At 44.0% G+C, this 574123-nt stretch overlaps 16 protein-coding genes and 1 non-coding gene across 29 annotated transcripts; 6 read left to right on the top strand and 11 right to left on the bottom strand.

The window, feature by feature from the left end:
• Nucleotides 1-10343: 10343 nt before the first annotated feature.
• On the bottom strand, nt 10344-42630 carry PECAM1 (platelet and endothelial cell adhesion molecule 1). 5 transcript variants are annotated; one of them, XM_066332374.1, is made up of 17 exons: nt 42318-42630; nt 42146-42172; nt 40679-40972; nt 39514-39813; nt 39131-39400; nt 38488-38748; nt 37336-37617; nt 35140-35421; nt 34596-34703; nt 33750-33776; nt 30153-30224; nt 29453-29509; nt 28207-28275; nt 23714-23770; nt 19826-19854; nt 16623-16645; nt 10344-11870 (listed from the first exon to the last, which is right to left on the bottom strand). In XM_066332374.1, the coding sequence occupies exons 1-17, from the start codon at nt 42349-42351 to the stop codon at nt 11654-11656; spliced, it is 2409 nt and encodes an 802-aa protein (XP_066188471.1). In that variant the 5' UTR covers nt 42352-42630; the 3' UTR covers nt 10344-11653. The 5 variants fall into 5 exon arrangements, with proteins under 5 accessions (XP_066188471.1, XP_066188467.1, XP_066188468.1 ...); XM_066332370.1 differs by lacking the exon at nt 19826-19854 and having other exon boundaries at nt 11618-11873; nt 30153-30196; nt 33749-33776; nt 42318-42628; XM_066332371.1 differs by lacking the exon at nt 19826-19854 and having other exon boundaries at nt 11618-11870; nt 30153-30196; nt 33749-33776; nt 42318-42628.
• Nucleotides 42631-50065: 7435 nt separating this feature from the next.
• Nucleotides 50066-55897, top strand: MILR1 (mast cell immunoglobulin like receptor 1). Its single transcript, XM_066332354.1, has 9 exons — nt 50066-50295; nt 50388-50432; nt 51242-51529; nt 51761-52045; nt 52552-52665; nt 53111-53200; nt 54048-54110; nt 54434-54493; nt 55823-55897. The coding sequence occupies exons 1-8, from the start codon at nt 50262-50264 to the stop codon at nt 54484-54486; spliced, it is 972 nt and encodes a 323-aa protein (XP_066188451.1). The 5' UTR covers nt 50066-50261; the 3' UTR covers nt 54487-54493; nt 55823-55897.
• A 42-nt stretch (nt 55898-55939) lies between these two features.
• On the bottom strand, nt 55940-61586 carry POLG2 (DNA polymerase gamma 2, accessory subunit). Of its 2 annotated transcripts, XM_066332352.1 has the most exons (8): nt 61048-61586; nt 60519-60666; nt 60275-60380; nt 59717-59890; nt 58599-58739; nt 57719-57799; nt 57037-57137; nt 55940-56139 (listed from the first exon to the last, which is right to left on the bottom strand). In XM_066332352.1, exons 1-8 carry the CDS (start codon nt 61556-61558, stop codon nt 55974-55976), a joined length of 1428 nt encoding a protein of 475 aa, XP_066188449.1. In that variant the 5' UTR covers nt 61559-61586; the 3' UTR covers nt 55940-55973. The 2 variants fall into 2 exon arrangements, with proteins under 2 accessions (XP_066188449.1, XP_066188450.1); XM_066332353.1 differs by lacking the exon at nt 57719-57799.
• Nucleotides 61587-63810: 2224 nt separating this feature from the next.
• On the bottom strand, nt 63811-71197 carry DDX5 (DEAD-box helicase 5). 2 transcript variants are annotated; one of them, XM_066332351.1, is made up of 13 exons: nt 71001-71197; nt 69428-69593; nt 69185-69281; nt 68964-69097; nt 68776-68841; nt 68207-68348; nt 67969-68129; nt 67658-67830; nt 67369-67479; nt 67134-67195; nt 66996-67055; nt 65525-65749; nt 63811-64975 (listed from the first exon to the last, which is right to left on the bottom strand). In XM_066332351.1, the coding sequence occupies exons 1-13, from the start codon at nt 71006-71008 to the stop codon at nt 64590-64592; spliced, it is 1791 nt and encodes a 596-aa protein (XP_066188448.1). In that variant the 5' UTR covers nt 71009-71197; the 3' UTR covers nt 63811-64589. The 2 variants fall into 2 exon arrangements, with proteins under 2 accessions (XP_066188448.1, XP_066188447.1); XM_066332350.1 differs by having other exon boundaries at nt 70977-71196.
• A 3572-nt stretch (nt 71198-74769) lies between these two features.
• Nucleotides 74770-89066, top strand: CEP95 (centrosomal protein 95). Its single transcript, XM_066332365.1, has 22 exons — nt 74770-74860; nt 75871-75999; nt 76935-77042; nt 77883-77993; nt 78470-78578; nt 78980-79089; nt 79812-79946; nt 80402-80601; nt 81015-81084; nt 81742-81785; nt 82898-83019; nt 83334-83457; nt 83645-83759; nt 84042-84181; nt 84455-84547; nt 84919-85069; nt 86118-86278; nt 86700-86774; nt 87232-87384; nt 88336-88482; nt 88569-88640; nt 88713-89066. The coding sequence occupies exons 1-22, from the start codon at nt 74839-74841 to the stop codon at nt 88887-88889; spliced, it is 2568 nt and encodes an 855-aa protein (XP_066188462.1). The 5' UTR covers nt 74770-74838; the 3' UTR covers nt 88890-89066.
• Nucleotides 89067-90596: 1530 nt separating this feature from the next.
• Nucleotides 90597-153186, bottom strand: SMURF2 (SMAD specific E3 ubiquitin protein ligase 2). Its single transcript, XM_066332368.1, has 19 exons — nt 152947-153186; nt 123338-123376; nt 121703-121811; nt 113940-114073; nt 113687-113752; nt 110227-110311; nt 108896-108979; nt 107572-107774; nt 107315-107399; nt 105102-105260; nt 101153-101363; nt 99612-99715; nt 98585-98699; nt 97996-98174; nt 97459-97596; nt 96822-96942; nt 95392-95593; nt 94405-94480; nt 90597-94151 (listed from the first exon to the last, which is right to left on the bottom strand). The coding sequence occupies exons 1-19, from the start codon at nt 152996-152998 to the stop codon at nt 94052-94054; spliced, it is 2262 nt and encodes a 753-aa protein (XP_066188465.1). The 5' UTR covers nt 152999-153186; the 3' UTR covers nt 90597-94051.
• A 16469-nt stretch (nt 153187-169655) lies between these two features.
• KPNA2 (karyopherin subunit alpha 2) lies at nt 169656-175593 on the bottom strand. The gene is made up of 11 exons (XM_066332379.1): nt 175523-175593; nt 174701-174816; nt 174465-174602; nt 174159-174247; nt 173097-173365; nt 171931-172025; nt 171581-171844; nt 170761-170994; nt 170497-170679; nt 170239-170388; nt 169656-170140 (listed from the first exon to the last, which is right to left on the bottom strand). Exons 2-11 carry the CDS (start codon nt 174773-174775, stop codon nt 170048-170050), a joined length of 1590 nt encoding a protein of 529 aa, XP_066188476.1. The 5' UTR covers nt 174776-174816; nt 175523-175593; the 3' UTR covers nt 169656-170047.
• Nucleotides 175594-177945: 2352 nt separating this feature from the next.
• Nucleotides 177946-178018, top strand: TRNAR-CCG (transfer RNA arginine (anticodon CCG)). Its single transcript has one exon. It is a non-coding gene; the product is annotated as a tRNA-Arg (tRNA).
• Nucleotides 178019-179747: 1729 nt separating this feature from the next.
• Nucleotides 179748-188069, top strand: C18H17orf58 (chromosome 18 C17orf58 homolog). Its single transcript, XM_066332452.1, has 5 exons — nt 179748-179962; nt 182456-182947; nt 184765-184845; nt 186291-186482; nt 187798-188069. The coding sequence occupies exons 1-5, from the start codon at nt 179911-179913 to the stop codon at nt 187983-187985; spliced, it is 1005 nt and encodes a 334-aa protein (XP_066188549.1). The 5' UTR covers nt 179748-179910; the 3' UTR covers nt 187986-188069.
• Nucleotides 188070-191742: 3673 nt separating this feature from the next.
• Nucleotides 191743-245135, bottom strand: BPTF (bromodomain PHD finger transcription factor). The gene is given in 33 exon segments (XM_066332356.1): nt 191743-192651; nt 194163-194349; nt 196221-196305; nt 197205-197397; nt 198317-198490; nt 201663-202006; nt 202416-202460; nt 202462-202642; nt 204440-204522; nt 205718-206049; nt 206620-206842; nt 207970-208193; nt 208761-208869; nt 209141-209289; nt 210262-210423; nt 210872-211124; nt 212486-212609; nt 213373-213523; nt 213808-213936; nt 214150-214274; nt 214487-216893; nt 217184-217399; nt 217867-218002; nt 218675-218804; nt 219335-219466; nt 219746-220101; nt 220996-221171; nt 221347-221511; nt 223996-224184; nt 224677-224877; nt 225032-225255; nt 231563-232385; nt 244299-245135. Coding segments are annotated over 33 exon segments (9108 nt in total). The 5' UTR covers nt 244942-245135; the 3' UTR covers nt 191743-192614.
• Nucleotides 245136-249071: 3936 nt separating this feature from the next.
• NOL11 (nucleolar protein 11) lies at nt 249072-260018 on the bottom strand. Its single transcript, XM_066332369.1, has 18 exons — nt 259869-260018; nt 258489-258602; nt 257758-257814; nt 257058-257203; nt 256743-256800; nt 256076-256214; nt 255462-255668; nt 255070-255146; nt 254362-254485; nt 253589-253692; nt 253262-253339; nt 252329-252513; nt 251960-252085; nt 251577-251801; nt 251016-251094; nt 250075-250167; nt 249667-249774; nt 249072-249365 (listed from the first exon to the last, which is right to left on the bottom strand). The coding sequence occupies exons 1-18, from the start codon at nt 260004-260006 to the stop codon at nt 249252-249254; spliced, it is 2172 nt and encodes a 723-aa protein (XP_066188466.1). The 5' UTR covers nt 260007-260018; the 3' UTR covers nt 249072-249251.
• A 7256-nt stretch (nt 260019-267274) lies between these two features.
• On the bottom strand, nt 267275-340548 carry PITPNC1 (phosphatidylinositol transfer protein cytoplasmic 1). The gene is made up of 9 exons (XM_066332388.1): nt 339889-340548; nt 303078-303226; nt 299389-299477; nt 298933-298940; nt 289866-289937; nt 280861-280956; nt 272516-272671; nt 271758-271821; nt 267275-268592 (listed from the first exon to the last, which is right to left on the bottom strand). The coding sequence occupies exons 1-9, from the start codon at nt 339934-339936 to the stop codon at nt 268384-268386; spliced, it is 891 nt and encodes a 296-aa protein (XP_066188485.1). The 5' UTR covers nt 339937-340548; the 3' UTR covers nt 267275-268383.
• A 5047-nt stretch (nt 340549-345595) lies between these two features.
• On the top strand, nt 345596-354247 carry PSMD12 (proteasome 26S subunit, non-ATPase 12). 2 transcript variants are annotated; one of them, XM_066332381.1, is made up of 11 exons: nt 345599-345787; nt 347714-347773; nt 347980-348108; nt 349148-349255; nt 350178-350282; nt 350705-350854; nt 351031-351165; nt 351705-351817; nt 352143-352317; nt 352826-352903; nt 353799-354247. In XM_066332381.1, exons 1-11 carry the CDS (start codon nt 345680-345682, stop codon nt 354006-354008), a joined length of 1371 nt encoding a protein of 456 aa, XP_066188478.1. In that variant the 5' UTR covers nt 345599-345679; the 3' UTR covers nt 354009-354247. The 2 variants fall into 2 exon arrangements, with proteins under 2 accessions (XP_066188479.1, XP_066188478.1); XM_066332382.1 differs by lacking the exon at nt 353799-354247 and having other exon boundaries at nt 345596-345787; nt 352771-352904.
• Nucleotides 354248-362316: 8069 nt separating this feature from the next.
• HELZ (helicase with zinc finger) lies at nt 362317-446478 on the top strand. Of its 6 annotated transcripts, none has more exons than XM_066332360.1 (31): nt 362317-362361; nt 379102-379329; nt 381093-381129; nt 384457-384581; nt 386735-386791; nt 387602-387650; nt 388054-388129; nt 391274-391472; nt 392455-392562; nt 392868-393165; nt 396263-396530; nt 401007-401340; nt 404936-405066; nt 407381-407560; nt 408614-408715; nt 415276-415454; nt 417001-417119; nt 418555-418700; nt 421121-421268; nt 423529-423712; nt 424674-424902; nt 428015-428219; nt 431924-431975; nt 432799-432992; nt 435376-435583; nt 436097-436173; nt 436391-436970; nt 437351-437591; nt 438792-439296; nt 442094-442346; nt 445374-446478. In XM_066332360.1, exons 2-31 carry the CDS (start codon nt 379120-379122, stop codon nt 445706-445708), a joined length of 5829 nt encoding a protein of 1942 aa, XP_066188457.1. In that variant the 5' UTR covers nt 362317-362361; nt 379102-379119; the 3' UTR covers nt 445709-446478. The 6 variants fall into 6 exon arrangements, with proteins under 6 accessions (XP_066188457.1, XP_066188455.1, XP_066188456.1 ...); XM_066332358.1 differs by having other exon boundaries at nt 408611-408715; XM_066332359.1 differs by having other exon boundaries at nt 388051-388129.
• Nucleotides 446479-454681: 8203 nt separating this feature from the next.
• On the bottom strand, nt 454682-463708 carry CACNG1 (calcium voltage-gated channel auxiliary subunit gamma 1). The gene is made up of 4 exons (XM_066332387.1): nt 463464-463708; nt 458015-458089; nt 455791-455928; nt 454682-455054 (listed from the first exon to the last, which is right to left on the bottom strand). The coding sequence occupies exons 1-4, from the start codon at nt 463702-463704 to the stop codon at nt 454828-454830; spliced, it is 681 nt and encodes a 226-aa protein (XP_066188484.1). The 5' UTR covers nt 463705-463708; the 3' UTR covers nt 454682-454827.
• Nucleotides 463709-471839: 8131 nt separating this feature from the next.
• On the bottom strand, nt 471840-514931 carry CACNG4 (calcium voltage-gated channel auxiliary subunit gamma 4). Its single transcript, XM_066332384.1, is given in 8 exon segments — nt 471840-472002; nt 472004-472084; nt 472087-472140; nt 472142-472348; nt 472351-472475; nt 473261-473401; nt 480820-480903; nt 514709-514931. Coding segments are annotated over 8 exon segments (987 nt in total). The 3' UTR covers nt 471840-471930.
• Nucleotides 514932-547307: 32376 nt separating this feature from the next.
• Nucleotides 547308-550512, bottom strand: CACNG5 (calcium voltage-gated channel auxiliary subunit gamma 5). The gene is given in 6 exon segments (XM_066332385.1): nt 547308-547565; nt 547936-548081; nt 548684-548799; nt 548801-548822; nt 549675-549761; nt 550305-550512. Coding segments are annotated over 6 exon segments (837 nt in total).
• Between the last annotated feature and the right edge of the window lie 23611 nt (nt 550513-574123).

Genomic DNA, 574123 nt, shown 5'->3' with positions numbered 1-574123 from the left:
AAATCCAGCTATAAAACAAAATATCCAAAAGAATGTTGGAGAGAAACAGCATTTAAAAATGACAGGAATTTAGTTCTCATTTGCCCTTGTGATCTTCCTATTTCCCTCTCTCTCTCACTCTTTCTTTTGTTTTGGTCTGTGTTTTGTTTGGTTGGTTGGTTTGGTCTTTGGTTGGTTTGTTTTGGTTTTGTTTGGTTTGGATTTTTTTGTGGGTTTTTTTTGGTCGGTTGGTTTTTTTGGGGTTTGTTTCTTAATTTTTTTATGGCTTCTAGACTGCCAAGTATCTGGGGAGAAACAGCTCCATGCAACTGCTCACGTCAAAGTCTTGCACTCAGAGAAGACTCATTTCCAGAGGCAGAGGAGGTTCCAATTTGTCTCCAGCACAGGCTCTGGGGGCTGCCAGGAGCTCAGCTGGGCTCCAGGACAGGCTAAAGCAGGGCAGCAAGGTGTGCAGGGGCAGAGCCTGCCAAGGTGTGCAGGGGCAGAGCCTGCCAAGGTGTGCAGGGGCAGAGCCTGCCAAGGTGAGCTGCTGCTGCCAAGGTGACACCCAGAGGCAAGGCAGCCTGGCTCGGGTACTTTCACTCCTGGGAATTTGCACTGGTTTCTCTCAGACCTGCAGAACGTTCTGGATAATTCTTACACGGGTTTGTCTCTCCCTGACACTGAATCCAGACTTTACCAAGTGCCTCTGTCAGAGGCACAGACAGTCTCTCTATTTTTCACTAAATTGCTTTGCCCCTTTGAAAGTGTTCTGATGCTTGTTGGTTAATTTGATGTGATGGTTCCTCAAGAAATGATTGTCCATCACAGTTATTTTGGGTGATTCTATGATGTCTTCAGTAAGTGGATATAATACTCAGGTCAGTGAGTTTGTACCTGAAAATTCTGCTATGTACAATCCTTACTGCTCTGATTTTAGGAGAGATCTGAAGTTGTACTTGTGCCCAGTTTGTCCAGTCTGGAATTCCATGCCTATCCTTTGTCTCTGTAGTTTGATAAACCTCTGACACGGATGAGAAATGGCCAGAAACCTGCAGCAATGCCACCCATCACTGGGGAAGGGGCAAATCCCTGGGCCACCCAGGATGGCCACGCGCCTGCTGCCAAAGTCACAGCAAGGTTGTGCAGGCTGCTCTCTGTGTTTCAGTGTGCCTGGCAAGTGTACAAAACTCTAAAAGCCTGAAATCTGATCTCCACATGGTGCAGAAGTCAATACTCCTCCCTGCACAGAGACCTTGGTGAGGTAGGATATTGTGGCTGAGTGCTGGAGCAAAATCCAAAGCTGGGGGATGCAGTGGCACTGAGGCTGCAGTTTGTCTGTGCAGGTTTTGCACCACAGGGCCTTGACAATAATGTCAGATGCTACAGACAATTTTCTGGTAATCAGGAAAAGCAAAGCACAAAATAAACAGTGTGCCCTGACCTTTCAGCTGCCAAATCATTCACTATTTTAAATCTACCAGTAAATTTAGTTCTGACATTACAGAACAGCTGAAGATACATGTTTAAATCAGGCACATACACTGCAATTTTTCCACGTGCACAGGAGCATTAACACCAGGCAGCAGCACCCTCCTGCTCCTGCCTGGACAGATGCTATGGTTCTACACTGCTGGCTGTAATTAAAATAGTTAGTGAAAGGAAAAGAGCATTGACTATAGACTAGAAATGAACAGCAGCCTTTAGAGCTACAAGTCCAAAGCAACTGTCAGGAGGTCCATAATGGTTATTTGGGGGCAAAAGGAGAACATATGGTAGGGCTGTCTCTGGTGATTTTATTGCCCCTTGTCTTCACAGGGAAAGTCAGAAAAATTAATCTGAATTAATAACTGTGACTTCAAAGTTACAGGAGTGAGTTTTGTTATTCAGAATTAAAGTGGCCTTCATTTGATTTAGCTTTCTTCATTTTCCAGGTAAAGTGCACTAAATCAAATTAATGCCACTTAATTCTGAATATGAATATCTGCAGAAGTTTTAATAGAATTTAACTAATCTCCTTTGAAATATAATTCAGCTCAGGTTTCCTGAGTGTCCCCTTCAAGGAAAGACTCAAATCAATAGCCTTAATGGGAATTGTTCCTCGATTGTGCTGGCATGAGATCAAAACATCACTACCATAAAAATAGCCACATTTTGCTCAGATGTCTTTGTTCTGAGAGCATTAACACCCGGCCCAGAAATCAGAAATCAGAAATGGCAGCATGAAGTATCTCTTAGCTACAACAGAGGGGTAAAACCCTGGCTTTAGTTTCTCCAGCTGAGATGGAGAACAGCCACGGGTGGTCGGGCCATTTCCATGTTCTGAAGGTGTAAACAGTATTTTTTTATAAGGCTGATATAATTTAGGCTGTTGTGCAATTCCAGACAGTGTAATTTCCTACCTGGATGTGGACAGAACCTTTATGTACACGAACTTCACGGAGGTGTGAGGAGCTGCTGTCACTGGGACAGGAACTTGGAACCTTCCTCTGAGCAGCAGCATCCTCATGGCCCACATCTGCACAGCTCCTTTTTCCAGCTGAGCTTTGCTGGGCTTAAACAACGAGAGCATGAAGGTGCAGAACAAACAGGAGCCCAGCTTTGAAAGCAAACACAGGGTTGGTGTTTCCCAAGGTTAAAGAACGACCTCTGACAGAGCACTCGGTGCCTGTCCAGTCACACAAAAGGACCACAGCCAGGATTCAGTCTTTCCCTGCTCTCCCTACAGCTGACCACCAGTGGCAGCCCCATCCTGGCCCCTTTCTCCTGAGCCAGCCTCCAAAGCCAGAAGCTCTCAGTGCCTCCACAACGGGATTCTTGTTCTGGGTGTCCTTTAGGAGGAAGATCCCAGCACAGACATATATTAAATGTCTCACTGTGCTAATCATCCAGGTGGCTAAAGAAGGAACCTGTGCTCCTTAGGATATCTCCAGGCCATGAAAAGGGACAGGTTCCAGACAGACTCATGGCAGCACAGGAGGGCAGGCAGCCTCTCAGCTCACACATGCCAGGTGGGTGTCTCCTGAGGCACTGAGGACATTCTGCTCACCTGCCCTGTGCAATTTTCATGACCTAATGCAGAATCCAGTCTCCAAACCTGCCCAGGTGCCCTGAGCCAGCTCCCACAGCCATCCCCTCTTGCATTTTCTGCACACAGCATCACACTGAGCAGGGCAGCATCTGGCTCCATGTCACCTTGGGGTTTTCTCAGAGTGCTGTTAAAACTTGCAATTAAATATTGCTCAGTAATCTATCCAGCAAGGATTCCTGAGTCAAAATTCCAAGTGCTGATGGATAATGTAATGTTTTCCACATAAATCCAATGAGATTCACTAAGGAATGTGATATGTACATGCAGAGTCTGTGCCGGAATAAAAGGTAAACTAAACACATCTAAGCTTTTAGAACATCAAATCCAGATTCCAGACAATATTAAAGCCTTCTAGATTTGAGTGATATTCACCAGTCAGTGCTGCCTTCCACTGCATTTAGACAGAGAATTAATCTTGATATTCAAAGCCTTCCAAAACCTGCATGTTTTAAAAATAGCGAAATTTATTTCTCTTGAAATATAGGCTTGTTACAGCTATTTAGGAACCCCTGACTGAAGTCATATGGATCTTGAACCTCCCCTGGGGATGGTTTAGATGTCACTGTGCATCCATTAACAGATTGGAAGCTGTCCAGGGCAATATTGCAAGAAAACACACCATGTCCAGGCTTTCTCCTGGTTTCTTCCTCGGTTAAACAAGACTCTCTGAGCACTTCTCTACGAATAAACCCAAGGTTAAATATGATAAATAGGGCAAGGAATGCAGAGAAATTCAAATGGGTATTAGCAATGCATCCTGCTCATTGGTCAATGGGGCATTTCTCTCTAGTCAGAAGAGAAGTATGGAGTGAAAACCTCATCTTGCCCCAGTTCCATCCCTTTTCCCCTCTCCTTGTCGCTGGCAATAAGTGTGCAAAGATCTTCCTCTCCATCAGCACAGAGCCACATGCTGAGTGCATAACCCAGCTGACACAGAGCTCAGGCAAAAGCTCACCAGACCCAAACAGGTTTAGTGTGGCCTTCCCCTAGATATTCTTTTGCAGAAGAAACAACCAAGTTCTACACCAGCAGGCAGCTGAGAGAGGAACAGCCCTCCTAAGAAGGCAAAGGGGCAAAGCTGCAGCAGAAGCTGATCCATTCAAGGTTTCTGTGAGCTGGGAAATGTGGGTTTGGAAGATGCAGAGAGGAGGGAAGTGCTTGGGGTGACAGGGAGCTCCCTGCAGCAGCAGCAGCCTTCTCTCCAAACCAGGCAGAACCAGATGGACCCTACAAGAATGACCTTGAGCAGAAAGAAGTGCTTCTGGATAAGTGCTGGCTAAAAGGATTGAAATTGCACGCAGAGAAAGAGAATATTGTCTGATTCCTCTGATTTTAGAGGAAACAGAATTTTGTACGTTCTTTGTAAATAAAAGGGCTGCATCAAAGTACCTGAGTGATCAATTTTCCCTGCTATTAGGAACAATCTGCTGGGCACAAAACCTTTTAAGTGCTTCGGTCAAAGATGGGACATAAAAGCTCCATTCATTTCCTCGTGGAAAGGCAGCAACTTCATCCCTTTGACTGAAAGTGCACAGAGCTTGAGAAGCCAAGGATGCATGAAGGGGACATGTGCTGGGGACATGATGATGCTGACACTCCTCTGCCCTCAGCCTCGTCTTTCACTGACAGAAGCACAAAGCAGGTGTAAAGCAGCTTTGTGCTTTGTGAAGAGCACCAAGTGATTTTGGACCAGTGAAATGGCTCTAGAGGACACAGCAATGAGGAGCACACTCTGTGTTTGTATGCAATGAAGGAAACACGGATGTGACCTTTGCCAGCAGTCAGTGCACTCATTAGTGTGTCAGAGATAATAACCCTTACACACAAAAATCTGACCTACATATGCTGCAAAAGAAGAAAAGGCAACAATTTACTTAAGTCTCTATTATACTGTTAATGATTATAAGCTGAGAAACTAGACCATAATGCAGGAAACTTGTAATTAAAAAGCATCAATTATCATTTTCTCCTTGCAGGGGACATTAGTCAGGTTTGCTTTAGTTCCCTTGGGCCCACAGATTGACATGTAGGGCTGTGTGATTCATTCTGGAACAGTCAGAAAGGAAGCAACTCAGTGGGAAAAGATCAGCTTCAAGAAAAAAATAAAAGGAAGAGAAAATTACAGTTAAAGACCCCCCTTTCAGTGTTTCTTGTTGGACAAAGCACAGGTGTGTGCCGGGTTGTTTCTGAGCAATGACTCAACTGCATTTCCAGTGTACACAATGTCCCGAGGCTCCAGGGCTGAGCCAGCTAATACCTTCGGTCATGCTGAACATACCATCCCTCTGCAGAGATCAATTCCCTGGGAGGAATGTCAATCTCCCTTCAGAAGGCTGCAAATTTCCCCCCTCTGCTGCCTGAGGGTCCCTGACTCCCTGCCAGGGTGGACAGATCATCTGGAGGTTCACACTCAGCAGTCACAGGTGGAACCAGTTTCCCAGCAGCGCCAAGGTGTGCTGGAAGCCCATTCAGAGTGCTTCATGCAGCCCTGAAGTGCCTAGAAAATGTGATCCATCACTCTGTGTGCTGCTCTCAGACACCCCTGGCTCTGTGTTTGCAGCTCTGCTGTGGGTCACACTGCAGAATCACAGCCCAGCTCCAGCCACCCGGAGCTTCTGCCTCCTAACAGCCACTCCAGCTCTCAGCACTCCTGATCAAAATGCTCTTTAAAACTCCTGCTCCTTTAATCAGCATGAAGTTGAAACAAAAATATTAGAAAACCTCAAACAGTAATAAAATCAAACTAAGCTCTGCATTATGGGAGACTGTGAGATTTCAATCACGCTTTAAATAATTTAAAGTTATTCAAAAGCAATCTATATTTCCTATTGACAATCTCATGTTAATTTAATAACCCGTGTGGCTGTAATTTTCATTAATTGACTTACACTCTGACCACATCTTAATAGACTTGACAATTTTTTCTCCTATTATCAAGCAGAGATGCCGAAGTTCACCCCTTCCAGTAACACCATGATTCAGCCCACTACAGACAAAGCTCTCTTCTGTCCCATCCCTCTGCTCTCGGGACAGACAGCAGCCCAGTTTATCATGCCTTGGAAGCCCTTCTCCCCACACAAGGCAGAGTTTGCTAAGCTGGCTGAACACTCCAGAAGGTGCAGAGGGGCTGGAGGGTGGGGAGAGCCCCAGGGAGCTCAGGAGTCTGGCTCAGGTGAATCCCATGAGGACTGCCCTCTGAGCAACACGAGTTCTCAGGGAAGGCTCTTGTGCCCTTGCAGTGCTGTCTCATTGACTGGCAGAGTGAAATCCTGTCAGTCACAGCGCAGACTTGGCTCTGAGGGTAGTTAAAATAGGAATTAACACCCAGGCAGTGCAGAGGAGCCGAAGCCAAGCTCTCCCTGCTCAGAGCTGACAGTGCTCTGTGGAAACAGGTGATTTCAGCAGCCACAGCTCCTCTGTGAGCACTCAGCAGGGCTTGGATTCTGCCAGCTGAATAACAGCAACAGGATGTTTTCTCTGGAAGCACACATTCCCAGGCTGGTGCATCACAGACCCCTGGTGCCTCAGGACTCCACATCCCCATCCAGGACTGACACTGGGAGAGCAGAAACCCGGGCTTTTGGTTAACGTGTGTATTTTCTGCTTCTCCTAGTGGTGACCTGACCATGACAAACACAGGGATGTTTGGGACAAGCCACCTCCACTGATTCTGTCACAGCATGTTCCCCAGAGCAGCACCAACCCCATGAAGTGTGGAGCTCTGAAGGGAACTGGACTGATGGGTTATTCCTTCCAAACCTGCCACAGTCTGGAGGGCTTCTCTCCACGAGCCCTGCTCATTCCCCTCCATCTTTCCTTTCATCTTCTTTTCATTTTCTTTCTTCACTGTAATGAGCCTTCATGCCAAAAGCTTTTATCTCCTGAGTAAAACATTAAAACAAAAAGACAACTACAGAAAAATCAGGGCAGTAAGCAGAGGACAATGAACTGTGACACTGGTCACTTCTGGTTTTCATTCAGTGAAAAAACGGTGGTTTTTATCATTGCCCCAAAGGAGATCCTGATTTCATCTCCTGCTCTTACACTTTCAGGATTACACAGAAATATATTGCTAATCTATTCATTTCAGAGGCAGATCCATCTTTACTGTGACTAACAGCTTAGTTGTGGAATTTCTCCTCAAGCAATACCTGTTGGATCTGAACTCCTCTCCACCATGGGAATGTGGTCCAAAGAGCCCGAGGCCCATTTCTTCCCATCACCACCAGAGCTCCACACACAGCCCAGATCCAGGCTGATGGGGGCAGAGCCTGAGGGCCTTTGCAGTGACAGCCTTGCCCTTTGCTGCTTTCTGCTCCACCTTGCATTTCAGCCTCGTGCTGTTCTTCTGTTTGTCATCAGACTCTGCAGTGATTCCCTCCCCAAGGAAACTGTGCTTTCTTTTGTTATTACATTTCAAATTTAACTGCAGTGATTATTTCCTGCAATGGTGAGGGGTTTTTTCAGCCTTCCCACGCAGCACGTTTGTGGCTGGTGAGAAAATAAATTACCTAGATAAATACAAATGTTCACATTTAGCTCAAACCTCCCATGCAAGTCATTCTCATGACTGCTCAACTCTCTAATGGGAGCACTTGTGATTTACAGCGCAACATTTTACAGCATGAAGGCAGTAAGCCCTACTTTTTGTGATTCCTTAGATATGCCAAATTGCTCATTACCTCCCAAATAACTGCAGAAGTGATGTTTATTATGCTTCCACCTATTCGGAAAGGCCTTGAAATTCTAAACAACAAAATGTGCTAGCATTTTAAATCCGTACTGATATTTTATTGCATTCAGTTTGATTTCTAGTTTAATTGGTGGGGTTTTTTTCCCATTTGACACCTCTGTTTTTCTCAAACTTTGTCTCTTTTCCCTGTGCCTGCCCTCTCCCTGCACTGAGATGGGCTGTACAGTGTCACCTCCCCTGTCCCCAAAAGCTGGGGCTCATGATATCTCAGTGACAAACTGCAGCACAAAGAACTTGAACGGGACCGAGCTCACAAAGCAGCAGGTGGAACAACACCGCAGAGAAGGAAATAAATGCTCCGGTTTATCGGGAATTGCCCCAAGCAGTGCCCAGCACTCACAATTCACTACCCTACGGGAGAGGGGAAGGAGGCACGGCGGGCAGGGTCACACTGCACTGAGGACACTGCTCTCCAGGAGTGCCGGAGGCCGGGAAGAGGCGGGGGAGCGCCCCAGGAACAAAAATCCCCGGTTCCAGTTCTTTATTTATTGTGGGATGGGAGAGAGCCGGGCCGGGAGCGGCGCCGCTGCAGTTCCGCCGCGGGCCGCCAGGGGGCAGCCGGGCCGCGGGGAGCGCAGGAGCCGCGCTGCAACGGGGATACGGGAATACAGCGGGGACGGGGTTATACTGGGAATGGGGTTATACTGGGGATACGGGAATACAGCGGGGACGGGGATACAGCGGGAATGGGGTTATACTGGGAATGGGGGTATACCGGGAATGGGGGGTACAGCGGGAATGGGGTTATACCGGGAATGGGGTTATACCGGGAATGGGGTTATACCGGGGGTTACACCGGGAACGGGGTTATACCGGGAATGGGGTTATACCGGGAATGGGGTTATACCGGGGATACGGGGGATACAGCGGGAATGGGGGTTATACCGGGAATGGGGTTATACTGGGAATGGAGAGTACAGCGGGAATGGGGAATACAGCGGGAACGGGGAATACAGCGGGAACGGGGGATACAGCGGGAATGGGGTTATACCGGGAATGGGGAATACAGCGGGGATGGGGGGTACAGCGGGAATGGGGTTATACTGGGAATGGGGTTATACCGGGGATACGGGGGATACAGCGGGAATGGGGTTATACTGGGAATGGAGGGTACAGCGGGAATGGGGAATACAGCAGGAATGGGGGTTATACCGGGAACGGGGAATACAGCGGGAAATGGGCCTTACACCGGGAACGGGGTTATACCGGGAACGGGAGTTATACCGGGAATGGGGGTTATACTGGGAACGAGGAATACAGCGGGGACGGGGTTATACCGGGGGTTACAGCGGGAACGGGGGTTATACAGGGAAACGGGGGTTACACCGGGAATGGGGGTTACACCAAGAAACGAGTGTTACACCGGGGAACTCGTGTTACCCAGGGAAATGGGTTTTACACGGAAACTTGTGATCCCACTTGGCTGAATGGAAGAGGAAGGTGTCTGTGGAAGGAGGAGCTGACACGATTCAGACATTCCCCCGTGTCAGACATTTCAGACATCAGACATCTCCCCGTGTGCCAGCTCCAAGGCTCTGCTCTGCAGTAGGGGAAGTGTTTCCCAGTTCCCCCACCCGGGGCTGGGCGAGGCTCCCCCGGACAGGTGAGTGGAAGTGGGGTCTGGGGGAACGGCACAAGGGACCCAGCACCTTTGGGTGCCATCCCAATGGAACTGCCCAACAGGGAATGGCGCCGGGACCTCGGCATCGGCCATCCCTTCCCTCTACTCAAACAGGAAATATTTGCTAACGCACCTCGTTTTCTATTTGCTGCGCTCAACTTGGTGACAACGTGGAAACCTCCTTTTTGTTGCTGTTGTTTTCAATAATGTTTTGTTTGAGCTCCAATCTGAGCTTTGATTTGTTTGGTAGCAGATTTAAGACTTATTTCCCAAATATTTCCAATGGGATGATGAGGCTGGTTTGGCACATGCTCATATTGTACTCCTTGTGTAGTTGTTTGCTCATGGGCCCATTTACCTTGTCCTCACTGGAACTTCTGCTGATTATTGTCCCATACTCCAAACCACTTCTGTTATCTGCAAGACAAAACAGAGGAGCTCAAAGCAGTGCACAGCACTCTGAGAAACAGTTCACACGTTTCAGTAGGGGAAACAACTTGTATTAGATAACTAAATCCAAAATCATTTTAAAAAGAAAACCAGACACGAGACAAGCTGAAAGCAAGCAACAAATTCTTCCACTGCTCCTCTCTCATGGCCAGATGACATTCTGAAGTTTTCCCAAGCTTTGTCAAAGGGCTAGGAAGGGTTTGGGGAGGAACTTTTACCTTTGTAATTTAGTAAAAGACTCATGTGAGTGCAAGCACTCGCCCACTCAGTTCTGGAAGCAATTTAGTGCATTTACCTGCTGTTGGATGGGTTCCTGAGTGCAGATGTAAGTGCCTGGAATCTGTTGCATCTTCCTAAGGCCAGTCCACACGATGGATCTGTGGCTCATCACAAATAAAAAACTCCACAGGCATTCATTGCAAGACCAACGGGCAAGATCCAGTGCAAAGTTCAATTCAGAGTTTTCTTTATTACAATACCTTTTCACATTTCTTACACTAAGGCATTTGCATGGACACTGATGGGATGCTGAAAGAGCATTTGTCAACAGAAGAGAGCGATGAAGTCAGTCAGTTGTGACAGGCTCGTGATACAAACAACATTTGCACAGGGAACAATAAATTAGAGATATTAATCACTAACTGGAGCTTGAAATTTTAAACATTTGGAATGGAGGATATAAACCCTTTTTGTGTTTCTTGCTGGTTTTGCACCTTTGATGCAATGCTTAACATAGTAATTATACATGTATAGACAAACCCATGGCCTCTTTTTCACAATTTCCTAATTAAATTAGAACCTTCTTACCTGTGGCCCAGATGTAGAAATTAAATTTGCAGTAAGAAAAAAGAGAGCAACTGCAAGGTCAAAGGCCAGCTGGTTAAGGGGTTTGGAACAGTATCTTTTCTCTTTTGTGTTCTTTTTTTAAACTAATGCAGCCAAGATAAACGGGCTGCAGGATTAGATCTGTGTCCAAACTAGATCCATGTCAGAGGTTTATAACACTACAGAGACAAAGGATAGGCATGGAATTCCAGACTGGACAAACTGGGCACAAATACAACTTCAGATCTCTCCTAAAATCAGAGCAATAAGGATTGTACATAGCAGAATTTTCAGGTACAAACTCACTGACCTGAGTATTATATCCACTCAGTGAAGACATCATAGAATCACCCAAAATAACTGTGATGGACAATCATTTCTTGAGGAACCATCACATCAAATTAACCAACAAGCCTCAGAACACTTTTAAAGGGGCAAAGCAATTTAGTGAAGAATAAAGAGACTGTCTGTGCCTCTGACAGAAGCACTTGGTAAAGTCTGAATCTCCGGAGAGTTATTCAAGTTTTTAGGGAGCCCAGAGGCCACTCTCCCCTCAGGCCCTCCCTGCAGTGTGCCATCCCTGTGAGCTGTAAGTGAGCCTGGTAGCAGTCCAGCTGCTGCAGCACAGGGAGCTCAGCACAAGCTCATGCCAAGGTCCATCCACGGCCATGTGCTGAGCTCTGCTCTGCCCCAGTGGTGGCACTGACAACCAACTCAGCGAGTTCAAAGCAAGCTTAGATAGGTCTGTGTCCTACTGGTACCACAGTAGCTGCTGCATTGGAGAAATGTACTTCCTCAGCTCTAGCTTCCCCTTTGTTTCCTTGGAGCATGATGAATTTGAGGCAAAAAAAAAAGGCAAAATTGCATTAGCAGGAGAAATTACAGATGAGAACCTGGGTCAGTGGTTTCTAGAGCCACTTTCCTATGAGAATTTTTATTGGTAATTTTTTTTTTCCATTAAATGCTTTAGGAACATCTCTATTGCTCCTCCTAAGGAAATAAACCTTGAAAAGACAAGTCTGGCAAACTCATAAATAACTGCTGCAAAGCCTTTGAAACACTTGCAACATCTTCCATCTCGGTTTGTTTTCCTCTCCCAGCTGATCTTTGAGATGACTGCTCTAGGTAGCATCAGGATGCCCATATATTCTCTGCTGGCAAAAAGAGCAAAAGAGAAAAAAACCAAGGTGTGAGTATAACTGTGCCCCTACCCTCTGTCCTGTAACACATTCCTCAGAACCCTCCACAGTGAGCTAATAAATACTTACTGTTCTCTGGGGAGACATTATCTTCATCAGAGAGAAAAAGAAATAAGATTTAGAGTGACAACTACAAGCTAGACCCTGAAACTGTTCATCACCTCCATCTCCAAGTGGGTGCTGACAAAAGCTGGAATTTTAAGGGAACTGCTGGCACTTACAGCTGGAAGTCAGATCCCTGATTTACCAGGAGATGTTCAGCTGCCACAGCTGACCCCAGGTTCAGTCCCAGGAGGATGAAAACCTTTCCCTAAGGGCTGGTGTCACAGGGAGCAGTGCAGCACCCAGCTGCTGGACACTGTGTTCCTGCAAGGGCCAGGGTTATCTCCAGCCCACAGCAGGGCAGGGTCCTGGCCCTGGCCAGCACAGAGGGCACACAGAGCCAGTGGGAATGGGCACAGAGAGCCCAAAGCTCATTGTTTTCACATTATAGAACAGAAATAATTCTGCCCGCTGGGGATTCACAACTGTCAAGTCTTTCCTGACAGCGCTTGCCAAATGAGTCTCCCTCCAACAAACGTCTGCTCAGGGTACACGGTGGCCTCTAACCTGACAGCTCAGCCTCGTGCCTTTTGTGGACTTACCCCCAAAGGATCTGCTAATGAGTCAGAGGAATTCCTGGCTTATAATTCAGTGTTTATTTCAGAGTATCACCTTGTTTTTCATATCCTGAGCGCCTGAAATCTCCCCCCCCCAGTTTTAACTGGACACATCCTTCATCTTCCTTTCCTGTCTGAAACTATTGTGCCACGTTACTGTGCACAGTTAAAGCCAGGCCAGGTTCCCCTGGAAGCTGTGTTCATTCCCTGAACACTGAGAAAATATCCTGGGATCACCTGGGGAAGAGGGGAAAGGAGCTGAATAGCACCCAGAAATTCCTGCACAGAGATGTAAATTGTGCAGGTTTCTGTCTCAGAGGGCACAAACAGGCAGCTCAAAGTACACCACGTCCTCATGTCCTGGCAGTCCTGAGCCCCCAGGACAGAACCACACAAACACATCGAGGAGGTGGCAGGAGAGGAGGAGACGTGAAGTCAGAAGGCACTGCTGAGGTAAATTTGACACAATACCAATTAGTGCTTGGCCAAGTGGCTATCTCATTGTCAAGAGATTTCCTTCAATATGTTTTCAGAAACTGGGACCATTAAATAACTTAGAAAGATTGCCAGCTCTGATTTCAGGAAGGAAACCTCCTCCCAGTTCCTCTCTAAGCAATTCATTTCTTTTGCAAATACTTCCTATGGATTGCCTTTAAGATACAAATTTCTGAAACACAGAAGATGGACAGAAGCAGCCCCTGACATAAAACTTCAGGTTCCTTTCTAAATTACCTAAAAATCCAAGACATTCAGGTTCAAGGTGCTCTGGACTGCAAATGAGTCAGAACCTGTACTGCAGCTGAGTCTTTTATATAGTTCAAGTAATTCAATCTTTGATTATTTTTCTAATCCACCACCTTTCTTGACAAAATACAGACATTTCCAATGCACCTGCGTCAGTGCACAGTGGTTACTAAAAGCCTCAACTCAGTGTTTTGATGGACTCTCAGTGAAGAAGTTCCTAAATTTTCCTGCTGGATTGTATTTATTCTGACAGAAACTATGTAGGGCCAAATGTACCAAAGCAGGATCAGCAGCCATTAAAATGATTTGCTACATCTTCCACAGTGCAATTTTCTGTTCTGCCTGTGACATCTGGAAGAGCAATGCAGAACTGAATGTTAACAGACTATCTGAGCAGTGGAACACACGTCACTGGAATTTAGGGAGTTGAAAGGACGTTGGGATCTGATGAGTCTCCAGCAGCATTACTGAAATAAAAAGGCTCTGAAAACAGAGCTCTTAGCAAAATACTCCTCTCTGCCGTGGTTCTTTGTCTCACACTTCTGGGACATCTAGGACTTCCTAAAGAGAGCTGAATCCTGGCAGTTCTCTGCCAGGCCACTCCAGCTCAGTGATCCATCTGGAATTCCAGCTGACAGGCTCCTGGAGGCCCCTTCCACACACAAACAAGGGAGCAGCAGATCAAATGCAACTTCACCTCTGAGCCAAACACTTCATTTTAAGAAGCAGAACAGCTGGGGAGGAAGTTTAAGCCACTTGATCACTTTGTAAGGAGCATTTTCCTTTTCAGGAGTAGGATCAACAACTCCTCATTTGGGCCAAACCTCTGAGATACATCACAGCTAAGCATGTATGAACATGAGCTACTGAAAAAAAAATAAAAATCTGCAAGAAAATGATGATAAAAAGTACTTTAGTAACTTCCTGCCTCTTCTGTCTTCATGTGTGTGGCCTATAGAGTGTTGAGAGGCAAAGAGAGGGAATGGAAAATCTATGAAGAAACTCATCTGTCCAGTCCAGTGCTAGGTCACTCATTTGGAGAGGGAGGTGCTGCTTTTGTCACAGGCTTTATTGGGAACAGAAGGAGGAATGTAAGAAGAAAACAAGGCTCTGTTCTTTTGCTAAGTCTTTTAAACAGTAATATTTTTTTTTTAAAAATAATAGTTACTATGTTAATACATGAATAGTCTACTAATGGAGGGAACAATGTCTCAGATATTAACTGAATAAGGCAACTTCTAGGAAAATCAAGCAAGATGTGCAAGTGTTATAAAACTGACTTTGCTCAGGGGTGTTTCTGCAAATGAGATTAGTTTTACAGAATACTACTTTTATTACCCTTCTACTGCTACAGAGTAATAAAAGAAACAAAGAAAACACTGCCCTCAGCTGACACTTCTCCTCCTTGGATCTGACATTACTTCATAGATTGTCTGGTTTAGCAAGCTTTAATAGCCCAATTAATTATGAAAGTGATTTGCACAGGGTGGTCAATGTGCCAGTCTCTGACTTTTTATTATACTTCCAGAGACTGAGATTTTACTCACTTTTTGGCCACAGGAAAAAAAAAAACCAACAAAACCTTCATATCCATTAGAAATTATGTAGGCTTTAATAGCCCAATTAATTATGAAAGTGATTTGCACAGGGTGGTCAATGTGCCAGTCTCTGACTTTTTATTATACTTCCATAGACTGAGATTTTACTCACTTTTTGGCCACAGGAAAAAAAAAAAAAAAAAACAACAAAACCTTCATATCCATTAGAAATTATGTAGGCTGTGGACAAAAGAAGACAAAACCTCCTCCCTGAGCTTGTACCTCATGTCACAGACACCCCTGACCATTTTTTCTTTTGTGTTGGACAGGGAGAAACTTTCTTCTGCAGGACTCTCCAAGGAATGCCTGGTATAACCCAGGGGAGGCTTCAGCTCAACATATTTTTAGAAAACTGGGAGGAAAGAATAAAAACAAACCTTTAAACTAAGAGAGACAATGACACTATAAACCCTTCTGGCCTGTGTTAATATGAGTCTGTTTATTGTAACACAATCTGTGACCTTCAGTGCACTGCCAGTGTCTGTAAATAATACAATGGGCTGCCTGTGTGTCCCGTGGGGCTGGGAGTGCTGATGGAGCCTTTCAAAACTCAAATGGATGCCATAAGCTGACGTAGACTGGGCTATTGTGAGTCTTATTTATGAGTCTCTCCTTTTTTTTTTTTTTCTTTTTAAGTACAAGCTCCAAAGTCACAAAGCGGGTGGCAGAAAAAAACAACCTTTTGCTTAGTCTGAGTTGGATTTGATAGCACATCTAACATTCATAAAAGCACTCCTGAGATGTGAATTCCCTGCCTCTCAGATCTCCTGAGAGCAGAGTAACAGCTCATTCAACATATTTCTTCTATTTTAAAAAAATTCCTTATTTTGTCCCTGGCTTCTTAGCACAATGAAGCTGTTCACCACCTACAGAACCTTCACAAAACTCCACATTTTTTAGTTGAGACCCTCCATATCTGGATGGAGATATGGAGATAGTGGGTACTATTCCCACTTCTTGGTTAGAACAGCATAACTGCGACCCAACTTTGTACTCTGCAATAAAAACTGCCTCCAAAATGTCTTACAAGGTCTCAGATTACTGCCAGTCCTTGGAGTCAGGCCACCTGCTCCACCAGTGGGTGAAGACAAGCCCAGCCACAGAAGTGAAGAGAAGGGACTTTGCCTGGTTCAGCTGCTCACCTCTCTGGGCAGTGCAGTGACAGGATGTGTGTCAACAGGCACATCCCAGACACATTCCCTGGCCCTGCACACCTGGGGACTGCCAGGTGCCACTGGAAGAGCAGCTCTGTCCCCTGGGGACATGGCATTTCCCAGGTGAGCAGTTCTCATTGCAGCTCTGTCCCCTGGGGACATTTCATTTCCCAGGTGAGCAGTTCTCATGTGCAGCTCTGTCCCCTGGGGACATGGCATTTCCCAGGTGAGCAGTTTTCGTGTGCAGCTCTGCTGTGCCTCTGCAGCATCCCTCACCTTGTGCCAGCCTTTGTGGCACACACCCAAAGCTGTGCAGGTGCTCCACACAAACTCCTGGGAGATCAGAGCCTCCAGCCCCGTCCACAGACTCCTAAACCTGACCATTCTAGAAACAGAGCATTGAAAACCTCACCTGTAAAAATATGTACAAAGGGAGGGCCCCACACCTGTCCAGCAACAAATAACCCACATCAACACCTGAACACCATCTCACCAGTCATCTCAACCCATGTCCCTGTATTTAACTGCTTGCATAAAATGTATACTTACAGAATGCCTGCTTTCCATAGAATCTGCAAAATAAAATACAATGGATAAATTATGAAAGGGAACGTTGCAGAGTGACCAGTTTTAAGTTCCAGAAAATACAGGTGTGGGTACTTCAGTCTTTTTGTTCACTTTGCAACGATGTAAAAATCCTTCCTATATCTAAGGTTAGAGCTCTGGACTTTAAGGAGTATCCAAGTTCTAGTTTAATCCAAGCCCAGGGCTGAGACCAGACATTTCAAATGTTTGGCAGCTTTCCTGGTCATGTGCTAGAGCAGAAGTCTCTACTGAGGGCACAATCTGTTACTGGACAAGAGACTCTTCCTTTTAGAGGCAACTTCTCATCAGCATTTTACTTCCTGATCCAATTCCTTGCCAGGAAAATAATGTATTGCAGAAATCCAGGAGAAGATATAATTTTCAGGGCAAAAAATAACATCTTGCAAAGACACCTGACATTTGATTAATAAAAACTTGTTTGTTCCCAATGAAAAACCTGAGGACTAGCAAGCTCTGTCCTTTTAGGGTCAGTGAACTTTAAGATTGGATCATAGGCTTTTTTTTTTTTTTTTTTTTTTTCAAAAAAATGGATTTAGCTATTCAGAAATTTTACAGAACACATTCAAATACCAAAACATAAATATTTCTTTCCCCTCTCAAAATAACTCCAGTTGCAGGGGAGGACTTCAAGTCTTGTTAAAAGTGCTCATCTGTATGTTCTATTGAGATATTTCCCATGTGACAAAAGTAAGTGCTGAATCTCGAAGGGTGTTTTCTTGGGAAGTGCATCAGATTCACTGGAGAGAGGCAGTGTGAAGGCAATTCATCTAATGTTCAAAACACAGGAGTTTTGGGCCTCTGTGTGAATCTTCCCAGTATTTTTTATATAAATGGGGGTTAGTTTCTGAATCTATGTTTTTTTCTAATTATATCTTTTTTAAATAGCAAATTTTAAGATCAGTCTTCCATAGGCAGAACACTTGTGCAAATTTTGAAAAGTTCCCTGAAATCACTAAATGAAGGGCATTATGTAGAGTCCTATTACCATTATTAGACCTTAATAAAAGTCTTTTAGAAACTCCCTTGTTTCAAGGCAGAATTAAGAAGGAAACTGAACCAGGTGAAGGTCTCTGGCACAGTACACTCGGAGTTTTCCACCCAGAACTTTTAGCCTAAGCAAAGGATTAAAAACTGAGGCAACTACAGCACCCCACAGCAGTGCATGGACTCAATTTCAGCATAAAACCGATCCCAGTGTTTCACAAGATCGATCCACATGTGTTTAGGCATTAGGAAACAAAATAAGAAGTTACATGGAACACACAGAAAAGCATTTTTGTGTCCTGAAAGCCAACAGGATTGAACAAACCCACTGCTGAGCTACATCAAAGCCTGGCTTTGAGTGGACAAAACCATACATTAGGCTCACGAAGTGAGGCATTAACGAGCTGCCGTTTAGTCTCTGTCACAACGTATTGTTCTCACAGGAAGGAGGAAATGAGAAATTTTGTGTAAATCCCAGACTTCAAACAACGGGATGTTGGCTACCCCAAGCTTGGAGGTCACAGTGACAGCAATTCCTCCTCCTTGTTACCTGTCACCCACATCCAGGGCACTGGGGCTCTCCAGCTGAGTGTCACACTCAGCCAGAAAATGTCCCACTGCGTGTCCCAGCTCCGCAGGAAATGTCCCACTCTGGCCAGGGAAGTGCTGCTGGAGCCTGGGTGATTTTACCAGGCACCTCTCAGGGCAGCCAGCACAATGATACAGGGCTTCTGCTGATTCTTTGCCATGTCAACCTTCTCACAATCTTTTTATTGCATTTAGGTTAAAAAAACAAAAGAGGTGGTTTTACTTTTTTACTAGTTTTACTGTAGAACTGAGAGATTTTTTTGTAATACCTGGCTTTACCCTACTGCCAGAAATGGGAAATTGAGAAATGCTGGTTTCTAGACACACAGAAGAATTGGTCAAGCTTCTGTAGAAGCCCCATGTTTTGTGAAAGGAATCAGAGCTGAAAGTCTGATACCAGTGATTTCTAAAATATTCCCAAGTCTAAAAAAGGTAAGTGGTTTTATGGACTTCTGATGGATCTAAACTCTTTCTACTGCTTCTATTTGATGGGATTTTAAATTCAAACACCTTTGTCCAAAGGAGTACACAGAGCAGGAATTTCAGACACTGTCACCCCCACCTGCTCCACCACTGCTGCTGAGGTTATGGAGAGGAGAATATGTGTTCAAACAATTGCCAATCCAGCCCCAAGCCACCCCCAGCCCTGCTAAACGCCAGGATGTCAGACTGTGGACCAAAGGTGCTGAGCTGCAGACACACACAGCGTCCTGCCAAGGCTTTCCTGGAGCAGGAGCTCCCACCAGGGGACCTTGGCAGGCAGCCTGGGAACAGCTCTGACAGCCCAGGTCACGTAATCCAGCTCTGCTCTGGAGGTTCAAGCAAGGTCAGAAGCTCCCTGCATTTTTGTGCCTCTCTCAAATCATCTGGCTGTGCCTGATTTTTGGCTGAAGCTGTCGTAAGCATTTGGCTCCGGAATCAGTGTCTCACAGATCCAAAGAAATCAGTCTAGAAACCTAAAGATCCAAGGAGGTTTTGTTTTGGAGAGAGGACAAGGTATTTGCGTGGGTTTGGACTGCCTGCAACTATCATGTGCTCAAAATACCTGAGTTCTGAACAGCACAACGAATGCCCAGAAGCTGTGAGCTCTTTCTGTGCTGGAAAAGGATCCAGTGGGAAATTCTGGCCAAGATGTAGGTGTTAAGCCTGAGGCTCAGAAGCAGGAAAGTATTTGAGCAGATTTCCTGATTGCTGGAGCTGATTTCAGATAGATTTGTTCCAAGCCTCCCAGTGCAGTGGGGATTTCTCATGCCTCTTTCCACTGGGATATATTTATTTTTCCACAGTACATTGTTGGTTGCTGTAGGACTCTTAGAATTTCCTGTCTCACTGCTACAATTGCTTCCAAGTGACCAATTCATTTTTCCAGACTTAGCAGCATAAAGGCCAGCTCTGCATTTTGTTTGCTGGATTCCCACTTTGCTAATAAGAAATTGGAATTGTTAGCTTGCCATAAGCCCCACTGAGCTCAGTCCAGTGCACATAACCCCAGTGCAAAGCCAGTCACTGGCTCCTGGGAGCTTTGGGTTTGACACACAGCAAAGACAGAGCTCACTGGAGGAGCAAGAACATACCAATAACATCATCCTCCACAGCAAGTGTCCTGAAAAAACGTGAGGAAATCTGTGAGCAAGCTCTGTCCTTTGAGGGTCAGTGAGCTTTAAGATTGGATCATAGGCTTTTTTTTTCAAAAAAATGGATTTAACTATTCAGAAATTTTACAGAACACATTCAAATACCAAAACATAAATATTTCTTTCCCCTCTCAAAATAACTCCAGTTGTAGGAGAGGACTTCAAGTCTTGATAAAAGCGCTCATCTGTATGTTTTATTCAGATATATCACATGTGACAAAAGTAAGTGTTGAAGTAGTATTTGAGCAGATTTCCTGATTGCTGGAGCTGATTTCAGATAGATTTGTTCCAAGCCTCCCAATGCAGTGGGGATTTCTCATGCCTCTTTCCACTGGGATATATTTAATTTTTTTTGGCTCTAACTCATCTCAGCAACACAAACAGGACTGTGCCACCCCAAGAACTGGGGTCCACACTGAGGGAAGGGCTGGAGCTAAAGAAGCAGCCTGGAGGTGCCTGGGCTTCCTGCCCCTACTGCCTCTGGGGAGGATGAAAGGTGTGATGGAAATCAATCACGGCTGAAGAGCCTCACCCAGGCAGCTGCACCGTGTGTGACACATCCTGACCCTCCCGGGGAAGGGAAGAGCTGCCAGCCCGGGCTGCTGGACACAGCACAGGCAAGGGAGGGCCACTGCCACTTCATCACTCCTGCCAGTCTCTGATTTACACAATTGCCTGTTTGCCTTAAGTCAGGAACTCTATCGCTTCTTCCTGAACAAAAAGCAGCAACGTTGGGACTGGGCTGGACACTCCTGACTCACAAAATGCTTCGGCTTTTTCACGGAGCAACCAGAGAAAGCAGGATTTTAAGGAAATTAGTGCATCCTGGTGAGCCTGGAGGACTTTTACACAAAGGTGTTATTGACCTGAGTGGCACTAAATGCGACCATTCCCCAAGCTGACATTTAAACTCTGATTTAAAGTTGGAGCTTGAAGTTTTTGTTATTTTATGTAAAATGCTAAAGTAGTAGCCCATTGCTCTGGAAAAGGCTTTAAAACAATACCCGGGTGAACATCCTGAACACTAAACACGTTTCTGAACTAAACTAATCTTTCCATAACAATGCAAGGACAACTCCTTATCTCACAGTTGATTGCAGAGACAAAGTGAGCAGCATCCTCCTTAAACTCTCCTTACAGCAGAGGAAATCCAGCATCCAACCAACCAGAGACTGGCATTATTTGACTTTCGATCAAAACACACCTGACTAGAATGGGATTTCACCAATTACCTGCTTTTCCCACTGCAAACGAGTTAACTGTAACCACATCTGGGATTTGAAATGTGCAGTTGACAGTCTGTTTCTGTCCATCTCTAATGTAAAACCCCCTCCTGAGTCCTGGCACTCAGGGTGAGGAAAAGAGCACAGCAGGGAGGAGGGGGAATCTTATCCACGGTGTGGTGGAGGCACTCAAATGGTAGAAGCAGGAGATAACACAGCCAGCACCAGGAAATTTAAAAAAAAAAGGAATAATTAATTAAAAAATAAAGGAATAGAAAGATGCTCAGCACTCTGCCAACGGCCTGGGGCTTGGGAAAGCTCAGAGCATTATCAGCACTACGGATTTGTGGTGCAGATTTTGGCTAAGAACAAGCAACAGCTACAGAACTCAAAGCACCAAGGTTGTTATTGCTATGGCCTTACTAGGGACAGCAGTGACAGTTGTCAGAAAAATGAAGAGGAAAAATGCTTTAGCTCAGTCACAAAGAATTGTGTCAGACATAACCACCACTGACTGTTCTTCAGCTCCCTCTCTAGTGCACACAGTTTCTGGAATGCACAGACAACCCCTTCATAAGGCAAAATTGCTCACGAAGCACTTGAGTCTAATTAAACCACAACAGTTACCTACAAACAAATCATAATAAAATGTTACCTAGGTCTTAGGGGTTAAATCTGTCAAACTGTGTGGCTGACACCAATTCCTAAACTCAGGTGATCTCCCCAAGGACACTTGGGCTGAATCACTGCCTTCCTGAAGTAGGTTGTACTCTTGGGCTTTTGCTCAAAAATATCAAAGAATAGAATGGTAAATCACCTTCTGTACCCACTAGTCATGTTCAACATCTTTCACAATAGGCATAATTTAATACACTTGTATTAATATCTAATATTAATAAATCAAAGTAGACAGAATATTTCATAGGGATCCCCCAGTGCATTTCCACTGTGCACACAACCCACCAAAAATGCAAGGTGGTGTCACACTCACTGTAAGGTAGCACTGCCCTGCTGGGTGATGCACTGCTTATCTCACTGAAACACTTTTCCTGTGCATCACTCAGGAAAAACAGACGTGATTGAAACAATAAACTAGCCCTGTGTTTCCAAGAATAACTGAAACTGCAGAAAGTTATGCATAAAAGAGCAGGTGGAGTGCAAGATTAAGGGCTGTTTGCAGATCCTCTGGCTAATTCAGCTCAGTCTTTCAATCATATCCCATCCTAGTGCAGCTCCCACCTTTGAAGTGCTCTTTGTACCGACCCAGAGTTTCCATTCCTCTGGTACCTGACACGTTCTGCTGTGCCAAAAGCAGGTGACAGTCCCCCTCACACCTGGGCAGAGCAGGTGAGAGTTACACAGCAGCTTCTGCAGCTTTTCATAGCTCCAGTTCACACTCGTTGGAGAACATTTCAGAACATTGGTAGCCTTGGGGCTCAGCCCTAAAATAAACTGTTTTTTCTCCTGGTGGTCCTGCATGAAGTGCCTGGCCACGCTCTTAAGTGTGAAAGATATTCTGATTTTCCCTGCAAGGCTGTGAAACATGAGTACAACACACAGGCACAGCACCAAGGATTCTGAAATTCCTTTGCCACTGTTGTCACTCTCTAAACACTTTGCCTTAAATGGATGACCCAATCTCTCTGTTTATTCAGCTGTAGAATCTGTCATTTTTATCTGTAAAATGGAGATAAAAATTGCCACGTAACAAGGGAAAATTAAGTAATGTTTTCTAAAGTACGTGGAGACCCTCATATAAAAGATTCCCCAGACACAGAATATTGTGTCAGAGGGAAATGCCTTATAGAAAAAATAAAAAATTAAAGCACAACAACCAAAAATTAAAAATAGCACACAACAAAGCCTGAATGGGGACAAAATGTGAACAGTTTGCAGCCCTAATATTTACAAATCTGGACTTCCTAACACAAAGAGAGGAGAGGAAATCCTTTCCGATTTCGACTTTGACAAACTGTGATGAAATAACCTTCTTTTAACCCACCTCTGAACTCATTAGTGGCAGAACATTTACAGCCAGTAATTGCCCACACACCTCTGTGTTTGAGGAGCTGCTGAAATGATCATATTGCTCTAAAGGCTTTTAGAGTCTGGGGTTGGGAGCTTTATAGATATTTGCTGGAGTCACACCCAAAGCAAATGGAGTATTTTATATTTTATTAAAATATAGTATTTTATCATGTGACAAACATGATCAATTAAGAGACAAATGTTTCTCTTGATCAGTTTGAGATAACAGGCTGTAGAACCCTGATCCCTAATGGGATCTAGATTCAGATCCAGATGTTATGGCCCAAATATTCAGCAGACCCAGCACAAATGGGCTGATGAAGTAGATGTTACAAAATATTAATATCATTGATTTATGAGGAGCCATGAAGATATCATGCAATTTCTCCACTTCTGTGATTTTGGAGCTGCACTTTGGTATGTTGCTGTGCTATATGACTTGCAGCTCTTTATTACAGCACTTATGTTCTAAATATTCAGTCTAAACACTATCTTATAAAATACTCAGTCACAAATTCTCTCCAACCACTACACACACGCTTCCTTAAAGTGTTTAATTTTTCACTAGCTTACTTACCATTATTAGTTTTTCTGATTTCACTATAAACTGTTTCAGTCCCCTTCTGTTCAGGAGCTGGAAAATGTATTGGCACAGAATCAATTTATTTTCCTTTTTCTTTTTTTTTTTTTTTTTTTCTTTTTGTTTGTTGGTTTGTTCTGTTTTTTTCTACTTGCCTTTTGAAAAGCTCCTCAAACAAACAGAACACAGTTTTTTACTTTCAGAAGCAGCAATGAGTCTGTGTGGAAAGGCAAGCACAACCCCTCCCCAAACACAGCCTGTAAGGGTCTGAGAGAAGGATGTCTCTTATATATAAATTATGATGAAAATCTGCTTCCCTTTCTGAATTTGACTTCAACATTCTCATAACCTTCTTCTGAACTTGAGCCAATACTGCTTTAATTTCACAGAGACATCTACCACCAGAGAACAGTTTCTCTGGATCACTTTGAAGAGCTTCTTCAGTTTGTTCTAAGGATTTAGGGATCCCAGCCCTGAGGAGATCTATCACTTCCAAGACTAACTACAACCCCTTTTGGCAACTGGCCTGATTAAATCTTAAATCTTACAAAAAATAATTTAAATTGCTGTGCTTTGTGAAATGTCTCAGAAGAACATTTGCTGATTTCATGCTGCACACTTGCATTTAGTGCTGTCAGGGAAAGGTCTCCTGTTGGACAGAGCCTTGTCTAAAGGCCTCAAAACAACAAGAATCATTTTCTCTGTGGTCAGCACTAACTTCTGGCTAGTAGGAGATTGTTCTAACCTCCTGGGTTTATTGTGTGGCTGGAGTTTAAAAATCCCTAGTGAATCCAAATGCTCCAGAACTGGGCATTTAAAAGCACTTTTTTCACTTGCTGTAAAGGCCTGTGATGGCAGGGTTCAGGAGTTTGCTGCTCATGGATCTCAAAGCTTCAGAAACACTTCTTCATTTCAGTTAAACTGAGTTTCCTAGACAAGTTCACAATTCTACCAGTACCACCTCCAATTTCTGTGGCCCTTCAACGAACCAAGAAGTTAATTTTTTCTAGTTAAAGTTCAATTAAAAAAAATTAATTGTTGTTTCCTCTTTGCAACTCCCTCCCCTCCAAAAAAAAAAAAAACCCAAAAAAAGGAAAGAAATTCACATTTCTGGATACAGAATCCTGTGCTTTAGCTATTAAAACCCCCCAACATTTAAAGAATTCAGACATGATCTGCAGACTCAGAGTCAGGACTGTTACTGTTCTGCGTTGCCCTGAAGAACCAAAGTGTCTCTGGCACTACATTCTGATTTCCCAAAGATAATTCCATTAATTTTTTTTTTAAATTCTGTTCTGCATCCTTTAAATGCTGTGAGCTACACATCAGAATGGAGCTGCAGAATTGCTGTTAGTTTAAACAGCAGCTACACTTCTCCAAGTGTCTAATCACAGCTTTCAAACTGGCAGCTTTGGCATGAACTTTCTTTGCAAAATAATGTGAAGATCTCAAGGCATATTTCAAATGCTTATAGACTACTGCTTAAATGATCAGTTGAGTTTCCAGTGAAGTAAGAAGTAATCTTCTTGCTATTTTCATAAAAGGTAGCTCATTTTGTTTAGGACTCTTTTTTAGCAGGTTACAGTCCAAAATCTATTCCTATTGACTCTGTGCAAAGACTTGGTTTGTGGCATTTCCTGAGTTTGCTTTTCTATTATTTTATCATACTCATTTCATTATGTTGTGATATAATGCCACTGCCCATGTTATTTCCTTTGTCAATCTTCCAAAAGTCGTTTTAGCATGAAAAGAAATGTGCCAGGAGAAATTACTTGGATGATTTGACATTTTGTTCCCGGTAATTTTATCAAGTTGCCACCCTGCTGATAACTAACCAGATATAAAAGTAAAACAAGGAGAACATTCTTACTCAGCCATGCTTAGCAGTTTCTGCCTTGTCACTTGAGGGGTATTTCCTGATCTGACTTTAGTCTCTGCTTTTGGTTTAGCCCAGGTTCACAATGAAGGGGCTAAATCACCTTGCCATCTTTTTTTCCTGACTAAGCTTTAGAAAAGACAAGCACTGTATTTTTGTCAAGCGTACAAACTTGGTAAATATTGAATTTCATAATTCCAGGAAGAAGTATTCCAGAAATGAGCAGACAGCTCAGACATGACTTGGAAAACAGAGTAAAACAGTGTTTTCAAATGTAAGTAATTCTTGACTGATAAAGACAAGGTGTACGTCCTTCTACAATAATTTCAACTTGTTCTGAAGTGACATTCAGTCAATCCTAACTCCCAGATGTGACATAAAGGCAACTGTAACAGCTTAGATACTGCAGCATTTATTGCAGTAGCCTTTCACAGCAGACAAAATACGATTCTCCTGCTCCTAAGAACATCAGTATTGACATTGACAACCGTGGCATGAGCAACAAACGATTGGAAAGATAAATTAAATTGAGGTTAGGCCAGAGAGATCAAAGAAATCTGCAGTTCCTCAAAAGGCAGAAGGACTCAGACTCTGTGTGTAGCTGCTGGATGAGCAATGTGTGCCCAGAGAAAAGCTACATGTGATTTGCTTTGTCTTCATTCAGAAAACAGGAGGAATCAAAAGGGATTTGGAGGAAGGTGACAATCTGAGAGCTCTGTTCCTAGGAAGGGCTGGTCATGCCCACAGACAGACATGAAAGAGTATTATGACTGGAAACAAAGCCTTACAATAACACCAACGTAGCAGAAGTATCAGTAGCACTCCTGTGGCCAAATTCTCTCTGTGAGTGTACACAATTATTACAAGGGAATATTAAGAAACTTGGCTTTGCTTCTCTTTTCCCAAGTCAATCTCATCCTGTTTTCATTGTGATAGGCAGTGCAGAGCTCAAGAAATAACTTGGTTTTGTACAATTCTTCTATTTAAGCAGCACCCTCAGAATGCTCTCAGAGAGGAACACATTAAACACTTTCAGGGCAGTCTCCATTTCCATAACCAAAGCACTCCACTGTGTCCTGGGGCAAAAAGGGAATCAGTCAGGGAACTGATCTCTGGGCTGATCTCAGGGAACAGATCTCTGTATGCTCAAGCACAGTTCAGTCTTACAGACTCTATCAGTGTTCTGTGTGCCATGCAGAGGTCTGCAGCATGAGGCAGCACTCAATTAAAATAATCTGATCTCATTTACACGCCACAGTAAACATTATTCTGAGGTGTAATGAGGTTCCACCTACAGAGCATAGATACCATCTTACTGTTTAGTCTGATATACAGGAACAGTGTTATATATCAAGAGTGGATGAAAATGCTATTTTTATAGATGTTGATCTTGAATTTAACCGGGCTTTTAATTTAAATAATGCACTATCACATCTTCCTACTCCCCACCATTGTAGAATGGTGTGCACAGTACCATTGTAGAAATGCAGAGCACACTCAGAAACAGAACAATTATTAGCCCTACTGAAGAAGAGTGCAACTCTGGTCCTTTCATGCAGAATTCAGCAGAAGTGGGTAAACAGCCTGCTCAAAACACAGGGAAGCCTCTGTGGTGGATGACAGCAGGAAGGGAGAGAGGAAAGGACAGGAGGACTGCCTGTTCCGGGAGGGCTTGGCTGCCAGGCTGGAAGGGTGAGCACTCCTGCCCAAACATCTGTGCTGACAGCTAAACAATCATGTCTTTGGTCTCTGAAATAAGGGACTAGTCCTTCCTACCAGGAAGAAGGAAATTTATCCATTTCTTCCTCAGTCTGCTTCTCATTCAACTGATGCAAAGAAGCAAGAGCAGAGCGTGAATTTCTCTAGCAGGGTTTATTCACTCTCAGCTAAGTTCCACTCCTGGAGCTTTTTGGAAATTTTCTGAAAGTTTTAATAGGTTTCAGCATAAGGCCATAATGGCATTGGAATTCTCCAGATGACACAGAATGACTGAAGTGGGCATTTGGGTGGTGAATAAATACCCATGGATATTTCTCCTTCAAGGCTGCAGACATTTACCTCAGCCCCACACTGAGTGAGGTCTGGTTACTGCAGGGAGCAGGACAAAGTTATCTGGGCACCAATATCCTCATTGCTCTGTTTAAGGTGCCACAAAAGCCAGGATGGTCTCCAGACTAAGAGACTAAACCAACACTGGTCTCCCTTCTCTACCACAAGTGAATTACAGCTTTGACCCTTCAACCAGTTCCTTCACAAAGGAGGAAATTCCACTGGTTTCTGTTCTCTCCATTATCTTACCCTGTGGCAACCTCAAGTGGCTCTCAGTGAATTTGGTCTCTCTAAGGTGGGTATTTCACAGCAGGCTGCCTTCTGCTTAGAGCCACAGCTGCAGCTGGGAGCCTTGCTCCACACAGAGCTCCTGTAAATGGGAATGATCCCAGGGGAAGAACTGCAGCCCAGGAGCCTCAGCAGCAGCCAGCTTTAGGAGCACCACTGGCAGGAGGCTGTCAGCACACAAAGCACAACCCTGGCACTCCCAGGCCAGCATCAGGGACCAGCAACAACCCCAGAGTTGCTCCCAAACATAAACCATAGAGGCTGGACAGTTTATTACCTCTGTGAGGATCAAGCGTGGAGACTTCAACTTCAGTGTAATCCACCTCAGCACTCTCAAGGTCAGGTCCTGCCCCAAAAATATCAAGAAGATGTTTCTTTGTAGGACTGCACGCTTTGTTTGAGCTGTGGGCCTGATCCTGCTGCCACTGGAATTAATGGACAAGTTCCAGTTGGCTTCTTTAGGGGCAGGACCAGGCCATACTGATGACAGATGGGAGTCACTGCCAAGTTGTAGGGCCAGCCCATTCCTGGGGGTTGTCCCACTCTGAAGGGCAGAAGACCAACTAAAGGCATATTTCTGAAACTGTGGGCCATGCAAATTGTGCCTAAAACTGTTACTTGCCATTTAACACCTTCAAAAGTGGCACAACACAAAATGGAGCAGGGAATTACCACAGCTTCTCCCATACTCCTGCTCCAGCTGCTCCTTCCTTTCTCATTTTCTGTGGCTGCTAAGGCAGGACACTCCCTATTCTCCCCTTTCCTCACATTTCAAACCATCTTTGTCTTTCATGGCCTCCCTCATCCCCTCTCATTCTCCAGATTTCTGCTTTGCCAATTAGCCAATTTCTGCTCTTTTCTCCTAAGCTGCCTCCAAGCCCCCCATAGAACATTTGGAATGGAACACATCCTCCTCCCCAAAATGCTTCTCTGCCATAATACCCACAGAAAGGCTGGCAATGATCAGACATCTGACTTGCTAAAACCACTGGCTACCTGGGTACAACAGGCACAAGAAACAGCTGTTGCTTTCTGCTCCATTTTTCTTAGGGTGGGGATGGTTTTTTACCACATTTCTGTAAGAGCTGGAAGGAACCACAACAATCATTCAGGCTGAAATCCTGCAGAACTGATTTGGCAGATTATTTTATTCAGATTTCATAGCAGGTTATTTTTAGATTTAGTTCTTAAATATTTCAAGATCCAGAGAAGTGAAGAAAGGACAAAAAAATAAAAGAAGCAGCAATCTGTATAAAATCTTGGTTTTAAAATGAATCTGAATATTTCTTATATAGAACTTAATATTTTGTAATTTTTATACCATCCATCATTAGATGGCCTGGGATCCAGCACATCTAATTACATTCCATAATGCAATTGATAAAAGGGTCCTATTGGAGTAATTTTGGACATGAGAAAAAAGGGATTGCCCTATCATTCCTACCTCACTACTGCCATTAGAAAACATCAAGACTTTCAATTATAAAATAGTTTTTAAGTCTATTGTTTAATTATGGAATTACCTTTACTCTCATCTGTTGATTTCATGTGGTTTTCATTATCTTCAATGTAACCTGATCCTAAAATAAGAAAGCCAAAGTCGAGCTGATAAAATATCTATTGTAAGCAATGAAATAAACAGTTACACAGCTGCAATTCCTCCTGTCATTGTCTGTATTTCTACACAACAGATTCTACCTTTAGATTCCCCCCTAACACATTCAGGTGGGAAGAATGTGACTTTTTAAATAATCAGTTGACAAACCCCCAAGAGGCAGCTGTGTCTAACCATGATGCCCACCTGTCATTGCCAGGTGCACTGAGATCCTGCAATGAAAGGTGCCCAGGCAGGTTAACATCTCTAGAGTGGCCACATCACAGGACCATGAGCCACAGCTCAAATTTCCTCTGAAATAATTTCCTTGCGGCTGTGTCAAAAGCAGAAAGTAATTTTCTTTTACCATGATTTCTCCATCTGGGATATTTTCAATTGATTGCCTGGGAGAAGTGTCTGAGCAGACTTATAAACCAATCTGTGTAAGACGTGCTCATAAAAACTGTACAAAGACAAAATGACAGAAGATACCTTGGGCAATGTTATTGGTATCCCTCTGTATTCCCAAAACATTGGATCCCATCCAAACAGTAACTATAAAATCCAAAACTTTAAATAAATGTTTAATTAAACCAGCTTACTAACGGTCTTATAGCAAACTGTCTTACCTGAATAGAAGTTTCCATCACTGGGCTGTCTTGGTAGTTTTTCACTTGTCAAGTTTGGAGCCAAGGCAGAACAGAAAAACAAACCAATAAAATTTGATGTAATTATCCAAAACCAGTGGATAAAATCAACGACATGATTCTGTGCAAAGATCAGTCACTGTCTATGCTGACCACCACAGATTCTTAACCACTGAAACTAAACACAGAACATTTACCTTTGCTTTAGGAGAAGCACAAGGAAACTTTAGGGTCAAAAATGTTCCCCATTGCATTATTCTTTAGGACCTCTGTATTTACAATTTTATTCCATATTTAAATGCATTCAAATGCAGACCTGACATTATTGTATTTCACTTAGCTGTTTGGTTTTTTTTAGAGCATTTCCTCATCCTGTTGTTGTGTTAGCAGGTGGCACATGAAGCACAACCATCTATTGTCTGCAGGTGTGTGCTGTAACAAGCTACATTCATGTGAAGCAAGGCTTACAGCCCTTTATGCCCAGAAAGCCTGCACCACTGTGATAAAGCAGGTGGTTTAACCTGCTTTTCATGATAAAAGTCGTGGTTTAAGCCCAGATGGCAGCTAAATATCACCCAGCCAAAGGCTCACTCCCTTTCCCTGCCACGGAGGGACGGGGAGAAGGACTGGGAAAAGATAAACCCCATGGTTTCAGATAAGAACAGTTTACTAATTCAAATAAAGTTAATAATAATAATAGCAATGAAAAGGAGAGAGACAGAGAGAAAGAGAGAGACCCCAAGGAAGAGAGGGGATGCCCTGAGCAGTGATCAGCACCTCAAGGGTCCCAGGCTCGGCGTGGTTTTGCCGCAGGGGCTGTGCTGTGACAGTGACCAGCACCTGCTTTATCAGCCTTCAGTAACCCCACAGCACAAGGCTCTTCCAGGAGGTGGGACCACACAGCTGCTTCATTCCCTCCATCTCCAAGGCTGCTCTACTGAAAGCCCACCAGGATTCTTCTGTGTCCCTGAAGTACCCACTCCTGAGATAGTCCGTGCCCATGGAACCTCTGGGCAAGTCCCAAAGGGGGCTTCTGCCATGCATTCCCACTCAGGCTGGCTTCAGCCTCCAGCAGCCAGCTCCTGGACTGCCCCTCCAGAAACACCAGTGGGTTCTGCCTCTTCACAGCCTGACTGCATCAGGGTACACTGTGCACTCGTATCTGCTACAGCCTCATCCTCCTGGGGCTGACGTTATGGCCACGTGCTCCACGCAGTCCAGTGAGCAGTGCCTCTCTTCCACATGGCTGGAGGCAGAGCCCCTCTGGTCCTGGTCATAGCTTTATCCAACTTGCCTCTTGTGAAAGTGCAGGAGAATTCCTTTCCATAGGATCAGGAGTAAGATCAGCCCCTCCACTCTGCCTGAGGAACTGCCCGCTGCAGATGGCAGTGGCAACTTTCCTGAAAGAACCCCCTCTTGGGACTGTTTTTCCTTGTAATTCATGTAGGACTGAGGTAGAATGTCCATCCCTTTCCTCATGTTATCTCTGCAGGCCTGCAGAAAAACCAGGGCCTCTCCTGTTGTGTACTCTGAATATCCTCCCTTGACCAAATACATTTTCTGTTACCAGCTGAGATTCCGGACCGTGAGTGTGGAGAGTAGAATCTATATCCTCTTTGAGCTGCTCAACCAGTTTCTCCACAGCATGGACAAAGAAGGAAGAGATTTTCCTGTGTGCTGCTAGAGCTGGGGAGCCACTGGCCTCCCCACTGGTGCCTCTTTGTGTTTGCAGACAATGCTGCCAGTGAGTTGGTGTACAGTGATGAGGCACTCTGGTGTACACGTGTCTGATACATGGTTTGAACATTAGACTTCATCTGGATCTGTGAGTGACTGTGTATTGTCTGGGTCATAATGAATTATCTACCTCTAAGCATGGATAATTCCATCCTGTACTGGGTACCTCTCTCCATCGTGGCTGGGTGAAACAGAACATCTTTTTTGGAGAAATACCTTTCCTTGAGAGCTGCCTCCAGAGGCTGAGGACTTGTGTTACTCTTCCAATCACCTTGTCAATTCACCCATCCCTAGAAAACGATCACAGCTGCTCGGCTTCCCTGCTCTCTAATGCCACACCAGCCCCATTATCTCAGCATCACAGCAGCCAGGTGACAACGTGCTCACCTGGGTGATGGCTGAAATCCTTCTGCACATCCTGCAGCTCACTCAGGCACAGGGATTAAGTGCCTCTTGTTCTGCCTCTTCTTCCTATCCTTGTTATGACCCTGCTGTCATAACTGTCCTTCTGTCTAAACTGTCCTGTCCTTCTTTACTAAACGAGCCTAATTTCCTGTGCACTTCTCTTCCTTTTTTGAGAGGCAACTGCTACAGACGGGTTGGTCTCTGGTTCAGCTGCACCATCCACCCCTGGGGTGAGTTATCACATTGCCTGCTGCCAGGGTTTGAGTAGCCACAGTAGCCAGGGTTTGAGCCACAGCCACAAACTCCACTGACACTGGAGTTTGAGTGCCCACGGTGCCTGTTGTGGGGACTGGAGTAGCTGCAAATAGTTTTTTGACCCTAAACAAGAGCTGAACCACATTCAGCCACTTGCAGGCTCCTACCAATAGGACCGTGCTGGTTCCAACATGCCAAGTGTGTTCAGAATTTCCCTAATGCTCAGATGCTCTGGTCATTAGGCTGGGGAAGAAAGGGAGGCTGTGGGAAGATCTCTCCTCTGCAGGCTGGTTGTCCGAGGAATGGGGTAAAAGATGTCATTGTCATAACTCCCAACAGGTGTCTCCCCACGCTCAGGTGATGGCAGGTGAGTTAAAACAACACCCCCAGCCCCGGCCCCAAGGCCACAAACACAACAGGGAGCAGGAGCACAAACACGGTGTGGGAGAGCACAGCTCTGAGAGCAAACAAACCAACACCCTGTGGCTATTAAACCACAAGGAATGCTTGGAACAAACTTGTTTTAACATGCTTTAACTGGTCAGATCTGTTGTTAACTCGGAGTCCCACGCTGGGTGCCAAAAAGGGCTGTTGTGGTTTAACCCCAGCTGGTAACTAAGCACCTCCCTCATCCACCCCACTCCCAGTGGGACAAGGAGAAGGAGTAGAAAAAGGTAAAACCCAGGTAAGAACAGTTGAGATAAGAACAGTTTAATGATTGAAATAAAGTAAAATATAAAATAGAAATAATAATAATTAATAATAATAATAATAGAAGGAGAGAGAGAAGAGAGTAAAACTCAAGAAAAACAAGTGATGCTCCATACAATTGCTCAGCACCCACTGACCAATGCCCAGCCCAGCCCTGAGCACTGCCTGGTGCCTCCCAGACAATCCCTCCCCAGTTTTTCTACTGGGAATGACAGTCTATGGTGTGGCAGATCCCTCTGACAGTTTGGGCCAACAGTTTGGCCACCATCCTGCCTGGCTTCTTGTGCCTCTGCTCCCTGGCAGAGCATGGGAAACTGAAAAGTCCTTGACTTAGTGTAAGCACTACTCAACTAAAACAGCAGTGTTATCAACGTTATTCTCACACTAAATGCAAAACACAGCTCTGTACCAGCTACTAAGGAGAAAATTATCTCTATCCCAGCTGAAACCCAGACAGGAAGGCATCTTACCCAGACATCTCCATGGATGATCCTTTAGCTTGACAGAGAAAAAACAAAAACATCCATTAATAGGTTGTACAAGTAAAGAATTTAAAAGTAAAAATTAAAAACAAAAATATAGTGATTGTCTACTCCTGCCAGAATAATTTCTCCTGGTTATCACAAAATCAATTACCTCATGTCTTATGTCCTGTTTATCTGCCAGGTCCCTTAAATCTCTCTTTCCCAAACCCCAGATCTTAACCTAGCCAATTTAAGCAATCTGGGACATCCCAATGCTCCAGATTTTCCCATATAATTTGCCATGTACAGCATATCACAGGATAAATCAGATTTACTTATTTTCTGAAATAACTAGATTTAAAACAATACATTAATGATAAAAGACAAATCCCTGAATGAAATTGTCTTACAGAGTGGAAGAAAAAAACCCTAATCCCATAAACTAACAATCTAAATTTGCTTCATTTCAGAAGCAAATTTAGGAGTAGAGAAGAAGCTCAGTTACACCTGAGCTATAAGGGACCAGAAACCTCCTGTCTGTGTCTGCATTGCCTGGGGCTGAATTTCAGACCTAGGACTGCATGGGAACAGTGTGATTCTGGCCTATATTGGATAACCTTTGCTTCCCTGGTGCCTGCCCAGCACTATTAGTTATAAGTTTTGCCCAAAATGCTTGGAAAGCCTCAGCACATCTGCAGCCTAATGTGGGTCACCTGGCATTTCAAAGGAGATCCTCTGAATTGTGTTTAGTCATCTCTGAAGCCTCACCCCCACAGCCTTTGCTGCTGAGACAAATGCAAGTTTAACTGTGAAACATTTGTCCCCAAACAAAGAGAAGGGAACCATTCATTACCCTTTTTCTTCTTATGCAAAAACCACCATAAAGCGACTGCTCCTGCTCCTGCCATGGCCGTTAGGACAAATGCAGCAATGACTCCTTTCTGCCAGGCTGCTAAGATGACTGCAAATAAGAAAAAACATGTTTAAGAGAGTAGTTACAGTGATAGGTCAACACTACCAAATTCTGCAGCTCCTGACCTTTCATTTTACTACACATCAACCTTCTTACACAGTGGGGAAGATCTTGGAAGAGACTTGCCACGCTCTCTAGTGAGCCTCTCCTTTGTAACCAAGAGCCCAGTACATCAACAGCTTGATTTTAGTTTGCATCTTGCTCCTTTTCCTTTTGGGTATCCCCTAGATTTTTCTATGTAAGGTGGTCAATCTCCATTGATAAAGACACCTTTTTGTTTAACTTCTGACAGAGGTGGAACAAAAACCAGCAGTAAGGTGGTACTAAGCACTGCAGTAAGGGAGTTATACTTAGGAACACCTCAGATCAGATGCCCTCCCCTATGAAGGTGACAGAATAGGGAGGTTTTCACTAATGAGCTCACCACTGATGGTTATGGGACGGCTCCTCACGTCCACGCTGGCTCGGTTTGAGGCCATGCAGTAATAGGTCCCCGTGTCCTTCCTCTTCATTGTTTTCTTGTGCCATATGGTTCTGTCTGAATATTCCCTTACTTCATGTAGAAGAACTTCATGATCAGTTTTTTTAAAAAACTTGAAGTCAATTGGCCAAGAGCCTTCTTTCACAGAGCAGAGGAAAGCAGTGTCACTGCCAACTTCTACTTCTCCATAGGGAACGCTGCCCAAACTGGCATCTCTGATTGGTACTGCAGGGGAAGGCACAAAGAAAACAAATATTAGCACGATTAGAAATAGCTATGATGACAAAATATTGTATTGTAGAAGTGCTTGCTTTAATGCTTAGTTAAACAGAGACTGAATGCACAGTATTAATCTTCCTGAACAGAATCCTCTAGTAAATATTTTTATACACGCAGAAATAGAGAGGGCACGATAAAGAAACAAAGCAAACACAGGAAGAAATTACATCCATTCCACAGAGGTCAGTCAGTCCCTTTCCTTAAAATCCTTTGGATACTCCTCTGGCCCCAGCCTACAAATGACTTAATTTCCAGAAATAATACACTCAGCAGTTCCATTGTGTAAATAATTATGGTGCAATTTGTGTAATTCTGCCATCCTAGTCATGTAGAGTTAAGCTGTTTTATGCTAACTCTGTGGTAAGGGTATTCTTGTGACTTTTAATATACAATGGAGGGCATCAGGAGCCAACTGATGGAGTTCTCCAAAGGCATAAGCAAATCCCAAATTTCAGTGGTTACAGATTGTGGCAAACACAAGAGAGAAGTTAGTTTGCATTTGAACAAGTTGTTAGAATATGCAAATCCCCAATTTCAGTGGTTACAGATTATGGCAAACACAAGGAGAGAAGTGAGTTTGCATCTGAACGAGTTGTAAGAATATGCATAGCCCAACCATAGTTTTTAAGGCTGTTAGTTTACAAATGAAGCACACGAGCATACACACAGCTAGCCTAGGAGCAGATGAGCTGCAGCCTTTGTAATTACAGGGGAAGAAAAGGGACACACGTTGTGTGATGCAAGACATGCAGAATGTCAGCAGCTCTGCAAAACGTTTGGGATATGAAGGATGTTTTGCTAAAATTCCCCAAGAAAAAATTTCTAGAAATATTATAATTGTGTTTGAGGAAGGATAACACAAGGCAGATGTAAAGAAGGAATCATTAAGGCCACAGTGGTACAGAAGCAGAGGAAGGAAACAGATCTGATACGAAAAGATGCTGGTTGTGAAGCTGTATTTGTATTAGGAAACAGATTTAGATATATGACATGGGTTACTAGGACTGAGCCCCTGACAGAGAGAACTGCTCTGGAAAACATTCATCCTGTCCAGATCTGGTACAGACAGAAAGGACAGAATACAGAATTCCACCACCTCAGCAGTGGTGCACTGTGAAAGATTGGCTCACCAGGCTCCAAAACACGACCTTCTCTTCCAAACTCCTAAACAGTGTCACAATACATCCCAAACCACAGCTCTGACAGCTGGGATACACCAGCTCCAGCAAAGAAATACCCACTTGTTAATGGACTAAGATTATGCTTTGTGTTTGTTTATTATATATTGTTATTTCAAAATACCTCGACTTTAAATCTCCCTGGATAAAACTCTTCAGAGTTTTATCATTCAGCTTCTCTCTACTGTCAGTAAATAGTGGAACTGATGAAATTAAGGTGAGTTCTAAGGTGCTGTAGTCTGAGTGAATGCAAATACTGTATTAAAAGCCCTGTTTGGGAGCTCAGCAAGTGGAGAGTGTGCAATAATCCAGCTGACTCAGAAGAAATGCAACAATTCTGGATTTATCTGTTCTAGTCATACACAACTCAGCGTCAAAACTCCAAAATAGAACAGCCTATTAACCACAAGTTTATCTTACTAAGACAAACACAATTTGGGTTTAAACTAGGATGCAAAACTGAAAACTTCATAGAGAGAAATTACCTCTTCTTTTTCAAAGATCAAGAACTGACTTCTGCTCTGGTCCTGGACCACTGCAGTATGATGGGCAACTATTTTAAGTCAAGTGAGCAAGAACTTGTAAACATTTCACATCCATTTTGCTTAATCCACCATTTGCTGCTACAGTTTCAAAACTCTACATATGATATTAGACAAGAAGAAGAATTAAACAGACTTACCTATCACTGTGACATTTAGAATATTGCTGGTTTTCACACCACTGGAGTGATTGTTTCTAGCATCACATTTGTACCCTCCCTTGTCATTTAGTCCAATATCTTCATCCAAGAACGTAGCATATGTGTCATTAGTTACATTTTTCTTAATCTCGTCCCCTTTGTAGAATGTGAATGTTATTGGTGGTGTTCCCATCACTGAATGACACATTAATTGTAGAGGCTTCCCTAATACCACCTCTGGTGAGCCACTGACAACAGAGAGAGTTGGCTTGGAGACTGGAGCTAAAAGATGAATTAAAAAGAAAATAGTTGCAAATGTCACTGCATGAGCCCATAAGACACAATATTATTTTGCAGAAAACATAAATATACAATATTTAGCTAGTTTGCACATACAGGCTGTTTTGGGAAGCTCCTCCTCATCGATAGAATGGAAATGGGGGACTTGAACAAATCAAGAGCACAGATAATAGAACATATGTGACTTTGATTAAAGCAGCATACAGGGACAATGTGCAGCAAAAGAAGCATCAGTGACAAGCTGTGGAACCCCAGAAGCAGTTCTGACCCAAGGACCAAGTCTGCTCCATGTATGACCTGACTGGGATCACACAGCTCCTTCTGAGGGCTCCAGCAGCACAGTGAACAACCCAGTCCCTGCCTCTGAGAGTCTGGAGAACCTCTGAACCAGAGAGGATGGAGCTGGGGGACTCACAGCTGCCAAGGGGGCTGTGTTTATGGCAGTGGACCCTGGGCTTTTCCAGCCTGGAGCCAACAAGATGACCTCTGGCTCTCCTGGCTTTCTGCCCACAGGGTCAGGGATCCAGAGCAGACACTGACAGAGCTTCAGATCAAAGTGAAAGTTTTGCTGAACATTCTGGCTCCTGCAAATCGTAATGAATGAGAGTTTATCTGATACCCAGGGACCAGCAGGAAGCCATCCCTTCTCCCAGGGCCAGCCCTGGAAAGTATGACTTGATTATAGCACAATACACCAAATCCTCTACAGCTAAAGCTCACCCCACAGAAATTCATGGTGTAAGAACTAAGAGACATCTGATAGTTCATGGACTAGAGACTGATTCTGTAAACAAATATCCTTATTTATAAGCTTGTGGTTTAGATCCTCCCCCCACCTCTGGATCAACTCACCATAAACATTTATCCTTACAGGTTTGCTCTCCTTGACTATTCCTTTGACTTCAGCTTTGCAGGTGTAAGATCCAGTGTCATTCACTGTAACTTTAATTTCAAAGACCTCAGAATTTTTCAGCACGATGTCTTCAGTGGAACCTTTCCTCACTATAGAGAAGTTGGCTCCCTGGAAACCATTAATGCTGCAACTCAAAGTCAATTTTTTACTTTCATCCAACTTAGTCATAGAAGCAGACAGCATTGGCTTGGGGAATAATTCTGCAAGATAAAAAGAGAGCAGAATCATTCAAAGTGAGCCTGGAAGAATATGACTACTTATCTCAAAGTATACAGAATGAAGGACACACTGATAATTTATAATTTGGGAACAAAACAATCGTGCTATTTTAATATTATTGTACTTTCAGGGAAAACAGAAACTTAGTAATTGCCTGAAACCACTTTTCACAGGTTGTTTGAGGATATTATTTTAGTTGGGAAGTATAGGTGGGCAAAAATCAGAAACCAAAATCTAACTAGCCATTAACTTACAGAAAACTCACACTTGGATCTGGAGGTTACAGTTCAACCCTGAGTTCTGCCAAATTTAAATTTAAATATTAATACTTTGAGTAAAATCTTAGATGAGCAGAGGTTTTACCTGACACGAAGACATTCAGTTTGGTGGTTTTAGACACTGCTCCTTGCTCCACCTTACACAGGTATTCACCACTGTCCTCCTGAGTAGCTACTGTAGAGTATTTCAAAACTTTCTTGTCTCGTACACTGCTCAGTATTGTTCTGTTTTTCTGGAAGATGATTTCAACGTTACGAATTTGAGCTACCACAGTTGAGCATTCAAATTCTATCTGGTCTCCTTCTGTAACGTTACTGGAGGGCTTGGTGATCAGAATGGGTTTTAGAAATGGTTCTGCAAGAGAATGCACATAAACATACAGATAGATAGATAGATAGATAAATATGCAACCAAATTTTTATCTGTAGCAAGCAAAGAAATGTGAAAAGAAAAGTTAAGCAACTTGCCCTTGACTGTAACAAGTGTTTTGTTGCTGTGTTGTGAGCTTTCCCATCCAGATCTTACTTGTCTCTTGCCAAAGCAATCAAATGATAAAATATTATCTCCCTCTTCAACATAAAATTCCACTTCAGAAAAGTTTTGGGTTTGTTCGGGTACACGTTTTTCTTTAGGTGCTGAATTTGTCTTTATCTTCTGGAAAAAGAACTCTAAAGGAGGTACTTCTTCTGGCAGCTCACAACGCAATTTCACAACGTCACCCTCTAAAACTTCTTTTTTGTCAGCAGTCAGGATTGGCTTGGTCATTCCTTCCAACAGAAAACAAGAAAAGAAACAGAACACTGCATAATCCTGAAATAAACAGTATCTCTGATGACTGTGGGAATGATTTATACTGATTAACAGATCCAAGAACCCAAAGATGATGTGGTAACTACTCAGTGCTGACAAATTCTTTCCAAGATGCTTTTCCAAGGGGAAAATGTCACCTGCAGTCAAGAACACGACTCTAAAGAGTACAGATGGAAGTGGCCTCTGTTGTCATAAGAGATGAAAGAACAAGACTGATACAACTTTATAGAGAGAAATTACCTTTTATAGAGAGAAATTCACTTTTTCTTCCTTTAGAATTCCCACTTCTGGGCTATACCCATTTTGGTCAGGATTTTATTAGAAATTGCCATGCAAACAGAAAAGCTTTTCTCCATCTAAACAAGTCCCTTATCCTGCACACTTTGTCTGCAGACACAACTTTGTCTGCAGAAGTTGCCTATGGCTGATGCTGGCTTTGGTGATGGCTCTCACACCCCGAGCATCCCTGTACATTATTTCCAGCATTCCCATGGATCTGCCCACTCTTTGTCGTGGTAACTGAGGTGAGCACAACTTTCAAAAATGATGCTTTCTCTGGCCTAGGGAACAGAGGCTCAGGATGGTGGGGATAGTGGCAAAGACTGTGTTCCTGACCAGACTGATCTGCCCTGGAGCCTTGGGGTCCTGAGCTCATTTCTGTGTCTTAACACGGAGACTAGTGCCAAAATCTCACCAGGTTACTGTGATGTCAAGGCTAAAACACACTTTGCAAGGTGCTTTGTTTAGCACTGACTGTTATTCCTCCCCTCTGAGGGTGTCCTCACTCTGTACCTCACCTGCCACATCTGACAGGACACTCACCTGCTACCCAAACGTAGATGGAGCTACTGTAACCCAACTTCCCATCTGCTTTCACAGTACACTCGTAGTCTCCTGTATGTGAAGATTTGGCCACAGGTATTTCATAGCGAGCATCTTCTTTGTCTGACACAGTCATAAACACGACCTTCCCATCCTTAAAAAATGTGAAATTGTGCTTCAGCCGGAAATCAGTGTTTTTGCTAATATCAGCGTGGCAGATGATTGACATTGGAGCTCCATTCTTCACTTTGGCAGATGGCTGAACCCTGATTTCAACTCTGTTGAAAGTAAAAACTTGATGGAAAATAAAAAAAAGAAAAAGTTACATTTAATTTAAATTAGTCCAACATAACACAGTTATCTCAAGCCGCTACATTTAAATTACAAAAATTAATTTTAAAAATTACGTTTCATTTGATAGAAATATTGTCCTTTAAACTGAGAAGTGCTTTAAGAAATAAAGTTCATGGTTGAATTTATATAAATACATATATGTGTATAGGAATGTATGCACATAGAAATATATTCTGGTTTTATAACCACAGCAAGAAAAAATAATTTGTAGTTTAAATGTTACAACTGTTAGACTCCTAGTATAATTGATATTTCTATTCTCACATCTGGAGGAACAAGTATAGAGAGAGATGTATTAGTTAATTCACTTTTTCTTCCTTTAGAATTTCCACTTCTGGGCTATACCCATTTTGGTCAGGATTTGTATCAGAAATTGCCATGCAAACAGAAAAACTTCTCTCCATTTAACAAGTCCCTTATCCTGCACATTTCCCAGCTGTTTATAATATGTGTGACCTTGCTAGAGAAAGTCTAGGGCATAAAATCAGTGAAAAACTGATTTTTTGCATGTGAATAGATCACATGAGAGCAAGGAGCAGACATTTCTGGCAGGTGATGGAAAAAGGAGGCACACAGAATGTAGGTGCTGGGACCAGCAGGATGATAAAAGGTGAACATGATCCTTCCAGAACACAATTTCTGAACTCTGCTCAAACGTGATCAATTCTGTTACTAAACCAGGAGATAGTGCCTTTAACTTATATTCTATAATTTTATCCTCCTTCCTTCCTTGTGGGCACGAGAGGGATTTTTACACATCAAAACAAAATGCTGATTTTCTCTCCTGCCTCTTTTGTGTCTCAGTAAAGCAAATTACTCCAGGAAAGATTTCATCAAAAACTTTATTAGGCTATGAGTAGCACATCTCTGATTTAAACACTGTACCAAGAAACACCACCAAGTAAACCTGTTTTTTTTTTTCTTCATATAGCCCAATTTCATATTGAGCTATTGTACAGCAAATCCAAATAAACTCTGTTATGGAGTTATGCATGCCCACAACCAAGGGATTCGTTATATTATATAAAATCTGTATATAAATTTGTTATATTAAATTTGCACATAAAAAACCCCAACAAAACAGCAAAAAAACCCCAAACTACTATTCCCTACCTTTCCTCTGAGCATAAAGTTCTGAACCTGCGGGGGAAAAAAAAAAAAAGAGAAGAAATGTTATTTTCAAAGCTTATAGGTTGAGAGATAGTAATGCAAAACTGTAAAAAGTCTGCACCCAGACAAACCACAAACACATGGACCCACCCAGAGATTGAGTTATCAAACTTACACTGCAAGAAAATCACCAGAAGAGCAAGATACATCTCGTTCCTGAAGAACAGACACTTTAATTCCAAAATAAAACAATATTCATTATCAGAGGTGATGCCTCCAGGTACTGAAAACACGTTATGGGTTTTTTCCCTTCTTGTTTTATGGAAACTGGTAAAAATTTGCCATTAAAATTTGTACGTTTTCCCAGACTTTCAGCAGAAACTGGCTGGATCAAGTGATCGTTCCCATTACTGGAAACTGGAAATGGCAAACAATGAGAATGTATCTGCTGCTCCCAGGCAGATTACTAGTCAGGAAGTGACTGGACTTTTCCTGAGGGCGCTACCAAATGCATTTGCTTTGTTTAATTTCTTAAGGTGTATTAAAAAAACAAGAAGTTCCAATGACATTATCCCGCAGTTCCTGTCAATATGGGTATTTTTAAGTCACCATTAACCATTTAGGAACACAAATTACCTTTGCTACCTGACCTCAGCAGATAGTTGAGTAAATATTTCCCTTCATCCTAACAGAGAATAGATGTACATATTTCCTCATTTTTCCCCTTTACCTCCATTTCTAGGTGTCCCATTTCTGCTGTGGCAAAGAACAGCTTTGCTGTGGGTTACACAATAAATTCAAATGATCTCAGAAAGCAGAGGTACTGTGGTGTGAGATCAGAACATTGACAGGTGGATCTCTCCTACCACCATCATACATCAAAACCACGGAGCTGCACCAGATTTTGTTTTATGCAGTTAGGACAGTGCAAAGGACACATCATCACAAACCCTAAAGCCCTCAGGAAAAGAACTGGATGGAGGTTCAATTCTCAGCAGAAACATGCAGCAGCAGTGGCACAATCTGAAACAGAGAACGCCTCTCCACTGTCCAGGACATTCCTATCAGCCTACTTTAAGCCAGATTTAAGGCTTTCTCTCCAGCCCTGACACTGGCTGAAGCCTACAGGAGTTAAAACCAAGCCCTTCAGAAAGTGTTTCTCAAGTTGTGTGACCCAGAACTCCCCAAGCTGTGATTTATTCTTGAAAACTGAGTGCTCAACTCTCAATCTCTTTGTTCTCTTCTCCCTGTGGACAGAGTCAATGCTTTCCTTTAATTCCAGCAACAATTTCCAGGCTTGTTAAAACACTACATAAAACAATACAAAATACATTCACAGAAGTCCATAAATGAGACAGACAGTTCTGACAAGCCTCACTGTTCATATGCAATCCCTTTTCTTTCCTCCTGGGGCGAATGAAAGCTGTAGTTTTTCCCCAGGAAAAACCAGTATTTTAAAGCTATGAGTCTACTTCAATGATTGTATTACCCACACCAGCGTGGAATTTTACAAAAGGAAACAGAAGGAAAACTCAAATCTATTTAACAATGTATGGGCTGCGTGAACGAGGCCTCTCTGGCTGTTTTACAGAACGGTACAATAGTCACTGCAATTAGGACTAAGTTGTTAACGAAGTGTTTGTCCTGATCAGCCCAGGCTGTTTGAAACAACCACCGACAAAAGACTGGTGGCCTGGCCAGCTGCCAGCCCTGGTCCCCAGAGACAGGTAAAGGAAAAGAGCAGGAGGACATGAGGCAGGTGGAGAACAAAGGTAGATCAACTTCTGCTACTGGTAACAAAAAACTAGGAAGGAAGGAGATTTTCCCCTTCCCCTTTTCCCCTGTAAAAGAATTCAGCAGGACATAAAAAGCTCAGCAAAACCACATCAGCCTTTCCCACGGGGGGGTACAAGGTTCCTCTGAGCCCTGGTGGGGGAAGGAGAGGGAGGGTGGGCCAATATCCTTCAGAGCCACACTCAGGTCACAGCCCAGCTCCAGGCTCGAGTGCAAAGCCCAGCTTTAGGAATAGCTCAGGAGTAAGGTTTAATGGTGCCAAAACCTGAGGCCGTTGCCAGATGTCACTCCCAAGTGAAGTCCACTTCACAAGATTCCACAGGCTGATTAAATGTCATATTCCTGAACATTGTCCTGGAGAGGAAAATCAAGCTGCTATTGACCAAAACCCAAGAATTAAATTCTACTGCAGGAATTTAGGACAAAATAACATGAAACTTGAGAGAAAAACATTTCAAACACACAAGAACACTGAGATCATCCTCCATGATTAAACTGGAAACCACTGGAAATGGGAAACCACATTGATCTAAAGGATGTAAACTTAAACTACCTGTGCCAGTAACACAAATGTGTATTCCTCCACAGCCATTTTATTGTCTTTTCTCAAGATACGTATTTCTGAATTACATGAGATTAAATTTATTCTAATACACATCATATAAAGAACTCTATTCAATCCCTTTTACGTCTGTGGGAAAAGCAGGACTGACCTCAGAAATCCAACACACCTTCTGTCACAGCCAGAACAGCCATTACAGTCTGACTGAATGCCCTTTGAAGCCCACGGGAATCATCACATTTAATCTACTGCCAATGAATTGGACCCTTACACACTAAACCTCATCTGGGAATTCACAATCCCTGTTTCTGCTGGCTGGAACTTCTGTCACTTGCTCACATGTGACATTTCCTAAGAGCCACCAGCTCTGGCAAGTGAACAGAGCTTTGCTGAAATGAGAGGCAAAGTCTATTTCCCTAACTGAGGGAAAAATGCTGAATAAGATTTTCAGAGTTTTCCCTCTGCTAACAGAGTGTTTTCAGCCAGTCCCTGACGACAGGAAGGGGAGCTGGGAGCTCCCAGCACACTGCAGCTGTTTGTCTGTGTGCTCTGAGCAGAGAGCAGCCGTGGTGCCCACCTCCAGCACAGACACCTCACATCACCCCACACACCAACTGCAGCCACACTCCAGACCTTGGTCTGCTGGCCTCTAAATGCCCATTCCTTGAAATGAAAGGCACTTTCACTTCCTTCAGAAAAGATGAAGGCTTTGTGTGTGTCGCCTTCCAGTTCTAACTCACGGATTTATTGATGAAACATTTTTGGGCTCAGAAATCTTGTCACTGATAATGAAGTTTTTACAGAATTTCGTGTGTAGGTTCACTGATTCTAAATACAGTTGGTCGCTATAGAGGTGTGTCTACAAATGCTCAGGATTTTTCTAAATTTTATTTTAAAAATTTTAAAAATTCAGAAATTGATGTCTATCTACACCAAACTCAACACAAGTTTTCCAGTAACTAAATCAAGAACAGCTCTGACTCGTAATCCCTAAATTCCTGACACATAGAATGGTTTAACTGCTTTGGTCTCTTACAGCTGTGAACTGTTTTGCTCATTTATCAATTCCTGTTTCAGTTTACTCACAGATAGTAGAACTATAACAACACTGCTGTTTTCACAAGTCCAGACAAATCTCTGGTGAGCTGGGAATGAAACAAGTTCTTTCTACACACATTTTCAGGGCATATTGTCTTCTCTTGAAAGTGGGACATTTGCATCAACTATTTTTATTTTAAAAGCATCTCTTAAATGCCTCCCTAGAGAAGAATAAAAAATTAATTTTTCTCCACGGATTTGAATATTTACAAGAACATTAAAGAAATTAACGTTGTCCTTTTTTTGAGGAGTCTGGAAGTTCTACAATTCACAATTGACAGAATTGTGAGTCTGGATTGCCCAGTTTGTCCGGGTATAAATTACATTTCACAATGGCACCATCTGCTGGGAGATGAGCAAGGCAGTGAAACACACTGGGCTTCCCTCACTGCCCCCTGTCACTATTAAACGTAGGATGACTGATACCCAACACCTCCTCCAAATGGCAACGTAAATTAAACCTGGAAAAGTAATTAAAGGAACCAGAAGGCTGATAATGACAGACTATCACTGAGGCTTCCACCCTGGAACTTCTATTTTTAATACAACAGGAGCTATTTGGTTTTACACTTCCTAACTGATACTGTGCAACACTGAAAAGAGCACTAGAAATGTGTCTTGACTTGTATTTCACACAGCACACACTTCCAAGTACCTTAGAAATTCAGACAAGTGAGGGAAATCCCTTTTTTCAGAGATGTGACATCAGTTGATGATTACAATATCATCATGGCCTGTGGTAACACCCCAAACTCTCTCTGGGCCTATAGTGTGTGACTGATCCAGCTCCTCAGGGACATTTCCAGCTGCTGTCCACCACTGGAGGAACAGGTTCCTCAGCTCAGAAGCACACATCACAGCCTGTCACTGTCACACAGTGCCCTTTGCTGGCACTGGACCAGGACCTGCACTTGTTTTGCTTAACATCCAGCATTTCCAGATGCAGCTGGAAAACAGCCTGAAGCTCTGCAGCAGTATCCATCAGAGAATGAGCAGTGGCAGAGGAGAGGTCAGTAACTTCTGCCTGCAGAGGGAATTAATCCTGGAAATATTTTTCTTTCTCTTACCATTATTTTAATATCTCTTGATGATTCCTCAGGCATTATTCCACACTGGTTTTATGAGCAGAATTCAGTCGGTAGTGACTCAACGAGCTGATCCAAGCTGACAAGCTGACAGAAAATCTTTCAGCAGTCTGTGCAAACCAAGAGGCAGAATTGATTTGCTCCTGATCTGCTGCAGGTGCCCACACACAGCCAGCCATTACTGCTCCTCATGTAACAGCTGATGGATGACTACACAGAGGGGCAGATACTCCTCAGATACTCCTCAGAGTACACCAAGAAAGGCTTGAATAAGGCTGAAAAACAGATATAGTCAATCCTGGAATATGTGTTCTTTTTTCATCTGGTTTTTTTTTTTGTTTTTTTTTTTTTTTTTCCATTAAATACGTTAAGTAGTGCTGGGGGGGGGATAGTTTAACTTTTATCAGAGGTTAGGAACCAGAAAAAACTTGAAATTATACCTGTGAGTAAGCTGAGTGATTAAGCTAACAGAGCACTCTATCCTGTATTTTTACAGCAATTCCTGAAAACATTTCTCTGGAACTCTTTTTATGCAGTGATGTTTGAATTTATCCCAAGAGAAATGCATTAGTACCCCCAGTTTTCAGTGCTTCATCAAATTTATTTATTTCTTTTTCCATTGTTGGGAGATGATTCAGAGGACCGACATAACATTTTAAATTTCATCTTTGGGGGATTTGGGAGCTGCTAAGTTTATCAAATTGGCTACCCAACAGTTCTTTCACCTGCTGACGTGTTCTTTGCAACGGGCAGTCAATTACAAAGCATTCACTATGTCAAAATTCTCATTCATAACCAGAAGAAATTGAAAGCTACCTTAAATATGCATAGAAAAAAAGATCCTTTCCTCTTCTTTGCTTACCTGTCCTCCAGAAAAACAATTCTCTTACAATCAAACATCATGTACATGAAATAAATAGAAGACTTGCCCCCACAGCCTCTTTGAGCAGGAGTGTGAAAATCCAGTGTTCAGTGACCTGCCTCTATCAGTGAAACCTTTTTGCAGCCAAAACAGAAGCCCTGATGTAATTAATCACCAGACACAACTGTCAGTCCATGCAATTCCTGGCAAACCTGCAGATGTCCATGCAGCAGATGCTCCTCCAGAATGCAGGACCTCTCAGGATGAGAAACTGGGACTGGGAATAACTCTATATAATAATTCTTACAATTCTGCTGAAACACAGAGATTTCCTTGGAAGCCTGGGACAGAACAGACACAGTGTGATACCATCACAGCCTTACTACAGAACACTGTCACACTATTTTCATCTCCAAGTTAAAGATCTGACCTTGTGAATGAGAGCTCAATTTAGCTTATCCCCTTCCACCTGCTTGCTCGAGGCAGAATATTGTCAGAGCACCAAGTGATACATATTTCCCTTTCTGTAATTTTAACTTACTTGCTTTGGCTGGATGACTTCTGCTCTGTTCTGCAATGTTCTGCTCATTATTCTTTGTCAATTTTATTATTCTGCTTACATGTGAAACCACATTAATCCCAGGCAGGAAATTTGCAAATCTAATAAAAAGGGAACTCGGAGCTCACACAGTGTCTTACTGCTGCTATAAAACTCTCTGTACACGTGCTGAAAAAACCAACATCCCTCTAGCCCAAAGGCAACAGCCAGCTCTGCCTGAAAAACAACCCACATAGAAGCAAATTTCTCATTCCAAACAGAAACCAGGGGTTTGGACCAGCACTTGTCTTCCCTGAACAGGCTCCTGAGGGAACCTGTGCACCATTAAAACTGCTCCACATGAGATTCTGCTGACATTTAAACTTCTATTTTTTAGCAGGTACGGCCAAATTCACAGCTCCTTCACTGTGTAACTATTCCCCTTTACCCACACACAAAATGAAGCAGCTGCTTAGAAAAAAGCTTTGGATTGAGGGTGAGCACCAGCAGCAGGGCTCCTGGGGGCTGTTTGGGAGGGTTTCTGTCAAAAGCAGGCTCCCACAACAGCAAAATGCACAAAAAGCCCCCTCTTACCCCTGACAGGGGCATTTCCACACGTGGTTCCTGACAGCTGGGAAAAGATGTTCTGCTCTTGCGGTTTGCTGACAGCCTTGGCACATCAGAAGCATTTCTGAGAGGAGGGTGGAGACTGTCTTAAAGGAAATTCAAAACGAAAACAAACCCAAACAAGCAAACCTCCACCAAGATTTAAAAAAAAAAAAAACAAAAACAACAAGGAGGAAGGAAGTGCACACAACGTTCTGTGAGGAAATTTTGCAACAGCCAAGGATTTGGGAGGGATTCTCTGTGACCCGGTGGGGCACTGCAGGGCTTCGTTTAGTTGCTTTCAGAAAGTGGAAAGAAAGAAATAAGAAATAAGACAAGGATCACTATTAAGTCACTTTGTGTGTAAGCAATTGCACGACAGGGCCTGGAGTCCTGCAGAAGGCACTGCTGACATTTCCTTCGCCCAGAGTAAAGAACATCTACTTGCCAAGGCTGTCATTATGTAGCTTGGCATTACTGATTGCTTCATCCAATTAGTCACCAGGTTTGTTTATGCAGTAGTGTTGAACTCAAAATCTTTATGAGATTTGTACCTTCTGGTACAAGATCTCACTTCCTTATAGCTTAATATTTGAAGCTCAACTGAAATAATTTCTTAACAAGTTGGCTAGCTGTAAATACTTATTAACACCTTAAAAATTCTATAGATTTGATACTTTAGACTGTTTTTTAAAAATTATATTGCTGCTAAAACCCCACACAGTGCCACGTACTTTCTTAGTCTCAACTATATTATCACTTGCACTATCTCTAGCAAATTTGTGCCTCTTTGATATGGATCAGTGACCTCATTAATTCCCCCACCACAACAGTGCTACTGTTCTAGCAAAAAACCACCCAAAAGGAGAAAGGGGGGGTTGGTCTTTCCTCCCAAGTGATAGGACAGGAGGAGTCAGCCTCAAGTTGCACTGGAGGAGGTTTAGATGGGATACCAGGAAAAATTTCTTCATGGAAAAGGTTGTCAGACATGGGCTCAGGTTCACCTGGGAAGTGCTGGAGTCACCTAGAGGGATCTAAAGACATGCAGATGTGGCACTTGGGGACAGGGTTGAGTGGTTGGCCTGGCAGTGCTGGGGGAATGGTTGAACTTGCTGCTCTTAGAAGCCTTTTCCACCCTCATTCACTCCCTGAACTGCAGAGCAAGATGGCTCTGAACTTCAACAATCCACATCTCAGGACAGCTGGACACAGCATTTACCTGTGTCCAAACTGCTGCTTGTGCCAGTCACATCTCAGGACAGCTGGACACAGCATTCACCTGTGTCCCAAACTGCTGCTTGTGCCAGTCACACCTCAGGACAGCTGCACACAGCATTTACCTGTGTCCAAACTGCTGCTCCCCACCCCACTGCTCCTCTCTCTGCCCACTCCTTTGCTTGTCATAGGCTAAACATGACAAAATTCTCCACAGAAACATGAGTGAAGATCAGCACTGATCAGCACAGTTTCCGTATTTAGAACTTCCTCAAGTCCTGGAGCCACTCCTCCCTCCCCTTCAGAAGAAAGATCTCTGTCATGTAACTCCACCATCTCTCTTGCTCAGTATCCAGAAAATGTTTTTTCTCACAGTTCTGCTGTTTTCCTACCGTAAGCCAATGATATGTTTCTTTCATATTACAAATCTTTCTAAACCAGAACCATTGTTTCTTATCTGAAAGCTTTTCTTTTTCTTCTCTTAGCTCAAATGTCTCAGCAGAGACAGAAGATTACTGCAAATGGCAAAGGTAGGTTCTCTATTGTTGATTTTGAGGTATGTGCTGAGATTGACTGTTATCCAAAAAAAATGGGGGAGGATTTGAAAATGTCAAAAATTTTCATGCCAAATTAAATCTTTTGCTCCTCTGTGCAGTGAGTCAGTTTAAAAGTTTCTATACAAAGTCAATCTGTATTGCTGACCTCTTGTAAAGTCAAAATTGCTTTAACTCATTAAAACATTTTCTATTGGAAATGTCATCATTTATTTTAGTCATGACTAGTTCAGTACCATTTTCTATGGAAAGAGAGGTTTTTATTGCAAATTTATTTGTATAAGATCGTGAAAGCAAACAAATTTGAGGTACTATAAAGGCCCTTACTGCTACAATTCAAATGTTCCATCTACTAACACAAGGTTAGTTGTGTCTGTTAATAGACAGCCACAAATAAAATACTGCTTTTGCTTTCATGCCACCTCTCAACTAATACATAAGGTTACTTTCTCCTACAGTTAATATTCCACAATATTCGATTTAATCTCTTATTATTTTATCTGCTGCTGTAGCTCAAAACTATTGTTGTTGGTTCATCTGAACACATCTGTGGGCTGTGTGTGGCTGTGCATTTTTCCTGGAACACAGGCACTTTTCATCCTGTGTGAAGTTGCACTCTGGTTTTGAAAAGTCATTGAGTTGCCTGCTACTAGAGGTGGGAAAAGTATACTGGCCCATTTCAACACAAATAAGCAGAGCTTGGTTGCCAACATATTTTGGGGAAAATCTGGGGCTTTCTTGGGTCTTAAGTGCAGCCAGCTCACTCAAACGATTTTTCTTTCCAGAGATGCTGCCCAATCCCAAGCTTGAACTGGTTCAGGGGACTTTGAATGTGGTGATGAAGCAGAATGTCACCCTCTCCTGCCTCTCTGAGCCGGGATCTCCACCTGTCAGATACACGCTGTTCAAGCTCAACCAGCAGGTCTCTGCTTTGAACAGCTCAGACTCGAGCCCTGCACTCTTCCCCCTGACCATCAGCTCTGCCAGCGACGTGGGCGAATACAAGTGCAAAGCTGAGTACAGCCACACCACTGGGGGAAAATACAGCAACAGCCTCACCTTCACCTTCACAGGTACGTCTGGGGGTACACCTTCCCAGCACTGGTTATTGCAGGGGCATCTCTTTTCTGGACTGAGGAGCTGAGCTTTACTGCTGTTCTTACCTCAGTGCTCTCCTGCCTGGGCTCAGAACCCCTCCATCCTCCACGGCCAGCTCTCTGGCCAGGGTTGTCACTTCTCTCCAAGTCTTGCCTGGAGCTTGTCCTGTTCTCAGTAACTCAGACTTTTCAGTTTTCTCCCTACAGAGCCCATTTCCAAACCAGTGCTGAGCTCACCCACCTCCCAGGCAAAGCCAGGCCAGAACGTGACCCTGTCCTGTTTCTCGGAGAACGGATCCCTTCCCATCACATATCAGTTCTTCAAAGGAAAAAAAAGCATTTCTCTCCCAAAGGAGACGCAGAAGAGGGAAGCAGCTGTGATTTTTCTATTTATCAATTCCCTTAGTGACTTTGGAACCTATAAATGCAAAGCTAAGAACAGGTTTCCCAATACTACAAAATACAGCAATGCCTTCAACTTTACATTAGCAGGTATGAATGAAAAGAGGTTACTACTGTTGACAAACTGGTATCACACAAAATTCAAAATGTTATAACTGTGCAAGTTTTTAGCCAGATATTTTGTTCCTGGAATGTGATGTTCAAAATACATTTTTTTAAAATAAAAAAAAAAAGAAAATTGATGTTTTAAAATTAATGCAAACCCATAGAATTCCATGCATCCTAGATAGGAGTAGTAGTTGAAGTAATCATGGAAGATAGGCTCACCTTTACAAGAGACCCCTGGTCCACCTTGGAGAGAGTCTGGTCTCATTTTTCTCTCTGGTCCTATCAAAGAGTTTAACTGGCAGCAGCAAGCTGCCTTCCTTCTGTTGGGGCACAGAGCCCTTAGACTCACATGAATAGTTACATTAACCCCCAATTCATCTAAAACCTGAAAGAAATTTCAAGTCTTGATTTCAATTTACAGAAAATACTTAAAATATGAAACAACATTTCACTGCATAAACACTTTTTTTTCTTCTTCTTTTTGGCAGAAGAGCGAAGCCATTCTCAGCCCCTGATAATTTCTCTTGGGCTGATCCTGCTGCTACTCATAATAGGATTTGCTCTGGCAATTCCATTTTTCCTAATTCCTTTGTATAAAGCAAGTGAGTTATTCGAATGTCTGTTTCATTTTCCAAAGGTCATTTGTGTTGTAGGGACATTTTACTGTGTAAACATCACGTTTTCAGTAGAGCAGCTCCTGGAATTTTAGCCTGTTGTTGAGTCTCCTCTGGAGCAGCACTGGCAGCTTCACAAGACTTGGACAAGGCCAAATCTCTCAGCTGTGGTTTAGATGAAAGATCTGGGGTGGGGGAGGCAAAGCAACATCCAGTGTAATACAACACTGGGAGAAATCTGACCTCACTGCAAAGGGAAATTATTGAAATGCCCTCAGGTAACGAATAATTTTGATTGTAAATATAACATTACCTGAGATCCCCAAATACTAAAAAATACATTGAAACTGTTTATTTCTAAGAAAAAGAAAACATATATACATATGTGTATGCATACACACACGTGTGTGTGTTTTTCTTTTACAATTTGCAGAAAAATTTAAGTCTGCCAGGCCCTCAACTGGCCTTACTCCAACAGTGAATGCAGAGGAGTCTGAAAATGAAGTGATATACTCAGAGATTGGTAAGTTCCTGCCAACCCCCTGCAGTCAGGCAGGGCTCTTCTGGTACTGCAAAATCACTGCAAGGGGAGGACACCTACTGACCCTCCTGGCAGAGGCATTATTTGAAATCCCTTGGAATCCACATCTGACAGCCCTGCAGTCCCCAAACTGCAGCTGGTTAAATGAACTGAGGTTTTAATGGAAAAGGGTGTAATGGCCACTTACTAGCAGACAATAGTAATATGAGCTATATGAAGCTGTAGCAAAATAAAACTTGCATAACTCCTGCATTCTGTTCAAAATTGTTCAGTACTTTAGTTCTTTATTCAATCCTTCTTAAGTTTGGCAAGATTCAAGGTCAGGTCAAACTGAAATTATGAAGTGACAGCAAAACAACTGACCTATGTTAAGAGATTTTAGTACTTGAATTGCAGAAAACACCAATAATGAAGACATTACCTGGCATCCACAATGCTCTGAACTTCAACAATCCTACATCTGCCTTGAATGTGAATGCCTCTTTTCAAGGGGAATAAGAACCCGCCACCCCCAACAAACAGCCAGCAAAGGCATTAATGTTTCCCATTTCTAAATACCTAAATGGAGTAACTGTCTCCAAACAAACCTGCCTTCCTGTTCATGGAGTAAAGAGTTCTCACTGCCCTGCTGGGTCAGCTCAGTGCTGTGCAGCTGCTCGTGCCAGGTCTCAGCCTGCAAGGACAGTGATAAAAGCTCTGATAAGGCCCAGGGATGCTCCAGGATTTATATTCAGTATGGAATCTCACTGCTTTGTTTCAACACTATAGAAAAAAAAAAAAGTGATTCAAGCTGTTTGTAACTGAGTGCTGTTCATCATCTTTAATCCAGAGCCAGTTAAACCAGAAGAAGAATACATCAACTTCTCCGTTATTAGAAGAGAAGAGGACAAAGGTGAAAACCTCAGGCTGCAATATTGGGATTTCTGATGCACCCAAATATGTTTTGAGGGGGCTTGGCTGGGTGGAGGCAATTGAATACTTGCAATTGCATATGAAAATGCTTAGTTACTATGGAAAAATTTAAAAAGCTTTAAAATGAATTGGGGGGTGGGGAATAAGAAAGAAAAACCCTACCAAAGCATCCTAAGGCAAATTCACAGCCTCATATGAAACCACACATGAGGTGTCATGAGGAATCACACGATGTCATGTTAATTCTTCTTCTGTGTATCTATACCAAAAAGCAATTATCAATTATCTTATTCTGGCTTTTAGCAGGGAAGAGGGCATGTTCTACAGTCTATTCAAAGGTCCTCATCAGAGACTGAGTACCAGGTAGGACTTTTTTCTGATGAACTTAACAAAATACTTTTAAAGAATTTTTCAGCCCTCAAATGTGCTAAGTTCCAGCAAGCTGCACACAAAGAGATGGTGTTTAGATACCAATTTCCTGGCCTAATCAGTTTGTAGACAGACAGTGCAGTTCACTTTCTAAGAAAAATCTCTGAGCCATAGTATTTAAAGACTTCAGCTTATGAGAAAAAGCAAGCAGATAAAACTTAGAATTACAAGTAAAGCTTTCACCCAGATCTAAGTTCCTGAACATTTAACAATTCTGCTAAAGTAGAAACTGGGTTGTTTACAGACATAAGATAATCAAAAGGCTTTTGTCTGGTGTAACAAAAAAAAGAAAAAACATCTCTCTTAGGCACCAGAGGACCTGTGTTTGCCCTCTATGTACCTGCAAGGATGGAAGTTTTTCAGCTCAACAGTACTTCAGCTCTCAGAGCAGGGATAGGTTCAAAAATTAATTTTGGGACAGCTGACTTCAAAATAAGTTCTGTATCCTGCTACAGGCTGTTTCTAAGATGTTTCTGGGCTGTTTTAACACCACTCCATAGCCAGCTTACTTAGAAATTCTTGAGTTCAGCAAGTCACACCATACTAACCTTGATTATATCTAGCACAAATACTCTATACTGCAATTATTACTGTTGTTACAAATAACTCATTCATAGTTAAGTGAGGACCATGTTAGCAGAAGATTTTAAGGCAAATTCTTGTGTCTCATGACACTGATGATATCAGAGGCTACAGCCCTTGCTGCACTAACCTTAAACACTTTATACAGGAACTGACCAAGCTGGAAATCTGAACAAGATCAGAAACACACAGTTTTGTATCTCTGCAAACTCTCGTATCTGATTTGAACTACTGTGGAAAATATGATCACACATTAAGAATTTTTCCACCATTTTATACAAACAGATATTTTGTCCACAAAAAATGTTCATTAAAAAGCATTTACAATTTATTTAAGTCTGTTCCTCTCTTACTCTGGGTAATACATTTCAGATTTTTCTATATTTACCAAGTGCAAGATGAAGAAGCCTTCATATCTAAGAACTGAAGCCACATGACTAAAATACACTCCTACAAACAGAACAAAGATACTGACATTATTAAAATAATTTAGATTTGGAAGTCTTTCATATAAAATACCATTTCCCAGCAGAGATCACAATTGTGTCAGCAATACAGAGGAAAGCTGAATTTTTACCTTAGGATGGAGCACTCTCAGTATGATATTAAAACCAAAGACATGACAAGAATATAGTTAGCCTTGCTAATATGAAACAAGTTTTTCTCTTCCCTTTTTCCAAGGTACCCTGGAAGACCCAGATTTGACAGAAAACAGATGCACCACCAAGTTTCAGCAGAACTGTTTGCAGAGAAACCACTGAGTCCATAACAACGCTGAAACCAACTCAGGCAAAGGTGTCTAAGAAAATCCTTTTATTCGATCAGTTTAAGTTCACACATTTTTGGCTGATGTAACATACTTAGTTAAAAAGTCCTTCAGCCTGGAAATGTGCATCATTTCCTTTATGGTGGTGTCTCTGCTTCTCAGCTGGACCACTCCATTCTCTAGAGTGCCATCACTTATCAAGACCATGAAGGGAATACTCATCTCATCGTACCTGCAGAGAGAAGAACCCAAAGAACTCACCTGTTACTGCTTTTCGTGCGTGGAAAAAACCAGATAACTTACCTACAAATGACCATAAACTGTAAATATTTAGTTCTGCTGTATTGCACCAAGTCCAGTGTGACACCTCCAGTTTTCTTGTTGGCATTCCTTGCTTTCTGATTACATTTCTTTAAATGACTTCGCTACTTTAGTATGTGAAAAAAATCTTATTTAGTAACCGATTAAAAAGAGTATTTTTGTACAAGCAGAATTTATCTTCCTGACTTTTGTTTTACTGCTGACATGAATAGTTGCGTTTCTTTTCTCTCAGGAAAAAAAAAATCCCTCATCAAGATGCTTTGACATGAAGAGCCATGTGCCCCACCTTCACTCCTGGCCAACAAATCACACATGAAGGCCCCAAATGGAATAGCTGTTTTTATATGCACAATCAGTTCCACCACAGCACTAATGGCACTGGTGCCAGGCTCAGAAGAACTGTCAAGTTCAAGGCTAGACACACTGGGCTGTTTGAAATAGTGCTTAAGAATGAAACACAGAACCATACCAGATGCAAAAATGAGGGTGAGGGTGGGAAACAGTTCTACAAGTTTATAACTCACCTGAAGAAATTTTTTTTTCCTATGTAAGAGTTTTTAAAAGATATTTCACAGTTTCAGGGAAATAACAGTAACATGTGAAAGGCTTCTACTTCACTAATTTTAAAAATTACCTAATATATGCTTTTTACAATAAAAGTACTTGAATCCTAGCCCATAGTTCAGGATCCACACTTTCAGTCAGTTACTGCATTCAATGACTTCCCACTGAAAAAAGCTATGTTTACAGCAGTCCACAAGTCATCTTTGACCTTCAGTTTAATTCACAAAAGACTGTTTCTCCTTACTTTGTATAAAGATGTTCCTGAGACATGTGCACAGTTTCCAGATAACCTGGCCATGCTGAAATTCCATTTTCTGTCAGTTCATTAAACAATCCTTGACAAACCTGTGTTCATTTAAAAACGAAAGTTAAAAGACAGACTTTGAGGATTTGAGACTCTCAACAAAGAAACCATTAAAACTCTAAACATGTGTGGTATTAACATTCCTAGCTGTTGTTAATTTGCTGGCTGAAATAATCTGAAATCAGAAAGCAGCCTGGCAGTTCTGTCTCCACTTTGTTTAAAAACATGCCAGTGTAAATTTCCCCCTTTCCACGGGGACTTCAGGACTGACTTAAATGAAAACTTTTTAAAAATCCTTCTGAACATGCGACTCATTCATTAAAATCATTCTGGAAGATTAAGAAGCTGAGAGGGTTGGTGTCATTTTCTTTAATTTTGCACGGGATAATCATCAGCTCTGTTGGACCAAAAGCAGTTGTGTCCACACAAAGAGCTGCCTGCAGTGAGTTCTTTTGGTTGTGACCCACAAGCTGCAGAGCAGGAGCACCATGAACTCTGCACAACAGGAATCTCCAGGACTCAAAGCAGGAGCATGATTTTCCTCAACAGAAACAGTGTCTGAATTGCAACAGATTACATGGAGAGTCAGTGCTCAAAATGAAAATATTACCTTACAACATACCTGCCTCAGCTCTGTTGTTGGACCTTTTCCTACATCCAAGGCCACTTTAATGGGTGCTAAGCAAGGATGAAGCTTAAGTACCTAATAAATTTACAAAAACCAACAGATGACTACATGTATTTATCATGCAGTTCTAAACAGAACTAGGAAATAGCAATTTAAAAATTAAATAAAGGTTCTAACCATACAAAAATTTTATCACAGCACAAAATCTTGAATTAGAAGCAAGCTGTATTTTATGCAAGGAGCACACAGCTCAGCTACATCCACGTGGCAAATTACTCTGTTTTGGCTGAGCTCCAGAAAAGAGATGAAGATTTGTTAGCAGAGCTCCATCACCTTGAATGGAGCCAGAGTGATGAAAGACAGCCCAAGAGGCAGTTCCCATCCAGCCTTCTGCCTGTTCTTAGAGCTTAAACAGCTGCCTGGGTAACAGGCACTGACAGCCAGCACTCAAACTCCAGAGAACAGGGTAAAAGTGGGGAGAAGTCCTTGGGGAAATGCCCCAATGCCATCTGTGACCCACTTTTCCTACTCTTCTCAGCTGCTGGAAATGAAAAATTGCTCTTTCCCCAAAACTGCAGCTACATTCCAATTTCTCTTAAGTCCACCACTTGCACGGCAAGAGCCTACCCACTCATCAGAGAAGGGTAAAATAGGAAAGGGGATCTCAGAATGAGAAAAATTGCTTATGTGGGTGACAGGGATCACAGGGGCTGTGCCATGGGGCCAGCCTGGTGCTGCCAGTGAGAGGGGTCAGTCTGCACCCACTGGGAAGGGATCAGGATGGACTTGTGGAAAAGGAGACACTGTCATGCCTGAATTTACATCATCTGGGGGGAGCTGTACATATTTTCTCTCATTTTCTACACCAAGTTACCTTTCTCTGTGAATTTTTCTTTGCTGTTAATGGATTCTCAACTAGCTGTAGAGAATCAAAGAGATATGCTAATACTCCTCTGTCCAGATTCCCACTCACAGACAGAACATGAGGGATGACATTCTTCCTTCCATCTCGGCCCTGAAGAGAAAAAACCCACATAGGAATACCTCAAATATTGTCCCCAAAAGCTTTTTGCATGCTTTAAATGTACAATGAAACACTGAGCACTCTTATTACAATTAAATGCAGACACTTTTAAAACATTACCAGCAATCTCAGCACTGTATCTGTAACCATGTCAGACTAACAATGGGGAAAGCAGGTCAGGGCAGGATGGGATTAGTTTCTTGCTCTGCCACTTTGACCATAAATTTAAATCTCTGGCAAATACACCTGAAACTATGCATTTTCTTTTGGAGGTTTGTAGGTTAGTTCCAAGTGACCATGAGTCCCCACATTCTGAGAAATCCCTATGTAACCCAGTTTTGTAGAAACAAACTGCAAAAGCAGGAAAGACAGGACTGTCATGAGAAGGTTACAATTTACTGGTAAAATACAAAGTTACTCTGGTTTTATCTGCTTAACCTAACTCCAAACATTGCCATTTATTAGAGGCTCGTCCCTCTTCAATATTCACATTCATATTCAGTGGAGAGGTTTCCCTCTGGTCCATCCCCACTTTTTCTATAAAGACATTTTTATAACCTATTGAGCTACAAAAACTTAAAACATAGGTGAAAGTGAACAAGCTACAGCAAGGAAAAAAACCCCTCACATTCACAGGCTCTTTCTGATGCAAACTGAACAGTGCAAAACACATTGAGTTTTGTGTTTACTCACAGATACAGGTAAAGGCCATGCCACTGACAACAGCTGTTGTCAATGGGGCTCATTTCTAATTTTGAAGAATTCCTTGCGAAAAGAAAATACCAAACATTATTTTTTCAGCTTTTGAAAATGACTCTGGTCTGGTCTGGTCTGACTGAAGAACTGTACTTTTGCAGCAAATGAATAAAAAGCCAGTCATATGCTAAGCAACTGGATCAGCCAAGAAACCATTTCTCTCACACATTACCATCTTTATCAGGAAAGATGTTTAATACAGTCCAGCTTACAAGTAATTTTAACCTCTCTCCTGGATACAGCTGTAACAGTTCAGTATCACCAAGGTTCTTCAATGTTTCTATTGTTTCTGTCCCCCAAGGAAAACGGTAATGCAACTTAAATCCTCTTCTGCCTTCTTCATCCAGGAAATCACTGCTGCTGAAGTTAGATGGGCCTACAGCAAACTGAAAAAAAGAGGTGTAAGAGGTGATCACTACTGTGAATCTCAGAGTAACTACAAAAAACAAGTCTGCAATGCAAACTGAAGCCTGTGATTTCAGCAAAAGGTTTTTATAAGGTAAAGCCCAAATCTCTTGGTTGTTTTATGGCATTTTCATCTCACTTTGCTGACAAACACAAAACATTTGGCCTTTTGCAAGTCATGTTATAAACTACTTATCAGGTCTGTCATCAGCTTCAGTAGCTTCTCAGTTTCCATAAGAAATACACTTATTTCAGGGCCTAGAATAGGCCAGCAGTGTAAGGCCATAAAACCAACCAGGGTGAGCATTTCCCCCCTGAGACACCAGGGAGCAGGCCCAGATTCCTCATGGATGTGCTGCTGTTACCTTTCTCCACCACTGGAGCCTCTGGCGTAGCCAGTAATCAAGCCACTGTCCTGCAGTTCTGGGAGAACTAAACCATGCGAGCAAAGACGTGGTCCTCTCGCCTATTCTTTAAACAACAGCAAGGGCAGCAAGTTAACACCTTGGGAAATAACAGGGGAAAAGCATGAAACTGCATTCAAAAATAATCCCGAAGTTAAACAGTTGGTTTAGGTAGGATAAGGGGTTAACTCCTCTACTACTCTACCTTGTAAGGTTTTTGTTGTGCTGTTCATTTTCTGGAGCAGAACGTTCACTTTCTGGAACAGAATGAAAGCACACTCCAATTTGAGCAAAGCCACAGGGCAGTCTTCTGTTCACCAGCTCTAAGCAGCTGACATACTGCGCCAGAACACCTACAGGAGACAAAGCCCTGATTTTAGTGGCCACGGGAAAGCTCTTGGTGTTTTAACCCCACCAAGAATAAATGAAGCAGATACTATACACGTGTTGTTTGTACATGCAATACCACTATCTTTGCTAGCGCTGATGCTTTGCAGACACGGCCTCAGCAGGTTGGTTCCTCTGGGCAGGTTTGATTTTATTGTGCTTTTCCCTAAACTACAGGGAGCGCATCCGCTGCCCACCTTGTGCCGGTCAGTGCCTTGAAAAGCACACAAACCCATAACCTACAGAAAGAACGTGCCCGGCGCAGCAACGCAGAGGGGAAAATCCCTTAAACGCAGCCGCTTGGCTCACACTCGGGTGCAGGGTGTGCGGAGGCGCCCGGGACCTACCGGGCAGGAGGCTCTCCCGCAGCACTCCCGCGGCCCCCAGCACCTCCTCCAGGGCCGGACCGCCGGGCTTCTGCCCGCAGCCCTGGAAGGCTCCGCGCAGCGTCTCCGGGTGCAGCAGCCGCAGCCCCCGAGCGTCCCGCGGAGCGCCGGCCGGGCCGTGGAGCGGGGCGTCCACGGGGAACACCTGCTCCCGCACGGGCAGCGCCGAGTCCCACCACTGCGCCGCCAGGTTAGCGCGCAGCGCCGCGCCCAGCGGCCCGAAGCCGGGGTGGCGGCCGCTCAGGTAGGCGCTCCAGGACAGCGGCCCCGCGCCGCCCCGCAGGAAGCACCGCCGCCGGCACACCTCCAGCAGCTCCGCCCCGCCCGCTGCCTCGGCATCACCGCCGCCCTCAGAGTACGGCCGCGCCGGGCACCCGGCCGGCTGTGGCCGCTCCGGGACTCGCCGCCGCCGGGGCTGGCGCAGCGCGGCGCGGCCGCACCACAGGCAGCCTTGGCGGGAGCCCGGCGCCATCTTGCCTCTCCCTCACGGAGCGGCCGGGGGGGGGGGGGCTCGGGGGGGGCTCGGGGCAGCCATTGCGCGTGCGCAGTGTACCTCCGCGGGAAGCGCCGGGGGGGACATGGCGGCCGCGCATGCGCAGTGTACAGCCGCGGGAAGCGCCGGGGGAAACATGGCGGCCGCGCATGCGCAGTGTACCTCCGCGGGAAGCGCCGGGGAAAACATGGCGGCCGCGCATGCGCAATGTACCTCCGCGGGAAGCGGGGGGGCATGGCGGCCGCGCATGCGCAGTGTACCTCCGCGGGAAGCGCCGGTGGGACATGGCGGCCGCGCATGCGCAGTGTACCTCCACGGCCCCACCGGAGCGCGGGCCGAGGGGCAGGGATCCTCCGGGGTGAATCTTCTCACCTTTTCTAACCGTAATGATGCCGTTCAGGGACTTCTGCTAAAGGAATTGGCGTCTCGGAGCTGAATTTTCACGCCTTTTGCAAACATCACTAATTACGTCAGGTAACTTCCACAATGGAAGTTGCGTAATAAAAGAACTAGTTTCAAGCATTGGGGCAAGATACCGCCACACAAATAAACACACACTGGGGCACTGAGGAGGCGGAGGCTGTGAATTAGATAGGTGGGTTCGTGTACATTTTACTGTAAAAAAACCAAATTTTTTACCCCTTGGTGTGCTTGATACGTGGCATCAGAATAAAGAACGTTTCTCTTGTAAACTGAAATCTCGGCAGCAAGGCCGCACGAGCCAGGGGCCCCATCGGGCCCGGCCCTGTGGGGCAGTGACGCCCGGAGCTCGACTGGAGGGGGCCAGACCGTAGGCTGGCTGTGAGCGGAGCACGGGGCCATTCCCGGGGAGAAGCCCCGCCGGCTGGAGCCCCCGGGGGCAGCACGGAAAGGCGGAGGCCGGAGCCGCCGCCGGGAGCGCGGGCCAGGCCCCGCTGGGCTCTGGGCTGGCGCCGCCACAGGCCGAACGCAGTGGAAATTTCCATCGCCGCCGCAGGCGGGGCTGAGGCTGGAGCAGGATAAAGGCTCGGCCGGGCTAATCCCTTCTGGAGCAGCCCCTTCCCCTCACTGGGGCACTGGGTCAGCGGCGGCAGCCGCCACTCCCCCCGCACAGGCACTGCACAAGCACAATTAACTTTTCTGCCGCGGCAATGGCAAAGCTGCTCGTTTTCATTATGTGCAAATGTTGTATTTTCGCTCTCAGGGAACACTGCCCCACGCACAGGGTCGTTTGGAAAGAGTGTAAAATACACACAGGAAATATCTTCCCACGATTTTTGCATCGTTAAGACTCTTAGCTCTCACTTTTAATCCACGAGCTATGAACGCACTATTTTTTAATACTAAAAAAAAAAAGACCCCACTTTACAAAACCAGCTTTTCAATGCATTTTGTTTCAGGGCACTGACCTGAAAACTTAGGCATTAAGTCATACTTCAGCGATAATAATCTACTTCCTTGTTTTTCACCCCCGGTGACACCGAGCACTGTTCCAAAACAAATAAATGACAAAGAACCCCACCCCTGCTCCGCCCCCCCCCCCCCCAAAAAAAAAAAAAAAAAAAAAAAAAAAAAAAAAAAAAAAAAAAAACCCAAAAAAACCAAAACACCCCCAATACAACCCAAACCCACAAAAATCCAAACCCAAAATACATTGCCACCTGCAGTTTTAGACTGCAGTGGGCTAGCTCCAAGCCTCCAGCTGGAGTTCTCAAACCACAAGTGAAAGATCACAAAATACTGTCGGTGAGAGAACTTCACAGAAAACAGGAAACGTTTAAGAGGCAGATAAAGCTGCATTGGAGAACATCACAAGCTGAGCCTCAGAGGGAAAGAGTAATCGAGCAAAAAGTGCAAAACAAGTTAACTCAGGGTCAAAATAACAGAAAAAGCATCTTGTAGATCAACCCTGAACAAATTAAGAGTTGCTGAACTTAAAACTAATCACTGTTACTGATAAAAGAGGAGGGAGGAACTTAAAGTTAGTATTAACTGGACTTTTAATACACTGTGCTCAAAACCATTAAGCACTTTAACCCCAGGAAGAAGTATTATTCCAGTTCTGCTCATCAAGGAAATGCTGTTGCTCCACTCAGCATAGGCAGTGCTTTGAGATTAGAGTCATTTGCACATATTCAAAATCGTTAAAAAAAAAAAACAAAACCAAACAACCAACCCCTGAGGCATCTACATGGATCAGCAGCCCACTTCCCTCCCACCACTTCCATAAAGAAATCACCGCTCAATACCAGTTTAAGTATAATTTGAAGTTTTAATACTAAGATCTTCCCGTTTCTCTGAAGCTCAGAAGCCTGCATGCTAACTCACAACGCCTGGCAGCTGTGGGTACACGACACTCAAGCCTGCTCTGCACATATGCTCGTGTGAAGGCGACGGTTTAGGTGCTGCAGAAGCTTCCTACGCTCGTAGCAGCTCATTAGCAACACCACTACAGAGTTTTGATCTTTTCCAAGAACTGGCCCTACGCTAGTGAGACAAGGAAGAACACTGTTTCCGATACTTTCTTAGAAGCCAGCTTTAATTTTCTTCCCCGTTGAAGCAGAGCCTGCCATGCTAAGCAATCTAGCCCAATCAAGGCAAGGCTGGTATTTGTATAAGCTTAAATGTTTAATCAGACACAGTTGAGAAACCTTTCTAGAATTTTATATAAAAACGTTTGACATTTTGTTAATGTAAAGTTGTGCACATGTTGAGAAAATTGTCATCTGAAAGAAAAATCGGTCTTCAAATATCTTTATTGGAAGGCCATGCACTGCCTTCTGTTACTGTATTTCAAATCACTGTACATTTAACTTTGAAAACACTGTCTGCATTTTCTAGTACAAAAAACTAAAAATTGTTTCAGGAATGTAGAGAAATATTCAACTTAAATAGCGAAAAAAGTGCACCATAATTACTGCTGCACTGCAGTCATTTCTGCAATTTCCCATTTCTTAAATAACTATCCTGTTTCGATAACACACAATATAAAGAGCAATTATGAAAAACCGAGACATTTAAATACACTAAGTTATTGAGAGTAACTGGTGGGCATGGGGTAACCTATCATAGGAGCAGCACCAGTGGCAGGGTAGGCGTACTGCTGCTGGTTCATGCCGTTGTGCATGTTGGCAATGTTACTGCCGTACTGCTGCTCGTAGCCGTTCTGGTACGCTCCTGCCGGGTTACCGCCGGCCCTGAAGCCGGCCTGCATGCCTGCAGCTGCAAAGCCATTCCCAAAGGGAGTGCCATTGCTGAAACTCTGGGCGCTGTACGCCCCGTTCTGGGTCTTGGCGCCGAAGTCTCTCTTGCCTAGCGCGCCATAGGTTCTCTCAAAGTTCTCCCTCTCTCTAAAACTACTAAATCCACCCCTTTTGCCCGCAGAGTATCTGTCACGTCGGTCACCTCGGGAACGACCTAGTGGGAGAGACAAGACAGTTATGTGTATTATAAAGGCTCTTCAGCTAAGCACCGATTATTTTCTGTCCCAGCAATTGAAACCTACTACAAAAGCTTTCCAGGTGCTCGCTGGACTCGCTAGATAAAGCTGTCTTACTTCCGAGGAGTCACACATTCTCCTCTGTAACACAAACTTGTGGCATCAAGGCAAGAAGTGACTTTTACCTTGCCAGCAGGACACTTGGGTCCATCTCTTTCCAAGCCATATATAGGATACAAAGCCACAAAACTGAGTCCACGAGTGTTTCACTTCAGGGCAAATAAGGAAGTGCCTCTCTGGCCTGCCCTGGCCATAGGTGCACCACAGCATAGGCTGGGAGCATTTGTGTGCTGTTTTTTAGCTTTTGTACTGATCAAAAGCTTCTGTACTGACCTTCTGAGGCCACAGTAACTGGTAACTAAACCACCTTCCACACCGATTTTTGAAGAGAGGCTGGAGGTGGAATCTGAAGTTTCCATTTTGTTCTGAGAGGAAAGCTATGCACCGAGATCAAGAAGAGCCCTTACCTGAACCTCTGTCTTCAACCAGCTGAAGCAATTTGGGATTGATGGCTTGATTAGCCTCCCGAAGCACAGAGATGAGGTCATTTACTTGCTTAATATTGTTAGGAGTAAAGAATGTGTATGCTGTGCCTGTTTTGGTACTGCGGGCAGTTCGTCCAATTCGGTGGATATAGTCCTCTGAGGAGTTAGGGTAGTCATAATTGATGACAAATTTCACATCTTCCACATCTGTAAAGTGTTGCAGTGTGGCAAAAAGCGAGGTACGAAGTTTTGCACACCACAACAGCCAAATCGAAGATAAACATTAGACAAGAGTATTTTAAAGGGAATAATGGCTGCAAAGAACAGTGTTAGAATCATCCATTTCTGCAAGAGTATTGTGGAAGAGAAAAAGTTACGCACACTCCGTCTGATCCCGTTCTCATCACCCACCCTGTGATCCAAAACCTTACCATAAGGAGTGTGCATTTGCTTGTCATTCCCAACTCAAGTGTCCCCTTTACAAATCATCAAGTGACATCTGAAAGCTTCTTGCAGTAGGGCCACTAAAGCTCACAGCAGCCTCTTCATGTGCTCATTTGAGGACCTTAGAGTAAAAACATACAAGGTCCTTCACATACACACTCATTAGAAGCTCAAAAAAAAATGGGGCCACACTGCTCGTCTTGCCAAGACCTTTGAACCGCAGCTGCAAGAAAAACATACCTGTCCCCCCAAAGTCACCAAGTTGTTTTTATGCACTGTGTCTCGTCTAGGCAAGCGCTTCCAAGAAGCCAGGGTTCACTTGAGAATGGGTCTGGCAGGTCTCGACATGACGACTATGTATAGGTGGAGGAACTTCGACTTTCAAAGGCATTGAAAAGCCATTGCTTTCCTGCCCCACTTGTTAAGTGAGAGGTGGGCTTTTATTCTCAGATTTCATGTGCCAGTACTCACCAATTTGTACAAGGCTTAGTACATTTTAAAGCTGCTCTCTCCATTTCATGGTTGAAAAAAATTTCTTTGAACATTGAAGTTTAAAATTACGTTCTTCAACATTTCAAAAAAAACTCACTGAAATTCAAAGACCCACAGATCACAGCAGACAGTATGCACAAAACTAACAGTACTGCACCATGGCAAATCATGCAAAGCATGGAGAGAAGAGAAATACCAGGGCAAAGTGAACTGTGAATGAAACTTATTTCATGAGAGAACAGTTTATGGGGTAGTAGTTTAAAGGATGATCTTTGCCTTTTGAAGATTACTGGCACACATTGCTCTCAGCTTTCACCTCTCTATTTGACTGGAAGCAGCCAGCCGATCATTTCCACTAGTCCTCCATCCCCCTCGAGTCCTCCGATTGTCATGCCTAGGCCTTGCCACAAAGACTGCACCTTTATGTGAAGAAAACTTAGAAAAATGCAGAGGTTAAAGAAAGCAATAGACTTTCTTTAAAAGCTTTGGGCAACTGGCATTTACGAGTTTTACTAACCTAGACCTCTGGATGCAACATCTGTAGCAATCAGGATTGGTGCTTTTCCATGTTTGAATTCTGTAACACAAGAAGTCAATCAATTTTTTCCTGAAGTAGCACGTGTCAGATACTTACAGAAATTGCTGGAACACTTACCATTTAGAACCCAGTCCCGCTCCTGCTGACTTTTATCACCGTGAATACCCATTGCTGGCCACCTGGAAACACAGAACTCAATTGACCCAAAACCATTCCCTTAGTGGTTTTACCAGTCAAAGACTGGGCTACTGGCAAATTCCAGTCTAAGCACTGCAACTGACAGCTGCTGTCACACTCTGACAGTTTTGATTCTTAACTGTAAGTAAGAAGTGAGGTCCCAGCTACTACTCACCCATCTCTCCTCATTTTTCTGGTGAGATCATCACAACGCCTCTTGGTTTCCACAAAAACAATTGTTTTGTTTTCCTTCTCGCTCATGATTTCTTCCATCAAACGAATAAGCCTGTTATTAAGAGATTGTGGTTAGAGCTTAGGCTGCTTCCTACTGTACAAGTTTAAACTGATTTATTGCCATTGTCTCAGACTGATGTCAAAAATTCATCAAAATAACATTCACTTCACAGTTCATGAAGTAAAATTGACAGCAAACACAGAATGTTTTGCCCCCAAGGACTACTTACTTGTCATCTTTCTCTACATCATGACACACATCCACAATCTGAAGAATGTTGTGGTTTGCACTCAGTTCCAGTGCACCAATGTTGATGTGCACATATTCTTTCAGGAAATCTTCAGCCAGCTGCCTCACTTCCTTAGGCCATGTGGCACTCCACATCAGAGTCTGTCTGTCAGGCTGGAGAGGATCAAATCAATGAAAGATCAATATAGGGTTAAGTTAAATGCCCAACCAAAATGACCCAGGCTTTCACTGGGTAAGTGGCAGTAGTTTATACCTGCTACAGTGATAAATGCATGAACCATTTATACTCACTCTGATCTGATCCACAATTTTTCTGATCTGAGGTTCAAATCCCATATCAAGCATCCTGTCAGCCTCATCAAGGACCAGGTAAGTACATCTCCTGAGATTGGTCTTTCCAGCCTCTAAGAAGTCTATGAGTCTTCCAGGTGTTGCAATGCAGATTTCCACACCTAGAAGCAAGCAGTCTCATCAGCTGAAGCAGTTTCCAGATTGCCTCAGACAGAGCTGCACCGAGGCTGAGCCATACCTCTCTCCAGGTCACGGATCTGTGGTCCCTTTGGAGCACCTCCGTAGATGCACGTGGACTTCAAACGACACGCTCTGCTGTATTCAGCAGCTACCTGCTGCACTTGCTGGGCCAGCTCACGGGTTGGTGCCAACACAAGACACTAGAAACAGAATGCCCAGCTTTTAGTTCAGTACCCATTGGAAGATCACAGTCTGACACTAATTTTAAGTGTGAAGTTCAGTGCCAGATGGACTGAAGTAGATTTAAGTAACCAAATCTGCAAACCAAGTTACCTGGCCAACTACCACCAAACACTGTGAAAGACACCTGGAAGTCACTAGCTTCCAGGTGATAGCAACTTTCAAAATACAACCCAAATTCGAACAACTATCCTTGCTCTATACTATTTTCAGGACAATCCAATCAGAGCTTCTAGAATCTGCTTGGGAAACTATCCCAGCAGGGAACCAACTTATATAAAGAAACAGAATGCAGTTATGTGCTTTTATAAGTATGGCCAACTGTGACTGTAAAATACAGTCTCATTCCCAAGAAATTAAAATCCTCTCTCATGTAAGAATACTCACAATAGGTCCATCTCCTCGCTCCAGGAATGGCTGATGATTTATATGCACAATGGCAGGCAGTAAGTACTGTTTGGAATAAAGAAAAACCTCATTACAATCTCTTTCCAGAAGCATTCACCTTGCAGTAGGCTAGGCCATCCTGTCACTGCTGAAACCCAGCAGCACTCCAGGCTAAAACCAAAACTTACAGAGAGTGTTTTCCCTGATCCAGTCTGTGCCACTCCAACCATATCCAATCCACTCAATGCAACAGGCCAACCTTGTGCCTGAATAGCAGTTGGTTCAGTGAAGTTCTGCCTCTGAATTACTTCCATGACATTTGCTTGAAGAGAAAATTTAAACACATGGATTCAGATGTTGCCCTAACCCAGCAACCCAAAGAACAACCAATAAGCTGGTGTTCACTTACCAGGGAAGTTTGCTTCATAAAAGTTGATAATTGGTTTTGGACAGTTATGGCCCCTAACTGTGACCTCTTTGCTCGCTCTGTACTGCTCAACTTCTTGCTGCAAAACAAAACAGCCCTTATTGGAAATAAGCTCTGATACTAAGTTATATTTGAAGTTACCTCATCTGTGCCTGCTGGGCCCCATGACCCTCAGCGTGTTTGCACTTTCTGTTTACTTTTGCTCGAGCCAGATCAGGTACATACCGCAGTACGTCTGACTACATCCGGATGTTCCTGGTAAAAGTTCTTCTCAAATTTAGGCAGCTCATCCAAGTTCCATTTCTTTTTTGTAAGTTTCTCCCCAGGGTTTCCAAATTTCTTCCCAGAGAGAGGTCCACCTCTACTTCCTCCAAAACGAGGGGCTCCAAACCTAGGGAGAAAGAACTTAACATAGAACTCAAGAGAAACATTCTGGTCCTCTTCCTGAAAAACTTTACCACTATCTCTGCAGTCCACCCACAACGGTGGACTTTACAATTCAGATGTATAAATTCTACCTACGGGAGTTTCAGGACACTAGAGCTTTGTTAAAGCCCATACTTTAAGCTGCAGATGCCACAATCTGCCTGGATACAGTTCTTATTCACAAGCTCAGATAATGTGTCTTTCCCACGTCCATACAACGCAATAGAACAGCAAGCTACAACAAGCAAAGTAAGGCATTAAAACCTTGGCACTACCCCGCGATCAAAATGGTTCCCCGTTCCAGTGACACTCCTACCGCTGAAGGCAGGCAAAGGGTAGTTATGAAACCTTGGGTTAACGTTCCTGTAAACTGGTGGGTTTTTTTATGTCCCAATAGACAGACTTCTTTTAACAACGCTATTTTATGTCCCTGTGCGCTTTATTAACATTTCAGGTCCGGGCCCTCCGTTCGGAGAAGGCTGATTTGGAAAGCGCCGGGGCACAGCCCGGAGCCATGCGCTGGATCCCAGCACGGGGCTCCCTCCCCCGCTCCCATCGCTTCCCAATTTTGGCCGGACGGGCGCCGGGAACGAGCCTTCACAGCACAGCGCTCCGCCAGCGGCCGCTGCTTCCTGCCAGCGCTGTTTCCTTTGTCTCTCATTTCTGTCTACGCCACATTTTCCAGCCGCTGCCATTTTAGAGCCGGCGCTGGGCGGGGGGAGGAGGAACAAAGGCAGCAGCGCAGCCGGCATTTTGATTCCCCTCAGCCACCACATGGCGGGGCCGGCCATTAACATCCGCTTACACAACACAAAGCGGAGCCGGCCGGCTGCTGCCGGCCCCAGCCCGAGCCCGGGCAGGGGGAAGGGAGGGCCGGGAACCGCCCTGCCGAGCGCTCCCCGAGCCTTGGGCACCGCCAACCCACTGACCCACAAACCTCCGCACCGCCCGCCGCCCTCAGCGGGGGAACCGGCCTCCACAGGGAATAGCCGGGCTACGCGGCCGTCCCCAGGGGGGTAGGGGCGAATATTTAAAAAAAAAAAAAAAAAAAAAATTAAAAAAAAAAAATTAAAATCTCCCCGCGCTATTCTCAGCGGTCGCACACCCGTGGGAGGGGTGCTCCGAGGCGAAGGAACCGATTCAGGCGCCCACAATCGGTGGCCTAAAAAAGCCCACTACCCTCCGCCTGGCCGTCCCTCGCGGCGGGAGCGCTGAGGGAAGGGCTCAAGGCCCAACCCCCGCCCCGCCGCCATCTTAAACGTCTGAAAAACAACCCCGAGAGTCCCACGGACAGGCTCAGAGTCCGGACGCTGGCGGCGGATGGCGCCGGCCGTGCCCCCGGACTCACCCTCTATCCCTGTCGCTGGAATACCCGGGCATGGCGATGGTGGCGGTGGGCGAGGCGATTCCGGTCACTTAACACGGGTGGCGAAGGGCTCCACGCGTTCCGGCGCCGCTGACGGGGGCCGCTCACTGTGGGCGCCCGGCCGCGCGGACGCCGGTTATATAGGGGGCACCGGGGGCTGCCGGGAGCCGCCGCGTGACGCACGCGCACGCCCCGCCCCGCCGTTATGTAAGCGGCCCGAAGCGCCGAGGCTCCGCCCCCTTCCGCGTGGGCGTGGCCGCGGCTCGGCCGGCTGAGCGGCTTTGCGCTGGCGGCCGGAAGTGCCCCCCCATCGGGGAACGCCCCCCGCCCTGGCCGCGCCTGCGCAGTGCCGCCGCGGCCGGAGCCTCGTTCTGGCTGAGGGCGGCCCGCCCTGAAGGGGACGGAAATGGCGATGGAGAATTCTCTCCTCCGGCCTCCATAAGGACGGGCTCTGGGCCGCCCGGCGCCTTCAGAACGCAGCCCAGCTCGTTATAATTTCGGTAGGGCAGGGCCGAACCCTGATGTCCGCAGTGCAGTCCCCCAGTTCTCACAGATCTGTTTGTGAAAATACTCTTGAAATAGCTTTACAGGAGCCCGGGCTTCTAACTAATAAAAATTTAACTAATAACTGATACTTCACGGTAGATTGGCCTCATAGCCACCTGTGACTTTCGCTCTCGGAAGGAGCCAAATGTGCGGATCCTGGAGAGCTGGACACAAAATAACATCAACCTTCCTTAGGCCAGATATTTAGTGCTGTTACCCATTGCCTTTTAAAAACGTTTATAAACACACATGTAAACACATATTTATAAGCGTAGCTGTAAAGTTAGCAGCGTTATCTCGCGGAATTCCACACCAGGGCCAGTAACCTGAGTCAAAGGTCACCTGAGGTGCAGCACCGGATAAAACCACTCAATACCCCGAGTGGGCACTGCTCTGCACCCACCCGGCTTTGCCAGGCCAGAGTCCAGCAACCTGAGCCTTTAAACACGCAAGAACTGAAGTTTAAAACACAGACACCCGCAGCCACCTGCTCCAGGCAGAAAGGGAAGAAATTCAAACAACATAAGGAAGGAGAAGTGCCGTAACAACACTTCCCATTTTTTATCCTCCCACCTTCTAGCAATCTGTGCTTTAAGGCTTTTCTAGGACAAAAATAACTGTATTTGATGGCCATTTCTTCGCATTTGGGTTCTATTTATGCCCTTAGCTTGTAAGACACCATGACAATGCGTTTTACAGTTTCGGTGTATGCAACCTGAAAAACATTTACTTTCGTTTTCAGCACATTGCCAGATAAGAACACGGGGCACAAAACAATGAGCCAGTAGAAATGGCAAACAGCAATTTCTGTTTATTCATACTGTGTGGGGATGTTAGTATCTTCTAAGTCATGTCTTTTATAAAATAAAACTGCAGCGTAATTTTCCCTCCTTTTAAAGCAATTCCACACCTCTAATTATCCTTCCCATTTTTTTCTTTATTGACAAGAAATTCACAGCATTTAAGATCTGGACCCCATACAGATCTACACAATGAAAGTATAAAGATGTTTTTGATATGTTCTGTATTATTTTCTAGCAATTTTTTAAAACTGTTGTTTAGAGCAAGGTTTGCAAAGACTAGAGGTCTGCATGATATTGTCCTCAAAGGTAACACCTAAGTCAGGCTTATTTTGTTTATGAATAGCCTCAGCTGTTTGACCTCAGCAATTTGGAATTCCACTGCTCAACAATATTTTTGTTGCAATTAATTTTTTCTTTCAACAGCACTCCAACTTGACTGACTTTAATACTATCCCAGCAAAATTCTAATAGAGGAATATCCCTATTTTTTTTTTCAGTGTAGACTCATTTAATATGGCTTGTGAAAGATTTTTGTCCCCAAACACCCCTATTAACACTCTCCACCTTCTGACCCTACAGGCTTCCTGTTCCTGATGATTCTGAAAAAGATTTTTGCAAAGGCTGAAAAAATAACAAATTATCTTTTCTTTTTCCCTTGCATTTATCTTAACACAGCTTAATTTGACTTTGTGTGTAACTTCCTGGCTCCTGTTACTGCGCTGTTTAATCTTTCTAAGGTCTTAAAGAATTGAAAAGACTAAACAAAAACCCAGCCCCTGTCTTGCCTACACGCAGTTAAGTCTGCAAGGAACTCCTTTCAATTTCCTTTGTAAAAAAGAAATTACCCATTTTTCTGTTCTACCCTCTTAAGTTAAACATCGATTTTCCGTGTTCTCTTAATTAGAGCCAATAGGTGGAAACAATCAACGCAGCTTTGCAGAGCTGTGTGTGTAGCAAACTGAAAGCTGTATTTTGCTATTTTTAGTTTCGTTTCGATGGGATCTGTGATCTGTCTTTGCTTACACACTACAAAAGCTTTTTTGTGTTCCTAAGGTGGTGCGTGCACTTGGATTTGGATCTACACATGACCCCCGTGGGCTGTCAGAGGTAACACCACTGAGGTTTAATTGCTGCCATTGTTCTGCGGTCAAAACTGGGACCTCAGCTGCTTTTTGTCGTGCTTGAGGAGTCTCACGATAAAGGGCACCATTTTTTCTTTCAACACGGAAAACCCAGAATTCCTGAGGAACATGGAATACTGTTACTCAGAAAGGAAAAAAAAATAGACTTTCACCATCTAACCTGTTCAAAAATCTGTATGCTAGCAGCTAATACAGTAAGTTTCATTTCTAAATCTTATTTTTTAATCCAGCTTTTAGCTCTCCTTTCACGCCGAAATGCCTGCGGGTTACCCTGTCAAACCTGTATGGCGGCAATTAACACCAACACCGGGCCATGGCCGTTCCGGCCGGGACACGGCCTGGGCCAGCCCACAAGGTCAAGTGCTGGAACTTTCCCCCGCTCCGCCCCCGGCCTTTCCCCACCTATTTCACCGAGAAAACGCCAAACGCCGCCTCCCGTTCGGGCGACGGGGGCGGAACCTCACGGACAAACCCTCACGGACAAGCCCCCGTTCCCTCCGCCGCCATTTCACAGCGGCCGCGCACGGCGGGCGGAGCGGCCCGGGGCCCGCCCGTGCTGCCAGGGCACCGGGAGGGCTCCGGCGGGGCCGCACCGGGGCGTGACCGGGGAGCGGCGGGGACTGGCACACGACCGGCGCTGCGGCTTGGCTTTAGGGCACAAGCTCGCTCTTTGCTCCCAGGCCGAACGCAGGCCTGTTCCCAGTCCCGTTACAGAGGCCATCACCCCGCTCCCGTAACACCGGCCATGACCCAGCGCACCGGAACCCCCGTGCGCGCGGCCCCGCCCCTTCCGGCGGCTGCTGCCCAATGGGCGCGCAGGCCGCGGTTTAAATGGCGGGCCCGGGCCGGGGCGTTGGTGCCGCCATGGGCAGAGCTGAGGGCACAGGTAGGGCCGGGCCTGAGCTATTGGTGCCGCTGAGGGCACAGGTAGGGCCGGGCCTGAGCTATTGGTGCCGCTGAGGGCACAGGTAGGGCCGGGCCTGAGCTATTGGTGCCGCTGAGGGCACAGGTAGGGCCGGGCCTGAGCTATTGGTGCCGCTGAGGGCACAGGTAGGGCCGGGCTCCGGGCCACTGGTGCCGCTGAGGGCACAGGTAGGGCCGGGCCCCGGGCCATTGGTGCCGCTATGGGCAGCGCTGAGGGCACAGGTAGGGCCGGGCCCTGAGCTATTGGTGCTGCTGAGGGCACAGGTAGGGCCGGGCCCCGGGCCATTGGTGCCGCTATGGGCAGCGCTGAGGGCACGGGTAGGGCCGGGCCCCGGGCCATTGGTGCCGCTGAGGGCACAGGTAGGGCTGGGCCCCAGTGAGCTGTGATCGGAGCCCTCCGGGGCCCGGCCCTGAGCTATTGGTGCCGCCATGGGCAGCGCTGAGGGCACAGGTAGGGCCGGGGTCCCGCTCCTGGAGCAGCGGCCGGCCTGCTGCCCGCAGAACCGGGGCAGTGAGCCGGAAAGCGAGCTCTTCCCTCATCGTCCCCCTGCTGCTCGCGTCGCTGGCACCGTTTTATTCAGCTCTTTAAAGCTGTCGTATTCTTGTCTTACGGCTTTTTAGGCTCTTTGCGTTAGCCTCCCCCTAAACCCTCTTTTGTCTTTATTCCTTTCCTGGCGACGCTCGTAACTTAATAAAGCTATAGATGAACCGTAGTTCAGCAGCGTGAGATGTTGGAGATACTACTTTAACTTTTCATGCCTCTGAAACTTAAAGTGATGTCTGGGACTGATGGAGAAGTAGAGGAATGGAAAAATAACATTTCTGTGTACAGAAGACTGAAAACTGTACAAATTTCTGTTGTAGTGATTCTATACTTTTTTTTCTTCTAAAGGTGACTTATGCCTTCTCCAGTAAATTAAAGTTGTTAATACTTGTAAAAATATGTACCTTTCAAGGCACTGTGAACTCAGGCCTCAGTGTTTGGGGAAAATCACAATCCTAATGCACAGCTCATTGTGCTCAACAGAGGACTTAGTGGGACCACGTCCGTGTTCTTCCAAACATTAAATCATTAATTGAAGTAGAATTCACTTTTAATGAGGAGTATTTACATTAGCAGTGATGCTCTTAACTAAGACTGTTGGAGAGCTTGGATTTGTAAGAGAAGCTCATGTTTCCCAAAAAAGTACCTGTCCTTTCTGATCATTGATAAATGGTGTGTCAAAGCTTGGAAAAAAAATTACCCTGCCCAGTCTGTGGTACTTCAGTGCCTTTCACCTCCAGGTCCACTTGGGCTATGATTGCTCTTGAACAATGTTTAATGTTTTGGATGGATAGGACAGCCACTGGGTTTGACCACCCCTGGTGGAGTCAAAGATGCTTACAGAGGTTACCTTTCACTGTAAATAGTCATGTCTTTATGTGTTTCAGTTCTGACATAAATATTTTTCTTCTAAATAGATTGGGTTGATGTTGCCAATGATCTTTTAAGGACCTGTCACATAAACCAGCACATAAAGCATCTCTCAGAATGTGGTGCTGACGTGTTTGTTCACCTTTATGAGTCAATCTTAGGAGAAAAAGTACCAGGTAGGAATAATAATTGCTAAATCTTATTTTTTGTTTTTGTCGCTGTGTGTTTTGTAGCTAAATAAAATTGCAACTTGTAAGACTTCCTACAGTTGTAGGAATTTAAAATATTTGTGTCCTTCCAAAGACAAAAATAGAAAATTGTCATTCTTTAAGAAGATTGAAGTAATATTGGCCAGTTTTATTTTAACTTTGGGCTGTTAAGAATGGCAGCTATGAAGAGAGCCACAACAAAACTACTGTAAATTAGGCCTTGAAAGCCATCTGTGGGCATAATTCTTTTGAAGGCTGTGAAATGGCTCATTTTATCTTTCAGCAGTGTTAACACTGAAGTCTGCTCTCATAAAAAGCTTAACACTTAGAGTCTGCTAAAAGCTGAGCTGTGATTTAACTGTGCTTTAGCCCAGCTCCACTGGATTTCAGTGCCAAGCAAAGGCTGTGCAATTGTGTATTTGCTTTGTTTATAAACTGTTGTAGGAAGTGTCAGACTACTAATTGCAGAGGATTTTAAGAGCACTGAGGTAACTGGCACCTACTGAAGGCAGAAGTCCTGTTAAATGTAAGCACAGGACTAAAAATAATGTTGCTAATTAAGTAGACTACATTGCAGCACAATTAGTGTGTGACAGGGAAAGAAGCAGTCCTAACACAATCTGCAATTCCAGTTTGGTGATCTGAACTAGGTGTGTGTGCTGGGAGTGAAGAAGGAGAAATGCTTTAATGGTGTCTGTTCCTGAATTTAATCCTGATAAAACCCTCACATCTTCCAGGGGGTGTGCTAAGTTTGTGCTCAGTATTTATAAAAGGTTTTGTAGGACCATGTGATATTTGGGCTTTTCACCAAGGGCACAAGGTACTGGACAGATACTGACTTGTAAACAGAAGTTAAACTTGCAACAAGCTATCCATTAAAATCTGTTATTTTTTTTAAATAGATTTCATTGCTACTCCCAGAAGCCAAGAGGATGATGCACATAATGTACAAGCAATAATAGATTCCCTGGCACTGGATTATTTGCAGGTCAGCTTGTCTCACATCACAGGTAAGTGCTTGGTGTGAGGAGACAAACACAGCTGAATATCTGTGGGGTTTAATCTGAAGAACCAGGTGTTCCACAGCTTGCTTTCACACCTGCATGGAGTATCTTCTCATCTGAACACTGACCCATTGCCGTGGACATCAGCTTATAAATTGAAACAGCAAGCAGAGAATAAATAAGCAAAAGGAATATTAAAGTTAACATCCAGCCATTCTTCATTTGGCTGCCAGTGTTAGCTGAAATCTGTTACTGCCTCAGGCTCAGAGAGTTTTAACACATGACCCTGGAGTTTCAAATGTGTTATTATATTTTTAAAAGTTGGTGAATAAAGAGTTGGACTGTGTTAGTTATTATCTGTACAGAGCTAATGGCTTTTCCTGAGTATTCCTGTGTGTGGTCTCACACAGCAAAGAATGAAAATAACCTGCAAAGAATGAAAACTGATTGATAAGAAGTATCTCTGACTTGGTGCCTGTACACAGTAGCTGGTGTTTGCAATCCTGCTACCACTCCACAGACTGCTTCTTGTTACAGGTTTATGTATTAGAAAAATATTAAATACCATTTCTCTCTGAAAATAGCCCAGAATATTTATTTTGTGAGCGTGGAAGCAGTTACTGCATCAATAAACTTTCAATTATTACAACTGAAAAGACATAAATTTTGAACACTTAAAATATATTTTAAGTTTACCTACACATCCAGAAATAAGTGACCAAATGTCTTCTGAGCTGATACCTTTACAAGAATTTCCAGGCACTCTTCTGCAGAAAATGTCTGCTTTTGAGAATTCTTCTTCTGTGGAGTCCTAATTATTAATATGTGTCATTACCTTCTCTTCAGGTGAGAACATTGTGAAAGGAGACAGGGAATCTATCAAAAACCTACTCGAAATATTTGATGGTTTGTTGGAGTATCTTAGAGAAGTCAGTGAAGCATCTTCTCAGACTGGAGGTGAGATGTAAACCCAAAGTGTGTCCAATGTAGCAAAGATTTATTTGGGGCTTTTTTTGTTGCTTATAACCCTGACAATGGAGAGAAGAGAAAGACATAACTGAAGTTACCTCCTGGGGGAGGAAATTTCAGTAGCGAAGCTGAATATTTGTATTCTTTATTTTCATAAAAGATAATAAAACTGATAATTTCCCCCCAAACTTACATAATCATTCTGCTTCATTCTTGTGGCAGAAACTTATTCTAGACAATTCATTCTTTGTTATTTGCTTTTCAGCGTGTAAGTCAAATGATTTAGGATTAGGATTCAAATGTTGGCTTTAATTGGAGCAATGAGCAAATGTTCCTTTTACTTATTAGGAGATAAGGGAGGTGACATTACACATAAACTGTTTTGGTGGTATTGGAAGTAGGACCTGTTAGTTTATAGGTAGTTGTAATTTTCCTGAAAATAATTACCTGTTGGTTATTAACAGCTGAGATAAATGCACTGTCCAGTGATGGAATTCAAACTGCATCTCAGGAGCAGCAGGAAAGCACTGCTGATCAGCTTACACAGCATACACTACTCGCATCAGCTGAAAGGTAAGAACAATTCCGAATATTTGCTCTCATGTCTTTGACTGTCTTTGTGTATCTGTAGAGAAATTAGCGGGTTTTTTGTCATGTAGACACCTACTGATGACATATTCAGAAGGAATGTGAGGTGACTCCTCTGGTTGGGCTCAAATTACATCAGGAACATCGTTTGCCGTTGAAGCTGCTGATCTTGTTTCCCTTAAGTTCACTTTTGATGTGGAAGGAAACAAGTTGAGAGCTCTGGTCAGTTTTAAAGGCTGTGTTTTAAAGACTGGTTTGTTAAGCTGAGTTCAGCTGGTGGCTGTGGCTCTGTGGCAGCAGGGCCGTGTCCTCGGCAGCTCCATCTCCTGGGCTGAACGGGCAGAGGCCCAGAGAGGAAATATTTAATGCCTCTATGTTCCCCTTAGGTCCCAGCCAGAATATTTTATTCTGACTTGTGATACAGATGGCTCAGAATCTACCAGTGAATTAATTAAACTTGGAGATACTGCTTATTCGTTTTCCAAGAGAGAGGAAGGTGAGTTTGGGTGAGAAAAAAATTTAAGACCCTACTATAGTAAGACTTCTAGGCTTTTGTTTGTTAGTTTGTTTCCTTTTAAAAAGCTAGTTTTCTTTCAGGTAAATACTCTTTTAAATCCTTATTAAAAATTCCCAGACAACCCACAAGAAGCAAATACATCTTCCTGAAGTTAAAATTTCTGGAAGTATTGCAGGCATTATTTTTCATGACTCCTGCACTACCTTACTTGGATAAAGATTTGTTGTTTGAGTTCTAATTCAGTTCTAAAAATGCATTTTATCTTGTTCAATCGAATAAGAGAATTCTGAAGACTTTGTTTCATTTGTTGCAGTGTAAGATATATTATTTAAGACTAAAAAGATCAATAAGTTCATTCTTAAAGAAGACTTGTTAGGAGTGTGTGCCCCTTCAAAACTTTATAGATGGCTCTGAAACAATAATGTGCTTAAATGGAGCTCATTCTTATTTCTTATTTTTCTATAAGAATATTCCAATTCTTCCTATTCTTATTGATGATTCATCTCTTCAAGTAGAGGCATAATGAAATATTGTGAATTATGAACATTGACTGGCATTACAAATAGGCATTTAACTATTTTGAACTTAGTATGGATTTCTGACACCAAGCAATTAGCAGACATTAAAATTGTCCATTAAAACAGTTCATAGTAAGATGCTTTATAGATCTTAATTTAATATTTTTCAACATCCACTTCTAGAACTTCACATGCCTGTGCTGTGTCTAGCAGAAAAGGACACAGGGGTGGAGGAATCTGAAAGCCCAGAGGCTCTTGCAGAACTGCCCAGGCAGTTCTCAGAAAGTGAAAGGGGGATTGTAAAGGAAAGGGAAGATGGTGAGTATTGATTCTTCTGGAGCTCATCCACCTCATTTCGATTTAGGGGTGTAGGGAACTAGGGGAGTGTGGAGGAGAGTTTTTGTCATGAATGGAAACACTTGAGTCATGTTTTAAAATAAAGTATTTTCAGAAACGTGGTATTTTAGTCTCTCTGAGTAGGCAAACTTTGATTTGGGCTATTTCTGCTTAGCTAGGATTTGACTTCAGCTAGGCTGTTTTTAATTGTGGTTTGTATTCTTCTCTTTTGTGGTTCAAAATACTAAAAAAATCCTTGTGGAAGGTCCTCACACCCCAAATCATGTTCTCAAGGCTGAAAAATGTTACAGCACTGTCCTGTGCCATGCAACAAAGGTGGCAGCTCACATGAGCTATCGAGACACTTCCCTTTATTATGCACACAACATATTCTGCTTTCCCAGATAACTTCAAGGTCTTTGTGTTTTCCTTTTCAGGAGGGCTGGAGTCTGTCCGTGCTGCTGAACCTCACACAGGGACTCTGAGTGCCAGTGCTACAAAACTGGGGGAGCCTCTGCAGCAGGCAATTCCTCTGCTGCCCCCATTCCAGCCCTCGGATCCAGGATGGAGAGATCACCACAGCTCACACAGACAGGCAGCAGCTCGGCCTTACAGCCCAGCAGGGAACATTCCTGCTGTAAGGAAAAACCTGCCCTTTGCTTAGTTCATTTTCTTTTAGTTACCCATTCTGCCTTCATTTGAAAACCTCCTAGTTGACTTGCAGAATTGGGAGTAGCTGGTTCCTGAAGAACACTTTTGAATGTGTAAGTTTTATCTCCGTTCCAGGAATTTTGGATTGTGGATTCATTCTTCACTAAGTGTCCAGAGAGAAATTTAGTTTGAGGGGTGTGTTTATTTTCTACATATATACATACACATCTCCACAGTCAATGCAACTGCACAGTTTACAGCAAACAGAATAATTATAGTGATTTTTTTATCTATCTATAAAATCAGCATTGATTTTCATTTGCAGATAGACCTAATGTATGACCTTCCTGTCAGCACTCTCCTGTGAATTTATAGAACACATCTTGCTTTTTATTTCAGATTGAAAAGTCACTTACCCAAAATTTTGATGATGTTTCTGATGGTCTTCCTCCATCAAGAAAGATCCCTGGTGAGAGAAAATTTTACATCCTCTAGGGTAACTCTTAATTGTTATAACGTTACATTTATTTTTACTGGCACCACAAGAAACATTGTTTTGAATCTACTAGTGCACATTTTTAAATTCAGCCACAAGTTCATATTTCTACCTCTGCTTTATAGAGAAGAAAAAAAAAAAAAAGTAGGTTACTTTTAATCTATTCCCTGCACTGGAAAAAAAAAGTAATCCATGTCCCCAATTCAACTCCTTTCTTAGTTAATCCCATTAAGATGGGCCTATACCACAGAAATCTCCTCCAGCAGATAAGTCCCATGGCTGAGCTTATTCTGAGCAGAGAACCATGGACCAAACAAGCCAGTTTCAATTCTAAGAAAAAGCCATTAACTGCTTTTGTAGAAAAGGTTTAGAAGCTATTTTTTTCAGTACTCATTTTCTCTGTTGCCTTGGAAACACTGCTTACCTTTTTTAGTTTCCATAGCATTCCCATGACACTGAAGACTGGAGAAATTACCAAAATGAATGTCACAACTGGGTAACCACACTTGCTTTGTCATTCAGTTCTCTGAATAATTTGGATCCACAGGCCCTGGCTCACATCTTTTTTCCCTTGTTGCCCTTATTAGTAGGCACAGTGCCATTAACTCACACTGTCATCTGCTTCTGCAGTGGGAGAAAGGCTGGGACATGATGCTGAGGACAATGTGACAAAGGTATATATTGTATCTTTATTTCTGGAATTTCAATCAATATTTTCTTGATTTCTGCTTAATTTGTCTGTTATCTTGTGGCACATCTGGGCTTATTTCAAACCTGCTTTGGACTTTTTCCCCAATATGCCATCAATGATGCAGTGTTGTTAGACTGTAATTATGTGCAGTCTGTGAGTCATGTCAGTTCTTGGTTCTTCCTGGAGCTCCAAAATGTACAGAGCCAGCACCCACAGAGTTCTGTTTATCACAACCAACCAGTTACTGCTTATCTTGCTTTTTAATCAAAAATGTACAAAGCACAGGAGTACAGTCATGTCCTTTCTCTGAAGTGTATCAGCATTCTAAAGTAGTGATACTTTGAGGGGTTTTGGACAGTAAAACTTAGATTTATTCCTTTTTGAAGATCCATGAACTGCTTATTATGTTCTCTCCTATTTTCTTGCATTGTGCTTTGCTTTTCAAAAACTGAATAATGCAAAACCCACAAACTGATCAGGAGTTATCGATTTGTGCCTGTGGAAATATGTCTGTAAAGGAAGGTTCTTTGGAAACACAATTTTGCCTTCTGCAACCACAAGAGGTACTCACAGACTTTGCTTGTTCCAGTTGTTTAAACAGCTTTTACTTCTACATTATCTCTGAAACTCATTTTCCACTGGTGCCTTTCCCAGTGTGTCCATGCCAAGCCCAAGTTACTCCAGTTTGAACAGAGAAGTTGCCAGGCAGAACTAAACCAGTGCAGCTAAATGGCACAAGGACAAGTCTGTTCTCTTTTGGCTTGCTCTGAGCTGCAGCTCAGTCTGTACTAAGAGAAATTCAGCTTATTTCCACTACCTGGCATCAGTCCCAGGCTGATGAGGTGGAATGTGGAGATAACTCATTACCTTACCTTAGACCCTGTTCTGGTTCAGTGGTTTAGCTGTGAACTGATCTTCCATATTTTTCCTAGGTCATTTCTTTAAACATTAATTCACTAAAGCACCCTATCTGAAGTCAGGAGCCTAAAAATATAACTGGTTTTATATATCTATCACTCACAGTGTTTGGGATGGTTCTTTTACAGCATCTCTACTCACATGATGTATAAAACCTTCGTTTACTCATTTTGCTAGGTGCCTCTGGTATGTGAGTCTTCTATACCCACCTCCTCTTTGGAGGAAAAGCTTTCACTGTGTGCTCAACAAGTAACACAAACCTCAAGACCTGAATCTCAGCACCAGTCCAGAACAACAAGGCAAGTTCAGATTTTGGGTATTGAACCACACTGGCACTTTGATTTCCATGGCCAGCCAGCCCCCACCTCCCTTTTAAAATAAAATCTTTCTTTCCTTGGCTGTGTGACAGTGGAAGATTAATTCTAACAGAAAGATTCTGTTGCTCCTGACATATACTCATTTTGTTAAATATGATTATAGGCATTTACACATTCTGCTTTACTTAGTCCTGTAAAAATGTGCTTAGGCAAAAAGTGAACTGGAATTGTGTGAGATAATGCTCGTTGTCAGGTTTTTAGAACAGAAATGAAATCTGTCTTTTCTGCTTTAGCAGATATGAAAATTCCACCACAGATTCAGCTGAAGATTCCCACAGAACAACAAAGGAGAAGGTGCCTGAGCAAGAGTTTCATGAAACATCAAGAAATCTGTTTTGCAGGCTAAATGAACTAGATTTAGTAAGTGCAATCTTTTCTTTGTTGAGCTGAGCACTGCAGCTTTAGTAATGACAGCAGAGAGAACAAGAATGTCACTGCTATATGATGAGAAAAAAAAATCTGCAACTAACACCTGGCTTTAGCTCAATCAAACTTTAGACCTGTCTATTGAACCTGACCCCCAGAAAAAAATATATCTATCCCTTAGATGTTGAAGAGAGCTTTGGGTGAGCACACAAGAGAAGAGGAGCTGAGAGATGAGGACAGCCTGTCCCAGCACAGTGACAGTATCATGGACTGTGGCAGAAGGACACCTCGGAGAGGTAATAATCCTTGTGCCTTATTGGGATGGAAACAAATACAAAAAAACCCTTTCCATGTAGAGCTGCTACACTGAATTACAGTTAGTTACTAAGTTTTGTATTTCTGGTTCACTTTTACTTTTTCTTTGATCCAAACCTGAGCTACAGTAACAGAGTTTCTGTTTAACACTTAAAAAACTGTGGTAAAACTTTACCAAAAAAAAAAAAAAAAAAGGCCTAGTCACAATCCACTTCAGTGGTTTGTCTCAGATTAGATACTCAATGAATGATCTTTCCCCACAGACACATCACGTCCCAGGTCCCTCTCCCCAGCCTCACCCCAGCACCAGGAGCAGAAACTCTGTGGTACTGTAACAGGACAAATAAAGACAATATGCAGCCGCCTGCAGGAAGAAAGGGATGAAAGAACAAGAAAAACAAAGGTAGTTTTTAGATTAAACCTTGGGGTAATTCCTACCAACAGTTATACTAAAACTAAGAAAACAACACTTTTACATAATGGGGGCATCTGGTCTCCTTTAGTTATCACATGCTGTTTTATCTGTAGCTTGCTGAGGAAGAAACTTAAACCCTGAATTCTACAAAAAAGTTTAAAGGGGAAGAAGCTGCTTTGAGGCATGCAGCAAACAGGTTAACAAGGTGACTGTATGGACTGATTATTTCCTCTGACAAGTCCTTTCGTTTTTGTTTTCTAGCTGGTCACTAAAGCTTATGAAAATGAGCTAAAAAATTTTGAAGCGAGGGAGAAACAGAGACTTTCCAAGCTCAGAGAAGCTGCCAAGGAAGTGGTAGGTGCTGCACTGTGGGGATTGCTGGTTGATTTTTTTCTTTTTAAATTTGTCTAGATGGTCAGTCCAGGCACTTTTGGGTATAAAGCCTCCTTGACTTCCAGTGTCATAATTACAGCACATAATACAACTGAAGTAGTAGCTTACTAATATGCTGCAGAAGAGCTAAGGTTATGCAATAATGAGATTTAACCTTTATTTGAACCCTGACCTGCATTTTGTAAATTCTGTCTTCTGGAGAATCCAATGCAGTATGTCCAAATTCTCATTTTAATGTCTGAAAGACTTTTAACTTCTGATGGCCAAGCTGTGTTCTATCAGTGTTTCCCTTCTCATACCTGTTCTCCATCTGTTTTACATCTGCTCCTAAGGAACAAGAGTACAAAGAAAACGTCTTTCAAGAACCTCCAGAAGTGTCTCAGCCAGTGAAAGTTTATTCTAGAAAAACCACACCTCAGTATCCCAAATGCAGCCAGTGGATTCCAAAACGAGGGATCGTGAAGCCAAAGCAAGCAGCTCCAAGTAAGAACTGCAAAACTATACTTGGTGGAAAACTGGCATCTTTTGAAAGCATGTGTTGAACTCCAAGAATAAAGGCACCAGTCCAACATATACCAGTCAGCTGTAGCATTTTCCCTTCTTCTGACCTCTATATGTCTGGATTTTTGTTAGGGAAGATAATGCTTTAAGTAAATGTAAACCACCAGTGCACAATCAAATTGTGACCCATTTGCTACTTCCTTAAAATCCCTTGGATTATTTTCAGGGCTTGTTTCCATTGCAGCTCCTCCTGTGCTTATTCTGCTACAGTCTGAGCTCTCCTTTTGTTGTTTTTCTGAGCGTGTATCAGGTTTATAATTGGGTTTATAATTTATAATTGAGCTGAGCCACATACAGGTCACAGAGCAGGATCTGTCAGGGCCCTGCCACTGGATCTGCTAAGTGATGCTCCAAGAAAGCCCAGCTGCAAATCCTAGCCCCAGTTTTGGTAATGCCTCTCAGATCACCAGAGAATCCCCTACATACCTGCATGTTGCTCAGCTACACTGCCTTATTTTTTTCCAGTTTTTGAAGGCCATATACTTGGTAAATACCCTTTTGTTTCATCTCCCTATCATGTCTTCCTGCCAGAAAGATCAAAGATGTAATGGGAATGAGGTGGTTGCAAACCAGTTTATTTTGCACCTGTTTACTTGACCTGGATGTGTCATTGCCACTGCTGTGCTGGCTTTATTTTAAGTTGCTGCAACCAGAGAGAGAGAGAAAGAAAGCAATCACTGATTAGTGGTGGTCAGAACCACATGAAGAAAGAAGGGGCAGACCTGTGTTAGTTATGGGGTGGTGGTAGAGAAATGACCCCTGAGCTATAAAAATCAATCTTTCAGAGAAAACAAAAGATTGAGATTGCTTTCTGTGCTGCTGTTCTGGCAGGATGTGTCCTGCTGGGCTTAGCTTGACACGGTGACAGCAGCACGGTCATTTTATACAGTGGTATATTTATAAAATATTTCTTGACTTAGGCTGACACAGTCTGAATGAATTTATTGCTTACCTTTTCTTTATCTTACAGTGACAATAAGAGACAATGACCTCCTCTTGCAGCTGCTGGAGGAGTTTCCCCATCTGCACATTTCCCCCCGTACTCTGAATAAGATGTGGCAGCAGCAGCTTGCACAAACTGCACACCTTAAAGCCCCTTCTGCCAGACCCAGGCCAAAACTCCAGAATGAAGTGAGTGTTGTCATTCTCACCTGCTGAATGTCAGAGCTCTCCTGACAGGGCACCTGCACACCCACAGCACAGCCTGGAAGGATGTTCTGGGAGTTTGGTTAGATGGGGAAGTACAGATTTACACACATAGGGTCAACTTCTCATTAGCTACTTGAATATTATGGTCCTTTTATACTGGTTTCTCGAGTACTGCCTAGGGTAGCTATTGCTTTTTTAAAAGTATTTTGTAGTTTCCACTGCTAGTTCTGAACAGTCTTTTAGTCTAAAAGTGAGTTATGAGGTGCAAAACTGATTAACTTATACAAGGCAATTCTCAACCCAAACCCCAAAACACTGCAGAAGGGCAACATTTAAATCTGCTATACAGGACAGCTTTTCCTGCTGCATGATGCAAGTAATTAGCTTTTTTTTAAACCTGCAGGTTGAACAAGCCTTGAAGAAACAGGAGCTGCTTGCTGCAATTATTAAGAAAGATCAAGATCACAGCAAGAGACTGGTATGTTCTTTGAAGACTCTTTGTTACATAATGCAGAGATTTCACATGGAGCTATCTAGAATGCACATTCCCAGATCATGAAAATGGCTTTTTGTCTTATGACAACTTTATGCTTTTTGAGTAGCTGTGGTCTCCAAATGCCACATAATCTGTTTGTTGTGCAGCTACTGGGGTCATGGAAATGGATTATTATTATTATTGTTACACTGCATTGTTGCTCTAAAAGGTAAAACAGATTCTAAAAAAGGTGCAAGGAGGAGAAACTCGAGGTGGTTGCTGCAGCTCCTGTGACAGTGCTGACTCCTCAATTCTACAGTAACATGACTTTGCTTTAAGCAGAACTGCAGAGCTGTGGGGTGCTCACTAAAGGACCCTCATTAGCAGTGATTAACAAAGTTCTGCCTGCAGCAGCAGCTGTTGGCAGCCAGGTGTGTGACAGCTGCTGCTCTCCCTTCAGCAGGAACTGAAGCAGCGCACCTTCCGCCAGAGGTGGGCTCAGAACAAGGTGACAGAGAGGAGGCAGCAGGTGGCCCGGGCCAGGAAATACTTCCAGGAGTACAGGGTGCAGCTCCGGGCCAAGCTGCTGCGGGCCAGGACCCGGGAGGAGAAGGTGAGCTGGAATTCCTTCCTGTCAGGAGCCCAGTGCTGAGCTCTGGTAGCTCAATGCTGTGAGTGCAGAAGAGCACAGAGCCAGGAGGAAAGGGTTCCTTCTCTGGAAATATGGATCCAGTGCGGGACAAACCACTGTGAAACAAGAAAGGATGATTTATGGGGCTAAGAAGAGAGAAAGGGTGAAGTATCAGTGTGGAAAAACAGGGCTGGTAACATGAGAAATTGGGGAAATGAGTTTTCATAAACAGTAGGATTAAGAAGTTGTTCCTACAGTCACCGTCCAAAGAAAACAATCTAAATCTTCAGTTAAGGGAACTGATCAAACAGGCAGCTTTGTTATTCAGTTGTGTTTGTTAAACAAAGTGGACTTTGTGACAGATACAATTTAATTAGGGCTGGACATCAGAGTGAGAGAAAGCAAGGAGTTATTACACTCTACAAGAGCAGATACACAGTTGTCACCTTTCAAAATAAAAGATTAGAAGTTTACTGCATAATCCACTGGTAGGGATTTGAGAACTGTTTGCCTCAAGCTGTGAGCTGCAGCTGGTAAGTGTTCATGTGGAGAAATGGAAAGGCTGAGTCCAGGCTGGATTTCCTGCTGCTGGAAACCTGGATGAAGGTTCTGAAGTCAGACTGCAGATTGCAGGGTGGGCTGTAAATCACAGTGCATGTTCAAAGGCCCTGGCTTGCACAGTTGGGTCATCTGACTAAACTGACACGAAAAAATTATTTTATCTATCAAAACTTCAGCTAAATGAGTAATTCAAATCCAGCTCAGCTGTATCTGCACCACCATTTCTAGGTACATAATTGTGCTTTTTCATGGGCTATGGCTTATCCTCATGTAAACACCATTCCAGCAGGAGATAAAGCAGCTGAGAAATGTAAATGTATACTTACAAGTTCCTGGGAAAGCTTCAGGTTTGCTTTTTTTAATTGCTGGCAGATATTTAAGAACTTATTTGAGGAAGGCTTAGAAATTCAGAAGCAAAGACTGAGGGACCTGAGGGCTTATGCCCAAGAGAAGCGTGATGAGCAACGGAGGGAACACCAGAGTGAGCTGGAGTCCCTGGAGAACTACTACAAAGATCAGGTAAAGCTTCATCTGGATCAGGCACATCATATTTTTCCACTTAGAAGTCTTTCTTGAGTTACTTCAACTCAACATGTTATGTTTAGTTTTCCATGCTAGCAGAAGCTATATCTCAAGAATTCCAAGAAATCCAAACCAGAGAGAAAGCACAAGCACAAGTAAGTATTCTTAATTTTTTCCAATTGCTTTTTCTTTTTACATGCTGTGGCTAATGTCAGTATTTTCTTTAGATGCTACAGAAAACAAAAAGGGAACTGAGATCAAAGATGGAAAAAGAAATACAGCAACTGCAAGCAGCAATCATGCACAATGATGACGACACCTTTTTTCAAGAGCTAGAAGCAGACCGACTGAGATCCAGACTTCAGATAGCTTCTTTCCAGTACAGCCAAAGCCATTTCTTCTAAGGCTTGGGTAAATGTCACTGGCTAAGCTGACCAGAGTCTTTGGGAGCTGCTATAATGGTGTGAGGCTGGTTTTCCTCTCTAAAATACCTGTTCTGTCATTTTGACCTGTCAGGGGCATAGCTGCTGAGACCTCCACAGCACTTTTATGCTCACCAATTAAGTTTCTGAATTACTTTTTACCTTCCCAGCAAGGCTGGGGTACTGCTGGGCTCTACCCAGAGGAAGCTGGATGAAGTCAGAGTGATTTAGTGAAGTTTTCCTGGTGGAACAGTTGGATGCTGAGGCTCCTCTGCATCTGTGCTGGGGCTGTTGCTGCTGAGCCAGTCTAACACCAGTAGCCAGAAATCAGGGACTGGAAAGCTCACAAAGCACAAGGAGATCTCTAAAAAACACATCAGCGGTTCAGGTTTCCTGTGAAAGGCCGAGTTAGAGAAACCTGACATAAATAACTGGGCATTTCAATACCCTAAGCAAGGGAAAAGTCTTTCTTCAGTTGTGTTTACAGTGTTGGTGTTGCTGGCTTGATAAAATACAGAGGCATATAAAATACTCTTTCTATGCCCTGGGAAAAGTAATTTGAAAGAGCAAACAGTGCAGCTTCTTCTAGAGCTGTACCTGATGAGCTTCTGCAAGCTGGGAACCCTGGGAAGGAGCTGTGCACAGCATTCCTGATCTTCCACAGGGCCACAGTCACTGCTGCAGCCTGACTGCTCCATCTCCAACTGACAGAACCACAATTAAAAATGATGAAATATTTCACCAGTCACTGAAGTGAGGTCAGCTTCCAGGCAGAGCAGGAGCTGGCAGCAGGAGCTGCACCTTGTGGCATCTTCCAGGGCTATAAACAGTGCAGTGCCCAGCAGGAAATCCAGGCTCCACCAGCCAAACCCTGTGGAGGTGCCAAGGCTGAGGGATGAGGCTTAAACTGACAACAATTACATAAAACCAAACTAATGATACTATCATCACTGATACAGCCTCCTCTGCCTGACAAAAGTGCAGCTCTTAATTAGTTTATCTTGGTAGTAAAGAGTTCTTGCTTTAAATTGCTGTGTGAGAAGTGATATAAGAATAGTGGGTTTAATTGCATTGTAGATACAATATTTAAAGGTTGCCACGAGGGCATATTGCTGATGGAACTGACAGCAGAGAAGTTACACTCATGCACTGAAAAATGAGCTAAAAAAAAAGTTCCCAGCATCTGAAGGAGCTTCTTTTACAGATTAAACAAACCAGCCAGCTGTTACAGCATCAAATACCTCACTGCAAAAATACAGACCCAAAAAAACACACCAAAACTTCTCCACAGAACCAGAAACACAACCCCTGATTTGTACAAACCTGCTCAGGGAGTTGCTGTAAGCCTGGCTAACCTGAAGCCTTTAAGGAACAATATTCATCAGCCAAGTTGATAAAAGGTAGCAAGTCTTTACCAAATTTGCCTTAATTTCCCTCAAAGAAGACGGTGGAGCTTTGCTGAGTTTTGAGAGCAGACATCTGTTCACCAATGGTGAGATAAAGTCCCTGCCAGAAGCTGGAGCCAGAAATAAGACCCCCTGTGTTTGACTGGAACATGGATCTCTCCTTCTGTAGGTAACAGAATGTAGGAAGTCACCACGTTTCAACTATTTGCTCCTGAAACAAAGTCGGGTTACTTAAAAATGACATTGTTACATTTTAAAGATTTAATTAAGAAAAACTTAAAACTTTTAAAACCATTGATGCTGTGACAGTGCAAACAGCATACAATTTATTGCTCAACTTCTGCATGGGTACATACATTAAGTACTTAAAAACCATTTTATACAGATTTTTTTTTTTTTTTTGTTAAAGCTCATGTAACAGCTGGGTGAAAATACAATGATACCAATGCTAAAACACTCTGTAATAAATACAATGGAAATGATAAACTAAGAACTGTCAGTTTGTGGAGGAGTAATTACACTTGTAATAAACTAATTACAACTACAGACAAAGCTCTGAGGATGTGTAGAGCCAGGAACCTACTACATAGTGTAAAGTACAACAAATGGCACCTGTTAACTGCGTGGTGCTGTTTAAAAAGATGCTACATCGAGCTGGAGGATGGTGCTGTGACAGGAGCAAAGCTTGAACTTCCATCAATGCAGCCTTTTAAATGCACCAGGAGTTCAGTACAGATGTAGTGTTGGAGAACAGGGATTTCAAAACAGCTTGTGTGCTCTGGACTTTAGTACAACACAAAAATTTGGTACAAATAAATCAGTTTAGGGAAACTGAACCTATGTGCAAAAAAAAAAAAAAATTAGAATACATACTGTACAAAGCACCATTACAAAACTCTTTACACCGAGAAATTAAATCCTCTGAAACTCAACTGTGAACTGTATATTTGAAATCTACAAAAGTCACTGTTCATAATTAAACATTCATAATGAAAAGCAACAGCATAAAACCATGATGTGACATCTCTCTAAAACAACTAAAGACTGGATAAAGTAAAACCCAGTAAGAGGGACACAATGAAATAAATATTCACATTAATCATGGGGTGAAAGTCCAAGGTTAAAATGCAATATTAGGCTTAGCACCTTTTTGAGGGGAAAGTAGCTGACATGTTATTGAAACAAAATTTTGGAAAGGAATCAACCCTTTACCACTTTCAGATAAACATCTGACTGGGTGATGAGGTGCTTTAGTTAAAGCTCTCAGTCTTTATGAAGGTAGAAAGGCACTCAAAATACATGGTATATTCATCCTCATCTGTCAGCTATGGAAAGTTCAATGCAGATTTGTCTAGTTTTGCCTATAATATATTAAATGTACAATATCTGTGGCAATTAAAAAAAGTTCTCAATGTCATACCAAAACGTTTGGTAGGAAAACAGATGTACTGCTAAGGCTGCTGTGAAAATGAATGTAATCATCAGCTGATCTCAGATCTCTTTTCTGCAGAGCTCATCTCCTCCCTCCCCAAAGATGCTTTTCTGACAGCAAGGTGACCATAACTATGCATTCAATAAATCCACCAGCCAGATTTTATATTTGCCACGTTCCATGATCAGGGAGGCTGCAGCCACAGCCTGGGCAAGCACAGAGGGATTAAAACAAAACTAATAAAATTAAATGACTGCTGTCAGTTGTGTGACACTGGGGTGTCTCCTGCCTGTGAAAGCCCTGCAGTCACTGACACCTGGCAGGGCTGAGCAGGGGCAGCACCTGGAGGGACAAACTCTGGGGCAGCTCTGAGCTGGGGAGCCCAGCACGGATTGCAAACGCACCAGCGCTTCAACAGGAGTGCAGGAGTCCCCTGAAAGGACAAGGCTCTGATGGATTTCAAACCTGGCTGCCACAGCAAGGCTCCTGGCTCTCTGTTTACAGCCCCGAGGAGCCTCAGCCTGCAGCCAGCCCAGAAAAAGGGAAGCAAGTCCCTTGGAACAAACAGCTGTACAAAACCAAAATAATCACCGTGTGGATTTGGCTCACCAGATTCTTACCACAATTCTCTAAAAGTAGTCCCTTGCCCACTATTCTCACACACAACATCCAGCAGTAGTTTACTCACTGTGGCAGTCAGACTTGGCAGAGCAAAATTTAGTTCAAGCTGCTCAGAGCAGACAAAGGAGCTGGTTCACTGTGACTTCCATGCACACATGGAACAGCTGGTTACATCCCATCCCTTTAGCATTTTCAATACCTTTGACTTTCTTCTCATTGGCAGTGAAAAAATAGTGCAGATTTGATGATTAATTGTAACCTAAGTTACAAAAACACAACACTGATTGGAAAAAACCTGCTACTTAATTCCAAATATTCTCATGGCTGAGAGGAGAATGGCGCTGTCTCTGAAGCAGCCTGATTTATCCACACACCACGAGCAGATCAGACAGATTTCAACTGAGAATTTCCAAACTAACGTCAAAGTTCAGTTCCCTCTACTGGTAGTGCATTTTATTCCCCTTTGAAGAGATCAACCCATGCTATAAATCATATATATACTTACTTCCATCCCTACAATCAATAAATTATGTGCTCTTACAACCTCATTTCCAAAGCACATTACACATATTTCAGTCAATACACCATTTTTCCTTAGTTGTAACTTAAACCCACGTGTCATGAGCAGCTGGACAAAGATTACAACATGTTTTACCTGATAAATCTTTAGCATCAACAAATACAGAATATGATTTGGCTGCATTCAAACAAACTTTGGTTGACTGGACAGGATGGATTCTGGAACAAACTGCTGAGAGGCTTCTGCTGGCAAAGCCCATCAGTGCTTCAACAGCTGAAAAATGCAGTGCTTCAATTTAAGGTCAAAAGCAACAAAAAATACTCTTTGACAGACTTGTTAGAAAAATGCTGTTAAAAAAAAAATCAAAACATCTACTGTTCATTAAGAAAAGGTTCTTCCACGTGTAAACACAAAGACTGTACCAAATACAGTCTGTGTCACTCACTAGAAATTCTGCTGAAGGAATCTGACAAGTGATATAAATAGGACCCCAAAACATCATATCCAGAAGTCATGTCTGAAAAATATAAAAAAAAGCCCCTGTGGCAATATTTACCTGGAATTTACATTGCAGAGTATAATGGTTTACTATAAGAAAATGCAGTTAACATGTAAGTGGCTTTCATTAAAAAGATTAATGATTCTTTCAGCCAATTTTATGCAAAGTTAGAATAATCCAAAATATTTTTTTTTTCAAAAATAGCAGGTATAATGCTGTTCAGTATCATACATTTAAAACAGGCTGAAACGTGACTTGTACCGACTGCTGAAGTTGTGTCTTGGTATCTGAGAATAGAAATCAGGTAGGCAAATATAATAGATTACCTCTTACAAAAATAGTAGTAGTCTTTAAGTATAGAATACTGCTTAACTGTTGAAATGTAGGAAAAGTCAGCATTCTGTATGTTCAAGATATTAGTTTTTAATAGCAGCTGAATGATCCTATGGCAGGAACCACAGGACCTATTTTCTTGAAATAAAAAAAAAAAAAAAATTAAAAAAATTAAAAAAAAAAATTCCAAAAGTTGTCCTTTCCCTCCCAGTGTCCTAGTGTAGAAAAGGGAAAGTTTCCTGTATTTCAAGCATTTCTTGAGTCTTGGCTGAGGGCAGGAAGGGCTCTCTGGCTGACAGGAGTATAAATAGAGGCTGGGAGAGGCTGGGAGGGTCATTCCACAGCAAAGCCACAGGTCTCCTCGATGGCCGTGAGCAGCTTCTCGTAGAGCTTCTCGTAGCTCTCGTAGGCGGGAATGTCGATCCTGTTGAAGCTGGGGACAAGCACAGAGGCTTTCAGCTCCCCACCATCCCTTTGTCACACCTCCCCGAGCTGCAGGTGGGGCCAGAAGGAGGCCACCAGCTCCACTAAACACAACCCATCTCCAGGGTTCACCCCTCTGCTGCTCCCTGAGGGGACAGCTTTGGATATGTCACTAAAGACAACAGGAATGAGACTGCTCCAAATACTCTGAGAGCAAACCGGTTTTTAAGCTACAGATTGTAAAAGAACTGAGAAAGTCTTACCAGGTGTGAGCCTTCGGCAAATTATTAGTGCTGGCATCGATCTGGTGTATTGTGAAGAGTCGTGGCCCTGCAGCACCTGAAAATCCAGAAGAGATCTCGACTACTGTGTGGGATAACATGAAATGTCTTTGTTGCACTGCAACAACAAGAGTAACTAAAATACAAAGAGAAGCTCTGCACCCAGAAAGATGAAATCATAAAGAGGCAGGGGAAAACTGCAAAGTCCTAAGTGACTCCTCCTTGCTCACCCAGGCAGCCCTGCAGTTATTTAAACCACAGAAAGGTCAGGAAAAAAGCACTGATAAGGAAGAATAAATCACCTTTTCCTCACAGTGTACTGCATCATTCTAACAGGTTTTAATTAATCTTCTCTCACCCCTCCTATACAACAAAACTTACACATCTGTATCTGTTTTATAACAGGTCTTGAACACTGGCCAATTCCACTGAAATCCGACAGAGTCACGATGTCAGTTCCTTATAATATTAATTAAATTTATCTGACTATTAGAAATCCCCTTAATGTCTCTGCTAAAGAAAAAAGACTACAGCCCAGCCATCCTTTACACTTGGTGTGCACTGGAGGTGCCACAAAGGGTAGGAGAGGTTACAAATGTCCCAACCTGAGCAAAACTGGAATCCTGATCTGAGCACCCATTAAAAACACAACTCAGAGGGTCAGTCTTTCTCGTGGGGGCTCTGCTGTTAAACAAGAGTCTGAGCTGGAGCTGTGTTAGTGCATTTCACTAAAAGGACCCTCGTGCAACTGATGAGGGCTTGTGAAAGTCAGGAATTAACCCCTGGCTTCTGGAACCCCCTAAGAGCTGAGCTGATCAGATCCTCCTGCCAGAGAAGAACCCAACAAAAGACCCGTTTGCACCTGCACAAGAAGGTACCAGGCAAACACACAAAGAATAACTGCTGGTGACTGTAATCAGAGCACTGCGATGGCTCTTTGGCAGCCTCGTTTGCACCCAAGGGTGATACCTTGCAGCGCCTTGAAGCCCTGCAGAGGCACCCGGGAGGAGCCGGTGACAAACTGCAGCAGCCGCGCCCTCCTCTCCTCGTCAAAGAGCTCCACGGCTTTCCAGAACCACTTCACGATGTTGCTGTCTGGGGTACAGTGTTTTAACCTGGTGTTGGCCTTCCAGTCGTTAACATCGATTTTTCCCAGTCCACAAATGATGAGCTGTAAATTTAAAATAAATTTGTTATGTTATTTCGTCATTGATCACTATAAAAATGGGTTTGGAGCCAGACAAACGATTGTGAAAAATGGATAGATCTTGTACCAAAGGCAAATTACAGCTTTTCCCTCATTTTAAGTAATGCAGAAATATATCTTTCTTGGTTTTTTGATTTTACCTCCGTACACAAGCCATTTTTCAAACGGTCTCAATTCAAATTAAAAAGAACCCAAACAACCATTTCAAGCTTGGACAAAAGGGCCTTGAGCTGTCAGTTAAACAGAAGCCTGGACTTTGCCCCTGCATGACAGTGCAGGAATAATTCACATCTGACCTCAGTATTTCTTTCAGGAGCATGGCCCAGGGTGCAGCTCTGGACCCCAGAAGGAACCTGGTTCCTGTCACACCACACAAAACAGAGCAGCTTCTCCAGGCCTGAGCCTGCAGTGCTCCTGCAGGGAGACCCACAGTGGACCAAGTTCAGCTCAGCAGGGATGTGATCATAATTCTGAAGACATTTTCCTGACTAAGAACACTGGACTTCCCCTTTCTTATTCTACAGCTGCAAAACGGTTCTGGGTTAGAGCACGGCTGGCTCACTGTGGGAGTGGGAATACCCAGGATAAAGGAGGAGCAATCAGCAACATTCCAGCCCAAAGATCAGAAGAACACGTGAATAATTTACCATTTTACATGGCAAACCCCTCAGCTCCACAGACTGCAGGACATTTCAGTTTGAAGCACGCTTGGGATCTACAGATTTGCCTTCAGAGGATATTGTTTGGATGCTGATCCTGACATTCTGTAGCACACTTGTTCGTGGATTCATGGGGCCAATGGAGCCTGGCAAACCTGAGCTCTGCAAAGCCCCAGGTACCTGCCACCAGCCAGGGCTGGCAGGGAGTGACAGGCTGCTCTTCTGGCAGCACTGAGCTCCACAGGAGCAAACTGCCCTGGGAGGACTCTGCTCCAGGACTCTGCTGAGCACTGACACAGCCCGGGGCTGCTGCAGCTCCTCAGGGGGCTCAGAGGGGTTTGAGCTGCAGGGGAGAGGCTGCAGCCACTTGTGCAGCTGCTGTGAGCTGCCAGCTGCAGGGACACTGCCACAGCTCTCCTGGGAGGCACTCTCAGCCCTGCCCCTGGCCCAGGGCACAGCACACAGGACTCCAGGGCAGGCAGTGAGAGCACTGACTCCTCCTCACACCTGTGGACACAACGCTGGGCACTGACCTCTAACTCCTTCTCATCAAATGTCTTCAGCAGATGTTGTGGGATTACTTCATTAAATCCCTTCTGGAGTGCCAGGAACTGAGCTTCAATTCCTCGTAAAAACCGCCAGTTCACGTAGAGCCTGCGAGGAAGTGCAAATTGGGTTTGTGGAGGATGTGTTCAAACACAATAAACCTGCAGTTTATCCAGCCCCAAAACACAACCCCAGTGACAGGGTCACCCCAGAGCACTGCTCCCCAGTGACAGGAGCACCCCAGAGCACTGCTCCCCAGTGACAAGATTAACCCAGAGCACTGCTCCCCACTGACAGTGTCACCCCAGAGCACTGCACAGAGCTCCCCAGTGACAGGGTCACCCCAGAGCACTGCACAGAGCTCCCCAGTGACAGGGTCACCCCAGAGCACTGCACAGAGCTCCCCAGTGACAGGGTCACCCCAGAGCACTGCACAGTGCTCCCCAGTGACAGGGTCACCCCAGAGCACTGCACAGAGCTCCCCAGTGACAGGAGCACCCCAGAGCACTGCACAGTGCTGCAGCAAAACCCAACAGCACCACACTGACAACTACTTCAACAAGTAACAGCTCCTCCCCACCTTAGGAAACAGAAGAAGAACCCTGGAAAAAGCAGCTGATGTACCTGACATATTCCTTTTTGTTCTCCTCTGTCACAGGGATGCTTTTGCCATTGGGTTTCAGCTCGTGTTGGATGATCTCCCCGTAGGCATTGTGCTCCACACAGAAGGTGTGGTCCAGGACCCCGGTGATGTCGTTCTCACTGGGGCAAAGAAAGCAGCAATGACTGAGGGAAAACACATCCTGCAAATATATTCTATCTGACAGAAGCACAGTTTCATTTTTCAGTGGCATTTCAAAGTCCTGCCTGGAAGCAGAAGGTGAACATACAGTTTTACTATGTTATATTTTAAAATCTTTATCAGAGCCTCAATGTTATATTTTAATAACCTGGTACAGTTAATAATAGGTAAAATTAATATGAACTCCACACACTTCCTCCCCAAAATTTTAGCGCCTTGAGCATTTTTAGCCTTAAAGAAGCCAAACTGAAATCTGCCTGAGCAGTAGATCAAAATACACCTTATTTCCAGGATTTAGGACCATTATCACACAACTGAGACAGCACTCTAACACCCTGAGGTCCCCTACAGATACATACAGTATCCAGACTAAGCTGTTGTGGAGATCAGGGTCAACCAATTCCATGTCATCCAAAGTAATTGGCTTCCCAAGCAGCTGCTTGTAGAAAGGCAACGTGAAGCCCCCGTCAATGTAGTGCCCGTGGAACACAGCCATCCCCATGATCCGGCCCACAAAGTGGAAATAGGACAAGTGTTCCTGCAACAGAGCACACATTCAGCCAAGTCAGACCCCCACTGCAGAGCAGGAGACAACATTTCAACACCCAGAAAAGAAGAAAAGCCCAAGCCCAAACCCTGTGCAGAGGTTTGGGTTTGTTTTCATGCACGGCACACTGAGCATTTCACTTCCAGGAGCCTTGCAAGTAACAATCAAAATAAACTCAATTTCTCCCAAAGGAATCCTAAACAGACATCATAAATAGACAGAAAATTAAGAACACATTTGAGACGCTGCTTTGATCAAAGAAGAAAAAAGAAACCATCATGTAATTAATTGTACAAATTCAGCGTCCAGCAGCACCAAGTGTAAGAGTTTGGCTCCTGAGTGCTGAGGCCTGTCCAGGTGTGTGTTTGGTCAGAAAACTCTGATTTACAGCCCAGCCCTACCGGGTTGACAGCAGAGTCAGGGTTGATCTGCAGGGTGTAGATGTCATCTCGGGAGTACTGGAAGAGCCCATAGTATGGATTCAACATCTCGTGGGACAACAGGTACAGCCACTCCCTAGAAAATAAGAGATTTATTGGTACTCGACAGACAAATGCATTGCTACACTGAGAATCTTCTCAAAATGGTCAGATTTTTTTAAATCTTACTATTAAATATAAATGTGAAGGAAGTTATCTCTGAACGTACTGAGTTATGGCAAAAATCAGAATGATTTTTACTGGCTCAGTAACCACACAACAGCTGGTGGATTTCCAGCTTTCCAAGAGTTTTCTTCAGGTTACTGATTTCCAAGGAAGTTTCTGACTGTGATTCTCCTATGTCCATTACACACCAAGACAAGACTTTATGTATTCACTTGAATATAAGGATGCTGGAATCAAAGCTTTCGATAAAAAACTGTCTTTAAGGGAAGGGATATACAGCTTAAGCTCGAATCATATGTTCACAAATCAGTAAATAATGGTCTGAGAACTGGGCATGTCTTTTTTTCTAAGGGAAAAATAACCTCAGACTATTGACAGACTGAAGTTGGCCACCAACTGCTGGGATTTAACATTTTGCTTCAAACAGCAATGACAGTTTGCAATAAAGCAAATTTTTTGGTTAAAATTGTGCCATAAATCCAATATTTAGTGGAATATATTCCAGATACCCAAACTTCACTAACCAAAGAAAAAGATGCCAATTTCAATAGATACCAAAATCTCTCACATACGACAGATGTCTGACATGATGTGTAACTTGCATTTTATTTCCAACATACGAGTTCTTTTTTTTGATGATGCTTTTCTTTTAGAATACTACCTAAAGCTATATATTCTTCTAACATATTAATCTGTTACAGAAATAAATATAAGTAAGAATAATGTAGAAGAAGCAGGGCTGACACTGGGCTGGTTCAGGAGTCAAAGCACAGGGCTGTTGGCAGGGCTGGGAGCAGGGAAGAGACAAGGAGCCTCTGTTTACCTGGCAACTCCTCCATAGTCAAGGCCTTCCTCCCCACGAAACTTTATCATTAATCGTTTCCACAGGTCCTTTGGCCTCATCTTCATGACTTGCCTGTAGGATTCCTGTAAACACACAACTTCCTTGTATTAATTGCTGTTTACAGAGTAAAAGCTGCTGCTGTGTGTTGTAAGTGAAGGGAGTCTCAGACTCCCAGCCCAAAGGGTACACTGTTAAAGGGGATATTCTTTTTCCAGATCTTCATCAGCTTCTCAAACCACAGACTGTTTCTTCATTTTCTTCAAATGTGATAACACTTGTCAAATAAAATGATGAGAAGATAAGAAGAACCACCTCCTGTTAAATTTCCAGGGTTGAACAGTGACTCTCCCTCATTCTCACATAACTTATAAAAAAACTATGTCAGTAAACTCCTTTTGTTTTCCATAAGGGCTCCTGGTTTTTGCAGCCTGAAAAGCCAACAGTGGAGTTTGTACTCTGGGTAAAACACACGAGCCAGCCTTCAAGAAGCACCTTAAGAATGGAATCAGCAAGACCATGCCCAGTTAAATTCCCAGGATTATTCCTCTGTCACTAAGAGCTCACCAAGGAAACAAGAAAGCAAGCTGAAAGGCAGAACAAATGCTAAGGAATTAGAGAAGAAAGAAAAATCTGGATTTTATTGATGCCCAGTATCAGCCCCAAGCTTTGTATCTGCAGAAGAGGCAGGAGGGTGTGTGTGAGGACCCAACACACTGGACTGAACAAGAGCACAATAATCCTGCAGCCTTCCCTCTCTTCCCCTTTCAGCTGCTTACAAAGTGACCTGACTCTCCAAAGGGGAGACCAACACAAATCTTTCTTGGCTGGGAAAAACTGTGACAACACAGTGGGATGATCAAGTTTGTGGGTGGGGTAAAAATGCAACAGGGATGGGTGGGATGGGTGAAAGTCCTCAAAAGGACAAAGTGTTCTCCAGAAAAGGTCAGTGAATTATAACTGTGTTTAGTTCAAGTCAACAGAATGATTCTGCTGAATCATGTCCCAAAACAGAATGCAGAGACCCCACTGTGGGCATCTCTGACCACGTAAAATTGGCATGTTTCTGGAGAGAAAATTCAGATTGATGATAAGAAATCCAAACTCTGAAGAGGAATCCTATTCAGCAGTAGTTTTACTTAAGTTACACTGCTTCAAAGATCACTAATAATAGTTTAGAGTCACCTTTGTAACATCCCCTCTAAAACAGTCATCAGCTTCTCAAATACAAGGAAGAGGTGAGACAGGATCTTCAGATCCATGAGGTGCAGATGTGACACAGGCTGCACATCTCCAGCCACAAAGAAAGCTTTCCTTGGTTCATCTCTACAGGGTAAATGCATCTACTTACATTACATTACTGTCCTGGTCTCCCCTGGAATGCTTCCTCTCCCCCATGGTAAAATCCCTGTTTGAACTCAGCCTTTGAGGCTCCGTCGAAGCGAAGAACTCCTCCACACAGCTACAAACAACCCCCTGCCCTTCCCCCTGTGGTGAGAAACGGGTCCAAAATCTCGAGTTACCTCGAAGATCTCCTCCCTGGAGACCTCGATGCGACAGTGGCCAGCCTGAGGCTGCTGCTGGGACAGCTCCTGCCTCAGGATCTTCAGCTTCTGCACCAGGTCGCGTTTGTAGCGCGGCACCGTCAGGCACTCGGCCTCGTCGGGGAGCTGGCACAGGGACACCACCTGCTGCTGCTGCTGCTGCTGCTGGTCCTTCAGCTGGTTCTGCCGGCTGCAAACACACACAGCTGCCTCAGGGACCCGGCCCTCCAGCCCTGCTCCCTTCCCAGGCTCTGTGCCTACACCGCTCCCAGCTCACTGCTACTGGGATTGCGCTGAGAACGGCTGGGGCAGCAAAGAGTCAACTCAGAGAGGTTTTATCCTGACTAAAGACGTATGGGTCTGTCTTTCTTGGCAACTATCAGTTGTTTTTAAGGCTTGTTATTGCTATTAGTGCTACTCCACAAAGTATGCAAAAGGTTACAGCACACACAATAAGGTATTATCCATAGGATTCTACCCCTCGGCTGCTGACACTGAATTTCTCAGAGACCATTTCCGTATTTCCTTCGCCTGTTTTCCCTTCCTCCATCTTAAAATTCAGGGATCTGCCAAACGCCCTGCCTCTAATCTACAGTCAATACCATGGTCTGTTTTAAATGGCTTGTCTGGGAAAGAGTAAGCCTACAAAAAGATGTTTGTACTGGCAGCTTGGCAAGGACCTTGTCCCTTGTACCTGGCCCAGTCTGGACCACAGGAATGTGGGACTTCACATGGAACTAATTGGTACAGATAAACAAGTATTTTTACTTGCAACTCTGAGAGATTTTGTAAATCTGACTTCTTACTAGGAAAAGTAAATGGATCGTGTCGCAGAGATGTTCTCTCTGTGTCGTTTCTTGCACACAGTGAGTGGATGTTTTTATAGATTTTTAGGATGGCATTCCCAAGCAACACAGGATAATAAAAACTGCATTTTTAAAGCCTAAGAATATCATCTCTCTGTGGAGCACATGAGAATACCCTACATTTACTGGATAAATAGGAAACATTACAGTTCAGAATGTTTTCCACTGGAATGCTAGGGGGTTTAAATATAAAAGATTAAAAAATATTAGATGGAACCAAACACTCTTTTAATGTATTTTATAATTTCAGCCTATTGCCTGTTTTGAGACAAGGCCTAGTAGAAAACTCTCATGGCCAACCAAAATTCACCTCCAGACTTGTCCACAGGGACACCCAGAAAAATACAAATTATTGCAATAATTTAGACACACACTGGCTGTGTCTCCAGAATGTGGCTCTGTATCATTTGTGCCAGGTGAATTGTAATTTCCACTTGTGATTAGTTTTAAATATGAATCTCATTTAAACTGTATTTACTTGATACACAGATTAAAGCAAAATCCTTATTCTACCTTCTGAAATTTCTAATTCCATAAGGAGGACTGAGTGAAAATATTCCTTGTACAGAACTACCAGAGAAGGCCATATTTATATAGTAAAATGAGCACCCCTCCCTCACACCTTTAAGGGTAAAAAGTCACAGTTCCCCCAAGCACAAAGCTAGACAGAATCATTCTCAAGCGAAATGTAATCTTTGAAATGAGCACGAATTTAGCATCAAACGAAACCATTACTTTTCTCCTCCCAGGGCTTCCCAAAATTAGGAAGTACTAGGAGGAGAAAAATAAAATACCATCTTCCAGATTAGACTAAAAGTAATCAACGCAGTATTAACGGAACAATCTGCAGTGCTTAAAGTCATTAAACCTCATTTCTCAGTTTGTTTTCACAGCTGAGTGCCTATGCTTGATTCCATACAGTGCTTTAAGGATACAACTAAATACTTTTCAGGTGCCATAACTTAGCAAAATTATCACAAACTCTTGGTCAAGGTCTTAGAACAGAACTGGGGAACAAGTTGATTATTTTCATAACTTACAATGTCATAACTGGAAGAACAAATGGCTTTACTCAGCTCAATAGAAAAGTTGGTATCACTGAGAGTAAACTTTTTCTCATGCCTTTGAACCTAAATCTGTCACACCCATCCCACACGAAGTTTAAACTTATTTCTTTAATAATTTACAAAATGACAGGCCTAAGGCAAACTACTTTTGTTAGTTTGTTTTTTTAAAGAACAAATATGGAGGTGGGCTCAAGGCAGGGGAAACTTTCACACATCCTGTTTGGTGTAAGGAAAGAAAAAAACACCAAAAATGATTTATCAGGCAGCAGACTTTGCTGATGACACTGTTGGGTGAGTTTCTGAAATCCTTTCCTAATGAAAGACAGATGGACAAATGAAAAACTTCAGGACACTGTAGGAGAACTCCAAGTTGAAATAAATGCTCAATGGTTCTGTGATTCTGGAAATTAAAAGTCAAATTGGATTTTCCAGCTAACAAAGGTAGCTCTGTTATCTGTCCTCCACAATCCATGTAGGACTGGCTTCTGTGCCCCTTCTGCCATTTCAAATAAACCCACCTGAGAAGGCCACAGCTTGTCCAATACAGCCCAGTTCACTGAGTTTTCTAGTCTCACAATTGCAGTGCTGTAGCTAAGAGCACCTGAAGTTCTTCCTGACGTAAAATAATTAAATCTGAATTGATTTAAGGAACTTTTCTGTGTTTCAAACATGAACATGCTCCTTCACTGCTAATGTTTTTCAAGATCATTTTATGTTCAAACCACCAATTTCAATTCAGCTAAAACGAGTAGTGATTTGTTTTAAACTTTAAAAAAAAAAAAAAACAAAACAAAAAAAAAAAAAAAAAAAAAAAAAAAAAAAAAAAAAAAAAAAAAAAAATATCCGGATGATGGTGGCTTACTAAAGTCCTGTATCATACACGTAGAAAACCAATGATTGCTCTAAACAAAACACGTATTTTCAATATTAAGGTTCCCCTCCCTCTTGAGGTGTGAGCTTCAAGTGTGTATTGGGTCGAAGAGGGCAGACAGCTTTTGTGTAATGCAGCACAGACACCTTGGCTCCTGGATGTGACTTTCCATTCCTCAGCTTTGTCTTTTCGGTGCCTGTCCCCATTATTCTCCCCTTCAGGTTTTCTCCCCAATGATCCACTTCCTTCCAGGACAATTCCTGCTGGTGCCTCCCCATCTACCCAACCCTCATTGTCCCTGCCACTTAACACCCACTCAACGCTTTACAGGTGTTTCCCAGGAGTATTAAAAGGTGTCAGCAGCAGAAACAATGGAATCAAACTCCCAAACACCGCGGACAACTGAGAGGAAAAAAAAAACCCAAATGATAGAGAAAAAAGAAATATTTGTTTGCTTTTTAGTTGCCATCTTTAGTAGAAAATCCCCAGTGTGTAATGAGTGCCTAGGGAATAGAACACGAGCCAGAATTCTTTCTGAATTTCCCCTTCTCTTTTTAAAACCGTGAGATGGAATTATGGTATCAAAACATGAAGGCAGGAAAAAACCACGGTTCCTATTTTATTCTTTTCGTAAGAAATCTGAGTTAAATTATCGGGGCCTTATTTTGAGATCATATCAACCAGTCCTTCTCTAGAGCTGGAGGCAGGAGCCGAGTTATTTCTCCTGTACTCCAGGAGCATAGCTGGGCTCTTGTGCACCCTTTCCTAACCCATCATTATTTCACACTATTGGCTTATATACAACTTCTTATTTTGAACAAGTTCTTCACAACTGAAAACAGAGTGAAGTATAAAGAAAACCAAGTGCCTCTCTTGCTGTTAGAGGGGGAAAAGAACATCTAGGGGCCGATCTTTCCCAGCAGACAGCACCTGCTGCTCTGCCCTGGCCATCACAGGAGCCGCATCCTGCCTAAGCGCTCCTGCAGATTGTTCCAGAGCAGCCCAACTCCTCTCTGAACCAGAGTGAGCTGTGCTGAGGCAAGAACTGCTCCTCGAGGCCTCCTGGGATGGCAGAGCTCATCCCGAGGCCAGCCTGAGCCCCGGGAGCCTGTGCCCACACTCACTTCAGGACCAGGTGCAGGTTGGCCGAGAGCCGCGGGTCCGTGAACTGCGTCGTCCTGTTGTTATGGTCAACAAAATAAACCCTGCCCGTGGCCGTGTTTCGGATCTCCCATCCAGGGGGCAGTGGACCAAGCTCTTCACAATTGATGTTGCTAAGATCCCTGCGAAAACAAATATAAAACGAAAAATACCTCAGCGATTGGCCGCCGAGCCAAAGAAGCGTAAATGTAACAGAACAATTCCATGAAGGCTGAGAAAATGTATTGTTTCAGAAACTCGATCTCTTCAGCTGGGATCTCTGCTCCCAAGGTACAAGCCCACCACAGCAAAAACACACACCCCAGAGCACATGCCGTGGGGAAAGAGGTTCTTATCAAATAACCCTCGTTTTTACAAACTAACTTCAGCTGGTAAATTAATAAAGGCTTCGAACAAAAATAAAGACCGTTGCCATATTTGTCAAAATGGAACTGCAGCTCTGCACCAATTCTGACAGAAAACATTTTTTAAAACAACATTAGTCACGTAAGAAGCTGTGAATCACACTTCAGAAACTCATACAAAACAAAACTGTATTTCTGAGGAGTTCTACTTTCCATGAAGAATTGCACATGGGATGTGTATGGCACTGGCTGCTTTGCCCAGAGCCCCACGAGCCTGTGGGAAGCAAACAGCTCTCTAACAAACTATCTCAAATCAAGGAGCAGATGAACAATGACTCAGCTCTGCCCTGAGCGATGCAGAGGTGGCTCAAGAGGTCTCAAGAAAAATTGTGCTGAAATTAGGAAGATGTAAATTCGTTCCAGAGCCTCACTTGAAAACAAAAGCTGGTCTCCAAAAGTGTCCACTGCTTACTCATGGATGCAGTGACACCTCAGACCCCTCACACTGCCCAGTGCTCTTCCCAAAGGTGTTCAGCTCTCCCAAAATGCTGGGAGCTGAGGGAGGAAAGAGCCAAGGGACACGATGCCTTAAAAGGTGCAGGCTGCAGGGATTCCAAAGGAGCCACATGGAAACATGAAGCTCTGGGACTGACCTGCTGCTGCTGTCCCCTGGGAACACACTGCTGCTGTACTGCTGGATTACTTCTGCTGACTACAGAACTGTGGCTGTTAGCCTCCAAATACAATATTCCTTAGAAATGACATAAATTCCATCCTCATGCAAACAATTCCTGTTCTCAGAGACACTCCTGCTGTTTGTGCTGCCACACCTCAGGGCAGTGCTGACTTACACTGCACGCAGAACTGTCACACCCCAAACTCAAGGATTAGCTCTTCATATTATTTTTTAGAGCCTTTATATAATACACAAGTCACTGGCTTCCTACACAACTGCAGCCTCAGCTCTGGAGGCAGCGGATCAAAGCAAAGGTATGATCTTCTAATACAAAAACAATAATAAAGGAATAACTCAAAGAACAGAGAAGTGTGGTCTTGAGGCATTTTACCCTTCCTGGGACAACCATTTCCATGAGCAGGAACACAGGAACACCAGCAGCAGCTGATGGGAGTCCCTCTGGCACTCACAAATGCCAGCACAGGCTGCCAACTTCACACCACACACACAGATCTCACACCACCATTCCTGCACTTCAGGAGGCAAGTGTTTACAACAGGATTTATTATCGTTTACAACAGGATTGCTTGGTTATTTAAAGAATGATCAGGAGCTACCAATAATTTCCAATATTATCCTTTCCCTTCAAACACATCAGCAACAATCACATTCATGAACAGTATGTAAATGTACATTGTGTAAATAAGGACATTGAATTTAGAAGACTTGGGACTTGTTTTCTCCCAACTGTTGAGATAATTGCAACAGGAAAAGCAGTTTGACTGTTTCAATCCAACCCAGTTTTCACTGAAGTATGATGATGGAACTGCTTTTGGAAGTGTTCAGATTCTACTGTTTGTTTCATTATATTGCAGAGTACTAAAATCTGGACTTGGCTCTAATTCATATGTGAAATTTGGAATCAGTTAACTGTACCTATTTCATAACACTACTGTAATTTATTTCCTGGTTTCCCATTTCTTCATTACAACTTGAAGAACTGGGGAAGACAGACTAATTCATTTTGAAGAATGACGTGTTAAAATAATGTATTAGGGGCCAAGAATCAGAAATATTAGCCAGAGAAAACTTGGAGGAGAGCACTGCTTAAATGACTTTGATTTGAAATATGAAGGGAACTCCCATCACTTCTTACCTAGGCACTCTTGGATCGTGCCACGTGCTGACACCAGTCTGAGTATGCAGAAAATAGACCTGACCTTGCTGAGTTGTCCTTTGCTCTGTGAAATCAAGACAAATTAATAAATGTAAGAACAAGGAAACGCAGCGTGACGTCTCACGGAGACTGACCTCCTCCAGCTAAGGAGCGACAAGTCTCTTACACACGAGAAAACACAACCCATTTCCCAGCTCCTCGAGTCCCCCAGGAGCACAGCCCTTTGGTTTCCATACCGTATCCCTCGGGGAGGTCGGGAGGAGTGTGCAGGTGTGTCCTGCTCATGTAGTTCCTGTGTCTCTGGGAGCGGACCCTCCTCTCGGCCAGCCGCGGATCCGCCGCCTGCCCGCAGGACGCGCCGTTGGGGCCACTGATGGGAGTGTTCTCATCCACCAGGCAGCTCAGGGGCCTGCCCGGGCTCGAGTACTCCGAGGCTGGCCTGGGGACACGGGGACACCTCAGTGCTGCTGGCCACGGGCCGCACAGCACACCTGGGGACAGCGCGGGGACCTCCGGGGACGGCGCGGGGACGCCTCGACCGGGGCAGGGAACTCCTGTTCTGTGCTCACCAGAGGAACCAGCAACCTCCTCCTCACCTCCAAACCTTCTCACCTGGCCTTCAAGGGGCTGGGGAAGTGACCAGGCCTTGTTATTCCTTCTAACTTTTAAGGAAGGTTGTTAGGCGAGGAAGGTTATTAGGTTATTTGGTGAAAAAGGGCTAAGCAAGAATAAAAGCAGTTGCTCGTGAGAGCAGCATTGACCTGTCTGGTTTTGTATCTCAGCTGCTTTCAAAAGGATTTTAAATGGATTAAAGGGGGATTGACAAGGTCACAAGAAAAAACCAACACGAATTACACATTTTGCATTTGTTTTTCTACTGTGTCTAGAGCTCAGAATGGGGATTTCAATGGAAAAAAATAGAAATAGGAAAATAGAAAGCTGTTCAGTCCTTTCACTCCAAAACTGCAAATATATCAGAGCTGACAGTGTTAACAGTTCAGATTATTTAAAATCAAATATATCCATGCAGGGACCAGAATGATACTGAAAATGGAAGAGAACATCTGCAGGCACAGACAGTCTGCAGAGGGGTCTGAACAAAATGCAGTGACACTGCCTGCAACACAGGCAACAGCAAAAGTGGCTTGAGGAACAGCTCCACAACACACATCTGCAGTGATCAGAGAAAGTGCTCAGAACGATTCCCAAACACTCTGCAGCAATCACTGTAACTGCTGTGGGTTACATGGTCACAGAGCCAGCAGTCTGATAACTACTCATGGCCTCATTTCTGCACCATTCAGATGTCTGCAAAGTGTCATGTCTGTATTTACAGAGCTCTACCACAGCACCTCCAGAAGAAAGCAAAGATGTTACCACCAGGGCAGGGAAAAAAGCAGCCAGAACGATCCCCTGAGTTAAATCTTAGGCAGACTGAAGGAGAAGGATGCTAAAGAAGGAAAGCATTCAGCTCGTGCAGAGGAATGAGCAATCCAATCCCCCTGGAGCTGCTCAATTCTCCAGCTCCACCCCTCCAAGAGTCTCCCAGGAATTCCTCACCGGGTGGGTCGCTCCCACTGCGTTGTCCGTGTGATGTGGTTTAAATACTGGATCCTTCCCGAGGCGGTCCTGCGCTCCTCCCACCTGCCAGAGACAAGGCACTGAGGGGAATTCCCAGGAAAACAGGGCACAAAACATTTCCAGCAGAAATGCCCGGCTCAGGAAGACTTAACAGTGCTGGGAATCACGTTAGCTGAATGAGGTGACAGGAAACAACTGAAAGTTGAACTCAGAAATGGTTTAACGTATTCTTCCCTTGGAACCAGGCACATCATTAACAAAATCACACCTTCATATTCAATAATGGCTTGAATTCTAATTGAACCCAAATAGCCACAGAAAGAAACTTCTTGGAAACATGTTTAATAAGGCATTTAACTTATTTTGACCACTGACTCTAACACATGTCTTCATAGCATCTTTGTGCACTACTTGCTTTCATTAAAGTCAGTTTCAAATCATGTGACTTTTCAATTATTATTGAATTTGCACTCTGAAATACACGAGGCTGTACAGCAAATTTTGCAGTTACACAATTAAGTGAGAAATATTTATGCAAGAAACATTCTGAAGTGAAAATCTAGAAGCATTTTCAAAAATGTTTTTGACTTATCTGGACTCCAAATTAACAAAAGAATGCTGTTACAGACGAGGATGATGATTTGCATTTCAAAATTCATCCTCTGAAAACTCATTTTCTCCTGTCTTTACCTGCCAAGAATCACATTCAGAAAGCCTGTGTTTGCTCTGAAGAAGTTGCTGACAGCACCAGAACCTAAACCAGAGTATTTTCCTGTGTTTGCAAAACTCTTTTAGGTGATAATGATGTCATTAACTCTCACAGGGACAAACCAGAATCCTAACCTCTGCCTTTGGAAGGTAAGCACAGCAAGGACTTGGGCTGCATGACCTTTTTCAGTCATGTTTCCTTCACTAAGAGGTGCATGAAGAAGAAGTGATCCACGCTTATCACATGGATCTACACTTGTGCACGGTGCTGCAGAAGGGCAGCCAGGCCCTGTGACCATTTCCTTGCTACAAAACTACTGCGTGCATCAGGCACTTGGCTGGCTGGGATTTAATCTGAAATACGTTGTTTTCTTGGGCAAGTTGTTTTTCAAAGCATTTCTTTACATATGAAATTCTCCAAGTGCAGATAAGACAACAGCCAAACTATCAAGTGCTCTGCATATCCCAGCTGGCTCAGCCCCTGTTCTGAATGAGCTCTGAGTGCAAGAATTGAACTAATTAATTTGCACACTGACTCCTGACTATTGCCAGAGTGCTGTATGAGCTGTGTTTGTGTTCTCAGCACAGGGATGTCAACTTACCCATCTGGTAAATCGTTATCGAACAACCGACTGCAATCCACAACTTGTCCTCCTGTGCCTATTCGGTCTCTGGACTGCAGACTGACTGTTAAGATAATAAAAGAGTTATTAAAGATGTGGCACCTGAATGCAAATTGCTGTCACATTTGAAAGAAAATTGGTACAGCTTGGGAGGACTAAGCTGAGACACGATATTCGGGATATTTTCTCCTTCTCACAAATCAAAGATGGTTGCACAGGAACTCTGTTTTCAGACACGGAATTCAACACATCTCACTTCAAAAAAGTTACCTTAAGGAATATGAGCGCAAATTATGACAGAAAAGGAAGTGAACTGTGAAACTGCAACTAATTCTGTGTGTGGAGATGGACTGTGACACTTTACTGGTGACAGTGGGGTGCCACCTCACATGTGGCTGGGACAAGGAGCTAAAATAAGGAGTTCCTCCCTGGTTTTGACTCTTTCTCACATATTTTGTGTGCCCAAGGGTTTCAACACACACACACATGCACTCAAACACGAAACCAGGCAAAATGTCACTGCTAGATGCACTTCAGATTTGGTTTCTTGGCTGCTTTCTAACACCAGTGGCAAGAAGTCCAATGCACCTCACACAAAGCACCCTGAAAAGCCCTTGCAAAAGACTGCTTCACTTTAATATTTTCTTTACATGATTCACTGTAATGGGTATTTATGCCTGGAGCTTTTGTACTGCAATTATGAAAACAAAGATTTTTTTTTTTTAGGCTGCTTTTGTTCCCAATATCACAGTTTGCAAGTGTCCAATCTGATAATTTATGACACTTGTGTTCCTGTGGAGTTGGAGTGTTTTTTTGATGCTTTGTTATGCCTTTAACAATAAAACAATTGCTTGAAAAGCTAAATACGTGCTGTGGCCCACATTTCTTGAAGTGGCATTAATGTACCTCTGGTCTTCAAGCCTTTTATAAGCAGTGAAATGATCTTGCAGACCTTAACCTGGATGCAACCAAACTTCCATAAAGATCAGGAAGTTTCATAAGCTGGAGCAGAAGTGGCAGATTTTGCCCGAGTCTCCAAATTATCAACAATATATTTTGAAGTTGGAACTCAGGAGACCAGCCCAGGGAGCTCTGGAGTACCTGCTCCATTCCTAATTCATATTGACCCCTGATCTTCCACCAACATTAACATCACAAAACAACTTCAGAGGGAAAGACACCTTGAAATTCAACCAAACCAAGATCCCATATGATGTATTTATTCTGCCACAACCTCACAGAGTACAAGTTCACAGCACTGCAGGCAGGCAAGGTTTGGCAAGCCAAACACACAGACAGAAATGAACATAAACCAAGGCAATTACCTCCTCCTTGCCTATGTGGGGACCAAAATTTGTGCATCCCTTCATTTTGTAATAAGTAAGAGCTCGTTTTTTTCTGCACTGCCACATCAGAAATTAAGTGGTGGCACAGAAGAGCTGCAAGATTAATATGTAATTAAGGTGCCCCTGGATCCATTGCTGAAAATGCCCCTTTTCTTCCTCTGTTTGAAGACAACCCAGGGATTTAAGATCCCCCTGGTCCCAGGACCAAGGCATACCCACTGTGCACTTGATTTGCAAGATGATCATCTGCTGAAGGCATCAATTACATTTTAATATTGGTTTCCAATCCTGAATGGTACCTTAATTTAAGAGAATTTATAATTGGAAGAACTGAGAGTATATTTAGAATTTATTTTGTCTTTTTACTTATTTTTAATCCAGATTTCTCTACCATCTAACTACTGCAGTGGAATTACCTAGTTTTGCTCGGGCTCATTCATCCACTCAATAAAGTTGCATTAGTGAAAAAAAGATTAAAATATAAGAAGATTAATAATGACAACTTATATTAAAAAAGACAGGACTCTCTGGAATCTTACCAAGGATTCATTAAATTAAAACAGAACCACGACTGAGTAGAGTTGACCTTTCTGATGGTATCAACAGAAAACAGAACACACAGATTTGCTCTGGGTCTCTGCTGTAACCTGACAAGGTGGTTTTTTGCAGGTTCAGGGCACGATCCAACAGGGGGTTTGGGGCTGGGTTTTTTCCCCCCTTTAATGAAGAGCAGCATTCCCCAGTGATGCTGAGCAGGATGTGAGCTCTGGAGGGCAGCAGGAGAGCACAGTCCCTGCTCTGGTGTGAGCAGGATGGAGCTCCCTGCTCCCAGCACAGCCTGAACCTGCTCCCCTGTGCCCCCAGCTCCTCTCCCAGGGCACAAACACAGCTGCAAACACACTCAGGGATGCTCAGGGGACCAGGACACTGGAGCAAAGCCAGCAAACAAACCCAAGCCACGACAAAACACAGCCCAGGGAAGTGCCTGATTCACCCTTCGCTCCTCTGTGCAAGCTGATGTGGAAAATTTGATGGAGAACAGCCTCAAGTGGCAGCAGTGCACTCAGAACTCCACATTCCTGCCATCACTGGACTCTCCTGTGCCACCACACACTGACCTTAATGCGAGTCCTTGCAGATGAGATGGAGACAGACAGTTAAAGCCACACAAAGAGGTAAAGTCACAGGTGTTATTCAACAGAGAACTCTGAGGGAGGCACACAAATACACTTATTTGCTGACTGATATTTCAGTGGTGTTCCCTGGCTGACAGAAGTGCTGTTTGGATAGAATTTCAACTAGGAACTGAACATAAAATTGAGCAAAAAATTTCGCTTTTCTTCCCTCATGTCCAAATACTCTCATTGACATCTTACTGTATAAATAAAGAACTTCCTTATCCTGACAAACTTTTGACTTAGGTGACCTATCAGAAATGCTGCCTCCACAAAGAATTGAGACTAGAATGCACCAAAAAGAGAGTGCTTATGAAGTTTTCTGTGGATACTTGCTTTTCAATTTGTCAGCTTCTTTCTAATTCTGAATTTATTTAAAGTTCACGAGTTCACAGAGTAATGACAAAGCACAGTTACTGAGGTTGGTGACAGACTTGTTAATAAGCCATGAAAACACAAATTTAATTGACCCAGACAGCAATTTTACTTGCTAGTAATCAAGATGCTTTTTAGGTTTCCCTCAAAGCCTACAGGAAGCACAGCCTTGCTGGAGCTCTCAGTGGACAAGAATTTTGTAGTCAATTATTCACAGAGAGCTCACACCCAAACTGCCACCATTCTTTACAGTGAAATTAAAAACTTCCTAAATTTTAAAAATTATCTTATTTGCCCCAACATTTATTATAATATTTTGGTTTGGGATTTTTGGGGTGGTTTGAGCATTTTGGTTTATTTTTTTGTTTGTTTGGAGTTTGGGTTTTTTTTTTTAATTCTCTACCTACATAATTTTAGCCTGAGGTCCAAATGGCTCTGGCAGCAGATAGGAGAATTCAATATAGAAAACTGACAGCTAGGAGAGAATTTCTATAGCTACTACAGAAACTAAAGAAAAAAAGAGAATTAAACACCTTTACTCACCTACTATCTGTCCTCTAACAGTATCATTGTCATTTGGCCCAAGCTTGCACAGATCCAACCTCTGATCTACGAGAGGAGGGCACAAAGTGTAAATCACACAAGGGAACAAAACATCATCACAAACTACCAAAGCACCTGGAATATACAAACTTTACAAAGCCCAGAAAAACCCCCATTAAGTGTCACTCCTCCAAAGCCTGTGCATGCCAAAGCTGGGGCTGAGAGAGAAGAAACTCGTCCTTGGCTTACTTACACCCAGTGTCTTTAAGGCGGTTGATGGCGTTTGAAAGAAGCCTCACACAGCCCAGAAAACCAGCTCCCTGCTTTTTGTGGATTTTCTTGTGGTTCCACACGCTGATGGTTATGGAATCCGACTTCCCAATGTACCTGAGGAAGGTGGAACAAACAGAGCTGTCAGTGGCACTGAGCACTGATGATGTGTCAGAAACCACCTTGGGGGGAAAAACCACCATCAACCACCACGTTAAAAATGTACCACCCACTGTAATGGCAGGAGAGAGCAAGTCATCTGCAGGTAAGACGTGCACTGCCCTTCACTGGAAGCATGTCTCATGGAGGAGCTCACTGAATACAACCTGCTCTAAAAGCCTGGTTCTGGAAGGAGGCATCCACGGGAACCCAGTGAAACCAGTTCCAACAGCAACACCAGCAGGCTGTGTGTGGGCTGCCCCTCCAGCACAGCTCTCCAAGCAGCCACACATGCTCAGCTCCATGCCCCAGCCCAGCCTGTCCCCAGGGGCAATGCCAGCAGTGTCTGGGGCCACCAGGAGCAGGGACAGTGGCCAACAGGAGCTGGGAGCTCCTCGGGGTGCTCCCCAGGCCCCAGGAATGCAGCTGCAGTGAGCTGACCCCAGGAGGCTGATTGACCCTGGCTGATGGATGTCTGGGACACACGTTACATGTGACAGCCGTGACAAGCAGCCCACACTGAGCTGGGATGTGCCACGTTCCCCTCCTGCCCCTGCTCACTCCTTGCAGCATTCCCAGGGATGTGCTTGGCAAACCTGGATCCCTGTTTGTTCACTGCCTTGGGGAAACCTGGACACTGCAGCCTGTGTTCCTTCTGCTTCTTCAGTCTGAAGCCTTGTTCTCCAGAGGCAATTACTCTGTGAGCTCGTTTTTGTTATCAAAACTTTCAGAGGACAGTTTCAAAACACTCAAGATAAATCAGCAATTGCCAATAGTGAATTATTATGGCTGTTTCAAGTTGAGGGAAATGAATTTGTAACTATGGCTTAGATCCCAAGAACTGCTTGTAGTTCTCTCTTCCCAGACCACAAATTCTGGCCTTAGTTTAGTTCCAAGTGCTTCTTTTTTGTTTGTTTTTGAATGAAAACTGATCAACCAATGTCTAAACACATCTCCCCATTGACTTGTGGCTTTACTGGCTTTTAAACATCTTAATGTTTTCAGAAAGATAGAAATGATACTGTCAAGGTTGGCAAACCAAATAATTGAACTAACTGGCACGGCTCGAAATTACAGCTGTGATCAGGTTAATAACACTTCTCCCGTTTTTCCTTTTCCAAAAGGCAGAACTTTTACAACTTCTTTTTCCCACCTGCAGACAGCAACTGACCCAAGAAGACAGAAAAGCCTCATGGTTTAAAGTAACCACTGCACATTTACACAAAAAGAAAAACAAACAAAAAAATCCAAATGAAACACAAACTTCACATAAAAAAAGCTTCAAAGTTTTTTGAATAGTAAACTGATTGTATAACATAGGTCAGATTTTTGGCCTTACAACCTTGACAATGCCAATTTTGCATAAAGAAACGAGATGAGGATGGGCAATCACGTGCACAGCTGCAGTCTACAATGCTTTATGTACTTAAAATAAATTCTAATGAGAACAATTTAGGTGCACTTAAAAATAAAGACTTATCATGACCTGTCTTGAATTTTCCAGTTTTCCTTGTTGCTTTAAGAAAGTCAAAGGTACATGGTTAAACACAATTTCATGACAGAACAGTTTGAATAATATGCACAACAGCTGAATACACAACACAGTTTCCAAGAATTCCTGCAGTGTTTCAGGATGAGGTTCCCAGGGTTGGGATGCACAGTCACCATCCACACCAGGCAGGTGAGGACTCCACATTCCACTGTAATCTACTCTGGATTTCTGCACCCAAAAACCTGGGCTGCTTCACACTTTTAAAGGAAATAGCAAGACAAGCTGCATTTTTCCAAATCAAAATGTCTGTTTTTTTAATCAAGAAAGAAAAGAAACAGTTAATTAACATCTAGTTGGCTTTGCAGCAAAATGTTTCATTTACATTTCTGCATCATTTCAGGCATAAAAACCCATGGTTGTATTTAGAGTGACAGGAGGACGAGCTGACATTTCCAATTCATTTGGTGGATAAGTTACATTTGTTTTACATCATCTGGCAATAAAGTTTCAACATAAAAGCCTGAGCTAGGAATTTAATTTTTTATTAAAAAAGAATGTTCCAAAAAATAAAGTGCAACAAACCAAACCAGAAACAAAAAAACACAACCCCCCCATTTTGTTGGGTGACTGTCTCTTCCTCCTTGTAATTAAAGTTCTTGGAGCTTACATTTATTTTTTTTTCCCCTAGCCTATCACCAATGTCTATTCCACAGTTTCACTACTTCAGCAGAGCTAACTGGATTAGTATTAATGAAGTGGAAACATAGAATTCAATTGCACAGACATTTTGTTGACTTCCATATTTTCTGAACCTTTAAAATCAGGGCTCTGGTTAAGAATTGTATGTTCAGAAATTTTAATTCTCCTACTCTTAGCACTTCCCCTTCTAAGAAAAAAACAAAAGAAAAAATCAAATCATGCCTGAGTAGAAACCTCTACATTATTTAATAAAAATTTAGAGCACAGGGACAATTATTATTTTGTCTACTGCTGAGGAAGGTTTGGTATCAAGTGACTTTTCATCCCCATGGCATCACAGACACTTTCCCTGAAGAGTTCACCTCGCTGGAGAAACGTGGAACAAAGAAAGTGGAAAAAAACATTCCTGAAAAAACACACCTCTTCCTGATCACAAGCCAGACACAGTCCCTCCAGAGAGAGAGAAATGCAGCATCACCAGGTACGAGCTCAGGTCTGGAAGGCAGGAATTCCCTAGCTCTAACCCATGCTGTCACACAGACTGCTTTTGTGACCTGCATCAATTACTGCGTTTGTTTCTTCGCTTTCCCATTTCTGAGTTTTTCTCTAATACAATCTCAGCATCTTGCTTTGAGCTACTGGCTGCTTTCAGCCTGGGGAGAAGAGGGTGTGAAGAGACAGCCCCAGCTTTTTCTCTCCCATCTTCATTCACTTCCCCCCTGCCACTGCTCATCTCTGCAGTGCTGGAGGGTGTGTTAGCCCCTGGGATGGTCACCAGGGGCTGTGGCAGTGCTGAAGGGTGTGTTAGCCCCTGGGATGGTCACCAGGGGCTGTGCTGAAGGGTGTGTTAGCCCCTGGGATGGTCACCAGGGGCTGCCAGGGGCTGAAGGGTGTGTTAGCCCCTGGGATGGTCACCAGGGGCTGTGGCAGTGCTGAAGGGTGTGTTAGCCCCTGGGATGGTCACCAGGGGCTGGGACAGTGCTGAAGGGTGTGTTAGCCCCTGGGATGGTCACCAGGAGCTGTGGCAGTGCTGAAGGGTGTGTTAGCCCCTGGGATGGTCACCAGGGGCTGTGCTGAAGGGTGTGTTAGCCCCTGGGATGGTCACCAGGGGCTGGGACAGTGCTGAAGGGTGTGTTAGCCCCTGGGATGGTCACCAGGGGCTGGGACAGTGCTGAAGGGTGTGTTAGCCCCTGGGATGGTCACCAGGGGCTGGGACAGTGCTGAAGGGTGTGTTAGCCCCTGGGATGGTCACCAGGGGCAATGCTGAAGGGTGTGTTAGCCCCTGGGATGGTCACCAGGAGCTGCCAGGGGCTGAAGGGTGTGTTAGCCCCTGGGATGGTCACCAGGAGCTGGGACAGTGGCTGAAGGGTGTGTTAGCCCCTGGGATGGTCACCAGGAGCTGGGACAGTGGCTGAAGGGTGTGTTAGCCCCTGGGATGGACACCAGGAGCTGTGACAGTGGCTGAAGGGTGTGTTAGCCCCTGGGATAGTCACCAGGAGCTGTGACAGTGGCTGAAGGGTGTGTTAGCCCCTGGGATGGTCACCAGGAGCTGTGACAGTGGCTGAAGGGTGTGTTAGCCCCTGGGATGGTCACCAGGAGCTGGGACAGTGGCTGAAGGGTGTGTTAGCCCCTGGGATGGTCACCAGGGGCTGTGGCAGTGGCTGAAGGGTGTGTTAGCCCCTGGGATGGTCACCAGGAGCAGTGCTGGAGGGTGTGTTAGCCCCTGGGATGGTCACCAGGAGCTGGGACAGTGCTGAAGGGTGTGTTAGCCCCTGGGATGGTCACCAGGAGCTGCCAGGGGCTGAAGGGTGTGTTAGCCCCTGGGATGGTCACCAGGGGCAATGCTGAAGGGTGTGTTAGCCCATGGGATGGTCACCAGGAGCTGGGACAGTGCTGAAGGGTGTGTTAGCCCCTGGGATGGTCACCAGGGGCTGTGCTGAAGGGTGTGTTAGCCCCTGGGATGGTCACCAGGGGCTGTGGCAGTGGCTGAAGGGTGTGTTAGCCCCTGGGATGGTCACCAGGAGCTGGGACAGTGCTGAAGGGTGTGTTAGCCCCTGGGATGGTCACCAGGGGCAGTGGCTGAAGGGTGTGTTAGTCCCTGGGATGGTCACCAGGAGCTGCCAGGGGCAGGACTGGAGCAGGACTGGAGCAGGGACACGTGCTGCTGCTCACTGCCTGCTGCCAAGGGCCTCGAGCAGCACGTGGAGAAGGGAAGGAGCTGCACAGAGCTCTTTGGTGGCTCCTCAGGAGCTAGTCCAGGATGGGATGGTCTAAAACAGCACCAGGCAGAGCACCAGAAGCTGCACTGAGGAGATTCTGGGAAGAGGAGTTGTTATTTGTGGGAGGTGGGTGAGGTTCATTAGGGAGACATCACAAAGGAGAAGAGTCCAAGGACTCAAGGGCACAGACCAAAGCTGGAGCAGAAGCAGATTTTGGTGAGCTCATGGGATTTGAGCTCCTGACCCACTGGCTCAGGTAGTTTAACTCTGAATGCAACAAGTCTGTAAATGTGTCAGGTCTGGTTATTCAAAAGCTCTGAGGAAAGGGCTGAACAATAGGAAAAACACAAACAAGACTGAAAAGAAGGAAGGGGAATACTTCCAGGGCAAGCAGTGGTATTTTACTGACATTAAACTACATCCAGACAGCAACTATTTGGCAATTTCTCTCTGGAAAGTCTCCCAGATTCCCCCTTTCCCCACACACACCCATCCAGGAAGAATCCAAGCAGCTAATTCAACCACTTCCTTTTCACACTAAGATCTGAATTAAGAACGACATAAAGCAAAAGCCAACCTCTCTTTGCTCTTTATAACACTGCAGAAGTCCTTTTAAAAAATTCTTATAAAACAGAATATATACTTATGTTCAATCAGGTTAGCAAGCCACAAAATTCTCTTGGAATTAGCAATTTAATTCAGACATTTCTGCATAAATATATTACAACAGCTCCAACTGTGCCATTTGCATCTGCCATCATATGATACATGAAAAAATTACTTTAATATCTGGTGCAGATGAAAGGTGAGACCTGAGACTGAGTATACACAGTAAAAAATTACCTGACAAAAATAGCCAGACAGTGAGTTGTTGTAACAAAGAGATTTAATCTTTTACTGCTGTTTTAAATAGGAAGTGAAGATAATGTGACTGATGTTTCTAAACAGAAATACATTTCCCTAGAGTAATGAATAACAGGTGAGACTATAAAAGGGGTTAAATTACTATCAAGAAAATTTGGAGAGGGAAAGGATTATTTTCTAATAACAAGGCCTGACACAACACTAAATTTTACTTTGGATTAGAAATACTGGATATACTTCTGTCATCAGGAAATCCAAGAGCCAGAATCAAAAAAAGTAGTTTTCCCTAGAGGACAAGATTTTATATTGAAAATAATACACTAATTCAACAAAATCTATTTTTTAACTTCTCCTCCTAACAAGAAAAAAACCCACAAAAAGTACTCCACAAAGGTTTAAATTCCTTTGGACAATCCAGCAAGAGAGGTTTCATATCTGCTCATGCAAAACATTCTGCCAGAACCCCTCTTTTTCTCTCAGCTTTTTATAATACCTTGTGGATTGCAATCACAGCCTTGGAAAGACAACTCAGTGTCCAGATACAACCATGGCTTGTTCTATAAAACAACCCAAAAAAACCTTCTCATCATCCTTCTTTAAAAGTTATAACCAGAAAGGACTTTTTTTTTTTTTTTCTAAAGATTTTACTGCTTTTTTTTTTTTTCCATTATTCTTGGTGCATATCAACATCCTCCCTCATTTCCCATGTCCTCTGCTTCTTTTCCCCAGAAGGGAATGAAATCATCAGCCCATGGAGCACTGAGCAGCTTTTACAGCCACTGCAGACAAGTCCCAATACAGCACTTCCAGTATTGGGGCACTCACAGGGCACCAGCGACTTCCACACAGAATTTTGACATTTTCCACACAGAATCTCACTCAGAGGAGTAAGTGTCCACCTTCCCCAGCTGGTCAAAGGTTACAGAAGGATTTGCCCTCAGCCATGCTGGCAGCACTTTCCACCTTCTCTCCCTGCAAAGCTGTGTGTTAATGCTCATTAACAGACCCACCTAACTGAAAAACAATCAAAGCCTCTGCTCGGTTTCAGGGATTTCTCCTTAGCTCTACTCTGATCCTTTCCTACTCTGATCAAAAGGCAAAGGTCTGAAGCCTCCATTCTGCACAAATCAATATTTTGATAGGTTTAGTACCATTAAAAAAAAAAATTAACTGAGAAATCTTTCAACAGAAAAGAGAGCCATTTGCTACACATGAGCTTAAACTTGTTTTGTATCTATTTCTCTAATGAATATGAATTACAGTCTCACATGCAGAATCTAAGCCTGAACCTGGTTTGGATAATAAACCCACAATATCATTATTTTACTAAACTGCCACAATACTTTGTTCAGCAGTGAAGAAAATGTTCTGTATTCTACACATCATGAACAACGACTTCACCTATTTAGTCTTGGATATTCCAATAAGGAGTAGATCAAGACATGAATTTAAAGCAGAATAATTCCATATTCTGCTGTGAGACCCATCAAGCTGCTTTCCCTCACTGGGAAAAAGAGGGACAAGGAATTGTCTGTGTATACCACATTTGCTGCAGGTTTGGTGATGGCCAAAGTTAACACAAATATGCTCAAGGAGTTTCTAATAACACAGGACAGGGGAAAAGTCAGAGACCAGAACAGCAGAATACAATGATGAAAACAGGTCGTTTCTCTTCCTCATCTTTCACCCCAAGGAAAAAGATAAAGAATAAAAGACAAGGAAAATAAAGCATGCACAGAGACCTACATAAAAATCAAAGCTTTAATAACTTGTGTTGTACAGAAATATTCTATGCTTTAGAAAGAGAGGAAAACCATGACATATATGTGCCAGACTCATTCTACTGCTCAAAAGCACCAAAAGGTGCTCAAGTGATGATAACAATAATTCAGAGGGAGAACATTTGGGACAGAAAATGACAGAAAGGAGAGGAAACTGAACAAAAGGCACACAGAGAAAAAGATAGTGCAGCACCACAAGAGACAAAAATTGCATCAAGAGAAGAGCAGTTTGAGGAAAACACTGTCAATTACTTGCTTCATTTTACAGAAGTGTTAACATGAAAACACCACAATAAAACAATACTGTAGTCCTTGTAAGCATGCTGCAGACATCAGCACCATGAAAACAAGAGCAGTGTTTAAATGTTGAGGTAAATGAGAAAGTGGAGGTTTGCTATGTGCACTTCTCAAACTCATAAACTCTGGGATCCTTTCCAAGCCATACACAGGACAGGATAATGAACATCTGACATTGTCTGTGTAATTGAGAGGGTTTCACTTCAAACCTTTGGTTATCACTGTTACCACCTACAGGTCATAATGCTGATTCCATTTGGGATCAAGTGTATTCTTCACAGTATCTGTAGAATGGCACTGGCCAGATCCATCCACCACAACCTTAGCAAAGGGATCAGGAAGTCCTGAGGGGAGGAAAAGAAAAAAAAGTTACCAAGTATCATTGCTCAGTTATTTAATCTTTCATTTGAAGATTTATTTGCCTTTTATTCATGAATGAGACCCCTACTAAATGAATGTGAATAACTTGATTTATTAAGCACAGGAAATGGATAAATTAGCAATTCTTTTCACTGATATGGACTAAGAAAAAGTTGTGTAAGTCAAACAGATTGGGGGAAAAAATCTAAACACCCTAATCTTCCTAATTCAAAGGTTTGAGTAATAAAGTTTTTTTTTATCTTCCTAATTCAGGCTTGAGTAAATTCTGGGCCTACAAAGAATCCAAAGGCAGAAAAACAAAGTTACATTCTTTCTATGTGTCAGATCAAAGCACAGTTATGATTTTGTCTGATACTGGTGTAACAGAGAATTCCCTATAACAGGTTATTTTTGCTTTTAGGATCCAGCTGGTTACTGCTGGCTCTGTGCTCTGCTGGCTGCCAGCTCAGTCCCTCAGAAACACTGACCACAGGTTCACCTGAACACCAAAAATCAGTGTAAAGACAGTGCTGAGCTCCAGCCCCAGGGGTGGAAGAGCAGCAGGAGCAGAGCAGCCCAGGGTCAGCACCTCCAGGGGACTGTCCCCAGGTCCTGCCCTGTCCCCCTCACACTAACCCATTCCTCCCCTCTCAGAGTGCTGGGAGTCAGCTGCAGGAACCAAGGTGGGACATCTGAGGTGCAGTTTTGTGCCAGCTGCACGTCCCCAGGTGACTCAGAGGGCTTGGCCCATGGGTCACAGAAAGCACATGGGGACAAAGGAGAGGGGCCTTGGGACATCTGTGCTTCAGCATCCCACACTGCAGAGCCTGAGGGGGCTTTTTCAGGCATCCTCAAACACCCACGAACTCGCAATCAATACAGAAATTCAGACAGAAGCAATGCTTTAGAAGCATCTCAAATCACAGCGTAATTCTGGATCATTGCCTCTTCAATTGCTTTCCAAAGCTCAGGTCTGCTCTCCCAAATTCCTCCTGCTCCCAGGTGGGAGGTGGCAGGCAGGTGATCTGTGCATGCAGGACACAGACAAGAGCATTCCTTTCTGCCTCCTTCATCTGCCTCTTAGCACTTCTTCCAAAACATTATTAAAATTAATTACAATATAATTTCAGAGTATGTTGGTGTTACGAGGTGGTTATTAATAATTAAGGAGCACATTTGTTTGCTTGACAAAAAGCTCTTGTATGAAAAAAGACTTAATAAATACATGACACTAAATTTGAGAAACATATAATTTGCCTAAGTGGGTACATTTGTTTCCCACTCCCATAAAAACAGAGCGAGTGTGTCAGTGTTTTAATTATTATTATGATTCTGTGATGAGTGTCACCTTAGACAAAAACAGAAGCCCTGGAATAATAGATCAAAGCCTTCAGTCCCCTCACTGCAAATATCTTAATATAATCATCATATGCAAAACATTGGACTATAGAACTTGCACAATATTTATTCCACCTATAAATAAATGTATAAAACTGTAACAGCTACTTACGGAAAAAGTCCTTTTTCACCAAGTTTTTTGCACACAGTACTGCAAGAAAAACAGAAACACAAAATTAAGTTATTGACGGCCAACTTTTTCTTTTTAAGTCATTTTACCTGTCCAGCACTTCAGAAAATCCTGCTCAAAATAAAATGAACATAAATGAACTGTGTTCCTTCATAATTGACACTGTGATATGAATTCACTCCTGCAAGATGAGCTGGAAGTGTCATCCTTTAGCCATTTACCTGGAGGCAGGTTACAGTGGAAGTGAGATGGTCGTGGTTTCCTCAAGCAATAGTTCCATGGGGCTTTTTCTTTTCCCCCCTCAAGTGTTTTAGCAGCTGTGCATTCACCAGAGAGGGACCAGGAGCACTCCTGGCTGGTCACCATCACCAGTGCTGGGACATGAGCAGGGGCTGTGCTCATTCCTACAGCCCAGCAAAACTTCCTTGCTCATAAACCCCAGAACATGGGGCAGCCAAGGCTTTTCTGTCACCCTGCACCGTAATAAATGAAAGGTTTTACCTGGAAAGAGTTTGGGTGGAGCACACTGACTTCTAAAGCCAGAGCTTTGATGGTTCCAAAGATATCTTTTATTTGTAGCGGCTGATAATTGTTTCAGGCTTTGTTTGTTTGTTGGTTGGGATTAAAAGGAAGGACTAAAAACACCCAGGGGAAAACAATCTCCTATGAGATTAATTAAACAAACAAACAGATAAATAAAAGGTCAAAGGGGACGAATTTCATAGAAAGGTGCCAAGGTCCACAAAGCAGACTTCTCCTCACAAACTGCATTGCTGCTCAACTACTCTGCTTATCTATTATCACAGGTTTGGTGAGCAGGAAATATTCGATTCCCCTGTGAAACATTACAATATTTACTGATAACACAGAAGGATTCTTGGGGGTTGAGCAAAAGCATGAATTCCCACAGCTAGTATTAAAAAAACCAGGGTGGGGGGGAGTGGGAAGAGTTCTTTGGTTGGAACCTGATGCTGCAGGAGATTCCTCACTCTTATTCCCCTGGATAGTTTTCCTATGAGATCACCAATGTTTATGACTGCCAGGAAATGCAAAGACAGAAAAAGTGCATCCAATAATCACATCGCACAGGCACCACCTAAAACCAACCACACTGCTCATCCCTGGCCCCCAGAACAGCTCCCACTGATGCTGCCAGGCTCCTGAGCCCCAATTTCTGCCTGAATAAAAGCAAGAGGCAACCCAGGAGCACTCCCACGGAGATCTCCCCAGCCAGGGCAGAGAAGCACCACCTTGGACAGTCTCAATAATGGAAACTCATGTTTCCCCAATTTCAAATTCCTAAAGATGCTGGTTTTAATGAAGCTGCTTTCCACTGGGATTGAGCACTGTAACATCTGGCTACGACTCTGCTCAGCTGAGAGGAGTTTTGGTCCTCTATAAAACACGAGGAGATGTCTATCAGTGGCTGCAGGGAGTCTCAGAAAAACCCCTCACACTGATCTATTCCTCAAGGAAGGCACATTAAACTTCCCAGGAAAAATTCAGCAGTTTGATACAAGAGGCTGCTAACAACATTGTAACCCTGAAAAAGAACACCTGGTTTCAGGTTGGGAGCTGCTGGGGTTTATTAAAGATGATAAAAGTAATAAATATAATTTCTTTCCATTCAAAGACATACTGGTAGTCTTAAAGCAGATCTCCATTTAAGGGGTTTTCACCCAGTAATTTCGATCTGAACAGTAATAAAATACTAACAGAGAGCCAAAAGTGTGAGGTATTTCTGATACCCATTCAGGAACACACAGGAAAGAAACTGTCACATCACTGCTCCACAAATGAAATTAAGTTCTTGGGACTGTGCCATAAAAATCCACAGATACCAAAGGCTTCCAGGTGCCCAACAATCTAAAGTTTACTCTATCCAGAACACTGACAACAACCTAAAGACATTTGGGAAAAAAAAGAGGCAATAGAAAACTGCTTTTGCAGCTCCTTAAGGTTTTATCACACTAAGGTGAGTGATAACACAATAGACATCATCTGCCCAAGTACAGCAATAGTTTATTGCTCACCAGCCACCTTTCATCTAGTGGTGAAAAGCTCCAATGAAAATAGATGCTTATACAGATGGTAACTTCCAAAAACACCTAAAAAAAGATACAACTTTTGTCACAGTTTTTACCCATTACAAGTAATGGGAAGTGTCAAGTGAAACTGGAGACTTAAAATCCAATAGTTAAGTCAAAATTCATCTACAGCACAGGGTAAAACTGTGTAATGTCCAAGATAAAAGAGGTTCAGCTGTTCTTGTGAGAGAAACTGCAGGGTTAACTAATTACAAACATTTCTTTTCCAAAATAAAGCAAGGCTGCCAAGGCAATTTAACTGAAGTCTCATTTCTATAAGATGGGGCACACACAGAGCACACAGACCAATAACTGCTTCCCCAACAATTAGCCATGAGTGAACAAACAAATATTTTTGGCTCAACTTTTCCCTCTTAGTAACCACAATTAAGGCAAGTCAGATGTGAAGCCACAAGGCCTTTATCAGGTTAACAAAACAGGGGAGATGCTGAGAAAGCTTCCATCAACAACCCCCCCTCTGCCAGGTATTTCTAGGTGAAAAACCCAGGGCCCAGGAGCATCAGCCCAACTCAAAGTAAAACAACCTTCTTCCACACACAGTTCTCACCTATCTCAAGACTTACTTTGGACAAAACTTCTCCCAGTGGTGGGAAAAGCACCAGAGTTTACTGCTTCCCTTTTCTAACAGTTTCAACACTATGTTAAAACCCGTTCTGAATGTTCTGATAACCAGCTGATGAATAGCTCCTCGAGAATAAAAGCGAAGGAAGTTTGGTTTCCTCTGGTTTTCTGTGGCAGGGCTGAGTGCAGCCTGTGGCTGGGGCTTTCCCACCGGGCATCCAGACAGACCCTGGCCCTGCTCTGGACTGCTGCAGCTCCTCCTCTCCCTCCAGCTCACTGCCAGGGGCTCCTCTGGATCCAGGGATTCCCACCAAACTCACGGGAATTCATTAGCTGGGAGTCTTCTACCCGAGGTTCAGGTTAAGCTGAAGATTCAAAGAGCAGAAAGAACTAGAGGGAGGTTTCTTTCCCTTGCCAGAGCCAAGTTCAAGGGCAGACCTACACCACTAATGGACCCTCCGGAGGCACAAGGGCACTGCACAAGGTTATTTGTTATTTGGATGTGCTGGTTTGAAGGCACTTTTTGTTACAATTATTTTGAAACAAAAAGTTAAGCTATTTAAACCTGCCCTGGAACTAGAAGGCAAACCAATGGCTGGATACCCTGACCTGGATATACTGAAAAAAAAAACAACCCAAAGAGGGGGGTGTGTTGTACCATAAGTGCATCATCAAATGTCATTAATGGCTGCTAGCACACGTGGAGATCAAGTATTTCATTTCAGAGTATCAGTGAGTCAATGGAGAGCTATGTTTCTGTTTATTACAGACTTCCTGGGTAGTCTACAGAAAAGAGAACATTAATACTCCAATATCTATGTGCCAAGACAAACAGCACATCTATTTGACATAGTATACATACATTAATTTTTTTTATCATGCTTTATGATCTCATTCTAACATATGCTACAGGTCTGCACACAGAAACAGAAAAAGAGCAAAATGTTATAAGCTACCCAGTCTCCTCCTATGACAGCTTTGCTACACAGTCCACAAATATCCAAAAACAGGAATTAAGTGAATCATATTTGCCAATTTCCTTTTTCTGATTTACTACTCCTGTGACTGACAAAGAATGGTTTACTGAAAAATTATTTAACCACTACAAGTAAATGCAAAATATTTAGTATCCCCAAACCCCTGGAATCTATGTGTTAGCTATTAAAATTTACATGCAATTACAGAAGGGGTAAATAACTGGTTGAACTCACATAAAAATTGAAAGGAATTATGACTATTGAAAAGGTCGATTTTATAGAAAGATAAATATTTCCCTCTCATTTTCTGAACTCTGTTTATTCTTTTTGCTAGTTACTGAAGAATTCTTGTTACAACTGCTGCTTACTTTGGAACCATTTTTACAGAAAAATCAAACTTTTAATGACATCAAGATGTTGTTAGGGAAGGCATTCTATGTTATACATTACCACTGTTTTTATAAGTATTAAAAAGATGTTTATTTCAGAATAATAAGTATATCAGTAACACCAGGTCTCCACAGTGAGAGGAAGAACACGAAGCCAATGAAGTGGAAAGGGAGCTCCAGGTAGGAAGCTTTTGTTGAAAATAAGTAAAAAGTGATAAAGATCTCTGAGACTTCACAGAATCACCACCTCTCAGACATGAGCTCAGAGTCTTCAATGGTCCATTCACCTCCAAAGGCTGGGTAACACCAGGATGAGTGCTGAGGAAGTGACAGGAGAAGGAAAGAAAGTGTTATGTGGATTCAAGGAACTCAAGGACATTTAAGGGCTGTGTATTGAACCCCTGTGGGTATTTCCAGCCTCTATCAAACTGTTTGTAGCCAATTTGTTCACCACATTCACCTGCAAAACAAGACCACCACTAAAGTTCCCCGGTGGGTTTTAGTGTTACATCACCAGCAGGTTTGTGTGTTCTGTTATCTGCTATAGTGCACCTCTTGATTTATGACAAATGACAAGGTTTCAATGTGTTTGTAAACACCTTTTTGTAAACTAAACACCTCAGGGCTACAGATGTAGACAATCATTTCACAAATACATTAGTCTTAATATTCCTGTGTTAAAATAATATTGCTTAAGCCACCTTCTATTTTAAACGGGTATATTTGAGACACGCCGATACCATCAAAGACAGATTAAGGACGACAGGTAAGAAAATAAAAACAATGATGACTGTCCATGGAAGTGGTTATTGTTTTTGGTTATTCAGCAGCTGCAGGAGGAGGCACACAGGCAGCACAGTGAAGGGTCCCATGCCCAGCAGAATGCCATCCCATGCCAGCCACCCCTGAGAGCCACACTGTGCCAACACAGCCCCAGGTTACAGGGAGGAAAGAGCTCAATCCAAAGCTAAGGTGATGTTTTCAAATCTTCTGGCTTTCCACATGTCATCACCACAGCAGAACAAGTTCAGCCTTCTGAATCCAACCAACATTTCTAACGTTATCATTCCTGCTGGTGTTTTTTCCTCTCCTGGAGGGTTTTTCTTGCAGAAAAAGCGTTTGTCCAAGAACACACCTAACAGCCAGGAGAGCCACAGGCTCTATCAGCTCTGACACAGTGGCTCGCTCTGAAGACAAGTCTTTCCTCCCCTCCAGAAACACCACTTTTCCCGAGAGCCATCCGTGCTGGGGTTTGTGATCACAGCCCAGTTGTTTGCATGTTCCACGGGGCAACACAAGCCCCGAAATAAGGCCCAGCTGTAGACACACAATGCTGTGCTGCTGCTAATGTGTGCTGTGCTGATAATGAATGGCCGTCTATGCTTTAATCTGAATAAAGCTCCCAACTGCTCTGCCTCTCGCTGCCAAAAATTCCCCTTCCTCCTCCAGACTGTGGTTGCATTCCAATTACACTGCTGATTGGAATGAGCCCGACTGGGGGAGGGAGAGGGAGGAAGGCAACTGAAGGCACACTCACACCCCTCCTCGCCCTCACCCTGGGACCCACAAACTGCTGGGTGTTGGAACCCAAGGCTGACACCATGTACTTTCTCCACGTGGTACAAAACTCCTCGCAAATGCACTTATTTCTTTTAGAAGAGCCATCTGTGACAGGCAAACGGCGCACTGTGCGCAGGTTCCAGCAGGATGGCTCAATGCTTTAAACATTTTTAAACAAATTCCTACTGGTTTCTTCCATCCTTGGCACGTTCACAAGAAACTTATATTTTTCTGCTTGCGTTCCCTCCCTGGACCTTCCTGAATTCCCACATGGGAAAATAGAAAACAGGAGGTCTTCAACTATTTATTGAACTACGAGCTGTAAATAACGCTGGATGGACTTTGCAAATACAGCTGTTGAGTTAATAACTTCCTCAACTCAGGCTCTGAAATAAAATTGTTTATCCCAACTATTCACGTGAAGTTTTATTTTACAGTTAATCTCCTCGAGGAATTTTTTTTTTAAGGTTCCATTTCCTTTGAAAGGTGCTTTTTCTGCAGACGAACAAAACACGTGACGGAACATGACCGTAAAACTAAAGAGTTCACTTTCCCTTAACGAAACTCCTGCATTTTTGAATCCTGCCATTGATTTTTGATGAAGGGACACACAGAGGCAGGTAAACCTGGCAAAGCCTGTATTTTGCAGGTGCACAGGGGTTTGGGGTCAAGGCCTTGCAGCATGCAGTGGGGCAGAAGGCAGCAGCTGACCATCACCCTGAGCAGGAGGGTTCATGGTGCACCCAACGTGTCCAGGGGCTGCAGCTGTCCTCCCTCAAAGGGAGCACAGGGACACAAGGTAGAGCAGGGAGCTGAACTAAAACTGAACCCTCTGGGGAGAGGGATTAGCTCCTGGAAACCAAAGGAGGTGGCAGAGGCACACGGCTGCAGAGCAGGAGCACCAGCCAGGCTGCCCCTCCTGCAGTGGGGCTGGAGAAGGGCACCCCAGAAAACAAAATGCACCCCCAAATAATTTCTTTTTAATGCAGTTTTTAATATAGTTTTTAATATAGTTTTAATATAGTATTTAATATAGTATTATAGTATAACTTTTTAATATAGTTTTTCCTGTCTGCTTCTATTTTGCAGCTCCAGAAATATATTTTATTAAGAATAAAATTAAGTTAAAAAGCAGATTTTCCCACCAGTATACCAACATAACCAGCTAATGCCCTTCAGGTTTTCAGAGACACAATCTTCTCCTTAAACGTTCAGCTTTTCCATTTCCCAAAGCACACTCAGAAATGCAGAACTAAAACACAAAAAAGCACTTCTCTTGCAAGTACACACACAATTACTTCCAGGCTGCTCTGTTTTACTTACAGACAGCTGCTCCTGGGTCTCACAAAGCAACAGAAATCCAGAATAACCCAATGAGCTCTAAACTAGAGTCAGTACAAAACACGAGCACACACGTTTGTACACATGAGATAATGGCAAGATCATTATTTTCCCCAATACCTCACTGTAAAATTCAGCATTACCCAAGTGAAAACTCCCTCTGCAGGGCCCAGGGCAGGCAGCACAGGGAGCTGCAGGTGCCACATGCCAGCACATGGCAGCCCAGGTCACCCCAGGGCAGGGGACAGGCTGGTGGGGATTTCAGACATTCCCTGCTCCTTGAGATCCAAGGCAATCCCTGGATCCCTGGCAGAGGGGGACACCCCAAATACCATCTCTGGGCTGCTTCACTGGGAATCTTTTCCTGCTGTCAATTAGGAGCTGCATCACAGCATCCTCTGTGCTCCTGGTGGGGAGGGATGGTGACATCTTCCACAGGCTGCCTCACAGCACACCTACAGCTCATACTGGGGGGAAATTAAGTTTTAATTCTCTTACAGACTTAGAAACCTCGTTTAAATTGAAGTGCAAACTTAGAATCATGTACCAATTCTGACTCTTACTAAGAATATGCATTAAAACAATTCCAGAGTACTAATGGGTTTTTAAAGTGCTATTTAATACTAACATGTCAGGTTGCAGAAAAATAGTCTAAGTGACATATAAAAGCATCACTGCTAGACTGATGTCCAAACACAAGGTAGACAACTTTAAAATAAACTCGATTAAAATACGTGTTAGTATAAACATAGTACAAGAAAAGCACTATTAACAAGAATTTCCTTCACTAATTGTTACAATTCTACATTTTCCTATAAACACATTTCTGTAAGTTCAACTTCAACACAAGCCAGATGCTAAATCCTTAACTCACTACATGTAAAATAAAACCCATTTCCAGGGGTAACATACATTATAAACATTGTCATTACCTGTGTCTCAACAAATCAAAATTCTCCCGTTGGACTAAACAAACCAACCCACAAAAACCAGCAATATGCATATCCAGAAGTGACAAATGCCCTAATAATGCAATATCATTTAAACCACTGTGAAAGATGCCAGAACCTAACACAAAACCAGCTCATTTTCTGTGCAATAGATTCAGTTTAAGTCCTCCACAAGAACAGGCTGTGCTGTAAATTCTAGATTTAGAATTCCAGACCCATATAACCTGCACATAGAGTAACTCACGGAGTTTAAAACTCCAAATGAAAACACTGATCACACATTTAGGAGAGAGAACAAAGATGTGATCATCACCAGATAGAAACAGTTAAGGCAATAAATCACTCATCCCACGTAATAACAAAATTCTGGGAGGAGTCTCAGGGCTGTGTGAATTCCCTAAGGGAAGCAGGACACCACAGTGACTCCAGATCCTGTGTGGGGACAGCCCAGTGACTTGTGGCCAGATGGAGCCTGCCCAGCTTTGCCGTGTTTAGACTCCTGTTCCTACATCCCCACGTCTGCTTCACAGCATTGTTTCACTGTCAACAAAAGGCTTCCTTTGGCACTCCTCCTCCCTCACTCCACTGCAAGCCAAACCTAACACAAAACACAAAACTCAGGACACAAAACACAGGACACAGGACACAGGACACAGGACACAGGACACAGGACACAGGACACAGGACACAGGACACAGGACACAGGACACAAAACTCAGGACACAAAACTCAGGACACAAAACTCAGGACACAAAACTCAGGACACAAAACTCAGGACACAAAACTCAGGACACAAAACTCAGGACACAAAACTCAGGACACAAAACTCAGGACACAAAACTCAGGACACAAAACCCAGGACACACAAAACCCAGGACACACAAAACCCAGGACACACAAAACCCAGGACACAAAACCCAGGACACAGGACCCAGGACACAGGACCCAGGACCCAGGACCCAGGACCCAAGACACAGGACCCAAGACACAGGACCCAGGACACAGGACCCAGGACACAGGACCCAGGACACAGGACCCAGGACACAGGACCCAGGACACAGGACACAGGACACAAAACACAGGACACAAAACACAGGACACAAAACACAGGACACAAAACACAGGACACAAAACACAGATGTAGATGAAGTAGATGAAAGAAGTAGATGAAAAAAGAGTTTGGTTTGGTTCTCCTTTAATTTTTTTTTAGCTATATACCAAATGAATGATACAGAATAAACCATGCTTATCAGGGCCCTGAAAGGAGAAAGAAGCAGGAGTAACACGTGGGAAACTTGAAGACAACAAAGGCTGTTGGGAATCTCTGCATTTCCTGGGTCAGTGTGCATGGAGCCTCTCAGCCCAGCCAGGATGTTTCTAATGCATAACTTCCATCCACTGTAAATTCCATTTCTCTTCTCCACCCTCCTCCACAATGGCCTGACCATCCCATCTCACTCATTTTTCAACATCTGAAAAACCAGCCACTACTGTACCACTTACAGAGACTCAAAACTCTGCTGTCACCTGAGGTGGGGGAACCACAGCTTTAAATTAACAGCCATTAGAATACTCCAAAGGAAAAAGTCAGCAAAGATCAATTTTCAGACTGATTTCGAAGTTATATCTTCTGTTTTTCATATTGGTGACAAGTATAAAATCGCATTCCAATAAACAAAATCAGGGTGGGAAACAGAAATCCATTAAAAAGATGAAAGAATCCTGCAGCTTTGCTGTTATGTTTGCTGTAACAGTCTCAATTATTTCTTACCCTCCTGCAATATTAAAAAATAGTCCATAAAAAAAACTTTAGAGTAACATCACCAAGATTAACTAATCTCAAACTGCAGAGATGATTTTTATACACAAGTGTGAGTGAAATAAACTCTAATTCAATTATCCAAGAAATACTGGGATAAAATAGTTTTTAAGAGCTCAGGCAAAGGAAAGGGGGTCACTCTTACCTCAAACTCTTAAAATTGTGCTAAAAATCTTACCTCAGTCCTTAAAGACTTCTTTACAATCCCAGCAGTTAGTTTTTAACCAAAGCAGAGGCAATTAATCCAGAATTATTAACTTGGAAAACACTGAAGGGAGCACAGGAACCTTCCTCTGCTGGGTAAATAAAAAAGGTAACACAGAAATTCACCCATCTATTTCTCAGCCTGTTCTGACAGGCACAGGAGTGGGGAAAGCTCTCAGGAGAAATAAAGGAGAGCTCTGCCTGATGTAATTCATGCTCCTCTGACAACACACTGGGGACAAACCTCAGCGAGGAGCAGAGCCCTTGGAGTTGTTTCTCTGCACTCAAACCCTCCACCCTCTGAATGAACAAAAGAAATTCATGATCTAATTACGGACGGGACAAAAATGGCCTGAATTTTAAAAGGGCTGAGAGAAGAGGCACCTGCAGCTCAGAGTGTGGCTGTCAGGGGCTGTGCTGTCACTGCTGCCAGGACACCGCACACCGGGGACTTAAACCGTGCAGCTGAGTCCAGGGATGGCTGGGACAGGGGATTCTGCCCACCTGGATATTCCAGAACACGGGGGTTTATTGCAGGGTCAGGGGTGAAAGGGGTAAAAAGCCTTCAGCCACCAGCCTGGGCTGGAGGGGAGTCCCAAAGAGAGAGGGAGAGAGAACAGCAGGGGGAGAGCTGAGAGAGAGCAAAGGGCAGGGGAGAGAGTGAGAGCAGGGGGGAGAGTTAAGAGGAGAGGTAAGAGTTAAGAGGTAAGAGTTCAGAGAGTTAAGAGAACGAGGTCCTTGTTACAATCCATTATATCTCCTTTTGTGATAAATATTCTAATTTTCAGTGACCAACCAACACGAGACACAAAATCCTATAGAATCTACACACAGCCTGTAAGAACTGCTATATCACCATACTGTGTTATATTTTAAACTCTAAAAACTACTCTTTAGACTTCTGTTTTGCAGCACTGACCTTTGGATCCCTGAGCCAGCAGAAAGGGATTGTTCAATCCAAAGGGATTCTCCTATAGCTAGACCATCGTTTTCAGGTTCTATAGTAACTAAACTCAGTATCCTACAACTCAAAGTCACCTTTCATTTCTATCCCCATTATAGGTTTCATATTTTCAGAATCTTTACTAAGCAATCATATTGATAAGGTTTCCCTGATTCATCTTCCCCAACAAAACGGGAAGTCCCAAAATTCTCTGTCTCTGCTGCAGACACCATCCCTGGGGAACACCACGACTGCAGGGGCTTTTCTGGGAACAGCAGAGAGGAAAAGAACCAGGAAAAAAAAAAAGTCCTCAAAAGCACAGACATAATTTACCTTTCACAAGTAATTCCCATGTCACTCCTGCAAAATGCTGTACATATTGATTTTATCAGTACTGTTTTTAAAGAAATAATACTTAACTCATGAGGAAAGGCAATGACTTTTATTGGGGAGAAAAAAAGAATTCTGGCATTTCAAATATATATTTAAGAACTTACAAAAAATAATCCTCTAATAAGTAAAACAATGTTAAAGAGTTCAAGAGGGTCATGATTTTTATACTATCACTAGCAAAAATCATTAATTAAGCATCTGCCCTTAATCTAAACTCCTAGTTCAGCACAATTTTGTTTTATTACTACACCTGATGTACTGACATGATATTATATGGGGCAATACAGATGAGTAATGTACTCTTATACCCTCCTGCATTATCATCAATATCCACAACCTCAGACATTCTGTCTCCTTGATAATGCGTGGATCCTGCCTCCTTCTGATTTAGAACAGTTGAAATATTCAAGCACAATATCCCTATATTCACATTTTTTGGGGAATTCGGTTTTAGTGGAATGCTTTCAACTCTGGAAGTTGCCTCTCTCTGGAACTTGAGAGTTTGGCTTCTGCCAAAAACCAAACAGGGTCAGAGGAAGGTGTGTGGACACACACACACACCTTTACCTGGTCATGCCTCTGCTGATGGAATTCTGTCTGTACCTGCAGAAGTGCAACACCATCTGAGTCAGGAAAACTCCAGCAGCTCAGAGGCAGCACAGATGGAAAAACCAAGGCAATGCCACCAATTCAAACATCATCAAAACTCCCTTGTACCTCGCTCAGGTCTTATCCCCCATCACACACCCACAAAGCCTCATCTCCAGGAGATTATTACATCATTATAAACTGATGGAGTTATTGCAGTCCTTTAATATGGACAGATTCAGTGTGGTTTCTCTGTTTAAACAGATGTGTCCTACAGAACAAATCACGTTAAAGGAACTGCTGCTGTTGAAGAGAGATGAGCTAACTGAATGGGCAATCTTATTTATTTCAACAGAAGTAAAGCAACTTACAATAAAGCTTTGGTTTTGTTCTACTTTGGTTTTACATAAATTGCTTAAATTATTTAGTCAAATCAGTACAATTTGTATAGTATTGTAGGAATTAATATAAAAGGGAATTTAATGAAACAGAACACCAAGAGATTCAGACAAAATATCTCACCATTACACAGAAATAAAGGATCTAACCTAAAAACAGTGGCATGCCATTTAAACCACAACTTCAGAAATCTTTTGGGAAGATGCAATGCTCAAGAAGTAAAAACACAACAAATTCTTTTAGAAAGAAGAACAGAGTAGATGCTAAGCAGGGTAGAGTGAAGATTAAGAAAGATAAAGGGGAGGAGCAGAGACTGAAAAGAGGAGTGTAAAGTGATTACATGAATGCAGAAAGTGTAACACTGCATCAACACTCCTAGCAGTACAGCAAATGGATAAAAATGCAGGAAAATATTCCCAACAAGTTCAAGAACATCTCATTACAGAAGGCAGAACGGCTTCCAAGTGCAAGGAGCATCCAAGTATTTCCAGGGAGCTCAAACACCAGTTCTGACCCTCAGGCAGCCCGAGGGAACACGATGGGGATTTCGAGGGGACACAGAAATGGAAACCCTCATTTCCCTGCAGCCTTTCACTCCAGGAACCCCCAACCTCCTGCAGCTCTGCTCACAAATGTTACACTAAATCACTTCTGATTCCTACCATTTCTTACAAGCCTACACAAGCAAGGCAAGAGCAGACCCAGTTTTCCAGAGGAATCTTTACACTCATTTCCTAGACAGACTGCTCCTTGGACATCTCAGCTGCTAACTGAGTGCTATCCCAGGGCACCCAAATATAATCATTAGCTAAATAAATATATGAACTTTCCAAGTACGGTGTTATTTCCCCTCACAACTACCTTCTGACATCTCAATTATTTAACACTGAACACCTTCCAGCGACCCAATTCTTTTAGTTTCTCTATCACTTATGCACCTTAGAGCCAATATAACAATTTACACCAAAATAAGACCAGAGATATGCTAAAACTCTGATCAGTTATACAGAGACAAAGAGGGCACAGGCTTTTTCCCTTTTACAGTGCTTCATCCAGCTTTGTAAACTGTACTTCATTTCTGCACTAACTAAATTTAAGAATTCACAAAGACATTTCCTGTTCACCTTTCAGCACTGCAGACCACGAATGGCACTGTTAATGTCAAAGTGACACCAATTTTTAAAACACTAAAAATCAAAATGCTGGGATCACCTTGGCACCAGCATCCTACATGAAAACACATTTCCAGCGAATCGTGTATTTTCACTAACTACAAGCAAATAAAGGACAGTAAGTCGGTTCAGGGAGCTGTGCCTCACTCGTGGACATGACTGTCCTCACTAAAGGTGCTGCTGGGGGGTCACAGCACGGGAGAGTTTTTTCGGGCACTCACAAACATTCTGTAATTTAGCTAAAAGTCAAAAAAATACCTCAACACATTCAAACTTAGAATAGAGAGATTAGAAGCAACAAACGAGTCTCAGAGATTTTGCTCCTAAACACAGGCTGTTCTTCAGGAGACAATAAAACCCACGGGATGGGAGAAGATAAAGTGTTAATGGCATATTTGGTGGTTTATGAGCCAAAGCAGTCTGAGGTTTAAACTGCTTCTGCTCAGTGCTCATCCCATTCAGAGACGATGAATCATTTCCCATTTGGCAGCACTTCTGCCTCCAAGGCTCGTCTTCGGTGAGATTCCTCCTGCAGCCCTCTAAGAGATGCCCTAACTCAGTACAAATGACTCGGGATTCACTAACTCAGCACACCTCACTCAGGATTCACTAACTCAGCACACCTCACTGAGAGATTCACTAACTCAGTACACCTCACTGGGGATTCACTAACTCAGCACACCTCACTGAGAGATTCACTAACTCAGCACACCTCACTGGGGATTCACTAACTCAGCACACCTCACTGGGGATTCACTAACTCAGTACACCTCACTGAGAGATTCACTAACTCAGTACACCTCACTGGGGATTCACTAACTCAGCACACCTCACTGGGGATTCACTAACTCAGTACACCTCACTGAGAGATTCACTAACTCAGTACACCTCACTGGGGATTCACTAACTCAGTACACCTCACTGGGGATTCACTAACTCAGCACACCTCACTGGGGATTCACTAACTCAGCACACCTCACTCAGGATTCACTAACTCAGCACACCTCACTGAGAGATTCACTAACTCAGTACACCTCACTGGGGATTCACTAACTCAGTACACCTCACTGAGAGATTCACTAACTCAGTACACCTCACTGGGGATTCACTAACTCAGTACACCTCACTGAGAGATTCACTAACTCAGTACACCTCACTGGGGATTCACTAACTCAGTACACCTCACTGGGGATTCACTAACTCAGCACACCTCACTGGGGATTCACTAACTCAGTACACCTCACTGGGGATTCACTAACTCAGTACACCTCACTGGGGATTCACTAACTCAGCACACCTCACTGGGGATTCACTAACTCAGCACACCTCACTGGGGATTCACTAACTCAGCACACCTCACTGGGGATTCACTAACTCAGTACACCTCACTGGGGGTTCACTAACTCAGTACACCTCACTGGGGATTCACTAACTCAGTACACCTCACTGGGGATTCACTAACTCAGCACACCTCACTGAGAGATTCACTAACTCAGCACACCTCACTGAGAGATTCACTAACTCAGTACACCTCACTGAGAGATTCACTAACTCAGTACACCTCACTGAGAGATTCACTAACTCAGTACACCTCACTGGGGATTCACTAACTCAGCACACCTCACTGGGGATTCACTAACTCAGTACACCTCACTGGGGATTCACTAACTCAGCACACCTCACTGGGAGCAGAGATTGGCTAATTCAGTATTCAGCACACCTCACTCAGAGCAGAGATGCACTAACTCAGTACTGAGCACACCTCACTCGCAGCAGAGATTGGTTAATTCAGTATTGAGCACACCTCACTCGCAGCAGAGATTGGTTAATTCAGTACTGAGCACACCTCACTCGCAGCAGAGATTGGTTAATTCAGTACTGAGCACACCTCACTCGCAGCAGAGATTGGTTAATTCAGTATTGAGTACATCTCACTCGCAGCAGAGATTGGTTAATTCAGTATTGAGTACATCTCACTCGCAGCAGAGATTGGTTAATTCAGTACTGAGCACACCTCACTCGCAGCAGAGATTGGTTAATTCAGTATTGAGTACACCTCACTCGCAGCAGAGATTGGTTAATTCAGTATTGAGTACACCTCACTCGCAGCAGAGATTGGTTAATTCAGTATTGAGTACATCTCACTCGCAGCAGAAGCTGCTGTTGCCAGCTGTTTCTGACTAGACCTCGTCCTGCTCATCAGCCACATCTCCAGCAGCCTGCCCCAGCCCCACATCACAGCACTCCTCACTAATCCCAGCCACCAAAGGACTCTCTGATAGCCTTGTTTTTCTGGCCAAAATACCAACACAGCACAGATTGAAGGCAACAGCAAAATCAATTTATCCTCAGCAGCTGGGCTCGCACCGGTTTATCCAATAAACACATTTTTCTAAAGTCATTTTTACTCTTCTAGTCATTCTGTCCGTGAATTTCTGAGTTGCAGCAGTAGAGGTTGGACTGTTTTAAACAAAGGTAATATAAGCTCCCAGGGAGTGTATTCCAGTTTTTTAGGCAGGCCTCCACAGCTCTTTGAAAGATAAATCAGAGCAAAACAAAGTATTAAACGTCTTACACCTACTAAAACGTTTCCCCATTTTCTCCAGAGCTTTGTGCATGCAAAAGAAAGTGCACTGCTTGCTGTTCATAAATATCTGTGTGGACAGAAGCTCAGGGAAGGGGCAACAGAGAAAATATGGGGAGAGTTAGGCAGGTTTTGTTGTTTTGGGGCTTTTTTTGTGGTTTGGCATTTTGTTGTTGTTGGGGTTTTTTAAACCTCCCTACAGTGGATCTGAGGAACGTATGAAAAAACAATTTGTGTACGAGATCCTTATGCCTAAACAAAATCGACCAGAACTTAATCCTTTACATTCCAGATGACAGAAATCAGTTACACAGATGCAAACCCCCCAGACCTGTTCTTTACAGGTTTCACACTGTGTTCACAGAAACACATGCCCAGGTATTAGATGCTCTTTTGATACTCTAACTCTTCGAAACGTTTTAAACCTCAGTATAAGCAACAAAAACAGGAGAATGTGCGCTCAGCTGATGGAAACCACAGAGTACTGACATTGCTCTCTTGCTGGGACACACAAACCTGGCATCTGGGAATCCTGGGAGCTGAGCAAATGGAGGAATGGTGAAGTCAGAGCAAACACACTCCAGAAGCAGAATTACTTCATTGCCTTGCACCAGCTACACAGCCAGTCCAGTGCCATGTAAAGCTGATGTAAAACAAGTCAAAAGACCTGTATATATACATATATTCACGAGGTTTTTCATTGTAACATCTGAAATGATGAATCAGATACCATATTTCAAGTATTATTCATCTGTACAACTTAAGCTAGCCCCGAGGAACCATCAAAGAAAAATATTTTGCCAGGAAAAAATAACCCAGAATATATGATTCATTCACTTCTGAAACAATAAAGTGGTTCACTATAACAAAAATAACTATATTGTAAATGCTTCAATTAAAATAAAAAAAAAAAAAAACAAACAACAAAACCTAGCCAAATACAATGAAGAAAACATGCCCTTAGAATAAAAACAAACCACTGAACGTGCATATGTGTGCAAATAAGAACACAACTTGTTAGAAAAAGGTAATTTTATGAAATGTAGTTAACACCATATCTGAAGGAAATGGTACTCTACTTTTTAGGGATTTAATAGTCTTAGAACAACAAAGACACACCTCAAGTCCCAACCTCTAAGCTACTCTTTTATTAACCTGATAAATACTTATTTCAGCAGAAAGTGATGCATGTAGTGTATACTTAAAACCCAAACAAACCCTAAACATCTCCCTAGGAAGCAGACAAGGCTATCACTGACCTTTAATCATGATAAAATAAATCAGCTGAACAAAATCACGCATTTAATAATTTTATAACTGCCTGAAACTCAGACAGGTCTGAAAATGGCTTTTTGGAAAAGAAGTCCCATAAGAGCAGCCTTTGTTTCAGCCTTGTGTCAAACACTGGGGAAGAAGAGAAGCACTGTTATGCATTAACAAACAACTGTAAAATAGGAAAACAGTCTGAAAACATCATTTTTCTTCATAGTTAGACAATATTAAGCTTACTTAAAATGAATCCTTGCAGTTTCACATTGTATCAGTTCATTCATTTTTAGTTTACTAAAAAAAAAAACAAAAAACAAAAAAACAACAAAACCCCCCCCCCAAAAAAAACCCACAAAAAACCAAAAAACCAAACAAACAAAAAAAAACAAACAAACAAAAAAAAACACCAAAAAAAAACCCCACCTGATTGCATCCATAACTTTTCACTCTGTCTACACAGACCTCTACAAGAAACTTCAAACTGCACATCTGCCTGTCTCTTGCTGGAGATACACCTGCCCAGTACAGGTAATTCCTGGTTTCTTTTTTCACTGGTCCAATTCTTTTGCAGGCTCCTTTGTGTGTGTTTCATAGAGACAGAGAGAGAAGATCAAAGCAATTCAGTGTAAACAGAGCTCAGTGCACTAAATCAACCCCCTGACACTGGAAGATGCTCTGGTGCAAATCCAGTGGGGATAAACTGTAAAATGAAAGGGCTGCCCTCTTCTGTGGAGGAATATTCACAAAGAATGCAAGATCCATCACAGTGTACAGATGATAACTGCTACAGCTTCTAGCTTTCTCTGTCTGCTTGGTGTCTACATGGGCTCTAACTAAAGAAGCTCAAATCTTTCATGCAATGAACTCATCACCAGCAGATAACACTTCTTAAAAAATTTGCAGCTTCTGGAGTTGCATTAATTGTAACTCCAGAACATTTGTGAAAATACGGCATCTAAATGAGCCAAGGAAACATAAAAACAACATCATTCACATATAATTAACAGCAAGTTTTCTGACCTTTTTAAAGCAAGAAAATATTAGCATTAATTAAGTGACCATTCTTAGAATCAAGGGTCTTTTTTTAAAAACTTCTCAGGTTTGCTAAGGGCTGAAGAATTCCTTTTGTTCTACACATAAGGAGTAACCCTGATCTTATCTGCAAGCCTTTTTAGAATTATGTTCTGAATCATGGCCACTTAAAAGCCAGCCCTTAATTCCCTATTTTTTCTATATGGTATCAAGGTGATGAACATGAAGAACAGATGGGAGAACTGTGGTGAGTGTTTTTTCCTGTTTGTTTTTAAACTTCTGGCCTCTTTCCCACTGTAACCACTGACATTCTTTGCACGTTACGAATCCTGAGTTCTCAGGAAGCCCCTCTGCTGTGGATGAGCCCTTCTTCCCAACAGAACAGATCACCAAGAGAACATCACACCAGCAGCAACAGCATTCCCTGGCCACAAAGCCAAGTGCTGAGAGGTGTGGACCAGGAGACTCTGGGCTGCCCCTGTGTCACGTTCAGAGCTGCGGCACCAGAGCCCAGGTACCACCAGATCCCCAGGGCCTCGTCCTGCCAAAATCAGATCCTGCCTGGTTCCCTTGGTCCAGCTCACTCCCTGCTCCTCCACCCTCACCCAGCTTCTGTGCCCTGTGCATTGCAGGCAGTGCCCCTTTTCACTCCAGGAGCACACTGAGCTCAGAGTTAGGGGGCTCAGGTGCTCACTAAACCTGCACCAAGCCTTGCCTGGCTGATGCAGCCACACCAGGAGCAGAGTTAGGGGGCTCAGGTGCTCACTAAACCTGCACCAAGCCTTGCCTGGCTGATGCAGCCACACCAGGAGCACACTGAGCTCAGAGTTAAGGGGCTCTGGTGCTCACTAAACCTGCACCAAGCCTTGCCTGGCTGATGCAGCCACACCAGGAGCACACTGAGCTCAGAGTTAAGGGGCTCTGGTGCTCACTAAACCTGCACCAAGCCTTGCCTGGCTGATGCAGCCACACCAGGAGCAGCGTTAGGGGGTTCAGGTGCTCACTAAACCTGCACCAAGCCTTGCCTGGCTGATACAGCCACACCAGGAGCAGAGTTAGGAGGCTCAGGTGCTCACTAAACCTGCACCAAGCCTTGCCTGGCTGATAGAGCCACACCAGGAGCACACTGAGCTCAGAGTTAGGGGGCTCAGGTGTTCACTAAACCTGCACCAAGCCTTGCCTGGCTGATGGAGCCACACCAGGAGCAGAGTTAGGAGGCTCAGGTGCTCACTAAACCTGCACCAAGCCTTGCCTGGCTGATGGAGCCACACCTGTATGACCCTGGCCCTGTGTGACAGTGCCTCTGCCCCCAGAGTAAAGGATCCGCAAGAACAAAGCAATTCTGCATGATGTGCAATGTATTTTTAATCCTTTCTGAAAGTGGTTGAAGTTTAGCAGAATCTTCCCAAAATAAATCCGGTCTGATTTAGCTCCTCAGCACGAGCAGTGTCTGTATCAGCCATCTGCTAAGAGCACTGAGCAGTGTCAGATAAGGGGAAGCACTGACTGGAGCTGGCATCATTAGCTCCACCTCGGCATTCCAAGTGCAGCCAGAGTTATAAATTCCACCGATGGCAAGGAAAAGGCCAAGATGTTCAGACAGACAAAGCAATTCCATGTTCAAATGACACAAAGGAGAAGCAAGTGCAGGTCCCCGAGCTCCCAGTCCCCACGCTGCTGAAGGCACAAAGGGGCAATCCAAGGGTCAGGGTGACAATTCTCCTGTGCATTTTCTGCCACTCCACTGCAGGGACACAGGCAGGGAGCAGGACAAGTGCATCTCCAGGCATGGACCACACTGCAAAGAACTGCTGAAATGTGGAGAGCGAGGGTACTAAATTTCAATAAACTCAGGAAAAATATAAAGTTTCTGAATGGGTCTAAAGTCCTGCCCAGTGTAGATGAAGTTACATTATGCTGATGCACAGGAAATAGCTGACTGATTCTACAGGATGAACAATTCACCAGAGGAAAGAAACTTTCAGGAAAAATGATAAATATTGTAATGAGGAAATCCGAGGCACGTATTCACAATGTCACATTCACATCTCACAAATGAACAAAAATTTCTTCATGATCCCCTGGCCACAGAAGCAAGTGAGACACAGACAAATAGAAATATATAGGATCTCCCCCACGCAGAATAAGCACTTGCTGTTTGGGAGAGGAACCAAGACCTTTACTGTCTATCCTTGTTGTAGATGGGAATTCAGAACTTTTAACCTCCTTTTACCCCTCCTAACAGCTACTGAGAGAACACTGTGAACTGTGGGAACTGCTTGAGGAAGGGAGAGAAGACTACACAAATATTTTATGTCAAGCCAGGCACGACGCACGTACTACTGAAAATGACTCTAAGTCATTTTTTCCTTAAAGGCCTTCTCTTTTCCTGCTGCAGAAGAAAGCAGAAGCCAACGTTTTAAATCATCTTTCAGCCTAGTTCTTAAGAAGAAATCCCAAATATGAAGGACATTCACAAAAGGGCCACAGTGTTACACGACAGCACAACTTCAGGGTAATTCTTGCCCCCCTCAGATTAGTACAATCACAAAGATTTAAACCCTTTAACTTTTAAACAAAAAGCTGATATCCACCTATTTGAGGCAAATTGGAATTATTGCACAGCACCTGGAATTTACAGATACCATTTGCTTCTCTAAGAAACCAGGGGCACTTCCCCTGTGGAGCAGGATTAATAAGCTTGAAGAGAAGACAAGAGCAGTTTTTCCCCATCCCAACACCCTTGACCAAGAGTCTGTTGTAACTGTGTGTGATCTATCTATATCTATCTCACAATTTCACATATATACATTGGAAGATTCTGTTCCCCAACACCCTGGGCTTCACCAAGCATTCAGAGCTGCCAGCTGGACATTCAGAAATGCCATGTACATGACCCTCTGGAAATTATGATGGCACAAAAATTTTTTATCATTGTTCACAACTTCAATTAACAAGAACCTTCTGCAAGAACAGCATAAAACCTTTTTGAGCTTTCTACTACAGTCCTCTAAATAAAACCCCTAGAAAATTTCTGCTTTATCACACATTATGCCCTTCTTTAGGTCTGGGCAATTTATGTGCCATAGACTGTGCACTTAGGCTTTAAGGAGACAATCATGTTTAATTTCATACTTGGTACTGCTGAGCAAGTGCTCTCCAGAGGATGTGAGGATGAGGTCCATCACATCTATTTAAATTTAGTACTTAGCAAGGGGTTTTGTGTCCTTTAAAATACACATATTTGTATCATCGGGATGAAGAGAAATGCTCAGCATCTTCAGATTTGCACACTGACATTGCAATCACTGAATGAATCACTGCAGCCTGGCTCAGGGCTCTGCTCAGCAACACCACACAGACACTGCTTTACATTTTAGCCCAAGCACAGGAACCCACCTTTGTTTTCTGATTCCACTATAAAGTGACACAAAACCTGGGAAACCTACAGCCCCTTCACATCCCTGTGTCAGCTCTTGAACGATTCTACCCCACTCTGTGCTGTTTCACCTCTACAAATGTCCCCCTTTGCCTCTGAATGACACCAGCCCTACCCTAGGAATTTCATCTATCACACCTAATGCCATCCTTGATAAATTAAGACAGAAGAACTTACTTTGGTGCTGAACAAACCTAAATATTACTACAACTAAGCACAATGCTATTACTCATCTCACAGTCTTCTGTATGGAGCTACAAACTATTTTATAATCCACCAGGGAAAATAATGGGAAGAACTTAGTCTCTGAAAATAAATATTTATAGATATTATAAATAAATTATTTCAGAACAAGGTGAACATTTTCTGTTAAGAGTCAAATTGAAGGATTATTTGTCACAAGGATACCTAAATGCTTGGTACAATTAATGTCCAATTTCTAATCCCAGGCAGTTAAGCACGAATGTAATTCTATGAATTTTATTCAGACATGTTTAGTTCCTTTGCATGCTTAAGGATTTTTATTTTAATTTTTTTTAACCAGCCATGTCCATAAATATCTAACCCAGATACATCTTTCCTCCCTCACCAGTAATTAATTTTAGTACATTTTATGGTTCTTGCATTACAAAATCTGCATTTACTAGATTGCCTTTTACTAAAATGAAACAACAAATTACTAAGTACACTCCATCTACGTTCCTCATGCCCAATATGCACAAAGCAGGAGCTTTATCATACGTCATTTTAGAAGTGTACAGCCTGGTCTTTATCTGTCTTAGGAAAAAATCTTCAAGTTGACCCAAGTTCAGAAAATGCCTTTAAGTATCACCAACACAGATTCCACCTCCAATTAAATACATGCACAACTGCATCTATAATTGAATTTATGTATGAGTCTACATATAAACTCCAAATCAAACGGTTAAGCATGTTAAAAAGCAGCATCATGACAGATATAATTAGTTATTACTCCATTTAACTCCGTCAGTAATGTTAAAATCTGGGTCAAGGCAGAATGAAAATGCCACCGAGAGCCTGCAGCTCTGTGAACCTGCCTGAAGCCACCACTGCCTCACACACCAACCCACCAGAGCCCTCTCCACCCAGGGAAAAAGGGGAATGGCAAGAGATGGACTTTAATGTGGCTAATTCCTCAGCCCACCCCGTGTGACAGCACCTGATGGAGCAGAGGGACATGTGCACCCCAGAAACTGGAGCTGCGGGTTGGAAAACTCCCATGGCACTGTCACTGTGGTGTTTGTGGCAGGATGGCACCACACACTGATTTAGGCATGAATGGCACAATCAGAGCTTTCCTCTGACCTGTAAATCACACAGCCTGGACATTCTCTGCATAGCTGAAACAACTCAAATGAATTAATTAAAGAAAGGAAGCATTGAAGCTGTTTCAGTGACAACCCCACAGCCATGGAGTGACTCTCTCCGAGGAAACAAAGCTTGGAACTTGGGTTAAAAACCCACTGGCCAAGAGCCATTCCACAAAATTACCGACAGGACACAGCCACAGAAACTCACATACCGCTACTTTTTCTTTCATTTTCAGAATTTTGAAAATAGCAGTAACACTTTATCAAAAGCAACACATGTTCTTCACTTGTGGGGATATCAGCCCTGCTGGCCTGATCTGCCTGAGCAACAGCAAGAATAAAGGATTTTGGAGGGGAAAAAAAAGCCATTCTCAAGAGTCTGCAGGATGCTAAAATACAGCTGATAGTGCAACACAAAGATGGCATATGAGAGATAACTGAACACAAATCACCCCAACTGCACAGTCTCAGAAGGCCCGAAATAGAACCATCTTTTTTGTGGATTTAAACTCAAAAGAAACAATGTTCATGGACAGAAAGTCAAAAATAGTGGATCTAAACCCCAGCTTTACTTGGTTTATCCTTTTTATGATCTTGAGCGTGTCTATTCTCCATCCTGTATCACTCTCCCCCTTAAACTCTGCTGATAATGCTTAGCCACTTTTGTCCTGAGCTTTGTTACCAACACACAAAGACTTCTTTAAGGTTACAAGCAATCTTATCCGTGCTTTCCTTGGAAGTACTTAAAGATGAAGCAGCAAGAAAAAGCCAACCATTTGCTTTCCTGAATATATTACTGACAAATGTGCCTCAAGACTCTGATCCTGTCCCCCAAACTGGAGTGTGCTTTGCTAAGAGCAAACACAGCAGCAGCTCCTTTCCCTGCACTGTTCTGCCCTCCCTGGGTGAACCTTTCCCAGCTCTCACTGGAATGATCTCAGCATTCCCATTTTATTTTATTAAAGCAAGCACAGAACAGCCTGGGCAGTAACACACTCTGCCACTCAGAAGGCAGCTCGTGTCACTGTGGGGAGGAGGGCAGGGAAGACACCCAAAGAAATCACCCACCCTCTTTTTTAAAACACTGCAAGAAAGGTCTGGCCCAGTGGTGAGATGTCACTGGAAATAGGATGGCAAAGCAAGGAAGCACTTCAAAGGCCATGAGATAAACCAGAACAGAACATTAAAAGCTGTCTTCTTTCAGGGATCTACCCGTTCACCTTACAGACAGAAAGACAAAATGTTTTCATCTGGGGCCTGATCGGATTTTTCAGTGTGATTAACAAAGACAACAGAACATAATTTGTCATCACTAGATGAGTTTCTCAGCTTTGTTCAGCCACAGACACAGATGTCAGAGAGACATTACAGGACAGTGTAAACTCCTTAAACTGAAAGCTACCATTCTAAACAATATTCACTATTATTCTACCCCCCAGGACTTCTTTTAATTTTTTCCTGGCAATAGCTTTAATTTTTTTAAACATTGCCATTAGGACAGCCTGCAGATTTCCCATATGTTTTCCACATCTGCCCCATATGGTACCTACACATGTAAATCCCCTGTTAGCTTCTCTGTGATGCTTTCCTCATTGTACAGCCACAGGTGAATAGAGGGACTTTTTAAACTGAATTTCAATTTCTTAATTGAAGCCCCCATATAACTGTTCTCCTGCCACAATTTCCTCCCCTAAATCCTTTCTGATCTGTGTTTTCTTTGCCATGATATCATATTAAGTACTCTTGAACACAGTTATCTAATTTTATACCCAGATGAATAAAACTTTGTCATACAAGCTGAACTCAGAGAAACAAACAGCTGAAACTGCTCCATACAGCTGCTCAGTTGTTTATTACAACTCTTTGGCATCTGTATGATCCACAACTGACTTATATGTATAGAAATATCTATAACTGTACACTGTGAATAGAAGAATGCGTGTATTTACACACACACTTGGTACTGTGATGGAAATATTGAGGGCTGTGCACATCTCATCACACACGTGTCTGTTGACTTTGTTATGACTGCACCAGCTCAATCCACCTCCTACGTAATTTATTGATTGGGATTCCTCAATGACACACGGCTTACAAAACCCAGCACTTAAGTCAAATACACCTTACATGAAGGAACCCCATTGTTTTATTGTTGACCAAAGAGGATCTAACTACAGGCTGCTGGTAGGAGAGGCAGTCCTGCCCTCTCTGCAGCTTCTCCTCCTCATCCCTCTTCTTCAATACAAAAAACCCTTTTTTTTTCCTGGCAGGATTAGCTTTCAGCTCATCCCATAGCTACACAGTTGCTGGAGTCAACACAAGGGAGGGCCCACAAAGTGAAGCCAGGGACTACAAAGAGAAAAAAGAAACAGCACTCGGATTTTCAGCTGACCTAAAATGGCACTACAATTTCGGTCAACAATAAAACCACTGCCTTGCTGCATAAAAATATAGGGAGCTCCTTTATCATTCAGTCAATCAGGTGTCCCCACAGCTATCCCTAAACCTCAGTCTGCTTCCATCACCACTGATGGAAATTTCAGGATTCAGGTAAACCACTGTCTTCACCTGGGTTAATTTAACACTTTGATTTATCCAATGCGAAAACCAGGTCTGAACACTCCAGATTGTTTTACAAAGCTCAGGAAAATCTTGGCTTTTCCTAAATGTTCAGTATGTTTAGTGAGCAATACTATTAGCATTACAGCCAGAGTTTCTATGGTCTGGTAAAACAGCAGCACTTTCTCCTTCAACACTGTAACTTCACACCCAGTCCCACCTTTGTACTCTGAGGGCTGAGTAGAGAGTAAAGCAGCAAGAGAGAGGAGAGAGAGGGACAGCACACGAGATGCTGGTCCATTTTCCACAACACAACACCCAGTGCTTTTATTTCCCTAACCAGCAAACCCCGCAGGAAAGCTGGAAGCAGTAAGGAGGAGGAAAAACAAATCCAGCAACTCTTCAGGCCCATGTCTGATTCTGCACCAGCAAAACTCCTCCAGCTCATTCCAGTTTTATCCGTGGGATATTTATGACCACTTTTTCCAAGTGTAACTGTGCTTTGTGGCTATGGGAGTGATTTTACTGAGACAAACACTACCTGCAACACATGAACTAAATAAACTTCTCCACTGAGCCTTTACTCAATGTATTCTAATGCTCACGGAGTTTTGGGGGACTCAAACTGATTTTAGAAAGTTTCCCCTAGATAAAAACAGCTTTATGGGCTTCAGAGAGCTGTCACTGATCTCCTGAGTGAAAGCAGTCAAATGTAGCTACTTTAACACCAGACAATTCACATATTAGGACATAAAATATTTACTGAAAACAGCGGTCATTTCTCAGTTCTCTGAAGAATGAAAGACCAACACAATTCAACACAGGGGTGGAAGAAATCAGAGCACGTTCTGACTGACAGTGCAGTGTATTTGCAAATCTACATATTCTACACAACACTGGGAAAAATCACACCAGGAATGGAAGGGGATGACTGCACTTGCAGCTTTGGTGGAACTTGGATGTAATCAGGATAGGAGCAGATCAAATGGTGGTAAATACGTGAGAGTTGAAGAAATTTTCCTTACACTTCCTTGGACATTGTTATTACAAGCTGCTAAGATAAATTTCGCAGCAGACTAGTGCAATTCTAGACTTCAGCTAATTTAAATCACACTGCCTATATTTTCATCAGAAAGGAGGATTTACACCTCCTGCTAGAAGTATCATCAGAAGCCACGACACTCAGATTTTAACAATGATCCAGAGATTTTTTTTTAGCCCAAGATTATGTGAACTGTATCAACACGTGTATTACTAAAGACTCAAGCGATATTTGCAACAAACAGCTACACCTTGGAGCAAAAGAATAACCTTTTATAAGAAACGTCTGCCACAGATGCCCTGTAAACTAAATAAAAACTTACTAGAAGTATGCCACCACTGTGGTTTGTCTCTGTTGTGGAACCCAGACCTAAATAAACTGTTAAACACTTAGTGTAAAGGTATGCCAAACATTTCTCAGAACTTTCTTAAGCTCCCAACAAAGAGTCAACCTTTTTTTTTGCAAAATGAGGCCTAGGTTAAATATTTTATTTGGCTCCTCAAGATGGACTGAGAAGTTGGGCACTAGCTCCAGATCAGTTCTTGGACTCACATCAAACATTACCCTGTCATTTATCCAGTCAGTCAAAACAATGTTTTCCATCTAAACCTTTAATGTTTATGTCCTGAAAAACTGCTAATTGAATCCAGTTCTTGAAATCCATTTTTTTAATCTATACCATCTAATTTAGAGATAATGAACAGAAAAGATAAGCGCCGAACAATGATTGCAGGATTAATCCCATAAACATTCAAGCCAAAACAGAAGACTGCTAGTTTCACAGAGCCAAAGAAAATTAAGATTAAAAAGCATTTGTCAGTTTGAGAATAAACTTTTAAAAACACTGGATACACAGATTCTTTTAATTCCAAACAATTTTAGAACTCCAGAGCCCTCAAACTGCTTTTCCAATCAAAAAGGGTAATCAAAACCACACAGAACACTTAAAAACTATTCCTAGGCAAGAACTGACAACATGTCAGCTGAATTAATAAAATTCATTGTTTCCCTTGAACATGTAAAGCTTCCTTACAACAAATGACCTTACGTGAAACAACTCCCCATCAGCTAAAGCAGAAAATACCTCAAGCTGTTCAGCTGGAGGAACAGGCCAATGCTCTATAAGCTTCCAATAACAACTGGTACTCAGCTGCTAACCCTGGAACACTCCTAAAAAGACAATTTTGCCTTCATCCCATGCTCTGCACAGTCCCTTCCTAAAATACAACGTGACAAAAAACCCCAAAAGCATTCCTTAGGGCTGTAGCTGCTTCATTTGGGGGGTGACCACAGCGTGTAAAACCACAGCCTGGTTCTGGTCACAGCCACGCTCCCCTCAGCACACCGAGATTGTCACACACACAGCTTCATTATACACTCAATCCCCAGTAAAAATAAAATATGACACATATTTGAACACAAAACACAGAGGTGAGAAAGGCAACTCCCTAGAGACAGTATTTTCCATGATTTTAAATAAGGCTACAGACCATTTTAAGTGTTTCAAAGATAGGCAAGTCTGAGCACTCCCTGCTCAGGAAAAGAGAGTACCAAAGCACTGCATCAACCCAGCAATAACCTGAGGAGAAAGCTACAAAACACTCGGGGAAGACAAGGCAGCACTGTTCCATGCAGCAGTCACAGCTACACTCATTTTAGGAGCTTTATTTCCAAGTGTAATATAGAGACACTCACAAATCTCCACGAAAACTAGATTATAAATCTGGTCTGAGTATTCCCGAAGTACAGGATAGAGCAGAGACATTTTACTTTTCCTGTAAAAATAATATACTTGGAAAAATCAGTATGAAAACACCTCTCTATTATTAGGCATTAAACTGGAGATATTTCCCATGCACCTAAAGTAAATATAACAACTGCTTTAACATTATTAACAACTTTTATTTTGCAGGCTGGTTAGATATAGATATATATATCTACTCACTATATATATAGGTGAGTATTTACAGTGTAAAGTTATTCTTTTCTAACAGCTTACCTTCGTGTACTGATGCTTCACGACACACAGCATCATTTCTGTGCTGGAGGACTTAACAATACTTGGAAGAAAAAAAGCCAGTTCCAAGTGTCCTGCATTTTTTTAAAGCTCTAGCAGAATTTCCAGTATTTTTCCCCCTAAACCTATTTACCTGGGATTTTATATGGAAAACAGCATCGTTTTGAGTGTTTAAAATCAGATTCTTTTCCTTCTCAGCACGCAGGTGAACCGTTTTTATGGTATTTTAAAACACCAGAGGTCAAGGGGTCTTCTGGAGGAGGGCAGCACAAGGCACCTCACCCAGAGCTGGGAACAATCACAGCACCATGGAATACGCTGAGCTGGAAAGGACCCTCCAGGATGAGCGAGTCCAGCTCCTGGGATTGTACAGGACACCCCAAAATCGCTCCCCAGCCCTGGGAACACGGTAAAAAGACTCCCCGAGCTCCGGCAGCCCTGGGGCAGTGACCACTGCCTTGGGGAGCCTCTCCAGCGCCCAACAGCCTGCGCGGAGCAAACCGCTTAAAAACCCCGACAAAACAACAACAACAACAACCAAAACAAAGAGATCAGAACCGAGAGCGTGACAGCTTCTTTGGAGTTCACAGCGAGAAGACGAAGGGAAAATAAGCAGCAAAGTCGGGGTACGGCGGCTGAAGTTCGCCCGGGAGGCTGCGGGGCCCGGACACGGCGGGCGCGGGGAACCGGGAGAGGGGAACCGGGAGAGGGGAACGAGGAGAGGGGAACGAGGAGAGGGGAAGGAGAGGGAAACGAGGAGAGGGAAAGGAGAGGGGAACGAGGAGAGGGAAAGCTCGCCCTCCCCTTCCCTGCCAGGCCTCAGGCGCCGCTCCAGCCCCAGGTTCAGCCCCACCGGCAGCCCGAGGAGCCGCCGCCGCCCGCCGCCCGGCCCCGCGGCCCCGGCCCGGCCTCACCTGTCAGCCGCAGCTTGACGGGCCCGTTCCGCCGGGCCCCCGCGTTGGACATGGCCCCGGCCGGGGCTGCCCGCCGCTGCTCCGCCGAGGGCTCGGGGGAGGCGCCAATGGAGCCGGGCCGGGCGCTCAGGGCAGCGGCGGCCGCCGGAGGAGGAGAAGGAGGAGAGGCCCGGATGTGCCCAGCGTCGCCATGAGCGGGGCGGCGGAGGAGGAGCGGAGCCTTGCCTCCGCTTCCCCTCGCTTCCCTCCGCTTCTCCTCGCTTCCCCTCGCTTCCCTCCGCTTCCCCCGCTTCCCCGCCCTCGGGCCGAGCACAACAAAGCCGGCACGGAGCCGCACGGACGGACGGGCTGCGCTCGGCTCCTCTCCGCTCCTCCGGCCCTCCCTCCGGCCCGGCCCGGGCAGGCCCTGCCCGCCCCCGCCCCGCCTCGGCACGGGCCGCCGCCTGAGGGACGGGACACTGCGGGGACACTGCGGGGACACTGCGGGGACACTGAGGGGACACTGAGGGGACACTGAGGGACGGGACACCGCGGGGACACTGAGGGGACACTGAGGGAGGGGACACTGCGGGAGGGGACACTGAGGGGACACTGCGGGGACAGTGAGGGGACACTGAGGGACGGGACACTGCGGGGACACTGCGGGGACACTGCGGGGACACTGAGGGGACACTGAGGGGACACTGAGGGGACACTGAGGGGACATTGAGGGGACACTGAGGGGACATTGAGGGGACACTGAGGGGACACTGAGGGGACACTGAGGGGACACTGAGGGGACACTGAGGGGAGAGTGAGGGAGGGGACACTGAGGGGACACTGCGGGGACACTGAGGGGACACTGAGGGACGGGACACCGCGGGGACACTGAGGGGACACTGAGGGGAGAGTGAGGGAGGGGACACTGAGGGGACACTGCGGGGACACTGAGGGGACACTGAGGGACGGGACACCGCGGGGACACTGAGGGGACACTGAGGGGACACTGAGGGGACAGTGAGGGGACACTGAGGGGAGAGTGAGGGAGGGGACACCGGGGACACTGAGGGATGGGACACTGCGGGGACACTGAGGGGACACTGAGGGACGGGACACCGCGGGGACACTGCGGGGACACTGCGGGGACACTGAGGGGACACTGAGGGGACACTGCGGGAGGGGACACTGCGGGGACACTGCGGGGACACTGCGGGGACACTGAGGGATGGACACTGAGGGGACACTGAGGGATGGGACACTGCGGGGACACTGCGGGGACACTGCGGGAGGGGACACCGCGGGGACACTGAGGGATGGGACACTGCGGGGACACTGCGGGATGGACACTGCGGGATGGGGACACTGAGGGATGGACACTGAGGGATGGGACACTGAGGGATGGACACTGAGGGATGGACACTGAGGGATGGGACACTGAGGGATGGGACACTGAGGGATGGGGACACTGAGGGATGGGACACTGAGGGATGGGGACACTGAGGGATGGACACTGAGGGATGGACACTGAGGGATGGGACACTGAGGGATGGGGACACTGAGGGATGGACACTGCGGGATGGGGACACTGAGGGATGGACACTGCGGGATGGGGACACTGAGGGATGGACACTGAGGGATGGGACACTGAGGGATGGGGACTGAGGGATGGGGACACTGAGAGATGGGACACTGCGGGATGGACACTGAGGGATGGGACACTGAGGGATGGGACACTGAGGGAGGGGACACTGAGGGATGGGGACACTGAGGGATGGGGACACTGAGGGATGGACACTGAGGGATGGGGACACTGAGGGAGGGGACACTGAGGGATGGGACACTGCGGGATGGACACTGAGGGATGGGGACACTCCCGACACGGGACACTGAGGGATGGGACACTGCGGGATGGGGACACTGAGGGGACAGTGAGGGATGGACACTGAGGGATGGACACTGAGGGATGGGGACACTGCGGGAAGCGGCCCTGGGTTGGGACAGATGGGATCGGGAATGGCCCTGGACTGGGAGAGCTGGGATTGGGAATGGTGGGGGAATGGCCATGGACTGGGAGAGCCGGGCATCGAGAAGAATGTGAACGAATGGCCAAAGTGGAGAGGAGAGGATGACAGAGAAGTTGTGTGGGGAATTGGGATGGGAAAATCGAGGGTACAAATGGGAAAAGACACGGCGGGAGAATGCAGAGCCAGGCTGAAATGTGTGGTCCCACACCAGAGTGCTGCTGTTCCAGGGCAGTATTCCCTGTGGACAGGGTGTGACAGACCAACCCAGGAAACTGTTAAACTTTGGACCAATTTTTTCCTTATCTGTGCTGTGTAGAAATCAGCAGTTGGGTTCTGTGAACTGCCATTCGTAGAATAATAATTAAAAAAAAAAAAAAAAAAAAAAGTGCCTCGCATCCAATGCCATGTGGCCTAATTTAACTCCCACCCTGAGGAAAGGTGACCCTTCTCGGAGTTTTCCCAGACCTGCAACACACTCCTCAGGAGGGGAGCTCCATCAAGGTCATGGGCAGCTTTCTGCAGGGCCAGAGGGTTCTCAAGGGTGAGAAAAGCCCCCAGAAAACCTGCAAAGGTTGCCACAGTCGAGGTTACTTTGGAAGTCTGAGCTAATACATCACACACCTACTCTTACTAACAACCTTACTAATACTCTACTCGTTTGATCATGTCACTGCTCTGGCTTCTTCCTGCTGAGGTGACCAGGGAAGTATTGTCATGTGGGTAGTCAGAGGTGAGGATCCAGCTGTGGATCCCCAGCATGGGATGAGAAGGTGACCTGTGCTTCACTGGGTTTATCTGTGCTTCACTGGGTTTACCATGTGGGTTTTACACAGCCCGGGAGGTTCCCTCTGTGCAGCTGCATGGAGCTGAGCTGTAACCACGTCTGGAGTGCTCCCATCCTCACAGAGCTCAGAGCTTGGGCCTTGGTCATTCAAACCCAGGCCATGCTGATTTTTTTCCTGCTGGAGGAAAAAAGTTTTTTCCTGCTGAGGCCTTGGGAGCGCAATGTGATTCTCAAAGCTTTCCTTCCATAAAATGTGAGCTCTCCTACGCTGTACATAGGGGCTCACTTCATCTTCCTCCCAAAGTGTCTTGAGTGCCAAGTGGAGATTTCCAATGTCACTTCAACAGGGAGCAGAGGATCCCTTCCTTGGCAAGGGCTGTGCCTGTGCCATCAGCTGTTTAACACAAAACTAGCAAATGTCAGACACCAGCCTCCTTCACAGCACAGCAGAGCCACCAGAGAAAGCATTGGTTCAGTGCTTGGCCGCTGGTTCAAAAAAAGAAAATTTGAAACAAAGTCCTAGTGGCATTTACTACAAAACATGGACACAATATATCTTATGGGTTTTATGGCTTTAGATTGCACTGAAACAGTTGGAAAGTTACTTTGTATTGGTTACATAAATTTGCACACACACCAAAGATATTCCAGTTGTCCTGATTCCTGCATTAAAAAAAAAAAAAAAAAAAAAAATCAGCATTTGTAATTGAAGGTCATATTGTTAAAGTTCCAATCTGTTACAAATTCACATAGGTCATTATCCTTTTCTCAAGCCGAGTATATAAAGCAAGTGGCTGATGGTTTGCAAATATTGCAACATTACCTGGCCACTGCTAAACTGAGCAGAAAAACAAAAATATAAAATTACTTTTTACATACTTAACATATTTCTAGATTTTTCCTAACATGATGATTATTCATTTCCGGGGTCTTGCAGTGCACTTTGGACCCAACATTCAATAATTCTGTTATAATTTGATGAAAGTGTTAAATGTTACATTGAACAGAATTTTTTCTACATGATCTTTTTCTAATGGATAACTAGTGTGTTAGACATTAATTGAAATTCCAATATTTAAAAAACCCCATTGGAATTAAATACAGTATTTCATTGTTCAGTGTTTATTATGAACATTTTAATGCTTTCATTAAAAGCGTTTTTTAAAGGTCATGAAGCATACTTGATTTCAAACTGCTTTTCAGAGAGCAACTTGCCGAACTATAAATTTTTCTAAGATTTTTGGACATGCTGCTCACCTTTCAGTGAAAACACGGTGATTATTGCAAGTTGGAGCATTAACTGATGCAGTCAGAGCATTTGGGTCAGCATATAAAATGTGCTGTCTGCAGGAGGGCTGCTACTGCTGTGCATTTTTCATTAACGTGCTATATTTGATTTTATTTACTGAACATTTAAACAACCCACGCGCCTCGAGCACTTTGATGGATGCATCCCAAACACATCAGTGGCACGTGGGACAGTCCTGTGGGGCAGGGGTGTGTTTAACAGGGGGAGAAAAGAGAGGCTCCAGCTCCCATCAGCCTGGCTGGGCTGGTCCCAGTTAGGTCCAGGGCTGGTCCCAGTTAGGTCCAGGGCAGGTCCTGAGTGGGGAGAAGGACCTGGAGCAGGCTGGCCTTGGACACACAGAGGCACCAGATGCCAGCTGCTGCTCCCTCCCTCCCTTCTCTCTTGTCCCTGGGTGTCCCACAGGACACCTGTCCTGTCCTCCCTCCCAATTCTGCTAGAAATGAGGATTTTCACTCACTGTTCCCCTTTGCTGAGTAGAACTGCCAGGATTTAAGGTGAGCAGCTCCATGAGGGACCAGTGGAAGATCTGCAGGCAGCAGAAGAAGGGCAGCCTGGCAGAGCACCAGGAATGCAGCAGTGTAGGGAACCAAAGATGCTGACAGTCCCTGATGGTTGAAAGTGCTGCTTTCCCAGCCAAAGAATCCCATTGGAATGTTATGATCCAGAGGTTCTCGAGCCAGCACTACCCCCCAAGTTCTCAAAATATTCTCAGATTAACAGAGCTGATGTCTCCCTGATCCTGCTTTCGGTTTCAGAAGCCAAGAGTTTGCAGTAAATAGTGGCTTTAAGCAGTTCCACTGCAGGAGGTTTCACTCTGTGCAGGCCAGATCCTGTGAGAGGGACAAGCAGATGTCATCAGAGCTGCTGACAAGAGCCCCCTGCTCCACTGCAGGCTGCTATCACCGGACAACACATCCTTTTGGGATGAGGTAGCTCCATGGGATCCACAGGGATGGGAGTGCCTTGCATCATCCTGCAGATCATTTTGGATGACAGCCTTTCCTCTGGACCTGGGAGCTCAATCCTCTTGTTCCTCAGTTCAGTCAAGTCCTTTCCTCTGGATTTGGGAGTTCAATCCTCAGTTCAATCTGGAGGAATCCTCCAGATTCCTCTGCCATCCTCAGCCAGAGCTTCACAGCTGAGCCACCCTCTAAGAACTGGTGGAAATGTAAAGGGAAGGGGCAAGGACAGGAACTTTTTAGGATATTAACAGGGTTGTTGAAGAATCCACAAGGAAAAAATTATGTAAGAGTTGGTATCATTATGATATCATATCAGTGGTATTGGTGTCATACGAGTGAAATTTTGAAGAAGTATTTAGAAATAACAAAAAATTCTTCTTTTCCATAGCTGCACAAAAACAGGCTTTGATTTCTTGAATTTACCAAGAAGAAAGACAGAACTATCTATTTCTAGTTCTCAAAGGATGTAGTGGTTCTGAGCACTGGGAAATATGGACAAACATCTTTAACTAAGTAGTGTTCATTTTCAGAAAAGGATGGTTGTAGTTAATTTTTTAGAGGTGAGGTCCTCTCCCTCTTTAGAAATGGAAGAGTGTACTAGAAACTCATTCTTCAGCATGTGGAATACGTTCAAAGCAAATCAACATTTAAGAATTACATTCCATTTGTTTCTGTGTATAGGTTTAACCATGGCACATTCACTCAGCAGTAATGAGAGCTGGCTGGTGCTGCATCACATTCTTCCCCAGCTTCTGTAATGATATCAAGAAAGCAAGAGAGCTCTGCCCCTGTTATTATGATTTCATGAGTCAATTAAAAGGTTAGAACTATTTTCCTGTGACAATTTTTAAAAATAAAGATACTTCTAAATTATCTGGATTGCATTTACTTCTACTCACTTCATAATTTACTAAATTTCCCAGAGCCTGACATGCTTGAATTATAGACCCCTCTGGAGATGATGGAGTTAAAGATGGGTTGATCACTGGATAATTACATCTTCATTTCCTTTCTCTATGATGTATTTCCATTGTATGTGCAACTACACGCTAATGTAGATAATGCTAAATGCCCATTTTGCCACCTAATGGTGTAGTTCTGAGAAATAAAGCATTATAGCAGATTACACCTAGGCAGCCCCCAAATTTTTTTGCATTTATCGGATTTAATTTCATCTAGAAAGAGAAAAAATTGAAATATTTATGAAAGTCTGTCCCTTTTCTTATCACATCAGTATTTTTTTCTTTTTTTCAATAAAGGTCCATTAATGTGGCAAAAAAATAAAAATCTAGAAAACTGGAATTGTGAAGAATGATGAACATTTCTACTAGCAGTTTTCTCTGCCTCTTTGTTAAATCACCTGATCAACTCGTACCCTTTTCTAAGCATTCATCAACACCTCTGATTGCAAAGGGCATTGTTCTCCTGCTCTGCCTCTTTGGCACAGGTTTTTCTTCTAAACCTTCCCCAAGCCAATCATAACTTCTTTCTGTAGCTAAAGAAGTTCCTGAATTCATTGCAGATCCATCACTGGTTCTGTCCTGTTCCTCAGGGGAATTCTGTCCTCCATGAGGCTTTCTGCCACCTTCCCTGCTGCTCTTCCATGCCAAAGCAGCAAAACCCACTGCAGCCTCCTGTCAAATGCTTCTGCATTTCAGGAATAAGGATGAGGAACAGAAAATTTCACTTTGTACGCGATTCCTTTTTTCCCTGTGCAGATTGTGTAAATTGTCAGACTGGAGGATTATTTGTGTTGCTGCTGAATGGAACAAGGTACATTAAAGCATCGAGATGCACATGCTTAAATATCTGGTTTTCCTCTGTCTCTGTTGCTGCTCAGAGACAAAGAGAGTTAACCCAGCAGTGGAGGACAAACCTATCAGAGCTCTGGGATGAAGAAACATGTCTAGACAGGGGCTCTGGTTCTCACTAAGGCTCCCTTTGGCATGCAGAGACAATGTTTATGCAAGAGGTCAAGAATCAATCCATTTCTCAAGCTGGAGCTGGAGATGAAGCTTTTCAGGAGAAGAAACTAGGAAGGAAATCTCCACCCATGTGCTGGCTCCTGCAAAAGGGGACAGCAGCTTGGAGCAGAGACACCGTGGCCCTCCGAGACAGGATGTGTCTTGGGGAAATGATGTGTCTCTGAAGGGAAATGACTGCAGCTGTGGCTACAAAAAAAAATGCATGAGCTTCCATATCACAGGATTTTCCAGTGGTTAGTCACTAAGATAACTTCTGAGTCCATCCATCCAGAAAAGATTAGTAACTGATGCACAGATATTCCATGCAGCTCTCTAGCCGTGTTATTTCCTCATCATGTCCTGCAGGACAGCACTATCCTAACGTGCACTATCCTAATCCTTTCAGCAAAAGAAGAAAAGGGAGATTTTGGAGACAGGCACTGAACATGGAATAAAGAGATGTGTTGCATTTTATTACTAGACAGGGGCTGAAGTCCACTTTCTGAGAGGGGAAAATCTGCCATGAAAAACCATGTCCTGGGCAAAAGGCTGGAGGTGACACCCCTGTGCCAGCCCAGCACCTTGTCACCCCTATTCTCTGCTGCAGGATGTATCTCACAGCCCAGAACCCAGGGGCAGGAGCTGCACAGCATTTTAAGAGCCCAATACACAGGGCAGAGCCCAGCTTGAGTCTTCAAGCACATTGGATGTGTCTTAGGCTTAAAATACATCCCCTGACTTGTCTTGATTCAAAAGCAATGAGACTGCTGACTTGAAGTACAAAATCAGCCTCCAAAATCTTGGGCCAAAAAAAAAAGGTCTGTCTGAAGAATATTTCCTTTATTCTTCCACTTACTTATCCATAGGACACTATCGATAATAAAGTTTCTTTTCCAGCTCTTGGACAATTGGCTTCATCAAGTGCTTTGAGAGCTACATGCTAAATATTCTGTCTGAAATTACAGAGATTTCCTGAAATCCCACACGTTCCCATGTGCAGCTGCTCTGTGCAACTTTCTTGTGTTGTGTTTTAAATGAAGCAACTGTAGAATCTCATCGTTAGATTTCCTTGGCTGATACAAAACAGGTTCCTAGAAGACCTTGCAGAGGAAGGCAGTTGGAAAGTCTCCTCTGAATGACATGCATCAAGAACTTAGTTTACCACTGTGCTACAACATCTGTGTGTACAGAGTATCTGATTCACCTTAACACTGGGTGTATTGTCCCAGACAAATGAAGGGTTTTGAGGAAGAATCTCAGCCCAAATAAGTATTTAAAGAGTTGACATGCAGCAGTGTTTTAACCAAGCCACATTATTTAGCCACTAAAGGAATATCAAACCTCCCCCAATCTTTCTTACTCCCTGTGACCCAGCTACAATTATTATTAATAATTATTTGAGATAATTATTTTGTCACCTGCAAAAGGCGAGCTGTAAAATCTCCTGTATGGCAAACCCCTGAGTTTTAATTACGGTGTTGATGCTGAGAGCAGGATGCCACCTCCAGGGATGCCAGGAGCTGACTCAGCCCTGCTGCTGTGAACTCACCCTCAGCCCCTGGTGCTCAGCAGAGATGCACTGGCACGTGGTTGCCTTCATCAGTCAGTCCTTGCTCTGCCCAGGTGACACCCAGCCTTAATCACCACCTCTGCTGAATGCTTTGGAAGAAGTGACAAACGTTCTGTGATGCACCTTCCAGCCACGGCCAGCAGAAAAGCTTTCCTGGCTCTCCAAAAGCCCTGGAACGTTGTCGGATAAGCCTCCATCCACATTAATGCCACATTAATGGACCTTTACTGAAAAAAAGAAAAAAATACCGATGTGAAAAGAAAAGGGACAGACTTTCATAAATATTTCAAATTTTTCTCTTTCTAGATGAAATTAAATCTGATAAATGCAAAAAAGTTTGGGGGTTGCCTAGGTGTAATCTGCTATAATGCTTTATTTCTCAGAACTACACCATTAGGTGGCAAAATGGGCATTTAGCATTATCTACATTAGCGTGTAGTTGCACATACAATGGAAATACATCATAGAGAAAGGAAATGAAGGTGTAATTATCCACTGGCCATCATGACTTACCCAAATATCCAGAGATTAACCTGCCAAGCTGTACAGAATCCCACGTGTCAGGGCTTATGATGAGGTTTAAGGGCAGCAATTTATCCCATTTTATTTATTTATCCCATTCTAACCTGTTGCAGGGACTGTGGCTGTTAGAGACAATGCAGCTACAGAGAGGCAAGAGGCTGGCAGCAGACCCCTCTCCTGTAGGCAGGGGCATCTTGGGGCAGTCTAAGCCACCTAAAACAGCCCTCACCTCGTAGTTCTAATTCTCTCTGTTTCTTCAAATAAGTGGAGGTTTTTCCACGTGTCTCACCCAAGTTACTTCCAAAGATTTCCATTCAAGAGACAGGATTAATTCCAGGAAATGTATCGAGTTATAACAATGTTGTGTAGCCCTACAGGTAGCTGAATCCACCAATTTCAAACCCCAAAATAGCTCACAAAGCCCTGAGCCCACGGGATGATTATTTTCTGCCATGGGGAAGCACTAAGAGTCAGATGAGCTGTCTCAGGCTGTGCAAACCACATCTACTCACAGTTCTGGGAACTGCTGAAAGGAGCCCAGGCTGTCCAGGTTTGGAAACATCCTGCTTTGTCTTACCCCAAGTCTGGAGACATTTATAAACGTGCTGTGTGAAAACCAAATCCATAAATAATCTCAGTCATGACACAAAAGCATTTGCAGGTTCAATAAGCTCAACAATCTCTCTTTTTAAAAGAAGTATTATTTCTCAAACCTTCTGAACTGCAGAAATACCTAACCTATCCACAGGCTGTACTGGCTCCTTTTGTGCTTTCTTTTAACAGAATCACCCACAAGCCCAGTGTGAAATCAATTTGAGAGGATTAAAGATAAAGTTATGTCTAAAAATACCTCTAAAATATTTCATTTTAAAAGTCACAAAGCAAGGTTTTATGTCGGATAAGAGCAGCACAGATATTTAAGTAGGTTAGTGGGTCTAGTGAAGTGCTAAAAGTAACCTAAAGCAAAACCTGTCACCGTGTGTCTTGAACCATGCCTTTATTCCACTCTTGAACCCCTTTAAAATAGAACTGGAGGAAAAATGGTTTTCTCCTTTTCTTTTTAACATTAGAATTCAGGGGCAACATGTCTAATTAGGCAATGTGTCAAATGAAAGATGGGAGGGCTCTTGGCTCTTCAGTCAGATATAATCACCCTGCAAGGAGACACATCCAGCCCCTCTGTGCACATGTTCTCATTCACAGACTGCAAAATTCAGGGTTTTTGAGCAAATGTCATCTCTCATTTGTCCTGCAAAGAAGCACTGCACAGTTTGGTTGCTACAAATTGAACAAACATTTGGATTATGTTGCTAGAAAGACATTATGTTCCAATTTGGGTCTAATACACAGTGGGATGGTTATGAGGAAGTAAGCTCATCCTTTAGTTAAAATGGTTTTTGTTGGGTTTTTTAATGTAATGTTTATTCCTGGATTGCTTTTTTTTTCTGTTTGTAACTACAGCACACTGAATTCTGTCGACAGCTGCAAATCCACAGTGCAATACAGCAGATCAAATGTTGTGTTCTGCAGCAGGGTAGGATACCTGCATGTGCTCTAGGTTGTACTGAACAGAAAAGTTTTTAAAGACACTTTGGATGAAAGCTGCAGGAGTGGCTCATCTGATTTTTCTTAATTTCTAGGATCATTTGCTATTAAAATTGGGTTTATTAAAAATTATTAGATCCCCACTGTCAGTCTCCCTCTGTTTTTCCTTTGAGTTAGTTTACATCTTGCAGAGTTGTTACCACTTCCCCCCTGCTCACATTTTCCTTCCCTAATCCCTGTCTGGCCCCAGACTGCAGGTGTTGATACACACTTCAGTACAGATGGGGAAATAGCTACAGCTGAAGGAGCTACATAAACCAGTATTTGTACACAGACAAAAAAATCCCTGCTCCATTCAAGTTAAGTTTGCAGAGCAGTTCTTCAGAAGTGGAACGTGGCTGCCCTTATTTCCCCAGATTGCTCGTGTTCTCTCTCACAAGTTACACGAACTGCAGCTATGGGGTTTTTTTAGCCATTAGGGGAGAGGAAATGACATATGGAGAGAATTCAAGTCCCTCCTCATTCCTAGAGAGTCTATCCAGAAAGTCAGTGTGCTGAGCTCCATCCAAGTGTCGTTTCCTGCTCAGAATTGGGAAGGGGAGCTGGAGGTGGGAGGAGAGACGGAGACGTAACATGAAATTGCTGCTTCTGATTAACAGCACATTCTGCACTTGATTTCACAGCATTGCTTTGAACAGAACTGAGCCTCTGCAGCCCAAATATGTGTAGCAATCCACTGATGAAAGAGCTATTTTTACATCTGTTTCATATAGTGGGTAAAAATGAAGTGATTGGGATGGTGGAAATGTGCTTTGGAGATTACTGAAGATTTTCTGATAACTCTGTACCTCCAATCTTCCATATGCCCACAGAGCATTATTAATACTCCTGGTGGTACAGCTTTTTTACCACTGTGAAGCTGCACACAAAAGCAATCTGTTAAAGAGAAAAAGAAATTGGGTAGCTTTCCACTATTTTATATAAATAAATCTATAAATGTATGTGTGATGACATGATTTTTATATCTATATATATACACAAAAATAAATAAAACAGACCTTCAAAAGATGACCCCATGATTTTCATTTCACATTGCAATGCAAATTGAGAAAGATATGAAATGAAGGAGAACGATTCCTCTTTACACTGCCTCTTTTGTTGAGCTCATAGTTGTGTCCAAACTCCCCCACAGTGAAGTCAGTGCCATCGATTTTGCTTTCAGTGTGTCAGTCAATTGAAACTCTGTTCCTGACACATGATTTACACATCACTTCTGGAGCTGGCTCATTGTTCTATTCAAACGATCAGCACAATATTATAATGTGGTCAAGCAAGTTGTTCTTGGTGAGAATTAACACGATTTTTCTCCATCCTGCTTTATAGAGAAGGATGGAGAAAAGGATTTTTTTTTTTTCTCTCCCTTCCTGGTCCCTTTAAATCCCAACTTCACTCCCCTCCCACTACTGACACTCCCCAGGGCAGTGGGTGAACTGCAGCCTGGAAAGGGGCCACAGCTCTTCCACGAAATCTTCTGGCTTCTGCGGAAGAGCGTCCATTTCCTGGAGCCAGCCTGAGACAGACAGTGCTCTGCAGGCAGGAGCAGGACTCCAGAGACCCTTAATCCATAGGAAGTGCTTGGAAACTCACAGCAAATCAATTCTCCCTCAGCTGTCCACAGGCTGAGCCCTCTGCCCACCTCGTGTCAGTGCCATTCCCTGGAGCAGTCAGAAGGAACTGTTTTACAAACACAGTGCACAGCTTTGCACACTTGGAGCAGGAGAGCTCCTGTGGATGGTTTTTCCTGAAATGTCAAGTTCCAGGGGGTGTACTGCTCCCTCCCAGCCCAAGGAGGGGGTCCCCTGATTCCCTCTTCACCTTTTCTTCTAATGCTCCTCTGAAGGCCAAAGGGTTAATGTGTTTCCTGTTACATTTTAAGTGAAAGTCCTAACATTTTCCTCTATGGGTCAAATATAACCAAACACAATTAACCTTCATTAATTACTCCTGTTTTGACTAACAGTGCCTCTTCCTCAATTTACACACTTTCCAAAGTTTAGACCTGTACTTAAATCTACATCATACCTTATCACAACAGAGCTCCAGCGCTCCTGGGATAATGCCATATTCAGCAAACAGAGGTGCCAAGGGTTAACTGCAGGGACAGACATCAGGATTCCCAGGCTCCAGGTGAATTCTGCCAGCAACTTTCTGAATGCCTGTGGATAACTTTCTTGTGTCTCAGCTTGCTGTGCTGTAAAATAGATTTAGAAACAGAAGAGATCTATGAAGTATTGTTGGGTAGCGAATTCCTTTTCCTGCAGAACTACAGCTGCTTCTTGCTGCTGGTACACCACGCTGGTTCTGTGCAATTTAAATCATTCTGGATAGAGTTGCAGGAAGCAGCTTTGCTTAAGAGAGTATTTCAGTCTAATTCACAGGAAAAGAAAAAAAAAAATAGGTTTCTACAGATTTAAACATTTCTAACTTTCCCACAGTTTAAGCTGATTTTCCTGCAGAGGAAAGCGAACAGACGTGCTCCTGAATTGCAGGACTGCAAAGTGCCAGCTCTCCTTCCAGAGCCTGGCACCTTGGGGAGCAGCAAAGGGAACACTCAGCCAGGCAGCATCAGAGTTTCAGAGGCAGTTAGGTTTGCTGAGATCTCAGGCTGCAATCTTGCCACCACTCCACAGATAAAACAGCATGAGCAACAACTGCATTCCAAGCCAGTTGATGTCAGCAGGGGTCTGTTATTGTTGCTCTCAGCACAGAGGAGTTGGCAGACTGACACACGAGCCACCAGACATTGATTCCAGCCCTTGTCCTGAATGAGGCATTTGACAGATAACGAGGAGGAGCTCATAAATCTGACTGGGCCGTGCAACCAAAAAAAGAAAAAAAAAATTATCTATCTATCTATATATCACCTGCCATAAAACCAAGCCAAACAAATTCAAAACCTGGAGCAATAAAAAATCTCCTCTTCCTTTTTGCTCCTACCACTTTTTTGAAGCTAGAGAGACAGCCCCATGGGTGACTGTGATCCTAACCTCAGAAATACTTCGCATTTTCTTAGAATAAGGAGTGACTCACCCCAGTCACTTACTCATAATCATTGTTGATTGTTGCTGGTGGAAATACATGCTGCCAACAGAGCTCACTGGTGGATAGGCTGAACACATTTTTCTTGGATAAAAACACAGTCTCAGGCCCCAGAAAGTTAATTATTAAGCCACTGAGCTGTCAGGCATCTAAATATTTTGCAGCATTCTATTATTATCTCAATACATCGGACAAATCTGAAGTAATTAAAAAAAAAAAAAAAAAAAGAGACAAGACCATTGAACAAGTGTTCTGCATTTACTATCCAGACACAAAAGCCAAATTACTTGCATATGCTAAAGAGCTATTAAAGGAGTTGTGTTTTGAAGTAACAGTACTTTGATTTTAAAGGGGCATTTAAAAGGTTGTATTTTATATTCGGTATTTAATCTGGCTGAAGACTCAGGAGTTAGCACATAGATGTTGTGTGTAACCACACTGAGTGCCCCAAAGCCATAGCTCTGTGGGTTTGTTGTTGTGTTTTTTGGTTTTTTTTTTTTTTTTGGAAAATGGAGCATTTTGAAGATCTCACCTGAGTGTTGCCGGCGGGATTATCCCACCTCCGGCACCGCCCTCTGCCGGTCCCCGGGCCGCTTTACACGGTACAAACCCGGGCTCCTCGCAGCTCTGCCCCCAAAAATCGATATAAAACCCGGGCTCCTCACAGCTCTGCCCCCAAAAATCGATATAAAACCCGGGCTTCTTACAGCTCTGCCCCCAAAAATCGATATAAAACCCGGGCTTCTTACAGCTCTGCCCCCCAAAAACTGTACAAACCCGGGCTTCTTACAGCTCTGCCCCCAAAAATCGATATAAAACCCGGGCTCCTCGCAGCTCTGCACCCAAAAATCGATATAAAACCCGGGCTCCTCACAGCTCTGCCCCCCAAAAACTGTACAAAACCCGGGCTTCTTACAGCTCTGCCCCCCAAACCCCGACTGCAAACACGGGGAGGGAATGGCTCGGTCATTAAAGGTGACTTGGTATGATTGCTTTTATACAGGTTAATTCTTTTCCTTCTCTAGTCACACAGGAAATCATGATTTTTTAACTGATGCTCTTGGGTCAAGGGTGGAGGTTTGACAAGAGAGGAAAGGACACAGGAGGCTTCAGTGCAGGTGCATAAATGCCCCGTGCAGTTGCTTTTCCCCTGAGAAAAGGCTCCAGCATTGCAAGGTAGGTGTCCTTGTCCCTGTGCTCAGGTATGGCAATAGCAGGGGAGCTGTGGTGGCACTGGTGGCACTTTGGCACTGCCCACAGCTGCTTCCAGGGGCCCTGGGTTCCACCTGCAGCCTCAGCCCAGGGGCAGGCAGAGCTGGGAACAGAGCACAGACACAGTTCAGCCTCTTTAGACACTCACAGTGAGGCTTAGTACATGCTACAGCTTTTTTGGAGTTAAAGAAAAACAGTTAAAGTGGTACAGGCCAAAGTAGTAAGGTCATCATGAATCAGTTCAGGTCAGTGTGGTTTTTACAAGCCAGTCTCCTGTTGACAGGTAAATCTGCAGCCCCTGCTGATACATCAGTGACAGCAGTGTGCCACCAGGAGCACGTTCTGAGCTGGGTGCAGGAACTCCCACAGCTTCACCAGCCCAGCAGGACAATCATTACAGCAGTGACTCACCGAGATCGCCCTGCACAAAGCAGTATTGTTACTAACAGGAGGTATAGGACTGTAGATACAGACCAATTATCTGCTGCCCTTTGTAACTTTATCACAATCCAGCAATATCCAAGCTCCAGAGAGGGCCCATGGATGGATGCCATCACCAGGCTCCAATCAGGGAGGGAATCATTTGCCAGCAAGTGGGGAAGAGGGAACAGCAGACCTGCCCCACACTAATGAAAGCAAGAATGACATCATCTACATCAGCAATAACCCAGTTAAAGACATCTTTGTGAGCAGCACACAACAGTGAATTCTTCATGAAGCACACCTGATCTCTGTGGATTGCCAAAGAGTTACACCCAAATCCACTTTTCTACGCATCTGCGCTTCAAAATAAACTTGGAAGCACACAAAAGGTGACTAATACAGGAGGCAAAACCAGATTGTCCTAATAGGTTCACCTAGCAGAATGAAGGAGTTATGATTTTTGTTTTGCATGAGTTTTTTATTGCCCTCCACCCATAAAGGTGGAAGCAAAGCCAATGGGAGCTCATGGAGAATTGCCTATATATCAGAATTTGCCCCATCCAACTTTTATTAATAAAGGTGACATGATGTGGTCCATTTAAGTCATGTTTATGAAACACCCAGCCCTGAACTCTGACCTCTCCTGCACCATCTTTGGGGCTAGAGACACTCAGTGAGCTGAGACAACATGGTTATTCCAGCACATTTGACTTCTAGGAGGTTCAAGTTAAATAGCTGAATCCAGATTTTTCCAAAAAGCAGGAAAACAGAACTTCAGTTCTTCCTCTCCACTCAACACTCTTCCCCCTCCAAACCCCTGTGAGGGACAAAACAGGTTCCTGTAAGCAATGACTCTAGAAATAAAGGGACAGCTGTGTCCAAGACAAAGCCTTCATTTTTGCTCCCTAGCACAGGCAACTGCTTCAAAACATTTCCTGTGCTTCATCCTAAGGGTACCTGAACACGTACAGAGCTGGTTAACTGCTGTACTTACATCTTCTCCAAACTACTAATTACAGTTAAGTAGCACTACTAGTCTTCAAATATTTCTCCAAGAGGCTAAAGCTAGTTTAGCTCAGTTATGCACAGGGTAAAATGAATCAGATTCCTATAGGAAGGACCTGGAGAAAAGCAGCAGTCCCTTGGTCCTGTAATAGAAGGCTGCTGTATGCAGAAATCAGAGCTGTTTTAAATCCACTATCTTCAGCATGGAATCTGCCATGGTTTAGACTTGCATTCATGCCATTATCTACTTTTGATTAAGTTTACTTACCCCATCAGTCAGCTTTTAAGAGAGCAAGTGACACAGTTCAAAATTTGATGTACTGATAACGCTTTATTTAACTTCAAGTAAATTTTCCTTAAAAGCCTGTTCAGTGTATTTCTCACTGCAACAGGACACGTAGAAGGTAAGAGGTTAAAGGGAGACCTGCAGAGCAGTGGCTCAATGCTTTGTGAGAGGCCTGAATTGCTCATACGCATTCTTTCCCCAGACAAGGACAGAAACAAGAAATATTTACAAAGAATGAGGTTTACATTTAGAAATTCACAGATACATATAGAGTTTGAACTGTTCAAGTATGTTTCAGTTGGACAAAGTGCTACAGGACACAGAAAAACCAGTAAAGACAAGAGAACTATTAAGACAAAGAGGTGGCAGTCATTTGTGTGCTACAGCACTTGTAGGTCGTTGCAGTTCATGCAAGACCTAGAAGTTGAAAGAATTTGGGGTACTGTCCTGGATTTGGAAAGTGTAGCTGTCAGCAGTGGAGTCTGGTACAACGTTCTGGTCTTCCTCCTCCTAGAAAGAAAGAAGAATGTTGAAATAACAGCAGCATTTGAATATAGTCAGTGCTGGAATAGAAAATAAAAGCAGAAAAGACCCCCAAAGCTGCTTACTTCTGCTGAGAAATACTTCTCAATGATGGTGGATGAGGCTCTGTACACTTGTTCATTTTCATGTGACTGGAGAGCTTCAATTCTGTCTAGACCCCCACACTCTTCAATCATGAGGCAAAGCTTTTCAGTCTCATTAATCTTCTCAGCAGCCTGCAACAGAAAACTGTGGAATAATCTCTGGAAAGATTTATGGCAGCAGCTACTGGAGAGCCAATAGCAACAACATGGACAATAATTAAATATACTGCCTCCACATACCAAAAATATGTTGGAAACTGCATCGAGGATAACGAGCACAGTTTTGCTGTCTTTAGTTGAGAGAAGATTCAGCAGGGGTTCGAGAACACCAGCCTGAACAAGGTACACAATCTGGTCAATTGTTCCACCACTCGTGTAGTTCGTCACAGCCCACACAGCTTCCTTCTGAGATTTGAAATCCCCCTGCAAAGGTAAAAGCAGAGTGTTTGAACGCAGAGAAGTAATAGCAAAAGGCTCAACACAGTAAATAGAGGCTTTGTTTACCTTCCTCAGAATACCAATGAGATAAGGCACAAGGCCGTGGTCTACGACTCGCTGGATCTGATCCTGACGCCCAGCAGTGATGTTGGACATTGTCCAGGCTGCTTCTTTCTGGATGTTGTTTTTATGATGGGAAAGGAGGCTTGGAAAGACAGCCAGCGCTCCTGAGTCAATAACAATCTGTGTCTGCTCATCAGTACCAGTGACAATATTTCCTATGGCTCTTAGTGAAGGAGTCTGAAACAAAGATGAACAGAATACTCAGGAAAATTGTTCAAAAGCAGATTGGATTATAGCAAACACAGCTATACCCGATGGCCATCCACTGTAACCTCCCCAGTTAGCATTCCACAGGCAGACACTCATGTCTGCATTTAGGCAGACACTAAAAACTGCACACCTTCCAAGGCACTCTGCAAACAGCCACCCATGACAGAGCTTAGGGAAACTACCTGCTAAATGCTAATGCAGCTTTATTATGCTCTAATTATAGCGTGTACAGAGCACACTGGTGAACACTGTCCCTAGAATTTGGATCTGCAACAGCAATTTAAGGCAAGCTTTAGTGAATGTTGACTGTTGTGCTGGCCTGTGAGGTAAAGCCAATGATTATATAAAGCAGCTTGATAGTCATCAGCAGCAGCAGTCTGTCTTGTGTGGGACAGCACCCAGGCAGGAGAGAAACTAATGTCTCACTTCACAGAAATTACAACAGGCACCTGACTCATGGATGAAAAGAACCATTCAGTTCCATGGACACAAACTGCAGTTCCAGCCACGATTCAAATCAAGCAAGAGCAGTCTGAAATACCCAACCACTTACCATTATTGGCAGGTCACTGCACCCCAAGAGTCTCACAAGCTGTGGCACCAACCCAGTTTTCACAACAACTTCTATCCTGTCATTGGAACCGTCTGTGAGGTAGGAAATGGCCCAGCAGGTGTCTGCCAACACCTCGGGGTCATCGTGGTGCAGGAGGCGGACCAGGGTGGGGAGGATCTGCTGGATGGCTTCTATGGGAGGGGCAGGATTCTTATTGCGACACAGGTTTGAGAGGGTCCACGTAACGTTGCGTAAATATCCGGACTGAAAAGGTTGAAATAAATGGTTAGCAATAGTTTAGCCAGGCCCTACTCTCAGTAATTGAAACTTGAATCATTCTGAACACTCACAGCCAGGGAAGACAGGTCAGGAACAGCAAGGAGACTCAGCAGTGGCTCGATTGCACCATATTTAATAACCAGGTCTCTGTAGGCAGAACCATCCCCTGGGGAAAAAACCCAAAAAGCCAGGTGAAGACCAGAATAAAAGGGACATGTGTACACAGAACCACTGTGTTAGAGGATTAGTTCTTCTACTCATTAAGAAAGGCTGGATAAATGAAGAAGAAACAGGAGGACAAAAGGCCTAATGCCATGGTTAAGTCACATGTCAAGCATGTTCAAGCAAGCCACTGAGTTTCACCTTTTGTTTTGGAAGAAGAGGCAAATCCAAGTGTTCTCTATACAGCTTTTCCTAGGAGTTCATAACCATGTGTCTTTGGAGACAAATCTAAGCCCTACAGTAAAACAGAGCTTTCCCCACAGTATGGGACTTGAAATGCATCATAATCACCAGCTGCATGACTGAGTGCTACAGAATAACGCTGATGGCACCTCAGAGTTTGACTAGTCTATTGCAAGCGTAAGAAATACTTTATAATTGATTTTAAAACTGGAAGGACAAAATTTAAGAAAACCTCAATCCAACAAAGCTTTTAAACAAGATAATATTCTTTGTGGGAAGATTCACTGTTCTCTAAGGCACAGTCAATTGGAAAGCCTAATATGGCAGGTACAATATTTAACTATATTGTTTACTTTGACCAATTTTTAAAGACTGGATCCAACACTGGCAGATCAAGTAACCCTGAAAGAAGCATGAGAAACTTCAGTATATCAGTACTTTCCCATCAGCAAGCAGCTGTTTCAAAGCAATATTGGCCATCACATACACAAATATTTCACTCACTGCTTCCTGCCTTTCCCCTTTTAGTCAGCACACAGAGCAGAGCTCATTGCTGAGTCACAAAAACACTGAGATGTCTGAAAAAGGTTTGTGTTGTAGCACGACTAGAGATTCATCAAACCTGAGCTGAAATCTGCGAGCAGTGCCCACAACACAACCCCACAGGCGGTGGCAGGCATTGCACGAGGTCTGAAGACAAAGAGGCTGGTGCAGCTTGCTCTGCAATGCAGGGCATGCCGTGACTGGAGAGGCACTGGGGAAGAGCTCCCAAGCAGCTCAGCACAGAGCATGGCACAGGTCTGGATTGGAGCTGTGCAGCACCTGGACATACCTGCAATGTTCCCCAAGGCCCACACAGCCTGCTCACTGATGTGAGAGTGTGGGGAGGCCAGCAGGGAGATGAAGGCTGGGATTGCCCCTCCATCCACCACGGCCCTGGTTTGCTCTGACGTGCCAGAGGCGATGTTGGTGAGTGCCCAGGCAGACTCAAACTGGATGGGACTGCACTCCGCTCTGCCCAGGAACGAGACAAACTTGGGGATCAAACCAGCCCGGATTATGCTGTCTATTGGGGGTTGCTTCTCCCTTGAGAGGAGTTTCCTAAGGAGGAAGGCAAACAGGAAACAATTTTTACCTGCAGACATCTGAACAACAAATTAAAAGTCTTAAAAGCGCCACATAAAAAAAGTTTAGTGTTGTCTTAACATTCAGAGAAGGCCACACAACCCAGCATGTGAGAGAAATGCAGACAAGATGAACAGTGGCTTCCTAGGCCTCTGTTAACATTGGGTTTGTCATGTATTCACTCTGTGAGAGGTTCTGTTCAGACTCTTAAGTAAAGCAGACCTGCAGGAGCCATAACACATCTGAACTGCTAGAGGCTCCTCAGCAGAGTGGTTAATGACCCTGCTGAGGCTCTAATGAAGGGGCAGCACTGCAGCAATAGGCAAACTTATTAAAGGATATTTTAGATTTGTAAGGAGAAAAGGTTGGCAGACTCCAAACCCCAGTCATTTTACTGGTCACATTATTCTAAGGTGGATTGCCACACTCGTACGTATCACACCTAAGTGTTAGCACAGCTTAAAAGGTACCTTACTTTGCTGTAACAAAGGGTTTTACTATAATTACTCCTTCAAATCAAAGGTGACTACTGTTAAATTTGCTAACACTAGAACAAATTACTTCTTCCTACTAAAATATTCAGGCACTTTAAATATTCAAAAGTCACAGGGTTTCAATAAAATTATGCCTAAGTTACAGGTATCTCAACATTGCATATAAATGTGTTTGTTGAAATACTGCCTGATAAGAAGACATCAGCAGCCACTCAGGCTCATAAGTCAGGTCTCTCACCTTGCACAGCTGAGTTGGGTTCCTCTGCACTGCTTACCTGGCAGCTTGAGTAGCCTGTAGCTGAAGCTCCATATTATTACTATTAACGCCTTTGACTATTTCTTCAACTGACCAGTGTGCCAAAACCTGTACAAGAAAACATGACACGAGTCCTTGACTGGGAGAATCACGTGTATTCCTGACCACAGAGAGCTCTTACATAATACCATTAATAGGCCCCAATTTACAGCCGCTTCCCTTAGTGCCACCACCACGTAATATTTCAAAACCCCTTTAACCACAGCTTCATCTACAGTTATCTGAACTGCTGCAAGCTTTTTTTACCAAGTTTTTACCAACTCACCTGGTTGCCTCTGTTTTCCTGAAGGGGAGAAGTAGCATCATCTGGTAAAGTGCTCACATTTCTTCTTTTAAGCATCTGGTCATCTTTCTTAGCTTTTCTCAGCTCCACATTGACTTCAATGCGCCGCCTTCTCATTTCCTGGAGGAGAAACACTTAGAGTAAGTTCTTGGCTTTCAAAACTTAGATTTAAAGATACAATGGTTGGCTAAAGTACTAATTGCACCCGGAGTACTCACTGTGCTGTCCTTTCCTTTGTTCTTGAATCTGTTCAATCGAGCTGACGGTGTATTAGCATTCTCATTAGTAGACATCTTGCTTGTTATATTTTTGAGCGAGACAGACAGAAACAAGCCTGAAAGCAGAGCAAAGAAACAGCAAGTTAGCTCCACAAGAGTTACATCCTAAAAACTGGACCCACACTCAACAATGAGAAGCACTTGTTTGTATTAATACTATAACAACTGCCTTGATCAGCAGCTGTCTCTTTAAACACCCAGATGTTACAACAAGCTCTAGCATCAACACAAAGGCAGAAGACGCAGTCACACGATATCAACACACATTAAACCAAATGCTATTAGTTATAACTTCCAGGAGCAAAATAGATTATCCTTTCCCCAGTTAACACACATATGCTGGTAAATACTATTTTCACTGTCGCATACCTGTGCTGCACAGGACCTCACCCAGAACCACCTCAACCTTTTTGGACAAGAACAACAAGCTCTCGCACTGGGGAAGACCCCGGGGGGCGTTTGCCGTGAGGGTACGGCCAGCAGCACATAACAACGGCTACAGAGCAACGAAGAAAACCCCTGCAACTCGGCCACCCCCAGCGTGACCCATTGCATAAGAAGTGGCTTCGCTCCGGCCACAGCCCCGCCAGAGCGACGAACCGCGCTGGGATACGCCAGCCCTATCAGCCCCAGTGCATACAGCGGAGACCCGGGACGCTCCAGAGAGAGGCCCTGGGAGGGACGGCAGGCAGAGCACGGCCCTTTCCAAAAGAGCAGCGCAAGGCGCGCAAGGCCTACATCCCCGACTCCCCGGCCCCGCACCTCCACCAAGGACACCGCCAGTCACTCCGCTGCTGCCGCACACTGCCACTGCCCACGGCCGCCCCACGCGGCATTTAAATTTCCCGCGGCCGCGCCCTGCCATTGGCCAGTTCGAGCCAAAGCAGCCTTCTGATTGGCTGGTTTGAAAGCAGCAGGGCTCGCGATGACGGGAAACGCCCTCCCGGAAGAGCCGGTCGGAAGTGACGTCCTCCCAAGGGCCGGTACTACAGCTCCCGGCGTGCCGCGCGCCGCCCCACGCAGGCTTTCGGGCCCTACCCGCGCGGGGCACGCCGGGAGCTGTAGTGCACGGGGCCGGGGCCGGTGATACCCCGGGACGGGAGAGGGAGATCGGAGGCCGGGAATTGTGTCCCTGGAGGGGTCTGGCTCTGAGCCGGAGAGAAACAGCCGGAGTTTGGGGAGAAACACCCATTCCCTCATGCAGAGCGCAGATTCTGCCTCAGTAACCAGCAGGGCACTGCAGGCTTCCCCTGGGACAAGGGCGTGTAGTGACAGAACGAGGGGGAATGGCTTCAAAACTGAAGAGAGTGGGTCTAGATGGGATATTGGGGAAAAAAATAAAATCTTTCCTGTCAGGGTGGTGAGGCCCTGGCACAGGTTCCCAGAGAAGCTGTGGCTGCCCCTGGGTCCCTGGAGGTGTCCAAGGCCAGGTCGGACGGGGCTCCGAGCAACCTGGAGTAATGGAGGGTGTCCCCTGCCCGTGGCAGGAGGTGGAACTGGATCAGCTTTAAGGTCCCTTCCACTCCAAACCATTTTGTGATTCCATGGCTCCATGCCTCGCCTATTGTCTCCTGGAAATGTGGTGCACAAAAATGCAAAGAAAAGGGGATATGAGATTGCAGCTGAAAGCAGTTCTACAGCCGTAAGGGCAGATAAAAACTAAATCATACAGAATAACAAAAGAAAAGGATTTCTGCCCTTGTGGTATGGCCTGAAAAGGGATGGGTTTGGCCTGCTCATGAGGGATGGAATACAAAGAAACACTGATTTTCACAGGACATATAATTCAAACCATAAAACTGTAGGGAAAACATGAATCTGACAGCAGCTCTGACATTTTGAGATACCTGTAAGGTGCAACACAGAGAAGGGTCAGGTATGCACATCAATATGTCTGTGTGCTAACTCATCACATTTAACCACTTACACCAATGTGTAGGTGCACACAGGTGTGGAGGATGTTTGCTGAGGAGTTGGAATTACCAGTGACATCTCATATAGTGGGTTTTGGGCCTTACAGTGCTGAGCTTTCTAAAAACCACACACAAAACACAACAGCAGAGAAGCCAAGAGAAGAGAAAGCACGTTACTAACAAGTGGAGATATTAAAACAAGAGTAGTTTGACAGATAAAAAATGCAGTTCAAAAGCAGAAATGGAGATAAAGCACCTGCTCTCCTGAAGAATCGGAGGGTTAGTGCGAAGAAATTCCATTTGGCCATGAACCGCTGGCAGTGCATAGTTGTGGAGCAATGAAATCTGGGCGCAGGGATGGGTACCGAGGGCAGGGAGAGTGCTGGCAGTGCCTCAGGGGCTGTGTGTGAGGTGCAGGCGGAATGGGCTGTGAGGGAGGTGACAGATCCGAAGGTTCTTACCAGCACAGTGAAGCGACAGAGAGGTGAGGGGAGACTGGGCAGTTTGGGGCAGGACAGCGGCCAGCTGCGGGCGAGGTTAGGGGGCAGAGGAGGGCGGCGGTGGCCGGGGGTCCCTGGGACAGAGGGGCGGCCCCGGGCGGGTCTCTCAGGCGGGTCCCTTCAGGCGGGTTCCCTCAGACGGGTCCCCTCAGGCGGGTGCCCTCAGGCGGGTCCCCTTCAGGCGGGTCCCCTCAGGCGGGTGCCCTCACAGGGGTGCCCTCAGGCGGGTCCCCTCAGGCGGGTCCCCTCAGACGGGTCCCCTCAGGCGGGTCCCTCAGGCAGGTGCCCTCAGACGGGTCCCCTTCAGGCGGGTCCCTTCAGGCGGGTCCCTCAGGCGGGTGCCCTCAGACGGGTGCCCTCAGACGGGTCCCTTCAGGCCGGTCCCTTCAGGCGGGTCCCCTCAGACGGGTGCCCTCAGACGGGTCCCCTCAGGCAGGTGCCCTCACACGGGTGCCCTCAGGCGGGTCCCCTCAGGCGGGTCCCCTCAGACGGGTGCCCTCAGATGGGTCCCCTCGGGCGGGTGCCCTCAGACGGGTCCCCTCAGGCGGCTCTGACAGCGACGCGCTCGCCCGACGCCGGACCCCGCTGTGAGGCGCGGGCGGGGCCCCGGGCACGCGCTGCGGGGGCGGAGCCTGGGGGACAGTGACCAATGGTGTGCGAGGAGAGAGGGGCGTGGCCCGCCCTCCGCCAGCAGGGGAACACGGCAGCCCGCAGGGGGCGGGGCCGGCCGGGCGGGGCTCTTACCAGGCGGCGCGCGCAAACTCCGCTGGGTGACCCAGTGGCCTAATGGATAAGGCATCAGCCTCCGGAGCTGGGGATTGTGGGTTCGAGTCCCATCTGGGTCGTGCCGCATTCCTTTTGTGGCGCTGCCGCGGGGCGAGCATCGCCCCGATTCTTTTACCCCGGGGCTGGCCCTCGGGCCCTTCGCTGCCCCGGCACCGCGTCCCGCCTGGAGCCGCCGCCCTGTCCGTGGGGATCTTGTCAGTGGGTCCAGCTCACCCCCCGGGACCTCCGGGAGAGCCGCAGCCGGGGAACACCCGGGCTCGGATGTGGCCACGGCGCTGTTTTGCTCAGGCTCGCTAGGAAAGCTTTCCCATCTCTGCTGCTCGAGCATCCCGGGGCTGCTGGAATGCTGGGAACACGCCAAACACCGCTACTGTGCTCTTAATGGAGATCCTGGCCAGGTAGAGTCTGGGGAAACGGTGCAGACACAGCCGTACGTGAATGAGGGTTGAACTGCAGCAGCAGCTAATTCAGCAGAAAAATCCTTGGAATACGGTTGGGATACTCATATGTGTATGTGTATCCATCCATCCATCCATCCCTCCATCCATCCATCCCTCCATCCATCCCTCCATCCATCCCTCCCTCCATCCATCCATCCATCCCTCCCTCCATCCATCCCTCCATCCATCCATCCATCCATCCCTCCATCCATCCCTCCATCCATCCATCCATCCCTCCATCCATCCATCCATCCCTCCATCCATCCATCCATCCATCCCTCCATCCATCCATCCCTCCCTCCCCAGTGCCAGCACTCATACTCCAGCTTCCCCTGCTTGCTGGTCACCAAAGCAGTGTAGGAACCCTCCTCTTCCTCATCCTCAGTTTTACATTCCTATTCCTGTCTTAGGGTAGTTCTGGAATTAAAATGTTTCGAATAACAGAGGAAAATAAGGATTATAAAGTGCTGCAGTAGAAATGTAACTCCTTGAGTCATAGATGTGGTGAAATGTCATTTATTTTTCACGCTATTCTGATGAATTTTCTGTATCTTCACCCATCCTTCTGGAAAAAAAAAAAAAAAAAAAAGCCCTGAGCTTTTCAAAATCCTATTGAAACGCTTAATTAAGGCAGGACAAAACAAACTGCTTAAACTAAGCAACACTGAATCCCATGCCACAGGCATTGCTGAGGGTTAGATTTTCTGTCAGGGCTGGGTTTCAGGAGCCTTTCAGTGCCTTTAGGGAGTTTTAAAGTTGTTTGTCCCTTAAAGTCATGAGCAGCTTCCACAGCACCCGGCAGCAGCTGGTGAGTTAAACTGTCACAATGGAAATCTTGTCTAGCAATAAGGTCACTCAGAAGTAAGCCTTCTTAATTCAGTAATCCAAATCAGGGTTGGCTTACTGTGTGAAAATTTGCAGAGTTGTTAATGATGGTAATGAGAGATTTAAAAATAAAGCTGTGTGGGATCAGCAGAGCTTTCCCTTCGGCTGGACGGTCACTACTGCATTTTTCAGTCTGAAAAGAATCACTGAAACTGGTTCCTGAAACTAAAAGAGAGATTAGCAGCTGTATCACTGGAGGTGGCCAGAAATCCCCAGACAAGTTCCATTGTCATGCACATCCTTTACAGACGCTGCATCCCAGGGATGTGGAGTGTTCCAGCATCTCCCAGTTCCCCTCCAGAATACAGCTCTCCATCGTCAGGAAAACCAGCCTTGTTCCCTATGATTTTTTTTTATCCTTCCCCAAAATAAAACTCTGCTGCCAAAAGCAGGTGCGGGTGTGTTACTCCCAGGACACAGGTGATGCAGCCGGGGGGTTGTTCCCGAGGGGAAGGAGCAAATTCCTCCCGGGCAGGGCTGCTGGAGGCAGCAGCTTGGTCCTGCTCCAGTGGGTTGTCCAGCGAGTGATTCCCGTTTCCCCTCAGGCTGCCTCTCATTAGCATGAATCGGGGGAAGGGCATAAAAGCCTCCAGTTCATTTTGAGTCTGGAAAAACTTGACTTCAAAATGACAACCCGAGTGTTCTGGCTGCTCTGCTTTGTCATTAGATCATCTTCTGGTAAGTGTGTTACCTCGGGCTGGGGCACGTCTGCCTTGGGAATCAGGGGAGGCTGAAGATATTCCTACAAACCCTGGTCCCAGCAGCCTCCCAGCCTCTGCAGCAAGTAAGGGCTCAGGAAAGAAACATTTCAACGTGTTCGTGGGATGGGAGTGTAAATTGCAATATTTAATTTGCCAGCATTGGGAAAGAATTAAGAGCAGAAGCAGGCAGGGAGCTGGTCCTGCCAGCCACCAGCAGGTGAAGTTGGATTTGCTTCTGCATCTGGGATTTTTGTAATTTGTATGTGACCTTCCTCTTTCAGTCCCCTTCACCTGTAACTCCAAGTGTCTGACTGACTTTAATATGTTCAGTGTGCCCTGTGTGCCTGCAGCAAGCTGTCCTGGGTGGATTTATTTGGGGTTTAGTGCCTCACTGACAGAACAGAAATAGCATTTACATCTGTTCCACTGGGATTTGGTTATGTTGCAGTTATATTTCTTAGCTTGCAGCAACTATACAAGAATATGCTAGTACAGGAGGAGGAACCTCAAGGTCCTGAACAGATTGAGTAGAGAAAAATGAACTATTTCTTGATACAATCCGTGACTGAGAAGGCGTGATAAAGTGGTAGAAGAGTTGTATTTACACACCCAAGTCTGAGACACCTGTTCAGAGGGCACAGCTCCACTCTGAACCATCTCTAACCCCCCTTTGCCTGCTGCTTTCAGCAGCTTGGACTTCTTCCACCCTTCTCTCTCCATGGACATTCTTTTGACTTTATGTGTGGCCAGCCCAAATATCAGGGAATCTTTCCCATGACAGCAGCTGGTGAGAGCACAGGGGGAGAAGTGGCAAGGTCAGCACTTGAGTCAGTTATAGGAGATAAACCAGGATGTTGTTCATCTGGGTATGTCAAATCTCTCTTTTCACACAAGGAGCTGGGATCAGCCTCCTACACAGAATAACCACGCCGTGAACACCAGACAGAGGCTGTGTGTGGGTGAGCTGTGTGAAAACTCTGCTGGCTCGCTCCAGGCATGCAGGGAAGGGCTAAAGGGAAAGGAAAACGGACTGCCAGGGGAAATTTCTCTCCTGCCAGGCTAAACATTTTTGCCATTTTGCTTTGTGATGTTCAAGAGATTAAAGTGAAGGTACAAATGAAAATGTAGGTGACTGCCTAGCTTGTGTGAACAGTGCCATTAAGTTATTTCTTTCCCCCCTGGATTCCCAGATACTTGCTCTCTTTTCCAACCCTTGTCCTCTCACATCAAGCAAAGCCTTGAAATAATTGTTAGTCAGCAGCACTAACCTAATTACTGCTACTATATGCTCAAGTCAGAGATCCAAAACTGAGGATAAAGACCTTTCCAGTAGCATCCAAAGCTGCTGAGGAGTCTGGATGACATTGTCAACAGGCATCCCATGGATGGGAAAACCAAATAGTTCTGCTGTCACGGTCTTTTAAACAAGCATCCCAAATGGCAACGTGAACCTTGTTTCCTCAGATGCTCCCTGGAGATGCAGGGGGTTGAGAGAAGGGTTTGTTTTTAATTTGCAACAATAATAAAGTAAAAAATGCAAATCTCCTGTTTTGCTCACACAGCTGCACTGCCTGTACTGGACCTTCAATATCTGAGTAGAGCAACAAGGAGCTCTCCTTATGCTCCACCTATTGAGCTATTTATTAGTTCCTTTGCCTTATCGCTGAAGGCCTCACTTATGGATTAGAGCCTCAAATCTTGCTGGAGGACTTGGAATAAAATAAAACAAAACACCGATTTTTTCTCTCTCTCTCTCTTCTTCTTTTTTTTTTTTTTTTTTTTTTTTTTTTTTTTTTTTTTGTGATTTTTTTGGTGGTTTTGTTTTGGTTTTGGTTTTTTTTTGTTTGTTTTTGTGGGGTTTTTTGGGTTTTTTTGTTGTTTTCGGTTTTGGTTTTGTTTGTTTTTTGTTTGTTTTTGTGGGGTGTTTTGTGTTTTTTTTTTTTTTTTGGTGGTTTTTTTTTTTTTTTTTTTTTTTTTTGTTGTTGTTTTCGTTTTTGGTTTTGTTTGTTTTTGTGGGGGGTTTTTTGCTTGTTTTTGTGGGGGTTTTGGGGTTTTTTTTTGTTTGTTTGTGTTTTTTTGTTGTCGTTTTTGTTTTTGTTTTGTTTTGGGGGATTTTTTGGTTTTTTTTGGTTGTGTTTTTTTTTAATTTTTTTTCTTTATTTTCCTGGTTTTTTGGGGGGGGTTGTTGTTGGTTTTTTTTTTTTTTTCTTTTTTTTGTTTTCTTTTTTTGTTTTTTTTCTTGGTTTTTTTTTTTTTTTGTTTGTTTTTTTTTTTTCTTATTTTTCCTGGTTTTTTTTAACTTTTTTTTCTTTTTTTTTTCCTGTTTTTTTTTTTTTTGTTTGTTTGTTTGTGGTTTTTTTTTTTTTTTATTTTTTTTCCTGTGGGTTTTTTTTTGTTTGTTTGTTTTTTGTTTTTTTTTTTTTGGTTGGTTCTTTTTCTTTGTTTTGCTTTGTTTTGCTTCGTTTTGCAGGCTCGCTGCCGCCCTCCGCCAAGGCGCAGCTGGGCGCGGCCGCGGCGCTGAAGGCGCGGGGCGATGGCCGGGCCCTGCCCTCAGCCCCCGGACACCTGCCCGCGGCGCCCAAGAAAGGCTCGGAGCCGTCCCCGGAGAACAGCACGGCGCTGAGGAAGCCCCGGCAGCACGGAGGGGCGGTGGCGGCGGGCAGCCCGGCTCCCGGCCCCCGGGACACGGGCCGCGGCCTCACGGAGCGGCGGCGGAGCGGGGCCGCCAACAGCGTGTGGGCCCGCGGCCTCCTCTCCGCGCCCGGCCGCCCGGTGCCGGCCCTGCCCAGGGCCTTACCGCCCTCCTCAACCATGGATCAGCTCAATGCTCTGCACCGCCTCAACAGAGCGGGCAAGGCAATCCCCCACAAACAGCCCGAGCCCTCGGCCAGGACCCCAGAGCCCTCATGGCTCACCAACCGCTGGCGGCCCGGCCCCATGGGCCCGGCAGCGCTGAGGGCAGGTGAGGGACACCCAGAGCTCCCCGACGGCTCCCCCGGGCACAGAGACCCCCAGGGCCGTGTTTTATGTGTGTCCCTCGTTCTGTTGTACAGGGCCCGTGTTTTATGTGTGTCCCTCATTCTGTTGTAGAGGGCCCGTGTTACACGTGTGTCCCTCATTGTGTTGTAGAGGGCCCGTGTTTTATGTGTCTCCCTCATTCTGTTGTAGTGGGCCCGTGTTACACGTGTTACACGTGTGTCCCTCATTCTGTTGTAGTGGGCCCGTGTTTTATGTGTGTCCCTCATTCTGTTGTACAGGGCCCGTGTTACACGTGTTACACGTGTGTCCCTCATTCTGTTGTAGTGGGCCCGTGTTTTATGTGTGTCCCTCATTCTGTTGTACAGGGCCCGTGTTTTATGTGTCTCCCTCATTCTGTTGTAGGGGGCCCGTGTTACACGTGTGTCCCTCATTCTGTTGTAGAGGGCCCGTGTTTTATGTGTGTCCCTCATTCTGTTGTAGGGGGCCCGTGTTTTACCTGTGTCCCTCATTCTGTTGTACAGGGCCCGTGTTTTATGTGTGTCCCTCATTCTGTTGTACAGGGCCCGTGTTACACATGTGTCCCTCATTCTGTTGTAGAGGGCCCGTGTTACACGTGTGTCCCTCATTCTGTTGTAGAGGGCCCGTGTTACACGTGTGTCCCTCATTCTGTTGTAGTGGGCCCGTGTTTTATGTGTGTCCCTCATTCTGTTGTACAGGGCCCGTGTTTTATGTGTGTCCCTCATTCTGTTGTACAGGGCCCATGTTTTATGTGTGTCCCTCATTCTGTTGTACAGGGCCCGTGTTACACGTGTGTCCCTCATTCTGTTGTACAGGGCCTGTGTTTTACCTGTGTCCCTCATTCTGCTGTAGAGGGCCCGTGTTTTACCTGTGTCCCTCATTCTGTTGTACAGGGCCCGTGTTTTACCTGTGTCCCTCATTCTGTTGTACAGGGCCCGTGTTTTATGTGTGTCCCTCATTCTGTTGTAGAGGGCCCGTGTTTTACCTGTGTCCCTCATTCTGTTGTAGAGGGCCCGTGTTTTATGTGTGTCCCTCATTCTGTTGTACAGGGCCCGTGTTACACGTGTGTCCCTCATTCTGTTGTACAGGGCCCGTGTTTTATGTGTGTCCCTCATTCTGTTGTACAGGGCCCGTGTTTTATGTGTGTCCCTCATTCTGTTGTACAGGGCCCGTGTTTTATGTGTGTCCCTCATTCTGTTGTGGGCCTGTGTTTTATGTGTGTCCCTCATTCTGTTGTACAGGGCCCGTGTTTTATGTGTGTCCCTCATTCTGTTGTACAGGGCCTGTGTTTTACCTGTGTCCCTCATTCTGCTGTAGAGGGCCCGTGTTTTACCTGTGTCCCTCATTCTGTTGTACAGGGCCCGTGTTTTACCTGTGTCCCTCATTCTGTTGTACAGGGCCCGTGTTTTATGTGTGTCCCTCATTCTGTTGTAGAGGGCCCGTGTTTTACCTGTGTCCCTCATTCTGTTGTAGAGGGCCCGTGTTTTATGTGTGTCCCTCATTCTGTTGTACAGGGCCCGTGTTACACGTGTGTCCCTCATTCTGTTGTACAGGGCCCGTGTTTTATGTGTGTCCCTCATTCTGTTGTACAGGGCCCGTGTTTTATGTGTGTCCCTCATTCTGTTGTACAGGGCCCGTGTTTTATGTGTGTCCCTCATTCTGTTGTGGGCCTGTGTTTTATGTGTGTCCCTCATTCTGTTGTACAGGGCCCGTGTTTTATGTGTGTCCCTCATTCTGCTGTAGAGGGCCCGTGTTTTACCTGTGTCCCTCATTCTGTTGTAGATGGTGACAAGGACAAGGTGTGTCTGACCGAGTGCTGGACGGAGCGCGATGAAGTGGAGGCGTTCTGTGCCAGCGAGTTTGGTAGGTGCTGTCCCCCTCAACCCTGTCCACTTGTCACTGATACTGCACTTCGGCTTTTAAAATACTGTGATTAAGATACGGTAAATATGTGAAGTAATTACCAAGTAGTCAAAAAGGACCCATCATAGCTCTTCATAAATAATACATTATCATTTCCCTACCTTGGGCTGGCACTGCCCCTTGTTTTCCTGTTTCCTCTGGAGGAACAGTGTCCTTGGGAGTGGTCAGTGGAACTGAAAAGACCAATTGGTTTTAGGTACTTTCAGATTAAACATTACAGCTGGGTTATTTATCTCTTACTATTTAGACCAGGTTTGATTTTGGGGATGGAAGTTTGAAATTAAAATACAATGGCAAAGCAAACAGAAATAAGACTGTGATCCTCTCTCTAGAGAGGATTCTTCTTGAAGTTCCTTAGGATTCAGTGTCTTTAGTCCTTTTGTTCATACTGATGTAACTAAAGGTGGCAGGAAACAACCTGGTATATTTTTCCAGACTGTTTAAGGACAAGCATTTTCTGACTGAAACCCTGCCTTGTGCTTACAGAGCTGTGAAACAGATACCAACTTTTTCTCACAGTATTTTAAGAGATAAGAAAAATACAAGCCCAGTGGTAACAGATGTTTCCATTTGTAGAACATAAACACGTTAGGAGACATCTGTTTTCTCTAAATGGAGAAGTCAGGAAGTGCTTTCTACAATTGCTCCCCTGCTTTGGTTTTTACCACTCTCACACATTCCTGTCCAACATGGGCTTCACAGCAACCTGACCTCTGTGTTTTACCCCTTAACCAACAGCTCTGCTCCCAAATTGAAAGGACAGGTAGGAAAAAGTCTGAACAACAGATGAGCCAAGGTTCCACGGCAGTAACTAGAGAGAGCTTTTCCTTTCTTTACATTTACAGTGCAGATAAAAAAAATGAATTCAGAGTTCTCCCCCTGAGGCAGGTGTAACACCAGCTGCAGTAGCTCCACAAACGTGGTGCTGTTTTCTATCCCTGCACTCAGCTCAGCACCTGCCAGAGCCAGAAGCTGGGAGAGCAGCATGAAGTGATTGTCTGAGCTCCCAACACAACCTGCCTGGCGTTTCAAACCTACCAATTTGTTTCATTGGCTTTGTACTTCCATGGGAAGTTTTAAATTTGAAGTTTTTACTTTGTTAGGTAAATATGCCCACTTTTTATGTATCAGGATAGAAAATGGTACTAAACCCATTGCTTTCTTTGCCAAGAAACAGCTCAAACCTGTAAACCATAAGCAGCAAAACTTAAGGCAACAGCCTCACCAAATGTGATTATTTGAAGCAATTCCTACTGCCCACTCCCAAGCCAAAGGATTCCTGCTGACACTTCCTTCACAGCATTTTAAATGGCAGCCTTCACACATACCCTGAACATTGCCACAATATAAAATCTGATCCTATTTCCCCCTCTCCCTTCAAACAGCAGTGAATGGAATTGTTTATAACCTGGAAAGCCTGGGGAGTGGAGTGCAGTGTGTTACCCTCCTGGCAGACAGTGATGGATTGTACAAGATGAGTCGCCTCTATGTCACTCCTGATGCTGCCTTCTTCCGAGTACACATCCTGGCTGTGGACACTTTAAACTGCAGTAAACCGTGTCCAGACTTCAAACTTGGTAAATCATTCCAGCTAAATCCATTCTGCTGTTCCTCTGCATGTGCTGCAACCTCGGTCTGCCCTGCTTTAACAGGCTTAGCCTGGATTGTTGGGGAAATTTGGAAGAGAAGTATTTACTCAAAGTTGAGGCCTTGTTTCCATCCAAGTTTCTCAGAACTTTCACAAGAGAACCAACTGCATGAAGAAGTCGGGTACCATTGTAGCCCTTTCTTAATTCTGTCCAGTTCCAAAATGATGGCAGGTTTTTGGAATTCCTAAAACAATACAAGCAAGAGCTTAAGCTGGTGTCTTTGTAAGTCATCTGGTTTTCCTTTTAAGCGCAAGTTTATCAAATACCAGCATTTTCCCCAGCAGTAAAGCATCATTTCCATGCCAGCACCACGCCCAGGTCCCAGCAGAGCTCAGGGTGCTGCTGTGGAAGCCCCATGTTCAGGATGTTTCCACAGACACAACTGCACCTCTGTTCCCAACCCTGGTGCCCTCAGAGTGAGCCCCTCATCCGTCCTTTGGGTCAGAACCCTGAGTTTGTTGTGTTTCTGTTGTTACAGGCAGCAGGTACAAACCCTGTATTTGTTCTGTTGTTGCAGGCAGCAGGTACAAACCCCATTTGCTCTGTTTGTTGTTGCAGGCAGCAGGTACAAACCCTGTTTGTTCTGTTTGTTGTTGCAGGCAGCAGGTACAAACCCTGTTTGTTCTGTTTGTTGTTGCAGGCAGCAGGTACAAACCCTGTTTGCTCTGTTTGTTACAAGCAGCAGGTACAAACCCTGTATTTGTTCTGTTGTTGCAGGCAGCAGGTACAAACCCTGTATTTGTTCTGTTGTTACAGGCAGCAGGTACAAACCCCATTTGCTCTGTTTGTTGTTACAGGCAGCAGGTACAAACCCTGTATTTGTTCTGTTGTTACAGGCAGCAGGTACAAACCCCATTTGCTCTGTTTGTTGTTGCAGGCAGCAGGTACAAACCCTGTATTTGCTGTTTCTGTTGTTACAGGCAGCAGGTACAAACCCCATTTGCTCTGTTTGTTGTTGCAGGCAGCAGGTACAAACCCTGTATTTGCTGTTTCTGTTGTTACAGGCAGCAGGTACAAACCCCATTTGCTCTGTTTGTTGTTACAGGCAGCAGGTACAAACCCTGTATTTGTTCTCTTGTTGCAGGCAGCAGGTACAAACCCCGTTTGTTGTTACAGGCAGCAGGTACAAACCCTGTATTTGCTGTTTCTCTTGTTACAGGCAGCAGGTACAAACCCCATTTGCTCTGTTTGTTGTTGCAGGCAGCAGGTACAAACCCTGTTTGCTCTGTTTCTCTTGCTGCAGGCAGCAGGTACATCGTGATGGGGCACGTTTACCACAAACGCCGGCAGGTGCCGGCCGAGCTGCTGGCGGCGCTGCGCGGGCGCCTGCGGCCGGGGGACGGCTGGCTCGGGAGCGGCAGCAGCTACGTGCGGAGATTCAACAGGAAAAGGGATCTCCGGGTGAGGGCGGCGCGCTCCAGGTGTCCCTAAGGCTCCGGGGGCTCCGGCCGGGCTGCGGGAGCAGCGGGATCCACCTCCGAGCACACCTGGCCGTGGGCAGCGCTCCCGTCTGCAGCCGCATCCAACACCTGCTTCCGTGCTTGGACAAACAGCCGGCACCTCGGGCAGGTGAGGTTCGGCACGGGAGTCAGCCTAGCGAAGGCAAACTGGCCGTGGGTTTGCTCCAGCTGCTTTCAGAGCCACAGGTGATTGTTGCTTCCCCTGCTGCAGTGTGCCCTGAATAATCTGTAGTAACTGTAATGCAAAATTCTGGCAGCTTCATCCTCGGTACACAACGACTGCACTTTGAACTCTTCACCTTGGACAGGTTAGATAGTACCACAGCTTTATCCACACAGGATGTTCACTGTGCTTTCACAGTTCTGCCTGAAGCATCACATGCATTTGATTTCAGAGAAAGCAACACCATTAACTACCATTTGTATTATTTCTGTCTCCTCATCCATGTCCATGGTATTTCTGAAAATGACACCATTCTTCCCCCAGAGCTGGATGTTCACACAAAGCATACAGAACAGAGTGTAATAATTTGAGCATATGAATGCACTGACTGAAAGCAAATCAAGAACTGCAAAACACAAATGCCCAGTTGAGTTTTCAGCACAGGGAATGCAAAATGAGCACGAGCTGCACATGCTGGGTGTGTCTGGCACTTCAGAGCTTTGCTGAATGCCATTCCCCAGGAGAAATATTGCCAAGCTTGTACTTGCACAAGAGTAAAGTTACTTTTTAAATCAAAAAGACAATATTTTAGTACCTTTAATGTGGTGAAATTGAGATGTTTGTTGTTCCCAGTCAGTATTCACAGATAAATCTGTAAAATAAACTAATAAAATGCTCATGAGGTTCTGCTTTCACTGGCTCCTGGGTTTTGGAAGACCCAAAAAGCTTATGTAATGATCCTGCACAAAGACATCTCCTTGTGTGACAAGCTGGCTGAGGATTTGATACATATTTATATCAAGAAATGCAAAATATGCTGTACAGCTTAAAACCCCACATACACAGACACATGTGACCTCCCCCAGGAAGCAGTGACTTCTGTAGAATCATTTTCTGTTTTGAAACAAGGTGGTTCTGACACAGTGAACACTTGTCACTCATCCCTGCAGCTTCATTTGGTGTCACTGGAAAGCCACGGAGCAGGGGATGGGATGGGCTACACTGCATCAAGTGTTTCTTGACAGGGAGCCAAATACCAAGAGCAAACATCCTGCATTTGGGACCCAAAAGGCTCTTACTGGAGGACAGAAATCTACTCATAGCACGAGTCTACCTAAAAAAAATGCCATGTCTCACTTTTGGTATGTGAAAGGCTTTGCATGGAGCACAGCAAGCACATCCATGGCTTGATGGAATTTTCCTGAGACAATCTGAGGGGGTTTTGATTTGGCAGAAGGACTGTTCTGGCAATGAATCAAAGCTCTGGAGTGTCTGGGAGGGACAGAAGGAGGAAGGGTTACATGTGCATCTCGAGTTTGTTTCTATTTTCAGGGGGAGTGCCGGGACTGAGCAGCCACTCCTCAGACATCCCCCTCCCCAGGGCAGCAGCCCAGCCCCATTCCCTTCACCCTGCTCCCACCCAGGGAAGTGTGCCTACAGACCCAGCACCTTCCTCCCTGTGCCTGTCTCACAGGACACCAGGGCTAAGGACATCCCAAACCCAGCTCAGTGCCCACAACTCACACAAAACACTGCGATACAGATGTTGCTCTGGGAGCCTGAGAAGTCATTTATCCCGTGTTTCCAAATCCTCTTACCTTTCCTTTGATTGGAACGTCCCTCCTTTTAAAACGTTCCCACAGCAGCTGAGCAACCAATCCCTGTGCCAGCCCCAGTGAGACAGGGCTGGAGCAGGGCTGCTGTCACCAGGCTCATCACATATTAACACACCTCCTGAACAACAATTCCTAGATCAGAGGATTTCCAGTCTTGCACTGGCTATTCCAAACCCCTCCCAGCAATACCCACACTGGCAATGGGATGGCACTCACGTGCAACAGCTGCCATTTGGTACCTCACAGTAATTTCCTTTCCAGCAGGATAAGTATGGAAAGTTCTGCTGCCACCACACAGAAGTCTGGGTGTCAAGGAATAACTGTTCTCAGCCCATCTGGTCCAGGGCTTTACTCAAGGCTTTTGGGTAAGCTCAACTTCTTACTGTACTTCAAATCTCCATTAACTTCTGCATCAACTAAATGGAGATTGAGGATAATTGCTTCAAACTTGAGGAGACAGAAAAGAAAATCAAGCTGGCACAGCTGACATTATCAGTATCTTACAACATATAAGCATTTTAAAACAACTGTTGCAATAATTTATAAAATACAAAGAGGGTAAGGACTGAGCAGAGATCACAAACCTTATGAACTTTATGCTTGATGACAGGTGGGGATTAACTACAAGTGATTTCTTTTCTGTAACACCATTTAACTATAAAACATTACCACTGCTAAATCCAGAGAAGTACCTTGACCTGCCAATGGCAACTGAAACAGGCTCTCGTGGAATCACAGAATGGGTTGGGTTGGGTGATTAATCAGCAGCATTATTTCCCTAATCAGCCTGATTCAATTACACATGATCTGGCAAAGCCAAGACCTATCTCCTACAACATTATCAATGTTTCATTAGAAACACCACCAAATCCATGTCAAACACATTACTTTATTTGTCTAGGATGATGTCTCCTATAAGGTACAAAAAAGTACTCTTCAGTTTGCCACAATTTGTTAAAAACAGCAATCTATTGCCTACAAGTAGGAAAGGTTTAAATCATGTCAATATGGATTTAGGTATCAATAAATAGTACAGAAATGCTGAGAGGGTGGGATGAGAGGCAGGATATGTCCCAGTGCTGTTAAAGGTGAGATTTTTCTCCTTGTCCCATTAAAACACAATGCTTACAATATGCAGCATTTTTTTAAAAAAACGTCAAAGGACAACATAACCTAAATGCAACTACTCTTCTTTGACTTTCAGAAGCATAAACGGATTATTGTTTCCACACTGAACAATTAGTAATTTTCACAGATCGGTTAAATGACAACATTTGCATGTACAAAAACACACGGGTTTTTAGTAGATAAAATCCCCCCAGAAGAACCTGAACACCTGAGCTGGAAGTGTAAGAAAGGGTGGTCAGTAGCAACATTTTGTTTTTAATAAAAATAACAGAGAAGGTTCTTGCATAGCAAGGTGTGAGGTTAAACCCAAAAGGAGCTTATCCATAAATCAGGTAAATCCCAGACCACTGCAGAACAGAAGATGACTGTGAGTTAGTGCAAAAGCTGGTCAGGTGAGTGAGGAGCTGCAGAGAAACCAGGGCTGGGAACTAGACAGGTACCAGAGCAAGTCAGTCACACACAGCCAGAGAAAAGCCTCCTCATCTGCAGTTTGCCTCTTCTTGGCCTCCAGCTCATCCCTCGTGGCAGCGCTGCTCCCACAGGAGACTCGGAGGCAGCCCAGGAGCCTCAGGGACACGATTACAGGTGGGACTGCACATTCCCAGAGACTGGGCAAAGAGCACGGAGCTCCTCATGGACACCTCCTGCCCTGTCCCAGCTGGAGGAGTCCTTTTGGCACCACTGTGGGACTGTTTTTGGGGACAGTGGCTCTGGGAAGGTCCTGCTCCCTCGGCCATTCCCACCCCTCTCCTGGCAATCCCTGCACAGATCCCCAAAGTGTCTCACACACGTGGCAGCGCACACTCAAACACACCTACGGCTGTGGGGAGAACAATGATCTCCATTTATTTCGTTTCATATACATCCATATTTTGAATTTTAATACAAAAGAAAAAAAAAATTAGAATCTGACAAATGTTTACAAACAAGATACCTTCAAATAGATTTTACTCAGTTCAGTCTGGTGCAGAGTAAATGACAAATTGTACTGTTTGTTATATTCAAGGCAACAGAGTCTGTAGTCCATGACCACTCAGCCCAACTTTTATGCAAGCTTGTTTTTATCTACCATGAATGATAAACTCCTTGTTGATTCCCAGTCCTGTGTGTGTGCACATGTGTACATAGCAGCTCCTTTCATAGAAAGAAAAGACATCTAGAGGTCTTCTTGTACTTTTACCTACAGGAATCATGTTAAGATACAGAATGGATTACATGGAACTGGGGCTGGATTTTATAAGAAAAAATAATTAGCTGACAAATGAGGGCAGCAATAAAAAAGCGTCTTTTTTGCAACAATAAATAAATACAGTCAAAGTTTTCTGTGTGGACTTTAAACCAGCTTCTTCACTGAAGAACAGACGTGGCATTTCCATGGAGTTAAACGTGACCCCATTTACTGTATCTTTTTTCTTGCTCTCTTTCTCTCTCTCCTTCAACAAAACAAAGTTTTCCTGCTTCTGCCACAATAGTACAACAATTTGATCTTGACAAGAAAGTGGTGCTGCTGATTTTTATTTCTTTGTCCTTTGGACAAAATAAGCCAAGAATATAATCTGACTGTTGTGACCAATAAAAACGCAGTTTACATCAAGTCTTGTCAGGATAACCTGACTAAAAACATCTGGCTCCTTAATTAAAAATTGTCAGACAACCAGATCCTTGCTCGTGTGTTTGGTTAACACGCTGAACTCTAGGAAGCTGTAGACTGCAGTTTGTTGTTATGGGACCTGCAGAATACAGAAGAAAGTTAAGAATTAAGCACCCTTCAGTTTGGAGAACACAGTTGCTGCAAGGTGTTGTCAAAAACAAACCACAATTTTATTTTTGTGAATTACCACCACGTTGCTTTCACTTCTCTTTTTTCCCCCTTCAGAAAAAATAATAATTCTCGCTCTGAATTTTAAGCCTATTTTCTCCTCCAGAATACAAATATTTCACTACTTGGAAAATGCAGTGTGTCACTGGGATATTCCAAAATATTCCAAAACGCCTGAAATCAGTTTTACTCACATATTTACATAACAGTAGTCCATCAAAAGGAAAGGAAAAGGACATTTTTAGTTGTGAACATTTATCATAAAGTCAACTTTGCTTAAATTTATTCAGTAAGTGTTTGGATTAACTTAATAGAAAAAAAACAAAACCTGAATGGGCATGTTAAAATCACATTTCTGCTAAGCAGAGTTCAGCAAAACTCCTCTTTGACATTCATGGTTTTATTAGTGACTTAAACAATAAAATACAAAGTTTCCATGATTAATTTTTCATTTTTCTTGATACAGTGTTTGAGGAACAGAACCATTTTTTGTTAATACAGTTATTGTCACCAGTGTGACTGCTGGCAATAAAACAACATTTACTTTTTAGACAAATGATCTGGATTTTTAGGGCAGTTTAATGGCATTGGATTGTACAACAAAAGAAAGTGACCCCAACATCCAGTTCTGATTCCAGTTAAAAAGTTCAGACTAAAGATATCACAATCTGCAAGAAAAGAAAGAAGATGGATGGTATAAATGAAAAACAATAACAAATAAGATGCAGTAATGAAATCAGTGTGCAAGCACAGGGACTGCTAATGGCAGTGACACAGACATGGCTGAAAACCACCTGACAAAAATCATTACTACAGTATTGAACTGCAAAGAAAAATGTATATTCTTTTTCAGGAATGCCTACAAAAGGGAAACACTCTGCATCATTCCTTTGTCAGAAAAAAAATAATTTAAAGTTTAATTTTGAAAATGTAAATTTTGAATTTTGTTTCAATTTCCATATCCTACTTTAAACCTTACTTAGTTCCCTGTTGCAAAGGTGGTAAATTACAAAAAGATGAGAGAAGGAGTAACACTGAAGTATTTTAATTTTTTTCATTGGATTATAAGCTTCAGAGCAGAATTGTCTCTTAGTAGCATGAGAAGTGTTTACTGCAGAGCAGAACACCAGCACAACTCAGATGCAGTATTTGTCCTCAGCAGAAATTATTAAGTTTTCCACAGCAATGAGCTGAAGTATCACTCAAATTTTGCAAATTTATGATGCCACTCAAATTTTTAACAATTCCTTTTGAATAAACACTCCAAAGTAACCTTTACAAAATCCTATTTAAACCTTAATTTTGACAAAAATTTTTCCAGGAAAGGACACTGAGCAAATCCCTGTGTGAGTGCAAGATAAGCTCAGAAAGGAGATTTCAGGGCCCAACACAAGACCTGTGGTTAGGAACATTGCAGCTTACCTGCTTGCCTTAAATCCTTTTAGTTTCTGTACAAAGAAAGACTCGAGAACTTCTGCACACTGGTAAAAAGGGGAGTCACTTGGATTGTAGTAACGGCAGTTATCAAAAATTTTGGTCATGTCTGCCACAAACTCCGTGACCTTTTTGTAGTAGCGTTTCAGGATTCTTTCTTCCATGGTAGCAAGGTCTTTAAAGAAACCAGAGATTATTGAAATGAGAGGCTTTCATCCTGAACAGAAATCTACATTTATCAAGACTGTGGAAACAAAGCAGGATTTTCATCCTGAACAGAAATCTACATGATCAAGGCTGTGGAAACAAAGCAGGATTTTCATCCTGAACAGAAATCTACATGATCAAGGCTGTGGAAACAAAGCAGGATTTTCATCCTGAACAGAAATCTACATTATCAAGGCTGTAGAAACAAAGCAGGATCCAGGTTAGAGGCTTTTCCAGGAGTGCTGGTTGTGGCTGGGGACAGCAGCAGGTGTCCCTCAGAACAGACACTCAGACATGAATGTGTTGTGTTGTGTGCAGGTAAATTCAATAAAAGACAAGAATCACAAGGACCAAGGAAAACCTTGGCAAGGAGCTCCCTGCTTTTTCTGAAGAAATGAAGAGGAAAGGAGGTCAGACAATCAGGCTGCAGGTCCCATGTAACAGCCATCACCTCCTGATTGATTTTTTAATTCCTGCCTTGCTTTAAATGAACCATCAATTCTCCTGGGCATGTGCACATCAGGCATGGCACAGCTGAAAGATTTCAAGTGCACTGTCATGCAAAATGCCAGAGCCTCCATTCTTACTGACCAGATACATTAAGGAGACAGGAATGGGGATGTCAGTAGTTAATTGTCCTATTTTAATGCAAATATCAATTACAAACGGGGAGAGGAACAAAACCTAATATAAATATAGCTGTGTAAATGTCTAGTGGCACTTTCAGCCAGAAAAACAACTGTCTGCCCTTGGAAAATGCCTTAAGGTGCTTATTTTGAAATACCAGTGATGCCAGAATGTGTGCAAACAACTGCAGATGGGTCTGGATTCCTGGGTGTATTTTACTCAGACTTACTTGTATTACAAATGACTTCTCCTCCTACTTAAGTCAGAAAGAGCTAAATGCACTTTTGTTTACTCCATCAATAATAACTGTTATTTGAGCTTTCCTTTTAAACTTTAACCCATCCATCATGGAATAATATTGTTCAGCATTGTCATAACAGCACAGTCCAAAACTCTGGAACAGGAAAGGACACAATTCCTAAACAAAATATTATTTTCAGTCCATGTACCACAACATATTGCCAAGATATTAAAGTGAACTTTCCTGTTTCCAGGGTGAGTAAGGAGTAGGTGAGAAAGCTCAAATGACACACTGCCTCTCATTTAGAGATCTGAAAAGGTATTGGTTCAATCCTGGAAGGTAAGGAATAACATTCCCCACACCATTTCTGTCAGGAGATGGAAAATCCAAGTGTTTATCCAGTTTAACTGGTGAGCTCTAAGATCAGAGTAAAGCACTGGAAAGATGCAGCAGCTCCCCTTCCACTTTGCCCACATTCATAACATCTGAATCCTTTCTGTTCCTGCAGCTTTAGAGATAAATTACACATAATACAAAATTTGTTATGCTATCAAGTCAGATGAAGATAATTTTGAACTCCACCTTAAGGTTCATGTCACACTTCCAAAGCATCACCTCCTCCTCAGCCTCTGGAGTACACATCCTCATCTTTGGAGGAAGAGCTCATTCCAAAGGCAGAAAAAAAATTTGTCCTCTTTAAATAAAGAAATTTAAACCCATGAATTCTGTCCTATTGCTGCACTGAATTCCACCTTCTTCTGCAAGAGTGGCAATATTTAGGGTGTAGGAGTCAGCCTAGAATTAGGCAAAACAGCCCTCAGGAACTTCTGAATAGATCAGTGAGAAATCACAGTGTTTCACCTGCCTAATCTGTGTATTTTGCAAAATATGGCTGGAACTGGTCAGCAGGAAATTAATTGCTATTCCCCAGCCCAAACCCACCCCCTCAGGCTGTTCTCAGCAACACTTACCCATTGGTTCTTTGATGACACCATAATAATCTGGTGCATCATTGGGATCTACTGGTTCTAGGAAGGGCCATGCCATCTTGTGAGCCTGGCAGGGAAAGAGCAGAGAGTGGAAACAGAAAATTAAGTTAAATTAGGCACTCTTAATAGGTAAATATTTTCATCCTTTTATCTGTTGGGGTCTGGAGTTGAATTTCAGGAAGAAGTGCAGCATTATATGAAAAAGGAACCAGCTCTCATTTGATGGCTGGGTAAAGTTTTAAATGTCAGTGACCCAGTAGCTGGGCTTCAAAACAGGAAACTGAAATTCAGACATAACAGGATACTGTGCTGAACAGGCTGCATGGAAAAGTATGGAATGAATTTACTTAGAGTGCTTTTAAGTACCCTGAAATTAATATGCTTCTATAAATGTATGTAAAAATACAGGACAATGCAAAATATTACTTACAGGATTTCTGTTATCATAATTTTTAAGAATTTTACCAGAATTCTTAAAAATTCTTTATAGCTGTAGCAGAAAAAGCCTATTTGGGAGCGACAGACAAACCAGAAATATCAGACAGTGTACATAATTCTAATTATCAGGATGTCATCATTTACATGCTAATAATGATGCCCTGTGAGAACATTCCTGAAATCTGGTAACACTCAAAGTCAGGAAGTGTGGATCACAACCACAGAAAACTGATGTGAGAACAGAATCCTGCACCCTCCACACCCTGTGCAGCTGGGCTCCCACTCTGCCTTTTGGGCTCCCAAATCTGCTTCTTCTAAAAGCCTTTCACTGAAGGGATTGTTTCGTTTCACCCACTGAAAAGCCACGATTTCACTGTAAATACTCCTGAGCACCATAACCCCAAGCAAGTCTGCAGCTGACACAGTGGCACAGTTCTGCTGCTCCCTCGGAGCTCATCGCTAACGAGGAGAAATCATCGTTCCCTCCCTGGCGTGTCACACCCCCGGGTGCCCCAGCCTCGTCCTCACCTGCAAGGAGCGCAGCACCCTCCTCAGCCCCTCGTAGTCCTTGTCTGTGAGGGGGCTGAGCACGGTCATGGCATCCTCAGTGGACTGGCACTGGGGACACACGTACTCGTCGATGAGGTCGGCCTCGCTCTGCAGGATGCCCACGCAGCGCCCGTGGTACCAGTTCTGACACCGGTCACAGCCGATGTAAAACCTGCAAGAGCCAAAGCGAATCTCAGCGCCCCGCATCCGTTTCAAGCCCAGGTTTTAGCATTTTAAACACACGAGCCTGCCATCCCCTGCACACAAGCAGATGCTTGGCGTGATTAAAGGCAACGGGTAACGTCAGGTTTCGGAGTGACAAACGCTGCTCCGACTGCTTTGGTATTTACAGACTGTTTCTAAACACGTGCCTAAATTTTGTACTTGCAAGCAATCAGGATTTCAAAAATAATTCCTCTGCATTAGAGATGAAAGGAACAGTGTAAAGCCAGAAGTCTCACCCAGCCAGTATCCAAACCAATTCAAGATGCATTTGGCACAAACTGGACTACAACTAGGGCTTGTTTCACTCCACACAAGCACTTTTCATATGGAAGCTTTAGTCTTGTAACTGAATACAGAGGGAGTACTCTATGACACAAAGCCTTACAATAAAAGATGTATATAATTCACATATATAATCACATACCAACCATGTACCCCCCACACTAAAATTATGTTCTCCAGCCAGATCAGTTTAAAGCACACACACAAAAAATATCCACTAAATATAGTCTTTTAGTCTTTCTAACCACCCCTTGTTAAAGAAAATAAAGAAAAAAAAAGAAAAAAAAAAGAAAAAGAAAAAGAAATCCCAGTTTAAAGTACATGGCATTTTAGTAGTTTGTTGTTAAAAATAAAATAAAACACAATACATTTTGACCACCCTGAGGAACTTCCCTTTTCCTAAACATTTACTGAAACAGAAACATTCAGGAGGGGGAGACAATTACTGGAAAGCAATTTGTATTACGAACGGATACAATATATGCAGAATAACTGGTTTTTTACTCTCGGCAAGGAACAGGAAAGCACAGTCAGAGCAGTTTTGCTACCTAGACATGGAATAAGAGGTTCTTATCCGAACTCACTGCGACTCATCATAAGGTGTTCTGCAGATACAGTACAACTCCTCACTGCTGCCCTCTTGTGCCCGTTTACACTCATTACAGATGTACACATCCATTTTCTTAGCCTCCTTTTCTGTGATTCCAACACATTCTCCATGATACCAGTTAGTACAAAGATCACAGCCAATATAGAACCTAAAAGTGTTCACAATGAAAATGACAATGTAATTGTCATTTCAAATGGCATGGCACTTTTCCCTGCATTTCTCTCTGATGTACTTGATGCTGGGTTACTTTCTGTCTCAGCTTCCCCTGCTCCCTCATCCTTACAAACTAACATCTCATGCTGCAGCTAGAGCGGCAGTAAGGTCACTTGGGTCAATTTTAATCGGACAAGTCATCAAAATGCACATGTATTAATATGTACATATCAATAGGTAATCAGACTTTGACAAAGCTATGGGCTAAAAATCTACTGTCTTCAACATGTGTGTGAAAAACTGTCAAAGGCACAAAAAGACAAGGCCAAAGGGAAAGGTTTTTTACATTTTCAAAATTGCAGCTCAAAAGCCACTGAAACGTTTCCTTAAGGTTTGAAAATGTAGGTCTCAGTTAATTTAAAAAACAAAAGCAAAGCGCAAACACCAACTAGGAGTTACGAGTACACTACAAGAACATGCAACCAGCAGTGTGTAGGTACATCTTGGTGTAAAATGATACCAAAGAAAATGGGGCCAGGGCATGATTGTCAATTTTAAATCTTGGTGGGGGTTTTTTTGGGGTGGGTGGGTGGGGAATGTACACTGAAAAACTGATAATAACCTACTTAAAACTGTGACAAAGTGGAATTTTGAGTGAATAATGTCTCCTCTCAGACACAGCCGTGTGACAGAACCAGGTATGGTATGACACAAAGTGAAGGGAACCAGGGACAGAATCATGGGGATGGGACCTTGCACAGAATGATGTGACAAGAGTGTAAAATATTATGCCAGGATGTTTGTAACTCGTGTATGGATCTCTCAGAACACACCTATGACCAGTGACACCACATGGGCGACGCTCACATCCATTCTCTCTGCCTAAGCAAAAGCAAGCAGACTTGGAACCTCCATCCTCCTGCATTTTGGAGACCTCAACCCCCTGCCAGGTGCTGCTGTGGCAGTTCCTGCCACCCTGTCACCCTGGGGACACCACAGCACCAACAGGGCAGTAGCCATCCTGTGTCCCACAGGAAGCATCTCTGAATTTCCTGGGCCTCTGCACACAGCCTGGACACTCAGATCCTGCCTTTTCTCTTCTTCTTCAGTCAGGCAAATCCTAAAATAAATATCACACCACCCAATTTCCATAAGGAATGGCTAGAAATAGATTGTGACAACTCTCAGCAACTCAGAGAGTTGGGCCCCCTTCCCCAGAGGGCTGTGTGTGCTCCTGGTGATGTGGGAGCACATTTGCACCCAGGCAGAGATGCCAAACCTCACCACTGCAACGTGGAGCAGCTGCCACACTGTGATTTAACAAACAAGCTGGAATCTAAGCAGGAATCTCAGGAAGATATATCCTTACTGACCATCCTTGAAAACAGTATCAGCAAATCCCTATAATCCTGGAGAATCATGAATGAGAACTAAACATAAGAGATTTGCCATAAAATACACAGCACAAAACAACTTACAAGGTTTTACTGAATAAAAAAAATGCACAGGATATTCATAAAATACCACAACTTGGCTTTTCAGCTTGCACATCTATCTTTTCTGAAGAAGAAAAGAGACACTAGCACAAGGAGGATGATCCAATACCCACATATAAATAAAAATTTCTCAGAAAACTGTTTTAAAACTTCACTAATTCCTTTCCAAACGGCAAAAGGATTATATATTTCAACAGTATAGGCATCATTTGTAGGAACACCGAATTTAAAATTCACAAAAGGCAAAGCAGCAGAGCTCAGCCATATTACTAAGGATACTACTGAGTTAACATTTTATTTTCCTGAAGTTTTATCCAGTGCACTGAAGCACAGTTCTCAATTCAAGCTACCAAAATTCACTCTATGACCACTGGAGTCAACACAAACTCTGACAAATCCCTCTGCTCACTCACTAAATCCAGATGCAGTAACACACGGACCTCTGGTGTCACAACCAGAGAACAGGGGCCCTCCTAAGTACACTGGAAGACAGAAAATCTGACACAAACACCAAGTTAAGTGAGGCTGGGGACACCCCTCAGAGGTGACAGTGACAAAACAGCCAGAGCATCCAAAAAAGCAGCCCCATCTCCCACACTCAAGTCATAGTGCAATGGCCAGAGCTACTCAAAATCAAGGTGAAAAACCCCTCAAACACCCCAACTTTGTTAAAAGACATAATTAAACCCCAAAAAAAGGCTAGAAGGAACCTCAAGAGGTCCCCTAATCCTGGTCCTAAACTTGGAATGAAGAACCATGACCCACAGAGTGAATGCACCACTCCAGGTCTATGGTTTCCCTGTTATCAGCCCTGAAATTACCATCAAATGGTACCAGTTCATACTTCTGGGTTTTGTCCCTTACTTGGAATTGGTGTAAAGTCAAATCTATCATGCAATACATCTCTACACAGCTCTCAGATGTAAAGCACTGCTAACCACTGCTGTTAGTCACCTCTAGCTCAAGCAGGACATGCAGCACTATCCCCTGGATCCACTGGATTCTCCACTCCAGCCCTTACACCATTTCTTCACAAGTGCTGGACGTAGCACAAACACTTCTCCTCATTCACAGTCACAATCAAACTACAGAGAACTGCAGTTTTCACTTTGTCAAATGCTTAAATATTCATTTTTACCAACCCTGGCATGCAAATAATAAGGCATGGAAACCATTTCTCCCTGGGACATTGTCCAAAGTGAACTGCAGTCCAGTGACTCGAGCCCCCTTTACTGGGCACTGCCTTACAAAAAAAAGCCATTTATTGGAAGACGGTACCAAAGCTATTTCTGAAGAACATCAGCTACTTCTCCACAGGAAATTGCTCAAACCAAATTGTCACTTGCTTCTGAGGCAGAGGCAAAACAGCAAAAGAAAAAGAGTAAGAGAGTGGAGGGAAAAAAAAGAAAAGAGTATGTGCATGTGAGACAGGAAGGTCACACAATGGAGACATGCAAACGAGTAAAATATAAACCACGCACAGTAAGAGTATCAATCGAGTATGTTAATATTCGTAACTGCTAGCGGAAAATAGAAATTTTATTCTCTACACCTCAGCGATCCCTGCAATAATCTGCCACTAGCTCCACTTCTAGCACTACCTGCTGCTAAGGGCTGACACTAAACCTAAAGCTAAGCTCATGCAGGAGGGGCTGTGGCATCACTACTCACTTGGACTCGTCGTAAGGCGTTTTACAGATGCAGTAAAGCTTTGTGTCCTTCTTCGTTTCCTTTGAGGTAGTAGAAATCATTTTCTTCTTCTTGGACTTGGAAGCCGAGGACTCTTTCTCCTCCTCTCGTTTCCTCTTCTGGGAGGAGACTGGCACGGGGACAGTGGTGGAGGAGGAGGAGGTGACACTGGCTGCTGGCAGCTGTGGTGGTGCTGGTGGCACTGGTGGCACTGGTGGCGGTGGGGCAGCGGCGGCTGCGGCGGCTGCGGCTGCTGCTGCAGCAGCTGCTGCCTGGGCTCTTTCCTTTTCTTTCTTAATTTTACTCAAGTCTCTCTTTAGCTCCTCCTGAAGTGTGTTAAATGAATAAATAGAGGGAGGCACTTTATATGATTATCGCAAGGCAGGGTTAAAATCTAGGCAAAAATCCACAAGCTTAACCAAAAGAAAACAATTAAATCCATGCATTTTTTTTTTCATGTTCTGAACCTACAATTCACATATTAAGGGATGACATTCCTGGGCTACAACAGCCCACTGGCTGTAACTTATCAGAAACTGTTTCATTAAAGAAGGTAATTTCAGTCCAGAAGAAAACCCAGAGGCCCCCAAAGGACATATGAGTAGCTTTGCAGGGATCCACAACCACAGCTTCTTCCTGTAAATTTCCCTAAAATCTCACTGAGCAAACAAAGATTAACACAGAAATGTTACCCCCAGCCTAACATCAAATTAACCTTAGAGCCTCTGTCCTTACCTGCACTTCAATCTGTAGATCTTTGTCCAGAAGTGCTCTTTTTTTTCAGTATTTCAGCTTTCAGCTGCTCTTTATGCTTGAAAAGCAGAGCTGAGAGCTTGGTGGCGTTCTGTTTGCTCCGCTTCTGCTCCACGCTCTCCTCCCGCTTCCGCTTCTTAGCTGCCTGCTTTTCTTCTTTGTCTATCTTATCCAGGATATATTTCATCACTTGGTTGCACACAATCATTCTGGGGATGGAACAGAGGAAAAGGACATTGTGCTGAGCTGCCTGTTTATTCCCAGCTGCGATTGCAGAATCAATTCTCCAGTCACTGCAAGCTCATTATTGTATTTCCTAAGACGCACAAGGTAAATTTAGCAACATCCAGTGCTTCCACTCCTGCTTACTTACTACAGCACTGCTGGGAGAGATCAAGTCTCTTGTCAGGCTCAAGAGGGCCAGTCCCAATTTCACTTAAATGATCTGAGTACTAATTGTTCCTCCCCTCCCCCACCTGACTCCCAACAAAGCTTTGGCTTTTGTAGCGTAAGAGAGATTTTGTGTCCACAATTTGTTTGAAAGAGCTGGATTTTTATTCTGATGTAGGATCAAAGTCAGTTGGAAGACTGCAACTTCTTCAAAAACAGACATTTCTATGCTCCAGTCACCACAAAATACTACTAAGATTCTGTGTTTTGGCATAAGGAGTGGTAAACACTTTTCCCTGTACAGAATTCACTATAAACAGTTCCCAATTTCTTCACTAATGACAGTTCAAGATTAGTTTTTTGTCTGCTCATTGTACCTTCAACTATAAATCTATTTTCCTGCTCACTTACTTTGCACCTTTCTTTTTTTTTTTTTTGCTTTATATTTCAATTAGAAAATGAATGCATTTTGGTTCTTCTGAATTTACTTTTCCCTTCCCCATTCTTTTCCAAAACCATTAGAAAACCAAATGCTTCTCGTTGCCAGAGTGACCATGAGAAACAACTCCCATTGAGCTGAGAGGAAACAGCAGAATAGCAATGGTCAGGACAAGCAGCTGTTTGCAACTCTGTGGCCTCAGACATTTCATCCTTTGATAGACAACTGGATTTTGATGACAAATGGAAGATGTAGATAAATATTTATAGGGCCATACAATTTTGTTTAGTTTGCCCTTTATAACTGCACTGTGTTCACTTGGTTTAGTCTGTTTTTGGTCCCCACACTGTATTTCTGAGGAAGAATAAATCAGAGAGATGGAAAGGCAGCTGCACCATGAACTAAGCCAGTTAGAACTATTTTTTTCATCTTTCTCTTCAATTGGACTTTTGTCAGTCGAAACACCTATTTGGCTGTCTGACACCACAAAATGAAGAGCACATCCAAGACATCATTTTCTTTATGCAACTGTGAACAGTAAAGGAGTGGCACCCAGGGATAGTGTTGTAATCAACTGAGCTTGTGATTTGATGATCAAAATTTTATAGAACATACTCTTCTTTTTCTTAGTATGTGACACACACTTGTGATTATCTAATTGGAGCAACTGCATGTGTGAAAAGGAGTCAAAATAATTCTAAGACAAATGACAAACACTCCAAATTTCTGTTTAGCAGCTTCAAGCATAAAATCTCTCAGTTTGTCAATCTGTCTTCCAACTCCTCAGCTCCTTCTGTAGAGTGGGATGTGAAGGGACAAGAATGGAAACACATGGCCATGATAAAGGACAAACAAAACCCAGGCTTTTTTTTTTTTTTTCAGCAGAAGCATTAATTTGCCATTCTCTGCTCCTTCACTTGAGTTTAAAAACTCTGGTCAGCTTCAAACTCAATATGTAACATTGCTTAAAAAACATATTATCAAAATAAAATTGAGATGATACAAGATGAAATAAAGGTCATTATGAAAGTTACTTTTAAGTGTTACTCTAATCAATTTTAAATAGCAACACTTCTTTAAGCAGGTTTTTACAAACCAGCATTTCAGTACGACACCATTAAAAGATGTAATAAATGAAAAATTTGACATCTATGGATGCACTGTGATGCACATTCACCTCTGATTTTCTTCCCTTTCAGCTGGAGTCAGTGTCTTCTTCTGTTTCAAATGTTCTATGACAGCATTCTGCTTCATAACCACCTGCAGGATGATAGAAAATCCAAAATAAAAGATGAAAACTTAGCCAGTATTTCACAGTATTATGGGAAGAACCAGGATATTTCCCAAGTTGAAGTGTCATTTATTTCACTAAGTAACAAAATAAAGCTGATTTTATCAGGGAAGCACTGCTTATTTAAAACAGTTATTTGAAAATTGAGAAAGAAATTGAAAAAGAACACCACCACCCCCAGAGTAGGATATTTTGTTTATGTGAAGTTTGAACCCAGGAACTAAATGTAAATTGACTGTATTTCCTCAGTGACTGGCTGTTTTATTTTAAAATTGTCCTGCAGCCATCCTACAGCATCACATTTCAGACACCTCTCTGGAACCTCAGTTTTCAGGTAATGAAAGTACTGCAGGTGTGTTCTGTCCATCAGCCCTCCCAGCTCTGACCTATCTTTCCTGAATTGGGAATAGAGATGGATTTGTCCCAGCAGCTACTGGTAAGCTGAATCAAGGTGACAGAAGAACGTAAACACGGTACAAGTGACTTGATGTGCTGAATTAACTTGGAACATGCCATTAAATTGCCGATAGCAGTCATGCACTATCTTTGAAAGAATCAAATTAACTGTCTATCAAATGTATTAACACTGTTCACAAGAACAGGCATTTCAACTTAGATCTCTTTCATCCATTAAGTGTTAATTTCCCTCAGTTACCTTTACCTGTTTCTGGATAATATCACTTTGATTAGAAGCCTGAAGGGTGTGCTCACGTTTAATTTCTATCTGTTGCTGCTTTTTCTTCTGCTGCTGCTCCCTGAGCTGCTGAACTCTGCGCAGCTGCTGCTGCACACTAGCTGCTTGCACTGTCACCACACTGCCAACCTGCTGTGCCTGTGCTGGGCTGCTGTGCTGGAGCTGCAGGGGGAACTGCAGCCTGAGCTGGGGCACGCTGCGCTGCTGCGCTGGACCTGAGCCACAGCACGGGGCTGCAGCTGGGACAGGACCTCCCCTTGCTGCTGCAGCAGAGGCACTGCAGTCACACCTGCTGGAGGCTGCTCAAGTTGCAGCTGAGGATGAGCTGGGCACTGCACAGGAGCCTGATTTAAACTTTGAGTCCTGGCAAGGGTTGAGCCCGAGGGGTGACCCCGAGGCTGTGATGGCACTGGGGTTTGTACAGGAGTGAGGGGACACAGTGGACGGGGCGGTGGGGCTGGAGTTTGCACCTGAGCTGGATGCTGAGCCTGGGCCTGGCCTGGGGGTGGCAGCTGCACGGGGCCTGGTGCTGGAGAGAGCCCTGGAGCCTGGGCTGGAGACTGAGCTGGAGACTTGGAGGGCTGAGCTTCGGGGGCCGCCGCCGCGTCAGCCGGAGCCTCGGGCTGGCTGGGGGCCTCGGGCTGGGCGCCCTGGGGCTGAGCCCCCGCGGGCTGTGCTGGGCCAGGCTGGCCCTGGGGCTGGCCCTGGGGCTGGGGCTGGCCCTGGAGCTGGCCCTGGGGCTGGCCCTGGCCCTGCCCCGTGGCTGGTGGCGCCTGCAGAGCCGGCTTCGCTTCCCCTGCGCCTGCCAACGACACAAACACAAACCAGGAGACCATTAATGGCAAATCCACACCCTCTGCAACCACTGCAAAACTCTGTGCAGGAACTCAACACCCTCTGCAACCACTGCAAAACTCTGTGCAGGAACTCAACACCCTCTGCAACCACTGCAAAACTCCATGCAGAAGCTCAACACACTCTGCAATACACTTCTGTCGCTGTTAGGGACATGCAAGAACCAGCAGGCAGCAGACAGCTCAGCAGGAAAGCTCTCTGGTCTTTATTTTCTGTATCTACACTTTTACAAGAAGCCCAAAGATTGGCTGCACCTCTTGGACCTCGTTGGTGAACATCACCATCAATCATCTTTCTCCTCCCAGAGGAGAAATATGTAAACGAAATAGATAAGTTTTAAAAAGATACAGAGTTTTCTTGAAGCTGCCTGAGAATAAAATTCAAACAGTAAAAAGCAGGCAAACTTGGGGCAACACACTTCCAACAAATTTACTGCAGTAAGAGACAACCTCCAGCTGCATAAATACTCCCATTCAATTGAAACGGAGGTTTCTTTTCTGAACAGAACAATGCTTACCTGAGGTCGAAGTAGAAACGGTGGTTGTAGTTGTGCTAGCTGTGGTAGCAGCTGCTGGTAGTGGGGTGAAGAGAAATCTCTGAATTGTACCATTTGGCATAGCTGCTTGCATAAGCTGCTGTCCTGGACCAGGTATTACAGTCACACCCTGAGGGATTAATTGTAGCTGACCAGTAGTTTGACCTTGTCCCTGAATTACCACAGTTAAGCCTTGATTGCCACCCTAAAAAAAAAAAAGTTAATATTGATTTATTAGTGACATAATTCTTAGACTTCGCTGAAAATTAGGGGCTTGGGTATCAGAATTCAACCTTTTTATCACATACCATACTCCTAAAATCCAAAACTAGCATCTGAGATCATGAAATGGTCACGGATTCTTTCAACAATTTTACTGCCAACAGGTGACTGGGTTGGAGTTACACATTTTGTGAACCCACAGAAAAGAATACAAAAGCTCTGAGTCTTTGGTGTAGAAACTCAAAGAATCACAGAATGGTTTAGGTTGGGAGGGATCTTCAATCTCACCCAGTTCCACCCACACCTTGCACTATCCACAGGTTGCTCCAAGCCCCATCCAACCTGGGGCCTCAGACACTTCCAGGGATGGGGCAGCCACAGATTCCCTGGGCACCCTGTGCCAGGGTGTCCTCCCCACCCTCACAGGGAAGAATTTCCTCCCAGTATCTAATCTAAACTGACCTCTTCAGTTTAAACTCCAAGTCTTGTCCCACCTACAAAAAGCCTTTATCTGACAATCAGCACTCTGTACATTGCAATAATTTATATATGTTACAGCTTGAAGAATAGATCTTTTGACTCTCAACTGATTTTTTGCCAACAGACCTTCATGATCTGAGCAGAAGTTGTAAGAACTTTTTCCTCCTCTGCTTACAGATATTGCAATTTTTCCTCTGAGATTCTGGATAGCAGGAATGAAAACTAAATCTTCATATCAAATCAAAAGACAAGTAATCAAAATTATGATCTGAATGTCTACAAAACAGGCCATACAGAATAATTATGTCCCTTATGGTTATTAAAGATTTTTTTTCCATGCTGCTGAACACTCTTGATGCCAGTTACCTCACTGAGAAATACAACAGGAAGCAAGAATTAAAATTTTACTATTAAAAATACTTACTTTGTATTTACTATTTATTATATTTATTTACTATTTATTATATTTATTTACTATTTAAAGCTGCTTTCAGCCTGTAATTCTGCCAGTGCTCATCCTAAATGAAGCCACACACATAAATTTAAGGGCACAGGCACCACACTGCTGAAAGGCAAAGGCTGGATGGGTGTTAGCACAATTCCCCAGCCAGGGCTGGTGCAGTCCTTTACCTGTCCCTGTGTGAGCTGGGTGAGCTGGGCCATGGTCAGCTTCACCTGGCCCTGCTGAGGGCGAGGGGGTGGCGCTGGGGTCTGGGGCTGAACTTGTGGAGGGGCTGTTCCAGAACTTGTGATGGTTTTCTGCCCACTGCTGGAAGAAGCTGTGCTGGTACTAGAAACTGCTGTTGAGACAGGCTGACCTCTGATAATCTGGGTCACCACTTGCTGTGTCTGACCTGTAAGAGAAGAATTTGAGCTAAGAAACATATTTTCAGCTTTTTAGCCATAAGCACAGCAAAGCTCCAAGTCACAAATTGCAGTGGGGTGTGATGGTGATCAGACAGGTGAAGCAAACACTGCAGTTTGCACATGAATTTTCTCTACAAACCATTTGTGTGATTGAAAAATGTCTGAAAAAATGTTTCCCATTTTAACTAAGGTTGCATGCATATGGAGCACTACAAAACTGAGCTCTCCTTTAAGAAAAAAACTTACAAAAAAAGGCTTTCTCAATGCACAAGTACTCAATGTTTTCAGGGTTTTTCAGGTTTTTTTTTTTTTTTCCCCCTCAAATGAATGGACTTAATTTTAAGTACTATATTTCCCAGTGTCAGTGATGAATGACATTGACAAAGCCTCCAACCAACACACCCAAAAGCTGAAAAAGGCATCGAGTCAAGCACCAAAACGAGGGATTGTTGCATGGGGACACGACAACACACAAGGAATCCATGAAGAAACAAACCATGGAATTCAGACTGGGGATTGAGATATTAAAGTGAACCTACTGGCTGGCAGAATACCTTGCTGCACCACTACAGGTGTTCTGATGATGGCCTTGCCCAGGGCGGACTGCTGCAGCGGTGTCCGGATCACCGTCATCCCGGGCCGCAGCGGCGTCCCCTGCACCACCTGGGACACCAAACAGGACACAGCACCCGTAAGCTTGAGGGAAAAAGCCCCTGCAATAGGCCCTCTGAATGTTTTTCCACGTGTGTTTTAATTTTCCCAGCTGGAGGGAAACTGTTGTGCCTCTTTGGAATAAAGGATCCATGCACATCGTTGGTGAGATGAGCCAAAAACAGTGAAAAGTGATTAGCCAGAACTTTTAATATCTGTCAATAACTTAAAGTCTATGCACCCACATATTTTTTTGAGTTAAATAACCAGGAAAACATCTTACTTGTGAAGTGCTTGTTGTTCCTAACGTCCCTGTGGTGTTTGGCCTAATGGTTACAGTTGCTGTCCTTGGCTGGAATGAAGTAAAGGTTTGACTTGCACCTGTAGTTGATGGAATGATACCCAATACCTTTTGCTGAACTTGAACCACACCTAATTAAAGAAAAATTGAGAATTCATTAATGACATAATGGCCAGCAGAAGAAGAAAATGCAACTCCAGGGTGGCATTTAGAATTCAAGTCTCCAGGTTTCTAGACCACCTCTGAGCCTTTCAACATTTCTTGGGAAAGCCTTTGTTATATTATAAAATAAAGCAGCATTATATTTTGTCAATAGTGCAACTACATTTTAAGTTAAGAAACAGATATTTTAGAAAAGATTAAGGAAAGTGTGAATCTTCATAAAGATCAGTTTGATAGCAATTGCAAAGAAGTCCTTGCATTGACAGGGTGCCACAAATTAGTGTCGTACAACCATTAAAAGCTGTAATCTGATAAATTTCAAATGCAGGAGAGCAGTTTAAACACCTTTCACCTACAATACTGTGGTGCTGAAGAAAATGGGCAACGCTTCTTCTGTCACCTAAGAAATTTCAATACAAAATCTGCAGCCTTCATGATTTGCTCGAATGTTAAACATAATGGAGACAGAGAATTGAGCTTTTCTATTCAGTATACATTCACAAATCTCAAAATATTAAGTCCTCTTCTTGAGGCATCAATCAAAAATGCTAATCTTAGTCTGGAGCCAAACTCCTGCTCATCAGTGAAGAGCAGCTGTAGGCATTAATATTTTTGTGAAGAAAGTTGCTTTGTTGATTGAGATAACCAAAAAATAAGCATGCTTCATTCCACATTGTTCAAAATAAAGCTCCTGATTTTGTGCTAGGAAATGCAGAATAATTTATAGGCAAAAAACTTGCATTTTTCCCCTTACAGACACAAATATGCAACACAGGGGGAACAAGCTGTATAAACTTGTATTTTTATATATATATATATCTATATACTAAAAAAAAAAATCCCCCTTCACATCAACAGTTTACTTCACTGGGAAAATAGTGTCAAAGGAGAATTAAGCAGCAAGCTGGAATAAAGTTTTTATTCAGTTCCCTTTGCCCTACCTCCTTGAGTTGATGGCACATTGACGGCAACAATCTTGCTGTTTGCAGGGAGTGGCAGCTTAGTTATCACTTTCCCTGCCATCGTTACTGGGCTGCCTGAGAGCTGGAAGGTCTGCCCTGTGCTGGCAATGGTTGTGGCTGAGGTGGCAGCTGTGCTAGTGGCTATTGAGGCACACAGAACAGGCAGGTTTAGAGCAGAATAATTAGTCAATGAAATGACTGTTTTTCAAGTATGAAACAGCAAACTACAGGATTACTAATTTTTAAAATTTTTTTTTTTAATGTGTCATGCTTTCTTTGGTAAAGGTTCTTTTTTCTGGCAACAGTATGTTACACCACAGAATGCTTTCATGAATGATTGCTAGTACAGAAACTGTCAGTAATTAATGAGACAGGTCAGAAATGAGACTTCCTAGCAAGCTGGAACAAGGAAAAACTAGACAGGTATAATCTCAGAAATGTCCTTCTGGCATAGCAAGATTTAAGAGCAAAGATAAGCAGAAGTGTAAGAATGCTGCATATCTGGAGAAGATGTGATGTGTATACAGGATGTGATGCACACACAGGATGAACTCCAGCAATGTTCCTTCCATGACAAATGACTCCTTACCCGTTGAAGACTGGCCTTGTTTAACCCAAGTAGCAAAAGTTTGATGGAAATTCTTGTTCTGTTGGAATGTTACTGTAGCTGGAGACCCCACTTTGGTGGTGAGCACGACTTTGGTTCCCGTGGGGACAGGACCTGTCAGAGAGCCCACCACCACTTTCTGTGGCGTGGAGACAGTGGTGGCAGTGCTGCTGGCTGTGGTGGCTGCAGGGAGCACACCTCCTGCAGGGAGCTGCTTCTGCTGCTCCAGCCGTTTCTAGCCAGAAAAGAAACGGAATAAAGACATAATTAGTATTTTCGGAATTTACGACGTAAAGATTGTCTCTACCCAGTGTTGAGAGATAAAGGCCAGTGGTAGGATTTTAGTTCAAATTGTAGAGGATTGAAGGATAGGCTCCTTGACCTCCAAAACTATGAATTTGCTTTGAATACACAGCCAGAAATTTTCCTCTATAGCAACTTCAAAATCCTTGGCCTTAATTTCACTGCACATTTTACTTTAAAAAAACCCACCCAACATATTAATTTGTCTGAGATTAATCAGAAACATAAAAAAAACCTTAAAAAAATATCCATCTATATTTGGCTTTGACCATGTGCATGCATCTATGTCAGTAATTGGTACATCATCATCAACACAGAGTTTACTATTAGCATTCCTAAATTTAGAGCTTCCTGCACTGAGATCCTGCCAGTTGCAGAAAAAACCAGACTGTATCATTCTGCTTCACCACTGAGAATGCAATTTAAAAAAAACCATCCTTTTAAATGTAAATCCAGTTTGCAGCCTGCTTAAAAAAATATTAGGTTCAAAATCCCTTACCTTACAGCACAGAAAATCACTGGGTAACTGTTGAAAAAGCACATTTAATCTAGAAAGCCCCTTAGTGAAGGGATATATCAGCAGGCTCTTCTAAAATGTCAACTAATCTAACATTTCTCCCATGTTACTGGAATTATCTCTGTATTCATCTAATTTAAATTCCAGCACTATATTGCAGTAATGCCTACAAATCAGAAGAACTTCTTCACTACTAATCAGGGTTTTTACCAGGGAAGATGAAATGAAAAAGTTGAGAAAAAGCACAGTTCTTAATAATGTCTACAAAATACCAACATGGCATTGGGTTTCCTAATTTTAATCGAACACATTTAAATATAAGTACATATACATATCTACATGTATTTAAATAAAATTAACAGTGGGCTTAACTCAGGTAAGATAAAATAAAATCAAAAGATTCAATTTGAGTGAAGCATGAAATGCAGTTGCATCCCCAAGTCAGCTGGATTTTGAAGGCAGCTTTCCATCACACACAGAACACTGAGAACCTTACCTGCAGATGGGTGCTTCCCAGCCTTCTTTAACATGGGAACAAACTAAACCTTTCTAAAGCGTCATAAATGACGTGGGGGGAAAACAGGCAATCCAGAACAAACCTTTGCCTTAACCCCTGTTTCAAAATAACAAATGTATACAGCGGCAGCAGCGTTGTTTGATGGCTTAACCTGCAGTTGGAACTATTTGAGAAATGGTGTAAGCAAGGGATAACTCCATCTCCCAGGCTGGGATGCATGTGGTGAGCAGTGCAGTTGGGACAACCAACAGCTCCCCACCTGCTGGGCAGCCAAACGTTGGTGTTTTAGCTGAGCCTCCAATTGGGCCTTGAACTCCTCTGCCTTCTTCTGTTCACTAACCTTAGCCTGTTGTTCAACTGCCTGTGCCTTTTCCTTCTCCACCCTGCCAAAGACACAACCAAAAGTAAGTTATCCCACCACGAACAATCCAACCATCAAGCTAGATTTTGTTTTATCCAGTTTAACTGATCTTGTAAGAGCAACCATTGAGACAGAAGATCACTGAAAATCTCGTCATGGCTTTAAAAATATTTCAAAATAAACTACTGAAGTTGCATGCAACATCCCTGAAACATCCTGATGCTAAACTACTGCAACATCTTACAGGAAACTATTAATCAAAACTGGAATTTATAATTACATCTGAGACTGTAAGGAACCCAAGTAATAACATATACATTTAAAATTATTCTTTCTGAGAGACTCAAAAATGTTGTTCCAACCGTAAGCACATGATACTGAAAATATGCATCTTATGACTTGAGTATTGTCAGGCTCAATTTACTTGTACACAGTAAATTTCTTTGGATTATAGAAGTATTTAACAGATACTCAACAAAGTCATGTCAAAACAGCTTTTCCAGGCATTACAGTAATAACCTTTTAACATTTAACAGTGGTTAAGTTCATAAGCATGGAAAAATTAATATACTGTTAGTTCTAACAAATCTGAAATATCTGCTTATCTTAGTTTTGCAAATATTTCAGCTTTGTAACTTTAAGCTTGCCTATCAGTATCAAAGGCCAGTAACAACACAACACAGATGTGTTTCTAGTGATCATAGTGACCAGGTTTGTGTTCTCCAGAGGAACTTTTATTGAACAATCACAGAAATGAAGACTATTTCTTTAAAAGCTCACTTTACCTTTCAGCAAATGCCCTGATCTCCCACAGCTCCAACTCCTCCTCTGCTACCCAAGTTTCCATTATAACAGGGCCTGTTTGCTTGGGGGTCTCTGGCCTTTTTGGCCTGAGGGCACTTGATCGCAGTCCCTTCCTCTGGGGTGTTGGAGTTTCTTTAGAGAACAGTCAAAACACACACAGTAAGTTATACTGTAAAACGGAATTGAAGTGTAAACCAAGATTTAGTGATGTCTTCAGTCCCATTTTATAACCAGGGAAGCCTTTCAGCTTCAGATAAATCATGCCCATTTGTTAAATGCAGCGTTTGTTTCCTGTAGGTAAATTAATATTGGCAAGCTGCATTTGCATAAAGAATTAGCATAAAGATCCAGTTACCTTAATTTCTCTGGATTACAGGGAGAGGGGGGGAAATGTTTAAACAAACAAAGCAACCAACCTTTTGGAGCCTCTGGTACACCAATGGGACAAATGATTTTTCTTATACAATACTCTGAGCGGATCCCATACGGACCAACATCTCTCCGCTTGATTATTTCTGTGGTTGTAATTTCAGTTTCAGTTGTTTCTGCAACACATTAGTCCCAGTACGTTAATAACAGAAAGAAATAAAGCTAAATCTCCAATCAACCCAATATACTCAAGGCAAAGAAAACAGCAAACTAAATTCAAATGCCACAGCTGACAGCCAGCCTTTATAGAAGTGTTTCGAGGGATGTAATACTCAGAATTTACAGCAAAAGCTTTTGCAAAGAAAACCAGGAGTTTAAAATAACAATACCTGTCCTTGTGGTTCCTCCCCCAGGTGGAGCCTTTGCTGCCATATCATCCCACTTGAGACATGCCCACAACAACCTCAACATCAGGCTCACTCCAGCCAATGATTTGACTGTTTGGAGTCGGTACCTAATGACACAATATGAATTATATTTTAGAATCAAAATACCAACCAAACCAAAAGGACAAATTTCCATTCCACTTTTACTGAACAAGGTAGAAAACTGAACCATAAATAGCAAAATTTGTATGTTTGGCTACAAATGTGTATCGTCTGTATTTTAAAAATCAATTAATTTCATCATATCCTAGACTTTTTCTCAAAAATGTAAAGTATGTACCTCCAGGTGATCCCAAAAGTTGGTCTTGGTGATGGATATGGCCAGATATCCAAGGCAGGCTTTGCATTGTAATTGAAGTAAGGAACCTCTCTGATCCCTCCTCTCCTGGCCAGCTTTTTTAAGTCGTCATTGGGTAAAACAAATATGCTTTTTTTACTGCTTTTGGTAACAAATTTCCTGTAAGACGGTAAGGCAGTTCCAGAACGAGTTTTTTTGGGTCTCGCAAATTTCATTAACTTCACTTTATCTTTTGTGGAATATTCTTTGCTGACAGTCATGGAAGTCACCAGTGTGCCTTCTGGGGTGGTCAGTGAGTCGGTGACTGTCGTTGTAACCACTGTTTTACTGTGCTCCTGGACAGAGATGACATCAGAGGAACTGTCCGTGGCTGGAGTGCTGAGCTTGGTCACAGTGGTGGTGGTGGTGACAGTGGAGATGGCACAGTTTTCTGTAGAGGAAACAACTGTGGTTTGCTCATTGCTGGCAGCTCCAGACTCCGCAACCTTAAACACAGTTTTGGACTCCGTGGACACAGTTGAGGTTGTGGTAGTCACTTCAGTGATAACAGTTTTTATTTTACTCTCTCCATTAATATTTTCCATTTTATGTGTCTGCACCCCATTCTGGTCAGCAAAGTGACTGCTCAAGCTGGATTCCTCACATGAGGTTACAGGTGATGGAGCAACTTTCTTCTCCTCAGTTGCTTCAGTTTCCATGGATTCTGTTTCACTGCTCAGGTTATTTTCTTTACAGACAGCCTGTGTTGGCGGAGAGGCAGAGCCAACACTGGCACATCTCTCAGGAGAAAGCTGCTTTTCTTCAGTTTTCTGCACACACTTGGGAACTTCATCTGGTGGCTGAAGGCTCTCTCCAGACTCAGACTCAGGTGAACTCTGCAGACGGGACTTTGAGTCCGTGTTATTTTTATCCTTTGTGTCCTGTCCCAAGATGTCCCCATTCATGAACGGTTTTACTGAAGATTCCTTAAAAGTCAATGGTTTTATTTCATATTCTGGAATGGATTTATTGATATTATTAACTTTTGCTTCGATATCACTCCCTGCCTTAGCTTCACAGGTATTTTTCACTAAGCAGCCATCATTTGATAATGCTTTAATGTCACTGTCTTTTCCATTCATTTGAAATGATGATTTTTCTTTTTCTGTCTCAGTTTCTTCATCTTTATTACTCTTTTTGTCAGTAACAGTATTTACATTTGTCTGATCAAGATATTTGTTCATGGTACCTGTCTCCACTTCCAGTTCCTGACCTTTCTTTTGACCATTAGCCTCTGTTAGCTTAGAGCCCAGTAAATCCTCATTATCATCTTCCCCATCCATGTGTTCCAGAGTTTGACTTTCAAGGTTTCTTTCAGAAATCAGTCCTGTTTTAATTGATTCTAGATCTTTATTAGCTGATTTTTGGTGAAATATAATCTTTTCAGTCTTTACAGGAGCAATTTCTTCCTCCATTTCACTTTCTTGCGAGGACATGGTTTCCATATGGCTTTTTATTGTACAATTGTTTTCTGGATCTTTGCTTTGCTGTTCAGAATTCCCTTCTGAGTCTGTTTTTTCCAGAGTGGCCACAGCATCTCTTCTACAGCTGCTCTCAGATACCACTGACCCTAAGTTTTCAAGCTCTGGCTGAGACACTCTGGTGATAGGTAGCTTTTGTTTGAAGGGTTTTTCATTTGTCTCTGAAACATCCCATTTGGTTCTGCCTTCTGCACTGGTTTGTTTCAAGCCATCCACCAAAGAGCTCTCAGAGTCTCCAAGAGCTTCTTGTCTTTGACATTTATCAGCAGTTGAAGAATGTTCAGGGTTGTTTTCTCTGCCATCATTCTGAATGGAACTGTCCCCTTCAGAGGACTGAGGGGAGTCTTCACCCAGCAGCTGCCCCTCTTTTGAGAGCCTGTTTGACAAAGGCAAAGAAGGCTCATCTTCATCCCCAGTTTTGGGACAGGAGATGCTGCTGATGGGCAAACAGTCCTGTTCCACATCTTCGCCTTGGCTCTTGTCTGAAATGTAGCTTTGATCTTGGGAAGAGGAGTCAAACTGGCCTCCTTCTTTTCCCTTCCTCATTTGTAGCTCATCTGTGTTTTTCTGGGGGCTCACAGATCGAATGCCCCCAGTTTTAGCACCAGCCTCCAGCTTCATCTTTTCTAGACGTTGTTTTTCTTCCAGTGTAAACTGTTTTATTCGCCGCTCCAGGAGTCCATCCAATTTTGATGATTTTACTTTCCTTTTGTAGCAAGTCCTTAAATGAAATCCCTCGCTGACATTGATTATATCCCGCTTACAATGACTCTCCTGATCTTTCATGGAGGATTCAATTTTCATATCATCCACATCCATAGGTTCTTCCTTGATGACTTTATCATTTTCACCATCGATGTCTCTTTCCACTGTGAAGAAGGAGTAACTCTGAGTCAGTGAGCTCCCCAACAATGAATAAAAATTATATTTTTACATTAAGTACTAAGAAATAAATGGACCTTTTAGCATATTAATAGATTTCAATTAAAAAAGGAACAAAAGCTTCAGACACTACTACAATGGATAACAGGCAATCATTTAACTGAGGCATTTTAGATGTCTTGACACAATCTGTTACAGTTTTTCACTAGTTATTTCTGAGGTTCTGTGCTTTTACTCATGCAGTCACATGAGTTTCACAATAACAAAAGATCATCACCTGTGTCTTTCTCATGATCTAAATTTACAGAATTTGTGTCGACTTCTAATTTGTCTTCATGCAACTTTTCTTCTTTTACTTTCTCCAAGGTTTCTGAAACATCTGCTTTGTCTTTTGCTTGCAGATCTCGAGAATCCTTTGCTCTGTCTTTCTCTGTTTTCACCTTAGTTGGACCTTTCCGTTTATCCAAGTTGCATTTTTCATCTTCGCTCTTTGCTATTAAAAAATTAAATTATTTCAATTATCCAGAGTATTTTTTGTACTCTGCCACATTTAAATGTATGTTAGTTTACCTCTCAAATCATTTGCACACTATTAGTGAAATTCAGGAAGAGAATTAAGCATCCAGTGGTAACACCACGGATTAAACAGTGCACTACTGAATATCTTTTTATACACCCCCTCAATATTTAAGATGTTTTTTGGTTTTGATGCTCTACATAACTTTTATGTACCTTTAATTTAAAGAAGGTTATACAAAGATGCACAAGTATTACACACTAAAAAATTGAAGCAAATTAATGTAGCTACAAAATGTCTATGACAGCTGAACAGGTTACACTGAACAAAATTACCCGATATCCACAAAACCTTTGCTGGAACATTACTCCTAAAGTCTCCCTAAGAAATACCACACACAAATTAACTACAATTAAAAAAATGTAAGCAATGCAGACACTTACTTGACAGTAATTTTCTGTAATTTGCATTAGTATTTCCTGGCAGTTTGGGCATAAACCTGTGGACATGGGTTTTACTAATCCAGCTCCAGCCACCATATCCTGTTACTCTGTATTCCTCTCCTTTTTGCTTCCAAACCTGTAAATTTTTTTAAAAATTAGTATTAATGATGCTATTTGCTGCATTATTAATGTTTACATTTAAAAAAAAAAACAAAGATAATTTTTAAAAACTCCACATTTTTACACACTTTCCCAAGCAAGTTGAAATATATTTGTGAAATAATGTACTAAAACTGAAGATACATCTGCTGATAATTACACTGATCTATCACAGTAGCATCTAAAAGCCTCATTGACTTAATGTAATTGTGAGAATCTATTTATCTAAAAGCTGAAAGATTACAGGAGTTTTTGAATCAACCTGTGTGCTTGTTATAACAAGTGTAGAGCAAAGAAAACTCCAACAAAAGCAGTTAATATCTACTGTAGGAGGATATAAAGAGGTTTCTACAGCAGTTCCCATCGTATTATACAACTTCCCAAAGGCTGGGTTTTTTGGGGAGAGGGAGTGGGGCAGGGACAGACACACAGAGAAGATTCCAATAAGCCCCTAGAACCTTCCATGGGGAAAGGCTGCTTTTGCAGACCAGAATCTGTCACTCAGGCAGTGTCAATAAGAGCATGGCACAGATCAAATTCAGGAGTAACACAAGGAATGAACACTGCAAGCTTAAATGAAAACAGAGAAAGAATTAGAAATCAACAGTTCCTGTGTTTTCTTTGTTCTTCCCACAAAAGAAACCCTCACCTGGTGTTTGACAGGAAATGTGTATTTCACCCATGTAGCTTGCTGCATTGTTTCTTCTTCTTCTTGTTTTCTCTCTTTTTTTTTCACTTTCTCCTTTTCTTCTCTTTCTATTGCCGTCATCCTGCGTAATCTAATCCATACAGATTTAAGTGCATTTAAGTGCAGAATCTTGCCAGTAAATATAAGAAGTCAACAGCACATAATACCCCTTCGAATAAGTTTAAATATCTGAAGAGGAATGCCCATTGTCAGGTTTTAGGTATTACTTGTAACAGGAACATCACTTTTGCTATTTCAGGGAGGAAAACACAGCTGGATGCAATTGTGTCTAACACCAGACACATCTATTTTCTGCTCCTGTGACAAAATGAAAGACAAAACCCAGACTCCACTGAACTGAAAGTGTTGAAATTTGCTCTTCTACTCTCCCAGAGTTTTAGTAGTTTTGAGACTGTGGTTCAGATAAAACAAACGCAGGGGCAATGATACTATAAAAATACTGTCATGGTTTTTCAGTGTTTCTGTTTGAGAAAATACACTTCAGGTGCTGAATGACTATCTCAATTTAAATGTAATTCTTGCAGGCTCAGAGGAACTAGCATTTGCAAATCAAAGTAAAATTCTCATATACAACGATATTTTAATATTTATTAATTTTACCTTGTATGCCCCAAGGATTCCCTCCAGATGGGCAGCATGACAACTGGTTTGATTGCACACTCCAATATAGCCAGTGCTAGTGCAAATTCTCTGGGTTTGCTGCACATCTGAACAGCCTTGATCCAGTTAGACCTAAATTGGAAAAAAGACAATGATTTGAAACATATACATGCACTCATACGGCTTGCCATTTTACCAAGATTTAATGGTAGGATAAAAACTCCTGCAGTAATACTTTACTCAAACGTACAGCCTTTTAGCCTCCATCATAAGCACACATGATGCTTCACTATAGTGAAGCACAGTGCTTGGAAATCCCAGATTTGAGAAAACAAAGACCATTGTTCATTAACACTGCTAAAAAACCCACAAGTAAAACACGAGACTACGTGTTTCCATTTACTCATTTACCTGTGGGAAGCCCAATTAGGGTGAAGGAAGGATGCTGGGATGTTGTTTTCTAGCTGAATAATGGTCAGCCTCAGGGTGGATATGGTGAGAACTTTGGAGCCATGCACAGACCCATTCCACTTGAACTCTCCAGCTGGAGTCAGGCAGAATTTGTGTGAGAGGTGTCGCCTCTTGTCGTGGTCCTCCCTGTGCTGGTGCTTGTTCAAAGCGAAGGAATTGGTGGCATATTGATTGTGATAAACACGGTACTTCCCCTCCTGCCCCAGTTTGAAATAGTTGTTGATGTTCCCTTTGATCACAACGTCCTTCTTGGTGTTCACTCGGGAGATTTCGCCTTGAGAGTTGACCACCAGAACCTTATATTGGAAAGAGATATTGAAAACTTTCCAGTCAATCTGTAAAATAATTCCTTTTATTTACTTATATATGATTTAGGCTTCAAATGTCTATCTATAAAAGAATAAAAATACCCTGCACCAGTTTACAGAAGCAAAGAATTGTTTATTCAATACACCAGTACATGTACTTCATCACTGCCTGCCTACAGAGTCAGGATATTCCCAGATGGACTTTAACATTAAAAAATCACCATGTAGGCTCCTCAGACCAAACAGGAACCTGTTGTGCTGCTCTGACTGTGCCTGTGGAAGGAGAGAGCTTTGGGAAAGCAGCTTCACTAAACTCAGGTAAGGTCTCTGTGAACTCCCTCCTGGGTACATCACAGAATTCAGACACGCAGCTTAGCAAACAAACACCCTGCACTTTGAAAACATGGCAGGGATAACATCACTGGACTCATTTGTTTGTGAATAAATGCATGAACTTACAAGGAAAATCAGGTAACAAAAATAAATTTGATACACCAAATAGTATGGAGACAATTAACTGCAAAGAAGTCCAAACACTTCCTTCCTGGATCAACCAGGCTACTTAAAAATAACTGAACCAAAACAACAAACCACCCAGTCAAACAAAACAATTATACCAGTGCACTGGGTCACTATCATATCACTTTGTAGAGAGCACCCAAGAGAGCAAGAGCAAAGGAGAAGGGGGGAAAAAAAGCTTGCTGTGATATACAATTTCACCATTTGCTCATTTATTATTATTGCCTCTTTTTTAAAAGTACCTCCATTGCCTGAAAAAATAACTTTTTAAAACTTCTCAATAAAATCTAGTATCATTTAAAGAAATTATCATTTTTCCAGAACAATTTTTTTGTAGTTAAGTTTTCCAAGATGTACACAAACCTCTCTGGTTTCTTTATACAACTTATTTGCTTCATTTGCTGCAGCAGCAACCTGCTGGCTTTTCATCTGGCTCAGTTTGCTATCTGGATTTCTCAGTCTGGTGAGCATCCGTGTGGAGCCTGGCGTGCCTTTCCCTGCACCTGGAGAGTCACTTCTGTCACCGTTGGATTTCTCTCCTGCCCAGGAATAAAAAGGCTTTCAAAACAAACTTCAGAATTGGAAGTTTCCTATTGATGTATGGAAGTTACTAACAAAACAAAGTTTCATGAAAAGAAAAGATGCATAAAATGGAAGTTGGAGTAAAGTAATCTTTATCCTTATTATTATTACTATCATTATTATTATTATTACCTATGTCCTCTGAAGCCTGGGATCCCCTCTCTGCATTTTCAGCATCATCAAGAGTCCTAATGGAATCATTCTGGCCAGAGCCCAGCTCGCTGCCACTGCTGTTCTCAACATCTGCCTGTGGAGGTGCAGCAGAACCACTGCTGGGGATCATCTGACCAGTTTCTTCTACAAAAGAACAACTTCAGTTTTAGTTTTTTCTTTTGAATTGGATAAAAGCAACTTTTTAAAGTTTTCATCAGAAAGAGGCAGAGGAACATGTTTCGCTGGATTGGAGGGAAACACATAAAATATTAATTCCCTTCAGAACACTGTATCCAATAAAGTATTTTTTTGTTCTGTTTCAAGCAGTTTCAACTTCTACATCTTTGAAAAACTGAATTTCATAACTGTATTTAAAATATATTTTTATTTCATCCAAGACAATTTTTTTCTATAGATGCACACACAGATAACCCTGAGACCGTTTTGCATTTAGAATTCATAAAATTTGGTCTTCCTGAAACATCTGATTTTCTCTTTTCATTTCCTTGTGCTTTAGCTGTTCCTCAGAGCACACAATTTTCAGTCTGTTTTCCATGGAGGCTTTTACTGTCTCTTCCTCAGCACCTTAATTCTCAGGAATCCCACAGATTTCTGTTCCATTGGCACCACTCTAAATATCAGAGCACTTAAAACATCAGCCCCTTGCTGATCTGATGGGCCTTGCTGTGGCTTCAAACGGGTTCCTGGTCCTCAGCTGCCCTTCTTACTGTGTCTTGACATCTCTGAATTTTGTTGTCACCTCACCTGTTGTGCTGCCAGCAGGGATTTTTGACTAAATACCGACTGAATTGCAGCTACCTGGAAATAAATCCCTCCAGCAGGAACAAGCCCCAGCCCCTCGAAACAGCAAACCCAGCAATGTCTTCTGGGCTCAGTGCCAAAGGGAGACAGTTCAGCTGTTTAAATTCTAGAAGATCTGCCTAGAATTCTAGAATTCTTCCAAAGCATCAGACATTCTGATGTTGTTAAGAAAAGTGACAGAACAAAACCTTTTCATAGTGAAATATTCACTCCTCGCAGAAGGATGGAGAAGGTAAATATTCTGGAATTCTTAGAGGATCCGTAATTTGAGGGCATCTCCATTTCTGACAGTGCCAAATAGGTAACCAGCACTGTTTGATCCATTTAACAGACATTCTCATCTACCTCTGCATTTTACTCGTATTTCTCCCCTCTTTTGGGGGTAATTGCCTCACTGATCCTGGTTCAGTCTCTCTCTCTCTCTCTCTCTGAGAGGCTTGAACCGAAATTTCATAGTGAGAATATAAACACTGCTGTGAATATAGTGAATTAGACATGAGGAAAAACCCTCTCCACACAAACTTTCCTACTAAAAAAAGCCCACTGATTTATAACTCACGTAGAAGCTTCGGAAGGAGAAAAGTACTTGTGAAAGCATAATAAATAATGATCAATATGTAAGTGAATCTTTAAAATAAAATACAAACCCATTAAGTTGTCTGAAACAAAATTATACTATGTGGATCCTTTCCATTAAACCTCTACACACTTATTTTAACTTAAAAAGGGAATAAAAATAGGAGAACTGGCAAAAATATTTGGTCGTGTATCTAAAATATATAGTCTTTGTCTCATACATGAGAACTTTTTCTGTACTTAAAAAGCATATTATGAGGCTTGCAGATTACAGATTAATCTTAGTTTTCATTTTGTTCTCCTGTTCAGAAAGTTTATTACAAGTTTTGGATGCACTGACTTTCCTAAGTTGAGAAGCTGCAGACAGTGACTGCCTGGAGAACTATTTCTGCAGGAGAGAAAATATTTACTGCCCCTTTTTAAAACATAACACATCGAATATCTTCATGTTTAGATTTTTGAGAACTGAGAAAAAAGCTGAGAATAAAATCCTGATTGTTTTAACGGTGATCAGCTGTTCAGAACAACATTTGGTTATGTAGTAAATGCTGTAACAGACTATAATTCTAAATGTAATGTAAAGTAATTCTAGAATAGTACACTCATAGTTTATGTTACACCTAATCAACTCCCACTTATTCCTAAAGCAAAAGTAAGTTTGTCTGGTTTTAAACAGTGTATATTATTACCTTTGAGTCACTGACACAGCAGAACAAAACATGTTAAAATACAATAACCCTTGTGCTTACAAGTCTGAAATCTGTTTAAAATTTCCAGCATGACAATTTTACTCTTGACATTTCAGTGCAATGGTTTATTCACGTGAATGAAAATGCTTTGTTAGTAATTTACACAGTAAATGAGAGGTTAAAATAATAAACGAGGCAGCAGCAAATTAGATTTGAAATAAACTTTGAGAGGACGCTAACAATCATTACGGATCACTATGGAAAAATAAAATATACAGAAAACAGAAAATAAAAAGTTTAGCCATAGTTGTCTTTGGAAGGCATGGAAACAAATGCTAATGTCATGGAAGACCACAAATTTCAAGCACTAGTTTCAAGAAAATTAACTTTGAAATGTTAATAATGACAACGTAGCAGTAAAGGATGGCACTGCAAGCAAACAGCATGAGTGATATATGCTGGGAATGGTTTTAGTGGACAAATCAGAGAGAAAAACAGATTCCCCAAATTACAGAGGCATTGGTGACAGTGCCTTCTGTACCTGAGAGTTCCAGAGGGAGCTCTGATGCCACCTTCTTCTCTGCCACGTTGTTGCTCTCAAGGGTTTCTGACTGACACCCCACTGCGTCCTTCCCTTCAGAGCAACTATTCTCTCCTGCAGAAGGATTTGTGGTGTTGTCATCAGTGCTTGAGGTCACAGAGTTACTTTTATCCCCAACGACTGTTGCCTCTACAGTAAAATGCACAACAAAACTTTAGGGATGTTCTTTATTATGCTTTAGGATGTCATCTGGCATCATCCATAGAAAGCAGCTTCAGCAGCTTTGTTTGATAATGCTGAAAAAGAGTGAGCTTTTTCTTTTCCTTTTTTTTTTTCCCCTATGAGATGGTATTGTCTCAGAATCAAAGAACAAACCAGTTGTGAGCAGGAAAAAGTTAAAAATTCTGTAATGTGGCTTACTACAAACATGTTGATCACAACCTGTAAGTGACACCTGTACCTCAAGCCAGGATATCCAGGAGCCAGCTGTACAGAAGTAGGGAAATGGGTGAAATTATTTAAGAACAATTCCAATACACAAGCACAAAGAAACTGACAAATATCACCTATTACAGAAATATCTTGGAGAATCTTACAACGAAAGTATTGCATTAACACTTAAAGAAATATGGGGTTCACTTCACTCAAAAGGAGCTGTTAAAGCACAGTCAGTTTCTTTACCTTCTGTTTTCTCTTTTTCCACATCTTGCTCACTGTGTGTTTCCTCAGTTTTATCCTGGTCTCCAGATTCCTCCTTGTCTCTCTCAGCATCTATCTGGTCATTATCACCATCACTTTTGGCCTTTTCTGCTTCCTCATCTCCTGTGTTTTTATCTTCCACTATTTCTCCTTTTCTTGCTCTGATAATGTCCAAAATCTCATCTACAACATAAAGCATGCTGTCAGCACGAAACAACAAACCACCCACAGAGTCACGGAGCACAAATAACACGACATAAATCCTGCTTCTGGTGTAAGATAAACTAGATTGGATTCAAAGTGCAGCATCTAGTCCCATTACACAAAATATTCCTACCATTTGCTGCAGAAAGGAAAGACTTGTTGTTGCCCCTTGCTTTGTTTGTGAGGTCTTCTGTCACATCCATGTGCCGATGAACTTCTTCACGCATCTCCTCCAGGGTTTTGCATAGGTCAGCTTCCCAGTAATCCTTGTCCAGGCATTCAATTAATTCTGCCAGCTGGATCTTTGTGCTGTAGTACCAGATTTTCTTGTCCTTCTCACTTTCTGAATCTTCCTCTCTGTAGCAGTATTTAAAAAAATTATTGATTTTAAAGTATCTGGATAAATGACAAAAATTGCTATGAGCCTGCTTTCTGCACAGCACTACAAAATGTCAGTACCTGAGTGTGAATAAACAAACCCTATTGCTCACATGCACCCAGTTTAATACCAATATTCCTTTCTTCTTTCCTTCCCTTTCTTCATCCCCTCAGCTCTCATGACAACTTCCTCAGGAAAGCTTTGAAGTCTCCTTAAAACTGGTTTGTCCGATCTGACAACAAGGTTTATTCTCATTATATTTCTGTAACCAGTAATTTACTACTAAGTCTGAAATAATTTGTGTAAGTCCAGAATCCTTAATGGTAGTTTCTGACAGCATATTTGGGGGAAAAAAAAACACAGTTAGAAAATTCAAAGTATAGTATGTCACATTCATAAAATATTTTATATTGGCATCCTACAATATCCACCTGTGAGAGTACCAGTAAGGGATGAGTCATAATACAATGTCTTTGAAAAGCTCAAAGGATTTCCACATTTTTAATGTGCAGTACTCCATGACCCCATGAGGCCAGAATTACTGGTGCCAACAGCACCTCAGCAGAGCTGCAGATCCAAGGGAGCTCCTCCATCAATTCCCCAGGTCACAGGCTTCTCCTGGAGGCTGCAGAGCACAGGGAGAAAGCTCCAAGTGGTTCTGCAGCTGCTGGATTTCACCTTGGCTTGATCCATCCTGTGGAATAGCAGCAGCAGCAGCCAGATCCAGGCTGTCCACTCATTTATTTCCACAGCATCTCCCCACACAGTGTGGGTGCCACTGACTGCCCTGGCCTTGACCTGGCAAAGGAGACAAACTACTGCTGCACCTGCAGCCCCAGTTCCAGCCCTGCAGCCTGTGTGGCTCACTGGGAGCCCTAACCCAGAGTGCTGGCAGCAATGGGAAGCTGACTGTAAATCTCAAAGATCTGCCCTTCTGGGGTTTGTTGCAGGTTCCTCTCTGCTGGTTCCCTTCCTGTAGTTTATACAACTAAAAATGACACAAATTGGCCTCAGGGTTTCAGAAAGACAAACAACCTTAAGGGAACTTGATCGTTGTTGATTTACTGCCTCCCACCCTGTATTTGTGAAACAATTAATATCTGCAACTCAACCAGAACACTACTGAAATAAGGTGGTTGTGAAGTTAATAACGGCAGTATTACACAAAATTCAGCTACTGACTTGTCACAACCATTATTACAAAACATTTGGCTTTGATGATAAAACCTGGTGTATCACAAAGAAACCAGCATCTCTCTCATAAAGGTCTTTGCTCATGAAAAGCAACTAATTCTGCTTTACCCATTTATTCTTCTAAACTGCCAGCATTCCATTAGTTTTAACCATGCCAACCTGGTAAGTTTGACAAGTTTCTCAGGAACAAGCTCATTTCAGGAAGGCTGTCACATACAACACACCAAAATGTAACAGCTGAACGCTGACAGTCATTTGACTCTATGGAATATTCTAGGCCTGTAAACTCCCATGTTAAATAAAATGACTGTTTAAATCATGTTTCCTCTAAACCAAGAGTTATTTACTAACAACAATAGGAATGAGAGCACTTCCATTACCGGTGGTGAACAAAAGCCACTGAGGAGGAAGATAAAGGCAAGTACCCAAAGACCCAGATGGAAGGAGAGATGAGAATGCAAGAATAGGGCTTTACACAGTGAGAGGAAATAGAAGGATGAAATAAAATTTCACTAGATAGGACAGGGAATGGGTGGCTTCTGAGCTTTCTCTGGCAAGTGTCCAAGGGAAATGGCAAGTGCAGGACCCTGGCAGAGCAGCAGCTGTAAGGGTGCTGTGCTCCAGACAAACATGACTGTAGAATACGATGCTGTTATTACTCTATTTCTTAACTGACCCAGAAGGGAACCTGAACCTTTCATTTTGTAGCTGTTACAGCATTATTTGCTAGAGAGATAATGCCATTTATACATCCTCTTACATGACCTAGATATACAACAACATAGAATATACACTTCATATAGAATCAGAGAGTCACTTCAGCTGGAAAAGACCTTTGAGATCAAGTGTGACAATATATTCTCATCTCTCCACGAGGAAAGGCTGTGCCTGCATCCATCTGCCAGACAAGCAGCTTGTACACATTGCTTCTATTTTGACGGTGATCATTCAAGTGTTTTCTTACTTTCATGTTTCTCCCCCCATTCAGCAAACCTGAGACTGCTGCAGCTGCACTAACGCAGCCAGGGTGAGTGTGTGTGTCACCTGAGCATCCCAAGCAGCAGCTGGCTTTTCCCTCCCTGTCAGCCCTTTCTGGTCTAGGTTCCACTGGACTGAAAAACAATTCACTGCTGTTTTCAGTTTCCCTGGATAACTCAAGCAAAAGCCTTCAGCACCAGTAAGGTGAAACAGACAGTGAGGTTATCCAAGGGTATTTCAATACCCCTCTGCTTCATTTACATCAGGGCTTGAGCATAAAGTTTGTTTTCAATGAAGACTGTCTCAAGAGAACTTCAGGAATTAAAGAGTTTTCTCCTGAAAAAGCACAGACAGAATGTGAAGCGGCACAAACTGGTTGTTCTGTGTGCTCACACCAAACTCATCTCTGGCCAGACTTCTTTCCAAGATTCAGATGTGTGCCAGGGGAAGACTTGGAGCACACAGCAGAAATCATTCCACGCAATCCATTTGGGCCAACTTAGATAAGACTTAAATTAGCAATTATATAATCCCAGCTAACATTCCCTTAACATCCTTTTTGTGTTTACTAAAGGGACACGACTTTCACCCTCTGAAGAAATCAGAGGGGCTGTCATAAAACCAAGGAAAGATGCAAGGCTGCACAAGGACCAGAAAAACCCCATGTTTTTCTCTGACAGTCCAGATTTGCCAGCCTGGTGCTGGACAGGTCTGCAGAGACTCCAGGGGACTCAGCTGACTCACACACAATATGTGAGGCCAAGGAGGGAGAAAAGAATCACATGACTATTTCCTACCTCTTTCAGCCTTCTTGGCTGACAGGAGCTATTCACTGGCAGGCTGCAGAGACAAGTTTAAAGACTGATAAAAGCAACAGAGAAGATACTCGAAACTTTCAAGTAAGGTGATCACAAAATATTTAGTACTAGTAGTAGCAGATACTTCCTGAATTCTGTGATGATGCAGTTGGAACCTGAAGAATTCAGGAAATTGTTTAAAGCAATCTGTTCAAATGAAGACCCAACCCCTTGTTAATTAACTGGAGAAAATAGAGGAGGACCCCCTAAGAACATAAACAGCATGACAAATCTTGCAGAAAAAAAAGCTGAAACTGCTTTTGACTGTCGAGGAAGATCCATACAATCCAGGAATAATAATGTGTGTCCTATTTTTGCTATCAAAATGAAAGCCAGTGTTTCATTATCTTCTTTCACAGATAATTGATAAATCCAAAAGCATTTCAGTATTGCTATAAAGATAAACTTGTTAAAACACAGTAGCAGTTCACAAACACAATGCAAGTCTAAGTCCCAAATTTCCTGAGTTAATAACTTGCAGAAATAATCTTCACAAGTAAAACAAATGCAACTGACCCAGAGGCATCATCCTTAATTTGTAAACGGCTTGAAACGAAAATGTCAGGAATTAATTTGCTCTTGGCCTGTTTTTTGTTTTAATCTTGTTGATATTTGTTCATGAGGAGACTCCTTCAGTGTCTACTTTTCCATCTTTGTGAAACAGAAGAGGTGGAAAAGAGAAACAAACCCACAATGATGAGCTTAAAAAACACAAGTGATGGAAATAAAAGTATCAGGGAACAAGTCTAGAAAACCCTTTAAAAGGTAGGAAAACCATCAGTAGGTTGGATTTATGACATTTAAAGGGGAAGAGAGGAGAAGAAGTAAAGAGCCCTAAAAACCCTTTTGAGAAACAAAACCACCAAGAATTTAGGATTTCAGTTCTCTAATCCTCCTGGGCAGGATTTCAACTCGGTATTTGTGCAGATTATTTTTAGATCTATTAGTTTCCTCTGATGCATTTGATCACATGGCATTGGGGAATACACTCTATTCATTTTAACAAAGTTGATAGAATAATACAATTTCACAGATCTCAGGGTTTAGCATTTGGCAGTTATCCCTTGAATTACCCTTCAGTTATCCAAGACACCAGGTGTGGTTTGCTCCTGTTCAGTGTGTATAAACAGATAAATAAGTAAATATATGCAAAAAGTTGGGTTTGTAACACAGCACGCTTACTGAACTTAAAAACTGTAAGCACAGAGTTCAATGTCTGTGAGAGTTATTAAAGTTGCATTTCTCTAGAATTAAGTTGTGTAGTATTTTGCCCCCTTATGAAATAATTTGAGCAGAGAACACCTGAAAGGAATGCAAAATACTGGTTTTAAAAACTCAATACATTTAACTTTTGAAGATGTCTCTTCCGAGTGCAGTTAAAATGACTACCAGTGTGCAAGAAAGAAACAAGTCTCACATGTGCAGATTTCAAAGGCTCACGAAGCACCTGCATGATTCATTTTAGTTATAAATATGTTGAAGTACTGTCTATATCCAAACCTTGTGAACATCCACTTCACCGGGAAAAGAACATTGTTTCACAGATCAAGTTCAGTTAAAAATAATTACCTAACTGGCTACAAACAGAGAGGAAACAAAGTTTGCCCATTTATCTCAAAATCAACTCCTGAGTGATCTGGATTTTTTAATGTTAATCCCCAGATCTCTGCCAGTACAGGAGGGCAGTGAAGACAAACCCATCTTTCCAGCAGCCTTTTCCTCAAGAGTTTTGAGGGGAAAGATACGAAAACAAGGCAGAGGAAACCATAAGTTATTAAAGCACAAGTAACTAGAGCCAAAATAATCCCAGCTATGTGTCCTTCACAAACAGGCCTTTTGTTGCTGAAAATCAAGATTTCAACACATTTTCTGAAAACAAAAGGTGGGAAATTCTGCATGAAGCAATAATTGGGATATGAACAGCTTCAGGTGCCCATCACATCCTGCTGAAGCCCCTGAATGATCCACCCCTGACTGTGGAGCATGTGACTTCAGTATAAACACACAGCATAGATATAGGGGGAAAAAAAGAATATAAAAGACTCCCTGCATCCTTTGCAAGGTTACTTGGCACTACTGTGACATTTATAACCCAGAGAAACTAAAAAAGATCAAACATGGACTCTTTTTTTTTTACAAATATGAAAGAAGAACACAGGAAACAGAGCGGAGATAATTAATACTTCAACCATCAGCTGACAATACCCCAGAGAAACAGCCCCACATTTTAAAGGAGTACCAGGAGCCCTCAGAAGTGTCTTCTTTGCAAGATGTTACATTCCCAGCAGACCTCACAGCCCCTTTTAAACATGCTGGCTACTGTCTTACACATTCACTGTAACCTGCTTTGTATGAAATTCTGTTAAGGTACCCAGCTGTGGTTTATTTTCTCCAGAACACTGAATGGAAAACTGTGTTTCTGTGTTTTCAGAGCTCTTCTAAAATCTCTATTTCTCCTAATTTAACAATAGCACTGATTTCACTTAAATATTTTTTTTCTCCTCCATTATGAGAACAATTAGATAAGAACAGTCTTTTATGAGAAAACCAATCTTTAGCCATTTTCCTGGGAAAAAAGGATTTCAGATTCAACTCTTCAGGTAAAATCCAGGCCACAATGCCTTCACAAGCAAGGATTTGATTCCTATTAATATTTTGAGGTACATTTGTATCTTGAGACCAATCAGTAACATGGAATTGAGTGAAACACACACAATACCTCCCTCAAAGACAAGCATGACTTGCTCTGGTGACTTTCTCTGCACTACAGAACAATGTTCAATGCAATATTTTGTGCATTTCTAGTAACAGTGAATCCCTTTGAGCAGCTCTGAAAGTTTCAGCTTCAAAGGCAGAGCATCAAAATAGTGCCAGACCCTGGCCAGCCAAACACTGCTCGAGCAGGTGACAGACCACAGGTACTGCCCTAACACCACGTGATTGAAAAAAGAATCAAACTCCTCTCCAGTCACTTCCACAAGAAACTGGGAGGTTATCATTAATATTCCCTTTCTTTTCGTCACATTCAAGTGTTTTAGGTACATCAATATTAAGCCTGAGGCCTTGTTTTTATGTCCTTTTTATCTATAGATTATGAGAATATTCATTTTTGATTAATATGGATTATTGACACGGTCTTTAGCGATCTCCTTACACAACAGCCAGCAGCAGCCTCATGCAGAAAGAAGGAAGGATCTGAAGGTGAAAACAGCAATTTAAACCCCCAGCAGTGCTGAGAAACGACGAGCTGACTTACATGATGATCCTCCTGTTGAGGAACCAGTATTTCCGCCGGTGCCTGTCGTAGCCGATGGGCTCGTGGCGGATGTAGGGTTTGTTTTTTTGGATTTCAGCCACACAGTCAGTCACTCCAGGCACCTTGTGTGCCACGCACACCTCGCACTGCCACTCGTCCTCGGGCACCTCCTCCAGAGGGGGCTTCACACACTCCAGGTGGTAAACGGCCGAGCAAGTCTCACAGCAAAGCAAATCCCCGAGTTTGTGACAGACCCTACAGTGATCATCGTACTGAATGACACCTTCTGACATTAGCTCCTCACGCGCAATGTTTGTGGTAAGGAACTGATCCACTAAGAACTGCAGGACTTTGATTTTATTCTCTACTGGTCCATAAGGATAGTCCTCAGTCTCTTGGTAAGGAAGAACATGATGGTATTCCTTGTCACTCTCACAATATACCCGCAGGACCTCTGGCCACGTCATTCCATCTATGAAATACAAAGTGGAATTAACGCTATCTTTGAGGTCAGCGGGTCCAAAGGTAGTATTTGAAGTGTCTTCTTCACGTAAAACTGCTTTTAACAGCACTATATGCATCTCTGCCATAAGTGTGCACTGCTCTTGACTTACCAGAGCTGCACAGAAGTCCTCAAAACGAAAAGGAGAGAGGCGCAAAACAGTGCCAAAGTTCCTTAGTACCTCATAGATGGCAATAACATTCATTATATGCTCACTAGGCACCATTAAGTCCTCTGAGGATTTAGGGAACTCCAAGGGTGGGATATCTTTTTCTTCCAGTATTGGAGAACGAGGACGATGTGCTCTTTGTCTTCTCCTACCTGGAATAAAAAAACAACAGTAAGAATTCTGCTGTTTCACGGGTCAACACATGTTTAAAGATCTATCATCAATCACTGTGTTAACGTTCTGAACTAATGCAAATTAAGGCTTCACAAGCTTCACAGTTATATAAATGTGTTAACTCAGCTAACCATCTCATACTTTAACTAACAGTATGAAAATATGACACAAGATATCTGAAGTTTTGCTTTAGACACATACAGGAATTGCAATTCCCATACAATATACATCTACTGAAGCTTTAAAATGAAACCTAGAAATGTAATTGTTTAAACTACTTAAAAAGAAAGACATTTCCCTGCAGCCAAAATAGTATTTTTTCTCATTTTTATTCAGCATGACTAGTTTAAACATCAAGCTCCAAACAGATATTTGGTATTAATGATTGCAAGTTATTCTCCTGTATAGCAAGGGCATCCAGGAAAGCTCATTTCCAGCAGATGTTTTAGGAGATCAATTTCAACCAAATTAATACAAAAGGGCACCTAAAGCACGCTGCTCACTGCTTTCTAACTAGAATATTTCTCCTGACTACCTACAAACCAAGGCTAGAAGGTAAATGTGATGTTTTACGGAAATATTTCAAAAATTCTCAGTTTCTCAAAACAAACAAAAACCTATCCTCAATGCTTCAATAAAACAGGAGCCAGAGCCACAGAATGAGGAGGCAAAATTAGAGAAGGACAAAGTTTTGCCAATAAAAGATAATCTAAAAAGCTGTTTTACTATCTAAAAGAAAAGACAGCGAGCATAATTTATTCAGTCTCAGCTGCCAATTCAGATAAGATGCTACACTTCCTTCCCTTGGATTCCACCATCCTTGATGCCAAGCAAAAGGAAAAACAAAACAGGAAAGTTTTTGTAAACGACACTACCTGACAGATGAACTATTTTAATCTTCTATCAAAATAACCAGCTACATGCAACTATTTCTCAGCTATCAGTTCAAAGTTTTAGATGGACTCATTAAACTGACTTCCCTCTATAGAAAAAAACAAGTTTAAAAAAATCTCATAAAACATAAGACATCATAAAACATCCCATAAAACATCACCTAGGATTAATCCAAGAACTGAGATGAAAACCAGTTTTAGATCCTCTTACTAAGCCTACTAATATTCTGGTCAACAACTAAATTTCAAAATTATCCACTGTCCAGAGACAAGTGTCAGCAGGATGCACAGAGAAAATCCAAAGAAAAACTGCAGCTATCCACAGCAGCCATTTCCCACAGACACCTCATTAAAATGGGACATGTATTAAATTTTGTGTGTTCTGACACTGAGGAGTGACACAACCAATAGTCTGGAATTTTAAGATTCACATTCACAATCTCTTAACCAAATTCTGCACGTAACAGACCTCCCCAAAAACTGGTTCTAGGAAATTAGGAGAGAAAGTGAGTTCCAGTCAGCATGGATGTTACCATTAAATGGAAATGGATCTCTGTGGCATTTGTTCAACACACCCTACTCCCTTGGATACTCCCAGAAATACAGAAAATAAGTCTAATGTGGGAGAAAACCTCCTAAGGCAGATCCTGCTGAACCTGATCACCATCATTAAAACATTAATGCACTGAAAAGGGGGAAAAAAAGTTACCAGAAAGAAAAACTATCTCAAAGAAACATCTTGATACGCAACAAATGATTCCAGAAAAAGAAATCAGCCCTTAGACTGGTATGGCAAGAAGGCACCAGACACAGTTCTCCTTTCTAATGTTAAAGAATGAAATCTTAGACAACAAATTACACACCCAAACAATACAGAAGATGAACTGCAAGATGTTTCCATTACAGAAGTAACAAGTCAACCTCATCTGTGGGTAAAAATAACTTTCCAAGTTTAGTGAAGTTAGAGTTCTGACTGTGGAAAATGAAGGAATGCTCCTATGACTGTCTTCCAACATGCCTCTGCACTAATCAGTGGAAAATGTTTAATCATGGCAAACACACAAAGACAAAGGAGCTCCACAGCCAGGCACACAGCGAGTGCTCTCTAGATTAAACTCAACTTTTCTATTACCATGATCCAAAATCATATATACATAAACCACAGCTGGTTTAATTAAAAGACCCCAAAGCAAAAGGAGACTCTCACACAATAAACTACTTTGGGGTCCTGGTTGGCCCTGCAGGACAACACCACCAGCACAGAACAGAGACTCTGGAATCACTGATGGCCCTCACAGAGGCCAAATACCACAAAGGCCAGCAGAGCCATCAACCAGGATGATTTCTGCAGCAGAAAAATGTGTCTGTCACACAGTAAAGCCATAAAACAGCCCTTCAAATAGAGAGCAGCAGGGACGTTAACCCTGCTCTACCTGAATTAATGAGACCTGACAAATCCCCCCAGTAATTTCAGACAAAAATAAACCAGAGTGAAGGACCACTGCTGGAAAAAACCAGACTCCAAATAGCAATTTTGCTGATGTCTCCTTCACACGAGATAATTATGGTATGGAATCACAAAACCATCAAGGTTGGAAACACCTTCAAGATCAAGTCCAACCATCTCAGCCCCACCACCACGTTCTCAAGTGACACATCCACATGTCAGGACACCTCCAGGGGTGGTGACCTACACCACCTTCCTGAGCAGCCTGTCCCAGTGCCTTATCACCCTTCAGCAAAAAACCCTTCCAAACAGATAAACTAAACATCCACCTATGCAACTTCAGGCCACTTGTGTATTTGTCACATGAAATTAATAGGGGACTAAACCCCAGGACTCTAAAACAAGGCATTCCTGATGTGTTCTGAAGAAGTTAACCTCTAACACTTCCTCTTACAAAGGAAGCACATTGGTACAACCAGAGATCTAGAAGCAATGTGTTATCAGGATATAAATGTGTCATAACAGCATAATAGAGAACTGTACTTCGGTGCAAGCATTAGTCACACAATTCCATCTCCTACTTAAATCAATTTATGTATTGTCATGTTTGCTTTGGTATAGAGAACAGGAATTTCAGAAGCAATAATAAAACAGACAATAGGAAAAGCAGACTGCATTATAAAATGTGTGCTTCGTTTGTGTTAGGCCTCACAGTTGCAGCACATTACATTATTATGCACCTTGACACTCCCCACCCACACTGGGAACCACACATCACAGCTCCAGAGCACAAATAATTTCTCTTTTCGGACACTGAACTGCTCTGAACAATTCTCAACTAAATATAAACTGGTTTCCAGAGCTAAAAAAGGCAAGTATTCAAGGATGCAGAATATTTTCGAAAGAAACTGTATTTTTTTTTTTAATGACTTGATGGCACAGCATTTAAAATCTTTTTTAATGCCTTTTTTTTTCTTTCCAATTTCGCTTTCAACTTGTTATTAATATTCTCTGCACTGGGGTTGAAGAGAATTTGAAGTTGAGGACAGAGTCACAAAGTGTGGTTTGGAAATTCAGAAATTCCAAGCAATTTGTGCTTAAATGTATTACTGGCCAGTACATCACCTGTCATCTCAAGAAATACTCAGGTGCCTTTAAAAAAACCCTCAAAAGCCCAAAGTAACAAACCCAAGCACTCTAAAAATCTCCAGTGAAAAGGATGGACATTCTCTGCCAAGGTGCTCATAAATCTTGAAGCACTGCAAGCGGCTGCTGAACTGAAATTAAAAGTGCAGGTCAATGGAACATGATATAATGGTGCCAAAGTACAACAAGTCTCTTTTCTGAGCAGAAATGTTGGTATTTTCCTGGTTGGGTGGCTAACCTTTCTTCAGTGCTGATTTTTCAGTGTGCTGACAACCCACACAGCTCGCCCTGCTTTGGAGCAGTTCCACCTCCTGTGTGAGGGTTTCTGAAGATCACAGTCCATGTTTACCCAACTGTGCCTCACACACACACGCAAAAACACCCCTCAAATGCTGAAAAATGTCTCCCTACAATGAGCACGTACAATTTTTCAAGCTCTTCTCTTTCGAGAACAATCTCTTCCATGAGGAAAGTGGGCCAATATTTAAATTCAACCTTCAGTGGCAGACACAAAAACCCACCGTCCAACAAAGAACTCTGGCCACTTCAAACATTTTAGCTTAAATTACTTTAGAGATACTAGGGTTGGACAATCTTTTTTTTTTTTTTTTACTTGTCATTTGTCAAGGATTTGGGCCCCACAGAGAATTTTAGTTTCAGACAGAAATTGCAGTGTGTACTGTTTTAACTCCAAAAGCATCAAGAGGGCTGCAGAGCAGGTGCACTGGCAACTTACTTCTCCTTTAAGCACCACCACCAGACTGACCAGACTTCAAACTGAATTGTCACGTAACTACTCTAAATTCAAGAAAACTACTCTCTATTTACCCACACTGAAGTTTCCCAAAACATACTCCAGTTTTATTACATGCAAATTAGATACTTCTGAGATCGTTTCTGCAAGTTAACCAAGTCTCTGAATCAAATTTCACCTTCAAGTTTGAGGCAGCACAAAGGCAGGAAATGTCCACTTCTACAGCACTCAAATTCCACAGCTTTATTTGGTGGAAAAAAATCGATTTGCCAATAGCCTCCTGGGCTATTGACAGGGTCCAGATCCCCTGGAGTGTTGGTGCACTACATTTCTATCTAACATAAGCTTCTTTTAAATGGCAACTCCTCCGTGGTTGCCTCTTCCAAGTGCTAAAGCAGTCTGCAGTGGTTACCTGGCCCTGTTTGAAATTCTCTAGTTGAAGAGCTGCCTGTAATTAAGATTAAAGAGTAAACAATTCTATTCCCATGGCACATTTAATTACAGATACTGATAATTGTAGTCTACACTTAGGATAATCTGCTAAAATAATTTATTTTACAAATTTAAGCAAACACACTAATGGTATTTGAAATAAAACAAGAAACAGTCTGAACACCCAAAACCAGAATTTACTTTAAAAACTCAAAGCACTGCTTTATTTTTTTCATTTGTATCTATTCAACCAACTTGGTTCAAATACTGACCCTTTCAGAATTTAGAAATTAAAAAGAGTTTAAAAAGACCAAAAAAACTTATCTCCATTTTCATTCACGGACTGCAAGAAGAAAAGGGAAAGTCACATCTACTCTTTACCACAGACAAATAGAGAATTTAAACTACTTTAGCCATCTTTAACACATCTGCTGGTTAATGGAAACAGAGTATCTGAATTAACTACAGACATCAGTGTCCAGAATACAGAAAGACTGTATCACCACTAAATATGACTTTGATGCTCTTCAGCTTCAGTTCTATTCAACCCCCATCCACATGCAGGCTAAGAAAACCCACAAAAATCCAGTTTTGCCCTGTCTCACTGATGTTAAATATCCCTCTCCTCCAGCAAACACAGACTCTCATCTCAGCCCAAAATATTTCAGATTTCAGGTAGACTAGTGGATGGTCCTACAAAACAAATATTCTGCCAGAAGCACTGTCTGGGCTCTGGCAGGGACACCGTGGTGGCTGCATTGGTCTGGCCTAAAAAACAAACACTGCTTCCAGTCTCTCTTGATCTGAAAATTCACCAGTGGTCTCATTTCAGTTCTCAGAACTTTCTCTTCCTCATCATTTCTCAGCACCTGGGCTCTGGCTCAGAGCTCCTGCTCACAGTTGCCATGGAGAGGATGAGCTTGGTGGGAGCATTGGGGAGAGAAAAGAGACCCAGGAGCTTCAGAAACTCCAGCAACGTGTCACAGGAGAGGGAAAACAGAGAACAGACCCCCACCCCTCCGGTCACACTGCACTAACTGACCCCACAAAAGACTTTCAATTTTCCACCCCCCTCAAAAAAAGTTTAAATTTTGGCTTCAAGTTCCACAAGCCAAGTCCAACCACACGACTCTTACATGAAAGTCCATCTTTAGTAAAGTAGAACTGGGCTGGTTTTGTTTTCCAGACCATGAGTCACTGCACAAACTTTTCACCATAAAGACCAGCTGGCAGTTATATACGATGTCCTGGGAGCAAGAGCACTCCTGAGGGAAGGTGCCTCTCCTACATCTTCCTTCCTCCTGGAAACTTTGCCTTTTCCCTGCCCTCAAACTCCCTGAGACCCTCCTGTTTTGGTTTGGTTTGAATGAACACACATTTGCTGTCCCATATTATTGCTCTGCACCAGGCACGCCTCAGTAACACATGAGTTTTTGTTAGGTGTCACTGAGAAAACTGCAAACAGTTGAAAATGTGTAAAAGAACCTTTTTCTGATGTTCTTTCCTTCCTTTCACAGCAGAATGCAGAAACTGGGTAGAGCTGCATGTTTGCCACAGCAATATCCAAACTGGTTCTTTAATTAAAAGTCAACCTCTTGGGAGAACATTTGCTCTGCTTCCACCAAAGAAAAAACAGCAGTAATATGAATGGGTTTAACATAAAATAAGAATATATTATGAAAAGCAGTGCCAAAATAGAAAAATCTAAATCCTTTTCTTTGGATGGGCTAAAATTAAAGGCTTTGACTTTTACAAAACACTTTCTTCCCTTTTAAAAATGCCAACATGATAATCATGTTTCTAATATTCACAAGTCAAATATTCTCTTCGAGAAAAAAAATCTGAAATAATAAGATGCATTTGGAACTACTTGTAGATGCAGTTTCAATTTGAATATTACTCTGCAGTAATCACACCTAACCCGAATTTATTTATTTAGTCTGGAGAAAAGAAAAAATCAGCCATAAATAAAACTTATAAACTAAACTAACATTAAAAATGAGGCATTCCAAGCACCTTCCAAAAGAGCTTTGGAAGTTGAAACACAAAATAAAAAATCACTGATTATTAGGCTAGATCCTGAGTGCACTCACATCACACAAATTCTCACACATGTTCCTAAGGAAAGTCTGACTCCTGCCTTGTCTTGTACAAAAGTAAATCTTTATGTTCTTCTAAAACTGTAAAACTTTTGGCTGCCTTTTTTTTTTTTTTTTTTTCAGTTTGCACACCAAAAGCAGTACACTTTTAAATCAAATGAGGGTTCTTGACTGATTTAAAATAAGAATTGAATTTCCCAACATTATGGCCATCAGCACTCCCTCAGGAGCCAGGAATACAACCCCTCCAATGTTCTATGGAACCAGTTGAATTTGGATAACTAATGCAAATGCAAGACATGCAGCAGGTGAGATCAGTCTGAGGAGGACACAGAGGCACAACCCTTTTGTGCCTAGAACTCTGGCAAAGAAAAAAACCCAACAACAAAACCCACAGGTAGCACCAACAAAATTATTGCCAGGAACTGTTAGACAATTTCTTGGGACACACTCAGAATAAGCTGTAACTAATTTAAGAAGTTAGTGAGGCCTGAGAGCCAGCCCCAACCCACTAAAATCCACATTTATTCACCCTACACCTGTTTCTATGCAACACAGTGAGCACTTACAGAATTTTCCTGCACACCCAGAAAAAGTTTGCTGGATAAAGTCATCAGCAGCCCACTACCTTTCACTACACAGATACTTTGATAAGGGCCAGGTATTTGCTGCTCAGAGCTTCTGAGGTGACTGACAAAGCTCCCTTCAGATAAGCTGCCAATTTACAAGTCAATGCAGCAGGATCACCCTCAGATTTACTCCTCTGGCCTTCTACACAAGTTCTTTGTGAAGAATCATCTCCTACATTTTTCAGGACTGGCCTGAGACCGGTGATCCTTCCCTCCAGAGCACAAACCAAAGGGCAGATCACTAATTGGTAAAACAAGAGCATGCCAGTTTAATGTGGAGAAGAGGGGACCGCAGGTAAGATGTTTGGGAGGCTGGTAAATCTTCTCCCACGGCAGACAAAAGAGGCTGCATATCTTAATGTCATATCTCAGTGTCTCCACTCACACAATTCTTCAAGAGCATGAAAACGTGTTCAGAGGAAAAATTACTACACACACACACCAAATGCAGCACCTGGTTCCCAGCTAAATTCCTTCACTCTGAGTAGAAAAGCACACTGTGAAATAACTGGTTAAGAGAAGCAATGGTCAATCCCTGCAAATGCTCAGACAAGTAAAATCCAACTAAAAGTATTACTTCATGTATTTTTAAAATAAATATTTTGTCTCCCAACTCCAGTGTTGTGTATTTGTTTGTTTGACAGACTGATGATAATCTCTGCTGAAATCCAGATGTATAGCTCTTCCTAAAACCAGTTTTCTAATGAAGAAAAATCAATAAACAAAACATTAAGGACTTCGAGGCATCCTGATTAAACCCTTCTCTCAAAATTCTGCAACATATGAATAATACTTAGTAACTATAATGCAACAGTGACAATCCTCAAGTGGACAGGGAATGGCAAAAAATGCTTAGTGATACAAGATATACAGGATACCTCTCCCAACAGTTCATCCACCTGCTGGGGATGCACAGGGGTGAGAGGGAAGGGACATTACACACATGCAAAATCCCTCTACCAAAAGCACATTCAAAAGAATAATAATAAAAAAAAATTGTTATTCACAAAGTATGTTTTTAGTGTACCATGACTAAGTGGTATATTAAAGACATTTTATCTTTTCTAAGGTTCTGCTTCTTTAAATCATTAATAATATTATTTTATATAATAATAATAATAATTTTTACTATCATATTATAGTAGAAAGCACTCCTACATCTAAGTTCAAGATAAATCATAAGCTCCCCATGAGAGCACAAAACCTGAGGCTTGCTTGGCCAGAGACACTGCTCTGTAATCTTTAATTCATTGTTCAATGCTAAGTTAGAAGAGACTGAATGAAGTCCATCCCCCATGTAAGTGGGATGTGATTCACGTGTAAAAGCTTGGCTGGCAGGAGACTTTGACTGGATGGCAATTATTCAATACCCTGCTCTCAAAACCACTCCTGAGCCCCTCAGAGCACATCCTGAAAGTGGCTGTAACTCAGGCTGCACTCACCGAGGGAAGGTAAAGGGACAAGGATGGTTCATCATCTCTTCTGCTAAAAACCCTGCACAGTTCTGTCAGGAGCCACCCGGAGCCAAGGGAGGAGACGCTCCTCGGAGCCCTGCAGCTCAGGAACTTGGTCACTGTGTTACATTCGCCTGGCTCCAAGACAAGGACATGAAATAACCCCTCCCCTGGATCTAAACACAGCTAAGGACAACTCTGGAGCTCCAAGAGCTCTGGAGCCCCTGAGGACAGCAGAGACACAGCCCTGCCCTGCTCTGCCCTGCTCCAGAGGTCAGAGCAGGGCAGATAGAACTATAACAGAGATATTGATGGGACACAACCCCCAAACTATAACTATAACAGAGATATTGATGGGACACAACCCCCAAACTCTAACAGAGATATTGATGGGACACAGCCCTGCCCTGCCCTGCTCCAGACACAGAGACACTGATGGGACACAAACCCTGCTCTGCTCTGCCCTGCTCCAGACAGAGACACTGATGGGACACAAACCCTGCTCTGCTCTGCCCTGCTCCAGGCACACAGACACTGATGGGACACAAACCCTGCCCTGCTCCAGACACAGAGACACTGATGGGACACAAACCCTGCCCTGCTCCAGACACAGAGACACTGATGGGACACAACCCTGCTCTGCTCTGCCCTGCTCCAGACACAGAGACACTGATGGGACACAGCCCTGCCCTGCTCCAGACACAGAGACACTGATGGGACACAAACCCTGCTCTGCCCTGCTCCAGACACTGATGGGACACAGCTCTGCCCTGCTCCAGGCACAGAGACACTGATGGGACACAAACCCTGCTCCAGACACAGAGACACTGATGGGACACAGCTCTGCCCTGCTCCAGACACAGAGACACTGATGGGACACAGCTCTGCCCTGCTCCAGACACTGATGGGACACAGCTCTGCCCTGCCCAGCAGCGCTGCTCTCCTCAGTTAAATCCTGACAACACTTGGAATTCCATCAGTGCCACCCCTGCACAGCCCAAAGCAGGTGCTGGTCCACGGTGAGCTGCTGGAATGAAAAGTTGGTACTTCCTTTGCAGAAGGACAAGAGCAGTGTAGGAGAGAGACCTTCAGACAAACGCTGAACTCTTAATGAGAACCACCAGTAAACTGCCAAAATAACACCACAAACGTCTTAACTATCAACAACTCAGTACGGAGAAAAAGAACCTAAGGATAAAAATGCTTACGTTTATACGTCTGTTAAGAAAGTTAACTGAAATCATCCTGACCAAGTGAGAAATAAACAGATAAATTATCAACGTGGTTTCTGATACACCTAAATACCACATAAAACCTGTCTCTGCTTGTACAACAATGCACAGAGAGCTGCCTTCTGATTTGCCAAAACACTTAGCACATTTGGAAAATGGCATACACCCATTCTCTGCAGAACTCATTCTAAACCTGGATGCTCATGTAAAAAATATTATCCTGACCTAGCCAGTTAAAATCATAAAAATATTATTTCCCTGACATAAGCACTCCCAAAAAAGTAATGAAAATGAAAGTTATTAGAACTAAGCAGAAAATAGAGAGTTAAAAGTCAGGAGAGTACATTAGAGCTTTTTTTCTTCTGTGAAGCCAGATATCAATCTTTACTAAAAAAAAAATCAATTTGATTGCAGCACATTCCTTCGACAGGTAAACTAACATCTTTTAAAAATTATCTCTAAATAAATTTAGTAATGTATGTACTTATTGTGATTCATTTAGGTTCTGGAGCATATGGATATAAGTTTTAAAAAAAATATATAGACAAACACACAGAGCTTTTTAAAGTACTATCATGAAGTCACAGAATGAGCTGATACCATTAACTCACCAAAATAAAAACAAATGACACATTTAGCAGCCAGTACTTCCTCCCTTTAAAAAGCCATCAGCTAACTACTCGGAACTACATTCCTTTTTTAATTAAGATGCAATGCGTTCACACCAACAACCTGTTCCTCCCCCCTTCCAAACTGGCCAGACACTGGAACAGCAGCGGTGCCTGCCATCCTACAGCCCAAATCATACCAGGCTGTCGAGAAGTTGAAGTACTCTCCTGATTCAGAGAGTTTAAAAAAAAAAATAAATTCTAAGATTGAACTCCATTCTAGAACGAGTTCAAATAAATCCAAAGTGCTCAAGTTTAAATAAAAGAATTTTTGAAGCTTGGTGAATGAACCAATTAAGGACAAACATAAATGCAGGCCTTAAAAATTTCCTAAATTTTCCACTAGAATTAAAAAAAAAGGAAAAAAAATCACAAATACGTTTAATGAATTTTAACCCCAACGTGAGTTTTATAGGTTACCATATCTTAAGATAACCGCGGTATTTAAATGTAAGACCTCCGACTCAACCTCCACCTTTGAATCTTTGTGTTAAACTGGGTTGACATCCTTGCAATGAGGCCCTGTGCACTTTTCCCCAAACTCCAACAATGCAATCTCCATTTTGAACAATGCACCTAATTTCCCTCCTTGGAAAGCTACTTTTGTTTTAAAGCCAGTAAATCTTGGATCCAGTTATAGCTCTGATCGCAAGAGCCTGAAAATTCTCCGTGTTCGCAGGTTTTTGGTTTTTTAAGCCACCTCAACTCACATGCGCTTCCTTTCCTTTCACCATCAAGTTGTATCTGCAGGCACAAGCCAGCCCTTCCCGTATTTAATCGAAAAGATCCCTTCGCAAGGCATGCCTCTCCTTCCCCTTGTTTTTATATTTAAAGCGAATGCTCCGCACCACTTCTGACATTGTTTGCGGCACGTCCTGGCGGATCGCGCCTTTCTGCGGCCACCAGGTTCCCCAGGAATATCGGCAGAGCATCCCCTTGCTGCAGCCAGCGCCGCCCGCCCTCCCCGCTCCTCTCGGGGATGGTTTGTGAGCATCCCCCGGTGCTCCCCGGGGTTATGTGCACAGCCCCGTCCCCGGCAGCGCATCTCTCCCATCCGAGCGCGGAGCGTATCTGCCGACCCACAGGGAGCGTGTGGGGCGCGCTCGGCTCGCGTGGGTTCGCCCACGGACTCTCTACCTGGGGTGCTGCTGTAGGTGCTGTGGCTCCTGAAGCTGCTCTCAGTGCAATAACTGGCGTCGTCTTCATCCTCCATCTCTTCGGGGTAGTCGGAGTCGTCGTCGTCCTCCTCCTCCATTATCTCCTCCTCTTCTTCCTCCTCGGAGTCCTGGTTATCCTCGGGGTCTCCCTCCTCCTCCTCCTCCTCGGACACCATGCTCTCCTCCTCCTCCTCCTCGCTCTCATGATCGTCGTACACCACTTTGCTGATGCTCCTCCTGGACGAGGCAGCCCTGCCTTGGCTGTTGCAGCTGCCTCCTGCGCCTCCTCCTCCTCCCCCTGCTCCCGCGGCCCCGGCCCTGCCCCTGCCCTTACCGCCGCTGCCTCCCCCGCCGGGGGTGCCGCCGCCGCCGCCGCCCGCCTTCCTCTTGCCGCCCCCCCTGGGCGAGGCGGCGGCGGGCGGCGAGGCCTGGGCAGCGGCGGCTCCCTTCTGCTTGGGCCCCGCCGTCTCCGCCTGGGCCGCGGCCGCCCACCTGCCGCGGCTGCTGCCGCGCTGCCGGGAGCGCAGCCCGCCGATGGGGCCCGCCGGGGCCGGGGCGCTCGCCGGAGCGGCGGCCGCCGCCGGCTGCTGCTGCTTGGGCGGCCTGCCGCGCCGGCCCCGCATCGCTGGGCGCTGGCCGAGGGGGAAGGGAGGGGAAGGGCGGCTCGGGAGGGCGCTCGGAGTCCGGACAGGCGGCTACGGGCGAGCTCCGCGGCCCGCGGAGGGCGCGGGGCCGGGGCGGGGGGGGGCCGGGCCGAGCGGGCCGCGGCTCAACGCGAATCGCCGGCGCCCCGCTCCGGATCGCCGCCGGCCGCCATCTTGTTCCCCGCCTGCGCCTCGGCCGCTCCGCGCTGACTGGGGGAAGCGGCAGCAGGCCCCGAGCGCCTCACGTGACCGCCGCGCCCGCCGCCGCCGCCAGGGGGCGCGCCCGCCGCCGCCGTGAGGGGAGCGCCGCGACGGGGCGGCCCCGCGACCGCCGGAGGACCCGGCAGCGACACCGACAGCGAGCCCGGCACTGACACCGAGCCCGGCACCGACACCGAGCCCGGCACCGGCACCGACACCGAGCCCGGCACCGACACCGAGCCCGGCACCGAACCCGGCACCGACACTGAACCCGGCACCGACACCGAACCCGGCACCGACACTGAGCCCGGTACCGACACCGAGCCCGGCACCGGCACCGAACCCGGCACCGGCACCGAACCCGACACCGAACCCGGCACCGACACCGACACCGAGCCCGGCACCGACACCGAGCCCGGCACCGACACCGAACCGGGGCGAGCCCGAACTCGGCACCGACACCGAACCGGGGCGAGCCCGAACTCGGCACCCACCGCCGACCCCCGGTACCGACCGCCGACCCCGGCACCGACACCGAACCTGGGGCGAGCCCGAACTCGGCACTCACCGCCGACCCCGGTACCGACATCGGCCCCCGGTACCGACATCGGCCCCTGGTATCGACATCGGCCCCTGGTACCGACATCAAACCCTGGTATCGACATCGACCCCCGGTACCGACATCGGCCCCCGCTACCGACAGCGGCCCCCGGTACCGACATCGGCCCCCGGTACCAACATCGGCCCCCGGTACCGACAGCGGCCCCTGGTACCGACATCGACCCCCGGTACCGACAGCGGCCCCCGCTACCGACAGCGGCGCCGACCCCCAAGGCGAGTCCGAGCCCGGCGCCGAGCGCAGGCACTGGCCCCGCTCCTCGGCCCTTTTTGCTCTGAGGGTCCCTTCCCCTCCGCCGGCAGCCGGCTCCAGCCCCGGCCCGGCTCACGGCCCCTCAGCCGGCCCTCCCCGGACTCACCCTCTCCCCACACCGGGGTCGCTGGGCCCACGGCCGGGTCTCGCCCCGAGGGAGCCCCCGGGCCCCGAGGGAGCCGCTGTGGGCGAGGTGCGGGCAGGGGCTGCCCGCGGGGGTCTCCATTCCCCGGCCCGGTCAGAGCCCCGGGGGTCCCCTCAGGAGGGGCTTCTCCCGGCCGGCAGCTCCCCTGGCCGCTGCCGCTCATCTCCGGCCGCGCTTTGGCCCCTCGCCCGTTAAACCCCGTTAACAGCTCGCCCTTGCACAGCCAGCGCCCGTGTAAAGCAAACGCCGAGATCACACGGGGACCCACCGTCACCGGTTTTGTCCATCCACTTTCTCTATTCTCTGTTTCCACAGGTCTCTGGAGCACTAGGAAAGAGGTGGGCTCCGTCTGCTTTGTATTCCCTCTGGTTGTCTCGTTTGCCAGAGGCCACAAAGACCTAAAAATCAACCAAAACCAGTTGCCCAGTTGGGTTTCCAAAGCCACCACTCGGATTCAGGGTGTCAGTTTCAGAAGCAAAAGCAGTACAAACTGAAGGAAAGCCCAAGGCATACAAACATCTTGTATTTCTTACAACCACCCTTCCTTTTCATTGTTAGATTGAGACAGCTTCAGGATTTCAGAAAGCCGGAAGTCTTATCATTAGAAAATCAGTCTATTTACAAGTTAATTTCTTTCAGTCGCTTGCTTATACTTCCGAGCAAGGTAAACCCCAACCCTGGTCATGCCACAAACATGGCAGCGACATGTCCCATGTGTCATTTAATTCGCATTCTTCTATAGTCATTTTTGAAGTCCTTTTGTTCATTAACTTGTTGCTCAGGCTGAGCACCTCATTAAACCCCGAAACGAGCCAGAGCATCAAGCACACAACAATGGCAGCAGGGCTTAGCCCAATTTGCACTCTGTATCCAGCTTTTTATCTGCAGCTCTTTCACATTCAGTGTTGCAGCTGCACAGGCTCAAAGCCGGCCTAAACACAGGATGACACACAGCAGCAGCCAACACTGCCCAACCCCATCGACCCCTTTCTACTCTCTTTGTATTCTGAACCTTTCCAAGGTACCTTTAGATTGCTTATGTCGGGCTGATTTTTGCTACCTCTTAGAAGGCTGCAGAGGATTGTGGTAACTCTTTAAATACATGAATACACAGACACACGTTTTCCATTATCTCCTTCTGGTATCATGGGAAAAACACCTATGCATTCTGCCAGTATCTCTCCACTGAGAATCAAGCAAAGGTGCCTAGTGCACCTGCTGCACCAATCACACAGCCTGCAGCATTGTGGGAGCATGAACACCTCTGAAATACAGCAGCTTCTGTGTATTTGTGGTAGCTCAAAGGTGCTGACAATCGTGCTTTTGAACTGTGAACCTGAGTACCTTAATCCCATTCCTTATCAGTTGGTGATGGAAGTGCCTACGGAATAGGACTTGATAATTTTAATAGTTTTCCAGGTGGAGAAGTGGGTGCACAGTGAGGTATGGTACCTTCAGGGTTCTTTCCAATACACAGCTCAGTACAGAGAAATCAACCCCAACACCTGCCCCTTCCACTCACAGTACAACATACCGATTTGGAACTTGGACTTCCTAGTTGGAGTCTGCTGGTAGAGTTAAATGAGCCTATCTCTAAGTGAATTGAATACAGGAGGAAGAGGAATTTTTGGGTGGAGGCCCTACCCTGCTTCCATCCTTAGGACAGCTGGAGAAAAAGCCTCCTCTCCCAAGGCACTTTGGAGAAGGTGAACAGCCCAGTTGTTCCAAGCTGTTGTCTGGGTGGGCTCCTTTCCCCAGGGATAAGGAAAGGAACTTAACCTGCAGCTGGATGGCATTCAGCACAAGTCAGCATATGCTCTCACTCAAATGATGGAGATACTTTTGTCCAGTCCTTCACTCCAAACTATGTCATAACTCGTGTTAGGAATTGCATTCAGGTGTTCAGCTCTCAAATCAGTTCCATGAACACTTTTCTAAGACACCACAGCATTGGTGAGTGATGTTACACTAGAGCTCAGCAACAGAGTGGAAGTCAGGGGTAGGAATGAAGGGCTTACATGACTTTTGCTGAGGTAATTCAGTATAGTCCCACTTGCCATTTTATTTAATGATGAAAACCAAAGTATAGCAATAGACTGATATGCTGAATTCTACTAATAGTCAACCACATCATTAGTAAAAATAACATTGTATGTGCTGTCCTGAAAATGTACTGATTATCTTGACCCAAACAATCCGTCTTGTACTTCACTCCAGGAAATCCAGCAGTATGTTTCTGTCCCATTTTTCCCTATTCCAGATGAACAGTCCCACAAGGATCTTGTAACAAGTCAGCTTTAAGTGAATGCCTCATCAGAAGAATAATTCAACAGATACCTGTAAAATCTTTACAGATGTTGTTTACATAAAACTTGAGTTCATCACTGTATTTCAAAGAGTCAAAACCAATCTAAGACATACTTTGAAATGCTAGAATTCAAGCAGTACAGGTGACATTAATGAAGTTGAGGTGTTCAGTAGTTGAAAAAGTACTTACAGAAAGCAAACTGATGTACATAAGAATGTTCTTATTTTAAATTCAAGATAGGTTTTCTTGTCCAAAATACTGAAAGCAGCCAGTGCCCAGAAGCCCCGCTCTGTATAAATCTTCAGCTGCCACTGCAGGGTTGGGTTTTTTTCAGACTTCTACATACATTTGGTATGACAATGTATAAATACAACTGAAACACGTCACCTTCCAAAGTGACTCGAGCCTTTTAACTGTGTGTGCAGCTCTTTCCAAGTTACACAGCCCAAAGGAGCAAGTCCATGCCCCCAGCACTTCTGCCACAACCATCCCGTGTTCAGCCAAGAATCGTGGTATTTTAGGAAGTTCTCATGATCACAGATCAAAATTCTACATGAAAATATAAGCAAACATCCAGCTTCTCATCCAGTCAAAAAGAGAGATTTTAATACACAAGGTTCAAACTTACAACTCCCATGTAGCTACAGAGTAACCAGGCTCCTCCTATGTAGAAAACAACTTTTGACAGCCCCAATATGGAGTGCTAATACATCCTTGTCATAAAAGGAATCAATACAAAATAAATGTGTTAATGAATTTCAAATTCAAATGATTTCCAGCACTTCAATGGAATAGGTCTGAGATTCTCTCAGGAGGTTCTGTCTTTGTAATTCCCGCAAACTTCCCTCAATCTTGTTGAGTTCGGAGTAGAACCGTACCTGAAAGGAAGAAAACAGAGACATTTATAGCAAAATCCATTTAAATTCTTTTTGTATTTCAGCATACTCTGGAACTATCTGTGGTTCTGCACAGTTTAAGATATTTAAACCAAACGAAGCAGCTTCTGAAATCCAAATGAGACAGAGGCAACTGCAATTCATGTTCAGGAAGGCACATACAGAGGAGGACAAACATTTTTAGATTCACTATATAATTCCTTGTTGTCTGTCTCCCTTTCTCAACAGCCATATTCTGAATCCAACTGAAAATCAAATAATTATCCCAGAAGATGCAACTTACTTGGGCTCTCACAAACTTATGCAGGTTTGAAAGCAATTCCTTTGCTTCTGGCAGCATCACCATGACAGTGAATTGAGCATCAAGCAACAGGCACATCCAATCCATGATCTGAAGACAAACAAGAAAAGTGCATTTACACTTTCCAGTCTGGAAATAACACACATTTGGCTTTAAAAGCTCAACTCTGAGATATTAACTTCTAATGCAAAATGCATTGGTTCATATTTTAAAGTATATTTGGGTTTTGATCGTTCAAGTGTTACATCTGACTTCATAGATGTTCCACTGACTGTCAGTGCTTTGTAAAATGAATGCAGATGTCAGTTGATTTTGGATATTCCTAACTACTCACAGTTACACACCCCAGAAAGGAAAGGAAGTAGAGAGGTCTTAGAATGAGCTGCTCACCTGATTTATTGTGGGAGAGCGTATTCCAGGAAGAGTGGTGTTAACTTTTTCACTGCATTTCACATACAGGTAATATAAATATCTGAGAAACAGCTGGAAGTAGAAAAGTCAGAACATTTGTAAAGGATAAACATTACCAGACCAAGGGGTTTTGTCCTGCACATGGCAATAGTCATAAGGATTTTTATAAACTTGTTTTTCTTTTTGAATGCAACACAGATGCCTGTATAGACTCAATAAAACAAGTTGTATGGTTCTCCTACACCAGCCATAGCTGGAGGTTTGAATATTCTCAGCAATATTCAGTGTAAATCACATTCAGGGGTAATCACTGCTCCAGGAGATGTGTCAGAGCTAAGATCAGCTTTGTTTTGATGAGTGGGGTTTTTCTGAAATCACTGGAAAATCACACATATGCTCATACACACAATTCCTGAAGGTCTATTTCAGATTTTGAGGAACAGGTGAGTTTGGTGGGGATTTTCCCTAAACTGAGGGGATCTAGACTTGTATTACCTTTGGGATTACACAGAGTCTGTTTCTGGTATTTTCTAAATTCCTGTTTCTGATAGAACTGACTAAATTACCATGTCTTTTTCCTTTCTTAAAAAACATCTAAATCAAGCAAAGGCATTCTTACTTGCTAACAGAATAGAACATTTTCCAGGTATGCTGGGTCATAAAGAGAGTTTCTTACTTACATCTTCTATAATAAGCAAGGACTACAAATATCAAGAAAATTACTTAAGTATGTAGAAAAATGTGATATTCCTTAATATTAAATCTTAATAGGCATCCTAATTTCATTTTTGAGCATTAGTTTGTTATTCAGACTCCTGAACAAATGGTGAATTTCTCATTCACAACAGAAAAACTCTCTTGCCTTTCCTTCACCACAGAATAGTAAGTGCTTTTACACTTTTGAACATTAAAATACTTACAACAGCTTGTTGAGCTGGAAGGTTTTTCAGGTGAGGCAAAAGAAATGTTTCAGTGTAAGCTGAATGGAGAACAGCATTTCTGTGCAGTGCTGTTAAGGGAATAACATGGCAGGGAAAATACCAGTTTCTACAAAGCAGAGCGAATTCTAAAGAAAATATTTCTCCACGTTTTTGAGACAAGTTCTATTTGAATCCTATTTCTACCATGAAATATCTACAGCAATGGAACCATCAAGATAGATTTAACTTGAACTTGTGTCCACTACAAGGCTGTAACTGCCTGATGTGTTCTAACAGGCAAATATCCAAAGCACTGATATCTCTTAAGTAGAGAAAAAAAATTGCAGAAGTGTAATAAACCTAAGTTTAAATTGCTGTAGATACATTCTAAAACTAAATGCTTCTATTTATATTTTCAACAGTTTTTTCACTGAGTAGGAACTGCTCTTACTCAGAAACTTTCAGCAATGACAGAGGACGCGCCTTTTGGCAATCCCAAATATAAAAACCCACAGCAGATGCAATGAATGCTCTGCCCTCCCTTCCCCACGCTGAGGATACAGCAGTGCTGCCTTCTGCAGCCCCACAGGGCAGGAGCCACCATCACCCCTGCAGTGGCCTTCCTTTGGGATTTCATTTGTGTCACACGTGTCCTGGTCCATCTCTGCACCGAAACCATTTTCTACAATTTCAGTCTTGACTTCTTCCTCGTCCATTTCAACATCAATGTAACAGATCACAGAATCCACGTTCACGTCTAAAGTTTGGAGATGGGCTTCACTTACGCTGTGGAAGAAAATTTCAGGCGTTTAACACTTTTAATCAGTCGCTTTAGAATCAGCAATGCCATCGACACACATCACGAGCTCTTTGAAGCTTATTATGAAAACAAAAGCAGACTAAAATTTGGTGAAGAATAAAAGGAAAATCTGATTTCAAGTTACCTTAAAAAGGCTTTCAGGCAGGTATAAGTAACTTCTTCAGGAATATCTGGAAACCGTTCTAGGCACATTTGTAAGAGAGGCAGATCTTTTTTCTCCAAAGCAACAGCCATTAAATCTGGACACAAACTATAAGAATATGAAATTAATAGGTTGCACAGTCCACACTGAGAACTACACTGATGACTAAGGTAATAGCACCAATTTTCCTCCCCAGATAGATTTTTATGTAAAACATCAACTTCATCAGAAAATAAGCACCTTTGGTATTAAATTCTGATAATTCAAGAGCAGCTTATAAAGAACTTTATTTCTACTTATTTTAATTTAAAAAACTACTCCTTACAATTTAAAAAAATGCAGAATCACTACCTGTAGGAGAAGTCATGGGTTTCAATGATCTGCTGCAGGAAACTTTGAGGGTAGTACTTTGGATTTTTTTTACATCTGTCTGTGAGGGCAGTGACCACACAGCCAATGGTGGCCTGCAGGTCTGGGTTCGGTGTTCTTCCCACCAGTTTTTTCAATTCGCTTTCCAACACATAACTAGGAGCATTCTGGAAAAGACAAATACTGTGCAACTTTAGAAGTACAAGGCACATGTTTGAGAACTGCAGAAGCAGACCTATTTTGGGATTCATTTACAATAATCCTCAGCACTCAGTGTTTTGATAGGATAGTTTCTCTCAAGCATGAAAGAGCCAAATGAGGAAATTGCTCACTCTGAATTCAGGTGAGCAGTAACTGCTCATGGATTTCACCTGTTCCATCAGGGACAATACCAAGGTGTCCAGCCACAGGTGAACTGTAGATAAGTTTCCCTTCCTGTATGACCTATCACAGCACTTACAGCAAGTTCTAGAAAGCAACTAAAGAGCTTATTGCTGTATTGCAGAATTCCTGACAATTCCTCCAACTTCCTATAGCCAAAATGCCTTCAACAAAATTAAAGCCATAAATAAGAACCTAAACAAGCAAAGTTCAGGTGAAATATCCTCTCTTGTTTACTGTAAGAGATTCTCATTAAAAAATGAACACATTTGTGCAAGTTTCCAGAACTCAGCTGTTACAAGCCCTGTATTGTACAGTTCTCAAAACCCTCCTGTGACAAAACTTAATTTCATCATGCCCAAAAGCTGTTCTTGCACAATAATGGTAACAACAACATTCTTCACCTCATCTGTTCAAGGCACCTTGGTGAACCTGCAACGTGCAAGAGGACATGGAAAGAGGTAACAGCTTAAGAGACCTCTAGAATATTGTGAGAGTGTCTAAACACTACTTGAGGATATCCGAGTGACTCACTTTGAAATTTATTAAGAGCTGCCCAACTGGTAAGGTCACTGGCTTTTCTCCATCAACACTGCTCCTTCTTGATCTCAACTGTGGTAAAGAAGAACACAGAGTTATTATCCAGCTCCAAAATATTTAAGAATTTCAAGCAAGACAGTGAGACACTTTATGTGTCAACTTGCTGTCCAGACTATGATTACTAACTCCAATGCCAGAAATAATGTTAAAAACAATCAGTAAAGATAAAGTGAAATCTCTTTCTGCTGCAACACCTAAAAGTAGCAGCAAGGGGCAAAGACAAGAGAAAAACCACCTCTAACGACCCTACTGCTAACTTACATTCATTCTGGACTCTTCTTTCAGAGCTACAGACTCCTGGGACTGAAAGGAAACCACCAGCTCCTCATCTTCCAGGGTATTCCAGTTCAAAAACAAGGACATATCTGGGAACACACAAATGAAGCCACATGAAGATAACACTTAGAGCACATTTATTGAAGTATGAATATTGCATCAACTTCTTATGCTAATAGATACTTTCTAAGCTATAATGCAAGTGATTTTATGCCAAGAAAGTTGCCAGTTTTATTTCAGCAGCAAGTAATTTTATGACCTTTTTTATACTGTTTTTCCATTTTGCCTCTGGGAGCAAGGGAAGCAAGTTATTACACAATTTATCCTAAGCATTACTTGCAGTGTTTTACCAATGCAGTGTTTAATTAGAACCACCATGAAAGCACAATTTTGAAGTGAAGTTCACAGACTAAGGGTAGACATTGCCATATCCAATTACAAACTCTTTGAAAATACTTTTTAGGAAACAGCACTTCACTTGGTTCTCAGTATTCATCACCAGAATTTGTGTTCTCAGTAATTCCAGGATCTGAATGACAACCCAGGTTAAGTTAAGTTACAATAAATTCAGACATTTGTGTGCTTGGTGTTCCCAGCACCAGTAAATGCAACAGCCAGAACACAGCACAGTGTCAAGTTGCTTCAAGCTCTTTAGATTCAATTAATTTTATAGGACTGTGTTAAAATAGTTTTATACAATTTCAGACACCTTCCTTTTACAAGATCTTTACACTGTAATTTAAAAAAAGAAATCTTACCAGGGGTATGACTGTCCTTGAGCTTTCCCACAGCAGCTGCCAAGGATGATGTTTCACACTTATACAAAATTACAGTCAGCACTTTCCCATGAATTAGGAAAAATTTTTCTTCATAACACCACAACTGCAAAATATTAAAATGTATCATTACTGAGATGAGCAGAAAAGTGAGTTCCTGCACTGATGTGTATCTCCTTACTGTAAACTTCAACTGGAAGTCAGTGATCAGATTACTTTAAATTATTTTCAGTAGGTTTAATGTGTTTTAGCAAACCTTCATTAACTGCTGATTTTAAATACAGAAATTAAAAGTGTTGAGTATTTTTCCAGGGATGTCCTAAAATACAGTGGCTGCTCCAAGGCATTAAGTCCACTGAATTTTTCTCTTTTTAAGTTTCCTCCTGTGCAATTTTAAGACAAAAGCAGTCAGCTGTTCTGGTTCACTAGTGCATTTATTCCTTCGGTGTCATTTCACCTATTTGACTCTTGAATAGCTCCAAGTGCTGTTCAGATGTTCATAAAATCATTTAGGCCTTCAACTGCAAATTGCCTGAGCAGAACAGACACTGCTGGGTTTTCTGTTGGGTGATTTTATTCACACCAAATAACCACGACTATAAGAAGTGACAAAGGGCTAAATTATCACAGAAATTCCTACAAGTCACCATTCTCCCAGTGAATATTCTGACAGAAGCTGCTGAGCTTTACCTGGCCACTGGTCCCCAGGGGCAGCTCCTTGGAGGTTTGCAAGGTCTGAAATTTTGTGTTCCATATGGTCAGGCACTCTGAGGGAAGGAAGAGACAGATGAGACCAAAAAGCAACACAAGAGCTACATTTGCCTTTGCTACTTTGAGTTACAAATGCTGCAGGAAACAGAAATTACTGTTTCAAAACAGCTCAGGCAGTATTTAGCATTAGGAATTACACCACTCAGGGTAAAGCTCATCTTGAAGAACAGTTGGTTTTCCAACCAACTTTCAAAAGTGAAGAGCTTTAACTCAGGAGAGGGGACAAGAGGGACAGCACAATTTTCCCACCTACTGTTTTGCCCATGGAAATTTTAGACCTTACAATATCTTAATATGATTTTTCCAGTTACCTCTGGGTTTATTCCCAGGTGCAGCAAGACTGCCCAATACTGCAACGTGGTCTTTGTCCAGGACAACTAAAGATGTTCCTTTCAGAACACCTCCAGATACTGAAAGGTTTAGTAGCAGTGACTTGGACAAAATTTCTTTTTCTTCCTCTTCTTCTTCAGTATCTTGCTGCAGAGGTATCAGAACCTGGTACACAGAGTCATTGGAATCTGTCAAAAGAAAAATAATAATCACTCTTTTACAATTTTTTTTTTTGTGGAAAAAACCCGTTTGATATCATATGGCAAAAGGACATCCAAAAAGAACAATATCCAGTGAATGCTAAAAGAAGAATTAACACGGGATAATTAAAGGACTTCTATGATCCAAAGCAGCAAAATAAAGGTACAACAAAAAAGGTGTAGTGAGATCTGCAATGTACAAGTGATCACAGGTAGGAACAGTTGCCCTTTGCAACCAATTAAAGTACCAGGAATCTTTAATTACTACTTGTAGCTCTTTCAATAAGTTAAAAAAACTAAAAATATTAAACAGCAATTCATAAATATGAACATTTTATGCCCTTTCATACAATTCTTTGCTTCAGTATCACAACCCATGAACAAATATAACTTACACAAACACAGAAGGGTGACAGTTTGGTTTGTTATATGTGCTGTGAAACACAGTGGCTTGGCTGATTCCTGTTGTTCCAGCTTGTATCTGTGTAGACTACTCAGCTTAGGTTTCTGTACATAGACAAAAAAATCTCCATCCTAAAATAAAAAAAAAGAAAATAAAATTTTCCTTTAATTGACACAAAGAAGATGTAACAGAAATTCAGGGATCAGTACTGCTTAACCTTGGATGTTGTGCAACATTAGGGAACTGTGTTTTCTATAAAATAGAACAATTTGGAACAGTCTGCAGACTCTAACAAGCAAAGAAAAAACTCACTTGATGCAAAAAATAGATTTACAGCAAAAAGCATTTACATAAAGACAGATTAATGTGTATTTCCTTTTTTTAAAACCATACATCTTATTCAGCAGATCTTCACAATGAGCAGTGAAGAATCACACAATATCTACTAGTTCATTATTAAATGTTCTCTGCAGCTCTGAGAACTCAGCTTCTGAGCCCTGAATGCAACACAACTTCCATTTAACTGCTGTATTGATGAAATCAGGATAAATGATTCCACTAAGAGCTCTTAAATTCAAATTAAACCAGTGATGGATTTTGATAAAAGTACTCAGGTTTCCTGCTATGAGAGTTTTAGAAATAAAAAGAATTCAACTCACTTTCTCAGTAGTGAAAATTAAGACAGGTTGTTGGCCTTCCATAAAAGCTCCACTCCACCTAAAAGCAGAAAGCCATATGAACATCCTCCACATTCTAGGGTTATACATAAAAGTCATATCACTATTCCCTAGGCACTTTCTAATTTTCAGGAAATCTCCATAAACAACTCTAAGATTTTAAGAACAATGTGTTGGAAGAAAAACACCCAACCCCATGATCTTGGTCTTTGACTCTCCCCCCATCTCCTCAAAAGAGGGAAAACTTTCATGATCAATTCCTCTGAGCAAAAGTCATCCCAGAGGGGCCTCACTCACCTGATGGCTTCCCCTGAGACCACGTTTTCAATGTCCTGCTGAGGAGCCTCCAGGAGCACATCCAGGGTCCTGACTGCTCCCCCCTGGAACAGCACCACGGGCCCCCCCTGGGGCAGGGAATGGATCCTGTACACATCTGCTGACAGCTGCAAGAGCAAAACACAGCTCTCCTCTGCTCCACTGCCCTGAAAACTCAGGGCTCTAGTCACTACTCTAACTGCTTTCCAATCAGCTTTCAACAGAGAATGATGAACCTTTAAGATTTTAGATCTAGTAGTTCCTGATTTGCTGAAAAGCCACAAATAATGCAAATCACCACCCAAAAAAAGGCAGGAAAATGTCCTGATGAGCACCACATCAGAAAAAAACACAACAGGGTCAGCAGATCACACAACTGCTCTACAGCAACACACCAAGTGATGTTTAACACATCAGCCAGCAGAACACAAAGATCTGTAACTGAACACAATGCATCATCTTTAGAAAGTCCTCAGAAATACTGCCCTTGGCATAACGATCACCATAAGAGAAATAATCTGATGATAAAATCAGTGCAAGTGCATTCCTTGCAATAGTCTACAACATCATGAAGCACAAGTTAAGCTAAAATATAATATGGCCAATGGTACAAAAATTAGGGCACTTTTTCCCTCCACCAGGATCCAAAAATCATAGAAAAGAACAGATGAAGGAGACTTACTGTTGCTTTAAAGGCTTTGTCCAAGTTAATGTCCTCATTCTTCCATATTCTTAAAACCTTTTAAAAAAAGCATCATTTTTAGGTAAACCAGTAACACAGAGACTTCTCAGCACTCAAAATACCAGCAAGTGCAACAGGAGGAAAACACAGAGGGAGTGTTCACAGTGACCTGAGTGGGAACTGCCCCAGGAGGGAGCAGAACCAGCAGGAACAGAAACCAAGCTCAGAAATCCTGAACTAGAAAGAGAAAACAAAAAAGACACATCAGAACTCTGAATGAAAGTAGATCAAAGTGCTGGAGAGAGGTGAGACACAAAAGGCTGATTTTCACAAGGAATACAAGGCCAGGAGTGATATTTCATCAACAACGAAAAGCCCAAGGCTTGGCATGATCTAAGCAAATGCTACATGGACACAGAGAAACAAGAGCAGAAAAACAAGGATGGGAATGTGAATTACTGTAACCCCTCCAGTACCAGGATCAGGCAGCTGGAAATGTCCCCCAGGCTGCAGCAGGGGAGAGAACCCATCCTTAGGGAGTGTGTGCACTGAGAACCTCCTGTGTTTAAAGGGACTCCAGACCCCGGAGCTCAGCACAGCAGCTGCTCCCATCACCAGTGTGCCCACACTTCCCACCAGGAATGTCACAACGCTGCTTTTTCCTACCTACACTCCCCCAGGAGGAGCCACCCAACCCTTTTTTCCCCCAGAAGAAGGATGAAGGCTCTCACCCTGTCGTCATGAACCGCGATGTACTCGTGGGTTTCAAAGTTGCACACCACAGGACAGGTGAGGATCTGCCCGTGTTTGACTGACCAACAGCCCAGGGGCTTCTGGTCCGAAATCTGCACTCAGAACAAAGACACTGCAGTTAAAATGGATCAGATGAAAGGCCACTCGGGGGACTTCTGTGGTGACAGAAAGGAAAGGCGAGGCAGCCACATGCGACCTGAATGAGAATATTAAAATACAGAAACTGCCACACTCAGAGATTCCTCTTGAGCATCCTTGTTTCCCCCCCTAACACCAACCATTTCAGAATAACAGGGAAGAGCTCTGCATTAATTAGCTTTCTCTTCATGTAAGAATAACTTTGACCTGTAAGAGTCAGAAGGGCTTATGCCATAAAGCACAGGTACAGGCCATGGCTTTTCCAAAGGGCAGATATTCACTTTATCACTACTGTCATTTGTTTTTACTGATTAATACAATCACACACAGATTTGTGCTTTTTCTCTATTTCCAGGTGAGTTATCGAGACCAAGAGCAGTGGATTTCTCAGCCTGAACTCCTGTTCTGTGCGATGACACCTGACAGCTCTGCGGGCACTCAGCCCTCACTCCGGAGTGCACCGGGTGTATTTACAGCACGCTCTGCTGTCACACGTGGTCTCGGCAGCGGGAACAACAACCCAAAGGAGGCTGCACCATCAACCCGCTCAGATCATGGAAAGGTCTGGGGTGGAGGGACTTTAGATCACCAAGTGCCACCCCTGGGCAGGGACACCTCGCACTGCCCCAGGCCCCAGTGTCGCACCCGGCCTGGGACACTCTGGGATCCAGGGGCAGCCACAGCAGCTCCGGGCACCCTGTGCCAGGGCCTGGCCTCCCGCACAGAGAACAATTCCTGCCCAATATCTAATCTACACCTACTCTCTGTCAGTTTAAACCCATTCCTGCTTCTCCTGTCACTACAATCCCCAACCGCACGGATGTGACAGCCAGTAAGCACATAAACTCAAATATCCGCCTTCAAATTTCCTATTACGATCCACCGAACACCAGGGACCAGAACAGTCCGGCGCTGCAGGAGGGCAGCTGACCCCGAGCTGACAGCCAGAGCCCGGCGGTGCGGGGAGCACGGACCCGTGCCTTCGGCAAAGTGTTTAGGGACAGAGAAATCAGCAAAAGGAGGAAGACGCGAAGGAGCGGCCCCGTGTTCCCGAGCAGGGGGAGCGGCGGTGGCAGAGCGCTGCCGGGGGAGCGGGGCCCGGCCCGGACAGACCGGCACAGGGTACGGGGAAGCAGCGCGGCGGGGCCCTGCCCGGGACATCCCCCCGGCCGGGGCCGCCCGAGACGGCGCTGCCGGCGCCGAGGACGCGCGGGCGGTACCTTGAAGAGCGTGGCGGCGCGGCCGCGCTCGGTGAGCAGCACGAGGTCGGGGCCCGGGCCCGGCTCCAGGCACAGCCCGGGGCCGCCGCCGCCGGGGCCCGGCCCGCGCAGCGTGAAGCTCTCGCACAGCGCCGCCATCTTGGCCAGCCCCGGCTCTCGCGAGCGTTGGCGCGGCGCGCGCGTCCCCGCGTCACCCGGGGGCGGGGCCGGCCGCGGTCGGGACAGGCGCGGCGCTGTCGCGACAGGGAGCGCGCGCTGCTGCCCCGCCCGGCCTCGCCTTCCCCAGAGCGCTCTGCAGCGGCGGCGGGTGTGCGGCCGCGCTGCCCCCCAATGTGCCAGAGACTCGTTCCTCAAGTGCTGTAACAGCTGAGGGGAGCGAGTGTCTCAGCGCAGCGCCTCACGGCGCGGCAGCGCGGGCCCGGGGACCGCCCGCACCCCGGTACCCGCGGGGCACCGCCCGCACCCCGGTACCCGCGGGGCACCGCCCGCACCCCGGTACCCGCGGGGCACCGCCCGCACCCCGGTACCCGCGGGGCACCGCCCGCACCCCGGTACCCGCGGGGCACCGCCCGCACCCCGGTACCCGCGGGGCACCGCCCGCACCCCGGTACCCGCGGGGCACCGCCCGCACCCCGGTACCCGCGGCCCGCACAGCACCGCCGCCGTGTGCTAATGAGGGCTCGGGTTTATGCTAATGAGGGGTCAGGATTATGCTAATGAGGGTTCGGGTTTATGCTAATGAGGGGTCACGTCACGCCAATGAGCCGGGTCACGGCTCTGCTAATGAAGTCCTGTGTGTGTTAATGAGGCGGTCACTGCGCGGGGCCGGGCTCTGGGCTGAGGGTGGGCACAGCCCCGGCGGGTTTGGGGTGTGTGTGGGGCACCGGGAGTGTCACCTCGGCAGGGGCACAGAGGCATTGTCCCCTCGGTAGAGGCACTGGGGCATTGATTGTCCCCTCGGCAGGGGCACAGGGTTTGTCCCCTCGGCAGCACAGCCCGGCCCCGAGGATCCTGTTGGGTTTTCAGAGCTGTATATTTCCCTGTGCTGGATCTTGGCGCTGCGGGTTTCGGAGCCGCGCTGTGGAATTTCGGGCGGGCGGCTGCGGTCCCTGTGGCCCGGGCCCTGTGGGTGACCCAGCGGTGCCGGGGTGTCCCCGGGCTCTGTCCCCTTTATCCCGTGCCATTTCCAGTCTAAAACATTTCCCCTCTTCGTTCCCCAGCCTGTCCCACGCTGCTCTGAAGCTTTCCCCTCCGAACGAACGCCGCCGCTCTCCGGAGCACGGACAGCTCCGTTTCTATGGAGAAGGTCTCTGTAAAGGCGTACAAAGAATCCTTGTGCAGGGGAAATTGCTGTCCACTAAAATTAACTGACTTGGAGACGAGCCTGAGAGGATTCGAGTGGTCTCTTTCCCCGTGGTTTCCAGTGATTTTTACACTGAGCTGCCAAACCCCGCCTAAGGAATTCGATTCCCCACTGGAAAACTTCCTTGCCGACCAAATGGCCATTTACAAGTGAATGGGCTAACAGCAAACGATGGACACCCGCCTCGGTAAAACCTTTACAGAGCTGGGGCACAACAGAACCCGGGAGAGGCTGGAAGTGCTTGAAATGTTCCTCACAAAGCGAATTCTCTGCGCTGTTTAATTTTGAGGAGGTGACTTGCAGAGCTGGGGTAGGAATGTCGATGGTACGTGTTAATGAGGAGGTTCCTGCCTACGGGAGCCCCAGCAAGAGAAAACAGCCACCGTTGTAAAGAATAGTTGTTGGTAGTTTATTTACAACAAAATGCAACGAAAAATACAATATTAAAAATAATAAATAACTTGGGAAAAACCCCAGAAACTAAGTGATCTGAGAGAAATGACTGTCAAATTCTCCTGCTGAGCTTTGCACTGTTGAACGTGCAGAGCAAATCAAGACTTGGTCCTCCTTTGATGGTGGTGATGCATTGTCTGATGTTGCCATCAGTTCTCTAAATAAAAGAAATTAATTACTGGACATAAAAGAATCAGGTGGAATTATCACAGAAGTGAAATAAACCAATAAAACCTGTTTTAGTGACACCACAAAACTACAGGAGATCATAATTCAATGACCATGCTGTTCATTTAAAGCAAAACATTGTTAGACTTGTTTAGCAATTTTAACTTACACATAGAAACCCAAGTCCAAACAATGGCAACAGAAAATCTCCTATCAACAAGATCTTGAATTCTCTCTTACTGCACTCACTAATTCATAAAAAGCATATACATTTGGCTTATTTCAAAGGATAACACATTGTTTTGAAGTTATAGTGCAGCAAGCTTCAAAGCAGTTTTAACAAAGTACAGCGGTCTTGTTACAAACTGAAATCCAAGGAACAAACATTTCAGTTTCAAAGTCTCTACAGCAGCAATTAATGCAAATTGGCTACTAGATGTCACAAAATCACCTTCCAGAATAATCAAAAAAAGCCAAAGAACAAGGTTAAATAGTTTCTTTCCATAGGATTTATCCGGTCCTTTACAAAATTAACCATTACATTCATAAGAAATCCCATTAAGTCCGTGTTTCAGGAATGTGCTGCTCCTCACAACTTTTGTGGGTCCCTCCCTTTTTGATTTTTTTAGGAGACTGACCCTTCCGAAGCTGCACTGAATTGCCAGTTGTTTTATAATGATTGTTCTATTCAAAATACACAAAAGTACAAGCAAAGCCTGGAGGTTTTCACAGAAACCTGAACAAACTCATCACAGTTTTTGCTCTGAGCTGTATTCTCCTTGATAAAAAATTCCTTGCCAAGTCCTAGCAGAGCTGCACCACGGAGTTCTTGTCACTGTGGCAGGGAAGAGGAACAGGGCTGTGCTCTGTGCTCTGAGGCTCTACTCACTAAATCATCACAGCATTTATTTTTGCAAACCAAGGGAGCAACACCTGCAAAACTCTCTATTTTAAATGTGTCTGAAAATACAACAGAAATGGAAAAATCAGTACTGAAAACAGCTCCTTCTCCTCCAGGTGCTGCACTGAAATACTTAGACCTTCCTTCTCATTTAATTTCATTTCCTGTGTGCCCACTGGGAATATTCAAGAAAAAGCTATCTTACCCTAAATAGCAGCCAACCAAACAGAAAAAGGCATTTAAAGATCGTATTGACCAGATGGGTGATGAGTGCTGGGGCAAGCAAGGCAGAACTCAGCACTGGGCACTCCAGAGTGAAAACCCGGGGTGTTGTTATCCAAAGCAGGGACGGATCTTTTACATTACAGATCTCTTAATTGGCCTCGATGGGGCAGCAGCACGAGGCAGAGGCTGTTCTGACCCTGCAGTGGGGAGCCCAGAGTGGGGACACTAAAGCTGTCACTCTGTCACTCTGACACTGCAGGATCAGTGCCTCTTACATCTCCACCAGATTTTCAAACCTGTCCCGTTCAGGTAGGCTAATGGTTTTCACAAATTACTTATCCCCAGACCTACTGAATATCATCATCAATGTATTGGAAATCAATCGGTTAAATCAATCAGTTAAACACGAGTGAAGGTGAGACTGCTGATCTAATAATCTGTGTCAAACCCAGATTCCCAAATGTGAATCGAAGAAGTGTGAGCCCCAGGACACTGAACAGACCTGAGCAAATTTGTCTTGGACAAATGAAAAATCCATGGGAACAGACTTTCAGGTGGAGCAGACCTGAACTCTTTCTGTATGGGCCAAAGTCAGGCAATGAGAAAACAACCAATGTTTTATGTTGTCAAAGGTTTCCCTTTGCTGCCAACGTTCCAATCTCGATACTAAATCAACAATAACAATAAAAAGATTATACACGATCCTATGATTCCATAATGTGTACTCTTGTTAAGCCAAAATCATAAAGCGATGGAGGAAAGTTTTGTTTTCAGTATTACAGCCGCTTCTTTTTAAACAAAAGAGCATCACCCATCAGGTCACCAATGCCTCGGAATCACCAGCTCCGGGCAGAAAAGCAAAGCCAAGCACGGGCAGGACACGGGACAATGCAGCAAGTCAGACCACAGCAAACCTACAAAGAGCTCCTGGATTCTGCTGGCCGCAGGATTGTCACTATCAGACAAATGAACAGTTCTTTCAGTGCAGGTTGGCAGTGGAATTACTTCTGCTCCCAAACCTTCCCCCTAAACACCACACATTCCACAAACCCTGTGCTGCAGCTGCAGCCAGCGAGGAGCTCAGGGCACTTCAGCCACTGTGCCCCTGGTTTGGGCCACCCCAAACGGAGTGCTCAGCGTTCAGTGACAGCTCAGCTCTGGAGGAGTCTTCTTTTCTCAGTCCATGAACTGTCAGCGGTGGCACAAAGCACCAGCCACTGGGTCATGACTCAGGTAGGAGCTGCCATTCCCTGGGAATTGAACAGGGCTCACTGGTGTCACCCGGAGACACGAACTGCAGCTTGTGTGGAAGAGAGCAAAGTGCCCCAAGCCAGGGGCAGCAGCGAGAGGGTCTCACCAGTTCACGCCCTGAAGAGGAAGGAAGGAAAAGACCACTCCTGCGATTTATTTTTCTCTCTCTTCCACCATCTGCACTTCCCTCTGGGAAACCTCCTTGTCTACAATGGAATTCCTGAGATTGAAGAGTGATTTCACACACAGACCAGGCAGAGCACTTCTGGTTCCTCAACATCACCCATGAGTCATTTGCTTTTCGAAGTGACTGACTCTGTCCCCCCTCCCCAAAGGAGGCAGTGCCTGGCCCCAGCTCTGTCAGATTGTTCTGTTTAGCACAGACTGAGGCAGGAAAGAAAAAGGAGTCTCCTGTTCCCTTTACATTCAAGGTCTCCCAGCCTGACTGCCACTCTTCTCCCAGCCAGGAAAAGACAGAATTCATTGCTTTTGTTTCTCAACTGGCACAAATCAGCTGCTTTTTTCAATGTCACAGAACACCACTGATGAACACCAACACTCCGAGCTCACGAAAGGGCAGGGGAAAGCCAGTAAAATACATTATCTACAAGAAATAGGGGGTTCCTTTTACAAATTCTGTGCAAGGTAGAAATAGTTCAATGGCCTCAAAGTCAGTATAACTAATTACAACTGGGGCTTTGATACAGTGATATTTTAGGTTTGAAAAGATTTGTGTTTTGTGTTTTAGGCCCCAAATCCTGAGTCATATTAAGCGAAATGTGGATCTGTTGGTGTTCAAGTGCAATGAGTTACTGGTCAAAGGTTCATGAACACACAGGAGAAGCCTGAGAGTGGGAAAGATTTTAAAATTGGTTATAAAAGAAGAAAATGGGAGGAGTTTTTTTCTGTTAACCCTGCAGTCTAGTTGGCACTAATTTGCCTCAGAAGTCCTTGGCAGATTTACTTAATACCTACTCCTAATTATAAATGCTGTGACCTAGATGAGGGTTTGCAGGCAGAAAGATTGGTTTTCGTTTATAGCATCCCCTCAGACTGTTCCATTGATGTCAGTAAGATGCACCATATGGCTTGAAACACTACTTTAGTAATATATAAACTACTTTCTCTTGCATGCACTTTTCAGAAGGTTTTAAGGATCAAGTCTGAGGAAAGGAATCATCTTTCCACATCGGAAAGATTATTTGAAACAAACAAAAAACCCCAACCAACAAAGCACCACGACCTTTGTGGCAATTGAGTTATGTCACTCTTGCTGCGGCAGACATGGCTTATCAGGAGGAAACATGCAGGGTTAATTTAAAAGTGTTTTTTCGATGGATCTGGAAGAGTGAGAGTTTCTGGAGCAGACTTTTTCCGAGGCCGATCTTTGGGAACTGTGAGGAAATCAGGAGCATCTGTGGAGAGAGGAGTGGATGGAGCACTAGATGGAGCACTGCGGGTTGAGGAAGGCATGGAAATGTTAGAGATAGATATTGCCGGGGGGAAAATCCCAATCTTCTTGTTGGTAGCTTCCTGAGTGGCTCGTTCAAACTCTCGGACTTCATCCATTGTCATGTCTTCAACGAGAAGGAACGAAAGACAGAGGCATGTTAGAATAATTTCCAATAATCATTTCATTAACTCAGTTAAACTACTTCCATCCAAATCCTGAATCAGGGAATGATTGCTTATCATGCATCTCATTAAGTGATTCTCCACATGAATGCCTCCCCTTTGTAAGGCGCTGACTGGGGCACAATGAGCACAATGTAAAGGAAACCAAGTTTTAAGTTCATTAATCACGTACTAATGGTTCCTCTGCCTGGCTCGGAGCTGAATAAAGATTACTGCCCCTGTAATTGCTGGGGAAATCCAACTATTTCACAGGCAGCTGAGGAGTACGTTTGGATACAGTCAGCAGGTAGCATTTTTCAGAACTTCAAACAAAATACAGCTGAGAGGGGGTTTAAATTTTTCATTTACATTATGAGCCCAAGTGGGCAAAGGGTTGTCACGATTTGTTCATCTGCTGTAATTATCACGGGATGAAAAATTCTCTCTCCTTCCTTTGCCTTATAGCTGCAGCTTCATGCACAGGACCGAACCTGTTTTGCTTTCCGAGTAAAAAAAGCCTAAAGGATTCCCCGTGACTTGACAAAGCCACAAGATCCAAAGCCGTGCTTGCCGACTTTCCATGGGGAAAGTGCACTGAAAGCTGGTTAAAGTGCCAAATGCAGCGCTCAGTTCCCTGCCAACCCCCAGGACAATGACACACTGATCAAAGCACTGGGGATGAGCCCCACAAGAGGGCAGCGCCTTCCCGGCGTGGATCTGCCCGAAAAAAGCTCCATAAACCCCCCGGGATTTCAGAGTATCTGCTCCCCACGGGGAATGGGGCAGAAACCAGCCAGGCTCCTGGGGAACCCGCTGCTCCGTGTCTGCGGCGCCGGCAGGACGCCCACCGGGGCAGCTGAAGGCAGTGTTAAGGGTTTTGCTGAATGTCAAGTGAAATTCATAAATTTGAAGTGTTTCATTTGATCATTTATATATAGATTCTTTGAGCCACGAAAGCTCAAAACCCTAGAAATAAACCCAGTCTTTTAATCAATGACGAAGTCTCACATGTTGGAGTGTCTGAAGCACAGGACTGGCAGTGGGCATTAGCAAATACGTGACCAAATCCTGTCCTTTCCAGGACACTGATGCTTTTTACCGCACCCAGGTGCAGACAGTGTAACCTGGGCTGTCCACAGCTTTCTGTGTGTGCAGACACCACAGAAAAGGGACAAAAGCTGCCTCCACCCGCCCTGCACCGATCACAGGACCTCTGCAGCCCCCAGCACTGAGCAGAAGGAGGGAGAGGGACCCTCTTTCCGAGTGACAGAAGTGCTGCCATAAACTGATGGTCCCAGGGGAATTTACCTACTGCTGGTGTAGGTGCAGAGAGGTTTGGACCTGCTTTGCTGCTTTATGTTTCCTTTCACACCCTGTTACAGCGGGTGGGCATTTCAAAGGGTCTCAAATCCCCCCTGAAATCCAGGATTTTGATTGAGGAATTCTGTATGACATGAACCAAAAGCTGTCTTGGACAAATGAAGGGGACAGGAAGGTTTCTCAGTCCTTTGAAGTGAAGTCTTGCTGAGTGGAGCCTCCAAGACTCTTCGTTTTCAATTCAGACGTGAAACACTTCAGTTGACTTTTACTTTTTAGCTTATATTTGCTTTAATTTCCTTCTGCTGTGATACACACTCAAGTGAAGCAGTCTGAGCTAGGAAGACTCGGATTCACTTTTTTTTCATTAATAACAACTTCTGTTCTGACCTCAATGACAATTTTTCACATGGAAACTGCAGGTGACTGACTTCATTCAGAACCAACTCCTGAAGTGTGGAGCCAAAATCTGAACCAATTCCCTGCTAAGGAGTAACCTTGATGTCAGTGAAGCTGCTGTGTCACAAACACAAGAATTACCTTCCTGGGGACTACACAGACAGCATCTCCTCAGGCTGGGGACACTGAGCAGGAGCCAAGGAGGGACCTGGAGCCCTTTGAGCCTTGTCCCACACTGATTCCAGGGCTAAAGCCAGCACTGAGTTCCACAGCACCAGCAGCAGAAATAAAGGAATCATGACATTTCAGGAGCAAAGGCTACTGCATCTTCTCTATTTGCAGAGAGCATCAATCTCTAATTTTAGACCTCTACTTGTGGAGCCCAGATTAGGGAATTAGGCACTTAATGAAATCTCCAGACTGTGAACCAGAGAACCCACATAGAAACCTGTCCTTTTCCACAAACCACTGTTACATACCTCTGAAAATACTTCACACTGGTTGGTAGCTAATCAATAACAGTGACATTAAAGTTACCTTGACAAGAATGAATAACTCGTTAGATTTTTTTTTTCCTGGTGAAGGGAAGAATTTTGTGAGTCCCATAGAAGTTTTCCACTCCCCATGTTCTTGGCTTTTTGACTGGACCACTGTCAACTCCTGCATTTTTTAACTATTCAAAGAATAAAATGTAAAAATCCTCTTTAACTTCCTCTACCCCACCCTCCCTTACACGACTGGCAGGGTTACAGTGCAAACCAAAGGCAGCACTGCACTTCACAGAGAAAGATTTGTTCTTATTGAAGCAAAACCTCCCCAAAATTTCACTGACTGATCAGCAATTGGTTCCTCTTCTCTGGTCTGTGCAGGTGAATTGGCTGAGGACGGGCAATATGTTTTAAAAATTGACATACTCTTGCTTTGGCATGGCTCTCTATTTCATCCACAGTAGATGAATGTTGGTTGCAAACTTTAATGTTGGTTTTTTCATGCATATTTTTCTCGTATTCTCGAACATCATCCATAGTCATATCTGTAAAAAGTTCAAAATTGTTGGCATTTTCCATTGATTCAGTGCAAACTTCATTTTTTTTTCCTAAGGAGAAGGTTCTAGGAACACAAAGTCTTTCAGCAGAAGCCAACAAAAGTTTTTTTTTATTAAAAAGCAAGGAGCAACTAGCTTTATGAAAATTGCCTCATAAAGGTAGTTGTGTCAGCCAAGGAAGGTGCCAGGTTAAGTCAAAGGGAGTCAGAGAACAGGAAGGAGTGGAAATTGTTCAGGAGTATCTGTGTAATGTAAGGTAGGCAGGAGATACTGAAGTGCAGGCCTTGGCAAAGGCCAGGATCTTCTAAAGAGATTTTAGAAGATCCTGTGGAATAAAGGATAGATACAGAAATATTATAAATATTTACTTACCTTTCCAGCACTTGCAAGAAGAGTTTTTGTTAACTTTGCATTGTACATCTTATAACCAGCAAAACTCTTAGTGTTAGAGCCCACACCAGTTTAGATTCCAGAAACTAACATTTACACTGATGAGTGAATTAATAGTGACTGTGTTAGTGGTTGTGTAGCCTCAGGCAATTGAATGGATGATGAAAATTAGAAATATCCCTGTTTCTAATGAGGCAGATCCCAGCAGCAGAAGCACTGAGCAGTGCCCAGCCTGGCAGGTGCTGTGCTTAACACCTTTAACAGCATTTGTCATCAACCACAACTCCAGAAAACACATCCAGAATTGACCTGTGACTCTTCTGAGTATTGCCATGCTTTCCATAAATCCCCTGGGGGGTGAGGAGTCAGAACAGGGGCAGTGTCAGACTCTGGTCTGTTCTTTACTTTGGTAACTCCAGAGCCTCGTAAAAACGACCGTCAACTTTTTACTCCAAACACTTCAAGAGCATTTTATGAGCACAGTCTGCTTGCAAATGGTGCCCCTTTGGTCGTGCACTGTGACCTGCTCCTGAGGCTCCCATTTTCCTCAAGTTTCTGATGTGCCACAGGGATTTGGGAGTTTTTGTATCACACCACTCCTTCCCCTGGGCTGTGAGGCTCCTGCTGCATTTTACGAGGCAGCTTTTAAGGCAAGGTCCAACTGCAGCTGTTGTGGTGGCAGCACAATGCCATAATTCATCAGTAAAGAGAAATGCAGTCTGAAATTTTGATCAAAAGGAAACATGGAATATCCCTAACTCTTACTCCTTCAGTCTTTTACTGTTGTCTAGAATACTGTTAGAATGAGAAACAAGCTCAGAAGCTGTGTCAGTAACATGCTGGGATGCATTTTGCCAAGCAGAGAACATGCTTTTTATTAGTAACACTGAGAAAATAGAATTTCTTAATAATAAAGCTAAATACAGTTTAGTAAATTAAAAGATAAAACACCTTCATACTTACAGGGTCAGTAACAGCAACCAGTCATGAACAAAACACATTGTTTATTACCCTAATTATTTGATTCAATTTAGCTGACTACATCATCTCCAGGTCTTCCTCAAACTTTCATTTAAAAAGGTGTTAGACATTTAAAATTAGACATTTAGACATTTAAAAATTATATTTCTGATGCTAGATTATCCTATTTTCTTATGTTTTGTACTTAGGCTGACAATTAAGCTCTAAAAATACACTATGTTAGTTAGTAAAAAGGCTCACTCTGAGAGGAAAAATCCACATGATAACTGTATATCACAATATTTCATTTCTGGAGAGAGTATTTTTGGCAAGGAGATTTCAGACTTAGGAGAGGAAAATCTACAGTGAAATGTTTTTGAGCAAAACCTGTTTGGTCTGTTTAACTTTCTGGCTCTTCATTTGTCATCATTATCAGTAACTCTGCTGAAGTGCAGCTGACACTTTGCTCCTCAGTAACACTCTCCATCTCTCACTGGATAGATATTTTGGGTAGACTAGGAGCAAATTTATGGGCTCAATTTTTACATCAAGTCAGGCTGGTTTATTTAAAGTCACCAGTTTCCCTGAGTTGGTACAGAAAAAAGAATGGATTGGTCTATTTCAGGTAAAAAAAGAAACAAATCTAAAAAAAAAGAAAAAAGCTCTGAAGAACTCTCTCACTGGATATAAAATTCTCTTACGAGTTTACAGCTATCCCAATAGAACAAGATATTTTTAGCAGTTTCAGTATTTTATGACCATTACAGCACAAGATTTTCATGCAGTATTAAATTTATAAGAACTGTGATTTCAAAAGCCATTTTTTCTCTGTTTCCAAGCAATGAGCCCACTGAGTTCATGGTTAAATTCCAGTGCAGGGCTCTGACACCTCTGAGGTGTGTTTGCAGCAGTGACTGTTCCTGAGCAGTGCCCAATGGTTCTGAGCTCTGATGAGAGAGGTCTCCTTCACCCATGAAATACCCCAAACTGGTGTTTCCTGAAGCTTGAGGAGGGTCTAAATAAGCATCCTAAATATATTGCCAAATTCCCATGATACGTTAGAGGCCTGTCTCAGAACCTGTTTGCAGAGTGGCTGTGATTATGGATATATCTTACAGAAGGTCCATGTAAAAGGTACAAACCCAGTGAGCTTGTTTCAGACCATGGTTTGATATTCAGATTGCTTTGTCCTGCTGCAAGTGCCCATATTCCCACAGCTGCCTCATGGATTCCAACACTTTTCACATGCAGCTGCTGCTGAATCAGAGCCTGCAGGATTTATGCTTCTGTACAACTTTTTTTCAGAAAAGCTCCATCTTTTCTTTGTTGCAATCCATATCAGTAGTTTAAAAGTTTCCTAAAAAGCTGGAAATGTGTTGGATCAGAGGCCTTAGGAGTCTGCAGCATGGAAATGGCTGCAAGTTAAGGCGGCCCTAAGAAGAATTTTTATTCAAACCTGCAGAGGTTCTCCATAGAGATGACTGCTGCCTGCAGTGCAGCTGAGGGCACTGGTGCAGGTCCATTGACATGCTGGGATGGAAAGGCATCCCTCTGCCTAAATCCAGCATCCCTGGAAGTGTCCAAGGCCAGGCTGGATGGGGCTTGGGGCAACCTGATCTAGTGGAAGGTGTCACTTCCCATGGAAGGGGGTGGAAGGAGAGGGACTTTGACATGGTTTCATCTCCTCCATCAACAACTCCCACTAGGACCTGATGATCCATGAAATCAAGTGGAAACCTGCTGTTAACTGTCTGAGGCTTTGCATCAGCCCTTTGAAAGGGGCTGGCTCTGGAGGACACTCACCATACCACTCGTCCACCCAGGCGAAGGCCTGCCGGTGCCCGATCAGGAGGATGTCTCTGACCACCTGCAGACAAGGAAAGGGTTAAAGGCCTCAGCACAACAAAACATCTCAGCTCTGTGTTTCAACAGGATTGAAGGTGAGAAAGCCTCTGACATTTTGTGTCTAAAAAGTCTTGCTGGCTTTGAAGGGCTCCTAGTGCAGCTTCCTGCTGGAGGTGGATCTGTAGCCAACACTGAATCATGGCTTTGACTGGCATGGGAATCCATTTGGGAATGTGCACAGACACCACTAATCTCTGGCCAATTAGACATTCTGGATCTCTTCTTTTCCCTTCTCAGTTTTTCAAACATGTAGACAGTCAATACTATGAAAAATTCGATCAACTCGCAGTTATGCTATTCATTAATTATATTTCAGTAGATGCTTGGAAAACTTTCCTGTTCCTAAGGAATTCTTCACCCCTCTGCCCTGTGTATGGGAGCCCTGTGTACTCAGAAATAGTTCAGCTCATCAATTGGTCACAGCACTGAAAATGTTATTGATACTTCTTCTCAACCTTAGGCCTGAGCAGCTCTGGGCTCTGTCACATTTGTACCCAGAGGGAAGTGCTGGGCTCTGCTCCAGCTTTTTCAGACCTTGTGAGAGGTCTGAGCAGACTGGGCCGAGCTCCCAGGCTTCTCCCCAGCCCTAGACACATCCCTGTGCGTGCTGAGTTCTGCTAATGTGAGGGATAAGAAACAGCTCCTGTTTCACTGACCTTGTGAACAAATTGCTCCACTCTGGTTTGGAGTCCCCAGACTTCGAATTTCACAGTCACAAGTTTGTAGGAACACATAATTGGCTGATGGGTCTCTCTCCAGCCTTCTTTCAATTGGCCTCTCCCAGTTTTCTGTGACTTGAAGTATTTAGGGTCCTGCAGAACAAAGAAAACATTCAGGGGAATGCAGGAGGAGGTGTTTGTCAGTTTGCTGAAGTAAAGGTTCTGATAAGACACAAAACCTGCTAATAAATATTATGTAAAAGTAATAGGAAATTGACTTTTAAAATGCATTAGGATATCCTAAAATTGAAGTAAGACAGTGATCAATGGCAGCATTTTCATGGAGATGCATTGACAATCATATAATCCAGGACGTTTTCTGCTATAAGAACATCTGTTATTGCAAGTCATTACAGTGCAGTGCACTCCAAGGGTTATTTATAGCCTTTGAGAAAAAAAAAGTGTCCTCTTCAGAGCCTGCTTTTCCACTGCCCCTTGGTGTGAGCTGCTCGTGCTTTCCACCCTGCCTGCCTCCTGAAATCGTGTCCAGTGGCACCTCAACACTGACCCTGACAATGCCATTTGCAGTTTTAAGTGAACTTGTTCACCCTAAGCTAAGTAGGAAACTCCTGCAGTTTATCCATCTCTGGTTATAACTGAGTTATGAGCAAACACTGAGTAATCCCAACTCTGTTTCTCTTTTGGGAACTGGGAAATCAAAGGAACTACAACATTGAAATTACAGCATATTTTCATAAAACCATTAAAGGCATTCATTCATATATTTAAAGCTTACTTTCATCTTTACAAGATACAGTTTTATCTATGAAAGTGTCATTTTCCATATTGGTATAATTCTATTTCTCTTTATGTCCAATCCTGCTAATTATATCTTGTAAATAGAAATAATTTATGGTTAAACACTGATTGTCAGAACTTGAAAATTATGTCATTTCAGAAAATTCATGGTGCAGCTTCTAAAATCTGTCCTGAAGAGTAACCAGCAGTGCTCAGCTGTGCTCTTTCCCCAGTGCTGAGGTCTGGGAAGATCCTTCATTATAAAAGCAGTTAAACATCTACTTAAATAATGCTTAAATTATGCATTAAATGGATGACAATGAGGAGAAAAAAAAAAAAAAAAACAACAAAAAAATGATAACTACTCTGATCTTCATTTTGCTTCATTCATTGTGAGCTTATGCACCACCCAGCATTCATGTTTCCTACTGTTCAGTTATCTCTTGACTTCTGGTTTTATCCTTAACTGCAGCTCTGCCATTAAGGCTTCTCTCCAAAGCCCTAATGAGGTGATAGTCTTTCCTCCCTGTGAAAGTCACTGCTTTTATTGCTGACACAGCCTTTGGAAAGGGGAGACTTTGAGCTCACAGTATAATAAGGTTTCAATATTAAGTCACCATAAAAAACAGTTCAGCATCATCATTTTTTTGAGCAATGCCCCCCTGAATGGCACAGCTCATGGGCACAGGCTGCTGCCAATCTTCTCAGCCAACAAAGCTCAGCCACTGATGGATCTACACACCTTCTGCTTGAAAGAGTTGTTTAATAATTGATCATTGCCTGAAGCAATCTATATAATAATAATACAAATAAAAAGAAAAAAAAAAGGAAAGAAGACATAATATTCAGAAAGATGTAAAATTCTAGTTGGAGGTTCCTTAAAAAAAGAAATCATAACAGAAAATACGATTTGAAGTAAGCCTGCAAAATATTCTAGTGTGAAATAAGAATCTCTAAAAAGTGAAATAGTTTTCTCTGAGTCAGGGTCTGCTATTTCTTACACACACACAGTGCTGGTGTGATGGAGCCATTGCCTTGATCCAGCATTTCAGACACACACTTGAATAATTCTGAGTATTATACTCTACAATCCTTCAGAGAGAAACAGATCTGTAATGGAATAACTTCAGTGCAGTCAAAAGGATTTAATGGAATCAGTTTGAGTCGGTATCAAATATTAAGAAATTCTAACTAGAAATGAAATAATGAATAACTGCCCTGCAATCACTGCTTGGCCCCAGGTTTCATTGGTTTGGTGAGTTTAATCCAGCAGACAAGGGGACACAGAGTGGGAATCACTCTGAACTTGGCAGCCCCCAAATCACCCACTGACTGTGATGCAATGGATCCGTGACCACTGCCAGGTGCCAATTCCCTTAACAGCACCCTGAGATGGCACCTCTGCAGCCCTTAATCCTGTCCCTTGCTCTTGAAGGACACCAGGATTAGTCACAAATTGGCTGGAGAGCTCCATGGGAAGAGCCAGCTGAGGATGGATGGGTCGGGCAACTCCCATCAAACAGCTCTTCGGGAAATTCCTGCCTCTCTGCAAACATTAACATACTGATACTATAAAACTGCAGATGAATGAAGCCAGACCTCAGAGGAACAGATTTCCAGCCTGCTGTATGAAAGATCAAGGTGGTAAAGACTTTGCTGAGTGCTTGCTCAGGAGCCTGAGACTCAAAGGCTGCACAGGAGCCAGGCAGGGGGATGTAAGGCACACTGTGACATTGGGCAAAGTCAGCTTGAGAATTCAATGTCTGGGCCGTCAATTCAAAGGGCACAAATGTTTGACAGAGGTGAGTTGTTGCAAGGAAAACTAATATCCCTGGGCTTGAACCCAGCTACTAAAAAATTACATGTTTAACAACATCTTGACTGTTTTAGAAAGACACAAATTCTGTCTCAGCAGTTGCTTGTGCTATGGATCATTCAAGGAAGCCTTTAGGACAAAAATCTCTGCATTCACCTCGATATTTTCACACTTTTCCCAGGCCTCTGCTATTGACCACAGCCATGGGCAGCAGGCCATGCCAGAGTGACTTTGGTGAGACCAGGATTGCTCACCTTTTGCTCTTCAGTGCCTGACCCAGGCATTTCAGCCTACTGAAATTAATGAGAACTTGAAGAAGAACAATTTTATATGCCTAACTCATGGCTTCAAACTGCCAGATTAAGACTCACAACCTGGAATTCTTTCTGCAATTAGGCACATAAGGTCCTTCTATAACAAAAAAATGAAGCAGGGCTGATAATTTACCATTAAAAGCAAGTAGAACTGATACTGGTACCCAGCACTGCCTCTCTCAGCAGCACTCGTGGCACACGTACTTGAAGCTTTTTTTTCTGTGACTGGGCAAGCTGAACTTTGCTCTGACCCCACTTTTATGTTATTATTGAGATAATTAATTTTGTGTGTTCCTTATTTTTGCTTTTAGACACCCATGCCTTTCTTCCTAGAGAAGGCATCATCCAAAGAATACTTTGTCTATTCACTATTTTCCCCTTGATTCATCTACTGGCAAAATCCTCAATCTGTTTTAAATGTAATGGCATAGCTAAAATCTTTTTGTTTAAATAACCTTCTTGTCCTTTTATCAGACACAATTTATTAGGAAAGCCCATCTGGCAAATCCTTTTGCTAGAGGAGCAAAACCTACTCTGTATTTGCAATACATTATTGCCAGGTGCAGAGTGATTTAAAAATAGCACTTCTGCCAACAGAGCAGAAACATCATAACCCGTGAGCTGGTCTTGGTTGAGAATAAAATGTAAAATTACAATGAAATAAAAGCCTCTGCATTTGGGATATGGATTCAAACCTAGCACTCTCCCAGGATTTATTACTTAGACCACGAGTCAATGTGGTTATTGATGGAGTCTATTATTTACCATTTAGCATTTATTTACTTACATTTCCTCGTGGACGTCACGGGCATCAGACGAGGAGCGGTAACGCCCTTTCCAGGAAGCAAACACAGCCCTGGGTTGTTGCACTGCCTTTTCCAATTAATTCTGAGCTCTTACTTTGTACTGGGAGTTAAATAATGAAATGCACTGGTTGTTTACAGAAAACCTCCAATCTGCCTGGCACACTTGCCCTGGGCTCTGCCACGGTCCCAGGCCTGATTGGGAACTGCCAGCCCACCCTGGAGCCTGCAGCACCTCCCTGTGTGTGCTGGGAGCCTGCAGGGGACACCTTTGTCACCCTTCTGTCTCCCCTGGCTGCTTGTGTGGCCATTCCAGCATGGCCAAAGGTCCCAGGGCTGAAGCTGCTGCCAGAGGTGAAAGTGCAGCCTGCTTGTGCCACCCATCCTGGTCTCTCCCTGGAAGTCCCCAGATGTCTCTGAAACAGATCCTTCCTTATTTTTAATGTCTGGATTAATTTTTTCAGGCTGCTATGGCAATATCATGGTGCTTTTGAAGTGCAATCATTTGTTCCCTCTTTATGCTGAAGACCATTTTGTTTGATCTTGAATTTCAGAACCAATCATGGGTTTAATACCTGTCATCTGGCATATCAGCATCAGCTGTAGTTGCTAGGTTTTGGATTTCAGCTTTTACAGCCAGGGCTCAGGAAAGATTTATTGTTGTAAAGATGCTACCACAGACATTTATGTGGAGTCATTTTTTTAAAGACTTTTAAAAAAATTTCCATTAAATGGTATTTTCTGGAAGATCCAGCTAAATACTTAAGAACTGGAAATATTGGGACAGTTCTGAGGTGTTAAAATATGATAATCCAGCCAGCCTTTCTGTAAACTCACACACTAAGTGAGGAAGGAAATGCTCATACTTTTTCACATCCTGCACTGAACTCCTGTGCTGACACAGTGCCCACACTCACTGGGGGCAGCTGGAGGATTTCAGCTCCCATCATTTAGTGACGTGACAGAGGTTTTGTGACTCTGAAAACACTTGGACAGGCAAAAGGTGGACCCATCCCAGAGCAGCTGTGCTAAAGCAAAAAAAGCTAGCAATGGAAGAAGAAAACTCCAGCAGCTGCATGGAATCTGTTTAGAAGCAGCCTGAAAAGTTTATTCCATTTGTCCAGCTCTCGGTTGCTTTGTTATAAACAGGAAATGAAATGTTAATTCTGAGAACTTGAATATGTTTGCACTGAACATTTTGCTCAGTAGCTCACAGCTATGGTAAATGTTTCATTTCATGAATGATTCACTGGAGGCCCTCACTCCTCAGCATAGCTCAGCTTTGTTCTTTTTTATGTTTCAGACAAATATATCTGTCTATATAGCTGGTGATACATATTCATGGATGCTCAAGTCACAAGGAAATGACTTCACAAAATGTACAATTACTTTTACCTGGCTGGTACATTCTCTGTACAGACATACAGAATTCTGTACTCAATGCAATATGTACACCCAGATGTGGAAACACATGTGGCTCCTTACAGCCAAACTTGTTGGCTGGGATCTAGAATCAGCCTTTCTCCATTTGGAACCTCACATTTAAACTTCTTGCAACTTAATGGGTTGGACCCACACTTATGAAAAAGCCCTGCATTTAGGATGTGCCTACTTCACAATGGAGTTTATAGATGGTCATAAAGCTAAAGAGAGGTCATCTGCTTTGGGATACCTGAATTGCTGCAGTTCCACCTCCTCCAGCCCTCCACAAAGGCAGAAACCAGCTCAGCCCCACGATAGAAGTGGACTCTGTAAGTGTTTTTAAGAGCTCACACAACTGTTTTCTGGCTCCCTCTGAAATCCCTGGCCTGGTGATTTCAGTCCTGCACACACTGCCTTTGTCCTTAAGGGAATCCCAATCACTTGCAGGATTCTTTTCAAGAGATCCTTCAGTATTACTGCTAGAGGCTCCCTTAAAGTGTCCTGCAATGAAGCACCAGCTCTCCTTAAGCCTCCAGCTAACTGAATTCTTCACTTTTCAATTTTAGTTAATATTTAGAAGGAGAGAAAAGCAAATATGCACCAAGTTGAACTCAATCATTTTCCCTTCAGCCAGGACATTTTGATGGAAGGCATTTCCTCTCTCAGCAGCGGTGAGAATGAGCTGTTCAACTCAAATGGAATATTATTATTACATCCCAGGATTACAGATATATATTTTGTCTTTTTATGTGTGAATCACTATTATGGAAATGAAAATGGAATCTGTTTTTAAGATTCATGTCAGGACAACTGAAAAACTACTTTTTAGATCACAGGTGGGAGGAGACAGTGGCTTTGTCCTTCTACCATCAGGCTCATGAGCCCCAGCCCAGAGCAAGCAGAGGAAGTAGTGTGTGAAGGCTTTAAATTATTTAAGCCACCCCCTAGCATGCAGTATTACAGCTAAATAATATTGTTTGCTACTAAATTTGAAGTATATTTTTAATTGAAGAGAATGTGCTTTTGTCAGGATGTAAAGAAAATTAAAGCTCATTTCTAGAAGCTGCCAAACATGCTGACCCTGATAAAGAACTTGCTTTATTTTAAGCCTGTGAAAGAGCCACTGAAATGAAGAGATTACTGACATGCCTGAAGTTAAAATTGTTCTCACTGGTCTTTCTGGATGGGAGGCAGGACATTTATCCTGTGGGATCTGATGGTTAAATCCTGAGGATTGCACTTCACTTTTAATCTTTAAACTTAGTATCAGTTCAGATTACATGATCTAAAAGCAGCCAAATTGTAGTTATTAGTGTAACTAAAATACCTTTCAAAAGCTTACACTAACTGGGTTTATCCAAAGCTGCTATTTGGGAAACACAAACCCTTTCTCATTTGCATAGAATTACTGTTCTGATTGAAAACAGACGGAAATTACATTTATAAACATTAAAAATCTTTTTATGGTCTCTAAATTGTGTAAGAGGCCTCATCAGGAATGGGAATTTGGCCTCATGTTCGTCATATGGTAGCATAAAACCCCCATAGTTTGTAAACTTTGGAAGATCCACTATTTTCAACTATTATCAATTCACTATCAATTACAGCATGTGCACAGTTAAATGCTAAAGGTGTTCTTACTGCTCTATATGAATTCTGAAACAGAATTTGGTAGTCAACAGAAAAATCATCCATCAGTGCAGAAAAAAACAACAGATGCTGGGCTATTTTTGTTGTTGAAACCCATATAAAATTCCATTTCATTTGGAATTTAGATTTGTCTTTGAAATAGCAACACGAAGCCTCTGAAATGCTTTTCTTCTTTAAGATGAGCCTGTTTTTCTGTACCAGGAGATTAATCATAGGGAAATTATGCTTAATAGTTGGCTATTAAAATGAGCAGGAAAGTTGCAAAACTGGTTGTCACCTTTGTGTTTACAATTTCTGAAGTGCAGAGATTGAGATGAGAAATCTCACAGGATTTCTTTAAAGTACAGTCAAATGCTGACCCATTCCATTAGCAGCTCATTCCTAAATGGAGCCAGAAGCCATGGAGCTCAGATGAGATGATGGGACCAAGAAGCTGTTTCATGAGGTGTTATATAACTTTTGGTACTAAACAGATGGGTTTCATTACCTAAGGAAAGTAATAAAATTACTTTTCATTCTACTGTGGGCTCAGTTTTGGTTTGTGACCCCTACATAAGATTCGAAATAGGATCTATATAAATGGAAGATAACAAGTACTTGACTTTTTTAGTCCAAAAATCACGTCTCCTATAGTATAGAAATACATTCCTTGGCAAGTCCTCACTTTCTATCCTAAAAATGATTATGTAGTCTCATTTTAGATAGTTAAACAGCTGCCATACTCACTGCCAGCTATGAATATAGACTTGGCTTCAGAGGCAAATCATATATCCAAAATTAAATGCGAGCATAGATCTGATCATTCCTCTCTAGCTGCTTGTTGTGAACCATCATTTATCAACTCTGAGATTAAAACATTGAGACCTCATCTTCATTTGCATGGTGGCTGCTGATTCCAAACAGTGAATTGCATTGACCTAGAAGAAGCATGCTCTTCAGAGATGTGCTCCATCAAATATACATGGGAGCAATTTCCAAGGGAGTTTTCAGAGTGACTCTGCCTGCTGCCATTGATGCTTTTTGGCAGATCTGCTGCAGTCTGCAGCGTTCTTCAGTCTCTCTTGGTCTTGTGTCATTGTTCCCTTCAAGCAATAGTGCACCAGCCCCTTGTGAGTGCAGCACAGCTGTCCTTTGCTGGGCTTGGGCACTTTGGGCAGCACTCACTGAGCAGGGTGACATCAAGCAAGGACAGCAGGAGTGTTTAAAAGTGCTCAGATCTGCAAACTCTTCACTGAGCTTCATAATGCGAAGGAAAAGCCTTTCCTAGTTTGGACAAATTCAGCTGAATATCAAAGGACTGGTACAGGAGGTGTTCTGATAAGGGTAGGAAAGCATTTCAAAGAATCATCTGCAAAAGAAAGTGTCAGGCAGTCTATACAGAGAGGTTGCTGTCTGCTTCCCCTCTGACCAAATGCTCTTGAAATATTACTGATCAGCAAGATTTTCTACAAAAATAAAAGGGTTTTGATTCCTATCCAGGCTCTTCTAAGGCCTCTTCCCTTCCCTTCCACACCAGTTCACAGAGGAGCTGCCTCTTACCTCTGACTCCTTGTAATAGCGCTCGGGAATCTCATCGCTGGCAATGTCAATGAAGCAGACCTCTCGCTCCAGATCTTTAGCCTCCTTGTCAAAAATCTGCAAGAGTTAAAGAAATCCAAGGCTGTTACAGAACAACACCCTCGCAAACTCCACCTGGAATAACTGCTACTTGTGCAACACAATCTATTTTGGCTTGTGCCTGAGCAGCTTTGTGTAAAGTACTGGAGTTTTTGCAGGAACACGGTCACGTTCTCCATCCTACTCATGTTCAGCACTTCCTGCTCTCACTGCTGTACTTCCTTGGGTTTTTTTGGATTGGGGACTTTGATGACAAACAGCAAAGTCAACAATTTGCATTGGTTTTACTGTACTCTCCAATCTTTGTACTAGGGTCTGTCACTGTGTAAAACCCCCGACTCCCTGGACTCAGGGTGTTCTCACCCTCTAAGGACCACAGCAGTGTGCAGGTGTTTGCTGGGAACAGTCAGCCTGAGTTGTTGTTACACTGAGAATCAAACTTTTGGTTGAGCTGCCTCAGTGGAAGCTGCAAATCTCCACAACCCATCTGTGCACATACATCTCAATCCTTCAGGACCTTCTTTGGGACAGCAAGGCTCCTGTTCTGTGCAAGGCAAACGATGGAGAGATTTTGAAAATCCAGGTCATTTGCAGCTGCAGCACAGTTTCCTTCTGTGCCTGTGTCCATAATTGAATTATTTAGGCATCTCAGTGACCCATGTGACTTACACTGTGTCTGCAATACATTTCCCTCATGATTCTGAGACTTGGAAACAGCGCTGAGCTAAAAGGCTACCATGAATTAGTGCCATGAAATTCAGGGAAGTTGTGCATCCACTGTCAGGAGCAGTAATAAGCTCACAATGTGCTTTTCCCTTTGGGGCACAATGTTCTATAGCTGACATTTCCAGGAAGCAAAAATATTTTAGTTTTCATTATTTTTCTTTTTTTTTTCTTTTAATAAATGCACTGAATGCTCTCTTGATTTAATTAAATTCTAGAAGAACAGTTAAAAATACAAAACGCCAGTAACTCTTTAGTACAAGAAATGCTGCTTCATTATTTCTGGAAGCATTGGGGCTGCCCATTTAAAGCCATGGCCTCCAGTGAACACAGGAACCAGCTGGTAGGAAGAACATTGCTCAGGAAATCATCTTTCAAATACAGGAAAAGCTGAAGTTTGACTCTACAATTTTAACTTGTCTTGGTAGTGAATAAAACAGGCAGCACTGAACACTCACTGAGCTGGATGTAACCTGTTCATACATCTGAAACTGCAGAAGAACTGAGAAACTCCAACCTGGTTTTATTTGTATAATTATCCTTCTCTAAGCGTTGTTTTGCAAAAAATGATGTTGATTATTTGAACAAATTGGAACTGGGAAGCCCTTCTCCTGCAGTGTTCCTTCTCTGAATTGGGTACATTGATGTAAATCACTTCTGTGTTTATATATATAATATAGGTCACCTTTTATAAGCTTCCTCGTTTGCTTTTTTCCTAAACAAATTCAGAAATACAGAGCAGCCCCTGATGAAATCAGTTGAACTATTTCTGGAATAAGATGCATTTCACCACAATCTGTCCAAAATAATGGAAATTGCACTTAAATGGACATTTCCAGGTCAGCTGAGGCTTTGAATCTGTCCATGGTTTAGGTAGAAGCCCCATAAATTCAAGCACATGCAAATCCCTGCCCATTTGCAAGGGCCTTAATGGAGATTATTACCCAGTATCTTATCCAAAGAAATGTGCCCTGCTCTGTCCCAGGCTTGATCCACATATTTAACCTCGTATGAGAATTGCTCTAAATTCATTTTCTCTCTTTAAAATGCTGTGATGGAAGTGGGGATGACAGATGCCTTTGCCAATCTGTCAAAACCAGGAGGGATTTTTCAACCATTGCAACGATGCTTTATTTGCTGCCGAGACTGTCTGTGACCATTTCCTTTATTCCAGAAGTTTGCTGAATGATATTCTCACTTCCCTCTGCCAGCAGAACTTGTTGTCTAATCATTTATGCTTCTCCCTTTCTCAGATTGTCCTCACAAGATTTGCAGCTAGAGATTTAATCTTCTCATTCTATCAGCAGTCGAAAATAAGAAGTCATTAGAGAACAAGACTGATTTCTTTCTTAGCTCTAATTCTCTTATTGCCTCTCCTAGCCACAGAATCTTAGATTGCCTGAAACCCTGTAGGGAGGATGGGTTTATTGTAGTTGGGATCAAAGACACTAAAAAAAACTTTAAAAGTTTTAAAGGAAAGATTAAAGGCCACAAAAAGAAGCATAAGGCTCCCAATCTGTGCAACTGTATTTGCAAATGTGCAGAAACTGAATGGTGGGAACAATCTGTATCCTTAAGAAGATGATGTAGAAAGACAGAATATTAAATATTATATTGGAAAGAACTGGACAGGCTTCACATTTGGAAGCCAAGTAATTAATTGAGATTAAAGTAATCAAATGGAAAACAAAGAGCAACATTCAGGCTGGAGTGGCCTTTTTGCCATGGGTTTTGGTTTTATTTTGGGGGGAGTAACGTGACAGCTTTTTTTGCAAGAAACATTTACATACTTCCCCTTCCTAAGAGGAATGAAAACTCAGCACAATTTAGACTACATCACCCACAGAATGACAGAAAGTGGGAGAAAGGTTTCAACTGAGTCTTTATGATTGTCAGTGGTTTCTTCTGGTGAAAATTTAAAACCCAAAACCCAAAAACAACTAAAAAAATCCCCTAAATCAACCAACCAACCAACCAATTGACCAACCAGAAACCAAAAGAGAAGTACACAAAACTCCACCAGGCAGGTTCCAGAACCTCAAGGAAGACAGTTCATACATGATACTGCAGATATATAAGTCCTGGTGAACTTAAATTTAATTCTTTTGTTTCCCTCCTGCCCTATAAGGGCATATCCTGGCACATCCTTTGCAAGTTACTTCCCTTCTGGTAGCCACAGTCAGAACAGAAAGTCAGGTTAGGGAAATTTAATATCCTCTTTTCTACAAGCATTTTTTCCTATTTTTTCCTTCTTTTTCTATTTTCAGGCTAAGTTGCTGGCTTCAAATTTATTGAGATGTAGTTAATCTAAAATGTAGCTTTTATGTCCAGTCTCCACAGCTAACCTGGATTGGATTTAAACAGCATAAAGCCAGTTTCTGCTGAATGCATTGATTCCATCTGCACTGGCAAACTCCTCACTCATCTGCACCAGCAGGACTCTGAGGGTCACATCTGTGCCTCTGCCTTGGCTTTGTTTCATAATACATGATTCTCTCTTGTGATGTTTGTTTTCCATCTTCAAGAGCAAAGGAACCTTCCAAGGGATTACCAGCTGGAAAGGTGTTTGGCTCTGTCATTATTACAAAATGCTTTTTTTTTTTATTCCAGCCTAAAAATGAGGAGTTTGTCATCAGAAGGCTGTAAAGAGACAGCTAATTCATGGTAGGGCTGTAATTGTGGTAAGGACTGCAAGAATAATCCTTTTCTCCATTAGAAAAATGCACAAAATAATATACTTTCCACCTTGAAATTCTCATCTCTGCAGATTGCCATGGCCAGAACCACGGGCTGCTCCCCAAGCTGTGTCGCCTGCTCCACTGGAGCTCTCATTTTTCTGAAGGAAAACTCTTAACTCAGAACTCAACCCATGGAGTTTATTCAGTGTGTAACTTTTCAGTAAGTCGTGCTCCAGCCTCAGCTACTTCCAAATTCCCTCATTTCCTTTTGAGATTTATTCAGGCAGAGATTACAGGAATTGACCAATTTCCAAACGGTTCATGGCATAAAACTATTTATGTGGACACTCATAATTGGGAGTAATTTTTCTGTGGAAAAAGATTGACTCTCTCTTTGGGAAGAGAAAATTTGGCTCCCTGAACTGGCTGGGAACATCCCTGTGTGCCACAGAGAGGGAGGGACAGTTTCACATTTATCTGCACCTTGCTCCCTGCTCCTTTTGATCTCCATGTCACCACTCCCCTATTATTCCATCTCTTATAAAATATCTCATTAAGATTTGTACTTTCTGGACAGTGAACTGGATTTTTATGTAATTATGTCCAAGTAGCTGTGCTTCCAAGACCGCAATAGCCTATCTATAATATTTGCTGGGATTAGGTTTTTTTTTAAATCACATCTAGTTCAAGTGCCAGATTTACTGACTAACTTCAGTAGTTCATTTATAAAAATCAAGAAGTAGAGGCACAACCATATCCCTTGTTCACACTCTGTCAGTGTGGGCCTTGGCATATGTTCTGTGATGGCCATATGTGCTTGGGACAGACGATCTGCAGTTCAACCAAGAGAGCTCTTCCCTCACGAGGAATTCCAGACTAACCTTTCCACTTGTCTGCCTTTATCTTTCCAGTCTTCATAGAGGGGGGGAAAAGCATCACAAAATCATGATTTTTTTTTTTTTCATTGCAAATTATGGGTTACTCAGTATCATCACACAGGAAAATCCAGGTACCAATAGAATCACCCTAAAGGTGTCCCTTTGCCATGTTGTGAGTGATGCCCAGCAATCCTTTTGACAGGTTCCAGAATGCAATCCTGTGGTGCAGTGAGGCTAAACCAGGGCACAGCTGAATCCTTTTCAGCTGAAATCAGTGTTTCATGGCAGTTGCCTTAAATAGTAAATTTACATTTAATTTCCATGTGCTATATTCAAGTTTGTTACAACCTAGTTCCACATTACTAAGATAGGAGATAAAAATAGAGAAAAAACACCCTAAACTCAACCAAACTAGAAATGGATTTTCTTGTTAGCTGCCATACCCAAAATATATTTTCCTTTAGTTTCACAATCAGTTTCTAGCCACTGAGTTTTCTAGAGAAAAATGCTATGCTACAAGGAACAAGGCACTGCAAGTTTTACATACAGTGAATTTTCATTATTGACAACCTTTGAATTATTTGCCAAGCTGTACTTTTTTTGCTTTCCCCAGACACCATCAGATGGCAAAAAAAAAAAATCACTGTCCAAATATCAGCAGCAATTAATTCTGTGACTAAAAACCAAACCAAAACAAACCAACAGAAATCAGTCAAACATAATGATCCTTGTGGAACAACTAGGAAAATGGAATGTCTCTGTGGTTTGCTTGAGCAGTGTCTGTCCCCACTCTGCCTTTCCTGTACCTTCAGCTGCTTTTGCAGACATTTTGCCCGGCAGCAGTGTGACATGCAGGGACAGCCATGTGTGACATGGCTGGGCACTGATGGCAGCAGCCACTCAGCCATATGGTGGGGCCCTGGAATCAACACAGATGAGTGTAATGCACAGTTGGTGCATTCCCCACTAAAAGGGGAAAAAAAACCCCGAAGTTTGTGTCTGTAGTGCACACTGAAATAGTAAGAAAAAGAGAGAGGAGAGAAGTGAGAGCAAGACACAGTTCTAAATTAGCACTAAATTAGTCCTTTGTGACACAAATACTGACCAGTCAATGGACTGTTGAAAGGAAATACCTGTCCAAATAAAAGAAGAGCTTAAGGAAGTTCTGTCATGGAAAGCACACACCCAGTTCATTGACACAGGAGCAGTAACTCCCACCCTCCTGCCCGGATTTCTACCATTTCATCCAGTAGATACCTGTAAGAACTCTCTCGGATGTCCCTTATGTTTTTAACATTCAGAACACAGACTTTATCTATCTATATTCAAATTCCCAAAGAGCTGATTTTCCTTAGGGAGAAGGATGTGATTACTTTGTGCCCTTTTACACTGGTCTGTGCCCACTGAGGCTGCTGCCTGTAGGCACCTGCACTTCCCCCTGCCCACCACTGCCCAGCACCACCCTGAGCAATGGAAGCAGCTCAGGAAGCTCAAAGGGAAGCAATATTTTCATGAATTCTACAGGTGCCACCTCCCATGTCAATTTGTTTTTTTAAAATTCCATCTTTTAATTTAAAATAAAAGTAAAATGAAAATAAAATCTCTCTCTCAGAAGTTGACTTTTAATTCAAAAGACCTGCAGGAGCAAACACTGACTGGCCTGACTCACTGGTCCAGTTTCTGACAGCGTTAATGAAGCTGTAAAGCTGCAAGGGAGCAGGGACAATATTTGATGTACTCACATGCTCACCCAACACTGGCTCTGTTTTTCTAAGAATAGAGTTGCCATGGAACATCTACATGAGATACATCAAAATCAGCTGCTCTGAGCACTGAAATCACAGCGCAGTGGATTTATGGTTCTGCACTATTACACAAGGTTACCTAAATAAAGATGTTTATTGTCCATTGTTCTTTCTGTCAGTGTTAATATTTGTGCAAATCAACTGCAAACTTTAACAGATTGGAAGAAAAATGCTTTAGCACATTTAAAATAGCTGGAAAGGATAATGAAGTCTAAGACATAGAAAAATCAGGTTCCAGAGCAGATACTATCTCTCACTAGTATCACTATTACCTTCCATCATGCCAAATGGGAAGAAAAATCAGTAAGAACTTAGCATCAAGATATATTGCAATAATTAAGTAGAATTATGCCAGACAACACAACGTTTAGCAACATGTTAAATAAAATAATTCTAATAACATCCCAGCCTGCCAAATGACAGGAAACCAAGACCATTTATATTGCTTTCTTCCATGGATCAGTGGAATTAGTTTTAGCATCCTTATGTCTAAGTATTGCTTTTTACCCTCAATATCGACTTTATCAGACAGTATGGAAATGAAGAATAGATCAGAGGGCAAAGACTTCAAAAAACCTGTCTGATTGAAAAAAATACACTGAGAAATAGCTGAGTTAAAATCAGATTTGTATTATTGCCCTCATTACTATAACATTCATTCAGTCTCTTTTGCATTACAGCTGCAAAATTTACACAAGTATTTTTTGGATTAATTATTTCTTCATCAGACAAGGCTGATAGTTGTAATGAAGGAAAATACAGTGTATCTGTGGAAATCTGTAGGAATGGGTGCTATGCTTCCTGTTGCTTTCTACCCAGACAAACAGTGACATTTAATCTAAACTCATCTGACACAAAGGAGAAATGCACTTTGCAAGTTCTTAAGGGAAGTTTAAGCCTGCCCACTGAGTAATGGAAAAGGGTTGACTCCTACTCCTGGTTCCAAGGTGTTTGGATGAAGGGAAGCCTCTCCATATTTAGGAACCTTCCAGCATTTCAGTGCTGTGCCAGTCAGGCCTGTGGGCCCAGATAAAGGTCATGGGAGCACAAAAATGTACATGTTCCATTGGTTTATTGTGTTTACACCAGGGAACAGCACAGATCTCAGAATTACAAAATCAAGGAAATTAGGGCTGGAGTGCAACCCCTAATTCAGCTGCTCTTTCTCCTCCTCAGTTCAAGTAGGGGTCAGTGAAGTCTTAATCTAGGCAAACACAGGCTTAGTCTGTGACTCAGGTGCTGCAATAGAAAAGTAATATGATATTACCCCACTGGCAATCTGGTAAAAACGACATTGGATGAGCTGGATTCAAGCAGAATAGAGTTTCTTTGATTTACATCACTGGAGTATCCCACCTCTGTGCCACTTTCATCTGAATTCCCTGGCTGGATACTGTTCAGGGCTTGATTCACAGTATTTTAGCCACAAGCTGACACACTGAAAGAATTCACTCTGCTTGAACAGCTTCAGTTCTTCCTCTGTCAGATAGCAGCCCAGATCATGTCTGCTCACTGCTGACATTATAATGCACCAGAAAATTAGTCTGCACCTCCCAAAACCAAAGGTGTGGGCTTGCTCTGAATTAAAGTGCTGCCAAAAAGCAGAAGTGAACATTAAAAAGTGCATAAATTACCCCATGTTCATCTAGCTGGTAATGTAATACACTTTTTTTTTAACTCACTCAGTGATCTGGCTTGGAGTAGCAGCTCCTGTGAGTGGTTGGTATCTGGTGGTTAATAGATGATCCCTGTCATGTTCCAAGTGGGAAAGTGTCAGCATGCCAAAAGCATTATTCCAAATTCCACCTTGTTCTTGTACATGTAATTATTCTGCCATAAGCAGTGCAACAGCTGTCAGCCTCCTGAACAGGCAGCCCCAGGGGGCTGAGGGAGATGTTCCTCCCACCTGGAGAGCAGAACACTTTCCTCTTGCCAAGGCTGCTGGAGAGACACCCCAAAACACTGGAAGACCCCTTAAAACATGCTTGACTGCCTTTTCCCTTCTCAAGAATGAGTTCAAACAGCCCATCGCCGGGTCTCTGTTTGACAGATCTAACTTCCAGATGTTTAAACATTATTTCATGCCTACAAGAAACCTCTTCCCATAGGTCTGCAGCCAATGCATACCAAAACGAAACAGGGAGAACCATATTTGTGTATGAACCCAAGGGTTCAATCTTTACATGCTGGGCTTTATTGGAAGTTTGGTTTTTTTCAAGGTGTATGAGCCTGCTTTGCTGCCTTCTGCTTCTGAGCCTCTCTGATAAGCAGCTGTTGGCTGCTCACTCCCACCCTTCCTCTAAAGAGGATTTTACATATTTAATTGTCCTTCTCATCTCTAAGCTTTAACTCTGAAAATTTTTAACTTGGGGTAAGTGACTGCCAAAAGCATCACCTGAGTGCACAGCCATTGTTCCCGAAGCTGCTTACTGAGATCTCTCATCTCTGACCATTGTTTAGTTTCCTGTTAGTTCTTCCTGACACCTCCTTGGAATTCAACCTCTATTCAGAGATAATAATGTGAAACAAAGAAAGGGGGATACAAGCACACCAACAAAACCCCAGTCGTCTTTTCTTTGCTTTCCATAAATGCTCATCACTACTAAATTCACATATGAAAATGATGTTGTGTTTAGAGAAGGAGCAAACAGAACAGAAGAGGCAGAAAGGAAGATGTGTACACAGGTAACCCCTCTGCAGCTGCTCCCAGGACACCCAGGGAAGGGCAAAGGCACAGGTTTGATGGGGCCTTTTCCCCAAACTGAGAGACCTCCAGGCCCCAGACACAGACTGTGGTTAACAAAGAGGATTAAATCAACATTTGCACAAGGTGCCATACTTACACTGTCATTGCTTCCTTTGTTGTCCTCGTATTTTGTCTCTATATGAATGGAGAATTTAGGCAAAAATGAACACTGCAATGAAAGAGAAGTATGTTTAACACAAGAAATACACTTGGCTTCATCAGCTGACACATTCAGTACATCCCTTTTGGTATCACCTTTCTTATTTTTTTCAGATTACTTCAAGAAAAAGGGTTTATGTTCACAGAATGTAAACCTGAAAGGTTTGATGATTCTGGAGAGATCCAGAGATTCTATCTAAAAGCTGAAAATTATAATGAAGCTATAAATAAATCACTATAAGCAGTCTGGAATAATTAGATGCAGTGGTTTCCTTGCTCACCATGCCCAGGAGTATGAATGTCCTGAAGGTCTTGTTACAACTTCAATTCACTAAGATCTTGAGAGCGACTCAATATCCCTCATCACAAACCAGTCTGTGCCTCATACAGAAAAACCCAAGGACACTTCACCAGATGCAGGTCCAGACCAAACAGACAGCAGTGCTTTCATATGTGAGGGGGTTTTCTTCATTTTCAGTGAGAAATTAATTTTAGCATGCTTTCCTATTAATAAAATTAAGCTGGATTATGAGCCCGTGTGAAAATTCCTTTATACTAAATCCAAATAAATCTTTAGGCAATAATGCCACAAAAAAACCCCCAAAACCCCAACCCACCAATGTTTTTCTGTTAAAGATTAATATTCTGTATTTACATAGGAATAAATTTATTTTTCTGAGCATTGCTTAGCTTAGTTGACTCACGAAGACTAGAATTTGTAATACTAGGCAAAATAATCCCATCACAATCAATATTTCAAATATATTTTATTTATCACTTCAGAGTTTTTTCAAAGCAAGTTTTCAGACAGGCAGATAGAGCAGTTGTCTAACCAGCTCTAAATGACACTAGTTCAGCATCTTTCCTATTAGTCACCGAGGCTTTCCTTGCATTACCTGCCACTTCCTTGTGTGACACATCACTAATCCCCTGTGGCAAAAGACTCTTTCCTGGGCTGTACATCCAGGTTATACAATGAGGAGGTTTGGATGCCTCGGTGCTCACCCTGCTGCCGGTCCAAGTTCAGGCTTGACAAGTTTGAGGGAGTTTTTCTAAGGGAGGGGCTGGTGTAAGGGAAGAGGGCATTTAGGAGGCCAGGTGAGAAGGCAGCTCCTTGGAGAGTGCAGCAAGAACATCCCTCCTTCAGTGGGTGTCACCCAACAAGGCATCCTTCAGTCTTCTGATCCCAGGGTAGCCACTACCAATAAGCTCATCTAGAATCAATCCTTGTTGAAAAAAACGAGACAGATTCCTCAAAATAAGGTTCTGGTGCCATGGAAAGCAAAACCCCTTTCCTGCTGTTGATGTGAAGAGTACCTGCAGTTTCAGAGGGAGTCATGAATAAAGCCAAATGCCAGATTTCCCTTTTACCTTGGTATTAAATAAATGCCTGCTATTTTCAGTCACTGTCCAGAGGTTGCCAGCAATGAGTCAGGTCATGGCACTGAAATGTCACCATGCCATGGGCTGAACGTGAGGCTGCATTGGGCTGCCTCTAGCAGTTCAGCAAGCCCTGCTTGAGTCGAGTTGTTGATTCCTGTGACCCAGAATCTAGGCTCTAATTAAAACAAGAGATCTTCTAACCTTGCATTTCAAAAAGAAGCATTAAGGAAAGGCCAAGGATCCTTAGAATAGCATAGAAGAACAGTGCCATTTACCTCAAGCCACCTCATTAGAGAGCCACTTTCTGTAAAGCCACCCACAGGCAGCCTCCCTCTGTGTTTAGTAGGAAGGAGAGAACAGTAACAACCTAATTTGAGATGATAATGGTTACATGGGTTTACCCCAAATGAAAATTCAAATTCACCGGAAAGTCCTCCACCGCAAAAATCTGTCTCAGAAACTCCAGTGGCTGGCAACCACTGCTCCACAGCTGTGGGGGGTCTCGCTGCCTTACAGGAACACTTAGCAGGGTCCAAACTGCTGAACATTTCACAGAATGTGTCTCATGATTCATCAGCTGCACTCTGACTAATTGGCAGAGGGCTCTGACAGAACCAGAAAACTGTTTATGTGCATCATTCAAAAGACTATTATTCATCGTGCAAAAAGTTGGGTTTTTTTCCCCTCGAGTGGCCGCGTATTAACTGGGGATTAAAATTGTTATGCAGCAGTCAGAATCAAAGTGGGGAGTGAATAGCAGGTAATAAATCTTTTAGGAGATTCTTATTTTCTTCTGAGCACCACTCCCTTTCTGCTGTGCCTCCTGTGGGGCCCGTGTTCTTGCAGCGCTGACCTGGAGCCGATCGATCCCGAGCACACACAGGGCACTGCTCCAGCCCTCATTTCACTGCCTCCACAGCGTGCAAGGTGCCTCTTGGGAACAAAACAGGGGCAAATTCAATCCTTAATTGGAAATTAAACTCCAGTTCTACGGAATAATTCAAAATCTTCAGTCCCAGTGTCTTCAGTGATAGGGTGTCTTTGTGTAAAGCTCTCAAAGGAGGCATCTCAGGTATTGTCACCTCCAGATATTTCAGATATCTCATACGCTCCTTGAAAAATGGTTATTCCCCAGCACACCCGTGACACTCAAAACCAAGTAAAGCAAATATTCAGGGATTTTTCTTTCTTAAACTTTCTATATTTGGCACCTGAGTTTTGGAAGAGCCAGGGGAGGTTTCAGGCTCAAGAGAGCACCCGGTGCAATAGGAGGAAGGTGCACCAGTAATCACCAGTAATCACCACCGTGAGCAGGGGCATTTCCACCCTCAGAGGAAGGGGATGGAAGCAGCATATGTTAAGCACAGCTCGCAGTGGCGTCTGCAATTCCCTACATATCATCTCTCGAAAAACGAAAGGCCTATTTTTAGCATGATGATTGATTAGCGTTGCCATAGCAATAAGCAACACTTACAAGAACAGGGGAGAACCGAAGTGTGCCAAAACACTTGCCAAAGTCTTAAAGAGACAGTCAAACACACGCAGGGTGTGACAATCATTTAATGGAGAGGGCTGTCAAATTAACCGTTGTGTAGTAATTACACCTGAGGTGGCTGTGGGAATTATTGGAGTTGTCAGCAAATATGTTGATCTGAGAGAGGTTTCTCCATCCTCTGGAACCTGCTTTGTGTGAATGATGCCAGTTCATCAATACTGTTGCAGCTGCTTTCATTTTCCATGTGGTTTCTGCCTGCAGAATGTTCAAAGACCTGCTAGAGACCTCATCCTTGCTCCTCACCTTTCTTGCTCCTTGTGAATATTAATCCACAATCCTTGGCAGTTATTTCTGGACAGTAATTTTTTTTTTTTTTTTAAGCAGCAGAAGCATATTTCCCTAAGTCTTAACATAAAAGCCCAGCAAGGCAGACATTTCATGTCAATATTCTCTCTCATCTTCCATCACTTCTCAGACTGATGATTTTTTTTGTATGGGCACACGTGCATTATTTTGACAACACAGGTGGAACTGGGTTCTTTAGAGCAATCTCCATGAGCCTACAGACAAAGCACACAGTGACTGCTACAGTGAGGGCTGAGAGTGTTCAAGCCTTGAAATCTTTTCCATAGGGTAACTTCCATGTATCACATCCTTTAAATTCCAAATTTTTAGACACTGTTTTGGCACTCAGGTTGTAACAACAGCATTTCTCTATTGAAGATCAAGAACCTGGGAAAGAGAAAGAGCCCCAACTTCGCTGGACGCAACAAAGGGGCTGTGGGACTGTGGGGTGATGGAAGGTGGAATAGTCAATGTCTTTTGGAAAATGGGCAGTGGGGAGTTATTGACTCCCCTGAGATTGCTCCAGACAGCTCTGCATGTGAGCCCCCAGAGCTGCTGTGTGCTCAGGTCACCCGGGCACAAAGCAGCATCAATCAAGGTGACAAGGCTGGAGGAGAATAGACGGAAAGGGCTGGGCAGGGCGATGGCATTTGGAAGGTGTGACTCAGTGAGAGGGAGGAGAATTTGGAAAGCAAGATAAGCACAGGAAGGTGGTGAACAGCAAACAAAAGTGCTGCTGAGTGGAAAGGAAAAGAACAATGCAAAAACAGGGCTTGAAAATAAACAAGGGAGCAAAAGTCTCCTAAACAAACGGAGAAAGAAACCCACTGTTTGTATTGTATACAATAACCTGGAGATGGAACGATGACTAACAAGTTGCCTCCAACCGCTATAAAACTCTTATCTCTGCCTTTGCCTTCCCTTAGGATCCCTTTCTTTGATACATGGGAACAGTAAACTGCTTATTGAAGAAGAAAGAAAGTGAAAAGCAGCGTGCACAAGTGGAAATGACAGTCTCATCCATCAGAGAGAGGGCTGGGTTGCTCTGGAATAAGCCAGTGCTGGAAAAGGGGGAATTCTCCCAAGCATTTGAGTTACTCCTTTCAATGGGATTAAGCTATTAAATGAGAATACAAGTTTGCAGCTCTCTGAAAAAAATTTTTTTTTTCTTATAGATACTACAGAGGTCCTTCCTTTTCCTAGAACCTCTAAGGGAAATAAATCTGTGTTTTCCCAGGACAATGGCACCAGTGGCCTGTTCTCTGAGTTGGGAGGGTAAGATGGGAGGATGCTGGTAGTAACTTTGTATTAAATCTCATCCTGCAGTACAGATTCTGCTGCATTTTTGATGCAGGCTCTTCAAATCCTCCAACTGCAGAAAAGTTTCAGCACTGAAGAGTGAGGGGTTAGATCCAGATTTCAAGGGCTGGTAATCCACTAAAGAGAACACAGGAAAAGACTCTACAGCAATGTTTATCTGAAACAACTGTTTTCCTTCTCAAGTCATGTCATTATAAAAATAACAATACAAAAACATTCCTTCCAGATAATTTACTTCATGGCTAAACCAGCAGCTAAGTGAAGCACAAAACATGCCTGTTCTCAAAAGTAATCAGAAACCAGCAGGTCAGTAATGGGCCATTTAGCAACTCTCACTCTGGGGCCTTGACACATACCAGATGACATAATTTTATTTTCCTCAGTCATTTGCTGTAGAAGAATAAATGTCATTGTGATAAATCATCAAAGGAGTTCTTGTCTCCTGCTTTCTGTTCCATAACTGTTTTTCATAAATATTCTGGATTTATATTCTATTCATAAGTTAATTTGGGACATTGGCATGTTGAAGGAATGCTGCTCCTCCTTGTACAAAGCAAACAATGCCATTTTAACATTTGTTTTGTCTATATCATTGTGAAACTAACAATTGCCTGTAAATCATGCACAAAAAAATTATCCAGCTGTTTTTAAATTTCAGCCCCAGAACTGAAATATTGCTAACAATACCAAAGCCATTCAGCTCAGGTGGCAAAACTATTTGAACTGATCCCTGGTAAACACTTGAACTGTACTTTCAAACCCAGAAGAGTTTGCTTAAATTCTCTGTATTTTTCCTAACCACTTTCTACACCAGCTTGAGAGCTCAACTTTGGCTCATTTTCAGTGTACTTCAATCACACGAAGATGTTGTACCATGGTTTAGTCACCAAACATTAATGATTTGATTATTTGTTTGCTTGAGGCTCCTTTCTTTTTTTGTCCAGAATCTCCACTGTCACTCGAGCAGGTGGAATGGACATTAGCTGTTTATTTTCTAACAATATCCCAATGCAGGAAAAGAAATGTAGTTCTGTGCAATTCTTTGTTGTTGGTTTGCAATAGACACAAGTTTGCTTTCTAGTTAATTATTTCTAATCTTGCTGGGCGACCTCAGAAATAAAAATAACAAAGCCTCCTAAAAGTTCAGTTGTTCTTGCCACTGTGAACAGCATAAATATTTTCCACTGAAGATACATCTTTGCAAGGGCTGGGATAAGCTGGCACACAAGGGGTTGTCGAGAGCTGCAAGGCACCTTGTCTCCATCCTCCAAGAGAAAAAGGCCCCAGCCCCTGAGCAGCAAGGGAATTCTTCCCAAAGCCAGCAGCTAAGAGCACCCAGACCCCAGGGGCAGGAGCTGGGCAAGAGGCACCTGGCCATGCCAAAGCCCAGGAATTACAGAGTGGAATCCCCTGGAGTTACTCCCACAGGGCTCCCCCTTTCTGCTGCAGCCTAACTATGCTATCCCAGGTTTATTATCTTAACAGCAACCTGATCACAGTATAAATGGATTTTTAGATAAAACCTAAATGTGTATTTTAGCAGGATATCTTTGTAAGATGAAGATCAAAACCGAAGCAGCTCCAGTGTCTAACTTGAATGGTTTCTCACATACAGTTCTGAAGTAACACCCCAACCACTAAAACGCTGAACTTCACAGGAATATCTTATTCCCAAAATAGTACCCCCAAATCTGGATGACTTCCTTTGGCTCCAGCTTTGACAGTATTTTTTGACTTCCTCCTCCCCCTCAATGTCAGCAGGAAGCTTTCAAGGATTAGCTCCAGCTCTTGATACAGCACTTCTTGGGACAGTCCCCATGTGTCATCTCCCAGAGAGGAAGTCTTTTATATGGCAGCTTTAACGAGGTGTGTTTGCAAATGCTCTCCTGACCCCATAGCACAAATTACACCCCACAAAAGCATCCCTTGTGCAATCGTTCTGTTCAACTCATTCTCTCCAGCGTGTCAGTTGCTTTACACGCTGTTATTTAACATGGTTGTCAATACCCAGTGGCAGACGTGGGGTTTGCTGTCAAATTGAGGGGGTTGCTGTGTAACAAATGACATTGCTTAAAGCAGATGCCACCATAACTGGCTCCAGATTACAGAGGACTAACATCATGACACAATAATTTCCATTCCTGTCCTCATGCATCTAATCACTCTTGACTTTTTATACGGCCATGGCACAGAACAATATTCGGAAAATTTTCTTTCGATGCCTGATGAGCATTTTTTCTTAGGTGTCCTAATTTCAGGTCTTTAAGAAGGTCATATTTATGAATTCCATAATATTCACAGGAGAACCAGATTGATGAAATTATTCCATACTGCATTTCTGAATGTCAGAGTATGAGCTTGAATGCAATTTCTCAGCAGTCTTCATGTTTTGGAACTGAAAAACCTTCAGACTATCAGTAAGGTTCAGTGTGCTGTTCACATCCTCTTCCAAATCACTAGCAAACACTGAAATAACATGCTGAGCCTTTAAGGTCCTTCTCTTTATTTAGAGTGGAGCTTACAAGGTTAATAAGGTGTGAACATACCACAGAGCAGTATGTACTTGATAAGATTATGCTTTATTTATCCAATAATTGGCCTGCCTTTAGAATGGGTTTTCCTTGAAATGAGGCTCCATTTGACTCTCACCATGTCCCACAGACCCTTCAGAGAGAATTTATGATCTTTAAGAAAAGGCTTTCCAAGCTATCTAACATATTTTGGGCAATGTCTGTGGGCTTATTCTTTCTTTCAGAATTCTCTAATGAATACAGACGATCAAATTTAGAGAAACATTCCAGACAAGGATAGCAATTATTCCCAGTGGTGTGTTTAACATTTTTGTTCTAGATTCAACAGTTTGAGGCAAAGGCACTGTCTCTGTTTTCCATGAAGATAAATTCATAGCCTATCGGCTCCATTAATACATATTTCAGATTTTTGTCAGAAGTACAGTTTCCCTGGCCTCTTCCCAGTATTTCTAGTTCTGTTTTTTTTGCACCATGATGAGTAATTAGTCCCCAGCTCCCCATGGCAGTTACACTGTCACTTAGTGATTGCTTTGCCTAACTTCTACATTTCTGGACTGATTTAATTTTTCTCTACATGCCTCTTCAAGGCTTCAATCACTTTTGCTGCTGCTCTGGAACATTTCTGCAGCTGTACCTACAGCAGGTGTTGTTCCACCAGATTAGACAGAGATCACCTCCTGATTCAGCCTCTGAGTATAGCACTGCAGTTTGGGTTTAATAATGGATTGCATTTCAAATTTAGATACATGTTTCTGTCTGCCACCACCCTTTGCATCATCCCCACTTGTCTATTTCAGTTAAAGAAAAAAAAAATCACATTAAAAGATTCAAATTTACTTTCAGTTAAAATAAAGATTTTTCCATGGAGAGATACCAGTGCAACCCAGCAAATGTCAACTTCCCAGCCTAAAACTGCACATGCTATCAAAGGTAAACCTTAATTAATGTGAACTGTGACACAGCCTACTGAAAGTGTCTTCTGGTAGAACTAGCTGAGAATCTGTCCCTCATCACTGCTGTCCATCCTGGGACATTTGGGTTCCTCTGACAATCAAAGGAATATTCTAAATACCTGCAGCACGTATTGAAAAGCACAGTTTGTTGCTTTGGGTTTTCAAACCTGGCCATCACAGTTTCAGCTCCTGGTCTCCAGCTCTCAGATATGAACCTTTAAATCCCTTTGTTTTTTTCTTTTTACCACACACAATTTTTTTTTCTCTTTTTGCTTTATGAGTTTTTAAAAAATCTGCACAAACACTTTGAGCGCTGCAGAATGAAGAGAGACATCTGCATTATGTTTTACCTGCAGTCAGAAGTTAAATCAAAGCAGGAGTTTCTGAAAGGTCCCTTCACCTGCAACCTCCTCCTCAACCTCCCCATCCCCTCCTCTCCTTCCAAAGGCTGCTGGAAACTTATTGTGATTATTGAAGCAAGCACATTAAAACAATTTGTCTCATGATTTATGTGCTATATTTTGCCTTAGCTCTGCGAGAGGGAATAGATGATTTTTCTGGGCACTGTGCCCAGATTATCTTTAATTTTGTCTACAGATTGTACAGTTTCCCAGATACTATACCAGAGATGAGCATTTTATAAGTTAATAAAACAATAAATAAAATCTGTTCTCATGTCTCCATGTAACAACTGGAACCTCAAAAGCCTCACCCTTTTTTATAGAAGCTTCTCTTTCTTACAGTCAGTAAGTAAAAACATATCAAATTATTTTGAAGTGATAAAAAAACCTAATTTATAGGATTCCCTTAGAATGACTTCAAATTTCCCTTTAAATTGCTAAAACAAATAACTGAAATAAAGTTTACTATCGAATGCATTATAGATAAGTTATATTAAGAAGGAATCAAATTGGAATCCACTACTATATTCTACATAATTTTTCTATTTTTAGAATAAAAAGAGGAAGAAAAACTTACTGTGTATTCTGGTTTCCAATCGTCCATTTATATAAAAAAGAAAAAAGAGGGAAAAGAAAGGAAAAAAAAAGTGAAATAAAACAATTATGCAAGATTCTTACAGTAAACACACATTAACAATAAAAATGATTGTGTCAGATAGTCTGCAGATTTCTATTTGACCCAAGTCTCAGGGACAGTGAAGGACACAAGTCAGACAGAATCCAAGCACCTGATATTTTCTTTGCCAGCAAGAAATTGCATAGATACAACACTCCAGTTTTTACCTTTTATCCTTAGCCTATAATCTTCATTTTCTGATACCAGTAAATATAAGGTGAAAAAACACATGCAGTTCAGCAGGAGCTGTTAAAAAGACTTGGTGCTTGTAGTTTAATATATAACTTGGAGCTTCTGAAGAGAAACGAAAGTGTCTCCAAAGCACAAAGCAGTAATCATTTCTGCCACATTCCTTACCTGTGATTGTGTAAGGATAATAATTCCAGGCCTTCTCTGTAACGTAAAATATTTTGGGGACAACTGCTCTAGCCCAGCTAGGCAGTTTGCTGAAAGTAACAAAAAAAATATTAAATTAGAATATATTATGGCACGTATATTGTAGAAATAAAGAGACTTCCCAATGTGCCCATCATTTGTGAGGTGTTTGGGGGATGCAGCAACAGCCAGAACTCCTCAGGGGGTTTTCATTTCTCCCTCAGTTGTGCTCCCCTGGCAGAGGGAGCAGGTTGTGCCACCCTTCCAGTGGCTGAAGTGAGGCTGCCCGTTTTGGGAATTCCCGGCCTGCAGCCTTGGGTCAGCCCCCCGAGGTGAGGCCAGGCCAGGTGTAGGGTGGCCCCGTGTGCTCAGCCACAGGGAGGCACTCTCTAACCAGAGGTCAGGAGGGAACGTGGGCTCTCAGTCCACTCCCATCCCCAGTCCATTATTGCTTCTTAGGGATTCTTTTTTCCTCCTCCGTGTCCTCTGCCAGCGCTGGAAGCCCCAAGCTCAGCTCAGCTGGCACACAGCTGTTCCCACACCACCACCAGCAGCCCTGAGTAGGAGGCTTTTCTATGAAAATTACCACATCACTGAAAACACCTCGTGAGGCTGGGAGGCAGCGTTAGTCCCATCCTGCTGATGGGAAAAGTAAATAACAAAAGCCAAGAGAATCGATGGAACTGAAGTTACAGCTCAGAGCTCATTCTGTCAAGAGAACTCACCAGTGCAGCGGTACAAAGGCAGCAGATTCAGAAATCAAAGCCAGAGAAACACCATTTGAATGCATCATTAAAGGGTAGTTGAATAATACCATGGAAGGGGGGCAGCATTTTTTACCATGGTTCTTGGGTCTCTCATTTCCAGCACTCTGGGCACAGGGGGTACCAAAAATTGATGAATAAAGAAACATTTTGAACAGCAAGTTCATTATAATTCATCTTTCAACCCCCTCTAAATGACTTCAGTTATAAACAGCGAGGCTGCCAGGAACAAAGATGCAGAACTAGTCATTCCAAGGACAGCAGACCTTGGACACCACAAACATCCCTGTACTTGGGGGACTCAGTTCAAATGGTGTTGGTCTGGCAAAGCACTGAGCAGAGCACCCTGGCCAAGCCTGGATCTGCTCTGAACTGCAGGAGATGCTTCCAAACCTCAATTTCCCAAGTGTAAATGTTTGCAATAGTTCTGTTTAGAGAACTGTGTGCAGAAAGTAAATTAACTTTCAATATTAGCAAAGTTCTGAAGAAAATACGTTTGGGATCATTAAGGCTTATTTAGCCATGATCTGGCTACATATAAATATTTTATTTGTCCAGAGGCAAAATGCAGACGTTAGTACATTACCTACAGATTCAAAGCCAAGTGCATCAACTTTTGCTCTTTGATGACATTGCTCAGAACTGGATTCTTTTCTTTACATAAACTTTGTGTACAGATTTTTAAGCAGCATTTTACATCTTGCATAATAGACTTCCCTGTATCAGACCTTCTGGGGTTTTTGTCAGCCTCTGTCAGTGTTTTTGTGACTGCTTCCCTTACTCCTGCTAAACTTTACTCTGATGGCCAAATTATAAATACCAGAGGATGCAGACTTTCAGCTTCTGAAAACATTACTCCAGCAGGAGAGAAGAGGCAATAAACAATTCTAAATACAACTAAGGTTACACTGACACTAGAAAACATACATCTGCTCATTTTGCACTTTTTTTGGTTATTGTTGTTTTTAGCATATTTGCCCTTCTGCCTATCTTTACCAGCACAGCACATCCTGAAAAAAATAACTTTATGGGCACAACACAGATTATACTCAGAACTGCTAGCAAGTCCCAGTCACAGGCTACATGAATTCTTCCCAGGGCCACTCAAAGAGAAGATAATATCTCTATTTCAGCAGCACAAGTGTGAGGATCACATTCGCTTTTTTCCCTTATTTCCTTATTTCTCCTCCATCCAGACGAAGTTCAGTCTCAAATTTCTTTAAGACATACCAGTTCAGATCAAAACAGAACAAAGCAAAGTTTGTCAGGGCAGTGGACTCAGGGAGAAGACAAGCTGAGGGAGAGAAATGTGCTGGTGGAAGTCGTGTTCCTCAGTGAGGCAGGCAGAGGAGGAGTTTCCAGCACATCCTATAAGGAAGCATGTCTCCTTGAGTGAAATCCTCCAGAGACATCCTGGCCTCCCAGCAAAACCCACAGTGGCCTGAAAACCTCCTGATCCTTCCCACAAAGCTTCAGCAGTACTGCAATATCTGGTGGCACTGTGACACCACACCAAGATTCAAATAGCAAATCTGGTGATGGAGGATTCAGAATTATCATTAAACTCGGTGGACCTGACTTTAAACATCCACCACAGCTTTAGGTAACTGCCCTGAGTTGTTGTAGGCACAAAGATCTACTTTGCCCATGTTTTACCCACCTTTGGCTAAGAAATCCAGTGTTCCATTGCCTGCACTACCAGGAATCACATGCTTCCCAATCTGGTTTGTCCAGGGCTTCCAGGTTTTTGTGGTCATTCTGAATTGCCCTGAAGTGGCAATTCCAAATGCTCTCTTCAGGGCTTAAAGCCTTATTTTGAACATGCAGGAAAGAAATGCCCAGAAACATTTTTTTAAAACCCCACAACTTGTGGGAGCTGTACAATGGGAGCACATTTATTGATTTTTCCCATGTCCTGTGTCTGAGAGAACACTTACAATCACAGTGATATTAAATGTTGGCAAGGTACATATTATTGAACTCTTGTGTGTGTGTGTATGTGTGTGTGACACCACTGGTGATTCAATTTGGCCTGAATTAAGGTGAGATATCTCAGGTTTGCAGGGCAGAGGAACTTGCAATGTAGAAGCAATCCAGTGCTGTATGCCCACTCCAAAATGCTGCAGAGCATAAATTTAATAAAATGAAACAAGCTCAAGGGAAAAGAAGAAATTCAGAAAAAGCAGTGGTATTCAATTAAATCAGAAGTAGTAAAAATGGGAACAGATTGTGCAATATATCTCATATTGCACAAATACATATATCTAAACATCTCCAGCCCGTGAGTGTGGAGACATTGATTCTCACCAGTATCATTTCAGCTTAGGAAGACAAACACTTCACTCTAAGAAATGATGGAACTTCAGGAAGAAACCTCCCAAATTTTCCACCATTTCTTTAAGCCTAATAGTCCAGAAGGCTGACATTGTACAATGGTCATTCATAATGTCAATTCACTTTGCTGAGACAAATACAGTCAGCAAAAATGCTGGCTTTGTGACATGATTATGAGGTGAGAGAAACTTAACTCTTTTTAATGGTTTGGTTTTGCTTTTCTTGGAGGGTGGGACTTTGCTGGTTTTGTTGTTCAGTTTTTTGGCTTCCCCTCCCAGACGATTTTGGAAAACAAAATGACAACAATTAAACGTAGAAGAAAACAAAAGTTCTGATTTCCAGTATATCATTAAGTTCAAATTATAATTCCTTCTCCTGGAGAAGATGCTCTAGAAGGAATAACAGCTACTGTCTCTATTTCAAACCACGGATCCATCCCACCTCCCCATGGCTGCCAGGAGGCAGCATGTATTCATGGGAGCATCTCCCTTTGAAACAGAAAGGCTGTTGCCTGCATTCCTTACAAATTTCTCTTACAGTCCACGCTGGGAGAAGCACTTTTACTGCACTTGCCTGTTGAGATAGACACGTTTTTCTGTTAGCTGACCATTGCCATGGTTGGGATCTTCATAGGGTTCGTTCTGCACCACTTCCACACCCTCCCCTCGGTCACTCTGCTCATGGCTGTGCTTGCTGATCATGTACAGCTGTCCAATTCTGTACTGCAAGGCAAAACCAAGGACAAAGTGTATTAGTGTCACGTTGCACATGGATTCAAAGGCCAATCTTAGTCAATGATATACTGCTGTGTGTAAATAAAAGGAAGTTTGAAGGTGAAAACCAGTATTTTTGGGGTCCTCCCATCACCTCATGAAGCCCTTTTTGTCACTTGTGGAAAAAATAACAAAAGCTGTGTGCATACAAATGTTGAGAATTAGGCCAGCCCTCTATTATTAGACTTTGTATTTGTAAGTGTATCAGTTAAGAATAAGTAAACAATTAATCTAGTGATTCCACATGCTGAAATGTAAAGGGACTTGACCCAGCAGGTGAACTCTCAAAGTTCTGTGGGACACAGGATTCTCCTGCCCTGCCAACACAACCAAGTCCTGCAATAAGATTTGGGGTAACTCTGGCTGGTGCACAGAGACACAAGCACCAGCTCTTAAGAAAAAAACCATGTAGGGTCCAAGTTCTTTGAAAAAACAAGTTTGAGTGACTTGAACAAACTATTAAAAGACATTTAAGCACTCTAATGATCATTTTTCTACCGACTCCCAAGTATCTTAGGAAGCCAAACACAGTGAGGATTGGCCTAACTTTGCTATCATGGAACAACAAATCGTTGCACTTGATTTTTTCTCACTGTGTCTCGGATCCACAACAGGACTTTTGCCTCCAAAGAAATCTAACAAAAATACATCCTTGAGCTTTCATTAACAAAGATTTTAGAGTAAAGTTGTACTTTCCCCAATCATTTTCTGGTCAGAACTTTTATTCTCAAGTCCTTTGCACACTCTTGAACATACCAGGGGTTCTTCCAACAAACCTATGCAGTTTCTTGATTGGATCCCTCTCTCCCCCAGAGCAATTTGTTTAGGCATACACATGCTAATCACATCAACCCCCCTTCAAACACAAAGAACAACCTGTTAATTTGGAGAATGGCTGAGCTACCACACAAGATGCCAAGTACTAGCTCAGCATAAGCAAACAAAAGCATTGTGACATTCTGACCTCAGAAAACTCCATGAGATTCTTGTGGCTATTGCATATTATAAACAGCAATCCCATCATATACTTTAAAAAGCCCAAGTCAGAAGAGCAATTAGCTCAGGAAAAAACCCCAACCATCACAAACCTTATTAGCACCAGGCAGCAAGTCAGTCCTACTAAACAAAATGATAAGGAATAGGAGGATGGAGGGCACCCTACATTAGTGCCTCAATTCAACATAATCCCAATTTATTCCCCTACAGCAATCAGGCTACAAGAAGGTAAGAAATTTGGAGCTGCATCTTGATTTGAGAGAGTAGGTCCTAACACTGTTTTACTTGCTAATCCACTTCTCTACCTTTGTCTCTACTGAATCCTTTTTCTCTACCTCATCATATTTGAACATTTTGTCTGAATCTCAAAGGCTCTGAAGAGCTGCAGACCTCACACATAGCTTTTAACTAGATCCATGACAAATTGTCCTCTTTTCCTCTAACAAAAATGAATGTATTGGTGCACGGTGAAGGCAAAGTTTGTAGTCCATTTGATTTGATCAATTAGTACAGTTTGAAAAAGAGTGACTTTCAGGCACACAAAGCTGTTCTTCAGGTCTGAAATCAAAGCAACACACTTCAAAGCTGAATACAAGTCGAGAAAAAATGCTTTGCCTTTAATTAGATATGTATCAATTAGACCACCTGGGAGCACAGACTTCCTGCCTGTGGAGTGATAAGGATGGCAGAAAAGAGGAAAGGTCCTTACATTCTAGTGGCAAGGAAGAGGTCAGTAATTTGTATCCTGTGGAATATGAAAAGGTTAGATGAGGAGTAGAGAGAGGAATTGCAGTTTGACATGAAGTCAATATTTTGATCATGATCTCTATTGGGGTTTTTATCATCCCATAAAGTTATGAATTTTAGTTGCCATGGATACCTCTGGGAAGTGTTTCATAATCACACATATCAATTTCCTGTGTCCACGTAGCCCTTTGCAATTTTGCTCTCAGTTTTAATGGTCAAATACAAACACCTCAGTTTCTGTTGGAAATGTTGGCACAGAAATATCAAGGTGAATGTACTTTCACACTGACAACCAACTGTGGGATTGTACTGACACCTTCATTTCCTCCAGCATCATGAACCAGAGACACCTTCCCCACACCACATTTTGTTAACAGAGGTTGTTGTTCTTTCACAGGCCCAGCCCACCATAAAACACCTGCAAGATCTGAAATCCCAGAGACTGTAAATGAATCTGAGCAGAAGTTTAAGGGGGCTAAGCCTCGTGCTCTCTGCAGAAGAGGGTCAGTGCTGTCAGACAGCAGCTGCTTTCCAGCTGCTGCACAGTCAGTGCTCAAAGGAAGGGTCTCCTCTGCTGAGGCTCAAATCCCACGTGTTCCAGTTGTACCCAGGATCTCCCAGAAGGTCTCCCAGGCAGCTCAGCATGCTGCCTTCCTTTGGAAGATGCTGAAGGGAACAGAAGGCACCACTGCTGGCCAGCTCTCCTGCAGGAACCCCACAGCTCCTCGCCTTCTGCAGGCAACCACTTCCCACGGCGATGGATGTGACACCAGCCCAGCAGAAATCTCCACCTCCAAAGGCAGCTTGGATGGGGCCCTGAGCAGCCTGGGCCAGGGAGTGACTGCCCACACTTGGATGGGGCTTGGAACAAGATGAGCTCTGAGGTCCCTTCCAACCCAGCCCATCCTGTGACCCTTCATAACTACTGAGGGCACTGGGCAGTCCTGCTGGAAAGCAGCTGCATTCTGCCAAAGAAACGTATTTGTGCCTGTACTTTAAAGTAGCTAACTTAGCTCTTTTCTGTGCTATTTGTTTGTTTCTACCTGCTCTACAAAAGGTTAAAATCATTCTAGAGCAGAATGGAAAATGTTAATTTCCAAAATAATAGTACTTTACTAAATCAGAGTGCACAACTATTATTTCAGACAAAATAGCATTTTTCAAGTGTATGTTTCTATTTACATGAATAAAATCCAAGGCAAAGATGTATCTTTTGGAACTTGCTGGAATATAAATGCCTGAATAAAAAGTCACAGCTTTTTCTTAGCTTCTATGGATATTGTGGAGAAATAGCACTTAAGAATCATTTAACAACAGCTAATGATACACATTATTCCTGCAAGTGTAAACTGATACGCCACTACTATTTATGTTGCTCTATTACAACCTGAGTTTCTGTGCTCTTAGCTGTAAGATAATTTTCCAAGACCATCTACTGTTTCAAGGAGTTCAGTAAAATTTCACACAATGGCACCTGATAAGAATTTGGATCTGGAGCAAAACTCTTTGTAAATTCTTCAGTTTAACAGGGGAAGATTTATTCAATATCAGAGCACGAACTTCAATAAACAAATGCACAGAATGTGGAATTAGAGATTTCTAAGGGAATTGCTGTGAAGTAGCCCTGATGTTTCCCAAGCCCTAATGAGTGAGGGTTGGTCCTGGTAGTGACTCACCTGCTCCTTCAACAGGCAGATGGTGTTTGCTGCTGGGATTTAGTCATACAAGAAACAACAGCATAAGGATGGTCAATCTGATTTTGTTTAAAATTAAAAGTGGGACCAGAAGCATTTTTATCCTTCAGATAGGAGAGGGAAAAAAAAAAAAGAAAAAATGAATAAAAATTTTAAAAGGCTTTCACCCCACCCATCTTTTATTTGTAGAGCTCCCACCATCTCCAGCAAGAGCTGCACAAGAAATCTTTGTACAAACATGTCTGAATTTTTTCAGCCTGACTGCCTATTGCTCAGGTTTTGATTTAATGCAAGTCTCAGAGTACAATTTTTCAAACTTCAGGTGGAATATAAAAAATAAAACCCTCTCAAAGGAGAAATTATGCCAAAATGATCTTGTATCTGAAATTTTCATACCACTCCTTGAAGTTTTTACCTGAATGCTCACAGAAAATGTAACAGATTCATCACTGGCTTCGTCTTACATAATTCTCGTATTCAAAAGAAAGGTAGAACACTTTCATCGACATTTACTTCTCTGCAACTAGACTAAACCATCAAGGATGGTGCTGCCATTTCAATTTGCTCATTTTTTTTGTTCTAAGCCAGTAGTGAGACCCCTTCCTCAGAGAGGAGCTTAAGTCCAGAAGACACTGAGTGTCTTTTCTGCCTGCTTAAGGTAACAATTGTTTGGTGAGCTGCATTTTGACAGTGGAAAGCATTTCTCACAAAGGCTCATGCTAAAACATGCCAGTGCCTTCTCGTCCTGTTCTCAGAAAACTGCAAAGGTAAAACAGAAAAAAAGAAGAAAGGCAGCAACAACTAAAATGAAATAGATCTGTCCTTATGCACAAAGGCAGCTCTGAAGGTTCAGCCCTGCCTCCACTGATGGCAATAGTTGTTTTGTCATTGACCTCAATTTAGTTAAGATTTATTTCTAGCAAGAAAATACAATGAATCAGCTTCATCATCAGTTTTATCTGTCCAGCTACACTGAAACCAAGGGCATTGATTATGGCAAAAGAGTAGCAATTTTATTACAAACTTCTGATTTATAGAATGCTGTCTCATTCACAGAAAACAATCTAAAAATTCATTGACACGTTTCTGATGTATTTTCAAGTCTTAGTCTTTGCAAGATGCTCTGTGCGCTCCTTGTGAATGTGCTCCAGGACTTAATTTTATTTTTTTACTAAAAAGACTATAGGAATATTATTCATCACTTTTTCATGTTTTGAATTATTTAAAATAACTGCTGATTATTCCTCAAAGGGCCACCATGAGACAAACATGGTGATCCCCAGCTCATCACTCCCAGCTATCTCTTCCCAGCAGTTTTATACAGATATTTTACTTCTGGAGTAAATTGTTTGGAAATGTACTTACTAGAGTAAATATCTTTGTTTAGGAGGATACACTGAGGTTTCCTATTGTGTTTGTTTGATGTTGAGGGCATTGTTTTCAGGTCCTCATCAAGACCTAAGCCCTACACTGCTAGAGATATGAAAAGCTTCCAGTTAGCTACTGAACACAGGCAAAGAAAGCATTAACCTTATTTTATATTTGATTAATTGAAACAGAAATTAATACATCAACCTTAAAAAAGCTGTCTGTGGTAGAACAGGGAATTTAGCCTCAATCTAGTGCTTCCAGCTCAGTACTGTTACCACAAGACACACCTGTAATTTCTTTTTCATTCTTAATGATAATTACTTGAAGAGAAGTGGTTTCTCTTGTCTCCCTTGCTCACCATAAATCCTTCATGTTAGTATTATTAGGCATCATTTCATCTGGAATGGTGACTCCTGATGCCTCCTCATGCTGCTGTGGCTGTGGGAGCAGAGCCCTCAGTGTGGGCAATTACAGCTCTGGCTGATGGAGCACTGAGGTGGTGCCCTCTGATCCCCAAACTCCTGGAGGTGATGATTCATGGCTATTAACAATAATTTCAGGAACTCTTTTCTCCAGCTTCTGACACAGTGATTTGTTTGCCTGGTTATTAACATTCCTCGATTGGTTTTAACAAGAAATAGAGGAATGTGCAGGGTGCTGGTATTTGATTTTTCATGTGTGGATGGGTTTGTGTTGGCTCCTCCTTGGCTGCTTTTTGAATTAGGGATTTGGGTTGGTTTCAGCTGGGGCACAGAGCCACTGCTTTGCAAGCAATGGAGGTGGGTATCTCTTGATATCCACCAGCTCAAGGTTTTCCTGCAGTGAAAAGTTTCAGCTTTCATGTTTTTCACATTCTGTGGTGCCCAGGGGTGCAGCTCTGAGCTCAGTGTCACTCAGCTCTGCACAGAGCAGGGAGACAAAACAAATCCTTGTCCTGCTGCACACCAAGGACAACTTTCAGCCCCAAAAGCACAAACAAGGGTGGGCTGGAGGGAGGGACAAGAAGGATGGAACCCCACAACCTGAAGCTGGAATTGGACAATTAAACCCCAACATGCAAATGGACCCAAACATAAAAATGTAAGTTCTCAGGATGGGTCAGCCATTTGGTGACCATTCTAACTCTACCTTGGGTGTGGCCCTGGCCAGGCTCTTGTCCTGCCCAAGGTGGATCCTAAAGGCCTTTCAATAAATACCTACTTTGTTCTCTAGCTCTGTCCCCTCTCTGTTTCAGGTCAGCCTCCCTAAGGCATTAGCAGGACAATGCTATGGAGAGAAATCAGTCAGACTTGTATTCACTACAGAGTAAGAAACTTTGCCACTGAAACAATCCTTTTTCCCTAGTGAGGCAGGAAAGAAAGCAGGAAGAAAATAAACTCAATGTAAATTTGAACTAGGAAGTCTCTCTTGCGCAGCACAATTTACCAGTGTCAAAGTAGTGCTTAATATTTCTAAAATAATGATTTTTCTGGTAAAATAATGACATTGTAGGCCAGGGTCTCGTGAAAAGAAGACTGCTGGGTTTGACTGCTTGGGAAAATCTGCAAGGAAAGCAGGAACAGTAAACAGAGAAGGCAGAAAGGGGGTGGTTCTTACAGGCCAGTGCAGAGATTCCCAGCCTGCTGACCTGACCCTGGATCTCCTTCAGCCTGGCCAAACAGCACTGTGCAGTCTGCACTAACACGTTGTTTCTCTTATTTCTAAGCTAAGATGTTTAGAGCAAACCAGGCACCTCTGCTCTGCATTCTCTTTGCCATGTAGAAACGTCTGAAGTGCAAAGATGTTTTTTATGAACTGGTATTTTAAATGGCTGTCTCCAAGGCACAAATAAGAGAAAGTAGATCCAGGAGCAAAGGCAGACTTCTAAATTACTGTCCTCAAAAGGAAATCTGTTTTTATCTATATAAAAGATCAATCAAGGATTAACACCAAATATCTAGGTCTTAAAGTCTGAATGTTAGCATAATTCACTCGTGATCTGGGTCCCCAGCAAATCATGCAAATTATTTGGTGGTATAAATGTCACTCCCTGCAGCAATATATAAAGAATCTGACCAGTCAGAGTTTAGAGTTGAGCCTGAAATTTTTCTTTCAACTAATTCTTGCATGCATCTGTGAATCACAAAGCACTACACATCTGCTGACTTGCATCAGCAGTATTCTTTTCTGTTGCCCAAATTCATGGGAACACGCTTTTGTAGCCTCACAAACAAACAGTTGCAGGGGGAACAGTTGACTTTTGCATGCTGTGAAGTGCCATTCTAACTGCTTTCATGTTTGCTTTGCCTTTTCAAGGAAGAAATTACATCCTTAAGATACTTTATCTGCCTAAATTGCCGTGAATGACAGTTCAGCAATGACACGGGGGATGCTGAAAGTCAGTAACCTCCTCTAGTATTTCCAGCTGAGGAAACAGGGCCCACTCTAACTTTACAATACCCTGGCACACGGTGGCTTACAACCAAACATGTGCTGCTGAAACCAACAGGAGCAGGTCTAGTTCTCTAGTTAATAGGTGTACAATGAAAATTAAAAAAAAAAAAAGAAAATTAAGTTGCAAATGTTCAGCTCTCATGCAAATAGTTTGCCAAATATAGCTCATGTCCTGTTCAAATTGTAGTCATTTTATGCTTCTACACCAGCTGTGCTATTGAGAAAAGCCAGCTGTTGATCTGGAGTGTACAAGCTCATACAATTTTTAAGAATCAGTTTTTATTAACAATGTTTTACAGTGAGTCAGCTGGTTACATTTTTCAGCCACGTACACTGTGTGCTTTGTACACAAACACCGATGATGTTCTATTCTGTGGATTTATCCATGTGTTTCCTGCAAGGAATGCAGATACAGCTCCGGAGGCTGCCTCCAAAGTGCTCTGTGCACACAAAGGATGGCTACCAGGGATTTACTGTGTGTCCTGAGCAGTGTGTCAGTGCTGCACACTGACCCCTCCCCACGTGTCAGCCCTGGTTATCAGTACCTGCCCTGCCTTGATCCCAACTATCTGCTCTTCATGCACAGTTCACTCTGCCTCACAGTGCACAATCACTTTGATAACTATCCAACATTATTGAAGCTTTTTCTAAGGCAAAAGCATATTTCGTTTGTTTGCCACAACTCATTCATGAGGTTGTTGTTAATTTAAAGCGAGAAGCTGAAGGAGTTTTTCAGTAAATATCTTAAAATTTTAACTCAGGATGCAGTAAAATTAAGTAAAACTGCAACATAATTTTTGTAGAGGTTACTAAAGGTTTTTCAGTGACATAAACTCTTTTCCTGATATTCCAGGAAAACACTATTTCCATTTCAGATATTCCAAGAACAGTCAGAATGGAAAAGCATGGGCATTCTTCTTGATCCCTGTCACCAATCTCTTTCCAGCAGCAGGCAGGAGCCCTGCACATGGAGGGGCACAGGACCCTATTTCACTCCTAGTGAAAGGTAACATTCTCCAGGGACCAGTGATGGTGATGGGGAAACTTTCTTTATCAGATCTGACAGCCAAAGCTGTTACCTGTTCTTCCATTAAAACCAGCAGGATTTGTGGGGAGGAAGAGAAGAAACTAACTCTGTGCCACACATATTAAACACATTTTAGCTGGCCAGGACTGGGATGTGCTGTGGCCAGGGCTGGGATGTGCTGGGACCAGAGCTGGGATGTGCTGGGACCAGAGCTGGGATGTGCTGGGACCAGAGCTGGGATGTGCTGTGGCCAGGGCTGGGATGTGCTGGGACCAGAGCTGGGATGTGCTGTGGCCAGGGCTGGGATGTGCTGGGACCAGAGCTGGGATGTGCTGTGGCCAGAGCTGGGATGTGCTGTGGCCAGAGCTGGGATGTGCTGTGGCCAGGGCTGGGATGTGCTGGGACCAGGGCTGGGATGTGCTGGGACCAGAGCTGGGATGTGCTGTGGCCAGGGCTGGGATGTGCTGTGGCCAGGGCTGGGATGTGCTGCGACCAGGGCTGGGATGTGCTGTGGCCAGGGCTGGGATGTGCTGGGGCCAGAGCTGGGATGTGCTGTGGCCAGAGCTGGGATGTGCTGTGGCCAGGGCTGGGATGTGCTGGGACCAGGGCTGGGATGTGCTGGGACCAGAGCTGGGATGTGCTGGGACCAGGGCTGGGATGTGCTGGGACCAGGGCTGGGATGTGCTGTGGCCAGAGCTGGGATGTGCTGGGACCAGGGCTGGGATGTGCTGGGACCAGGGCTGGGATGTGCTGGGACCAGGGCTGGGATGTGCTGTGGCCAGGCAGCCACACAAATCAGCCAAGGGCTGGGCTCCAAAGCTGCCTTTGAACAGGAAGGTTGACTTATGTGAAGTGCAGGATTAAAAAAATTCCCTTATGTTAATTCAGTTTAGTTTAAGCTGGGATTATTGAGAGTTTCATACGTCCTTTGACCCTTTCAAAATTCAGTGAAGTGCCCAAATAGACTTGAGACTTAGGTTTATCTTTAACTAGAAATGCACCAAACACATGTGCATCTATTCATGCTTTTAGAAATTATGTTCTCTTTTTGCATGGCTAATGGTATTTGCTTAATGTTTAAGTAGATCTTCTTTCCCCTCAGGCTCCTTTTCTCTAATTACTCTTCTTCAGTAATTACTCATTTTTATGACTTAAAAAAATCTCTCTCAGACCAACACCATCAACTTTTACATGCAGACAATCCAATGCTTTCAGAAAAAAATTGGAGTAAACTTTGAGTTTAGAAGCACCAAAGAGACTACAAAGGATTCCATAAACTTTGTCAGAATCACAGCAGGGAATAATTCTGCAGTTACATTTTTTGGCAAGCAAATTCCTTACAGCACATTTTAGGCAATATAATTCTGCTTATAAATATGAAAAAATGAGAACTTTCTTAGTATGCACAATCTACAATGAATAAAACAGCATCAGAATTTAGTACTTAGTAGTAACAAGCTGAACAAGACAAATCCAATCTGCCTTCTGATATTTTATTCAGAAGAAAATGAAATTTTGTTTGCTACTTACAGTGAAATAAAAATACGTTCACAGTCCAGAATATTTCATTTGATTATCACAAATACTTCATCCTACTTTCTGATCTTCTAAAATAAAACTGACTTCAATTTAATTTTTAAAATGCACTTGTTTTATTCCTGCATCCTGTAGATAAAAATAATGTTATAAAAACCCAGTGTCTGTAAATAGTTTAGGTCACTCCTGCATCTCTGCATCTAACCCACGGATCAGGATGATGAAAATATTAAGGTTATCTGAAGTCATCTGATGGAAGGAAGCACATGAGAGCAATTGCATAAGAAGGAAATGAAGACATACTTTCCTCTCTAGATTTCTGAGATACTCTGAAGTCTCAAAACTTGTACTGAAAGAAGATACAATTTTTCCATTTTGGTTAATCAGAACAAGCGTTTGCCATTTAAGTACCTACTCTATATATCTGTGACAAACCCCCCCGTGCTGAAATGAATCACTGCTGTAGGAACTTATTACTTTTGTCCCTATGCCTCTGTTACATGCATCAATCTGTAAGAAATGTGGGGAGCCCATTTAGGGGAGAAATCTGTTTGCCTGCTACTGACTTATGGAAAATCCAAACCGCAGCCAAATCAAGTCCCTGGCAGGTCACCTGGGTTTGCTGCAGAACAGAGAGCCCCTGTGACACCTGGGGGTGCACACACTGCAGGGGTCAGGGTGCCTAGAGTTAGAGCACACAACCTTTCATTTCAAACTTCTCCACCTTGAGGATGCAAGTCCTCTGACAATGTTCAGCTGGGCAGAATTGCTGCCTCCCAGCACCACACACAACAGGAGCTCTTACGTAAGTATAAGCAGCATTTCCAGGAAGGACCACATTCCTGGCTGAAAAGCTTCCAGAGCAGACATTCTTTCAATACCACATGTAGACTGAAGGGAGGATGAAGGCAAAGAATTCCTGACAAGGGACTCTATAGGCTTAATTCAATTTTATCATAATCCAGGAATGTGAAGCTGTATGGTCTCCAGATGTTTTTGCCAGATGGGGCCACAGCATTAGGCATTCCACCAGAGCTAATCTGGTTTCAGTGTTCTGTAAGGGAAGTCTAGAACATTACACAAACACAGCATCTCCTCTGGGACACAACCTGGAAACTGCAGAGGGAGGTGCAGGAAACTACAACCTGCAGATTTTAACCAACAGAGAAGAATTACGTGGGTTCATCACAGTCTTCCTAAGAAGACTAAAGAGGGTGACAAAGTTCGGGTAAAATGGGATATAGTTTCTCAAGCTTATACAACAAATACGTATCTCTATATTCCACAGAGCTACCCACAGTCTGATTATGTATGACACAACTGTCAATTTTTCAGTGCAGATATCAGCATCTGAGAGAATCCAGTGGGACTAATGGAGCCTTGACCATGAGCCAGGGAACTAAAAAAACTCTTCTAAGGACACACATCCTTGCCTTACCCTTTTGGATACCAAAACCAGAGGTAATGATCACCAGGAACAGCAGAGAGGGAATGAGCAGCTCCTGGTTCTGTGCTGGACTGTGCACCCTTCTGAAGTAGCCTGTACATCACCAGTAACAGATAAATCAATTTCTCAATACCTCTAAGTGGCAATATCTTTCTCTCCACCGTGAGAATTTTGTTTGCGTTGTTTTGTTCCAAGTACAAAGAAGTTTCCAAAAGGCCACTTCAGCTGGAACAGATCCTGTTGAGCCCAATGGAAAGCCTCTCCTGTTGACTGCAGAGAGCTTTGGACGTAAGTGAACAAACAGTTTTCCTGCACTCCCCACTCCAGTTAACCACTTCCTCATTAGCTGGAGCCAGCTGCGTCACTTGGAACGGATCCTTTGGCTATAAGAGTTCATGGTGTACAGTAGCACCAGGGAATAGAGCTGAAAGCCACAACAACAAAATGTATAAATAGATAAGAGGTCTGTGTAGAGAACCTGGTTTTCTTCCTGCAGTCCCCCAGCACAGTTCTCTGGGACAGCCTTGGGAGCCCTGCTCACGTGAGTGCTCCAGGCTGGAATCTGCTATCTAAGACACATGTTTGAAATGGAAAACACGTAGCTCCAAGACTTGAAGTGCACACACCCTGTAAAAAGCTGGGTTTGGAAAAAGTCAGAGAATTAATGTAAAGCATTCTGCTGTAGACTTCAATAATTGACAAAACCCCAAACGAAAGCCACACGCACGCAAGCCGAACAAAGCCCTCTCCTCAGCAGAGTCTAAAAATACAGTTACACAGAGATCATGGCTTCCTTTCCTGCCACCCAGGGCCTTCTGCTCCCCAGCACTCCTGTCACTGCTTCAGGCTCAGAGAGGAAGTGGTTGCTGCAGCAATGGCCACCCAATGAAAGCTCTTTATCGCCTACATTTTTGATGTTTTTATAGCATGCAGAAAGACCAGACAGCAAGACCACAAAGTGGTTGCATGGCAACACAGCTTGACCTTCCCTATGACTTTTCAGAAAAATAAAGAATTCAGAGGAACTTAGAGAATTCTTTGACATATGTCATGTGCCTGTAAATTATTCCTTGGGAAACACAACAAGCTATAATTAAGGAAAAGGATGGAAGAAAATATTAAAACATGAATGAAACTCACTAAAAATGTCCATGCCCAAACAGATCTCACAGGATGGTCAGTAATCTAATTTCAGTCAAACATATTTTAAATGCTGACAAACTTTTATAGCAGTACATATCTGCATTACTTTTAAGTTAAAACATTGCTTTTTTAGTGGTTTCTAATAATGTCTACTATTTCTACAGGCTTATGACTTTGAAACATTTATGACAAAAAGCTAAAAGCTATTCTAAAAGCTTCATGAACTCTCAGCTTTGTTAAGCAGACAATGCCATGCCTCAATGGGAATACTCAGGGATTTCTCCAACAGCTCAGAGGCAGGGTAAATGCCTGTGGAAGAATTTCATCACTAACAAATCAAGTGCTCTTGTGGACAGTTTCTCAGATTTGTTTTAAATCTCTCTCCCTTATCTGAAAGTTTTGGGGTGGGAAGGGAGGGAGAGGATGTCACACTGCCTGATAGGTGTTACCAAAACAGTGAAACCTCTAACATGTGGCATTTCATGCTGGGCCTGGGAGCTTGACTGGGAAGATTTTAGCAAAGCAGTTCAGGGAACAGCTTTAGTGGAAGCTCATGGCAAACTGTTCCTGCACTGTCACTTTCCAGGCACTCGTTAATCTTTAAAATATTCCATTCCTCCATCTCTCCCATTCATTCCCAGGATGAATACATATAAGGAATGTTAATGGTTAATGATCCAACCTGGAAACCTGAATTCTCTATTTCTGTTTCTTTTTGTGGTGGTTGTTTTGCCTTGCATTCTGTCTGGACTGCAGGATCCTCCTGAGAGGCAGATAACCATCTGGGCACTCTGAATTCCTCACTGCCACGGCTGAACTGTCTCCAGCACCTCAGACACACAGATGAGTTACACAGTGGAACAGCAGAGCAGGGATATTCCTCAGCTGCACCTTCCTTGATCCTCAGCATCCAACACACCCACATCCAATCTTGGGTTAGCAAAGCCACCACAGACAACCAAGCTGAGCAGTGCTTCTTTAATATTTTCTTCTATCCAGGCCACAAACAATTAGTTAAACCCAACTAAATGAATGTTTCTAATTCTACTCTTTGATTGAAAGGATGATAATGAGCAATTTGCTGCCTCAACTGGTCACAAGTGTCACCAAGAGGCAGCCACTGGTTTGGCTCAGTGGGAAGCTCACAGTGTCACTTCTGTTGGAGCCAAGTGCTCATCTTGCTGTGAGCACAAATGCTGGCAAGTAGGGCAATAGGTGGGGGAATTCTGGCATTTCCATGGGATCCATCAATATGGCTTATATTTTTATATTTATATATAAACCACACAAAAGGTTTATGTAGATATTCTACTACCCACTCTATTCTTTGTATCCTCTAGTGACCATACTAAACCTGCTGTCTGCCCACTCTCTTGTCATGATTCTGAGTTAACTCAACAGCCACCTGATATAATCTGGACCTCCAATAACTCATACTAAATAAACAAAAAACATGCAGAAATTAAGTTGCTTCAGAAAAGAAAAAGCACCCCAGCTATACAATAAAATAGAACAGATAACACAGTGCTCTTAAGAAAAAATATTTAATGCCAAAAAGAGGGCAGAAATGAAAAAAATCAAAAGAAACTTTTTATTCCAACTTGTTTCTTTAAATTTGAATTGCAAAACCAATAATTATGATTGAAAAATATTTAAGGTGTTTAAAGTGAGGCCTAAACACAGAAGAGAACACAGTGCTGTAAACCAAGCTCTTTTAGGGCAAGGAAAGATGCAAGGTTGTATTTAGGGCTGCTGGATGACAAGTCATGTCATTTTCCCATGGCACTCAGTGACATTAAAACTACAGAGTCTGGCAAGCATGACTGATCATTGCTTTATTTTCTCATTCTTCCAGTAATTTCTAACACACAAACATATAATGACCATCAACAGGGAATACAAAAGCTTAGATCCGATGACCAACCAGGGCTTCCAAAAGGGCAAACTGTGTGTTTAATTCAGTTGGTTTTAGTGACGGGTCAGGGCTCTTCTTTCACAGCTCAGAGGATTCCCATTGCCCAGCTCTTCCTGAGCTCCTGAGAACAAATAAAAGATTGGCTTTCTAGCACCTGAATTACAGTGTGTGGAAGAGAGAAAATGAAGTGTGAGTTTCAGCCTTGGTTCATACAGTATTTCCTGTGTTATCTCTCAGTGCTGCCTTCATGAAAGCCAGAAAATTCCATATGGAGCAAATCTGCATCACAGTTCCCCCCAAAGGTACAAATCCAGCAGATCTAGTCTCATGGCAGTCTTCTATATTCCTCTGTTCTTTTTTTGTGGGCAGAATAGGTTAGAAGAACAAGGGTGACTATGCAGCACTATGGATCTGCCGGCTCTTGGTGAGCTCCTAACAAAATTGAGGAGCAGCCCTGAGCACAGGACTGGTACAGAACACACTGACTGCAGGTGACTCCCTGAAAGTCACTTCATTTTGGGTGCCAGAACTCACCAACTGGAGACCCAAACTCTCATGTAGCTTGGGAAGGCTCTTTTTCTAAAAATAGACCTTCCATTTTTCCTCTCAGCCCTGATGTGTGCTACAGAGACACAACACGTTCTTCCACAGCCAGAAGGTTTGAATTGGAGGCTTGCTATTTATATAGTTATTCCAGTCCTTGCCTGTGCCACAAACCCTGCCAGCCCCAACTATTCAACAACTGACTTCCCTGACACAAAGACAGCCAAGATGGCCAAAGGTCATTCAGACCAGTAAATGCCCACCAACGATCAAGTTTCTCTTCTTTTGTTTTATGTGAGGACAAGACAGGATAATTCAGTAATTTCATTACAACAGAAAGATCAAACTAGCATTGGTTTTTCACTTGCTGTTAAAGCCAGTCCTGCAGGGCTGAAACACTACACTATTCCTTGCCCTTCCATTTTTAGTTCCTTTTCTTTCCTTCCCTTTTCTATCTGTTGGTGAGATTCATATTACAAAACTCTCAACCTTTACAAAATGGATGCTTTTATCTTTGCAGTGAGGTGCCTGTGAAGTCAGTATGATGTGAAAGGTTTTCTGCATTTTAGTACTTTTACCACATGAGTGACTGGCAGACGTCACTGTGGTGTCCCTGTCCCACCTTTGGGAGGACACACATTTAGGGCAACAAGAGCACAAAACACACTTTCTCAAGCCTAGAAATGCAAAGCTGAAGGGAAACTTGCAGAGACACATTTGTCTCTCCACTCATCCACAGACCAAATGTTTCCTTAAGGCCATTTGAGTGATCTTTCTTCTTCCAATGACATCAGAAGAAAAAAGTGACACTAAATGAATTCTCAGTTACCATCAGACATCATCCTCAAAATAATTGTCTACACGTCACAACAACTTCATTGAAACTCCTAAAATTGCAATTGCCCCTGCAAGAACTCAAAGCCATGAACAAAAATGGGCTGTTTTGTGCTTTCAGAAATACAGTAAAAGACAGGAGTCCATCTCAGACGGCCTCTCAGAGAATATCATCAGCCTAAAGACTTGTATGAGTAGTTATTGAGAAGCTCAAAGAAGCAGAACTGCCTTATATTTTCAAATGAAAGATTGGATGTGGTTTAGAAAGTTACATGAAAAAGGTGCTGAAAGAAGATGAGTTAAGAGCTATGAAATAATTACCCTGTGACACAAGATGAAAATAATAAAGAATGAGCCAGACACAGCCTGCAGTGTGAGCTCAGGGTGGGCTGAGCTGCTCTGAGCTCCCACGGTGAGATGGTTTCCAACACTCAGGCCAAGGTTTGCAGGTAATCCCAGTGGAGACAACCAACCCAGTATTGCCCTCAGGACTGTCCCGAGTTTCTCTCAGCTTTTCTTAACCAGAACTTCTCCTTTATCACTGTTTTTTTGGAACAAAACCTGAAGGGACTTCTAACTGAAGCCAAATAACCATTCTCACCTCCTGCTGCTGTGTGTTTCACTTGATCCAGCCACTGTCTTGCTGGATCTGGCCTGAAATACCAAAAGCAGCAGTAGTTTGACTTAATCCAGTCTTGCTCTGACAGTAATTCCAACGGAGGCACTTGAGTGCATGTGTTGTCTATTTACTGGCTGTCTGTTTATATTGCTAACAATGATGTTGATACTGCAGCAGGTCATTGCCAGTTAAGTAAAACACAAGTTTATGTTACCATCAACTATTTATTTTAACACTGACATAAGCAGTGCATTGTGTAAATATGTAGTGGTATTTTTCTGTTAACAGAATTGTATTTAAAATTCGTGTTATGAGTAACAGTAATATGAAAATGAACCAGTTACATTGAAGAGATTTGTATCTGAAGTAGATTTGTATCTAAATCTAATCTTAAGTAGATTTGTACCTAATGAGCAGAGACATTAACTGACTAACAAGTGCCATTACAAGAGATTCTTCTCTTGCTGGTAAAAACTCCACTGAATTTTAGTTGCATGTTTTACTGTGTCTACTTTAGGCTCAGAAAGCCACAATGAAAATGGCTCCAGAATGTTTTAGTTGCTGATAAAAATAATAGCAATTATTAAATAAAAATGATTCATTGTATTGGAAATAAATGTCAGAAATTTTTTTCTTTGGAAGGCTCTTATGCCTACAGGGAGCTAGGAAAGGGACTTGAAATTCAACAGACATGTAGTCTTTGCATAAATACTTATGCATGAAAATCCCTTGGCTAAATATAAACCTTTAAATTTAAGTCTTTGCAAATACAGCTCCATATTCTCAAAGAAGCTTTTTTAGGGCTTTCCAGAAGAATTATCAAAATACTCTGTTCTTACTGCACACTCTCACAGACCCTACTATATTTAGGATGTATGTTTCTTGTGTTCTTTATCACGGATTTTTTTTCTATTGCTTATTCTCTTCTATCATATGGCACTGTGTCCATTTGAAATGCTCATTTTCTCCCTGACTCCCATTCTCTCAAGTGCAGCAGCCTGTGCAGCGCATCCCAAGGTTCCAGCACTGGTGAGAAGAGGCAGGCTCACGTGAGGCTGGATGATCACACAGCACATGATGGCCCTGCCCATGGCAAGGGCTGGGACCAGATGACCTTTAAAGGTCCTTCCCAACCCAAACCAATCTGCCATTCTGTGACAGTCAAGCTCTTTTTTTTTTTTTTTCCTCAGAAGTTTGCAAAATCCCCCAAGATAATTACAATCAAAAACTGTGCTGAAGGAAATCTTCCTCAGCTCGTAAAGGCAGGCAGCCAGGAGCTGTGGAAAGGGCTGGGTGCCTGATTGGATCTGAATGCACTTGGGTACCTAAACACTGGCACAATTAAATAATCATGTACTGCTTTTTCTCCCTATTCCAGGCAGTTGCATACTAATGTGGATGGTTTTACGTAGGGCTTCTGCTCCATTTGCTGAAGTGCTGGAAAACACTCTGGGAAGGACAAACAGTGGCAGCTCAAGGTCACATGGAGTGAAGGCTCCACATGAGCACACGTATCCTCTGGGCATCAGCAGCACGAGGCCCTGCCCCTGATGCAAAGGGTGAGGAATGACCACATTTAAGCAATGGAGGTGACACAAAGCAAATCACCTAATCCCAAATTTTTCACAAGCAATTGCTATTCTCTTGCTCTTCATTGTCTGGGTACCCCAGACACAACAGATCCGGTTTGGAGAAATGGTAACTATTTACAAGATTGCCAGAAGCTCAAGTCTGTGAGAATTATGTTTCCAGTTCCACCCTGGAAAATCAAGCTCCAAGTGTTAAATACTCAAAAAAAGGTGAATATTTTCAACTATCATCTCAATACAGACTTTTATCATCTGCAAAATTATAGAACTTGTTTATTTATGGAAGTGTAATGAAAATAACTTGATTAATGTTTAAACATTCAGATACTTTAGTGGTAAGCATCACTCAGAACCATGGTAGACACTGGTTCCCATTTCAGAGATGTAAGTCAGTGGGAAAAAAGACAAAAAGATTATATAATGAAAACATGGTGTTCACACCAGCTTCACCCAGCCTTTTCAGGAGGCAGTTTTATAGAAAATGTATTCAAAAAGCAGGCAAACCAAAACTGTATGGACAACATTAATTTTGGCACCTCCTAATTCTAAGTGCCCTTGAACTCCTAAATAACAATTTTGAAATCAGTCTACATTGATACCAAAATTATAATTTCCCTGCTGTCTTGGAATCTCTGCAAAAGGATAGAGGCTACTGAAATCTTTGCAGACAGGTGAAAATGAAGTGAGGTGGCTCTGAGCTCAGAGTAGCAGCCTGCAGATGTACTTTTTCCTGCTTGTGCTTTTATTTGTGGTTAAAGAAAAGCATTCAGCTTTCAGTTCTTATCTTTTCAATGCGTTATATTCATGCTACAGGAAACAAACATCAGTATTTTGACCCTGTGGGGTTTTGTGTCTTTTGCTGAAAACAAGACATTACTACAGGATAGAGCAAGCAACAGCAAAACTTCATTTTTTAAATTGGAGAAGCAGCAAAATTAATTTTGAAAGCTTCTTCGTTCACAGCTGAGAGGCTTTGTACCAAACTTCATCGTGGAGTGATATTTCCAGCTGTAATATAGGGGTTAGGAATGGAAATGCTGACAGGCCCATAATTACAGAAGCGGAGCGGGCACCACTATAAAGTACATCAGATAGGCAACTGCTTCAATTCACTACAAGGTATCAAAAGATGTTCCTGTCTGGCCTCATTAAAGCAGCACTTGAAATTCCTTTTAACCTCCCTGACTCAGATTATTAATTGGATGTTCATCAGGACACACAGACCAGGACTAATACTCGCATGAATACACCTCGTTTTGTGCTTCAAACCAAATTGGTGGATCTTCCTATATGGTTAACCTCATAGAAACTGCAAAAATAAATGGCAAGGCTCAGGACATTTTATTTTACAGGACACAAGCAGAAGCCATGTAAAGTAACATAAAAATGACTCACCCATTCCTGTGTTCTGTGAGGTTTTAAAGCTTCTCTTTAGATACAGATAAAAAATGATATATTTGTGTGCAATTACACTTTGGGATACTGAGGGGGGAAAAGTGCCAACCTCTGTTCACTGGATTCTGCTTGACAGCCACCTCATATATTGGCATAAAACTCTTGATGCCTGCACAAATTCCATGCATTCTACCATGTGTATGAAAGAAGATCAAGCCTGGAGGTCCAAGAAGGCAGCTGGGTGAATAATATGCTTATAGGCTGTATAGATTTTAATTTATGTTGTTATTTCCAGCAAAAACATTCATTACATTGGTAGCATGATTATAATGTGCACAGTATATTCTATTTCTGCAATATATAAATTCTGAAATTTCATCTGGCAGTTGTCTGATGTAATAATGTTCTTTTCTTCAACAAACACAGAAAGAGCAGCAGGAGGTTACTTTGAATTATTTCCAACCATATACTATATATCATGACTCCAGCAAACTCATTCCTATTCCCTTCTCTGCATTAAGGTGCATAAAAATGACAGAAACAGTGAATTTACCTCTCTTGCATCTAGCCAGAAAATCAAACTTTTGATGCCAAAACTCTTCTGAACAAGCCCTTTTTCAAGCATAAAGAAATACCTTTTTTTAACAAAGTGTATGTTGCATTCTGTACAAATCTAGGTCTACAGCTCTTATCAAGTAAGGGAAATAATGAATGTCACATTCCACAGAAGCCTGCCTCACTGGGAATGGGATTGATGGTGTTTTTGATGACTAGGTAGAGAAAGAAAACATCTCACTGAACAGAAAGTACTTTCCCATGGAAAGCTGGAATAGTACTATTTTGAGTAATGCCCTACTTAAGCACAGGGACACCCTCACTGTGTCACTCACACAAACGTGATTTGCATGTTTTGATGGTTTATAACTCTGCCTCAGACTCCAGCAATGCCTTCTACAAGATGATTCATAAGATTATTTTATTTGCATATTTCCCCCATTCCTGGCAGCAAAAGCTTCCAGGGGCCATCAGTCCCAGGAGTGCAGCCACTACAGGAGAGCACGAGCAGAACAAAAAGGTCCCAATGCCTACTGGTGTCACTCCTGACTGAATGTGGAGCAAACTGGGGCTGCCAGGATTCCTGCACTTGTAGTCATGGCATGTTTTCATTTTCTGATGGGGAAAACACGTTTTCTCCTGAGGAGGTCAGGATTTCAGACATCAACAGAGGACAATGGAATTTTGCAGTTCCAGAACAAGGGGCCAGATGAAGAAGATTTTTGACTGCTAACTCACTCTCTGAAGAAGATGAAGCAGCAAAGCAACAAATGCCAGAACAGGAACATGTACTGTCTTACCAAAACAGGCTCATTCCTCTGATATCTACTGACCAGAAAAAACCTTGCTTCATCTCGTGCCGTTGTGTCCATATTATATATCATTTAGCAAATAAACAGGTTTACAATTTTATTAGAAGTCCCTAGGAAACAGTCGAAATTTTCTAACATAATTCAGTCCTCTGGTAACACAGTTTAAAGAACACAAAAATGTGAATGTCATATGCAAAAATGACCTGTGGTACTTTGTGGGAGAGTAAGACAAAGCACTTCACCTACAGCCAGCAGAGTTCTATAGAGTGCAGTTGAGGACAGAATTGTCTTGCATGTCACACACAGCTCCTCATTCAGTGAATTCTCTCTTAGGTGCATATTTTTGCATTCTTAGTGCAAAAGAAGAGGAACTCCCACTGGCTTTGCAGTGTGGAAAGGGACCTGAGAAGGGCATTAATCTTGCTGGCCAGCATGTATAGGAATGCTGTCAATTAATTACAAGCATATCAAATGCTTGACTGCAGATCGTGTCCGTGGTGTGCTTTTCACTTACTGATTTACAGTCACTGGGAGGAGGTTAGAGCAAAAATGTAACTACAAATCAAAGTTAAACATGGACAAGGAAATTCATCTCTGTTTTCAAGACAGACACTTCTGTGTGCTGGGCATGAACCAGGGCTGTGGTGATGAAACAGCAGAACTGTGTTTGCTCCTGGCAGTGACAAAGTGGGGAATCACTCCTGGACTGTGTTGGTTTAGATGCTCTGCATCCTATAAAAGCTAGGATCTAAAATAAAGCAAATGTTCACTACTTTCAGAGATAAAACAATCAGAAGAGTTCACATCTCCAAATGGAAACCAAGGAACATGACATCCTGCCAAACAGCACTTGGCAAAACAACTTCTAATAAAATATGCATATACTGGTGCACCAATAAATATTACTTGCAAAAAGTATTAATAAACCACCTGAAATCCTAACTATTAGCATTATTGCTAGCTCTGTGAGTCTCTTTAAGAAACAATCCCCAAATTGTCGATGGTTTAAAAGAATAAAAATTTTAAAAATAGTTATCAAAAATCCTCTATTGAAGTTTTGTGCTTACATGCATTGTTTACAAGGTACAACAAAAAGTGAAATAAATAGACAAGTAATTTTTAACACTGGAGAGAGGGCATCAGTAAAGTTCCAGAGGAATTTGTGCTGGGTGTGAAAGTGTTCCACTTGTCATTAACGATGGTTGTAGCAACTTCAGATCGTTAGATCCCAACAAAGATGGAAAGCTACATTTTTGAAATTAACCTCCCACAAAAAGGATTCAAAAGAGGGAGTGGGAGGCATATTACAGAGAGTACAAAGAGAAAAAAGACGAGAACACAGAGGATACAGTTACAGTGATCACTTGCAGCCTGCAAGGCTCAGAGAGCAACTCTTGATTAGATGTAAAGCTCAGTAACTTTATCTCCTTGACCTTAGAGGGAATGAACACCTGGGACATCAGCTTAAAATTCTTTAGCCCAAATTCACCACAGGGTCACCTCAGCACTGCAGAGGGAAGAGTTGAGGGAGGAAAACTCTGGCTTCACCATGATCTTCTACACAGAGAGGAACCAGAGCTCAGTCTCCTGCTGCTCAGCCTGTGTCACACAGCTCTGGTTCTGAAACAGAGAGGTGCAGCTTCTGCACAGAGAGGTACAGGGCTGAGCAGTGTGAAATTATCTCAGGAGGCCAGCTAAAGTAAAGCAGACCTCCCTCTTGGCAGTGCAGGAATACAGGGAATAGAGGACAGGAGCCTCCAATCCTGGGTGAGTTATTTCTCACTCCTATGAAAATGCAGTGCACATCCCAGGGCTGTCCTGTCCTAAGGTAATCATTAATTTGTGGAGTTGTTCAGAGTCTGCCTGAAAAAGATCCTGTACTCAGGATGTCAGAATGGCTTTATGCCACCCACAGCTCTTTGCATTTTTATGACAGCCATTCCCCAAGCAGCTTCATTAGACAGATATGCTGAAACTGGCTTCTGTCAAGAAACCTTTCACAGAAGAGTTTGCATATTTTTTGAGTTTATAAAAAATGCTAAAGATAATTTATCAGGAAAAAAACCCCCAGTAACTCTTTATTCTATCAGTATAAATGCAACATATGAAGAAATAATCAGTCTTTGAAGCCTAAGAAACTGTTTCAAACCAGCATCAATATGCAGATATGTGAAATAGTAAAAAAAAGTCTACTGATGCCCTACACCTTTTAGACTTTGATGTTATAGTTTTTCTTTTCCTGTTTTGTAGAATATCATAACCAGATGCAGTGCACTAATTTGCTACAGAAAGGATACAAGGAATGAAATTTTCAGCTGACTTACTGAGGTGAACTTTATATGTCAACTTGCAAAGTTTGCTTGCCTCCAGAATGGTTTTTGTTTAAATCTGACATATGCAAACAGTTTGCACACCTAAGCCAGTGGGGTGATGAAATGTTGATAGAGCTAAAAGTCCTTTTGCTTTGAAACTCTTGATTGGAAGATGTCAAAAGTCCAAAAGTAAAAGAAGGGTTTGCAAGATAAGACAGGCAAAAATGAACCTCAACAGCTCTGTCATTTTTATGTCAGTGATTGCATGATAAAATATTTAATCAGCAAGTCTATTTCTTTTCCTATATAATTCCCTTGTATTTCCAGTTTCCAAAAAATGTCACCTGATGAAGCAAGTGATTTCTATTGCTATAAACCTTATTACTTAAATTCCTTTCTCTGAAAAATGCATTCTGTGTCCTTCCTTTTTCCCTTACTTTTCACTTCTTTTCTTTTAACTGACAAAATGGGTAGAAATGTTTTTAACCAAGAGCATTTCCACTGTGGTGTAACCTGTATTTAAAAAGCAAGATCCCAGAGAAATGAACGCTCGGCGCAGGAGGGGGGAGGATCAGGAACCACCCCTCGACACCAAGAGAAAAAAATTCCTGCTACAATTTCACACGGAGAATCGTGACTGTTAAGAATGAATATTCATAGAGAACTGCTTAAGGGAAGTGTGAATAACCTGATATAAACTCAACAAAATGAAGCCTGGTAAAGCACAGTGGCAAAGCTTTCATCAACTCCAAGACTAAATTCTGGTGGTGGCTGCTGAAGACCTTGCTGAAGCAGCAGCTTCACTCCAGCCTCTTGCTCTTGCACCCACACGGGTCACACTGCTCAGAAGGGTGAGGCAGTGATTGCCCAGGTCAGTGTTGAGATGAGATTTAGGCAGCTCCAAGGCACAGGTTTACACAAGGACTCTGGGACTTTCAAACAGCACCAGCACCAAAACAAAGCAGAGGTCCTACATCTTCCAAAACACCAGGTGAAGGGACAGCTGAGCTGCAAAAACTCAGAAAGGCCAAAAAGCCCCAAGCTGGAGACTGAATTTCCATTAGATCTGTGAATCAAAGACATTGTCCTTAAAACACATGATCTACCAATCTACATTAATCACCTTCAGCAATGTTTTTTTTTTTATTTCCTTTGATCAAAATCTTGCAAACTCAATTTTTTTCCCTTAACTCACTGTTCTTGTCAAAGGTTTGGATTGGCCACAATGCTGAGTTCTCTCCTTCCCCTACCATTAAATATGCATGAATACTTCAAAGCCTAATGCTTTACTGCACACTTACTGTTACATGGAAGTTTGTGAGTGGCCCTAGGGAATGTCCTCGGCTTTTCTGTAACAATAAACTCAATCAAGTGCTACCTATAACATAAGCTTAAAGCAGCTCACTTCATTTGCAAGTCTAACTTCCAAAATTGTGGAAAAGGCCTGCAAACAAAGATGTTAAGTATAACAAGCCATGGAAAGGAATGCAATTGCTGAGAGCCTGGAAACGGCCTCCTTGCAAAGCTTGAAGACATTCTCTGACTCTTGGTCTTGTGTACAAAGCAAGTGACACTGGTTTAAATAACAGGAATATTTCCAGCCAATGTAAACCAGCTTAAAAACCAAAATATGACAAAACATATCCATGAAACACTATTTTGTTTGGCTTTGCTTTATAAAATGGTAAATTGTGAAAGGAAAATTGAGAAACAAGAAACAACCTGAAACTGAGTTAAGGAGAAAACTTGGTGTATGCACACATCTCCTGCTCCTGAAAATTCATTTAAGATATTATAGCTGTAGGAAAAATTGGAGGACACAATTAACCAAACTTAATAAAGACCAAAATCTGACAGCTGCTTCCAAAAATGGTACAAAACTCCTCAACAGGAGGCTGCTGTGCAGAACTCAGGCAGCAAGCTCCCCTCTGCACTTCACTGCTCACACAACTGCACCAATTAGACAGCCCTGGGATGGTCCCATTAACACGTGTTTCAGAAATGCATTTGATAATAACCACACACCCTGACTGAAGTATTTGCACCTGGGTACTTTATACTCCTGGGCATATGGCTTTTTGCAGTAAACACAGAGCGTGAAATTATTTTGAATAATTTAATGTTCACATCTTAGAGTATTTTAGGGAGAAAAATCTACAACACCTTTTTTTTCCCCCCACCTAAATGTTGAGTAAATTAGGATAGTATCTGTGTGTTTCTGTCTTTTTACTCTGAAGAATGGAAAAATATATACGTATTCACATGTGAAGATATATATTTATATCTTACGTGATTAATGTATGATGTATTATAGACATACCATTTAACTGATTCTATCAGAGTTGACAAAATTTAATCAAAAGCTATTCTTATGGTAATGAGAGGGAGATGCTTTGAATAGTTGTGATAGTAGGATGTGTCTTGCCTACATGGAAAATCCGGAAAACTTCAGTGGAAAACTTCAGGAAAAGAAGAGTTGAGATGAGGTGAAGGGCTGATGTGTGGAGATCACAAGCAGCAGCAATCACTGCTCCTCAGATGCTGCTCAGGAACCAGAGCTTTGCCCAGAGCTCAGAGCCCAGGGGAAGGATGAGCAAAGACCTGTCCCTGTGCATCAGAGCAGCTCCTTCCCTGCTGCAGAAGAACATTTTCTCCTGACCTCTGAAGTGGAGGATGTTCCTTGATGGCCACTGACATTCCTTGGCCTGTCACAAGACAAATCACTCATGTTGTTTACTTCACTCCTGGCCACTGAAGACAAACTGGTGTGTCTGAAAACGTCTTGGCAAAGAGGTAGGAGTAGAGGTATCTACATTTAACTTGTAATATGCTGGCAGCATGATTAAATAAAAACATTACCACCTGTTACCCTTAATTCAGTGGGAGTATCTATTTTCAATTATAGCATTTACTATCCACCCTCGAGTATGGCAAGGAACACCATGGCAACATAAACACAGTCGTGGCTGCTTGAGAAAGTTAAATTATAAATAGCAATGTATAGCCCATGAGGTCCTGGAAATAAACGAACTAATCCATAGGCATTTGTTACTATGACATAACATTTCCACTCAAATGCTGTTTGCCTCATCTCAAACTCCCTCAGAACAGATTTAGAAGTTCGCCATCACTTGACTCCAAGCAAGTTCAAGTTCAGACATGAAAAAAAATCAGAGATAGTGGAGAAAATAAGCTATAGCAGAACAGTAGAGAACAAATTAACAACAACAACAAAATCCCCATTTAGGCTTTATTCTGTTTCCACTGAAGTTAATGGGGAAAAATATCCCAACACATTCCTAATGTATAACAGAATCCCCTTAACACAGACAAACATGTTTTTATACTCAATCATCCCTGAGGAGAAAAAGAAAAAGAAAAAGAAAAAGAAAAAAGAAAAAGAAAAAGAAAAAAGAAAAAGAAAAAGGAAAAAGAAAAAGAAAAAGAAAAAGAAAAAAGAAAAAGAAAAAGAAAAAGAAAAAGAAAAAGAAAAAGAAAAAGAAAAAGAAAAAGAAAAAGAAAAAGAGAAACAAAAAACTGGACTTAACTGAGTAGCAAACAGTTTAGAAATGCAAATAAACTTAGCAACCCTCTAAGACACTGGAGAAATTTTGGAACTTGGTGCTCTCTTTAGCTTCATTCTGGAGAAAGATCCATGGCAACTGTGGGAATGCAGGGATTCAGTGTGAGCCCAGCACTCAGGAGGGAGCTGAATTATCAATTGTTCCAGTCTGCTGTGCAGCTCCTCACTCCCTGCGAAGCCCAGGCCAAGCAAGAGCAGCAGCTTTTTGCCAGCTGGCCACTGGCCTGCTGGGGCTGGAGAGGCTTCCTCCCTTTGGAGTGACCAAGGGCTCAGAAATGGAAGAAAGGAAAGGAAATCAAAGGTTCTATAAAACTAGGAGTGAACATTGAGAGCCAAGAGGTAAGTGAGGAGTCTGTGGTGTGAGGACAGCAAGGTTAATGGAGGCTCACAGGCATCACAGAGGTTTGACACAAATCTGGGGCCTTAGTCTAAACATGTGATAATGTTATTTAGGTTAGGCAAGAATAAAAAAGTAAAGATTTAGAGACATCAGCTTGGTCTCTTTCTTGTTCAGAACAATAGATTGAGAAACTTATGTTTTCTTCTAGTTTACAGCCATTAGTTAAAGTCCACTTTTGATCAGACTGATAAAAACCTGTAATGGATCTCCTGAAGCCAATGGATTTATTTCAGATTTACACCATGCAATTAGAATGGAATTTAAATTCTCAACATTTCTTTCTAAAAAATATGCTGTGTTTTATCACACATATTTGGCAAAATCTTGGTCTCTGACATCAGAGACAGCACTCATTGGTATTACTGTGGTCTGATTTCCACAGAGTGTTTTTCCATTCACACAGAGTGAAGCAAAACAAAACCTGCCTCACTGAAGGAAGATTTAAATCAATTTTATATCAAGTCTATGGAATAAAATAATCAGGTAGGTTATTTAAGACTGTAATCACATGTGTATTTAATGTGCTTCATTTGACTTGTTGCAAGTCATTGTACAATTAATTTAGTAAATGAAAATATTTCTTAGAGGTCAGCTAATTTGCACTTTTGAAGAAAACCTGACAAAACCAGAGAAGCAGCTGGATAAATTTGTCAAGCATCTTTCAGAAGATAAGATTATTCATACTAGGACCAGTGTTCAAATGGACCTAACAAGTGAGACTGTTTAAAATGTCTGTGTGTGACCAGGAGAGATCCAAACTTGGCATGGGTAAGAACTTCAATAGAATTATCATTGTCTTTACCCTTCTGATAAAGAGAAGTTTTTGGTTCATGGTAGACTTCTGTATTTTGGGAACCTCTCAAGCAAGATGGTGCCACTAGCACAAAAGGTTATTTTAATAACCTTTTTATAAAATGAGAGCAAAAACCTGAAAATCTATTCAAGAATTTGTTGTGTTTGTCATCAGGGGCTGATTGTTAATCAAGCACTTGAGCAACAGTGTGTGTCACACTGGAGTGTCATTATCACACAATTATTGTGTCATGCATTGTAAAAATATTTTTACAGAAAAAACCCTGAACACAGTCATTAATTGGTGAACACATTAAACCTAAGATGACATTTAGTGTGATGAAATGGAAAATAAGGCATTCTCAGCATGCTCACAGAAAACAATTCCCACAGAGCCTAAGTATCCCTAAATCACTTGGGCAAGACTAATCTTAGAACAGACACGTAAAAACTCCTAAATAAAGACCATGATTTTTCTGGAGAGCATATGAACAAGTCTTTTACTACACCCATAAACATTCATGTCCTGTGACTCACATGTCCTGGTGCTTCAGATTAAGTGTGTGTGCAAGTTATGGATGTGCTGGAGCTTGGAGGGTGCACAGCAAAACCAGCTTTGGAACTGCAAAAGTACAAAACCAATAAAAGCCATAGCTGCTTCAGCATTTTCTAACCATGAACAAGAAAAAAGATGGAAGATGCTTTTTTTTTTTTTTTTTTTTCCCCACAAGAAGAGCCACTAAATTGTCATTCCTACAATTTAGCACCCTGCATTGTACTTTAGAAAATTAAAAATAGTATTTTGATCCATATCCAAGGATTCAAAATTGGCTGATCACTTATAACCAAAATTGGAAAGAAATTATGAACTTAGGAGGAGATAAACAAGACTGAGCCCAGACTAAAAGCATTACATATAAACACAGGTGAAGTTCAAATCTGGTTTCTCCCACCTACAGACTGCAAATCCATCTGTCAACCCAACTTGAAATCTAAATTACCTTTTCTCCACTCCTTTTTGAACACAGTCAATAATCCTGGGGAGCACCTTTCTCCTTGCTTTTTTAGATGCCTGCAGACACTGGCAATTACACTTAAATACATGCACAATATTCCTACAGAGTTCTTCAGGCTGCACTGGAGGGCTCTCACAGCAAATCTGCATGAAATGTCATTATTTGTTTTATTTGGGTATAAAGTCTCACAATATCTACTGCTGGTCATCAGAGATGCTCTATGAACCAAAGAAGATAAAGATAAATACAAGGAAAATTATAACTCTGTGAAAAAACCCTAAAATTCCAAATGAGTTTTCCATTAATAAGGACACATAATGACTGAGAATATTCAAGGGTTTGCATGTGTGTGTTATCTAACCCCACCCTCAGAGTACATAATGTTGGTTGTGTGTTAGGTTGGACAGCCAAAATGGAAAGCCTGCGTGGGTTTCAGCATCCACAAGCGAGTCACTTCTATAAGAACAGCCTGGGGAACACATTTGTCAGCTCGGCAGTCACACAGAAGAATTTAGTGAATGAATCATTGTAGAAACGATGGGTTTTCCATTCTCTGACTAGGCAGCGTTTTGTGCCCAAGAACACAATCTCTAACAGATTTTAACAATGCAAATGTCTATCAAGTGAATACTCCTGAAGGAAAATATAATTCGTAACCTTTCCCAGTGAGTACAGAAATTTTGTCTTCCTCTAATCTAAAGGGGCTTTATAGACTTTAAGAGCTATTAATCACCTAACTTTTTTATATCGTATGCAGTCAAGCACATGAGAATTGGTACAGTTATATTATTTCTAATTTAAAAGTATGATGAATGAAGAAATCAAATAGACTGGACTATGGGAAAATGTATTTGACATATCAGAGCTATCAAACATCAAGGTGCCAATATAGACATCTACACTCATTATTAGGTACATCAACAGAAGTTGTCAGAATTTCAAAAGCACTGATCATTTGACATTAACATCAACTCTTACAAGAATTTCAAGTTCTCAGCAAGACAAAGTTCACCCCAAAATAAAAAAAACCCTGAAAACTCTAAGTTTTAAAAGCCAATATTGACATTCTGTGTTTTTCTCTCCCTGTTCTTTTGTTTCCAAATCTACATTATCCTTCAAAAACAAACACAGCTCATGGAGTTCTTGATAGCATCAAGGTTCTGTAGAGTGCTTTAGCTAGAAAATGTCCTAAACCAACAGGCTGCATTTTCTTTTATGGGAAATGCAAAACTGGGCCTGTACTTTGCTAACAAAGCCCTGAAATCAAATGTGTGGTATTATTCACTCTATGTGTATACATATATATATATATATATTTATATATATACCTTGGAGAAAACAATTGTTGATAGTGAAAGACAGAACAAGGGAGATAAAGAGAGATGGATATCAGTCTGGTATTCCTTGGGTAATATCTAATCCTTTCCACTGAAAGATTTTTTTTAATGATTTACACTGAAGTCTGCAGAACAAAGATTGCCTTGTTTCGTTCACAGAGTTATACTGAAATGTGCAAATAGGAGTAAGGCAGAAAACTGCATAATTTTGGATTTCTATTGGCAGTGGAATTCAGTGAAGGTTTGACATCTGCTCTGCATTGCTGTACTTTTACAGCTGACCACAACTAATGTAAGAAGGCCAAACCAAAGCAAGGTGTTTATTTTTTTCCAGTGCTAAAAACCAGCTCTCACGTTCATCTATCCCTTCCTGCAACAAGATCGTGCAGCAAAAGAAAATTGAATAGGTATTCTTCCCTGGTGCTAACAGTCAACTTCTGGTGCTCTCTTGATAGGTTTTATCTGTTATAGTGACTCTTCCCAGGCCATAAGATTTAAGGTGAATTTAAGGTCCCACTGTATGTGGCAAAGGCCTTGTGAGGAGAGTAGACATGACCACCCACCAAAGACCACGTCCAGCCCCTCTGCTGACAAGAGACATACACAAGGAATTCTTTGAAAGGGTAAAAAGATGCTCAGAATGGTGCAAAGAGGTTTTCTAGCTCAATAATTAACTCTGAATCCTCCTCAGACAAATACAGTGTCAGTTCCTCCACTGTACTAAGTGCAAAAGGCAAGTGAGGCTGCTGATGTTCTCAGAAGGCATCTCCTGACAGAATCATTAACTACAGCAGAAGGTCCTTTATGCTCCACAGTAATTCAGTATATTGTAAATGAATTGGTGTGAGATACATGAGAGCTGTTGATAGCTTAAATTAAAATTGCACAGTAAGCCTCTGTTTTTGCTGGACAACCTCAGCTCAAAAATGCCAGATAAACATTTTCTGCAGGGGTCATGGACATGACATGATCCAACTATAATTTTATTTAGAAGTAATTAAAATAAATTAAATTTGATAAGATGACTTCAGCTTAAGTTTGTTTACAGTCCTCTTGCTCATGACCAACATACTGCTTTTAAAAGTGTTCCATACCTTTATATATTCCTGAAAATCTGTTCTGTGGCTATGCTTGGGAAATGAAGGAAATGGACACAGTTGACCATTATTTAATCCATCTGTTTGCAGGATGAGTAGATGTAGTCTGCTCTGCAGCAGCTCACTGTACTTGAGAAAAAAATTATTTTACACTTTAAACCCTACTAAAGGCGTTGCTCTACTACATACATATAGTTATGTCCAAATCTTGTAACACCTGCTGACTCTCAGGGCATAACAACCCTTCCTCAAATGCTTTCAGTGAGCTGTAAATCTGTCTGAATAAAACATGTTATGGCATGTACCCTTTGTACACAAAATGGGAGACTAGGAAATCTTTTAAAGAAGAAGTGTACACGAGATTCAGAGGATACAAATACTGTTTACCCATACTGTTAAAATAATTTTACATAAATAACCCACCCTGGGAGAAATAATAACGTTTGAAACAAGTACTAATCAATGGATATTTTTATAAAGCAGCGAGGATAACACCTCTAAAACCAGAATTTGTTAATGCTGAAAGGACTTTTTGTTGAAAAACCACGATCTGCATTTACAGACATTTTGCAGGTCTCTGCTTGTTTGTATTCATGACAATACAGCTGTTCCTCCACAGCTCATGCAGGCAGTGCTCCCCACAGATCCAACTTGGCTTTGGTTTAAAACACAGAGTGGGAGTGATTCCACCAGCCTCGGCAGAGATAATCTTGGTTGAAATAAAGAACAAAGGAAGGAAAAACCTGTCAGGACTTTAGGTACTGGTCATGTACCTACAGTTCAGAACTAACAGAAACCTTAATGGTCATCCCTGTTTCCAAGGAAAAAAAACCCATGACTCCTGTAGTTTATTTGAAGTTCAGCTTTCAAATTTACACAACCCAGCCTCATATCACTCATAGAATTTTACAGCAGTAACAACTCAATTTTCAGTGGGATCCAGCAAAAATGTCTTTCCATCTATTTCCCTAAAGAATAATCCCTTTCCTCACAAATCAGGAATTCCACCTCTTCCAGAAGAGTTCAGTACCACACCAACCTATCACATTGGGTTTACATTTTCAGATAAAGGTATCCCTAAAGCACAAACTCATGTGATCCTTCCTGTGAAAAACTGTGGAATTCTGACTGCAGTGATCTCCAAGCCTCAGAATTTTCAGCATCTCCACTCTCTCCAATTGCTTGGTGCTCTTTTCACTTGCTTAGGAATGTGTTTTTTTAACTGATGATATTTAAAACCCACAATGCAGACTATTATAATGCTCTCTCATGTGATGTAACAAGCTATTTGTAAGAATGAACTAACACATGAAAATGCAAGGGGAAAATAACCAAGCAGAAGGCTCATTTATTAATTGCAGCTGGAATGAAGACTGGTAACATATCCTATGGAATTACTGGAACAGATTTTACTTGCTTTATATACTAATGCAAAAAAATAGCTTTTTCTAATTTATAACATCTCAACGTTAACAAACAGATTGAATTTGCCAAAAGTACCACAAATGAGGTAAAGAATGACTTCTCATTGGCAATCACATTGGTTTTGTCAACCAACAGTTCCATCCTGACCTTATTTGCAAAGCTCTTACAGCAGATGTTATTATTTTGCTCAGCAGTTAACACGGCACTTCCTTTCTCAAATTATTTTAAAGCTGATCAGGCAGCTTGTGACTATGCACACGTAACAGACCTAAACAGCTGTCAAAAATTCAATTTACTGAGAAAGGCTCAGCCTTGAATAAGAACTGTAGTGTGGTGCCACTGCACCTCAGCAAGAACTCTTAGAACAACTCATCTTTCCTGGTGCTTATGGACGAGGAACAAATGTGCATCTCCAACTCCTGTATCCTGGCTCAAAATACACCACAACAGTTCAGTCTGTAGCAAACAGCATTTCTCAGGAGATGTTTTCTTTGCAAGAAAGCATTTGGTCTCCAAGCAGACAGGTAGATAAACAAACCTGCTATAAATATTTGGGCATCTTATCTAATAAGGGCATCAAGGAAAGAACGCCTCAGGAACAGGATCTGCAGTAGCTAATGAAGGAATTTCCTATCCACAGCAGTGCCAGAGACTCTTTAAACCTGGAGTCAGTGCTGCTGTTACACTGACATCCATCAGCTTTTCTCTGTTCTCTAGAGATAAATTTAGGTTGTAATAGTCAGAGCAGCACAAGCTCCTCCACTGCTGCACGCACAGGTATTTACATGCAAGGTCACGACTTCCAGTTACCTGCCTGGACCTTACACAACATTTTCCTGCACGTTTTTTCACTGCACACACAAAATCTGACTACAGAATACTGGATACAGGTGCTTTGCTGACAGAGCTAGCACTTCATCCTCCTGCCTGTGCCAGATTATTTTCACAGGGATGATATGGAAACCACTCTAGTGTTGGTGACAACACCACAAATTTAGGACATAGTTCTTTCTCATTCATGTTGTGAGACTTCTATGGATGGATAACTGGCAAGGCAGTGCTAAAAAAAGAAAGCTGCCCAAGAAAATACTTCTGGATGTAGGTACAAAGTGCACAGGCTGAAAGGTGGAACATCCAAACAAGAGAAAAACCAGAATTTGTTAAGTCTACACAAGAAAAACAGCACAAAAAGAGAGTCTAAGCTGTTGCATAAGAAAGAATTGCATTTTTCCCACACCTGTTGAGACAAGACCTCAAAAATTCTCGGGTGCTTCACTGCCAGTGGTGTCCAGCAGGTGAGGTACCTGAGTGTCACTGCACATCAGAGCCCAACAGCCTGACCCCGGGAAACTGCAGCTCCTGGGGAAACTGAACCCCTCAACTGAATTTCAGAGGGGCTGTGCACCCTGCAGAAGGCAGTTTGGCCTTCTCAGGAGCAAAACGCTCTTGGCTTTTGAAGGGTGACATTGCCTCATGACGACGGCACAATGCAGCACCTTGTTCTACACAAATGGCAACAAGTATCACTGTGGGGATAGTTAACGGGCAACTGAGGGTAAAAGTAAGATACCACCTTCCTAGGACTGAAAGAAATGTCACAAAGATGAACCACAATGAGAAAGACAGTGTAGGACTTCTTTAGTATGCAAATACTGTAAGGAAAAAAGGGTATTTGCTAATTTCAAAATTTTATCCGGGTTCATTTCATAATTAATAATTAAATTGATGCTAAATATCAGACATGTTCTAGGTTCCTCATTCAGGCATCTAAGCTACAGTGCTTGGATTAAATAATGGGTGATTCGACATAAGAGAAACGAAAAACTCGAGTATCTTTACTAATTCTGTTAACATTCTAGGGAACAAATGACATCCAACATTGCCTTCTGCCTCATCACGAATCAACCATCCCTGTTTTGGAAGATTTTTGAATTTTCTGCATCTGGAAATCTTGTTTAACAATAATGTTTCAAAATAAATTAGATCTGCTCCCTTCTGATGATGTAATGAACTGTTATTAACTAAGTGTGGTAGTCTAAGGACATCAGGAACTGGCTTGGATAAAATGTTGTCTACATTAGGGTAATGCAATAAACACAGAAAATTATGTATTAAAAGAATAATGCCATCCAATATCACAGCATATGCTATAACTTGGATGGAAACATGCTAGAATTAAACCTATGTCTATTTAACTTCATGTAAATGGTGGTTTTAGCTCCTGCCTCCACCAGAAGGAATTTCCTGAGCAGCCTGAAGTAAATATTTGGTAGTTCCAGTTCTGAGTTTCAGAGAACTGTTAATTTGCCAAATGTGAAGACACGGACAAAACGACCATTGAGATTTCTAGTCTGTCACACCCGCGAGGACTTCTACACACATATTGCAAAAAAAACCCCTGTGTGGCAAAACACTCGCCTGGATGGAGCCAAAGAACAAATGTGTATATTCATTAGCGGATTAATGAGCGAATTGGGGCGCTCCACCTGGGACCCTGGGCCGGGACCCTCCGGTGGGGCTGTGACATGACCGGAGTGGGGCTGTGACATGACCGGAGTGGGGCCGTGACATGACCAGAGCTGTGACATGACCAGAGCTGTGACATGACTGGAGCTGTGACATGACTGGAGCTGTGACATGACCGGAGTGGGGCTGTGACATGACCGAAGTAGAGCCGTGACATGACCAGAGCTGTGACATGACCGGAGCTGTGACATGATCAGCCCGGGGCTGTGACATGACCAGAGCTGTGACATGACCAGAGTGGGGCTGTGACATGACTGGAGCGGGGCCGTGACATGACCAGAGCTGTGACATGACCAGAGCCGTGACATGACCAGAGCCGTGACATGACCGGAGCTGTGACATGACCAGCCCGGGGCTGTGACATGACCAGAGCCGTGACATGACCAGAGCTGTGACATGACCGGAGCTGTGACATGACTGGAGCTGTGACATGACCAGCCCGGGGCTGTGACATGACCAGAGCTGTGACATGACCGGACCTGTGACATGACCGGAGCTGTGACATGACCGGAGCTGTGACATGACCGGGGTGGGGCTGTGACATGACCGAAGTAGAGCCGTGACATGACCGGAGCTGTGACATGACCAGAGCTGTGACATGACCGGCCCGGGGCCGGGGAAGGGCGCCCCCTGGCGGCCCCGCCGCCGCCCGCGGGAACTTTGCGCGCAGCTCGGCGCAGAATGCGCGCCCAGAGAGGGCTCGTTCCCCTCCGCGACGCCCAATCCGCAGCAGAAACAACCAAATAAGACAACACCGAGGTTTTTTTGGTACTTGCAGGACACTAAAGCATAAAGCACCATCTCCTTTCCAAACGCCATCAGGCCTTTGGGCACCTAACTGCGCCCACAAACACTTCACGAGCACCAATAACTCCAGAGCACGTGAACTCCGCGTAGGTATTACTGTCTTAATTGAAACAGTGAGCAGGTGGGATGTCTGCAGATAAATCAAAACCATAATGTTCCTAACACAGAGCTCAGAACATCGACAAAGAGCTGTTTGACTTTCAATCACTTCTTTAAATGACAACAAAGTTTTACTAATAAATGATCACCTCTCTCCCCTACCTGTGCTGGAGTTTCAGGCCATGTTCAGCTGCAAGGGTATTTTAAGCAAAGGTGAAACACATTCAGAATCTGGGTTTTGGACAAACGCTGTATCAGACATAAATTTCAGCACAAAGCATTCCCTTACAAATATGCATAAAATTCCTCTGAAAAGTCTGGTCGGAAAATCTTTATAATCAATATTTTGACGACACAATGCTTTTGATGTACTTAAGTTACCTTCGTTCCTGCAGGATTCCTATATTTTCCAATAAAAACATTCCTCTCTAACCAGTCATCTCCAACTAAGTTCACTACACGAAGAAAAAATATTCAGCAAAACAAATATAACCTCAATTCGCCTCGCAAGAGAAAAGGCTCGGTAAGGAACAGCCTCTCCGGTACGAGCGCGGCTCTTACCTCTTCAACTGTCAGCGGCATACAGATCCGGTACTCCTTCATGAGCATATTCCTGCTGCTCAGTGCGGACCGGCGAACTGGGAGAAAAGTGGTGATTTCTGCACAGAGATCGCGACGGAAACCAAACACGGGGGGAAATAACGAAGCCTCTTTCTCTGCGCGCGCTTGACAATGTGTCCACAAGTCAGTAATGCAACCATCCAGGAAGGCTGACCCAGCAAGAAGAGAAGCCACCACAACCGCCTCTTTCCCCCAGTTCTTCCTCCTTCACACCGCGATCATGGGAACCTCAGGGACGCTCGCACCGAGATACGCTACAAAGTCTCAAACCCCCACCGCTCTCGCCCCAGCCGAAGACATCCGTCGGAAGTGCACGGAAACGCCGGGCTCTCTCGCGGCTGTGTCAAGACATGCCTGGGGCGGCGAAAAGAACAAACGAGCCGAAAACGCGGCTCTCGCCCCCGCCGGCAGCACGTCGGGCGGCGGGAGAGATGCGACGCCGATTCCCAAGACAAAGGCTTTTTTATAACGCCGCCTTCCCCGGCCGCCGAACGCGGCTCCCACCTCCCCGCCGCAACGCGGCTGCGGCCGCCGCGGCTCCCGCTGGGCTCGGGGGGATCCGGGGGGGCAGCTCGGGCGGGCGGCCGCGGCTTCCCCGGCGCAGCCGCGGCCGGCGCTGCTCACGGGAGCGGCTGCGAGCCCGGCGGGGCTCGGCTGACATCAGCGGGAAGGAGGGAGGGGGCCGCCGCCGCTCGGGCGGGTTCAGTGCGGGGCCGGGCCGCGGGGCTCCGGGCAGCGCCCTCCCGGCGAGGGGACAGCGGCACGGCGAGCGCCAGCGGCTCGCGATTGCAGTTTAATCGCGCCGCGAAGACTTCTCGCGGTTTGGAAGTTTATTGCCCTACGTGTGTGTGACAAGGCACCTTGCAAAGCATTTGCGCGGCGGTGCGGGAGCGGGGAGCCCTGAGGCTCGGGCTCGCCTCCTCGGTACAAAAGGAAAGGAAAGGAAAGGACAGCGTGCGCTCGGTGCGGACATACACAGGATGTGGAGGCCTCACCCATTTCCCTTCTGGTCAGCCCTCCGTTATCAGCCGGCACATTTTGCAGCACAAATAAACCCCTTTTTTTTCATGTCGTTTTTTTACTTTCAAATGACATGCAGAAAGTTCAGTGAAAAAACACCTTCCTGGCTGAACTATAAAGGCAGAAGCGTTTTAGGAGGTCTCCCCCACTCCATTAGTGAGGAATTTGTTAAGTGAAATAGTTTTTTAATATGCTTGGGGGTTGTGTTTTTCAGAGAAGTTTACCCATCATTAAGTTACAACTTGAAACGCACAGGAGCCCAATCCTGAAACTATCCGGGAACCCTGAACTGTTACACAACCTCAGCATTTCATGTTTAAAATGCTCATCCTGCTGTTTCTCCTGTGCTCCCAGTGGCTAAAGAGCCACTCACTGGATTGCAGAGAAGCACAGTAAGGAGCAAAACACAAGGCACCGCACAGATAACAATATAAAATATATATCTGCACTTACATACCAGCTATTGGGGAAAAAAAAAAGCGATAAAATACTGTATTTGGGACAGTTAAAGAGGAATTCAGGTCTACAATGAAATGTGTGTTTCATAACAAGAAAGAGCAAAAGCCCCTCAGAATTTCATTGGTTCTGGATGTACATTTCAGAGCTGTGGGTATCATTCTCAGCCCAGAGGACACAGTGCCATCTCCTGGAGCCAACAACGTCTGTTTGCCAGCCCCTTGCAATAATGGCACAATATTTCACATCCCTGCCTTCCCAGGGAAGTGCAAACACCTACACAAAGAAATAAAAAATCGGAGAGCTCTATTAACAGTCTGGATTTTCAACTGAGGTATGAACAATGTGTTTAATGAGACTTCTGTCTCAAATCTGACACAGCCATTTATAAATATGGAAACTGTGACTGTAATTCATAATGTTGGTACTGTATGTTCCTTGAATTCCAAGCAAAACAGCAAAACCAAGGCAGTACCTTGTGATATCTCACTGCAGGAAGGACACTGAGATGCTGGATGGTGTCCAGAGAAGGGAATGGAGCTGGGGAAGTCTGGAGCACCAGGGGTAGCCGAGGGAGCTGGAGAAAAGGAGGCTCAGGGGCAAACTTTTGGCTCTCCACAACTCCCTGAGAGGAGGGGACAGCCGGTGGAGGGGTCAGGCTCTGCTCCCAGGGAACAAGCCATGAGAGGAAATGGCTCAAGCAGTGCCAGGGGAGGTTTAGATTGGATATTGGAAAAATTTCTTCACAGGGTTGTGAGGCATTGGAACAGACTGTCTAGGGAGGTGATGGAGTCTGGGGGGTGATGGAGTCATCATCCCCAGAACTGTCCAGAAAATGTTGCTTAGATGTGACACCTGGGGACATGGCTTAGTGGTGAACATGGTGGTGGTGCTAGACTGACAGTTGGACTTGAAGACCTTAAAAGTCTTTTAAACTGTAAAGGTTCTGTGATTCTGCAGTGTTACCCACAGATAAGAGACAATCCAAATTCACATCTAAAACATTTTTCAGTTTTCAATGATCTTCTAGTGGTTTCTTCTACCGGGAACAATATTTCTGGTTTCTGCTGAAATGCATTGTAAAAGAACCTGAACTTCTTGGCATAGGGCCTTGATGCTACTCAGCTATAGGCAAGGACACTGACTTCAATAAAACCAGGAGAAAGACTTAAACTGGTTTATGACCTATCACATGATTTCAGCTTGAAGAAAACCTTACAGCTCTGTGTACATTAACAAAGCAGATCTGCAGAAAGCAGTGTGTCAAATACAGAACCTGCTTAAAATGGAAACCAAGACTAACTCCCATACCTGCAGCAAAACATTCTCCAGTCACCCCAAACCACAGCTCTGTCTTGTGCTGATTGCACATGGGGAAAACAGTGACCCCAAGGATATCCCTTACAAGTCTCCAGTGGGAGTGCCCAGACTCTTTCCTGAGCACACTCCCCAAAAGCTTCCCAGGGGACATGCTGACACAGAAAAGTTCCAGCTCCGAAGACAGGCAGTGCCAAGGATCCCTGCCTCAGTTCTGGGCTTTGATTTCCATGAATTGGCAGAAAGTTTTACTCTTACCTCTGCAACATGCTCTCAAGGCTCTGTTGTGAAAATGGGACATTTCTCACTCATTTTTCATTTCTGACCTGGAGGGAAAAAAGCCCATATGTTAAATTATGCTCAGTATGAACTCCAGATGGACTTGTGTCAGCAAAGTGTCACTTCAGAGTAAGAGGCAGTAAGAGCCAAGCTGTTTCTTTGGGTGTCTCACTAAGGACTTTTGAATAAGAATTTAGTTTCTTTTTTAGCCACTCAGGGATTCTATATTGGAGGCAACAGCTACCTCCTCATTTCCCAGTGTACCCATGCAGGTAAAGGAAAACAACAATTGCAGAAGGCATTTGTTTTCTTCCTCTTTCACTCACTTGTCTGAACCAAATTACTGTGTATGGGACTATGTTCAATTACATTAGCATGTGAATTTAACCTCCCTGGAAGCCATCACTCCCAATCCATCACCTGTCAATATATACTAATATTACCATGACCTAAAAGAATGAGATCATAAAAATAAAAGCTCTATAAAAATTTGTAAATGGCCAGAGTTAGGGAAGAACAAGTGATACACTCTGTGTGATACCTGCACGTATTTTTAGTACTTAAGTCAACTGAAATTAAGTAAAAAATTATTAAGGATAATGGATAAATTCTGTTAGCAGACTTTTCAAATCAAGTTTGTGTTCAAACAGAAAGTGATTCAAAGCCCATGGTCTGTGCTGTGCTAACTAGAAGGCATGTATCAGACACAGTTCCAAAATACAGTATTGGAGCTCTGAATGCACTTAATTGAATTACTCTGAATTTACACCAGTGCAGCAGATGTAGGAACTCAGTCTTAATTCTGTCAACCAAAGATTTAAACCAGTTATCTCAAATACCCCTTGGTCACGTTAACATGTTGGTCAGTATAGAGTATGATCTGAAAGTAACACAACACAAAATGTAATTTCATGGCAACTTCTTTCTGGAAATCCTAAATAACATCCAAAGGTTCCCATGGCGGGTGGGAACCAGGTGATCCTAAAGCACCTTCCAACCTAAACCACTGTGATTCTGATTCAGGGTGTTCCCTGAGTACTTGAGGTGTTTGCTTGCACACACACGAGGGAGTTTGTCTGAATTTCCCCAGAGAATGAAATTTCTGTAGTGTATGAAATTGTGTTAGGAGATGATGGCAACTTGCACACAAGGCGTTGCACCAACATCTCACCACTTATCAAACACACTGATGGTGCAACGCTGCCTAGATCAGGATTCCTGTGCTCTTAAAAACCATCCGGTGTTGTACCTTTCCCCCAGCTCTTCAGCAATGCCAGACGATCACAAGACTCAATGCTGGAATGAGAGGCAGTGAAATCGCCAAGGTGAAATCAGCAGCTACAGAACCCGGAGCGCTCCACACCTGACGTGTCCACAGGGGCCTGGCTGTCCCCAAATGCGGGGGAAAGAGCACAAACCCACCGTCCTCCTGTGCCGACTGCGCCCAGCCCCGCGGCCGTGCTGGGGGACACTCTGGGCGCCGTGACTGCCCTCTCATCGGGAGATGTCACCCACCACAGCTGGCACCAACTCACAGCTGCCCTTCCTGGGTGCCGAGGAGTCCCCCGGCCACACCGGGGCCAAGAGGAGCGGATTGAGGGGCACATCCATTGAGAGGGGCAGAACGCCGCCCGGGTCCCTTGAGAGGGGCGGAATGAGGGAGGAGCGGCCCGAGGGGCACATCCCTTCAGAGGAGAGGGCTGAGGGCAGATCCCCTCAGAGGAGCGGCCCGAGGGGCACATCCCCTCAGAGGAGAGGGCTAAGGGCAGATCCCGTCAAAAGGGCGGCCCGAGGGGCACATCCCCTCAGAGGAGCGGCCCGAGGGGCAGATCCCCTCAGAGGAGCAGCCCGAGGGGCAGATCCCCTCAGAGGAGAGGGCTGAGGGCAGATCCCGTCAAAAGGGCGGCCCGAGGGGCACATCCCCTCAGAGGAGCGGGCTGAGGGCACATCCCCTCAGAGGAGCGGCCCGAGGGGAACATCCCCTCAGAGGAGAGGGCTGAGGGCAGATTTCCTCAGAGCAGCGGCCCGAGGGGCAAATGCCCTCAGAGGAGCGGCCCCAGGGGCACATCCCCTCAGAGGAGCGGCCCGAGGGGCAGATCCCCTCAGAGCAGCGGGCCAAGGGCAGATCCCCTCAGAGCAGCGGGCCGAGGGGCAGATCCCGTCAAAAGGGCGGGCCGAGGGGCAGATGCCCTCAGAGGAGCGGCCCGAGGGGCAGATCCCCTCAGAGGAGCGGCCCGAGGGGCAGATTCCCGTCGAAAGGGCGGCCCGAGGGGCACATCCCCTCAGAGGAGCTGCCCGAGGGGCAGATTCCCGTCAAAAGGGCGGGCCGAGGGGCAGATCCCCTCAGAGGAGCGGCCCGAGGGGCAGATCCCGTCGAAAGGGCGGGCCGAGGGGCAGATCCCCTCAGAGGAGCGGCCCGAGGGGCGGATTCCCGTCCAAAGGGCAGCCCGCCAGCCCTATTCCCCCGAGAGGGGCCGTGGGCGGGGCGGGTCCCCTCAGAGGCGGCACCGCCCCTCCCGGGTCCTGCGGCGGCCGGGGCTGCCCAGCGCGGTGCCTGCCGCCGGCCGCGGCGCGGGGCCCTCGGCGGGGCTGCCCCCGGCGCGCCTGCGCGCGGGCCCGGCCGGTTCCGGTGAGCGCTGAGGCGGCGGAGCGGGCGGACATGGCGGAGGGCGGCGCGGAGCGGGCCGATGGCCGCATCGTCAAAATGGAGGTGGATTACAGCGCGACCGTGGACCAGAGGCTGCCCGAGTGCGAGCGGCTGGCGCAGGTGAGGCGGGAGAGGAGGCCGGCGGGCGGACGGGCTGAGTCATGGCGCTAGGCCGCGCGTGGAGGCGGCGCGGAGCCGAGCCGCGGCCGCATCCTGCCCCGCGGTGTCGGGGGGTCCGCCCGCGGGCTCTCCGTGCCGTGCCGAGGAAGGGAAGGAGTGGACGGCTCCGCTGTTTCTGGGCTGTGTGGAAGGGCGGGCAGAAGGGAGGTCGGTGGCCGACCACTGGAACTGCTCTCCGAGGCAGTGCTCACGGCCCTAACCCTGCCGGAGCTCATAGGATGTTTAGACAACGCTCTCAAACACATAGATTCTTAGGGACGTCCTGTGCAAAACCAAGGCCAAGGGATGGACTCGATGATCCTTGCGGGTTCCGTCCGCCTCAGCCTGTTCTGTGATTTTGAGGCGGTACGAGGTTTCGGGGTGAGGGAAGCGGAGGCCCCCAGGCCACCACAAGGGCCCGGGCTGTTCCCTGCCGGTCTTACAACACCCAGTTAGTTGCCTGTTTATCCCGGGCTGTGTGCGCCAGAGCTGCCCCCGTGTCCCGGGTCCCGGGACACGTGTTTACCGAGCCCCGGGAGCGGAGCGGAGGAGCGGAGGAGCGGAGCCCGGCCGGGGCGCTGGGCTGGCTCTGCCTCCCTCGGCTCGGCAAACACGGCTGACCGCACGGTGTGTTCGGCCTCGTTGCCGTGCAGCGTCGGTGCTTTTTAGAAAAGTTCTTCTGCGGCCGGGAGATTCCTGTGCAGCTCGGATCTCAGAAAAGACAGAAGCACGGAATCGCAGATTGGTTGGGGGTGGAAGAGGCCTTAAGCTTATCTCATTCCACCCTCTGCCGTGGGCAGGAACACCTTCCACTAGTCCAAATTGCCCTTGAACACATCCAGGGATGGGGTAACCACAAGTTCCCTGTTGTTGCTGTCATTTGTTGTCCCAGGAGGGTGGCATCTGACTCTACGTGTCTGCTTGTCCCACGTTTCTCAGTGTGAAAAACACACATATTGTACAGTTCTGACAACAGTAAGATAAATACATTTCATCTTAGATTATTCTAAGACTATTGTATGGAGAGCAGGCAAGGGGATTTTATCCCACAGGCACAGCTCTGCAAAGAAATGGACACCATGGCCATGTTTATTCTGCAGAACATATAAACTCTTGGGCAGTAAGAGCACGTGCTTGACAAACTATTGTATGTGGTCTAAAATATTTCAGCTGGGATGTTTTAGAAACAAATTTCTTTTTCTTTGGTTTGTTACTGATTTTTTAACCTTTTTTTTTGTTGTTTCTAGTTTTTTGTAGCCCCAATCTTGCCATGGGGTGTTAAAAAGTCACCCATAATAACTTTTTTCTTTTTACTAGATATTTGCAACTTAGGACTGAAAGGACATTATAGTATCTTACACTCCTCTAAACAAAGTCAAGCACCTTTCTCAAAACCTCTCCAAAACCAGAACTATTATAATTCCATGCTTAGCCTGTAAAGCTTGTAGTTAATGCTTTGTATAATACACTGTAATTAAGATATGAATATGGGTGAAAGTAATAGGAGAAGAATTTTTTTGGCCAAGGTGTTTAATTGCATATCTGATCTCACTGAAAACTCTGTTTTGGCCAGAGAAGAAATGAGTCTTCCATGCAGCTCAGTGAACGTGAGCTCACCAAACCTGTCTGAAACTTGCCAGGTTTCTCTCCCAAGGCAGACAACTTAGAGCATGTGTGAAAATGAAACTAGCACCTCTCCAGTTTTATCTCTGTAGAACCTTGTATTTAAAGTAAGTGCTATGCAGACATTATCTTAAGGAAAATAAATCTAAAAATTAGCGTATAGACCGGTTTATGTTTTTCTTTATGAGGGAATTTGAGCTACTCTCAGTTTAAACTGAATTACGTTCTTGACTCATGGACATAATTGTTTGCCTGTCTTATTAGGAAGGAAGATTGCAAGAAGTCATTGAAAACCTTCTCTCCCTGGAAAAACAAACACGGACGGTGAGTGGTGCCTGGTGCTGCTGGCATGTGCCACACACCTCAACTTCCACGGGGTTACACTGAGGGGACTTGGAGTATCCTTGGAATATCAGTCTTGTCTTTAAAAAGCAGATAAGTGAGACCAAACACAGTGATTTTTTTCCCCTCTGTGCTGGGAGGCTGCGGGTTGTTTGTCCCATCTCTGACACGCTCTTGGTTTGTTCCAGGCTTCTGACATGGTCTCCACATCCCGAATCTTAGTTGCCATAGTGAAAATGTGTTACGAAGCTAAAGACTGGGATGCTCTTAATGAAAATATTATTCTTCTATCGAAGAGAAGGAGTCAGTTAAAACAGGTGAATTTAAACCTCTGAAACAGAAAATAAAACTGTGTTTTGGAATTGTATTACGTGGCTGATTCTCCCATCTGTGTAAGGACTTTCTGTGTGAAGATGGTAGTTCATCCTTGCACTCTTTTGCAGTGTGTATTGTAGACATATTCATTTTTCATGTTCAGATGTGTATAAAACTGAGTGACTGCAGTTTATTGTGCTCATCTGAAATGTGTGCTTTGCCTGCTTGCTCTTGAATCTGGCATACTTGGGCATAAAGGAAGTGCAAAGTTTATTGCACTCTGTGTGTTCAGTTTGAGCAACAGATAATTTTAATGGCATCATTGCTTTAGGAAGGAAGAAGTTACCTATTTAGTGTGCAAAATCATCACTAGTGTGTGTAAAGTAGTACAGTTTAGTTCTCCAACCTGCACAGACTGTAGCTGAAGGCATGGATCATTCCAGATGAATTTTGAGAAAGACATCTCTCAAAGTTTAATTCTGGGTTTTTTTTAGAAGTAGATATTTTAATAACAATTTTGCCAGCTTTTTCAGCATTGTTACCAGAAATGCACGTTCCCATACCTGTGCTTGCTACTGAAGGAGGAAATCCTCCCTCTTCCTCCTCTTGCTGAGGAATCTACAGCTCTTCCAGGGAGAGAGGGTAGTGCACACAGGGAAGAGAAGGTGCAGATCCCTTCAGCCCTGCAGGTCTTGGGGCAAGCAGAGAAGTTCTGCCAGTCCATGGGAGTCCTGTGGGTTTGTCAAAGAGGAGTTGCTCTTCAGGATAGACCTCCATGGTATGGATTATTTTCAATATTGGAAGAACTGAGATGACAAAATGACAGAACAGCATCACATTTGCCTTGTAGCATCAGTCTGTAGCGTCACTGTACACATCTTGATGAATCAAAGAGAGGAGATGTGCCTTGTGTGCTCTTTGCTGAAATGAGTCCCTTTAGTGTGATGTGAAACTTTGTAACTCACCTCTGAGTGTTACAGCTTGAATTCATCAGGGAAACCTAAAACCACAGTTTGTTTTTCTGCTCTGTTTTCACACCAGGCAGTGGCTAAAATGGTCCAGCAGTGCTGCACTTACGTTGAAGAAATCACAGACTTACCAGTCAAACTGCGCTTAATCGACACGTTGCGGATGGTCACAGAAGGAAAAGTAAGGCTTTGGTTTAACACTTAGTGCCTAAAAGGTGGAATAAGAGTGTTCACCTTCTTTAAAAGCGTAGTTTCTTAGATTTTTTTTTTAATCTTGTCCAAGACTAAAACTGATTTTTAAATTCCCCTGAGAAGCCAAGTAGTTTATTTCCTTCCAAAAGATGGCAGATATTTTCCATATTTAAATCACATGTCAAAATGCTGGTCATGTTCCTGTGATGCTGGTATCTGGTTCTGGTATTAATATAGTTACTATTCCATTTCAAAATTCTAAAATGCCATTTCCTCTCACTTTTTAAAATGTTATATATTTGAATTTCTTAGGGAAGTCGGCAGGTTTAATTTAATCTCTCCTGCACTTAGCAAGGTATTACATATAGTTACGATAACCAGAAGGTGATACTGAGTTACTTCTATTGCATTCCTTTTCCTTTAAGGAAAGAAGGAATTCTGAATTAGGCAAATTTGTGTCAATGTTATGACTTCTGTTAGTCTAAATTGTTAATAATCAAGTCTTGTTGATTGGTGGCTGGTTAGGAGTAAGAGGAACAATTCAATAGATAGTGCTTCCTACACATTAACCATTAAAGTGTAACTTCCATCTGTTTTGATATGTTCTAGCAGACAGAATATGCAAGACTTTATTCACAGTGCATATCCCTTTGTGTTTGCTTGAAGAGTCACAGGTCATTGTAGACATTGTTTTTTAGATTAATTTGAGCCGAAGAAGTTTGACGTGTCAGTTACAATTCTGTTTCCTTGGTGTACATTGTGGACAGTGCCAGTGTAGTGGATGGACACACAACAAATTAAGGGGCTGTGTGATGGCAGCATCAATGTATTTCCCAGAAAGGGCTGCAGCCTCAGAGTTTGCACTCCTTTTTAGAAAATCCCAGTGTTCAAACCCTTCCTTCTGCCCTCAGATCTACGTGGAAATCGAACGCGCCCGCCTGACAAAGACACTGGCCACAATAAAGGAGCAGAACGGGGAGGTGAAGGAGGCTGCCTCCATTCTGCAGGAGCTGCAGGTAACACCTTGGAACTCAGAGTTGCATCAGCAATAGCAATGAATTCTGACTGTTCTGAGATTGTTTAGAAACTGAATCGGTTTGCAGAAATGCCTGGAATGAGAGGAACTGTTACTAGTTCAGCTTAAACTGCTTTTGTTAATCTCATGGTTGGGTTACATAGAATATTTCCCACTTGGAAAGTACATTTCAGTTCTCTGTCTAGTGCATTGACTTTAGTGTTGGTGGATTCTTTGGTGTAAGTGAGGGCAATAATTAAAATGGAATAACCTTTATTCCATTTGCACTTGCTCTGTAATAGCTTTTCTTCTGTTGTTTTGTTTTGTGCTCTCCCTCCAGACAGCCTCTCACTCTTCTGGCACACATAAAGCCTTCAATTGATTTGGCTTTGACAACATTAAGTAGTTATAATTTCATTTCAGGTGGAAACCTACGGTTCAATGGAGAAGAAAGAACGTGTAGAATTTATCTTGGAGCAGATGAGACTCTGTCTAGCTGTAAAAGACTATATTCGGACTCAAATTATCAGCAAAAAAATTAATACAAAATTTTTTCAAGAAGAAAACACAGAAGTAAGTAATTGGAGAATTTCTCCCTCTTTTCTCCCTCTCCCACCCAAATTTTAATCTGACTTGCCTCTCTTCAGGTCCAGTGTATTTATTTAAATCCCTCTGTTTTCTGGGGTTAGCTGAATTTCATTGACTTGTCGTGGAGCCCTGTTAATTCCAACTTCTTGATACTGTTTCAGAAACTAAAGTTGAAATATTACAACCTAATGATCCAGCTGGATCAACATGAAGGCTCCTACCTCTCCATCTGTAAGCACTACAGAGCCATTTATGACACTCCCTGTATCCAGGCTGAAAGTGAAAAGTGGCAACAGGTAAAAAAACTTTACACACCAAATGCCTTTATTTCCATGTGATAAATCCCCATTTCTTACCACATCAGTGAGCAGTGGATGAAAGAACTCATCAGTCTGTTTTTATTTAAATGGCTGTATTAACAAATTGCTTAGTTGAAAACAGATATGATAGAGCTGATTTCAAAAGAAGGTTTATAACCAACATTTTCATTATATTACCTTTGAAATTGGGAATGTCTCAACTGTTTCATGCAAGTGTAGAGATTACAAACAGCTGTGCAGATGTGGTCCCAGTGGTGCTGTTGTGTGCAGTACAGATGTCTTACACGTTTGAAAAGGTTTTTTCTTCATGTATTTATTTGAAATACTAGAATTATGGTTAACCCGTGTAAATTTAAATGTAGCACAATTCACTTCTGAAAGATGCCATCAATTTCACCTTTATTTCTTAATACACTGAGCTTAAATCTTTGACATATTCAACTCTAAGCTCTGTATCAGTTTTGGAATTCCTCTGTTTAATTATGGAAAAAAACCCACTCTTTCCTCTCAAACAGGCACTGAAGAGCGTTGTTCTTTATGTTATTCTTTCACCTTATGACAATGAACAGTCTGATTTGGTGCACAGAATTAGTAGTGACAAAAAGCTAGAAGAAATCCCCAAGTATAAGTAAGTATCCTTTCTAGTAACCAATGCTTAGATTAAAAAGTGTCTCTCTCTAACAGTAAATCTCTTTATGCTGAGTCTGCTGTAAGCAACTCTGAATTTAATGTGCTGCATTAAGGATACTGCAAAAATAACATGGTTGTTTTATGTGAAAATAAATCTTTCTTGTAAGAGAATGATCTTGGTTTGAAAAACAGCCTGACTTGAGCTGCCCCCATTGTTTATGGCAATAAGAATAAACCATTTCAGATTATGCCTTGGATCTGTTTTAAGTATGAACCAGGCCTTACTAATACAGGATTGTAACCCAACTGTACTACAAATTTAGAGACCTCCTAAAACTCTTCACCACCATGGAACTGATGAGGTGGAGTGCCCTAGTTGAAGAATATGGGAAGGAGTTGAGAGAAGGATCCCTTGACAGTCCTGCCACAGATGTTTTTGGCTGTACAGAGGAAGGTGAAAAGAGATGGAAAGATTTAAAGAACAGAGTTGTGGAACATGTAAGTATCAGTGTCTGTAAACAGGAGCTGTTTGCTCAGTGCCTCAGCTAAAAATGCTTTTTGCTTGCTGCATTTTAATCACAAAGAGGGCAAAAAAGCAGCTAATAAAGCAGCTGGTGAAGTGGCTTTTCTGTTGTGTTGCATTTCAAGATTTTATTTTCTTGTATATCTTTAGTGTATGTTTCTATTTGGTGTAGTTATCACCAAAAAGCATATTCCACTCAATGAGATTTAGCCTTCATGTTTCAATAAAGCATAAATCTAATAGTCTTGCTATATATTAAAATTCATTATTGGTTGATTTCTTTTCCTAATAATGTATCATGTAGAGACTTTTCCACCTTCCACCAGCCAAAGAGCTGTTCACAGCCCCTCATGTCCTCAGTGCTGGACTGCCATTAGAGCACTACAGTTCCTAATCTGCTTTTAACATGGACTTTTATATTTTTGCAGCCTGCTTCAATTATTTTTTGCACATAACCCTCTACTCTGAACACTTTTATTCCAGAATATTAGAATAATGGCTAAATATTATACCAGAATTACAATGAAGAGAATGGCACAACTCCTGGATCTGTCTGTGGATGTAAGTCTTTGCTTTTCCTTCTTTGCTAAGGAGGGAGTGTGTTTGTGGCAGAGATGTGAGTATTCAGCAGAGTCATGTTCTTGTTTGATTGAATTTTCTGCCTTTCTGGGAGTTAGAAAACTATTCATTAAACCTTAAATTCAGTTTCCTGATGCACATGCCCAGAAGGCAAAAGCTGCTCCTAGAAGTTCATTTATGTTCAAGGCCTTGTGTAAATGCTGGAGCTTCGTGTCTGGTGTGTCAGTGTTCCAAAGTTCCTGTCAGTGAGTGATGAAAACCGACTGAAGAGAGGGTCCTTCACCTGCTCATGTCCCCATCCATGGATGGTGGCACTTTGGGAACGTGGGTGGGGAAGGGTCTTCTGCCACCACCCTCTGTGTTCTCCAGGAGCTTTCCAAGTAGAATGACACTTCCTGGTATTTTGAGTGCAAATGAAAAGCTTTGCCCTTTTAATGGAATCTGTTTTTCACACAAAAAGAAATATTTCAGAGATAAAATTTCAGAAATAACTCTTTCTGGCAGTGGTCAGTAATTCACTGGGATTTTCCCAAGCCTTGCTTGCCACATGAGTTACTCTGGTGTCTGTGTAGCCAAGTACTCGGAAGTGTAAAAGTCTGTTTGGGTTGGATATTAAACTTTAGTTTTGTGAAAGATAGTCAGATATGGGTCAATTGAAAACAAAAAGTTGTTTTTTTAATAGCTCGTGCTTGTACCTTGCATTGCCAGCATGTGTGATATTAAAGTATCCTGCATTTTTAAAGTACACTATTGTTTCAGCTCTACTTGTGTATAAAGAAAATCTTGCTCCTGGTGCTTTCGTGCTGTTGGGGAGAAATTCTGGTGTTTTGTAGGTCCAAATGCTGTTTTCTTGACGTAGTGCTGTTTGTCTTTACAGGAGTCGGAGGAGTTCTTGTCTAACCTAGTAGTTAATAAAACCATCTTTGCTAAAGTAGACAGGCTGGCAGGAATTATCAATTTCCAGAGGCCTAAGGACCCAAACAACATTCTCAATGACTGGTCTCACAAGCTCAACTCCCTCATGGCCCTAGTTAACAAAACCACACATCTCATTGCCAAAGAAGAGATGATCCATAACCTGCAGTAAGGTGCCTCAATAATCTCAGTGCTTTTAAAGAAGGCATTAAAACTTCATAATAGAGACTATTATTACAAGTGTGTATATGGTTTGTTTTCTCCCTGTCAGGCCTTCCTGGTCTAAAATTTAGAACATAATTCTGAAATTCCTGTTGACAGTTAAGTTTCCTTGATTATTCATTCAGTTGTTAAATGTTTTTGCTACACTTGGTGAAAGAACAGAATAAAACTGTATTGCCTGTATAATAATAGTCTGGTGATTTCTTTTTTTCAATGTGTACCCTTACCTGTCTGACATATAATTCTGGGGTTATTTCATTGCAGGACTATTTTTCAGGCTGTGATTGAGAGGATATACTGTAAATAATAAAATCCTAGGGTTTTACAAAGGGGTAACTTAAAATGATAATAGTGTAAAGTTATGTCAAGATACCTTTGAAGGTATCTTGAGAGTATACCTTCCTTCTTTCTTTGAAAAAAATTCTGGATGTTTTTGCTTAAGAGTTATGCTATTTCTTATAATTTGGTACTACAGTTGGAATTCATTAATTTATTCTGTACTGCCAAAGCAATCAATATATGAGTAAGTACCTAAACCTTTGTGTGCTTGGTGCCAGTCACTCATTTTGCCTGTCTTGTTACAGTTTGGAAGGGCTGCAGTGGCAAGGAATCAGTTAGCCAAGCTGGTACCTGGAAGCTGCTGCTTCTCAGCACGAGTGTGTTATATTCTGAGCAGATAATGCCCTGTTATTTACTTTAGCCTCCTTGTAATTGCAGGAAGCTGTGGACTTTTTCCCCCAGTCTGTTTTTTTTTTTTTTTTTAAGGAAGTAAAATAGTAGAGCAAATAGTGTAACAAACACTGTAGTAAGAATCAATGGAACTTCTACTGAATTTGCTCTGGGTTGGAATGATTTTTAATGTTAGCTATAACCATTCTGTTGATAATTAATTAAGTAGAGACTGGAATTGTAAATGATGTATTGAGACATGTAGAAATCCCATCTCTTTAGAAGCACACTGAGTTTCATTCAGACTGATGCTCTTTTCATGTGAATACACAGAAATTGGGAAACTCCAAACGGGGATTTTGAGTGAGGGAAGTCAGAAGGGACAGGAAAAGATGGAAGCTTGTAAACAGTGATTTGCATTTGAAATGCAGACTTTGGATGTAGCTGATGGGAAACTTGGGAATGTGATTTGCAAGGCTTGTAACTTTCAAAGCCTCACCAACCCAGCTCGCTGCATTTGAAGAACAAACAGACAGCTGAACTATCGGTAAGGGAAGGAAGAGGAGCAGGTATTCAGAATGCACAGAATGTTTACCATCCAACTTCCTAAATTGTATTATAATAATCCCAGCTGAAAAGTTGTTTAAAATCCTGTCAGGACCGTTTCTGAGCATGGGATGTTCTGGCCATTGTGGGAGGCTTCAGTGACATCCAAAACTGGCTGCTGTCACAACAATGGACAAAGTAGCTTCAAAACAATGTATCATCTGGAAACTGAGGCAGGAGCTACCAGAGAGGGGAACAATGGGTCATCAGGGGAAGTGGGAACTTGCCTCTCCCTGTGCTTATCATAAACGTTTTCCTTCCAGTTGCAGTCTGGTCTGGAATCTTCAACCCCAAGCATCTGATGCTTCTACCAGATATGTTGGACCTGTTTCCCCAGCCAGCCCTCTTTTCCTTTTTATGCTGGAGAGGAATGTTTCAGTGGGTCCCTGGCCCTTCTTTCAGGATGTCTTGCAGATTCTCCTCCCACTCTCTCTCTGGGCTCTGTCCCTCTCTGCTGCCTTTGGCTGCATTTAGAGCAGGAGAGAGGAAGTGATTTATCTCCCCTCACAATCACCTTTTGCTGTCAGCATTAGAAGGAACATGGGAGAACTCTTTATCTTGCAACAGCTCAGGTATCTCCTTAAAAGTCAGTTCAGAAGGATTGTGAAGGTTCACTTTCATGGTCTGTATTTGTGCCACAATGATCAAGCACTCTGCCTTTTGATCTGAGAGAGATTCTTGTTCACACTTGGAGCACCTTAGTCTTGGTTTAGAACGTACTGCCCCAGGGAGACTCTCTCCCTGTCCTCGGAGTGAGACTTCTCCTGTGATCTGAGTACTTGTTGCCAGAAGCAAGAATCCCTCAGGGTTTCCCTCCTCGTACATCACAAAGTTAAAACACAAGTTTTAAAACATACCTCTGGAATTATGCTATAGGGTAACTCCAAGTGTGTGGAAAATAATCTATTTAGCCTGAAGTTTGTGTTTGGTGTGGTTTTTTGTTGTTTTGCTGGGGTTTTTTTTTGTTTGGGGTTTTTTTTGTTTGTTTGGGATTTTTTTTTTTTTTGCTTGCACACTACCATTGATGCAAATGGAAGTGTATTTTGAGTCTGTCTCAGAAAGGCTGTCACATTCAGGTTGCTAGGAAAAAATGCTCTACATTTTTGGTGCCAGTTCATCTCAAGAATGTCTATCAAGTCCAATATAACTCCATGAGCAATTCAAAGGTCAGCATAAAGACATGCCAGCTTCTGAAAGTAATGCACAGAGACTGAAGGTCTTTGATCTTGACAGGGTGGGATCAAACCATCACATTACTCTGACCTTTGTAGTTTCTATCTCCTCAGTGTACCCTCAACATCCCCTTGGTGCTGGTTGCTTCTCAACGCTCTCATTTGGTGGATCAAAGGAGAAATGAATTAGTTTGAATATTACTTGCTCTAGAAATTGCATGTGCTTAAGGAGTCCACGTTGAAATGCTACCCTTGGATAATTACGAAGTAAGATTAAAGTTGAGATCATCTGTTCATTAGAGGACTCTGGAGGAATTCCAGGGGAATTTTCATGCAGGAAAATCAAAACTTGCTCCTCTTCAGCCTGATAACCAGACTCAGCGGCTGCCTAGAAAGGGTTTGCTTTATTGTTTACCAAGACTAAGAACTACTGTTGCTATCTAATCCCAGGTCTACCACTGCCTTGTTTGTGGCAGAGGCTAAAGCACTTAACTTCTGTTACTTTCCCATGATTGCTGCTTCTGAGGGAGTTCAAAAATTTCTAAAGGTCCAGTGTGCTAAGACAATAAAAACATTGCTCCTGTTGCTGCAATCTGTCTGGCACTTCCATTGAGAAAGGCCTCCTGTTGTTTTGTTGCTCAGGGGTGAATGATCTGTTCGAGGAGCCTGCTGGGATGTTGGGCTGCAGGGTCAGGGAGGCAATTCCCTGCTGAATGTATTCTGTTGTGTCCTCATTACTCTTACATGTTAATTGTAATGGTTTTTCCTGCATTCTGGTTAGTCATTATGAGTGGAGCTGATTGAAAATGGATTTTTCTGTATTCACGAAATACCAGTTCCCAGAAATGGGAGTGAACTTGAGCGTAGAATGAAAATTGATTTTTTGAATTTCCTGTGAAAGCAGAAGAGAAAGAAAAGAGTAGCAGTATAAGTTTCAAATAATTAGAATAGTTTTGTTTTGAGAAATGTAGAAACCAAGCTGCAGTTGTGTTTCCAAGTGTGCAGCTACTGGCTGAGCCAGGACTCCAGGGTTTTTTGGCTACCGAGTCTCCATTAGGCCTGGAGCAAGTGAGGGTTTGAGGGTTCCCAACTCTGCCAGAATCTGTGCCACACCTTTCAGCCTCTGCTCAGCTCTCTGCTCCGTGGCAGGGAGCCGAGCAGCCCTGAGTGGCCCAGGGTTTCAAACCCCTGCCTTTTGGCAAGGAGCCTGGATTCTCCAAGGACCAGGGCACGGCTCCTAGCTTCACTGAACAGGGGGAAGCCCTGTAAGCCAGCATCACTGACAGAATCCCGACTGAAGAGCAAGGAGACTGCAACTGTCAGGGCTTCTGTACAGGGATTCCTTGCACACATGGTCCCTGCCAAGGTGGGCCTGCCAAACATCCAGTCAGAAATTGCTGTTTTCAGATTTGAAAGATTTCAAGATCCTAAAAAATGTACAAGTGGAATTGAGTTTGATATTGCTGCATTCACAGCAATACAGGGGTTTTTAAAATTTTACTATTAGAATGAATGCTTAGAAATATCCCTGTTAGGCTTCTGAGGATCTGAGTCCTGTCAAGTCTCATGATGCTGAGTGGGAATTCCTTGTCTTTGATAGTCTTTTTGCTTTCCCCTTTTATGCCTTTGGCATTTCTTACATTTCCAGCATCCACTGTTGCTTCTTTTCTGCTCCAGACTCCGTGTCACCCCCTGCTCCCAGTCTCCTTGGGCAGAAGTCTAGTTAGCACTGCAAGCTCTCCTCTTGCCATAAAACCCCACTGGGTTCCAGGAATTTAGGAAGTGTGGCCAATTCTGGAAATGCAAGGCAGTAGTAACAAGGCAGAGTGTTCTGTGGCTGACCAGTGCTCAGTGAGAGCCTGGCTCTGGCTTGTCACCTCACCCTTGGGGGTTGTCACTGATGGGCTGGAGAGCAGAGGTGGGAAGGCAAAATCGCAGCTTCCACTGGGGGAATGCACATCAAGGAAAGAAAAGATGTCTCCTACAGATACTAAGTATCTCTCACAGCAGTAGGAATATAATAATAAGATATATTATATATTCTTATTTTGTTAAATTATCCTTTAATTCTGTACTGAAACATGTCAGTGAAAGCTACAAGAAGTCTCTTTGCAGGTAATTGGTAACCAGTTCCTGGGCCATTCTCTGGCTCCTGGGATGTTACCACAGAAGTGGCTCTGAAGTCAAATTTAATTTTTTTAGGCCCTTTGGATTTGGGATCTCATCCCTTAAGCTGGTTGCTATGAACTTGAGCAGAATTTTGAGCAGAATTTCCATGGTTAATGAGCCCTTGGAACCCCATTTGTTTTGGACCAAGGCTTCATCTTTCTATCTGTAACAAGGACCTTTGAGAGAACTTGGAGGGAACAGCACAAGAAAACAGGAGAGCTGTTCCAGGCTGTGCTTGAACAGGGCAGTGCTGGCAGCCAGCCCCAGCCCAGAGCTGCTGGCTCTGTCCAGCCTCTGCCCTCTCCTCTGAGGGTTTATGCAATACCCTTGAGCAGCCCACAAAATTGACTAAAACCTCCTTCATATGGAAGCCAGAAGGGTTAAAGTACCAAGATCACTAAAAGCTGTGGGTGCAAGGGCACATCTCCATGGTCCTCCCCAGCTCCTTTCTACAGGGCAGAGTTGCCACCTTTTCACAGCAGCCCGTGCCTCTTGGTACATCCAATCTGGAACTTTAAATCAGCAGAGACAGAGTGATAAGAATGGGGTCTGGCACTGAACAGATCCTCCAAAACTCAGTCCTTGCCACACAGTTTTCTTCTCAGCACATTCTAAAAAAATAGAACAAATGGACTCAAAAAAGGGTTATGTGAAAAATAAACCCAACTAAATTTGTCTTCTCCAAATTGAACTTCAGAGGATATATGTGTTTATATCTCGAAATCTGCATACATTGATAATTCTATCTTCCACTGCTTTTTCTAATTATCATTTATTATGAAGAAAACCTCTGCATTATGACCAGTAAAATAAAGCTCACTAGGAACCAAAGACAACCAAGCCTCAAAAGTAAACTCCATTTCAACAACCTGGACTGAATGACATAAAGTTAGTTGGATCCTAAACGTGGCTTCAGCTTTCTTTGATCCTTGTTCCTTGCACAGGGCCCACTGAAAACACAAGTCACAGCACTAGGAAAGGTGTCAGGCTGAGGGGGCCCGTGGCAAATTCCACAGGAGGGTTTTATCTTGAAATGACATCTCCTGCGTTGAGGCTGGACCACCCACACTCCCCTGTGCCACAGCACAACTGCACTCCCAACCTACTTAGGAAGTTGAATTAAAAAGTAGACTCATTTAAGACTGGGGTGGCAAATGCAAAGGATCTATTTAGATTTATTTCCTCCTGTATTTACATTGTTGCAAGGAGCTCTCTCTTTATAAATGCATTACTGATGAATATTGAAAACCTTCTTGGGCACAAGTAGTTTCTTGCAGTGGCAGTGCATCAGAGGCTTGGCTGGTGGTTATTCTTCAAAGAGTTACGAGGCATTAGACGTAAATTTAAATATAAATGTAAATACATTTTACAGGAAGATCCAATACTAAAATGATCCGGACCTTTTTTCAATTAAAGGGGAAGGAAAAGTTTTTTTTTAAACACTGGGGAATCCTGTTTTGGTGATAAACTTTCCTAACATCCTGAAGTAAGCTGCTTTCCCCAGTTTTTTGTCCACTTTGCCCTGAAGCACAAGAGCCTGTGAAGAGCACAGGGCACCCATCCACGGCAGCTTAGCCGGGAACGCCTCGAAAAAGCCAGTTTACAAAACAGCGTGCGTATTAAGAACTGATTGCCAAAGAGTCTGAAAACACAGCGAACAGGGAAGATTACTCCGTGAAAATAAAACTGTTCTGCAAAGCAGTTTCTGGGATTCGGGAGCAGCAGTCCCTGGGCAGATGGGTTTGGGAAACACGGTTTGGGAAAACTGCTCCAGCACCTGCCGCAGCCTCGGCACACGGCCTCCCCCAAGTTTCTTCGAGGGAAGGAACTTTAAAAAGCCACAGAAAAAAAAAAAAAAAAAAAAAAAAAAACCACCTCAAAAAAACCCCCCAACCCCAAACCAAATAGATCGGAGAAAAAAAAAAAAAATCCAACTCACGCAGTAGAAAAACCTTGAGAAAAAGGAATTTCCAAGCTTTTTTTCAGAGGTAGCCATCGTGTCCGGCTCTCGCAGCTGCCGGGACCGGCGCCGCCAGCGACCCTCGGCCTGCGCTCCGAGCCCAGGGAAGGGGAACAAAAAAAAAGGGAAAAAATAAAGAAAACGCGGAACCCCCCCGAAGCTGCCGGTTTGTGGCGCGGGCGGCGCGGAGCGGCCCCGGACACTGCTCCGTGAGGGGACCCGAGCCGCGCCTCAGCGGCCGCCGGGCGGAGGGGCCACGGCCCCGGCCCCCGTGAGGACCCCAGCCTCATCCCCGCCCCGGGCCCGGCCCCAGCGCCGCTCCTGAGCCCCGCCCGGAGCCACTGCCGTCCCCGTCCCCTCACACCGCCGCCGCTCCCATTGCTGTCCCCTCACACCGCCGCTGTCCCCACTGCCGTCCCCGTCCCCTCACACCGCCGCCGTCCCCATCCCTGTCCCGTCCCCTCACACCGCCGATGTCCCCATCCCCGTCCCCTCACACCGCCGCTGTCCCCATCCCCGTCCCCTCACACCGCCGCTGTCCCTGTCCCTGTCCCCATCCCTGTCCCGTCCCCTCACACCGCCGCCGTTCCCATTGCCATTGCCATCCCCGTCCCCTCACACCGCTGCTGTCCCCATCCCGTCCCGTCCCCTCACACCGCCGCTGTCCCCACTGCCGTCCCCTCACTCCGCCGCCGTTCCCATTGCCGTCCCCATCCCCGTCCCCTCACACCGCCGCCGTTCCCATCCCGTCCCGTCATACCGCCGCTGTCCCCATTGCTGTCCCCACTGCCGTCCCCATCCCGTCCCGTCCCCTCACGCCGCCGCTGTCCCCATTGCTGTCCCCATTGCCGTCCCCTCACAGCGCCGTCCCCATCCCTGTCCCGTCCCCTCACACCACCGCCGCCGTTCCCATCCCGTCCCCTCACACCGCCGCTGTCCCCATTGCCGTCCCCATTGCCGTCCCCGTCCCGTCCCCTCACACCGCCGCTGTTCCCATTGCCGTCCCCATCCCGTCCCGTCCCCTCACGCCGCCGCTGTCCCCATTGCTGTCCCCACTGCCGTCCCCATCCCCGTCCCCTCACACCGCCGCTGTCCCCATCCCGTCCCGTCCCGTCCCCTCACACCGCCGCTGTCCCCATTGCTGTCCCCGTTGCCGTTCCCGTTGCCGTTCCCATTGCCGTTCCCATTGCTGTCCCTGTCCCGTCCCCTCACGCCGCCGCTGTCCCCATTGCCGTTCCCATTGCCGTCCCCATTGCTGTCCCCATCCCGTCCCGTCCCCTCACGCCGCCGCTGTCCCCATTGCTGTCCCCACTGCCGTCCCCATCCCCGTCCCCTCACACCGCCGCTGTCCCCATCCCGTCCCGTCCCGTCCCCTCGCACCGCCGCTGTCCCCATTGCTGTCCCCATTGCTGTCCCCATTGCCGTTCCCATTGCCGTTCCCATTGCTGTCCCTGTCCCGTCCCCTCACGCCGCCGCTGTCCCCATTGCCGTTCCCATTGCCGTTCCCATTGCTGTCCCCATCCCGTCCCGTCCCCTCACGCCGCCGCTGTCCCCATTGCTGTCCCCATTGCCGTTCCCATTGCCGTCCCCATTGCTGTCCCCATCCCGTCCCGTCCCCTCACACCGCCGCCCTCCGCCTTCCGGGCCGCGCGGAGGGCCGGCCTTTCCCACAATGCTTTGTGGGACGTTGACAAGTGGATCCAAGATGGCGTAGAAAGTAATGACAGGTAAGTCGGGACTTCCCCGTCCGCCCCCGCGGGCACCGAGCGCGGCCCTCAGCGGCCGCCCGCGGCCTCTCCGCGCCCTCGGCAGAGCGGCGGGGCCCCGCGGCCGGCGGGCCGGGCGGGGCGGGCCGCGGGGGCCGCGCGGTGCCGGCGGGAGCGGGCCCTGTGTCCGCCGAGGGCCTGCGGCGGCCGCCGCTCGCGGGCTGTTTACGGGGCGCTCGGCCGGAGCCCGGCGCCGCCGCGTTCCCCGGGGCCCGCGGGAGGACGGAGCGGCCCCGAGCCCGGCCGGGCCCCGGAGCCCGGCCCGGAGAGGCGGGGATGGCTGGCGGCAGCCGGGGGGGGATGCAAGGGGGGGTGGGAGGCAGCTTTGTTTTTGTACCGGGCGGGGCGGGAGGGGACGGGAGAGATGGCCGGGAAATAACAATGGTGAGATAGGAGTGAAAAAAAAAAAAAAAAAAAAATCGGGGTAGGTAGGGTTTGTGGAGGGATGGAAAAATAAACGGGGAGAATTTAACAGCTGTTGGAAAATTACCCCCTCGGAGCGGTTGAAGGGTGGGCAGATGAGCTTATGTTTTTGTTTTCTGCAGGAGGCTTTGGCAGGGAGAGTGGAGTGAAATTGGGAGGTTTAACACAGGTCCCGAGAGCAGCTTTTATACCCTGGATCAGCTCTGAAACTGCAAACTGGAGAGTTTCCACTGCACGCTGTAACACAGCCCTTCCAGCAGCCACTTCCATGTGTATTTTTAGGGCAGAGCCCAGGCAGGAGAAGAAGCTGTGTTACCCCTCCTGCCGTGGGACACGTCCTTTTGTTAAAATTTCCAGAGCAGTGCGGTTGTTTTGGCTTCAGCGCTTTGTTAGGCAATTGTTTGATTAGAGTAACGTGATTAAACATATCAGTGATGGAAACTAAGGAATCACTGCGGGGAAACAGTTGCAAGGCTGCATCCCAGTTAATGACAAAATGAGTAAAAGTTAACGAGATAATACAATTTTTGCATTATCAAAGGTACAGCGAGCTTGGGAGGAAGTTTTAAAATAGCACATTTCACTTCTCATTGAAAAAATAAAAGAGTTGAGTTGTGAGACAGAAAAATACCCTGAAAAGGGATATCCCCATTGACAGATTGAGTGTATCACCATGGCTGGTCCTGTTGGGATGTTGACATTGTCTAATGTTGTTGTTCTTAATAATTAGTGTAATTGAAGCAAGGCAAAGGATAAAACACACCACCTGCCATTCTTTCTATAAGAAAATACGTGTTCCTTTATAAAAAATAAAAAACCAAGCAAGTGATACTGGGCAACTTAGCATTATTTTCCAAGACTGATAGGTAGAACAGGGAGGCTTTAAAATAATGTGTGTTAAATTCAGTTCTTTCAGTCCTTTTGAGCCATAGCAGACTGTGAATGAAAATTCCTTTTTGTTTTTTTTTTTTTTTTTTTTCCTTTTAATGTCAAAGCTGTTGTGATGGGGACAGTCTGGGGGTGCTGGGCAGGGAGGAGCTGGTTTGGAACATTCACTTCAAACTTAGAGGAGGGGAAAGTGGACGAGGGGCCACCACATTCCCTCCACCTCCTTGGGGTGCACACCCAGGGAATCAGACTTTTACAGTGCAGAAATTGTGAGTGGCAGAAGCTGAGTTAAGCTTTTTTTTTTTTTAACTTTAATTAGCAGAGCAGTTTTTCTTTATTGGTAAGTGAAGGAACATTTTATGTGTTATTACTGATAAATTGAGTTCTCTTTGTAATTTGTTCTGAAAGCAGAAATTACTTCTTTATTTGTCCTAGCTGAAATGACATTTCCTTTATCACTCCTCACCTCTGTGATTTTTTTGGACTGACAAAATGTACAGTGTGTATTTTCCCTCTTTTAATTCATACAGGGCACGGTGCCTTTTTAGGTGAGCCAGATGAATTTTTCTGTGGTAGAGACTTGTAGAAGTCATGGCTTAAAGGCTTGAAAGGTTGTAATAGCTGATTTTTTTTTTTTTGTCTATTTAGTTGCTTTTTTTTGTTTGTTTGCTTGTTTGGGGGCTTGTTTTTACCTCTTCCCATCAAACTAAAAATTAAAACTTAAAGGGAGATGTGGAAGGAGCATCTTATTCTCTAATTTGTCCCAGTCCTGCTTCTTGGTGTGTCATGGAGGATCCTTTTGCTTTGTGAAATCTCTCTGGTCTCAGAGAAGTTCCTCCCGGGCTTTGGGATCAGTGTGAGTCGATCTGGTTGTAGAAGGGCTGTGATTTGGAGAGAACTTCTGCTTCAGGGCTGGATTCATAGAGAAATTCTCAGCTCAAAAGCTGTGAGTCAGAGTGTCTGGAAAGCTGAAGAGGGGCTGTTCCCAGGTGGGTAAGGTCTGGTGTTGGGGAGATGTGGGGAGCCTGATGCCTGTTTGTGCTGTTCACTGTTTGTGCTTCCTTTTGGAAGAACTTAAAACAGGGACAGTGAATCTTACTGACTTGTGAGTTATGAGTCCTGTGGATGAAAGAGCCCAGGTAGGAGCTGGGCACTAATATTCCTGACGTTTTCCAACTCTGTTAATTTAATAGTCTGATGAAACACTTTCTCCACTGTTGACAATTATTTTTGTTAGTCAAATCCCCCTTTGCATTTATAGCTGGATATTCTTTCTGACTTTCAGTGTCTTGGTTTGTTTTGCTTTTTCTTTGTTATTTATTACCATCTTTTATTCGCCACTGAACCTTATTCTTGGTGTTTTCATTTTAGTAATGGCAGAAACAATTGCTGGAGCAGTTCAGGTTCTCAGAGCCCTTGAATCTCTCCCCTCACTGGCATCCCCTCACAGGTCTGGTAGCAGGAGTGAGATCTAAATTCAAGAAGTCTTTGGAATGAGTTTAAATCCATCCCCAGTGTAAGCAGGGAAGGTTGTGGTTCTGGCTCAGAGCAGAAGGAGGCTGGTGTGACACTGCTCCAGCCCAGGGATGGAGTGACTGGACAGCTGGAATTCCCCTGCCTGGGGATCAGGAGGCCAAGAATCCCAGGGAGCCTCAAGCCTGTCCTGACGTTTCTCCTGGCATTGCTGAAGCTTTCTTCCTGGAAGGAAGCAGATCCCCAGTGTTCCTCTCTCTGCTGTGCTGCCAGTGGCTCATCCTGGGGGGGAGAATTCCAGATTTTGTAATCCCAAGCCTCCCTCCTGCTCGTATTGCAGCTGTTGAATCCTTTCTCATTTCTTTCACTGAGATGCTGTGGCAAAATCTCATTTTCACTGTATGGAATATGCATTTTTTCCCCCATAAATGGAAGGATTATGAGTTAGATTTTCAGAACAAACAAGACCTTCCTTTTTTTCATTCTTGTTTATCTTGCTATCTGTTCCGTGGCCTTTGGCAGCAAGGCAGCACTTGTGTTTATATGTATCAATGACATGTATTTGAAGACATGATCCTTCATATGTTGGATTTCTTCCTCTCCTTAGTGCAGACTTCTGTGATTGCCATTCTTTCTCAACAAGAAAGAGAGAATGTTGTAAAAGAGACTGGTTTTTCAAAAGTTTCCACACAGCATTGGGATGGAATAAAAAAAAAAAATCCGAAGGAATGCTTGGTCTTCTGGAGATACTGATTGGGAAAATAAACATTTGTTTTCCCCGAATGTTTTGGGGTGGGAGAAAAGAACTAAACTTCATAGACAGAGAAATTTGGAGTCTGCAAGGTCAGAGGCTGCTCCACAGGAGCAGGCCAGGTTCTGGGGATTTCATTCTGGTGACACTGATGTGTGACTCAGGTTCCTTCTTGCAGAAGAGTCCTGCTTACTGAGCTTCTGTCTTCACACGAATCTTCACAACATGAGGCTTCCAACAGGAGCAGTCACTTAGGTCTGAGAAACACAGGGAAGTGAATATTACTGTAGGAAAAGGAGGGATTGGGAATTTAAGCAGTGAGATTGTAATTACCCATGGGTGAGAATTTGTTTTTCTGTTGTATTTCTATTGCTCTGCCAGTTGAAGTCAAGGGATACTTAATGGAGCCATAACGTAATACCCAAATATTCCTCTATAATTTTTTATGCAAATTCGTTGTTGTAAATGAGAAATGGACTGGTTATTTATCCAGTCTTTTCTCAGAGTCTTCCATAGTACCAAATTACAGCCTTATTACAGGAAAGCCAGATACAAAATGATAGATTTCAATCTTTTTCCTCCTTAAATGTAATTTTACTACACCGAGAGGTTCCATTTTGTGGCTACAAGTTTGAGTGGTGACTGTGGCCCCATCCTGCTTCCAAATGAGTAGAAACTGGCAGGTTTTCTGGGTGGCACCGAGTCTTTGTCAGATGTTAGAAGGCTTGAACTGTAGCAGGAAGGTAATTTGGAATTAATAGCTCTGAACCACACAGGTTTTCCAAGAAGCAGTGGATACACAGTGCAGCTGAGCTGATGGCAAGAAGTTCTGTAGGTGATGTTCTTTAGAGATCTGTTTTGGAGATGGGACTGGGAGCTGTTTTACCACTTGTTGCTGTTAGTCCTGGGAAATCTCACTTGCATGAAGAGTGATGTGTCTGAGGTGAGTGTGTTGAATCTTTGGCTTCTGTGTGGTTTGGGGAAGTAAGTTCCATGCTCCTGTTTGTAAGCAGTAGCGAGGCAAGTGATTCTTGGAGCTCTAATGATGAAATGTTGGAAGAAAAATAACAGTAGGTTTGTGTTTGGTATGAAATTTTGAATGTTGCGGCGGCAGGAAGTGAAGGATGGAAATGTGAGCACTGTGTGGACTCCTCTGAGCTGGTTTTATGGTAGTTAGGGTAAGTGTTACTTAGAAATGATCTTTCAGTCTGTGAATTTCACGGTCTGGGTTTTTCCCCCCCCATAGTTATATATAGCAAAAATACTGTATTCATCAAAACACTAAAAATTACGGTGCTTAAATATGCTTAAAAGGTCTTTCATAGCCCTTCAGACCCCACTGGCAAGAGGGAAATCTGAAACATGAGCTGCTTTTGAGAATCTTGGTTGTTAGTAATGTGGCACAAGTGTTTAATTTGCTGGAAAATGTTTAGTGGTTCAGCAAACCAAGAAGGTAACAAATCTTTGTGGACATCATAAATGGAGAATGCCACAAATGAAAAGTGTAGTGGTTTTGGCAGTGTGTAAAATAACACTTCTCCCCTCTGTTATCTTTTCACTTCATGTAAGGTAATCTCTATTTTTTTTTTTAAAGTGAAAACTTTGTTTTGTCCCGGGGTAATTTTGGGAGGACAGGGATGGGCAGTTGGCCTCTGTTCTCAGGTAATGTTCCTTCATGGGTCTCAACTAAATTCCCCTTCAGCTGGGATTCCCAAACAGTGCTGGACCAGCCAGGATAGCTGCCTTGCATCCACTCCTCTGCTGTCCTGGGAGCCAGAACTTGTTGGATTTCCCTCATTATCTACATGGGGAGGTCACTGAGGGGAAAGTTTTCTGCAGAGTTTGGAACGTGTGCTAACACAGTGCTGTGGGTCTTTTATTGCAGTGATGTTTCTGATTGTAGTTGTTGGTGGGAATGGTTTTGGGATAACTGTGCTCTGGCCGTGTCTTGAGCCACTCACACGTTTGGAATGGTGCAGGACATTTGTTTTGTCGTTGAGCTGACTGCTCTGACTTGGCTGTAGCTTTGTTTGTGTTTGTTTGGCTGGGCCAGACACCGCTCCTCTGCTTCCCGAGTTTTGTCAGGATTGTGCTTTAACCACAGCAGGATCATTGCTCATTCCTGCTGATGCAGATCTTTGAGTGGGGTTTCAGATACGTGACTGAATCACTGATGTTCCTTTCAAAAGGCAGGAGGAGGGCGAGTTCCATTGGGAAATGTGCTCTGGATGCACGGTGTGGTGTCACTCGTGGGGTTTGCTGTGGGGGAAGAACTTGGGAACCCATATTTCTATTCTTGAAAGAGACTAAAAATTGAACCTGTTGGTACTACCATAGTCAGGCATTTGAGGAGAGGAAACAAGGACATTATAAAAGCATTATCCTTAAGCAGAAAAGTTAATGTAATTAAAATACAGAGTTACAAGACAACTCACCAAACGAGGCTTATTTGAAGTATTTGAAGCACGGTCATGTAAAAATGAATTTCAAAGGTTATTTACAACCAAGATAGCAGTTTTTAGAGGTGGAGGGTTGGTTACTGCTTTGAACTTTCAAAACTGTGCACAAAAATACCACGTACAGTTACATAATAGGCATGGTTTGGGGAAAGATGTGTTTGGAGGATCTGTGGGTGGCATGATTGTGTTATTAAATCTGTTACGGTGGGACCCTTTTGTGCTGAGCGCTGTGTAAATGCCTAACAAAAAACTCAGTCACAGTGTTATTCACTACTATAATAAATTGAACTTCATTATAAGGCTGCAATGAAGGCTGAGGTATATTGAAAGAAATTTGTTTTGTGCCACAATGTTCTGGCTGATTCCTGTGCTCAGTTTGTGACCTGTGCAATGTACCTGATACTCAGCCTGAAGATCTTTTACTATCTTCTGCCTTTTGAACGGATTGGAGGAGTAATTCATATTTTGCATTTCAAACAGCAAATGAACTTGGGGCTTTAATTTTTTCCCCATTTATCCAACCATGATAAAACTGTGATAGATACCTGTAGCATCTGCCCTTGCCCTGGGGATGAGAGCTGTGCTTTTCAGGTAGATCTGCTCCCAGGAGGTGTTGCCTTGCAGTATCAGGTCATGTCAGGAGTGGAGAAAGTTCTGGTGTGGAAGTTTGACGTTTGAGGAAAGACTGTTTCAGCATTGCTACAATATCCTGTTAAGAAGAGAAAATGTGGATTGAGCCACTGAGCTTTGGAGCTGCTGGGGGTGGAGAAGAATTTGCATGGGGTTTTTGAAACGGGAATGTGCTGTGATAAATAATTTCCTAGTTTAAAAACACTTTTAGTTCTGAAATCCAAATACAGCTGTATTAGATGAAGCTGCGAATTGAACACGAGACTTAGAGTTAGGAACTGCTAATTTTGTTTCTGTCTCTGAGCCTGATTAAATTGGTGATTTTGGCAAATGAACCATGGTCAAGTGCTCTCTGCAGACATTGCTGCGTGAGTGGTAGGTTCAGTGAGCACCGGGGAACTTTGCGACGTGTTTTTGCATTTAAACTTCTGAAATATATTTGTAGATCTCGTGAGATGTGTCCTGTGTTGAAATGATGCTTGGGAATCTTTGACTCCCCTTTGCATTCCTTGGGAGCACAGTTTGGCACTCGCTTGGCATTTTGGAAATGCTGTGACACGTTTAGTCACATCGACACAGATGTGACTGTATCACAGAGCAGACATTTCTCAGAGAGGACTTCTGGCACGACCTCATGACTCAGAGGAGAACAATATTAGGAACTGCAGGACTGGGAAGGTCCTTAAGATGAGTAGTGTTCATTGTTTCGTCAAAATTATTACCAAACACTAGTGCAAAGACAGGAACCAGGCTGTGTTCTGTTAGTCAAGGGTTGAGAAGAGAGGTTCTGACACAAGTAAGGCACGGTTTGGAAAGCTGTGGACTGGGATGTTTAAACCAGCTTTTAGAATGTGGATATTGTTCTGTGAAGTGTGTTTGAGTTTGAGTCTTGTAGGTTCTATGTAGAGCTGGCTGGTTGTGCAGTGCTGGTTCTTCCCTTTGTTTTTCTCTGGCAAATTTCATTAAGAGAAGCAAAGATTAAATTACTTTTCTAATGCATTTTTTTTAAAGTAAGTAATTGGTGATGTTGTTATGGGGATAAAATGGTAACCATGGGACAATGCCTCAGTTAAAATGCCCTCACCTTGGTTAAGTGTGAGAAACTCTATTCTCAAAAAGTGGTGTGAGCACAGAGGTTACCAACTCCTGTTGTTAACCAGTTATTGTGAAAGATTGTTTACGTAAAGATTTTCTAGGAAGGAGCCAAAAACTTTAGGTGGGGCAGAAGCACCACCTATTATTATGTTACCTGATGCTTACTGTGACATACTCCTCATTTCACTTGGTTATTGCTTGCCAGATTTTAATTATTTGGGTTGAAATTTCCCATGGTAGGTGTCTTTCATAGTCTGACTTTTTGGGTGCTGTCGAGGAGAGAAAGGTTCTGCCAACACGATTCCATCTTTTCTACAACTTGGGCAAAGTACTTTCTTGTGTTTGTGATGAATTAGAAAAGAAATGATCTAATGAACTGTAGTGCTGCTTTGTGAGAAGTTGAGATGTGTTATTGTATAATGTTTCTGCCAAGGATGTGCTTGTGAGCAACCTTGTGAAAATCTTCTCGGCGTTGGTCAAATCAGCATTAAGTACAAATGTAAAAGATAATCCCTGCAGTGAATATGCTTCAGCCTCAGCTAAACAGGATTTCTCTGTAATTTGAAGGCTGGGGCTCCTGCATTCCTCCCTGGTGTGATTTTTGGATAAAAATGAGAAAATTCCCTTTCTCTTCTCCTGATCCCAAGTTCCTCATCCCTCTGCAGCTCTACCTTCCTGCAGCGCAGAGGAAGCAGCGACTGGATTTAAACAGAAGGTGCAAAATGCAGATTTTTGCAGAATTATGTACAATAAATGGAGAGATGGGGGTGGCTGAATGAGAAGAAAGAGATTGAAAAATATTATTATTCGATAGAAATAGAAGGAAGGCTGTGCAGTGTGGGTACAGATGATTTATTTTATAATGCTAATACAGTTGTTTGTTGGAATACAGTTTTGCTATCTGCATAAATTAGAAAGTGTTTCTGAAATGGAGTAGGGAATAGCAAAAATGGAGAAGGCAAATCCTACTTAAGCCTCATCTTTGCTACACTTCATTTTCTGTATTTGTAATGAATTTTCCCATGTTGTGAGAGAGAGAAAGGCTGGATGCTCTGAAGTCACTCTGCAGACACCAGGTGCTCTGTGTTGGTCATGTCAAAGGGCTGTGCAGTACAGGCAGAGCACAACGGGGAGAAATCACTTCTACAGCTCTTAAGGTGAATATAAGAAGTTTATAGAAACTTTTGCCTTGTGTGTTCTTATCTGAATTCTCTGTAAAATGGGAATATTGTCAGAATGGCAAAGATATTTTCTTAATTCTCGTAAAGTGGTCAGTCGCAATATTGTAGGCATTACTGAAAAGTTAATGAAAACATTCAAATGCTGTCTTTTGAATGAGATTTGAGTGGCATGCAGTAAATAAAGCCTCAAGCCCTGTGCTGAAGTATTTCACTGGATATCCATTAAGGAGCAGCCTCCGTTCTGCCCACTCATTTCACCAGGTAGCCCTTGGAAAATGTGCTCTGAGACTAACACACTTACAGGCAATATCATGATAATGCAGGCACACAGGAGGCCAGCATCAGCTTGTACAGATGTTTTTGTCCTCACACAACCTCAGAGTATTGAACTTTACGACCCAGTGTTTGTTCTGTGAAGTTAATGAATGCGATATGTGTGTATATATTTGCTTTGTTTAAATAGGAACCTTGTATCTGTTTGCTGTGAGTGGCTTTCAGACAGCAGCAGCACGTCACCTAGATGCAGTGCTTTGACTCGCTTGGTTTCTGAGTTTCTTCTTAGTTTTTGGGTGTTTGGCTTAGTTTCATCAGGACAGGTGATGTTTTCAGACAGCTGTGTGAAAAAGGATCTTTTTAAAGGCAGGATGTGAAGGTATTAGGGATGTGGTGGATGGGGTGCTTGCGAGTGCTGAGGCCATGAGTTATTTCCAGATTTTAAGCCAAAGATAGCCAGTCTGTCCATGTCTGAGTGTTGCTGCTGCTGGCTGCACAGATTGTCCTTTTGCTGCTATTTCCAAAATGAAAATAAAGAGATTACTAAAGGTAATAAAGTGTTAATAATCACTTAGTAGTCTGTACTGAAGTCATAACTGGCATGCAAAAAAAATGTAACTTGTACTATCTGTGATGTATGTAAAGCGGTTTAAAGCCTGCAGAGGACCCAGATGCAGAAGGCATTTGCTCTTAATCTCAGTTGCCTCTGTTATGTGAGTGATAAAGCACCCACAGGCTCTTGTTCCTTTTTCAGTGAACGTGGTTGTGTTTATCCTGTACTTTAAGTTTACAGGATCTGACTCCAAGCTTCGTTTACGTGGCCAGAGATCACTGGCCCTCCTCATTTCTGGTGTTGTCTCTGAGTTTTCAGTGTGGAAGGATAAGGCTCAGCACTTAGGGGTCAGGGCATCATGAACCTCTTCTTTCCCCTTTTTCCCCTCCCCAAACAGGGATATCATGTTCCTCAGAGGCCTTGGGGCAGGATTCTTGCTGCTGGTATGCTATAGGAGAAAACCTTGAGATGTGCCTGCCTCATTCTGTATGCTCCATTTCAGATTTAACATCATTTTTGGAATTGAAAGTAGGATCATTTTGCCTGGAGTTGTACAACATTAGCCAAAGTAATTTGGTTACTTCAGAAAACTGATTAGATTGTCCTCTCTCAAGGGTGGAGGCTTTTGTATTTGTTCTGTAAGGTGTGCAGTGCATTTCTGAGAACTCCTTAACTTCTATTACGGACTTCAGCCATAATTGCAATAAATGAGTGCACGAAATCTCTGCTCTTTCATTTGTCCTAAAAGAAAAAACAAAGCCAAAAGCACCTTTCATATAATTCTTTCTTGCACCCTGGGTATGAAAGATGCACCATCCTTCTCCTCTCTGTTATGTTGGCAGAGTGCACTGTCGTTATCTACTCTCATTTTATTAAATGATTTTTTTATACTGGGATCATTTATGATGTGTGTGTCATGACACTAGGAAAGTGCATTTTTTTCTGTATGTCTCTCTAAGTCATTTCTGTATTTTGTGCAGCTCTATTTTATTCCATCCTGGAGGCTTGAATAAAGGGGGTTTGGGTTATTTAATTTTTTTGTCTCAAGGCAAAGATTGGGTTATTTTACCACAATAGGTAAGGAAATTAAATGGATATTTAATTTTATTTTACTGATTTAAAGGTATTTTAGTGGTATTTGGTAATAATAGAAAACCAATTGACATGTAGAGATGCAGATAGGCCTTAAGATGGGATCACAGGAGATGCCAGAGCAGCTCCATAAAATGATTCAACAGTGGACAGAGGTACTCTTCACTCTTTTAGTGTGTGGACCAACAAATGCGGTTTATTTGCAGAGTTTTGATAGTTGAATTCCAGTGGCCCATGATTTCTAACTGTAATGTTGACATGTTCACAGTAGCCAACTTTTTAATGTCATATTCAATATATTAATTCAGTTTACACCCTGGATCTTTCCAGTGTATAAACTAAAGTATTGTGTCACCTTTTTGGTGATAATTTGAAGTGAGAGGGAAACTGTTAATCAGAGGGATTGTAGCCATACCAACTTTGTGAATTCCCAAGTATTACTTGGATATACGATGGAAATAATAAATTTTTGATGTGTGAATTGCTTACATCTCAGTTTACCAATAGCAACTTTGAGAAAGGGATGAGATGTGCACTGCTTGGGGCTGTAGTCTAAAAAGTTTGGAAACTCTGCTTTAGTGAAACCTGGAGACTGTGGGATGGATCCTGGAGCAGTTAAACTGATGAATGCAGCTTATGGCATTGACTGTTATGGGCAAGAAAAATAAATCAGACTTTTCTTTTACTGGTGAGTGATACTTCGCTACATCTCTTGATGGTAAATGGCAGCACGTGGCAGTAATTGATGGGGTAACTGATGTCTTGGTATCAGCAAGAGGCTGAGTTATAACTTAACCTTTCCCTGGGTCTGTTATCTGTCTTGTTACACATTTTTCATGAAACCTGCAGCATCTTCAAGACTCTTCAGACTTCTGGGAAATTCAGTTCCAATTGACTTGAAGCTGAGAAGTTACTGAGGAAGGACAGAGCAGCCAGCCTTGTAAATGAATCTAGTAGGTCTCTTCTTGCTCTTAAAAGGGATTGCTGGGAAGTTCTGATAAACCAGCTGTCTCTTCTTGAGCATTGCCTCAATTTATCACGTGTTTAAAACTTCTCCCCAGCATGGTGGCCAGCTTTTCCAGCCTGTGACATGGGCTGAAAAATCCCAGAGGGTTGGGGAACAGAGTGCTTGTGTTTGTGTGGAGAGGGACAGGAGGAGTGGAATTCCTGCCCTGCTCTCTGTCAGAGCCTGTGCCAGCTTGACCACAACAGGCAATGGAAGGGCAAATCCATCTCCTGCTTCCCTCTCCCGCAGGACAGCGAGCTGCCAGCAGGAGGACACGGCCCAATGGCCTTGGCAAGGAATATTTTGTGCTTATTTCCCTCAGCAGAACTGTTGGGAGGGTTTTGGGTTGTAATGGGAGGCAGCTGGAGGGGCTCTTCCCCTGCGTGTTCCCCACAGCAGCGGGTCTCATTCCTTCGCTTCACTCGGCCATTCCCAGGATGGGGCTCCTGAAGAAAATTCCATTGACAGTAAATCCCTACCAGTCTCACTGTAGGACTGCAAGCTGAACATCATTGCTTTAGCATAAATCTTTACAAGAGATGTTAATGTTTGGTTAAAATATGCAAATATTTACTGACTTGTCTACTGTTTGTCAGCTTGGCATGCGAGACCTTGGATCTGATCCTTCTGTCTTGGCAGACATTGGGAATTTTGCCAGTAACATTAATAGGAGCAGCATTGTGCCCTCTAATCTGTTTGTTTATGAAGTACAGCGAGAGTTATCTGGCTAGATGCTTTACAGTGAATTGAAAAAGCATCTGTTTGAAATTTTTTTAGGAACTGTCACATGCTTTAACTTATTATTATCTTGGTGTATGGACCCTTTGATTCCATGGGACACGTCAGGGAGACGTGGAGCATGGAAGCGCACAGTTATGAGTTAAACTGCTGTGAAACACTGGAATTTTAGTCCATGATGTTCTCTCCTCCTACATCGATTTTAATTTGAAGTTGGACTCATCAGACTGTGGAGTAGTTCTTCAGAGGCTCCTGTGCACCGAGCAGGCGTAGTGTTTGCTTGGGAATAAATGACTGTGTGCATCACGTTGTTTATCACTCTTCCTCCTCAGGCTGTCCCTTCTGCAGCTCTGGAGGGGAAATCTGCAGCTTCATTTGGAGATTGGGTTTAAGTTACTCTTTTCATGTTTGCTTACAAAACCCCTTTGGCAAGAAGGTGGAGTACTCATTAGGAATATTGAGCCTGAAAATCATTAATTGTAGGGGAGGGAAAAAAAAAAAAAAAGTCATGGTTAGTTGTAAAAGCCACCAAGGTTTAAGTTGCACCAGTTGGAACTAACCAGGTCTTTGAAATAGTATTTTGTGGAAGATAAGCTGAGTACCACTTGGCTTTCAATGAAATGCAAGTTCAGTAAGTTCTCTTCTACTTAAGGGCAGGAGGTTTTTTATGGTACAAAGTATGAGGCCAGATTATATGTTTATATATATAATTTCTTAGGTATGTCCACCTATTTTAGATATGCAACTTCAGGTGGTGGGAATAATCCTCTTTACTGGTTCTTAAATATTTTGAAGATGTGTTAAACTTCGCTAGAGGATAAATTATTCCTCAGAATTGAATTTAGAACTCTTTTGGCATATGGTTTTCCAAGTCTCTTTGAGAAAATGAATGATCCTGATGTTTGTTCTGTTACATGTTAGTATTTTAATTTCAGTTTTGCAGGCAGAAGTGAAGCTCATAAGTAATTTGCTCGGTTTTGCAAAGAGAGTTGGGAATCTAGCACAGGCCTTGTGACACTTCAGCTTTCAGTTCTAATCTGTAATAAATTCCACTCTCAGAGCGAATGTAGAAATTCCAATTTTATGCCTGAAATCTTGAAAATAAAGATCTGTAGAACTGAAAATAAATTTCTTTTACCAAGTACCTTCTCTCCTTGGCTGTGAATGATTCCATGAATACCTTGAGTTTGGAAAAGACCTCGAATGTTGAGTGCAGCCTTTGACCAAATACCACTGTGCCACCTGCTCTATATTGTGGGGTGCACTTGTACTTTGGGCACTTCCAGGGATGGTGATTCCATCACTTCCCTGAGTATCCCATTCCAATGCTTAGCCACTCTTCCAGTGATGAAATTTGTCCTCATATCCAACCTAAACCTCTCCTGGTGGACTTGAGGTGAGGCATCAGCAGAGGGGAACAGTCACACCCCTGCTCCTGCTGGGAATTAGCAACTGCTCTGAATGACTTCAAATGTAGGGAAGTCAGGGACTTTAATGGACTAGATTTTAAGAATTGGTTGTTGGAATTCACGTTCACAAGTCTCAGTTGCTGATTTAGAGTACCAAAACTAGGAAAAAAAGGTTTCTGAAGTCAAAAATAGGAAAAGTCAAGTGGTCTCCAAGGATCAGTCTAGAGCACCTGGATTGGAGTCTGAGGTAGATGGTACAAATGCCTAATCAGTGTGCATGTTTGAGTCTCATGTATGGCTGTAGATGGGATGGAAATGAAATCTGAGAGCCTGAGTACATCATTTTCTATTTGTTGTTTCTGTATGTTTCTATGTATTGGTTTTGTTTGTTATAATTTGATTTTTTTTTCCCAAACAACTTACACTGCAGTGGCTCCTTATCTATCAGTGTATCCTGTGCACTGTGATTTCAGTGGATTTTTTACACTGAAATATCATTGGTGGGACTCAGTTTAGCCAGTTATCCAACAGCTTGCTCCTTACTGCTCTTGTTTCCAATTAATTCACAGGATTTTGCTCAGGGTCAGTTATGTCCTCTGAAGTGCTCTGGAGTCTTCAAATTGACCAAAGAAGCTGTGTGGGCACTGCTGGCTGTGTAAAATCCAGCTTCTGAAACAGATGAGTTCTGTGTTTCTCCAACCAGTCAGCACGGGGCAATTGATAAGGAACATCTTTGTCTTTTACTTGGTGCCTTCTTGGAGGAGAAGGGCTTTCAAATGTGTCAGCTCTGCTGGCCAGGTCACTGAGGATGGGATCTGTGTTTAATCAGCTCGGGGGGAATAAACACACAGAAGCCCTGCTCAGCCTTTTGGTCAAAGGAATTTTGGTTATATGTCAGCCAGGAAGTGAGGAAATCAGAAGTACAGCAGAGTTCATGGAGTCCTCTGTTTTCAGTCCCTTAGGAGGAAAACAGAATGTACATGAGAAAAACATCAATTAACTGTTGTGTCACTGTGGCAGCAGATCCTACATTTGTGAAATACACAGTGGCCTAAAATGGTAGTGCAGTGGAAACCAGGGCAATTTTTAGCTGTATCTAGAAAAGATCCTCGCATACACAGCTTAAGAATACCTAACATTTATGTAATTGGAAATACGTGCTGAAGTGATCCAGCAGAATCCTTAATAGAATTACCTCATGAATGAATTTACTCATATGTATGGAAATGCAAAACCTCCTTGCCTGTTCCTATTGTTTGAAAAGGATGACTTATTTTTAGCAGAAAAAGAAATATCTGGATGAATGAGGTAATAGTTTGTAAGGCTGTTATTAAGAAAGAGGCACACATCAGACGTTCATACCAAGATAACTGCAAAATATTCATGCTTATGTTCCTTCATTTTAGAGAAGGTGTTTTGTTGTTGTTGTATATGAGAGATTTTTATATCAGTGTTGTAAAAGGAAAGCTGTTTTAAGTCTTGAAAAATCAGTATTCCTTCATGTAATTATTTTGATGCAGAATGGAAATTTCAGAATAGAAGGGAGCACATAGGACACTATGTTGTACAATATATGAAAACACTTTACATTTCTTCTGAATGTTGGCTTAGGCAGGTGTTGATGGGAAAAGTGGGGTAATGATGTTTTTTATATGAGGAAAATGCATTTATTTGACTTTAAATTCTTGAAGTTACTTTACCTTTTGTTGAAAATCTGAAAATACTAGGTATAAAGAAAGCTTTTAACAGTGCTTTTTTAAAGCGGACTAAAAGTATTTGAGACAATTTTAATAGTTAATCTCTAATTACAAATATTGACAATATGCTGCTTGCTAAAAGCAAAAATGAGAACTCTTAAGATTTTCTCTCTTTCAGTTATCAGAACCCATTTTTGTGAAGTCAGCTTTAATGCACAGTGTCTCTAGGGATATGTATCATGCATTTAAATATGTCAATGAAGGGAGAATGTGGACAGGGTTTATAGAAGTGCTTTACTCTTCTGCTGCTGGTTCAGATGTGGATAAGCATTTGTCTTAGTTTATTGGCAGATAATGTCTGTCTGTGGATAGATTTTTTTTTAATAACTGTCTCAATCCTCCCCCAGTACTTACTTTAAAATGATTTCAGAAGTTCTGCACAAAGGTGTTGGTGTGGCAGGGGTATGCAGACTTTCTCAGCCATAAATGCAGCTAAAGCAGCAGAAGGAAGAGGCAAGTGGTTGGTTTGCTGTTGATCCTCTGGTCTTTCCTGCCCTTCCCTGTCCATCCTTGTTGTGATTCACCCAGAGGAAACAAATCCTCCTCCCGAGTGTAGGTGAGAAGTGCTTGGAAGAGAAGGTGGTGTGGAGTTGATGGCTGCAAGCTCAGAGACAGCACTTAAAGGATGAGTTGTGTTCCTCCCAAAGCAAAGGTTGTGTCGCCATCGAAGACCCAAAAGCCTCTGCTTAAATCCATGCTGACTCGAACATTTGGAACCCCTACTTGCATTCTGAAAATCAGTCGTGGGCTTTAAGTACCTTCTTGAATTAGAATCAAAACAGAGCTGGGAGCGATGGAGAAAAGCCTGGGAAGAAAGGAGTTAGTGAGAGGCTCGGTTGAGGAAATGTGGCTGGCACAGCACGAGGGGGATGTGATCCAGCACCTTGAGACGGGAATGGAAGTTGGTTGGCAAGTTGTCAGTGCCATTCCACAGCTAACCAACGTTTTATCGTCCCCTCTGCCCCCGCTCCAGGATTTCTGTCCCTGAGTCATGGCAGACAGAAGACCAGAGAAGGCATGTGAACAAGCATGTGAATCCCTTAAGCAGCAGGATTATGAAGTGGCAGTGAAGCATTGCACAGAGGCTCTCCTTTCCCTCAGCCAGTACCCCCCAGCTCACCTCCTGGAGCCCTGCCAGGCAGAACTCGACCGCATCAAAATCGAGACTCTTCTGTATAGAATTGCTTCCTTTTTACAACTTGTGAGTGTGACTCTTTATAGTATCTAGTGAACTGGAAAGAAAAGTCAAATATCTTGTATTGTCAAGATTTAATTATAACCCAGCATTTTTGGCGTGTTGCTCTGCCCACAGAATCCCTCTTGCTGTAGCATCTATGAGGTTTCTGTCTTGTAGCTCTCCTCAATCCGTTTATTTTTCAGGATTGGAACCTCTTGGTTTGGGTCTCAATCACAGTTTTCTACACAAATAAGAAAAAAAATACTTGAAACATTTAAAATATATATTCCAGGAAGGCAGAATAGCTGGGTTTAGGGTACATATGCTGAATTACATACCAAATTACCTTATCTTTTAACAACGTGAAATTAAAGTTTCCACTAAATAAAACCACTCAAGAAACAAAGTTAAGAAATGCCAGAATCTAGGTAGCTGGTTCATACCTGCTTTAGTTCCATTTGCACAGACCTAAAATTAGTCTTTTAATGCTTAATTCCAGCTTTCCAGGGCGAGGCTAGAGCATATCTGGTGAAAGATGTAACTTTTAGACTCTGCCTAATATTTAGTGGAAAGGTGAAAATGGGTCTTGTAAAGGTTTGTAAATGCAAAGTGAGAGGCATTACCCTGAAATACAGGTGAATTGCAATTGCCAAAATTGTGTCCTTCCTTTAAAGCATCACAACTACAGTTTCTTAAAGGAAAGGACATTTCAGTGCTAAAGAATAAACCTGCAACCTGCTTTTTCTCACCTTTCTGAAATGCTATCATATATTTACAGAGGCCTTGTCCACTCCAAATCTTCATGTATTGAGTAGGAACAGTTTCAAACCAGGTGGAAAAAGTTGGGCCAAGTCACAAGACCTTGCTGGGCAGCTTTAATGCAAATCTTGCCCATCTGGTTAAGGGAGTGTTTTTAAGCATTCTTCAAATAAATAGCTGGATTGGACTGTTCAGTGTCCAAAACAAGAATTGGGAAAACTCTGAAATGAAGAAACAACCTATGTTATGGCTCCTCAGGGGAAGAGATTCACAAATATGTGAGGTTGGTTTTTATAATACAAGTTGTGTTACCACAGGCTTGACCTCTCAGAATTATTTCTGTAAGCCAATATGCAGATTGGTGCTTGGATTATTTAATATATTTCTGACAGTGCTCTTTGAAAATCCTCTGAGGCACCTATCTGGATGTTGATCATAGTGATATTGTTGCAGTGAGTCTGCAGGGACTTTGGAAAAATACTTCAGATCAAAACCTTCCTATTAAAGACTTGAATTTTATAGATGCATAAAATCTTATAAAACAATCCAAATTTTCCTTCTTGTTTTACTAAACAAAATAATCTTTAAAATCACTACTGAAAAGACAGAATAAAATAACGTGCATATCTTAAAATTTCAACATAATTATATTAGTGCAAGGTTAAAAAATAAACAGCATCTTGAAAGTTAAGTTTTATGTTTTTCCTAGGTGTTGTGAGCTGCCCACAAACATATAACACACCCATGTTTGACCATTCAGGCTCCTCTTTTATAATGTCCGTGTGCTGAGAATTTGAGAAAAAAAGTCAGCATTTTAAGAATTAACTGAGAATTTGAGAAAAAGTCAGCATCCTAAGAATTAATTATATTATAATTGACATGTGACTTATGCTCTTTACATGTTCCACCCAGGAAAAGACAAGGTAATGGTTTCTAAAAAGTTTTAAAAAACTTGTAATTCAAGCATGTAGTTGTTTATTCGAACTGGAATAATGCTATTTTTAAACTTTTCATGTTTTACCTTTCAGAAAAAGTATGGGCAAGCAGATGAAGACTGTAGGCATGGTATGCTTATTTCTTTTTTTTTTATTACATAGTGTTATGAATTGCAGTCAGTTGTCTGAATTTTTAAAACTGATGCCCAGATTTGTTAGTTTGCTAACAGTGGTTCTTTCCTATTTAAACTTATGTATCTGCTTTATAATACTTTTTCTGCTTTTTTCTCCCCCTCCTCTTTTTTTTTTTTTTTTTTTTTTTTTTTCTTTCCCTTAAGAGAGGTCTCACAATTTTTCACCTCTTACTCAAGTATTAGGACTCAAACACATGTCTTTGGCTCAGTGATGATATTTGGCTCATAGTTATTTTAGGGCACAAATGTAGGAAGAGTGGCTGATTCTCACAAAGATAAAGACCCAGAGACAGCTGATGTTCTGCCTTTCTTCCCAGGGACGTGGTGGATATTTGGGTTTGCATTTGGGACTTAGTTCAGAGGAAATCAGGATGATGCACATTTGTTAAAGCTTCCCAATGTCCCTGTGTCACATTGAAGTCTTTTATGTGTCACTGCCTCGTTCAGTTTGGGTGTTTTTGAAGGAATGAACCATCTTTACTAAACCTCTGTTGTTCATCTACAACACAAATTACTCAGAATTCGCTGAGAACTGACTGAGTTTGGGAAGTGTTGGAACAGAATTTATCAGTTAGATTTGGAAAGAAAAGGTGGGTAGATGCCACCTTTTGGTTTTAATTCTTTAACTCCTCTTGAATGTTAAAGGAAGTTTTTTCAGGTCACAGTTTTGTTACACAGTCTGTGATCTCTTCTGACGTTCCTATGCTAGCAATGATAATCTTTAAATTGTTCCTTTCTGGGTTTGTGGATTTTATATTGTTTTGGGGTTTTTTTAACGGGTCTTCACTGATAGGCAAGTCATAGTTTGGAGAATTTGTGGGTCTCTGGAGCCTGCTGGTAAATTGACTAAGAAAAATAAAAATTGACTATGAAAAATAAACTTGGTTTCTGTAGGTGTAAAATCAAAGTTTAATACCTTTAAAAAGTCATTGTTGCTTAATCAGCACCATCCTTGAAATAGTCTGAAATATTTAAAGTAATTCTTTTACCTTCTTGATGTGTGCTATAGGGGTGTATTATTCTAACTTCAGAGTTGTCTTTTATGATGGCAAATAAAAGCGAGAGACATGGAAAGCTGAATGATGGTTGAAGGAGGGAGGAGGGAGAATGCTGTTTTTAATGAACAGTGTTCTCATCAATGAGCTCTGATGGGTTTGTCAGAGGGGACAGGGGTGACTTTCATCTGTGGAACTTTTCCTTGGTGTGTGTGTCAGTTGTCAGTATCTCAAAGGAACTGTCATGGTAACTGCTTGTCATCTCTCCCTGGACAGGCTTAGAAGTGGGTGGAACAGGACCACTGATCTCTATTTTATTTTTTAAAATTAAGTAGAAAAAGCAGCCTTTAAATGTGTATTAGTTAACAAAGAAATAGCATCCAGATGAATGTTAATTTACTTTATTCATGCCAATATATTCTGCACATACATACTGTTTTCCAGATCTAAAACTGAGGACATTTTTGAACTTACTAATGCCTTATTTGTGTATGTATATAAAAATGTTGTGTATGTTTTTATATACATATACACACATACCATATTTTTATGACTCCATGAATGGATGATTGGGTTGTAGTTCTCCATGATGTGTGGTTATCAATTGTAGCCCAGCACATTTAGAATATTTGCATTTACCATCCTGGAAGGTCTTAGTTTTGGTTTTGTGTTTGAATTATTGTTGGGAAGAAACAACTTTGGCATGGACTACTTGATACTCACACTCCTTGATATTCACAAGCTTTTTATAATGGGCAAGGCTTTATTCAAGCTGCTGTTCTGCCTTTTTACAAGACTTGACATGTTGCACAGCTGTGATGGTTTTACTTGAACCTGAATGATCAGTATACTCTGAATAGCTGGAGAAATACCTGTTCTTTATAGTATGCTGCTTGCAGTGTTACAGGGAATGATGACGACTTAAAATCTCTTAAATTATTCCACAAATCTTTTGGAAGAGAGAGTGGTTAATGTGTTGCAAGTTTTTTTGTGCAACCGTCTGTTTTAGCTCGGTGGTACTATGCAGATAGTGATATGAAGTGTAATAATTGGAGATTTAATCTTTGAGATTAAAATAGCAGACTGTCAGACATGTTAAAGCTATTTTTGGGGCTTCTGCTTCTGATTTGGGAAGTAAGTTCTATTTTTGGCAACGTAGTCTGTACTATCAGAGTGGTGAATTCAGACTAATCTTTGAGGCACTTTATAAAAACGGATTTAGTTACCATTGCAGTTTGAAGAGATGCCTAATCGTTTTTATTTAAATGTTTTGTGGGACTATTTATTTATTGAGCCTTTCATGCAATTTCTGTTAACGAAGTGAACGTCTGTTGAGTGAGGAGTTTGGATTGATTATTCTAAAATGTAATCCTGAAGTTGTGGTGAATGTGGAATTCCTGTTAGCACTAAGGAGGGCTCTTTGCATCTGCATGAGTAGCAGTATAAACACAGATGTTGATGTTGCCTGCAATAACAGTTATTTTGTAATTCCTTCATTTTAAACAACTGTCCAGCCTTCTTTTCAATTCACACACTTAGCTTGCTAAGCTTTTTAGTCACTCTGGCATTTCGTTTTCTGGACAGGTAATACGTGTGATTAAGTGTTGTTGCAGCTTGTCTGAAGCACGTCTGTATGGTGAAATAACTCCTGTCCCTGCTGCAAGTGCTCACAGAGTGTCTCTTTGGCACTGCTGCCTGCTGCTCCTGGGCTCGGGAGCATTCAGAAACTTTTCTGTTCCAGGGAGCCTGTAAATTTCTGGGCTCAGACAATCGTTCCTATATGCCACACTTTGCAGCACAAGGGAATAAAAGGCCTTTTAGAGGAGCAGGAATTGCCCATGAGGAGGTTGGCTATTTTTGGAAACGACAGGGCATGTGTTTTGTGAGCATGAATGGATCTTCCTGAGCATGTTTGTGTTACTGAGAGGTTGTTGGTTGCTATTTCTTTTTTACCCTTTCTGTGAGAGGAGGTCCTTTGTGTCTGTGTCAGATATTTGAATTTACCCTTCCCATATTTAATTGATGTCTATTTTAGCATGTGAACACGACAACCTTTTTGGAGCTCATGTGCAGCATTTATTAGCTGGTGGGAGACAAGCTTCAAGTCAATATTAGGCAACAGCACACGACACTTAATTTACACCCAACAAGCCACGGGTTTAACCTGAGTTTCAGACTTTGTTTTCTTGTTGAGGGGGAAGGAAAAAATGTGTATTTGACTGAAATGGACGCTGTGCTGAGGGTAATAGTGGCTGATTTGTGTTGCAGTGCTGGGAGAGGGGCTGGCCAAGGGCGATGGATCTCTCCGGGCAGTGCTCTGCTGCATGCATCTCAAAGGGAAGCTGCAAATTGTGTCTAATGTTCTTTCCAAATCACTGATGGGGGAATCACTGGTAAGTGGGTTTGCTGCAATCTACACGGTTTAAAAGAACAGTTTTGTACTTCCTTCTTTTTTAAAAAAAAATCTGTTTAATAACAAACTTCCGACGTGTGTTTCGCTGGCAGTTTGCAACCAAAATGATTTGTGTGGAAAAGATAAATATATGGGCACACATATATCAGCAGGATGCCAAGTTGTTGCATAACCAGTGTTTCAGAGTTGTTGTGATTTTGAAAAGTTTTTTCATTGTTGGCTCTGAATCCTCAGGGAATGTAAAATAAATTTGCATATTTGTGCGATTGACAAGAATAATATAAATCTCAAACTTTTGCTTGCTTATTCTAAATTGTACCTGCCCCCATTTTGTATGGACTTCAGGAATTCTATCCATTAAAGCACAAAAAATATTGATTGGACTTTTAAATAAGTGGCCTGTGCTAAGTTGTAAGACAGCATAAAAAGTTTTTCAGGAAAAAACCAAAAAGCTTTGCATTTCACGATGAAGATAAAGGTTTGAGTTCAAAGCTTCTATTTTACCCTTGAACTGTTAAAACTTGTAAAGATGCTTTTAACCCCAGACGTGTAAGTAACTTCTGATTTTTATGTGACTACCTATAAAGAGAAATTAGGCATATATGTAAGTCTCTAGTGTCCTTTTAATTTCTGTAATCTGGGTTAAATAGGCAGTTCATCAGCGTGAACTGCTGGTCTTAATGCACCCAGAACCATGGTGATAGCTTGGTCAGACTGCAGGTGACCTGTGACATCAGAAACCTGCAGGAGAACCTCTTACCTTGAGATGGGATCCTGTATCTTGGTGCTGAGCTGAATCAGGAGGTTGTTTTTGAGAGTTCTGTTTGTCTGTCTGGCCTGTATCCTGAATTCCCTTCCCCCTCGGCCACTGGCTATTTTTACATAAAGAAAGGGTTTTTTTTTTTTTTTTTTCTTTGTTTAGCTGTTTTCTAATGAAAAAATGTTTCATTGAAAAATTCCTGGTGAGGTTGAAGGAAACTTGCCTTTGGGAAAAATTAGTAAAATAGTCTTATTGCAGGGAATGTGGAGTGCCCTTGTTTTGAGCTGTTGTTGTGCAAATAAAGGTACCTTTGTATAGAGTTCCAGAGTGTCATCCCAAAGCAGGGTTTGAGAGGTTTTTACAAGCTTTAGGTTGTTAGACACAGTTGTTTTCAGTACGAATATTAAAATCAGCAGCTGATTTACTGACTGTGCCATTGTCTGAAAGAAGAAGTGAAACAAAGTTTTGGAATTAATTTATTGAAAAGTTGGAATCCATCCAGTTTCCTCCCCAGTGGTTTAAGAGAATGATTCTTGGTAACATTTTTTTACTCTAATACATTTAAGCTCAACGAGTTCAGTTTTCAGCCTTCTGCTGAAAATGTGAAAAATCATTTTGGAAAAAGGCTAAGTGTGAGGATTGTTAGGTGTGTAAGTTTTCAGCAAAGAGTCATTTCTCCTGCTCAGTAGCACAGTCAGAATGTGGAGAAGTCTAACAAATATAGTAGCACTTAATTAAATTTCTGCAAGAGATTATTGAAATAAACCCCACAGGTCTGGGCTCCTTTAATCAAAGTTTTGGTTTATAAGAGTGTGAAATTGTTACAAATACCTATGTATTTAACATAAAATCAGTTTTGAGAGATTTTTCCTTCAGTTGTACTTGGCTATGCAGTTAGTCACATGGCTAATCTTTGCTTTTGAGGGGAAACTCCAAAAATGACACAGTCTACATCAGAGCAGGAAGAATTATGGAGCTGCAGAAATTAGTGATCTGTAAAGTAGATCCTTAAAAAGAAATTAATCCATCACTGCAACAGCACTGAAAGATTGTTACATTAATTCCTCAGAGCTGAAGTGTTGCATTAGCTATGGTATACTTTTTCCTCAAGTTCTTCTTAATATGGTGCTTTCCTGAATTGTCCTGTTTTGATACTTGCTGTAAGTCTAATGCTGATTTTGGCCAGTGTAGAATTCCCTTTTTTACCTTCATGTTTACTCAGTTTTATTTAGTGTCATTTAAAATTGGTGTTTTAAGTCAGACTCATTTTTCCTTCTCGTGGTGTTGAGGGGGAAATGAACTTGGCTGCTGTGGTTTTAATGCACATAATGAAGGTTTATGTGTTCAATAATGAATATTCTTTCTGCCCTCAGAACGGGATGGTAACTAAAGATCTCACACGACTGAAAACACTTCTTGCTGAAACAGAGGTAATAATGAGATATTATTGGGAAAAAAATGAGCAGTGCCTGAAGCAGCTGAAGGGCTGCTTTCCATGTGTCCCAGGAGATCCAGGCTCACTGGGAACAAACTGGTTCAAAAGTTATTGTTTCTGTTGGTGTGTTGCTCTTTACCCACTGATCTCTTCAGGAACTTTTCATCACAGTCTTGCAGGATGGATGAGAAAATAAAAAAATGATGCTAACAGGTTGTTGATTCCTGAAGTAGCAAATAGAAAGAATTCCAAGCATTTAGATCTACAGTATTTATTTATTTATCTATTGTATTTATTTCTTTTGGAAATTAGTCTGAAGTAATAAACATGACTTCAGAAATTTTTACGTAGTATAAATACCTTCTCAGTCAGCCTTTTCTTTTTTTTTATTGTACTGGAGGTCAAACTCTCATGTCTGCTGTTTAAATTGTCCCCACTCATTTTTTCCTTATGCTTAGTTATTTATTTGAGCTTTTATCTTGATGTAGGTGAGAGCTGGAAGACTTATCAATGCAGTTTAGTTTTTGGTGTTTAGGAATTTTCTGCAGTCCACATTAAGTTGATTGCAGGGTGGAATTTGGTCTTGTAAAAATCTCTAAAAGTTTTTTCTAACCAGTTGACTTGGTGTTCCTGTCAGAATTCCTGTTATTATCAGAATCCCTGTTATCAGCAGGGTTTGTGACTGGAAGTAATTTCAACTTATGATTGATATTTTTTAATAGTTGTTCTAAAACCCATTTTGACAGCAGTTGATGAAATTGTTTTGTGTTCCTTTGTAACTGTGGGCTTTTTTGTATAATTGTAGGCAGCTGGTAAAGTACCATCAGGATATCATGTAGAAGATTTAGAGGAAGGTATGTAACTCAATTTTAAAGCTACATAATTTCCTGGTGAGACTTGGATCCTGCTGAATGCTCAGCACTGCATTAAAGTAAAAAAGGTGCTTGAATGTTGTGATGAGCCCTGGTGAGGCAGAATTATCTCAGTGTTGGCTGAATTTGGAGGCAGAAGTTCCTGTTTATTGACCAGGGGGCTGTATCAGAGCCTGCTCTGTTCTGCACATGGCTTGAAATTCACCTTCATGACTTCTGCTCTAAAGGAGTTTGTCATGGATTATAAATCACTTTTGAGGGGTGGGTAATTTTGCCCGTGTTCAGGTCCACCTTGGGTTGATGCTTAGAGATGTGGATCTCTGAGCAGCTGCTGTCTGACTGGGAAAGTGAGAATTGTGAAATAGCTGTGCTTGTGTCCCAGCAGGGTCACAGGATGGTTGGCACTTCCGTCCCCCACCCCGGGGTGTCACGAGCAGTGAGGAGTACACCCTCTGTAAAAGGTAATTCATCACCTGGAAAAGGTAATAAACCCCCTGGAAAAGGTAATGCAGCCCCTGGAAAAGGTAATGCAGCCCCTGGAAAAGGTAATGCAGCCCCTGGAAAAGGTAATTCAGCCCCTGGAAAAGGCAATTCAGCCCCTGGAAAAGGCAATTCAGCCCCTGGAAAAGGCAATTCAGCCCCTGGAAATGGTAATGCAGCCCCTGGAAAAGGTAATGAACCCCTGGAAAAGGTAATAAACCCCCTGGAAAAGGTAATAAACCCTCTGGAAAAGGTAATAAACCCTCTGGAAAAGGTAATAAACCCTCTGGAAAAGGTAATTCAGCCCCTGGAAAAGGTAATAAACCCTCTGGAAAAGGTAATAAACCCTCTGGAAAAGGTAATAAACCCTCTGGAAAAGGTATTGCACACTCTGGAAAAGGTAATGCACCCTCTGGAAACTGTAAACTCTTTTCTTCATGTTAACCCCCTCCAAGGGAGCAGAGGGGTTCCTCCTTCATTTACCTGCTGACACAAGGAGCAATGGGCCAGGAAAGCAGAGGTGCCTGTTAGAAGAGGAGTTGACCTGTTCACAGGTTTTTGGAAGGGTCAGTTTATCCAGCAGCACTTCAGTTTCTAGAATGCAATCACTGGCTCAGTTTTTATAATACAGGGGTTTGAGGGGCATTTTTGTAGTGACAAGTCAGCATCTGTCTTTCTCCCCTGCCTTTTCTAATTTGGATGATTTCAGAGGTGTGAAAAGTTCCCCAGGCTGCAGTGTAAGCAGACTGAAGCACAGTCAAGTTAGTGCTGATAAATGAACTTTGTTGGTAGTGGACTTTGTCTTCAGATAAAAAAATACCAGAATTTCCATCAGATCTCATTATTTCTCCTTTTGCATAAACACAGATACACAGAGAAGATCCAGTGGCTTGTATTGGTGTTCCTCCTTGTCTTTTCCAGTCATCTGGCCAATATTGTGTTAATTGTCATTGCTCTACAGAAAAATATATAAATGTATATGAGGAGGAACCATCATTATGCACTTGATCCTGCCATTTATGTAACTAATGCAAATTATTTTCAAAAGCTCTGACCTGCTTTTTAAATGACATGACTGAATTGCTGATTTTGAGCTACTTTTGGCATGATTTTCTAGAGATGCTAAATCTTGGCAACTCTGCTTGACTCTTAATCATGTCTGGTGCTTATTCAGCAATTAAAAAAAAAAAAAGGCAGATATTTACAGTATTTAGCTTGTGGTGATCTTTTGTTGAGTAACATGTATCCCATGTTTCCTACCATTGCTCTGAAACATTCTGCACACTGTTAACCCTTCCAGTGAGAAGGATGTGCTTTGCTCAGCAAATCCCTGTGAACAGCAGTGCTCTGACCAGGGACTGAAGATTTTAGTGCCTTATGAGGAGGCAGTTGCAGGTACTGAATATGAATTTTTGAAGCTCTGGCTGATTTTTCCCCTGTGTGCCATAAAGCAGTAGGAGTGCAGCATATTTATTCTAGATAATGAAGCTATGGAATTGCAGGAGGTATTAAATAAGAAAGTGAAATTGAAGGGGAAAAAAAAGTGTTAAAAATATGAACAATGAGATCTTGGAAAACCTGTATAATGATGACAAATTTTAAAGTCATACGCTTTCCTGTTAAATAATGAAAAGGAAACTCACTTGATTTTAAATCTGTAATGTAGGTTATAAGAACAGGTCAGCAGTTTTTTATGCTTGCACTCCATTTACTTTAGGAAGTGAAAATCATAATTGTCCTTTAGCATTCTAATGCAGTGGTGAATTGGAAAATTGACAGTAAGAATACTGAAATTGACTGCCAAGAAAAAACATTTTAATTTAAAATATATTAAGAAACACAGCTTGAGAAGGCCTTTAGCCACATGGTGTTATATGTCATATTCATTTTGTTTACAATTTGGGCATGCAAACTTTGAAGTGCACTTCTTAAAGGAAAAGTGTGTGCTAAATCAAATTATAGCCACTGATGCAAGTGTGACCTAGATGTGCAGGGACTTGTGCTGCAAGGTTTTCATGTCACAGCCAGGTGTGTCTTGGTTTTGTCTCACAGCTCAAAGTTCACAGTTTAATTCACATTATATAACACATGTACTGTGGAAATAAAAATACGTGGTGTTTGTATTAACTTTTTATAGTCTCCTTTTGCAAAACAAACAGACAAGCAAACAACAGTCTCCTGGCCTAATTTTATTCTGCATAACCAGTGCTCTCCTGGTAGCTTCAGAACTTAAACCTCTCCTCCTTTTTAATTTTCGTTTTGTCATCTATTTTTTAAGTGCTTCAGTTTTGAAGAATGATGGGGCTGCAGCTGCTGCCTCGTGGTTTACAATTATAATACAAAGTTAAATTATAAAAATAATTCCCAAGTTATACAGGCATTTGCCCAGACTTGCAGTAAATTCTGAGAACTAGAATGCTTCAGTTGTATACAGGCCTTTGGAATAGCATTAATTCAATGCATCAGCACATGCCACTAAGTGGAAAATGTATTTCTTTAAGAAATTCTTAGTGTCTGCAAGAATAGATCCTTTTAGACTGATACACCCTTTCCAAAGAAGAGGATCAAACCTTTTCCTAGAGGTTTCTGTGTAGGTGTACTTAGTAGAAGGGACCATGTGATGTCACTGTTGCTCCAGGAAGAACTGCTGATTATATATCAGCTAATAATGTAATCACTGGAAGAAATTATGCTACATCTTTCCTTTGCCCTTGATTAACAGGGGACTTTGTGCATATTAATGCAGTGCCTAGTCATTTCAGGGATGCTCTGTGATCTCCTTGTGTTAATTGCTGTACAAACATTGATTCTGTTTTCTTTAAAGCTGGACATTTCTTAGGACTCCCATCCCCTGTATTTCTAAGAAATTTGATATACTTTTCTGGGCTCTGCAATGAGAGAAGCTGCTGCCCCTCTTAGAAAATGCCCTATAAATATGTAAATTTTCAAATCAGTTCACATGGACTAAACTGCCTTTACTTTTGTGAAAGAAACTTCAAGAATGTCCATATGTCCTTCTGGCTTGACGAGTAAAATTTTGATAAATTTTTATTTTAAAAAAATAATAATTGGAAGCTGAAAAGTTCAAGGCATAATTTTTTTCTGTTTTTTTCTCTTTCCTGTAGATTTTTAGAGCAAGGGATCTGCAGGTATGGTGCCCAGTGTACCTCAGCCCATTCCCAGGAGGAGCTGACGGAATGGCAGAAGCGATACGCGTCGCGCTTGATCCGACTGAAACAGCAGAAGGAGAACAAGCAGTGCTCAGGCAGTTACATGGAAACCCTGATTGAGAAATGGATGAATTCCTTATCTCCTGAGAAAGTGGTAAGGAAATATCTTGCTTCTCTATGTGCCTGGGTTTGGCCCTGACTGTCAGGGCTGGTCAAATCACTCCTCGCCAAATAATTGTCCAACCAATTTGCTCCCCTTTCATCTTGCCCTAGGTCTTCTTGCAAAGAGACTTAGGCTGATTTGTGAGTTAATCACAGCTTGTTCATTTTGCATATTCACTATTCCCAATGTAGGATGGGTCAGGCAAGTCCCATGGTATTGTTCCTGTTCCTTGACTAGATGGCAGAACTTCTTAAACTGGAGAATCCATGATAAAGGTTTCACAGCTTAGTGGGGAATACTCTTGTGTGTGGCTCCTTTTCTTTGCCTGCAGCTGCAGGCACTGGTATGAGGAACAGCCAGTCCCCCAAATAACTCAGAAGTGTTTGAGTACCAAGGAGTGTGGGATATGGATGTGATCAAAGTCAGCAGCTCTTTGGAAGCAGAAAGAACATTTTTTGTGGTATTCGACCAGCTCTACTTACCACTGATGCTAAGGAGTTTTCAGTCCATCTATTGTTGATTAAAATCTGGAAAAAGTGGACTTCATGCAAGATGCATTGATGAGTAGAAAGCCTGATTCTCATTTCCTGTTGTCTCAGTAGTCTCATTATGTCAGTGAGATCTGGGGTCGTCTGGGCCTCATTGTATCAAAGATCCCTTTTTCCAAATGAAATTCTGTTCTACTTTAAACATTTACAATTAAGTTGTTTATTGAAAATCAAGTCTTGTGGTTAACTGTCCCTAAATGGTTCTATTCTTCACTTACACAGTGTGATCTGATAGATCTAGCTTGCTTGTCACTGTATTAGCACACATTTACATTAATTCCTGAGTGGGATTTGCATCAGTCTTGCACAATCTGGGAAGCCATTCTTTCCTCTTTCTGTTAAACAAAATGCTACCTTTTCCTGAATGTTTGTGTTTTCATACTGCCTGTAGAAGTTGAATTTATCTTCTTTTTCTTTTAATCCAGCTTAGTGAATGTGTAGAAGGAGTGAGAGTAGAACATAATCCCGAGCTCTCAGTAACTGTCACCACCAAAAAGTCTCACCAGACATGGACATTTGCTCTCACGTGTAAGGTAGGACTACTTATTTTTTGAAAATGAGTCAGCAGTAACTAGAATGCAACCCATAACCTTTTGCAATTAAGGCTTCAGTGGCATCATTCTTAAAATAGAGAAACTTCCCAGCACCATCCCTTCTCTCTCTGTTTTTCCCAGCAGCTCTAGTGATTATGTATCAACTGCCCAGATTTCTGGAAATCAGGCAGGACCTGTACCTGCTCTGAGAAACTTACAATTATTATTAACCCTCTTTATCTGATTGCGAGTGAAAATGCTCCTGGAAGAATTTCAGCATTTCAGCCTTTGCATTTCTTTCCCAGCCTGCAAGAATGCTGTATCGAGTGGCATTGCTTTACGATGCCCATCGACCACACTTCAGTATCGTTGCAATATCTGCTGGAGACAGCACCACCCAGGTATCACAGGAAGTTCCAGAGAACTGTCAGGAATGGATAGGAGGAAAGATGGTCCAGAATGGAATAGATCACTATATCTACAAAGTCAGTATAGCCTTTAACACAGAGATCTTTGGGACTTTTCGCCAAACTGTGGTGTTTGACTTTGGATTAGAGCCAGTCCTCATGCAACGAGTGATGATTGATGCTGCTTCAACTGAAGGTAATGTACTAAAACTTGTATTTTTTTGTATAGAGATCATTCATGCCATCTCTTTCCTTTTCAGTTTTGGGCAGAACAACATCTCTGTCAAGTGCTCATGAATGTTTTGTACTGTATGTTCTGGTCTTCATAGGTAGAATAGAAATAGTGGGCAAAAGCTTCAGAGGGTGGAAATCAGGCAGATAAATGGAACAAGACTTACTCTGTGTCAGGATATGGCTCCTAAGTATGATAAAATGCTGGGAATTGCTGGTTTGGTGTGTGTCTGAGTGCAGCACTGAAGTTCTGCCTTTATAAGAACGTGTTTATATTTTTATAAACACTCTTATGTTGAAGACATTAAATATGTCAGAAAAGGTCGTTAGAGAAATGAAGTGTTTCTGTATAAGAACACACAGAGTAATAGACCCAGTAATTAAAGCAGACTATCTGAGAAGTTGGTTTGTATTTTTTTCTTCACTTGCTATACCTGGCTAGGACTGTCAAAGGCAAGAGGCTGAGTGTAGGCTTGTAACTCAATCATTTGCTGCTGACATGAATGTTGAAAATGTAAAGGAAGTGTAAGTATATTTGTGTTTTCAAGTAAAAAAAAAAAAAAAGAAAAAAGATCTACAAGTTACTGTGTTTAATCTGGTTCTTAAACTGATCTATGTCTCTGAGTTCAAACCTGAAATAACTCCAGTATGAGAAAAATGTCAGGGAATGGAAAGATGTTTGAAGAGATGCAAAAAAAGAAGGAAGGCCTTTGATTTATGGTGTAAGAGAGCTAAATATAGGTCACTACATCACTTGGCAGAAAGCCACTGGGTGGGATACAGGATCTTAATTTTTAATGAAAATTTGAGAGATAAAAACACCAATGAAACAGAATTGTAGCACTGGGATTTAAGCAGAAAGAAGAAGAAAATGGAAAAAGAAGGAAAAACGATGAGGCTGAGAAAGCAGCAGTTCTCTGTTCCTGGCTTTTATTTCCATAGAACAGATTCACATTCGCAGCACTCGTGGAACAAAGCTGTAAATAGCAAATACCAAAGATCATGATCTTTTGGGATGCCCCAAGTGTTTTGGAGCCAGGAGCAGGACTGTGCTTGGTGTAAACCTGGGCAAGATCAAGAGAAACCAGCCATGAAAGCTAGAGTTCTGTCAAACCAATCTGTGGCCTGGGGCTTTTTAAACCAAGTTGTGACCACAGGGATCCCAGGAGCAGCCAGCTGAGCTCCACATGGAGGTGATGGATGAGGTGATGGATGAGGTGATGGATGAGGTGATGGATGAGCAGCCCCCAGCATTGCTGCTGCTGTTCCCTGCACATGTTCCTGTCTGGGAGCACAGGGACAGGCAGCTCAGCACCAAGGCTTCCTTCAGATGGAAAGGGTGTTAAGAGCTTTACAGATAATTGTAACTACAGAATCCCGGGCTTTTTGCTGTGTAATCTAAGAGGTGTGTAATGGGAAAGGGATAACAACATTGCATCTATCCAGTTCCAGAATTTCTTTTACTTTTTGGTGTATATATATGAATTGAGATCTTCTGGAAATGCTTTTCTAACAGAAAGATGCCCAAAGTCTTTGTGTTTGTGTGTAATTCAGGGCCCTGTTGAGTTGTTTAGGCAGGAATGAAAGGTCAACATTAAAATATTTTAATAGAGGAGCCTCCATATTCTGCCTTTTGAAATCTTCATTTACAGCAGAAAAAAGGGAGCTGTAGGAAGTTTTCTGAGCACTGGTTATGTACTAACTGCTCTTTAAGAAAGTGTCACTGTGTGTGCAATCTGTGCCAGGAGCTGTTTATGTCAAGCTTCCAGGGAAAGCCTCTCCAGTGCTGGGAATTAAATGGCTGTTGTTCCAGCAAGGAAGGAGTCAGTCCCAGCATAATTACTGAGCTTTTGGGATCTGAGGTGTGATTTGTAGCAGAGAAAGCTTCATTTTATGATGGTGTTATTTCAGACACACATACCACACAAACTTGGACTTTTTCTTGCTGTACAACTGTAGCTACTGATATGATTCAGGCTTGAGGGATATATTTAAATGTGTCTTCTTAGTGAACACATGAGATCAGTGAGTAAGATAAGCCATGTTCCTGTAGTCATAGTCAAGCTGAACCGAGATTTCTTTTGCTAAAATTCTGTGGTTTTTTTCTTATTTAGACTAAAGACAGTCAAGATGATGTTAAGCATTTAATTTGAAATTGAAAATGTCTTTTTTTGCACATTTTTAGCGTTGGTGTGATATCCTGGATACCTATGTTAAATCTTACTCAGAGATTATACATTAAGATAGCATAGCTTGACTATAAATGCCAAATATTTTCAGCTCTGCAATTTAACTGCAATTCTATTAACTGATTCACTGTTGTCATAGTGGTTCTGTGGTGTTAATGGATATATTCTAGGTGCTGTAGACAAGTGCTTGGTCTTCTGTTTCTCATCTAAGCTATGCAGTCCCCGAAACCAGAGAATGCTGAAAAATTAATTTCCTTTGAATTTTCTCATTTTATATCATGTCAGGTTGCATTTCCCAAGTTTAGCTTGGTGAAGTAGCTACTTCATGTGACTGGCTGCACCACACATAGATTAGGGGGCTGTAGAGCTTTTTAAAAGGCTTTCACAGTGTTGCAGGTGTGATAATTCCTTACCAGGTGATTTATCAACTTGTTTTTATGACCTTCTAAATTTTACAATATGCATTTTAGGCTCCTCACTGTTTGATGGTTTTGAAATGAGGGGACGTTGCAGTTGGGTTTTGAAGAGCATTGCAATGCCAAGTCTTTCAAAGCTGGTGATTATTGAAATAAAAGCACTTTTTTGTCTTTATTGATTCTAATCACCATCTCTAGAATGTTTTGTTTTCTGATACTCCTGGAGAGCCTGACTGCTCTCTGTGCACACCTGCAAAGTGGGGACAGCAAACACCAGCAGTGAACTTCCTAAAATCCCTGTGGGCAGAGGAGACTCTGCTGTGTTTGGGGATTTCTGCGGGGATTGCTTTTACTGGCGGGTTTTGTTTGATTGGGATTTTTTATTTTGAAATAAAACCAAGCCAGCTGGGTTTTCTAAAACCAAAGCCCACCTGCCCTGCTCTGTGTGTCCATGCAGACCTTGAATACCTGATGCACGCACGGCAACAGCTCCTGACCACAGCCAAGCGTTGGGATTCCACATCTAAGACTATTGTGGAGTTTGAGCCTAATGAAACTACTGAATTGGAGAAGAGCCTTCTCACCAGATACCAAATCCCTCTGTCTGCTGACCAGCTGTTCACACAATCTGTCCTGGACAAATCACTGACCAAGGCCAACTATCAGTCACGGCTCCACGACCTCCTTTATATTGAGGAAATAGCACAGTATAAGGAAGTCAGCAAGTAAGTGATTCCTTTATAAAGATATTGCTCTTAAAATGAGGTTGACAGCTTTTTTTTCATTGAAGCTGCCTGCTTCTTTAAGATACTGAGGCTTTCTGTTTCTTTGAAGTGAACCTGCACGAGTCTGGGAATGGTAATGTTTGGTAAAGGTCACTAGCACTTAAATATAAATTCCTGCTAATTCATTGAAAACAAACAGTGTATATCAGTCTGTGCTAACAGCTGCAGGCCCTAAGCAGCTGTTGGGCATGGCTTTGTTAATTATTTTTGTTTCTAGTATTTGTCTGTCTATACAAAAATACATCAATAAGAGTTATATTTTGGTTCCTGTGTGAAAGTAGGTTATAGCAAGGGAATATATAAAATCTTTGTAAAAAGCATTGAATTGTGGGTGGATCAGACTGATCTTGTGATGATGTGGCAGCTGACTCTATTTATTTCCTAAATAGGTTGACACCCAGTTTCTGCATAAAATTTCCTAATAAAAGGCATAATATACATTGTTTGGTTTGTTGTGTCTTTAGGTGTTATGTACAAATTACTCAATTTGGTGTGGATGCTTGAAAAAATTTAGGGAAAAGATGTGAAATTCACACTTACAGACCTTCATGTGGAATTTTTATTTCCTGTAGTTTAATATTTGTGGTCAAAATTTTTTCCTGCATTCACGTGGTACTAAAGTGTTTTAGAGTTTTGTCACTAATCAGAATGGAAAGTCTAAAAGATACGACATCATTTTAGCCTAATTTAATAGCAAATTTAGTTTTATCAATTACTTGAAGTTCCAGATCAGGAAGTCTTTTTTGAGATGAAGAACCATTCCTGGAGCTACAGAGGTTCAGTTGAACCAACCCTCTAGAACACAGAAAGAAAATACTATGAGTAGTTGTATTTCCTTTGCTTTTAAAGCAGAAAAATGGTTCAATTTCTCTTTTAAATCTCAGCTGAAGTATTTGAGCTGTTTCTTATCTTTTATCACTGCTGCACTCTGCTCTTGAGCTGGAGTCTAACACATGGAGGAATCATGCTTGAACACTGTTTTCAGCTGACAGAAATATTCTTCATCATCCATATTTATAAACAGGTTGACTCTTCTAAGGCCTTTTGAAATAAAAGTGGATTTAAGTAAATATTATGAAATACCATTAAAACACGAGCAGTATTTTTACTGATAGAATTTTCACCTTGGGAGTTGCACTCTCATGCCTCATAGGAAACCAAGGAGTAGCAAACCTGGAGAAATGAAAGTAAAACGAAACATCACAATGTATGTAATGCTTCCCCTTTGGACTGTTCGGTGCAGCAGTAATTTATTGCTTGATAAAGTTGTAAGTAAGTGTTAATAATGTTCTTGAAATCTGTTTTGATACTGTTGATGACAAATATTCTTTTGATCTTGTAGCTGACCCACTTTATTGCAACAAGCCTCAAACCAGCAGACATTTCCACTCTTCTGTGGCTGAGATCACAGGCTTGCTATTCTCTGGTGAAGTGTCAGGGTTGCAAGCCTGGAAATGGGCTGAGAAATCCAGATGCAAGTGGGTTGTAACACCTCTGAAGGGGTGCCGCAGTGGCAGTGTTTGTTAATGTACATTGTAAATGTGGTAGGATTGGCCAAATGGTCCTCTGACAGCTCTGGAGTCACAGGAGTGTCTGCAGTTCAGAGTCAAGTGCATCCTTGGCTTGGAAAAATGTTGGTGGTTTCTCACTTTATAGGAAGTGCTGGTTCAGACTCAGTGTGGAATCACCTGAGTGGAACTGGACAGCTTTGGGTGAAGGTTGCAGTAGCTTGAACATACCTTGAATTCAGTTATAAGGGAGTTCTGGACAGTCTCAGAGAACTTTACCTTTAAATTGTGTTTATTTTCATATTTCAAGAGACGTTTATACAAGTTACTCCACAGGAGTATCACAGAATAGAATAATAAGGGAATCACTGCTGTCAAATTTCCAAGTGCAAACACACTGTTTTTGAGGAAAGGCAAAGCAGCATTCCAGTCCTGATAGTAGTTGGGTTTTGGAGAGTGTAAATATCTCTTCATGGTTTTAAAATTCTTCCTTTCTCTCTTGCATACTGAAGAGAAAAGCAAAATATACTCACTGGAGTGACTAGAACACTTTCTTGTGTGAACTCTAAAGTCTGTGAGGTGACAGACAGCTCCTTCCATGCTCCCAGAATTACAGAGCACATTTATCCTCAAGGCTGTGAACACATGAAGCACTGCCTCTGATGGAAAATAAATTTGCTTTTGTCATGACTGTGTGTTCCACTGATCACTCCCCAGGCAGGTGTCCCAGTGCACACCCTGACCCCTGCAGGTGTCAGTGTCACAGCAAATGTGCTCAATGTGCTTTTTGCAAAGTGGCACCTGGGGCTTTGGCCAGGATGGCTTTGTTTGCCTTGGGGGAATTTATTGTTTGCGTAGGTACTGGATGATTAATGATTTATGCAGTCATTCTTCATAATTAGTCTGTGGTTTTAAAATGTGAATCACAGGTTTTCCTGTAGCTGCTTCATGAACACTGCAGGTAGGCTGCCATTTGCAGTGCTTAGGAGGAAATCAGAGTTTTCAGGGGTTTCTTATGAGTCTCACTGAAAACCTTATTTTGTATAACCCTGCAAAGCAAGGGTGAGAAATGGATGGAAGAAGCAACTTCTGGTTTTTTAAAAATCAAATCCTGAGAGGATTTGTAGTTTTGTAGTGTGCCAGAAGGTGTCAGCTTGCACAGTGGAAATTGCTCGATAATCTAAGCCTGAGATTCCCTTCAGCACAGCAGATGCAGTTCAGTCATTTATGAAAACACTAACCTGTGCCTTGTCTCAGAAATGCAATAAAACTGTTTTGCAGCACGTTTTTATAAGCCTGAATTTCGGCTGATACATATTCAGCAGCATAGGGATCAACTTGAGGGAAGTTTCAACAAAATAAATTCACAGAAGCAAATGATTGTATCTCAGTGAGAATTCCCAGCCCTTGTTACTCAGTTAAATGTTTTATATAGTGTTTTAAGAGGGAGGTATGAGCTGTTTCAGATGTTGCTGACTTGCTGGTAGCACCTTTGGAATAGTGCAGCACTTCAATAGAAGAAATCTATTTTCACAAAACTCTTGGAGTTTTTGTTGTGAGGTTTTTATTGGTACAGACTGGGTGAATGCTTTTGCTGTGGCTTATGCTATAACCTTTGTGGTCAGTGAGAACCAACCAGATCCCTGTTAGATTCCTTTGCTTTTGGAGAGTGGAGAACTGGGAAATTCAGATCTGACACTGCCCATGTTCTTTAAAGGAGCAGCTGTTACCACACGGGGGCAAACTTGCTGTTCTTGTGTAAGACTCCTGATTTGCCAGATCTGAAAAAATATATTTGATTGGTTTGGTAGATGTTTAATTACCAAGGTGAAATGTTGGATTTTATTGTTAGAGGCTTATGATTATTGATACTGCAGGGCTTAAATGAGCAATTACCAGTTTATTAGGTTAAAATAGAAATGATGAGAAGAACAGATCAAATAAAATCAGTATGAGTATGAGAAGTATTATAAGAAAAGAATGTATTTTTTCAAGAATGTGAATGGGTTTTACTTTTTTCTGTAATTTGTTGCAAATTTAGGAAAAAGTTGGTGATGGGAAAAGAACTGAATATTGTTACTCTATTGTCAGATTTTCTTTCCCCTTTGTTCATTTTAAACCCAGGTCGAAGCAATCTGTTTAAAAAACCCCAAAACACTAGGAAGAGATTACTTTTTATTGGTGAGAGGTCAATAAAGTGTGCTAATGAGTCACTTTAATGTGTTGTGCATGTGACTTCTGGAAAGTGATAACTGCAAAGGATGAATTTGTTACATCTCTGATTACAGGAGGAAGCTGCTGCTAATAGGAGTTCTGTGGATAGATGGTTTATAGGGCTGAGCCTGTGATGCCATTCCCTCATTTCAAATAAAACTACATCATTTTAATTCCTACAATCTGATTTGTTTCAACACATTTTAATCAATCCCTCTGAATGATGGGTATAATACCATTTAGTTTTTAAGGTTGAGGTTGCCCTCTTTGGTGTGCAGCCTGGAAGAGGCAGATGGGATAAACAGGAATCTTTACCTGCTTGTCCCCCCTTGCATACATTTCATAAGATTACAGACTATTTAAATAGGAATTTTTACTGGTTTGGGACATGTAATTCATTCACTCTAAGCTTTTATTGGTATCTAGTATTTGTTTCTCTCTTGTGAGGGTTCTTTCTTTAGACTTCATATTCTTTCCAATATACACTTTATAGGCAACAGTCAAAAGGAACAAGTGTGGATATTTGGCAGCTGCATACTTAAAAGGGGCCAGTTTGACTGTACTTAAAAATTAATTAACTTTAATTAATTCATACTTAAAAATTAATTAACGGAGTGAGCCTTCACTCGGAACGCCTGGAATTCCAGAACCTTAGGATCATTTTTGTGCACTGACTCCATGCTTTCTCACTTAGGTTCAACATAAAAGTGCAATTGCAGATTGTAGCAAGCTTCATGCTCACTGGTGTTTCTGGAGGTGCAAAATATGCCCAAAATGGACAACTGTTTGGCCGCTTTAAGCTCACGGAGACGCTCTCTGAGGACACCTTGGCTGGACGGCTGGTGATGACCAAAGTCAATGCTGTTTATTTATTGCCTGTCACTAAAGAAAAGTCAGCCCAGACCCAAGGAACCAAAGAGAAGGTTTATGAAGCAGCTATCGAGGAGAAGACAAAGGATTATATCTTCTTGAGGGTCTCCAGGGAATGCTGTGAGGAGCTGAATCTTCGGGCAGACTGTGAAATGCAGGTGGGTCTGCTGGTGTCACAACTCTTGGCCTTGTGGTTGTTTCACCTCCATCATTCATCTTATTTCTGACCAAACAGGAATAACCTCAGATTTAAGGTCGCTGGAATTGCCTGGAATGAATGCATTTTCACCCAAGGTTTATCTCATCCTTGTTTATTTTGTTTTGGGGAAACATATGCAAGAATCCTGATGTCTTAATTTAACATGGATAATTGGTCTGGGAAGACGTATGGTGTTCTGAGCTCTTGGGTTTGTGTTTGTTTTCTTAAAACAATAATTAAACGTACTAATTGATTGTATTTGAAACTTGACTGGAATGCAAAATGAGCTGGGGCTTCAGGAACTGGCTAATTTTTCTTTTAGTGTCTTTATAAATCTTGGCCCGAGGCAGCAGATCTATTCTGCATCAGAAATTGGGTTCTAAAGTTGTTTGTAAAATCATTTAGTACTTTATATGTTTATCACTGAACTGGTTTGAGATTCTCCAAACATTACCTGTATTTGAATGAATTTTAATTATGAGGAATTTTTTAATGGTTAACTCTTAACTGCAGTTTTGGAAAGCCATCCTCAGTTTAGATCTGAGGAGGTTGTAATTTGGATATACAGAGTTTTTGTTAAAGGTGCTGGAGGTTTTGCTGTTCTCTTCAGTGGAGTTGATGTTCCCTATGGGATTCTCAAACACTGATAAAACTGCTTTGATTTCTGTGGATTTTGGATCAGTTGGGGAGTTTCTTTCCTTTTCCTCTTATAAAATTAGCCTCAGAAACTTGGTGGTGCCTTGTTTACCTCCTGGCTCAACTCTAATAAATTCACAATTCTGCTTTTATCAGGTAAACCATAAAGTTTATGGTTTAAACCATTCCTAAAGGTGGGGTGGAGTGAACTTGAAAGCACTGTGGCTGCTGCCACGCTTGTTTTTGGAGTGGTTCCTTGTTCTGGGTCCTGCTCTGTGAACCTGGCAATGGATTAACTTCCTTTCCCCCTGTTTCCTGATGGTGGAATGTAGATTAAAGCAGGTTCTGTGCCTCTCCTTCCCAGATGGCCTCCTTCAGTGCTCTGCAACAGCAAATGGGACAATTTGATTCCATCCGTGCAGCGCTAAAAGGAAAACAAATCACGAGCTGTTAAGAAAGTGGTGCATGCAGGTAGATAATAGGAGGTATTTAATGCCAGGAACCTTGCTTAGGCTCCCAGAAGGGGCTGTTTAAGTGTCACCCAGATGAGCATCACAGCTTTTCTGCAGTGAAATTCCCCGTGTTAGCTTGTGTGGTCTTTTGTCAGCCTTGGGTCTGTCTGGGCAAAGAGGTTTTTCCCTGGATGGATCAAACCATGGTTTGGGACCATTGCCAGCTGAGTGGCAGTGGTTCCCCTGGCACTGGGTGGGAAAGGAATTGTTGGGATTTCCCCTATTTACAAGCAGTTTTCTCAGCAGCTCCGAACACCTCGGTGAGCTCCGCGCTTGACGCCGTCAGATTTGTTGCTGCCCTTGTCTTCAGACTTCTGGTTCTATGTCTTGCAGTAAAATGTGATAGTCAAGATGAATATTTAATGTCTCTATATCTGCCAGAGATGGAAAGTTAATGGCTACACTCTGCAGGGATACAAGCAAACATTGTTTATTTACAGCAAAGCTAGTGTTGATTTTACATGCTGCATAACGATACCAACGCTGTAATACTGAAATAAGAGTAGGGAAAAGAAAATGCTGATTTACAAAGCCTTTTGAAGGAGATGATCTGCAAGCAGTAAACGTTACAGGGACACCAGAGTGATCCCTGTGGTGGGAAGGAGCTTTGTGGGCAAATAAAGGAGTGTTGGGTACAACAAAGAGTTAAATCTAGAAGGATAAATTATTTCTCTGTATGAGGAATTCTCCTCCTCAGGAGAAGGTTCCTGAGACAAGTTTATTTGGCTTTGAAGGAGAAGTGATCACTTTTCTTTCTGTCTGTCCTTCCTTTTGAACTGTCAAGGACTTCTTAAGGTTTTTCTCTAAGTTGTCAAAAAAGATAATAGTAAAAATATATTCTAGTATTGCTTCATGTTTGGTGAACTTCCTGCTTGGTAGCACTAATTACCATGAGATTAAAGTATGATTAAGTAAGAATGGGCTAACATCAAATCAGGGAGTGCTGGAGGAGAAAATGACCAGGTCTGAGACCAGGTTGTTGCATGAGGTTACATTTGGAATGAGTGTCACCTCCATGGCTTTTCTCTGGGACAAAAGAGAGCTGGGACCACATTCAGCTCACCTTGGCTCTTCTGTTCTTCTCATCTCCTCATTGGTAGGACAGAACCAGCCTCTGTCGGGTGGTTGTGAAATCTCTGGTGCAGATGTCCATGGAAATTGGTAAATAATTGATATTTCCATGTGAATGAGGGGTGCTTTTCCACGCAGGCTGCAGTAATGTGGCTGCTGTTGGTAACATGTTCACACTCCTGGTAAATCTCAGAAAGATACTTATTTACCCCTCTTTAATCAAAAATGCTGATTAGATTTGTAGGACAGTAATTACATAAATATATAGTGACAGCAGGGCTTTGGAAATAAACCTAAAAATGTGTATTAGTCCCTTGAAGTCCTCCAGCAGCTTTTGGTGGTTTTATGCTGGTTTTTATTAGTGCAGATCTGTGTCAAATTTTGTCTAAAGGCTTCTGTTCTGTTGTGAACATGGAGTTCTTTGGAATGATACTCTGCTCAGATTCATTTGTTTCTGGAGAGATTAATTATTGCAAATTTCAATACGTGTAAATGATAATCTGAGTGAACTGTTTTTATAAATAATTTCCCCAGGAGCTGCTTTTATATCTTGTTCAAATTTAGAATGTGCTTTTCTCTTTACCCCTTCAGTGTGTGTGTGTGGATGTGTCAACTCCTTTCACTATCCATTGTTCTGTTCTGAATTGAATCAGGAATGTTAAGTGCTCTGCATGATGTTTCTGGCTCTGTACCAGAATTTATGTTGGCAATATCTTGTATTTACTAGCATTGAAACACCTGTAATTGAGAGAACAAAAACAAGAATGTATTGGTAAGCAGCTAATTGTTAGAAATTAACTTTTGGGGAGTCCTAATGATTGAACAAAAAAGACAAATTATGTTGTTCCAGGGTATTTGACTAGAAATAATGTTTGGGGTTTATCTTTGCTGATTTATGTCATCTGTTGATCTGGTAAAATTTCTGGTCTGGCATTTTATTAAGGTTGTTCTACAATAAGAGATAAAAGCTTATATTTGTATGTTATAGGACAATAATATTTTCCAGGAGTGTTTTTTGTATTTTAAAAAAAAATCCCAAGAATGCTTTTCCTTTAATTTTTTTTTTCTGAAAGTACAGTGGAATCTAATCTTCAAAGTCAAACAACAAAATTAAGTTAGAGAAAATGCTGTATTTATGCTTTGATTCGAAACAGCAACAAAAAAAAAAAAGTAAGTTAATTTTATCACAACTCTTTGGATTGAATGCAGTTTGCTGTTTTCTTCTGGGAGACAGTGGTGTGCAGGAAGATAAAAATGTGTCACATACAGCAAAGTCTAATGAGCATTTTCTAAACAAACGCTTTTTGTTGACCTCTCTGTTGGTCTGTTGTGCAGGTTGAACTCCAGTTCCAGTTGAACCGTTTACCCCTCTGTGAAATGCATTATGCCTTGGACAGGATTAAGGACAACAGCATTTTGTTTCCAGATGTCAGCATGACTCCCACCATACCCTGGAGTCCCAACAGGTACCAGCACCTGACAATCAGAGGTTGGGTGGGAATGCAGCACTGGATTTCTCCGAGCAGAGGGCTGAGACCTGTCCTGGCACAGGAGACAAGCCCTGCTCCTCCTCAGTGGTCAGGGCTTCAGAGGAGACATAAATAAACTAAATAAAAACTAAATAAAAATGAAACTAAATAAAACAGGAGCAGTGATCCTGCCAGGGCCAGCCCCCACTGAGTGGAGTTCCCTAGGGCTGAGCTGGGGCTCCGGAGGCATCACAGTTCTGCTGTGGCTGCAGAAAACAAACCTGCTGCTGCTGATTTCTGTGCTGCTGTCCTCCTCTGAGAACATGACACTTCCAGGAATGTCAGTGGCAGTTCCAGGAGTGCTGGGCAGGCTCCTGTTTGCAGGGGCTGATCCAGTTGTGCTGCAGTGAGCCCAGATTTGGGCATGTCCCACTGGGTGTGCCTATGGAAGGTGTGCCAATGACTCTTGAAGGAGCAGCCCTGTGCTTGCAAGCAGCCCAGAGATTCTTTCTGTACATGTCTCACATTTTCCTGCATGAAATTATAAACCCTTGTGTTATATAAAGACTTCTAGAGAAACTTAAGGCTGGTGCAGTGAAAATAGTTTGGAAGAGGAAGCTTAGGGAGGAGAAATGTGAAGCTGTGTGGCTCAGGGGATCTGGTCAGAGTTCTTGCTTTTGATAAAAGAGGCATGAGGTTTCTGTGCCTGGAGAGCAGGGAAATGAGAGGAATGTGGAACTGAGAGTCTGCACAGCCTGGGAAGAGTCATGGGGGGTCCTGAGGGTGAGAATTAGCAGTGTGGTTGTGATGCAGGACAAATCAGGAGACAGCCCAGGCATTAAAAGGAAAACGATCTGTCAGAAAGCTGAGACAGAGAGATATTGTAAGACAAAAAAACACTGCAAAAGTTGTGGTTTGTCTCTGGAGGTAAGAACAGATCCAGTACAAGGGTGGATCAGTGTTCTGATCACTGTGTGCATCAGAGCTTTGGCAGTACTGAGAAGGAAGAAGGGAATAGGTTCTGTTTGGAGTTACACTACAAAGCTAATGGAGGTCAGTGACAATCTGTTCACTGGCTTAATTAGCTTTGGAGGAAATCTTACAAGGAAATGGTGTTTAAGAACAGTTTGGAAGTCAGCAGTGATTTCAGTAAAAAGGAGGCAAGTCAAGTCAGATGGAACTTCTATCTGCTCTGTTCATAGCAGTTGGAGTTGATATGTAGGTGTAATGTTTTGTATTTTTTGTATACATAAATAAAATACAATGATTATAGTTCGGTATAAGGCAGTTCCATCTGGTGGCTTGATTTGTCCTTCCTTGAGAATCAAACTAACTCCAAACTGTCTTTCCTGTTTTTCTTCTATTTCTGTTTTATGTCCCTGTTCCTTTCCTGGATTTCTTAGTTTCTTGCCAGCTCATTGTTCGTAGGCATCTTAAAAGTTAAAATTCAGTCAATTCCCTCCTGGTCTTGCTCCCTGTTGCTAACTGCTTCTGAGCAGAAACTTTCCCAGGCTGTAAGAAGTGTGGTGCTTGTACCAAAGCAGATCACATTACTAAAGTATGGCCATATGTGCAGCAGTGACAGGTGTTTTTTACTATGCATGTCTCCTTTTAAATCTGTCAGTGGGAATATTAAAAACTCTGTCTAGAAATCTTTTAACTTCTTATGCTCGTTGGAATTTTCTGAAAGCATCTTCCTCTCAATGCTGGCTGCTTACAACAAAAATCCTTTTTTAAGATTGCTTTTCCATTAGAGGTATGTACCCTGATGATCTTAAAAAAAAAAAAAAAAATAAAGAGAAGTTTGTAGTTAATTGGTAGCCAGTAGTTTTTAAATTTGATTTTAGATAATTTCTGCCAAGCCATGGGGTTGTGTAACTATTTACTTTTAAAGCTGGCAGTGTAAATGGTGCAGGGAAGAAACATAACTAATGGAACTCTTATTTGCATGATAATAGTAGAAAAATCATTGTACGTTTACCTGCTTTTGTTTTCAGGGAATGGTGCAGTGTGTCCCTTTTCTAAAGTGTGTGCTCTGCAGGTTGACTGTTGTTAGGTGGGATGATGTAAACTGAGGATGGGTTGAGCCCCCCTCCACAACTGATTTATTACAAATAGCAAATTTTTATATTAAAGCATGTGATTGTTCTGCTGGATTTGTTGACTTGTTTCACGTGCCTCAGTGACACAAACCATACACCAGCTTTGTAAAAACTCAATTTCTTTATTGAAGATCATCCCTCAATTAATTTGATTTCAGCCTGCCAGTGGCTGGTGAGAGTTTGTAACCCCTGTGGGCTCCTTTTGGCAGACAATGGGATGAGCAGTTGGACCCTCGGCTGAACGCGAAGCAGAAGGAGGCTGTTCTGGCCATCACCACCCCACTCTCCATACAACTGCCTCCTGTTCTCATCATCGGTCCCTATGGGACAGGGAAAACCTTCACTCTGGCTCAGGCAGTCAAGCACATCCTCCAGCAGCAGGACACCAGGTGAGAGGGGGCACTGAGCACAGGGCAGGAGCCCACGTGGCAGAGAGGGTGGGAGGTTTTTGTTAAAATTCAAGTTAAAGGTAGAAATATGGAATTTCCACCCAGAAGATGTGAGGTTTTGTTAAAATTCAAGTCAAAGGTAGAAATAAAGAATTTCCACCCAGAGGATGTGAGTTTTTGCTACAATTCAAGTCAAAGGTAGAAATCCAGAATTTCCACCCAGAGGATGTGAGGTTTTGCTAAGATTCAAGTCAAAGGTAGAAATCCAGAATTTCCACCCAGAGGATGGGAGATTTTTGCTGCAATTCAAGTTAAAGGTAGAAATCCAGAATTTCCACCCAGAGGATGGGAGGTTTTGTTACAATTCAAGTCAAAGGTAGAAATACAGAATTTCAAACCAGAGGATGGGAGGTTTTGTTAAAATTCAAGTCAAAGGTAGAAATCCAGAATTTCCACCCAGAGGATGGGAGGTTTTTGCTGCAATTCAAGTCAAAGGTAGAAATCCAGAATTTCCACTCAGAGGATGGGAGGTTTTGTTACAATTCAAGTTAAAGGTAGAAATCCAGAATTTCCACCCAGAGGATGGGAGGGTTTTTGGCTACAATTCAAGTCAAAGGTAGAAATGCAGAATTTCCACCCAGCTCAGAAAGCAATAAACCCAAGCCATCCATCATGGTTTGGGGTGATACAGCAGTTGTACAACCTTGGCCTGTGTTTGCCATTTAGAAGAAAACTCATTAAAATGGAGGTTATGTAGGATGGCTGGGATTGGCTCAGCATGGGAAGTTTTGCAGCACCGTAGATACCAAAAGCTGGTCTTTAAAAATCAAGTCTTGATTAATAATTACAAAATGATTATTGAAAACCTGTTTGGTAACTGGAGGGTTTGAGCTGAGAGCTGGATCCTGGGAAGTGCAGCAGGTCAGGGAGTGGTTCCATGAAGAGGAATGTGCAGGAAGATGGCCACTGTTTCCTTTTTTTTTGTATTCTACTGCTTTGAATTGTTTTCTGTTTCTTCATTGCTTTTTTATTTGCATCCATTTATTCCAGCAGGATTCTCATTTGCACCCATTCTAATAGTGCTGCTGATCTCTACATAAAGGATTATTTACATCCATATGTAGAAGCAGGCAATCCCCAGGCAAGACCTCTCAGGTATTTTTTTAAGGCTTATTATGTATCTATAAAATACTAATCTTAAGAAAAGGTGTCTATAAAAAAAATGGTTAAAGGACTTTTAAAACATAAAAATGTGTTGGCATTACCAGCAGTGCTTTTAAAAACAGCCTAAAAGGAATGTGAAATATTGTACCATAATTTTTGGTCATTTGTTCAATAAAAATAAAGACATCTTTTTTTAAGCTTCTATTATTCTGTTGATAAATGTGTCTTTCCTAATGAGCAAGCTTTTGATACGCTCCTCTAAAAGTTACTATGATAAAATAAAATGGACTTTAATTGTATTTTAATTTCTGAAAATGTTGGCACACAGTTGCAAAGGCTGATTTGGAAACTGGGGCTCCCCACCTGGCTTCTTGGGAGAAACCTTCTGGTGTCACAGGAGCCACTTACTTAGAGAATGGTGTGATTTATCTTCTGATAAATCAGTGTGAAGTGATTGTTTGTGTGTCGAAATGTACTTACCATTGGTGTTTTGGGGAAATTGGCTTAGGAAATAAAAAAGAAGCAGGATCTTAAGAGCAAGGAGGGTAAACTTGCATGGAAATAGTTCAGGAGGATTTATTTATGGGCATAAATCTGCTCCTGGGAACATTTTGCCCAGTAATCACAATGTATACTTTATACTGCTAACTTGGTGTATATATATATATATATATATATTTATTTTAAATTATGGGCATCATTTTCTGAATGCCAGTGGGTGAATTTATAACATTACTAAGAAAATGACTCTGTGTTTACTTGCTGGCTATTAAAAGCCATGCTGGACTTATATTTTATGCAATGTCAGTGAAGGCAGTGAAGTTATGTGAAAGGGCTGCATCTGCCACAGGTGTAAATTCCCTTGCTTCTGTTGGCTTTGGTGGCCATGTGACATTTTACAGACACTGAGGGGCTGGCCAAGGGAAAAGAAGGCAGGTTATTTTTTAAAAGGTACCTTTGATCTGGGTGTGTTTTAACACAGATTGTCTGAAGGTGATTTGTAAAGCACTTTGGGATGAAAAACATTATGGAGCCTTCATTTTTCTGAAGGGAAAAAAAAAAAAAAGTGTGTGATCGACCCTTTTGGGACTGTTGAAATGTGATTTAACAGTGCAAAGAGGTTAAATCCAGTTTTATTGTTGCCAGGTTTGTGCTGCCTTGTTGTCAGCTGCATAGTCCAAAATACAAAAAACATAAAAAGTGCTATTTTTCTTATGCTTAAAATTTATGTGCTGATTTGCCCAGAGAATCACAGGACATAACTTAAAAGTCACTGAAAGTTTGAATTTCAGTTTAATTGTTGTAGTGTTGGTTATGAAGCCTTCAGGAAGTGTTGCTGTAAATTGTCTGATGCTGTTCAAATAGTCAGGACACCTCTATAAAAAATGGAAGTTTAAGAAAATGGAGGCACCTCTGGAGTTGTGTATGTGCATTAATGGATCCAGAAGTATGTATGGTTCAAATAAAAAAATCTGACAGATAGTTGTTGTTTGAACACAAAGTGCATTAACCTGCACTGGCAGGAGTTAAAGGTCAATTTTTCTGAATCCTAACTGGAGCTGTGTGAGACTCCCATTTCAAAATGATTTATGGATGTACCTCCCTTATTGACTGTTGTAAAGGTGTATTTTCAAATTAAAATCATTACTGTTAGATCAGACAGGGGGATGTGAACCTCTTGCAGTAGTTTAAAGGAGACATCAAGTGGAGCAGAAGAAGTTAATTATTCAAGGCAGATGTGCTGCTTGCAGAGTTCATTGTGTTTCTAAATAACTGAACACTTTGCTGGAGATTTTATCCCTTATTTACTCCACGAGTTATGAGTTGGCTTAGTGGGGAGCAACACAACATTTTATAATATTTATGTTGTTTTTAAGGAAGGAAAGCTAAATTATTTAACATTTTGTACTGAAAACCGTGTAGACATTTCTGTGGGTAAGATGTACATTAAATAAATTATCCTGTCAGTGATGTGGCATAAAAGTTTGAAAAGTAGAGTTTGTGGGGCTTTTTGTTTAAATACCATGTTATAAATTTGTATTTTCTCTTAATAAAATAACTCCCTATGCCCTTTGGAAAACACAAAGTCAGAGTGAGCAGTGAGAATTTATGTTAAATCTAACTTCTGCACCTAAATGAAATACCAGTGAAGCCTGAAGGCCAAATTCTCATAGTCCTGATGCCCATAAACAAATTATTACCCAGAAAAAAAAACCTGTGCCCCTGGGTTTGATTAGATGAGTCAACTATATTAGGGACACACTCCAAAGCCTGCTTTTTCCTGGAGAAACTCGACACTGAAACAATTTCATACACTTCTTTAAATGAATGCAGAAATGTTTCTGAAGGAATGAAACCCAAACCCAAGCTGGGAGGAGAGAGCCTCGATTAAGTGCCTCTGTTTGATGGTGAGACACCTGATTCTGAGTGTGCAGGAGCAGCCAGGCACCTTCAGGTGATGAGTCAGAGCTGTAAGAGGGAGTAATTGGCTCCTAATTTCTATCTTCTTTTCCTCCGTGGATGTGCCATCAGCTGCTAGAACCTTCTGGAGGTGATGCTGAGGTAGGAGAGCAGGAAAATTCAGATTATCACCTAAAAAACTCCAGGAAGCAGATAGCAGCAGTTCCTCTGTATGTTCCTGGGCAGTGAGGTATTATTTTAATATTGATTTAGTAGTATTTTAGTTGCATATTTCAGGTTGAGTTGTTTCCATACCCTGGTTTTATCTGGAATACTAAGGGAAAAGGAAAGAGGTCAAAACAGCCTTTACCTGTGTATTATTTTTATTTATTCCTAAGCATGTTCTTGCTTAGGAATAAATAAAACTAATATCATCAGTTCAGCAGTGTCAAAAAAGAAGTTGATTCTGTTAAAAATATCTCACTGAAACCCCTTCAGTTCATTTTTTCCTACTTTGATCATAACATCCATGGGTAAGTCCTGCATATATCCTGGAACCAGGTGGCTTTGGTGTGTGGCTGCTGGCTAAGAATTATCCAGGTTATAAAAAATAATCTATAGGAGCCAGAGTTGAATTAAAAAAGAAAGCAAATGGCAACCCAGACCAAAAACCCTGAGCAGGTTTTGAAAGACTATTGGCCCTTTCCCCAAATAAGTTCTTGTACTGAAAATGGAATTAATTCATCTTATCAAAGCTTAGTTTGGAAAATAAATGACTCTTCTGCTAATTACTTTTTTTCTTGAAACTCTGGCTTCCATCTTATCCATCCTTAAAGGAAAAAGGGATTAAAAAAAGAGAACTTTCAAGTTGTAGGACAGGTTTTTCACATGTTTTCTGCATCCCAAGGAACTGACTTTTTGTGAGAATGAGCCTGTCTTTGGAGATGGATCTAAAGAAATGGAAGAGGGAAATCAGGTGCTTTTAAAGTTTTTTTCAGGCTTCTTGGGATTAGTTAGATTTTTTTTAATGGTCTTTTAACAGAGACATGAGATTAGCCTGCTAGATTCCTTTCCCTCTGAGTTTCTGTGCTCTTTTCACTTGAGGCATTTCATGTGAGAAGTAACAGCACAAAAGCTGAGGAGGTGGGATGTATCCAAGGAGAATTTATTGAGCACAGCCTGAAGGGGAGAGTTCTGGCCTTTCTATTCTGAACTGAGAGGAGTCGAGTTCAGAGCAGGGAAAAAGAAGTTTTGAAGAAATGAAGTTTAGTCCCCACTCACTCTCTTGTAAGGAGTCACCAGAAGAAGTCACTGTTGTAGGACAGGAGTGCAAATGAAGCTTTTTAGTCTCCCTCAGAGGTTCTGACTCCAGACTCCTCCTTTATTAAAATTTAGCAGTGTATTTTAAGTGTCTAGAAACAATCCCAGCCTGGAACTCCTTGATTTAACTAACACTTAGTCGAAATAGTTGGGGGAAATTTCTTTTTTGACATCGTGGCAGGGAAAATGATGGAAGCACAGGTCAGCTGACAGCTTGTGCTGGAGATGCACAGAAATTAAGGCTTCTGTTGTTGGTATCCAGATGCCACACTTAGAAATAAAGGTGAGCTGGAAACCACAGGAAATGCAGACTCCTTGCATGTTAAGCAAGCATTAAATACAGAGGATATGTTCAGTGCCTTAGTTTGCAGAAGATTGAGGCCCTAATCTATAATCTTCTGGCATTTCCATTTTGAGGCAATGTTCCATGTGTGTGGCAGTAATTTCACTGCCTGTGGTTTGGGTGAACCTTCCCCTGCAGGTTTTCATTTCTCCAGAATTAAAGCCTTGATGTGAGGCACGTGATGGGAAGAATCTCTCCTGTAAGCTTTGGGTTCTGTGGCTGCAGCTTTTGCCCACTTTGTACCCAAATAGTAATAAAATGTGTTGTGGGTACTAATGAGTGTTTCATTAGTAACTGCCTGACTCTGCTGGAGTTAAGGGACTCTGCTCATGCAGGTTTAAGACTAAACATTTTAGAAGTTTAGTCTTATGTTCAGTCAGAAGTTGAGAATGTGTTGCAGGGTGAAATGTTATGATTTGTGTTCTGCTGGTAAACCCCATTTTTGTAATTGGTTCTTGCAACTTTGAGGAAAAAAAAACATGTAATAATGAAATTATGGTGATTTTATGGTGATTTTATTAGCCCGAGTTGCACCTGAGAAAGAAAGTCCTTGTTCAGTGAGGCTTAACTTCTCTCATGACATTTTCGAAGTAGTCACATCTGTCAGGTGTTTCTATGCCAGTGGTGAATAATAGCTCTGGGATACCTATTTGATCTCACATCAAAATAAAAGAAATTAATGGGTAAGCAGCAATGCAGTTTGAAATGCTGTCAGCCAATCTGTGAGTCACCCACAGTTGAATTTTTGTAATAAAAGACAGTGCATGGTATAATAATGTCTAATAACCATAATATTTTGCATTTCAATAGCACCTTTCATCGAAGAATCTCAAAGTGCTTTACAAACATAAACTCCCAATAAACTCAGGCATGCTCACAGTATTTCTATGAGGTGCTGGGGAAGTATTAACCTCAGTTAGGGTTGGGAAGGTGAAGCACACAAAAGCTGAGGATAAAGAAGCTGGGGGAAGGTGGAACAGGGGTTATCTTGCTCCCTTGTTGTGGGTGTTAGGCCATGATTTGGTGTAATAACAGTTTATCAGATAAAATTCATCCATTTGAGAGCTGAGAAGAAATAAATATCTGGGGGTAACGTTAGAAGCCTCCTGTTCTGAGGATGACTCAGGAGTGTGGGGGTTGTTCCTGCACTGAACCCACTTTTACCTGGAGTTACCTTTGCTCTCCACGTGTGGATCTGCCTTGGTTGTGTTGTCAGGTAAAAAGTCATTCAGGTACTGAAGTGCTTTTGCATGTCATTTTGTCCAAAATGGGCGTTGTATCTTCTCCAACCAGATTTATTCTAATCCTGGTACTTGTTTCTCTCACATTACGTGGAGCTCAGCTGTAATTTTCAGACGTGGGTGGACAAGTGATATCCAGAGTCCAGCCAGTGCAATCATGCTCTGCAATTAGGTGCATAATTACACTTTTCCAAACACTTTATTCATGATTTGGGATTTGAACTATGGGTGCAGGAGAAATAAAATAATGAATAGATAAAGCAAACAGTATTAAATCCCATATTTAGAACCGAAATTAATTTAATTCATCTTAATTTGCTTTGGAAATAAATGTAAAAACTTTAATTCCAAACTTTAATTTCTGTACAATAATTTCTTGTTGTTTAAAGGTTCTTAATAGAGATAATAGTGGTGAGGAACACCTGATGGAGGTGTTACAGGGCACCTTTATCCAGCTCCTTGCTGGCTGTGTTCACCCCTGTGCAGTTACTTGGATTCTATGTTCTGGGACACAGCCTTTGTGTCTTCTGTGTTTCTCTCTCAGGTGGCTAAACTGGCTGTAAGAGGCCATCCCTTCCTGAGAAAAATTCATCCCTGATCCCATGGGATGGTGGTTAAAATGACCTGGTGTGTCCTGGAAGGGTGTCTGACACCCAGAAAATGTCCTTATATTTTAGACTCCAGCCAAACCTCTGGCACTGTTTCCTCATTCTTTTATCCAGAGTATCACAGTTCTTGCCCTTTATCCTAAAAAGATGAATCCACTTCAAGTTTGATTTGTAGAATTCAGACCACACATGGGCTGGGGGAAGGGAACAAAGGCATTTGAATATATTTCATATATCAACTGCAGTGGCTGAGATGTGCAGACCACTGTCAGCTCCACACTCTGGGCTATGCTCACATTTCAGGTCAGGAGGTATTTATTCTAAATGAGTTTATTGGAAGTTTAAAATTAAAGAGGCACTGATGTGAGGATCACAGTACATAAGTATTTGAAGAATTTACAGATTTCTGTGTATGAATCAAAACCTGCTAACTGTTCATGTGTGTAAAACTGCACTGCAATAATAGAAGGTGAATCCAAGACATTTGAACGTGTAATTCTGCATAGTTGTGGCATTTTGCTTCTTGAAGATGATGTTTATTTACCAGAAAACAGAATATTAGTATTTGAAACTTTGGAAATCTTAGGCTGTCTCTGTGTTTAAAGCTCATGGAAAATAAGCCCATTTTTCTTTTCCTAGGGTATATTTCCGAAATCGCTGGGTAAAGACTGTTCACCCAGTTGTGCATCAGTACTGTTTGATTTCAAGCACACATTCCACCTTTCAGATGCCACAGAAAGAAGACATTCTTAAGCAAAGAGTAGTAGTTGTTACTTTAAATACATCACAGTATCTATGTCAGCTGGATCTTGAACCAGGTAAGATAATTTCTAGACAAGAAGTGTCCATGCTTGGGAAATATCTTCCTCTTACCCAATTCTTGCAACTGTTAAAAAATAAAGTAAGCAATGATAATATTAAAATGCTCTTTTGTTTTTTTTTTTAACGAATAAATGGTTATTACAAAGCTATAAACTGTTGGCATTTTAACTAACCTTTTGCTTGTTCTTTTTTTTCTTCTTAAAAAAAATAAATAAAGAAGCAGTACTATCTGTGATCTGGTGTTTGTGAGATCCAAGAGGGAAAATTCTGTTTGAGATTCTGACTTTGAATATTATGCTCATTAAGGTCATTACTCAGTGGAGCATGTAAGCATAAATAACAGAGAGCCTTCTTCCCTTGTTTTGTGAATTGTTTAGCTTTGCAAACAACTCCCACACACACAAACCCTGTCTTTGTTAACATGATACATTTAGGGTTGTTTTCTAAACTGAAATATATTAGACTGATTTTTTGGGGCAGAGGCTGCTTAGGGTTTATTATTTTCCTGATCTCCAAATTGAGTCCATCTGCTTTTTGGAGAACATTGAATTTCTTTACATAAGTTGTTAGGGTTAGTTTTTTATGGCTACATTTAAGCATTTGTTGCAGCAGAGAAAACTAATATGGAATTTATGGTAAATATTTTTGAGTCTTTAGATAGAAATAGCTGCTTTGTTTGGCACGGACTGTGTACAGTCATGCCATAGCAATGTGTGTGCAGCTGGATGAAATTCATATTTTCCAAAGAAAATTGCTACATTTTTATGTATGTAATCTGAATTGGATGGTGCACTAAGTCCTCTAATATTTTGTTTTAAACCTTAATATATCGCAGACATCAATGTATAAAACCACTTCTATGGTTGAGTTTAGATTTCATCAAATATAAGTCTGCAGTGTGCAAGATTTTTTTTCAAGTGCATGTTCTCCAGTGCATAGATTCCCACCAAACCTTTGGTGATCGTAAGACTGAATTTAAATTTTCCTTCAACTTCTGTTCCTTTTTTCCCCCCAACATTCCTTTAAGCCCATAGCCAGCAAGGTGCTCAGGTATGTGTGCCATTTTCATGGGAAATTCAGTATATAAGATAGTTCCTAGGACTCAAATACATGAGGAATTCCTTGGCATTGTCACTGTCCAAAGCTCTTCAAGTCTCATGGTGGCGAAATGACTCTGAGATTTGAGAAACCTCTTGAGGGGTGGTCTGCCAAGAGATAATTCCTCTTGGTGTAAGGAGAGCTCAGATAAAACACGTTTAATTTCATGTGTATCACAAGAAAGAGGCAGACCTGGGGGCCCCTGCTAATGTCACTGGCAGCCAGGTGACCACTGTTGGTCATTTGATGGGTTTGAAAATCCTGTGGTTTTCAGTAGTTGCTAGAAATTAATTTGTGTAAGCCATACTTTTTTTTTTTTTTTTTCATTCTGGTTTTGGTTACTATCAGAATACAGAACGTTATGTTCCAGTTCTTGTTTTGTTATCAATATTCATTTTGTCATATTTCAAGTTTCATTTATTTGCTGATGTCTCTGTTTTACAGGGTTTTTTACACACATTCTGTTAGATGAAGCTGCTCAAGCTATGGAGTGTGAAACGATTATGCCTCTAGCATTAGCTAATAAAAACACAAGAATTGTCTTGGCTGGAGACCACATGCAGGTAAGAGCTGTGCAAGTTTTGAGTATGAAGTGCATAGGTGTGATATTTGTATTTATCTATTCAAGTTATTTATATGCTCCAACCCATATAATAGATGGGGAAGCCAAGGAGAATTCCAGGGATATTATTTGAGTAAGATATGAGGATATTTATTACCCTCAGGAGCTTATGACTGATATTCCCTGTGGATTTTTACAAGAACTCAAGAAGGTGGATTAGGAATATGGATTCGGATAACAAAATTAGGATTGAAAGTACTTCAAATGTTTATTTGAAGCATCTAAACTGATGAAGATTTGAGCAAGTGAGAAATGGGAAATGAAACTAGCCAGTACTTTTATGTTTCTGCGAAGTGCCTGGGAGCTGCTTGGTTTGGAGAGCTGGAAACACTGATTCTGCCTGTCATTTTGCAGCCTGGAGGCATGAGAAAGCATGCTTGGAAGAGTCAGCTTTACTTGCTTTATTGATTTAGGCCAGATTTATTTGTTTTTATAGGTTTGCCTTTAATTCTCTTTGCATCTCACAGTAGCAGTAGAGTGGATTGCTTTGGTACAGCGGCAAACTCGGAATGGTGTTGCCACCTATGATTTAATACTGGTGGATAATTTCACTGATATTAGTAATGCCAAGGACTGGGGTAGTGCTTTTGGAATGCTGCTCTCAAAATGCTTTTCAAGAGCTTGGGGTTTTTGCTTTAGGCTTGATCTCATCAGCCCAGCTGGGTGGCTGAAGTCCTGTCTCAGGCTGCTCTATAGCTCAGGGTCTTACAGAAGAGTCTCTATCAGGTGTCCAATATTTCAATTTCAAAATCTAGTGTTTAGCTGAAGTGAAACTCAGAATCTGAATCATATGAATTCAGAATGACAAAACAGATTGGTTTTATTCCTACACTTGGAAATTGTATTTTAAAAATCTCATTTTCGTCATCCTTGGTTCTGTTTTTCCTGCTGTAATAGATGGTGATTTTAGTGTTAAACAAGCCTTGTAGGAGTTTAATGTAACAGTAAATAGGTCACTGGGTTTTTGTTTTCTCAACAACATTCCTGTTTAACTTTTTTAAAATGGTACTAAAATTGCTCTATTTTTTGATTTGAATTATTTGTGGTAATAACTTAATTGTAAAAGCAGTTGTCAGAATAATGGTGTAAAGTCATTCTAAACACAGTTTGGAGTGTTAAACTTAGATAGAAGGGCTCTTTGCATAGTTATTGAGTGTTTTATTGTTGCTTTAAGACCATGCTGGTCTTCTGTGACTTTTCTGGTGGGAAGGAGCATTTCTGTGGAATAGCCATGATCTGTGTCTTCCAACGATGAATGTCCACTAAAAGGGAGCTTTCATTTTTGGTTTGATGCCAATACATATGTTTGGGGGCATGAAATTCCGAGTCCACCCGTTCAGTTACATTTTCTTTGTGTGTGTGTGTGTCTATTACAGCTCAGTCCTTTTGTCTACAGTGAATTTGCCAGGGAGAGGAACCTTCACGTTTCCTTGCTCGACCGCCTCTACGAGCACTACCCTGCGGAATTCCCCTGCAGGATCCTGCTGTGTGAGAACTATCGCTCCCATGAAGCAATCATCAAGTAGGTGTGAACTTTTTCACTGTATCATGTGCTTCTTCTGACTGCTGCCAGTGAGAGCCAAGCACGGCTGAAGGGTTTTCTGTCCTGAAATCTTGCTTGATTCGAAGTTAATTAGTAATCCTGAGTCGCAATTTGGTTTCCTAAAGCAGCTGCCAGGGCTGTGGGGCAGACACCTCGTTCAGGTGGGGATGGACAAGCCAAATCTCCCTTTTTAACCCCCCAGCAGTCTGTTCTGTAGGCTCTGTGCTTCTTTGAACCATCTCAGAATTTTAGATTTACTGGGGTGGATTAGCTTGGAATGGTAAGCTTTGGGCAATGGAAGGAACATATGGATATACAACTGTGAATGGAAAAAATAGGTCAAATTTTGAGCATGCTTCTTTACTGTTGACATCTTTTATTACTTCTTTCAAGACACATTAATCAGTGGGTTTGCATTTTTATGCTATGATAAACTAATGGCTGCCAGTGTAATGAGCTCATCCATGAGCTGTGCTGGAAAGAATAAGTGCAATCATGGGGAAAAATGCTAAAGTTTAAATCCTGGCTCAAATATGTACTGAGGAATATTATGTTGGTATCCAGTCATACTAATTAGGTTATCACTGTGTTCAAAGCAAAAGCAGAAATATTTAAGTGCTCTGGGGAATCAAAAGTGAGAATGTAAAATATTTTTTTTACATAGCTTGATCTGTCTTCACTTTATGGACTTTGTAATTACAGGCTGAGTGCTGCTAAATTTCTTACCCATTTTTTGAGATTCTGAGTTTGAAACTAGAGAATGTCTGTAAAGGAAGGGATTGTTTTAGCTTTTCTTTAGAGATCACTTCCATGTCATTTGCCTCAGAAAGATCATGAAAATTCACTTCAGCAGCTGGAGTTCAGACAGGGAGTTCCAAGAAAGATCCGCTCTGTTGAACATGGAGATGAGGGCACAGAAACACCACTGGGGGTGGTCGTCTCTCTGATGGAAGTCCAGTGTGCCCAGTTCCCAAACTGGGAAGCCTTGCTGTGTGAGGTGCAACCAGCTGAACACTCTCATGGTGGTCCCTTTAGGAGATGTCTCACGTCTCCTTTTTCGTGTAATGTGGAATTTCCCCTGACAAATGGGACCATGACACTTAGGACAGAAGTGTAGGAAGATGAAGGGCTCATTAATCATCTCTACCTCACTGAAGCAGAGACACCATGAGAAATTCAGGAAAGAACCAGCCCTTAGTTCAGCCTGACTTTGGAGCTGTAATTGGAAAAAAACAGCCCATACAGAAAAGTTTTGTTGTTTAATGAGATCTCATTACTAAAAGTTAATTTGCAGAAGAGATGGTTAGTTTTGCCCCCTGGCTGTTGTGGAGTGACTGCTGCAACCCAACCCAGAGAGGAGCCCAGTGTTCTTCAGGGCTGTTCCAGGGGAAGCCAGCTCAGCTCAGGGTGATTTGATGGTGATTTGGTAGCAGACAAGTTTCTGTGGCTTTTCCACGAGCACCTGTTTCCATCTTAGGCTGCAGTAGCTGGGATTCTGGAAGAACTCGATGGATCCTCCAGCTGCAGACTCCTGCTTTGGTTGTCTTCATGTCAGGCTGTACTCAGATCACTGCAGCCTCTGAGTGATAGCCAGAGAACACTGAGGTTGGAGGCTGAGCATTCAAAGTGAGATGATACCAAAATGCCCTAATTACTGGAAGCCAGAGCATTAATTTAGCTCTACTGTGCAGCAGCATACAGCATTTACAGCCTTCTCCAGTCTCTCCTTGCTGCCTTTTTGTCTCCTTCCATTCAGTTTGCCTTTTTCCCTCCTGCTTTTCACCATGAAGTACTTCTTGCCTCGTTTCTTTTTCAGTCAGCCAGCTGCTGGAGTGGCTGCTGCCAGCAGAGGAACTCTGTTCTGGTTGTGTTTCTGGTCTCTAGCAGCACAGATCAGCCCAGAGCAGAAGTCTCAGAAGAAAAGCTTGGTTGACAGCTGAACGCTTGGCCTGCGTCGTGCTCAGTGCGCACGAAATCTGTAGTAAATTTATCTTCCAAGTTCAATAACTCTTAACTGACATGAGCAAACTCATTGTCCAGCCTGGGGAATAACCAGTGCCAGACAGCAAGTGTTCTTTTTTGCCCGGTTTCCAGCCATCAGAACTTCTAAGTGAAACATCAGTGAGAATGTTCATAACTTTGTCGAGCTTTAGATGAGAAGAAAAAACAGCCTTTGTAGAAAAAGTGTTGGAGAAGCATATTTTTAGTGCCTTCTGCTGTGTCTGTAGTAGGGAAATATCAGTTCAGAGAAATCATTTGAAGATGCTGAATAGTAATCAGTGGTTCTGTTTTCCTTATGAAGTATTTTGTGGTTGCATATTTCATCAGGGAGATTTGCATATTTTATCAGTGAGCTCCCATGTAGACTCCACATTTTACCCTGTTTTGCCTCGTTACAGTTACACATCCGAACTTTTCTATGAAGGCAAATTGATGGCAAGTGGAAAGCAGCCAGCACACAAAGATTTCTACCCTTTGACTTTCTTCACAGCACGTGGAGAAGATGTGCAAGAAAAAAACAGTACAGCTTTTTACAATAATGCAGAGGTAACTCTTCGTTGCTTTTACTGTTGATTGTTTTCCTGAAGCTCCACTGCACTGAATTGACTGGTTTATGCTCAGTGTGGGTGGAAGACAAAAATTGCCCTCTGCCAGGAGAGGGGAACGTGGAATACACTAAACATGATGTAATGAAAATTGTAATTGTAGTAAACATTTCCACTAATTTACCTTCGTTTTTTCCTTTGCAAATTATAAGCTGCATCTCATTCTCCCAGGCTCATTCTTCAGGATGTCTTTCCTGATAATTTATGTGACATTCTGATAGATGTATCTTAGCAACTGAGAGTAACTGCAATTTGAAGTAAAACTTAGATTTCTTTGACTGTTGTAGAAATGTTCCCACTCAGATAAGAGTCCTCTGGAGTAACATTTCACATTTCCTTTCATATGTTTAGGATCAGTGTCTAACTGATAATGTGCAGATGAGATTCTTTTAGGTGAGAACTTACCCTCCAAGTGTTTGTTTCGCATAGATTTATTGGTATTCTTCAAAAATTACTTTCATTCTCATTCCTTCCCTTGTGTTTAAAAGAACCAAACAACCCAAGCCCACAAAAAACAAACACATGCAGCAGCACCCACCTCCCACCTTCTGACTTGATAACACTTCTCAGAGTGGAAGATGCCTTTTTCCAGTCACCTCCAGTTAGGGGAGGGAGAGAAAAATCAAAGAAATAGCAGTAATTTTCATAAGCTTTGGAGGAGTTTCTGGTTAGTGCTTGTTATGAAGCACTGCAGAGCTGCCTGTTTCCCCTTCTTGATCATGGTGGGGTTTTCATCTGCTGCACAATTTGAAACCTGTTTGTTGTTGTGGTGCTGCACTTGTTAAACGTTCTTTGCTGTGGTAAAATTAAAATATCTTCTTAAATAAGAAGCTCCAATGACTTCTGGACACCTGACTGCTTCCATTAATCTACTTGGATTGCTTTGCCATTTAAAAAAAGTTGTAAAAGACCTAAAAATATCTTCAGTGGCCAAGTAACTGTCTGAAAACTGTGAGTCATTAATGGCCACAGGCAGAAATGAAGGACAACGGCTCCTTAAACACCAGCAGGAAAAACTGAAATTACATGATGAAGGAGATTTTTTCTGTTTGACCCTTAATGGATGTTTGCACTGGGGCGTCTTGTGGTTCATTGATGCCTATAATAAGAATTATTCTGGGAAATAAACTTTCCCTTGTTGGTCTTAATTTAAAAATTTCCCTATGTAGTATTAATTCTAAACACATACCCAGAAGCTATATACTTTCAGAGAATCTTGCCAAAATACCTACAAAAGATCATTATTTTCGTGCTATGGTTTTTATAGATATCAGATTTTATTCTAATATCCTTTGTCAGTAGAGCTGGCTTTTCAATGCAAGAATTGATGTCACAAAAACATTCAGGACTTGCTTAAAAGCAGTCGCATATTTTCACTGTCCTCTGAAATTGCCAAAAATAAACTATTTGTGACTTTTTAAGCATTAGCAGATCTTTTTTTTTTCTTTAAGAGGCTGAGCTTGCATTTGTGATGCTGTAGGAAAGGAGCATCATGAATTACCATGCTTTAAATAGCTGGAGAAATATCTATTGAATGTAAATTTAAAAAAAACCAAAGGAGTCACAAACCTTCTATAAAGTTCCTCAGGAATGCCTTGTGCAGTGCAATACCTCTGGTGTGTGGGACTGAGGAGGTTTTCAGGTTTTGTTACACATTAGTCTTCTCAGGTAGCACATTTCATAGCATTTCACAGAGAAGAACCAGCAGTTGCTGTATAATCTGAAACTCCCAGCGGTGTCCTTTGGATGCAGATGATTGTGCTCTGGTATACGGACTCTGTGCCTAGACTTATCAGACTCTAAAATGACATATATCAAATCCAGAATAAAAATTAAATTACATCTATTTAGGCAGTACAGTGACTTACAGAAAGAAGTTGAAGTGTGCCAAGAAAGGCCCTAGTGCACTTGACATTTTTGTAAGAACCTAAGAATGAAAGCCAAGATTATTAATGTAATTTTGAAGTTCGTAATTTCAACTGTGGCTTTTAATGAATTTCAAGATCAGAAAGGGTGCTTTATAGTGAATACAGAATAGTGAATAGATTGTTTTAATCCAGGCTACTTTTGAGTATCACTGCAGGCTGCAGTAGTGTCATTGCTTGTGTAACACTTTGTCACGTTACGGTTTCAAAGCTCCGTATCAAAGAGAGACGCTTGGTGGGACGTAACTTTTAAGACTCCTGCTTTTCTTTTGGCAGGTGTTTGAGGTGGTGGAGCGTGTGGAGGAGCTGAGGAGGAAGTGGCCCGTGGCCTGGGGCAAGCTGGACGATGGCAGCATCGGGGTGGTGACGCCCTACGCTGACCAGGTGTTCCGCATCCGCGCCGAGCTGCGCAAGAAGCGCCTGTCCGACGTCAGCGTGGAGAGGGTGCTCAACGTGCAGGGTGAGCAGCAGGGCAGGGCTGGCCCCCACACCTGCCTGAGCCAGGGGAAACGTGTCTGCTGCAGTCAGAACTTCATCAAATTACCCTCTGATTTATTAAAATTACACTAAAGGTGCGGCGGTAAAAGGAGAGCGGTGATGCCGATGTCGCCGCGATGTTGGCTCTAAACCTGGGGATGTGAGATTGGTCTTTTCTTTAAAGGATATCTTGGATTTTCTCAAAATCAAGTTCAGCCTTGCTTAAAAAATAAGTTGAGTGGAAATTGTGGGAACGGATAGATTTTTAATGTGATTTTAACGATTTTAACGAGCTGATGGGTTTTAGAGTTCTGAATACAAATGGAACAGAAATATAGCCTCAGAATGTTTTACTGATTTCTTTTCCATCTGAGGAATAAACTGTAGGGAGTCTAAAAATTTAGGTGTTTCTTCCTGAAATCACATTGATAACAAGGAGTTTGTGTAGGCATAGCCTGTTGCTAGGTTGCACTTCTAGTCAGTAATAAACAAAGGCAGATGATAAAGTAACTTGAGTGACAGTGAGTGGTTTGCTCTGTTTTCTCATGGTGGATATTCATGTATTTGAGAAATTTAGAAACAAGAGTCAAGAATGTCCAGAATTTCTTTTAAAGGTGGAATAAATAAATGCAAGATTTGTTATTGACCGATAGGCAATGCTGTAAAGATAATTAACATTTCAGAAAGTTCAGGAGTGATTAATATCAAGGTGAAAAAGTAAGTTTTTTAAAGAGGAAATATTCTTGTAATGGAATATGCTATTTATAGTGCATCTTTTAAAATTTTTAAATCTTATTATTCTTGCATAAAGCTCTTCATGTGAAGGGTAGCTTTGAGTTCAGAACATCTAGGTGTGAAATGTGGCTGGCAAGGACAGTGATCTGGCTGTAGTATGAGCAGAAATAGCAACAGTTATCTCAGAGATGTTTTTTGTTTCCTTTTAGGAAAACAGTTCCGAGTGTTGTTCCTCAGCACAGTACGAACACGGCACACGTGCAAACATAAGCAAACTCCAATTAAAAGGAAAGAGCAGTTACTGGAGGATTCAACAGAAGACTTGGATTATGGTTTTCTGTCTAATTACAAACTTCTCAACACTGCCATTACAAGAGCACAATCCTTGGTAGCTGTGGTGGGAGATCCAATTGCTTTATGTTCCATTGGAAGATGCAGGTACTTTCTCTATGTTCCTTGATTAATCAGGGCTAAGGGGACTGGAAAATGTGTTTATCTGTGACTGGTGGCTTTGGAAAAGTGATGGTTGTCATCATGCTTGACAGGGAAAAATGTAACATACCTACTCCTGGCCATTGATCACCTCTCTTTTCATGTCTTTATAGTTGCTCAGATTTTCACTTCATTTTACTTTCTAGCAGGATTTTTTTGTGTACCTGTTATAATTTTATATACAAATAAAAGTAGCACGTGATTTGGAGTTTAAAACTGTGATGTAATGTGGTATTTTAAAAATGAATGTTATGGCAGTTGTAGGATGGCAGAAGACTTGAAAAACATTATTTATGTTTTGGTAAGGCTTCATGACACTAGGAAAAAACTCCTTGAGATTTGAGTGAATTTACATTTTATAGACCTAAATGAAGAAATGAGAAAAATGCTGAGATATGTAAACACTTTAGTTAAAGGTTCCAAGTTCTTGTTCTTCAAAGGGTTTTTTTTCGATGGAAGAGCTGAAATTTTGAGATGATCAGAGATAAACCCTGCAGCTTATTCTCGAAGAGAGGAAACAGTGCACTGACTACATTATTAAAATAAAGCTAAAAATACATGTTAGTTGTTATATCTGTGTTGTGTTCTACTTTCCTGAGCGATGCTGCTTCCACTGTATTGAAGAGGGATGTGCTTTTCAAAGATTGGAGTTGAAAAAGCCAAATGGAGCTCAAGCCTTTGTTTACTGTATTGATGAAATATAACCTGAATTTCACCACTTCCCTGCTGGGATGGTGTCAGGAGTATGAATGCAGTGATCTGCTTTAAGTGGCTTCTAACATCTTACTGACAGAGAGATAATTGTTGTCAGTTTAGTTAAGTTTTCCCTTTACCTGGCTGGGTTTTTCAGGCCTGGGCTGGTTTATGTAATGAACTGATGAGAAAGAGCCTCTCTGTCTCCTGAGTGCTCCTTCAAAATATCTGAAATAGGGTGTGCAAAAACTTAATGAAATAAAAACATAGGCTGTCAGCGTGGTAAATAAATTACAGTGCTGGCAGTTAAGGGTTGAGTTTGCATTTTGAGGACCAGCAGCTGTTTATAGACACAGAGCTGTTCCAAATTATAAAACCCAAAGATAATTAAGAAACAAGGAGCACTGAAACTTTATTAAGATGTATCTCAAGCTTTCCCTTTAATACACCATTGTCTTGTTTCACTGAATAATTGAACATTCAGTCTTTGAAAATAGTGCTGGAGGGGCTCAGGGAGGCTGCTGGGAAGATGGTTCTTTTTTAGTACAACAGGAGTGGAGAAGTCTGAAAGAAGTGACATTTCCTTAGCAAAAACAGACCTCAAAAAAAAGTTTAGAGCATATTTGAATTTTATAAATATTCTAATACCTGTCAAAATGAGTCAAGACTGTAATGATGGTTGTAGTGAGCTTTGTGCAGTGTGCCCAGGGTGATCATTCCATTCCTGTGTGCTCCAGCTGGACTAGACAGGGCTGTTTTGGCAGACACCCCCTTGAAACTCCTGAGCACACTCAGACAGAGGCAGCAGGGTTTTATTCTCTGTTCTTACACCCCAGAACAAGTGTTCCACGTGGTGAGAGGCTGCCCGGGGCGTTCTCAGCAAAAGTGGATGGGTCTCAGTAGGTTTGTGGTGCTTGGCAGTAGGTTTGGGGACTGAATTGATTAATCAGAGGGAATTCCATCGTTAAGGCATCCCGGTGATGCATTTAATTTTGGTTTTTTAATTCTCATTTAAAACCTTGCAAGATTTATTTGCCTTAGAGCAAAATGCAGAAAAAGGGCCAGCTTGCATCCTGAATTTTAAAGGAGCATTTCTTGCCTCTATAAAATCACAGCAGAAATGGGCTTTTAGGGAAAACTATTTTGAATTCTTAAAAACATCGCTAGCATCACGGCGTTCTTGCAAGACAGACACTTGTTCTTCCTCACCAAGCAGCTACTCAGCAAAATGTGACACTGCAGGTACAAATAGTGTGCAGCAGTGTCTCTTTTTTCAGGTTTTGGGGAAAGAACAGTGCTTGCTGATAGGCCAGGCCTTATTACTGAAGGGTGAACAAGCAGGAGGTACAGTCAAGCACACCTTTTACTCTTGATGTTTTTGAAAGAGACAGCTCAGTCAAGTTTGTTGGTTTGTTTTTTTTTTTTTAAGTGACATCTTCAGACCTTTTAAAATTATCTTTTAAGGTTCAGTAACTTCACCCAAAAAGTTCCTTTGAGGTTAAAAAAGTCATAAGTGTAGAATTTTGGATAGATCCTGCTGTGGATGTTAACGGAAAAAAAAAAGGATCTTTTTTTATAAAGTAGAAAGACGTGTCATGAGAAAGCAGAAGACAGGGAGAAATGATCTTTTATTACATGGTTTAAATAATCCCTTCATCTTCCAAAAAGTTGGGAACAGAATTTTCATAGACAAGTCATGCATCATCTGGTGGTTGTTTTCCTCGCTCAGAAATACTTCTCCTATATGTTATAGAAAAATCTGACATGCACTAAAACTTCTGTTTTTATTTGTTTTCCACTAGAGGATCTCAAAGAATCTCTAGAAACTCCCCAAAATATTAGTTTTCACATGCCTCTGAAGTGTTTCACAAGAGTGGTTTGGAGGGCATCTCTGAAAACCCTTTTATATTTGGGTTTTGTTAGCTTTGGTATTTGTTACACTGAAGGATCTGCCTAAATTCAGAGAATGTTCTTGACATCTTCTGGGCCCGAGAATCTGTGTCATTCCTGTGACTATTTGAGCTTCAATAAATGCCTTAAATCGCATACATTTCTGAATTTTAAGCACTGAGTTTGCTGTTTTTAGTTTTCTAGGAAAAAGGTCTGAGTTGGAGCTGTCCATGGCACAGATGTGAAATGTGGTACCCAGGCAGTGCTGTGACTGATGCACATGGACAGAGCTGGGTGTCCATTTGGAATGGCTGGGCAGCTCTGCACTGTGCTGTGGGGTTCAGGGTGGGTGGGTTGGTGTGTAAAATGAGCACACACAAAAAAATAAAAACGTCCCACGGTTGCATTAAATCCGTTTCCATTTTAATGACAGCCATTGCGCCTTCCTCACTGTTTCTAAAAATCGTTTCCGTAGGAAATTCTGGGAAAGGTTTATTGCCCTGTGCCACGAGAATGAAAGTCTTCATGGCATCACGTTTGAGCAGATCAAAGCTCAGCTGGAAGCTCTGGAGTTGAAGAAGACCTACGTGTTGAACCCTCTGGCCCCCGAGTTCATCCCCCGAGCGCTGCGGCACCAGCACTCCGCCAGTGCCACCAAACAGCAGCAGTCACCTCCCAAGGTAATGCTGGGGGCTCCTGCCACAATCTGCAAGTCAATCTAGAGAGGTAACATGAAAGCTTGATGGGACAAGCTGTTTGGGTTAAAATTGCATCAGTGCAAGCAGATAGGAATGCAAATTCCAGAGGGATCCTCAGTGTTTTCTAGTGAAAGCTTCGGACTTGTGTTGTTGTAAAGTTTTTAGCAATATTAGGTTGGGGTTGTCCAAGCCTTGTTTGCTTGCTAAAACACACCTTGGCATGTTCATTGGCAGTTTTGCAGTGACCCTGGAGAACTTCAGCTATGGAAACTCAGGATTTAGATAAAGCAGATTAAACCTGAGCAAGAGGCAGTCCCTGTCCCAAGCTGTGCTGTGACTGCACCCCAGGAAACAATAGGCTGATACAGACAGGAGTGAAAGAAGCCAACAAAATAATAGCCAAAAGGGATTTGGTTTGGTCTAAAAGACACGTTTAAAATTCAAGGGCTTAAATTATGTAAGATAATTTTTGATGTAATTAAAAATATGTTGTAAACTGGTTTATTGCATAGATTAGCTCAGTGATAATGTCCTTCAGAAGACCAGATTTCATTAGCATCAAGAGGGCAGAGAGATAAAATTACCTCAGAGTGGTAATTTCATCAGCTCTTTTTATAAAAGCAGGTGAAGAAGTGATGAAAATATGTATCTTCTTAGGATGATAAAGAACAACACTAAATTTTAAAGCTTTCTTGGGGGGTGATATATTAGTAATGAATTCTATTTTAATAGTTCTTTGTAGTTTATATCAAAATCATTTGGGTTGTAATTTAATTGAATTGTATTTAGAGAAGGAGCTGAAATGCAGGTTGTCAGCTTTGTGATGAACTCAGTGTACAGGAAGGGAGAACTGCACATATTCCCATGGCTTTGCATTTTTGTATCACTGAAATGAAATTTTTAAGACAGGTTTTTTTAATACAAAAAGGAAAGCCTTCCCTTTGGCAGCCCTTCCTAAAAGGGAGCTTATGAGTGAGAACATTTGGTTTCTTCATCAAGATGCATGCATTACTTTCTGAAACAAACACCAGATTTCTAAAGCTTCTAGTCATGTGTCAAAACAGTGGGCCTACAGAAAACCAGAAATTACAAAATTGTCTTTAAAAGCCACTGCTGTACTCTCATTTTTCATGAGCTCTTCAGTCTTTTCCTTAATAATAGAACACCATTATTAATACTTTTCGTTTCCTAAATGAAAAAAAGAAGTGCTTAAAAATGCAGGTTTAGTGCATTTAGGAAAAAAGGGGGAGTGTGTGTTGGGGAAAGTGAGAGTCTTGTAAGTAGACAGCTCTGTTTATTTTGCTTTAGTTTGTTGGTAAACTAAGCCCTTGTGCTGTTCAAACTGCCAGCACTCTATTTTCAGCTTAAGATCTGAAGTGTTTAAACCACCTATATCACAATTCTAAATAAAATCTTCCCTCTGAATGCCACTGAGAGGTGGTGAGTGTGTGCAGTCACAGCAGAGCAGTGAGCAGGTGATGATCAAATACTCTGAGAATGCAGCTGGGACCAGGGATAGACATTTCCCTTTGCTGGAGTTTTAAAAGCAGATGGCTGGTTTTGCTTATTATAGATGTCCTAAGCACGGTATTTTACATTAAAAATGAAGGATTAAAACCTAGTGCTGGTGTATTTTGTAGCAAAAAAAATAATTAAAATGGTCTTGAATGCCATGTTTTGTGGGGAGTTTATGGACACTGTGCAAGTCAGAGCTTGTCTTTCACATGTGCTGAGAAGTGGTTTTGTACAAACAGCACTTCTTACTCAGCAGAATTGCTCCTGGATTTATGTAGGGACATTAAAAACCTCTCTGCTGTTTAGATTTTAAAGAAGGAAAAATGTTTCAGTCTTGTCTTGAGTGTGAGAGGCCAGCAGCCAGCATGGAGCTGTGAGGGCACTGCCTTCTCCTGTGCCTGGCCAGGCATGGCAGTGGGGAAAAGGAATGCTGGGGCTGGATGGGGACAGCCTTGATTGGAGGTGATGATGTGGAAAGGGAAAGTTTCCAGAACTCGGAGCTTCCCTCGGGGTGCTTCACGTACAGTAAATTAAGCTCTGAGTTAACAACTTTCCTGCCTCCCACTCGCTGCCTGCCGGCTTTTGGTCTGCATTCAGACACTTCAGTCAGGGTGCATCATCATCCCAGACGTTTCCTGCTCTCACTGAGGACCACTGAGGTGGGGAGGGATCTCTGGAGAACCCTCACCACTCTGCTGACTAAAGGGGGATCCAGGGAATGACGAGGCTGTTCACTGCCTGCACTCACCCAAATCCTGGTCTGGGCTTCCTCTGAGAGCTTTTATTCAATGTGGGTTTTTATATTCCAAAGGTGCAGTGAGTTTTTTAGAGGAAACTGAGTGTGTTTGTGCTCCAGTGTTGGCAGACACCGTCAGTTCTGTGGTGGGTTTAGGTGTTCTGGAGATGGGTGGGGACATGAGCCTTGGTGTGAAAATCTTGGAGAAATGGGAACAATTGAGTTCATAACAGACTGTTATAAAATCCTTAAGCCTTCAAAACTGTGAAGTGAGAAAGGAAAAAGAAAGGCAGCAGCTCCCTTCCCCAGCTTGCTGGTGGCCCCAGTTGACTTCTATTTACCCATCTGATAGAGGGACATCCTGAGCCTTCCATTGAGCAGGACAGCTCCTCTTCCAAACTTACCTCATTGTTTTCTTATGAACTTTGGTAATTATTTGGTATTTCAGCTTGAAAAATATGGCACCTATAAAATACAGGTCTGGTAGGTGCACAGGCTGCTGGCCTCTGACCCTGGAACAGGTACAGAAATGCTCTGTGCTCTCCAGGAGTGATTAAGGCTGTAGCTCCTCCACCTTTTTAGATTGAATCGTGCTCTGTTGAATAAACAGGCTTCCTTTGTTTAAGTGCTGCAATGAAAAGCAATTATTATTTTATTTTTCCATAATTCATTTTTCAAATGAGAGGAAAATTTGGAGACCAGTTCTTTAATCTGGTTTATGCATGAGTCAACATTGTCAAACAACCTGTCTTTGTACCCTGACTAATTTGCTCAGAGTGCTGGAAAACTGCCTAGACTTATCTCCTGGGCAAGAAAAGTTTTGCAGCATCAAAGCCTTTTTAGATTTATTTAAAATTTGTGAACGTACTTAGGTCCAGATTAAGTAAAGTATTTCTGTGCTGCAAAGGACTCAAGAGCATACTGGCAATGGAATATGTGCTCACAGTTGATGAATATTATAATTAGTTGATGCTGCAAACTCATGAGAAAGTAGGAGGGATAACTGAGGTCTGTTAAAATCCTTTTCTAATGCACCGTTCACCGAGGAAGAAGAGTTTGCCCCGAGTTGGGGTTCTTTACTCTCCTGTTTTGTACTTCTGGGGAGCAGCCACAGTGGCAAATAAAATGGGGAGAAAAGAAACTCAAAATATCTGCTGTAACTCTCTTTGCATCTGAAAACGGGCCTTGGGTGAGAGTTTTCCCAGAGGGAGTTGTAATGACCCGCTGGTTCATTGAATTAATGGTGTTTTATGTCCAGCTTTGTCAATTCATAGTCAGGTGGTGGAACTGGATGGTTGAGTGTGTGAGAATAAACTGTTGGTCTGACTCCTTCCAAACTCTGCTTTATGTTTAATTATCCTGTTCACTTGAAATAAAAAGCTTTGGTTAGTGTAAGAATCCAAAAATCACTATTATTGTTTTTTTTCCTTTCAAGGGCAAGGTCCATCATCATAACCAGAATGACCATTTCCCACCTGATGGAATTGGTGAGTGCCTCTGCAGTTCCTGGGGGAACTCCTGAGCCCAGTGAAGCTGACAGTTGTTTGACATAGATGGAAGATCTGCTCTCTTCTCTGTTTGAAAGCCATTGACTTGTTTTTGCATGTGGGAATCAGCTCATAGCCTGTTAAGTGGACATTTGATATTTCCGAGGCTCTCACTTTTATAGGTGTTGTGTGCACATATTTTTAAGCCTTAACACAAACACACAGTTGTTGGCCTTTGAAAAATAGCTGTGTTTGAAATTCATCATGTACAGCCCTGTATCAGGGTATTTGCACTGAAAGGGTTTGGACATTATTTTACATGCACTGTTTTCTGAGGGACTTTGAAGTTGAATTATGCTGTCAACCACCCAGGTATTACTGAGTATACCTTTGCAAGGTAGCATGCAACAGCTGAATAATTTTGTTATTAACTTGGAAAAGCATTAGTTTAGAGCTTGTCTTCCCTGCTGAAGAAAGGAGGGTTATTTTAGTTTTTGATGCAGTGCTTAACAGCAGCTCTGACTGTCAGCATATTTAATTGGTTTGGGACATTCTTTCATTAATGCACTTACCAGCTCCTGGTTTCCCTGTATCTCAACTCGTATTTTCTGCCTCTTCAAATTTTTGAAATGGAATACTGGATTTGATTAATGCTTCCTCTTGGTGTATCAGACCTGTGCTGTTAGAGAGTTGCACACATACTTTACAAAGATAGATGCTGTTAGGATGGAAAAAACCAAAGAAATGGTCATGTTCTTTTTTTGTGTGCTTATCTTCTTTGTTTTTGTATGTATATATCTTTTATTTTTGTCTTTATTTTCAGTTCAGCCCAATCCTTCTGTTCTAATTGGAAATCCTATCCGAGCATATACTCCTCCCCCTCCTCCTCTGGGACCTCACCCCAACCTGGGGAAATCTCCAAGTCCTGTTCAAAGGATAGATCCACACACTGGGACAAGTATTCTCTATGTACCTGCTGTCTATGGAGGAAATATGGTCATGTCTGTGCCTTTGCCTGTAAGAAATCATTTTCTGTTTCTCTCCCCTCCCCACCTCAGTTATTGCGTGCACATAAATGTATGAAAAAATCAGATAGTGAATATTGCAAGGTTGGTTTTTTTTTTCCAGCATTCCAAATCCGTGGGCTCTGCTGGCTTTAGGAGTGGCAGTGCAGAGGGCCACCAGAAAATAAGGACCTGAAAGCTTTGCTCCCCCAAAATAACTCCAGGCAGGCTAAAAGCAATTTCATGTTCACGTAATTTGGTGTGTTTCAGGCACACCAGTGGAATCTGTCTCATCTGACTTGAGACACCTGCCTCTGAATTATTTGCCTGGTTCAGTTCTTAATCATTGGAGAGACTTCAGTGATTCACACCAAGTTTGTTTCTCGTTATTGGCGTCGCACAGCCTAAATTACAAGTTTTGGATGTCTGCAGTGCAAGGTGTCTGAAGTGAAGTGATAAGAAAAATAAGCATAATGGAATGTTTTTCCCTTCCAGAACCTCATAGTGAACCAGTTTCCTCTCCAATCCCTTCCCTTAATGACATTTGGGAACAGAATGAAGATCCCTAATCAGGTCTTTTAGGCTACAATTATGCATGGAATTTTGGATTACGAATAAAACTGTCCCACCAAAATTTACACGCATTAAAGAAGCAGCCTCTGCTTTATTTTTATCCTCCACAGTCAACGTTTTCCAGGAGAAAAAGGCAAGGAAAGAACAAAGGCTGCAGAAGCTTGTGGAGTAACATGTCTGTGTTGAACACAGCTCCTGAGGACTGTGGCAAGGATGTGGAACACACACATGCAGATGTGTTTAATTCCATTCATCATGCTAAGTGTTGGAATACAGCTAATCGGGTTTTTTTCAATAATTATGAGTCCTCTGTTGTAATTTGGGTTATGGATGCTGGATAGGGGACTTGCTGTAGTTTCAGTTTTGTGTCTTAGATCAGCTGGCAGCTGTAAATTGGTTTTCTTTGCTAGGCCAAGGAATTTTCCTTTTTCCAAGCTTACTAGAAATCTGCATTTGATGGCTAAATTTAAATGCAGTGAGAAGGCCAGCAGCTGTATCTTTGTCATGCTTGCTCACATTATATTAATATCAAACCAAGGTAATTTTAAAAGCTCTGTCTTATTGTTTCAAGGTTAATATATTTTTATGTGTTTCCAATCAAAAGAAATGTATTAAAAACAAGTATTTTGAACTCACCTTCCCTGAGGATGGATTTTTAAATAATTAAGTGGGAAGACTGAGGTACTAATGAGACTGCTACTTTTAAAAAGAAGCTTGGAGATGATTTGGGGTTGTACAGATGCCACAGTAGCCTAAAGCTGAAGTTCAAAGTGCACATTTCAAGGACAAACAGTAATTTAAAAAAAGAATTGGATGAAAGTTGTTGCACTTGAAACAAGCAGGGAGTGAAGTAAAATGTGTTTATGTTCGTGGAAGATAAAATGATGTCTTTGTTTAATGCAGTTTCCATGCCCAAGGTAAAAGCTAGAAGAGGTTGTCTGCTGCCATCACTAAAGGATGCTTTGGCAGCCTGAGTGTTGGGGACAACTTTCCCTGCACTCTCCTCTGGTTCATATGTTTCCCTTCTTTTAATAAATTCCCCACAGGATGAGGCTGAACTCGTTTGATGCAGAGCTGTCTTCTTTTGCATTCCTTTTAGGAACAAAATTGAAGCGGTTGTAAAAAATCCTGACTTTTTACCTGCTTTCAGGAGGAGGATTTTGCTTTGACTTTGCAATACACACGTGTCATGTAGCACAGACACTTTGGAGTGTCATTCCCTGTCACTGCTCACCTGGGGACACTCCCTGGGCTCCTCCAAGAGTCCTGGGAGCTTCACTGGGTGTCCTGTGGCTGCAGAGGTGGGCACAGACCCTCCTGCTGTGGCCCAGAATCCCTGAGTGCTGCAAGATCTGGTCCTCACCTTTGGGGCTTCTCTCTCTGTCCCCCCCAAGCCACAGCCCAATGTCTCATAGCCACCAGGAGAAAGGGCTTTGTATTTGCTTAAACTTTACCCATTTCTGTTTAATTAGAGAGGAGATTAAGCTGGAGTTTATTAAACTACGATTTGTCCATCAGTCTTTTCTCTCTGGACTTTGAAACCACTAGAACAAGAATGGGTTTTGATAGAAGAATATTTTGCTTGGGGTTCTGCTCGAAAATCTGTGCCCCTTGTGTTACCTGCCCTTGGAGCTCTCCCCTCCCAGCACCAGCTGTAGTTGTGTGCAAAAAAGGCCCTGAAAAACTCCTGTCACTGACCTAATATCAGCATGCTCATGATCACTGCCTTTAATTTAACGTACCTTAACAGATCACATCTCTTTTTCTTTTCTTTTTTTTTTTTTCCTTTTTAATTTTCCTTTGGATTTTTGTCTCCCACGTAGGTACCATGGACGGGGTATCAGGGTAGGTTTGCAGTCGACCCTCGGCTCATTACTCACCAAGCAGCCATGGCATATAACATGAACCTGTTACAGGCACATGGGCGAGGGTCTCCGATCCCGTATGGCCTGGGCCACCACTCCCCTGTTAGCATAGGACAGCAGCAGCTCCCACACCAGGACAAGGAGCAGCACGAACAAACCCGGAATGGTCAGTGCTTGGAATGCCTCTGCAGCCTGCTCTGCTTTGGGGGCACGTCGGGCTTGAAGCAGGGGGTTGTGGAAAGGGCTTTTCCTTCCTCTGTCCTTTCTCCCTAATCCCTAATCTCTCTCTTCCTTTCCTTTCTCTGTCCTCCTCCCTTTCCTCCCTGATCGAGGGATCCCCAGACTTGGGATTTGCCATTACAAATAGAATAACTGGGATATTGTGAGGTTCAGAAGGAATGGGAGTTGGGGAGGGGTGTTGAGGGTGTAATTGTTTCTTCTCCATTCCACAGTACTGCTGATGTTATTTGCAATTAAGTTGGAAGGACTATTTAATGATTAATGAACAAAGCGTAGAGATGAAAGGGGAAATGTTATTTCGGTAGATGATACTAAATGTCTGTGGTGCTGTAAATGAATGCCATTCTAATAAGGTGGTTTTCCTGTGTCTGGGGGGAAAAAGCAATTCCCAAATAATAATTTTTTTATTGAAATGAAATTATTTTGTGAATGTTTTTAGGTAAAAGCGAAAACACTGCTGGACCTGAAATCAATAAAATTCGAACACCTGAGAAGAAACCTCTAGAATCCAAGCAGGTGGGTTTCTCTTGTATGGATTTCTGGTTTGGTTGGTTTTTTTATTTTTGAGGCTTCGAGTATTTTTGTTTGTTATTGTTAGTTATTTCCTACTTGTTAGCTATTTCCTACTCTCTCTTAACGAATTTAATCATTATGTCGAGCCGTTCATTCAGTCAAACCGAAATGTTGTTTTTAAAAATGCGGATTTTCAAACCGTTTCCATCTCCTCCCGCAGGTGGATTTAGAAGCCAACCCTCAGCAGAGGAGCCCCGAGTCCCGTCCCAGTGTTGCTTACCCCAACGCCAAATTCCACCGCAAAGACACCCCCAACCCCCGGCCGCTGAACCTGCACCTCACCCCGCCCCACGCCCAGTTCCCGCTCCCCGCCCGCCACTTCCAGCACCTCTCCCAGCTCCCCAGGCAGCCCTACCCTCTGCAGCAGCAGCAGCAGCAGCAAAACCTCTTAAATCAACAGCAAAATCACTTGCCTGAGCAGCCCAACCAAATGCCGCCCCAGCAGAGCCAGGTAGTTCAGCAGCATAATCACTTGAATCAGCAGCCTGCAGCACCTTCGCAGCTTTCCCCTGCTTTCCAGGCAGGCCCCAGCCAGTCCTTTTTTAATAATCCCCTTCCCCACCGACCGCATTCTCCTGCTGTAGATGCTGTGATTTCAGAACAACACCCCCCACCACCTCTGTTACAAGAAGTCAATAATCCTTTGAGGCCTATTGCGCAGCACAACCCAGTTCTGCCAACCCACTTGAACAACTTCATTGAAGAGAATCCGTCAGCAATGCCCTTAGGGGACGCTTTAGGTAGGTGACTTTTCTTTATTTAAATTCGGAGCGTGCAATTATTAACTACATTGAAGTGAAAATGAAGGAGGTATTTACCTTTTTCAGGCATATTGCTCTGAATTGGGTCATTGTTGGGTTAGTTTCCATAAGTAATGTCATTGAGCATAATTTGCTGCTTGAGGCATGTTTGAATATTCAGCACTTTATTAGAAGATTCGTGTTTATATGATTTTCCATATGATTTAAATAACCAGGTTATGCACTGCAATGCAGTTAGTGTATAATAGACCCTGGAATAAACTGTATAAAAAAGTATTATTTTTTTATTTTTTTTTCTGACATAAAGATCTTTAAAAAGGGGCATTAGATAAATTTTTTTTTCAAAACTATTTTTATAGATCGTATGCATGGAAATGTAGCTTTGGAAACAATAAGGCAGCAACAACAAGCCAGGTTACAGCAATGGAATGAACATAATGCCTATCTCAGTCAAGGCACTATTCCATATCAACACCATCACCATCCTCATCTACCACATCTTCCTCAGCAACCAATTGGATTACATCAACAGCAGCAAGTTAGGGCAAACTGGAAACTTGCCAGTAATACAGAAGATGAAACAGAGGCAACATATTCAAGGTATTTGTTTACTGAGTCATCAGAGCTTGTGTAAAATTGAGCAGTGGGCACCTATCTGTAACACTGTGATCAAGTGCAAGGCACTTAAAGGTATTGCTTTTTGCTGCTGTTATTATGAAGGTTAAAATAGCTGGCAGGCTGACTTACAACTATGCTTTTATTATGTGTTATGCTTTATTCTGTTAGTATATTGGGTAGTAAAGCTGTAGTGGAAAAATATTTTTATGGAGCTTTTCACTGCTGTATTTATGGAATAAGGAATGGATAGAGAGTAACAACCATGTGTTTTTATGAAAGAGGTGTCTGAGTGTAGTTAAGGCCTATTTAAGTTGTAAATTCTTCAGTTTGAAGTAGCAGTCTGAGATTTGTGTGCTTGAAAAGAAACAAAACAGCCCCTCCCTGAACACTGCTCCCCAGTGAAACCTAAACTTTTCTTCCTTTTCAAAAAGCCTTTGCTTTTAAAAGCAGATTTAAAAAAAAAATGCTTGTATTTGAGATGGAGCTTTAGGAGGCAAGAAAGGAAGCTGTTGAACACCAACAGAAAAATGGTTCCAGTGGTCATCAACTTTAATCATGTATATTGGAAAGGCTGGATTTTGAAATTGCCTCTGTTTACTGTCATCTCCCACTATGCTTTCTTTTCCATCTGGTTTGTTATAGACATGATAAAGCATCTAAATGCCCTCTTAGCTGACTCTTTGAAGTGCTGAATTGGCCTTTTGAAGAAGTTCAGAAGTATATTGTGCAAGTGAGGGGAGTCCCTGATTGTCCTGGCTTTTGCCTTGAAAGGGGTTAAAATTTTCTTTAACTATGTGAACTTTTAACTTTGTGTAGTAAAGCGGGGAAATCCTTACCTTTAGTTGTCTCTTAAGAGATAACAAAAAATTGATTCTTCTGACTGGAAAGGAAATCTCAAGAGTTATTAAAACTTTGAGATGATTCAGGTGGGTATTTCATCCAATTAATCCTCCTGTGCCTAATTCCTGATTACTCAGCCACATCCTTTGAAGTTAGGGTCAGTAAGCGCAAAGACGAGAATATTTAAACTCAGTGTTGCGCTCTCTCTGAGTTTTCTCAAAAAGAAAACTTTTTTTACACCTCTAAAGAAACACAGGTTTTTTTACACCTCAAAAAGAGTGAGATTTCATCAAAACTTTTTTTTTTCCCCCCTCTTTCCTTTGCTCCACCGTGGCCGTGCAGATTCCAGGACTTGCTGCGGGAGCTGTCGCAGCGCGAGCCCAGCGAGAGCCGCGACGTGGCCGAGATGCCTCCGCCCCAGTCCAGGCTGCTGCAGTACAGACAAGTCCAGCCCCGAAGCCCACCAGCACTCCCTTCTCCTTCCTGTAACTCCAACCACTTCCCCAACTTCACCGAGAGCAGCAGAGACATTGAACTGCCCGCTAACCCGGCGTTCCAGCAGCATTTGCCCCAAATGTACAACCCCCCTTTCTCCATGCCATCCGAACACATAACCCCGTCTCCCTTGAAATACCTGCAGCCTGACGGCTCCTGGACTTACGCTAACCTGCAGCAGAACCACCTCCTGGGGCAGGGCTTTCACTATGGAATACCTCCACTGCCCCACAGGTCGCAGCAAAGCCCTTTTATACAAATCCAGAATCATCAGCACGCAGTCGGTCAGGAGCCATTTCATCCACTCGCCTCTCGAGCAGTTTCTGCTTCTTCGCTCCACAGCTTAGAAGAGGTGGGTGTTCTGTCTGCTCTGCACTCATCCTGTCATTTTAATACCAGATCATGTTGTGAAGTGGTCATGATTGCAAAACACAGTGGGGAATTTTATGAGGTGGAATTGTTCTCTCTGTTTCTGCTGTTCACCCCGAGCAGATCCGTGGTTCTTGGCGCTGCAGGTGGAACGTTTTCTCTGTTAAATGGGAAACCTTGGCTTTTGGGATGTCACTCTGAGGTTTTGTGCAGTCATTGCTCTGTGTCTTCATGTCATTTATGTGCAGTGAAAATCCACCAGAGCCCAGGTGGAAGCTCTGGACAGTCAGCTGGAATGACCCAGCCAGTGGGCTCAGTGTTGAGCTGTGAATGTGCTTGAGATACTTCTCATAGGAGACCAGAGCTGTCCTAATCCCACCCTGCCTGCATGAACTCGATACAAATACTTGATCCTGTGTATTTTGGGGGCTGTGTTAGAAATCAGACACCCAGCTGTGATGCCTGAGGCTGTCTCCAGCACACACCCTGCCACACACACTGCCTCTGTCCCTCCCCAGCTTCTCTTGTCCTGGCCTCTCAGGGCTGTGCCAGCACATACACCTAGGACAGGTCACCTTTGGCACAGGAGGTTTTAATCCCTCTTGGAATTTGAGGTGCTGAGGAGTGGATGCTGTGCAAGCACAGAGTATTCTGATGCCAGGTTGCATTCCAGCAATGTGAGAATTAATATTATCACTGAGTGCAGGTTTTCCAATATTTGTACATAAGTGGCTTGTTCTGTGATGCGTTTCTGTTAAGGTTTTTACAGAAGCTGGGGAGGGAGCCTTGCTCATTGCTGTCTCACACAATATATATTTAATTTGTCTTTCACCTTCTCAAAACAGAAAATACTTAGTTTTTGAGCCTGAGAAAATTCAATTCTAGTTTGTTTTTTTTTACTAAAATGGAATCCCAGTGCAGAAATTTTACAAATTTCTGTCTTTACATACATCCAGAGAGGTTAATGGAGTCCTCAGGCCCAGCCTGAGCTGTAGTAAGGTTTGGGTTTATAGACATTTAGAAATTTGATGTCTCAGTCCATTAAGTCATAGCACCCTGTATAAAATCAAATACTTTGTGACAACAGTTAATGCTGTCAGTACAGCAGGACGTAGGAACAATGGCTTTTCAGCAGTAATAAACCAATAAATATTCCTATAGAGCTTGTGACAGCTCCTGCTATCTGAAGACAAATAGAGTGAGCCTTTATGTAATTAGTGCAAATTCAGTTTAGTTCTTATTTCTTCTTCCTTTCAAAATATGTGACAGAAATGCCAAATGCAGTAAAAGTGTTACAAGACAGAGACTTTCTTCTAAACTTTCCCAAACTGCAGCTTCAGCTGGTAGATAGGACTGAATGCACAAAGAAATCAAAATGGGGCTTTAGGTGTGTTTTTAACAGATGTCCCTGAGACAAGGCACTTGCCAGGGCAGATTTCTTGACTCTTGGTATCCTAAACTGTTTTTTCAATCACTATTTATAAAGCTGTTAATTGACTTGATACTTGAAAGCTTTTTGCATGTGTTTAGTCAAACCAGATCTGAACTGCACATCAAAGGGAATACTGGAGTTATTCTGTCTGGTTTCTGTACTTGCAAGTGTCCAGAACTTTGATAAATTCCTGATTGCTTACCAAAATAGCCCTTTTAAACTCAACGAATGTATACTTCTTGGTTGATTTGGGCAATAATTTATGAGATTTTTTTTTGTTTGTTGTTGTTGAAGAATATCCTTAGGGGAGGGGATTGTCAGGATATCCAAGTGTTGATCCCTTGATTGTGGTGACTGAAATAAGATATAACAGTTTCCTTTCATGCACTTTCCCCCGTTTGTTTTTTTTGGTAGATGATATAGTAACAATAGTTGGACTCTGCAAGCAAATTATTTGATGTTTGTTTAGCTAATTTCTTGTGACATTTCATTAGGATGTTCTTTTTTTTCCCCTTTACCAAGTCTAGATTCACCTGAATGACTTTTCTGTCATTGGTGCTCTTGTTAGTCAGTGCTGATGGGAGTAAATACTGTATTTATTGGTAAAAATAAACTGTGCAACAGACTTGCTTTGAATCTTGAGAAAGCTTAGAAGGCCCTTAAATCTGAACTCTTGAAGTCCACAGGTTAATTGATGGAGCTCCTGCTGTTTTCATCTACATGATCTACAGGGTTTATGGAAGCAAGTAATTTCTGTGGTTTCAGATAAAATTCTCTGCATTATTTCTCCCGAGGGCACTCGCTTCTCCAGAGCATTTGCTTTGTATGTACAAAATCCAGTGTACAAATGTATCCTGCTTCCCCAGATCCTGGTGTACAAGGCACTAATTTATCCTTTGGAAAAGGAAAAGCCATTTTTTTTTCCTAGCTGCATTGTAAGAACATTTTTTTTTTCTTGCTCTTGTGTGTTTCTGTGCTTCCTTTGCTTCGTCTGTAAATGCTGGGTATCTTCCTCCTCACTGTGTGATCCAACACCCACAGAGGAGTGTGAGATGGAAAGGTTGAGAAGAATTAAGAAATCTCAGTTGTTGTTCTTTGCTCTTCCTTTAAAATTCTCTATTCTGTGTGATCAAAATATGTTATCAGTGACTGCAGTATACAACATAGAGCTTGAAATATATTACTTTTTTTGTAAATGCAAAGAACTAGGTGTTTTTTTTTTTTTTTTTTGTAACTATATTTCAGGAAAAATATTGAATGGGGAAATGGCATTTGATACATGCAGTTGAATCAAAAGAGCAAAAGGCAATTTTATGGTTTGGTTTTTTTTATTTTTTTTTGTTCCCAGTATGAACCAAGAGGACCAGGCAGGCCGTTGTACCAAAGAAGAATTTCCTCTAGTTCAGTCCAGGCTTGTTCTGAAGAATTAAACACTCCTCAAGACAGTCTTGGTCAGTGTAAAGAGCTTCAGGACCACAGTAACCAGTCATCATTCAACTACTCCTCCCCTGAGCTGTGGGTGAACTCCTCCTCCTCTGCCCCGTACCCCAACATTCCATGCAATGGAGCCAGCAGAGCTGTTCCAGCCCGGGAGCTGCTAGGTGGGTACAGTGCCCCTCTTCTGCCCCAAAAACCATTTAAGCCAAGATTTTGGAAGTATTTGTTGTTTCAGTTGTTATAGGTTTGCTTGGAATAATCCCATTTCTTGTTAACATGCTGCTTTTCGGCTGACAAAGTGCTGCATCTCAGTCTTCTCCAGAAGCTCCACTAAACCCAGAAAGTCTCTTACAGTTCCTCCAAGTGCAGTTGAATTTGTGCTGCAGGGAGCTGAGGTGACTGGTGGGATTTATCTGCAAGATAGATTATTTGTTTCCAGAATCAGTGATATTTTGTGTTGGTATTACAGTCTGAGGGAGCAGCACATAAACTGAATTAGTGCTCTCAGCGTTTCTCTAGTAAATTCTGGTACTTCATCAAAGGAGTGACGAGTTTAAAGTCTCTCTCACCATGGAAGGATCTCAGTGGAATGTGCCTTCCCTGGTGGTAGCAGCAGCGCTGATTGATTGAGCAGACAGAAACTAAATTAACTTTTCAGAGATGACAAAAAGCTGCAAGGAGAGAGCTGGAGCAGTTCAACTGCTCTTCTTCTGTTCTCCGTGTTTCTTGTGCTTTTGAAAAACAAAATGATCAGGAGAGTAGAGTTCCTTCCCTGTGATTTTTGCTTTAAGAATCTCCAGTGGGAATTTAAAAACAAAATTAATAAAAATGCAAACAGTATTCCAGTGTGGATATTAAAACCACTTAATAATGTGGAAAAATATTTATAAGCTGGTTTTATTTGCCTTAAAAGATTTAATTGCTTTTCATCAAACTTTATAAACGTAAAACATCTTGTAATTTCATAGTAATTCTGAAGTAGGAACATGCAGTGTAGAATGAATGAGAAAAGCTCTTTATATCAGAGACAGCACTCGAGAATTAAATTCCTAATGTGCCTTTTAATTTCCAAAATGTGAAAACGTTATTTTGCAAACCCATATTTATGGCAGCATCTTTCGTGCTAAGTTCAAAGCTTCAAGCTCGGGGCACCTCCTTCAATCTATTTCTATTTTTACTGAAAATCAAGGAGCTGAATGCACAGTATTATGTGGCATTCATCACTGAATTGCTCACACAGAGCTGCTCTCCAAACTCCGTGGTTATCTGAGAGGAGCTCAGGAACTCTGGCACGTTTATCTTGGGATCAGCCAGTCCCACATTTCTTTGCTTTAATGAAAAGCTTGAGAACCTGTTTGTGAGTAAAGCCCTCAGAGGACAGATGTGTATGTAAAAAGTACCATATACACACATTTGCTGTCAAATACTAAATTTTAAGTGAAAATGTCAAGTTCTCACTGCATTTGCAATGAAATGTTTTTCTGTTGTGGTTAAGCACGGTTTCTGTTTTGTCAATAATTGTATATGAGACAGAACCCTTGATCTAATGGTTCATGCAAACACATCCCCATTTTATGGCTGCTGTGGCTTTCCACATTCACAGCTCACCGCCTGTGATCATATTTACAGCCCAAATGTGTTTTATAGAGCTCGGGGTTAATGACCAGTAACTGCACTGTTCTCCTTACCGTTGGTTTTTATCCGTGAGATAAAACCCCGTGGGGACGTGATGCTGTGGGAGCCCTGTGCTGTGTCTGCTGCTGAGAGGAGTGACTCTGGCTCCAGGCTGGGCAAGGGCTGATCTCTCCTGCACCTCAGCATCAGGAGGGATTTATGGAGCACAGGGAGAGCTGCTGGCAATTGCTCAGGGCTCTTCTGTGCAGGCGCTTCCCAAAATTGCGGTTTGGGAGTTGGACGTGCGTTGCTTTTTCTGTTGATGGAAAGAAAATGATTTAAGTTCTTATTTGAGATACGTATTTCATATTTTTCCTTGTCTTAGACACCTCTACCACACACAGCTTTCACCTCTGGCCCTGCTTGTCATTACTTGTCTTCTCTTGAGTGCTGTGGTTATTTTGGGAGGTTTTTTGCTCGTGTTCTGGGCTGTTTGTTTTTTGTTGAATCATAGCAACCCTAGCAAAATTGCTTTGCTTGTGTTCTTTCCATATCCATTCTTCTATGGGTTGGTTTTGGGGTTTGGGCTTTTTTTGGTTTTTTTTTTTTTTTGAGTGCTCTATAAAAAGCAGAAGCCTGTGTGTGACCCTTCCGGTGAGAAACTTTATGTTTTTCTACTTTCGCACTCATTTGGTGGTACATTTTTGTATGTGCATTTTAAAAATAACGTTATATGATTAAAGCCTGAAATAATTACGGAATATATCTGTTGCCCAGTTCCTGGACTATTGCAGATAGAGCATGTTTCAGTGTAGTGTCTCTCTGGCTGTGCAAGACAGCACAATTCTCCAGACAAAAGTAAGGGACCTCATTAGGATTCAGGAAATTCACTTGAAAGCAGTTTTATACCTATGGTTTAAAGCACCATTTTTTCTGATAGTTACAGGAGTTGTTAAATGTGGAGCAAGAACATATCAATTAGCAGGAATGCATTCAGCCTGAAATACCAATAATTAGTTGGTTGGCATTCAGGACTCTGAATTGCTGTTGGAGAATGAATTATATATGGTGCTGTAAATTTTAATTTTAGCCTATTAAGCTGTAAAGCAAGAAGAATGAAATACTCTTTGTGCTGTCTGGGTGGATAAAGTGCTTAAATTAGAGTAGATCCCATTGGGAAGCGGCTCCCCTTCGGAGAATCCGCTGTGAGGAATTGCAGCTTTGGGCTTTCAGCTGTGGGGCACAGACACACCGAGGATGTGTTTAGTGATGTCAGTCTTGAGGCAAGAGCTGGGAGGGAAGTTTGAGCACTTCAAGGGTTGGATGGGGCTTGGAGCAAGCTGGTCAGGGGGAAGTGTCTCTGCCCGTGGCAGGGGATGGAGAAGGATGAGCTTTAAGATCCCATCCAGCCCATCCCATCCTGGGACTGTCATTCCATGGAGCTCATTTCCAGCCTGACTGAACGTGGCAGATGAGTGCTGTGGGAGGAGGTTCCCCAGGGGGCTGGTGGCAGCTCTGCCTTTGGGCTGCTGAGCCAGAGCCCTTCCTTTGCTCCAACTCTGCTTTCTCCTTCGCAGCTCCCCCCAAGGCCGCCAAGCCTTCCCCGGAGGAACACCTGAAGACAGACAACATGCAGCTCACCAACTCCTTCAACTACAACGTGCTCCAGCACCTGGGCCAGTTCCCCCCTCTGATGCCCAACAAGCAGCTGGTGGAGTCCAACAGCAGCAGCCCCCAGCCCACGGGAGGCACCAAACCCGTCATGTCCTACGCCAGCGCCCTGCGGGCTCCCCCCAAACCCAAACCTCCTCCTGAGCAGACAAAAAAGAACAGCGACCCCCTGTCCTTGTTTCAGGAACTTAGCCTAGGTAGTTCATCAGGTAGCAATGGCTTTTACTCCTATTTTAAATAATCAGATTATTTTTTTTAGAGAGAAATTTTAATTTTTATTTGTGTCGGTAGATGGAAGGTAGTCGGGGCTTCACCTGTAGTTGCAAATATTCCCTTTTGTTTATATTGGTAAATATATCCTCACTTAATTGCTTTGCTGCTAGACTTGCAACTAATTTTTTTTTTTTAATTATATTCCATTATTTTTCATTTTTTTTTTTTTTGATGTGGGTCGGGTTTTTGGAAGCTTCTCTGTAGGAAGACACACACGTGTTATTTTTTAATTTGTGTAATGTTAATGATACGTTGCATTAAACTAGCAGCTGAGAGATTACCTGTATAACTTGAAAAAAAAAGGAAAAAAAAAAGGAAAAAGAAAAAAAGGAAAAAAAAAAGTTTGTCTAAATTGTATTTAAGAAGATTGTAAGTAGCATTTACATTTATTCAATAACATTAGCATACTATGCTGGGTTTCTGTACCAGAAATGGCCAGTTAATGTAAAAATGTATGTTATTTCTGCTTAAATTCATTTAATTTTTTTTTTTTTTAATAAAGGTGCAGCATCTTCTAAATAATTTCAGTTTTATCAGCTTTTTTGTGAAGGGATGCTGCATTCTCAGACTTTTCTAGTTTTAGATTCTGTATGATGTGGTATTGTATTTTCCATCCACTGTAGGGTAAAGTAAAGGCATTCTTTGCAGACACCTATGCCATTGTTTGGAAACATTCAGATAAAAGTATTGGTATACTTAAAAAAATAATAAAAAAATCGAAAAAAGAAGAAAAAAAAATTAACAAAAAACCCAAAAAACTCTACATTTTATTTTTGGACAAGCTAATAATATAAGCTTGTTTGAAAAGTTAATTTGATAGGTTTTTTAAATGAATCATGAAGCTGAAAATAAATTTTTAGGTATGTTGGTGCTTAGTAGATTTAATAACTATTTTAAAAAAAAATGCGTGAATTTAGTAAAATACTTTTTTTTGTTTGTTTGTTTAATTTTTTTTTTTTCCACTATGCATGTGTAAATGTTTGTAATCTGGCTTTTTCCTCCCCTCTTCTCCAGTGGTATAAAGAATTGTGCCGCTTTAATTTTTTTTTTTTTTTTTCCGGTAAAACTTTTGGTACATTATTTGATGTTTACATTAAAATGTGACATTATACAAGGAAATTCAGATATTTTGCTAACTGTTTTTGTTTGAGGAACATCATTAAAGAAGAGATTTAATGTTTGTCAAAGCTGTATCCAAATTAATCTAAATCTTCTGGGGATCAGAGTGGTTACCAGGTTATCTCCAGGAACCTGGCCCTTAAGGAATCCAGGCTGAAAAATTAATTATGGGATATGAAAAATTAAAAAAAAAAAATTAAAGAAACAAATACGAATGAAAATTGAGAAGATAAAAACTTTGTGGATAAAGATTTCTGGTCTTGCACACTGTCCCTGCTTTGTGGCTCCAGAGGGGGGGTTGTACAGTTTTCTCTTTTATTTCTCCTTCATCTTCCTTTGACACTTGAAAGAATTTGAATTCTGGGAACTGGTTTACAGGAATGAGCTGGGTGTAGTTCCGAATTCCTCCACTTATTAACTGCAGGAATTGAGATTTTAGAGCTGTGAGGGGGTGATTTCAGAGTTTTGCACCTGGCTGCTGGTCTGCTCAATCAGATTTTTGCTCTAGTTACAATCAATCAGCTTCATTTATTTTTTTTTTTGCATTTGACTTCATGTGTTAAGACCAGGGTCATTATGTAATGGGGTTGATTTAAACTCAGTACACTGCAGAGGGTTGCATATAAATTTTTTATTATAAATCTTTGCTGGGTTATGATTCAGAAACTTATCTGAGAACCCTTTTTTCTCCTTTTTGCTGTAAAGCAAAGCTCGTGTAACTCCCTAATTTATTTCCTGATGTTATACCAAACAAAGAGTGCTGGGGAGGGGACAGGCTCTGCCAGGTTCTGCTCAGCACTTCAGCACAGGGAATGGAACCCACACGACCCAAAAACGAGGAGAGGCCAAATTCTGCAGCCTTGAATCAAGCAAAGCTGCTGCTCAGTGGGTTTTTGCCAAGCTGCTGGCTGCAGGAACCAGTCCATGGGAAATTCACTGGCAGAGCTGAGGTGGGGATCCAAAGCACTTCACTTCCCCAGCGTTTTGTAATTTCAGGGTTTCAGAGTCACTCAGTTCTATGGAGCAGCCTTTTGATTCTGTTCACCATTTAATATTGAATATTCAACTAATAAACATCACTTGTTAATTTACTGCTATCTGTCGATCAGTTAAGGGGGAGATGGTCACATCTCACCTTATTTTATTCTGGTTTACACTGGTATTTTATTTACACTGAAAACGTTACAGATAAAATCCCATTTTCTCTCTGACTTAGAATTTCAGTTCTTTGACTTTATGAAAACCCCAGGTGGTTTTGGTGTTAAATTTTCATAAGTGCTCTCACCCAGGAATCTGAGGATGGTATGATAGAGATGAGCTAAGTTAACAGCTTTGGCATGAATCATTGGGATTTCTTAGATTTGGATTTCTTTTTTTTCCAAAAGATTTTGTTTTTTTGAAATCTCTTGTCTGGCTGTTTTATGTCACATATACAGCCCTGAGTGAGATCTCTGGTTTTTGCAGCCAATTATCCAATGTTTATTGAAGTCATGTTTAGAAAACCCCAAAACTGTGTTTTCAACACTCCTAGGGCTTCAATCAAATCCTTATTAAAATGAAATTAGGCCTTACAGATGGCTCCAGTGGGCATTGCTCAGGCTGCACTGTAAATATGGACCTGTTGCAATTACAGGGAAAGTTCAAAATTGAGTATGAGTAAATTACCTCAATTTTGGGGGAAATGAGTGGAGGCTCGGGCATATGCACCAACTGGGTATTTGGCTCCTTGACTTTTTTAATGCTTCACTTAGTGCCAAATCCCGTGCTCCTTGTCCAGGAATAAACTCCCCATTGTTGTCCGTGGAAAATTTAAATGACAGATCTAAATTCAGTAAGCTTCTATTTGATATCAAGAATAATTTCTGGTTTTGTTTTCTTTAATTCCAGTTTTGATGATGTAAAAATCTGGATGCCTCATGGGAGGCTGTCAGCGTGGTGATAAGAACTAATGAAGAATGAAGGGAAAGATTTAATTAAAAAAAAATTATTTGGATTCCAAGAAAAAGAATTTTTTTTTTTTTTTTTTTTTTTTACAATTCAGTTAGAGCCTCTGCCTTTTAAAAAGCCACTTGGTGAATGCAGCTGGCATGTTTTTCTGTGTGTAGCTGAGGACTGAATTCTTAGGGAGCTGTGACTTTGCACTTGGCCATCCTGGGTGAGGAGCTCTGCTGCCAGCTCAGCCTGACCTGGAGCTGCATTCTGAGGTAACACTCACCCCTCCTGAGGCTGCAGGAGCTGCCCTGCCTCAGCTGGGTTTGCTGTGGGATGTGGCAGTGCCTGTCCCCAGCCTGGATTGCTCCTGGTGCTGCAGCCTGTCCTGAAGGATGTGCTGCTGCGGCACATCCCTGTCTCTCTGTGTTAGTGCTCTCTGGCTGCTGGGGGCTCTCCCCGCTGTGCTGGTCTCCTCTGGAGCAGCCTGCAGTGCTCTGGGTGTCCCCAGGCTGTGTCTCAGGTGTCTCAGCTCCTCAGAGCCCAGGGTGGCTCCTGGGGACTGCTCCCCTCCATCTCCCTTTGTGCTCACGTGGCAGCTTTCAGTGTTGCCACAAGACAGCTCAGAAATTGCTGTTTTGCATAAAGCTGGGCAGGTTAGAACCAAGCCCCCAGTGTCTATATTTTCTCCTGGAGGTTGTCATCTGATAACAGTTTGTCCTGGGTTTTTAATTGCATGGGCTGTGATGTTTCTGGCCCTTTCCAGGGTGTGAGTCCTGCCACTGACTGCGAACTCCGTGAGTGCCGTTCCCTACTTTGATTAATTAAGGTTTTGTTCCCAGATTTGTCAAGTTCAGCTGGTTTTTTTGCAGAGTTCGTGCTCTATAAGCAATTCTTTTGCTCTGTATGTAGCACCTCAGTGCTATAAGTAGCACCAAGAGCAGTATTTGACCACTCCAAATTTTCTTTTTAGGCTGAACTCCGGCATATCAGAACCTGCACATTTCCAGGGCAGTGAGCCCACCATGCTTCATGCTCTGCCCATATCATCCTTCAACTCATTTGTTTTGTTAGTTTTTTAAAGGTTCTAGTTTTCCTGCAAAAACTGCAGACAATTAACTTGTCAAGACAGATGGTGATGATCTATGGTGCCTATAAAAATTTGCACATCGTATTCCTTGACATGAAATATGGGCTATTTCTGTTGGTGTAGCAATACTTGCACTAGTCTCTTTTTGCTGGCTGTGTCAGGGAGCAAGGGCTGAATACTTCTAAATTCATTTTTTTTTTCTTCCATTCAAGAGAAGTACAAGGATTTGCAGCAGCAGCAATGGAAATGTCAATTCGGTGTGGGGGTTTTTTTGGCAACTTCAGCTGAGAAATGTTGAGGAGTTTTTTTACCTCATTAAGGATTAATAGATGCTTCTGACAAATTACAGAATGCTTGGCGACATGAATTATCCAAGACTGCTTAAAAGATGTTGTCAGGCCCTTTTTCAGCCTTCCTGCTGGAGGGTAAAAACCTTGACAAAACCAGCTGTGAGGCCACTGAGGTGCTCCCAGGGAGACTGGTGATACTGGGCACGAAGCTGAGCCTCAGCCTTGCCTCACACAATTGTGCTGCTGCTTCTGTTACGTAGAAAACAGTCCAGAAATTCCAGTTCATTCCCTGTTCTGCATTTCTTTGAAGAAAGCAGCAAAGCAGCTCAGAGTCTGATGCAGAGTGTGATGTCTGCATGCCTTGGATTTATGTTCAGTAGCTACAGCGGAGCCCGAGCATCGATCAAGTGTGACAAAGCAACGACAATCTCATCCCCTGCTTCAGTCAAAACAAAGTTGTGACGCTCTTTTCTTGTCCCTTGGTGACAGTGGAAAGGGGAAATAATTGGAATGGATGCTTTTAGAGCAGGTCCCACTGCTGTGTGTGTTTTATGGTACAGAGCAGCCCAATACCCCTGTAGGTAAGTGACAAAGCACTGCAGTGTTCCAAGGGGCACAGTCCCACTGTGGACAGTGGAAGCTTGTTCTGAATTAAGTTTAGGCTGAGGTTTATTCTCTGACAGTTTCTGCCCATAGTCAGGTTCCTGGCGTGTGACTGCAGCTCTGGATGTTGCCCAGGGGCTCTGTGTGAGTCCCCAGGGCTGGCAGTGCTGCAGACTTCTCCTGGCTCCTGTGTCAGGTGTGTTCCTCAGGAGCTGTGGGGCCCAGGTGAGAAAGTGTCCCTCTGCAGCAGGGCCAGGGATCTCATTGTAGGGGGGACAATCCCCAGATCTCTGGGACTTTCTGGAAATCATTTCCACAGCTTTTCGAGTGAGGAGGAAAAGGTGATGGCCACAAGGAAGTCACAGAGTGGGAAGGGATCAGTGAAAAAACCAAATCAGTAAATACCTGTGCTTTTGTAAACCGTGTCAGGGTGATCACACACCAGAGCATCCTGCACTGCTGCTGGCTCTCTCTGGGTTTGGACTGAAGGAGAAATAGTGGCGTGTGCCAGGATTTCTGGGTGAAATCCTCTCTCCTGCACCCATCTGTGGTGCTCTGTGTGCTGAGTTCTTCTCCCCCCACCCGCTGGTGCTGGGCTGTGCCTGCAGAACCTCCCTGCAGATGAAGGGTGTTCAAGAGCTCAGCTTGCTGCTAAACAGGCAGTTTTCTTCTTCAGGGTTGCTTGTCTGACACCTTTTCTGCACATTAAATTCACACAGCACAGCATTTAAAAACAAGGGAAGCAGATTCTCTGCACGCCTCACAGCAAATCTTACACAAACAAAACCCTTCCCGTCTTCTGTTGGGTTGACTGTGATTTAACACTTGGGCTTTGGCAGACTGCAGCAGCCCAGATCTCTGTGGCTTGGGCAGTGCCTGGAACCCCTCTCTGTGTCTGAGGAGGGGACTGGTGTAGGATTAGGGATGGGAAATGCCCCGAGGCTGAAGGTGTCCCTGGGTCTGGATTTCGTGCTCAGGATTTCATGGTGGTTGGTTGCTCCTTGTTCTGCAGATTGATTTGCCTCTCACTCTCTCTGGTGCCTGTTTCCCACTCAGTCCTTTGGCTGTGTCCCAGACCCAGGAGTGCTCGTGTTGGGTGTGCAGCAGCCACGTTCCCATCCCTGTCTGGTGTCTCCCTGCTGGTGAGGACATTTCCTTCACGTTTCCATGGTACGTTCCTGAGGTTCTGGTGCCTCTTCCCTGCTGTTTGCTCAGCTGAGAGAACGAAAACTGAAACTGGTCACAGCTCCCCCCTCCAACATTATATTCCTTTTCCTTTATGAAGGCAAATTACTTTTATTAACTCTCTTAAAACACATTATCAGCTCTCTGGCAGAACAAACCTGCTGCAGGAGCAGAGCCCTTCCCACCCTGAATACCAATGGCTGATTTAATGGACGGGTCCCTCTTCAGCACTTCTTAATATTTGGAAGAAGAAAATGAAGTTATCCACATCTGGCAGGGAATGGTCACAAAGCCTCAGCCTGGAGCACAAAGAGAATAAAACTCAGTGAGACTTAAGGGCTTTAGGAGGCATCTGGCTGAGCTGCCTGGGCTCTGGCTGTGGGTGTAGGATCTCGATGCTGTGAGCTGAGTGTTTTCTCTGCCTCGTGAGTAAAGTGATCCCAGAGAGGCTGTAAAACCTTGGATCCAGGCCACAGCTCAGCACTCACCAGGAATCTTTCCAGTGCCCTCACTGGGCCTTGGGTGAAGAGGATCAGGAGTGTGCAGGAGGTGGGTGAGACCTTCCAGAGTGTGTTTGTCTGAAATGTGCTCTTGAATATCCAGAAGGGAACTCAGCAGCATCTTGGCTGGGCTAAAAGTTGGCCCATCAGGATAAGAACCCAGCTAGAAGTTACTTTCTGCCAGCACAGGTACTGAAAGAGAGAGATGGCACTTGAGGAAAGGTGTGGATGTGTGTCCCAGGGGCACAGGATGTGTCTGTATGGGGTGACAAACTCAGACCCTGTCCCCAAACCCTGCTTATCTAAACCCATGGCATGTCTGAGTGATGGTGATGATGATGGTTGGGCTGGGAATGCTGCTGTTCCTGCCTGGTGCTCTGCTTAGATTAATCTTTGCTGTGTAGGTTTGGATGTCCCAGCCCAGGGTCAGCCCTCGGTGGTCACACTCACCACTTCCATTTCTGTTGTTGCAAGTAAAGGTTCTCCCTAGAAACTAGCCTCTGTTTTCCTGAACAATGAAAATGCAAATTCAGGATGTCAGCTCTGTACCCAAAAATAAGATTTCCAAACCATTTAGCATTTCAGAGTGGTTCTGTGACAACGTGAAGACTTGCAGTTGTCTCTCATGATGAGAGACAGGCAGAGCTCCTCAGCTCACACTCAGATCTGAGCACCACTGAGTGCTTTATCCCAAAACTTTATAATATATGTGTTATTTGTAGTGCTTTTCAACTTCAAAGAGCTTGGAAAACATTAATGCAACTTCACAAAAGGCTTCTGTTCTCGCTGCCACTCTGCTGATGGGGAAATGGAGATGAGGCTGAGTCTGGCTGGGGCTGAGAGCAGCCCCTCGAGCCAGCACTCAATTGCTGGGGAATTTCTCCAAGGGTTTGAACAGGCCATGATTTCAGACCTCTTCGAATTGACCAGAGATTTTTCTGTTAGCAATTCTGGTTTTCTTTAGTGTTGTGAACAGCTAAACACAGAGGGAAAGAGCACTTGAGTTCCCCTTTCTCCTGATTTTGAAATTATTGGGTTAAAAGAGTACACTGGAAGCCACGTCCTTTTTCCTGCCTGGAGGGAAAACGCTGAGCAGATTCTGAGAACAGAACTGTCAAAAAAGAAAAGAAAAGAGACACCCCACCTTGGGTGCTGGGGGACCATGGGGGTGAAAAAGGCTTGGGTGGAAGGGCTGGGTGAGCGTGTGGGGCTGGGGGATCCCCAGTGCTGCTGATGCTTGGATTGGGGCACCCCCAGCCCTCAAACTGCTCCAGGCAGCTGGGGCAGAGCCCTGCAGGCTCTCAGCAGCAAAGCTTTGCCTGCAGCATCCCCCAGCACTGCCTGGGGTCTGTGATCTGCAGCAGCAGGGCACTCCCGGGGCTGCCTCTCCTGGCAGAATCCTTTCCCTCTCGGCAGCTGCTTTGAAGGATTTTCCTGATTCTGTGTGTACACGTGTGCAGTGAGCAGGGCGCTGTAAAGAGCCCACTCAGGAGGAGCAGAGGAGAGCTCCGTGCAGCAAACCCCAGCCAGCGCTGCTCTGCTGTCGTGGACCCGGCACAATCTGATGGCCCGAGTGATTCATCCATCAAAATCAGTTTCCAGAAGATCATGCTACCAGAAGATGATGCTTTTTATTAAAGGAAAATATCACTCTTCACGTTCAGTACTTCTTGGCTTCGCCGCTGAAGTTTAAGCAAAACAAAGACTCTGTTTTGTGGGGTTTTACGCTTGGTTTGGAAGAATGGGACTGCAGGGTGTGCATTGGGAGGGGGTTTTGTGCCAACGCCATGCAAAGTTCTGGTTTGTTTTTTTGTCAAATGTTAACGTCTTAATAGAAGAGCACAAGGATCTCCAGCTTACCCTGGGGAGACAGGCTAACCCTTCTGAGGGAAGGAGTGTGGCATAAATGGGGACACTGAGTGCCCAGAGTCTCTCTCTGACCAAGTGAGGTACAAAAGCCTGATACCCTCATGGATCTATGCCCAGCTACACCAAACATCTCCTTAACAAAGCTGTTCCTCTGTGGCCTGAGCTGTGTCAGACACAGATTTCCCCTCAACTGCATCAGCACAGGGCAACCCCAAATCAGCACAGAGCAGTGCCATTCCCCCACAGCCGTGATGGTGCTGAGTGGTCTTTCTGCTTTCTTTAAAAAAGGAAAAGAAAGAAGAAAAAAAAAATCAAAAAAGAGAGAGAGAAAAAAAAAAAAGAGATGAAAAAGAGAGGAAAAGAGAAAGCAACACTTGCAATCGAACACGCCTTGGTTCAGTAATGGCTCACGACGGAGAGCACATTGTGTAGTGACACCCGGGCGTTTTAAAGAATACCAATCTTCTCAGAACACTTGGTGGATGTTTTTTGTGGGGGCACCTCAGTGCTCTGGCTCTGCATCCATGCAGCTCTCCCAGGGGTTCTGGGGGAAGCGGGGCAGCGCGATGAGGAGCAGGGCGAGGCCGCAGACGAAGAGCAGCACGAAGGAGGCGCAGGCACAGGCGAAGGACCACGAGTAGCTGTACTTGATCCAGGCTGTCTCCTTGCTGTCAATCATCCTCTTCACGGATTGTCTCATGACTTCAACGGAGATGATGATGCAGAGACCTGAAGGAAGATGGGAGCAGTGGGTTGAATAACCAGCTGTCAATTTTTCATCCTTAATTAACCGCCTCATCTGTTGTTTTGCGTACAGGAGCTGCAGTGAGATTCACAGGTGAGTCACCGACTTCGGTGCTTGGAGGAGCCAGTGCTCAGAACTGCCAGGAGCTCTGCCATCACTGAGGTCAGCCTCTGACTTGTTGAGTGTGATCTTTTAGGCAGGCTTGGATGGGAAATTCAAAGTGGGGGAGGAATAATTGCATTCCCCGGGGAATTTTTTCAGAGGCTGAGGACGATTTTATATTGAGGTGACAATTTGCACCTTTGGCTTGTGCTCATTGTGACATGTCAGAGTATTCCTGGCTCATGTGTAAGTGCAGTCTTCGTGTGTTTGGGAGACAGTTGTGTATTTTGGGCCTGGCTCAGCCATTTCGTTGGTTTGAAACCTAATAAATGAGATGGAATATCGTGTGTCTCTGGCTCAGACTGGGACTGACAGTGCATATACTAGAAAGGAGTGAATAAGGGAGTGAATATTCTTTAAAAGGGGGTTGGAGAAAACACAGACCAGCTGCTGAACAGGACCTTCTCACACCACACAGGGACCTGTAGCCCATGACCAGGAACCAAAAGCTTCCAGGGCATTTTTTTGGAAGTGTCTCTGTCCCCTTGGGATCTATCTTCAATTTCTCTGTGTTTCCCTGTGAACCAAGTGCAGAAATGTGAGCAGCCCTCCTCGTACCTGCGAAGGTGTAGAACATGGAGGCTGGCTTCAGCAGATAATCCCTCTTCTTCCTGAAGGACAGGAGGACACAGATCGTCCCGATGATGGCGAAGCCAACGCTGAAGATGGCAATGGCTGCAGCTGAAATGCTGTACTCTGCCAAAGGGAAAAAAACAAAACCCAAAAATGACACAGCGTGCACGTTTTGAGCCTCCTGCCATCAGCTGTGGGGACGTTGCAGTAACTCACTCTGAGGGATATGTGCACCCCTGACGCCAGGGTGAGGTGCCTTTGGTGGATTATTTCCCTCCAGTGAAAACGGGGGCAAGTATCGACCATGTGTCTTTTGAATGTGAAGGGTATAATATCAGAGCAGGAAGGGGAAATTCTTTCTGAGCACCTCCTGAGACAGCCCAGGGCACCTTTGCTCACCAGCCCACCTGGATGAGGCTGCTGGAGCACCAGCCTGGAGCTGCTTTGGCATGGAGATGTTGTTACCAAAGCCTTGCTGGGCTCCATGCTCTCCTTCCTTCCATCACCCCACACTTGGCTCCCAGAGTAAATACACAGCTCTCTGCTGCTTTTATTCCTGCTTTCTGCAGAGCCAGGGGCTGTTCCAGTGCAGGGAGAGCTGAGTCCTGTGTGGGCCAGCCCCTGAGTGAGCACAGCAGGCTGGGGGAAGAGTTTGCACAACTTTTATTCCTTTGCCTTCACAACTGTGACTTCCAGCTCTGTGAAAACCCAGCTTCTTCAGGGCACGGGATCAAACCCTGCCCAAAAGTCCTGGTTTTTGCTAAACCACGTGTTGGACACTTCCCCCAGCCCAGCACTGCTCCGTGCCTGGATGGAGGGGGAAGAGTTGCTAACTGAGTAATTCAGGCCTTCATTTGCATGTTATGTTCGTTTTCAGATGAGTTTAATATTTAACACATGTAGCCATGCATGAACATCACAGTGCCTGATGATATTTGCCTTTCAAGCCATTAAAAAAAATATCTCCCAGGCAAAATCATGAAAGATTTTTTTTTTGCCTGTTACTAATTAGCTCCCATCCAAATGAGCTATTTCTGCGAAGGGGAACAGCAGATCACTCTTTGTTCTCACTGCTTTTCATATCACTGTTTTATTATCATTTTCTAAATGTTTCTCTTTTCTCTGTGCTGGAATTGCCTGAAAGTGTTCGTTCCATTGTAAAATCTTCTGCCGGGCTTAAGATTTTCTTTTTGCCCCGAAGAAAAGAAATTCTTCCTGATTTTTTTTTTTTCTGAAGAAGAAATTATTCCTGATTTTTCTCTGCGTTTCCCTGAAGGCATTGGGTGCATTTTGAAGATCAGGTGGCTGAATCAGATAGCAGATCAGAGAGCAAAAGCAGGTGTCTCAGATGCTTCTCTATCCAGTTACAATTCCTGTCTTTCCTGTCTTAGGAAACTACTTTTTTTTGGGAACCTATCTTCAGGGTTTCCCACCAACTGCAATTTCTACTAGGAGCAAAGCAGATTAATACATGTAATGTATCCAATGGCTCACATTTTCAACAGTAAATCTGTTGTGTTGCAAACTGTGAAGGAGTTTGTCCCCAAAGAGAGGATGAGAAAGAGAGGAGCATGTTTAGGGGAGCCCTCGAAATACTTGGACTTATTAAAAATGTGGAATTTGTCCATGAAAGGCAGTTTTGCTGTAAATACTGACAGTTCATGCCTTTGTAGGATCCCTGCTCCTGCCATTCATCGATCGCTCTATTTTTTACATGACTTTCATATCAAATCAATATGGAGCATAAAATTCCTAATGGTTTTCAGAGAGCCTCTGCACTTCTTTTCAGGGTCAAGACTCTGCTTGGGGTATGATTTATTCATTTAGGTTTTATTAATATCTTCCCCTTCAATGGCAAAGGCTGAGTGTCACGGATAGTGCCAGTGTTGTAAAGTCATTTTGATGCTGGAAGGACTTTTTGCAGTTTTCCTGGGTATTGACATTGTTATATATTTGTGGGACAACTTATGTAAAATCATGTTTATGGGTGTGATCATATATAAAAATAATTGTCCCCAGGAAGCTGGGATTTGACCTTGTCCAGGGCATTTTCCACATTTTTAGAAATTGGAAATTGCCTGTTAGAAATTCTGCTGCTTTCAGTAGAACCAAGGCTGAACTCTCATTTTGGGGACCCCTTTCCATTAGTTCTCGTGTGCCCACCACTTCAAACAACGATAAGAAAATACTGTTTTGGAATAATTTTTACCTTTCTGGGTGGTTACTTCAAATATCTCCGAGGTCTCTCCTGGAGTGAAGTGCTTGAAGTAGGAGCAGTTGTGGTCTGAAAGAGAGAAGAAAATCCAATTCTGTGCTTTTGGAAGCCTCTGATAAAATGAAGCAAAACTGAATTAGGCTTTTATTGATGTAGCAAACTTGCAGTGGCTTTGAGGCTCCCTACCCTTGGAGATACCCAGGAATTGGAGTTGGATCTGATTTCCCTGGGAGCAGGTGAGGACACCAGGCTGCAGCCCCTCTGCAACCTTTTGTATCCCTCTCAGAGCTGATTGCTCTTCTGTTTAAAACCTGAATTACAGCTGATTTTTCTCATTCTGTCTTTGACCATCACACGTTTCTGCCTCTCAGTGCTGCAGCATTTCCTGGGGGTGGGACCTGCCATCACCAGCCCACCCCCAGTGGCATCACCCCATCGGGCTGTGGTGACCTTGGAGTGCAAACAGGGAGGATGGAGGGTCCTCATCCACCTTTCCCTCCTGGCTCTTCCCTTCTGCAGCTCACAGATCCCCCTGTGCCAGTGGGGAGGTTTTGCTGAACGCAGGAGGTTTGGGGGTCCCAGAGATGAGGCTGCTGCAGTGCAGCCAAGCACATGGTTACTAAATTAGGGATGCTTAGAGCTTTTTTTTCCTTTTTTTTGGGCCGTCAGTAAAACAAGAACAAAGCAAAAAAAAAAAGACCAAAGCTTTTTGAAGCCCAAGCAGTTGCCCAGGGAAGGGAAGGGAAGGCTGGCGGAGCCAAGGGCAAAGGGGCTCTCATGCTGGGCTTTATCTGAGTTTGATCCCATCAGAGCAGCCTATAAAATTAATTTGCTAAGACAGCAGAATTTACACAGAGGGAGCTTTGTGGAGTTCCTCTGTCTGGACTTCACATGAGCACAGGTCCGGGGTGTTTGTGGTGGGGTTGAGAAGCCAGCAGGGATCAGGGGGATGTGGGGAGGAGGGAGGTTGTCAGCTGAGTCTCTCCATGGCCACAATTCCCTTTTCCTGCCCATCCTGGCCGGGGTGAGCCGGGGGAGCAATGTCCCTGCTGTCAGCAGACACACAGGAGCCTCCCAGCGGGATGGGGAGGGTCTGCTGAGGACCTGCTGACTGGGAGCTTTGGCAGCAGCAGGCTCGGGGTGGAGGGTGTTCTTTGCTATTTATAACTGATTTAATTGAGGCTTTGAAGGGGTGTGGAGCAGGGAGAGCAGTTGCTTGCCAGGAATTTGGCTGGAAGGGTGCGCTGGTGGGGACGCGCTGAGCCAGCCCTGACTGCACCCAGCTGGGCTGGGGGGACACACTCTGCCCCCAGGGGCACCCAGGGGCACCCAGGGGACTCCCAGTGACCCAGGACACACAGCCAGGGCTGCCTGAAACACAAAAAGAGGGGCATCTTCCCTTAGGGGCATCTCTTCTGTTAAATAATGGAGCTAACACCAGCTTCCAGAAGATGCTGGGAGAAGCTGTGACCCTCTCCACAATCCACAATGGGCCAGGTGCTCCAGCCCAGGGTGAAGCCTGAGCCAGGCCAGGTGCAGGGACACGTGGGGACTGCTGTGGCTTTCTGCCTGTGAACATTTCAGTGCTTCCTTACAGCATTCATTTCTCTGGCAGAAGATCCCTGTCTTCCACCTGTTGGTTTTTCTGTCGTGTAAATGGTGGCTGCTGGAGTTAGTGACTCAGGGAGGATTTATTTTTCCCTCTCCCAGGAGACAGGTAATTGCAAAGCAGCGTTTTTGGGGCCTGTTAGGGGAAGATTCCTTCGAGACACTCTTATCTACTTAAGTTTATAAGCTGACTTTTATTTCATCTGCAGATTCTCCTTGCTGGAGACGAGGTTAATGTTTAGCTCTGGCATCTCCTGACCTGCTCTTTATTATCCTTGCAAATTACTGGAAGAAACACATTTGATCTCAGCCCTCTGTGACTCCTAACTGTGAATTTTGAGCCTCAAAGCAATGGTTGTGTGCCTCCACCAGCAATTCAGTGGCGGCTGAGGCTGGGCATTGTGTCTGGGACACTTTATTTTGGGATTGTTTGGTTTAGCTGTTCATTAATTCTTTAAAAAGCTTGAACTCCGAGGAGTCCAAAGCAGTACAAAGGTGGAGGCATCCAGGCTTGGCGTGGTGGGAGCACAGCACAGCTCTGTGTCCACTGCAGGGAAACCAAACCCCTCATGGACCTTTCAGAGGTGGGTTTGTCTGCAGGGGATGGAGCTGCCTCTGTCCCTTGTGGCCCTTATAAAAGCTCTGATGTGTGATCAAAGGCCATCACACAAGAGGTTTGCTGTGTTTGGAAAATGTGCTAGCTTTGGGAAAATCTAACTGGATTTGTTGTGGTGAAATGCTGAGTTGCTGTCGGTTTTCAGAGGCTCCCATGCTCTGTTGAGCTGGGGATATCTGTTTCAACAAGTCTGTAATTCAGCAGGATGAGGCACTGCAATGACTCTGGTGCCATCGTGAATAAGAGAAAAGTCCATTTATGTCACAGCAGGTTTACATAACAGAGAGGATTTACACTGGGGCTGATAATGGATGAACACTGTGGCAATCTTTGCTCCTCTCCCAATTTCTTCATCTCTGCCTCCAGGTCACCCCAGTGTGCTGATGGGGACAGTCAGGGACTCTGTAGCTGAATGAATTTCAGGGCTGTGACGTGGTTAATCACAGGGTCCTGAGCCCCCCAGGACGCCCCCCAGAGCCCTCCTGCTCCCTGCCCTTCAGATGCAGCACTCCTGGAGGCAGAAGTGCCATCCCACTGAACTGTGGCTGAACCTTGAGCTGCAGTTTGGAGACTTTTTTTTGGGGGAAAGAAAGGCTGGAAAGACCATGAGGTGTTGGGCCATGCAGAGTTTTGGGTGGCAGCTGTCCCCTGTAAGCACTGGAGTGACAGGCTGGGGAAGGGCTGGAGCCCACCTTGCTCTGGAGCCTGAGGTGGATAGGGCAGGGTGGGTTTGTGGCAGGGTGGATGGTTAGAAAATCCCGGGGTTTAATGTGGGGTTTCCACTTGTGATGGGCTCAGGAGAGAGGACCTTAGAGGAGGTGTCAAGGTGAGGGCTGAGCCATGGAGAGGGCCAGGCCTTGGGCTCTCACCTGCCCAACGGGGCCTTTGGCACACACAGAGGTTTGGGGAACTCCAGGCAGTCCCATTTCACAGCTGCCTTCAGGGTGAGTCTCCTGTGACCCAGGACAGACAGCCCTGCTGACAGCCCCTTTGCTGGAGCACTTCTCCTCTCCAGGTCCCTACACTCAGGTTCCTGTGTTTACAAAGACCTGCTGAAGCTGTTGAACATCCCTGCTGCTGCCCAGGTCACGGGAGCCACTTTTCAGAACAGCAGCAGCACTGGAGGTACTGGCAGTGATGCTGAACTCCGTTTAGAGCTGGTGGTAAAATGCCCTGGTGCCCACGACCACAGTTAAAAATGTCTCGGTATTAATCTGAATTCGCCTGGTTTTAACAACTATCTCCCTGATCTTTTCGTTTGTTACAGCAGGATGCTGAACCCTTTTCAATTTGTCAACACCCTCGGATGGGTGCTGTAAAATTTTAAAGCTCTGCCTAAATCACAGCCCTGCTTTGTGGACTGCGAGCCAAGTCATCCTCCCCACTCTGCACTGTGCTGAGCTCAAAACCTAATAAATAACGTTAATCATGCCATCCATTTCCTCCACAGGGAGTGACTGGTAAATGGTTATTAATTCAGTGATAAATCCTGATGCCTCTTTCCCAGTCCTGGCAGTAATGTCTGGTTATAGCTCATGATTTTCAGGAAAAGCAGCGCCTGCATCTGCTCTTTTACTGCGCGTTTGTTCATTCACATTTTCTCGGCTGCTGCAGGTTTCACAGCCCTGGTGTTTCCCTGCCGACATCCCTTCCCAGAAGTGTGAAATCAGTGTAACAGGAGCCGTGTGGCCACAGCCTCACTCACTCAGCAGCTCCGGGGCTCTGCTCCCCTCCCCTTGCCCTGATCCTTCCCAAACAGCGATGAAGGAATTCACGTTATAAATCAGGTACAAATTCCACCCTTTTGGGAAGGTGATTGTGATGAAGGCTGTCATCCGAATTCCCAAACGCCTTTCCAAGCTGGATGAACCAGCTCTGGCGTGGGGGACAGTCCAGCCCCTCCATAATTCCCAGTTTTCCTGTGCCTGGCGGAATGCGGCGCTGGGATGGGATTCAAGGGCTGTGCAGGCACATGCTGATGTCTGTCAAAGATAGCGTCTGCTTTGCTGTGCCCTGCCTGCGAATCTGCTTTGTGCAGACAGCTGGATATTTATGAGTTTTATATTTACCCCACGGTCGTGCAGTTTTGCTGTTTATCCACCAATTCCTATTGTTTCTCCTTTTGTGGGGGTTCTCTGTGCGTGCAGCGAGGAGCACGTCTCTGGGCACGTAAGTACCTTCCTGAGAGACATTAAGCATATGGATGACACACTCCCAAGTTTGGTTAGAGGCAGATCCACACGCTGAGGCTCAGCTCCTCTCTTCACAACACGTAATTCGGCCAAAGAGATAAAGAATTGCAGTAATACAGGCAATATACAGTCAGCCCAAGCAGGAAGATTTTTTCACAGGAAATTTTCAAATCTGTGTTAACATATATTTCATTTCAAGCGGTGAGTCTAACACGAAGGCAATCCTGTTATTTCTGTTCTGGAAAGCATCCAGTACCCTATAAGCCTTCTAAAAAAGCAGCGTGGCTCAGTCACAGAGGGAGTGTATTAGTGCAAACGGCACGGATGTTGCTGACTTGGCAATCAGCGAAACCATAATGAGCTCCTTTAACCATGGGAATGGAGCAGCCTTCCCGGAAAGCCGCTGGGCCCACTGCCCTCCCCATCGATTGAACTGGAGGTGGAGACGTGTGTGGGAGCAGGTGCCTCTGCTGAGAGCTGAGGAGGCTCCCAAATCCTTGAGAAATTGATTCAAACTCTGTTTATGACTCTTTTTTTTCCTTGAAGTTGACAAACCATCCTGCCGTGAGGAAGGGCTGTTGTTGGAACAGCTCAGAGAGGACCACCGTGGATGGGCTGTTCCTCTGGGACTGTATTGATCTGGAAATCCTAAACATCCAGCTGGGTTTGGTGGCCCCGTAAATCCTCTCTCTTGCCTGCTGCTATCAACGTGCCTGTAGGACCCTTGGCTGGGCTCCAGCAGTATTCCCTCCATCCCCATCTCCCTTTGTGATTCCCAATCCTCCTCCCCTTCTCCCCACCACTGTCGCTGCTGCACGGGAGACTCAAATATGGTCACAAACAGACCAAGGCAACGCGGCAAAGCAACGCCAGCAGGAGGGATGGCAACGAGCCCCACGCACCCCATCCCAATTCAGGGATGTTTTCCTTCTGCCGTGGGGGACGTGGAGCCTGTTTTCCTTCGCCATGTCCTGTGACCTCCCAAGCAAAGCTGTGAGTCCTGGTGCTTTCCCCCGTGCTCACCTACCTCCTGGCAGGCTGATGGGCCCACAGCTCCTCTCTTTGGGACCTTGCTCCTGCATGAAAATCCTCTTGGTGCAGAGCCTCCAGAGCCCGAAATGAGCGGCCTCGCAGCTGGTGGTGTTCTCCTCCAGGCTGGGGCTGAGCACTGCCCAGTGGTCAGTCACCACGGCGGCGAAGAGCAGCGAGATGCCCACCAGGATGACGGAGAACGTCAGCCTCACCTTCAGGGGTTTGCTGTCGTCCATCTCGCCGCGGCCGCCGCTCGCCGCCAGGAGCACGGCCAAGGCTCCCGCAGTCCTGGCTCATCTGAACGCCTGGAAATGTCACCCCCTGGGCCTCGGGCAGCTGCTGGGCCGTGTCAGGAGGCCCCCAGAGCACAGCTCAGCTTTCGGGTTGTTTTGGATTCCCACGCCCGGCCGGGCGCTCGCCGCGGCCGCCGCTCTGCGGGCAAGAGCTGAGATCTCTTTGACTTGCAGCATGCCCAGAAATAGGCATTAATAAGATGATTAACTTTTCAGCGAGGTTATAAAAACATCTGTGTTTATAATAGTGCTGGGCCTGACTTCAGACTGATCCTAAACAGTTTAATAGCCCTGGAGCCCTCTCACCCCGAGCCTGCAGCTCACAGGAGCTCAGAGGTGGACCTGCCTCCAGAGCCCACAGCTGTGGCAGAGAGTGATAAAATAAGCCAACTAGTTTATTTTTATTTTTTTTTATTAGAGTTATTTTTATTCTAATCTTTTATTATAATAATTTTCAATTAACCTGAAGTGTTCTGAGTAGCTGAGGGGTTTTGTGGGTTCTGCTTTTGTTGGGTTCTTTCGTTTTGTTTTGCCTTTTTTTTGTTCTTAGGGGTTTTGTATATTTTATTTTTTTTTTTCTCTAATGCAGTACCTCTCAAATACCTGTTTGCTTTCCTATCAACCAGGTTCCCCTCGATGCTTGCAGTAACTCCAGCAGCCACCCAACACATCCATTCCTTCCTCCAGAAATGAACTTCTCTTGCCTTAAGCCCAAACTGCTGGAGCTGGGCCAGCCTCTCCTTCCCTTTGATATTTCAGCTGATTGTAAAGCCAATTTGATGCTAATGTCAATGCAGAGGCCACTGTGGAGGTGACATTACAATTGTGATGTCAAACTGAGGAGGGTGACAGTCGCTGAATGTTAAAAGAATGGTTAAAAAAATGCCAGTGGAAAGCTGCAAATATCATTGTGTCAAGATAATGTCAGAGCTACTCCAGTCCTGCTTTATTAACACCCCAGTTTGATGTCAAAATAAAGGTGCAGAGGTGTCAGCTCAAGTTGATGAGGGTGATGTGGAGCAGGGAATTAAAGTGTATGGAGAGCATGGGAAAGGGAGAGAAAATAAAGTGCAAGTTAAAAAATACGGGTCCAAAACAACTGTAATTAGAGTATGGCTTGGAGGGGTTAACATCGCTCTGCTGGATGTGTGACAGGGATGGCACAGACACCCCTGTGGAGCACAGGGACTTGTGGGCACCCAGGATGGCACCTGGAGCCCCATCCTTGCTGGGATGTGGGGACTGTGGGCAGGAGTGAAGGTACCTGGGGAAAATTGGAGGGGAGGGGGCCCAGGGAGGGCAGTGGGGACATGGAGCAAGGCAGGGACCAGGGAGCACAGGCACAGTGCTGGGGCTGGCAGAGATATCACAGGCTTCCATTTAAACCAGAACCAAGAGTTGTCACGAAAGCAGAAAGGCCTAAAGGCAGCAGATTAAGGCAGAAAAGAAATACATTAAAGATGTAATGCCTTTTCCTTTGAAGTAGACTCTCGTTGCATTTCACTAGGCATCAGCTGATCTCAGGAGCTGCATCTTGACTTCAATTCCTTGATGCTACAAACTCCACAGGTGGAGCAGAGGGAAGTGAATGTGTGTTTGCAAATGTGGGCACAAAGCAAGGCTCTGGTTGCTGAGGCACCAAGTGCTAATGATCCTGCTTTAGACTAATTACAACCTACAAGGACTGCAGGGGTGGGAACTCATTAATTTTTTTCTCTGGTGTTGGTCTTTGTGCCTCTCCCAGTGTTGGCAAGAATCACACTTTTCTTTCTCATTTAGATCCTTCATTCTGGAGAAGTTCTGTGGGTTTGGTTTGGCTCTGAGTTGCCTAATTTCCAGGAAACAACTGAAGTGGAATCAGAAGGGAATAATTGATCCTTCCTTGGTGCTGGGAGCATGGACAGGCTTCAGTGAGCCCCAGCACGGGCAGCAGTGGCTTCCCCAGCTCACATTGCTGCAGCTGAGGTGGAACACTCTCTCCAGCCCCCCAAAATGACCTCGACCTTCCAGCCCACAGGAAAAAAGGGTTTTGTGGGTTATTTCTGGGCATTTGGCAAATGCAGAGACAAAACAGATTTCTGGAGGAGCACAGGACTAAAGCAAACCCTGGAAGTTTTCTGCACATCCAGAAGACCATGATACCCAATCCTCTGTGACTGGTTCCTGCAGCCTCCCTGTGTCAGCTGGGAAATATTCACATTTAAAAACCAACATCACATGAAATATAAACAGATTATTAATGAGAACCTGTTGGAAAGCAAGGAGGGCTGCAATTAGTTGCACTTCAGCAGCAGTGAGTGGGGGACACAATTCTGTTTCTCTTCTGGAGTGAATGCCAGAGGAGTCTTCTGAAGCCCAACTACTGTGCTGGTTTTTATTCCCTGGCAGAGGTGGTGGCTTGGCTCTGCTCCCCAGCACTTTCACTCTTCTGTATTTCTTTCAGGCCAGCCTCAGCATTTACCACAAGCAGATTGCCCTCACTCTGTGGTTCCCTGCTTGCAGAACAACCCTCTGCAGAAGACCCTTCCCAGGTCAGAACAACCCAGAGACGGGGAGGCAGCACCTGCTCTGCTCTCAGCTCAGATGGGAGTTCAGCAAAGAGCTTTCCTCAGACAGGGCATCCTCAGTAACATTTGGGCTCCCCCTGCATTGCCCCAGTGTGGTGAGACCACTGGGATCGGGATGGGGTCTGCAAACCAACATCTGGGAATGTCACCTGGGAGTGCCCTCTGAAACTCCCCGATTCTGGGGTGGAAATCATGGACATGAGAGCCAAACGTGTGTGTTTTGGCTGGCTGTTTTATTTCTCAGAAGACCCCCAGCCTGCTGTGTGTCACTGGCCATCCCTGCTGCCCCTGGGACTGACCCCCAGCTCCCAAAATATCCCAGGCGTGGTGTGGGGAAAGTGATCCACTGGCTCTGAGAGCTGAGCTGGATTGCAGACACCAGCACAGACCCTCCTTTCCCCTCCAGTTTCGGCACTGCCCTGTCTCTTGGTTCTCTCACTCCAAGGAAAATGCTGCATCCTCTTCTCCCACTTTTCAAGCCTGTCTCTGCTTCATCCCTCCTCAAACATCAGCACTTTCCCAAAGACCCTGTTCACAGCCACGGACCCTGGGCTCACCATTCCCCCACGGACTTGCTGGTAAATGTGGGAAAAACCTTTTTATTTATTTCAGTCTGAGCGAAGCAGCTTTGGGCCTGAGCTTTCAATGGCTTCACCGCCTCGTGTCAGAGGCGTTTGGGAGGATGAATCCTCGGCCTCCCTGCAGATGTGCCAATTCTTCAGGAGCCTGGGAGAGGTGGGCAGAGAGACAGGGAGCCCTCCTCATCCTCACAGACAGTCTGGGGGCTGAGGGGCCGGGAGGTGAGGTTAAAAGCAGCATTTGAAGAGGAAATGCTGTGTGTGGTTCAGCTGGGGCTGTCTGGGAGCGGGGAGAGACCACCAAGGTGCTGCCCCTCCTTTGGCCCTCACTGCTGGGCTCTCGTGGTGCTGATCCCAGCAAGGCTCTGTGTTGCCTCAGCTTTGCCTGCTTCTCACCGTTTGCGTTTTGTTCTCACGCAGCTTCAAGCAAACTATGTCTGTTTTTAGCAAATTATCTTTGTTGGCACACTTCTCCTCTCTGGGAGGAGAAAGATGACTGATGGTGATGTTCACCAACGAGGTCGAAGAGGTTTTGACCTGTGCAGCCAATCTTTGGCCTGTCTGTAAAATTGTATATATTATAGAATCAGAAAAAATAAAGTAGAAGCTTTCCTGCCTGACCTCCTGCTGCCTGCCTCGTCCTTTGGTGCTCCTGACAGCAGCCACACGTGTGACCCTCTGTCACAGCTGTGTGCAGCTGCAGCCTGTGGGCTCAGCCCTCCTCAGGCAGAATGGGCAGGGGCAGGAGGATGCTCCAGGTGAGGTCATAAAGAAGTTCAGAAGCTGGAGGAAAGCTCAGAACACACTAGGGTTGTTTTTCCTGCAGGGTGGTTTGCCGTGGCCTCTGGCCACCTCACAAACTGGGCACACCACAGTGTGTCTCATGTGGGACAGGTTTAAGCTGGAAACGAGAAGGCTTTTCCTAATTTCCAACCAAATAACTGAAAATGTCGTGTAGATATCTCAAATCTTGGAGATTTTGTGGTCTGTGGGACCACAGGAATAATTTTATCTCCTCTGAAATGCTGGCTCCCTGTAACAAATAACATGTTTTTAAAATAACATGGCCAGCTGCAATCAACCAGTGAAAAAGGTGAAAAAATAAACAAAAAAATCTCAGCCCAGAGAATTAAATTAAAAATCTATATACCTTTCTCCACGCAAACCCAAATACATTTAAATGGTTTATTTAAAAGTAAGGATTAAGTACATTATACATGGTTGTGATTATACCAGTAGAACTGAAGCACAGTGGAAATAACACTTTAGAACTGCAGACAGAAATGTAGCCTCAAGGGACATGATATATTAGCCCTTGTGGATATGTGATCCATACAGAGAGAAAAGGAAATAGAAAATAGTTTATTGTTAGATGTCTGGGCAGCTGAAGTGATTTCTCCTTTTACTCCTATTGTGTATGAAAAACGAGGAAGAGAGAGCTCATGGCACACCTGAAACTTTGTTTCTTGGAAAATCAAATCTGATCCAATAGCATTTATATTTTTTTATTTTTTTTTTCTGTTCTGCTGCTACAGCATGTTATATACCAAAAGGCCGATTATTGTTAATGGTATGGTTTTATGGTATCTGCAGACCTTGCTGGGAAATGGGGCTCATTTGTTCAGTGCTGTCCAGGGAAACCAGAGAGATGTGGAAGAACAGATGATTTTTTTTTTTTTTTAAACTATCACTGAGTGGTTTCAAAGTCTGAGCACAATCTCTGTTCAGATGGATCAACCATGGAGCAAGACAGTCATGGACAGGAATGCTGCAAACTTTTCAGTTTGTCAGAATCAAAGTTTTTCATGGGAAAGGTCTGGGATATTTTTTGTTTGTTCGTTTTGGGTTTTTTTTTTTTTATTTTTTTTTTTAACTGGAATTGTCAAATGGATTTTTTTTTTTTGGTTTTGGCTTTGGTTGAACAATTTGCTGCACTGCAACTGAACTGCGGAGTTTTCAGTTTCAGCCTTTGCTCTCCCACGGGACAAAAGCTCTGGTCCTTGTTATCTCCCCACGACTTTGTTCCCTGTCCGGGTCCCATGAGCATCTCATGATCCCTGCTCCAGCTCCATTTCTTGAAGGTGCCAGCTGGAGAAGGAGCAGATGCTCCAGCTTGGACCAAAACAGGAGCATCACTCCTGGAGAGCTGCTGGAGCCAGCCCTGCCCTGGGCGAGGAGCAACACCCCAAAACGCTCAGCAAGGCTTTTAATTCCTGCCAAAAACACGTGCCTCTGCAGGTCTGAGCTGGGCTGAAGGAAAACCTTGGATTTCATCTGGAATCTGATGGGTGGTTTGAAGCACATTCACTGGAGAACGACGACAAAAAAAAAAGAACAAACCTCACACTGTCCACTTCCAGTTCAAGGTACATGAGTTTAGGGAAACAGCCTATATCTAACTCCTGGTTTGAGAGGGAATGGTTTTTATTCTTAATTACAGTAAACACGGATGAGGACTTAGTTCTAACTATTAGTTTTTTTTAACACAGTGGGAAACAAATAGTTCCGGGAAATTGCACTTGAAAAATACATTGACTATAATTAGATGTAAATTAATTAGCACTTAGTATGACACACTAATGAGACAGAAGGTTGGTTTTTTTTTGTTTTTTTCATTGCAAACTTCTACTTCTATCATAGCTAATCAAAGTATTTTAATATTACGAAGTCTCAAAAAGTAGGAAATAATTTATTGTTTGAAAGCATAAAGATTCTTGTAAAAAAAACCTTTCATCAAGAACTTTAATAGTTTTAGAACCCTTTTATTTTGTCCTAGCCGAAAAGTAGGTAAAAAAGTTTTCTTTTCTGCCTCTGTTTGAATTTTTTTTAAAAAGCTTGTGTAACATCTCTCTCCATAGTGTGTTGATACAGAAAGTAGCACAACATTTTCTACTTTTAAATCGTTCCCATCGCCCCGTTCGCTTTAGCTCTCAGAGTTCAGAGGTTTGAAAAAAGGATCCCAGTGGAGTTTTAACCTGAATGGAAACTCTTAATGAGCAGGGATGAAGGCTCCAACCCACCTCTGCCAAAATAACGAAGTGGCTGTGCCAGGCTGAGGGCCAGGCAGAGCTTAACAGTGACCAGGGGAAGACTCTCGCTTTAAACTGAGAATTGTGTCTTGGTTCTTGCAAGGAGAGAGGCTTGAGCGGGGTTTCTCTGGGGGGAGAGGGGGTTCAACTTCCTTTTTGGGATGTTAAGGCAGCTTCTCCAGGATTTCCCTGGAGGACTTGGTTCAGTAGCTGAAAACCTCGGATCCAAACCACCGCTGAGTCTCTGGCTCTGAGGCCATCACAGGATAAATTAAGACTAAAGAGGTTTTTAACAGTTCGGTTGAGATCTCCCACTACCAGTGACCCAAACATTTCAAATTATGGATTTTTTTTTTTCTTGGCACCACTCGTCTAATCTTCTTCTAGCAAGATTTTCTGGGCAAACAGGATGGGGATATTCAAAGGAATCTACGGGAATTAGATGCTCCTCTCTCACTGCATCTAATTCACATGAGGGAAATGGGCACCTCATTCTCATATGGCTTGGTCAAGTGGTCACTAAAATCAGCATGAGTACTATTAAATTAAATTACATTTGAGTCAGGCCCTCGAGCTTTGAGATCCAAGCCTAAGTGTAAAACTGAAAGCAGGAATTTATAAGAAAAAGAAAAAATATTTCAGACTCTTTTAGAAACATACAGAAGCAAAGGGCACAAATTAGTTCCCTCCTTACATGGTGCATAGAGTTTGCTGTGGGCTCTCTGCACGTTAAGTAGATGCATTACAAAATAAATTAAATTAGGTCGAACCACCATTTCCATCTAAAAGCAACTATACCTTGCACCATGCGGCACTTAATTCATAATAAAAAGAGTTTAATAAATATCTCATAACGGTGATTAATTTTTTTTTCCTCCTTTTTCTTTTTTTTTCCTCTTTTTTTTTTCTTTTTTCATTTTTTTTTTTTTTTTTTAGTTGTTGTTCCTTTTTTTTGTCCTGTTTTAAAAAATACAAAGTTGTCATCTGCTCTGTTCACGCTCCCGTTGCCGCGGGGAGTGTCGCTGGCCCGTTGGCTCCTGGCTGCTCCTCGGAGATCTCTGTTTGCAGAAGCTGTTGTTAGTGTTGCACTTGTGAAGCAGGGAAGGAAATCAGGAGTGGGGCGGCCTCTGCTCTGCCCCACGAGTCTCCAGGGGCTCCTGACAGCGCTCAGCACCTTGCCGGATCAGGCACTAGGGCTCGTCGAAATGAGAATTCAAGTTTTCTAAACGTTAGGCAAGAAATGATGTTTGCAATAGGCTCAAGTCCCACCTGCTTCAATCTTTTTTTTTTTTTTTTTTTTTTTTTTTTTTTCTCTTTCCAGGTGTTCTGAGACACACCCACCCTCCTCTCCTCGGCCTGTGGTGCCTTACCCCAGGAATGGGAGACCCCCTTCCCACCCCATCAGGGAGTCTGTAACGCTCAGTACGTGGGTGCTCTATGGTTTCAGTGGCACAGGTCAGTTTTAGAAAGTGTTGCCTTCAAAAATATTTCTTCTTTTTTTTTTTTTTTCATTTTTTTTTTTTTTTTTTTTTTTTTTGAAAGAGGCAAAGCCTGTGCCGTTGTCAAAGGAAAGTGGCTCGCTTGATGAGTAGTTCATTTTCATCCTTGGGCTTGGTTATAAATTATATTCGAAGTTTGTATTAAGGGATCTCAATATTAGAAAAAAAAAAAAAAAAAAGTACAACATTTTTTCTGTAATCCTTTAAAACACACTGGTGGCCAGTCCTTTGCAGTTTCTCCAAGACTTGTCTACACACTACAAAAGTGCAGGAACACGAACTGCCTTCATCTTGTGACACCAAGAACGGAAATAAACAAACTCCAAATAGCTTCGAAAAAAGCTACGAGCGTGTAAATATCTTTATGTCAGAGGATCTCCACTTGCTACCTCAACACATGCCACAATTAAAGAGGTGAGAGGGTATTTTAACATCGCTCCTGACAGATCCATTCTGCTTGGGCATCTCTTCAAAAAGCACAGGGAAGGAAGGTGCTTCAAACGGGCGTCGTCCTCCTGTTGACCATGTTGACGTGGAGTCCTTCCTTGAATTCCTTCTGGAGGAAGTTGGTGGACCTGCAGGAAACTGGCTTCTTGGTCTGCGTTGTAGCTGGCAGCCGTGGTGACCTTCAAAGGCTCCCTGGAAAGGGTTTGTACATGGAAATTTCGTTCATGGGGATGGTGCCCGCTATCTTCATGCCGACTGGGAGAAATGTCCCTGGATGGAGAAGGCTCCGTGGATCGGGAGCTGGATCTGGACCTCCGCCTCCTGTACCTGTAGCTTGGCATCCTGGCATAGGGAGAGCTGGAAGAAGTCTTAAGGAATTCCCTCTTGGTCTTAAACCTCAGCTCTTTGTTCTTCTCAATATAAATGTTCACAGCCAGAACACCTATGGTTTCGGCCACAATAAAAGACCAAGGCTCCAAAATAAAAAGGACCAACCATAGTTGTAATGGTTCTTTTTGTCCTCATCTCGTTTGTCACTTGGGTCACCTGCATTGCTCGATATGTAGACAATGATCCCTATGATATTACTTAGACCTAGAGGAAGAGAAACAAACAAACAAAAAAAAATCAGTGTTTATGTGGCTGGGAAGGTTAAAATTCAACCCACTGTACTTTCTGGACCTGAATGGTTCTTAGACCGGGACAAGGAAATTTTATTACATTTATTATTCTTCCATTTATCTCAAGGATTCATTTATTCCTGAAAAAACAACCAACAGATCAACATATGGGCCACGTGTGCTCACATGGATCCCAAAATACTCAGCAGGACTTTTTCTCATCTCTTCCTTGCCACAGAGGAAAAACAGCGGCATGTGGGAGCTCACTAATATGTGAGTGGGACTCTAACATCCAGAAGAATGATAAAAATACATTTGGAGCTCAGGGCTACGGCTGTTCACCTTGATCAGGATAAGTTCTCTTCCACCTTGCTGAATTTTCATCTAAATGCAGCATGCTTAATGCAGGCTGCAGGGAGAGCTATTAACAATGGGGCTGCCTCTCTCGGATGTTTCTAGTGTGAAAACGGGCTCACTTATCAGAGGTGAATGTTTTCTGCCTTCTTATTAAAAAAAAAAAAGCCCCTAGGTGTAAGAGATGCTGATTCATCTAACATTTAATACATTTTAAATAGTGTAAAACACGCTTGTTACTGAATTTCACTTCCTTCTGCAGGAAGACCAAAAGCTTTTCTAAAATGTATTTATGGTGGGGCTTCAAGAGCATAAATTTCTCCAGACAAATTCTCAGCTTTTCCAGAGTCTTTTCCAGCTGAAAGAGGCAGCGCTGCTCAAGAACTCCATTTAAACAGAACCTACCTGCTGCAACAAAGAGAATCCCAGCGCTGAGGATAATGTTGTTTTTGCTGTTGTAAATCCTTCCTGCTCCCACACAGAGTCCTCCCAGCAGCAGCAGAATTGTGCTTAGGATGGGGAACACGCTGGAAGCACGGACGATGCCTGCAGGGAGACAGACAGAGGAATCGTTTTGGGGGCCTCTTGGGGTGCAGGTGTGGAGATTAGAGTCTCAAAACCCCTCCTATTTTTCCCAAAAAAATCGTTAAGAAGGATGATTTAATAGAACCAGGGAATTGTAAAGGTTTGAAAAAGACCTTTAAGATCATCAGATCCAAACAGTGAAAGCAGCACCTCCACCATGCTTCCACTGAACCGTGTCTTTGAGTGCCAGCCACATCCACACATTTTTGAACATACTCAGGGACACCTGCTCAGTGCTTCACAACCCTCTCAGTGAAGAAATTTTTCCTAATATCTAATTATTACCATTTTTATTCCTTTTTTTTGCCAGAATTATCACTGATTCTGTATTTCTGGGTGTGTTTTTGGCACGATGAAGCCATTGAGGTGACCGGTGTGACACTGACTCTCCACAGAGTGGCTTCAATCTTTGGAGCTTTCTCCCAGGAAGTCCAGCCTTATTGCCACTTTCTGATGCCACCCTGTGAGGAATATTTCTGGCAAGGCACGAGATAAGTGACAGTGAGACCCAGCATCACGCAGGGAGCAGCAGTGAAAAATTCATGAGCTGGCTCTGAACCCTCCAAGGTTTGGGACAGCTGGAGCAGACAGATCTGTTCCCTGGTGCACACACAAGGGGAGCAAATCCCAGCTCTTGCAGTCAGCAGCTCCCATGTTGCCAGCAAGCACAGCTAATAACCCCTTCTTCCTCTATGGATATTAAGGACATCGAAACCTTTCTGATTTCTAAGGGAGGAATTTTACCAAGTGTGTGTCTTGGATGTTTGTGTTTAGTTTCCTGACAGCAAGGTAGTCATTTAAAATTCTGCATGCTTCAGTCCATTCATCAGTGTATAAAATCCCCCCACAAAAAATATTAAAACACCACTTCAAGGCAGCTTTCAAAGTCGGGCCACAACGAGACCAGAGCAGCAATCGACAGGGAGGGAACAACAGGGCTGAGGAACAAAATAAAGAAGCATGAGAAGAGAGGTGTCTGTACTGTAAAAACCAAAGGGCTAAAAGCTGCCAGGGCTTCCCGAAGGCAGAGCGAGGAACCGAGTTTTGTTGCTGTAGAGAGAGAGGATTTGTATTTTGAAGAAGGGGAGATAAGGCGCGGAATACCGCTGTGGAAAATGGGATCACCCGGAGCTGGGGAAAGGCGAGGGCACCCAGGGGTGCCGGGATGGGGGATCCCAAGGCCAGGGAGGGGCAGAGGCGGCTGTCACAGCGGTAAGGAACCCCCCGAGCAGAGTGGGAGGCCACGGGCACGGCAGGCTGAGCGATGGAGAGCACCAAAGGTCATCTGGGGCTCTGCACAGCATCCTCCTGGGTGACACGCACAGAGAGGCGCCCCTTCCCCGGGACAAACGGGACAGATGTTCCAGCTGCTGCTGGCCCATTTCGCTGTCCATGGCCGTGGCTGTCCAGGACCCAGTGAATGGCTTCCTAAGGATTCTCCTGGTAAGTGGTGGCAGAGCTCCAGAGCTGCGGCAGGGATGGGGCAGCAGCATCGCCTGCTGTGCCCCGCAGGGTTGTGCACACATAAATCCCAAAAAACCAACCACGGCGCCTGCCTGGGAATCTTCTGCCTGCATGGATCTGCGACAGCGAGGAGAGTCCATCCTTTCCCAAAGCCTGCACGTGTCCTCCGCAGATGGGGCAGTTTTCCCGGCGGATCCAGGGAATGTGGATCCATTGATATTCACACAGCGTCCTGCAGAACTGCCAAATCCGACCGATGTCAGTGGGGTAAGCCTCTGGTCAGAGCCTGGGAGGTGAGAGCCTCTTCCCTTCTCCTGGGGGTAGCCCACGTGTGTGGTAGGAATTAACTTGGGCTTTCGAGTCGGTTTTTTCAGTCAGTTATCAGGAAAAGATTCCAAGTCAGTCTCTGCTGCTGGACTTTAAGGCACCCCAAATCTCTGTGTGTTTTTTCCCCCGGCTAAAGGCTTAAAATCTCCTCTGGCCCACTCTGTCTGGATGTTGTATCCTGCACTTTATGGTCCTGCTGATTATAATGATTTCAGTTAAATCAAAGAGCTTTCCCAAAATGCTTCAGTGATATCATTGGGAGGAACTTGTCAGACACACAAAATATAGGGGGCTCTATTAGTACTAATAATCTCCAGTGATAATTTTTCTATAGTAGGTAATTAAGCGAAGAGAAACAAACCCACACCGTGTTCTCTTCCTGAAAAAATCCCACAGTATATTTTTTTCTTTACAATGCGTCCCTTTTAGCCCTGAAATTTCAAAGGAAGCTCACAAGGTACCGCGTAGAATTTACATATGTCTCCTGATACTGGTAATAAATGACAGCACATCAGAAACCATTAGGGCAATCTGGTTTTTGCTTTTCTCCCTGGCTTTTCTCCCCCCGCTGTTTACTGTGCTGTCGGTTCGCATCTCCTGCCGGGCACCGCTGTGTGCGGTGACACTCCTGCGCTGGGGCCGCGCCGCTGCTCCTCCCGCGGGCTTCATCCCGGACTGCGGGAGCCCGGGGAACGGCGCTGGGAACCAGGGGTTTGGGGAGAGGGGTTTGGGAGAAGGGTTTGGGAATAGGGGTTTGGGGAGAGGGGTTTGGGAACAGGGGTTTTGGGGAGAGGGGTTTGGGGAGATGGGGTTTGGGGAGAGGGGTTTGGGGACAGGGGTTTGGGGGACAGGGGTTTGGGAATAGGGGTTTGGGGAGAGGGGTTTGGGGAGAGGGTTGGGGAGAGGGGTTTGGGAACAGGGGTTTGGGAACAGGGGTTTGGGGAGAGGGGTTTGGGAACAGGGGTTTGGGAACAGGGTTTGGGGAGAGGGGTTTGGGAAGAGGGGTTTGGGAACAGGGGTTTGGGGAGAGGGGTTTGGGGAGAGGGGCTTTGGGGAGAGGGGTTTGGGGAGAGGGGTTTGGGAAGAGGGGTTTGGGGAGAGGGGTTTGGGAATAGGGGTTTGGGGAGAGGGGTTTGGGAGAGGGGTTTGGGAACAGGGGTTTGGGAATAGGGGTTTGGGGAGAGGGGTTTGGGAAGAGGGGTTTGGGGAGAGGGGTTTGGGAACAGGGGTTTGGGGAGAGGGGTTTGGGAGAGGGGTTTGGGGAGAGGGGTTTGGGGAGAGGGGTTTGGGGACAGGGGTTTGGGGACAGGGGTTTGGGAATAGGGGTTTGGGGAGAGGGGTTTGGGGAGAGGGGTTTTGGGGAGAGGGGTTTGGGAACAGGGGTTTGGGAACAGGGGTTTGGGGAGAGGGGTTGGGAACAGGGGTTTGGGAACAGGGGTTTGGGGAGAGGGGTTTGGGAAGAGGGGTTTGGGAACAGGGGTTTGGGGAGAGGGGTTTGGGGAGAGGGGCTTTTGGGAGAGGGGTTTGGGGAGAGGGGTTTGGGGGAGTGGGGTTTGGGGAGAGGGGTTTGGGAATAGGGGTTTGGGGAGAGGGGTTTGGGAGAGGGGTTTGGGAACAGGGGTTTGGGAATAGGGTTTGGGGAGAGGGGTTTGGGAAGAGGGGTTTGGGAGAGGGTTTGGGAGAGGGGTTTGGGAACAGGGGTTTGGGGAGAGGGGTTTGGGAGAGGGGTTTGGGAAGAGGGGTTTGGGGAGAGGGGTTTGGGGAGAGGGGTTTGGGGAGAGAGGGGTTTTGGGAGAGGGGTTTGGAAGAGGGGTTTGGGAAGAGGGGTTTGGGGAGAGGGGTTTGGGAGAGGGGTTTGGGGAGAGGGTTTGGGGAGAGGGGTTTGGGAGAGGGGTTTGGGAAGAGGGGTTTGGGGACAAGGGTTTGGGGAGAGGGGTTTGGGAAGAGGGGTTTGGGGAGAGGGGTTTGGGGAGAGGGGTTTGGGGAGAGGGGTTTGGGAAGAGGGGTTTGGGAAGAGGGGTTTGGGGAGAAAGGGGTTTGGGGAGAGGGGTTTGGGAGAGGGGTTTGGGGAGAGGGGTTTGGGAACAGGGGTTTGGGGAGAGGGGTTTGGGGAGAGGGGTTTGGGAAGAGGGTTTGGGGAGAGGGGTTTGGGGAGAGGGTTTGGGGACAGGGGTTTGGGGAGAGGGTTTGGGAACAGGGGTTTGGGGAGAGGGGTTTGGGGAGAGGGGTTTGGGAAGAGGGGTTTGGGGAGAGGGGCTCTGGGAAGGGGGCTTTGGGAAGAGGGGTTTGGGAATAGGGGTTTGGGGAGAGGGGCTCTGGGAAGGGGGCTTTGGGAAGAGGGGTTTGGGAAGAGGGGTTTGGGAAGAGGGGCTTTGGGGAGAGGGGTTTTGGGAAGAGGGGTTTTGGGGAGAGGGGTTTTGGGAAGAGGGGTTTGGGGAGAGGGGCTCTGGGAAGAGGGGTTTGGGGAGAGGGGTTTTGGGAAGAGGGGCTTTGGGAATAGGGGCTTTGGGAAGGGGGGCTCTGGGAAGAGGCAGCTCTGCCATGCAGGGAGGACGGGCAGGGAGAGTGTAGAGATGCCCCAGAAGCGGGGTTTCCTCCGCTCGGAGCGGCAGAGCCCCGACATTCCCGGGCACAGCGAGGATGGGATCCCCTCTGCGAGGGACAGGAGCGGAGCTCCGAGCCCCGGTGGGATGGGGTGGATCGGGGATGGGTGTCCCGAGGAACGGGGGAGAGGACGGGGACAGGGGACAGGGAGATGGGAGACAGGGGACAGGGAGACAGGAGCTGAGGGAAGCAGGAGGCAGGGAAACAGGAGACAGGGAAGCAGGAGATGAAGGAAGCAGGGATGAAGGAAGCAGGAGACCAGGGAAACAGGAGACAGGGAGACAGGAGACAGGGAGACAGGAGACAGGGAAACAGGAGATGAGGGAAGCAGGGATGAAGGAAGCAGGAGAGAGGGATGCAGGAGATGAGGGAAGCAGGAGACAGGGAGGCAGCAGATGAAGGAAACAGGAGATGAGGGAAGCAGGAGATGAGGGAAACAGGAGATGAAGGAAACAGGAGACAGGGAAACAGGAGGCAGGGAGACAGGGATGAAGAAGCAGAAGATGAGGGAAGCAGGGATGAAGGAAGCAGGAGACAGGGAAGCAGGAGTTGAGGGAAGCAGGAGATGAGGGAAGCAGGAGTTGAGGGGAGCAGGAGATGAGGGAAGCAGGAGACAGGGAACAGGAGGCAGGGAAGGTGGGGTGGGTTTGCCCCCGGGGATGCGGTGGCAGCCTGGGGACAGCGCAGGCTCTCCGTGCTGGCACTGGGACATCTGCTGCTCGCCGGGGCCCTGCTCAGGCATGTCGGGGGAATTTTTTAGACACACAGATGGGCGTGTGTTGCCACGGGGAAGGTTCAATAGGAAGGGTCTTGTCTGAGCTCCTCTGCACGTGTCAGCCTGTCACCGCGCTGACGTTCTCTTGGTTTTGCAGGGAGCAGCTTCAACACCAAAGGGCAAAATCCAAACTCCTGCCTCTACCCACTCCCTAGACCAAAGTCTCCCCAAATCCATCACTTTGTCACTGATTTCCATGGGGTTTGGACTCGATCCTGCTAGCTCTACAGTGTTTGCATTCCTCTGAAGCCCAGATTAAACTGGGGACTGTGGAAGAGGCTGAGACCCCTCACATTGCTCCTTCAGGAGCATGAAGTACATGAGTGTGGGTGCCTTTGATCTAAGCCAGGCAGGAAAATAAATATGAGTCCCAAACATGTCCTTCTGAGAAACTGTGCCAAGGAATGGCCAGAAATAGTGGAGAATGACATGGAGCCAGTGGACTGCAGAGGGCAAAAGCAGGATGGAAGCTCTCACGTCCCTTTGAAACAGGATGCAAACATCCTGCTGTCTTAGACAATGACTTGGTCCCTATTACATATAGGTATGAGCTCATCTCCTCTGGATTTTGACACGTAACCTTTCAGTAATCTCTAAATCAACTCTGTGCATGGGAAACTGCAGTTCTCTTATGAAAGTTAAGGCAAGGAGCCTTGTCTCCGTGCAGACTCCGTGAGGTGAGCTCTGCTCTGCGGGGGAGACACCGGAGACTGATCTTGCAGAAGACATAAGGGTGGGACCAACTTGTTTTTAAGATCTGTACTTAGTCACTTTTGGAAGCAGCTTTTAGGAACACCCGTCACAAGCACACTTACAAACAATTTAAGAGTCTCGTAGCCTAACACGGAGCTGGAGACTGTTTTTCCCAGTTCTCACTTTTCTCCGTATAAGAGGGCATAATGTGCTTTTATCAAGATGCTACTTAATTCCTCTTTCCTTTTACTAATGATGTTTGTTTCCTAAAGCTGACTTGGCATCACTTTAGCATTAGTTCCAAGGCTTTGTATGAAAGATAAATGCAGCTGTGCTCACACTCTGCCTTTGCCTGGGCTCTGAAATCGTGTCACCCGGGTGCTGTGACTGATCTAAATTGACAAGAGCAAAGAGGAAAAAAAACATCTGGGTTTTCTGTCGAGGCAAACTTTTCAGAGATTTTTTTTTTTTTCTTTCTTCGTGTCTTAGAGAACCACTCTGCCCTTCTGCTCACTTCGGGCAACAACTTCTAGCTGCTAAGTGGTGTTTCAGATAATTAATATTGTAATTGAGGAGTTCTCTGCCTTGCCAGCAGCGTCGTTCTCAGCTCCTGATTCCCCCACACCTTGTGAGCTGCAGTTCCTCTCCCTGGTAAAGGGCACTGCTTTCAGCTTGGCTGCTCTGCTCTTTACTTCAGCAGGAATAAGGCAAGGAGTCCTCTGGGGAAGGGGACTCTAACTCCAGCTTTGCAGGTTTCATGCTTCCAGGACTTGGCATCAGCTGAGAGAATGGCCATGGGGAGGGGATGAAGCAACTGCCCTGATTTCCAGCCCCGGGTTGGTGGGTGAAATCCCTTCTGGGGGGGATTTCATGGAGCAGCAGTGGCTGGCTGGCCAGGCAGGGAAGCCACAGCTCCTGTTCCTGCTGGGATTTTGCTGTCTGCTGCACAAATTTCAGTGCAGTAATTTCACTCCAAGGGGAGGTGGCTCAGCAGCTGCAAAGGCTGAGGCTTGAGGAAGGGTTGGGTTTGAGCATTTGGTCAATCTTCCTAATGGGCTGGAACCCACTCCTCAAAGGAATTTTGTTTCACTAACCCTGTAAGTATTCCCTCTGTAAAATATCAATCTGGCCACGATAGCTGTAGTTTTCATTTGAAAATTTATCATTTGATGTTTAGACAATCACAAGCACCAAAACTGTGATCATTCCCCTGGCTGAAGGAAACCCTTGGGAAAAAAACCCTGAAACCCCATGGCAAGAGCATTGGAACTAGATGGTCTTTAAGGTCCCCTTCCAACACAAACCATTCCATGATTCAGTGTGAAATGGGGGTCCCCAAGGGTGATGCTGGGTCAGCTGCAGCACGAACTGGACACGTGGCACCACTGGGCTGTGCAGCCCAGTTTGGGCCAGTCTGGCAGTGACTTTGGGCCAGCCTGGGGTTGTTCTCTGCAGAAGAGAAGCCCAGGGGAGCCCCTGTGGCCACCTCTGTGAGCTGGGCTCGCTGTTCACTTACGGAGAAGGTACTCTGAGCTGTCGTGGTCGTAGTCATTGTCTTCAGGGAAGTGGTTGATCCGGAAACAATGTCCTTTGTAGATTCCTAAATGGGAACAAAGCAAACGGAACCCGTAAGGAACAGAACCAGGTAAATGTGCTTTTTTTTAAAACCTGTCAAGAAACTCTAAAGTAATGAATTTTGGGCAGATTGGGCTGAAGGAAGGGACAGCCAGGATTCCTGGGCTCTTTCCTTCAGCCACTTACATCATTCTCTTGAGTTTTTTAATCTCTAAGCACTTCACTTTATCAGCGCTGTGCTTATCTTACGAGCGTACTGAGTTTGCAAAGCCTCTTTTTGTCCCCGGAGTGGCTGTCAGGCTGCGGCCCTGCTCCATGGCTGGGGCTCCAGAGCCAATCTCACTGCCATCACCCTTCCCATCTCAGCCCAGTGAAGGGCAGCCTTCCCTTATCAGGGCTGCTAAATGCTGAATGTCTGAGGCCTCTTCAATTACTCTCTAGGCTGCAAAAACAAGTCCATAAATCTCCTGCCGCTGCAGTTTGAGCCCGCGTGTCCCACTCAAGGTTGGCTCAGCTTTTAATGGCGTATTAGTTTAGCTAACTGGGAGCCTGGGCAGGAAAGTCAGGGTACAGTGTGGACTCCTGAGCCCTGGAGGGACAACACCAGAGCTGGCCAGACAACCCCTCGCTCCACCGGACACCTCAGCACTTTGTCCATGCAGGTAAAGCTGTCCACGAGCACTTTGTGTCACGGTTATCACTGTCTGTCACCGTATCCCACAGTGTGAGCTGCAATTGGGTTGCTGTGGCACAAGGAGCTACACGGGCACCTCTCCCCAGAGAGCTTCCTGCAGGAGGGAGCCCTGAGCTGTGATTGTGCCGTGCTGCTTTCATTATTCATTAAGCAGCACTCTCCTGCTTGGGAACACATCAGCCAGGCTGAGTATCCCTGCACAGGAGCTGCTTACAGCTCGAGCTGGCAGAAGGATTTTAAACCCAATCAGTTAATACTGCCTTAACAGAAGCACAGCTGCAGTCTGTAGGATATAAACGTGGATTTATTTCACTACCTATACCAATGATTACAAAGATCTCGAAAGAATTACTAATCCGGAGGATTTAAATTGCACCCTGTGAGTGTCAACCGCAGGTTTGCTACTACAGCGCATTTAATTCTGCCAGTAAATGATGTATCAGCTCTAATTGCAGCAAGGGCTCAGCCTTTCTCTGCACAGCACTTCAAAGGCTGGGAACAAGATGTAAGTGGCTCGTGTCACATCTGGAAGTGACACACCTGTCCTGGCTGCCAGGTGGGGAGAGCACTTCAGCTGCTGCTGGGGCTGTGTGCTGTGCTGCAACCCAAAACTCAGATTTTTTAAAGATCCCGGGGCTCATTCTCATGGCAATTCACACAATGGGACTGAATCACCCCCAGCATCACAGAGCCTCTGAGATTGGATGGTCATTTCATTGAGTCTCTCCATTTAGTTTACAGGAAATGCATTCAGAATGTGACTTTATCCTCTCTATTTATTAAGGGGAAAAAAGAAATCTAAATAATTTTCCCATTCTAATTTCCCCTGGAAAGAGGCTTTTCAGTGACTGTGCTTGTGAGCGTGTGGGTTGGGCCATCTCTCACTCTGCACACACTCCTCTGTCTGTAGGTATTGCATTCTGAGTCCTCACGCTGACAGAAGGCAGGGGTAGAGCAGATTTTAGGATGAAATTCCTCCCTCTGAGGGTTGTGCCCAGAGAATCTGTGGCTGCCCCATCCCTGGAAGTGTCCAAGGCCAGGCTGGATGGGGCAGCCTGGGATAATGGAAAGTGTGGGTGGAACTGGGTGAGCTCTAAGGTCCCTTTGAACCCAAACCATTCAGTGATTCCATGATTCTCCAATAAACACGAGGGTAATCCAAACAAACACCCCACCTCCAGAAACTCCCTCAACAAAGGAGTCTGCAAGACTGAAAGGTTCTCAGAGCCTCCCTCAGCGCTGATGGACTGATGGAGGGGTTTGGGCTCTGGGAAATGGCTCAACATAATTAAACTGCTGAGTGAAATGGGCCCTTCAGCAGAACTTTCTCAGAGGCCCATGAAGTCATTCCTCCCACTGCAGGGCTGGAATGCACCAGCAGCACTGCACTGATGCCACCTTCATTTTCTGGCTTTTATATTTCGAGCCTTTCCCATGAAAGAGTCTTAGCAAGACTGGCAGAGGAAAAAAACTGGATAATCATCTCCTCGCCCCCCACCCCCACCAAAAAAATAAAATCGGATGAGCTTGACAGTTCCTTTATATTTTCAGTTTTTAGGAATACTGGGATTGGTCACTATAATTGGTCATTATTTATCTGGCTAAATTATTATAGAAATAGCAAATGACTGTGAAATTCAGACCTGCATCAAAGCCTAGGAATCCAAATATCCTCTCCAATATTTTTTAGGTAGTTCAGACCAGAGATACTGGTGAAGGGTCCTCCTGAGTGTCTGTGATGTTTGATAGCTAATAACAGCAGCAGACTGAATAACTTTTTCCTATAAACTTAACAAGTGCAGTGTTAATTCAGCAACAGCTTATTAAACTCTCAGTGAGGCTTGAAGTTGTTATCAGGAACTCTGGTGATCTACAGGGTATGAGGCCTCTTTCAATCCACAAAGTATTGGAGATAAAGGCTTGCCAGGAAAAGTAACAATACCTTTTTTTCTTCATAATGATGGAGTTTGAAACTCAGATTAGGCAAAAAATTAAATTAGAGAAGTGATCAGTGGAGAAGTGGTCAGCTCTAAAAGCACAACAGCAGAGCCTGAGTTGTATTGATACATGGAAAATAGAAATAAAGCAAAGATGGAATTTGGTGGGACATCCCTGTCCATGCCCTGGATGTAAAGCAATGCAAAAAGAATAAAAGTCATGCAGTGGCAGAGGTGGCAGGAAAGGAAACGCCTCAGTTAAACTCAGTAAAACCATTCTGCAAGCACCTGCACAAGGGCTGAGCTCCCTGAAGTTCTCCTCCAAACCTTCTCAGGAGCTGCCTTGGAGAAATGTGCAGGCAGATGTAGGCACAGGTCCACACTCACTGAGGCACATGAAGCCATTTCCCACCCCAGGAGGGGAGGCAGGGGAGAGATTTTCTTCCTTGAGTTTGGGGACACAGTCCCTTATATCCTTGGGAGAGGAGGATGGAATATTTAACTCCTACTGCTGTACCCACAAGAGAGAGCTAATAAACTGCAATCACTGCCTAACAGATACTAAAATATTGAGAAGCACTTCTGGATACCTCTCGAGAGTGAGACATAATATCCCACTGAGATATGTGAGTATGACTCCTTTCTTTGAATGATTACTGATATGTTTTTAATGATGCTTTTAGAAATACCAATATTAGAAGCATTTTCCCCCCTTCTAATAACAACGACTTTGTTCTGAATTTTGAGCCAGGACTTCAGGATCTGCGTTAATGATAATGAAGAGGTGAATTTTCTGAAGTGTTGTTGATGGTTGTAAGAACAATTTTTTTTTCCCCACTGGTTGCAGCATATTTAGCTGGCATTTAGGAACTAAAAAGCGTTTCTGACTTGGTTCTGCTCTGTGTTCAAGGGCTTCTCTGGCAAGGTTAGTACTTCCCAATCTCACTAAGTGTTGTTCAGACAACTATAATTAGAGTGTGATGTACTCGGATAACGTGATAAGGGAGGCAACTGTAGTCCCTGAGTGAAGCTTAAGCTTTGTTTTGGGGTTTTGAGATCCCAAAATACAGAGAAGTTTCAACAGCAAATCAAAGTAGTGATCCCAAATCTGATGACATGCTCCATGCTCTTTCTCCAAAGAATCCCTTAATAACCCTGCCTCTGTCACTGCAATTGTTTCACCGGGTTTTTATTTTTTGATGACTGAGAGTGAAGGTTAACGCTTAGGATGCAAACGCTTATTAATTTGGTGCTCAGGCACGACATGATCCTGTTATTGCCCACACCATCAGTCTTTGAGAAGAGCCATCTCCTGTGTTTATTATCAGTGCCGACATTCCCTGATGCCCTGGAAGCGTTTTGCACAGATCAGCACAGGGGGAACAGAACCCTCAAACATCTGGACAATATTTGCCAGTACAAAGCTGAAACAAATTTTTGTTTCCTCCCTGCCCTATTCCCGAAAACTCCACACAACATCTTCCCGTGGCCCTTAGTGCTGTGCTGATTTGAAGGAGGTTTCAGCAGCTCTGCAGCAGAGGGTCCTGTCTGCGGGGACTCCTGTCAATAGGAGGTTTGTGTCTCCCTGTGCTGAGCAGGCACTAACGGGAGAGATATCCGATATCTGGAGGAGAGAGGCGCTGAGCAGCTCCCTCACTTCTCCATCACCAGCACAGGCTTATTATTATCCTCCTTAACTCTTTCAGCCTCCAGCCCATCTTGATGCAGAAAACACCGAGTTTGGGACTGCAGAGGAGCTTTTCTTGTTTTTCTCATGGGGCAGCACACATTGGCAGGATTTTGGATGAAACCTTCCCCTGCCACATTCCTGCAGCCCTCGAGCAGCTGTGGGTGCGGTGGAGCACACACTTGCACACTATTAATAGTGTGGAGCAAGGGCTCTCCCAAAGGACTTGCACCAGTGGGATGAGAGCTGAGAATGTCAGCTGCAGAAGTGGTCACTTGGCTTCAGCAGTCACCTGCAGGCAGGTAAATACACCCACAGTCCTCCAGCCCCAAACCTCACCCAGCAGCTGATGGCTTTCTGACACATGTGGGAACTTCTGGCATGGTTTGGAGGCACGGAACGAAATTATTTTCAGGATCATTAACAACAATTGTGGAAACAGGGAAACGAGTTGCGAGGAGCCGGCTGTATATTAAAAATAAGGCACTTAGTAAAGTACCATGGGAAATTTGGACTGATGGTTCTGCTTGTTGCATCTATTCTGTGATTAAATACTGTGCCTCAGTTGCAGAGCTGCCTGTCAGCCTGATTTACTGCAACAATGAATATCTGACTGTTCCAATGACACGTTTTCTGAATATATCAGCAGAGAGAGGGGCTGACTGACAGCATCACAGACCATGAGGAAAGCCTGACAAGCAGAGTTGGGGCATGCTGTAACAGAAGTTGCCTGAACACAGTGTCCATCCCAGCACGTCGTGCAGGACTGGCTTTCCTTAATGGCATGGCTTTACACTTGGACATCAGTGGAGAGCCTCTATTTATAGTGAGTGAGGGTTGTCTCAGTGCTGGACTCTGCCAGGGGAGAAGAGAAACACTTGGTGTGTTTTTTTCCCGAGGAGGATTTCTCTGCTGACAGCTTCTGAAGCGCTTTGCTGAGTGATTTGAGCAATAGTGAGCAAAGGAGATCAGACATGCCAAAAAATGTTCGTCTCCACGAAAATATCTATCTGTGCACTGTGTTCATTTGTTTGATTTTTCACCAGCACAGCTCCCCCTGTCTCACTGGACTGACACCACAGCACTCGCAGCTGCTGCCTTTGCTTTCTTCTCATTCCTCTTGTCATAAAATAACCCTCGAGGAGAGAGATCAGGGGTGCACCTCCTTTTACTCTCAAAACCTGTGTCGTGCTGCTGGTCAGACAGGGGTTATTCTAGTCCTGAGCTCTTCCCTCAACCACAAGGAGCAGCACCAGATATTTCCCGTAGCTTGGAACTTTCTGAGTAAAACTGTCCCAAGTTCGATTATTTGTCTCCTGCTGGTTGCTAGGAGTTTTACAAGCCTGTCCTTAAGTTACTCACAGATCCCGTGAGCCTCGCCTGGAGATGTTAATGCTGTCATTATGAAAGAAATCATGAACTATGCTGCAGGTCATTTGCAAAACACACCTCATGTGAATTTGCTACTCCACAACGCTGCTGTGAGCGCCTTCATCCCTGCAGAGGATGGAGCCGACAGAGGCAGACAGCCTCAGGAGGTAAATACACATTTATTGGGTGTCTGCCTTTGAAAAAGTTTTGGCTGTTGTGAGAGCTGGAACTTCAAAGCATAGGCTGGTTTGAGACAGATTCTGTCTGACACCCTCGGAGTCCTGCCAGTCCTGGAAATTCGTCCGTGTGACAGTTGTGGTTTTGTTTCATCCTGAAGATGAATTTGATGAAGAGCACTGCTCGTACCTGGGGTTATTGTCTACTTCTGCCATTTTCTGTGTTCAGAAGATGCTCAGGACATAAAAAGAGTGGGAGTCTGTTCCCATAACTGTGGGCTGCCCTGTGCCATAACCAGGACGAGCTGCCGTGTGTGTCACGGTCAGGCCAAAGCAGATTCAGCTCAGCTGAGTCTCTAAAGGAATTCATCCTTACTCCAAACCATGTTTCTCTACAGATCTTGAGACTGAAAAAAAAAAATATTTTATTTCACTACTGAAGTCCTTTCCTTCTTTCTCTGTCTTTCATTCCCTAACTCAGAACTCACTTGTTTCTCATTGCAGGGAGAGGAACTGTGTCCTTTTGGGTCAGATTCTGATTTCCCTGTAGTGGACTCAAATCTGTCTCACCCAGTGCTATCAGAATCTGGCCTACTCCCTTTTCATTTGCTTCCCCATCTACTTCCGGGCAGAAAGAAAATGATTTTAAAATGTTGAAATGTATGAAATTTGCCCCCACTTTCTTCCTTAGGAGCTGTCATCTCAAACAACCCTTTGGGTTCTTCTTTTGATCTATTTTACAATTGTCTGGTGGGCCAAAGCAAAAACTCCTCCTCAAGTCTCTCATTTCTTATCTTCTGCTGTGACATGAATTTCCCCTTTTTCCAGCCCTCCCCCTTTGCTGCCTACAGCCCTTCCAGTGCTCGGCAGTCCCCTCGGTGGCAGGTGAGGAGCAGCCACTCAGGATTTTGCTGCCTGCTCCATTTTGCTCCTCTGGAAAGCTTTTTAAAGGCAGACACCTTCGTGGTGTGCCCAGCACCTCGGGAGGGCTGGGAGGAGATGCTGGAGCCGCTGCTGCTGCCCACGCACTGCAGAGGAGCTGGGGCTGGCAGGGAGCTCTCTACTGGCACGTGTCTAGTGCTCCCCATTCCCCCTCCAGTCTGGCAGAAGCACGTTTTCTCCAGGGGCATCTCTGGTTTTCTTGTCATCGACGTGTTGGCTCGTTCTCTCACCTATGTTGTAGTACACGATCCCCTCCTGTGGCCTGTGGTAGACTTCCAGCGAGGGAGATGTCATTACAACCACCCCTCTCAGCACTCAGAACACCCTGGTCTGCTTCCCGACTCGCCTGCACTGTGCCAGTGCTGGATCTGAGTCCCTCTGGCCGCTGCAGCCTCTCCCTGGTGCTGCTGGACAAAGCCCTCTCTGTTGGAGGCTCACAGCCCTTCTTTCAGCACAGCCACACAGAAGGAAGGCTGTGCTTGCTCTGCTCCTTGCTGCTTTTCTTGCAGAGGTCACAGGCTGCAGTGGGGCTCGTGCCTGGCGTGGCCAAGGAGCCACCTCCAGTGGTCTGAGTGTCACCTCCAGGTGACTGGAGAGGTTCCGCTTGGGCTGGACCTTCATGGCCCCTTTCCAAACACTCCTGAGCTTCCTGTGGACTCAGCTGGTCTCCTCCCCGTGCCAAGGGGGTCTCACTATTTCCCAAATGATCCCGTAGCAGAAGGTGTACCCTCTTGGGTGGTAATGAAATCCACTGTTCACAGAACGACAGAAGGGTTTGGGTGGGGGGGATCTTAAAACTCCTCTTGTCCCACCCCCCTGCCGTGGCCAGGGACACCATCCCAACTGCTCCAATCTCCATCCAGCTGGCCTTGGACATTTCCATGGATGGAGCACCTCTGCTGTTGGAGGGCTGAGTTCTAATTCTAGCAGGAAAAAAAATTTATTTTCTGAGCAATATACTCTTCGTTTTTTGATGTTCTGCAATCCAGGAGGCACCAAACACTTTTTTTATACAGCTGGAAAGCATCTCCACATTCTGGATCACCTACACCAGAAAGATATCCCAGGAAACGCCCACAGAGGCTCAGTCACTATAATTCATGTGGAAAACACACAGCCTCAGCTGCTGACCTCCTGTTTTCTGCTGGCAAATATCATCAGAGATGTTGTGCATTTGTATTCTGTGTAAGAAAGAAACAGATTCAGAAAAAGATGCTCAGCCAAAGATGCCTTTCAAATTCTGTGACGCCTTTTGCTCCATTACTAAGATTTTGAGACCTTGAGCAATGTTAGAGAACCTGTGGCAGCAAAACTCATTTCCCAAAGATTCGCCTCACCTGCACATCTGGGAGCTAATAAAACACATCAGTGTCTGCCTGCTGTCCTTTGAATTCTCTTCAGTCATTACAAAACTGCTGCCAAAGTACTAAGTGTCCTTGTGCCACCACAGTGAATACCAATGGCACCAGGGAAGGGCAGGGCAGCTGCAGAGCAGGGGCGGGTTTATGTACCTGTTGCTTTAGGCTCCTCACTTTCCAGCTCCTTCAACATAACCAGCCTTTTGGCCATGGAATTAATGCCTGAGGCTGTCCAGCAGTGCTCCTGTCCCTTCCCAGCTGCCTTTCCTTGGCCCAGCAGCAGGTCACAGTGTGCTGTGTAATTCCACAAACCATGCTGAGGGTCTTCCTATGACAATTTGCAATTTTCTCCTTCTCAACCACCTCCTCTCATGCTGCTGCTTGGATGGCAAAGTGGGGCAAATTTCAGGGGGGGTCTCTTTTAGTCTCTTTTGTATTCTTTTTTTACGGAGCTTATTGAGGGAATGACTCTGTGTTTTCTAGGAGAGAAAAACTGACAAACCTCCAGCCCTGACGTTCGGTTTGCATTTGTAAATCAACTGCAAAGGGAAATAGGAGCAATTCCTCAGCCTGGGTCTGACGTGGTTGTTTTGGGGCCACACTGCTGATGCTGTTTGAGGAACATTTTCGAGTCAGACACGAGTCAGCCCCGCCACGGTGAGTGTTCTTACACCTGGCTCAGTCCCAGGAAACTGTCAACATTTCTAGTTTGTCGTGGGGTTGTTAACTCGCTTCTCTGTGTCTGCTTTTCTCTCTCCACCAGCACGGCCCACGCTCGCTGTGTTCTGCCTTCACACCTCGTCTCGTCCTGCATCTCCTGCCACAGTCCTTTATCCCTGCAGCCCAGAAGTTTGTCTCACCACTCACTGCCATATTTTGCTCTGCTGCCACTTTGCTGAGGCTGTTTCTGGGCTGACATAATCCTCCTCGTCCCTTTAAAGTGAATTTGGAGCCTGGATTGAAACCTCCATTAGAGTTCTGTAGTTGGCTTTTCTACCTTAGCTAAAATTAGTCTGACGCTTGAGGAGCTGGTGTTGGCTTCTTAGGGGAGAGCCTTCATCCATCAGAGCTCTGAACTGAGAGTCGTCCTCCGATGAGTTTCCAGCTCTTACTTACATTCTGGCTGCAGACACCTTAATTTAAAGAGGTGCTTTAGTAACTGGCAGTGCTTTTGGCACAATATGTCAGGGACTGACTGTTTTTTCACGAGTGTGAATGGCCCCACAGTGACCATCACTGCTCCAACACCTCAGCGCAGGAAATGAACAGTGCTGGCCTGAATCTAGCCAGCATTTGGACCAAAATCTGTTCTCTGCCCCCAGTATTCTTGACCCTGCCATGGATTCAGTGGTACAAAGACTGCTCCTGCAGGGAGGCTGCTGTGAGAGGGCTGAGGTGCCAAACTGTGCCTGGTGCAGTTCTGAGAGCAGAACTCGTTTTGCCTGGTGGAGTTCACATGCTGAAAAATGACAAATCACGTTATTTTCACAACGTCAAACTATGCCTTTTTCCTGCATCTGAGCTATTGGGATCAAGTTTCCCTGAAGGGGTAGTTTGGTTTTATCCATCTGGTTTCCCTTCCTGTGGTAAGCCATCAGTTCTCCCTCATTAGGGTGGTGATCAACCAAGGCTCCCATGGCTTCACCTTTCAGGATCACAGCACATCCACACCTCCTGCCCCACGGCTCGGCATTTCCTGGGGCTGGAATTCAAGGATATGGACATTGATGTCTCTTCAAAGTCTCTACTGAGTTTAGAATTTGAGTCACTCTGTGGTCACCTGGGGTGCTTCCTGAGCTACCTGAAACAAGAGCAGTGCAATGTGTGATGCTTAATCCTCTTTTTATTTCTGCCACTTCAACGTTCACACAGCCTCCAGCTGTTGCCTTCTTATTCTTAATTTATACTTTTAGACCCTCTTAAATGCCATTTCTCCCCATTTTCTGAAACATTTCCATTTCACACCAGACAAGGTTTTGCAGCTGGCATAGAGCAGTCTAAAATTTAAGAAACAACTCTCCAGAGCAAGGACCTGGGAAATCCTTGGGGATGTTTGGGGTAACACACACAGGGTGTCTTCTCCTCTAATGGAAAAACCTTCCACATCTAACCAGCAAGAAAAAAATATTTGTATTATTAATGGTTCATACTATTGATACGTTTTTAATAAGGTGATGGTCCATATTATTGATGGAATCAGTATTGAGAATTGATTACTGATGCTTCTGATTATTGATGGTGAGGTCTCTTGGTATAGCAGAAGCTTGCAAGGCACTAAATAATTACCTCTCTGCATTAATTGTCTGCTCCAATGGAAGGGAATGTCTCTAACCTGCCATCTAGAGCCAAACGTTTTTACAAATTTTCTTTTGGCTCATTCACACATTGCAAAGTTAGGGTTTTTTTAATGAAAAAAGCATGAGTTTACACTGGGAAGTAGTGATACAGGACCTTGCTAGCGAATTGATTAGGAATATGCAGGATATTTGGACACTCCTGGAATCTTGTAGTGATTGCACTCTTCAGTCCCGGAGATTCATCGTAAGATGACGGCAATCAGAAAAATAGTTGGATATTGAAGAAACCATAGGGAAATCACACTCCATAAATCATCTTAGCTGAAAGGAATGCTCGTAGTGTGTCTGTCTTTGGAATGCAGCGACCTTGAGCTGGATCACCACTCGTTTTGGAGCACACAAATGAGTCTTCCTGGTCTCTCTGCCAGCTGTTGAGTTATACATAGAAGCGAAGCCTCTGGAGATTGATCATGCACAATCAGTGATGCGGGACAGGAACGAGGCAGATGACAACAGGGGATCTAAAGGTTGGGAGAAAGGGGTGGAACTGCCAAACCCTGCTGGCTGGGTTTGGGGAATGCAAGGCAAAGGTTTCAGCAATCATCTGCATGATATAGCAGTGCAAAAGACACTCCACCAGGAGAGATTAGTGCTGCCCGTGCTGCTGAGCTGAACACCCAGGGCTGATGTCTAACCTTGGGAACAAACAGCAGAGCTGCTGCAGAGACTGAGCAGCTTCCAGTGGGGAAAAAAAAAATTAAAGGAACAAAAGTATTTGCCAATATTAAATCCTGGAAGGGAGCATAAAGGCAGGATTTTAACTTGAATTAGAGTTACTGCTGCCTTGTTATTCCTGATTCCCAGCAGTGCAACCAGAAAGGTGCTGCACTTCTGTGAAGGAACGAGAGCAATGGAAAAAGAGCAAAAAGAGCAGAGAAAAGGAGCAAAGGGGCACTTCAGGGCAGAGTGTGGAGGAATGGGAGGCAGTTCACAGAGGACGAGGAAAAGAAGCTTGGAAGAAAGAGGGAGGAAGAGAAAGCTGAGGAGGAGATGAGAAGGGTGGGCAGGGGGTGGCTGGAGGTGAGTGAGGGGCCTGGGAGGAGAGCAGGGGCTGGACTGATTGGAGAGGCCTGTGGGGAGGTGAACCAGATGGTGAGAAAGTCCTCCCTGAGCAGCTCTGCCTGCATCTTAGCCCAGCCTGTATCCCATCCCAGCCTGTATCCCATCCCAGCCTACATCCCATCCATCCCAGCCTACATCCCAGCCCAGCCTACATCCCAGCCCAGCCTGTATCCCAGCCCAGCCTACATCCCATCCAGCCTGCATCCCACCCCAGCCTACATCCCATCCCAGCCTACATCCCATCCCAGCCTGTACCATCCAGCCTACATCCCAGCCCAGCCTACACCCAGCCCAGCCTGTATCCATCCCAGCCTACATCCCATCCCAGCCTGTATCCCATCCCAGCCTGTATCCCATCCCAGCCTGTATCCCATCCCAGCCTGTATCCCATCCCAGCCTGTATCCCATCCCAGCCTGTATCCCATCCCAGCCTACATCCCATCCCAGCCTGCATCCCATCCCAGCCTACATCCCATCCCAGCCTACATCCATCCCAGCCTACATCCCATCCCAGCCTGCATCTTAGCCCAGCCTGTATCCCATCCCAGCCTGCATCCCATCCCAGCCTGCATCCCATCCCAGCCTACATCCCATCCCAGCCTACATCCCATCCCAGCCTACATCCCATCCCAGCCTACATCCCATCCCAGCCTGTATCCCATCCCAGCCTGTATCCCATCCCAGCCTGTATCCCATCCCAGCCTGTATCCCATCCCAGCCTACATCCCATCCCAGCCTACATCCCAGCCCAGCCTACATCCCAGCCCTGCCTATATCCTATCCCTGCCTGTATCCCATCCCTGCCTGTATCCATCCTGTATCCCATGTCTGCCTGCATTCCAGCCCTGCCTGGCTGAGGAGTCAGTGTTCCTTCCTGCCAGAAAGGCAAAGGGATGCACAGCCACTGCCTGATGAAAATTAAAAGCCTTAAACTTTCAAATTCCCAGGGCTGATTTAAATTATTGCTGCTAACAAATGACCTAATACATAAAAATGCAGATGGCCACCAAATAGATCTGTTCAAATGAACACACGCAGAAGAGGTTCCATTGGCTCCTGCACCTGAAACTTCCTATTTCCTCATGCAAACTAAGCAGTGACAAATAAAAACGAGGCTGCAAAACCAGCATGACCTCTTTGAGCTTTAATTATTCATGAGAACTGTTTCTTCTCTGCTGCGAGATTCAGAGCAACACATTTAAGCGGGTTCCTCTCAGGTTTAGGGAGACGTACGTTCCTTGTTACACCAGCTAATAAATGCAACTAAACACAATGACCCAACAATATTTGTAGAAACAGCATTTGGGAAAATGTGTTTAATGAATCAGAAGAGCCTTAATCTAGTCAGTCTTGAAAAGCAAAACATATCATGCGAAATTACAATGCACCAAAGCACAGACTCATAAATATTTCATTGTTGAGGTTTCTGAGTTTACTTTCGGTATTTCAGGATTGTGTTTTACTGTGAAATGCCTCTACCTGCGCTGGGGAAGGACATTGGTGGTGGGAGCTTTGAGCAATCCAGTTTAGAACCTCAGAATTTGCTTTAAATAATGTATTTTAGATGGCACTTAATGTTACATGGTATCTGCCATTGTAACCAGAAATGCTCACTGCCTTCTGCTGTCCTGGGATGGCATGGAAGCAGCTGGGAGAGTTTACAGCAGGGAGGAGAACACCAAAACCTTTTCCTTTTGCTGGGAAGACTGGGCAAAGGGCAGGCCCCCGTGCCCGGCTGTGGTGGTTGCTGTGCCACTGACTCCTTCCCTTTCATGTTTCCCCTACCCTTGCACAACAACCTCTTGGGGACCAGATTTCCCCAGAGTTTTGGAAGCAGGGGAGGACCAGTCTGTCCCCCTTTGGTGACACCTCCTGCCAGGTCCACATCAGGAGTCAGGCAGCCCGGGAACTCTGCCATGCCCAGGGGGAGATTTCCAGCTCCTTTCCCCTTCAGACCTCATCTGGCGCGATGCAGAGCTGACAGCTCCTCATTTCCACCTAAGTGCAGCCTCGTCTTCCCCCTGAGCAGCCTGGGTGGGCAGTTTGGGGCTCCTGAGGCTGAGTGTCCCCGGGGCAGTGTCCCAGCCCTGGCAGACGGGCAGAGGCAGCCAAGGGGCAGCTTTCCAAATCCCGCTCAACGGGGCCGTGCTCTGGTACTTACTCAATCTTTACAACTCAGTGATGTGCTGCCAATGTATATTTTTGCCAAGGAGACAAAAATACGTCTCTTCCTACTCCCTCAGCCTATGAGAAATCTCAGTTGTGTGCGCGAAGAGACGCTCAGTGTGTGTGTGTGTGTGTGTGTGTGTATATTTAGAGGGGGGAAAAATAGAGTTTCTGTTAACTTATTTTCCAGCTGAAAGTCTGCCTTGTAGCCAGCGAAGCACTGTTTTCACTGCTTATAACTCTGGGCAAAGAAAAGCCTTACTTTGTGCTGAGAAATGGCAGTGAGGGAACTGGGAGCAAACCCTTTGACTTCTCCATGGTTTGTGTTCTCTGCTCAAGGATGGATGTCTGATGGTATATATCATCTGGGGAGTTAGGGGTCAAACAGCCCTGTATCAGCAAAGTTGCCTAAAAACGGGCAAAGAAGAGAGAAATGATCCTTGTGGAGTGGTGGTGTTCAACTCCCCAGAGACCAGAGAGGTTCCAGGTATTTCACATGTTCATTAAGACTCTTCCACCCAGCCGTGGTTTGGAATTCTAGCTTTGCTTTCTGAATGGTTGGAGTCCTTTAAAACCACCTGGTACAAAAAAGAGGGACTGAGGGCTTTTTCTAAGCTTCCCAGTAACTTCCAAAAAGGTGTGTTCCTTTTGCCTCCTTCCCCTCCTTTCCCCCCAGACCTCGCATGACTTCAAGGCATCAAATGTTAATGAAAGTTTGCCAGGCTTCAAGGGCTGCGAGATGGAAGTTAAAAATCCTGCACTATGGGATGGCTCTAAAAATACTCAGTCGTGTTGAAACATCACCCAGGCTCCAGCAGCACCCAGCAGGATGCAGCAGGGCTTTCTCTCTCCCAAAAGCTCTGGACAAAGTTTGCCCAGTGACTGTGGATTACTTCTGCTCTACAGACTGGAATCACCGGGTGATGGCCAGCAAATACCTGCTGGAGAGTGAGGATGGGCTGTGCACTCCTGCCCTGCTGACTGCAGCCAGAGGAATCAGACATGTGATGGCTGTAGGAGAATCCTGTGGGTGGCTGGGACAAGGAATTCTGCCACCTGGATATTCTAGAACACGTGGGTTTATTGCAGGGTCAGGGGTAAAAGGGGTAAAAAGCCTTCAGCCACCAGCCTGGGCTGGAGGGGAGTCCCAAAGAGAGAGGGAGGAGAACAGAGGGGGAGAGCTGAGAGAGAGGAAAGGGCAGGGGGAAGAGGAAGGGTGAGAGTTAGAGAGAGAGGTAAGAGTAAGAGGTAAGAGGTAAGAGTTCAGAGAGTTAAGAGAACGAGGTCTTTGTTACAATCCATTATATCTCCTTTTGTGATGAATATTCTAATTTACAGTGACCAACCAACACGAGACACAAAATCCTATAGAATCTACACAGCCTAAGAACTGCTATATCACCATCTGTGTTATATTTTAAACTCTAAAAACTACTCTTTAAACTTCTGTTTTGCTGCATTGACCTTTGGATCCTCAGCCAGCAAGAAAGGATTGTTCAATCCAAAGGGATTCTCCTGCAGCCAGACCATTGTTTTCAGGTTCTATAGTAACTAAACTCAGTATCCTACAACTCAAAGTCATTTTCATTTCTATCCCCATTGTAGGTTTCATATTTTCAGAATCTTTTGCTAAGCAATGATATTTATAAGGTTTGCCTGGTTCATCCTCCCAACAGATGCCCATCCCTGAGGATGAGCACAGCCCCAAACGCAGCCCTTGGGTTGTGAAGGGCAGGCCTGATGTCAGCTGGCCTCACCATGAGGGTCCAGCTCCTGAGCTCTGCTCCTCAGGGTCATTGTTGTCCAGGGTGCTGGAGTTTGCTGGCTGAGCTTTGACTTTTTAGGCACAGCATCACCTGAAGTGCTCTGCAGAGCTGCTCCTGCAGGTTCTGGGGTAGGAGATCTGAGCCCTCACGAGACATCAGTGCTTCTGCAGCAGCTCCCCACAATCCTACCCGACATATCTTGCAACCTGCAAATGCTGGATACACCAGGAGTTCCTTCATGGGCTTCTGGGGGCTCCAGCAGGGACAGTGCCATCCCCTTGTGCTTTAAACGTGTTTCTTCTTGGATTTGTTTTTTTCTAACAGCGTTCTCACGAGTGAGAACCTGGGAGCTGCTTTCCCCACACCACAGCCTGCTTTTGCTTCTCAGAGGAGCACAGAGTCCTCTCTGCTGGGGGAGGAAACGAGAAGCCTGAGCACCATGACTTGGATGGAGCTTTGGAGCCCAATCCCAACACGGTGCCTGAGCCATTCCCACCCCAGGAGGAGCCACTGGGGCTGTGACAGCTGAGTCACACAGCACCCTGAGCCCCAGCTCCTGGGGGACAGCACTTTGCCTTTGGCCTCCAGTGCCTCCAAACCACAGCCAGACCCCAACCCCTGGCTGTGCCCCATGAGCCACCCAGGAGGGGACAAGGGACACTGGAGTGTGTCCCAAGCCTACAGTGCCAGATCCAAGGTGGGTGTGTGGTCCAGCAGAGAGTTTGGTGTCCCCAGGCCTGGCCAAGCTCCAGCCCTGTGTGGACACATTGCACAGCCTCAAATGGCTATTTTTGAGCCAGTCACTAGAAATAATTCATGTATGTGCAAGTTAAAATTCTGCTTAAAAATTACCCTCTGCCTCAGAAACTTAAAACCTGAGACGTCTACAGAAGCAGATGCTGAATTTTAGTTTAAAAGGTTTTTTTTTTTTTTTTTTTTTTTTTTTTTTTTTTTTTTTTTTTTTTCCAGCTGTTATGGTAAGCTTAGAACCTCGCCCTGCATTTCTTCACTTTAAGGATCTTTTCTCATTCAAATATCTCCAATTTTAGTCGTGGCAGGAGCAGGGACACTTGCAATTGTGGTGAAGAATCTGCCTTTTTACTGGACTTGATAAAGTCTTGCACCAATCGCGGAGATCCATGATATTTCTTAAAGCAAAAATTCAAGTAATAAACATTCAGCTTTTAAGGACTTAAAAATAAATTTCTGCATGTGTTATCATTTTTGATGGTATGAACCAAGGTTTTGGAGAGCTCAAGGTAGGTTTGTGTGTGTTAACTGTGAGCAACAGCGCAAAAGGAAAATGCTTTTTCATCCATATGAGCTTCTGTAAAGTGTGTTCTATTCTTAGGAGAGTAAACATAACACACACACAAAAAAATATGTAATCATTTAAACCTTGCAGGAAAAGAGGCAGGAGTGATGGGAACCTCTGAAATGATAATGTATGAATTTATTCCACCGCCACTGTGGGGTTTTAAATTAGTTTTATTTTTCTTTTATTTCTTCTTGTTGACAAGCAGGGCTGCACGGCTCTGCAAGATCTCATGCTTACAGATAAGGAAATACTGAAGGTCAAAAATTCTATTCTTAGTTATTCTTGTATAAGGTAATCTCCTTGTGCTGGTGACAATGCAGAGTGATCTCATGTCTCCATGGGTACCTGAATCATGCCTGTCTAACAGCAGCATTCTCCATCCCCTGAAGTTCTTACGTAGAAAACCCAAAGATATCTCCAAGAGAAGCTTCATGTGTGATGCAAATGAGGGCTGGAGCAAACCCTTCCCTCTGAGACAGTGCACTGTGCCTCACACACAGTTGCGGTGATGAATTAATTTGCATTTGACTATGACCAGGAAGGATTTGGCCAGGAATTCAGGCTGAATCCAAACGTGTTACCAGTGTTCATTGAACCCCTGCAAATAAACATCCAAACTGATGAATTGAAAAGGGTAACTTTGTCCCTCAGATGGGTGACTCTTGGCAGCCTCAGCCAGGGGGATGAGCAGCAAACTGAGCTGAAATCCAGATTCTGGGAGGGGAGAAGTGACCCCAGCATCTGCCCAGAGCAGATCATGGCAGGGACCAGGCAGTGGGGTGAAAAGAAGGTGAAAAACAAAACACCAGAGAAACTTTCATTACATCTTGCCACTCTCTGTAGGTTCAGCTCAGCTTTCATACCCACAGGATGCAGTTTGCCTTGACAGTTCTGTAACATCTAAAGGCAAGCAAAGAAACCAAAGAGGAAGCAAAGGGGGCCTTGGTGGTGACAGGGTGACAACTCTGGAGTGCCAGCTCTTCTCCCTGCTGCAGCATGGAAGCTTTTGGTCTCTGCTTTGAGCCCATGGGGATGGATGAGGCACATGAAAGACCAGCAGCAACAGCTCCTAGAGGCTGTGGACCAGGACTTCTGCCTTTTCCCACACCAACGGAAGGGACTGAAGTCTAAATCTGGGTCTTTGTGCTCACAGCCTTGATATAAACTCCTTTTAAAGAGGAAAAAAAGGAACCCAAAACAAGAAGAGAAAGAATTCTCTCCAGGAAGGGGGGATTGAGCAGTGTGAGCTGCACATTCTTCTTAATAACATCAGGATTCCTTTTTTACTAAACCACTTCTGACCTCAGCAGGCAGGAAAACCAGTTTGTGGCAATAGGATAGAGGCAATCAGATAAACCAGCTCGTAGCCACCACCTTGCTGTGAGTTAGGGCTCTCCTCGTGTTCCACTTTTGTACAATCCATTTGCAGAATAAAAGCCTTTCTCCTACACGGCCAAGGGGTCTAATTCAACCCGTAATAAATGGCCTGACTAACAACGGGCCAAACTCAGCTTGGATGTTGTTCTAGTTAATTAAGAAGAGTAGCATCGGGGCGAAATTTGGCAAGGAGTGTGAAGTGAACTGCCTTCGGAGGCAGGGAAGAAAAACCCTTGCTTAGCTCACTGCATCCAGCCCTTCAAATGCAAATGAACCTGTCAACATCTGCCTGCAGCCACCACGGGACAGCTGCAGAAAGGAGCTCCCCGCACCCAAAGAAGGGCTGGGAATGTTTAGTTCCAAACAGCTATTTTCTACAATAATTTCTAGTAAATAAGAATACATTTAAAGTGGTGAACGGAGCATCTGCTGCACGAAATGAATGGAGGACAGCATGTGAAAAGAAACATATGTCAAGTATGCACTTCAGATGCATTGACTACTTGCCTCCAAAACAAGAGAGAATTGAGAATTTAAACAGATTTGCAGCAAACACACCGGAAAAAAAAAAAAAAAAAAAAAAAAAAAAAAAAAAAAAAAAAAAAAAAAAAAAAAAAAAAAAAAAAAAAAAAAAAAAAAAAAAAAAAAAAAAAAAAAAAAAAAAAAAAAAAAAAGGCGCCTCTGGAACCCAAAGAAAAGCCTCAAATACCAGAGTTTAGCCTGGCCATACCTTGTTGGATTTCAGCTGCTGCCTGGCTTCTTTTCCTCAGGCACCTGTCAGGAATGCCAAGCCCAGGCAGCTTTTATTTGGAGCAAACAATGTCCCTTTACCAGCCCTTTGAAAACCCCAAAAACCGAGTCACTGCTGCAGCCCAACCCTAACCAGATTTGCTCCAGTGGAGGGAAGACAGGAAAATACCCATGTGCCTTTTACCAAGTGCCCTGTCTGCAGAGCAGGGGAGGGTGAAATCCTGCCTGGGACCCACTTGGGCACTGCTGGTGACTCAATCTGTGCCTTCACTCAGGGAAATTGCATTTCAGTGTTTCCTTGAGCCCCTCATCCCCAGAGAAAATCTCTGCTGCCTTAACTGAAGCTCTTACAAGACAAGCTCAGGGTAAGGCCCCTTCAGAGGAGGAGAGGTTGGATTCCTGCCCCAAAGGGTGAACTCTTCTTTGCATTTTCAGTAGAACAGGGCATAGGATAAACTCTGGTGGTGTTTTTTTTTTTTTTTTTTTTTTTTTTTTTTTTTTTTTTTTAAATTTTTTTTTTTTTATTGGTCAGGGGAATACTCTCTGTTCCAAAGCTGGGAGAGGTGTTTGTCTGTGTGCTGAGGCTTTGCAAAGGGTTTGGTTCTGCAGCCATCTCCTGTGCTCCCCTCGGGTGGGAGAGGAAAGAAGCCACCAGCAGCTTCTGCAGAAACTGCTTTGCTATGATAATGGGGTGTAATTAAACGGGACTCAAAAAACCCCAGAGTTATAAAACCCCATGGCTTGTAGCAACACTTTCACTCATCTGTGGGTTTTCAGGCTGAATCAGGGCTAAGCAAAGAGATAATGAGGAAAAGATCTTTGACTCGGTTGATGGTGTTGGTCCTGTTCACCCAGCATGTTGCAGCGTCTTTAATAACACAATCAAGAAGAAAAACAAAAAAAAAAAGCAAAGCAAAGCAAAGCAAAGCAAACCAAAAAACAAAACAAACCAAACCAAACAAAACCCCAAACAATAACAAAAAACCCCCCCAAAAAACCCCAAAAAAACCCCCCAAAAAACCAAACCAAAAACCAAACCAAAAACCAAAAAAAAAACCCAAAACCAAACCAAACCAAAACCAAAAAAAACAAAAACAAAAACAAAAAAAAACAAAAAAACCAAACCAAAATCAAACCAACAAACAACAACAACAAAAAAAAAACAAAAACCCAAAAAAAAGAGAAAACCCTTTGGAAGATCCAGAAGCCTACTGGTTCTCAAGGAGAACCCTGAAATGGAGGTGTCTCTTCCTGTCCCTCCTTTACTTGGGTTTTTTCCAGGGTTTTTCCCCGCTCTGATGCGGGAGTTACATCCCCAGGAGCTGCCGCTGTGCTGGCCCTGAGCTGCCAAGGCCCAGCAGTGGGGCTGGGGCTGCATCCCCTCGCAGGGCAGCACAGAGTTGCTATTGAGTGTTTGTCCACATGGCAACAGCAGTGGTGCTCCAAGAATTCCATTTCCACGGTGCCCCTGAGCCTTGCCTCGACATCTTCATTGTTCCGCAGAGAAATAAAAATAAAATAAAATAAAATAAAATAAAATAAAATAAAATAAAATAAAATAAAAAGAAATCCACGGGTAGCATAAATGCAGTGCAAAAACACAGAACGCCATAGGACAGGGTTACCTATTGGTTAATTTAGAAAGGAACATATCATTAAAAAAGTATGAAGGTGGCTACATATTGATGCTGTAAATATTTAAAGGGATGCCTCTTGTAAGGGCAGAGTTCCAAGCTACACCTAAAATAACGTGCGTGAAAGAAAATTAAAAGAATATTTCACCATTTGGAAGTGTTAATCTGCCTTGGAAAGGCTTTTTATGCCCAGCTACTGAACATTAGTATAGGGAAGGATATCAGACAGAACTCATTTTTGGTGTAATTCTACCAAAGTCAGCAGAGTTAAACTGAAGATGATTTTTCTGGCCTTTTAAATAGAGTGTAATTTTCTCCATGGGTAGTTATTAAATGCTATTGAGAGAGGCTGCTGCTGCTGTTGGAAGGGCTTTCTGGAGAGGTCACTCTGTCCCATGTGAACAGCACCAGAAAAAACCAGGAGCTTTGTAGTTTTTACAACTTGAAGAGTCCTGGAGGCTCTAACTCTAGCACACGTCACTGCCTGACCCAAAGCTAAGAGCACACATCTATTCTGAGCTGAGATATCCTGGCTTGACATCCCCTCCCACAGCACAAGAAAATTCTGCCCGTAGAAAATTGCTGAAAATATTGGAGGGGGCATTGCAAAAGATATCTGTGTGGACGTTTGGTCCATCTCTGCCAGCGAGGACATATTCCTTAAATACATTTTCTGAGGCTCAGCTGCTCAATCTTGATATTTCGGGGCTGTTGGCTTTTTGTGTGCTTTTCACCAGCTCTCCTAATGGCTGAGGTGGGGCCCTCCCTTGTTTTTTGGGACCCAGATTCCTGCAGCCTTCTCTGCTTGTGGATCCATTGAAGGGTGTAAAAATGCCCCAAAGGCACCTCCTGCATGGATCCGAGGCTGAATAAGCCCTAGACTAAAAGATTTCCTATTTTGAGGGATATTGGGAAGATGTCAGGATCTCTCAAAAGGATCTGGATCTCCCTTGGAGAGCTCTGCCCCTCACATGGAGGGCTGAGCCACGTACCCAAAGTGTGGGACTGGGCAGCAGCCAAATGGATTTTCTTCCTGCCTGCACAGCCAAGGACTCTGCCCTCCCTTGGAGAAATTAAGCTCAATCCTCAGGCGAAGCAGCAGCAAAATTTGGATCATAAATCAAGATAAATCTTGGTTTTAACGGGGGGGCAGAACCCAGAGAATTATTTAGCCATTTTACAAAAAGCCTAACGTCCTCTTGGGATGAAATGGGAACACATGAGACCTCATAATTTATATGTGTTAACTTTCCCACTGGTGAAATTAAAATGCAAAATAGTGTCTCTAAACAAAACTGTGAAGCTCTGTCCCCTGAGAGAGTTAAAAATGAAAGGGCAAAGCATCTCCCACAGGATCTGTTCTTACCCTTGCAGGACTTTGGGCTGGATCGTAGGTATTTTCTTTCTCACAGCCACAATGCCGAGCTCCAAGAAAGGATTTGTCTGTGCAATACAGTGGAGCTCAGCAATAATTACCCATTGTGCTCTGTGATGAGCCATCCCTTTGGTTCTTCAGTAACCCGTGCACCTGGACTTTAACTAAAACCAAATAATATGCACAGAAAACATTTTATGTAAGAGGAGGTGAACATCACTAAAAATCAGAGAGCCTTTGTATGGCATGCCAAACTGCTGAAGCAAAAAAATGTCTTCAGTGAAAGGGCTCAGATGTGAGCATGTTTCAGTGCACAGCTCCAGGAAAAAACTCTGATAAATGTGAGCTTGTTATCGTTGCTTTTCAGTGGGAAGTAAAGCCGGAAGCAGGGTCGTGCTGGCTAATTGAAGCTTACATTTCCATTCAAGCACTGCATTTTAATTATAAACTGGTGACACAAGTGTCACTTAGTTCCTACCCCGTTTTGAGTGTGCACGCGTATAAAAAATATTTTCGGTATTAATTTATTCTTGTGATCATATTCATTATCCTGCATATGTCTAGCAGACACGTGTCTAATGACATGTTTGATACATGCTAATTCTTATGCCTCTTTTAATGCAGAGCTTACACAGACATTTTAGGCTGAGCGCAGTGCCAGTTGGCCACCAAAACAGGTGCACATTAATGCTATAAAATCAGCATTAGGAGCTGTGTGCCCATATTCTGGCCAGCTGCAAGCACTTGCTCAGCCCTCCTGGGGCACGGCAGTCGTGCCAGAAAATGGGATAACCTGTGGGAGTAGCTGCATCCAGTGCTGATGCCTGGAGATGCTGATGGTGAGGTCCAGCTGCCCAGGTCTGGCCCTGATCCTGGGAGCAGGATCCAGCTCTGGTGCGTGAGCTGAGCTCTTTGTGTGGCCAAAGCCTTTGGGTTAATGATTAAAATTCAGGTGGAAAATTTCTGGCCTGTTTTTTCCCTTCCCTATGGGGTTTTTGTGCTGTGCCCAAAGAATGTCTCCAGCTCGAATGCTGCCATTTACACAGAAATTAAAATAAAACGAGCAAAAAGGTCACTGGGAAATGGCTACCGAGAGACGCCGAGTAAGTCATTAAAAAATCAGACCAGAGCACGAGTGAAAACAAGGGAAATATCCCTAGAAAGCAAATTGTGAAGGTAAACCACTTTCAAAGGCATGGGATGGAACAGGATAGCTGTGGCCTCCCCTATTAATTTGCTACCAAACCATAAAGAGGGTTCTGTTTTAATAAGCGACAACCGTAGCGGGACGCTGCAAATGAATTGTTCGAAGGGCTGTAATTAGAAGTGGTGCTGTGAACACCACTCCTAAATGCTACATGGTTTATTTCGGGCCTTTAAGGATCTCAAAGCACCTTGGAACTGTTGGCGTTTGTCAGCGCTAAAGGCAAAGGACAAGAGCACAGCAAAAGGTGCAGAGCAAAGGAGAAACTCTTCCCATCCTCTGGAGCACAGCACGGGGGGTGTTTAATCTCACAGCCAGCGCTTATTGGCACTGTCTTGGATAAATATCTTTTCAAACTACCAAATAAGTTAAAAAAATGAAACCTGGTTGACTCTCAGCGCAATGCAAGCTTGGATAAGAGTTCGGAAGCCTCAGCCTTTGGAAAATCTGCTCGCTGCCTCGGAGCACATTTTGTCGACAGACAAAAACGTGTTTTCACAGTGGGCAGAGCTGAGGGGATGTGGACCAGCTCTGATCCAAACACAAGGTGGGAACGTTCAAGCAGCTCCAAGCACGAGCCAAGAAACTCAGCCTCTTGCTACGTTCGTTGGCTTGGGTTCAGTGTGTGCAGAGGGGCTTTTGGGCTGGAGCTGTCTGTGTCCTACTGCTCCGTCTGGAAGGGGTCAGTCTGTCTGCAAAGAGCACTCTGGTGACCCCAAATCGCCGTCATGGCAAAAACTGAGCCCCTGCTGAGTGGCAGAAGGATGAGGGTGAGGACCCAACTGCTTTGGGTTAGCAGCTCAGTTGTAAGAAACATTTCCTAAATGTTACTGAGCTTCCAGATTTGTTAATTGATGTTTTATCATGGTTAGGAGAGCTCTGCTTGATACTGACATTTTCCAAAGTTCCCCTAATAAAACCCAGTTGAAATATTGTTATTATTGTTAATATTGTTCCTGAACTCCAACTGTACAGAATAAACTGCCTTCAGGTGTACATCAGGTGGCAGAGTGGGAACAGGAGATGTGAAATCCGGGAGGAAGCAGAGTCTGGAGCTCTCCCTCTGCAATGGAAATCAAATTCCTGAAGTTTTGGGTGTTCACAGTTGCCTGCAAATCACCTTCCCACACTCAGCAGAGCCATATCTGGAGTTTAACAACCCATTTTGGGCTATTGGCTTCACTGGCTCCAGTAACACGGCTCTGTTCAGTGAATTTCAGGGATTCAACCCTGTTCACAATCCCCGTGGATGAAAATGTGATGTGACACAATGCAACTTGCTGTTTCATCATCTGGCTCTAAAACCAATCTAACGCACAAAGAAACCAAGTCTAGCGAATTTTGCATGAAAATATATGCATTATGTAAAGGAGCGCTGCTGTGGTTTACTTGAATTTAGAATATCCACTGGACAAAGATGATTAAAGCCCACTACTGCCATTAGTGAGTCATGCACGGAGGAGTATCACAAACTTTCATATCTGGATATACCTTTGAAAGCTCAGCCTAAACAGTCACAAGGTCTTCCAGCACCGAGAGTTTGTTATTTCATTTGCTTGCAGGCGGTTGAATGCTGAGGGCTGAGCTCTAAAAAACCCCAACAGCATGACAATTCTTCCAACAAAATCATCCAGAGCCTTGCTATCAGCTATCACTGATAGGCAGCGAGCTGTGAGATAGGTGTGCACAGCTCTGATAGGTATTTGCAATAAGTTATAGTTTAGATTTGATTACATTTAGGCAATGTTCCTCTGGCAAGATCCTATTTCAAGTCATAATTGTGACATGCCACGGTTCCTTTTTAATGCCTTGCAGCACCAAGAGATAAACTGTGCCTCTGGGATGTGAGGAAGACAATAACAACCCCACTGTTATTGAATGCTATATATTTGGACAGGAGAAAATATCCAGTCATCCATATTCCACACAAAACTGCATCATTTAAGAAGTATAAATGGGAGGCAACTGATCTGAAACCCGGTAGAGAATTGGCAGTGACTTAAAAATGGTTATTAACTTAATCTGAAAAAAAAAAAAAAGCCCTGGCAGCTAAACAAGGGTGCTAATTCCTGCCTGAGCTGGGTCCCTCTCCCACTCGAGCACGGGATGTTCAGCTTCTGAATATCTCAGAAACATTTGGCATTATCAAGCTAACAGGACTGGCTAAGTGAGAAACATTCAAAGGGCACAACTAAGTGGCACAATTCCAAAACAGCAATTAAAAGGCGGAATGCTTGAAAAAGAACAATATAAGAGGTTAATTTGTATCAGGGCTTGGCAATTGGTACAGGAAATACTGTAATTCCATAACGTGCTCTCCCTTCACCCATCTCTTCCATCCTGACTGTGTGTTTATAATCTATCATTCCTTCACGGGTTATATTTGACAAGAAATGGCTCAATTCTATTGAAGAAGAATTTACAGGGTTATTTGTTAAGTAGGCAGGATAAATCCTGGGAAACAAGTAAAACAGGGAGAGAAAAAGAGAAGCCAGATTATACCTTTGGACAAGTAAGTGATTACATGTTTTTCATGGGCAGGATGGCACAGAGATGGTCAAGAGTTCAGAAGAGAATTTAAAAAATCTTAAATTTCTACCCAGGGCAGTACCTACTCATTTTTGAAAGAAGGACACTGTCATTGAAGAGCTCATTTCAAAGGCATCTCCTTAGCAGAAGGAAGGTTACAACATTTCGGCAAGGGGAGGAAAAAAGAGGAAGAGAACAAAGCTGTTTGAGCTGACAGGATGCCACGGGAAGGAGGAGAACGAGGGGCTGGACTATCTGCCAGGCTAAATCAGGAACTGCTTCAACGCTGCCACTGCACTGGACTCCCAGCATGCAACAACTGGCAAAAATGCCCCCAGATGTGAAGGGAAATCTAGCTAAGTCTGTCTGGGCTGGGCTATCCATCCTGCAGGCAGCTTGCCGGGGGCTTGCTATTTTGAGATAGCAGAGAGGCCACTTGTCATTAATATTATGATAAATCTCAATAGAGAGAGAGAGTCTCAAATGTTGCTGTGGTCCTCAGCACCTCTGTGTGCCCCTTGAAAGAGTCACAGGCACAGTGAAAGAAAAAACACAAGCTGAAGGCCAGGAAAGAGCCACCTTCCACGTCAAAATGTTGAAGATAAAATGAACTGATGTGCTTTGGGAGTGGAGGCAAATAACTACAAGGGAAAGAACTATCTGGGAATAGAGGAGGGAGGATAAAATATATTGCAATTTAACTGATCAAAACACACTGAAAAAGTGAGAGGCTTCAGAAAAAAGGAGGAAAAAAAAAAATGAAGTCCTGCCCAGCACTGGTGCTGTCTGCTGCAAACACCCTTTTGTTCTGAAGTCATAAATGTGTATCAGCCTCTCAGACATATGGGCAGTTGTGCATTTATCCTGTTTATTTTACTACTCCTGTGCATCCTGCCTTGCCATCTGTTGGGAAGAATTTGGATGCCGAACCATAAATCTGAGACATAATAAATAGCAGTAAACAGAAATCTAAAATGAAGATAAGCACCAAGTAATGTTTGGAAGCAGGACCGGTTTTTCAGTTTGATAGTTTGATTTATTTCCTGAGATGAGCCTTGGCTCAGAAAAGAAGGACCAGCAGGAAAAGGTCCAATTGAAGGGACAAATCCGCGATCCCTTCTCTTAGATTGGCCTCAGATTGGCATAACTCCACCGCCTTCCTAGAAAGCAGTTAACTTTCGTAGGTGGAGAATCAGACTTAATCCTGTCCCTCAAGGAAGACACGCTTAAACACCAAATATTGCATGTATAAAACATCAGTTGCAAGCAAAACGCTTCAAACCCAGTTAAAGCCGTGTTCATGCATCTTCCCCGAGCTGGGCAGCCCTCTCCCTGTGTCCCAGTTTCTCCACATCTCCCTTCCCATTTTATTATTAGAAGGAGAGGGAAGTGGGTGGAAAGGAAGCACAGTTACCCCTCTTAGTCAGGGGCAGGAAGATGAAGTGACTGGCCCCAGATCAAGCAGGAAACCTATAAAAGCCCAGAGCCACAAGCTCATCATCCTCCTCCTCCCTTCCTCCCCATTTGCAGTTCGGGGAGACAGAAATTCTACAGAAATTGCTGCTCTTTAAGGCATAAACCACAGAGACACCAACTAAATACCTGGGAGCTGAGAGGTGTTAATAACAGACTTCAGATTACACTCAGTACCTAAGTACTCCTGCCTCCTCAAAGGAATTAGAGATGAGATGAAAGCACTTGCTTCCCTTCCTAATATTTGTTCTTTTTTTTCCCCTCTCTTTCTGGAAGAATACACAAGACTACAGGATGGAGACATCAGGTACCCTCCCATTCTTCCCGAGTTTTTAATGAGGTGATTCGCACCTGGCAGGACGACTGAAGCTACAGGTGGGACAGGATGACCTGAGCAGAGGTGACACTGTGTGACCCAGCAAAAGGGACAGGATGTACTGGAGGAATAATCACTGTTGAAATTTCACAGGAGCAAAAAAATCCCCACATTGTGGTATTGATTGTTTTACCAGTTTATGCTGGTGAGGGTCAGCAGAGCTGTCAGAAGGCAGGGCAAAGGAGCAATAAAAGCCCGTGGGAGAAGGTCAGTTAAAGGTAACAGCTGCTGGACGAAGCCCAAAGACTGCATCACATCCTTGCAAAGGTCCCCACAAACCCCAAAATGAGTTACTATGGCTCTGACAGATCCTACCACAAATGCCATCTGTCAAGTCCTCAGAACACGCAGCGCAGCTATACACAGAATAAAACAGTGACTGCAGCACAACACAGCCACGAGGATCCTGTTTGTACAACCCAACGCCTCCCTGACTCTTCACAAAACATTCCTGAAGCCTCCTCAGAACAATCCTGAAATCGAGGTGGGGTTAATATTCTCCCCATTGCGTCCTGCACAGCAGAAAGAGCTTTACTGCTGGATTACAAATGTGCTTTGGTTGGTTTGCAGCCTTCGGGGAGCATCTCTAATACACAGAGTCTTTGGGGTCTAAGTTTGCACTGGGATATCTGAGAAAAACCCAAAACCTGAATTCATGCAGCCTGATAGCTCCCTACTGGCTATAGAGTAGATCGAGTTCAAGAAAGCAAATTAATTCATTAAAGTGACATATATTCAGTCAATTAGCTTCAGATCCCTGTTTCATAGAGCAGGGAAGAATGGATGTTTTGTGTCATCAATAAGATCATTTGAGAGCCTCTGTACAAATGTTCAAAGAGGTGCATTGAGGAGACACATGCTTTTTTTTTTTTTTTTTTTTCATTTGAGAATAGATAATACCTTAACCCATCCTCTGCTGACAGGTCTTCCAGCACCAAATCTCTCAGTCTTTTAAAGTATTTTATACTATGGACAATACTTTGAAGGGATTGAACTCTAGGTCCATAAAGGCAGCTCCAAATTCAAAAACTCTAACAAATGGAATGCTCCCGAAAAGAAAAAAAAAACAATTAACCTAAAAAGGCTGTTTAAAAAAAATCACTCCATCAGTTGCCAGCAAAACTGCTCTGCTTCAGGGAGGATTGCAAAGCTGATATCAGAGTGCTAAGAATTGCTCCTAAAAACAGTGAGTAAGGCACAGGGACCTTCTCAAGAGCGTGTGTTTTACCAAGGAAACAGGGATGGCATGAGCAGGATGGATGGAATGGAAGAGTGAAAGCATGGTCTGAACCCCAGCAAAGCTCTTCACTGTTGGGTTTATGCTCGTGTTGAAAGATTCATGGGGGAAAGCTCTTCAGGGGTGCAATAGTACCTAGACATTGCCCTGGAAATAGGCTACAGCATCACCAAACGAGTTTTTCAGAGCAGAGAACCCCCATTTGTGTGTTCTCCTTGCAACCACTTTTCTTTCACAGGCTCATGTGCACAGACTGAGCAGAGCAAGCACCTCATAATGTGCCTGTGGACACAGCCTCCGAGGCAGGTCATGCCTGATCTCAGAGTGATTTAACATTTGCTCTACGCCAAATAACACTTCTGCCACACAGCACTGGGATGAAAAGTCTGCCTTGTATTCAGCTTATTACAGAGCGGTGCTGCCGGAGCTTCATCGCTCTGCTTGGGGAATACTAAGGAATATTCATTCTTTTCGGATGAGCCGTGAATTTGCAGTAGTGATGGGTAGCAGCCTGCCTTTATTTGCTCGCCTCAAACATCGGTATAAGCATTTTTATTTTGTTTTCAGGAGTATCCATGGAGGCGGCGCATGCGGGCGCCTCCGCTCCCGTGTTTGTGTGCATTCACCCAAGCTGGAAGACTTGCAAATAATTGTGCAAATGTGCATTTGTGCAAGTTTTTCAAATCATAAATGATTTACTCGGCCCTTCCTCCCGTTTATAAAGGTTCCAGCCATGCAGCCACGAAGGACACGTGGGCCCACGTGAACCAAACAGCCAATTGCACCACTTGAAAAAGTAAATGGCAAACAGGGAATACTAAAAAAAAAAACCAGTAGACACAATGGGTTCAAAGAGATTCGTGTGCTGAAGTGTTTAATAAAATACTCTTTGAATAAATTTAAATTACAAGTACATGACTTGATTTCCTATCTTGATGTCACAGAGCCTGCAGAGCGCTCTATTGTGAGCTGTCCTATTAACTCCAGCACGATTGTTCACCAAGATAAGCAGTTTCACTGGATAAAGTGGTGTTTTTAACATTGTGTTTTTCCTAGGCAAATATTTTAATCAGATCCTCCTGGTGAGCAAGGCTGTGAGAGGCTTAGGAAGCTGTGCTGCACATTTCCCACAGGAATTGAGGCTGCTGGGACATCAGAGTGGTTTAATCTCCCTTTCTGGGGTTAGCTTGACCACAGAATGGTTATTCACAGCACCTGCTGTGTTTGCAAGACCCTGCTCTTCAGAGGCTCAGCCACTTCTGTCCTGCATGTCCACACCAGGGATAACTTCACTTTCCGACCAAAGGCAGTTACCTTTGGATACAACTTAAAAATCCACGCAGAAACAGTGCAATTATTCAAAATCCACTCAATGAACCTCCTGCCTCCACCTTTGACAAACAAGCTAAAAGAGCAAAATTGGGATTAGACAGGCAAGAGTTTGACTGATGCATCATTAACTCTGCTTCTGAGTGACTAAGCTCCATAGTAGTATCAACTACTACTGAAACATGATTTCATCCCTGCAGCTCCAAACAAAGATAATATGCTTGATCCCTAAGCTGTATCGCTCCAATTACGACGCCAATTTGTTGTAAAATATTGTTTCAAAGGAAAAAAACAGGAAAACCTTGAGGAGCACCTGATAATTGAATTATAAGGTTATCCTTTTATATCCTGTTTCAGCAATTTTGTTTGAAGTCTTGGAATTGGGGCTGCAGAACAGGTGATTGCTCAAAATCCAGCACACAGGTTGTTTTATTGATAGAGCTGAGAAACATTTTACTGGGAAATTTCAATTGACCTGAAATTAGCTCAGCAAAATGCTTTATGTATGTCAAAAGCAATTTCAGAGGCTGTTTAAGGCATTTTCAGCTTCTGCCTATTTGTGTCTCAGATTTGTTTTTGACATAAGAGTGAAATGGCAATAAAGACCATTAAAATAAATTGGGGAGGTTTTAACAATAATATCTCCAAAACACCAGAAGATTTCCAAAACTAGGTTTGAAGCCAGACCATTTAATCACATATAAAAATCCATAACTGAAGTTATTCTCCTGCTATGTATCTCCTCAGGATTGCAATATTACCTTTAGATTACTAAAAGACTCAGCCACTTCAAACCAGCGAGTCTCTGCAATGGTCAAGGGAGTGTTGTTTTAAATGAGCTTCTAGAAATGGTTTTATTATTTTATAAAACAAAGGAATGGTTCCATGTTGAAATCCAAGTCCCATGGCATGGTTTAAAACATGAATAATTTACTGTTTCTATAGATTTGATCTTACAAAACAGAACATACTGAAAAAGGAGGAGAGAATGTAGTCTCTGCTCCCTCAGCTCTGTGAACAGATGACAGCTTTCTCAAATTGGGCATTCTTAGCACATATTTGACAACTTTAAAAACTGTAACTTTATAATTCGATTACGAGCATTGAATGTTGAGAAGAACAGCTCCCTGCCTGTCGGATTGATGAGTGCCATGAAACGCCCCTTTTTATCCCCCAAACCCATGGGGGTTTGAGCTTCACTTGCACACAGCTCCTGGGTGCAACTGTTCAGCAAATTCCCTGGGCAGTGCCAGGAGTCACCAGGCTGGAGCTTGGCCACTTTACTGGGAGCTGCTTCAACACTGCCCTTCCTCACAGCTCCCCTGACTGCTCCTCTCCTAAATAAAGTTGTGAGCAGGTGAAAGCCAGGCAGAAATCCCACCAGGTTCAGCCAAAGCCGCTGCACTTCACTTCTGTGAGACCACACAGAAATCCTGCCATTGGGAAGCTCAGAGTTTTTTTTTTTTTTTTCCCGGAGGTGACAGGTTCCAGCCTAGCTGAACAAGCTCAGCGACTCCTGCAAGATGCAGACAAACTTATTTTCCATGAAAAACGGAGGCTGAAGGCACTTGGAACAAGCTCAGTGAAGATCACAAGATTCAGTTCAAGTGGAGGATGCTCAGCACCTCTCAAGCAAACTCAGGAGCTCTCAGATGCAAGCCCTCATTTTCCAGGTGCCATAAAAGCCCATGCTGAGTGTTAGATTTCCTTTAAGAGTCATAAAGCCAAGCATCGCTATTACCCATAAACCTTCACATTTCAATAATTCTTTCTCTCGCTAGCATCTAAAATATTTCCTTTTCCTACAGCTCTTCTATGTGTGCCCACTATTACTGGGCAGCAAATCCGGTATTTTAAGAGAAAAATCATGTTACACTGTAGCCTTAAATCATTAGCTAAAGGAGAAGATGAGAACAGACGCGAGAATGAGGTGTTTTCTACCACGCCACAACCTCTTCAGGGGAGAAAAAAAACCCATCTGAACACAGCTGCGACTCCGAACCGGAGCCGGGCTCGCCTGAGCTGAGCCGTCTGTCAGCTGGAATAAAGCACAAAGCCGCGTTTGCAAAAGTTGCCGTGTGCTGATGGAGCGAGGTGCACAGCAGCCCGCCCAAACACATCATCCCTGTGGGGAGCGGGGCTCCTGTGCCCCCACCAACAGCTGGGCACAAGCCACAGCGTTCCTCTGCTCCCCCTTTCCCCAGGGTCCCCCTTTCCCCAGGCTGTCCCTTTCCCCAGATTGTCCCTTCCCCCAGGCTGTCCCTTTCCCCAGGCTGTCGCTTTCCTCAGGCTGTCCCTTTCCCCCAGGGTTCCCTTTCCCCCAGGTTGTCCCTTTCCCCAGATTGTCCCTTTCCCCAGACTGTCCCTTTCCCCAGATTGTCCCTTTCCCCAGACTGTCCCTTTCCCCAGACTCTCCCTTTTCCCAGACTTCCCTTTCCCCAGGTTGTCCCTTTCCCCAGTCTCTCCCTTTCCCCCAGGGTCCCTTTCCCCCAGGCTGTCCCTTTCCCCAGGCTGTCCCTTTCCCCAGTCTCTCCCTTTCCCCAGACTTCCCTTTCCCCAGTCTTCCCTTTCCCCAGTCTCTCCCTTTCCCCAGTCTCTCCCTTTCCCCAGTCTCTCCCTTTCCCAGTCTCTCCCTTTCCCCAGTCTCTCCCTTTCCCCAGACTCTCCCTTTCCCCAGTCTCTCCCTTTCCCCAGTCTCTCCTTTCCCCAGGTTGTCCCTTTCCCCAGACTCTCCCTTTCCCCAGTCTCTCCCTTTCCCCAGTCTCTCCCTTTCCCAGACTCTCCCTTTCCCCAGACTCTCCCTTTCCCGGACTCTCCCTTTCCCCAGCAGCACGGATGCTCCGAGGCCGTTCTCAGAGGGAAAGGAGCAGCAGCAGTGCGGGGTTCAGGGCACGGACCGCTGCCATCGCCCGTCCCTCTCCCGGCGCTGTGCGGCTTTCCCGGGGCCGGAGCCCCGCGCTCCCGGCTCACCGATGTGCTTTCTCATCAGGGCTTTTTGCCACCCGCTCTGCCAAACCCTCGCAACACCCATGTGCTTCTTTGTCCCCGCGGTTACCGCCGCGCCTCGGCTACAACTCCATTTTCCGAGCGGGAGCCACATGTTCGGCCTGCGCGGGGAGCGGGCTGCCGCTGCTGCTCGGCCGAAAAACCACCCATCTCCGGATTGTTCCTGCCCTTCAGCCTGGCCCGAGGGCTCTATCGAGGAACCCCGAGCACCCGAGGGGTGGCAACACCTCCTTCAGCCGAGCTGCCGGTGTGTGTCTGGGGGCAGACTGGGAGGAACTGGAGTTCCCGCTGTCCTGCCCGGGAGCTGTGCCTCAGCCCCAAAGCTCCCAAGCCCCAGGCTGGGGGGAGAGGTGAAGTCCCGCAGGGCACCCAGAGCACCCGAACCCGGGCCGGGAGCCCCCAAAAGGCCCGGTGGCGGAGCGAGGTGCCCCCTGGGCAGCGCTCCCTGGGCAGCGCTCCGCATCCCGCCGCCGGTTCCCATGGCAATGTCGGAGATGCCGGTTGCCACGGTAACGCCATCCTCCTCCTCCTCCTCCTCCTCGGCCATGTCCGAGGCAGCGGCGGCGGCTCCGGCCCCGGCTCCGGCGGGGCTCAGCCCCGGCTCCGGCCGTGCCGGGCTGTGCCCGGGCTGTGCCCGGCGGCTCCGGGCTCTCGGCCGGATCCCCCGGGGAAGTCGCTCCCCCCATCCCCGGCGCGGCCCCGGTACCTTCGAGGCAGCAGATCCTCCAGAGCCCCGAGTGCGTGAGATCGCCCCGCGCCTTCCTCGGCGGCCCCTGCGCCTCGTCCGTCGTGATGTTGGTGCCGTTGCAGATGTGGGCGCTGGAGTAGAGCCAGTAATCGGTACCGATGGCGATGGCCATGAGGCTGAAGGCGGCGAAGGCTCCCACCGTGGTCAGCAGCATCTGGACGCCACGGTCACACCACACCATGGTGCTTCATAGTCCCCGCACGGGCGCGGGGGGCCGCACGACAGCGCCCGGCAGCCGCCGCGCCCGCGGGAGCCTCCGAGTCACGGGGCGGGGGGAACCGGGCGGGGGGAGCCGCTGCCGCCGCCGCGGGGCCGGGCTCCGCCGCCGGCCGCGCCCCCGACACCGCCCCGGCCGCGCAGCACCGGCCACGGGCGGGGACACGCGGCCGGCCGGCGACAGGACCGGAGGCGCCGAGCATCCCCCGACGTGACGAGGGAGCGGCCCCGGCTCCCGGAGCGCGCCCGCGGAGCATCGCTCCGCTCTCGGGTGTGAGCCGGCTTCTGACGTGTTCCAGCCCGGCAAAGTGCTCCAGGGCGGCTGGACGGGGCTCCGAGCTACCTGGTCTAATGGAACCAGATGGGCTCGGAGGTCCCTTCCGACCCAAATCGTCCCGTCACTCTGTGAAATTCACGGGGGATGGAGGTGTGAGTGTGAACCGGGTTGGTTCTCAGCCCTGCAGCACGCCGGGATGGTTTTTTTGAAGAGCAGGGAGGTCTTGGCCACTCTAGAGGTGCGAAGCTCTGCGCCCTCACTGCTCTTTCTTGGGCGGGTTCTGCACACCTTTCCTGCTGCATGGGCTGCCCTGGAAATCACCGTGGAAACGGTGCCAAACACAGGGGGATGAGGCAGTTCCAAGAAGATGCCCACATTGCCAGGGAGCTACAGCAGAGCCACGGAGGGGATTGAGCCCTGATCTCCTCCTGCAGCCTCACTCTGCCATTAATCACACAAGAGTTGTAGGCAAGTATTTGGGTTGCTGGTTTGCTCCTGTTTGGAAGGGTATGGAGACAATCCAGCACCTGAAAACATTTTCCCTTGGAAAACCAAGGGGAGAAATATCTACACCATTTTTGTCGTGCTCTCCTGTCTTCCACCCCTCACTCTCATCACCGGCAGTTGACAAGTCGGTCCTGCCTCCACCTCATGCAAGTGACAAGCCAGATGAATGGGAAGGCTTCCTGATCAGCTAATGCATTGTGTGGAGGGAACGTGGCAGCACACCAGTTTTATGTATATGAATTAGGGAGTGGGAGGACAAGAGCTACAAACCTCGAGAAATACAGTGCTCTTGCCGAGCAGTGCGTGGATGGCTGCAGGTGCTTGTGTGACTCCAGTGCTCAGCATACCAATGCAGAGAGGCTTTTCAGCTGCTCGTCCATTTCAGGAAAAAAAAAAAAAAAAACCTGGGAGAACAAAAAAGCAAGTTCAAATTAAAAGCTGGTCTTTATGTCGCAGAGACCTCAGTGAATTGCTCAGACGTGAAGCCTATAAACATAGAACAGCTCCAAAGTCAGCTGCTTGGTTTAAAAATGTAAATGATTTTCTTTTCGGTGGTGGTTTCTAGGTGTATCAGTGCCTTTGCAAAAATCCCCTTCTAAATGAATATCCCCATTAGGGATGGAAGAACGAAATCAGGTAAACTCAAACGCAGAGTGAAACCTTGTTCCGAAAAACTCGATTGAGCATTTAAGTTTAATGAGGTTCAACAAACTCCTCATTTGAAATATATGTTTGTACCTCTGGGCTTTGGGGGTTTGGACATAGTGGGGAAATGAGATACTGAAACAGCAGGAGAGAGAGCTACTTCCATAGCTTTTTAAACCTACCAAGCCTTAATTAATATTATTTATTTGTACTACGGTATTGCTGGGAGAGATGCTTGTGGCTGGAGCAGAGGGAGGGGGAGGCTGTGCACAGAACAGGGATTCCACATGGCACCGAAACATCCTCCTCAAGCACTCCCAGCCCAGACATTCCACGGGACACAGGGAGGGTGGTGGCTGCTCGGGTGGGTTCTCAGCAGCCTCCACCAGCAGCCAGGGGACACGCAGCACCAGGCTTTCAGAGCCACCAGCCCTGCAGCAACGCTCCTATTGACTGTGCAAGGTAACAGCACATTAACGGCATTTATTAATAAAATATCCCGCTCCTCTTCCTTCCCCTCCCATTTTTTTTTGCAAAGAAGACATCTGTTTCTGTTTCTCCTGCCCCGAGAGAAAGAACTCAGGCTCCTGAAGGGTTACAGAGCGCCATCCAAGGCAGGCAATCATTTTCTGCCCAAGCTATCTTCTTTAGTTTAAGAATGTTCTCTATTCTTTTGAAATGCATGAAGTAGATTGTGGGAGAGCTAATATTATATTCCACTACAGAAAGCTGGTGGAGTATTTTACATTGATGTCTGGCTCTAGTGATTTTCTAAGGATTTTGAATTCATTAAATCCAGCCATTGAATAATCTCCATTCGTGGCGGAAGGAAGGCAAAAGTGCTTATGCTCTTCAACAGCAGAGGAGCGTGTAGTCTTTCTGAACCACGAAATCTCTCTGACCCACTGCAGGCAGCACAGGTTGCCCACCGTGTCACCTTTGATTTGCAGGCTTTGCTTATGATACAGCCTGATAAAAGTGCCACTGGATGTAGCAGCAGAGAGCCTTGGCAGGCTGTTTTGCACTGCAGCAGCCTCCTCCGTCCTCAATCAGAATTAAGATCCAATTGTTCCAAGCTCAGACCAGAGGCAGAAGTTCAGGACAATGAGAAGAGAAAAGCCCCACAGCATCTCCCTGTAATTCAGCATGACAATGTGCAAAGGACAAGAGTCCAAACCCAGGAATAATTTTTACCCTGGAGAAACAGAATCTTGAAACAGAAATGTTTTGATTCCTTGACGTTGATGTTCAAAGCTTTAAATGAAATCTTGTGCCTGATCATTTTATTTCTGAACTGAATAACAGTTACTTTGGAGACAAAACTTTGGCTTTAACTGAATTCAGTGAGAGCTGTCACTAATAAAATCCTGCCCCAGAGACACCACTGGTATCAGAAGAAAACTGCAAGATGTTACCATTTAGCATTGCTGCTGCTAAGTGTCAAACATATGAGTTTAACAGATTAGGTTTTCTTAGCTTTTTTTTTTTAATCTATCATCTAGAAAAATAACACTAGCATTTCACTGAAAGAAACTTTTGGATATTGCTCAAGAAGAACTCAAGAGAGTTCTTCTCAGAATGAAAATAATCAATTAAATAGGGCTTTTGATGTAGATACAGTTGAACCATCAAAGCCTGGAACAAATATTTCATCCTCCCCTGTTCTTTCTCAGCTTTTAGCTCTGTGCATAGGAGAATGAATTTTAGCATCTAGGAATGTTCTAAAACCATAGGGAACTCTATATCATTGGTGACTGTCATCTTCTGTGGGTCTTGGTGTCTTTCCTGTCTAGTTTGATGCTGATACTGGAGAAATAAAATCCTTAACAACCTCCTTCAGATTATGCTGTGTATGGAGAACTGGATGTTTCATCCACTTTGCACAGAGTTGGATAATCTTTTATCCCCAGGGCAGTAGTGGGATTTGATTAAACCACCAGATCAGCAGCAGAGCTGCACAGCTCCAGCCTGAGCACAGAACCCTGGAAGACGCTGGGATGTGGCAGAAGGTGTCAGTGGGTCACAGGTATGTTTAAGGAGTACTATTGAAATTGTTCCTGGAACTATATTTGTGTGCACTTTTGATCAGTTGTTGCAGGTTATTGTGATATCTACTGAACAGCCTCAGGGCACCTTTGCAGAGCTGGATCCAAACGATCAATCTCGTAAATTCTGTAGTGAAACAAAGGCTGAATTCACTCGTTTTTAGGGATGGCACAGAACCTGACCCACAGACCCACCTCTTCCTTCTATCATAATTCATCATAAATTGCAAAAAGAAATTGTGTGTTTCACCTCTGAGGATCCCACTTTGTGCAGAGGGTCTTCTCTCCCCAGCGAGGCTGGCAGACAAGTCATCATCACATTTCAGAGGGTTCAGTCCAGGAAAGGGTCAACTTGAGCTTCGTTTGAGGTGTAAGGCTGAATTCCTTTTTTAGTCCTTTCAGAGAGCATCTGGAGTGAGGGAGAAGAGTTTCAGATTGTCCTTCAGAGCTGAACAAACGGTCACCTTAAAGGAAAAATGTTGTCATTCCTTGCCACTTGAGGGACAACAGCTTGGCCTAGATTCTATTATTCCTTTTAATATATTAAAATTCTTTGGCTTAGTCATGGGAAGCAAAGCAACACAACTGCTTTCTAATAAATAAAATGTGCTCAGAAGCAACTCTGAAGCTTTCCAGATAACTGCATTTTGAGTTTGCCAGGAAGCCAGATGCTGCTATTGGAAAAGTGGCTGTGGTTTGTCATCCGAGGCTAGAAATTGATACCCAAGAATGATATGATGAGACAGACTCGATGACAGTGTGCTCTTTCTATAAATAATCTGAGGAAAACTTTTTTCATTAAAAAAAAAGGATTTTTTTTTTCATTAGAGACTTGCACAGCAAACCAGAAAATTAAAAAGGATAGGCATGCTGTGTTTGAATAGGGCCAACAAAAGAACATGATATAGGCAATTTATAGAAGAATATATAGCAGCTCTCACGCATTTTACACTACATAGGCTCTGTTTTTCCCATAATACCAACAGTTATGAAACTCATTATCTTTTTGACAATGGAGAAATGGAATATTTTCCCTCTGCTTGCTTGATCATGTCAAATGTCAAAGCAAATTATGAGTGCTTGTCCTTCAAACACTCAGCCCTCCTGGTAAGAGACTTAATATCAACAGCATTCACATCCAGCTACACAATGAACTAATATTGCACACACCTCACAGACCTGAAGCTCACTGTGCCTGTTGCCTGCCAGGCAATTCCCTGTCCCAAATCCCACCTCTTGTCCCTGCCCTAAGCATAGGGAAATTCATTACTGTGGCAAACGGCACATGAAGAATTACCTGGAGAAGGAGTTAAATCCATGAGCAGGAGTCATTCCCAAAAAGGGAATGGGAGAAAGAGCAACTGGTCAATAGGAGTCTTGATTTTCATCACACTTCAAAAGGTTTGGAGAGGAGTGTGCTGACGAGATGTTTGGGAGTTTCTAGCACAAGAAACCTGCTGAGAAAAAAATCATCATCTTTTCAGTGCTGGAGAAACAGATGTGCTGAGTGAGGGTTCACCTGGACAAGGCACTGCTGGAATGACCTGTGCTCATTCTCAGGGCAGCATCCAGAGGGGAATTCTCCTTGGGAATAACTTGCAATCATTGGGAGGGCGGAGAAAGGGAAAAAAAGGAAACACCTGTGAGATTCATTCATTCCATCCATTATGAGAAATAACCCTGCAGCACCGGTTTGAGCTGTACAAACACAGCCCCAGAGCTACTCCACACAGCCCCAGATGGGCTGCAGCCAGACTGGGAGGTGGAATAAGGAGTGGGAAGTCCTGGTGATGGATGGCGTTTCCATGGGCTCTCCCTGAGCCTGTGCTCATCCTGCCAGCACTCCTGGCCACCAGCTCCTCATGTCCCCACAAGCAAAGCAACATCAGTCTTTAATGGCCTTTAGAAAACAAATAGATAAACCCTCTGTAGAGCAAATGCTCCCTCTCAGACCCGAGGGGAAGGTGCTGTAGAGCAGAGTGGCCGGAGCCACGGGAGTGTGAAAATGAGGCAATCTGGTGGAGAGCTCATTGCCTCTGAAGCACTGCATCACCCACAGCCCCAGAGGGTGCAGGAGAATCACCCCTGGCCAGTGAGAGGGAAATTGCTGCACTCAGGCTGCTTTTTAACCTGAAGAAAAGGGGCTTTTCAGTGGCAGCGTGTTAGGAGGCGGATTGAGCCAAACAGGTTTTTAGGATAAGTCTTAAATACTTAAATCAATCACGATAACTTGCTGCACTGAATTTATCTCCTAAGCTTCCTAGAGTAAATTCCTCAGATCTGTCTGAATAATTTGCAGCTGATAATGCAGCATTTGAGCAGGAAGGCTGTTGGCCACTGAAAGGATTTTCTCATTAGAATTTCAGCCGATTATTCACCAGAGAAATGGTCTTTTAGGAGCACACTCCAGAAGCTCCCTTGAAAAAGCTTTATAAACACTCAGCCTGCTAAAAAATGAAATCAGAAGGTGAAATTACAGCTAGTCATTACTTCTGAGAGGTCAGGTATAGAACAAGCAGCCAGCAGCGGGTTTATCTCCTTTTCCCCGTGCTCTGGTGCTTTTATTCTACACAAAACCAGGAAATCCTTTTGCATCACGTGGAACCGCAGCCTCTGGTGCTGAGCACGAGTTATCAGAAACATGCTCTTGATCAGAGGTTTGTCACAGGGGTCTGAAGACTGTTTTTCCTTAGGATCACACTGGGAGATGGATGTTGAACCAGGAGGCTCCCGGCTGGGCTGAGCTTACCCAAACAGAGAGGCTTTAAACTTGTCCCTGACAAGAATTCCTCCTTCCATTGCTCTTCTCCCCTGGCAGTGCAATTGTTCCTCCAGATAGAGAAATTATTTCTCCAGATAGAGAAATTGTTCCTCCAGATCCTGAGTGGGGGGAAGTGGAGGTGAGGAACAGGGGAACTCAAGGGGAAGTCTTGCCAAGAGGAAGAAGAGAACTTTAAACCCAATTCATGAGTTAACCGAGGTGGAATAAACGCTGGAAGAATCCGTTCACATCTTCCTCATTTAGCAGCTGCACATGGAGTGGCAGAAACTCCTTTCCACAGACCATTATGTGACAGAAGCAGTGAGAAGAAGAGGAAGAAAAGCTGCAGCAGTAATTACAAAACACAGCATTTTAAGTGAGCTGTAAATACAGCCGGCAGAATTCCATGAAGCCACGCTGTCCACATTGCACTGGAAACTGCAATTTGTGCTCTCGCTTCTTAAAGCCACACCAATGTCTCCATGAAGTATTTTGTTTGGGCTGAGTAAATGGTAAATGGTGTATTTATTGATTTTTATCTCTCTTCACACCTCGAATGCTGCCTGTCTGCTCAGAGCCAGGTGACAGCACACTTACTCAGCAAACACCTCCTCCGTGGCTGAGCCATAAACTCTCTGGGACAACATTTAATCAGCATAAGGTCCCAGGGGTTTCCTCTCCTGCCTTCTTCTTCCAAGAAAACCCAGCGTTGACCCCGATGTTTTTGGAGGAAAAAGCTGGTAGGACCAGTAACACTTGACATCCTGCTAATGCCACGTGTAAAAATGGTTTAAACCTGGCACAGTTTAAGCTGAAGTTTCTCTACCCAACACAGTGATGAAGTACACCCCGCTGGTAGCACCTGTGTGTTGTGTTTAAATTCTTCCCTCAGGGTGGTGTGGGGGTTTTTTTGGGGAGTGGGGAAAGAGTTCTACAATAGACATTTATCAATAAACTGTAAATGCAGAAATCCTGTCAGAGGGCTTTTGTTACAGCAGCCGATATATGAACCAAATCAAAAGCAACACCAAAGAAAAAAACCTCTTAAAAATGTCCAAAAAAGAATACAACTCAGAAGCACTTGAACCAACACGATCTTTTCTGGTCTTCATTGATAATTAGAAGAATTAAAAGAATTAGAAGAATTAGAAGAATTAGAAGAATTAGAAGAATGTGGATGAGATAAGAGATTCTGGTGGGGCTTCACCACCTCAGGGATGCTGCTGAGCTCCAGAGCCAGCAGCATTCCTGCTGGGATGGAGGGATGGAGGGATGGAGGGATGGAGGGATGGATGGATGGATGGAGGGATGGATGGATGGAGGGATGGAGGGATGGATGGATGGATGGATGGATGGTGGATGGAGGGATGGAGGGATGGAGGGATGGAGGGATGGAGGAGGATGGATGGATGGAGGAATGGATGGAGGGATGGAGGGATGGATGGATGGAGGGATGGAGGGATGGAGGGAGGGATGGAGGGATGGATGGATGGAGGGATGGATGGAGGGGGATGGAGGGATGGATGGATGGAGGGATGGATGGAGGGATGGATGGATGGAGGGATGGAGGGATGGATGGAGGGATGGATGGATGGATGGAGGGATGGATGGAGGGATGGAGGGATGGATGGATGGAGGGATGGAGGGATGGAGGGATGGAGGGATGGATGGAGGGATGGAGGATGGATGGATGGAGGGATGGATGGAGGATGGATGGATGGAGGGATGGCGGGATGGATGGAGGGATGGATGGAGGGATGGAGGGATGGATGGAGGGATGGAGGGATGGATGGAGGGATGGAGGGATGGATGGAGGGATGGAGGGAGGGATGGAGGGAGGGATGGAGGGATGGAGGGAGGGATGGAGGGAGGGATGGATGGGCTCATCCCAAGGGAAGCACTGGTGTGCCATCAGCTGGAGGTGCCCAGGTGGCTGGGGTTCCCTGAGGAGCAGCAGAGCCCCGTCCCTGGTGGGGTTGGGCAATCCCAGGAGGTGCCAGCCCCGAGCTCCTGCTTTGGCTTCCCCATCCCGGGTGTGGAAAGGGCAATTCCCTCCGGAGCTGATGGCACAGGGGCTCTCAAGGGCTGCCAGAGCATCCAGGAAACCGCAGGTGCTGCCCAAGGGAAAAGCCTCATCAGCTCAAAAGGAAAGTGACTTCTGGAGAAACACAAGGAATTGCAGCTGCCAGAGTTGTGAAAAGCCTCGACAAAATATTTAACGTGGAGGAATAGAAAACCTTTGCCAAGTGTTAGAGCCTTCCTAATGCAGGTTATTAGATGGTCACTGCCACTGCTATTAAATGGACACTATTTTCTGAGGGATCCACGCAAAGAAGGGCTGGAACACACCTGCAGCTTTCCATGTGCTTTTAGCTCTGCTAATGGAGAAAAAAAAATCCTCTCATGTAAGACTCAATTAAATAATTATTCAATTTAATTAATGAATGAGTAATGTCCTGGTTTGTGGTGTATCCATAAAACCTGTGAACTTGTGCATAGGAAATTCGATAGATAAATCTCTAGAAAGTCTTTTAGGTTCAGCACACATTGGTGCAGCTGAATTCTTTTTTCTTTTTTTCCTTTTTTTTTTTTTTTTGGTTGTCTATGAAGAAATCGGTTAAAGAATGAGGATGAGGTTTCAAAAAGCTGAAAGGAATTCGTTTTCCACGGAGCCCCACACAACAATGGTACCATGTGAATAATTCTACTATAATTTACTTAGTAGAATGAAAAACAGCAGCAGCGATTCTGGTTGTAAAAAACCATTTTCTCATAGCAGAGAACCATTACCAGGTCAACATCTACTGTCAGGCTTCATGATTAAACCCATTAAAACTGTCGTGTTTATTCTATTTTTCAAAGGAAAATCATGCCTTCAACAGGTTTTGGGTTTTTTTGGTGGTTACTTTTTTCTGTCTTTCTTTCTTTTTTTCCCAGAAATACCTGCTTTTCTTGAAATATGTACATCTTCTTCCATGGAACTTAGAAACCCAAAATATGACTATCTGATCCTTTCCCATCCTCCTCCTGCCCATTTCCTCCCCGTCCCCACCCCTCACCCTATTCCCACTCAGGTCCTTTTTTTTTTGCATTATTTAGGTAAACACTTCTAACATAATGATAAATGTTTTTACCTTTTACAGTTTTTTTTTTTTTCCCACTGCAAAGCATTCCAGCAAGATTTCTGTTAACACAATGGTTTCTAGGTAGCAATGAAAAAAGAAGAAAAAAAAAAAAAGCCCACAGCATCTCTACAGCAAGAGCTGGCAGATGTTGACTTTTCCCCCATAACAGTAATGCCTCTACACATATTAAAAAAAAAAAATGAACCATTCCAGTCTTACAAGTTAACAGGGAAAATAAATAGAAGTGGCGAATATGGCATGGTGAAAATGACACGTGAGGGAGCAGAAATCCCAGTGGCCTCTCAGAGGGGACGTGGCAGGGGTCATGAGAAGATGCAGAAGGTTTTCAGTGTCCCGGCTCAGTCCCTGATGGGCCGGGTGGAGGCAGCAGGGGCGGGCAGGGTTATTTAATGAGCATCTCCTCTGCTGTGAGCCGCCCACAGAGTGGGTGAGCCCTGCTGAGGAAAGTGCCAGGAGCCATCCCCTTTGCTGGCAACTGATGGTGTGCCAGGGGTTTTTCTTTTTGTTTGGGAGGAGTGTGATGTTTTATTCACCGTCCCTGCAGTCTCATGCAGGTGGGGAAGGTGTCAGGGGTCCCCGAGGTGCTCAGCTGCCAACGCCAGCACAGCTCTTGGGTTTGGGGATGGGCTCCTCCAACACCATCCTCACCAAGGGATGGTTGGAAGCACGTGGGGAAAAGCCCTTCTCAGAGGGCTGGGGATGCACAGGGCTCTGCTGTGCTCCATCCCGAGGTCAGGCAGGGCTTGGGGACAGCCTGGGGACCACAGGGGCTCCCTCCCTCTTGGATGGGCAGCAGGGTTTGATTGCTCAACTTCTAAGCAAGCCCAGCTCAATTATTGCGTGGAAACCTGCCTGGCTGAGGGTAAGAGCACAGCCAGGTCCTGGCTGCACACACACACTCACTCACTCTCTCCTGCCTTCTCTGCCAGGCGCCTTTTTGTTCCCCCTCTCACGTTTGTGGCACCTGTCCCCACAATCCCAACCCAGGGCTGAGGACAAAATAAGGTTGGAGAGGAAAGAAAGGTCAAACGGATTCTACTCTATTGCTAAAAGCTGGGAGTAATTTGCGCTGTTACAATTCCAGCAGTTGAAATAGCCAGAAAAATACATTTAATATTTCATTTTTTTTCCCCCAGATTTTTTTTTTCCCCCCCAAGACATTTTTTCCTCAGCTGGGGAGAGCACTTAACAATGACTTCAATAGCAGAATCGAGTTTAAAGCCCAGATCTTTCCAATTCTGCTTATTCCTTTCAGCTATTCCAATCCCCTTTATGTTCTTTCTGCATACACACATCTGTCTTCTTCAAAGCCTGAACCACCTCTGACACACCTGACCTTTCCATCCAAGCACGGTGGTTGGATGCAAAGAAAAACCCTTTACCTACAGCAAGTAACTCTTTGTTTTGCCAGTCCCATGCCTGGAGATTTTGCTGCTGCAGGAAGTGAAACAGTGAGCAGCCTTCCCTTGGCTTTTGAAAAATGGAACTGTCATTTCTTCGAGAGAAATAACAGCTTGTCTTTATTTGTCAGACATGACTGTTAGTTATTAGAGTTGTCTTAAGAACATGCTACAAGTAGAATTAGGACAGTATTGTCACAGAAATGTCAAGAGTTCAGAAATTAATTTGACAAGATCTGGGAGATCTCAGATATCTAATTAAACTTCCTGTGACAGTTATGTTGTGTAAATACTGGAAACCTCTTAAAAGAAAGGATCAGGTAAAACTAGTTCCATATTCAATTAATAGATGTTAGACCCATTCAACAGCCATTACTCTGATTAAATCCATTCTGTTCATGCCAGTAAATATAATTTCATCTAATCAGGCACACGAGGTTCATCCACTTTTAACAAAAATATCCAATAAATTCATTGCATTAGGTAACACTATATTATATTTGATACCATATATACCCACTATATTTTTCGCTGGATTTTTATAAACACTCTGTTCCTCCACTTAGTGAATGACAGCATGCCTTGCCTTATGATAAGAGCATATGCAGCTCTGGGTTTGAAGGTTTTAGAATAATTTCTGTTGGAAAAACATATTCCATAGATGAAGGGAGTTTAGGCTAAGAGGAATTATGGCTAATAGATTCTGACCTCAACAGGCTATAATGCAGGCTGGGTTTGCACTCAGTAAGACTTGCATCAAGCCCGTATCTCATAGCTGTGTTAAATCATATCAATTCATCATTTAAAGAAGCCACTACATCCATTAGTAAATTGTTTTAATAGTTAATTACCAGCGGAATGAAAAGGCTGTGATTATCCCCGGCCCGAGTCTCCAGAGGCACTCTCAGCACGTGGATCATGCTTCTGCTGCAGCCCCCTCCAAAGCCAGCAGCTTAATGCAACACGAGAAACACTTCTGAAAGTGAAGACGTGGGACCAAAGCTGGGATTTAGAGCCACCAACCTGGGCTTAGAGCATAAACGGGGCTCAGATTAGCCCAGAGCTGGCCCAAGCCCATCCCCACTCCCCTCTCACAGCCCAGCACTGCTCTGGGTGGTGTTTCTGCCCGTCCCCAGGGATGGCTGCCAGCTGGGATGAGGGTGCTGAGCAAGTTCCTCACTAGCCATTAATCCTGGAGGTGACACTTGCTGCCCACGAGCAGGGCCGGGAGGTGCAGGAGCTGCAGCTGGGGAGGTGATGAATAACCCAGCCATCAGCAGGAAAGGCACCGAGACAGCTCCTTGCTGCCAGCCAGACCTGCACAGTCATCCTCAGGGCAAGGCACACGGGCTCAGCGTGAGGAACAAGGCTCAGAACAACGCTCAGAACAACGCTGCTCAGTGCACAGCGCTTCTGTTTGACACAGAACAATATCACAAACCGGGTTCCTTATTTGCTGCAATTTCTCTGGCTGATCGCTCGTCTCCTTAGCGCTGGGGCTGGCTAGGGAGGAAGCCTCGTGAAGCTTTTGAAAGAAATCCCGATCATTTAAATCAATTCCCTTCCCAAAGTGCTTTCTGAAGCAAAGACATGAAATGACGTTGAATTTCAAGTCCGTTCTGTTGATAGCTTAAACAATTCTTATTTTTTCAATTGGCTTTTCTCTCTGCGCCCTCAGCTGCTCCACCTCTTTTCCAGTGAAGCTTCACGTTGGCATTGCTCGGCCAAAAACACCTCAGAAGGCAGTTACCTCTGCTGGTCCTTTGGGGACAGCAGTCACCTCTGCTTAGGTGGCCAGAGGGGAAATGTGCATCTCTCCAGCAGATTCCCAGAGCAATGCCACAACCTTCATCACCAAAGAAACCCAGTGAACCTCACCCTGCACTTCCACTGGGGGCAGCATCAACCTGAGAGCCTGAGAAAGGAGAAGGTGCAGCCACTAAAAGGAACTGAGACTAAGAAGGAAAAAAAAACCTTAGAAAGAAGGAAGACAATATATATATATATATGTATTTAAGTTTAGAGTGAAGGGTTCGTCTCTAAAGGTCTTTCCAATGATTAAGAAAGGAAAGCCCAAAACCCCTACCAGCAGGATTGTTCTGGAGGCAGGACAGGACAACATCAAACCCCATCAGCCATTTGCAGGGCTCTCTCACCAAGCACAGCCTGGCAATCTCCACTCTCTGCCTCACTTAAACAGCATCTCTGTTCCTGGACAAGCCCCAAACCCACAGCGAGTAATGAATAAGAAAACAACGGGTTGTTGTTTTTCCTTCCCATTCCCAACACTCACTCTGCATTAGGCTCCATCATTTCACAGCTCACTTGATGTAACACGATGTGGCAGAACGTTCCCTGATCCAGAAGTGAACCCTGATGCAATGCAGAACAGATGCCTTGGACTCAAACTGCTCCTTCCTTGCCTTCCTACCTTTGATCCACATTTTCGGCTTGTGACAGGCTGTTAAATAAATATCAGTGACGAGGCTTGGTATGCATTTGTTTTTTCTGCAGCTGTTTTCTTTTTGTTCAGCTCTCCAAAGCTGAGCATCTTCTTGACAATACACACTCCATTACCAATTAATGACTTTAGCCTGGTGTCCTCTCCTTTCCTTACTCCCCAGTGCCACTTCTACACATTAGCCTGGGTAACATTCAAAGATAATTGTGTTTTGTTTATTTTTTTGGGGAAGTAACAGCAATCAGACAGGCAAATCCCAGTCCTTGCCAAAGCTGCAATTCTGTTTTCAATGTAGCCTGCTCCGAGGAGAGCTGGGGAAGCACACGTGGCCTTTGCTCAAGGTGAAACTTCTCTTCCTTCACTCTTCATTTTTTTTCCTTCTTCTTCCAAGGAAAGGACGTTCTCCCCACTCAGGCTTTCTGCAGGCTTTGCACCTAAGGCTGGGTTTTCTGCAGCCTCTGTATTCGTTTAGTCACTTTTGAAAGCCCACCCTTGTTGCACAGTGCAGTTATGGAGAAGGAGAGGTTATTCTCAGTGACACACAGAATCACAGAAGGTGCTGAAGTGGAAGGGACCCACAAGGATCACTAAGTCCAACTCCTTGCCCTGCTCAGGACCATCTCCAGGAGCCACACCATGACCCCAGAGCACTGTCCAAGCTCTTCCTGAGCCCTGCCAAACCTGCTGCTGTGACCACTTTGCCAACCCCTGCACACCGTGCTCAGGATCCCACAGCTGTGCACACAGATCTATTCCAATGCTTGAAGAAACATCTCGTGGATATTTTCAAGTGGCCACTGACTTTGGGTACCCCAATTTCCAACACAGTGGAAGTCGAATGTGATTCTTTGGGAATTGGGGACCTTTGCAATCAGAAAGCCCAGAGATCCAAACCCCTCAGGAACCCGTGTAAATCCCTGCGAATTCTCTGTGCAAGAAAACCCATTTGATTAGCACCGAGTGCAGGCTGAGGTGGCACAGCCTGAGCTAAATTCAGCCTCCTTTTTGTGCTTGCAGAGATGTAAAGCCTTGCTGAGCAGCAGTGGCCATGCTGCACATTAACCGAGGAGCCACGGACACAGTTGGAGGAACACATTAGCATCTTCCGCTCTGATAATTAGTTTAGTGAAAAATTATTGCATTATCTGTTTGGTTTCATTAGGGACCAATTGCATTCTTAAAAAGAACGGCTCGCATTAGGTGCTTTTAATAAGACAATAAGCCCTATAGTGTTTCCAAACAAGATTTAAAGCCCATTCAGCACGTGAGTAATTAGCACAAGGCAGGTTGGAGGCCAAATGCATTATTTAGTAACTGAATTAAATTTCCTTAGAAAGAAGGAAGCCCATTAAAACCCACAGAAAGGCAGAAGTGTCAAGGCAGTGCGTTTAAAATACGCTGCAACAGAAGCCTTCACTTCCCAGTAGGATGTGGTTCAGATTTTAGCAAGCAGGCCCCAATCTTGCAGGTCAACAGTGGAGATTTTCTCCTATGGAGGGGGAAGGAATCCTCCAGAGCCATATTGCACAGCAGGTGCTCGTCTTGCAGATGGGTTGAAATCAATTATCAGCACTGACTGCTGTGCCATTGGGTAAGAAGGCTCAGATCCTCCAAATTACCCTCAAGACTGTCCCCATTTTCATCCCGAGAGCACCAGAGAGAGTTTTCCCAGCACAGAAAGTTCTGCCCTTCCAAGAGCAACTCTTTTCCCCAAGAACGCGGCACAAAGCTGCATTTTGCTACATGCTGTATTTTAATTTTTGTGTGGCGTGAGCAAATATAATTATCAGTACAAAGGATTCAGAAAAAAAAAAAAAAAACCACAAAAAAACCAACTATGCTTAGCAACCTCCAGCAAAACTAGCAGAATGCACTTGACAAAACTTACGCTCCGTAATGAAATTCCTACGGAGGCACTCGGTGCTTAAAAAACTAGGACAAATGATGCTGTAAGGAGTGGAATATGTAAACGTGGCAAGGGGCTGCGTTTGATATTCTGGCTTCAGAGGGGTTACACCCAGCTGAGAGCAGTGTGAACGAGACCAGGGCATGACCCACGTCCACCAGCAAGAGACAACGCTGGGGTTCTGTGGGGGAACACAGAAATGTCCCTTAACCACGTCCATGTGTGGGGAGTTCTGAGAATGACAGTGTTTGCCTCTCTGCCATGAGCACACGCAGACCCCTCTCTTTCATGGCAGCCTAAGAAATAACAACCATTTTGGAGCCAAACTACCAGCTCAAACACACGAGTGACTTGCCAGCTCGTCCCTGTGTAATTCTGCAAACCCAGGGAGCACACCATGTACCAGGACCAGGATAATTTCCATAATGGTCAGGCAGCAGTGACAAAGGGACAAAAAGAGAGGAGAAGCAGGTACTAGGGCAGCTCACTGGGCCCTGGGGCTGGTGGCTCTGGGAAAAGGAAAGGATGGCTGATCTCTTCTTTCCCTGCTGCTCTCTTCTGCAAAAATAGGAGGCTTCCAAGAGTTCCAGGGGATCCACAGGTTTTCCTCCTTCAGACCCCTCAGCTCTGGGCCTTTCCTATAAATGTGCCTCTCTCCAGGTACCTTCAAGGCTCAAGTTCTCCTGCAAATCTGCAGCAGAGCTGGAGTTGGGAGAGGTGCCTGGCTCTCCCCATCAGGGCTTACAGATAAGCACTCGCTGCAGAGTGATTTCTGTTCCCAGGATTTGGAGGTAATCCTGCCTCCCTGGGGTAGCTGTTGACTTTCTGAGCCAATTTCCCTGATGAGCAGGAATATCCACATCTTGCTTTTCTTTTCCTTTTTTTCTCCCCCCCTGCTCAGAGAGTGGGGGGGACGGGCTGTTCACACAAGAGGGACTGTGCTCACCCAGCCACACACCCTGATCCTGGAGGGGTTCTTGCTGCCTCCACAAAAACAGGCACAAAATGCAGAACATCTCTGCCTTGATATATAATCCAATACATTGAATTATGTCAATCACACCCAATCAATTTTCCCCCCAGCAGCTCGTGCTGCGACATCGAGTTCTGCAGCTTGAGCTCGACCATATTTCTCCTCCTTCAGGCAGGTGGAGAGCCCAGTGCTGCTGGGACAGCCCCAGCAGAGCCCCTGCCAGGCCTAAGCCATGGCAGGGCTGCAGGAAAGGACTTTTGTGCACATTTCCAGCCCACTCCAAGCCAGCTTTTGCTCTGTGTTCACAGCAGCACACAGAGATCTCTCTTCGAGGTCTGAATAAAGCTGAAGCACAAAACAGCCTGACAGTCCTGAAAGAAGCCAGGGATCTGAGGAAAATGGGTTTGTAGGTGATGCAAAGCTCTCACAGATTCACTCTGAAGCTGCTGAGCCTCTTAACATCTTCAAAACCTCTTTTCTCCTCTGGGGTCACAAAGGAAGCTGCGTTTCCTGGAAGGCAGCTTTGAGAGGTTTGAGACTCCAGGAAAGTCATGACATTAGCACAAGTTCTGACAGAGCTGCTTGTAAATGCTGGAGATTGAGCTCTGTGTAGTCATTCATCCTCCTTTGAGGCTCTTGCCCTCGTTTCTGAGCTGGCCACTGCAGCCAGGAGCCATCCTGCCAGTGATGTTGGGCTCCACAGGCAGAATTTTGTGCTCTTTTTTTTTTTTTCCACATTGACCCTTCAGGCACATTCTGCAAAGGCAACATCATCTCGGGGGCCTTCTGCTCACAGTGCCAGCCTGGCAGCAGCTGGAGGGGGCAGTGCACAGTGGGGTTGGCATGGGAAGTTCAGTCTCATCTCCCATCCAAGCCCCCTCCCTGCTGGCCCCAGGGAGAGACTGCTCCAGCTGGGGATGGAAAAACCTCAGCCTTTGGTCTACAGGTCATTAAGGACATCAAACCATTTCATTACACCTTAAGAGTAAGTTTGGGTTTTTCCAGTATCTGACCTATTTATTGAGGGGCTGGAAATTTGGCTGGAAATGAGCGTGTGGCCTGAAAAAGCAGTTTTACAGCAATAACTCACCCCCTAAGAACCCTTTTCCCAGCACTTAGAGTGAGCTCAGCCATTGTGTAGCTAACAATTGTCACAGCCCAAAACCCAGCCAGAGCCCTTGGCTGGGGAGAAAATGAGACATTTTGATCAGCATCATTACTAAAACAGAGAGCTGTGAGGAATTACCTGCATATTATGGCAAACTTCAATTGAAATGGGCCATTACTTGCCTCATTAATATTTCAAGTGTGTTTGAATGCTCTATGACAAAAATATATGACTTGGAAACAAATCCAGGTGGAAGGAAAAAAAAAAAAAAAAAACCAACCCCAAAACAAATTTCATTAAATAATGAACATGCATTACTCAAAGCCATCCTGAGATTCAGCCCAAGAGCATTACAGACAAAAAAAAATCCTGGTGCTCTACTTACAAATAAGGCAAAATTATCTATTCATTTAGGAAAAAGTAATCATGCTCAGTTAGACACACCAGACAAGCATATGAAAAGAAAAATGGCTTTGAAGCTGCTCCTGATAGAAGCCTTGACAGCTTGGGAAGAGAACTCTGCAATCCACTTTTTCTTTTTTTTTTTTCTTTTTTTTTAAAAAAATTTTTAAAGTATACATTAGGAAGTCCATTAAAGAAGTGGCATGAATTGATAATTTTTTTTGTTGCATAACAGTTTTGAATCCTTAAGAGAGCATTAATGCAACAGGGCTCTTTTTGTCAGCACCCCTGCAACTCGTTTGAAAAGAATTCCCAGCTAAAGGTGCTCCTTGTAAATTGGCTATCAGCAATAGGAATAGCAGGAATAGGAATGGAATAGAAGATCCACCCTGCTGCTGTCCTGTTTGGCTCTAGATAGAGCATGGCCCACTCATTTTCTAAGCTACAAATACAGCAAAGTTTTCTTTCATTTTCCAGTTTGGAACGACCAATAATTGTTCTAATTTGGCTAGAGGAGGTTTGTTGCTCACCTTTATTTGCTCCTAGTGTCAGTGAGTGCTGCTAAGATCAAGCATTGAAAAAATAAGGGTTTTGGTGAAAAGCTTCCACCTGGGTCTCAAAGGATCCAGCTCTACCCTAAGCTCAAGGCTTTCCTCTGGATTTGATAAAAGATAAAGTAGATAAACAGATAAAGTATCCTGGTGTGGAGAAAAGCACAACCATCATCACCGAGAGCTTGAAATCCCCTGCTTTGGGAGATGGCAGCTGAGTCAAACCCTCCTCAAAACCAGATTTTGTCCGAGGTGGGATTTTTGGACTTTTGGACCCGTCCCAGAGCAGAAGGAATGGGTGCTGAGCATGATCAAGCTGCAGCCTGACAATGAGGTGAAAACTGAAAATCTCAACTGCAACACGAGCTCTGCTGCAGTGAAAGATGGATCAGGGAATGAGCAGCAGGGTTTATCCACCCAGGAGCTGATCACAGGGTTCTCGTCTGAGAGCTGGAGCAATCCATTTGTGTTTTTAATCCAAGTATTTCTCACTAGGGCCATAATTATTTTCTCTGGCCTGTCTCCCCCATCCTTCTCCTGCTCAGGGTGCAACATCTCTTGTCTTTTTCACACCCTCATCCACACATGATCCTGATATATATATATAAAATAAATATTAATATATACATACAAAGGGATAGATAGATGGATAGATAGATAGATAGAGGGATAGATAGATTGATAGATGGATAGATAGATGATAGATAGATGGATAGATAGATGATAGATAGATAGATCAATCAGGAGAGCTTTAGGCACTTTTGAAGACAGGAACATTAAAATATGAATTTTAAAAGCCAACAGCCTTCACATCAACAAAGCCTCTCCCTTGACACACTCCAGCACAGCCTGGGCCCTGCAGCAGCTGAGAGCACAAGGTCCAGGCTTTGTCACCCCAGTGCAACTCTTTATTCTATGCAAGAGGCATTTTCTGGCCTCCAGCTGCTGCCCCAGCAGGTTCCTCAGCACCCTGGCCATAAGCAGGGGACCTGTGCTGATGCCTGCAGAGGCCCCTGAAGAAATCAGGTTTAAAACCAAGATAAATTTCGTTGGGAAGCAGCAGTGCCAGAGCAGAGAGGAGGATTCTTACCTGGATCATTGCCCCCTCCAGCCAGCAGGCAGCTCTCTGTCCACAGGTGCCTCAAGGCTCACTGCAGGGCTTTTAGAGCCCCACACTTCCCACCTTTTTGGGCACAGATTACAGGGGCCAAAAGCTACAGGAGCAAAGCTGCTGTCCAGGGGAACGGGATGTACCCCTGGCTGAGCTCAGGGCTTTGAGCAGGCTGGAGGAGGCAGCACAGGGGGAGCCTCTCTCTGCCTCCCCCGTGCCCTTTGCTGCTGAGGAGACATTCTGCTGCAGCTGATGCTGTGGGTACTGCACTTGGAGCAGCCATCCACGGGGAGGTGATGGCTTCTCTTTTTCTGCACTGATGGGAAAAAAATATAAAATTATTGTCCTGTAGAGATGCAGAGAAAAAAAAAAAACAAAAAAAAAAAACCCCAAAAAACACAAAAAAAACAAAAAACCCAAAAAAACCAAAACCAAATAAACCCCAAAATAAACAAACAACAACTACAACAACAACAACAAAAAAAAAACCCAAAAAACCACAAAAACCCCAAACCAAACAAAAAATACACCCAAAACCCCAAAAACAAAAAACAAACAAACACCAGAAAAGAAAAGCGAATAAAGCAGATTTTTCCTGATTGTGTTGCTTATTGCATGGGCCATGCCAGGTTAATTCTATTGCTCCGTTCTCAGATGTCTCTTGGTGCTGGCTATATGAGCACCTCACAAAACCCCCAAACACTAGAAAAAAATGACATAAATTGAAAGATTTGTGGGTTTTTTTTTTAATTCCTATTCTTTGCTACGCCTGCAGCTTAACCACAAGAAGCTACCAAATAACCATGTACTTTCACAAGAGAAATTCTAAGGCTTTAGCAAACCCCAGCCTTGTCTCTGAGTTGTGGGTAAGGTGCTGATTTACCAGCAGGCACCTGTAAAGTGAGAGACCTGTAAAGGTGAGGACCTGTAAAGGGGAGAGATTCTGTAAAGGTGAGGGCACCTGTAAGGTGAAGGATCCTGTAAAGGTGAGAGATTCTGTAAAGGTGAGAGATCCTGTAAAGTGAGGCACCTGTAAAGGTGAGGACATGTAAAGGTGAGGACACCTGTAAAGGTGAGGGCACCTGTAAAGGGGAGGACACCTGTAAGGTGAGGCACCTGTAAAGGTAGAGATTCTGTAAAGGTGAGGACACCTGTGAAGGTGAAGGCACCTGTAAAGTGAGGCACCTGTAAAGTGAGGCACCTGTAAAGGTGAGGCACCTGTAAAGGTGAGGCACCTGTAAAGGTGAGAGCACACCTGTAAAGGTGAGGCACCTGTAAAGGTGAGCACCTGTAAAGGTGAGAGCACACCTGAGGCCGCTGCCCTGAGAGAAATCCAATGTTTTAGACTTCTGAGTATTCAATATTCTCAAACTTCCGAGCAATGCCACAGCTCCTTCTCCAGGCAAACTCTTCTGCCACCTTCTGTCCCTGCAAGGCTATAACTGATGGCAGAGCCTCGTCCCGTTTTTCCAGCGGGCAGGGGGTGTGTGGGGAGCAGGGACAGGAATTTGGGGCTCTTTGGGGCACTTTGGGGCTGATGCCCGCTGCCAAGTGCCTGTGCCAGAGCTGGGGCACAGCCACAGCCCAGAAACACGGGCAGCAGGAGAAGCCCTGGCGTTCCAAGGCTGACTTCCAAAGGGAAGGAGACAGATAAATGACGGTGCCAGGGCTGTGTGGGGCATTTCCCGGCATTTCTCCAGCTGGTGCAGACAGGAATCCCACGGCGGGGACAGGCAGGGCTGCCTCTGTGTCACAGCACCGAGCCTTCAGCCTCAGGGATGGATCACATCCCTGCCTCCTGATGGACCTGCCCAAAGAGGCAGGACCAGCCCTTTGGAGGTGAGCACCCAGCCTGTGAGTTTTTATCCTCTTTTCTTCTGTTAGGGCCAGGGTTAAATGCTCGGGGGATGCAGTTTTTGTGTTTGGACTCAGCTGTTTATTAATTCTTATCTGTATTACAAGTCTCAGTTGTGAGCTGTAGCTAACAAAGTGAAAAATGACTCTGTCTCTTACTTTCCAAGGTCTTTTAAGCACTCATTATCCAATAACGAGGTGACACCTGTATTATTTTAACTTTTAATGCAATAATCAACTACTCGTGGGCTGCAATGCAGACCTTTTCACCCCGTTACAGAACACCGCCCAAACCTGTGAAGAAAAAGGTGAAAGAATAACCCAGACAAAGCCCCAAATCCTCACCTTCTCTATGTACATTACTATTCACTAAACCCTTAAATCACAGGTTTTGTACCCTGTGATATCACACACTTCTTTCTATTCAAGCTGCATAACCCCAGGGCTATCACTCAATTTTGGAAGCCTGCTCAGGTTAAATGTTGTGTCTGTTTGAGGGTCAGTGTCTGTTAGCAGGGAAAAGCCTGAAATTCTCATCTTCCAGAGCTCCAACACCAGCCCAGCTCTGCCTGCCTCCCCAGGAACAAACCCCAAAGGGGCACTTCGTCTGTCCCCAGACGTGTGACTGGAGGGAAAATGGAAAAAAAAAAAAAAACCCAAAAAACCTCCAAAAAAACCCAACCAAACCCAAAATCAAGAACCGAAGTCTGGACAATGGTGGCAAATTGGGTTGGTTCTCTCACAGCTCCTCAATTACTCGGCACAAATGCTAATTGCAATAGTTCCTTTCTGCGCCTCCGTCAGCACAAATCTCAAAGCCCGAGATGGTTTTTTTTTTCTGCAAGCCATCTGTCAGCCTAATTCTCTTAGTGCTGAGAGCTGAGGCTTGGTGCTTTTTTGTTTTTTGGGTTTTTTGGGGTTTTTTTCCTTCAGCACCATTACAAAGAACGCTGTTTTGTCCCCAGCACAGCTCCAGGCTCCTCCTGGATGCACAGAAATCAGCAGCTTTTCCCCTTGGCCTGAGATCTGGGGGATTGGTGTCAGGGGAAGCGGGTGCCCCCCTGCAGCACTGCCCTGCACACCTTGAAATTGCTCTGAAGAGCACTTGAAAATAGACCCTCAGCTGATGCTCCTTCTTCTGGGGGATTGATTTATCGTGGTACTGCATCTCCAAGTGCATTTAATGATTCATCCCCTTTAATAACGCAAGCAGATATTGAGGAGGTCTTTGGCTTCCCTGACAGGCTCTTTTATATAATAATAATTAAAAAAAACCACTTGCATTTGTTTTCTTTTCAAAATAATAACAGATAAACTCGGGGGATTTTTGCCCTCTGCACATCCTTAGTTTATGAGGGATTTCTGAGCTCCTCCTGCCATGCTCAAGTCGCTGTTGGATGGAGGAGGATGCATTCACCACCATTGTGGATATTTTGGATATGGATATTTGGATATGGATATTTTCTGTCTCATCTTCCCTCTTTTTCCTTGCCTTTCTTCCTTTTTTCCCCTTGCCTTTGCCAGGTAATTTTGTGGGATTGTTCCCCCTGTCTGGGCTGTCCATAGTTAATCAGGAACAACTCAGCTTGAGCTGCCCGGTGCTGGCTGCAGCCAGGCAGCTTTTATCAGGACAGCATTTATTAAAGGGTCAATTCTCTCCACGCGAGGCTTTCAACTCTTAGCAACAAAATCCATGTGTTTTGTGCAGCTGTGTGCCCGAGGTAGCCGCAGAGGCCCCACGAATCAAAGCTCAGCTGGCAGAAACCACACCAAAGAGGTGTTTATTGACACGTCTCTCTGCCAGAATAAAAAAAAAAAATAAAACCTGCTCCATTATGTGTGATAAATCTGCTGCCCTGGAGCTATGGACAGAGAGAAGGGCAGGATATTCCCTGTGGCAGGCTCTTTCCATTTGGGGCATCTGCTTCCTTTCTGCTTTCCTGCGTCCAGCAGTGCAAATGCAGAGTGTCCTCGGTCTCCGAGGAGTGAGATACCTTTTATTGGATGTATAGACTCAGCATTTCTCAGAAAATGTGGCTCCACTGAAATCAGCAGTAACCACAGGTGACATCAGGGTCCTGACACCCACAGGGAGAGTTCCTTGTCAGAGCTCAGAGCCACCAGTGAGCTGAAAGCTGAAAGCTCTGAGTCTGATTTTACTTTCTGAAAAAAAAAAAACAAAAAAAAAAAAAAAAAAAAAAACCAAAAAAAAAAAAAAAAAAAAAAAAAAAAAAACAAAAACACACAAAAAAAAACAACAAAACAAAAAACCCACAAAAACCCCCAAAAAACCAAAAACAAAAAACACAAAACCAAACCAAAACAAACAACAAAAAACCAAACCAAAACAAAACAAAACAACCCCCCAAAAAAACCCCAAAAACCCACAAACAAACAAACAAACCCAAAACCGACCAGAATCTTCCTGCAGGAGCAGCATCACTTCCAGAGGGCAGCCCCCTCCATCACCTCCCCAGGAGGAGTTCCACCTGCTCTTACAGCAGCCTGTGCTCCCGGAGACGATAAGTGATGCTCAAGGAGCATTCAGAGGATCGGTGAAGATGGAAAAAGCAATTTGTGGGAGTCCTGGAGCCTTCGCGGCTGCTGTTCTCCGCAGGAGCAGGAGAGGGTGCTGCGAAACCAGCGGCTGCGGGGACAGGGACAGTAACTATAGTTACTATTTTGTCCCGTTCCAGCCTCCTCCAACCTTTGTCCTGTTGTAGCCAACATCTTTATGTGTCCCAGATCCTCTGAGCTCTGCCCGTGGTGTCCTCAGGCTCTCTGCTTTAAATACCCATTCTTCTCAAAATCCTTCCCCAAATTCCTTTGTATAGTGTGGGAGTTGTTAAATCCATTGCTGAGGGGGGGGTGGAATAGAGACTGGATTTCCCAAAACTTCTGACCCTTTGTGCCTTTCCCCAGGGTTATCCTTGGAAAGCCCTGGGGTGGGATGAGCAGGTTCCTCCAGCTCTGGGGGCAGACACTGGGATGTGCCTGCTCCTCCAAACTCCTCGGGATGCAGAGGGAAAATTGCTCCAGATGGAAGAGGCTGAAGGAGCTGGTGATGGAGAAAACCTCCCGAGGGAGAAGGCCAGAATATCCCGGGTTAGAGAGCAGCCACAAGGTCAGCTGTAGGGCTGGCTGATGGAAACACGCTGGAGTAGTGGCCTCACCTTCAAAAGTCCCACTCTGAAGTTCTCCCAGCACGACAGGAGCAGCAATGCAAGATGAAGGTACCTATCATTTATGTGCCAACCTTTTAATTGATTCGCCTAAACAGGCCCTGATCATTCCAAGTTTTAATTGTTACTCTGGGCTAAATAAAATCTAATTTGTTTTCCAGCATCTTTCCTGACACCTTAAAATACTCAACCAAACGCAGCCCCAGGACCCTCAAGCAATAGGACAGGCTGACAGATCTATTTTCACACTGCTTGAAATCCCATTTTAACCTTCCTAACCTCTTTTTCCTTGTGCAGCTCCAGCATGGGGCAGGAAAACAGCTGGGGATAGGTGATGTGCATGGAAAGGACAATTCTACCCCCAACACCTGGTGACACCGATTGAAGCAGACCTGAGAAAAGAGAGGAAATAAAGTTTCTTGTGACCATTGGAGGCCCAGTGGTGGCTGCAGAGGAGGCACTGATTCCATTTATTTAAAATAGGAAAATGTGGCAGAAACCCCCATTATTTTAGCTTTTTTTTTTTTTTTTTTTTTTTTTTTTTTTTTTTTTGGTTATGCAGGTCCCTAAGAGAGCCCTGACATCCCTGTTAGACAATTCCTGTTGCAGAGGAGCTCGGTGCTGATCACCAGGCAGCACAGAGGAGACATTAAACCCCCAGAAAAGAATTAATTAAATCATTCATTATCTGTGTGAGTGCTAAGGGCAGCACGCTTCACCCAGAGGTCCCAAAGTGCCCAGCTGCCCTCCGGAGACCAGCTTCTGGCTGATAAATAGGAAATTTCTCACCTGGCTGAGGCAGAGGTGTGTTTGCCTGTAGGGAGGTACCTGTGGGGTGAACTCTCAGCCCAAAAGCAGCTCGGATTTGCCCCAAAATATTTTTCCTGGACTGGATGCTAATGCAGATGTTGCTGCTGAGCAAACTCCAGGTACACACCAGGAGAGGGGTTTGTGCCTTGTCTTCTCCCAACTGCTCCAGAGCCTTTGGAGCGTGATGATTGCCTTGGGAAAATGCAAATAGCCCGGAGCTGGCTGTGGGGTGGGAGGAGGGAAGAACAAGCCCCCAGGAGCAGTGGAGGTGGCAGTGTTATAATCTCAGCCTGTCATCTGTTGAACGTTATTAAACAACCCTTAAAATAGCAGCCGTAATTATTGCTGTATGCAGCTCAATCTGGAGAGCTTGGAGCTCCTTCACTCTTCTCCTGCTTCATTTCCCTGCTCCAAAAACGGTGGTTTGGGGTCCCAGGCCCACAGAAGGTGTGGGGAGCTGCTCCTGCATCAGCCAGGCTTTGCCCAAGGAAGCCTTGGCACCAGCCCTAACCCAGTTTCACCAGGCTCAGCTCTGTTGACATGAACACGGTTTTTTGTTGCATTTTTAATTGTAAAAATGTATTTACATGAATAAAATACGGCTCACTTAGGGATATGACCTACTTTTTTTTTTTTTTTTTTCATGGGAAGATAAAACAACGTGGGTTTGTGTTTTTATTCGGTGTATTTCAGCTGTTCTGGGCCAGACAGGGCTGCTGAGGCAGATCAATAGGAAATCCACAGCCACTAGGATGCTTTTATTTTCTGTAAATAATCACATTCTGATCAAGATGACAGGGAGCTGCTGCCTTTCCGTGATGAAGCCTTTAACCTTCAGATCAGTAGAACAGTTTTGACAGTGCATAATTTATATGGAAAAAATAATTTGATGGGGATTTTCTATCTCCGTGTTCTGCACTGCTGGAGAGACCTTCTGTGTTTATCTGAATTATGAATAATTACACTAAATAATAGATCATCTTATTGTCCTGGATAAACATGGGTCATCCCAAAATTTAGGTGCAGCAGGAGCTGGGGATGCTCTCTCCGAAACAGCCCCTGTAATCCTGACAAAGTAAAGCACAATTTGCTTTTCCAGGATTATCAAGAGCTCTCACTCAGATATTTGAGCTTGTTCAGCATTGAAACGAGGCGGCTTTAAAAAACCATCTCACCTCAGTTTAAGATGTTGGATGGGGGCTACACAGCCTCAGCCAGTGCCACTGATTCTTCTCTTGTCCCTCACTTCTGCAGCCTTTGATTAAAGCAGCACTCAGTTATAAACCCAAATCGATTTAATTTAATCCTAAAGAATTTGCCAGGCTCTGACCTGCACTGACAGCACAGACCCTGCTGCTCCTGTGCGTGACACCACCGTGGTCCCTTTCCACGGAGGTGAACTCCCCACCCTCCCCTGGGGAGCAGCTGAGTGACATCCCAGCATTTATTCAAATTAGCTGTTATTAATTAAATAACACCTTTCAGCTCCCGTGGCAGGTTTCCCCCTGCAGTTGCAGCGGGGAGCTGGCATGTGTCAGGATGTCAGGCAGATGTGAGAACCTCAGGGGTTTATTTTTGTGAACATGCACTCCTTATTAAAAAAAAAAAAAAATCGTCGCTATAGAAAATAATAAATTTATGATTGTGTCTCTGTGCTGTCTCCTGTGTTGTGCCTCCCAGCTCCTCTACACAAAACCAGCTATTAAACAGAGACAGCCCTTGTTCAGCAGAGCTTTGCCTGGTCTTAATTTTGGCTCCGAGGTGGATCCTGCCGGGTTGAGGGACTGCAGCACGGCCCAAACACTTCACTAATTAGCAACAAATCTCAGGTCCGGGGATTATCTACACGCAGGTTCAGAGGAGTTTGATGGTGCTTGGGACTAACTGGGGTAAGAATGGCTTTGATCCAAACTAGTTTAAGCAGGAGCCGAGGCACAGCTGGCTCTGCCCCTTGGGCACATGGAGCTGCAAAACCTGGATCAGCAGGAGCCAGGCAACACCTTCTCTGCAGCCCTGTCACACCTGGCTGGCCTCTAAAAAATGAATGCACACTGTCCTAACATTAAAGATTAAAAGCAGCTGCATCTCATCACAGCCGAGAGATTTGTCCGGAGCCGATGACAAAAAAAAAATGGCTTTTTGGGGAATAACCTTGGCTGCTGGTGCTGAGTTTTCAAGGCATATTAATCACATTTTCTGTGTGAATACTCCTTTGGCTGGAAATGGAGAGAGGATGAGGCTTGGGGAATGCTGAGGTGGTTTGATTAAAACGCTGCACAGAGCCCACAACATCATGGGACAAACTGCTCAAGAGGTGAAAATATCCAGTTAAAGTCAAGGTATTCCTTGAATCCAGCCCTTGGGATAGAATCTGGCAACACGGGGGAGTGGGGCTAATTTCTTTTGTTGAATAGTACTTTCCTGTTTATGAATTGTAATAATAACAAAAACAAAAAACAAACCAAACCAAACAAACCAAACCAACCAACCAACCAAAAAAACCAAACCAAACCAAACCAAACAAAGCAAAAAAAAAAAAAAAAGGAGTCTTTCTTCTACAAAGCCTGAATTGACCAGAGATTCAAAGATGAAGTGGCAGCAAAAGAAGAAGGGTTACATTTGGGAGACTGGGGCTTGCTATTAAAGACCCACAGGTGATGGCTGCAGCCTCCTCCTGTCCTTCATAGCCACAGAGGCCACCACAACCCAAACCCCGAGGTACACAAAACCCTACGTGAAGATAAAGCACCGAGGCAGCTCCTCTCTCTCTGCATCCTCCTGTATCCATGGGAACAGGCTGGGACTCGACATCTCCACAGTGGCTGGAGACAGAAACCCTGCAGTGCTCAGAGGAAAGGTCACTGGAGCATCCCGGCCGTGGTGGCACCCACGGAGCAGCTGGGGCACTGGGGACACCCTGGGGACACCCTGGGGACACCCTGGGGACACCCTGGGGACACCCAGCTCCCTGCCCAGCACTCGCAGCTTTCCTGTGTGCTGTGGTGCAGCCAGTTGGCAGAAGGAAGGGTTAAAGAGCTGATGTGGTTCTGGGGCACAAGGAGCTGGGGGAGCAAAGGGATGCTGCAGTGGGGTGAAGGAGACCCTAAAAACACCCCGAAAGCAGATGAGGGAAACAAGAAGGAAAAAAAAAGCTGGTTTTATCTGGATAGCTTTGACTGTCAATTTGGGAAAAAAAAAAAAAAGTAAATAAATAAATCCCATGAGGAAGGAAGGAAGAAGAAGAAAATAAATATCTCTCAGCTACTTCTCATTAGTGGAGGAGTATTTACTCAGGTGGATATTCTGCCTGCTCACACAGCATCCCCAGCACAGGCACACAGCTCTGCACAGCTAACAAGCTATCAGCGGGGAAGAATGAGACTATTTAATTTCTTAGCACACCTTGAATAGCCCATGGGGCCGACTCACATTTGGGAAATGAACCCCCACCTGACAAAGTATTATTGCAACACAAGAATTGAGACAGCTTAGTAGCCGCTTACGCGTGCGCCCATCCTGAAACCCCCCTACGCTGTGTAACTGATTCAGCTCCTTACCCCGCCACAGTGCCTGGAAAACCCTAAAAATCCCTTTGGTTCTTGTCTGCTTGCTGCCTGCTACCGCAGCAAAGTTCAGCTGGGGCTTCTCCAGCGAAGAATTTGTTCTCCCCGTGCCTACCTGATCAACACATCCTCCTGGGCAGGAGCAGCACCAACTTCCCCAAAACATCTGCCCAAACCTCGTCTCACCACAGCAGCAGCTTCACCAGGGCTCTTGGTCTGCATCCTTGCCTGGAATGGGGGAATTGCTGCCTCACAGGATCTCCTGCTGCACCTGAACCTTCCCAGTGGCTTCTTGTACCCACTGCTGCCGTCATCTCTCCATCCCTCCATCCATCCCTCCATCCATCCCTCCATCCATCCCTCCATCCCTCCCCTTGCTGTGGACCCTCAGGACCCCCAGGCTGTGGGATGAGGTGTGTGGGATGCTGAGGGTCAGAAAAAGCCTCACCTGCTGCAGACCTGAGCAGCCCTGGAGCAGGGAGCTGCCCGTCAGGCTTTCATCCTCTCCCATGTAGCTCAAGGAGACCAGTGGTGAGCACAAAGACTGTGACACCAATTAGTCATTCATGCAAAACAAGAGTTTTGTGCTTCTCAGTACAAACCATTTTCTGTGCAGTGTCAGACAACAGCCACCTTCCCACGAGCCTGGGTGGCTTGGCTCATCCCTTCGGGTGAATTTAACTCATCAGGTAAAACCTCTGATTTAATTGTAGTTTACCCTCAAACTCCACTTTTATATTTGTTGCAGTCAATGCAACAGACACAGAACGCAGTTTGAGGCCATCACTGAAGTGGGTGGGAGAGACTGAAGAAGGGCACAGTGTTCCTCCTCAAGAAGGAAGGATGGGGGGTAAAACTACACCAGGTAATTAGAAATGGTGATAAAATGGTTAATTGGTGTCCTAAGGGGCAGCTGCCTGTATTTACTGAGCATTTATTGCTTGGAAACTGCAGCTCCAGGTGGTTTTGGGGCAGGTGAGTCTGGCTGGGATTGCCCCAGCCCCTCACTCGGGTCACGTCTGAGGATGAAAGGCTCTGGAAAAGTTTCTCCACAGTGCACAAAGGTGTGATAACTGCAGGAGAAGGCCCACAGCCATCCACAGCCAGAGCTGCTGCCACAGAACAGCACCCAGAGACACACCAATGCTGCCTGTGCTTTGCAAGCACCACGTTATCCCACCCAAAACGTGCATTTACTGAACCGACAGCAAACATTTATTTTAACAGATTTCTCCTGGCAGCCCTGCGCTTGTTCTCACTGCCTGAACGTGTGAACTCCCAGGCTCACAAATGCAGCCACATGATGGAATCTCTCCAATGAATTAAAATAATTACTTTTCTAATTTGCCCCTAGACTCCGCTAAACCTTCTGGGGCCTTGAGGAAGGCATCAAGTTTTTTCTCATTTCTTCTACTTGTGTAGGCAAACATTTGAATTTATAAAAGGAATAGTTCTGTATTAAATCAGTGCAAAGGAAAATTCCACTCGAGGAGAGGGCCATCTCATGAAGCTGCCCAGGATTAACCCACGAGATTGTTCCCCAGTGGGGAGGAACGTGGCCATGGGAGAGCCCTTGTGGCTCTGGGCATCTGCAGCTCTGGTGATCCTGAACACCTCCCTCCCAGGATGGACTGAAGATCAGGATCCATCCAGAGCTACTGGCAAAGGCAACAGCCTTTGAGCCACCAAAAATCACCAGCATCAAGCCCAGAAAACCAGAAACTCAGAATGATTGCTTGTGAACTCCAGGGTTTTTTTAGAGCTGAATTGACACTGAACATGGAGATGGTTCATGAGGCTGGGGCCAGGTGAGGAGCAGCAGATTTGTTGCTGGATGATGGGGCTGTGTTGTGCTTTAGGGTTTGAACCTTCCCAGCAGCCAACCTGCCACTTAAAAACTGGGGCAAGCTCTCTTAAGTGAGAGCACAAAAATGCTTGAAACTGAGGGTAAATAAAACTGAGTCTACAAAAAGATGCCCTGACTTTAAAACTTTGCAGATTTAGAGTCTACCCAGAGATACACTAGATATTCACTGTTCCTTCTCTGCATGAACTGAAGAGGAATAATCCTGTTCCAGAGTTGGCTTGATGCACTCCTGCAGTGATGTCCTTTGGAATGGGTGTCACAATGGATGCAAAGAGTGGTGCTGCACCAGGACTTGGCCCCTGCTTTGGAAGGGTTTATAAATAATAAATATTTAATAGCAAATAATAAATAATAATGTTAAATAATAACAACCTAAGAGATCCAGCATTCATTACTCAGTGTGCTACAAACGAGGTTAAAACTGTACATATTCTAATTCTTTTAATTAACAGTAAGACAAAACAAGCCCAAGTATACCAAGAAATCCCAGACGGTTTTGTTTTGCAGAAAGGAAATTTTCAGAAAGGTTTAAAACAACAAGAACAGAAATAAAGTTTGGACAAAACTCTTTCTCCTGCAAGGTGACAAGCTGGGGCTCACACAAGGGGTCACAGCCTTTTCCTTCCCTGCCCTTTGTTTTCTGTCAGTGATGCTCTCCCCTGGCAGCTGGTTAAGGCCAAAATGCCAAAGCATCAAATGAGATTTTCAAACTTAAAAACTCAAAATAAAGTTTATGCACACAGACACACACAAAAAGCAGTGAAAATACCGTTTTTCTTGCCGAAATGTAATATCAGCCAACTGCTTTGCTGCAGTGGACTTGTACCAATAATCTCAGCTACATCACTTCACACCAGTTTGGGATCTTGCCTTTCACTGAAATAATTTCTTCCCACTTAATCCTGCACCTGGTCTTTCCCACGGGAAAAGTTGAGGTCGTTTTCCACTTGATGCTGCACTGAAATTCTCCCATTTACACTTCAGAACCCTGTCTGTAGGATGGCAGAGGAAATTTGGGTGCTGGAGCCATCCCTCCAGCCCAGAGTGCCTCCAGTCTAACACGGGATATTCAAGCAACAGTCTGGAAGTGTCCAGAGAGGAACAACAACCTGCTGGGGCCTCATCCAAGGATGGCTATTTCCATTCCAGCCTGGCTGGAAGTGATATCCAGCAGTGAGAGATACCAATCAGCGAGTGTTCAGTCGAGACAAAATTTGTATTTTTCTGATGCTGGTTGTTTCTTGGAAAGTCACACAAATCTTTGATGCCTGCCAGCACTCAGGTCAGTAAACACAGAATTCAATGATACAGTCGAATGCACAAACTTTATCAGCCTACCTACCTACTACACAAAAAAAATTAAAAATAAAATACACTTTCTTTTCCCTAGTTCTACTCTATTTTCTTTGTCCTGCTCTTGAGTCCAGCCCTGGATTTATCCCCCAGGCAGAACTGCTGTTTGCTCAGCAGGACGAGCTGAGACAGGAGGATTTTGGCAACATTCTTAGTTATACAGGGAAGAATAAAACAACCCCCCCCCAAAAAAAAAACCCCAAACCCCAAAGAAACAAACCCCAATTCTCTAGCTTACACTATCAGTTATATAACCAATCTCTCGGGTTATATTTACCCCTCCTATAAACAGAGAATTGGCCAGAAAAGAGCGGCCAAAAAGACGACAAATGAGAGTCGGGACGCGGCGGCCAGCGGGGTCTGGTGGGTCTGGTGGGGTCTGGTGGGGTCTGGTGGGGTCTGCTGGGGTCTGGCGGGGCTCAGCACGGGGACGAGGACATCTGGTCATAGTCAGGACACTTGAGCAGGGCCGGGTAGTTACTGTTCATCTGCAGGGAGGCCTCGCTGGAGATGTCCGAGGGGCTGCGGCCCCGAGCCCAGGCGTCGGGGTGCAGGAATTGGCCCGAGTAGTCGGAGCAGTTGCTGAGGCGGGGTCGGTAGAAGCCCGGGTGGGGTCTGTACAGGTCCTCGGCAGTGTAACGCTTCATGAACAGGTAGACAGACATCACCCCGGCGCTCTGTGGGGCAGAGACACACGGCCTGAGGCTCTCCCTGCCCGTGGCTGCGCCGCCATCCAACGGGACACAATGGAAATCACCTTTCTGTGCTGGGTGATGGGGCTCCAAACCACCCCAGGGCTGTCACTTCCCTGCCCCATGCCTTGGAGCTGTGCAGTGGGGCACAACCACCTCTGCTTTCCAAGCCTGGCATCAAGTTGTGATCAAATGCCCCATCAGTGCCCCAGGTTGGGTTTGTCCCCCTAAATGTCCCCTCCACATTGTTGTCACCCTCCTTCCCTCGCAGCCCTCCCTTAATCCCAGCTTTTGCCAGCAGCCTCAGTCTGCCCACCCCTGGGAACGGGGTACACTTCCATCAGGGCTGGGGTACCTCTGTGAGAAGGAAGGAGATGGCTGAGAAGGCAAAGGACCACCCGTATTTGTAGTTGAAGAACGACTCCGAGTCCTTGGTCCTGTTGAGCATCTCGTCATTAATGCTGGATATGTAGAGCACCAGCCCCACCACCAGTGACAGACCTGGAGAAGGACAGCGGGAAATGCTTCAGGGTGAAGTTACTGAAGAAGCACCTTCCTGAAGGCCTGACTTTGGGGGAAAGTAAAAAAAAAAAATAAAAATTGGGAGTGTGCTTGTAATAACTGGGGAAAGGAGCTGCTCTCCTGCTGCTCCAACCCGGACACTCCTCTCATTCCAGTCAAACATTCCCTGCTCAGGGAAATCTGTGAGCACTGTGAGGAGAGAGATGACTCCAGGAGGAGCTGTTCAAAGCTCAGCTGTCACTGCTATTTGTTTAGCACTCGCACAACACCATGAATAAAACATTCGCTTTGCTCATGTAGACACAGCCCAACTGAGCAGTTTGAAGTTTCAGATCTCTCCTGCGACTGATGTGCCACGAGAAACATCCTCTCCCCCAGCACCTGCTCCTGCCTTTTCCCCACATTTCCATGGATAAAGCTCTGCATCCGTCCCACAAAGGTCTGGTCAGGCTGTGGGGCTGAGCTGGGAGTGGTGAGTCCGCAAGGGGCCACCTGGGCAGGTGAGGAGCACCAGCAGCAACCAAACCAAGGTGCTCCGTGCTCAGGGGCTGTCAGGAGAAAAGCTGGCTGGCAAAGCTCACCTGACAGGATGAAGAATATCCCCGAGACGAAGGCCAGGATGGTCCTGTGAGGCCTGATGTGGCCGATGTTGCTCAGGATGAAGCCGATGAACATGAAGAAGAGGCTGACCAGAGGAAGGGGTGGCAGAACGGATCATCTCTGTGGAGAGAGGAGCAGAGGGGAGTGAGGACAGGTTAATATTCCCCAAATAGAGTGAGAAATGGGCTTGGGAGAGAGGGCTCAGCCCTGCTGCTCAGACTGTGCTGTGTCTGAGTTTACCTCCTTGTTAATGAGGTGAATAAAACAGAGAGTCATGGAATCACAGAATGGTTTGGGTTGGAAGGGACATTATGTTCCAGTTCACTGCCATGGGCAGGGACACCTTCCACCATCCCAAGCTGCTCCAGGCCCAGTCCAACCTGGCGTTGAACATTTCCAGGGATGGGGCATCCACAGACTCTCTGGGCAACCTGTTCCAATGTCCCCTCTCCCTGGTGGTGACTCTGCTGATGTTTCCATTTCTGAAATGGAAAGGTTCCATCAGAACCTGCATTTTTCTCTAGCTTCACTGCTTAAGTGTTTTCAGAACACTTCTATTGATTAAATCAGAAATGACTGCAGAATTCATCATGAGGGCTGTGACACTCCAGCCTTAATTCATCCTGTGATATAATGTGTAAAATCGCTAGGGAATAAATACAGCTGCAAATTATGGAGAGCACACTAAAAAGCCAAACACTCTGATAAACATTAGTGCTGAATAGCCAGTGACAGGAAATTGTACAGCTTAGAGCCTCCGTGGGCATCCTGCCATTGGGAAGGAACGTCCCCAAAAGCTCAGAGCACACTGGGAAATCCCCATAGTAAAAACAGAGTTCCATCATCGTGTGGCAGCACTGTCAAGGAACTCAAGAGCTCCTTTGGCAAGGACACAAAAGGGATTTCTTGGGGAGGGTGCCTAGTGCTTGGGATTTGGTGATGTTAAGGGTGGAACCCCAGCCAAGGGCTTACTCAGGACGTTGATTGTGGATTCAGAGGTCAGCTGGATGTTCATGGGCATGACGTATTCGATGGTGAAGCACCGGCCACGCTCCTCCCCTGCAGCAGACACAGAAAAAAAGGTAACTCTGAACCAGGGGGTTTAAGGTCACCCCAGGGGGATACCAGAGATCCTCACTTCTCCCTTGACCTTCCCAAAGCGGCTGAAACTTGTGACATTTCAGGTTGGGTCGCTCTGAGATTCCCATTCCTTTGGGTTCTATTCAGCTCTGTCCCTGCAGCCAAGCTGCTCCATCAAACTTGGCACAGACAGAGGGACGGTCCAGCTGACCTGAATCTGAATTTTGCAGGGATGAAATGGAAAGCTTTTAGCTGCTGCCCAAGGCATCGTGGCTGCAGCTCTGGAGCAGGGCAGGGGGTCTGGCAGGGCAGCAGCAAACTCACCAAAGCCTGTGTGCAAAGGCACATTTATCCTTTGGGCTGTTCAAGACAGGCACGAAGAGATGACATCTCGTGCCAAAGGCTGAGTTTGGAAGCAGGGATGGGCAGAGCCTCCAAAAACCCCAATTTTCCTTGGCCCTTTCCCGCAGGGGTGTGACACACACCAAACCCAAGGGGCTGGTGGTGGCTGGATGACCTTACCTGCCAGAAAACACACCCTCCAGAGCCCTGAGTGCAGCGAGAGCTTGATCTCGGCCGTCTGGTTCTGGGGCTGCACGATGCCCTCCTCCAGGTAGAGCCAGTAGTCGGTGCTGACAGAGATGCCCAGGAGGCCGAGGCCACAGACAGCAAACACGCTGCTGAGCAGGGTCAGCGCCTTCCTGCTGCAGGCACTCATGGCCACCAGCATGAGCCTTCGGGGAGCCCACCTCACCCTGGGTCACCTCAGCTGCAAGGAGCCGTGGAAACCATCAGCGACAGACGGAGACTGGAACCGCATCCCGCCCCCTGATGTCCCTACCCGAGCTGGGATGGGGGAATGGAACAGCAAGGATGGGAGGGAGCGGCTCCTCCTTGGCTCCTGGGTCTGTGGTGAATTCCCTCTGTCCCAGCCAGGGCTGGGTCTGCTGTGAGTGAATTCCCTGTGCCCCAGCCAGGACTGGGTCTGCTGTGGTGAATTCCCTCTGCTTCAGCCAGGATTGGGTCTGCTGTGAGTGAATTCCCTCTGTCCCAGCCAGGACTGGGTTTGCTGTGAGTGAATTCCCTCTGCTGTGAGTGAATTCCTGTGCCCAGCCAGGATTGGGTCTGCTGTGAGTGAATTCCCTGTGCCCCAGCCAGGCTGGGTCTGCTGTGGTGAATTCCCTCTGCTTCAGCCAGGGCTGGGTTTGGTGTGAGTGAATTCCTCTGTCCCAGCCAGGATTGGGTCTGCTGTGTGAATTCCCTCTGCTGCAGGTGAATTCTCTGCCCCAGCCAGGATTGGGTCTGCTGTGAGTGAATTCCCTGTGCCCCAGCCAGGATTGGGTCTTCTGTGAGTGAATTCCCTGTGCCCAGCCAGGATTGGGTCTTCTGTGAGTGAATTCCTGTGCCCCAGCCAGGATTGGGTCTTCTGTGAGTGAATTCCCTGTGCCCAGCCAGGATTGGGTCTTCTGTGAGTGAATTCCCTGTGCCCAGCCAGGATTGGGTCTTCTGTGAGTGAATTCCCTCTGCTGCAGGTGAATTCTCTCTGCCCCAGCCAGGATTGGGTCTGCTGCAGGTGAATTCCCTCTGTTTCAGCCAGGACTGGGTTTGCTGTGAGTGAATTCCCTCTGCTGTGAGTGAATTCCCTGTGCCCCAGCCAGGGCTGGGTCTGCTGCAGGTGAATTCCCACTGCTTCAGCCAGGATTGGGTCTGCTATGAGTGAATTCCCTGTGCCCCAGCCAGGGCTGGGTCTGCTGCAGGTGAATTCCCACTGCTTCAGCCAGGGCTAGGTTTGCTGTGAGTGAATTCCCTCTGCTGCAGGTGAAATCCCTCTGCCCCAGCCGAATTCCCTCTGCCCCAGCCAGGGCTGGGTTTGGTGTGAATGAATTCCCTCTGCTGTGAGTGAATTCTCTCTGCCCCAGCCAGGGCTGGCACTGATCCTCCCGAGGATGCAGGAGAACAGCATCATCTTATCTTATCTCCCTGCAGAGCCTTATCAAGCGCTGCCACTCGCCGGAGCTGCTGAGGCTCAGGGCCACCGAGATCAGGGTCAGCAAAGCTGCTCTAACTCCTGCACCAGCCCCTGGCCCCAGCTGCTCCCACACCAGCCCACTCCCCTCCAACACTGACATTTTTCCACTTCCAGGGTACATTTTCCAATTAGGAGATCATGCTAATCTATTAAAAGCCATGCTGCATTTATGGCATCATCAAACTTGGAGCAGAGTGACACGACACAATAATCTGCTTTTGGTGTTGTTGCATTGCTCTCGCCAGAGCTGCCAGCACCCTCCCTTGTCCAAATCCACCTTGTGCTTTGGGGAAGGCAGGGAAATGGGGACAGAGAGCTGCAGCCAGGCCCAGAGCAAACCTTAAAGGAAAAGCTTTCCTCATCCCCATGTCACTTAGGTATAGCATCTCTTTTTATTAGTAGGATTTTATGGCACGTTTGCTACTTTGGGCAAATTAGCCATTCCTATGGTGCCCTGCAGACTGATAAAATAGCACCAGAAATCAGAGTTCTTGGTGCAATGGAGGAAAAGTGAAATTAGTAGGCGAGGAGGGGAACCCACAGCAACAAAAGGCTAAAGGAACAAGAGCAAGAAGGAAAGAGATCGTGTGAGAGATGGTCTTGTGTGGAGGAGCGAGGAGGCAGATAGTGCCACTGGCTGCTGTTATAAGGCAGAATGAATCACAGATAAGTGTTGTGTCGTGTATATTTCCAAGGCACATTTTGCTGCTATTCACTACTGCAAACAATAAGGAAAAAATATCTAAATCCAGCTAGACTACAAAAACTACTGACTTTATAAACAGGCTGCATCTTCCTTGCACTCCCTTTAGAGCTGCATAGTTTTGTCTCACACCCTCAGGAGCGGCTCCATCACTCCTGTGCTCCCTCGGTGAACACACTCCTTGGAAGAGAAGTCATGCTGCTGTTATCACTGCAGCAAAGGTGGTGGGTTTAGTGATTAAATCAGGAGACACGAATCCTGCCTGGACCAGGAGATGACAATCCCTGTTCCAACTCGGCCAAGCAGACTGGAGAAGGGTGGTTTTTTTTGTTGTTTTTTTTTTTTTTTTTTTTTTTTTTCTAGTTCCTCAGATGTAAATATATTAATTCTCACTTGCTTTCACAGCCTCTCAGAGATGCCAGAAGTCCTCACAGCTTGTACTTTTACACCTGAAAGCCTCCAAGGATAATGTTGTGCCATAATTCCCTCATGGTGAAAGGGAGTAGGTGATGCTGAGAGAGGTTTCTTGCTCCTCCAGCACTCTGGGGAGCTGTGAGCTCTTGCATTTCTGTCTCACAAATCCAGAGCCCCGCCCCACAGCCATCCTGGGCTGTGTTTGCAGCAGGTTCACTTAGATTAACATCAAGGAAACTCGCAGTCACTGTGGAGTCCAAAGAAAGGCATGTACTGAACAGATGCAACATCCAAGGTCTGTGTGCCCCTCCAGCTCACTGCTCTGGGCAGCAGTATGAGAGGGAAGCAGGGAATGCTGCTGGAAGAGTGTCAAATTCCTGACTGAAAGACAGAGAAGGAGTCTTTAATTATGGGATCTGACCTGGACTCCAAAGCAGGCAAAGTACATCTTGGTAGGAAGCAGATGTACTCACACCCTCAAGCGCTGCAACAGCTTTGACAATTCTCCACCAGATGAAATTAAGGGTTTGGCTCCTCCTACGTTCACGCTGTGCCTTTCCCCAGAAGGTTCCAACCTACAGGAAAGGGGCTTGCTGTCTCCAGACAGCCCGAGCAAGTGCTCCAGCTCACACTCCTGCAAGCTTTCCCTCCACCTTTGCCTTTGCTCACCAGCCTCGTTTTTTTCAATGCTGCTATTTAATGCTTCCCTCAGCTCCAGGAAAGTAGGATGTGTTCCCAGGAGGAGCACCTCCCTGCTAGGGGAGCAAGGAGCAAAGTGCTGAGAGGATGCTCGAATTCCTTTTCCCCTGAAGAATTAGGAGGCAGCAGCTGAAGAAGAAACTTGTGGCTGTGGGGCAGAAAAGCAGCTCAGTCCTGCCATTTCCTGGGGAAAATGTCATTTCTGGCATTTCCCATCTCTGTAGATTCCCGTTGGATTCAGCAGTCAAGCAGCCAAGACACAGATCCTCTGCCTCATCCATTCTTCTCCCTAGCTCAGCCAGAGCCGTATTTTCTAGTTGCTGCTTCAAAATGAACAACATTTACTACACGGTGTCTCATCCCTCTTGGCATTTTGGTGTTGAAATGGTAAAAGGATCTGGAGATCTATTCTTGGCTCATGTATCATCAACAGCCCTCCTCCCTGCACATTTTCATTAATAACGAGCCAAAAATCATAGTAGGGAGTATCTGGAGGCCCAGATAAAGACACTTCGAGGGGAATAACAAAGTATTTCCTGTGATTTGCTGCCCATCGATATCAGACATTGGAAAATAGACCCATTTGGTCTCATTTCTGCTGGTGTGAGGTGAGCAGCAGGGGCAGGGGTCGGGTGGCAGAGCTGCACCTCTCAATGGCCTCATTCCTTTTCTCTCTCACACTTCAATTTCCATGAAATCACTGATACATTAGAGATGTTCCTGCCTTGGTGGCATGTAGAATCCAGCCTGATGTGATGGAGAACAGGGCAGGGATGGTGCAGGACGTCTGCTTTAATAAACCTTCCCCGGGTCCTGTGCCTGGAGAATTCACAGGGCTCCCAGGGGAAAAGTTTTTTCAAGGACAACAAGAGAAGCTGCTCATCAGGAAGGATTTAGTCCACAGTGACCTTTATCAATTGTGTTATCCTTCCTATGGCTGTTTGGTTTCCAACAGGAGCTGGATTTTAAATTAAATGAATAGAGCCCCAAAGATTTCCAGGAAACAGAACCTTAGAACTGTTCCTGCTCCTTCGATCCCACCGTGCATCCTGGTAGCAGTCCAGGGAACAATAAGGGCAGTCTGCAATGTAATCTGCAGTCTTTGCAATGAATTTCTCCTTGCCTTGGAGCAAGAGCTGCTGATGGAAACAGCACATGGCCCTTGCTGGGCCCGAATCCTTTGGGAAATGAAATGAATATTGGTGCTGTTTCTAAGGCAGTTCACCCAAATCTAGGAGTAAGTCCTTACCTGTTGCTCACAGTCACAGAAAGGAAATATCCTGGGCAGATTTCTGAGCCCACATCTAATGCCAAGCACAAGCCACTGCTCTGGGCTCTGTGTGTGGGCTGAGAAAAATTATATGTCACTGGTCAGCTGCCTGGAGAGGATGGGTCACCTCAATAAATCACTGCTCTGAGTTCACCGGAAAACAGCTCCCTCCTGCCCTGGCTGAAGGCAGAAGGAGCAAAGCCATTGATTTTTGTGTGGCATCATTTCCAATTTCCTGACATTTGGGAGGAAAGGAAACGTTGCCAAGGTTATTGGAGCAGACAGGAGGGAGGGGTTTGTTTGTGGAGGGGTGCTGAGCCCCAGGACAGGTCTGGGGGCTGCAAATCAAGGGCCAAGGGAAAACAGGGATTCAGCCATAGAGCTGGAGTAGTGGGAGAGGCTGAGCAGAACATAAAGGAGAAGGAATGAATTCAGTGAAAGGGGAGCAGGAAACACTTTGAGTGAGCAGTGGATGTACAAAGAACATCAGGGGTCGGGTGGGAGCAATCACAGACCAGAGAGGGAGAGCTGTGATGGAGCTGATCTGAAAGGACCCCACTAAGCTGCAACAAGAAATTGGGCTGGCTAAAAATAAAGGGCCTTCAAGCAGTCCCTTCCTCAGGACACAACGCAGGCCATGGATGTGGGCAAAAAAAACCAAATAGGTCAAGGAGAGCAGCTCTTTGGAAGCAAAACTTCTCAGAGCTGGCAGTGCTTGGGCAGGCTGAGGCCACCACTGCACTGTCACCCTCCCTCACACAGCACAACTCCCCCTGGCTCCCTTGGGGCAAACCCAGAAAGGGCTGAATGGGTCATTAACAACCCCGGGGAAACCCAGAGTGATCCCACCAAGCTCATGGAGCAGCCCAAAGGGTGCAAACGCCTCGGCCCCAAACCAGGGTGTGCAGGATGCAGCCTGCAGGCAGCTGCACTGGTGCTCTGTGGGTTGGCAGAGAGGCTTGGACCAGTGTGAGGAGCACATGGGGAGCTGGCTTTAAGCACAGCTGAGGAGAGGAAGAGGAGGAGAGGGTGAGGGCAGCACCCACGGCTCCATCTGGGATCGCGGGAGAAGCAGCTCCACAAACCTGACCTGGAAAATTGGGCAGCTGGGAAAGACAGTTCTGGTTTTGGAATGACTGCTTGGGAAGAAACAGTCCCTCCTGAAGGTTGGAGAAGCTGTGCTGCAGGCAGGAGAGGAGCACAGGGCTGCTCTGGTTCCACAGAACAGCTGAAGAGAGCAGAGATGGCTGCAGAGAGAAGCAGTGTCTCCTGAGAGAAGGAAATTTCCAAGAAGGATGTGGTTTGGAGCTGATCCACAGAGCTCCCAGGTGCCCTGTCCTGGGCTGCTGGCACCCAGCACCTCCCCTGGCACACGGGCAGACACAAATCCATCAGGCAGCTTGAAGAGCTGCATCCGTGTCACACAGAAATAAACGTCAGCTTGATTTCTGGGAGAGAAAACGCGGACTGGAAAAAAAACTAAGCGCAGAAATAAATCTTTCGGACGTGGAGGAGGTTTTGCCTGATATTAAGAAATGAAACAGCCCATCTCGTGGCAGTTTGAGCAAGGGTTTGTAACTGTGGCCACGAGCAAACAAACTTCAAAAGGATCAATACTGGGCTTGAAAGCTTCCTCTGAGCTGGGGGCAGCAGCGCTGCCATCACCGACACACACGGATCAATGGGCACCCTGGGCCACGGGCTCCCCGGGGAGGTTTCAAAATAAACACAGGAATAAAAAAGAGGGCTGGTTATGAGTTGTTTAAGCCCAGATTGAGCCGCAGCAATAACAAAGCGATTAATTTGGTGCCTGTCATCACGCACAAGGAGCACCTGATAAATAATCGGTGAGAAACGATCTGTGAGCTCCCGCACTGCGAGGCTCACCACTAACTGGTTTTGGTAATGAGATTACTCGGGATTTTTCTCTCTTAAACTTGACTTACATAATTTTCTGTGAAGTCCTCTTTTCCCTAGCGCTTCCTGTGCTTCATTTCTTGCCAGAGTTATTTTTTACAGTTTGGTGGGAAAAAATCCTGCTATGGCAGTGCAAGAGCGATGGAGATGCTGTACAGGAAGCACCATAACTCCAGTCTCCAAGGCTGACCCAGTTCCCTCTCCTTATCTCATTTTGGCTGTGGATTGCTCAAAACCTGTCCTTTTGCCTGGGTCAGGTTTGCAGAGAGCTGTCACTGATAACTGAGCACACCTCAGCTCCAGCACCAAATATAAGGAGACCAAGTGGTATTCCCAAGGTCAAAGGGAAAGTAACTTTGATTTATTTCCCATCCCAGCCCTCTCCAAGGCGAGCCTTTCCCAAGCTGGTCACTCTGCCACGCTGCTGCACTTGCTGGAGCGATGGCACTGCTCCAGCTCTTTCACACTAATGGCTTTGGATGAAGCCAGCAACTTCCAGCAAATAAAATCACGGAGCAAACAGCCCCAGGTGCTGCTTCACAGGCTGCTGGCACAGCCCGTGTGTGTACAGTCTCATTCACACGGTCCCTCTGGATCCACAGATATCCCCACAAAGCTTTTATAGAAGCCCTCCCCCCGTGTCTCCTTTTCCCTGGGTGTTCCAGGCTCTTACCTCTGTCAACCCCGGCTGAAGCAGTGCTCTGGCAAGTGGAGAACCTTGTGTGCTGGGGCTGAGGGTGGGGAGAGCAGCTCTGGCAGGTCAGCTCCAAGGATGAGGCTCCTCGGGGGAGGCTTCAGCTGCTGGATGCTCTGGGAGGAGCTGGCGGTGGGATGGCTTTGGGAACAGGCAGGACCCGAAGGGAGGGCACAGCCTCAGCTCTGCTCTCTGGCTGGCTCACGGGAGGGTGGCTGGGACACAGGGACAGGCAGATGGCAGGCAGGTCTCTGCATCCACGTGCTGGCAGCTCCTGCCCTGGGGTGCTGCAGAAAAGTGCACAAAAATGACACAAAGTGCATTTCTCCACGGGGAAACAAGAGCTAAAGCTGTGAGCTTGCAGTATTGCCCCCACACCCGGGTGCAGCTCTCCAGCTCTAACCTAAATATCTGCTCAAATTTACAACCCTCACAGTAGCTGAGCCCTGCCCTTTGCAGAGCCCTTCCCAATTTCTCTCTCCCTGCTGAATCTGACACAGAATTCTCCTACCCACGGCGTGTCAGAATGCTCACAGACAGGGACCCGAGCCGAACTGCTGCTTCCAGTACCCTGCAAAGAGCCACAAAAGCAGAATGAAAGAGGCAAATATCTCACGCTGCAAAGCAAAACCAGCTGGGGACGGTGCTGGAGGAGCTGCAGAAAGCTCTCTGCCGGGGGAGCAGCGCCCATTAACCTCTGCCTGAGGTGCAGCGGGGTTTGTCCTGACATCCCAAACACACGAACTGCAGTAACCCAGCGATCCAGTGACCCTGTTCAGGCTGCAGCATCCTGCTTCTCTCTGCTGAGTGGGCTGGCACAGGGACAGAGGCGGGGGTGAGGGAGAGCAGCTGGCTCAGCTGTGCACACCCACTCACCCCAGCACCAGGGCTGGCCTATTAAAGCTCCAACACTGGCCCTTATTCACTCCCAAGTAGCGTTTAAGTTGGCACGAAGTCCTACAATAGCCTTGTAGATTAAAAAAGGCGAGGATAATCCTCTTCCTTGCAGCTTTTCAAGGTTTCTGTGTCCTTCCAGCAGGTAATGATTGAAGCACTCGAGCACCTCTTCTGCAAGATATTGATGTTTTAAAGTGAAGTGGGTGTAAGCAGAGCCCCCAAATTCAGGTAAGCACTTCAAGAGCTGTCCGTGGAGTGTCTGTGGGCTATAAACTTTCATTGCTGAGGAAGGTCTGAGAAAAGCCCCAGGTAGAGCTGAGGCTGCTCAGCAGAGAGGGGCCAACACCCCCGGTTCCTTCTTTTCCCCTCAACCATCAGAACATGACAGCTCGAGCTAAATTAAGCATGCTGGGAGGTAAAAATAGCCTGGAGAGCTAATTAAAGCTCCTGCACTCCCCCGTGTTGGTGGGTACCTGGGCTGGGAGGCAGGAGGGAGCCGCAGCTCTTCCCCACTCCTCTCCTCGTCAGCGCTGCCAGCTGGAGGGGTTCATGAATATTTTGGGAATGATAAATGAGAGAAAGGCAGAAGTCCCCCGAGGGCCCCGGGGGCTGCAGACAAGTGGCACGTCAGGCAGCATGCTGGCCACGGCTGCAGAGACCAGTGTCCCCTCGGTGTGATTAGAGATGATGGATGGCAGGGAGCAGTGAGCCAGGAGACTGCATTCCCTCTCCCCTGCTTAGAAACCAGCTTTGCTGCAAAGCCCCTGAGCAGCGAAATGAAGGTGTAAAGTGCAGCAGGGCTGTGTCATTGTCATCCCCACCCCTGGCAAACATCTTCATAACCCAGTGACACTCGTGGCTGCCACTAAACCCGGTGACCAAAGGCAGCAGCTGCTCCCTCGGGCTTTGCTCAAGTTTTTTGGGACACAGCTCCATGGAAGCTGCTGGTGGTGTCCTCACGCACAATTCCCCAGGTCTGGCACTGAGCAGCCACTGAAGTTTGGTGCAGTTTTCACACAGGAAAGGTCTTTGCTTTGTGCAGCTTGTTGGGTTTAATCATCAGGAACATTAATGTACATAATTAGTTATACATCATTGGAGGTACTAAACTTTCTACCACCCAGATTTTAGCAAGATTCGTCACCAGTTCCAGTATTTAAGAGTAAATGTGGTGGCAGACAGGGCAGGAAAAGCCATGAACGATGTGGAGCAGCCTGAGAACAGGCACAGGCACCAGGAGCTGCTCAGGAGGCCATGGGCTCCCTGCTCAGCACAGGGAAGAGCAGCCACATCCTGGGAAAATCTGTGGGAACAGGGACTGGACTTGGTCTCACCCTTCTCCATCCTTCCCACAGGCCAGCACCTTTTCCCAGGTGAAACCTGGCCTGGTCTCTGCCCACACTCCTCTCCTGTTCCCTTTGCACCACCAGCTTCTGGTTCCTGCAGCACCTCTCCTGCCGCCTACACCCGAGCTGATATCCCGGCAGAGCTGCTGCAGGGAAAAACGTCTGTCACCATTTTGTGTCCCCTGGGAAGGGGCCAGGGCCACCTGCAGGGCTTTGAGCCAGCCCCTGCTCCCTGCGCGTGGGATTTCACTGGATGGACACTGCGTGGGAAAACTAATTATCCACAAGTTGTCCTGGGTCAGTGGATGTGTCTGCTGTGCTGCTCCATAACACCCTCAGTGCAGCCTTGGCACTGCTCTAACAAGGGCTCTCACTGATAAGCGATATCCCTCTCATTAATAAAGAAAAACTGTAATTCCTGTCTTCCTAAAAGACCACACACAAACTCCACTCATCTGTAACAACCCGTTTTCTGAGCCTCAGGATGCCGTGTGTGCTGTCCTTCGACAAATTCCGTTTTGCCAGTAAGTATTTTACCACAAATATCAGAAGTTGTGACTATACGGCTTTAAAAATCAGCGTGACTTTGACACCAAACTAGAACACACCTAGAACCCAAACTGTCTTTAATTTCGGTGAGATTAAGATCCCCACATAACTAAACGATGTGGTCTAGGTCAGAAGTTATTTTAAAAATGCCATTTAAACCCAGGGGTTTAAATCTTCCCAGCTGATTTAGGAAAAGCTCCTGGTGCTCACTTGAGCCTCACACAGCTCACTGATACCACTGAAATCTCTGCAGCCTTGTGCATTATTTCTCTTTTGTATTTTATATTCCCTCCCCTCTCCATAAATAAAGCTGAAGCTGCAAAAGCTGTGCTATGGATGCTGCCAGGTGGGAATCCATTCAGCTCAGTGAATTTATCCAACAGCTACAAGAACGCAGCAGTGGATGGGAGAAACCCCCCCACAGAGGCATTTCTGTCCCCTGGTGTCGCTTGGGGCAGCCTGAGGGGAAGGTGTGATGGCACAGGATGGGCCATTCTCCTGCCCTTCTGCTTTTTGCTGGCTCCCGACATGACAGAGTGAAATGTGCTGCTCAGACAGCGGCAGAGGCTCATGTGAAAGCCAAGGGCAGCAGTGATGGGAGCACGGGGATGTTCCCCCAGCAGCGCTGCCAGCACCCCTCACTGCTGCCGCAGGAGGCTCAGCAGAAATTCTCTTTTTTTTTTAGCTGAAATAGCCTTTTGCAGTGTCCTGGCTGGAGCAGTGCTACCTTCAGGGAACGCAAGAGCCTCGCTGCCCTTTCCAAAGGCTCAGCTGTAGGGTGCAGGCTCCTGCCGGCTCCAGATCTCCCCCGGGGGGATTTGGGGGACACAAGGGACACGGTGGAGACAGCGGTGCTGGGGTCAGACCTTTCCCCGGGCAGCCCTGAGCAGCTCCTGCAAACCCCAACCCTAAAAGCTGCCAAACCCACCCCGTGACCCAGGGGCGTGATGGAGTTCAGGGGATTTCATCAGGAGCCAAAGGTCGTGTCACACCCGCCCTGCTGCCGCGGGGCCCGGAGGACCACATTCCACAGTTAACATTTCACATATTTCACATTTCACGTTATTTCACATATTTCACATTTCACGTTATTTCACATATTTCACATTTCACGTTATTTCTCCGCCTTCCCCAGCAGTGAGTAAGCAGCGCGTGGAGTGATGCTCTCCGTGTCCCCGTGTCCCCGTGTCCCCGTCCCCTGCTCACACGTGACACACGGTCCTTTCCCTCAGCCTCCCCGGCACCTCACTTCACAACCAGGCAGGTTTTTTCTCAGATAATCTCGCTCAATTCACGCTGCCCCTCTCTCCGAGGGGTTTGCTAACCTGGAAAACATTCCCAGCCTGACTTCTGCTTTGCTATTCCCTGGGACAAACGCAGACGCGCTCCTCACGCCGGCTGAGGCCGGGGGCTCTGAGCGCCCGAGGGATGGGATTGAGGGATGGGGATGAGGGATGGGATTGAGGGATGGGGGTGAGGGATGGGATGAGGGATGGGGATGAGGGATGGGTGAGGGATGGGGATGAGGATGGGAGCTCGGCCGAGAAACGCCGGGATTGTCCGGCCCCTCGGGCTAAGAGCCTTCGTCGGGAGCAGGGAGAGTCAAACGCCGCCACTCGAGCGGTGCCAGTCCCCGGGCTGGGCTCCCGGCACCTCACCGGGCATCTCACCGGGCATCTCACCGGGTATCATCACCAGGTACCTCACCGGGCATCTCACCGGGTATCATCACCAGTACCTCACCGGCACCTTACCGGGTACCTCACCTGGGCACCTCACCTGGGCACCTCACCTGGGTACCTTACCGGGTACCACCGGGCACCTCACCGGGCAGGGCACACGGGTACCTCACCCACCTCACCGAGTATCACCGGGCACCTCACCCGGTATCACCAGTATCTCACCGGGCACCTCACCGGGTACCTCACCGGGTACCTCACCCCACACCTCACCCCACACTCCCCGGTCCCCCGGCTCCGGCCGCCGCTCTCGGGGCCGTGCCGGGGATGCTGCGGCTGCTGCCCCGGGCGGTGCCCGCGCCGCCCCTCGGCCCTCGGCACCCCGAGGGGAACGGGGAGAGCGCAGGGAGACCTGCCCCGAGCCCTGCTCCTCCGCACCTCATCCCCCTGCCCTCGGCCTTCAACTTGACACGCGATTCGGAACCGGCACGAAGCCACCCCGCGGAGCGATGTCCGCCCGTTCCCGGGGCAGCCCGGCTCGGGCGCGGCGAGGAGCCGCACATTCCCCTCCCCAGCCCGGTCCGGCACTCACCGGGCCCTCGGGAGCCGCTCCGGAGGGCCGCGGCCCCGGGGATGCTCCGCTGGCTCCGCTCGGCGCCGCGCCGGGAGAGCCGGGGAGGAGAGGGCATCACATGGCGCCGCCGGGCCAGCCCACCCCTCCCTCCTCTCCACGGCCCCGTCCCCTCCCTCCCTCAGCCCTCCTTCGCTTTCTCCATCCTCCGCTCCTTCCCTCCCCCTCTGCTCCCCTCCTTCTCCATCCTCCCCTTCCTCCTCTGTACCCCCCGCCCGCTTCCCTCTGCCCCTCCTGTCCCCGTTCCTGGCTCTCCTTTCACCCTTCCCCTCGATTTCCCCACTTTCTCTCTAGTCCTCCCCTTTCCCCATCCCGTTCAGCGCCGGCGGGATCCAGCTCTGCCCCTCTGTGCCCCCTCCCTTCCCTGAGCCCCACACCTGTAAAACTCCGCTCGGGGCGGGACACGGCTCCTTCGGGAGCTGGGGAAGGGAAAAGTTGCCTCCAGCACCGCTGTGAATCCCCAGCGAAGGAACCGCGGGGAGAGCTGAGAGACAGCCAGGTCTACAGGACACGGGGACACAGGGCGCTGCCAGACCGGTGATTCAGCCAAAACACGCAGAAAGGGAGGCAGAGCCGAGGACGAGGCTCCGTCCAGGTGTCCAGCCATGGGACACTTCCTCGGATCTGCAGGAAGGACAAGAAAAGGGTGCCAGCCCCTGCGGGGACTGCTGCTGCAGGAGGTGCCAGCGCAGGGGGCTCCCGACCCCAGCCCCGCACCTGGAGGCCGGGAATCTATGGAAATCTCTGGCAGGGACAGCTCACTCTCTGCAGGGGCTTTGCTCACACGCCACGGTGCCCAGCTCCCTGCTTAAAACGTGCTGCAGCTTTGCCGAGGCGTCCCCACTTAGCAAAACACCCGCCGCTTTAAATAGAAAACCTCAAAATAAACCAGCGATGAGATGCGGAGGAGGTGTTGTTGGGTGGCTTGTTTGACATCAATGGAGCTGTGTGCTCAGGCTTGTTGAGCTCTCTTTTGATTTACAGAAAGAACAGGAGCTGATGCAGATGTGGAGGTTTCGATTTCTTCAACCAGAACGTGGTAGAGCCCAAACCAGGCAACTTCCAGATCCAGACTGGTGGAAAAAACTTGCCTCCCAGTAAGAGTTTTCTGGTTATTAGTCCTTGAGGACTGCACCACATAAGTTCTTTCACACGAAGTTACAGCAATACTTAAATTCTAGCGGATTCAGCATGTTTTCCTGGGCTCTGATTCCTATTTGAGGAATAATTTGAAGCAGCAAATCTCTCGGGGGTTTGACAGTAAGGACAAAGTAGGGGTTTGGTCAGCAGAATGGATTCTGCACGGGAGAAGGCAGCCCCAGGGGAAGGAGGCTTCCCTGGGGTGGAGACCACGAGGAGGGAATTACCAATAAAATCACAAAGCTACGGGAGGCTCGTTAGGACTGGATGTTCCCCGTGTGCTATCAGGGTGGATGGTTTTACCACAGTAATTGGCTGTTCAATCATTTTTCCTCCTCTCTTCTCCACCTTGTTAAAAGGAAACCCAAACAAAAGCAGACCTTCATTTTCTCCAGACAGACACCTGCTCCGTGGCTCTGGGCACAATCGCTGCAATACAACACAAATAAAGGCACGGCTCACACCGTGACATGATTAAACCACACAGTGGGAGAGGGCCCCAGCAGCCATGCATATAATCAATTAGAAATACACATTTTGAGCTTCGGTTTTCTTCCCCTCCCCTTTGCTTCCGTGCAAATGTAGTGGCACTGAAAGCTCCGGTGGATTTTCTGCTGCTGCTTGTCCCACACAGCAACTTGTGCCCTGGCAAAGGAGTGCACAATGCAGGAGCATTTCCCACGGGATTCCAGGGCCAGGATCAAGGAGAGCACAGTGATGCCTCCCCAAACCCCAGCAGCAGAGCTGGGCTCTCCCAGCTCATTAGCAGCTCTCCAGAATCGCTGCCCAGAGCACGGATTGCCCTGCTGATGGGAAAGGCCAGTGAGGTGGAAAAGCCTTCTCTCGGACAGGAGCTTTGGCATGTCCCACACAGGACAATCAGCACTTTCCACCTTCTCAGCATCCCCTCACACCTTGGGGCAGGACTCTGCCCGATCCTGCAGTGGCTGTGCTGGTTTATTGTTTCACCTACCGCCACCTGGCAGCATCACTTTTCCTTCTTCACTTTTCACTGCTCCTCCTGGGCTTTTCCTCCCTTGGATCCCCTCCAGAGCCACACGTGGCCGGGTGGAGCCGGCTGGGGCCATGCCCAGCTCAGGATGCTCCACAGCTGGCTCTGACCAGCCAGAGCAGCTCTGCCAGCCCCTGGCCACTGCAGCAGCCTTTGGGACCACTTGTTAATCAGCGTGGAAGCTTGGAGCTCCATGAACACCTCAGCAGCGGCTTTTAGGATGCACCCGAGGTCAACCTTATTACTGAGGAGGGATTTGAGCTTCATTAGAGACTCAGAGAGAAGAGATTCCTTACAGCAGCTCTCCCTGGGCTCTCAGCAGTGCCTGGGGGGTGCTGGGCACATCTCATTTCAGCTCCAACAGCTGGATTCTGACAGGTGACATCTGCAGAGATGCTCTTCTCTGGCCTTTTCCCTATCAACAGAAGCCACCTTGAAGGCACTCAGGTTATTATGGAATAAAAGGTCTGGTCTTGTCAGCTTGGGCCACCAACAGGCAGAAAACCTCTGCTTTGCCTCCCCTCCTGTTCCCTCCAATTTGTTCTGCGCTGAATTATTTGGACAGCAAATCCACCCAGCCAAGGGCAGGCACCCCTGAGCCCACCCCTGATCTGGTGTCAGACAACAGCTCCTGAGCAATTTTACCTGCACTCCAGGCTGGGAGAAGCCTTTTGGGCCCAGGGAGGGGAGGATTTTGGGCACAGGGAGAGGAGGATTTTGGGCACAGGGAGAGGAGGATTTTGGGCACAGGGAGAGGAGGTCTGCCCCAGCCAGGGGTTGCAGAGTTTGCCCGAGGAGAGAGGAGAGCCAGCAGTGATGAAACGAGCTGGGGATGCTGGAGCTGCTGTGATTTGTGTGGGAGGTGATGGATGCTCCGTGCCAGCTGCTCCAACTCTGCTGTTTTTTGTCATTTCACGGGCAGCAGGGCCAGGGGGAGGCTCAGGAGGGAGGCAGAGGAGCAGAGCAGCCCCGGCACACCCTCAGGGAGCCCATGGTGCAGATTCCACAGGCTGGGAACCACTGGCTGAGCGAGACTTCAGAGATTTTTGTTCCTCATGGATGGTGTTTGTGGGGTATTTCCCACCGGGCAGCAGCAGCTTGGCTTTGGGATCCACCCCTGCAGCACTCAGGGCACCTGTGCAGGTGGATGGGCTCTGCTTCAGCCGGTCCTGTGGTGTGGAAGGAGTCCAGCACAACTTCTCCTTACCCCAGCAGCGTCATTGTTTCATTTTCCAAACACCAAAAACAGGGAAAGACGTAAAACTCCCGGCACCAAGGAACACCAGCCCTTCCCTCTCTCCGGAGGGTTTTCACACCCCGCTCGCACCGTGACTAAATTCAAGGCATTAACTCCGTGGGCTGTTGGAGCTGCAGCTCCATTTGCTGTTTCCCCTGCCCTCCCTCTGCCTGGATCCGCTGCTTGGGAGGAAGCTCAAGGAGAGGTGCCACATTATTTTTAACCCAGCACCCACATGCTGTGTGAAAGCCTAAAAAAAAAAAAAAAAAAAAAAAACAACCTAAAAAAAATTAAAATAAATGTGCGGAGCCTTTTGCAGCCTCCCCGAGCGGCTCTGAGTCACAGAACAACAAAGGCACACGTGTGAATGGAAGTTAAGAGATTCCATCTAAAATAAAATCCCTCTGGAATCATATGGGGCCAAACTGAGCTCATGGAAGAGGAGGATGTGCAGTTCAGGAGTTTTCCCCTTTAGCCCCTGTGGTGTCCCCAGGGCTCTGAGCATCTCCACACGGAGGAGGTCAGAGAGAGCAGGGAGTTGCCCACATCTCCCCCTTTCACCCTGCAGGGCGCTGCCCCACAACGACACAAGCTGAAATTGATGCTGCCAGTGCTTTTTTTTAAATTTTATTTTTTTTTCTCCACTCCTGCTGCACAAGGAGTGGAGCTTCCAGCAGCACAGGGCCCCTCTGGGAGCTGCTCCTGGGGCTGGAGCCGTGCAGGTTCCCCAGCCCCACAGGAGACACCAGGCTGCTTGGGAAGCAGCTGCCTGCAGGGTGAGGAATGGCTCTGGCCACAGCAATCTGATTTCAAAGGTCATGTTTTGGAAAGAAGTTTGGATGACATTAATTATTAAAGCCCCGTAATGCTCGTATTAAGGGTAATAGTTTTTTTCCGTGTGATTTATATAGCACTGAAATTCATTACCAGCCTTTTAATGATGTTAGTGTCAATCAGGCACAAGAATGTTAAATAACTTCTCCCAAAACGATCAGGAACTGATCCAAGGAGTTTTGGGATGCTCTCACTGCTGGCCTTTCCTTCCTTCTGCCCTCCCAGCTCTTGTTGGTTGCTTTTAGAGCTGCTTCTGATGGTTTTTTCCTGAAATCACACATAATCAGAGTCCCAGACATGGTTACACTTGAAGGAGAAGCATCCTGTTAAAATGGAGTGTTTTTCTGGAGGTGTCCCTGGAAATGCTGAAGCTTTAATGAGGTTTTATATAAACCCTGGCAGAAGGTTTTACACGGATTAGGAAGTCTCCCAGTTATGGGCACTGAGTTTTATGAAGTGTTTGGAATAGAGGAGCGAGGTAAGGCCTCAAGCAGGAAAAAACAGGAAGGGAGGACAGATGTGGGCCAAACTCTCTCTCTCAGACACACACACAGAATTCATTCCCAGCACATGAAGAGATAAATGTTTTTTGCCAGCCTCGATGGGCAAGAGTAAGAACTAAAATATTTCTAAGCAAATTTCCACTGTGGGGTTGTTTGTTTGGCTCTTTTTTTTTTTCCCCTCACCCAGGCAGGGTGCTTTACATCGGCTTTGGAATTATTTCCTCTTCTCTGTCAGACTGTGCAACAACCTCTGCCGGGGTGAGATGTCAGCACTGACTCAGGGACCAGTGATGAGCCCTGCAAGTGGCAGCTGCTGTGTGACACTGTCACCCAGGCAGCAAATTCAGGAGGTCCCTGGAGAAGGAGACAGCACTGACTCATTTCCCAGGAGATTTGCCTCGTTCTGTGCCCTTCTTTTGGGAAAGAATTAAAAAAAAACAAGCCCAAAATAACCCCCTTTGGAGGCTGTGGGTCCAGCCCTATCACTGAGTGGTGTCCTCATCAGCTCCCCGTCCCCTTGGGCGCAGCATCACCTTGGGGAGGTGACAAGTGACAGATGCAGGCAGGGCAAACCCCTGTGAGGACAAGCCTTGCACACACGGCAGCAGTTGTCCTGATCCAGCGCCCCGATTGATTTGCCTTCGCTTTTCACGGCTCCCCAGGGAGCGGGTGGGATTGTAATTACCCCGTGGTAATTAATGCAGTCATCATTTCAGCTACCCCAGCGGTTCTCGGAGGAGCCGCTTTTATTTGCAGCTCGCACACCAGCTCTGCAAAAATATTCTGAGATTTCTGAACCGAGCACCCAAATGTCTGAGGAGAGGCTGGGGCTGGGGGAGGCAGGCACCGACACTCCGTGTGATTTATCCCTCTGGAAACATTCCCGATGGAAATGCTCTCACACATGCCTGTGGCAGGCACCGAGAGCTTCAGCAGAAGCTTTTAACGCTTCATTTTCCCCAGAAGCACCAGCTTAATCTTGCCTGCTTAGAAAGAGTCAAAACGAAGGTGCAGTTAGGGACATTTTCCCCTTTTGCACACCCCTGTGACACCAAAGCAGCCCACCAGGTTCTCCCCATCCTCTGGTGACCCACCCCATGTGAGCTGGGGGATTGTCCTGCTCATGAGCCACCCTCTGAGTGTCCAGTGTCCCACCCCTGTGACACCATGTCCAGCCACCCATGGCTCTGCCAGGCTTTGTCTCTCCCCAAGGAGATGGTTCAGAAATTCATTTCCAAGCTGAAAATCCACTTTTTTTCTTCAGCGTGTGGAATTTGAGTATGTCGTAACTCTACAATAAACTCAGATAATGCAATCCTTGATTTATTTATAAACACTTCGTGTTTTTCCAGAACCTACACTTGAATGGAGCGACAATACAGTTTTGGTTGTCTGGCTTATTTTATAGGAGAACACAGACTTATGGTGGAAATGTTCATATGAGATCCACAGAAATACAAAAATTAGGAATATTTTATAATTTATGAGGTGGGTTAGTTGGCAGATGGGGGTCAGTCCTGGGGTTCATATCTCCAGAACCCAATATTTCTATTACCTGTCCATAATTAAAGAGTGTAATTTGGCTTTGAGACGACATACCATGCAGTTGTGGCTGCTATGAAATACCTCCCATGGCAGGATCATGATAGACATGTAGAAGAATTAAAAATAAAGGCTCTGATTACAGCTAACTCCCTCCAAAAGCTAAATATCAGGATTTGAATGGATGTCAAGGAAAACCCAGCAGCCCCCTGGATGGGCACTGTGGTGTTTGGCACAAACCCAGCCAAGGGGACGCAGCTCTGGTGGAAAGGAGAGCTGAGGACCAACCCTTGGGGCACCAGCTCTGTGTCCACGGGCTCAGGGCACTGAGGGACCCCCAAAACCCCTGTTCTGCCCTGCAGAAAGCTGCCTCAGAAGCTGTTCACAGCCTTCAGAAGCTGAGTTAGACGGCAGATGTGAAGCAGCCTGGAAACATTGACTCTTTGGAAAAAAAAAAACAAAAACCAAAAAAACAAACCAGAATTTCAACCAGTCCTTTGGGCAAACTCAGCCAGACTTGTGCAAAGGAAAGGAACCCAACAAGTGAATTAGCACGAGGCTGAATCCTGCGAGAGCAGCAGGGAAGGGAGCTGCCTGTCAACTTGTCACAATATTTGGACATCGCTCTCGAGCTCTGAAAACAGATGATGTCAGTGTGAAGGAGGCTGGTGCTTGGGCTGGACGGGGCTGGTGGCACTGGGAGGTGGCGCCTGGTCCCCCCAGAAGGGTTAAATCAGGTATTTCATGGCACAGGTGGGGCCCTGAGGGGCAGCAAGCACTGAAATATCCTCTCCTCCCGGGGAGGAGTGGCAGAGGATGGACTGAGCCATCCAGAGCTCCCACACTCCAAGACACAAACTGAATTTGAGTTTCCTCACATCCCTCCAGCCCCAATCTCACACCAGGCTTTGGATCCTCCCATCTGAGACCTCGTTTGGCTCCTGGGGCTGTTCCTGCCCAGCACTGGCCAGGTCAGCACAGAAATCCTCTTACAGACACAGCTTTTGTTAGGCAAGCTGCTTCTTCCCCTCTTCACAAGAATTAAACCCAAAAGATCAAAATTCTGTCTCTGAAGAATCCAGCTCCAGACTGGGCAACTTCTGTGGCTGATCTCACCAACCTCTGTGCAGCCTCTGGCCCTGGGGGCGTGGATTTGGAAATAAAAATTTCATCAAGGCAGAGCAAACGCTGACAAAAGTAATGATCAGTATTTTTATTCATACACACACTTTGCTTCGAAACTACAATTAATACTTAACAAAAGCATTTCATGCAAACAAAGATTGAAGATACTGCGAATTATGAAACGAACAACAAAAAAAGATGCTGTAATTTGTACATCAGTCTTGCCCACTACACTTCCAATGGTTTTTTTTTTCTTTTCTTTTCTCTTTTTTTTTGAAATCTTTTGAAAAATGAATGGCCTCTCCAAATTTCCTGGTAGCATCTTGCAGACAAATGATATATGAAAATCAATAATGTTCTCCTCCATATAAAAACAACCTTTGGGTCTTAAAGTAATATTAAAACAATTAATGAGTTCAAGGTGGGATTACTCCACATTTAAAAAAAAATAAATTAAAGTAGCATACAGTCATTTGAGAAGTTTCAGATGTTCTTTGTATTGTGCAAAACCAGGGAGTGTTGGGAAATGCACATTTTAAAAAGAGCCAGCAAGCTTCATTTCGTTGGAATTGTTTTTTTTTTAAACATTCCTTTTGATAACACGGCAGAGAACAAATGAAAGGTTTGGGGAAAGAGCCATAGATTAAATTTTTATTACCCCTTCAAGAGCATTGTTTTTTATACTCCAAGGCCAACAGTGGGTACAAACACATAAGATAATTGATATTTTCAGGGAATTGGGGCTCGCAGGCCAGAACTCAGGGAGCTCTGGGGTTCCCTGGGAGCTTTGGAAGCCAGGAGTGTGTGAAGCTCTGGAAGGATGGAGCCCTTGGCACTGTCACCTCAAGGGCTTCAGAGAGAAGGAAAAGAAATTCAAATAGCTCTCAGGAGAACGTTTGTAAAGATCACGAACATCATCTTCCTTTCTATTAAAACGTTCCTGTAATTAATAATTATAAAACTAATGAAAACATCAGCTGCAGAGTGTCCAGTGTAACCAGAGTGAGAAATGAGCTTCAACAGCAGCTGAGTGTCAATGTTGTTGCTACTCATCTTGCACTGTTTCAAATCATTAACAGACTTAATTTATTTATTTAGGTCAACTGACATCAGTGGAAGGAAAAAAAAAAACCCAAAAAACAACAAAACCAGTTTCTGGAGCAGTTTTCTTTTAAATCTGAACAACGGTGTCACAGACAAGGGGAAAAAAGTTTAAAAAAAAAGCACAAAGACACATTTACAACACAGAAATACATTAAAATATCAACAGAAAATATCGACCTGTCACGGACAGAGCAGCTGCACAAAGAACAGAGCTCCTCCTTCAGCAGGAGTCAGTAAAAATGGTACTAGAAAACACTGTGCTCCCTTGATTCACCCCAAAGGGGAATCTCCCCCCTCCCAGAACCAGCTCTGCTGAGACTTCCATCCATGTGGAATTTTTAAATTGCACATAAAAATCTCAGGAGCTGGGAAAAGGGGAAAGTGCAGCTGACCTACACAATCAGCAAGCATCCAAAGCTGCACTCCGGATTCTGTAAGAAACTGCATCAGATCTGGTTTGATTTCTCTTCAAACGCTTTCAGCAGAGTTACTAAAGTTCTATAAAAAAGTAGAAAGGGCATGGTATAGCCAGCAGTACCATGTGAGTCCGAGAAGCTGATTTCATATTAAAAATGATAATAATACTTACACGAGCCTTTTCGGGTTAAAAGTGACTTAGAAACGTTGCCTAAGGAGCCCTCAGCCCTCCCCGTGGGGTCAGGAAGTATTTTTAGCCCCGTTTTACAGGTGAGGGAAGTGAGGGGAACGAGTGGCTGTAGTGCATGATGATGATCCATGGTAAGGCTGTTTCCTTCCCAGTTGTTACTGGCACAGTGAGGGAATCACACGGTTATGGAGTCAAATCTTACTTATTTCTGCAGCTCAGCTGTCTCAGATCCCATCTCTGAGTGCGGGGCCCAGGGGAAAAAAAAGTGCTTTTCAGTTTGTCTGCTTGGCAGCTCAGTGCCCACCTACAGAGGGCACACCTCAAACACAGCCCACACTCACGTTTGCAAAGAGACAAAAACCCCCTATGCACAATAACTTATGCTAATGGCTAAAAGAACTGAAAAATCACATTAAACATCTCCAGAAGTTTCCTGGAGGCAGGTCCAAAAGCCTGCTGTAAACTCGATATGCTGTAAATACGCTTTCTACTCCTATCAAAGCTTTATTATTGGATTATTATTATTATTAATTATTTCCAATGCTATGCTTTGCTAAGGAGGACTTGCCCCTTCTGCTCACTGAATGTGTCTCCTATGGCATTGAACTGGGATTGCATCCAGAGGCTCAGAAAACACTTTTCAGCTGGTACCACTCCATCCTCAGACATGTCATCTTTCCAGCTAGAGGACAAGTTCCTCTCTTGCTTGGCCTCATTAATTTTATAGAAGGCCAGCATTACTGAATTGGATTCACCCCAAAAGACAGGATGGATTTCAAAGGCCAGCAGCATTCAGACATGATGAGTTTGTTTTTTTTTTTTTAAACTACCAGCTGATTTCCAGAAGAGCTTTCCTCACTTTGTAAAAGGAAATTCAATTGTAAATCTGGAAAGAACGAAGAATCAGAAAGCTAAATTGCATTTCTCCTCCAAACCGGATTAAGAAGGAGTATTTTGTCATGGGAATGTGCTCTCTCCTTCTCACATATGTGGCAACCTTGCTCAGAGCACCGAGCCTGGCCAGTGGGGGAAATGGTTTTCCTGGAATCCCATCACCCTGCTCTGGTCACTCAGAGGTGCACAAAAACATCCAGATGCCTGAATAATGACAACAATTTGCCTAGGAGCCAGTTAAGTCCCATTTGATCCCAGAAAACCCCTTTGGAAGTCTTACAGGGCAAGGCCTGTGCCTCTCCCAGCAGGAATGGGGCTGCCCTGGAACCGTCTGGGACTGGAGCAGAGGGATCTCCCAAAACTTCCACCCCAACTTCAGTGCAACACCATTTTCAATCACAGCTCCCAAAACTTCCACCCCAGCTTCAGTGCAACACCATCTTCAATCACAGCTCCCAAAACTTCCAGCCCAGCTTTAAAGCAGCACGATTTCCAATGTGCCTTTTGGGAATCTCGGTGACAATGTGGGTGTCAGGATTACAGCTGCCATCGAACACAAGGGAAAGAGAAGCAGCTCTAATGCCTCTCCTTCTGTTGATACGTGCTCTCTAGAAACCCAAATCTTGTGAAAAATATTATATAAATAACAGCTGTCTCTAAAAAGATATGAAAATTCTGGCTGGATTCTACAGGTTTTCTTTGCCATTACAAGTTTCTGGGTTCTGAGCAGGCAGAGGGAATTCTCAGGAGAGGTCAGAGCTGGGAGTGCATCAGGAAGAGCAGTTTTTTATTTTTTTATAATAATAATTTTAAAATTAATTAACACAACTAATCCCTGTTTTATCCAACCCTGCCCTGCTCCTGCAGGACCCATGAGTTCACTGCACCTTTTCCTCAGTGTGACACAAACCTCCAGAGGACACGTCCCAAGCCCAGGGACCTGAGGTAACAGCGTTAAAGAGGAATTTCTCCTTCTGTGTCAGAAAAAAACTGGGAGACAAACGTCAGAGCTGAAGAAACTGGGTATGAGAAGTAGGCAGAAAAGGAGCAAAGGTCTGTGCCCTGTCCCAGTGGCACCCCAGGCCCTGGTGTGAACAGCACTGACTGTCACCTCTGTGCCAGCAATGGGACCTCCTCGGGAAATTCAGATTTCATCAGGAAAGCAGAACCCAGGGGAACTCCTGCCTGGCTTCTGGCTTGGTTCAATTCTGCCCCTGCTCTGCTTTGCTGACTCCCCAAACCTGTAGGCTGGTTTTCTCCCAGTATTTTCCTTTATCAAAAGTGTCTTTTTCACTTCACATTTGAAAAACAAGCGCAATGGCAGCTCTTGGCAGACTGGCATAGATGAGAGCCCCTTCTTTATTAAAATCTGAGACTCAGTAATCCATTATCTTAATTCAATCTATTATCTTCTACAGCATGATTTCTACCCAGGTTTTACTAAACATTGTCAGGCTAATAATATCCAGAAAAAAAAAAAAAAAAAAAAAAAAGAAGAAAAAAAGTCATGAATGC

This window comes from Sylvia atricapilla, chromosome 18, assembly GCF_009819655.1.
Source record: "Sylvia atricapilla isolate bSylAtr1 chromosome 18, bSylAtr1.pri, whole genome shotgun sequence".
In the NCBI taxonomy this organism is placed as follows: domain Eukaryota; kingdom Metazoa; phylum Chordata; class Aves; order Passeriformes; family Sylviidae; genus Sylvia; species Sylvia atricapilla.
Note: the sequence above shows the minus strand (reverse complement) of the source record. Positions and strands in the feature narration are given on the sequence as shown.

Bases quoted from the DNA above. Each gene is read 5' to 3' on its own strand.
- PECAM1 (XM_066332374.1), bottom strand. From the start codon at position 42,351: ATGTATCTTGCTCTTCTGGTGATTTTCTTGCAGT. The intron at 39,814-40,678 runs GTGAGTGTCCTG...TTCTGTTGGAAG, and splicing joins CATCTACGTTTGGGTAGCAG to GAATGACCAAGCCAATCCTG. The intron at 33,777-34,595 runs GTAATGAATGGT...TTCTCTGTCAAG, and splicing joins TTTGCATAAGAAGAAAAAGG to CTAAAGGATCATCCATGGAG.
- MILR1 (XM_066332354.1), top strand. From the start codon at position 50,262: ATGTTTTTTCTCACAGTTCTGCTGTTTTCCTACC. The intron at 51,530-51,760 runs GTACGTCTGGGG...TTCTCCCTACAG, and splicing joins CCTCACCTTCACCTTCACAG to AGCCCATTTCCAAACCAGTG. The intron at 53,201-54,047 runs GTAAGTTCCTGC...TCTTTAATCCAG, and splicing joins AGTGATATACTCAGAGATTG to AGCCAGTTAAACCAGAAGAA.
- POLG2 (XM_066332352.1), bottom strand. From the start codon at position 61,558: ATGGCGCCGGGCTCCCGCCAAGGCTGCCTGTGGTGCGGCCGCGCCGCG. The intron at 59,891-60,274 runs GTAACAGCAGCA...TCTTTTTTTCAG, and splicing joins GGCTCCAGTGGTGGAGAAAG to TTTGCTGTAGGCCCATCTAA. The intron at 57,138-57,718 runs GTATGTTGTAAG...AAATGAACACAG, and splicing joins CAACAACAGAGCTGAGGCAG to GTTTGTCAAGGATTGTTTAA.
- DDX5 (XM_066332350.1), bottom strand. From the start codon at position 71,008: ATGCCCGGGTATTCCAGCGACAGGGATAGAGG. The intron at 68,349-68,775 runs GTGAGTATTCTT...TTCTGTTTCTAG, and splicing joins AGCGAGGAGATGGACCTATT to TGTCTTGTGTTGGCACCAAC. The intron at 67,056-67,133 runs GTAAGTGTTCCA...CTTGTGTTACAG, and splicing joins GCGGGACTGGGTTCTAAATG to AATTCAAACATGGAAAAGCA.
- CEP95 (XM_066332365.1), top strand. From the start codon at position 74,839: ATGGGCAGCGCTGAGGGCACAG. The intron at 81,786-82,897 runs GTATATATTGTA...TCATTTTGCTAG, and splicing joins CTGAGGACAATGTGACAAAG to GTGCCTCTGGTATGTGAGTC. The intron at 86,775-87,231 runs GTATGTTCTTTG...CTCTCCCTTCAG, and splicing joins AAGATCACAGCAAGAGACTG to CAGGAACTGAAGCAGCGCAC.
- SMURF2 (XM_066332368.1), bottom strand. From the start codon at position 152,998: ATGTCCAACGCGGGGGCCCGGCGGAACGGGCCCGTCAAGCTGCGGCTG. The intron at 113,753-113,939 runs GTAAGTAAGCCA...CTCCTCTCGTAG, and splicing joins CCGCCTTAAAGACACTGGGT to ATCAGAGGTTGGATCTGTGC. The intron at 105,261-107,314 runs GTAAGAAGTGAT...TTGTTTTCGCAG, and splicing joins CACGATCCAAGAGTGCCTAG to GGATCTTAGCAACATCAATT.
- KPNA2 (XM_066332379.1), bottom strand. From the start codon at position 174,775: ATGTCTACTAATGAGAATGCTAATACACCGTCAGCTCGATTGAACAGA. The intron at 173,366-174,158 runs GTAAGCAGTGCA...CTTCCTCCTTAG, and splicing joins CAGGCTACTCAAGCTGCCAG to GAAACTCCTCTCAAGGGAGA. The intron at 170,141-170,238 runs GTAAGCAGCTTT...CTTTCTTTCTAG, and splicing joins AGAAGTATTTCTCAGCAGAA to GAGGAGGAAGACCAGAACGT.
- C18H17orf58 (XM_066332452.1), top strand. From the start codon at position 179,911: ATGACAACCCGAGTGTTCTGGCTGCTCTGCTTTGTCATTAGATCATCT. The intron at 179,963-182,455 runs GTAAGTGTGTTA...TTCGTTTTGCAG, and splicing joins TGTCATTAGATCATCTTCTG to GCTCGCTGCCGCCCTCCGCC. The intron at 186,483-187,797 runs GTAAATCATTCC...CTCTTGCTGCAG, and splicing joins GTGTCCAGACTTCAAACTTG to GCAGCAGGTACATCGTGATG.
- NOL11 (XM_066332369.1), bottom strand. From the start codon at position 260,006: ATGGCGGCGCTGTGCGAGAGCTTCACGCTGCGCGGGCCGGGCCCCGGC. The intron at 255,669-256,075 runs GTAAGTTATATT...TTCTTTTGACAG, and splicing joins TGTCACCCTTCTGTGTTTGT to ATTCCAATGACTCTGTGTAC. The intron at 251,095-251,576 runs GTATCCTCAGCG...AGCACTGCACAG, and splicing joins CTGCAGAAGGCAGCACTGCT to AAATGCTGTTCTCCATTCAG.
- PITPNC1 (XM_066332388.1), bottom strand. From the start codon at position 339,936: ATGCTCATGAAGGAGTACCGGATCTGTATGCCGCTGACAGTTGAAGAG. The intron at 303,227-339,888 runs GTAAGAGCCGCG...TTTGCCTTGCAG, and splicing joins TGCCGCTGACAGTTGAAGAG to TACAGAATTGGACAGCTGTA. The intron at 272,672-280,860 runs GTAAGAGGCAGC...TTTGTTCTGCAG, and splicing joins GCTATTACAAGGAGTCAGAG to GACCCTAAATACTTCAAGTC.
- PSMD12 (XM_066332381.1), top strand. From the start codon at position 345,680: ATGGCGGAGGGCGGCGCGGAGCGGGCCGATGGCCGCATCGTCAAAATG. The intron at 350,855-351,030 runs GTAAGTAATTGG...ATACTGTTTCAG, and splicing joins TTCAAGAAGAAAACACAGAA to AAACTAAAGTTGAAATATTA. The intron at 352,318-352,825 runs GTAAGTATCAGT...CTTTTATTCCAG, and splicing joins AGAACAGAGTTGTGGAACAT to AATATTAGAATAATGGCTAA.
- HELZ (XM_066332357.1), top strand. From the start codon at position 379,120: ATGGCAGACAGAAGACCAGAGAAGGCATGTGAACAAGCATGTGAATCC. The intron at 415,455-417,000 runs GTAAGATAATTT...TCTGTTTTACAG, and splicing joins TCAGCTGGATCTTGAACCAG to GGTTTTTTACACACATTCTG. The intron at 424,903-428,014 runs GTACTTTCTCTA...TCGTTTCCGTAG, and splicing joins TGTTCCATTGGAAGATGCAG to GAAATTCTGGGAAAGGTTTA.
- CACNG1 (XM_066332387.1), bottom strand. From the start codon at position 463,704: ATGGACGACAGCAAACCCCTGAAGGTGAGGCTGACGTTCTCCGTCATC. The intron at 458,090-463,463 runs GTAGGTGAGCAC...TCTCTCTTTCAG, and splicing joins GCCCATCAGCCTGCCAGGAG to ACCACAACTGCTCCTACTTC. The intron at 455,929-458,014 runs GTAAAAATTATT...TCCCTTTGGCAG, and splicing joins TGAAGTAACCACCCAGAAAG to AGTACAGCATTTCAGCTGCA.